The sequence below is a fragment of the Balearica regulorum genome, chromosome 3 (assembly GCF_011004875.1).
Source record: "Balearica regulorum gibbericeps isolate bBalReg1 chromosome 3, bBalReg1.pri, whole genome shotgun sequence".
NCBI lineage: Eukaryota > Metazoa > Chordata > Aves > Gruiformes > Gruidae > Balearica > Balearica regulorum.
In genome coordinates, this window is record NC_046186.1 from 86,002,012 (window position 1) to 86,524,194 (window position 522,183).

General features: G+C 38.8%; 4 protein-coding genes and 3 long non-coding RNA genes across 15 annotated transcripts; 3 read left to right on the forward strand and 4 right to left on the reverse strand.

Moving 5' to 3' along the window:
* The first annotated feature begins 7,812 nt into the window (after nucleotides 1-7,812).
* On the forward strand, nucleotides 7,813-87,775 carry WDR64 (WD repeat domain 64). The gene is made up of 29 exons (XM_075748796.1): nucleotides 7,813-7,923; nucleotides 10,113-10,264; nucleotides 10,979-11,112; nucleotides 20,075-20,177; nucleotides 20,674-20,777; nucleotides 23,935-23,964; nucleotides 30,142-30,249; nucleotides 31,884-32,098; nucleotides 33,575-33,709; nucleotides 36,435-36,514; nucleotides 42,844-42,983; nucleotides 58,293-58,419; nucleotides 60,624-60,772; nucleotides 62,684-62,807; nucleotides 64,114-64,283; nucleotides 66,578-66,754; nucleotides 67,669-67,799; nucleotides 69,090-69,182; nucleotides 70,888-70,981; nucleotides 72,370-72,412; nucleotides 73,709-73,839; nucleotides 75,205-75,310; nucleotides 77,004-77,065; nucleotides 77,481-77,590; nucleotides 78,393-78,578; nucleotides 80,837-80,936; nucleotides 82,838-82,918; nucleotides 83,103-83,136; nucleotides 83,867-87,775. The coding sequence occupies exons 1-29, from the start codon at nucleotides 7,844-7,846 to the stop codon at nucleotides 83,938-83,940; spliced, it is 3,273 nt and encodes a 1,090-aa protein (XP_075604911.1). The 5' UTR covers nucleotides 7,813-7,843; the 3' UTR covers nucleotides 83,941-87,775.
* On the reverse strand, nucleotides 66,467-76,693 carry LOC142601051 (uncharacterized). The gene is made up of 3 exons (XR_012834615.1): nucleotides 75,851-76,693; nucleotides 72,121-72,259; nucleotides 66,467-66,736 (listed from the first exon to the last, which is right to left on the reverse strand). It is a non-coding gene; the product is annotated as an uncharacterized LOC142601051 (long non-coding RNA).
* A 1,249-nt stretch (nucleotides 87,776-89,024) lies between the features above and the next one.
* On the reverse strand, nucleotides 89,025-139,914 carry LOC142601050 (uncharacterized). 4 transcript variants are annotated; one of them, XR_012834614.1, is made up of 4 exons: nucleotides 138,386-139,914; nucleotides 108,234-108,295; nucleotides 92,686-92,859; nucleotides 89,025-90,368 (listed from the first exon to the last, which is right to left on the reverse strand). It is a non-coding gene; the product is annotated as an uncharacterized LOC142601050 (long non-coding RNA). The 4 variants fall into 4 exon arrangements; XR_012834613.1 differs by lacking the exon at nucleotides 108,234-108,295 and having other exon boundaries at nucleotides 138,400-139,914; XR_012834612.1 differs by lacking the exon at nucleotides 108,234-108,295 and having other exon boundaries at nucleotides 92,686-93,032; nucleotides 138,400-139,914.
* EXO1 (exonuclease 1) lies at nucleotides 103,222-123,544 on the forward strand. The gene is made up of 14 exons (XM_075748783.1): nucleotides 103,222-103,345; nucleotides 103,927-104,100; nucleotides 106,183-106,302; nucleotides 107,229-107,352; nucleotides 108,067-108,204; nucleotides 108,423-108,635; nucleotides 110,418-110,605; nucleotides 111,448-111,544; nucleotides 112,058-112,274; nucleotides 113,314-113,569; nucleotides 116,052-116,535; nucleotides 117,008-117,109; nucleotides 121,176-121,369; nucleotides 123,206-123,544. Exons 2-14 carry the CDS (start codon nucleotides 103,940-103,942, stop codon nucleotides 123,345-123,347), a joined length of 2,436 nt encoding a protein of 811 aa, XP_075604898.1. The 5' UTR covers nucleotides 103,222-103,345; nucleotides 103,927-103,939; the 3' UTR covers nucleotides 123,348-123,544.
* Nucleotides 137,727-271,458, forward strand: LOC142601049 (uncharacterized). 5 transcript variants are annotated; one of them, XR_012834610.1, is made up of 9 exons: nucleotides 208,070-209,159; nucleotides 209,247-209,332; nucleotides 218,848-219,020; nucleotides 219,612-219,773; nucleotides 221,250-221,343; nucleotides 235,203-235,498; nucleotides 258,997-259,080; nucleotides 264,106-264,432; nucleotides 265,984-271,458. It is a non-coding gene; the product is annotated as an uncharacterized LOC142601049 (long non-coding RNA). The 5 variants fall into 5 exon arrangements; XR_012834608.1 differs by lacking the exon at nucleotides 264,106-264,432 and having other exon boundaries at nucleotides 208,077-209,159; XR_012834606.1 differs by lacking the exons at nucleotides 258,997-259,080; nucleotides 264,106-264,432; nucleotides 265,984-271,458 and having other exon boundaries at nucleotides 208,083-209,159; nucleotides 235,203-235,973.
* Nucleotides 154,133-156,202, reverse strand: MAP1LC3C (microtubule associated protein 1 light chain 3 gamma). The gene is made up of 4 exons (XM_075748795.1): nucleotides 156,056-156,202; nucleotides 155,904-155,959; nucleotides 155,658-155,764; nucleotides 154,133-154,655 (listed from the first exon to the last, which is right to left on the reverse strand). Exons 1-4 carry the CDS (start codon nucleotides 156,111-156,113, stop codon nucleotides 154,445-154,447), a joined length of 432 nt encoding a protein of 143 aa, XP_075604910.1. The 5' UTR covers nucleotides 156,114-156,202; the 3' UTR covers nucleotides 154,133-154,444.
* Nucleotides 221,969-377,518, reverse strand: PLD5 (phospholipase D family member 5). Of its 2 annotated transcripts, none has more exons than XM_075748792.1 (10): nucleotides 371,369-371,453; nucleotides 335,218-335,354; nucleotides 296,932-297,100; nucleotides 288,984-289,098; nucleotides 263,091-263,218; nucleotides 240,460-240,657; nucleotides 236,422-236,561; nucleotides 234,232-234,397; nucleotides 228,456-228,570; nucleotides 221,969-226,559 (listed from the first exon to the last, which is right to left on the reverse strand). In XM_075748792.1, the coding sequence occupies exons 1-10, from the start codon at nucleotides 371,369-371,371 to the stop codon at nucleotides 226,324-226,326; spliced, it is 1,407 nt and encodes a 468-aa protein (XP_075604907.1). In that variant the 5' UTR covers nucleotides 371,372-371,453; the 3' UTR covers nucleotides 221,969-226,323. The 2 variants fall into 2 exon arrangements, with proteins under 2 accessions (XP_075604907.1, XP_075604908.1); XM_075748793.1 differs by lacking the exon at nucleotides 371,369-371,453 and adding an exon at nucleotides 377,101-377,518 and having other exon boundaries at nucleotides 225,661-226,559.
* Between the last annotated feature and the right edge of the window lie 144,665 nt (nucleotides 377,519-522,183).

The window sequence follows — 522,183 nt, forward strand, 5'->3', positions numbered from 1 at the left end:
GAAGGCGCTGAACCGATATTTAGACTTCTCCAGATATCCTGCCAATGCAAACTCCTATTATGGCAATAGTTTCTTCTAAGGCGCTTCCCCACGGTGCTCAGAGGTGCCTCTAATAGTTCCATCCTCACAAAGTGACCGGCAGCATCATGGGCCAGGCAAACTTGTGGTGCAAGTGAACACCTTTTTGTCAGCCGCAAGTATGATACTTGTCAGGAGCAAGTATGATACCAAACTTCACACCTGTTTTTATACCTTTGTCTCCAGTGTATGTTGTGTGAAAACGGTACAGGAATGCCCAAGCTGCTTGTCTATAGCCCTAGCTGCTTTCAGTCAGGGTGTTGTACTGATCCCCAGCTGTGTTAGGGTCTGTCTCCAAACCCAACCTGTCCCGGAATGTATCATGGTGATTTTGTTCTCAGCATGGCTTTGGGCCTAGAACACCTTGCCAGACCAAACATCAGTCTTCCTCACAGGAAGACCTCTGGTTTGTTTGCTTTACTAGCTGACCTACATATGTGCTGATGTGTGACAGCCTTCACAAGGGCCCAGTTAAAACATTCCATTTAGATCTATTCTTAGTTTAGATGAAAAAAAATAAAAATGTCAGCTGTGGAAGCAATAGAATTTTCACGGAAATGTGTCTTGGCAAACAATACCTGAGGATTTTTCCCTCTCTTATACATATAGTGCTATTAAAAGGGCTAGGCTGACGGTGTGATTCCTTGCAGACTGAGACTGAAAACATGGGTAGTGGAGGTAGGTTTGATGTCTTTCAAAGTGCATATCTATGTACAAATTATGGGCTTGTCACAGCAATTTTATTTGATTAACTACTGCTGTAACACAAGGGTTAGGAATAGAGAAAGTCATGGGTGAGAAAAATAAAACACTGATTAAAGTAACTATTCTTATCGATGTTAACTTTATTTACAATCTATGTTTTCTAATCCATCAAATTCCATGATTTAATAGATAATTGAAACCTACTTCAAAAAGCTAGCTCAGTCTGTTTCTTCATCATTGGTATTCTGGGGTTTTTTCTCATTGCAAAAAAACAGCAGGGGCAGACACCTTTCTCAAATCAATTATGTTTTTTCCCCTAAAAGTTGGATTAATAGAGCACGACCTTCCAAAATTTCCAGTAACAGACCACTAGTACTTTAGCATGGGCTTTAGGGAAGGCATAATTTTTTAGCTTTCCTTGTCCATAAAAGAGATTAACCTGTGTATGACAGACTGTCTGTAAAAATATTATGTCAATACACAGTCATGGGTTGGTTTAGGACCAGTTGCTGCATGGTGAAAGTCTAACAATAAGACATGGCTGGGCCAAATTTATGGTACACCTCACTGAGAAGAAGACATCTCTATCTGCTGCCTTTAAAGGAAAATCTTAAATTGCGTACCTTTTTTATCCCTGCGAAATGAAAGGAGAGAAAAGCTAGTAAGAAGGAACAGGGGAGAAATATAATTCAGTGAGTAGTACATACTGTCCATTGGCAGATTCCATATGCTCAGAGTTTCTAAGTAGTTTTTCACTATAGCACCTGTCAAAAATAGTCCCTCTAGATGTCTTTTGGATTTCTAGAAAATAAGAGAAAGAGAACCCATAAATTACATTTTACAAAGATCATATCTCAGAGTTCCTCATTTGGGATTTTTCATAGCAAAATTAAATAGATACATAAATATGCAGTCTCTTCAATGCTTTATTTGATAGTGGTCACACTATTAATATTGTCAAATTGCTAACATTATTCAAGTGATCTTGAATACTTCATGAGCAGAGTTCCATTTGTCTTCCATGCAGTGTCACTATTCATATAAGGCACAACAAAAAGAAATGCTGTGTTATTGTATCATCAGGTCAAAAGCAAAGCTGGAAACAGAACCCTGACTTCTAATTCTAGTCCAGCACCTGTTTTACCTAACACAGTCTAGAACTAATGCATCTATGGTTTTGATAATCTAATTAATTCATTAGCCAATCCTTTTCTAACATTTCATGCACTTCAAAAGCTGAAACATTTAAGAAACCCAGACATCTGCTTTGCAACGCTTCATGTTTGCACTATTTTATATTTGGACTAGACCCTGCTCATCAAACATGCATGCATATTAATGGAATGCTGCAAAAAGCATTTTGCCTTTACTTTTACAGTTGCATGAAAGGAGAAACCACAACCCAGTATTTGCATTTTTGTATGTGTATGTGTGTGGCTTACTGGAAGTGTATCATCTCAACTAAAAGTACTAAATATATATATAGCTGAGCTCATGGGACTGAAACAGTAGAACAAGTATCTGGAATACAAGGTCCCCTGTCCTGTACGATAAAAACAGTCCTTGAAACTCCCTAGGACTTCCTAGATCACTTCTTCAACAGTCCTTTTAATGTATTGTCTGTTATGCACAGTTTACAGAGGATGGAAGAATGCAGTGGCTGTAAATTTTCAGGTGGCCGACATGTATATGTCTGTAGATATATGCTTACATACGTACAAGAAAAACCTTAAAAGCCAGCTATGGAAATAATAATTCACAACTGGAAAGTCTGCAGATGTCTGGGACTGCCTTCAAAGGTTCCTTTGCTGCATTTAGGAATTTGAAATGTTTCAGGACATCAGAGCATCAAGTGTCACTCATGGTAGAGCTGAGGAGTCAGTCTCTGCTACTCTCTAACATTGTGTAGAAATATAAACCACAAACCATGACTCCCAGTTCTAACGATACCATCACAAATGTTAGGGCTTTTGCAATGAGAACATTGTGGGGTGGTAAAAGAGTGTTTTAAGGCATTTAAGAGACCTATTTCATTTCCCATTTTTTCATTCATTTGTATGTTGCTTTCACTCATTTTCTCTCTTCTTCCTTTATCTTCTGCTAGCTTGCCTTTCAACTCACAGGCTCCTTCCCATCTTTCCTGACAAGCAGAGAGTGAGCAGAAAAAAAAAAAGAGAAGCTTTTGTCTGTACTCAATACATTTGTTTCAGAAATCAGATGCTGCCTGTTTTGAACTTTGTAAAACTTATTATTTCAAAGGGCATGGTAGACAGCCAGATTGCAGTCCTCTGAAAGAAAAAAAAAAAAAAAAAACCCAACACAGAACAGAACCCAAAAAACCCTCTGGCTACCTGGCTTCAGCTTTTTTATTTGGATTTTTACAGCCCTCTCCTGGCATTTGTTTTCTTGCATGTTCTCTTTGCTGTTCTTTAGCCTTAAAGGCAGATGAAAGCCAAGTGATTATTCACTGTATCTATATATAGCTGCAGTGTATATCTGTAGGCCAAGGGAGAATTTACAGACAGAAGAAACCTTTCATCTTTTCCCAACCACTTGGCATTAAAACAAGGCTTTTAATATAGATCTATATCTGTTGATAATGCAATATGTAAGAAAAAAGATACACAACTCTAATGGCAAGAGTTCAATATTAGGGCTTAATCTTGCAGAATTTGTAATCTTAGCTATATAATCTAGTCCATATTGGGATGTCAACTTTAAATCATAAAGTAGGCTAAATGGAAAAGTTGCAAGAATCTGAGAATATTCTGGACTGAGAAAAGTGTTTGGCTCAACCATGGTTCACTGAAGCAAGCACAAGCGTTTGCAACAGGGAGGGGACCCAAATGGACAATCCTGGGAGGTGACGAGATGCTGTGAAAACATCTGTGCTACATTTGGAAGTTGGCTGCAGCATGTACCACGACATCTGAGCTCTCACATACCTGGCACGTGTACAAATAGCTGTACTAGCTGCAGGTGTGATTCATCTCACCGAAATAACATATTTTAAAGTTAAGCATCTAAGACCAGTAAGATGAATCACTCTCTGAAAGTTTATTATTATTGACTGGCATATAAGGTTACTTGAATGATTAACTTTTAGATGCCTAATTTAGGTGAGATGAAGTTCATCTTGGCTGTACAAACCTGTGTGGGACTGTGGTACATGCTCAGGTGGCAGATGCATATTGATGCCTCTGTGGCACCTGTTTCATGCTAAGTAAAATACGTGGTGATATATACTTGTACCTCCTGACATCATACCTCCGTTGGATGTATAAACACAGCTCTTAGGACAGCTTGAATCCTAAACACCAACATTGTAAACCCAATGTAAGATCAGTAAAACCAGGTTTTGCAACATAACCCTGTGAAATTCAGTTGTAATATAAACTGCTTATTTTAAAGAAATAACCTTCCATAGGAGTTCATCCCTATGCTGCAGCATCTTGTTAGTGTTACAAACATGAAGTGACAGTGATTACAAACCCACTGCCCTGTTGTCATTTTCCAGAGTCTAACATACAAATCAATAAATAGCGCATAGGAAATATCATATCAAAAATTATCACTTGGTCATTTCAGTTATTGTTAGTGACATAGAAGAGCAAATGCAATTTATAGCAAGGAGTGTGATACTGCTTCTGGGGCAATAATATGTCAAAAGCAAAGTGAAGAGTGAAGTCAGTAGAAAAGAGAGTGAGCTCATGTAAATGTAAACTTGATATCATCCCTTCAACACCATTTTCATGGGAGAAATTTTCACATTGCTAAAATTAATGAAGGGTTGACTTGCCCAACCCCATACCAGTCAGAGAGGAGTTCAGCCGCTCTGAACTCAAGCAGCTCTATCCTCATTCACCCGCAAACACAGCCAGGCTTAAGGGAATTTTTAAAACAATGAAATAGCAAAGGATAGGTAGCTTAGTTCATGAAAAGAAGGCAGCTTCAGACACTGATTTTTTTTTTTTTTTTTTTTTTTTTTTTAATATGGCTGGGATTGATCTGGACCAAAATTAGAGTCAAAACCAAAGTCTCTTATGTGCCAGAGCCTCTTTAAGGACAACTAAGGCCATTTTAGATCTACAGTGTTTTCTTTGGGCTATTCTGAATCATCATTTTACTTGGGGACAATTGTTCTTTGAATGAGACTACCAAAAAGAGTGACTGGCAACCCGGCAGAGGAAGGAAAGAAGATCTATCGCCTTTTGCTGTTTGTCTTCTGCTGTAGCTTTGGCGTATTTGTTATGACCTGTCAAACAGCATGGTCAGAATTTTAAAACTAGCATAGAATTTCATAGACTTCTGATGGTTTTTGAGATTAAGATTGAAAATGATTGGTTTTTTAAAATGAGCTGCCAATCCTGCAATGAGCTTGCTGTAGCTGTTATTTGCACTTGTACAGAGTATCATTAACTTTGTACTGGTCTGAGAATTTCCAATACTTGAGACTAATATGATTATGTAATAAGAAGAGGAGAGTTGGGAGGTTTGACTTCTGAATAAACATTAACTCTGCCATATTCTATATCCAATACTTTCCACAATATCAGTGAGGGAGACAGAAAAGAAAATGCTTTTCATGCAGTTAATGCTACTGTAGACTTACTAATGCAAGGACTTCCTGTTATTCATCAATTTAATATTAAATTTCCCTTTTAGACTTTGCTTATCTTCTAATGCAGTTCCTATCTTCTCCACTTTTGTTTGTCAGTCCACTCAGTCATCACATTGTTTCTGAAAATTGTACTGTACATTTTTTTTCAGTTTAAACATTGAAGACAACAGAATCAGCCAGTACTGAAAGCAACGGTTCCTTATTTGGAACCGTTATTCGTATTTTCATTATAACATGAGTTTCTTCATGGGTGATTGCAAGAGAACAAAACACAGCTTTCTGTTCTTACCTTTTCAATTCCAAGGATGGATGTTAGTATCTTTTATAAACCTTAAACCACTGTTATTAATTGGGAAATGAGAATATAGCCTCATGTCATACCAGCTTAGATGACACAGACTGGAAAAATTAATCAACAGGAAACACTGCCATTCAGCTGGAAGCAATATATCAAATACACCGTAACTCTGACCAAGATACAGTATCTGATCAACCACTGAGTACCTTCACACACAAGGAAAATATTTTCCTGGAGAATTACTGTTGGAACTAGCAAAAATGCACTCACAAGCTATCCCTCCCCTTTTCAGGAATCCCTGCTGCTTTTCTCTGCCAAACTCTCTTCCTTATTCTAATGGAAAGAAATATTCATTGCTGTTGAGCAGGAGTACCCAGAAACTTTTATGCTCCTCACAGCAGAAATGGTAGAACTTTGAGCACTTGCATTGCTTATGTTAGAAAGTTAGGTAGCATATCTTGAAACACCACTTTCCCTGAAAAACTAGCTATTTCATGCAGAGACACTTGTATGCATTATTTTTAGTAAATTAATTTAATACTAAATCGTTGTCTTCCCTATGCATTTCAAAACTGCTGTTCAGCTGATTTTCCCAAGTGTGGGTGAAGACTATGGTCTTTATCTTCTTTTTCAAATTGATTTTGATATTCTTGAAACAGGCCTGATTGGTGTCAATCCTTTAGATAACCGCAAAAAATATAAAATATAATTTCTCCTTTCCTTTCAACTATATAATCTCCATGGAGCAGAGATTCCATGCACAGCAATTCGAGAAAGCTTTGACCAATGAGCCTGTCATTAGCCTTGGGTCAAGTAATAGAAAAGCTGATCTGCAGATCGACAGCTAAAGAACAATACAAAGAGATTGATCATATGGTCTAGTGAAAAGTGAGTTTAACAAATAGACTGAAATTCATTATTTGAGCAGAGTACCAATTTACTTATTATGGTATAGCACAGAAACATGGCATCAGGATTCTTTAAAGATACTGAAAAGCTGAAAAATGTGAAAAAGAATCACAAACATTATTTTTGAGGCCTGAAGTGTTGCAGTAGGAGGCAGAGAGTTCAATTTGCTTTAATTAACAAGAGAAAAAAATGGAGAGGTAACTCAGGTACAGTAGGAGAACATGCCAACTATTACTCTAAATCAGTGAAGACATTCCAACAACAGCTGAATGGAAACTGAGCCACACAAATTCAAATAGGAGGCTTAAATTTTAACAATGTGAGCAATTAACCTTTGGAACAGACATGATGGATTCTCCATCTCTTGGTGTCTGCAGATTAAAACTTGATACCTTTCCACAAGTTATGCTTTAGAACAAAGTTGTTGGGCTCATTATAGTGATAAATGGCTGATATTTAACGATCTGTAGCATAGAGGAGGTGAAAGTAGAAGATCTCAAGGTCTCTTCTGGATTTAAACTTTATGAATTCATGATGCCTCTGTTAAATTTGGGAGCAAGGACACTAGTTAGGGTTAAAGGGGATATTTTGGCCTGTTCTAGTTGAATTTTCTCATCCAAAACTTAATCATCTGCTCAATAAAGCAGTAACATCTGCTAAAATAATGTAGGATTAAGTAAGTTACCTTGGTGAAGGGAATAAAAAGAGGGACAACAACTTTTCTTGTGATTTCTTCATGAGCTCCATTTTTATTTTTTTTTGAATGGCAGAAGATATCAGCCTCTAGTGATTATCACTGATGTGCTTCTCTGAAGTACTTTAGAATTTTGTTGATCACAGAAATATGTAATTGTGTTGATGAATGTGAATTAATGACTTCACCAACTGGAAGATCATAGAACAAATGTAAATACATGTTTGCTTAATCATAGCTAATGCCATGAACAGTTTTATTCACCTTCAATTACAGTTCAGTTATATTTATTATGCTAATAATATTCATGTAAATGTGCAGCAGACATGGGAGTAGTGTGATAAATGGAAAGGTGCCAGAATTTAATGTCAGCATAGTGTAGTCATACAAAAGGAACCACAGATATTGCGCACGTAAAATGTGGCCATTAACTTATAAGGATTTGTAATGCTTTAAAGGAACTAATTCAGGGTTGGGATGTTGTTGCTGTTTTACAGGTAACTTTTAGCAACCTGGTAAGGCTACCAAGAAAGAAGAAATGGCAGACCCAGAAGAAAAACACAGGTCTTCTGACTCTGCAGTAGAACATACTGCCTCACATGGCAGTGTCAAAAAATGGTAAGCCTTTACAATTTGCGAAATGTTATCAAACATAAGGTGTCAGATTCAGTACAGGGTTGTAGTTGATCAGCTGAGATGTAGCATAGAATTTAGAACCCTGAGCAAGATAACTAGCTTCCATATGCAGAGAATCTGTGATCATAACATGATCCAAAGTAATTAAAATATTAATTACCAATACCTATAGCCTTTTTTTCTAAAATGTGACTGTTTAGTCAATAGAAGACTACTAATGATCACAGGTGCAAATCATAAAACTCCTTTTGCAAGCACCTTGTTTTTCAGGAAAATGCTTCCTTCTTCTTAAAATTCCCTGCAATGAACCATTCTTTGAAGACAGCTTTTTACATCATTCCTTTCCAAAGAATGAATGAAGCTTGATTCTTTAGAATATTCCCACAAGAACTGGTACTTGCTCTTTCTTCAGTAGTCACTGTGTTACTCATTCAGGAGATAGTTTTGGATTTAATTCTCTTTCAGCTAGAGGAAAAACAAATTCACTTTTCTACCATGCTAGTAGGATACCCTAGGGTTCCACTATTCAGTAAAGAATTTAAGATGTAGTGGGATAGAAAGACAACACAGATATAACACAAGGACTAGTGCTTTTGCAGGGCAAAAATTCTGTCTGATCTCAAGATATTGGGTACCATATCATACAATTTTGATTAGTCAGTGAGTGCTTTGGGCTGCCACTTTCAAAAGAAAGTAGTAGCTGCAATTTTGCCTCCTGAATAGCCCCATCCTACTTGTGTTTAAGTGTGCCCTGAGAACAAAAACCAGAAGGGTCCTTGGGGTACCTTGGTATAGGAGTACTCTGACTTTAAGATCCTGACTGAACTTAGGTGCAAGTTAAATGCTGACCCTTTTCAAAACAGTAACGATTTAAGACATATAGCTGAGCTTTGGCCAGACACATGTTAAGAGCCAACAATCTCTGGGCTCATTAGTTGTATGTTAGGAGAAAGAAAGAAACAGTAGCTTGACTGGAAGTTAAGCAGGAATTTAAGTAAGACAAGTAAAGGGAGTTTAAGTGGCTGTAAGAGCTTAAAGGAGAGGCAATTGGACAAGTGAAAATAACTAAAACTTTACCACTCCATCATTAGATTTCTTGCAATCTCAATCGTAATGATTTATGCAATTAAAAAAATGTTTCTGCAGGGTAATTGGATTTCTAGGTTGGAGGTTCTAGCTCACTGAGTAGGGATTTTGAATACAATAAAGAGGACAACAAGGCATATATTCAAGAAATGGAGAGAGATTTACTGAGGAAGCCAATATTCAATGTTACTCCCAAGAACTGTCAAAAAGTGCTTTTCTAGTTCTTTTTGGATTGAATTGCATCTCTTTGGCCTCTTTGTTCTATGTGAATAATGATTCATAACTTAAGATCCCTGTTAAAATGCTCCTATTGCTAAGGTAAAACTAGGCATCCCCACCTAGATTGAGATCCCTGGCCAAGCCTTGCAGCAGCAGTACATGCTAGAATACTATCAGGCTGGTTTCAGTTCTGTCACAGGGCAAATATAAACGAAGAACTGGCTCTGTCATTCTTCACCAAATGATGTGTGGATCCAAGGGAATCCACAATTGCAGCTCTTGCTAAGTGTGTTAGTGTCAAGCCTTTGGCAGAAAACTTGAAAAAAATGCAAAGGATAAGAAGACAATATGAAACTTAGAGATAACTGGTACAATCTTTCTTCCTTCTCTCTAAGTACTAAAGTCTGAAAGACATGATCAACTGGCAACAGCTAATCTCAAAGGTGTATTCTTACTGGGGAATGTGATCTTATATTGCTAAAGCAGTGCCAGCTGCAGCAGAATTGAACCCTGATTAAATCCTTGTCTGGCTCTGGAAGTGAGAAAGTTCATGGCTGTTCAACAACCAATTGCATGAAAGACCATGAAATAATCTCACATGCCAGGTTATTAGTGATCCTGTTTCATGACCTAGGGCTGCTCAGCGTATAGGATTCTGTGATGTAATGAGAGGTTGTGACATCAACAGTTCACTAGTATTTTTGCCAGCTTGAGATGCTAAGCCAGAGTCACCTCCCTTTTATTATGTAGTGCCTGGTGCATTTCATATGAACTCATGTGGGAGTTTAAAATTTAAGGGGCAAATCAAGGTTTGGAACAGGCTGTAAGAAGAGCTCTCCCTCTTACCTTGTTCTCTGTTAATAAAGGATGTCTGAAAAGAAGGATTGTGAGCAGAGCAACTCTCCTTATCTTGAAGTGCCAGATTTCAAGAATGCTTTGAAGCAGTTCCAGAAACTAGTTGAAAAAACAGTAACCCAGAAGGCAAAGGAGAGATTAGACTTGTGTATTGAAGATGATGGTAAGAGATAATCTTTCTGATGGAAAAGTGTAACTTTTATATTGAGAGATGTCATAGAGACAAGACTGTAAGAAGGACTCCAAATTAATGTTCAAACTGTGACTTCTTGACTTTTACAGGAAACAGGCAGATTGTGCTGTGAGAGTGCTTTTCTCCTCTTGTTAAGACTTCTGGTCAAATTATAATGCTATGGTGACTACTCACAAAATATAATTGTCGGCATTGCCACATATACTAGGTAGCACGATACAATGTTTCTAGTGATCTGTAAAAGCATAAACCAAATGAATAATGTAAATCCAGTTGCTTAATTGTAAATAATCAGGGCAAAGTTTTACTTTTCTCAATGCAAGTGGCTATTGTTGCATGAAAGGATAAACTTTATCCTAGGACACCATTCAGGTTCAGATCAACAAACTAGAACTGTGGTATGAAAGTAAGAGAAGAATGAAGAGGTGAGAATTTTTGGCCTATTCTTTTATCTATCTGTTTCCTGTAAGGTATTGTAAATCAAAAAAGAAATTTGAAAAGACTGAACATTAAGACTGAACTCTTTTTATTTTTTACAAAATGCTTTAGTGAATACAGTGTGACGAGTGGAACTTGCATGCTATTGATATTGAAGGAGAAATAAAACAGGAGGTAGGGGAGATGAGGAAGGAAGCTATACATTTGCCAGTTTTTAATTACGTGGATATTGTTCCTCTCATACAGATGAGAAGATAGACTATGATAAGTTCTATAAAACCACACGGGCACTTTTTGGTCCAGAAGTCAAGGATCATAATGTTAAGGCCTTTTTCAGGAAGATTAGCAACAACCTTGATGCAAGGACAGAATGGTGTGAGGTAAGGATTTCTAAAACTTTATTAAATATAAACAACTAATTGGAATCTTAAAAGGTAACAGTATTAAGCAGTTGATTATGTGTTTTCATGAGCTCCATGGCATAATGGGCCACTTTCATGTTGTTATTTATCCTGGCCTCCATTAATTTCCTAAAAAAAAGTTTATTTGGAAATCAGATATGCCTTTTAAGCTAGAAAATTAGATTATATGTATTGTTTTGGTTCATCTAGACAAAGGCTAAATTGAAGAGCTGGCTTAGAGTACCTTACTTGTTGCTATGTTATCCTATTCAACAAGTGATGTTTAAATTTAACAAGTTGAGAAAGAAAGAGGGTCCATGTTTAGTTTGATAGTAAACAATTTAGAAACTTGCATGTGTCCATTCGGTGATTAAATGCAAGTTTCCAGGGAAGACATTTGAAAATAGGAGGGTAAAACCTGTCTTTGGAATTTCTCTTGTGAAATTTGAGCAGTGATATCCATTCTGGTGTGTGCCTTTTGAAAGCTGAAGGAGTTTGTAGTATTGTAAAATTCAGCTTTTCTAGCTTGTGTTATTCTGTACCCTATGCTATTATAATTTGGTTTAAGTAAGAACAAAACCAATGTCCTAGTGACAAAACTTGGAATGTGAAGCTTGAGCATCAAGTGTTTAGTGTAAGTGGAAGTTGTAAATATGAAAATAATCCCTAGAGGCATACCTAACCTATTTCACTAGAGTGAGGACTAGTTCTTTCAGGCCATCATGTCAGTGAAAGATTAAGTATGGAAGACCTTTGCTGAGCCCTGCCTTTCCCCCGCCTTTTTCATGTGGGTAAGCAGGTGGGTATTTTGGAAATGACAGCATTGTCTCTACAAGCTTTTTCCTAAGACATTCCCTGTACTGGATTTTCTGCTGACTATCTCTGTCTAATTTCAGACTTCTAAATATATCATACAAAACAGCTTAACACATGGGACAGTCCATGCTGCTAATTCTAGCAGATTCTTAAGAGCAAGATTTGCTCATACTGTGCTGGTTACAAAATCAGTCCAGTAATTTCAGCAAGCAAGACTATTTTTTATTCCAAATATGTATGATTTTTCTTATTCCGCGCATTCCAACTCTGAGAGATATCTGTCCTTATAAAAGCATGCCATTGGAGGTCTGATAAGAAAGATTAATTAGAATTAATTCAATAAAGCCTGGGTAGATTACATTTTATTTGTAGGTGAACTACTTTTCTTTCCTACCCCTATCTGTTTGGTACATCAGCTGAACTTGTAAATCAAAATTCTTATTAAGCATTAATTATGCTACACTGGTTTACATGAGTTGAGGAAGTTGGCCCCTGCTCTCTCTGAACCAAGATCCTTGAGCCTATTATGTAGATGCACATGAATACATGTTAAAGCATGACCTAACTATGTAAAAATATTTTTCCTTCTTGTTTCATGCAAGAGCACGGAATTGTCTACCAGAACTGCTTATCTTCAAGCAAAGTTTGGTATACTAGCAGGATCTGGAGCATGGAGCCTGAGTATGTCTAGGTCTTCTCCTGAACTACTTCACTGATATGCATTGGTCTCGGGCTTCTTGACAAAATGTGAAATCTCTTATGATTACAGTATGCAATTTGTGCTCTGAGGATAACTCTGTCTTTAGCTAAACCATCAGAAATACTTCTCTTCCTCTCCTCTCCTCTCCTCTTCCCATTTTTGCAGGGATAAATCTGCCCTTTACTTTAAATATGAAGCATTAGAGGTATGGCAGCATTTTAGCAGAGAGTTTTTTAACCAGAGAATTCTGTATGTATTATTTGAGTCAATACATGGGTGAGATGTAATCCATTTATCTGTCTCTAATGGCAGTAAATAAAAAATCTTCATGTAAGAATGAGGTAACTATGAAATACTAGATCTGATTTACCCTCCTAGGTTCTGGCTGCATATAGCTTAAGGATTTTCTGTGCGGAGTTGCAACTGCACATGGTGTTTAGTATCCCTTGATGGACTTCTAATCTATCCACTTGTAAATTACTTCTGAACCCACCTAAAAAGGATACTTCCATAGCATCCACAGTTTTACACATTTTGTGAAAAAGTACTTTGTCTTGTTTATTTTAAATATGGTGCCCTTTTTTTTTCATGTGTTACGAGAAATTATGAACACTTGTTCTAGAAAAGTATCTTTTATTCAGGTATTTCCCATGGATAATGTTTCAAGCAAATGTTCTATAAAAATGACTGATTTTTACATTGTTGGAGCCAATCTGTATCAAAAGCATCCATGATCATATGTTACTACAAGATTTTTTTTGTTTGTTTTCTACCTGAAGACAGAATTGTGCAGATGGGACATAACTTCCAGCACACAGTAACTTTCCTGTGATAGCATAGTTGGCATTGCATATATGGCAAGTCCTTGCTAGACTTAAAAACATAAGGCAAGGTATTAACAAATGGCATGAACTTTAAATTCATTAGCACATTTCCATTTTATGTTACACTGGAACATCACGTTATTATTTGAACCCTGAAGATACCCAACACTTGCTCTTTACATGTTACCGATGATTCGTATCAAGTAATTTCCTAATATCATCCTAAAACCAGTGTATTTGGTCCTTTCAATTGAATAAATATGGGAAAATTTCTGGTTCATACCTCTCTTAACATTGTTTTTACTCACAATGTCACATTATTCACAAACTTATGTCAGTCATTAAAGATTTTCTTCAAGGAGACCATGGGGGAAATATGTGCAATAGTCATCTGTAGAGGACATCAAACATCATGTAACTGCCTTCTAGTGAATTTGCCTATAAGACCTCTTTATCAGATAGAACTTTAGGCCACATGCAATTCCTCTATTATTAAATTCAACTTGTGAGAGGTAAATTTGAAATCTTTTATCTTTGCATGTCTCCTACTTGCATGTCAACCTTCTTCCTTACTTCCTCTTTCAACATGAGAGGGGTATTGTGAGGCTCTGATAACAAGTGAATGTCGCAAACACCCATCTTGACATGGACAGGGATGGGCTGATGATGACCAGGGAGTGTTGAACAAGGACGGAGCCTGCGGAGGCAGGATAACGTCTTGTGAGACCACTCCTCTATTCCTGAAACACGTAAACAATGACCATCTGTGCTCTGTGCACCATGTGCCTGTGACAGATCACCACTCGTTTCGTCAGCCCTGAAGTGGGGGGGGACAGTGAGTCCCCTGGACCCCCACAACCCACCGACTCATTTCTAGAACATTTCTGAACATTCCTGAGCACATACTGCGCCTGCTCAGTGATGACAGACCCCCGCCTATGGGGCGGGCACATCGGGTTATAAAAAGTGGAAACATAAGTTTTCGGTGCGCGCCCACCACCTGAAGACTACAACTATGAGCAGAGAACATCGCTGGATCCAAGGGTGGTGATATCTTTCTCTATCTTTCTCTCTCTCTCTCTTTTCTTTCTCTCTTTCTTTTCCTCTCTATCACTCTCTTTGTAACCTAATTTTTGGCACATTAGGATAATATTGTCTCACGTTTTGCTAAACGCTTACCTTTCATAGTTCTGCTAAATTTTGAGCATTGTTATGACCTTTGCCAAGCCTCTATCTTTTATAGTTCCACTGAATTTTAAGTAAATTTATAGTTGGTTTGAACATCTGAAGTAATTGTCATTACTTCTCATTACCGCACAGAGAATTAAAAAGTTAACCTCACCCTCACCCCCTGAGTGGGACGGGACAGGTACTTAAAGGTGAAATCCTGGCTTTGCTCAGCATTTCTCTGAAACTCTCTAGAAGGCCGGGGGGGGGGGGGGGGGGGGGGGGGGCCGTGAGAGAGAGACATTTCTGGATTTGCTGATACATGATATACAAGCGAAGTTTTTGAAATGTCCAGCTGCCATCAAATATGCTGAAATACTGCATCATTACAGCCCAAGTCAAATTCTTGCACTATTCAAAATTCTCTACCTCATTTCAAACCTCTTACAGCTCTTCGTATGGGATTGGAGAGAGGTGACGTAATCTCTTGTGTAGATGTGGCAAGCTAGGCACATATCCTATATAGACTAAGATACACTCTGTGGGGATGAAGCAGGGACCAGTTGAGAAAAGTACTTCTGAATTCATGGTGACTGTCAGACTGACAGTCCTTTGTTTAGGGAAGCAGAACTGTAGCAAATTATATTCAGGCTAATGAGTTAAAGACAGCTGAATGATTCTCTGTTTACTGGAGTATCTTTTACTCCAAAACCTTACTTGAGTTTCCAATGCAATCAGATTAATTACCTGGGTTACATAATTACACAGTCAAGCACAGTATGAGGTCTAATAAAGGAGATGAAGCCCCTTTAATTTCCTTATGAAATCTGTGTGGGATTTGCCTGGGATTAAATTCCCCAGAACTTTTTCAATACCATTCCTCAAATTTTACCAAGTGTGAGCTGACTAATGGCAGCCTTTTAAAATGCCCTGTGTATAAACTTTTGTGAAAAAAGCATGCATTTCATGTAGAAGATGGTTACCAGTGAGACTATATTGACTGCCATAGGAAGTGAAATAGAAATATTTGTTATTTCTCTGTTCAAAAGAATCCTGATTAAAGTGTTAATGTGGTTTTTTATTTATTTTCTCTTGTACGGAGAAATATTTAACATAGAGTAACCGGAAATTCATCTGTGATGGAAGTGGTAATTCAGCTATGAAATAGACAAAGATCAGACTGATATGAATCAGCTTCAGTCTGATGTTGATTTCTTTACCTTAACACAGCCTTATGCTGCACAGTTTGAAATACAATACTGCATTGAAAAGCTGCAGTGATTTTTTCACTTTTGGAGTTTTTTTTCATGTTTAGCGGGAAATCTGACGGTGATATGTATTACAAGTTACCTATACACTATGGAACATAAATCTAAGCTTCTTTCAGGACAAAAAGATAAAATTTGTTTTACAGGTAGGCTGGGTATAGAGAAAGAGGTGAAAACAGAATTAAGAAAACTGCTCACCCCTGGAATTCTGCAGATTTAGTTCACACTGAAACAGAGTAATTGTTGCATTGATCATCTGATTGTTGTCTAAGCCAAATTTACATAAACCATAACTGCAGCATCAGCTTTTGAGCTGCTGTAATTGTGGTAGCTTCCTGTCTGTAATGATTGGATCAAAACAGGTATTTCCAGGCTTATTTGAATGGGTTTTAATAAAATAAAATGTGGTTGGTTTGTATCCTACATATTACATGGTGCTGGTCTGTTTAAAATTTTTTTCTCTGACAAACTCTACAGTTTCAGAATGACCCAGGTAATCCTGGAGAGCTACTAATGTCAGGAAAGAAGCCAGGGTTCTTTGTTCTTCTGACTGTGCCACAGGCTTGTAAGTGTAGCTACACTACAGCTCTAAACCCTCCTCATGTCTTTCACGTCTTGACGTTCAAAGATGTACACATTAACTTACTGGTGAGGATCATAGACCTTTTTTTTTCCTTCCACCCATATCTGTAGCTCTTCCTCTGTTAAAATTTATTTTTATTGTTAAGTTGGCTGTATTTAAGACTTGATGAGCCTATGTCCCACTTGCTTTTCTCATACTCCTTAACCTTTTCATTCCTTTTAAGTGAGACTGTACTTTTTCTGAAAAGAAAAAAAAAAAAACCACACCACAACAACAACAAAAAAAAACCACAAAAAACACCCCAACAAATTTACTTCTTTACATGCTTGAAAACTCTATTGAAATGGTAATTGTGCTTTCAAGATTGGAAAGTGTTCTGGGTCTTCTAGTTGAGACCAGCTGTTGTTTGAAAGAGATGGTGAAAGAGACAGATGTGCCTCTCCTACCTGATGCATTCATTCTTATTATGTTCATTAACCTATTAGTTATATTAGACAAAGCATATTTATAAACTGCAAATTGGACATATCATTACCCCCTGTGAACAACTTAAGTACACTTGATCTTGCTTCAGCTTCCTTTTTATCACTTACTTTTTCAAATGTATCATTGATAATTTGTTACTTTCTGTAACATCCTAAATAACCATCATGGTTTCTGCTTTCTGTGCTCCAATTTTCTTATCTTTTTTCTAAAAGGACTGTATTTCATCCCTGTTCTTCTGAGTTCCCCTGCTGCTTTTAGCACTGCTGAGCATGCCCTCAGTCATGAAAGTCAAAGAAGAGGGATTCACGTCACTTTGTTCCTTTGATATTTCTGTTTTACTGTCTTTGTCTCTGCCCCAGCTCACTTTCCCAGAATCCTATCCCTGACCCCTTGTTCCTTTCTTCCTACTCTTACAGATCTATTTTTTTTCAAATTTACCTCTCCATATTTGACATCTCTTTAGCTTGACAAAAATCTTCCAAATATATTTCCATGACCTAAAACATCGTGGTCTTGTGTGAGTGTTCCAATTTCTTTGTCTTCCTGATGTTTCTCTTTTTGAAGTACCTCCATGTTCAAGGGTTTCCTAAGCTTCCAGCAGTCTCCACAACAATATATCCATACTCAAAGGACACTTTTTTATTAAAAAAACATTAAAGTAATTTTAAATCTCTTTAGTTAAATTAGGATCTACCCTCAGTCATTTACTGGCTTCAAAATTTAAAAAACCTATCCTGGGCAGTTTAACAGCTGTCATTTATCAGTGACTTGGGAAACTGACCTCTGCGTCTCTTTCCCAAATGTACTTTGCCCTTTGAAAGCTGTGTAAATTGCATTTTGCTTCATCTTTTATGCTCTTTGTCAACCTCTGGTAGACATTATGAGCTGGGGCTTATTGGGATCCCCTGTCTCCATGTTGGAGTCAGCAGAAGCCATTTACGCAGCTCAAGGGGATTTCTAAGATGCTCCTTCTTTGGGCAGTGTTCTGCCCACTGGGCAGAAGCAAAAGATCAGATATGGCACTGCCTCTTGTCTACAGGAAGCATGACAGGACACACCTGGGTGTCTCACTGAGAACTTCGACCTCTATTGGCTTTAGGGTAGCTACTGGCCTAGTCAAAGCCCTGCATACAGCATCCTGTCAGGACTCAGGAGCAACCTGGTACCAGGTCAGTCTATCATTTAAGAAAAAGTCCTCCTACCAAAATCTTAGTTCCCAGAAGGGTGAAGGGCCTGTTCTTTGCTGCCTGGAAAATGGGAGCATATACTTAAGAGACTAAAATGCCACTTCTGTCCTATTTCCAAATACCTAATGGGGAGTGAATGGAGAAGAGAGACAGATTCTTCTCCATAGTGAAGAAGAATCTCTTTTGCCTCCACAAAAGAGGCAAAGGGCACAAATTGAAACACATGAAATTCTGTTTGAACACACAAAACCACTTTTTTACCATGAGGGTGATCAAACACTGGAACGGGGTGCCCAAAGAGTTTGTGGAGTCTCCATCCTTAGAGATACTCAAAACCCAACCAGATGCAGTCCTAGGAAACTTTGTGTAGCTGATCCCCTTGGAAAGAGGGGCTGGGCTAAATGATTCCAAGACGTCCTTTTCAACCTCACGACTGTGATTCTGTGATTCTCTAACACTGTCTTTATACGGATTATAGGTGGAAACCTGATACAGGAATATTAATTGATGATAGTGAAAAGGGTACATCCTCAATTTTGGGGGGAAATGCTCCATTATAATGTTCTAGCCACACCAATTCTTTCAGAACCCTTCTATTTAATACTAAACAATTGGGGGATTCAGATGGAACTTAAACCGTGAGAATCAACTGTGAAAGTAACATAAAAAACAGTCCATATATATGAATTACTAGTATTACCACTTTTTGATTCATGCTGGATATTGTGAAGATTATGTTATCATGAATTTGCAGAAGGAGCATACACCTGGAATTTAGGATACTGAATCCTGTATTCTGTTTGGATACAGAATGGAAAGACAAGGTGATATTACAAGAAACTAGAAAGAGGAATGTAAGGAGCTATAATAGACAGGCAATGTATTGACTGATGGTGTATGATAGGTAATAATTGCATGCATGGTAAGGAGGGAGCTGTGAAGAGAAAGATGAAGAGTGATGTCGTGTAAGACTATTTAAAAAAAAAATACATCAGAATCTCTCAAAGAAGACAAATGAGAGTTCTGCTGTATACGTTTAAAAATATTGAACTAGAAAAGAGTGCAAAGTTTTGTCTTGCATCCAAAGGGGCATTGCTTTTAGAACTCATGAAAGAGAGTGAGTATATATAATTTTCATAATATGAAAAAGGAGATTTAAAAATATCTGTACAGCTAAGTGGGGCTGAACTTACTTCCTGAGGAAAACCTGCTCTTAGGTACAGAGCTTGATGTTGGAGAGCATTTCAGCCGAAGTATTGGCAGAACCTGGAACAGAAATGAGCTACTTACCTGAATATCCTGTCTGGGCATCTCCATCATGATTACTACAAATGGAACATTGGCAGGCTTAGGAAGATGGCTGAAAAAGAATTTAATAATGGACTTTATATTCAATTTTTTTCCAGGCAAATGGGAATCTATAAATCTTTATTGGAAAGCTCTTCTTCTCTGTAGGCTAGACACTAAGCTACTTTGAATCTCTCATTTTATAAATATAGAGAAATGTTTTGTCTGCCTTTTACTGTTTTTTCTTCTAGCTGAGGTCTAGTTGGGGAAGCACAAGTAGGTAAAACTGGAAAAAGCAAATTAAAGATGAGTATTTACAAACAATCATTACAAGGCAAAGCTGTACAAAGCTTTATCAAATAGGTGGGTTTTGTTCCTAGAAGCCCTATGTATGCTGGTTTCTTTCCAAACACTGAAGAAAGATTTTGCCTGAGTAGCAGATCTCTGGAATCTAAAATCATATTAGCAGCTAATGGTTAAGGCAAATAACACTAGGAAACTTATTCAAAGAATATTAAATTATAAAAATGTTAGATAAATATTTGACTTTATACATATAAACATATACTCCAGAAGTAGATTTTTTATAAAATGCTTGGTTTGTTCTATTTTGTTTCGTTTAGATTTTTGGCTATTTCACAGGAGAAAGCGATACCATGTCTTCCCAGATGAAAGAAGAAAACATGGTTTTCCTTGTATGTGAAAAACAGCAGATTACTCATACAGGTGACAGACTTCATCTTGTATCCAAAACTTCTTTTTTTTTTTTTTTTAATAGCATGTATTGCACACTTTATTGAAAGTACAGTAGAAGATCTCATGCCTGTCTTTGCTTATTATTCAGGCTTCTTATATGTCCGGAATTACTAAACTCACTGCATCTAAACACTCCATGCTGCCTTGCCCAGTTCTTTATTTTCCTAAATTATTTTGCAATTATGATTTTGTCTGACTCAGACTATTTATTTATGCAGTTATTCTTTGCCTTTCTGTAGTTTTTGAATAATGTAGAAAGAACTAGCACATCCATAATGCATTAATGATATTTAAAAATGCAACATAATTATTTAAATCAAGTATAGGATAATCTATGATATAATGCATAACTGCCTTGGGGTTGGTACAAATATGCATTTCAGGAAGAGAAAATGTTCTTGATATTATGGTTCTATTTGTTTAGATTTTCTGTGTAAGATAAAGAGTAATATTTTGTCATTGACAGTTGTCAAGAGACAAGATGTGATTAAGGGTATAGTGAAGGTGCCCCATCTGGATTTCACAGTAACATCCTCTCAGAAAGGAGTGCTAACTATTTTTAACAACCAGGTAATTCTCACTCAGACAAAGCTTTTTTTATTATTCCATTAGGCACTATATATGGGAACCAAGTGAACTGTCATCTAGCATTCAAACTTACCCATAAAAATAGCTAGATATCTTTTTTTTAGAAAAGTTAACTTTTTCTATATTTTTCAGTACAGTAGGAAAATACACATTGTTATTTTCAATTATAAACCTACTGAACAGTCCACAAAAGTTGATAGAAAGTAGAGATGGCTAACAAAATGCATTCGTAACAGAAGTTAGTTTAATAGAAAATGATCTGCATTTCTTTTTTAGAAAAAGCTTCCCTTAATAGAAAATATGCTATTGAAATTGACTTTTGCATATACAGTAGAAACCAGAGAATGAACTATTTTCTACAGCTACTGAGAGTAACTGGAATGGACAGAAACATGTATCAGTTGTGTGCAAAGAAGAGTTATCCAATGCAGCAACATCTAGAAGCTTGAAAGTCTTGTATTTTTCTGACAGTCTGCATGACACTGCTTCACAGATACTCCCTTCATCAGCAAAGTGTAAGGAGATCTGTACCATTTTAAGAAGAACTTCAGGCTCAAGATGCTGCTAAAGTCGAATTTGTAAATGAGTATCTCAGGTGATTATATCACTATTTAGAGGCATGCACTTCTACATGCTATGAGGTGCATCACACATCTATGCTCATTGGCACTTTACCTTTGTACAATTTTAATACAACCAGTTTACTAAAAATTGTTTCAGACAATGCAGTAAAGCTTTAAAGCAGCACAAATGCTTTCTAGGGGTTTTAGCTAGTTAGTGCATAATGCTTATGACAGGAACATGTAAAGCAAGAAAGCACTCATGTGGATGATTAAACAAGTCAATACTGCAGTTTTGGCAAATATTGAAATAATTTATTTGAAAGCCTAGTTCTCTGTCCAGAGCATTATCCCTCTTATGTACCTACAAAAAATAATTTCACAAAGTATAACATTAAAAATAGCTCTCTTCCCCACCCTCCACCTCCCCATACTGTTTTCAGGTTGAATTGCTGCCTTCTCATAGTCTGGACTGATGTCACTCTGACATCAGTGACTGCAGCATAAATGATTTTACACCCAGCTGCTTAATGCAGTGAAATAGAGACCTCAAATCTCATGTATAAAATCGTATCTTCTGAAAAAGACTAAGGCATTACGACAGCAGTTGTTTACTCATGATATGATCTCTGATCTCAGCTGATCTGAGCAAATGAATTTTGACTTCATTGAATTGCTGTGATACATCTTGATGCAAGGAAGAGAAAACTCTAATTCTTTACCATTGCCATCATTTGAGTCCAGTTGCTAGAATATCACTTCACATCACAAATGCAAATATAGAGTTGGCACCTTTTGCATCATTCTTCTCTCAGAGACCAAGGATTTAAAGAGACCTGGCCTTAAAATCTCAGCTAGTGAGTTGTTTTGTCTAGTTTGGCTTTGCAGCATATTGGTAAGGGAATATGAAGATGCTTGTTATTGAAACTTCAGTTCAATAAGAATTAATCAGATTTTTTATCAGGAAATAATTAGTGTCGGTCATGTTAGATGGCATGAAGAATGCTTAATTTAGTCTGTATACATCAGGATAGCTTTCAAAATCATCTCCTATTTCACCAGTGACAGGCTTCCATCATCTTCTACGTAAATTGTTAGTGAATCTAATCATTGTCTAAAAGAGGGCTTGGAGACTTTTATTAACCCTGGTTGCTGTGATAAAAAATCCCATGTTCTCTTATATATCTGCAGCTATCGGAAATCGAAGTGAAGGCAAAGAAATATTCATTTGTAGACCAGCAGGTTCTCTATTTGAAGGCTAAGCATTGCTTTCTGCAGCAAATGTGGACCTAATATGCTTCAACATCTTTATGGAGCTCTGCGTTATTAGCCATTTCCTGCTTACTCTAGAAAATGAGACAGATAGTTACCCTTCTCAGGATCTCAGATATGGATGCTGCCTTGATCAGTAAAGAAGACCTGTAGGAGAAGGCAGCCTTGAGGAAAATTCTCTGTGCATGCTTTAGTTAATGTCACTGTAGATAAAGCCAAATCTGATAACAGTGTGTGGGTATTAAACTCTTGATTAACAATAGTTTTAAACTCTGATCAAAGACTGTCCGTGATGACACTGGGCATCGTACTTCTATGGTAAGAAAGGCTTTGATCCTAGCTTCTTAGTTTATGAAATGCGGAATTGCTCCGATGAGAATGAGGTACCACTGATTTTTTACTGAAGATGAGCAGTGGCAAGAGGATTTGAAAAACAGCTGTGGGTGTTTCAGAGGGAGAAGATTGAAGCTGCTGTTGAAAACTGAATAGTAGTTTTGTTAAAGGACAAAGAAGGTGACCCTGTCTCTACTGGATGATGGTGACAGGTACGCCTACTACTCTGTGACTTTAAACACTAGGTTTTGAGTTACATGCTATGCTGTCCACCAATAGTTAACTTTGCTGAAAGATGCTGTACTGATATGGGTGTTCCTCTTTGCTGTCTAACATGCTAACTCTACCTGGTATTTTATCACAGAATCATAGAATGGTTTGGGCTGGAAGGGACCTCAAAGATCATCTAGTTCCAACCCCCCTGCCATGGACAGGGACACCCTCCACTAGACCAGGTTGCCCAGCTGGCAGTTGTTTTGCTGGCACGAGTTGACAGGTCATCTGGGCCAGCATAAGCCTGGGTTTCTGTATGCCACATCCTACCTCTTACAGAAATTGGAGATGTTCTAGCTGTGCAGGACCATTAGAAGCACAATTCCATGAGAAGAACAGCTGATCTGTACTCCACTGTAAAAAATGGGTATTTTTTTTACTTATTTGCTCACTCCAACATCTCAATTTTTAAAAAACAAAACCAAAAACAAAAACAAACAAACAAACAAACAAACAAAAAAAGCAAATCAACAAACAAACCATGAAACAACTGTGAGTGAAAGAGGAGGTTTAAGTTCCTCACTATATATATAGGGGAACAAACAGTAGGTAGGTTAAAGATCTTTCTCGGAAGATCTTAACCACGAACTCTTTCTGTTGGCTATTATTGTTCTGCCTGTGATAGAAGAGAGCTGACTGTGTTCAGACTTTTAATTTAATTTCTAACTTGTTATTGTGACAATATATTTTTGTTTTTCCAGATGAGGATTCTGGCAACTACCAGTGTTGAAGTAAGTTAATTTTCCTCCTTCTGTTAAATCATTTGAATTAAAAATCAGCAGGTACTAAAGTGACATAATTAGAAACTGATAGAAAGTAGCAATGGCTAGCAAAATACCTTCTTAACAGAAGTTAGTTTAATAGAAAATATTCTGCGTTATTCTATTGCTATTTCCAACCTTGAGACTTCTGGATAATTTAGTATAGGTTGCCATAGGTCAAATAGATTCAATTTATTCCTTTCAGTTATAGAAACAATTGGGTAACTTGATTTCTCTCCTCTGATAAAAAGAAGCCTCAGATAAATTCTGTTTTTTCTACCAAATCGTCCTTTACCCATTACCTTTGCAGATTTTTTTCTTCTAAGTTCCAACACTTCAATTGTCACTGTAAAATTTAAATAAGGAAAATTATAAGTTCGTTAGGGAAAAACAGTTCTACATATTGTTAGGTAGTTAGGTGTACTGTTGGCTACACAGTATATACTTTAAGAGCTCATTTTTACTCTGGGAGTATCACTGCAGATTTTAGGTAATGAGCTTCCTTCTGTGACCTGCAGGCACGAGAACTGTCATCAGGCTGAACAAAGTGACACGATCCCTTGCTCTAAAAGTCCGTGTAGGTATCTTATGCCAGGGAACAGTGAATTTTGTTGATTATCTCTCACATATTGTGAATTTTCTGAAATGCAGTAGAAATACTCCAGGCCACAGGCCCTACTTCTCCAACTCAGAAAACAGCTCTGGGCCTGGGTTGCATTTCATTTGTTGCAAGGACTAATCCAACCTGTGGAATCAATGCAGGGAGGTAAACTATGAGAAGCGTTCTTGGTACCTATTGACTTTTGGAAACTTTGACTAGAATCAGCTCAGACCTTCTCCTACAGCTGTGTTACATGAGTGAATTTTAGTAGTTTGTTCCTGCTTTGATTGTAGAAATAACTTCCCCAGTCAAAATATGCCACGGTAGGAGGAAGAAAACGTTTGGTGCCCTTTCCCAGAGATGCCAAGAGGAAGAAGCTGGAGCACAAGCCTGATGCAGCAGTGGGCAGTAGGCGGCTGCAGGGTCTTCCTCTCTGAGCACTAAGCACTAATCTTAGAATGATTACTCAGTGGATGTGGAGGTCTTTTTGCTGTGGCATTTACTTTCTTTTCATCCTTTCTTTAACTACCACACTGAAAATAGAATTAAAATGGCTATTACTGGGCTTGAGGTTGAAGTTTTTGATGGTTGTTAAAAGATTTCCATATTTACAGAACATAATATTTTAAGCTATTTTGTCTTAAAATCTCAAATCACAATGAAATAAAATTCTGGATTGTTTTGAAAGAATAAATACCACTTTCCGGGCAGTTGAAATGTATGACGCTCTTAAATTTATTAACTTGGGAATTCTTTGAAACATATATTTCCAGAATTGGGTTGGGTTTTTTTATTTTAAAGTATGCTTCTTAAAACTGAAGCTTTGCATTTTAATAGTTTTTATCTAAATACTCATTAAAAATCAAAGGCAAATATCTTACGTGACTGTAAATCATCATCCATTTACTTATCAAAGATATGGTGAACTACACTAGTTGAAGACCTCAGCACCAAATGGTTATAATGTACAACTATGAATAATGCCTCATGATTAATTTCTGAATAGCTAAAGAGAGAAAGCTGCCTTTGTATCGCAGGGCATACATTTCTTTTTTTCAGGTCTGCAGAAATAATACTCCATTCTTTTCTCACTGCAATTATTATGCCATTTTCATCTGGTTTAATACCATGATCAGTACTGACACTAGCTAATCGATCAAGCTATACATTTTTAGGCATCTTTGTGCAAATGAAGTAAGGTACTGAATTCAGAGTTAAGTTATCAGACTCCAAACCTACCATCCATTGATGAACAATGATGCATGTAGAGAGTGGCTAACAAACTGCAGAATAATCCTTAGGTTCCTCTACCCTCTACCATTCAGTGTTCTCATTCTTAAGATGTTTCAGAACAGAGACTTACTGAACCAGAGCAATAGAGGTCTTGGCCCTGAGGATAAGGCTGTGAAACACAGTAGTTCTAGGAATAAAATCCAGTGGATTGCAGCCATCAGAACTTCCCCAGCATCATGATGGTGTAAATGGAGCATGAACTATGAGTACAGATCATTTACTATTTTGTTCCAGGGATGTTACGGAAAACAGGTCACTTCAAGAAAACCTGACTTCATTTCTTAATGAGATTATGTGACTGAGTGAAAATAATAGAGACATAAACATAATACACTTAAAAATCTGTATAGTATTCCATTTAGTACCATACGACTTTCTGTTCTAAAATATGACCACTGAAAAAAACACTGGAGTGCTTGTTAAGTGGATTAAGAATTGTCCAGCTGACAAGTCCCAAAAATAGTAGTCAGCATAGAATCATCATTGAATGATGATGGGAATACTAGTAGTCAACAAGTCACTTCTCTTGAAGAATGGAAATTAAATTACTTTTAAATATAGCATAGAAAAGCATAAACAGACCCAGTGGATGAGCCAGACAAGCTGAAACAGAAACTGTATTGGAAATGAGGGAGTGAAGATAGAGCCCTTGAGTGACAGGGTGGAACAAGGAAATAATGAAAGAGTTGATCTGATGCAGTTGCCTGGTTTGTCTGTCAAGTACTGCAGTGCTAAGAAGAGAGATTCTTATAGCCTTTGCTCTAAAGCTGGCACTTTTTGCTTATAGTCCCTGGCAGACTCTTATCTTCTATCAGCCGCTTCTCAGCGTATCAAATTAATCTATTAATTTGTGCATTGCTTTCTTCAGGACTTTCATACTATTAGTTTCTGAGTAGTCTCAAACCACGCTAGGAGCTAGTTTTGGTCAAGAACTTCCATTTTGGATCTTAACAATAGAGCACCATGCTGTTTGAGCAGCCTGTTTGTTCCACAGGCTGAGGTCCTTGAACAAGAACTGGCCTGGAAGGCAGTGCTAGCTCACTTGAACAATCTCTCTGTCTCTGTTACGCACTAAACTTCTCGGTGGACATTTTCTGGATCATGCTATGCAGGAAGCCAAATATGGTTATTATATTGGTCTCCCCAGGCCTTTATATCCACTGATCTTTGGTGTAATTTAAGTAATTTCACTTGAAATTATTAAAGACAAATTTAGTGCAATTTGTCTCAAGGTGAGAATCTTTCAGTTATATACATGAAAACACTTCTATTGCTGCCTGTTCAAGGAAAGCACTTCTATTGCTTCCTGTTCAAGGAAACTTCAATTTCTCTATGCTGGATCTTTCCCTGACTGGCAACTTCTAATAAACTGGTGCAGTAAACACATTTTTTGTCTACTTTTGCTGTTATTTTATCAAATATGACTGTGCCTATAAATAATGCAAAAGGAAAGAAGAGGATAAATCTGGAGTACGTTTTACTAATTCTTGCTTTCTGCTGGTGTATACAAATTGCACATCATGTGTTGAAACCTGAGTTGTTCATCTATTTTTTTTAGATTGCCAGTCAGTAATTAGAAATACTTATCTTCTGTTGAGAGGAGAATCTTATAAGAGAAATTCTGTCTTGGTTGAAGTCTTTGGCCAACATTTTCCTCTTGTTGGAGTGTTCATTGCTTCTCTGTGTCTTTCTCCTTTCACTCAAAGTTCATTGCAGTTCAGATGCCGTGAGGAAAATTTGAATGTGTATGCCATATAGTCTTATTTGTATGTGTAGTGGGTCGACCCTGGCTGGGGGCCAGGTGCCCACCAGAGCCGTTCTATCACTCCCTTCCTTCTCTAGACAGGGGAGAAAAGGTATAACTGAAAAAAACTTATGGGTCGAGATAAGGACAGGGAGAGGTCATTCTCTAATTATCATCACGAGCAAAACAGACCGAACTTAGAGAGGGAATTCATCTAATTTATTACTAAGCGAAACAGAGTAGAGCAATGAGAAATAAAACCAAATCTTAAAACACCTCCCCCCACCCCTCCCATCTTCCCAGGCTCACCTTCACTCCAGGCTTCAACCTCCGCCCCCCCTCAGCAGCACAGGGGGACGGGGAGTGGGGGTTATCGTCAGTTCATCACGCGGTGTTTCTGCCGCTTCTTCATCCTCAGGGGGAGGACTCCTCTCATCGTTCCCCTGCTCCAGCATGGGGTCCCTCTCACAGGAGACAGTCCTTCACGACCTTCTCCAACGTGAGTCTCCTCCATGGGGTGCAGACCTTCAGGAGCAAACTGCTCCCGCGTGGGGTCCCCCACGGGGTCACAAGTCCTGCCAGCAAACCTGCTCTGGCCTGGGCTCCTCTCTCCACGGGTCCACAGGTCCTGCCAGGAGCTTGCTCCAGCGCGGGCTTCCCATGGGGTCACAGCCTCCTTCAGGTGCCTCCACCTACTCTGGTGTGGGGTCCTCCACAGGCTGCAGGTGGAATCTCTACACCCCCTCATCCTTCCTCCATGGGCTGCAGGGGGACAGCCTGCTTCACCATGGTCTTCACCACGGGCTGCAGGGGGATCTCTGCTCCGGCGCCTGGAGCACCTCCTCCCCCTCCTTCTGCACTGACCTTGGTGTCTGCAGAGTTTCTTACATCTTCTCACTCCTCTCTCTGGCTGCAAAAGCTCTCCCTAAGTTGTTTTTTCTCTTTCTTAAATATGTTATCACAGAGGTGCTGATTGGCTTGGCCTTGGCCAGTGGCGGGTCCGTCTTGGAGCCGGCTGGCATTGGCTCTATCAGACACAGGGGAAGCTTCTAGCAGCTTCTCACAGAAGCCACCCCTGTAGCCCCCCCCTGCTACCAAAACCTTGCCACGCAAAACCAACACAGTATGTGTATTAGACATAAATTGATATATGTATCCTTTGTGTAGATCTTGTTAAAAAACTTCATACAAACATGTGTTCTTATTTACTCTTCAAACCAGAAATGGTTTTAATGCTTCCTATGTTGTTTCTGACAGTTTTTCTGTCCTTTTTAGTAAAATAGTATCTTAATGATAATCATGTCTCTAAGCCAGTGGGTGCTACAATACAATGGCTAGGATGCTTCACTGTAAAAGAAAGATCAAGCTCAATTTTACTTAACTGTTTTTTAAATGTTTACTGCAAGCAGACCTTTCCTTTGATGAATTAGAGCATAGAGCTGTTTAAAGATCCTCCTTACTGCTTGCTTTTGATCTTCCTTTTGCCTCTATACCATCTCACTACCTGTGATACCCTGCAAAACCTTTGCAAGATGCAACGTTTACTTTGCGTCAGCACAAACCAGCACTACAAAATAGTAGCTTAATTACAAATGTAAAACCAACTTTTTCATACCAGTTAGTCATTATTATCTGACACTGTTGTAAGGACTCCAAAAAGCCACAGGTAATAAGGTCTTCAGAATTACCAAGCAATCCATGAGGCCCTTGCAGTACTGACATTTTCCATGTGTTTATCGTAGAAAGCAGCACAAGAAATCCTTGTAAACGTATTACCGCTTGCCCACAGGCCATTAGGAAGGAGAGAAGCTTTCTCCTGCAATAGAGTGTTGACATCATTCTGTCAGGATTTTGGACCTTATAGTAGTGAATTGGAGTTCCCAATCTTACACTTTGGAAGAGAAACTATTTTACATTGAGACCTGTATAATTGCAGCTATACTTTAAAGATGGCTTAATATGGGCAGATGTACTGTAAATCTTTGTAAGTATTTGATCTACCTATTGGGAGAAATAAAATTATTTAATACAAGTTACTTATTTTCATAAACATTAATTTCAGTAGGGTTTGTACTATTACAACTGAAATTTTTACTGCCTTTTAACTTTCTTTTGTTTTGAACTAAACTGTATTCAAGAAAAAATTTTATATCTGCTTTACCATGGATGTTGTAGCTTAAATTTCCTCTGCTCAGAATGCTTTTTTTCAGTTGTGTCACAGTTCAGCTAACAGTATAGATGTATTGTGTCCTGTCATGTGCAACATCTGTGCACCTGAGGTGAGTCACTGATAACAGAGGTTGAGCCTGGCACCTCTGTAACTTCATGTATGAGCTATTCCTGGCGTTAGAACTCTCAGTTCTGTTATCTGAGGATGGATCTGGCAGCCGCTAGTGCAGAGTATATGGAATTTATGTGGAGATGACTTAAAATATGTACTTAAATAACAAAGAAGGTTATAAATTTACAGAGAAAATCCTGCTTTAGCTACCCTTTTTATTTTCATCAGGATACTGCTTGGATCACTGGGTGTGATTTCCTACCTCAGCTGAAATGTGTCGTGGCTGTAACTGAAAGGACAGTCATCGTTTGGGACTACAAATCAAAAGGGAGTCAGGTAGTACATTGGATCAGGCAAAAGTTAAAGAGGAAGCCTGAAAAAGATTATTCTTTGTTTTCAATGTAGATTCACATTCCTTTTGTCTAACAGCATGGAGGCATTAACTTTTGTCTTTGTAGGAACTCAGTGAAACAGTGGAGTTTATACTAAAGAAGGAATACCTTTTCCACACCAAATGAGATTATTAGACCCTCTTAAAAACAGAAGAGGAAAATTTTGTACTATGTTGCAAACAAAGCCTCTCAAAAATGTATTTATCTATACATCTAATGCATGTGTGTATGTGTATAGCTAATGTGTGTGCATGTGCATATGTATGTCTCAGAATCTCTTCTTAAGAATCAAGGGACAGGTTTCCCAAGGAATTTAACATATGGTCCTTTGAGGTAACTTCCTGGTTTAAAGAAAATATTTCTTCATATCCTGCATTTTGTTCAGTACTTTTCAACGGCAAAACATCTTGATGTTGACAGTGTATGTCCAAACAGATAGCTTTCTTGAATGCCTTATTACAAAATATGATTTTTGCAAGGATTTCTGACCCATACCTTAGATTTTCCCTCCTGTTTCTGAGGCTTTTCTCAGCAATTCTGAGTTGGCTGAGAAGATTAGAGGAAGCAAATTAAATATTTTAGGATAAGATCAAGCCTTAGGATTTTTTTTATTGTTCTCAATATTAAAAGGTCTCTCCCCAAGCTCAGACAGGTCAATGGAAGTCTTTCTGTCAATCCAATTGGATTCCTGGGAAGGAAGGCTCAAAAATGTATTCTCCAGTCATTGTTTTCCAGGCTTCCTCCAGACATTACATCAGTGAGAGTTGAAACTGTCCTATGGCTGAATAGGAGTAGTTTTCTTTCAAGACCAATGGAATAATATATAGACAGTTCTATATCTGGGTTATGTCTCTTTAATGTTTCTGCGTTACACAGACAACACTGAAGCAGTTAATGCCTATGACATGTGAACAGTTGCCAGTTTAGGTTGGCAAGGATACTTTAATCAAATGACAGATGGAGTCAGGCAGTAGAACCAATAAACTGTGTAATGCAGATGACCCAAAATCCCATTCCCAGGACTTCTCAGTCTAGCAAAATACCACAATGGCTTGCAGCTGTATCATTCCCACTATCTCAACTCCTGAAAATTCAAAGACCTGCCCATAAAAGTACACTTGGTACTTCCAGGCTGTATTCATAATTAGGACTCTGATATAATTTTTCTCTGTGTATTATTGCAGCATTTTGTGGTTTGAATAATTCTTTAATTTGGCTATTTCCCATTTTCTTATAGACAGCATCTTATTTTTTAACAGGAAACCATATACAGTCTTAGAAAATATACCATCTCATTTAGCATGGTGAGATCCTCCCTAAAATTTGTAATTGATAATTCCTCACTCAAATGGAAATGGCTACCTATGAAATAAAGCCTCACTGAAACCCTTAAAGTTTTCATTTAATTTCACTTGGTGATGATCTTCCATGAGTTTCTAATACCAGGAAACACCTATCGCAGGGGGAGCTTGAAAAAACAAAATCAAGAATTGAATGCTGATGTAAATAGATAAGCATGATATGTTCAGTCAATTTATCATGTGGAATATCTAATAAACCATCTACCATATTTCACAGAATAATTGCTTTATCATCAAACCAATGGAAAATGCTCTATGCTGTGTTTGCACAGTGGCTATGTCAGAATACCTGGCTAAGGATAACATCCTAATGGGAGATTATAAGGGTTATGTTCACCTGCTTACTGTAACCAGTGATGACTTCAGATTGAAACAATGTAAAGGCAAAAAAGAATCACAACTTCAAGTCTTGGACTCCAAAACTTTTAACATGTAAGTTGCTTATTATCAGTATGGCTTTTTTTTTTTTTTAATTTGTCTTTTCTCTGACCTAAATGGAGGATTAGCTTTTGTGTGTACATTAACCACACCTAACAAAGAAAATTTTTCAAACTGCAGTAAGTATGGTTTGCTTGTTGTCGTGTGAAGGAAATGCCATCATTTTCAGTAGGAGACCTTACAAGAGATCTTAAAACAGAGAGGCTGCAGAGTAAAATTCCAGGGAAGAAGTCACAATTGCTGTTATCCAGTTTGACATAGGCACAGCTTTTTTGTGCCCGATTAGATGGAAGCATAATTGCTACTAGAGATGTGCATGATTCACCCCTAACTTTAGCTCTGCTTGCTTTTGAGCTGGAAGAGTGGTTCTGTATCTGCTTTGGATATTAAATGCTAGCATTGCTTATGTATAATCTTACTGACAAAATCCCTATCCACCTATGGGCATGTTACAGTAGATGCTAGTACATCCTAGCATCTACTGTAATAATCTACTGTAACATCTTTGTCAGCAACATGGACAGTGGGATTGAGCGCACCCTCAGCAAGTTTGCAAACAACACCAGGCTGTGTGGTGCAGTCGACTTGCTGGAGGGAAGGGATGCCATCCAGAGGGACCTTGACAGGCTCGAGAGGTGGGCCCGTGTGAATCTCATGAAGTTCAGCAAGGCCAGGTGCAAGGTCCTGCACGTGGGTCGGCGCAATCCCAAGCACAACTACAGGCTGGGTGGGGAATGGATTGAAGCAGCCCTGAGAAGAAGGACTTGGGGGTATTGATTGATGAGAAACTCAACATGAGCCAGCAATGTGCATTTGCAGCCCAGAAAGCCAACCATATCCTGGGCTGCATCAAAAGAAGAGTGACCAGCAGGTCGAGGGAAGTGATTCTGCCCCTCTACTCCACTCTTGTGAGACCCCACCTGGAGTACTGCATCCAGCTCTGGGGGCCCCAACATAAGAAGGACGTGGACCCGTTGGAGCGAGTCCAGAGGAGGGCCATGAAGATGATCCGAGGGCTGGAGCACCTCTGTTATGGAGACAGGCTGAGAGAGTTGGGGTTGTTCAGCCTGGAGAAGAGAAGGCTCTGGGGAGATCATACTGTGGCCTTTCAGTATTTAAAGGGAGCTTATAAGAAAGATGGGGACAGACTGTTTACAAGGGCATGTAGTGATAGGACAAGAGGTAATGGCTTTAAACTGAAGGAGGATAGATTTAGATTAGATACAAGGAAGAAATTCTTCACTGTGAGGGTAGTGAGACACTGGAACAAGTTGCCCAGAGAAGCTGTAGCTGCCCCGTCCCTGGCAGTGTTCAAGGCCAGGTTGGATGGGGCTTTGGGCAACCTGGTCTAGTGGAGGGTGTCCCTGCCCATGGCAGGGGGGTTGGAACTAGATGATCTTTAAGGTCCCTTCCAACCCAAACCATTCTGTGATTCTATGATTCTAACGACATCTCAATTTATATTCCTAGTGTTAAGCGCAAGCTACATGATGACTGGGTTGTGAAAGTTAAGTATATTTCTGACCTAAATTGTTTTGGATCCTGCTCCTCAGACAGCATTCATTCATTTGTTTTGGATAACATAAAACGACTAGAGGACAATTTGTAAGTATATGACATCTTCTGAAAAAATAGACATTTTGCTGTATAACTCTGCATGAGATCAGTGCCTTGCAAGATGCCCTTCTGTCATATTGAAGGAGTCTTTTCTATAAGTATTGTTAATACAAACAAAAATACAACTACTTAAATACTTGAATATTTTTGTTTGTTAGCTTTTGATGTAGGAGAGGACTGTCCATATATGTTTATTCCTCACAGCCCTTAAAAATAAATTACGTTGGCAGTGTTGTCTGCTCCAACTTCTCCTCAGCAGGCAAATTTTAGTTAGAAAATTGATTGCTTTGTTATACGTATAGGATGTATCCATTCATTTAAAATCTATATCTACACAAATATATATTCAGCTAAGTTTCATTTACAGTTTCAGTGTCACAAGTGTCAGCTACATAAGCTTAAACCAAGAAAGCAATTTATTCTGAGGGCTGTGAAATGGATTTACCATGCAGCAGGAAAGGGGTTGTGGCCTCCTTATTTGTTCCATATCATTTGTATGGCCCATCAGTGCTATAGCTGATTCCAAGCCTTACCAGTCTGCAATTTTAGAACAGTTTATAGCACAATTAAAAAATAAATAATACAAACACAATCTGATGTAAAAAGGAACTATAAATACCATATAGATAGAAATTTTAATTCAAATATCTCAAAGCATTGTGAATGTTAGATCAGCTTCACAATTCCTCTGTGAGGTACATCAAGAGATTAGTAGATTTTTAAGGCTAGTAGCAGCAATTATGATAATCTGTTTTATCTCTTGTATAACAGAAGCCATAAATATTCACATAGAAATTCTTGCATCAATCCAATAACTTTAGGTTTTATGAGTATTACATGTCTGTTATGGATGGGAAAAGTGAAGTATGAAATACTTACAGCTTGTCCAAGGTTACATACTGTGTCAGGAGAAAAGCTGATAAATCCAGCTATTTGCTGGGAGTTTTGGAAAAATATAATTAATTTGAGGACAAAGAAAAAAAAGACTGCAGAGGCAAAAGTATAGTCAAAAGAGTATGTGCTACCACCATACACTGTTTGTTATACAGAATATTAACTGCAAATATCTTGGTAGGTCTTTTTCATTTCAAACTGATTGTAATTGTTTCTTCAGTTCCAATAAATACATTTGTCTAAGCAGATTCATGCAGCAGCTAAATGAAATTATATTTAGACAACTGAAAAATTACACAGCTGTTAAAATGAAATTAATAGCCCTAAAAATAACTATGGATCAAATCACTTTGAAATGTCTATTCCATAAGTAATTATGCTTGAAATATATGATTTACTGGTTCTAGCAAAATAAATTTCCCCAATTAACTTTGCAGCAAGCAATTGTTACTGTGCTTGAAAAGAGATGCAATGTATCTTGTCTCCTATCTGACTGTTAAGTTTCTTTGTGGATAATGGCCGATGTGCAGTTATAATCTTTTCTTGTAAAGTATCTAAAAAAAAGGGAGGTGTGCATGGGATCACTGGGTACTTCCTTTGCAAGGCCATGACTTGGGAAGGGCTTCACACTGCTGAAACCTTGTATTCACACTGATATTAGAAGAGTATCAAGACCATTCATTAAAGAGCCAATGGACAGTAATATAAAAGTATCAGATTTAAGAAATAAAGGCAAAAGATGAGAAATCCTGAGGAGATCTGCCAATCACACATTTAAATCAATTACTTGCTATTTTATACCATCAAGAGAATTAAGACGCCTCTGTTAGAGCTCTGGAAAGAAAGCTTTGCTCTTCTCTAAATAATAGGGAGTGAACAGCCTTTTATTTACAGCTGCCTAGAAAGAACAAGCCCTTTCATTAATCCTCAAAGTTTCCAGAGTCTTTTGCCAAATTTACTGTCATCTCCAGTTATGGTTTTCAAAATCCATGGTTAGTCTCTAGCCGAGAATAAATGAACTACCTACTTGTCTGGATTTCAAAGAAAAAAATTAAATGCGTGCTCATTTAATTCTGTATAGCTTAATTACACTGACAGTTACTGTTTCCTGGGAGAGATGGGTGTTAGCCATGCTATTGCTGACTCCAAAAATCAAGAAAATATTTACGTATTAGTAGCAATATATGAAACATGGAGAGACAAGCAGAAGTTGCTCAAAGGATGGGTTTAGAAGGGACACTGAGTCAGTCTCAGTCTGTGTTGGTTTTTTTGGATTCCAGTGGTTTTGCAGTGAATGCAACAGAATAATTCAGTTGAGTTTCAGAAACTTGCAGTCTCTTCATGTTATTACACAACACAAAATAGATAAAATAGAGACTATGCATTATACAATACATTATATGTAAGCAGCAGAAAAGCAACTGCACTTCCTTTATGCGGAGGCCACAATAGACCTCCATGTCTGAAACAGGCAAAGGCAGTTGGTTTGATACTTTTCCTCAGTGGTGAACTGCTTTAAGCATGCACACATGTGTGAAGGCTTACTTTGGCAACAGCTACCATTTTGGGATTCTGTTTGGAGCACGAGTGATAAAAGATTCAGGTGTTCAGAGATTTATTACTTTAGTGGAAAGTGTCCCCTGTTCCCATTTCATTGGTGCTAGTACTTAACTCAGTGTTATAAATCAATTGGCTTTTAACAAGAGATTGTATAAATTATGCAAACAGCCATTCTATATACTACAGAAAATCAGAATGACTGTAGACTGTATTTTCCTAATATTTCTTACCTGATTAACTGTTTTATTAATGATTTCAGACCTGTAAAGGAATTTTCTGTCCCTAGAGGGGTCAATGCCTTCACATACTGTGGAAAAGCAAAAGTCATTGTCACTGGGGGTAAGTATTGGGGTTTTTTCCAAGAGATTGCTCTGTTGTGAATTTTTCCCAGTTAAATAACAGCAAATAAAGCTGATTTAGTATCTTCAGAATTTAAATAATGGCTTCTGTCTTAAATGATAGTAAACACAGGTCTTACTTTTAATTGTTGGGAGTCTGAAAAAATACAGTTCCTGACAGGAATCTATCAAGGGCTCAGTCTGGATTTGATTTAAGTATGATGTTATTTATATAATAAAGCAGGAGAAACAGTATGTTGAACTACTCTAAAGGCACCTCTCCAAGTCACAGTGGCGACTGTCCTAGCCAGGTTATACACATTACTCCTTGCAGTATCAGCAGGGCTCCCATCCCTTCCTAGTACTCTTTGGCCTTCCTTTCCTGTCTTAAGCAATCACATTGTCCCAACTTAATACTTTCCGTTGCTCTTCTTTCTGATCACATTTCCCCAAAACTTTACTGTTTGTTCTTTCTCCCAAAGCAGACTGCAGAAATAGCACACTTACATCCATTTCTTCCCTGTTATCCAATAATTTTGTGTGCCTTTCTATTGCAGTGAGCATATTTTGTGCTGCAGAAATGTGGCTGGAGTATGGCAGCAGTCTTGTTTGTACATTGTGTCTGACAGGGTGGTGCCGTGCAGTGACATCAATGGCATCAATGCTGCCTATCTCCAAGTCTTCAGCATGAGAGTCTTGCTTAAAACTCTGTTAAAAATTGTTTTGAACAATGTATCACATATAGCAATTCTTATGTCTATATTTAATAAGGAAAAAATGGCCAAGGCTCTGCTGTCCAGCCTTGATTATATGCAATACTGTACAATAAATTGGGGGAAAAAAAAAAAGACCTAGACATGGGAAATAATGCAATTCAAGTTGCATTGTGGCAGTTTACCAAAGGGAAATCTGCAACAGATATCAAAATAAGTATCAGACAGTTCTATTGATTTTGTAGACACAAGATTTAAAGGGAAAGCAATAGGGCTATAGGAAAGTTATTAGTGATAATTCTGAAGTTCAGCCTTGGGGGAGATCTTATTTACATTGACTACCTTGTCATAAGAAGTAGTCTGGAGAAATTTACTGATGACATAAAGTAGAGAGGCCCTATAAAACAGAATATGGTTACTATTTCCTACAGGTAGAACTGGAGGATTTTAGTATAAAAACAGGGTGAAGTGTCTGAATAGGACAGGTCAATTGCACAGGAACTAAATAAAATTGCTATTAAACACTGAAGATTCTTCTTATAGAAATAGCAGAAGAGGAGAAAAATCTGTGTCAACTTCCTAAGAAAATAAGAATAGCTATGCTAGGCCAAAGGTCTGCCCACTATCTCTTTACCAACAGTGGCCAGCAATAAACACCTATGGCAGAGTAGAGGAATAGGGCAATCATGCAGCAATACTTGCCCTAGGTACCTGTGTTAGTTGAAATATCTGTTTTACAGGTAACAAAGCATTAACTTCTCTGAATTTGACACAAGCAAAACCTCATGTTGTAGTGGAATCCACATATGGTTGATATGAGCCATGTTTAAGAAAGATTTGTTGAATATGGAAAAAGAGTAGGGGAAACCTATCACATAGAGACTAAATCTATCACGCACAAGACTAAAAAGTGTATTTTTTATATCCTAGCAAAATGACAATTAACAAGTAATACCAATGCTATCTATAAAAATACCAGGAGAACAAATATTAGAGAAAAATTAGAGCAGTGATGTTTGGAGGAGTCTTCTGAATAGTGGCAGTTGCAGAAAGAAATATCCTCCCTAGTTTAAAATGGAGCTTTTTGAAATTTTTGAAAAGGATAGATTACATATTTGTCTGTGATGGCTGGGGGCTACACTTGGAATGCAGGCCTTCCTATTCCATCTAAACAGCCAGATAATCAGAATATTTTAGAAGGTCATGAGCTTTCTCAACACTGCTTTTTAATTTGTCTTTACTTTCACTGCACAGAAGTACAGAAAGCAAGGGCAACATGACAAAAAGTTGATAATATTGTGTTCAAGCACTCTGTAATGAAGATTTTGAAAAAGCATAGGAATTATACTTACTTCTAACAATCTTCCAATGTATTCCTGGATCATAACATTTACATACCCTTGATTTGGAATCCTGTCTTGCTTATTCACCCACTGGCCTTCATCATGATATTAAAAGTCATCCTCCTGCCTCTCATCCTCATTCCCAATGCTTAGCCCTGATGCTTCCTTTGAACAGAAAAGGAAATTTTTCCTGAGATGGATTACTAAGAGTCACAGAAGAGAGTGGGAATGCATGGCCAAAGACAATGACAGGGTGGTATCATGTCTCTCAATTTCACTGTGAAGTTTAGATCAGCCAGGGACTACTATGAAGCTGCACCCAGAATTAAGAATAATCCTTCAGCGCTTGAGATATCCATCTACTAAAGTATTCAGAAGTTGAGCTTTAGAGTTCAGTTCTGTATTAATAAAATGTACTGCTCACAGTGGCACAGCAGTCAGTCAGACTAGAGCACACTATGTTTGCCTCTGTATCTTAAAAGCCATCCCTCTCTCTTTGTCTGGCTGAGAAATGCATGTTGATGATCAGGTTAATGACAGAACTAAACTGTTTCAAGTGAACATAAGCTAGTCTTGTTGATTAGCAAGCCTGCAATTTTACCTGTAACATGCCCTAAAAATCAAAGACCAGAGCAGTTAAATAATTCAGGAATCATAATATATAGATTTCTTGGTGATGTGCAAACATTTGTAAAACATTATATTTACGTGTCACATTCAGCAATTAAAAGGAAAAAAAAATGCAACCTTTGATTGCAGGCTAGCTTCTGAAGTATTCAGTGGGGATAAATCTGCTAACCACTTTACTAAGCCCCAATGTATTGTTATTTAGCCAGGTTCATAGCACAAATGGTATGCAAAATACCACAATGTATTATTGCACTAGCAAGTGACTATTAAAAAACTCATGTTTAACATCCATACTCTTCCATAATTTATTTGTTGTATTTGAATATGCTCACAAGTTTGCCAGTACTGTGACACAACCAAATTTTGTCTTCCAGATATTTGACATTTATAATAATCAGTAAGAAAGATACAAGCAAACCTGGTACAGAGTTCACTTTTCATGCTAAAAGCTAGACTTCTTCAACCAATAAAGTGATAAAAGCCTGACAGTGGCCTAAAATATGGACCCCATAGTAATTTAAAATAACTTTTCTGTGTAGCATTTTGCATTAATATTATATTGAATGCTGAAGTGATATGATTTTCCTCTTATTCTGTATCCATTTCGATTCCAACTATGTCTTAATCATCACCTCAGGGAATAGCTACAGTTAAAATCAAATTATGTATGCATATAAAAGCTGGAGATGATCAGTTTTAAATTATATGATACATCAACTTCTAACCCTATTATTTCTTCAAATCCAGCTATTGTTCTCCTGTGAGCACTAAAGTAGAAGAAAAACTATTATTAATTTCTAAATCTAGCAGTAGTAGCTTAAGACTGATAAAAGGAAGTCCTCTGTGCTTGCTCAGTATCCTTTGTGTATTCCTGGCACAAGTGAAGTAACTGGTAACTTTTTTTTTTTTCTTTCCGCCCCCTCTCCCCCCTCCACGCCCCAGGCACTATACATTGGTATTGATATTTTCAGGAATTTCCAGGAATCCTAGTTATAGAAATTATATCCCAGGGCTCCACTAATACTAGCTCTCACAAGCATAAGCAGACTCTTTTCTATGATGCAGTCTAAATTTAAGAAGAACATATGAAGACAGACAAAGCAGCACAAAACAAAGAGAGATTGCTCAATATGAAAAACATATGAACTTCTGTTAGTTTACCAGATGTCTAACTGTTCTAAAGAGTTTTTGCAGACATTATAACCCAAGATTATTTAAAAGGCAGGCTTGAAGGAATGACAAGTTTTAAAGAGTAGGAGGTCCTTCTGTGTGCGAGGAACAGCATAGAAAGAAAACAGGAGTTATATTTTTCTTTTCTAGTTTATCAGAGGATGCCAAGCTAAGCCTAGCATTTTATCCATTCAAAAATGCAATTGTTCTCAAGGGGGTTTCAACACCACTGAAATACAGACATCTCAGCAGACTTGTAACACCACACAAATTGCAAAGCCATGTGAGCAAGGGAGACAGTCTGACAAAGGATCAGATGTTCAAAGAATGCATTGGAATCAATAACATCTAGCTAGAATAGAGCTGTTGTCATAGAATCTGACTTTTTAAAAAAAAAAAACAAAAAAAACCAAAAAACCAAAAAACCCTAAACACATGCTTTCATAATTATTTATCTTGGAATGGAGAACACCGAACTGAGCTCATTATGATCCAAATCACTGATTTCATAGAAGCTTAAAAAATTGTTTTCTGATATGTAGACAGATAATTCGTCTTCTTCAAGCTTTTCTTGAATTTGCTTTGTACCAATGCCTTCTGTGTCATGGTTCTGAATCCTGGAGGCATATTTGGAGCACAGAGAAAATAAATGTTCCAGCAAATGTTCCAGTGAAGCAGTGAACCGGCAAATGTTAGGGCCAATCTGACATTAGTCCAGAAAGAGGGGAGAGAACATGTCTACTGTAACCAAATCCACCATTATCCCAACATCAGTAAAAGGAACAAAAACTAATCCACTATTTCACATGAGAAGCAAACAGCATTTTTAATGTAGGCCAAGGTTTTCTTTACTCATGACATTTGTTCTTCCTGCTAATATCTTAAGTAAAGAACATGTATAGCCTACTTCCTGCCATGCTTGCAGCATAGACACCTAATCTAGAATAGTTTCGCCTGAAAGTGTTGCTGAAAAGAAACCGGTTCCCATTGAAGTTACTGCTGGTCAGCTAGTTATCAATGGCTCCTGTTTCCCATGCCAAAGTTATTCCTCCACCGTGCCAGTACAGCTCTTTGTATGGTTGCATTCTCAGTTACACTTGTGAAATGATCTGGCATAAACCAAAATGACTTTCTATTGTAGCTATTTTAAGAGTAGATCATTTTTCTCCAACGAGCCTCTCTCATTTAGAGAGAGGCGACGTAAACAGTGCAATCAATTTGAGAGGACAATAATGTTTAATGGAGAAAAAGGGAGATGGGGTTCTCCTAGATGAATCACATATTGCTGTATTAAGAAGCAAAGGAATAGATCTCTGTTAAGAAGGAAAGGAATGGATCTCTGTAGAGAGAGAGGGAGGGACTAACTAGTGACGGTAGGTTGAAAAAGCTTAAGGAAGATCCCTGGAGAGCAGACTGCAAGAGCTGACCTTTAACTCTTCTCTTTGTTAACAAAACTGAGCTGAGCTTCACAATCTTGAGGTTTTGTAAATATTCTTTTGGGGAACGTACTTCCTAGTCTATGATTTTTTGGCTTTTTGCACTTCACTTTAAGCTGAGAGAAAACTAAAAGTCAAAGTGAAGTCTAGATAAAATGTGGCTGTTTCATTTATTATGTGTCAAAATAGAGTGTTCAGCTAATTGCATACAATTCATACAATTGCAATATTTGCCAGGAATTGAAAGTTAAAATATAAATTAATTAATGTCAAATTTAAACTGGGCTCATGTTCTCTTGAAACTCATGTGAAAAATATGAATTATTGCAGAGCACTAGGTACAGTTGTGTTTACATCAGTATGTAAACCCAGGATGTGTTTACTAACACATTTTTAATATCTTTGTGTTTTGATATATTTATGAAAACTATTATGAAAATAGTACCAAAAGATTCATCTATAATGTAATCAAGGATTATTCCCTAAATTATAGGTAAATTTAATGTTTGAACATACAAATAAATATGAAGCACCTAATTCCCATTTAATTCAAGACACAAAATCACTCATCAGCAGTTTGTCTCCTATCTGCCTTCAACTTCCACATCTGTTCCCCTTCCTGTTCTTCATGTCCACCCTCTTCCATAGAGGTGGTCATCCCTTCATTTCCTGGCTAAATAGAGACGAGTATTGTTCTGACATTTTTGTAAATTAGATCTTTGAAGGGAAAAAAAATCTGAGCCCCAGTTCTATTTCTGCTCCTATGGGACTAGCACATGTAGTCACATCCAGTGTCCCTGACATTCCTCTAGCAGAATAAAAAGGCTTTGAAAGGCAAATCAGTTATGTGGGTTTAATACAAGTTTGGGCATAAGCTGGAATCCAGCCCTTGGAATGAAAAATTCACATTCTTAAGTGGGAGTTGCCTACGTGGTGAAAGACACTTATCAACACTAAGCTCTCCATTATGAAGCTTATTTGTAATACCAGTGACTATTCAGTCTTTCTGACTATATATATTATTTTTTTTCCTTTCAGGCCATGACAAACTGCTTCGTCTGTGGCATCCTGCTATTAATAGCAGGCCCACAGGGAAGCTATCAGGACATCGACATAGTGTTGTGGAAATTGTGACAAATGAAAAAGATCAACATGTCATTAGCCTTTCCTCTGCAAAGGTAAAACACTTGTCTTAACTTCATGGAAATCAATGCTATAAATGCAATTAGGAATCTGGTTTTGAGTAAGTACTTCTGATAGTGTCTAGTCCTAATCTCGTTGCTTATGAGTTCATTTATTTTAATAAAAAGGTGGAGTTTTAGCTTAGAATTTCCAAATTATTTTATATTGAGAAGAAAGACTAGAATCGATCGCTTTGGCATATTTTCTTTCTGAATGTGACAAAAGAATAGTTACAATAGTAGATATTACCATTACTTTGTGAACTGCCAGAATTATAACATAACCTGTACCTGAATGCTTCATTCAGTAGTAATCACCTGCAAAAACTTCCTACAGCTTCATTTACCCTTCTCTCTGCCTGTCAGCCTACTAAATCTGTAGTTGGAGTTTTTTTTACACTGGTGACTCTCTACATCATGTTCAACTATTGACCTCTTTCTGAAGAGTGTCTTTTACAAGGCTTACTGATCCAAAACATTGTCCATGAACAGGAATACTAATAAAATCAATAATAAAACTTCTTCAACCAAATACTGCAAGATTCTGCTGGAAGTGGATGGGTTTCCTTTAAGTTATTGGTAGAATCATGGCATTGGTGGTTTATCTCATTTGTCAAAATGAGACTGTTCAGGAGAGAATAAGAAGTTCTAAAAATATGTGCAAAAATAAATGAGAATCCCTCGAAGGAGTAGTTATGAATGGCTATGGAGCTCTTTCAAGAGTTGTCCTATGCAGTATTTTCAATATTCAGCAGTATTCAATATTTTCATTAACATCTGCAATGATGGAATAGAGAGCATATAGACTAAATTAACCGTTGCCCCAAACTGGTTAAGGCTGCAGGCCCTAGGCAGAAGTATTAGAATTCAGAATGGTCATTAAAATTGAAGGCACGGTCTGTGGAAAACATCTCCTACAAAGCAGTAAGGACGTCATATAGTTAGTCTACTGAGATATCCATGTATCTCAAAGGTTTCCAGCTTTTTGTTGGGTTATGTAGGAAATATTACTGAGATATTTATTCTATCCATGCCACTCCTCTGCCATAACTGCTTATCACTGTTCATTGAGGTGCCAGTAAATACCATGGTTTTATGTCTTTCATCCTAGTCTTAAAATAATTCACACCCTTCTAAAAGTACTACAAGCTGAAAATAAATCAGAAATTTCCCATCTTCACATAATCCTGAAGCTGTAACCATTCCTCCTTCCTCACTCCTATAAATCTATACCTATCTCTTCTATAGGTAACTGTACATTTACCTTAAGGAGGGTTTTGACATATACATGTAGGAAAGATTGAATAAGACATAAGACACAACTTAAGGGGAATGAATGTACATGAAGATACTTATAGAAAAGCAACCAAGAATGAAGCCCCTGGGGCAGGAAATGACTAGAAGATCTCTTGAGGTCCCTTCTGGGACTTTCTGTGATTCAATACGATGACTTGGAGGGAAGCAAAATCTATTTTATAAGTCTCCAAATATGTGGACATATGATCTTAACTAAGTGTAGCTGAGTTGTGCCAATAACATCAGTAAGATCACTTGTACATGAAAATTAATATGTGAAAGTATGTTTTAATTAAAAGCTATGTGTCTTTAAAAAGTGCTGTGAGTTGCAAGGCAGAAATTATACTTCTCAAAAATAAAAAGAGAGAAATTCCTGGATTTTCAAAAGTCAGGTAAATCTTGTGGTCATAGGTGAAAACTGTATAAAAAAAGAAGGGATCCTTCACAGAGAAATCTAAAGGACTTTACAAATAAAGTGATGATAACTCTGTGCCTCAAAGAATTTAAAATCTGTAGATGATACATGGTATACACAATACTGGAGGAAGGTCAGCTGTAACAGGATTGTTTCCAACCCAGTTAAAGCACATTTGTGTTTGCATAGACAAGAACCAGATGTTATAAAAAAGTGTGCGACTTCCCAGGGAACCTTTAATGTTACGTTAAATACATAATTTGTTTCCACCTAAAAATCAAAGATCAATTTGCTTTCCAATCTGCCTAGCATAAGAAAAATCAAATAGTTTTCTCTATTTTGTTTTCATCTTTCAGTGACTGATATAGGAGTCTGCTGAAGCAAAACAAGGAGAACCTATATATCTTCACCGAAAATAAGTTAGAGAGATATCAGTGATCTCATGGAAGTGTTGTAACCAAGGGAAACAAAATCTCTTTATATTCAACAGATTTTGCATTAGCTGTTTGATAGGCTATCAGAACTAGGGAAAAGCTTAGGAAAATTAAATTAATACTTTTTCTGGACATTTCCAAAATTAAATATTACCTAAAACATGTCAGATATTTATTTGAAAATAAAAGCTTTGTTATTGTGCCATTTTGCAGCTAAAAATACAGAACAAGGTAAAAAGTAGGGAATTCTTTTTTTTAATTAAGATTTATAATTGTTATATTACCGCATTTGAAGGTTCAGACTGATTTTATACTTTATGCCTATTTTTCTTGAACTATATTGAAAATTTTCTTGACTTACTGCAAAGATATTTTTATGCTGTATAAATTAAAAAGCTTCCAAACAGCATCCTAAAGGTAAACCTAAGTCTAATACACTAGGGAAATATTTTCCTCTGAAGACAGAACCTGAAAAAAGATTGTAGTATTTCCCCTGTCACTGCTGGGTTAAACACTGCGTTCTTTAGGTAGATGTGTATTGACAGACTGGGGTATTCTTTACACTGGCAAGGCCTCTATCAGAAATGCAGTGAACTTCTGTATATTCTGTGTATTGTTTGTTTTCATTTCCTCCAGGAAGTGAGATGTGAATGACAACAGCATCATCTTCCCAGTCAAGTTCAGTTTCTTAATCTTGACTAGGCATAGATAGTCCTTATTTTCTGACACAAATGACTGTAGTGAGAAAGTTATAATTTCACAGGTGGACAATCATGGCTTCTATCAGAGAACCAGGGGAAGCTAAACAAAGACAGGAATTTTTTATACATCATACAAGAAGAATACAAAAATCCTTACATGTTACAGTAGATAAACTTCTCACTATTTTTCACTGTTCTTTAAAGAACTTGAGAAATAGATGATACACAAATGATTTATTAATCTTTCAGTGCATTTGTACTTTGTACTCATGAGACCTGGCCTTGGCATGAGCCATTACTGTATTTTGTGGAATAATATGCAGGTCAGAATTAAGAAACTGTTTTGTTCTGTCCTTCTCTATCATCTCCATCGCTTCTCTTGTAAGCAGACACATGCTGATGGTGTTTGGTACTGTGGACTCAGTGGATCCTGTAGGCATCCAACATCTTTTCTGCTCCAAGCAGAGACCTTAATTGCTAAAGAGACAGATTACATCTGTTAAAATAAATTCTTAAAATGTTTTGAGATTAGGGCAATATGTTAAATGTCTTTGCCTTTGTTACTACCCCATGGGTCAGACAATGGGAAGGGCTGAACAGTGGGACTAGGGGATATTCCTGTGAAATATATTTAGGAACCTTTTAGAGAAAAAAATTCCCAAACCATTGTCTTGTTTAAGTTAGATTGCATATATTGCACTTAACTTCTGGCTTTCACTCCCTAGAATTGTAACACATAATTTCCTATGAGATCTGTTACATATAATTTTATAAAGAACAACAAAAGTTAATGATGTTGGATAGATCACTTTTAAGATATTATGTGAGCTACATTCCCCGGGACTAATATCCATGGGGGCAGAAAGCTAGAAGGCATATTCTTCCTGATTGTTTTTAAGGAAATCAAATAAATAGTCAATCTTTTGGTAGTCAGCTTTCTTTGGTATGTTTTGTACATCATAGTAATAAATTTCTATATTAATAAAGGTTAAAATGTTCTAAAACAAGGATTCAAACAAATAATTTTACTACTTTGCTTGCCCTCATTTGACCTCAAAGAGGTCTGAACATTTCAGTCAAAGACTGGAAAAACATACATAAATGTACTCACAAGAATATCTTAGCCCAGGTGTAATTGATTTATACTACAGAGTTTAAGGGATCACATTGGCTTTTGGTTTCAGACTTGCGCTGCAGCAAAGGTTTGCAGTCTGAAGAAGTAATGGCTGAGTTAGGGGGTTCAAAAACTCGAGTGAATGGTTTTAAAGATACCGCAAATGTTACATATCTTTTATAAGAGTACTAGGGGATTCAGGTGATGGTATTAGCCTTAGTTCCATAGTATAGAACATTAATGTATGCTGTAATTTATACAGAAATGTAAAAATGAACCAATCCTACACCACGGTTTCACAGCATTAGTGGAAAAAAAAACAAACCACCAAAAAGCCCAAAAAACCCAAACATGGGGGATTAGTATTACAGTGGTGGAAGTAGTTTACAAGATTATTAGCTCTAACAGTCTTAACATCTCAGAGCATGAAAAACAAAGAGTGGAGCCCAGGAGATGAGGAGGGAGGCATCAGTGTGTTAAGGGAGTATCAAAAGAAGTACCTCATGCAACACAATGGCCACAATAAAAAAAAAAAGTCTCTGAGGAGAACGGTATGATCATGCAGACCCAAAATCAGAAACTCAAACTCCATAAAGAAAAAAGGTTGTCTTTCTTTCTGAAGTGCAAGTGTTCTTCAGAACCAGTAAGTTCCTTTTAACTGCATGCTATATTAAAGGCAATATTGAAGTTATCCAAGAAGTTTAGGAAAGCAGATATAAATAAACTATTTTGTATTATGCTAATTTTTAAGACCTTCTCTTTAACTGTATGTGAAAAATTGTAAATAGAAATAAGCAAAAGAATTTTAACACAAGGATTAGCATTATGCACTGAGGGAGATTGCCCAAGTGACATAAATGCAGAAGTACATTGTTGCCTTTTTGTTGTAAGGCCTCTTGGCATATGTTTTATTTGCACTGCCTGCAAGCAATTGGCTTGATCACTGCAAGTATTTCAGGTCATTTCTGTGGCTCCAGTTTTTGCTTCTGAAGTCTGCTTTTAGTTTCTGTTACATCAGATAGTCCTTTTATTATGAAATATGGCTACACAACAGTTTAACCTTTTTGATCTGTGATGACTTGCAATATTTAAAACAACAACAACAAAACCCCCAAACAAACAAACAAACAAAAACCCCAACAAAACAAAACAAAAAAATCCCAGTCTGATTATCTGGAAGTCAAATTGTCAAATATGCCAAGAACCAATTAAAGCTACACAATGCTTGGTTTATTCAAGTTATTTTTAAGATGCGTGTGCTTTATTTTATAGGACTGTTCTGCTTGCTTTTCATCTGTTGCTGCATGGTCTGACTGGATTTCAGTCAACCTCTTCTGACACTGGCAAGTCTGTTCACATGACTTAACTTTATGGGTTAGACAGATGATTCCCAAAGTACGGATTACTCAGCAGGTCACTTGTGTCTACACAGAAGTCCCATGTGTATGTGGCGGGGGAAGGAGAGAGAAAAAGGATAGAGCAGAGCTCTGAAAGGGTTGGCTGTTATAACATAGGTTTAGGCATCTTTCTATAACCTCTTCCAAAAGGAGAGGTGGTGCCAAAATCTGAACTGTATATGTATGGCTTCTTGGTTTGCAAGGAGAAAATTAATCACTGCCAGTGCTGAATTAGTCACTAGTTCTCACATCTTTCTAGAATCATGATATGATGTAAACCAAGCATCACTCAAATACATCCGGTGCAAGAAAAACATCAAAGGTTTTCCTTATTCTTCCCTAGATCAGTTCTGCTGGTCAGCATGTGAGACATCCGCTGTCTGAGCAGTGCTGTCTTCTTGCAGCACTTTGGGGTTTTTTGTGGTAGACCTCAGTACATCTGCAGACAGATCCCACTCACTTGGGTGTCAAAAATCAGTATTATATTTGGTGACAGACAAGCCAGAGACACATTGCACTGAAACCTGGAATGCATGTGAATTGTTTTGAGCAGTCTTCTTTATTTACACTGGAGCATTTTGGCCAGTGGCCAATACAGCTTTCTGGAAAGCATTGAAGAAACCTTCTGTGATATTTAATTAATTTAACTGAAAACAGATTGCCCTGAGCCAGTAATAACAAAACAAACTTATTATGACAACAATTAAGAAAGTATTTTGTAATTTGAACTCAAATGATGGTTCCATTTAAGAAAATAAAGATTGCTTAAACTAGTCCAGCACATAAGCACTTTGTTTGCTCCAGTATTATAAGGATTTCTTGATGGAACAAATTATTAGTAAACTGCTGTCAGGCAGGTATTAAAAATTATATATACATCAAATTCTCTTATCACAGAAGTTAAACTTTCTTTCTTGGTTTTACAACATAAGAATATCTACAAATTAGGCAGAGCCATAGATTTGTAAATAATTTCTGTATGTCCTTTAGTCATATGAATTAGTATTTCCATAGTAGTGACACTGAGGAAGAGGGGAGGGCACAGGCAGGGATTGTCATAATTCTGTGCTGCTGGACTTGCTTCAGAATATAATATTCCTGGAAATAAATTTGTTCCTGATCTTCTAGGTTGTGAAAACCTTAAAGGTAACAGTGTGCATCATAGGTGCAATTACAGTTGTAGTCCACAGCCATGTCTTTTTCTTCAGCTGTTCAGTTAAGTGAGTTTACTAGGAGGTCTGAAATATGGATGTGATCTATTTGTTCCTAATCATAGGAACATGTTCCAAATCTTGTGTTGAGATGTCCCACAAACACAAACTATTCTCTGTGTTAAATTACATACCACAGACCAACAGGAACCACATTCATCACAACTACACTTACAGTGTGCCTACCTTGACTTATGTTTTGGTTGAAAATATTTCCAAAAAGGAAATACTGTTAAGTTTGTCTGAAGGTATTAACTTGTCCTTCGTGTCATTGCAGCAAAATACAGACTCAGGTTTTTCATATAATGCATGGACTCTTTGCTAAAGGGTCAGCATGTTGCAGTCATAGATTAGGTTATTGACATGAAAGTGAAAGTGTATGTATTTAACTGTAAAAACAGCTGTATATAATTCTGTGGAATTATTCTGCAGAAGTCACTAACCCAGTTTTCAGGAAACATTTTTCCCAAAATGGCTATTGTCTTGATTTATGACTGTAATTTCATTGAGATGTATCATTTGGGAGTTATAAAAACAGGAATGAGTGATGTATTTCCCACTGTTACAATTATTTTACACCTTTTGTCTTAGGTCTGAGGGAGTACAAAGTAAAATAATATGGCTTATTCAAGCACTGAAGCAGTATCTTTTGTATTGAAGAGAAATGCTGGTAGAATATGTAAGTAAGTCCTTTAAAAAAATGCTGTCTTTGGACTTGGAATTACAGCTAAGCAGCATCCTTGGATGCTTTAGGATACACTACATAGACAATGAACCATGACATGAGTTGGATGTTTCAAGCCAGGCTACATTCTAGGGTATGGCAGAGTTTCATTCCATTCATAATTTCTTCAAAATCTGATGCAGCCCACTTGATTCAAGCACATAAACACTTCCTTTCTAAAATTTGCCCATACTAAATTAACTCTGTTATGTATATGTATGTTAGTTTCATTCTTACAGGACTCAAAGGCAGATTTTTAGTGTTTCAGGGAGGATAAAGGGAGCTAAAATATGTTATTAGTTTTGTATTTTTTGACTTTTGCAAATTTACTCAAACCTTAATGTTATCAGTCTCCAGTCCTCTCTCTCCAGATCTGCTTAATGGCAAACTGGCTGTGTGATATCCCAGTGGGGAGTCATAAATGTCTTTTGCCTGTCTGGAACTGAGCAGGTGATTGTATCAATGCCTGTGTAGGTTAGTGTGGATGTTTATCTTCTAACCTATTTTGAAAGCACACGACATTGCTTTAAGGATATATTTATAATACAGTCATTTGTCTTCCCGAAAAATGAGAGCAGCTGAGCTGGAAGCTCAATGTTTTATTTATGTCAAACCATTGCTAATCATGGCTGTTACTGAAATGTACTGCATACCAACAATATTAAATTTAATCGAGATAATTTGAAAAAGAGGCATTTGGGAAATCTGCTCCAGTCATCCTTCACAGAAATTATGTGGCCACATCTATATCAGATACATTTTTTGTATACTGCTTTGAAATTCAAAGTTAATCCTTCCCTTGCTACTATGCTTTTATTCTCTTTGGTTTATTCGCTCCTCCCAGATACTAAAAATTCTATTCTCCTCTTATATTGCATAGTCCTTCGAGAACATTGAATATTCTTCTTTGGACTTCCCATGTAACTTACTCAATTTTCTGTTATTTTCTGTCCCGTTTTCCATTATTCAGATTACTTTGTCTCTTAGGTAGTCTGCAAAAAAGCCCTACAAAATTAGCCTACAGAAGACAACACTCAAGGGAGAGCTCAACAATGTATATAAATATCAGAAGGGAGCATGTAAAGAAGATGGAGCCAGGCTCTTCTCAGTGTTTGCCCAGTGACAGGACAAGAGCCGATAAAAGCCGAAACACAGGAGGTTCTGTCTGAACATCAGGAAACACTTTTTTATTGTGAGGGTGACCAAACACTGGCACAGGGTGCCCAGAGAGGTGGTGGAGTCTTGATCCTTGGAGGTATTCAAAAGCCATCTGGACATGGTCCTGGGCAACTGGCTATAGGTGGCCCCACTTGAACAGTGGGGTTAGACAAGATGATCTCCAGAGGTCCCTTCCAACCTCAACCGTTCTGTGATTCTGTGAAAAAGTAAAAGGGATTAGAACTAATTTTAAATGTACTTTTTGGACTCATACTTACATTTTCCTTCTCTAGTTCTTAGACTTACATGGTGTATAACATACATGCATGCTTACAACCAGCATGCAGCTGGACTGTTTGAGGAAAATATCTATCCTAGCTATGGTTGTATCTTTGCAAAATGATGTTTTGTTTCTCAGTATACCTGAGAATGCACGAATTTCCTTCATGACTGGATTGTCCTCATGTATTGTCAGGATACATGAAGCAAATGATCCATTAGATATTCTGTTTCTGGGCAAGTATTTGATGGTTAAAGTATGAAACAATCTGTATTTGCTGCACATGAAAACAAAGCAAGATCTATATTCAGCCTGTGCTGATTTCTATGGTTCTTCTACTAGAAAACTGAGATCTAGGGTTTAAGCTATATTAAAAATAAATTTTCAGACCTGTAGTTTTCAGGTTGCTTATGTTTCTGTGGGGGGAACGAAGAAAAAGGAGATCTTCAAAATGTAAATTAATTGCTGTATACCTGAAAATTACTTGAAACACTATGTCTGAGGTGAGAGCATCATTCTAAGACTGGCTGGTTTTTGAGCTCTTTGATCTAGATGTTCATGGACAGTCACCTCTGTCCTACACCTCTAGCTTCCTGTTTCTGACCCACACACCATCTAAATGTCCACAGAAGCTGTTCTCCAGAAGTCTTGAGGGTTATTTCATCTTCGCATTAGGGGTCAGGTAGATCTACTGTCAGCACACTGAGCACACAGTACAGAGACAGACATACAGAGACTTTACACACTCTCAATCATTGCATAGCACCCCGTAAATATCCTGCAGGTGCATTTCTATACGATTAGATTCAGTATTGCATATGAACCAGTTTGATTTCTTTCCAGCATTCCTCCATGTTTGGGAAAAAGAAAGTAACCTTATGTATTACCAGGTTAATGATACTATTTGAGGAAGTGATTTGAAATATTCATAATTTTGAACTTCACCAAATTACTGCCCCAATAAGGCACCAGTTATAGTACCATCTGCTGCACCAAATTGCATTAATGTGCTTAGAGCTAAATCCTCCTTGCCTTAGCCTCACAAGTAATCCCATTGACATCAATTTGTTCCTAAGTCTTCTAATAACTACAGGGCATTGGAGTACTTTGCAGGATCACCTTCAGGGATCACAAGACACACAACGGTACTCTCTGCAGATAGCTTACTCTATTAAATAACACGGCAAGCAGAACTGCAGTTTGATCTCTGCTTCGTGCCTGGTGATTTTTCTCTTTGAAGGCTCAGATGTTCTGTATGAATTTGTAAATTTTTTCACTCAGTCCGTGGAGCCTTCAATGACCCCCTGAAACAGTCGAATAGTGTAGCAAATAGGGGTAGGTAAACTAAACACTTCAACAGAAAATCAGCTTTAATTGTTGCTTACTCTTCCTGTCTATGCCTGCAGCGAATGGTGTGGCTAGTGCAACTTCTTTCTGCCCCAAAAGTGGTTGGATTTTGGATTTTCCTGCACAAGTGTTTTTTCATAAGTTGTTTTAAAGACTTGCAGCATCACCATTCTGTAAAACTGAGGAAAGTTGTCTTTTTCAAAAAACCAAATTTTCCTTAACTTACAAAAATTATCAGTAGGATATGGGAGTTTGGAAGCACTAAAAAGAAATTACTGTTTTCTCTTGAGAGTTGTTGAGATATTTTCTTTAGAGCAGTATTTTAAGGTCATCTGCTTGTTCTTAACCAGCAGGAATTTGAAGGGATGATCTTCTGGAGGGAGGAGGGGGGTGAGGGGATGTCAGCAAATCCTGGACTTTAGTCCTTTTCTTGTTTAGTCCTTGTCAGTTAATTACAGACAGAAAGGGGCAGAAGAGAATTCACTTCTTCCACAGTTAAAGCATGTTTCCACAGTGGCCTCCTCATAACAACCCAGCAGGCGATAAGTGTTCCTGAGCCTAAAATTTGTTGTATTGAGAGCATGTGAAATATTTATTTACCATTTTTGTCTTGCCCTATTTCCCATCTTTGTTCTATCTCCCTCTGCTGTTCCCATTTTAGGTGATAAGATGAATCTTTCAGAAGAGAGGGGGGTTGCTGGTTTTATATCCTCATAAAACATAGGTTTTAGACCAGATGGAAAAGACAGTTTAGGCTTTTTCATGTTCTGAGTTTTAGGGCTTTAAGGAAGGTGGTGCTTGAGAGAAAAATGTTTATTTATGCAAATATACACATTTAATGTGAGCCAGTGTTGTAGATATAATGTTGCTGTAAGTATAGCTCAGCTTTCCCTGTAAGGTGGAAACAGCAGGAGGAAGGAAATAAGTTGTTTCCAAAAAGAGTTGAAGCTCCTTCTCTCCACACTCCTCCTCCTCCCTGATATGTTTTGTTTGCTTAAATATAGTCTGTATTCTGTGATTTCAGAAGACACAGTCTAGAAGCATTTTACCATAAAGAATATGTTTCCAGAGGTCTTCAGGGGTTTTCCTGGCATTTGTCAGGCTGCTGTGGGAAGTTCTTCAGTAAATAAGCAGAACAGTATAGTTACTATTAACAAAATGTTCCTAAGGCAACTGCCCCAGTCACCTCCTAATTTCCAAATAAGCATGCCTTTCATTGCCCCTCTTTGTGCATGAATTCATGCACAATCGTGTGTGCTGATGCAGATGAACAGCAGTGACACTATGTCTGGCGGCCATGCTGGTGATGCCTTGTGTAGGAGTTACTCATGTGGAAGAGTGGTTTTTGTAATCTCCCTGCCCATGGGCTGGGAAAGGAAGAAGCCCTAAAGGATGGGATTTATGAATGCCATGATGTGTCCACATTTTTGCTGTCACTTTAAGTGACTGCATTTTCTTAATGTGGTATTGGCATTAATAACTGTACAAGCAGCAAGAAATAGTGCCAAAGGCTCTTACTCATATTCACTTGTCCTGTAAAATCTTCTTCTCTTCTTATTGCTTCGATAAAATAAGCTGTCAAATTTATGATTCAATTGTCGACCAATTTAACTTGAAATAGTCCATGAGATTATTGGAATTGTCTGTCTTTGGTTTTGTTTTGTATAATTTTACTACTTTGTAGCAGATCTGGATGATGTTTATGGAAAGGTCATTACATCTCGATTCAATGACTTATTCACCTGACTAGAGTAGCTCCATAGGTACCTACTTCTGATTAATCTTCAGTTCTTACAGCTGTTTTTACATGCTCTAATTGTGATTGTGCCAGAATTGAGCTTGGAGATCTACCTGCATCATTGCCCTAACTTTCTTGACTTTCATCACCAATTCTTCTATTTTTGCTGGTCTGCTGTCAGCTGGATGAACACTTTCATCATTTTCTACTCAACTGGATTTCCTTTTTCAAGCCTTCTCACTGCCTATCTCTCCCTGAAGTTCTTTTTGTATGCTTTAGAAATCGCATGTCTGAGTAAACTCCTGAAATGTAATCAGAAGTCTATCAGAGGAATATGATGGACATGGTTCTTCTGACTCAGTGCTGTCTCAGAGAAAATTTAATCTCAGTAAGAAGTTCTTTTGAGCCTTTTCCTTTTGAGTTTTCCTGAAAACAAAGAAAATATCAGGAGAAATTTTCTTTCTACTTAAAATTCTGAAACACTCATATATGAACTTCTCTCTGGTGCCAAAGGTGATCTGTTTAAACACTGATTGATGTATTGGTTTCTTTTCTTCCCTTCTTTTTCAGAATTTTGCTGGATCCTCTGTAACTTCCTTTAAAATCACATTACTGATGGGAATTCCAATAATCTCAAAATCTGTGTATCTGCCTGAATGACTTCCTTCCATTAGTCTCTATTTTTATTTTGCAGACAGTGAACAGTCTTCTACTTCTTGGGGGTTTTTTAGCAATGGTCTTTTTTCTATGCTGAGATACTTCAACATTTTATAACATCCACAGTAACAAATGCTCATTTTTAATTGTATAGTGTGTGTCTTAGGAAGAAATCATTCCTGGCAATTGCAATGAACTTTTCATAACATGAACATATGCAGAAGAAGTCTTCCTCATTATCAGAAGCATTTTTAAGGACACAACATACTGCCTATGAATTATAATGGACACATGCTCTGTTCAACAGAAAAATAAATAGATTTCAAAATGAAAAACAGAATAGGCTATGGTGAGGAAAGCTGAAATAGTAAAAACTTGTGGGTTATGTTTCAGACTATGATTTGCTGTGTATCTTTTGGGAAATCACTTACTTTCTCTGTTTATGGGTTTAAAACAAAAATTTTTCCTGAAGTAGTTATATATATATATATATAAATGTTTAAGTATTTATGTGATCAAAAGGACAGATACAAGTGGTACTCTGAGGAAGTAAAATTGTCTAATCCCAAATTTGCAGGAAAAGTATTTCTCAGGTCTGTTTCAGGTTTTCAAAGATCATTGTATTAAAATATGAGTAATATTATGCAACTGAATTTTCTGAGTTTTCAGCAAACAATTTGATTGTAGCTGATTTTTTTATGAGGTTGACAGATGTCATGTTCTTGTTTTTTCCTCAGAGTTCTTCCTGTCAGATTTCTAGCTTGGTGTTAGGCAAGATGAGCTAAAAGCAATTACTTTGCAAATCAAATGTCTTTAATGATAATTTAATCTGTCTTTCTTCTACCAGTCACCAGCATTTGTAGGTTAGGAGCACTCTGACTGCTGAATTTGAGTTACACATCAGATAGTAGTTTCTAGCATTTCTGATACAAGATGGATTGTAAGTCATTTCCTGTGGCATAACTTGTTAATGGCCTTAGTAAGTAGCTTATGTCATTAAAACTTTTATGAAATTATATGAAATTGTCAAACAGAGCTCTAAGTTCTTTGTTCTGTCTAATCTCTTTTAAGTATTTCTAAGGTGCCAGTCATTGGTGCTATCTAATAGAGCAGTCAGAAAGAAAACCAAGTAATTTCAAAATGAACTTTCAGTCTTGCTGTCCCAATTCTACTTGCTTCTTTTTCTGTTACAATGCCCATCTGTTATGGACAGATGCTCAGGTGGGTTTCAAGAGGCTTACTGGACTGTCTTTCCACAACAGGCAAGCTAATGTACCAACACAGCTGCTTTTACCTGTGGGTGAACTAAGTAGGTTTTCAGGAATATAATGCAAGAATCTGCACCCAAGCTGTCCGCTACAGACATCTTTGGACTTGGGCCTACCTTTACCATAATGTTTTTCACCATACAGGAGATCCTGGGATGAATCAAAGAAATGGCAGTGGATTTCCCTAGGATTTTTCCTAGGATTTTTTTTTTTTTTTTTAACTCATCAGATCTCCCAAAATTATTGCTCTTTTTGAGAAACAGCAGCCCAGGCCCAGTCAGGGCAGGCTGCCTGCTTCAAGCTTCCTGAACAAGACCATGAAGTTAGAATTCAACCGACTGCATCAAGATCACCTAAGAAAAGCCACTGAGATCTCAATTAGGTGACAAAGTTATGAAAAAGGAACAGCTGAGAGAGGAAGACCTTGAGGGAGTGTACCACAGGAAGGAGAATTATTCATCTGATAGTTCTGTCTGAGATGCAGTTCAGTTATCAAATTTAGTTGAATATTTCATGGTTTTGTGCTGATGTGTTTTGTGGACTTACGCATTTTATGAAGCATTTCATCCAAAGATTAATGACCTTTGGCAATGCCCACAACACTCTCAGTATTGATAGGACCATTGTACCAACCTATGTCTTTGTATTAAAATCCCAATTAAAAATGCAGCCCCACCTTTTAATAACACAATTGAATGAATACAATAACTTCCACAAGTGCCTATATAAAACTCACCACATTTTTGGCAGCTGAATAAGAATTGAAGGCAGATGTGATGACAGAATAACTTTTGAGAGCATAGTAAGATTATCTTGCAGGGAAATACACCACACTAAAATCCATGGGAACTGAGAAATTAAATCATGATTTCTTGCAGGATTAAGAGTAGTTTTCATGAGATAGCAGTAAGTTCAACACAGCTTTTGATCAGGTAGGATGAATAAGTGCTGCTAACATGTAATTATTAATGAGTACTTCTAGAGCTTAAAGGAAGTGCTGTGTTTTCCATTGAAACTGAAAGTGAGAACAAATATATCTAATATATCTAGTGTTCCTTACAGGATAGTACCCTGACTGTGATCCGTAGCATTTGGTTACGGAGAGCACAAGAACTATATATGCATAAAAATCCATCTGCTGTTAGTCAAAGATTTCCGGAACTCCTTTATCCGGAACACTCTGAAATTTATCTTTGTACTGTTGCACACCATTTGATTTTCCAGTTCAAATGCAAGCTTTAAAACTATTGGCATTTATCTGTACGTGACTGAAAAGTATGACACATTGGAGTCATCTTGTCGTAAAGGAGTAGAACCAATTCTCAGGAGACCTGGTTTCACTGTGGACTTGTCAGGTCAAGATTACAAAACTCAGCCTTTCTATGTCTTGTATCCTTAGTAAAATGGGTATAAAGATACCTTTGGTATTTGTCTTGCTTATTTTTGAGATGAACCACACTTAACAATGTGATTTTCATTGGAGGCTATAATATCATGGAAACGAAAAGTAGTTGAAAATCCAGTCATGATACAGTACTATATTTTCTCCCCTCTCTTTTCATCTAGATTTTTAGAGTGTGGGATATACAGACCCTTTCACTGCTGCAGGTCTTCCACGATAATCAAGGGAGTCCTGGAGAGATGGAGACCTTCACCATGGTATTTGACAATGATCATGGCACGCTTATCACCGGTATGTTACTGCAGTTGATGTGTGAGACCATCCCCCTTCTCCTAGAATGCGATTTCCTTTATGATTACATACAACTGAAGTTGAGTAAAGGAATAAAGTATGAGAGATGTACAGAATACTGGGCGGTAAGAGTATTTGCTCATTAAGATCATTTTAAAGTGGGTCTTGTTATATATGGTGCTAATTTCAATATAGAAATATGCATGAAAATATGCAGCATGGGAGTTAACAGCAGGAACCACATGAAATGAGAAAGGCTTCTCTGAAGGGAAGGTGAGCCTTCCTTAGAAAAATTAAACTACAGACATTGTTGTGTGGCCTTGCCATTTCTTGAAAACTAGTAAGCTGCTGATTTTTCCCTAACTATTCCTCTAGCACCCTCCTCCCGTTTGGTGATCGAAGCAGCAAAGTCTAGTCTCTGTGGAACCCTCACAACTGTATTCAAACTCCTTATTTAACTTAGTAGCTACAGAGACCCCCACAATATGTAGTGTCAACAGACGCACTGTCCAATTGATCAGTAATGAAATATTGTGGGAACTCATCTCAAGGTTTCTGGCCTCTGTTCCCTGACTCTGTAGAAGGAAGCCTGGAACCTCCGAGGGACCAGAGCTTTGCAGGTGTAACTAGGGATGTTAGTCTTCTGTATCTAAGGCAGAGACTCTGCAAGCCGGTAGAGTTTGCCTGCCCCAGAGACATAGTCACTGAAAACACCCAGCTTTGAACCTGTTCTGGGACTATAGAGGCCTGAGACATACCAGGCAAATAAGGTCGTTGTCCTTGGAGACAGCTCTTTCTGTCCTTGGATTAGGAACAAGTCACAAAGCTTGCAAAGCTTGTCAAATCTGAGAAGATGAATGTGAAACATTTTGTTTTCAGTGACCTGGTGGTTTCTGTTGAATCTTTGTGCCAATAAATCTGGTTTAGAAGCCTAAATACACGCATTTGACTTGAGTCCACAAATTGTTATATGAATTTAGGCATTTGGTAAGCACCGCAAAGCTTAAGAAACTTCAGCTTCTAGGTCTTATTTAAATGCCCAGAATATTAATCATTCTAGTTTTTAAAGATTTTTGATCACTAAAAGATGCAGATATAATCTTTAGTTCAAATTTAAGTTAGTGAGATTTTCAAGACTTAGTAATGTAGGGATTTTACATGGATAAATCCTCGACAAAATGAGGTAACTTCGCCCTTAGAAACAATGATTGGAGCAGTGCCTAAATACCTATAAAAATCTGGTCCTGGACTCTCTTAATGATTCCATTAAAAGACTAAGTTAATGTCTGCTTGCCTCTGAAGAGGGCAAGAGACTGAGGCTGTATGTGGACAAATTAATTCTCATTGCTATGTACCTGACTTTACAGAAGAGATTTTCAGTTATTAGTTTACTAACATCCATAAATCATGGCTCACCTTCATGCTTCATTTGAATATTGCCACAGCTTTCCTTCTGTGCCTTTTTCCAAGCTGCTGGCCTCTATGCCTGGACTTTTGCCAGGTATTAGGCAATTTTGTCCTTTGCTGCATGCTCGCTGCTGACTGCTGGTCCTCTGCTGGTAGAACCGTAGTAATACTGGAACCGAAATAGGAGGCTGCATCTGTAGTCTGGCTTATGACCCTGCGATGTAAAAACCTTGCTTTTGTCTTGTCTTGCCCATCTGCTTCTCTGTCTTTACAACCCTTCTGATCTGAGAGCACTGAAAGGTGTCTGGAAAACACCATTCAGACCTGCAGTGCTGTATAAAGGTAGGTACTGGAAAGACCTTATCATTGCCTGCAGATAGAATTGCTTTTCTCTAAGAAAGTGGATATCAGAGTTTATTTTAGTGATATATCTGCCAATTAGATTTTTATTTATTTGGGTTTGCTCCCTTCCATGCCAACCCACTCTGGAACTGGAGGATTTATGGCTTCTAATGATTTGGAGTCAGGGTATCAATCCCATCAAAGGTAGGTAGGCAAGTGGTTCTTTAAGTCAGGGAAATAATTAGCCATTGTTTAACTCGTGCTTTGTGGGGAGCATGTGTGAATGCTTTCTGGTTTAGAGAACAGATATTCTCAAGAAACAGACAACATTCCTTATCCACTTCAGAAAAACTCCAATGAACCTTATGTTTTACATAAAATCTTTTTTTATCCAGGTAAAGTAACTGGTACTATACACAAAATGTATATATTCTCACTCCTCTAACCCTGTGCAGGTTCAGCTGTTATTGACATTTATCCCCTAACTCATATGATACAAGATGCGAGACAGGTGCCACAGACACATGAGAAAAGCATCAATGTTCTGGTTTACAACAGGGCTTTTCACCAAATTCTCACTATCTGCTCTGCGTCAATAGTGAAGGTGAGTGTAAGCTGTCACCATTTAAACTGAAAAAGTCTCAGCTTTTTTTATTACAAATAAATTACTGGGCAATTACATAAGTAATTAGTGTTTATTATTCAAAGTGTTCATTTTGAGACTATTTTTGTGCTCAAATTCTCCAGAGAGGTGGTAGCCCTGATGAATTAACTACCTGGGTTCAGCAGCCTTAATTTTGCCAGAAAACTACTTCCCTGACCTGCACTAACATAATTGCACTGCAAGCACCAGGCAGACTGAGCAAGGCTTCGGAGGTACTGGATTTAGTTGTAATTCCTTCACCTCTTCCTGCAATGGATTCTTGCAAGTATAGCAACAGTTGTGAAAGTCCATTGGCTATTTAGTAGCTACAAAGGAAAATTTTAACTGCCATGATGTCAAACTGTGCATCTGATCAATAATTTATGCAAGCACAAATACACATTATTCTTCAATTCAGAAGGCATATCTGATAAGCACATCTTTAAAGTTTAGGAAGTATTTGAGTCCCAGTCAGCTTAGTAGAATGTAAACTTGTACTTTACACATTCTATAGATTGCTATAAAACATGAAAAAAAGTCACTTTGTAAAAACAGGAGTGTGTAAAAGATGCTGCTCTCAGATAAAAAGATTCCTTGAAGTTTCATTGGCACATACAGTATGCCTAAACTGTAAAACCTGACTTTTTATCCTCCTGTATCGCTGCTTATTCTTTTGGCTGATGTGCTTCTGTTTGGCTAGTGGTTCTAGAGCCAATTTACTGACCTGCTGTAGATCCTTTTCTCATTCAAATAATTTCCTAGAATATGTTGATTGAGCCTTAAGGATTTCAAGTCACACAGCAAGGGAGAAGTCTTGAATATAATAGACAGTGACCAAGAAAAATAAAGTCATGGAGATCACTTTGATCACTTTTAATCACAGCTCTTTTTGAGTTGAAGCATTAATGAAAAGATTAAACTTGCCTATTAACTTTACCACTTGCATTCAAACCATTAGAAATAGTTGCCATGCAAGTGTCAGAAAACCCACATATGAATAAAACAAATCATTACTGGTGTAATTTAACAGTATGACAATGATCATCAGAGGTACCGAGGACCTGCAGTTTTCATTAACTGTTGATGGGGTTAGATGGCTAGATGGGTAGGGATAGGCAGCCTCTCTTATTGGGCCAGCTGGTGATGCATGCCATTCCTGTGGAGAAAGGCTTGTTTGTGTAAAGGTTTGCTCTTTTTATACACTCAGTAAAGATGTTATTTCTCACTGTAAACCCTGCCTTCCTTAGACCACGATGGCTACAACACCATTAGAATTACAAGATAGTTCGGGGCACTAGTTGCTGCAGAAAATCAGTTCCAGGTAGTGCATATGACATGAGTGGCTACTTCATAAATCCAGTTGAATCTGAGCTATTCCACTACAATGACCAAACATTGTTCTGGTACTTCATCATAAGGCATTGCTTAAATTCCCAAAAGAACGAGATAATGATCAAATATAGTTGTTCCTACATTTTTGAATCAAATGTTTATGAAAAGCCTCATTTTGATATTCAGCATAGAAATTATAGCTCTAACCATTCTTTCTAGCTAGACTGCTTTGCTTTTGCACTGTAAACACTCATACTTAACAACAGTCTCTCTGACTTGACAATGGTCTTTCTCACAGCATACTAAAGAGAGCCTCCTCTTGCCAGAATGGCTTCTCTGGGGAGAGGAACATTTTCATGGAAACTACACTAGTATTTCAGTAAAAGAACATGGTAGTGTGCTATTGTAACAGAGAATCTATTTCATGGGATGTGAAAATTTGCTCTTGGAAGTATTCATCTTTCTCCAATTACACTAGAACACATTGTGTGATGAGTTTTAGAGGATGTAATACAAATAATTACCATCTTATTTTTTCAGGTCTGGGACCTAGAAACAGGATATCAAATATATCAGATTGAAGATGCACATGGACTGAATACTGAAGTGGTCTGTGCAGCCATTGAAATAAATGGTTTTTATCTTGCTACTGGGGGATGTGATGGTAAAGCAATTAAATAATTACCACATTATATTTATTTAAAATGGCAAATGACATGAGGAGACAGAACTCTTTGTCTTGACTGTCTCAGTGACAGAAGAATGAATTTTGGTTTTCTTCCAAGATGGGAGGAAGTATGCACAGAAAGGCATGCACAGCTGTCGGTCTGGGGAAAAAGGCAGTGGGGGAAGGGTTGTCTTGGTTGGGTTTTATTTGATAGGTGATTCATAGAAAGGTTATTTTTGGCTGCTTGGGCTCTTGTACTTTGCTAGCCTACTGCTCTCTGGACGACTGTCTTCAAAGCTCTTGGTCTGAAAAGATGTTTCCTCATAGGACTTAGGACCTGGATCTGTATGCCACACTGTAACTAAATGGCTACAGATGGAGAATGGCTGGTTTTCAATTTTATAGTATCTAAGCTCAATTTTATAGTGTTTGCAGGCACTGAACACTAGAATATGTATATATACATGTTTCCTGAATTTTTTGTGTGTGTTATTTAGGTTGCATCAGTTTTAGGTAGTGTGTCAAGACCTCTCCAATACACAAGTGTTACACTGAATTCTGTAGCAAACTTTAGTAATTTTTAATCTGTTAACATGGCTGAATAATTCTTCTCATATTCCGATGTTCAAGAGTACACACCTGAAGTATTAAAATATATGAAATATATGAAAGCTGCCTCACATAAAGAGGAGATGGCCTTTTCCACACAGCATACTGGCTAATGTTTCTTGTTTATACTTGGGAGCAGAGACTGCACCCTTTATGGATCTTAAGAGCATGACAGAAGGTGAATGCTATCAAGTCTTACAAAAGTGAAGTCATATGTAATAACTGCTTCACTTAAGATAATGCTCTAGCTCCTTCTCCCCACTAGCTCTGTGGGACAAGTCCAGCAACGAGATGCCTCTGCTCCTTGCTGTAGCTCAGAACCTGAAGTCTTCTGCCTGATGGCCCGCCACTCTGCTTGCTCTCTGATGGCGTTAGTCTGGAAACAGAAGTAACGTAGGCAGTGGTCTTTTATCCTGGGCTGCAGCATAAGACAGACATGGAAAAAAAATGGAAAAATGGTGGGGGTAGTGGTGAAGATGTTTTCTGGTAAGTTCTGTGTCCCTAAGGGTGCTTTCCAAAGAAACACTCACACTGTTACAGCCTTTGAAAGACCACTGACCTAGGTCTGAAACTTCAATTTGATTTTCTTTTTTCTTCTCCTTTCCCCGTTTGATGCAGTTCGTTTCTGACTTTGAAGCACAGGTTACTGCTGAAAGTTCATTCCCTTTTGTATATCTTTCTCATCTGTGTGTAGGAACAGTGAAAATTTGGGAGTTTGAAAGTGCACAGGAAGTTAAAGCCTTGCCTTTGGCCCAGCACAGCAAAGATGAGTGTCGTCTGCTGAAGATGGTTTATCTGAAGGCTAATGAAAGTCAACATGCACTTCTTGTTTTGGAGCAGAGTGGGAAGATGAAAATCATTCAGGTTTTTCAAATATACTTTTTTTTTCCCTAATTTCATTTGGTAGCTCCTAATTTTCAAGGTAAAATAGGACTTTTTCTTTAATTAGTAGATAAACTTTTAGAAACTGTCAAGGAACAATCCACTTCCTGCATGTCATCAAACTGGCTTTCTGCCTTTCTGTCTAAGAGTTAATACGTTCATTAGTCCATTGCTGGTTTTCAGCATTCTGATCTTTGCATTCCTTGCATTTGCTTTTCTCTTTGTGATCGAGGTATCAGTAGTTACAGATCCTTTAAGGTAAAAGCTTTAAAATATTACTGTTGTGATTATAGATAGTGTTTACCCCATTTAAAGGGTTTCTAGTTCACCAGCAGCTGAGACTGGTTAGAACTGTTCCTGCAAATCCTGTTTCTGTATTTAGGTGCACTGCAGTGGCCAGAGCCCTGTTTTTTGACAGCACCTCAGGCCTAGGGCCATGTTCTCATGAGCCAGCCATACCTTTTACTCCTTCACTGCCGCCTTTCACCCTGACTGTGCTCCTCAGTCAGTGGAAGCCACAGCATCACCTTCTTGGGTTCTGGATACCCATCCTTTGCAGAAACCACTGTCCCATTTCCGCAGCTGAGCCCTCAAATTCAGATACTGCTGACCCATTGCAGTCATTCGCATGCCGTAGAGGCTCTGTTTAATATTTACTAAGAGGAAGCTTCCATGACTCAGGGATTCAGTTTCACAAACATCAAAGGCCTCAGGCCCATACACTTACGTCATTTTGAAGTTCTTCAACTGTAGCCTCATACCCCTCTTGGTATATTTTCCCTCTATGGAGAGTAGGTGACCACGGTATGATCCTGCAAAAAAACCCTCAATATCGGAGAACATTTTGGTTAAAGGATTTTTTTGTCTAAAATTACTAGATTAAGACAGTGTCTGCTTAAGAACTGATACAAAGAAACAAGACAGGAATAAATCGGATTGACTTGCTAGGCTTGATTTTGAGAGTCTACTCTGTGTTCCCTTCAGGTAAAATTAACAGGATGCATTTGGAGCTCACAATAATTGGGGTTTCATTCTCAGACAGACCATGTTTCTGTACAATTTTTTTCATCAAACTGGAAAGTTTTACTTGGGACAAAATTCTCCTCCCGAAACTTTAAATCCACTATGTGCAAGGGAACAAAGGCTGTGGGGAGAAGTAGTAGGTTTTACTAGACAGATTATACATTTAGGGGAAAAAACATGCAAGCTCTCATCTTGGTAAATAATTTATTACTTTTGAGCCTCCTGCTAATGAAAAGCTGTTTTATACAGGGTTTGCTTTTTATATTCAGATTTTTCCTGAAATACTACATCACACCAATTGCACCCCAGTGTTATCACTGAAATTGTTAAATGATTCCTGTAATGTAAATGTATCCCTTGACAAACAGGTTGGTGAGGAGTTGATTCTTTTCCAAGTCCTTATGTATCTAAGTACATTAATTTTTTTTCACATAATTGCAGAACTACTTTTTTATACAAATGTTTAACTGATAATAAGCAATACAGGTTGTTATTATTACTAGCTTTTAAAGAGGCTCTGAATATAGTAGTTAGCAAGGTAAACTTAAGTAGCACCCCAAAACGAGTTCATCCTTTGCATAAATCTACTACAGATTGCTCAATTTTTAGTCCTTCCCACAAGGTATCTCTTGTTTGATACACTTAATATCATAAGATTTACTAAAATCTTAATCATTGCTTCATTCTGGAGTTCAAGGCATCTATGAAAACCTAAGGAGCTGATTTCAGTAGTACTTCTCAAAATAGACAGAAATATCAAAGTTAAAGCAGAAACTAGATACTGAAGTGAATATGTTATAGTTGGAAAAACTATCAAGGTAACTCCTGGTAGCCTCTGGGCACAGTGAGGACGAATTAATGACTCGAGGCCATGGCTGAACCGTGGCTGCTTCTTCTCACACAATTGGAACAACCACTGGTTTTGCTGGTATGTTAGATATCAACTGGAGACTAGCAATGTTAATAAAATAAGCAGCTATAACTGAAGAGACAAAGGGGGTAGTTAAACAGAATGAAATCAAAAGCTCTGAACTCCACAGCTGCACAGCTTCTAATATTATAGCAGGTAATTTAAAGTGGAATATCTCTGGCTGGCACTTCAGTTTGCAGTGTAGGCATATGCTAGGTGATACCTGTAATAGTTTTTGTAGTTTGGAACAGAAAACAAGCTTTTTACACATGCTTGCTGATAATTTTCTTACAGATAGAGAAGTCCTTTCCTTCCTCTTTCATTAAGTCAGTTATTTTAATAGGGTAACTCAGTACAAACCTATCTATATGTCACATGGGTGCTTCCTGAAGCAGTGTCATTTCCACGAAGGAATCCAGTTGTGTCTCTGTCACTGAAGCCTGACACCTTGCAAACAAGTAATTTTTTTCCGGATATTCAGCTGCCGTCTGACACCAGTTCTCTAAGGAATGAAACAGAGGTGAGAAACACTTCAAAGTTCCACATCATTTACAGAAGATTAGAAAGTAAAATGTTTACTGTGCCCTCAAGGATTTCATGTTTTAGCAACAGGATAAGAACCAAATAAGGATTCCAAACTTTTCAGTACACTGAAGGTCTAAAATAAATCATGTAAGAAAGTGTTTCTAAGGGCTGTATCTGCCTAATAATCCGTTGCATGGTTGTCACCATGATTAAGCAGCTGCTCTGAACATACACTTCAAATTCCTGTACAAAATACTAAGTTGAGGTTCTTGTATAAAGTCTTCTAGAAATGAAATGCCATTCATTACTATAGCTAGACTGACCTTCAGTAATAGTGGCAATAAAAATCAAGCTGGGTGTTAAAGTGGTTCCATTTTCTCTTCTCATTGCTTTGGTAAAATGTCATATTTGTTTCAATTGTTGACCAATTTAACTTGAATAGCCCACGAGGTTTAAGTTTTGTTTTGTATAATTCCACTAACTCTGTAACAGATCTGGATGATGCTGATGGAAAGCATCATATAGTCATTATATCAAGCGCCATTATATCTCTGTTCAGTGACTTATTCCTTTAACTTGATTAGAGTATCTCCATAGATACCTTCTTCTGATTGACCTTTAGTTGTTACAGCTGTTTTTGCATGCTCTAATTGCAATTGTGCCACAGATAGCAGGTCAGGTTGGCAAATGGAAGCCGCTGTCTTCTGCAGCAGGGTTTCTCCCAGTACTATCACTCCCTGCTTCCTTCTGGTGCTTCTGTGTAGCTCAAATACAACAGTATTAGAATAGCATTGAACATGCAGTTGTAGACACTGTCAGTTTAGGCATCTTGTTAAATTAATCGTTAAAACGTTTCACTCTCTAGTGTCCACATTGCTCCTAATCATTTTTTTTAAATATTCTTTGTAGAATTTTGTACCTTCTGTGGAAATGAAGTGTTTTGATGTTTTAAAAGTAGAAGGATGCAGTTTGATAGCTACAGGAAGTGCAAATGGTGCAATAATTCTGTGGGATTTTGAATCTGCCTCCGTGAGATGCCTGTAAGTATTGCTTTCATGGAGACATTTTGATCTCTGGTATTTCATACAAACTTTTCAAATGGGATACTGGAAATTCTAAGATACTCAACTGTCAAGGGTGATAGACAAGCAGGAGTTAAAGTAGCAATTTATGTGGGCCCTCTCCCTCCCACTTCAAATGACTTTGCTAGCTAGTACTGACACTGCAGGTAGGAGAAGTGATCAAGAGAGCAAGTAATTTGGGGAAGGGATGATGTAATTAAGAGTAGTGTTTTAACATAATTCAGCCCTGCCACTGAAGGAAACTCTTACTATACAAGTCACTCTGTCATTGACTAGAGGCTGCTACTGAGCTGTAGTAACATTATTTTGCAAGTTTTGTTCTTGGGAGGACATCTGAAATAATGCTACTTCAGGTGATAGTGGCAGATATTGTACATTATCAGTACCATTGTCTATACCTAGAAGACTACAAGTTGCATTCAGTAAGGAGAAATCTGAAGTGATTTTTGATGTTTGGGAGTAAAAATCTTTCACAGAATTTGACAAAAAGTGAGTATAGGATGGTTCCAGATATTCTCGTGAGGATTAAGCTGCTACATCAGGAAAGTGAACAATGACAACATGTCTGGTTAGATTGAGTGCAGCAGCACGGCAGTATTTCTGTGTTGGTGATGGAATACATGTTTTTTTAAGACCATAGATAACTATCCTACCCAACAGATTCACAACATCCTTCATGTGTAAAATTGGCATGTTTGTAAGAAAGTGAGCTGAGCTTTTCTGTACCACAGGAAATAATCAAAACTTAACTGCAGCTCTGTCTCTGTCTCTTCCTTTGCTTTTGCCTCCCCATATATGGGGGAGCCAATTCATGTGGATGCATAGAACACAGGAAAGTCAATGCTTTGTAAGTAGAGTATCTTACCCAGGGTTCACATGACTAGTTTGAATGCCAAGATCAATGTACTTTTCAAACATTAACTTAGCTAGTTAACTTCAGCATAAGTTACTTTACTTTTCTCTTAAATACTAATTCTCAAGAAAATACTTGGCTGAATTAAATGTTCATCATTCCATCAGGTTCCTGTGTTTCCTGGCACAGGCACATTCTGTATCTACTCTTCGCTGACATTAATCCATCATAACTGATTAACTGATTCTGAAAAATTGTGTCTAAAACTTTTAGGTGACATGCATTCTGGGAAATGAAATATTAAAATTTTTAGATTATAAATAAAGTCTGCAACTTTTTCTGGGAACAATACACAACCTATCTGACACATCTTGTACAAACATTTTTATTTTCAGCTGTAAACTTAATGAAGACAGCCAGGCTTCAGTTCTTCAAGCATCTGGGGTCAATGCCATGTTATTCCTTGTACATAGCGCTTTCTTTTCCAGGTAATTGTGTGCATTTTATCTTCCCTCAGGACAGATGCAGTCATTTGGAATTTTGTTGTAGTAAACTGATGTAATGTTTGTCCAAGATAGCTGATTTAAATTGAGATTTTCTTTGCATTTAATCAATTCAAGTTCAAACAGTTAATTAGCTTTCCCATCCTTAAACTTGTGTAATGCTTATCAATCCATAATATATGTTCTTTTTTTTACCACTCCACTAAGTTATCTTTTTGTCCTCTAAATGACCTCATAAGTCTCAATTCTGTTAAAGAATTCAACAGAAGTCAGCTTTTGTCAGATATTAGTTTTCCTGTGTACTGCACCTTCTTTGTTTCTTATCTCTGTGAGATAACTCTGTGTGGTAGCAGGCTTTTTCTTTATTTTAAACCTGATATAATCTTCATGGTATTAGATACTCTCAGCAAACAAAGATGGAGGCAATCTCATTGAAGTGTGCAGCCTCAAGATTCATTGTAAAACAAACTAGAAGCTGGCATAGGTTGGTAATGTTAGATGGAGAACAAAATTTTAGCCAAATATGCTCATTTTGAGAGAAAGGCATTGCACGTCTACATAACCAGAAGTGCTTCTTTTCCAGTGGATGTGCAAAGGCAATGGTAGCCAAAAGGACTCTATATGGTTTAAATACTTATGCAGCTTTAAGGTCTTAAGCAATTAGGCAGCTTTTTTGCTCTCCTGAATCATGGGAATGGTTTATGGTCTTATGTTGCTTTAAAACCTTCAAGTAGCTTATGTATTTACTACACCCCTAAATGTACCAGTGCCACTTAATTCAACATAAATTTCCTTTTTGACATTATAGCTTAATTATTAATTTAATAAATCCTAGCTAAATTAAAATGTGGTGATTACAATTCACAAATGAAATATTTTATAAATCAAGAAAAGATCTGATTACGGTTCAACAGGAGGATCTTACAGTGTCTTTGAATCATATAGGCTTAGGATGTTTTGTATGTACTGGGAAGGTACCTGGATTAATTTGACTGTGATCATATATACACACACACACAATGTTCAATAATGGTAGCAAGTCTGTAAGATAAAACACTGAAAAATTACAGTGTCATGGCCACCTGTCCAAATGTAAGTGGGCTACCCCAGATGAATACTTTCTATATGTGTTTTACGTTATCCCAGTTATTCAGATACTCTTGTCAAAAATAGAGCAGCTGTGACATTGGTGTAAATTATTTGGCCAGAACATCTCATCAGCAGTCAGAACTTTTCTTGACTCAGAAACACAAACATTGAAGAAGACCTCCAAATTTTTTTCCTGAGTTTCTTCCACAGAATCCCATTTCTGATCATTATCTCAACAGATTGAAAATAAGTTTCTATAATTAATTGAAAACTATTTGCAGAGCAAAGCGCTGTGTAAATGTCATTGGCATACACTAATTTTTTCCCTTTCACTTATTGAGGATGAACACCAGTGTTAATTTTGATATACTATGGATTTAATTTGCTCAAAACTCCTGACAGGACAGATGGCTGTGTAATATGCAAATATTGCCTACCAACTTGGATAAATTTCTAAAACACCAACAACTCTTAGTCTAATCAGTATAATCAGTTCAGTCACTATTCTATTATGCTTTATTACACTGGACGATGTTGATTTCCAGATAGCAAACAATATCCTCAACAGTGTCAGTGATCTCCAATAATTTCTTTCACACAGGCAAATTAGTTCCCTGCCCTCTACTACTGCTACTGTGAGAAGTGATATCAGTGCCCTTCCAGAGCACAAGAGCAGTTCTTTGAACCTGCATAAGGTAGGTATAGTGGCTTCATGGATTCAGTAGCATTCAAAGCAAATTTCTGTTTTCATTTTGGGTCTGGTTTTAAAATCCTGTAGCTTACTAAAATCCCTCCATAAAGCCATGCACAAAACTAAATATCAAGAATTACAGAGAAATGAACTTTGTTCACCTAAGATGAATGAGGTAGGGAATTAAGAATACATTGTCAGGCAACCAGCTCTGTTGATACTTGGAATAGCTGACTACCAAAGTGTTTGTCAGATGCTTATCACTAGCAATTCTGACTTGCAAACAGGGGTATAGAAGAACTCAAAGGGGAAGGTAAAATAGACAAATCATGACGTACGTGAATAAAAGTGGAAGCACATCTACTATGCAGCCACACTTGCTTGGACACATTGCTTTCTAATGACAGTACAAGAACTTTTTTAATTTACCATCAAGATGCCAGTGTCTCAATCTGTGTATTTTTGCTAAAGATAGCATTATGATTTTTATGACACTTTTTGTCCTTTTATGCCAGAAGAGCACGCCATATCTGCAAAGCAACAAATAGCAAGTAGGCAAAAAGAGGAAAATCCTGCTACCTCTCAGAGTCTTTCAAACATGTTGTTTCAGCAGAGCGTGGCACTTTCATAGATTCCCAAGTAGACACAGGTCTAACTGTCATCTGCAAACTAAAGTATACAATATCTTGTGCTATGTAGTCATTAGAATAACAAAATGGACAGTCATTTGCAGCTCTTAAAAAGATGCCCAAAAACCCAACACATCAAGCCTTACAGATCAATAGGTAGGATGAGATTGATGTGGCTTTTCTTCTTCTAAGATACTTCAAATACTCATGGATGCATAGTTTTTCCTGTCTTATTTGACAGCAATTTTTGAGGCCAGTATACTGATTTCTGTCAGCCTTGGGGATTGTCAGAAGTAAGGCACAAATGAAGGACTGTGATAATTCTCATACTGAAGATGCAGATGAGCAAATGTTACTGCTATTTATGCATGTTGTTCATCTTTGCTCAAGGAAGTAACAAGACTATATACGTGTTCTGAATTAAACTAAGAAAGAGGTCTAGGTTACATTCACATGACTGTAAGGGATTGACTTTGCTTGTCCTAAGAAATTAATGCCATTCAGCCAAATTTACCTTTAGCATGTTCCTAAATTCCCATTGATTTCAGTTGTGATTTGTTCATCTGTGATTTTGATTCTCTTCAGATGAAATGTTTCCTGGTTTCACTCAGTGCTGTCCCAGATTGAATGGAAATCGGGGGAATATTTGAATCCTTCAATTAAAAAAAAATAAGTTCTTAAAAGAATTTAAACTAGAGAAATGTTCTGTAGTTACACCCAAATTCCATTTTATAACTGTTACATTTTTATTCCTTGCTTTTAGGAAAATGTAAGAAGTGATGAAATTATTACTGAAATAACAACAGGTATGGAAAGATGTTTTTCATTCTCTTTGTTGTTGATCCACAAGTTCTGCCCAGATTACCATAGAAACTGAGTTTGTCAGTTTGTCTGGCAAACTGTGTTTAGAATACTCGAGATACCATTGGTATGTGGATGACACACCTCAACATCTTTTGTTCACCCCTGATTCACAGTTATTTCCCAACAGCCAGGCCAGGATGCAGGGTATGCAAGAGTCTAATGGCTGATTTTTCTAAATAGACATGATGCCGAAAACCTTGCAGAATTTAGGAATGTCAACTATACACACTTCTCTTCCACATAAACATTCGAGCAATGAATTATTGAAATGGTATAGCAAGAACCAACTTCAGTCAAATATGAGTGAATGGCCTCACAGAGAAAATCTTCAAAAGCAGATAAAATTTTAGAAGGAAAAATCTTCCCTATCTTATATATCCTTAAAATAATATAAACAAGAAAGAGCCAAGTGCTTAAGAGTTAAAACTGTGCAAATGGATTCAGTGAATTTGCAAGAATCAAATCCTCCAGATTCTTCTGAATGCTTTAGACATTCTCTGCTGGAAAGCAGACTTTCCCAATAACAAGAACTTTGATCATCTGAAATGTGGATTTAAGCTGAATTTATTTTTCAAAGAATACATGCCCTGAAACTATAATATCCCTAAGCCTTGTAGCTGCTCAATGAAATAGACACTCACATTAGGTCCTGTATCCACTGAATGTCAATTTCACTGAGGACCCTCATGGGACCCCCCCAGCATCTCCAGCTCTGAGGATGTCACAGCAGGAACTCAGAAAAGGTTCTCTGTGACCACCACCTTACATTTAGCAAAAGTTTTGAACATAAGAATTATAGAAATCTATGATTCCAGAATTGTTAAGTGTCATTTAGTTATTAAACTTCATTTCATTGCTGAATTGGCAGTAATCTCTAGAAGGTTCATGCAGAGGCTGCAGAACTGCCTCTCAGCTGTCCTGATGACCACTGTCGTGCAGTCCTCCTCCACTCTCACTGGTGCTTGCAGTTTCTGTGAAATCTGTTGCTGTGCTCTAAATAAGGTTCACCCACATTATGGACCAATAGTTCTGGCTCATTTAGATAAGATCATGAAGATCATTCTAATTTCTTTTCAGTTGTCTTTTAACCATATCTGTAACATTTTCAGAGTAATGCCATCTTGATGATGGAGTTTATTTTCAAATTTACTTTTTTCCTAGTGTTATGTAATTTCTGTACATTCAAAAGTGGTACTAAAAATTGTTGATATTGTATGATCATTTGTGTTCCGAAGCAGAAGACACAACTAGGTATAAGAATATCCAGTGCTTGAAGATGAACGTACAGTTATCCAAAGCTGTAGCAGGACACTCACCAATACTGGCTTCTGCTCATGAAAATGGCTGTATCTGCCTATGGAGTATTCAGGTAGCTATCTGAATTTCTTTGGGATGGGACTGGACCATGAAGAAGGTAACTACTAATATTTGGAAACATGCTTTTTAACTAGCAATTGCAGCAGCAGATGTTTTATCGCATTTTTTGGTTAATAGTTTCTTCCACAGACACAAATTATTTCTGCTTTAATAATGGTAACACACAGTAATGGCAAGTGGAAAATGAAGAAACATGATTTGTAATAATTATAACAAAAACTGACTGTAAAGTTATGTGAAAGTCTAGAAGTTGATTTTTCACCCACATCATTTACCTTCTAAGAAAGGATGATAGGCAAGGCAGAGTGTCCTACTCTCAGAAGAGGAGAAATGTGTCTAGAACATTGCACAAGCCAGCTAGCGCTAGTAGGGTTACAAATCAGGAGAGAATAGCATCCTAATACATAGTGTCCTAATACATAGTGTCTACTGCTATAATCAGTTTGTAAAGCCAGTCATGTAACAGAATGCCAATGGCTTAGCTGTCATATCACCTCAGACCTACGAGACTCTATTCCAGAAAACATGTTGCTCTAAACAAGAGACAGTACATGCAGAAAGATGGGAGAGTACCATGATATGACTGGGTACTATTGGTCATTGTGGCAGACAGTGACCACAATATGTCAGCCATGTAAGGCTGCAGGAATCCCAGCAACGCAAGTCATAGCGAGAAGTTTTCAGAAAGATGGTGACATATCTTTGCAGATGTTTTATGCAAAAATAGAATACGATTGTAAATGTCCCCAAGTACAGTAAGTGTGGACTTTGTTGGGTTTGTTCACAGTTGATATATTAGTGTGCTTAGATTCCTGTAGGAATCTCCAAGTTCAGATGATGATATCATCACTGACATGATTGTCATCATCATTACATGGATGACACAGTCAAGATTCTCCTTAGCAAGACTTTCTCCCTCACCTCCTCTCCAACCTGAAGAGATAATAAGGCATGAAGTCTACTAATGCTTGCTTGAAAAATATAAAAAGTTGTTGAAGGAGACATCATGGGTCCATTTGCAGCAAGAAATGATATTTCAGTAGCAAGTGAGATCATACTGATGATATTCCACAGCAAATGAGAGATAAGAGGTAAAGTAGGAGTGGGTACAGATAGACTGTGAATTGCCTGAAAAGTGAAATAGCTTGTTCTTTTGATGTAGAAGAGATAGTAATCAGAAGAACAATACATCCCAGCAGATTAGGAAACTACCTTTTTAGCTGCTTTCTGAATAGACAGGAGCTGAGTAACACTGAATAGATCAAACCAATGGCACTTAACTTGTGATGCATTGATAAGTATTTTTTAAATGTAGAAATTATAAAGAGAAACGTGTTTGTTTATTCATTTATTTTAGGGAAACTTAGTGAAAGAACTTATGCCATTTTCAAAATATGCTTCAGTTCCTCTGACAGCACTATGTACAGACATCTCCACTAAAATGCTTTTGGCAGGCAGTAAGGGTGAGTAAATTTGTTAGTCATTCTATTCAGGACAGTTCGTAGGACCACAAAATATCATGCTGTAAATGTGCCAGAAATGTGGAAATGAAGGTCCAAATGCTGCTAGACTTTCTCCATCAAAGCTATAATTAAATAATTGAAAAAGGTATTTTCTAGTATGAAAGGATGGTAGATTAAAGCTTAGCATTACATAGCATTATCAGTAGAATTGTTTTCATAAAAGATATTACAATTTTCTTTATTCACAAGTCCTGCATATACTTTTCATCTGAATTACTGTATTAATACCAAGGGCAAAGATTTCTACTAAAACCAAGCAAAAATTTCATGTCCATGGTAATAAAACTAAATAAAAAACTGCAGCTGTGGCTCTACCAAGAGCCATGATTCAGACACTGATATGGAGTGCAGTCATGGCTTCAGCAGTATGCTGCTATATAAGGAAAGAAAGCACTTGCGGTTTGTGCTAGCAGCGCATTGATAGACTTTTAATTTCACACCAAATCTGGCTTTCATTTGGCAGAAAGTTCAAGAGTTTACCTGCTGTCTGATTCTCCTCCAAACCTTTAGAATCACCCTGGCAATTTTCCTCTTCTGCATCTGTCATATGAGGTTTTTGTCCTTTAATGTGTCACTTTTCTTCTAAAATACCTATTAGAACTGTTCCTGCCAGCTTCCTGCTCTTACGCTGTCAGAAGCTGGATGAAGCAAGGGGCTTTTCCCCATTTGTTTCAAAACTGAGCAGTAGCTTGATGCTAATGCTGAAAATGAAGAAGAGTTTCCATTCCTCATTGATTCAAATCAGTAAATGAGTTCAGGAAGGCAGCATACACTGAACAGGATTTTAATTAGTGTGGAAATGTATCCACCCTATTACCTATTTATCTGATACTCTCCCTTTGTCCTTTTGTGTTTGTGCCACTGTGTATTTGCTTTTCATGCTTTCCTCACCCTTCTTTTTTATCTGCAGTGCTACTACCAATTTCTTGCTCCCATTACAAATTTCTCCTTGTTAGGAAAAGGTCAGCTTCTCTGTCAGCCTCCTTGCTTGCTTGCAAATGTACAGTCCTAGAAACCAGATATGACCAGTCTGAAGGTTGGAATTACGCAAAAGATTCCTCTGTCTCGTAGTAGAAACAAGAGATAAGAGGCAAGTTCATCAGGAAAGAAGGAGCCTAGGCAGGAAACGGGGCAGTTGTGGGTCATAAGGAAAATGATTCTTTGATTCTAGCTTCACATGAGTGCACTAAAAGGTTGTAAAACATTAAGCTTTCATTACGTATGCAATTAATCAAACTTTGTCCATTTTAGCAGGTTTGGAAAACAGCTTAATGCCTAGGAAGCTCTCATAGCTAGTTTGTGCGATAGATAACTGTCTTGACAAGACGACTCTTATTTTTTACTCATGTCATTTAAAGAAAAAACTTTACGTTCTTTCCATTTCAAACCTATCCAGTTAATGACACATTGCTCACGAAGAGTATGTGTATTCTTTGCATATTAATGAATGGTCCATTATTTTCAACTCTGTGCTTGACAATAAGATAGCGACATTCACCTTAAAATAACTTTCACTGACCTGTAATCCCTGCTTCATTCTGCCCAGTGTTTACCAAGAGCAGATCGTAGCAACTAGTGAATGGATAGCACTAATAAAATTTATTGATGTTTTGCTTTTTCCTTTCTTAAACAGAGGGACATATTATGCGCTGGAGCATTGCCTCATTCTTAGAAGACCCACAAAATAATAAAAATGTAAGGAAAAATATGACAGATTTTCTTAACTTGAACAGTATACCAAGATAAGACAAACAGAGAAAAATGGATTCAGAGCTCTACAGGGATTAAAAATGTTTCCTGCACATAAAGGTCATGTCTTTTGCTTGAAATAATAACTTGATTCTGTGGCAGGAAAAAAAAAAAGAAAAACATAAGTAAACTGCTGTTAGCATTATTCCATTGTGTTCAAAGAGGCTACGTTAAGAACGAATTTATCCATGACCCCTGAGTGATGTTTCTACCATATGCCATTTGCAGGCTGTTTCATGGAGGGATTACTTTTTCACCTGTTTTAATTTTCAGAAAGCCATGCTGATAAATCCACTAAGCTAGCAATCATGGTGGCATACATAACTGCCTGAAATGTGGTTATGTTGCTTTTTTCTCTCAGCTAATAAAGGAGGAGCTCTGCTGGAGGGCACACTCTAAGGAAGTGGTTGACTTATTTCATGAAGAGGAGAAAAATGTGGTAGTGACAGCATCCATTGATGGTTCAGTCAGGTATAAAAATGACTAATACTTACTGCTATGGCCAGTCAATTGAACTGTCTCCAAAGTTCCTCTTCTTGCTGGACTTGTATATAGGCTAGAACTTAAATAAAATACAACACTGGGTGCATTTTCTGCTCTGCACCTGAAAGAACTAATTTTTTTAATGTAACATTTCCAATTTTCTCAGGAGGTCAGACCTTTTGCAGACTGTCATTTTCTTTCAGCAAGGTGACCTTGAATGCATAGGCAATGGCACCATCATTTTAGAAATTACCTCCTGTTCTAATTCTATTTTAGCTTTCAATACTTGTTAAATTGACATGGGTCCTAAGCATTGTGTCTAACCAATGCTTATGCAATCAAACCATTGCAGTCTGAAGATGCTTTATAGAAAACTGTAATTCCTTCTTGGCTAACACATACATTTGAAGGGGTTTCTTTTGGGGTTTTGGGGGGAATCAATGAGGAAATTTTGTGTAGATCCTGCTCTGGTGGCAGCACCTTACTGTAGGAGCAATTCAGGATATTGGTGCCTTTATTCCTCAGTTTCGTAGTTATAAAGATGAACTGTTTGGTTGTTTTCTGATTTTCACAACATTCTTCTGAGAATTTTTTACTCTCAAGTTACTTACATTATAAACAGTGAACTTCAATCTCATTGATTTTTTTTTTTTATGAATAGCATACTGAACTCTAGCACAGTGCTGAAGAACTTGATAATGTAGACAGATGTTTTGTCACTTTTGTTCTACTTCTGCAAGTATTCATTTTTCCATTCTGTCCTTTGGCACCACTTCTACTATGTCTGCAGGCTCTGGCATGCCACAAACGGATACTATCTTGGTTACTTTGGACAACGTAGGAAGTTTGAATTATCAGATATCAGTTGGTTAATTTTGCCTTGTGATGTTAATAACTTTCCTACTATAATTAAAGAGGAAAGCAAGCATATGGAAAAGAAGAACTTTGAATATCCTCTAATGCTGGACAGGGACAAGTAAGATCTCGTACATTTACATATATGTATGACTGGGGGAACAGTTCTGAAAACATACTTAAAAAGCAACTTTCACCTGAAGGTCAGAAAAAATATTAGTATTTCCTATGTGCTATTTAGAAAAGTCCTTTTAAAAAATGTTTTTACACATTTCAGATTTACACATAAATCTCTTAATTGTTATGACTAGGTGTTAAACCACAACACTAGGTGACAGTCAGGATTAGGTGATGTTCAGGATTTGAATTCAGTAACAGTGATGACTAGATAATTATCTCCGATTTTAGCCTAATTAGGGTCTGCATGTTATGTACACTGTTCAGGTTAGCAGCCTGTTTCCTTTCCAGTTTCACAAGTTGATATACTTCTGAGTTCCCAAAAATTCTATCAAAAAAGCTTAATGATGTGAATGGTTTCAACCCAAATCCAAATATTTCTGTAAGAATAAATTAAATTCAATCTTTCATTTTAAAAAATGGTCTTCTTAAATTTGCTGGGATGTTATGGATATATTCATACACCTCTGATCATGATGCTCTGACAATGGCATAAATGTTGTGTGTTCAATAGCAGTGTTGGACCTCTCTCCTTCTAGGTAGAGTTCTCAAGGGATGTGGGTTAGTTACAAGTCAAGCCAGAGAGCCTTGGCCCTCTAGCTTAAGTCATATTTCTAGTCCTGGAGCTCCCTGGTTCATTAATTAGTGGGTTGACCAAATGAACGTAAATACTCAAGCAGGAATCCTCATGGGAAACATGCACATTGCTTTTAGTCACAAAGCAGTCCAAATGTGGGAAAAATTACTTCAGGGCTTAAAAAGTCATGCATGCTTTAGTGGTAAGGTTTCACATACCATGTGCATTTTTAGGCTGCCTTTTAACCAAAGCACTTTGGGACAACGGGAGATCTCTAAGGTGCCTTACTGTTACCCCATTTAGGTCTGTATCCTGCTAATAATTATTATTCCATAAAGTTCTTTTACTAATGTGAGTGGTCCCAGTGAAGTCAGAACAGTAACTCATCAACACAGAGAAGTGCTTGGCTGTGTTTGAAGGACTAACCCCTGAAGTCCCTTTGAATAGTCAGCAGCTAATTTGAAACCTCTGGAATCAAAGATAAAAAATTCAGCCAGCTAAGTTTAAACAAAATTTCCATAAATGACATGCCTGTGTCAAACTGTGACTACTTTTTGAGGACCTTTCAAATATTTCAGTAAAGGAAAATGGCTATCTTAAATTTAAAAGACATTAATTAAACAGCCTCGAAGCAAATGAGAAGCCTGCTTAACTGTGCAGAGAACTGGGGGAAGAAAAAAAAAAAAGGCGGCCACATGCTGTGCAATAGAAAGTTTCAGTCTTATAATTTCTATATGCTCTGTGTGCTCTCATCTCAAGAGCAACTTGATTCCTCTTGATTAACTGTACCAAATAGTGTAATGGATAGCTAGCCAACTGTCAGCAAAAAGGCTGTGTTACCTATGGATGCTACGTTTTGATCTCTACAGGATACAGGAGCTTCTCTTGGGTCAAGTTAGTTATCTTCATGATGCTACTACAATTTGCTAATTGGATAACTGTCATATAAGTCACTAAGATAATATTTCAGAATCTCAATTAACAAACCAAGTTATAAATGCTATTAACAGATATTCTCCACATGTGGACATACCTGAAAAGGTACAAACCCAGCTGAATAGCATAGATGCTTAATCAGGTCATCTGTTGAAAAATGTCAGCAGGTAGATAGACCCATATACAAGAATAGTCTCAGTTTCTCTCTGTAGTTTATAATTCCTTAGCTTGTGTGATCTGACTTGATTTTTCTGATTATAAATGAAACTGTGTTAATCTACACTAACAGACACTCTAGATCATTTCTTCTTGTGATTAAATTTGGAAACAAGGTATATGAGCAGAAGAAACCTTCATTGTTATGAAAGTGGCATACAGGAATTGTAGTGAGAACTGACAGAAATGCTGAAAAGCCATTACCAGACAGCAAGTTAGCACCCAGTTGTGGTAACCAGTGCTTTTTATATTAACATTCCCAGCCTCCTAAAGATGATAAGCCAGTGTCTGGATTGACAGTGTCAGTGAAGTACTTCATGACACCTATGAATATCATAATATAAATTATATTTTGAAGATATATAGAATAATTTATACTTAAAAATAATATTATTTTGGAGCCAGCTAAGAATGTTGCATTCAGATTGGCATTTTGATAGAAGCATCAGATTTTTTCTCTCTTGTGTGTACAGGTGGAAGTCACTGACCAGATCACCTTCAGTTTTAAAAAAGCCTAAACATGTGGACATAATTCAGGACTTGAAGTTTTTCAAAGCTCTCACTTCTCCAAAGGTAGCTAATGTGTATGACAAATTTGTTTCTGTTCTGTGCAACATATAGAAAATACAACTGTATTTCTCATTTAGAAATTAGCCATAAATAACACTACATAACCTTCTCATTCAATGGACAAGCTAGAACAAAAATGCATAAACAGAGGGATCAAAGAAACTTCTCTAGTTTTCATTCTCATTGTTTCACACTTCCAAACTCCAATTTAGAAAGTAGCACACGCGGATTCACTTGTTTGGTTTAACAGCATTAAAAAAACCCTAGAATTTTCCCATGCTCCAATGGAAATCCTAAATATTTTAAGTGTACTTGAAGGAAGTGTGAAAATATGAGAACAACAATGAATCCATGGTTATACACAACAGTTCTTTCATGGCTCCCATGAAATCAGAAACCAGGAGAGTTCTGAGTTAGTTTAGCTATTGTTATAAATACTTTCTAGAATTCTAATTGAATAATGGTGGAGCTGCTCCATCTTTACCTGGCTTAGCCCTTTAAAATCATGGGAACAGGTAGAACTTCTCTTGCATTTGTAGTACAAAAGGAAAAAGATACAAATCCTAGGGCCACTTGCCAAAAAAGCTTCCATTAACACCCTTCTGACTGCTCCTCCCCAAAGGGAACAGCTAGCGAGGGGTCTGAATTCTTGACATCCTCTCCTAAAATTTGTGGTACTCTGAGTCTCCTATGTACCAAAATCTGTTATCCTAATGCGGCCAGCTAAAGTCCAAACAGTAGTCAGTAAAAGACAACACTACTCCCTGTGACCCGCTACTTTTCTCTGTGTACCTCAGGTGAAAGGATGACAAGGTGAATGCTATTTGGTGGCTGTGCAAACACCTCAAGTATATGATTAGCTCACCATAATTCAGTTGTCTTGTCTTTCTGACATGGGTAATGCCTAGTAGTTAATGCACATGAGTAATGTTTAGAATTAACAAGCAGACCTTGGAACAGATTCCCTAAGGAATGTTTTACATTGTTGAAGATGTGGTATTTCTTAAACTGTTACTACTGCAGCACACTCAGTAGTGTATTAGTAAGACCATGGAAAAATGTAAGTAGAAAATCTCTGTATAATGTATCATTTCAAATTAAACTCATGTTTTCAAATTTGATGGAAACAAGGGTTCTTTGCAATATTTCAAGCTGTAGGTGCATTTTTTTCCTTTCTGGAGGACCATAAATTGGCCTCCTAGGGTGAAATCACAGCTATATCAAATGTCAGGATTCATGTGAGTGTGGATGAACTGCCAAAGCACCTGACTGTCAAAGCACCTGAGGTATTTTTGCAAATTCAAAGCTTTCAACAGTTGACAGCAAAAATGTCTTGTTCATCTGCATCTTTCCAACTGGCTGCTGAAGTGTTTGTGATTTGCAAAGCCCAACAGAGGGATAGCCAGACTGACAGCCCTGTGATGGAGCTATCATCTGGGAGGGAGGTCTTACTCCATGACCCCTTGGCTAGACTTCCACTCTCCTCTGACAGCATGCATCTACCAAACCTGACAAGTACCCAGAAAATGATTCCTTTTTTGAGCTTATCCAAGGTATTAATAGGCGAGAGAACTAAGTGTTTAAAAGTAGCTTTAACTTAGGCAATAAAAAGCATTTTGCTGTTAACTGTCTTGATTTTGTGTCCCTTCGGAAGCTGGAATTTTGCTGGGTTTGTATTTTCTATAGCAGAAGAATGATCCCCTCCTAATTTTAAAAAAAGTTCAAGGCAGCCTTTACATGGTACAAAGAAAACCTGTGCATAAACCATAATCTCTCTACATAGTAATGATATACATTTCTTCAGATAACATGAATGTTACCATGCAATTCAGTAACAGAAGTAATGTTTTCATTACCTTTTGTCTTCAGCTAGTAATGTACTGACTTTGACTTCCCTTGGTCAGATCCATAGACAACCTGTGGAAAATTTTGAGTCTGGAAACAGAGAGGCTGGTGCAGTATTTGGGTTTCTTCCTATATATGAGGTAAGCACAAATGTTTTCTTTTCTACCTTTTGCAGTTGCATTCATACAGCAGAAGCCATTAGCACTAGTAAATTACTACAATCACGTACTCTGAATTCTATTGTTAACTGTCTGCTTCTCAATTTAATTTTCTAACATGGTACACATTACTACCTGTCCAACTCCATTCTCCAATTGGCGGAAGCTTGGGGAGCCAGATGAAGACAGTGTGCCACAAAGTGAGTATTTCAGCCATTTATGTCTCCTATTCAACCTCACATCATTAACTTTTTGCTCAGACTCACCTCTTTTAACCAGCCCAAAAACTATTGATTCTTATCTGCACAAAGCTTCAGCTATTGTAAGTTAATACTGTTTTATGGGTACTATTGATTTGATTTATTGCAAGCTGTCTAGCAAGGCTTCCTAGGTTGTTCCTCCTATGGAGAAAGACCAGAATGTCCACAGCCTTGTCTATCCCACCTATCACAGGATGGAAGGAATCAACTCTAGCAGAGGTGCTGATCTCTCTCTATAGAGGGTACCTAGAGAAATAGCTTGGATGAGACTCCTAACATCTAGATGGCTAGCTAGGTGGGATGAATAGGGTACTCTGCATTTAAACATGACTTAATGTTTGTGCATGCAGCATTACAGAGCGTATCAGAAAACTCAGGAGCACGCTGTTCAAATAGTTGGCACATATGCTATTCTTCTGACCATTAATGTGCCTTGGAAGTCAATGTTTTGTTTTCTTCCAGAAGAAAACACAATATAATGTGCCTTGGCAAGTTAGAGGCAACTAAACTGAAGCCAATGGCACTGAAATGGATTTATAATAAAACAAGAACAGACTTTTTCTATGACATACATAAGCAACAAATAATTTTTTGTCTGTGCTGTCAAAAAATGCTGCCAAAGTGGTCTGTTCACCTAAGTTCTTTAAATTTTCCAATTTATTTTTTAAAGGTCTTCAGTGGAACAAAGCTGAGATGTCCAGTCCCACTGGATGGACAATGGAGACAGGTTTCAGTGGAGAGTAGGGTCAAGACAAATAAACATAGCGTCCATCTTCAGGGAAGTGGATTAGCAGGTTCCTTATTTCAATTTTTTCTCTGTTTTTTTTTCTATTATATTTAAACCCATTTCATTAGGAAGTAGAGCATACAGAAATCAAATCTTTACTTCTATTCCAGTCCTTCATGCAAAAGATAAATTCTAATAAAGCCAGTATATGATTATAACAAGATACTCACAGAAAAGCCCATCTCACTCCACTTTTTGATAGTTAAGAAGGAAAAGCACCTTACTATGATTAACTGCGTAAAGATTGAGAGCCACAAATCTGCAAAAATTCTTCTTTTGCTAGCCACACAGACTTCTCTGAAGAACAAGAAATGTAACTCCAGAGGTACCGCTCTAACCTTTCTCTCATGTTTCATGAGCTTTGGTGTCCTTGGATAGGCAAAGAGTTGATGGGATGTTCCACAGGTAGCACACATATGCCACAGTGTCCTAGTCAAATGTCTACTACCAAAAACATTTAGATTTCCTTGTTAGTCATGTGGAGATAAGACAGAAGAAAGATTGAGAATTACATTCAAATAATGAGAAAGAGCCAAATTTAAAGATACCTGGATTTAGGTCACAGCATCATAGAACATGCCATCTTTAACTCTGCGCTATTTTCAGCTGAGCTAACTTTATATTAATTAAACGTAATTACAGAAACAGAAAAAGCAAAAACCGAGCAAAGCTCCCTGCAATTGTTTTGTTGATGCTATATGGACAAGTCTTCAGAATTATCATTCTAATACCTTTTAGTGCCAATATTTTTGTTTGTTGAGAAGGTGCCTTGACCAGAACTATTAACAGAATGAAATGGTCATATTACCCAAAAAATTAATTTTCAGCAGATCAGATTCCTTCTGATTTATGCTATTTTGTTTTAGAAATGCACTAACATGTCATGGTATGGAAAATCTATTTTGATAAGATTTTTTTAAATTAGTTTTTCTGATCAATTTACTTCCTGCCAGGTTTATGGGCAAAATCCTGATCCCTTGTTGCACCAATTTAAATCTTACTATGCAGATTTCAAACAGGAGAAAACACTATAGGTCAACTCAATTGACCTCAATTATTTTAATCATTTTTATTATATAGTACAAACCAAGCCTAGGGCACAGTAGATGTGTTTAAAGGAAGGTCAATGTATGATTCAGGGGGTATTGAAGGTGAAAGTATAACAGCATTATTTTATCATTATTGTGATTCAATATGAACTCCTTACACTGAACTGTTGTAAACAAGACCAAAATTTGTAAAATTCATATTTTAGGGTGATCAGACATCATACTCCTTTTCAGCAGTTGCCAGCGGCTGTTTATTTAATGAGAGGCTAGTAACAATGTTGTTCTGGTGGATTTTCTGTTAATTGAAAGTCTTCAGCTATTCCCCTCTGGGATGTGCTAAAACCTACTTAACACCTTCCCTATTTTTATGATTGGACTTTGAACCCTTAATCTAAAACTAAACCTTTGGATAGCACTGGAAGAGAATTGGCAGATGTTGGAAACTGATCTCCTCACCAACCTTTAAGAAACCAAAGCGTAGGTTTGTCTCTTTTCTTCCATGGCACAGTAATGTCAGAAAGCTTTGGTCTTCTCATGCTTTATTCTCTATTTTCATCTGCATAGGAAATCCAAATATTTAACTAGCACAAGTAATAATAGAATCGTATTGAATAGCATCTTTCACCCTTTGCTGCATAATGAGCTGCCCTTCTGCTTGGGAAAGCATATGGCAAAAAGGGAAGGGATCTTGGGTTTATGTAAAAATCATTCCTGTTGAAATCAGTGGATAGCCCACTCAACATTTAAAAATTCATTATGGCCCAGAGACAAAGATCTTAACCAGGCCCACTGTAGTAAATATTATGTAAAAGAAAACTCACTTGCCTGAGATCTCAGATTAGGCATCTGCTTCCTTAGGGAAGATGCTACTTCAATAATCAGAAATGGGTAGAATTGATTTTACACTCTGACAGAAAAATGTATGAATTTTAGTGCCAAAGGAGATTGGCTGTATCATCTAGTCTAACCATCTGGGTGGCACAAGCCAGAGAACCCATCATGAATATCTTCTGCGGCCAAATGCCTGTTTGTGTTTCTATTTTGGTTTCCAGTTGAAGGGAGCATCCTAAGGTTCTTAATGTACATTTGCTGCCAGTTATTCTCCATGTCAAAACCACAGGTTTCCTCTCCGCTCCAAATCTGCCCAGTCTGGACTTTCATATATTGGATATTACGCTGCCTTTTTTCTGCAGGATTAAGCTTCTTAAACCATCAAAAATCCTTTCCAGAGATTATTCTTCTTAATGAAAGAAGTCAAAGTCTGTTCTCCATGATGTAGTCAACTTGTCTGAGCTGAGAGTAAGGAGCAGGTTGGGCATTTCAGCTGAGAGGCAGCACACAGCAGCTTCAGGAGCCAGCTCAGGCCTGGCGGCAGCATGTTACACTAACATGGCACTCGGTCTGAACTAACACACCCTGTCAGCTCCAATAGGTCCTGCACAGGTCTGGCTCCAGCATCCCTGCAGATGCTCCCCGGGGCCTCTGGTTCTGTGCTCAAAAAAAAAACCCCTATGAAACAGAAACTCAGGGGAGTGTGATACAGAGAAATTACACCTCGCACTCTGTGAGCTGTTCTGAAGGCAGAAGCAAAGCACGAATTATGTTCTCCTTTACCCAGGTTCTATCAGCCTCCCAGTTACTCTTGATAGCAAAGTTAACTGTAATTTGAGCTTTGTGAGTCTCTCACTACAAGGCAGATTTCCATAGCCTTTTTATCTCTTTCCATCACAGTGGTTATCTTTTTTTAAGTGTCTGCCTCAGAACTCCATTTTACACTCAGAATCTTAAAAGCATCAGATAAGCAACAAGGAGTTAATATGCCCTGCTGTTTCTGCCTGTTAGTTCCTTGCTTGTGCTTTCAAAGAACACGATCATCCTCTAAGCCAGAAGAGTGCATGCTGAGCTCATATTCAATTAACTATCTGTCATGATTTCCTGAATCCTTCCTGGCATTTCAGCATTCCGGGACAGCGGCATAACATGACACAGGTCACAGAATACATATTCTATCATCCTTTGTCTGGCTAAAGGTACAGATCCTTGCCAAGTGTGTCACCTTAGTGAGAATTTAGGATAATCCATGTAACTAGTGCCATTATTACCCACTATTTGGGGGAAAATAGTGGGTTTTCTATATTACTGGTAATGAACAGTGTTTGATCTGCTGGCCTTCTTGGAAAGGCTGTCTTCTGATGAGCTGAATATGCAATGACTTGCAATGACTTACCTGTCTTCAACTTGTTACAGGACTATGATGGATTTTGGGGTAATACTGCTCTTTTTCAGCAAAATATCTTGTGGGAGTATATTTAAAAATATTATGATCAACTGTACTGGGATCTAGCTGGGATGAACCTAATTTTCTTCATAGCAGCCTGTATGGTGCTGTGTTCTAGATTTGTGATTAAAACAGTGTTGATACACCAGTGTTTTGGCTATTGCTGAGCAACACCAGCACAACATCAAGGTGGTTTTTTCCCACCCTCAGTGAGCAGCCCAGGGGTGCACCAGAAACTGGAAGGGGATGCAGCCAGGACAGCTGACCTACACTGACCAGAGATATTCCATACCATATAATGTCCTGCTCAACAATAAGAGCTCATGGAATGGAGGAGGAAAGCAAGATGTTCATGGTGATGGTGTTTGTCTTCCCGAGTAACCATTATGCGTGCTGAGGCCCTGCTTCCCAGGAAGTGGCTAAACATCTGCCTGTTGATAGGAAGCAGTGGATGAATTCCTTACTTTGCTTGCACATGTGCAAACTGTCTTTATCTCAACCCATGAGTTTTCTCGCTTTCGCTCTTCCAAATCTCTCCCCCATCCCAGTGGGAGAAGTAAACAAGCAACTGGGTGGGTGCTTAGTGTCTGCCAGGGTCAACTCACCACATTAACCAGCCTTGTGATTAAAACTAAAATCAAGCTTGTCTGACAAACCAAGTGGCATTAGATAAAGTGTAATCTGCCATTTACCGTTTGTGTTCCCTTCGCATGCCCCATGATTTAGCAGTTAGCGTATGAAAGGTAACACCCCTGCAGTTCCCTGAGTCCTATTTGCCTTTGAAAGACAGCTACATCAGCTGTCTTCCAGTTACCTGAAAATTGCCTAGTCTTCAAAGATTATTAAAAATGAACAGTGCAAATTCAGAGAGCTCCTTACCCATTTCTTTTGATACCCTTATGTGTCATGTTTTATCATTGTGTAAGATTTTCTTTTTGGTATTGTCCCTATTTATAGTTCAAATGAAAGTATTTTACTGTGCTTGCAAGATGCAGATATCCCATTTCTCTTCAGTTTATTAACTGACTGTTTACTTCCTCAGAACTGACTATTTACTCATTCTTTTCTTTTTACCAAAACTTTAGCACTGCTAGGATTTCATAGGTTCTTAATTTTTAAGTTTTAGTCTTTTCAGTCTTGCTGCCTGCTCCCTTTGTTTTTCCTTATTAATTGCCCATGTTTTGCAAGAGCTGATTTGTACTCATGTCTATTCATGCCACTATATTCTGCACTGTGCAGAAGAGCTCATCCATAATGTAATACTATTCCCAGTAACAATCAAGCATTTAATCCTATGCTGAATGAAATCAATGGAGCAGCTCTCAGGAGGGAACCATGCTGTAAGGAAAACTGTCAAAAATGTATGATATGCATGTGTTATCTTTAGCAGCCTTCCATCCAGTTATTACCTTATTGCTGTGCTATTTAAACTGTGACAAAATTACAGTGCTATAATGCTCTCAGACTTTTTTTTCCACAATTCATTAAATTAACAAAACTTGAAGTAGCTTAGAGTATGCGTCATTGCTCAGCATTACTGTTTACTTGAAGAGTTTCAACTCCTAGGGCTTTATAAACACCAAATGGAAACTGGTCCCGGCCCCAAACATTTTACACAATGATATTACCCAATTATCTTAAGTGTCACAAGAAAAGCAGAGACACTTCATTTCTTTGAACAGATAATCTATTAAGGCACTGCACAGAATTCATTAGAAGAATAGTTGTTTATTGTGTGCTAGAGAAGAGAGGATGCTACTGGAAAGAAATTAAGCACAGGAAAGCATACCAGGCAAGTGATACTTCCAAATACACCCACTCATCTTCAAGCAGTCTTTTCAATGATGGATCTAGTACAAAGCTGTGTGTTAACAGACCTGTTTGTATTAGCTGTGGACTTTCTGTGTGTCGATGTCTCTGTATTCCTTTGCAGGTTAGTTTCTTTCCACCAGCATCCACAATTATATTGCAGGTTTAAATGTTCCAGCTGTATCAGTTGTTCTGTTGTTCCAAATCACTGCTGTATCATGGAAAGGCATCTTAACAAGACAGCCTTTTTCAGCATGGCAGAAATTCGTGGTTGTACTGGCTGCAGTAGTTAGTTTGCCAGAATCTCATTACAGCCCTTGCCAGTGCTCTACAAAATCTGGGACGTTCTTCAGCTGCCCTCACCCACTGGGGTAGCTCAAGCTGAATGGCATCAACAGTGCCGGAATTACGGGAACCATAAGTCTTTGTTATGTATCCACCACTATAATAGCTCCCATTATTTGGGCTAGGATTGGATGGAGAAGGCACACAAACATAACTGTTATTTTGTTCTTCGATATATTTACCCAAACTCCTGTTCCCTGCAACTAAAGTCTCAGAAGACACATTGACTAGCTGACTGGCCAGGTGGCTAATTGAGGAACATGATGCAGAAAAGATGCCCGAGTTAAGGGAAGTTTTTGAAAGCGCGTAACCTAGTTCTATCCACCGTTCAGGATGTGCTTGTCCATGGATATCCAGAATCAGGCCCCCCGTCATCTGCGATTTTGCAGTGGTCAAAAATCCCATGTACTCCTCCCAGGCCTGTTCTGCTTGGGGAATTCCAAAGGTGGCTTCTTCCTTTCCCCTGTTAGCATCCATCTTGAACCTCTGTAGGTGGTTTATAATGATATGGGGGAAGAAGCCATTAGTAATTTTGTTGATTTCTTCAGCAAGAGCCTCAGCAACCTCAATAGTATACCTGTCTTGGTTGGTAGACACTTTGCATTTCTCATGATTTTGAATACCTCCAAGAGGACACTCATGAGAAAAAATACAAGAGGATGTCTTTGCATCCCAACAGCCAGCCTCTCGATCAGGGATGTCTTGGGGTTCCATTGACCCACCATGTGGGACAGAGAGAATCAGGTTCATGTTGCCCACTTGATACTCTGTGAAATTATTATGACCAGATATAACATCTTTGGTGCCAGTGGCTTTCAAAAGCAAATATAAAATGGAAAAGAGGAACAGATACATATTCTTCATTTGCTGCTGGAAGACTCAGCAATATGGTGTATATCAATACCTACATAAAAGCAAAAGACAGATTTTAGATTACTTATTGCTGGGAACACATGAGACACTGTTCAGCTGCTGCTGGAATAATTAGTTACTGATTAACCTATTTTAATTTTTATTCCACATAGCACAAAGAAGAAGAGCACTTATATGAGAAACAAAAATGAACAGGGCACTTAGGGTAGCTAGATGTAACTGATGCAGTGTTTCCCAAAAAGAGGATTCTCCCACAATAACAGGGCAAGGAAAACAGTAGGTTTCTGGGCCTCCTTCATTTCCCCAGAAAGCACAAATGCTATTTGATCATCCTATCTGATCCCAGAGAATCACTAGATCCCAGCAAAATATTTGAAATAATTTTTTTCCACCAAAGCCTCCCTTTTTTTCACCTCTGAAATGTAAGAAAATTCTAACAAAATTTGATAGAACACCTGTATCTCATTGACCTGTGTGAAATATCTTTCCATTATCCACATAGTTAGAGAAATAGAGGCTACATCAGCTCAGATCAGCACTGGGCTTGCCACTGAAAAAAATTGAGTGCTACCAAGCTCTGTCTCTGGCTGTGCTTGCTCCAGGCTAAGTTAATTTGATAGCATTAGAGATAGGTACAAGTGAGTGCATTAAGGAGTGACTCTATTCTCTTTAGTTTTCAAGTCTCCATTCTCTTCAAGAGAGCTAAAGATATTTTCAAGTTCTCACTAACTCTGCCATTTTTTGGAAAGCTGGAATTCAGCAAGATGCTGACAGTGCATTCTGGTTTGAAGGCATTACATCTCTAGAAAGATCAGAGATTTGAGTGTAACTGTGTTGTATGTAAATGGATCCATTTGCAGATAAGGCAGTGTGGTGGGTTGACCCTGGCTGGGGGCCAGGTGCCCACCAGAGCCACTCTATCACTCCCCTCCTTCACTAGACAGGGGAGAAAAGGTGCAATGAAAAGCTTGTGAGTCAAGATAAGGACAGGGAGAGATCACTCACTAATTATCGTCATAAGCAAAATAGACTGAACTTAGAGAGGGAATTCATCTAATTTATTACTAAGCGAAACAGAGTAGAGCAATGAGAAATAAAACCAAATCTTAAAACACCTCCCCCCCACCCCTCCCATCTTCCCAGGCTCAACTTCACTCCCAGCTTCAACCTCCTCCCCCCTTCAGCAGCACAGGGGGACGGGGAGTGGGGGTTACGGTCAGTTCATCACACGGTGTTTCTGCCGCTTCTTCATCCTCAGGGGGAGGACTACTCTCATCGTTCCCCTGCTCCAGCATTGGGTCCCTCTCATAGGAGATAGTCCTTCATGAACTTCTCCAACATGAGTCTCTCCCACAGGCTACAGTCCTTCATGAACTGCTCCAGCGTGGGTCTCTCCCACGGGGTGCAGACCTTCAGGAGCAAACTGCTCCAGCGTGGGGTCCCCCACGGGGTCACAAGTCCTGCCAGCAAACCTGCTCTGGCCCATAAAACTCTGAGTTAGAATCACATCGCTGAGAATCTAATCTGCAGTTATCCCGCAGAGCATGATTGATAGCTTTTTTAGTTGCTTTTTAACCTTTCAGTTAAAATGTCCTTTAACTTGAGCTACTGGCTTAAAATAAGCTTTTATCCAAGTCCTTGTACAGTTCACGTTTCCCTAGATTTCCCTGAGACACAGACCTTTACCTGCTAGTTCACTCTTTGCATTACCAGAAATGTTGAGGAAAGGAATGTTTTCAACCATCACTGAAAATCCCTTTTCTCGGAAAAACAGACTGCACATGTGGAGTGAGTAAATCTAGGACTAGCTTACCTGAGGTGCAGTGGGGTCCAGCACCAAGTGAAATAAATCAACAGCAACAGCTCCTAGGTGCTGCTCACCTGCCTCTGAAGGACTCGATTTCCTTTGCCTCAGGCTCTCACCTTAAATACCATGACACAGCTGTTCCTTTCCCACCACATGCCAAACTGTTTGCTGTCATCTGTGGTAGTTTGTCTTTCTTGCAATTTCTTGTTAATGATTGAATCAAGCTGTTAACAATAGAACGTGCCTTAAAGGCATATGGAGAGAGAGCTCAGTAAAATTCCCAAACTGGAAGAAAGTTGTCTGGGCACAGCTCAGGCTCTGGACAGACTTAGAGAGTGCAGATTAACTCAATGACCCCAGACCGGTTTAAAGAGTTTTCTGGACAACATACAGGGGATGCAGAAAAAAAATGTTAAGTCACAGTAATGCAGGCTAGAGCTGCTCTTCTGAACTTCATCATAGCAAAGCGAGCACCTTTCCAAAGGTATTCAGAGAAGCACAGAAGCACCTGCAGCTAAGAGGAATATACTAGAAAATTTACCTGTTTTCTTCAGCACAAGAGTGAGGTCCACATGCATAAGGAACAAAATAACTGTAACAGGCTGCAAGTTTTCTGTTGATCATAGGTAAACTTGCATTATTGGGAAGTTCAAAAACAAAATCCACGATATTTTAAACTGGTAGTAATCACTGCAGGACTAGTTTGAAGATTTACCTATAAAAAAAGGGTGAGAGAGTTGTTCCTGCCTCCGCACCTTCAAAAGTGAAACTGAACCAACCACAGCACTTGGCTTCAGCTGGGACTTCCTCTGTCCCAGAGGTCTCTAGTGGCCAGGCTGAGCTGTGCAGCTACGTGGCACAGCGGCTTCCTCTGCACCAGGATGTATCCTTTCACAACGAAGAATCACAAAAAGGGAAAAAAATACACACTGGCAGTCTAGAAGCTTAGCATGCTTTTGTTCTATATACTGACATATATTTCTAGAGGTAAAAAAAAAAACCTTGCCACAAGCAGCACAGCCACACCAAAGGTACGCTCAGAATAGTTAATATAATCAGTAAAGGCGGCAAAACTGGTAATGCAGAAGGTTTTGAGGTTTAATGCCAAAAATAGGTGCCCTAATTCTGGTTTTGATTTTTGGGGCCTTCTGGGGGAAGTCTAGGAATTTTTCTAAGACTTCAGTGTAGGAAAGGTGGTAAGATACATCTGTTTGTGTGCACACTCATCTATGCATTTGAAGCCATCTATTATCTCTTCCTGGCTGAGAAAATCCATTCTCTCCACTCAGAATCATTCCAAGGTATGCTTGGCAGAGAAAAGGACAGAAACAACTGTAGATGGTGGACTAAAAAGACCTCTTGAGTTGAAAAATAAAGACAAAAGGACAGATTGGCATGGTGGGGATAGAGGTGTCCTTTGGAATACAGGAAGGAGGTGAAGGATCTCAATACAAAGAATGGAGGAAATATGGTGATTTCTAATACGAAGGCATACAGGCATGAAAGAAAGGTAGAGAAAGATGGGGCAGACTACTGGGGTGGGTTTTTTTCCACAGTGAATCAACCAAGTAGAATTCAATGGAAGTGTCAAACGCAATCCACGGTCTTCCATGATGCTTATTCAGTTTTGCATCCATGACCCAGCATGATACAATCTCTTTTCCCGGTGTTATCTCTTACTTTGGTATTGATGTGCAGCAGCTCACACCTACATGTTGCTGACTGACAGGATCCCTTTCTGCTTCTGATTATTATGTACCACTCCACACTATTGTTAGTAAGGAGTGAAGAGCAACAGGTACCTGACTCATCGTCTATTGGCTGTGATAATTGGATGTACTGTCCTTTTCAACATTTCTTAAAGATCAAATAGGCAATGCATGGGTATATTAATCACTGTAAACTGATTCAACTGATTTCAAAAATGCACCTTTTTTCCATGTTTTCTTTCAGGTTTCTCATTGTAGAATAAATCACGGACCAGGTTCCTACTAAGCTTCTACACATAGTTGTGCAAAATATTAAAAATAATTCTATATGATTTTGTAAATGGAAATTCCTTCTAAAAATCATTAAATCATTTAAACGCACCCCCAACAAAAAAATTGTTGGGACCTTACATGCAGACACAGGGGTTAGCATTCTAGTACCTCTAGAAACACACTGAACCTGCAGGATTTTATGAGTGTTACAGGTAATAGTCCCGCATACATCTACCCACTTGTCAACATGCAGTTGCTGTAGCTGCAAACTGTTGCTGCAAATACATATAACTGGATCTTTGCATATGATCTGAGGAAAATGCTTTTTGATGATACATATGTGGTAAATTTTGAAAAAAGAAGAAACAATTGCCACTAGGCCCTGAGCTTCTTGGTCTTGCTATTACAAAAGTTTTACAAACTTCAGTGGGACTTTGCTTGAATTTGGGATTGTACTACAAATAACACTCCTCCTTGGCTTAATTCTCCCATACATCCCTACCTTAGCACTGTCAAGGGAGATTTCACAGCATTTGGGCATTATACTAACATTGTGTCCATACACTCTTAACCACAGAAAGACATTGTTTCTTATGGGTACTCAAAATGGATGCAATCAGTGCTAGCTGATTAGAGAAACATTTAAAGTTTCCGAGAGACAGCCAGTGACTGGGCGTTACGTCTGTAGGTCATACATCCTCCTACTGGCAATGTGCACAAGAAAAGTTTTCTATGAAGGTAAATAGCAATTTTAAATATAACTCTTTTATGCCTCTTCTGTATTGCAAAGACCAAGGAAGACTGCATTTTTCCCTGTTTTCAGTGTATCCATTATAGAGTACAAGCTATCAAGACAAGGCACAGTAGTGGGCCTGTGTGAGGATCTGAGGCTGCTGACAAACGCAGGAGCAGATTAGACTGAGATGGTTGAAGCAGTGACTGCCTCAGGCATTTGCCTTTCTGCCTTCCTACAAATTGTTGATCTCTGCAGGAGAACAAGGTGGCTGGTGAATTAGCTGCTAGTTAACAAGAACTAAAGTAGGTGTGTTACACACCCCTTAGGACTCTGGAAGGCAGACTGGTTACTGAACAATTCTGGTGATCCGTACTATTGATTTGGAGCTTCCATGGCTTGTTTCATTCTGTTACGGTTGGTCATCTGCTTTATCTTCTTTGACATAACTTATGATCCCTGTTTAGACTACTTGAGTTTTGGTAAGCTACAAATTAGTAAGAAAGAAGGAACACACTCAATAAACGCTGTCAGATAAACATAGCTAATAAAGCTGAGCTTCACAATGACTTTCAATAACAGACACCGATTAACTCTGTTAGCTAGTATCATTCTTATGCATCAGAGTGAATGTTGCTCAGCATATTTCTCGTGGAACCACTTATGAATCCAGGTAATGCAAATCTTTTACCAAGCCTACATCCTGTCACTAGTATCCCTGTTTATAAATGGGTAAGGCTAGTCCCTAAGTGGAAAATTTGTGGATTTTGTGGAGCCTGGACAAAAGCAGCACACCGCTAAACATGGCAAGTTAAATGGTAACTGCAGGAGCAGACTCCCAGGTCTGTAGCTCAAAGGCTTCTTTGTAGCCCTAGAGGGAGAGATGAAATGTATTACCAGAAACATCTGAAATTAGTCTTTATGATTACTGAAAATAAACTCATTAGGTGCAATATAAAAGTATGTGATTATTCCACAACCTCTTTTCTTGCCACCATTTATATCTTTTTTCCTCTGAAGAGAAAGCCATTAGGCACAGTGTAACTAGTCACAGTGCCAGCATTCCACTTGGAATCTGTTCAGGCTAATGCTTCCACCTTAAAAAAATTTGTTACCTGGGCATGAGAACAACCTTCTCTTAATTCAGGCTATGTATGGGTTGATTAATAAGCAGGTGGAAAGACTGCCACTTATTAGACCACCCGTGCTGCATCCAAGCACACCTGGGTTTCCATTAGAGGTCTACAAGGCTGTTCTTTACTGGGCACGGTTTGATTTAATCACAGGTTGCAGCTGTAAACAGAAAGTACCACCAGAGGGAAAAATGCACTTATGCAACAGGCAAGTAGGGGCAGGAGAAAAGTAGTTCTGTTAGCAACAGAGTTAATGAAGCCTCATTTAGAATCAGAGAATTTCCTGCCTCCCTCCCCTGATCTTCCTGATTTCCAAATGAGGGAAACCATTTCCTTTAGCAGGGGAAAGACAGACAACAATCTACTTCCAAAATGCAGGTTTTCCAGGTCTAGCTATATTCCCTGCCCACGTGTCAACTTCACATCTAGAGGAGACCAAGAGAGTGCCCCAGGCTCACCCCTTTCTGTACCTTTCATGCAAAGGAAAGCCAGCACTGATCGTGGTTCTATAGGTCTGCGTGCTGAGGGCAGCAAGACCCTAGGGCACTCCATGGCATGGACCAAAGGTTAAGCTCTATACGCTATCACAAAGCAACACTGGGCACAAGCATAAATTGGGAGAGGAGTGGCTGGAGAGCAACCCTGGAGAAAGGGATCTGCGGGTGCCAGCTGGCAACAGGCTCAATGGTGATCGGCAGTATGACCTGGCAGCCAAGAGGCCAAACCCCATCTTGGGGTGCATCAAACACAGTTAACCAGCCTGTCAAAAGAGATGATTATCCCACTGTATTCAGTGCTGGTGTGGCCTCATCTTGAGTACTGTGCGCAGTGCTGGGCCCCACAATTTAAGAGGGATGTGAAGGTCCTTGAATGCATCCAGAGGAGGGCAACAAAGCTGGTGAAAGGGCTGGAAGGAATGTCCTGTGAGGAGTGGTTAAGGACCTCGGGCTTGTCTAGTTTGGAGAAAAGGAGGCTGAGGGGTGACCTCATTGCTCTCTACAGCTTCCTGAGGAGGGGATGTGGAGACGGAGGTGCTGAGCTCTTCTCTCTGGTATCCAGTGATAGGATGCATGGGAACTGCTCAAAGTTGTGCCAGGGGAGGTTTAGACTGGATATTAGGAAGCATTTATTTACCAAGAGAGTGGTCAAACAACGGAACAGGCTTTCTAGAGAGGTGGTCCATGCCGCAAGCCTGTCAGTGCTTAAGAGGCATTTGGACAATGCCCTTAATAACACACTTTAATTTGGTCAGGCAGTTGGACTAGATGGTTGTTATAGGTCCCCTCCCCTTCCCTTCCCTTCCTCTCCACATTTTCATGAATTGGACGGAGTATCTTTGAGACTTCTAGCTCGTTGTCAAATTACATGGAAATAACTATGGCTTCAACATTTATTGCAGGTACACATTCAGGCAAGATGTATGAGCATGTAAGTCTCCTTTCCTTAGAAGAACATGCTGAAAAAAGGCAAGACCCAAACACATTATCTGTTAAGAAACAAGTGGAGACTGAAGTAGGAAATAGTGTGCCCCCAGCCAGGAGAGCCAGCCATGACACCCCCCTCCTCAATGTCCCTGCCCCCTCGGGTGCAGTGCCTCTGTTCTTTCCCACTGTGTTGGAGGCCCCTGTAGACTCAGTGGGATGGGAGGAGACCCTGCATTTTTGGGTAGGAGTTGGAGTAGTCAAGAGAGGAGCCTCCTACCTGCTCCCTCCCTTCAGCCATTACTAATTTGAAGCAGGGGCTGTAAGGAAATTCCAGAAAAAGACTGATTAGTGCTGGGGAAAAAAATCTGAAGACACCATCCTCCCACAAAATGGGTTGGAGAGCACTTTGTTTATTTTCAGAATCTTTCAAATGTCCTTGTTCTGCATTCTGTTTTCAATCTCACCTGATGTCCTGTAGTGAAAACTAATTGAAGCAAGCAGAAGGGATGGAGACCCAAGCAGGACATGAGCTTTCTTCTCCTTTTCTGGCAAAATGGCCAAAAGCAGAGGAGCATTAGAGACACAGATGAGAGCGCGCTTTCTGGGACCACATTACTGCGATGCTATTTCTCAGTAACTAGCAACTAAAGAAGGTTGTCACTTGTCACTAAGGAGATCTCTCCAGTTTGCCTGGCAATACAGCAATTTAAACATTTTTGTTTAAATTATCCACTTTTTCAGAATTTTTTGAATATGAACAAGTGGACAGCCTTCCTCCTAGACATTGATACATACCTTTGTTTTCATGATGAACATCAGTATGAGACTGCCCATAAGTGCTCCTTATCACTGAGAACTACTGCTTGGGCACTCAAAGCAAACTCGGAGAACTCATAGCAAAGGAGCAGATGACCAAATCAAAATGTTGGCAACACATCGTGATGGCAGAGAGCAGGTTTCCACTGGTAGTAGGATGGGAGGGGATCACACAAATTATGCCTCCACCCATTTCCACGGGATTACTTGTAAGCAGCTTGTGTTTGTTAGTCACTGGCAACACGTGGATTAGTGGTCCTTTCCCTTCACTGGAAAAACCCAGGACACAAAGAGAAGGTCAGCTGATCTTGGCACCTCCAGCCAAGCATGCTATTGACAGACATCCATTTCAAATATTACTGAGCTGGGGTTGAGCTCACTGAGCTTCACAAGGTCTTCTTGGGCAGAGCTGTGTTTCCTTCACTACTACATTCTCATGAAGAAGCTGATGGGCACAGACCTTGCCGAAGCAGTAAGGTTTGCACCAGAAGGGAACGCCGAATCGCCCTCGCAGATCTCTTCCCTGGAAAATTAATTCAAGAGCTGTGTTCACCCAGCAGTGAGCAGGTAGGATCTGTGACCAGCCTAATGAGGTTACCTGGGATTCTGATACAGGAAATTAATATGGCTTCTCTTCTCTTCTCTTCTGTACCTGTCAGGGGCTGAAGTCTGTGAATGGCATTAGCAGTTTAACAGAATTATTTGACAAGTGAGATACTGGTCACATAAATCGTGCTCTTGGCCTGGCCTAACTGAAGCAGATGGCAGTTGTAATATTAACTAGATAATCTAGGTTTTTAATGACTTTACGAACATTATTGATACAATATTTTCCTGATAAATGAGGAGCTTTTAAACACATTTCCTCTGCTACTAAATACAGTTTCAAGGATATCTTCCTCTAGGATTTTTTCAAGTATGTAAGAGTGCGTACATGAGTTTGCTCATGCTATTAAGGTCTGGCTTCTCAGCTAAGCTAAAAAATAGTGAAACTATGCTGTCCATAAATGGAAATTTCAATAAAAGGCAGATAAAGGGTGCAGTAAATGTAATACTGCTACCTATCAGAGAGAAATCAAATTTCTTTTCTAAAAAATTGATTAAATGGTCCAACTAACTACCAGCCAGACTTTCTGAAATAAAAGTGATCAAATTCTTAAAAGTGAAGACAATATAGTAGCAATAATAAGGAATTCACTGGAATTTTGGAAAAACTAGTATAAACCAGACGCCTGATCTACTAATGTCAACATAGGTGATACTCTGTAAGCTTCAGGAAAGTATCAGTTTTCTTTCTGAGTATTTTAACCTACCCTGTGAAGACAATTCCAGCAGTGCCAGACAATGCAGGGAAAGAAGTTTACTAAAAATCGGTAAGATGTCCTTGTCCATTGTAGTGCATAGTAAGGACAAAATTAATTTTGCTTTACCTTAGCTGTGTAAATGTTAGTTGTCTACATCAGAGCTAGTGATCCCATTTTCTCTCTGTAGTAAGTGTTGAGAAAGCAGCAGTTCTCGAGGTACTTCAGCGCACTTATCTTGGGCACCTATTTTAAATTTCCCTTAGGCATCAATAGGGCTATACTCTGTATAGCTCTTCTTTTTTATTACATGATACAAAACAATTGTAAAAGGGAACAAAGTGTTTCTGCTACACTTTCTATTTTCAGGTTTGTTTGTAATGTGTTCTGCAAATCAGTTATAAAACTGCCCAAGGAAATTAAAAACATACAACAGGGATTTGGCATAGTAATTTCTGGTTTTAGCAAATCCTCCAGATACAGGAGCTACTTGTGAAAGGAAAGGATTGTATATATTGTATATTGTACATATTATTATAAGTCTTGTACCTAACCACAATGCGGTGCTACTTCCCAGTTTCACCTGGTATCTAAGGGAAACAAAACTGCATATTACAGTATTCTTTAAAGGAATAATTCACCAAAAGTATTATCATCTGAATACTTCCTTCCAAGAGACAATGTTGAGCTTAAGTATCTTCAGCCAGTTTAGTCAAGATAGCTCTACTGAAACCAACAAATCCTTGGACTCATTGTGTACAACTTCTATTATTTTATAGAAGTTATGAGATGTAATGAAGGTGAGTCATAGATAATCAGGCTGAAGACATTTGTAACAAACTGAATGTTAATGCATATGATGCTAACTCTTCAGCTCCAAGGCATCCACCCTTTCAGAGTAAGGAATCAAAGGAAAACCTGAGCTGGGCAAGAATTCTGTAGCTCTGGCTTCCTTCAATACATGTTCCTTGGTTCCAGTGATTCTGACTCAGAGGTTCGCCTTACGACTATTTTTAATGTAATCTACAGAAAATAGTTAAAAGTAGATTTAATTAAATGGCACATGATATTTTTGAATGGATATATGATCTTGTCTACCCCAATTATTATTCTTCCCATGTACACAGCAGTTTGAGGGAAAAAGAAATGTCAGAACTGATATAAGAACATATTCTTAAGAGAAGCGATTATAATCCAAACGGAATTGTAATTGCAATTGAATTTACAACTTCTGGAGCATGTCAAATATAGACAGAATCACGGAGTGAAAAAAGCATCAGTAAAGAGGAATTTTATCAGTATTTTCAGCTTTAAAACAACTTATGCTGTCACCATGGCCAAATTATTTCTATGTACTTCTCATTGCACACACGATATTCTTTAGAAGTTACAATTCAGATGTGCTTTTTCCAAATGCATTGAATTTAAGCCTCGATGTCCACTGTCTGGAAACATTGCTTTTCCACCCTGCTGACTGAGCCATCCGTGTAATGGAGTCACAATATCAAAAGAACTATACAGACTTCAAAATGGCAAGCAGAAAAATAAACTGTTACCTGGTAGGTAGATAGATACATCTAGACCTGTAGCCTAGATACATTTCTCTGCAAATTTTGCATATCTTTATGTTAACTAACAAGAAAAAGAAGTTCTTCAAGGTACTCTAAAGTGAATTTATGCTAGTTATTGCATTTATGCAATATTTATTTATTTATGCTATTTATGGCATTTATGCTATTCCGTGAGGCCCAGATGGACGTGTACAATCATGTTGCTCAGGAACGGAAAATTTTATAAATAGAAATAAGTCATTTCCTGATTGTAATTACAGATATACCAGATATTCAAAGTCTGTGAAATTTCAAAGTGCTACATTTTATTCCTCTTCATCTCTATCACTTTTCCTCCATTCCAAGACAGTATCATGATTTCTCAAATTCTCTTCAGAGACACAGGCATGTTCCCTAATCATAGAATCACAGAATTGGTTAAGGTGGAAAAGACATTTAAGATCGTCGAGTCCAACCATTAACCTAGCACTGCCAAGTCCAACCACTAAACCATGTCCCTAAGCACCACATCTACACGTCTTTCAAATACCTCCAGGGATGGTTGACTCCACCACTTCCCTGGGCAGCCTTTTCCAGTGGTTGACATCCCTTTCAGTGAAGAAATCTTTCCTAATAACCAATCTAATCCAATCAGGATTCAATCATTTGTTTCTCCATTAAGAGCAGCTTAATAAAGCAGTTAAGCATCATGCTTTTTTAATTTCAGAAAATCAGTAAATAAAAATGTCTACCCCAGTGCAGTGGTTATTTTTATTTTAGAGCATTGGCAAGATTTGTGGTCCAGCAATCTCATTACTTGCAGCTGGAAACATGCACACACTTTTGTATTTGTTCCAGTCTTATCTGAGTACTAGCTGAACAAATGAAGCAGGCAGGCAGATTTTTATAAGTGCAGAGAAAATTTGCACAATACAGTATTGCATGCATAGTATTTCTTTTAATTCTCTCCTCATTCTTTACTGAGTTTCTAGGCTGCACTTTTTCTCTTTAGCAAGACACAAAGACATATTTCCTGAGGACAAGAAACATCAGGAGTAAGATCAATGTGAGACTGTTCTACGTTCCAGCATGTGTGTTTAAACATACTTAATGTTTATAATTCTTATGTACGTTGTTGTTACACATGTGCTGTCCTCAACTGCATGTCATGGATCCTTGGCTGTAATTGAACCGATCTGGAGCAATCGCTGTGAAGAATATTGTCAGAAAGGGATCATTCAGTATCACTGTCATCTCAGAATGACTCATTCAGAATACAGGTTACAGCAATAGTACAAAACTGATGGTTACTGTATTTAAGTTCCTTATTCATATCTTTACTTAGACCAGCAACTTTTACTTACTGGTGTTTAGCTTCTTTATTTATAAATATTGTAAGAAAGCAACAGACACAAACACGTTCTCAGGCCTATGGTGGTTTCTCTGCTGGTTTTATTGGGTTTTTTTTTTTAGTCGATAACTACCTGAAAAACTTTTCTATATGCCAGGGTACCAGACAGCAAGGATAAGCAGAAAGAACTGAAAATAAACGCTAAATACTATGACAACACAATCTTTCCTGGATGTTGATGATAATTTTCTCCACTGGCAACTTAGCAGTGATAGGAAATTGCATTAGGAAGTATTGCCAACACTAAGCTTTCACACACACACCAGTCCCAACGTAAGGAAGCAATTTTTTCCCAATTTTTCGACACTTTACTGAGAGACAGCAGAACTGAATTTGGCACAGGATGTGCTGACTTAACGCTGCAGCACTGAACCTATGGCAGAGGTTTAGTATTTTAGCATTTTTGCATTTTAGTATTTTTGCAGATGCTTGAATTTGCGGCGCTTCCTCAGCTAGCAGCAAGTTTCACGGTTTACCCTTTAATGCCATGTTCCCCTCAAAACCCCTCTCCCCAGCATTTGCGGCTGCCCTACAACCACTCTGCCCTTAAACCCTGAGCTTTCAAGCTCGCTTTCACATGGAAAAGGTTCCGAACGCCCCGGGTACCCGACAGCACAGCCGCCACCAGAGGCCCAGCAGACAGTCCGGACGGGCCGCGTCCCGCGCCCTAACGGCCTGCTCGCTCGCGCGGAGCATGCTGGGACTTGTAGTCCTCGGCTGGGGCGGGGCCAGTTCCCTGAGCGCGCGCTGCTTGAAAGCCCTGAGCGGCCGCCGCGCGCCACGGTCGAGCTGAGCGGAGCAAAGCGGAGCGGGGGCTGGCGCGCGGGCCTCCCTTCCCTTCCCCCCACAAGGTACTGGCGCGCGGCGCTCTGCGGCGGTTGGTGATCGTGTTCCCGCAGCCCCTCGGTCACCCTTCTCCCCGGGCAGCGGCGGTCCGGGCCGAGGTAGAGGCGGTGGCGGCGCCGCCATGGAGGAGGCGGCCCTGGGCTGGGAGAGCTGCCTTAGAGCCTCTCGGCTCCGGACAGGTACACCTCCCGGCGTCGGTACGTGCACGCCACTCCGGGGGAGGCTGTGAGGGACGCGGCGGGGGGCGTCGCTGAGGCCCCGCCGGCCCCTGACCGAAGCCCTGTGCCCCTTCCCGACCCCGCCGTCTGTTGGGGACCGTGCGCGGGGCCTGGTGCCCCCCCCATGCGCCGGCGGCGGGGAGCCCCGTCCCCGCGTGCCGCACGCACCGCGGGCTTAAATGATTTGCATCTCTTCGGGCCGCGGAAAGGAGCTCGGGCTGCCCGGGGTGCGCGCCGGCACTCGTAGGCGCTTCTCGTGCCTCTGTTCCAGCGCAGCACCCTGCCTGCTGCCTGCTGCCTGACCTGGCTCCGTGGGCCAAGATCGAGACTCAGCCCTGCGCTCGCCCTTTTCCTTTTCCCGACTGCAGTTTGAGTTACACCATGGGGATTCACGGCCTGCTCCAGTTTATCAAGGAGGCTGCTGAACCTACCCACGTGAAGAAATACAAAGGGCAGGCGGTAGCTGTGGACACTTACTGTTGGCTGCACAAAGGCGCTTACGCTTGTGCTGAAAAGCTGGCCCGAGGAGAGCCGACAGATCTGTAAGTCTTTGTTACGTTTTGGTCTCGACCCTCTTACGAATTAAATGTTTGTTAACTTGACGTTTCTTGAGCTAAAAATGAAGTTAAAACAGTTTCACTTCTTACTGTTGCTTCTGAATTCTTCCAGTTGTACTTTTCGGAAATTGAAATGTTGGCTATAAGTAAATCGCTTTTCAACTGTGCAAAATAAATATTGAAGTATATATTGGGGGGAAAAACTCTAAAATATTTTCTATTAAAACATCATGAGTTTTTTCCCAGCATGTCTCGCTTTCAATTACAAATTGATGAGATTCTGTAGATGCGATTCATATGTGTATGAAGTGACAGTTTGTAAAATCTGCTGTGACACAAGTTGTAATGACACTGAGGATTTCTGATAGACATTTTGTGCTCTGAATAATGTGTAAGTTTTTTTTGCTTCATGTATGTCTAGTAAGAGTAGCTCTTCTAATTTAACATGGATTTTCACTTATACAGTTACATTTCTAAGGAAGGAAACAAAGAGAAACTGTGATCGTATTTCAAGTTCAGCTTTGGATCTTGGGTGAAATTTGCATGAGCTCTTGCCTGTCTCTGGAAAACTGGGTTGAACTCTTGTTTTATATTACAAATAGTTTTAACTGAAGATGAATATTTATCTCTTCAGAAATAAAAATACAATGATTAGTCTGGATCAAGCTTCACTTATGGAATTTTGATCAAATATATGATTGGAGGCAAGAAAGAGTTGGTGGTTGGCAAATGAGTTCAAATCTTTAACTCTTGCTTCTGTTGATATGAAGAACTGTAGAGTTTCATCCAGCTCTGCTACCTGCCTTTGAAGGTAGCTGACATCCCTCAGAGTCCTGAGAATAGGATACGTTTCGTTTGAGAAATTAATGTTTCTCCTGTGAGTCGATTCCTAGTCATAGGAAACTGTGGAATGGTTCAGTTTAACTACAGGAATATTTTATGACCAAATCTTGTTTCTATGCACTTATGATCACTGATCTTAGACTGGCACTTTAATTGTGGAGAGCCCTTTCACACTTTAAAATTCATCTGAATTGAGGCATTATATAGCTATACTCCTATTCACCCTTTCAAAAATCTTTTTCTTTTTTTTTTTTTTTGGTTTATGTTTTGTAGCTCTAAATCCAGTTTCTTCTTATCCTTAGATGCTAAGTGCTCCTGTGTCCCAGTCTCCCTCCCCTCCCTGCTGCAAAGTGTTTGTTGTTTGGGTTTTTTTCGTTGAGTGTCATAGTTTGTAATGAACTTAGGGTTTACAGCAGCCCTTATATTTTAGTTGTGTGCTGCTGAGGAAAGGATCTCATACAGATCTGTAGAAAGAAGGTAAGGAGATCAGAGGTCTGAGGAAATATATGAAGTCTGGAATCCCCTACAAATATTTTTACTAAGGACTGGGCTTGGAAGGCAGTGGAGGATTGCCCCTGGTCCATACATGATCCTCACTGTTGGTACAGTTTGCAGAACTCTCCTGTCTTTGGAATATTTTCAGCACTGTGCCTGTACTTTTAGTGTGGGAAGATACATTTGCATGTCTGTCCATAGCGTGTACCTACCGTCTGTAGAGAGGAATGGATAGCTCCACAAAGAGAGGTTTAATATCTCATCACTCCTCCAGTTCTACAAAAGCACATGTAGTCTCACAAGGCTTCAGGGAAAGGTAATGTACTGTGCTCCTCTGCCTCCTGTTTCCCTGGCCATTATGTATTGAGCTGCTGAAACTAAAAAGGTGATCCATGTTTTAAACTGTAAAGTTTTTGGCAGTGTTGAATCCTAATGTAGCAAAATCAAACTGAATTGCACTCAAGTTTTTCTTTTGTTTTGCGTAGAAGTAGGGAGCAGTCGGTCCAAGTCTGAGTTGGGAGGTGGAGGATTTCTCTTGTAACAAAGAGCGTTCAAGTGTTCTTACTCTTTTTGTGGTGCTGGGGAAATACATAGCTCATTAAGGTCTTTGAATAGTAGTTAGTCCTAAACTTACGGTTTTTCTTTCCTGCAAAGAGAAAATATGCAATAGACTTGTGCTTAACAATAAAGTTTATCTTTCTTTTCTTACTTTTCTTGTTGTTGATACAGTTATGTAGCTTTCTGTATGAAACTTGTTGATATGCTCCTCTCATTTGGAATTAAACCAATTTTGGTATTTGATGGATGCACCCTACCTTCTAAGAAGGAAGTGGAAAAGGCCCGACGAGAGTAAGTACTGAACTGTATTGATTTGCAAGCAGAGCAGTGTGTTTAACACTGCAATTCATTTTCAAAGTTGAAAATTCTCAACTTCAGCTAGGTAGTAATCTCTGGTAAACTTTCTTGCGATGTGGTGTTATTTCATTTAATTTACATTTAAAAGTTATACAAACCTCTTCTTAGAGGTTTTATTCCAAAAATAGAAATGCACTTCATAAATGAAAGCACTTTTATAGAGGAAGGAAGTAAACCTCTGAGCATTAGTTCCTGTAATGTATTGAAGGCTTTCAGTTTGCCCATCCTCCTGATCTCTGGACAAAAACATTTCTTCACAGTATAATTGTATTTAAAATTAGCACCACCTTCCTCGTCTTTCTCTACCAATAATCAGATAAACTTGTTTCAGATTTGGATTCAGGTCCCTATATAAGGGAACTTCTCACTGAAGCGGTGAGAATTTTTCACTAGTGGTTTTTATTTATATATTCTCATGGGACATATGCTTCCTTCAGCGTGGAGTGAACAATTTCCGATATATGAAGTAAATTATGCCTTCTGTCCTCTAAACCAATAAGTATCTGATGTCCGATACTTCCAAATTCCATTAAGTCTATTTTACTGCAACCTGAGAGTGGGTGCATCTCTTCTTTTACACTGCTGATTTCAGTTCCTGAGTTGTCACTGTTCCCTGAGAAAACATTACAAATTTCAACATGCCAATCTAAGCATCCTTGTTAATACAGTGACTTGCAGTTATTCTTATGTTTTAAAAAATTACATGGTAGAACAGATATGGGAAGTGTTCATCTGCAAAACAATTCGCGCCCTCCCCCCGCCCCGCCCCATCCTATCCGTCTCTCTTACTCCTTTCTGCTACCTGTTCTCTTAAGTGAAAAATAATCTGAGATTAGTGGATATTTTTGTTTATCTTTCAGGAAGCGTCAAGCCAGTCTTCTGAAGGGGAAACAATTGTTGCAGGAAGGGAAACTGTCAGAAGCTAGGGAATGTTTTGGGCGCAGTGTAAATGTTACCCATGTTATGGCTCATGAAGTTATTAAAGTAAGTTGTCAGTGCTTGTTGTTGATACTGGCAGTTTAAAAAAACAAACACCTATGTAGTAGGTAGCAGGTCTTATTCTGATTTTGTATGGCTCCATCACTACCTCATCTATGTTGACAAGACAAATATTCCCTCTTGCTTAGTCTCTAATTGTCCTGCTAACATTGGGTTATGTTAGGTATAGTTAACAAAATTTAACTTCTCTTCAGATTTATTATGCCTGGTGGTATAAATAATGACGTGGTGTCAATTGAAATACATCTCTAGTAAATGCTATAACTGCCTTTGATAGCACCTACAGTTTTACTTCTGCCGCACAAAAAAATGAACACAATTTTTATTTAATTTTTTCCCCTTGGGTAGTTCCTTAGAATAGACTAACAGAAAACAAAACCTTTCTAGTAGCTTTTTGCCATCCTTCCACTGCAATCCTAGGATCTTTATCAAAATAGTATTACATTTGTTCTGGTGCTCTTTTCCATTGTCCTGAATGTGATTTGCATGAGTTTGAAGCTGGCACCTTTGGTTGGATGCAGTGAGCAGGACACATTATTTTTGTAAACTGAATATGAAGGAAGTATCAGGCTCTAATGGGGTGTGTGTGATAAAGATCATTCTGTTTTTTTGAGGTAGGGGTTCTTATGCTTTCAGATGTCTTAAGATAATTACTGAGAATTGATGCAAAGTACTTGTATACTGCTGCTTTATCTACAGGCTGCACGAGCCCGGGGAGTTGATTGTATTGTTGCTCCTTATGAAGCTGATGCTCAGTTGGCTTATCTTAATAAGACTGGCATGGTTCAAGCTATAATTACAGAAGACTCCGATCTTTTAGCCTTTGGATGTAAAAAGGTACGGAAGAAAATATTAATAGCCTTTACCTCTCACTGGTATCTTAAAAGCAGAGTTCGAAGTTTCCAGATGTGTTTGATGTATTGATTTACTCTTCATCAATAACAGGGGGAACAGAAGAGATGAGAATAGCACTCAGCTTGTATTGTTTCCACCAAGTGTGACAAACTAGCTTATATGGGTGAAAATTATTATTTTCACTTTCTCTTAATTTCCAGGTGTTTCTGAAAATTGACAAGTTTGGAAATGGACTAGAGATAGATCAAGCTCAACTAGGAAACTGCAAGCAGCTTGGAAATGTATTTACAGAAGACAAATTCCGCTACATGTGTATTCTTTCTGGTTGTGACTACCTCTCGTCAATTCATGGAATTGGGTTAGCTAAAGCATGCAAGTTACTAAAATTAGCCAACAATCCAGATATTATAAAGGTAAACTTGGTTTTGCTTTGTGTGTTGGATTTTTGGGAATCTATATCTGTATATATGAAACTAACAGTCAATTGAAAATATATGAGGGGTTCTTGACTTCCTCCATTTTTAGAAGAATGCTAAAACAAGTATTTTAACCTGTGCTTTAAAAAGATGCTGAGTTAAACTTACTCAGGTGTTGAAGTTGTTATATATTTAATGAAATACACCAACGTGAACTTAAATATTGTTCTAATCTTTCAAGGGCATATTCTGTTTGAGGAGAGACTTAATTTTTTGTAAGACACTGGAATTTCCCCCCCCCCTCCATTCCCTGTTTGTTCTGTTTTTGCAGATTAGTTATTAGAACTGCTAACTGAACTCTTACTTTTGCATAAGTACACTTTTGTCTATGTGGAGGAGGGGCAGGGATTGGGAATTGTATTTGGTTCTTGTTTTGTATTTAATTACATACATGTGGATACAGACATTTACATATTAAAATATTATTGAAAAAAAATCTGGTATAGTGCAGTGCAAACCAAAAAATAAGGTAGGGTTTTTTCTTATCCAATATATGAAATGAAAACAAATTGAATAGGAAATATGGAGTGGGAATAATTTCTGTGTAGATAGTAAGGGAGAAGAGAGTTTTTAAGAGCTGATAAGAAAAATACATTACATGGCTGTCCTGAAGGCTGGTAAAACTGATGCAGAAAAGTATTTAAATATGCAGTCTAATTAACTTACTGTATTATCTTCTTTAAGTTACTTGTATGCTTTAGTGGTTGGTTTTTTGTTTGTTTGGGGTTTTTTCCTCACAGGCTGTACAAAAAGAAATATGAATTTTAGTTTTAAAATGTTCTGTATTATGCAAAGCAGGCATCAAAGCAACTGATTTTGCTAGCTTTTGTGGAAGTAAAAAGGTATCTTTGAACTTTTCCTGTACGAATCATGATTATATTGAAGTTAATGTATCTTTTTTGAGCAACATGTCAGGATTTAATCACCTGAAAAACTTTTCACTTAGTAATTTGTCATGTGATTCATTACTGCTGTCTTCCAACAGTGATGGAAAGTCATGAGTGAGTCAAAAGATATCAAGTAATACAACAGTGCCCATCTGAACTCTTATTTCTCTAATGAGATAAGTAAATTGGCCTGTACTTAGGATGCGTGGCCAAACTACAGCTGATGTTTTATTTAGGGAGGAAGAGAGATTCTTGCTTCTGTCAGTATGACGAACATGATCTTCAAAAGAACATAGTCTGCCTTCTGTGAAATTCAAGAACAGAGATCAGTGAATTAATAGAACTTCTTTTAAAGTGATGTAGTAACAATATATAGGAGGAGCTACCAGATAAATCTGTAGTCTTTTTATGATCAGTAATGGGGAAAGATGGGGAAGAAATCTGATTAGTTTTGCTTTTTCATACCCTAAAACCATCCATATATTGCTTATGTGTTTTGGTAATATGGATGATAAAATTTGATATGCATTAGTTTTAATAAATATAGCTTAAGGAGATGCTCTATGTTTATATTCAGATTTTGTATTTACTTATTAGCCAAGAAGTCTTCATAAAGAGTTGAAATGTGTTGTTTATGTGACTGTAAACAGCTTGAGAGTAGGAAAATAACATACGAAACTTCTTTTTTTTCCCTCCTCTATTTGCATTGAATCTGCTTGCTGTTACGCATTCTACATTTAATGAAAAGCAATGATACTTAATAATTGACATGTATTTAACCTTTTGTGTAACCTATTTAAGTGAAACAGTTAAGCAATTTTATTTTTGACAGGTTATTAAGAAAATGGGGCAGTACCTGAAGATGAATATAACAGTATCAGAAGAATACATCCAGGGTTTCACACGAGCCAATAATACATTCCTTTATCAGTTAGTTTTTGATCCTGTCAACAGAAAATTAGTTCCTCTGAATGCGTATGGTGATGATATTGATCCAGAAACGCTCATTTATGCAGGACGGTATCCTTTATATGTTGAAACAGCAGGGTTGGGAAATAAGGGTGAGCAGGTGTGGTGCCTTATACTTTTTTTCATTGCATCTCTGACTAAATCCTGTCTTTCCTGCAGTCTTAGAAAGTTGGGGGTTTTCCTTCTTTGTTCTCTTTTTTGCTCTGATTTTAATTACTGATTAAAAAATCCCTGGGGATAACTAGATGACCTATCATTGACATGATGTTTTAGGCAGAAGTTACTGATTTTTTTTTAAATTTTTTTTTTTAGAAAACAGCTCATTAAATACAGTACACTTAAACTGTTTGAGTTGCTTTACAACTGTCTTTAATTTGTGTATGTGTTAAGCGTGCTATAATCTCTGCCAGTTTAATTCTTGCAATCCGTGTTCAACACATTCCCTAATCTAAGCATTCCCTGTTTTACCAGATATCTCTTCCTGTACAACAAGTAGCATTTTGCTACATTTGTGTATCATGAAATTTCAGCATGGGAGATTAGGAAAATGAAGAAATACAGCAGACTGTTGAAGTAGTTACTAGCTTTGTATGTTCTTCAAGACAGCTAATCTCTGGTGTTTCCAGAAATTAGGAAGGAGAAAGACGGTAACTTTTTCCTCCTGATCATTGAAGGTTTTCCTTTCAACTTTCATGGTTTGCCAAGCCCTGCAGATCTATTACAATTGCTGTTGCATCAGATTGAACCATGAGTAGTAGTATTAATACTTTTAGTTAATATTCTAGCAGTGGTTTTTGGCATAGAAATGGGAAACAGCTAGTCTAATGTTCATGCTACGATTCTTGAAATTTAATGTAATATGCAGGTATTTTCCTTTAATATGATGGGGACAGACATTTTGGTGATGGTACAGCTTTTCAAATTGCCATTGGCAACATTGATATCGATACAATGGAACAAATTGATAACTATAACCCTGACACTGCACAGGTAACATTTTTGTTCTAAAGTTATATACTAAGATTTTGATGTGGGTCTGAACATTCATGGAAAAATATGATTGAATGCTATCCACAACTAACTTGGAAGTGAAAGCTATTCTACTATTACAGAAACTGTATGCTCCCACAAACACATACTTCTCATTCTCTGTACAGGCAAAAATCTTACTTTTCAAGCCATTTGACTTTAACATTTGTTTTACTTTCAAACTCTTCTGATAACTCTTTAACACTGTGGAGAAAATTTACATTTTTAATTTTATTTGAGATGAATAGTTGGTCACTTGTGCCATATTGGAATGAAGAAGTCTGGCAGAACAAAAGAAAAATAATTTTTATCGAATGCATGAGAAATGTGGGAACTGAAAGAAAATGTTTGTGTAGAGTATGTCAGCAGCTGGTGTGCAAATGTCAAAATGTCCTTATATGCTAAATCAGGAAATTGTAAGTAGAAGGCAAAATTATAAACCTGTGTCTTGTTTTTAATATTTTTTTTTTTTAGCCTGTGCAGCAGAGAAGTTGTAGCTGGAATGACAGACATGCTAATCATGTAAATAGCATTTGGAGCAGAGACTACAAGCTTGACCCTAAGGCAGATACTGTTCCTCATAAAATGCATTTACCAGAGAAACCAACCACCAGAGGCATGGAGAAGATAATTAGTGTTAAAGGGCTAAAACTTCCAGGCAAAGAGCTCTTGGCAAAAAGGCCAAGGAGTGGTATGTTTTTATTAAAATAAGTATATAAATAGCAGTATAAGGTTGTGGGGAAAGGGAGGATTTTATCTTTGACTTGATGGCATGAGATTTTTAGAGGCCTAACTCTAACTTTTATTGTCTATATTCTCTTTTCAACAAGCTGCAAGACTAATGATCCATGACACTGAAGCCTATGTAATGAGTAAGGGTAGCAGCAAATGTTCAGTAGCACTTGATTTTAACTTTTTCTTTAATTTTTTTCAATTTTAAGTTGTCATTTTTAATACCCACTGTTCTATTTTTAGATATTTTGGTGTTTCATTTCCATCTTATAATGGCTTGTGAAGACATGAAAATAGCCAATTTTTCTTAAAGTTGATATTTGACCAGACAGAAAATTTAAGGAATGTTTTCTGTACTCTTCTAACACAGTGCTGTGTATCCCCTGTATCCCCTGTATGGGTATTCTTTTACTCCAACTTACTCTAGTAAATCTGTGCTATCTTGTCTTCTATACCACGTAAGTTATAAGTGCTAAAATAAAATGTGGGCTTGTAATAGAAGGGCGGTTCTCTGTTCCCGTTGTGCTTTATCTGATATGTTAAGTGTTTTTTCTCTTCCTCTGATTCCTTTGCTTTCTGATTATGTTACTAAAGCTCCTCTTCTGCCTTTGTTACTCCTAATATCTTCCTACTCCCTGGTTTATCAAAATTTGTACTTGGTTTTAGCAACCTGCCTTTAAGTCCAATTTAGTTTTGCTTTCAGTGTTTAAAGAAAAAAAAAAAAAACACCACCCAAAACCCAAAAAAACACCCCAACAACATCATGTTTGATTTCAGCTGTTCTGCCTTCACTCCATCTACCTTTCCATAGAAAGTTACTTTTAAGGCTATGTACTAGAAAACTGTGTTAAAGACCTCTGAACTGTAATGTCAAGAATGTTCCTACCAAACCATACTAATATTTTTAAGCCTGTGAGAATAAATATGTAATGCTTAGTTCTCTCATAACTGGTTAATTCTAGAACATGCATCTATAATGATGTTTAAATTCTCTTCAGATTCAGAAGAAATCTCAGATGGAGATCTGTTGAACCAATATTCATTTTCAAAATCAAAAAAACTCAAGAAGGAGAGTGATGATGATGGTCAAGCACCAAGGAGTGTCTCAGCAATACAAAGCCTTGATTCTTCAGGGAATTCTGTCACTCAAGAAAGCTCTAACTCTCTGCCTAGAGTTAGAAATAAATTTGCTTCCTTTCTACAAAGGAAAAACAAAGAGAAGGATGCTGTAATTGTTCCAGGAACAAGAAGCAGGTATGCTTGCATCACATGTTTTAATAAGTAGCAAAATACTATTTGCTGTCCTGGTTGCTGAAATAACCTGAATACTGAAACTAAGAAAAATACTACCTTGGACTCTTTTATGCAACAGTATTAATGCACCTGTAGTCCCAAGCTGAGATGGAGAACCCTCTGTGTTAGGCATGCTGTCTATGTGTGAGATAATGTCAATTTTTTACTGCAGAAATTAAGACTGTGGGACTATTCAATACAGTCTAGCCTGTGGGCACCAAAATTATTAGGAATTGGCCATATTTCTTTTTTAGGTAGAGGTCATATGTCATATCCCTTTAAAAAAAAAAAAAAAGAGGTAGCTGCTTTGTGCCAAGTATGTAAGCAGTTGCTCATAATATTGACTTATCATAGAATCATATCATGGTTTGGGTTGGAAGGGACCTTAAAGATCATCTAGTTCCAACCCCCCTGCCATGAGCAGGGACACCCTCCACTAGACCATGTTGCCCAAAGCCCCATCCAACCTGGCCTTGAACACTGCCAGGGAGGGGGCAGCCACAGCTTCTCTGGGCAACCTGTTCCAGTGCCTCACCACCCTCACAGTAAAGAATTTCTCCTTTATATCTAATCTAAATATGCCCTCCTTCAGTTTAAAGCCATTACCCCTTGTCCTATGACTACAGGCCCTTGTAAACAGTCCCTCTCCAGCTTTCCTGTAGGCCCCCTTCAGGTACTAGAAGGCTGCTAGGAGGTCTCCTTGCAGCCTTCTCTTGTCCAGAGCTGAACAACCCAAATTCTCTCAGCCTGTCTTCATTGCAGAGGTGCTCCAGCCCTCTGATCATCTTTGTGGCCCTCCTCTGGACTCACTCCAACAGGTCCATGTCCTTCTTATGTAGGAAGCCCCAGAGCTGGATGCAGTACTCCAGGCAGGGTCTCACGAGAGCAGAGTAGAAGGGCAGAATCACTTCCCTTGACCTGCTAGTCACTCTTCTGATGCAGCCCAGGATATGGTTGGCTTTCTGGGCTGCAAGCACACACTGCCGGCTCATGTTGAGCTTCTCATCAATCAATACCCCCAAGTCCTTCTTCTCAGGGCTGCTTCAATCCATTCCCCACCCAGCCTGTAGTTGTGCTTGGGATTGCGCCGACCCACGTGCAGGACCTTGCATTTGGCCTTGTTGAATTTCATGGCCCACCTCTCCAGCCTATCAAGGTCCCTCTGGATGGCATCCCTTCCCTCCAGCACGTCGATTGCATCACATAGCTTTGTGTTGTCAGCAAACTTGCTGAGGGTGCACTCGATGCCACTGTCCGTGTTGCTGACAAAGATGTTAAACAGTGCCAGTCCCAGTACTGACCCCTGAGGAACGCCACTCGTCACTGTTCTCCACTTGGACATTGAGCTGTTGACCACAACTCTTTGAGTGCGACCATCCAGCCAATTCCTTATCCACCAAGTGGTCCATTTGTCAAATCCGTGTCTCTCCAATTTAGAGGCAAGGATGTCATGTGGGACAGTGTCAAATGCTTTGCACAGGTCCAGGGAGATGATGTCAGTTGCTCTTCCCTTATCCATCAATGCTGTAACCCCATCATAGAAGACCACCAAACTTGGCACAATTTGTCCTTAGTGAAGCAATGTTGGCTGTCACCAATCACCTCCTTATTTTTCCATGTGCTTTCCAAGTGACTTATGTTGATGGGGGTGTTTTTGTTTGTTTCAGTAAAGCCAAATGTGGCCATGCTGTATGACAAATACCTGTTCTTATCCCATCTCATTCTGTTGATGCTTCTGATCTCTGCACCAGTGCTTTGAGAAGAGGGTCTTTGGGTTTGTTAGGTTTTTTAATTGGCTGGGGTTTTTGATCATATTTGGCCACACTTTCTTGAATTGGTTTTGCAAAACATTATCACTATTATGTCTCTTATTGTGTAATTTTTATGTTAAAAAATTTGAATATTTTTGAGCAATGTAACTTTGTAGAACAATCTTAATACTCATGTGTTTTAGCTTTAATGCACACCTTCCTGAGCTGAGAGTTTTATTATGTGAATCAAAAATTAAGAGTTGTTAGTGATGGTAGGTTCTTTAAAGCAATGCTCAGTTTCTTAAAAATCACTGATTTGTACTTACTCTTAGGAGCTGCTGCTATAGCATGGAAAAGAACCAGATAGGTTCTAGCTTCCTTGATAAGATGTGCTGCAGTGTTTCACTACCATTTAGCTTTATGGTAATTAATGAATATATTCTTAAATTTTGTAGTATTCTTAGATGTTTCTCATTTTCAGATGAAGAAACTATTAGTTTTTCAGTCAATGAATGACATGTTTACAGATGCTTTTTTTCCCCCACTTTTTTTACTGTTCAATGCCTCCCTGAGGGACTTTGCCCATTGTCAAAATAATTTGTGTCTGCAAGTGCACTAAAATAATCAAATTAATGGATAGAGACAACTATTGGATTTTGGATATTAAATACTCTTCTTTTTTACTTTTTTAGGTTTTTTTGCAATGATGCAATTATGTTTGATGGTAGAGGAAAGAAGGATGACAGAGATCTAATTCAAGATGCTGAGCAGGATTGTCAGAAACAGGAAGTAAAAAATGTAGCAGAAGATGTTTCTCAGTTTTCAGAAAGTGAAAAATCAACAAGGACTATCTTTACACCTCCTGGAGAAACACAGAAAAGTTGCTTCCGGTGGTTTAGCAGCCTCATAAATAATTCAGGAAATTCTGGTTCATCTCATACTGTATTTTCAGAGCAATTTCACCCACAGAGAAGCAACTGTGTGGTATCCCAAGAAGATCAGATTAATGGGGTACAAACAGAGAGTGGGGCAGTCTGTGGCGAATCAGAGGAGGAATCCTCCCCCTTAACAGAACTGGAACAGTCATTGCCGTCTCAAAGGTCTTGTGAGCCATCAGAATGCAGTTTGGAGTCTTCAGAAATACCGCAAGTGTGCAACAACAGTTCAGATGCAGAAGTAAGACATTGTTTCAGCATTTGCTGTCACTTTAAATTATAGAACAAATTAGGCAGCAAAGTCCTCTTTAAAATAATACCCTGCACATTACATAGCTTGTACTAACAAAACTTGTCAATGCTTAACATAGTTGTCTAGAATGGATAGATTTACTAGCTTAAATCAAGCCTGTTCTCTGGTTTTCATTTGTTTTCAGTCTTTCTACTGTTATAACTACAGTGGGTCATAAAGAAACCTGGTGGGCTAGCTTTGTTCTCTGCTTTTGTTAGTCCCTAAAGAAGTCCTTTCAGACCATAGTGTTGCTTGCTGAAAATAAGCCCAGGGTTTTGTATAAGTTCTTAGAATTACTGAAAACATTATACCTTATAAAGTATATGTGTAGATATAAAAATATACATTGTGTTTAAAGAAAAAAAAAAAAACACACAAAACTCCGAACTCTTAAAACCAAATTCATTTTCTTTTGATGAAGGAATATGACTCCAATTCAAAACTGGCTGATGATCAATGTTATCGGTTTCCAGTGTTTTCTGCTGTTCAAACTGACAGAAAAAATACAAACATAAAGACCAAGGTAAGAATTCTTTTAACTTTATGAGCCCTACTAAAATGGGAAAATCAGTTTTAGCTGTCTCCTTGTTCATTCTAGAACTCTTAATGAAAGAATCTTAAGCAATGCACGGCAAGAGAAAACTACTCTTGTTCATCTTTTTCAGAGCTGAGATGAGCTATAACTAGGCCACCTACAATTGATATCACAGTTGCAACTTGCTTATCGATTTAAACGCTTTTTTATAAAGCCAAGCTAAGTCAAAAAAGCACTTCCTAATTTTACTGAGGCATGCTAAAATACACAGATTTTGTGATACAAATTGCAGTTGCATTCATAATCCAGATACAGTCAAAGGTACAACCTCATTTCATTGTTTGTCTTGATAAATCTGCTAGTTTAGCAGTCTCCTTCCTCTTTGACTAGAAAAAGTGTGTTTAAATTTCAAAATCTGAAGAGGTTTTAGTTGACCTTTCTTGTTTAAGTGCTTTAGTTAAAAGCCTTGTTAGACACTAACAAATCAATATAGAAAGGATAGTCAATTTTCCTTCAGAACCTGCATTTCAGTTATTTTTTCTGTTGGTTGGGCACCCATAATTTGACTTCTATGTGGTTTCTTAGATCTAAGAATGAACTTACGTGCCTTGTCTTTGTGACGTTTCTGGGAGCTTTACCCATTTCTGTAGTTTACAAAACTTCTAAGGCCTTAACAGCTAAAAGTGCTCAAACTCCTTAAGGCTTTATCATTAGAATTTGCCAGCAGATTCATAAGTCAAAGGAAGACACTTTCATCCTTCATGTATGCCCCTACTAACTTCTTTCTTGTACACAGACTGAAAATCACCATCTCTCTGCCAAAGAATAGTGTGTGTATTTTGTATAATAGTGACATCTTGTGGTTATTGTTAGTAACTTCTGTGTTGAGATGGCATTCACATCAACACCTGATGACAAAAATTGATGCTTTTTCATTAGATTAACATTTTGCCTGTTTCTCCTCAACAAGACAATGAAATGAAATCATGCTGGGATTCAAAATTTTATTACTTTGTTTTTAAGAATGTATTTAATATGTTTTGTTTAATGTTTCGCTCACCTTAAAGGTATATTGGGAGAATGAATATACTAAATATTGGGGAATGCACAGTACGGAAGTACTGAGGTAATATAAGCATCATATAAAACAAATTTTCAGGATGCTTGACAACAGGAATCTGCTGAAAATCCGTGAGAAAGGTAGGGTTAGTTTAAAGCAAGCTGCCAGTAGGAGGATTTCACCACTTACTTCCTTGGCCAGGTATTCTCTCCACTTCCTTTCTGTGCTAGTAGTAATACTTATAATGAGTTGGACCTGAAAACTAACTTGAGAACAACAACCAAAAGGCCAATCATATTGGAACTCTGGCCCAGCCAGACTCTCAGCCTGAGCACCAGACTGTCTCAGTGAGTTGTGGCACTGGTGAGACCACTGGAACAATAGTCAGAATTGAAGCAGGGAAGGTAGAGATAAAGGAGCACTACTTTTGGCTCAGTTTTCTTTTAGGATTGCTTACTGCAAGTGTGAAACAAGGGAAATCTTTGCTGGTGTTAAGTACAGTAAAAAAATACCAAAGGGAATAATGAGTTCCAGATTTAGGGAAGAAGCAGTCAATCACTTAAATTATTCTCATTTTGGTAAGCTGAATAATATAGCTGATCTGTAGAGAAATTTAATAATTGGGGGAGGCAGTCTAGGGAAGCTGTCAACTCTTATCATGCTTCCAATCCAAAATGTAAAGTGCTGAGCTAGTCAATTCTAATATCAAAACTAACAGAAGTTTTTTTCCTCTAATAAATGCCTATAAGATAGTGAGCTCTCTAGGACCTTGCAGTTTTTTCTGTGATAGTATTCTAGCTGTGAGTTTTACTGCTAATTATTTTTCACAATTGCTATGAGCTCAGCAAAGAGGCTAATATTGACAAAAGAAAAGAGCAATGTACCCTGGTTTGAAGTTTCTTAGTGGGTGTTCAACATGCAGTTTTGCCTACTTCTGGGTTAGTTAAGTCCTAACTCTGTAATTCAGTGCCACAAAGAAATGTAGAATTAAGAGTGACTTCACATGTGTTGCAAAATGGCTGAGGTGATGCATAAACAGCAAAACACCATAAAGAAGGGAGTTCTAGGATTTTATTTTTATTCTTAGTATTCTTGCTTCAATTTTTTGCCTACATTCTAAACTTTTCCTTTCCCCCAAAATTTTACTTAGGATTCCAAGATATGCTTAGTCAATTCAGGTAGAAACAATGTAATTTCAATAAATGAATAAATATATAATGGGGAGGATGACAAAATGCAATGTCATTTTGGAAAGAACTGAGGTATGAGTTCTCTTTGAAGCAAAGGCTGTCAACATCTTTTATTTTAAGAAAATAAAGTGTTAGGTGATCAGTGACAAATACTTGGATGAGGTAGAGCGTTTTGCATTAGATATTTAAAGATGATCCAGCAAAACAGAAAAGATGATTCATTTAGAGCAAAATGTGTTACTCTTGACATTATCCAAATGGGAAATATTAGCATTATTTACAACCTAGGTGTCCTAAACTAATCTTATGTAGCCAACTGTAAAATAAGAACTTAATACTACCGTAGACAGTCATAATCTCTTCTGCAGGTATTGTATTTTAATAATTATGGTTTAGCCCTCATAATGACAGACAAAAGCTAAAATAGCAGGTTAGAAGTGAGTGATCACTTGGAAGCTGGTAATTGAGTAGTTCGTGTTCCACAGTGAAGTGGCAGAATGGCTGAAACAGTAAAATGTTCTTCTAGTGCTTCCAAATGACTACTTCCCAAAAAATTGGGGAAAATGATAAGCATATGTAAGATGGAAGAAAATGATGGAAAATATGAGTAAGCCATTTGTGGTCTTTTGCCACTTGTGAACTTATTTGGCAAAGAAAGTTTTAACTTTTAGACAAAGTATATTATATGTATTTAATTATTGTGCTAGGATTATGCACATATAATACAAATTGGAAAAGAGTATTAAATAGGTGGCAATAGGTCTAACTGTTAATTTATGAAACTACCCACAGGAAAAAAACATCCAGTGTATCACGCTTTAGTGTGTTTTTTCTTCTGTTGTTAAAAGAAACTCATTACTTTTTTGTGCATGAAGTTCGAGAAGGCAAAACCAATGACCAATGTTATGTCAGTATTAGAAAGCGTGATAGCAGCAGTCTGAGTAACTATTGGCCAATTAGCCTGATATTGACCCTAGAAAAAAAGACAGGAATATCGGAGCTTGTGGTTAGGGATGAGAATGTGAAACATAAAAGTCACACTGACTGACATAATTATAGTAATTAGGTCATGTCAAAATAGGTTTCATGTACTTGTAAATATGAAAAAACAGATTTAGTGTTTGGAAACGAAGTGAATTGAAAAGGAGGCACACGGGGTTTTTTTAATAATGGGGTGGTAAATAGCTATAATAAATTATATAATGAAGCCATATATTTTTCTTTTAATTGGTGTGTTCAAACTTAAGACTGGTTGCATTGGAGAGAGATATTCTGGCCAAGCACAGCTGTTTTGACCTCTTATCCAGTTTCTGTGCCTGGAAGTTCCAAGTAGAGGTCTAGTGATCCTTGGGGTAATGGTACTGATATCTGTGTTTAGCTTAGATTTCATGAAAAATGGAGTCATAGGTATCAGAGAGTGATACTTGAGGGTAGCTTCTCTTAAAATTCTGCAAGTTTACATTGAAGGGGTTTTGTTGCACTCTCATGTAAACAGATGAGAAAAATATTTAATAAACTTTAAAAACTGCATTCAAAAGAAATGTGTATTTGCAGCTTCTTAGAATGCAAAGACTTATGGAAACTGGTTTGCCAGTTCTTACAGCTGCATTGTGTCTTATGTGTTTGAAATGCCGCTTTTTAGATTATAGAAGCTACCTAAATATACTTTGTTGTAAAATTCAAATTGCATTATCTCAGCACAATGTAAAACAGTTTATTTTTTGTTGTAAGCTTTGCAGCATAATATCTGTTGCTTACTGGTTGTCATTTTAACCATTTGTGCTTTAATATTAAAATCTCACAGGTTCCTGGTTTACATAAATCCAGTTGTGTAGGGTCGCGTATTGTAACAAAGCTTAAGCCATTGATACCAGCTAAAGTAAGTGGATTAAGCAGGAAACTGTCACCTGTGCTGAAGAGAAATCACTGTGATGCTGAAAATAAGCTGGGACTGCAAGCCACCATTAGTGAACTCCGGAAAAACTTCCAGTTTAAAAGGTGAGTTGCTTTAACCCTTTACTTAGCACCCTGTATACTTTTTTTTTTCCAAAGAAACAATTTTGAAAGCAGACACTACACGTCTCCTCCACACAATTCAATAAAGATAATAGTTAAAGATAAATATTTTCTACGTACAATTTTTAATTTCCTAAGCTTGATATAGCCATGAAGTGTGATTTGTGGTAACTATGATCTTCTGATTACTTTTTTCTTTCTAACCAGGAAACACTCTCAGCTAAAATTCATTTATTGAAGTAGTGCGTTTAGTTTAACATAATTTATGTGAAAATTACCATTGTTTGACATCAAATACCAAAAGGCATTTCTTAGTCTAAATGCAAAAGCTGTGTAAAAAGTTGCTAAACTTAATTGAATAAAAGGTTGTTCCTATTTAACTTTATGTGCCTCTCACATTTTGAGATGGCTGATTGTCAGAACCGTTCTGCATTCAAGATGATGGTGAATTGATGGAATATTTCTGTTAGCTGAAGTCTCTGGTAAAGATACACCTTTTTGCACATTATAAAATGCTATTGTTTCCCCTTGTGCAGATGACTTGGCTAACTTGAAGTTTCTGCAAATATCTTCAAGGTTTGAACTTGAAGGACAATGATTTTTTTTTTTTTTTTTTTTAAAAAAGTGTAGGTATTTTAACTTACACTATTTTCATGGGCCCAGGTAAAAACTCCTGGTGGCAAAGCTTTCCCAGCTCCAAGTAGCAATTTCAACTTTGCATAAATAAATCTTATTTAAATAAAATTATTCTCATTAACCTGAAACCAAATGTGAGTAGGACAAAAGTGTTCTCTTTTCATGGAGTAGTAAATGTGAGACTGGTGAGCATGTGTTAAGTCAGATTAATTTATTTTAGTAAGTTTGGGCCTTGTGGTAGGCTATTATACAACTGATTGCTGTTTAAAAAATATTGCTTGTGGTATTAACATTTTTAGAAATCTTTTTATTATCCTCTTGATGCGGGTTAAGATTGACAGTTTCAAAGAGGAAGTGAAAGTGTTTGTGTGCTTGACCTCAGATTGGGAATGTCTAACCAGGGTTGTTCACAGGGAGAAAATTCATGTGTTTTGATTTATCAGAATACAGGCAGATAGAACAGAGTGAGCCTAGATGGCACTCCATTCCTTTTCTTTGCTGTTGATTGCAAGACTTAGCTACCAATATCCACTTTTTATCCATCCAGTTTTGGTTGGTCTATACCTTCTGGGTATATATTTGGGATATATATTTTTGTATATATTACTTCTATGTAAATGAAGTACTTGTTTATTAGCTTTTAAGGATTCTTTTCTTAATTTATTTCACAAAAAGGTTTTTCTCACTGCCAGGACTTACTTAGCTCTGAGGATTCTGTTTATTGTTTTCTCAGATTTTAAAATAATTCTAAATTAGTCCTGTATCTTAAGAGTTATATTGTCTGATGGCAAATAAATCATGTGGGACAGTAATCTGTTCTGTCCTGGTGTCACAGGATTTATATGAAACTACAGTTATTCCAAAGACTTAAATGTTAAGGAAGCATGTACAACCCAGAGGAAGATGGGGGACCATACAGTCTTTCAGATATACAGCTGTCATTCTCACAGGATAACTGGAACAGTTGAAATCACCTTCAGTGAAGTTGTTCAGCTGTAGTGAAATTGAAATTAAAACTTTCCATCACAGATATTTATTTTGGGCTTATTCATAGATGAGAAGGTAGTTAGGTGAGGGGTCTTGCTTTGTTTTAACCCATATGTTCTTACAGGCCTGTGGTTAGAAACATAAAACACCATAACATTCCTGGGTTTTGTTTTGTCTTTGGTTTTTCTTGTGCAGGGAGTATGAAAAACTTCCTTCTTGTAAAAAGTCAGATCCGTTGTCTCCAATCAAAGATAATATACAGCTCACTCCAGAAACAGAAGAAGAAATCTTCAATCATCTGGAACGTAGTCATGTTCAGAGAGCTATATTCCAATGAACTGTATGCCGTGCACAATAAGATGCATTTTTAATCATTGTCAAAATTTGCCTTCTGGATATTTCATCAATATAGAAAAGATGCTTTGAAAACCAACTATATATTTTAGTCTGACTAATGATTTGTCATCTTTTTTATAAAAGCATGATTTGAAAGATACAGTTCTATACTGACTGGAATAAAATCCTTTAGATGCCTGTGTTCTCTTATTCAAAGTCCCATGCTTAATGTTTTAGTCCATACCTTTTCCAGCTGCCCCTGGGTATTTTATGTAGGTCACATACGCAATCCAAGTTTCTACAATAGCTACAGCTTTGCCTTTGCACAACAGCAGCAGAACAAGTTTGTTTCTTAATTTTTAATAGTTGATCCTTTTTTGTCTCTTTCTTCTTTGCTCTTGAACCTAATCTGGCTCCAAGACAGGAGTAAAACTGCTGTTCAGTGTTCATAACAGCCTTCGTTATACTTCTAGCACTCTGATAGATCTTACCTTATAGGGAAAAGAAATGTTCTCTCAACAGTTAGATTTCTGTTTGATAAATTCATCTAATTGCTGGGAATAACTTGGGGACTGCAGAAAAGAATATCATAAATATTTGGTCCCAAATCCTCACATTAATACAATGTGTTCCTCTGTTTTGCTACCTCTTTCCAAGTTTGTGGAACACAGACATGCAAAATATCAGTCCTCAGAGCTAAGGATTACAAAAGAGCATTGTCTTCACAACAAACCAAGCTTCAGTCTTCAACGTCTGATCAACTAAAGGGAAAGAATCCAGGAGGTTAGGGTCTTGCTTTGGATGACTTAATTATCATAAAATAATGTGATGAGATTTCAGATTTCTACCTTTAAAATCAGGATTTGAGTCAATGTAAAGATACGTCTAAATTTTTTCCCCCCTTTTTTTTTTTTTTTAGGAAAGGATAGTCTCTCTCTCTGCAGCAGATGAAGGTACAAAAGGATATCTTAACCTGTGAAAGGTATCCTTTCCATTCCTGAGATGAATACTTTCTCCTCTATCTTTGAGCTTTTTGCAAAAATTTAAAGTTTGGAAATGACCTATGAGAGGCAGGTTTTGGTGTTTGGTTTTTTTTTTTATTGCAGTGTACTTTTTTCTCTTTAAGAGAATTTGCATCTATGAAACTAAGGTGACTGGCTGCATTAAATTACAAAGAAGCTGCGTACAAGAGTAGATTGTACACAAATTGGGAGCAGTTCTCTTATTTCTACATTTGTGTTGAAGGTATGGACTAGAAGGAATTGAAGCAATGATGCTCTAGGACAGGCTTCCTCTCATATATATGCCACTAAAAAAATCCCCACTCCAGAAGAGCAGGGTTTTTAACATTGATCTTCAGTGAGTTTTTTTTGTCTCAGGTATGATGTGACAAATAAAGGCTAGGGATAAATGTTCCTGTGTTTCTAGTCATAGAACTATTGCCTAGAATGAATTTTTATCTGTTGCTACAAATATGTTCATAATGACAGAATCAGTTTTTGAAGGGAAAACATAAAAATAGTTAGGTTTCCTCCATTGCTTATTTATCAGTGTGGGAGTTGCAAGGTTACTTTGTACAGTCCATCCTTGCCGGTTGCCTGCCTCTTCAGTCAGAGCCACTTGTTCCTTCTCTAGTGGATCATCAGAAGACACAAACTACTTGTGTTTGTATTTTCAAGGACAGGTAGTTTTAAGGGAGTATGCGAAGGACATCTTACGTGCAAGCTACACGTATGAAAGCTGTACTGCCTCTTCTAATTCTGTTGCCTCCAAATACTGCCTTAACTGTTCTTGTAGTTCATTTATTGAAGGTACTATCACTTGTTTTACTCTAGCTTCTTCAAAGAGAGAATCAGAGGAAATAAAGCGAATTTTATACATACATCCATATTGACACTATTTTGTCACACATGGGTGGTGCCCTGTTGCTTTTTTCTGTATACTCCTGTGTGGACAGAGAGTAAAATTGTAATTGGTGATGCCTTAAAAGGCATAGGGCATGTAATAACATGCTGGAGTGCTATTTCAATGGTCAGTATTAGGGGAATTAGTCATGCAAAAGTGCTTCTTGATTGTATGGCATTCTATGGCCTTAAAGTAGATTTCTTAAAACCACTTCTGTATAATTTCTGGATTGTGCTTTGGAGGTCTTGGGTTCTGACTTCACATTATAGGGAATTCTTTTCAGAAAGCAGCTATTAGAATAGAGGCCTTCAGTACAATACGTGTAAGTATACAATGCATTAAGTATACAATAGCATCTAAGTTTTATAGTTGAATGTGGAGTTCTTGGTATTTGTTTTATGAAAGATACATGATAACATATATGCAAATGAATTTGTGCAAGACTTTATTCCTGAGTTAAAATTGACTCAGGGTAGGGTCATATTCCATAGTACAAATTATTCAGTATCAAAATAAGAGAAATTTTTACAGGTTATGATGGGTGGTAGAGATAAAATAAAACATGCCCCAGTGAAATGAAAAAATAAGGGAAAAAAAATGGAGAGAAGGAAGAAGAGATTGGTTGGTTTAAAAAGCAGGCATTTGGAGGATATGAGGGTGGTTGGAAAACAAGAAATGAGTAGGAGGAAATGAAAGCAGATGGCAACTTGGAGGCATATGTCTTTGTGTGTTGTTTTCTTTTTAATCTAATATTCTTTTTACTTTTTTAGTTCTTTATAATTAACATTCTCTAATTTTATCAGCAGGACTTTAAAGTATTCTTACATAGTGGATGACATTATTATATCCTATTAAAAGAGGGAATCTGTCCTGGAAAAACTAAATTTACTAATGGTGGTCTAATCAAGCTTCACTTTAGGAAGTGCTGACTAGCCGTGCCTTCAGCAGAATGGTCATATGAACTGCAAATATTCAGTATCACAGAGAATTCATATGAGAGTCTGTGATCATCCAAATCAAGTAACGGTTTTGAAACTGTAGGTTAGTGACTTGTCCAAATTCAACTGAGTCTTTCTCATGAATCAGTACAGTAGTTAGTAATTTTTACAGGACTGAAGAATATTGAAAGAGCATCAGACTTTGCAAACATTGTAAAAATAGTCATTACATTTAAATAATAGCATTTGAATAGAATTTGCAATAGTGTGGCACTTTTTGTATATTATTGACATGCTGTTACTTTATGAAGTACTAGAAGCTCATGGTATTGAGATTTTATGTATCAATTAGTGTTTGTTAACTTTGATAACAAAAAAGGTTACAATTCTGAGATGGTGAAGCTAGGAGACAATTCTTTGCTTTTACTAATTGCATCAAAGAATAACTATCAGCTGACTGTGTGAACAATGTCTTGGTGTAGGAGGGGTATGGTATCAAAATTATCAGCATAGGAGGGAAGAAAAAGGAGGGAAAAGCTTTCTGAACAGTAGAGGTCATTTTGGATTTGGCTGCAGCAACCCAGGATTTGGTTGTAGCAGTCCAGAAATTAATATATTCTTGTTGCTTTTATGGCTTTCTCATGTGGTTACGCACCTTTGGGCTTGGCAGTGAAAGGGCTGCCTCTCCTGATGTGTTTGCACAGCGAGGTATTAAGTATAGGGGTGATTCCTATGGAAATACTGTATGAGAGGTATTAAGTAGGAATTTTTCTTAATATTACAAATCCTATATAACAGTCTTCTCAATTCAAGAATATTCTAGTAAAGACTGAGGAGTTCCATGCTTAAGGCACGTATTTAAAACTGTTTACATACTCTTTGTGTCAGCAGAATACCTATTCTAGGCATAGAGTGAATTTTCAGATTTTACAAGAACATAAATCAATTTGACATAAATTTAATGACTTCTGTAAGAAACAGATTGGGCACCTCTACTGTGCCCTGTATAGCTTATGTAATACCATAAAATATGCCATTACATCTGTTTAAAATCTGATACTTTATGTATATGCTGCATCTAAATTACTTCTATTATGATTTTTTGATCATCTGTGATCACTTCTTAAAACTAAATATTTGCCTTCACTTTAGACTGAAGAATAATGTTCTGTGGTGAATGACATGAGTTCCTGCCCCATTTGGAGTAGGACCTTCTTCCTCGTTCTCATTCCTGAGTTCAGCTTATGCATCCCAAAGTGCACCGTATGAGAGTACTGTTGATCTCCAGTTCTCTGGAAAGTGGGACTACACGTTTTCTTCCTTCAAATAGGAGACTAGGAAACATTAGGTCAGTAGGACAAAAATGCTTGTCAGGGAGACTTGCCTTGTGTGAAGGATTAGTTTCTGTTCCAATAGCTCTCATTCTCCCCAGACTCCTGTGCTCCAGGCAAAATCTTACTTTTAACAGATGTAAAATTCTGGATTTGGAACATGGCGTATACCTGTGTGAGGTCCTGGTTTAGGGAAGGATTCTTTAATGGCTTCGAAGTAACTGTGTTTAGTGTTACAAATGTACATATGACCTGGAGCAAGGCATTCTAAATGTTTGAGGTACATAGTGTGCCAATAACATGGACAAGACTGAGTTTGGGAAGATTAGAAGGTTTATTCTTTGCATTACTTTAAAAACACTAGGGGTTAATGTGAACTGCCTTACAGCCTGTGTAAAACAGGAATTTAGGATTTTGTTTAGCTTGTTTCAAGTCTAGTATTTCAGGGAGCACCAGGGTTTGTTTTTTAAGAGAACATCCAGTTAAAGTACTTGAAGTGAAGGAGCAATCATTGCAACACTTGTAATAGCACAAGCACTCCAATGATGGATTTGCTTTTTAGTTTAAGTGTAGCTTGTCTTTTATCCATGGGCTTGTCTTATTTTTGTCTGCTGTATTAAAGGAGGTCAGTTCAACAATATTTATCTGTTAGTTACCTCATTTGAGAAAAAACAAAAATTAAAGGAGTGACTAAATGTATTTCTCTTAAGCTCATACTAATTGGATTTAATTATAATATTGGTTTCTCCAAAATGATTATTATCTTTTCTCATTAACAATTTCTGTTAGTACTCAGCAGAACTCACTATTAAACTCTGAGTGAGAGAGCTTCCAGAAATATAGTGGAATTTACCACTTTGAAGCCAAATGAATTTTAATTCTGGCAGTTCTTTACAGCTGGAAGTGGATCAGAAGCTCTTGTCTGGCCACCTCACTCACTGCCAGAAGGTGTCAGTACCACCATAGTAGCAAGAGAAAGAGACATGGCTTAGATCTTACCATATTTTGTAGGCTTTTTTGTTTGTTTTAGTTGGTTGGTATTTGTTTATTTAAAATAAACTACTTATCTTGGTAGTAACAAAAAAAAAAAACTGTGCAGCTTGCCCCTTGCTCCCAAAGTAAACTTCTATGCCAATTCAGAGCTGGTCACAAATGAGATTAATTAAATAAATAATTTTACACAGACCTCTAAACTCCTTGGCTGTCTACAGCAGAGAAGTTTCCTACTGTCTCATTTTTAAGCTAAACTTTTGAAAAATGGAAAAAAAAATATTACCACATTCTTACCAATTAGCACTCTCCAAACAATAATTTTAAAATGCTGTCAAGTGAGAGGAAAACAGAGTTGTATTGCATTGAAAATGCATGTGATGTGTTATTCTGTTTAACAGAGCTTTTAAACTTAAGGCCAATAAGACTGCTTCCTAGAAACTTAAAAATCCTGATGATATATTTTTAATTTCTGCACTGCTTGCAGTTAACTGTTACAGCACTATGGTAGTTTTTTAAAAAAAAAAAAAAAACAATTACCCTTCCTGTTCCCTGTATTTGAAAAGCCTTCTTGTTTAATCTTGTTTTTAGAGAAGGAGGTACGTAAAAGCTTTTTTTTTTTTCTGATACTCTAAAGTAAAAGAACTGCAAGTAGTAAATAGAAAATAAATTACATATTAACAATGTTTCATAGTTACTTAACCAAGTTATCAAGAATTGCATTGGCTAGGGCATTTTTCACATGTTTACTCCAGATGTTTACTGCTTCTCTTCAAGCTGGATAAATTGGAATCGTTTTGTGTACCAAAATATTTACATCACTGCTATGTCTGTAGAAGTCCATTGGAATTCCTCCTTTCTGCAGTCACCTAAGCTACCTCGGGCAAACTTCTTAATTTCCCCACTCTTTGCTTTGCAGTTTGTGTAACGAGAATGAGAAATGGTCCAGTCCTACTCTCTAAGGATAAGTCTGCAGAGATTTGAAGAATGCTTGTGTCTAGAAACACACAAAGGATTTGAGGCATATTCCAAATCCTAGCCTAATTAGTTACTTGTTTGTAACTCTCTATTATATGGAGCCTAAATTTGTTATCCAAAAGTGACCCAGTTTTGAATTGCAATGAAGTGTTATTCTGGTAGATGAGTTGAAGGCATGCAAAAACCAGAATTTAAACTGTCCTTGTCCACGCGTTTTTTCTGATGTATCTAGTTCAAAGAGAAGCTTCAATAATCAGGATGGATACATATGAAATTTACTAAAATACAATCATGCAGCTGGGAGAGTACCAGTTCAAGACTAATGCAAAGAAAAAAATAAAAATTACATTAAGGTTAAGGACTTGCTTAAAGGCTTCTTTAGACTAATGGCAGTATTTCCTACTTAACCAGTACTATGTTGCCGTAAAGTCAAGTGGTAGACAGGGGAGATTCTGCTCTATTGTACTTGGACTGACACTTAATTCTCCTGTTTACTTCTGCATGCAAGTGCTCAAACAGAATGCATTTGGAATACTGCTACTCAGCCAAGAACCAGCATGTCAGGGAGGTTCAGCATCTTCTAGATTTGATTCCCTACAATTCGTTCAGTCGGAGATTGTACATACATTTATTGTGTAATGATCATTTAGTTAGTGATTGTGATTCTTTATAGCCGGGGGGGAGGGGGAGATGTTTATCTCGTATTTATACCCATCAGACAAAGAGGGAACTATTCTCAACCTAAATAAATACACTTCCAGTGTGTAGAGTTGTTAGTGCCTTGATTCTGGGTATCAAGAATGCAGTACCAACTTCGTAACTTGGTTAATTGGCATTGTTGTCAAACCTGGAACTGCTGAAACAGTTCTTGCTATATAGGGGCTGTTAATAGCAGCTACAAATACTAAAATTTAGTACAGAAAGTAATGTTACTGAAAATCCAGACCATAGCTGTCTTGTTCATTATTCTCTTGTTCAGAATTTATGACCTAACTGGGAAAAATGCCTGTCACAGAAACCATTCATGTGACACAAATAGAAATAGCTTTAAGTAGAATAGTTGGCAAATGTGCATTCAGCAAGTAATTGTTTCTCCAAGGCATTCTGTGAATGCATGTGAAGGTGGATGTTTTGAGGTCAATTAGCAGCCATGTTTATATCATTAGCATTTTTTCAACAATTAGCTGGTTTGGCTAAACTAAATACAATTTTAATTAGTTCACCTCTTAGCTTTTTTCTCTGTTCAAGACCATTTAAAATTAGTTAATGCTAACTTGAGTATATTAAAACCATTTTTTATTAGCAAACACAAGACCCTCAATGTTCACCTGAATTACAATGGACACTTTTAAAAAAACTTTTTAACTAGAACTAAATAAGTATTGATTTAGAAGCTGTTTCTAGAGTAAATATAGAGAACACTGATTTCTGACATTATGATTACTAAGTATAAGAAACCATTGAACATTTTTTGTTTGGTTGGGTTTTTTACAAGGTAATCAGTATAAAACATAATTTAAACCCCCTGTTCTCCTGATGTGGAGTTGCTAAGCAAAGTAGAGATTGGTTAATGGTCTAAAACGTTGATCAAAACTAAGCTGGATAATCCTGTGTCTAATATTATATGAATGTTCAGAGACTTAAAATAAGCTAATATTTGTATTGGCTTAAAAATCTAGTTCTTGGAGGTCAGTCACAGTGAGAACATCCATCTTCTTACTAAACTATAAAAAATGATACAATTTTGGAGGCTTCTGTGGTTTGTCTTATTTTTCTTGGTTTCCTGTGTCTGGCATGCATTTTGCCAGTGCCAGAGTCCTGAAATTATATCACCCATAACTTACCACTGGAAGATGTGTGCTCACGGGAAGCTGAACTCTGTTGTCTTCTGGTTTTACCACTTTCTGACAGACTTCTTGCAGATCTGAGACCAGAACTTGGTCTTGGTGGGACGATTACAACTTCCGTTTTTAAAATACAGAGAGGCTTATATATGTAAAGAGCAGAGGACATTTTCAGTCTTTCAGAAATATGCCACCAAGGGAATGTTCTGGGTTCTTGGACTGCAGTGAAGTACATGTACTTAGTTGCAATGTACACTACTGGATGTAACACATTAATTTCAATATAATACAGATAAAACAAGGGCATGGTTAAAAATATTTAGAATTGTATCTTCTACCCTTCAGGGCCTATCATCAGAGCTGCCTGCTATCAGGGAGTGTTGAGAGGGGAAGTACAATTTGATTCTGTTACCATCCCACCCACCCCAAATCCACTGCACAATGACCACATTAAAAAAAAGCTTTTTTAAAAAAATGTTTTTTATTCTCAAGCCATAAGATGGCAGATGGTGATATGGGTCTGTCTCCTCTGTTAAGACTGACTGTCATATTCAGTCTTTCTGATCAGGCCACCTTATCACCAGCACCTCAAGAGGTTTTCCTCTGATGTTTTAAGCACTGTCAAGATGCAGGAAGGAAGAGGAGGCCAGGGCTAACTTCAGTGGATCAAACCATGCAATCCCTGCAATGGTATCATGACTTTTCTGGGCTACTCCTCTTATGTAGTCAAGGATGAGAAATAAGTGAAAGAAAGCAATGAACAGCACCATTGTGAATAAACTCTTTTGTGGTAGACAATGGAAAGGTTCTACCTACAATTTTAGAAAACCAGATGTCTGTGGATCTGAAGCTAATTTTTTCCCCTGTGAATGAATAGGGTTCTTCACAAAGCTTGTGTCAAACCTTTACTGCACTCCAACCTCCTCACATTATCTAATGTTTATTATGTTGTTGAGTTTCTTGCCGTTTAGTCCCATTTTTGTGTACTTCAATGACAGATGGTCTTAATTTGCCTAAAACTACATTATTTTTCACAGCAGCCCAATATTACCTTGTGGCTTGATGCCTCATGCTCACACCCTGCCCCAACCCCTCATCTTCTTTCTTTTGGAAATCTGCTGAGCATCTCTTGTCCAAGGTAGCAGGGTTAAATGATATAAAAAGCTATAAATGGAACAACCCGAGTTTCTAGTTCTGTGAGAGATGGTACTTTTCGGGACTAGGTCTAAGCAGTTTCAGGTTCAAAATACAATTAATTGTATTTTGAGCAAATTAATTGTTTCAGAATGTATTATGTTGCATGTTGTTTGCTAATTCAACTTACCCATTCTAATGATCAAGTAGTCTCTTTGTTTTCTGTGTTCCAGGATAAATGAGCTACACTCTCTGCCTTTTCCATCCCTTTAAATTTAGTGTAGAGCAGTATCAAGATGAGACAATATCATGGTTTAACCTGCCAGGCAGCTGAAAAAAACCACACAGCTGTTTGCTCACTCCACCCCCTCCCCCATAATGGCATGGAGGAAAGAATCAAAAATGGGGGTGCAGGGGGGAAGGTAAAACTCGTGGGATGAGATAAAGACAGTTTACTAGGACAAAAAAGGAAGATAATGATAAAAGAATATACAAAACAAGTGATGCACAGCACCATTGCTCACCACCCAGAGCCAATGCTCACCTAGTTCCTGAGCCACCCTACCTCCTGGCCAACCTCCCAGTTATATACTGAGCATGATGTCATATGGTATGGAATATCCCTGTGGCCAATTTGGGTCAACTGTCCTGGCTGTGTCCCCTCTCAGCTTATTGTGTGCCCCCTGCCCTCTCATTGGCAAGGCAGTGCGAGAAGTTGAAAAGTCCTTGACTGCTTGGCAACAGCTAAAAACATCAGTGTGTTATCAACATTATTCTCATCCTAAATCAAAATCACAGCACTATACCAGCTGCTAGGAAGAAAATTAATAACTCTATCATCTCAGCCAAAACCAGGACAGAAAAGAATTTGAATGGAACAGAGTATATGTGACCTTTCTTCCACAGGGAAGGTGGGTGTCCAGGATCCTGAATAAGTTTGCAGGCTCGTGCTGCTGCTAGAATTGCAGGGGAAATGAATGTGACTCCAAATTAACTAACTCTAAGTTAGGGATCATTGTAGTTGTCCCGGTCAGTGCTGCATGAGTAGCCTTCTACTGTGTAACTCTTACTAAAATGTGCTCTTCCACAGCCAGCTGTCTTCTAGGAAGAGATTTAAACCATATGGAATTTTAATTACACAAATCTGTAATTTCTAGAGAAAATTAATTCCTGACACAAGCTAGTGATTAAAAACTTGTGCTCAGGTTTGGGGAGATGGTACAATCACGTTTGGCTGAGAGGTACAGAATACAAATCAAGGCGTGACTGGAGCTAAGCTGTGGTGTGCTCTGTCTGGTTCATTCACAACTTTGGTCTGAATTTGCTGATGCTGCATTACTGAATGCAGACTGTCTCACACACATACAATTTCAAGTGTGTTATATAACTGAAAATAGTTGGAGTTAACTGAGGAAAAAAAAAACCCCAAACCCAAAAAACTATTAACTTAAGTCCACATTAAAACTCCATACCTACAAATGGATTTGTGGGAACAGATGAGGCCGGCTTAACGGCAGCCCTGTATGGCCAGCCTTGTCTCTGTTGAGGATTAAGACCCTTTATCCCTCATCGTATTCAGATGCATAAAGGATAGCAACAAAGTAGGGAACAAACTATTACTTATGTTGATGGGCATAAAATAAAAAGCAGTGGTTTTAAGCTGCAACAAGAAAAATTTGCATTAGGCAATAGAAAAAGTTGTTTGAGAATGCACAAGCTTTCTCAGTGAGCATCCTCCAGCAATTGTTAGCAGATAGAGTCCCATATCTGCGACATTTTCTGCGTGACTTCCAGTGATTGCCTCTAGCTCTATGGTATTCAACTGTGAAAGTCTGAAGTATTTCAAATACAAATAAGGAAATAGATGTGAATAAAAACTTGTATTATTAACTCCTCCATTCTTGAAATGTTGCATGTCACACTGCTCAAATATTTTCCAGAGGTCAAACATCTATTACAGTTGGTACTGGTCAAACAAGAAACAAATTCAGCATGTTGGGCTAGTGTTGTTAACCACCTATGTCGATTCACAGAAGCCAGTGAGTCTCAAGCGAAATAGAACTTTCTCAGCCATCTAGTCTCACAGTCTCATAGTGCTTATTACAGCTGTATGACTTTACATGGGAAAATAAAAGTGGGACTGCAGGTCAAATCTTGTTCTTCTCTGAATAAGCTAGAATAAGTATATTTGAAATTATTATTCCACTTTTATATCAGCACTAGTAAGCAAGTCTACTACTTGAAAGAAAAGAATGAATGAAATAGCTGTGGAGTTCAATAGGCAGTGGTTTATGCCTTGAAGACAATGACATCAGTGAGCTAACTTCAAGGTTGGGTAAATAAGATTAGAATAATAATCTATACCCTTGGAAATTACAGAAATCTTCAGTGGACTGTACTGAAGACATACCAAACAATCATTCATTTTGGGGAAATTGCTGCTGCAGACTTTTGTAACTTTTTCCAGAACATTCACAAAATTCCTTTTCTCCACTTGTCAATGCTGGCTTAAAAAGCAGATTAGAAGCAAAAGAAATTGTAATTTATTTATATATTAAAACATCAAAATGGGGCTAGGGCAAAGAAGGGAATCCGTCCATGTTATTTTTGCTGAGGAAATACCAGAATGGCAGCCAAATCAAAAAAGTTTATCTATACTTGTCTTAAAACTTTGACCACCATAACTTATCTGTTACCCAAAGCTTTTATGTATTTTAAACCATTGTTTAACAAAATAAACTGAGAGTATGTAAAAGTTGCACTGGTACAAATATGGTGGTATTTATCTGGTTGTTATTGATTCAGCTAAGCACTACCAGTGGATGTGCTTTTATTATTTTTTTCTTCTTCTTTAAAGCCAATTGAAATTTGGCTTAAAAGTACTGACCAGAACATAGGAGCGTAAATTTTTTGCACCTCTGAAGCTAATAATGTCTCAAAATTAAAGTGGGTATAATCCACTTTAACATGACGATAACTGACAAAGTCTCTTGGTCTTTCTCTATTGTCAGACAGACAGAAAATTCTCCAACAATAAACAGGAAAAAAAAAAGTTTGCTTTGGAATGAAAGTAAGAATGTTTTTTCTGAAATAGCTCATGAAAGACAAGGTGACACGTGAGAGTTAAGTCACTTGCTCATGCCATGCAAGAAATCTGTGGAAGAATAAGGAGTAAGTTATCTATGATTAGGACATTTTTATTGCTGTTCTACATCCTTCCCACCTTCTCTCACATCAGGAAATAATCCTCAAGTTTTGGTAGCAAAACCCATTAAGATCTGTCCCAAATCCTCTTTGTAAAATATTATGCAATTTAAGGCAACACAATAAAGCAATAGTAGGGTTGGGGTTTTTTTAATCAATTATTAGAATAAATATTTACATTATCCTCTATAGACCATTAACTATTTTTGGTAAACCAAATATAAACAGTAAACAACAAATTGCTACCTATAAGGTCTTAGAGCTAATGGTGAAATCCAGGTTAACAATAATGCAATTTACTTTAATGAAACTGTTTCAGCTTAAAGCTACATAATGGTAACAAGGCTTTATACTTTGTAACAGTGTGCATCTCTAGAAGGTATGGATGCTCTGGTGTTCCTTGGAGGCAAAGCTCTTCTCAAGTTCAACTCACTACCTGTATGTAGAAAGCTAGGTAACATTTGTTGCTATTTTAATAAAACACAAAATAGGACAGTTGCCATCTGTCTCTGAAAACAGTGTGTGCCTGCTACAGGATCTGTAAGTAAGGGACCATTTCGTACAGTAAATCAGAGGTAACTTCTGCTTTACTAGCATGCTCTGTAATAAAGTAAAACAAATGTTTACAACTTTCTGGCCTTAAGACCCTGATCACAAAACTATACCTGAGCCCAGCTTTCACAAGGAAAGATTCGCTCCAAATAATATACATTTTTCAGTTTAATAAATAAAGAAGCTCCCTGTACTTACCAAGTATTACCAAATTTAAGCAAAATACAGTGATCCTGGAGTACAAATGTTCTACACAAGGTGTGTAAAGTAAGTAATTCTCTCCTTGACACTGGAGAGTGTCAAGGAGTACTGTTTTGGGCACCATACTTCAAAAAAAATGTAGACACACTGGAGACAATCCAGAAGGGAGTAGAAAGAATGAGCAACAGTCTAAAGGGAGCATGAGGGAGGATGGAAGGGATTGGCATTGTTTAGTCTAGGGAAGAGAAGACAAGGAAAGATGGGATGGCAGCCCATAACCATGAACAATGTTTCTGCAAAGCAGAAAATACAAACTATAGATGGGAAAAGAAGTAATAAAAAAACCCCTACAGTGCTGCTAAAAGTAACTTTCCTCGAATAGATTGGTTAAGGGTTTAGTAAAGTTTTCTGGCTACATTCGTTTTCAGTTTAAAAATTAAATGCCAATATCTGGCAAAGATGTGACATGCAAGGAACTCTATATGAAATGTAACTTCTAGGCCCATTCTGAAAACTTAACAGTAAACTCTCGGATCTCTTGAAGATTTTATATTAAACAAATGTCTGCAGTAGGTCATGCGCCCTTGGGGTGATAGGATGGTAGCTGCTGAATGCAACTGAGATGAAGTTGAACATCTTCAGCGTCAACATTATAAATAGCAGCACCCTATTTTCGTTTAGGTTTTCATTTCATTATTCAAACTGGCAAGAAAATATCATAGGTTGTAATGGTTCAATCCCAACTTTTCATTGAATTTTGTCTTTATATGGGCCACTGAAGAGAAGCATGAGTTTTGATCACAGTCATGGTTGCTAATTCTGTATAAGATCTGGGCGTCTTTCTATTCCTAGTCTATTAATATTTCCAGAATTGAAATGTGCCTTTCAAACCTGTGGTTCTAAATATTGCTGTGCTTAATGAGGAAACTGATTTTTCCTCTTTATATCAATCTTCTTTAAGTAATTTTGACTGTTTTGAAGCTGAGTTTTCAGCCCTATCTTCCTGCTCCATTCCTACTCCTTTCTAGAGATCTAAGGAATAAATTCACTGAAGAGTACCCACTGTAGCTATAAACAAGCTATAAGCAATCCAGGAGTTTACATGCAAATATGCACCTTAAAAATACATAAAGATTAAAGGACATTTTAGACTTAGATCATCCTGAACTGAAACTTGGAACTTTACACTGCCCATGTGGGGAGGAGTTCATGGTATTTGTATTACTCACATTTTCTTCGTGCTTCTAGAGACCTGATATCTAGGAAGAGACCATATACCAGTGATTCACAAATACACTTAGTAAGAAAAGATGAACACAAGCTGGGCTTCCCTATTCAGAGTACTACTAGAAATCATCAGACATAGCAGGTACAATCATACTTTACCTAATGTTTTATATTATGCCATACCTTCTTATTTTCTTAAGGATGCAAGTTTTCTGGAGTATTTACCTGCTTGACAGAATACAGTAACTGTGGCATGTACAATTGTAGTGAGAGTAACTTCTGAGTTCAAATCAGCTCTAGCTTTTACAGCTTTCAGTAGCAGATCTCAAAGCAACAGAGGTCAGCAGTGCTGTCCTCATTTAAAAAACAAACAAATAAATAAACAAACAAACAAAAAAACCCCCAAAACCAACAACAACAAACAAACAAACCAAAAAACCAAACCAAACAAACCAGAAACTGTAAGATTGGGGCTGGCAGGATTAGCCACTGTTCTCCTGTTAACCAGTGACAGAGTCAAAAATAGCACTTAGGTACCTTGACTCCCAATCCTGCACTGTAACAAAGAGACAGCGTTCCTGAAATCACCTGAAAGTACCTTGAAAATTATATCAGCAATGAAACCTGGCTATAAGACTGTTAATGGGACCCTCTGCAACGGATCACAGATGATCAGAAAGGAATGGTATAAACTTATAAGCCCCCGAACTTCAATTCATGAGGATGACTATGAACCTACCATTACTCACCTTTTAGGAGGTCTAGGAACACCATTGCCTCTCTTGGTGTATTTTAGGTTCTGCACCAGGAAAGGTAAAAAGAGGGGGATCAAATAATAGAGACGTGTGAAAGGAAGCAGGAGGGATGTCCAAACAATTGAAACTCACCTCAGCCCTAATTCCGGGAACAAACATTCATCTCTTTCATTACCCCTCTCTCCTGGCCCTGAAAGTTCTGCTTGCATATAGCTTTGAGTGATAAAAAAATATTCTTGGAAAACAGTTGCATTTCAGCAGGAGACCAAAGATGCATGTTTATTCTGTACAATACTAAATGAATGGATGACACACAAGAATGCATCAGTCCAGTGAGTTATATGTCTAAGCCTCCATTGTCTGGAGTATAACTTAAAAAACTGCCTCTGCACTGGAGTTTGTACCTGATGCTATCCTAATACGGCTGTGGTTGAGATTGTCTGAACATTCCTCAGCTGCGCCTGCAGGAGAAGGAATGCAAAAATGCTAAACCTCCCACATTTATATCTGTTGTGAAATACTAGCACATTCTGGCAATCAGCATTAATACTTGATTTGGTTTTGTGGGATTCTTATTTAAATGCCACTAATTTAAGTTTGGAAAAATTCAGTCTCCCACACGTGATACAGATTTCACATGTGAATGTATATGTGTCTGTATGTGTGTTGGAGATGAAGAGGTTGAAATAGCCTTAGGATTCTTCTATAATTCTTAAATACCTGTGGGTCAACCTCTAAATACTGCATACTAATAATTAACTTCAGTGCTGCATTCCTCGACAACTACATGGGTATGTAGATACAAAAAGAGTTGATTTCCAATGGTTTCTGTAATGCCGCTGAAGTCACTCATTCTGAAGTTTAAACATCAAGAAAAATACTATAACTTAATTAAAAAGAAAACAAAGATGACTTCTGAAGTGATGTAATGCAGTGTATATTCATGTATGTGATAAACTATTTCAAAGAATTACTAGCCAGTGAGATCACTCAATTGGCTCCTTTTGTGCTTTTCCAAAAATAGATCTGGAAATAGATGTGCATTGAGAAGTCTATTCCAGTTGTGCTGCAGGAGAATCCATTACTTATCATAGATCTCTTCTGAAAAAACTAACTTCCCCCCCGCCCCGGACAGATTAAATATTTGGAGTTCAGAACTGTGGGAAAACAGGCATCAGAGCACCAGCTGTTCTTTAATCCAGGGACTGGCCTGTATCCTGAGCAGTTGCAGCACCTGCGAACTTCAAATGTCGTTCAAACCTACCTTAGCTCTTCCCATCAGGCTTGCCTAGAACCTGACTTGACTGGACCAGAGATTCAGGTTCACAAAGTGTCTGTTGCAGCTAGTGTGAGGCAAAATAATCCCTGAAAAGCATGGTAAGAATGACAGATTATTGGGGGGGTCTTTTTTGTTTGCATGTGGCCCACTGAAAGTGGACCCATTTTGCTGGAAAATTGTTAAATCTGGCAGATTTGTTTTCAGTCAGAAACATTTCTTTTTTTTTTTTCTTTTTTTTCTTTTCCTTAGTGACTACATTTTTTTCAACATAGGATTTTATTTATGCTGTGTAACCAAGTTAATGTTCTTATTACCCTGCTGCATATCCCACAACACCTTTGCAGGAGGGATGATTCATCGTAACAGGCTTAGCTAGTGAAACTCTTTAAATAACTATATGTGAAACATACGGTTCAAGACAGAAAACATTTTGAGAGTGGAGTAAGGCCAGGAATAGCAGCTGTCACTAATACAGTATAGTGAGATTTGACGTCTCATAGAGGGCAAACTAAAGTAAACTTTAATCTTCAAGAATCTTTGAGTTTACAGACCAGTTGAGAAATACAGGGCTACAAAGCATATACTACTTTTAGGTTAAAACTCACTTATCTTTTCTACCATGGCTCCATTAAAACATTTTGCTTTGTAAGTAGGGCAAAGTTTCCATGTGTAGGCAGACAGAGACAGTTGGGAGTTATCAGAAGATTAAGAAAAGAGGAAAGCTGAGGTGTGTGACAGCAGATCAGCTTCAGGACTCAGAGGGGCAGGGAGGGTGTTCCGCTGATACATTGCGGGGGCTTAGGTTGAAAGTCAGAGCAGGTGAGACTGGTGTTTGTTCTAGTCTAACTAGTTCAAGATTCTGTGCCCCTCGCTCCCCTTTGAGGAATCCAGTGCCATCAGGGAGGGTTATGTGTTTGAAAGAAGCAAGAATATTATGAAAACTGTAGGTAGGAACAAAACAGATGTTAAGGTGAACATGTGAGGAATTACAGTTGTAGTTGAAGAGAGTTTGTATCTATCAGAGTGATAGATCAGAACTTCAGAGGAGAAGCTATATTTCAGAGGCTTTTTTCTTCTGGTTCCACTTGTTCAACATGATAATTCTCCCTACAGTATTCCATTTTGTGTATCTTCTAAATGACAGTATCTGTAAGATAACCAGACTAGCTGAGTGGTCTTTTCTAGGGATGCAAGAGACACTCTTGCATCATGGGCATCAAAGCATAGTATCTGTCTTTTAATCCCTTAGTCTTCCTTCTGTGAAAGGATGAGGTTAATGCTTCTCTATTTCAGCTGATGGTGCTGTGGCTTGTGAGGAGTTCATGCAATGCAACATTGCCACACTGAAACTGTCAGAGAAAAAGGAACAGAGCATATGATTGCGGCTATGTGTGGACTTAAGTTTAAAAGGTGATAAGGAGCATGGCAGTAATAAGACCATGGAGACAGTATTGTCATGAATGGAAAAAGACTATATTCTCCCTTGGACAGTTTATATTTGCTAGTTTTGTCTGAAAGAGAAATCATCTTACACAAAAGTAACATGTTTTGGTTTTTTGTATGAAATCAACACTTGGACCATCTTTCACATTTAGGAGAAATTTCTTCACTGAAAGGGTGGTCAGACAGTGGAACAGGCTCCCCAGACAGGTGGTAGAGTCACTATCCCTGGAGGTGTTCAAAAAGCGTATAGACATGGCACTTCAGGACATGGTCTAGTAGACATGGTAGTGTTGGCTTGACGGTTGGACTTCATGATTCTAGATGTTTTTTCCAACCTTAAAGATTCTATGATTCGAGCAGCCACAGGCTGTTAAGTAGGAAAAACATAGAATATCTCCCTTCAATTTGTCTGTCCAACCCATGTATTTTTCCATGCCATGTCAGTCCTGGTCTCTGGAGCTGGCACGGGAAAACAGAAATGTTAAATGACATATGTTCAGTTCTGGATGACCCCAAGGCCATCCTAAAACTTGAGGACAAACCATTCTTTGATTTCCCTCTTAGCTTTCAGATGTGGGTGTGTCTGGGCTGTAGGAGAGTGATAGTCTCTCCTGGGGCCATGACTGGAGAGAATACCAGATCACATCTCAGATTATACCAACAGGATGCAAATGGTGGACCTGTCTGATGCAGCTAGCTGTGTACTTGAACCCTTTCTGCTCTTTGACATTATATTTTAATGTTGCGTGTTGGCTCAAGAAAGGTAATGAAAGATACCATTAAAACTACAGTGGATAGAGAGACCTTTATCAAAACAAGCAATTCAAGAATCTAAATAAATACAATAAAGCTCTGTATTTATTTTAATTTTCCTTTTTTTTCCTCCCTTCTTCCATTTCCTACTTCCCTATTCTTCTTGCTAGTTTTCACATGGATGTAAACATAATACAAGGTCTTCAACAGTTATCTTCATGTTATCTTACCGTAGAACAGCTGTAAGACTTTATTAACACTGAGGGTTTGAACTAAAGATCACTTTTCAAAAAACATCAGATCCTGATTTAAAAATTCCTAGAGAGAGAAAATTCAGTGTTACTTTGAATAGATTGTTCCTGTGTTCATGACCTTCACCAAACAAAAAAAAAAAATCTCTATGTATAGTCTTGCTTCATTTAGTTCTAATACCTACTTACTGGACTCTGCCATATGTCTATCTGCTGGACTGAAGAACCAGTTATCAATGCTTCCTGCCTAAATTATTAAGGATTTAAAAAGAGTGGTTTAGCCATCTATTATCCATGTCCTAAGTAAGGGAAATAATTAGAGTTCCTTGAATATCTCTCTCTATGGTTTTTTGGGTTTTCTTTCCCACCACTTGAATCATTCTCTAGGCAATTCTCTGAAGTTCCTCCAAGCTGCAACATCAGTCCTGAATTGTATTCATTAGACTGGACACAGCAGCAGTCATTCCAGTGCCAGGTGCAGAAGTAAGATTAAAATTATTTTGCTGGTACACATGTCCAAAGATTATATTAGCCTTTTTTGATGATTGGTGCCACATGATGACTACCATAATGTGATTATTCTCATGTTCTTCTACAAGACAAGGCCCAGTATCATGTCCTGTAATTATAGCTCTAGTCAGACTTTATATGTTGCTGTTCTGTTACCACTGTATGTGCTCACCTTCACATCACCCAGTAGCAGTGACCTGCCCTTCACTTTTTATCACTGTTCTTTGAGACATCTGCAGGCATTATCAGGGATAAATTTATGGTGGGGAAGATTGATTTGTTTTTCTTCTAGATCATTGGTTAAAATGCTGTGCTAAAAATCACATAGGGCTAGAAACATGGCTATACAGAACTGAATTGGAAGTACAACTACTTGGTGATGATTTCCCAATTTTCAAGAGTTTTTTGAGATCTGCTTATAAGCTAGTACATTTCTCTACTTTCTTTAGTCAAAATGCTGTGTAATACCAAGACAGACATCTGATAGATTAAGTGGAAGTCTTAATATGTTAATACCAATACCCATTTAATCCTAAATTGTTATCTTATTGACTATTCTGATAGACAAGATATATTTTCAGTAAGCATGTGTTAGCATCAATATTGATCTCCTTTGACACTCGGTTAATCAAGTCCTCGATATGCCCTACCATTACTAATGTCAGGCTGGAAGGTATGTGTTTACCTTTGCTAATTCATTTACTCTTTCAAAATTCTGTCACAATATTAGCTTTAAGTTAGTCCTTTCTGAGTTTTCAAGTGTCTTAAGTGATATCAACAATGCTTCTTCTATTGTCCAGCAATGGCAATTGCCATTTGACTGTTGGAAAGTCAGAGCAAACTTAATTCTTCAACTTTACTTCTTTAATAGGAATATAATACTTGCCTTAATTGTAGGATTCACTTGCATGAATATCCAAGTGATCGAAGATATTTCCCCAGTTGTAGGGGCTCTGCTGACCTCGTGGGGACAGCTGTATCATGGACCTGGAGTTTGTCAGGTTAGTTTCAAGTATTAACCCTTTCAGCAGCAGCACAGACTTAAACCACCTCATGCTATTTTGAAACCACACCCATACACTTGCACCACCTCAATTCTTGCACCTTTTGTCATAGGACACAGTCTAAATCTCCGCTCATTGTCACTACTCTCTGAATTCATATACTTCTTGGAGTGTAATGTCTAAACCACACAATATTTCAGCTAAAGCCCCACCATTGTTGAGTACCACAGAAAGATTATTTCACACATCTTGCAGGCTCTACTCCTGTTTAGAAATCCCAGTGTGGTGTTTGCTTTTTTCACAACAGCGTTATAGTGTTGACTCATGCTTAGCTTGTGATTCAGTATATCCCATGGACTCTTTTAAGAAGAAATGCCACCAGCCAGTTGTTTTCCATCCTGTATTTGTGCAGCTGATTATTCCCGTCCAAATGATGTATTCTGCGCTTATCCCTCTTGAATAGTGCCCTGGCAGTGATGAAAGCCCTCTTCACCCTTCCTGTAAAATCTTTGCCAACACTTTTTGTTTCTTATTGCAAAACCCACAAGGTACACAGGACTAACTATTACATGGAATTTTTTTGCCTTTCAATTTATGTCTTTATTTATTTAGAAGGCATTAGGAATAGGGGTGTTAGATGAGCACCAATTCTATGAGCAAATACTTCATATGCAGACAAGGAGATAAGAGAAGAAGCTTCTCAATTTATGTGGTAAACTCCATAAATTCTGATTTGTTTAACCGGAGATTAAACCCAGATGTGAAGCAAACAGTGTTAAGAAGAAAAAGGCAGGAGCTAACATTGATTAAACCTTTGTAAAGTTCCATGACGTCAAGCAGATGATTGAAATTTTAGTCAGGCGAAAGATCTCCAGCACGTATAGATTTCCTTTGTGTTCGTTTGCAATGCAATCATGACTTCTGGTGCAGAGTAATCAAGGAGTTAGTTACAAAGAAAACATCTCTTTCCAATATTTTGTAAAAAATAGCTCTTTTATAAAGTGCTTAGCTCACACTTAATAACCAAAATTAAATAAACAGATTTCAGCAATTTATTCTGGAGCAAAAACTGGTGCTGAACACTCCTGAGAATATGACAGAAATAAGAAAATGTATATAAAGAAAAGTATCATTAAGTGTGATTCTGAGCACATTTTTTATATCACTAATTATTTCACTGGTAAGCATAAGCATTCAGGTGTAGTAGCAACTATGATATAAGATGCTAGGCTGATTAGATTTAGCATGTTCACTGCAAACCCCACAAAGCACTAGTATTTGTTCTGACCTCACTTCTCCACTTTTGGAATCACTATTCAACTATTCTCTGTTTAAAATTAGTAAAACAGAAACTGGGCCAGATTCATTAATTGGAAAGACTTTTATATTTTGAGCACTGAGATCTGTTTGAGCCTTGAATTCTGGCCTGCTGTAGATGTTTTTTTGTTAATAATCTGATTTGTTTCCTCTAGTGTCCCAGAATTAGACCAAGAATAACCTTGAAGCAAGTATTTTTCTTGTTTGCATAATCTAGCATTGCTCAAAAAAATCTCAAATGGTTATTGATTAAGATTGTGTTGCAGACTTAGTGTGGTATTAACTTTGATAACTACATAAATACAACAAACAGTACTCATGGGCCTAGTCGAAGGGTCAGAAAATGCAAGTGTAGAGAAAAATCCTTGCCTGTCCAAAGGATTTTATTGTCAAATGTCCTGAACATAGGTGCTGTCCCTTCTATCTCTATGTCTACCTACTGAGCTTCACAGTCCATGCATAGACAAGTTATGTTGTACTCATGCTCCTCTGTTTACATACTGAAGACAACCTTGATTTAGTCTTTTCTTACTTCAGTAAAATTCTGCTGAGTTTCATAGATAAATCCGCCAATGGGCAAAGTAATTCTAAAAACTGTTTTCTATGAATCTACAAAATTGAATAATTGTTTGGTGCTGTGGCTTTTCCTAGTTTGCATTTGCCAAAGTGCTTCCAAAGAAACTGTTCAAACCTTCCCTAATATTGCAATTTAAGCTTTGGCTCTAGTTACATAGCAAAACTGGAGCAGGACACAGTTTCTGTATCTCTGCAGAAGTGCAGGGAGAACTAAGAGTTAATTACTTATTAAAGAAGTATTTGATTTAGCTACCAAGCAGTGCACTGCTGCATCAAGAAAATAATTATCAGCAAGTTGTCAGGATTTGTGGTTTCTGCTGCACACACATGTTGGGATGGATTTTTCCTGTAACTGTGTTTCAGCCATTCATCCTCATCCTTCTCTGTCCCACCTCGTGATAAGTGTTGAAGGGTACCTTGAAGCACAGTCTCATGGCACTTTCCATAACAAGAGCCTCACTCCATTGCCATGTATAACTTTCTTCCCTCTTTCTCCTTTTGTTTTAGGAACTGTGTACTTTTGGCTATTCCCCTTCCTCTCCTTATACAAGGCTGTGTTTCGGCAGTATAAGTGTCTCTCTGTGTGTGTAGGTTTTTTCATAAATGAAGTGCTTTGGAAACAGTTGTTCCCCTGGCATGGGAGCAGGGGAACTTACAACTACAATTTCCTTTCAGAGTTTTTCCTGAATCACCAAATGAGGTAGTCATCTAATCACTCAATAGACAAGAAATGCGGAAAGTCAAGATCAACTTTAAGACGGGCTTATTCCTCCAAATGAGAACATATTTCTTCAGTTCTGTGTTGAGTACTAAGCCACAATCCTAAAGCCACTATTGTTTCAAGAGATGCTTTATGAGTAGAGAAAGTTCTGAAAAAGGCATCACAGCCTCATCCTGCATGAATTCTGCTGATTGTTTACAGCACTTTTGGAGAGACATTTTGATAAACTACCTCTTTTGTAACAGCTCAACTCCTTCAGTTTCTCATTTCTCGTTCTCTTTGATGAAAATACATGGAGGGTGTCCACTCTGCAAATTACTGTTGGCCAGCTCTGGATCTTACGTATGCAAAATATTATGAACAACTATAGATTTATTTCCTCCATGTGCTGGCAAACTGCTCCCTGTTGCACCTATGCTCTGCTTTTTGTAATGTGGCATATAGGTACTCCACTATAGCTTGCTATGGAGTACTGCAGTTAACAAATCATTCACTAGTAAAAGATCATAAAACATAGCCTGACCAAAAGTGTGTGGATCTCATTTATATGTAACCAAAACACATCCAAAAAACCCCACAAAACTTCCTACGCTGAGAATTAGCAGAAAGCTCCACCTCATTTTAAAATGAGGAGACATGTCCAGAAAAGAATAACCCCTGTTTTGGCTTTTCAGTGTTACCCAAGTGTCTGTTCCCATACACATTGCAAACTTTTGTGGCAGTCACACAGGTGTAACTGTATAGTCAACAAGCATTTTCTTTAATTCATCTTTCCCCTCATATAAAAATAAGTTGAGGTTTGGATTTTCCTTCCTGACAAACCAGCATAAGTAAAAGTAATCTGATGGGGAAAATACATAGCAGTTTGAGTCAGGAAACAAGATACTTGGCAAAACCGTATTTTGAAGAAAAACTTTCCAGAAAATTAAACATAAAACCTTTTATGTCTGCTACAGTGCTTGACCTTCCCTTCTTCTCTCCACCTCCTGTGGATAAGTGCTTCCTCTCACGAACTGTAACATGGTAGCTTTAGCTCTGCAGCCTTTATGGCTCCAGGCAGTAATTTCAGTGCATGCTCCAGCTTCTGCTGGAATTGCTTCATTTACTTTATCGGGTTTTACCTAAATTTTCCACTAGTAAAACTGAAGCCTCTCACAGATCTTGCAGTTGGACAGTTATTTTCAGAAAGGAAAGGTAAGCTGGGGGTCTAGTTTGGGACCTGGGTTCAAGTCCCTTAGCCACACACCTCCACTGTCACTCTGGGCTTTACCTTCAAAGGCCCTAGTTTCTAGCTGCAGAAAGTTAATTTGCTGTGCTGGGTCCAGAGAGACAGGAGCTATGGCGGGTGCACAGTGTGGAAGTGTGGGTCAGCCTCTTCAGGGAGAAAAGGGAATCATAGCAGGGTCTGCCCCACTCTTTATCCATTGAGTTACAAAGGATGCTCCTCTGTGAAGCACATGACAGTAATCTTGCTCAACACTTGCCTAATGGGTCAACTGCCTTGGATGTCAGAGCCAAAGAAAACCTTCCTTTAAGGTCCTGACACGGCCTAGCCTGCAGACCCGCATATCTTCGAGATCTACCTATATCAGTAGCAGTTCCCCCTCAGTTTCTTGTAACATCCCACCTCTGCACGAACCCCTTCCTGGAGATTGTCACGTCTCACCAGCCTGCCCCTGGATGAACTCACACGAGGCATCCTCCTCCTGTGGCAAAATCAGCCAGATGATCTGGGGCATGAGATTAAGCTGCTGCATGAACCTACCTTGTTGTGCCCGCAGCAAAAATAGTTCACACTGATTAGCAAGGCTAAACCACGCAGCTGTTCTTCAGCTGATTCAAGAAAGGATGTGACACCTTTTCTGTCTCAACCAAACTCACCAGAAGGGGGGAGCTACCTAAATAGTAGTAACAGCCTCAGCCATCCCATTTAAACTGCTGCTCCAGACCTGACAGAGGCTTAGAAGCCTGAGAGAGACCGAGGCATAGCCAAATTTTGTGGCTCCAACATAGGCTGGATTACAATAACAGAACAGCTGTGAATTCTCATACAAGTTTGTTACATGGCAACTAAGGGCATATTATTTATAGTTTTCAGCAATCTTGGAATCTGTACCCAGGTTCTGCAAACACAGAAGGCCTGGTCTCTTTCCAGAAAAAGAATGGGAACAAAAGTCAATGAGCATGAGGATGGCTGGGAAGAGCTCAGGATTAAACCAAATCCAGCTGCCTCTGAGGGAAATACAGTATTTCTCCTGCAGCCTCTCTTGACAGTTTTGACAGGTTTATAACTGAACCAATATAGTTTTGAATAGCAAAATTATCTTCATAACCCCTGAAATGCTTGGGTTACCCTGACAGTCTAGACAGCACAGATGCGTCTGCACTAAGCTAGTGATCCTGCCCTCACCTGTAGCACAGCAGCTGTTTTTCCTCTTGATGGCTCTTTTATTTTGTTGATGACTAATGCATAGAGCTGCTGGAAAATGAGTTACTCTTCCTCAGCCAGTCAGCATTTAAATATGCAGCTCATATCACGATGTAATTTTTAATTTTTGACCACAGATGCAGCATTTTAGGGGAGGAGGGTCAGACAAAGACCATACTCATATCTATCACTTGACATTAAGGTTTTAAGTTCTCAGAGTAAGGGCCAACTCGTCTTGTGAAGTAGCGCCAGCACCAAGAATAGAATTTCTTTACATGCTATGTCTTCCTTTCAGCACCCTCCTGTGTGTTTTTTTCCGTTGACAGAGTTCGCTTTTTATTCAGGAAATGGATATATCCACCCTCCATCTGTGAGCATGTGTGTGCGTGTTTTCTTTCTCACAACTTCTCTTTGTGAGCTAATGGGTGTAATAGTTGCCTTAGTGAGGTCATACGGAGGCTCAGGCTTTCCAGTCAGTCACAGGCAGGCTTGTGAAGAATATGTGGCTGCAGCTGTTTTGGGTGGAAGCACTGATGCGCATGCTTAACCCTCTGCCCCACTCCATCCCCTCTCCTCACCCACTGGTTGGCTGACCTAAAGATTTCCCTGCAAATACATCTGGCAATCCATAAAGTCTTGGCTCTATTCTTGAGACCGGGAAATAAGTTTTGGGTCTATCAAGGATCTACTGATCAATGGCAGATGAACCTGGTTCTTTTGGCATCATCTCAAGGACCGTGCAATCGACTGCTTTCTCACCTGACATATAACAGGCTTGGACTGATGGTCTGATTGGGATCCAGACCATGCCATTACAGACAGACAGAAAATGAAGCCAGAATCTTCACGTATTTGCAATAATAAACACCACCGGCCAAGCCCACCCTGCAACAAATCATAAGCAACCTCATAAAGGCCCTTTACAGTCCCTGCTGGACATGATGTAAGTGTTGAGTAGCCCGAGCAGCCCCTCCTCAGTCTCTGCCTGCTCTGGAAACTCCATGTGCACCCGCTCAGGCACACTCCCTCCCTCCCGAGGGTCTGTTGTTGGGGGGGGGCGGAGGGACAGTGCTGCTTTTCAAGCTCTGGCATCAATACTTACTGTATGCTCTTCAAAACCCACCTGGACTACACTGCTACGGTTGTGTGCTGTAGGAACATTACGGACACAAGAGAGGCATCAGGTGGAAAACAAAGAGGCAAGGACTGATATGATTAGGACTTTGTGGAGGGGAGCCTTAAGGGCATCAGCCACAATCATTAAATTTATATTCATGTTCCTCTGAACTAGGGTCAGACTGTTATTACAGGACCTACCTGCCTCTGCATGTTGTGGACTGTATAGGAACAAGTAGCAGATGCCTAAGAAACTTGTGTTCTTAATAAGTAACCTAAAAACATTGGGGAAAAAAGTGGGTACAGCTATCATCACAAAGCATCTTAGGAAAGTGAAAGAAACTAAGCACAAATCTATATATAGACTATTTATTTTTTCTGGCTAAATTTTGACAGAGTGATTTAAAACTGTATAAAAAGAATGGGATATTTTAAAATCCAGGAGAGTTGTCTAGAAACCTTTCTGGAACATTGATCCTTAAGGGAAGTGTGTGTGCCATTAGTAGTTTTGTACATAGGTTGTATTGTAACATATACGAAACTGCATTTTCTCAATCACCTTTCAGGTATCTCTTGGAAGTTTTCCACAGAAACCCTCCCTCCCCACTCCCTTCACTCCATAGTCCATACATAGTCCGTAAGTTAAAATCCAAAATTCTGAAAATAATTTCTCTCCTGGTTAGGTCATCTAGTTTTCTCCCCATAGTTTCTATAGGGGCTTTCTTGAAAGAGGAATAGAGCAGTGCTATTTGATGCTAAAGGTTATATTCTGTCCTATTAATTCATCTGACCTTCTTAATTTACTGTACCTTACATAAATAAAACCCCTAATTTGAAGAGGAGGATACAGTCTGTCACATAGTGCGTTTAACAGTGTATCTTTAATATTTTTGCCCTGAAGCTGCTACCATCTGGAAGTAGTTAGCACGGGAAAACACTAAAAAGCCCATCTAAGTTCACAAGACTTGTTGCCTGCAGTACTTGAGTGAGAAGATTAGTATCCCCATTCATTCATTTATTCTACCCACACATAACGTTAAGTAATTTTCAAATCCAAACATTTGCAAAACTCCTGCTGTTGCTTATGTGCTAAAGCTCAAGCTGAGGCTATCATGTTTGCCTTGCAGCAACAAATGACAATTTACACACCATAAAGTGCTGTACTCCATTTGTAGCTGTTTGTAGATGGCCATAGGACATCAGATGTGGTGAGGAAAGTTCAGACAGCTGAATCTCTAGTCTTAGCAGACACAGAAGAAAACTGATTTCTACCCACTTGAAATTCAAATGCATTAGTAAGACTTTTTTTGACCAAACCCAAGAGTTTATGAGGAGTTGGTTTTGGTTGGGTTTTTTTTTTTTTCCTAATTGCTACTGTGTTCTTCTCCAGTTGCCCTTATGAGCATTCGGAGTGCATACAGCCCCACAGTATGCGCCTCAGGAGTGAGGTTTGCTCAGCTCTTTCAAAAACAAGAAAACTATCCTGTTCCCAGAGCAGTCACTATGCAAGCATACTTTATAGACATAAATGGCATGCTTCATTAAAGTATCATTTTTGTGCAGCGAAGTTGCTGCCTCAGATTTTAGCTGCTTTTGTATTTCTCTTAATAGCTCCTGTAGTATCTGTGGTTATTAATATTAGAGCTTTTTTAGTACCTTGGTGAAGTTATAACACAGACCTCAGTGTTGTTTCTTTTCCTGTATGATTCCACTTGGCTATGTTAAAGTCACAACTCCCAAAGTACTCTATTTTACATAAGACCAAGAAAAGGATGAACAGCAATGGCAATTTCAGCCTTCATCCCACACTTACATTCAGTGTCCTTTCAGTTCGATTGGTTTTATATTCAAAGATGGGACACAGTGCTTGATCTTACAAGGGGCTGAGTGCTGTGGCCCCAGCTAACAAGTTACTTCAGTTGAGCATGTATATACATACGTAAGTGCTTCAAAGCCAGAGCACTTTCCAGGATTTAGTTGGTGGTCTATTGCAGAAACATAAGTATCATCAGAATGTTTTCTTTTCTCTGGTATATATTTTGGCTATTAAAATACACAAAGCCATATCATAATTCAGAACTGAAGATACTTTTGTAAAAAGTGGCATTTCTGCCTTCCCTTTGTACTTTGGGGGTACATTGGAAAGAACTGTAAAATTTATTTACCACAGCATGATGTCCTTCATGACAAAAAAAAAAGAAAAATATGTACTTGTCTGATCAATAGGTATTTACTCAAGCAAATATTAGCTCTTCAAACAGCAGCTACATTGGAAACAGCTGCAGTTATCTCAGTTGCTTATGTCAGAACAAAGTTTTTTGTTTGCTTCTTTTCTAATCCTTGTTCCTGGCACTTCAAGAGACAATAGGTTGAATCAAAAGCTTCTAGTCACACCAAAGCAACTCCACTAGCAGGATAACTGATTTTTTTGGGCATCTAACTCCTATTTTATTATTATTTATATATTCATTCAGATTTTCTGAAAACTGTCTTTGATGGTTAATTCTATCTGTTTTAACACCTGGTAGAAGGGCAAGTCTATTACTATTACCCAATGATGAAGCTTTCCTCAGCTCACAGGACCTCCCTCTAGGTTCATCAGGCCAGTTTAAACAGGTTTATAATGATGCTCTTTACCTGCAACTGACCTTCTCCTTGTGTAAGGTTTTTGGCTGGATCTGTGACTCAGCCTGTTAGACCCCATAGCCTAATGTCAGTAAGTGCTGGAGGGATCAACACTTACAGGTCAGCCACTACATTACAAACCAAAAAGTTGGCTGTCAGACATAGAATTGCTCCAGCCAAGAATCTGTAGCACTTTTCATGCACCAAGTATCACAAAAGACAGGAAGACAAACAGAGGAGCCAATGAAGCGAAATATTAGCCCAGCCCTTAGACTGGCAAGAGAGCTTGAACCTAGCAAGACTTCCTCTTGCTCCCCCCACCCCAAGGTTCCCACAGCTGTTCAACATTGCTGTGTGGTGCTCCTGCCAAACAGGTGTCTCTGCCTCCCTCAGGGCTGGTAACAAATGACTATTTGAGTTCAATTTGTGCAATGGAAACTGTTTCCATTACAAGCATAAGTGAAATCTATCCAAGCAACAGATTCTGGGATCCCAAAGCCCATGTGTTTTCATAACCTATACTGACACAGCCTTAGCCTTTCCACCGAGTCTGTCAGGTCAATGATTTCTTTGTTCTTCAGCTCATGAAACATGATTTGGCAAACACCACCTTCAATAAAGCAGGTACCCCTCTAAACCCCCTGGTTTAGAGGCTTGAACTCAGGTCTGCTGAGTTCAAGAGATTATTAGTGCAAGAGAACCACTGCAAAAAGCTTACATATGCATTCCTTCCTTATGCATAATTTAAATACTGTCAACACCTCTTTCTTTGCAGCCTGGTAATTCCTAAATTAATCACTCTGCAAATCAGTTTTGTATTGAACAGAAGAATTGCATCATATTGTAACAATTTGACCATCCTAAGCTGCAGCTGCCAGAGGTTGATTAATTAACTGCACACTGTGACAGATTTTTAAATGACCTGATGTTTTAAGGTAATTATGCACAATCAGAACATTTACAGCTTTCCAATACATTCCTCACATATGAGGAGAGAAGAAATCTAGCTTGGGCTATACTTCAGACTAAACCTCATGTCAAGTCTTCTTTTAATACATGTTTAAGAACCAAGTCTGTGTCAGGTGAATCAGCATCTCACCACATGACAGTTTTGACATTTCCTGAAGACATTGGTATTCCTCCTAATCACAAGGTACATCACATAGCTCTACCCATCCTTGAAAGAAGGCTCACTGAAGTCCTTCAGGGGAACTGACAAGCAGGTGCCTGGAGGGGATGGATATGACTAGCTACAGAGATCAGACTAGCAGAATTCAGTAGTAAGAGCAGACACTTGATTAAACTACAGTTCAAGACACACTATCTGCATTTAGGTTATGCTGACTAACAATCATTTGTTTAAACAATTGTCTATGTCAGATACTCAGTGTTTTCTGTAACAACTGAGAGTAGTTTATCCAGGTGTTAAACTGAACACTGCATTTGACCCCTGCTCTAGCACTAGTACAATCTACTTCATCTTACAGCTCAGATATCTAGCTTAATGAACCATTTATACTATGTGTTTGCTCCTATGTGTCCTGACTTAAGTTTTGTTATTGCATTCAAAAAATTCAGAGTGGCTGTGCAAGCAATGCTTCATTTAAGAGGCATTGAGCTCAAATTCCCAGAGTTGTTCTAGGACCTTCTCCTAGACAGACCTTTACAGTCTTTCCCCCAGATTAAAACTAATATCCAACTCAATACTTAAAAGCTCCTTTATTTTAGACTTAGGCTTTAAGGACACCTTAAAAATAGTTACAAAACAAAGACTGGTATTGCAAAAAAAGTGGAGGTGCAGTTCCAAAAAACCCCATAGTGTCTTCAAATATAAAAATATATATCCAAATTATTATCTAGGAAAAGTGTACCACCATTTCTGCCTCAAGCTGGTCCTGCCAGCTTCTGGGTCATAACTCCCCACTACAGAGCTCTAGTTGGAAGGAGCATCTCCAAGGTTCATGTCACAGGCATGATTCATAGCCAACTGCTTCACTGCAGCACATGGACCCACCCTTAAGTTTTTTGAAGGTATTCCATAGTTTTCCCTTGAGCAGCGGGTAAAAAGCATCCAAACATCTCCTGGGAAGCATATGTCATATATACAAAGCCATCTTCATCTTTGTAGTCCCTGTACACTTCTGCCATTGTCAAGGACATACTGGCTAGGCTTTTGTTGTTCACCAGCAGGTAGAAAGCTTGTGTAGCAGTTAGAGCCATCCTGCTTCTAATTGAAGAAGGAAGGAGAAAGAGAATTAAGCATTAGCAAGTTTAAGAAGGTTTCAACTTTAGTCTATGAAATACATTAAGCAGAGCGGTTGCATGAACTATGTACAAGAAATGCTGTGTAAAGTCATTATGTGGTTTAACGTCTTCATCAGCAGGAAGTTAACTGTATGCTTGGAAGCTGGAAGGCTTGTGCTGAGGAAAGGCTTGCATTGTTAGACCATGAGTGCTACTGAGCCTGGGCTTTGAGTTCCCAATTACCAGAGAATTGCCGAGTAGAAACCAAAAGCTTCTGCAGTACAGCTGCAGTAAAGGATTCCAGCATGGCCTTTTACACTTACTTTAATGTCCGCCTTCAAAAGAAGAGTCCTTCTCAGAGACATTACATATGAGTATCAGGACATGAGTTGTCCAAGAGCCAAAACATCTTTTGCAGAAGTTAACATCTAGAAAGATCTTTTCCATACTTTAAGTAGTATGCTGGAAAGCACATAGCTTTCATACTTTGTCTGAAAACATCACTAAATACTCTGGGAGACTTCTTCCCTGTAGTGTTGTCTAAAGGATAAGTTTAAAAGCACATTTCATGCCACTCCCATCTAAGAGTTACTTTGAACTTGAGCAAATTCAGCAAGGTACAGTAAGAAAGCAAGGTAGTAACAGCTATAAGCAAAACAGAACCACAGAGTCCCAGTACCAAGTCCATCAAGCAAGAAGAAAGCAGGACAGGAATCTGATATAACATTTAGTCACAACAGTTAGGATAAAAAAGAAGACTTTATAAATCCAAGTATAAAGCACATTTTTCCCCCCTAATGCACCTGAGAAAGCATTAGTTGACTTTCTTTAAAGCCTTGCAAGAGAGGGAAGCTATTCCTAGTACCGTCACCCTCCTCCCCACCAAAGCAAGCAAGATGTTCCAGCACAGCACCAGAAAATACCTGCTCAGAGAACAGCAGCAAGCCCCAGGTACAGCACAGACCCACAGGCACTTGTTACCTACCTGATAATGGTTATGAACTGTGTCATGGTCAGCTCCTCAGGAACAAGAAACTTGGTTTTGTCCAAGAGAGGAAGATATTTCTCTTTATGGTATCTCTCAACAATTACCTGTTTTTAATTAGAGTCACACTTAACAAAACCTAAGCCACTCAGCCCCTTCTCCCTCCATCCCACACTTTAGAGAGAGATTCCCAGCACTTCTTGTTAAATAGCTGCAAAAACCTCCAATAACAAAACTGAGACTTACCGGGATTTTTGTTGGGAACTTCGCCCGGATTCCTGCTACTTCTTCCAGCCGGGTGGCTGCGCGGGAAAGAGGAGAAGCGTTACGCGTGCGCGCAGCCCACCGCCGCCGCGCAGCCCCTCCGCCGGGCCGCGCAGCCCCTCCGCCGTCCCTACCGAAACTCTTCCTCAGCTTGAACGGCCTGGCCGCCTGCGCCCCGGACACGGTCTGCATCCTCCCACCGCGATGCTCACGCCACCGCCCCAGCCGCCGTTACTGCCGCCGCCGCCCGGCGCCCCTTATGTGGGGCCGGTGCAGGCCCCGCCCCGCCCCGCCCCGCCCCGCCGTGCCCGGTGCCGTGCCGTGCCGTGCCCGGTGCCGTGCCGTGCCCGGTGCTGCGGGCAGAGCCCGCCCCGCTCGGCGGCTGGCGGCGAAGGGCAGCCCCCGCGGCCGTCCCCGGTGGTCTTGTCTTCCCTCGCACGTTTTCCTCTGCCCGCCACGCCGCCAGCGGGGCGCAAAGGGAACGTGCAATGTGCTGCTGGTGAGCCTGCCTCACTAAGCTGGGCTTAGCAGCATCCCCTCTAGTCTTTGCTTTCTCTGATGTGTATTACCCAAACTGCAAGGTACTTGGCAAACAAGACAACAGAATATTTTGTGAGGGGATCTCGGACCACCCTACAGGGTTGTGAAAGGATGCAGCTCAAGGCTTGACTGTCTCCATCTGCCTTCCAGATGGCCAGTCCAGAAGGTCAGTCACCTTCTTCATACTTGTAAGCTGCTTCCAAACTATTTCTTTGGGGGGGGGGGGGGGGGGGGAAGAAACACCCACACCCAAACACCTGATATCTTTCATATCCTTGGGCTTATTTTCTGAATGACTTGGGAGATAATTTTTAGCCCTGGTTTTATCTCTAAGGCATGGTCATGATTTTAAGGGTTTCCAAGAAGACTTCAGGTCCATCTATTTGCCAAATATGATGCAACAGATTCCCTGCCTTTTGGATTGCTTGTTCACCTGATTTTACTTCAGCTGTCAAGATGGCTTTGGAGCCAGACATGGCTCATCAAGGAGTAAAGTTAACTTAAGGCTGGTTGTTGTATATATGTCATATTAGTGTGTGGCTAGAATTGATCTCCATTATTCATTTGCTTTGCTTGTGCCTTTAAAATACAGTCATTTTCATTTTATTTGATCTACCAGGCTAAGGGCAACTGGAAGGTTCTAAGGTTTATGAGTTATGGTTTAAGAGTTATGGCTGCTTTTTCAAGGCAAAATCAATGACTGTCACCTAAGATCATTTTGAGAAGGAACATCTTTCTTATTAGTGTGTGTGCACTACATACGCATATGTCACGATTTTCAACCACCCTTTCCTGGACAGTTTCCAGTGGCTGAAGTCCTTAGTGCTGCTGGGCAGTGCTTTTCTCTTGATCTGGAAGCGATGAGCTGTAGTCACAGCATAAGCTCCCCCATGTGGCACTACAAATTTAATTGCACAGAGAAGACAAGATCTTTGCTTTGAGGAGTTCATGAGCAAGAGCTCTGAACTTGGAGAGACGACTTGAGCCTACACTGGAATGCTTTGGATACATCTCCTCACGAGCAGACCTCTGCATCAGGACAGCTAAGCTCAGGGGTTTGCTTACAGACCTGGGTCTAACTTCAATTCTTTTGAGTAAAGGTGTGGTGACAGACGGAGGAAGCATCAGTGGAGGAGGAGGGGTGCCACCGAAGTGGCATGATGCCATAACTCAGTCTAGTGATACATGTATTTAACAAGATGAAGGAACAGAAGAATAACTAGAAGGGTAAAGAAACAGCATAGACCTTCTTACAGCACAGGAACAAAGCCTGTGGGAGGTAGAAGGATGTGTGGAGATCATAGAGTATGTCTTTGGAGTTGTGGTCACTGTGGGGCTTCCCAAAGCTGTTCAGGAAGTGGACAGGTTCTTCCACACACCCCTGCTGGTTTCTGCCCAGTAGATTCAGTAGAAACATCCGTGATCCGCTGTGTGGAGACAAGGGGGAACCTGCCACACCAGGGCTCTGCTTTCTGTGTCACCTCTCATTGCATACAAAGTACAAAAGTGTGGCTCTGTACAGACATCAGTGGCCCAGCTTCCAGAGAGAGGTGATTCCTTTTCATAACTGTAAGCTCCTACAGCAACTGCTAGTAAGAAAAATGAATACCTGATAAGAAGGGGAGCCAAAGAAGAAGAATTCCCTGGTGATCAGTAAACCTGCTGATCAGTTACAGCTCTAACTTCTGTGAGAGCAAAGAGTGAGCACAGACGCAGATATTACTACATGTGCTAACTAAAAATATAACGTGTTTCACTATCTGCAGGCATGCAATCCACTCTTGCATTGAAATACCCAATTTCAGATCCAAATGTGGAATTTATTCCTTCTCCTCTCCTTTCCCTTGTTTTTCTTGCATGCACGTAATTCATTGTTAGAGCAATTTCGTGTAGAGAATGGAGTACTCGGAGGACCCTACTGAAACAGGACCAAAGGCAATCGTTACTCTATTTTTACCCATTCGAATGTCCAAAGACTAGACTCATAGGAGTCCTGTAAGTCCCTGAACATTAATGGAGAAGCTTGGAGTTGCATATTTTATCTAGTCCAGCTTCATTGCCATGCTCATAGCCTCTCCCAAAGTCCCAGGTTTGCAGCTGAATTCTGATATATCTGTTGTCTCTATATTGCAGTGATCCTGGCTCCAGGGACCTAATCATATACAGTCTGGCTCAAAAGAAGTTAGCGTAAAAGCAGCAAAGAAACAGCATGTCCTTCACATTGGCCCATTCCACCTGAAGACATTAAAAAACTTGTCTCATAGCCTTGTGTTGGGTTTGCGTGGCAAGGTTTTGGTAGCGGGGGGGCTACAGGGGTGGCTTCTGTGAGAAGCTGCTAGAAGCTTCCTGTGTCTGACAGAGCCAATGCCAGCCGGCTCCAAGATGGACCCGCTGCTGGCCAAGGCCAAGCCAATCAGCGCCTCTGTGATAACATATTTAAGAAAAAGAAAAACAGTTAGAGAGAGCTTTTGCAGCCAGAGAGAGGAGTGAGAAGATGTAAGAACATCTGCAGACACCAAGGTCAGTGCAGAAGGAGGGGGACGAGGTGCTCCAGGTGCCGGAGCAGAGATCCCCCTGCAGCCCGTGGTGAAGACCATGATGAAGCAGGCTGTCCCCCTGCAGCCCATGGAGGGAGGATGAGGGGGTGTAGAGATTCCACCTGCAGCCCGTGGAGGACCCCACGCCGGAGCAGGTGGAGGCACCTGAAGGAGGCTGTGGCCCCGTGGGAAGCCCGCGCTGGAGCAAGCTCCTGGCAGGACCTGTGGACCCATGGAGAGAGGAGCCCAGGCCAGAGCAGGTTTGCTGGCAGGACTTGTGACCCCGTGGGGGACCCACGCTGGAGCAGTCTGTTCCTGAAGGTCTGCACCCCGTGGGAGAGACCCACGCTGGAGCAGTTCGTGAAGGACTGTAGCCTGTGGGAGAGACTCACGCTGGAGAAGGCCGTGAAGGACTGTCTCCTGTGAGAGGGACTCCATGCTGGAGCAGGGGAACGATGAGAGGAGTCCTCCCCCTGAGGAGGAAGAAGCGGCAGAAACACCGTGTGATGAACTGACCGTAACCCCCACTCCCCGTCCCCCTGTGCTGCTGAGGGGGGGTGGAGGTTGAAGCCGGGAGTGAAGTTGAGCCCGGGAAGATGGGAAGGGTGGGGGGAGGTGTTTTAAGATTTGGTTTTATTTCTCATTGCTCTACTCTGTTTTGCTTAGTAATAAATTAGATGAATTTGCTCTTTAAGTTCGGTCTGTTTTGCTCGTGACGATAATTAGTGAGTGATCTCTCCCTGTCCTTATCTCGACCCACAAGCTTTTCGTTATACTTTTTCTCCCCTGTCTGGTGAACGAGGGGAGTGATAGAGCGGCTCTGGTGGGCACCTGGCCCCCAGCCAGGGTAAACCCACCACAAGCCTCAAGGTGTTTTAATCAGGTAATTATTTTCACTGGACAGGAGGGTGCAGGTTGTCTGAAGTTTGAGGGTACTGCAGAGTTTCAGTTTCAGTAGAAATGCGGGAGCTCCTGTGAAAGACAGAATTACAGTATATGAAGAGAGTCTGAAATAAGCTGGTAGGAGCTTTTTGGGAAAGGACAAGCTGGTTTGTCCCAGAAGTACAGCTGGAATCTGAATACATGATACTGCTGCAGGGGAGAAGTGAGTCAGCTAATGACTGAGCAAATGGCTGAGGGCTTTGCTTCCTGACCAAGCAGGGGGGTGCTTCTTTCATAGACTTTCTAGCATATGTGAGTTGGCCATCCTAAAATTTGACTGCTTTGCCTCCCAGTTCGTTTTAGACTTTCAGAAGTTTTCACAGTTTACCTTGTTTCTTGCATTTTTTCATCCCAATTTCCTGCATTTTTTGGAAGTTGGGTAGGGAAGCAGGGGGAGAGTGATGAATGGGCTCTAATGTGAGGGCTTTTTCTTAGGCTGTTCTGTTCCATTCATGCTCATGTTGCTTAGAAAAAGGTGTTAGAGAAAAGGCCTGAAGAGTTAGAAAAAGCACATTTCCTCAAATTGTTCTTGTTTGGTAGTTATTTGTCATTCAAATCATATAGGTCTGTATTGGTATGCAAGTCTCTCTGTGCTAAGCAAAATATAAGCAGCTCAGAAAAAAACAAGCCTGAAGAACTTGAAATCTGAATTTCCCAGACAAGATAAAATGAGGTAGAAATAATTACAGCAGCTGCAAAAACCCAAGATGCAAAGAATGTGTGCAACATTTTGAACACAATTTCCTGAGGAAGGCTACAGTACAAATGATACATGGTTCCACCTATTTGGAGCACAATGCATTGAGTTGATCATAGGACCACCCTGCCTCTTACAGAATAAAAAAAAAAAAAACAAAACAAAAAAACCCCCCAAAACCCCAGACAAATAAACATCAATATTTTATATGTGATTATATTTAAAAACTATAGAATCTCTGACCAGCTGCCTTTACACAGCTGAATGCTGCATGCTAAAATCACACTTCCAAAGCTTTCCAGTAACTGCTGCAAGAAGAAAAATGAGATATAAAGTACAGAGTGCTTGAGCAGAGAGTGGGCTCATCCATGGCCACACTTTTTGAGGTGCTCCAGCATGACCTCATGCACAGCCACTGATGCTTCAAGGTGCACCTGCTGCAGCATAGTCTTATCCACAGCCACAATCGCTTTGAGCTGCACCTGTTCCAGCGTGGATTCACCCTTGGGCTACAATCCCTTCAGAGGTATACCTGCCGCATGTGGCACAAACATAACCACGGCCACAGAGATGTGCCAGCTCAGGTGTGGACTTATTCACGGCCACAGATGCTTCAGGGTGTCCCACGTGGACTCATCCACAGGCCACAGTCCCTTCAACTTGAGTTCACGCAGGAATTCCAGCCTGTCCAGTCCAGCAGCACAGAAACAGCAGCGATGCCCTGGCCTTTGGCCAGCCCAGGTGCATCACCATCGCTGTTATCAGAATGTTCCCAGGCACAGCACAGTAAGATGATAAGCAGCACAGCACTACAGCAGCAAAAGCAAAAAGCAGCCACTAAAGAGCTGCTATGAGACTCTATGATACAGTCAGACAAGCAAGCCCCATGGCAAGCACAGGAGCATGTGAATTAACAGCAAAACAGCCATAACAGCTATAAATTCAATCTAGCACATTCCCATCAAATCTGTCATTGCCTTGAACCCTTCAAGCCCTACGTTGGGCACCAAAAAGGGACTGTCATGATTTAACCCCAGCCAGCAACTAAGCACCATGCAGCCGCTCGCTCAATCCCCCCAAGTGGGGGGAGAGACAAATCAGAAGAGTAAAAGTGAGAAAACTCATGCACACAAGCAAAGCAAGACAAGGAATTCATTCCCCACTTCCCAGGGGCAGGCAGGGGTTCAGCCATCTCCAGGAAAGCAGGGCTCCATCATGTGCAATGGTTACCTGGGAAGACAAACGCCATCACTCTGAATGTCCCTCCCTTCCTCCTTCTTCCCCCAGCTTTACATGCTGAGCATGACCTCATCTGGCATGGAATATCCCTTTGGCCAGTGAGGGTCAGCTGTCCCGGCTGTGTCCCCTCCCAACTCCTTGTGCACCCCCAGCCTGCTCACTGGTGGGGTGGGGTGAGAAGCAGCAAAGGCCTTGGCTCTGTGTAAGCACCCCTCAGCAGTAACGAAAACATCCCTGTGTTATCAGCACTGTTTTCAGCACAAATCCACAACATAGCCTCATGCTAGCTACTATGAAGAAAATTAACTCTACCCCTGTGCAAACCAGCACATTTTCTTTATAAGTCAGTATGCAGGTGCTACTGAGTTAATTCTAGCATAGCAAAACTTGGATGACAAACAGGGCTTCGCTTTGCCTATAAATTCCATCCAGCACTTAATCATCCTGAACACAAGCGGATATATAAGCAAGAGAGCCTGAGAGATTAAGTGCAGAAGGCACAGAATAGTTATGTGTAGACTAACAGTTTAAATATGAAGGATACAGCACTAGAGGGTCCGAGATTTATTTGTTTAAGCAGCCTAACTGAATAGGAAGAGTAACTGTGGCAAGATGTTCTAGAGAAAAAATCTGACTTGGCAAAATGAAGGCTTATTTGTTACACTGAGAAAACCTATGAAGTTCTACAATATTATGCATAGCTATAGCTATCTTAAATACATGCTTTCATGAGGGTTGTCTATAAGTGAAAATAAAATAGTCGAGTCAAGAGGGGCTGGAAAAGCCTTCAAGCAGTCAGACTCAGCCAGCCAATTTAATGGGTTTTGAAAGAGCCATCCTGAAGATTTGCATGCTCCTTGAACTTCCCTAGAGATAGGGAATCCTTTGCCTCCTTCTTCCCTTTTGCAAACCTGCCTATTTCTCCTCCTGTGACACAGAAGCAAACCCACACTCGTGGGTAAGCCTGAAGTAATTGTGTGCCAGTAACTAACTTTCTGAATTCATAAGTCTTTATACCAAAAACCTAGCTGGAATATTCTCATGTTTTAGCGGATACTTAGTCCTGTATCTCAGATTTACGGTCCAAACGCATCTGCAAATAATACTGAGATCACAAACTGAGCTCCTCAAAATGCTGAGATAAGTTTAAGAGTCACCAGTGGTATTTCTGGGTTGATTGGCTAGTGTTTATATGTACTTTTGGTTCTTTTTTTTTGTCTCCTGATTTTTTTAACACTTATATTGAACCTCCGTTGTAATTCTGATGGCTTGTTGGTGTAGCCACAAGGAATATAAATGAGTTCTGTTACTTTTAAATGAGAGACTATGCAACTCACCAGTTTTTGCACCAGAGCTTGGGATTCTCAGCTTAAAATGTCTCTTCTGCAAAAGAAACTTCAGTTAGACTCATTTCATCTCTCTTTCTTATCTTTAACTGTCTTGCTGATGTTCAGCTCGTTGTGATGGAGTAGTTCCTTTATGCTAGTTTTTGGGTTCAGGTGCACTAATCATGCTTTTCTTGAGTACTCTGTCTTCCATTTAAAGATTTTAAGACCTCTCTCAACATTAATTTGTTAATTTTTCAACCATATTGAGATCGCTGAGTAGGCTGAGGTATAGTTAGGTATCCTCAGTAGGCTGTAAGTTGTTCTACATAGTAAGTGCTTCTGTTTTAGCATTTTAAATTTGAGAAGAATTGGAGAGCTAGATACTCAGTAATTTTCTGCAAGTGTTGCTCAAATTGGAGATTCTAACTAGAGATGTAAAAACAAATCAGTGAGTCTTTTTGAGGAAAGCTGGCATAAGCTGGCAAAATGTTGGTCAAGGTTCCGGCAAGTACATCTTTGATTTTCACCAGTGGTTCACCAGCTTTCTATCTCACAGGGGCTGAGCTCAAAGCCTAGAAAGATGCTACAAAGTGAAAAACATCATTGGATCCTCCTTTCCCATCATCTGCTCTTGTTATCATTCCTAAGATGCAATGTATTGTGTTTTCTATCTACAGAAGAAACAGAATTGATGTTGTTCTTGCTAGCCAATTTCCTTGGTCATCTTTCTGAGAAACTAAAGAAATGTTCCTCTGCGTGGACAAGACATTTACTTTTTCCTTGAAGTAATGGATTTTCCTTTGTAAAATATTACAACCTTCTGTAGTAATGGCTGCTTTACAGCTAGCAATAATTAAATAATGCTGTTCAGAGTTCCTTGATAACAAGACCCTTCTGTGGGATTGGGCCTGGTTAATGAGTGCTGTTGCTGAATCATTGGCGTTTTTAGGAGAGTGTGCATATTTGCTTGTTATAAGGGACTGCTGGTACTTCACATGCATACCAGTAACAGTTAATGCAAAAACATGAAAAAAAAAAGGGAAAAGCTCCAGATTTAACTCTGATTAGAATTTACTGAGCATCTGTTTGAATAAATCTGATTTTTTTTTTTTACGTCTGTTATGGGCTGAAATTCTGGGAACACAATTTCCCTCTTCTCTTAATGTGTCTGCTGTTCGACTTGGTAGCACATTTGCATTCTGTCTTGCTGGTTTTAGTAGTGCTCCTACTACAAGTACAGATCTCAGCGCCTGTGCCTTGGTGAGAGGGACTGCACTCCCGTGCTCTGCAAAAATGGATTTAAAAGTTACACTTTGTCCATATATGATGATAATCTTGTTTGAAGAGATTTTTATTTCAATATAGGGTTTTAAACAATTTTCTCCAGTATGGCTGGGTTGTTTTCAGATAGGATGTCAGTGGCTTTATGTCCAGCCTGTTCCTGGCCTCCCTGTTGAGACTGCCAAGAATGTGTCAGACTGTGCCAAAAGTAACTATTGGGGTTTAGTTTGTAGATGCTGGCAACTAGTTTCTATTTTAACCTTCAGAAAGGGTGTTATAACTGACAGAGAGCAGAAGATTTTAAAAATAGCTTTAACATGTCCCTATGAAGCTGGCAGCTTTGTTGTCATCCCGCTGGAATGCCTGACGAGAAGGGTCAAGAGAGTCGAGCTCTCTTTCAGGGTCAGAAGAATGCCTCACCAGGAGAGCAAAGCACAGTTTCCAGTGGTGGCTGGGACCCTTGGACACCCCCCTTTTCAGGTGCATGTTAAAGAAAGAGGCCTGATCCCTACTGGGAAATTGCTCTGCACTTAATGAAAATCTGGACTCTTAAGGTTCCCACGTTACATACTCAGAAAGTGTGGCTCTTGGGACTTGAAGTCCTTTTTAAATGCTTTCAGCAGAGACGTCTTAGGCTTAGACAGGTCCAAACCCCAAAACTAAAAACAAAAAAAGTCTATATATAAAGGACAGATTGAGCTCTACAAATTCAAGACTGTTGCTTTGTCTTAGAAAGCCTTTTTAGGGAATTTTGTAAGATGTTAGGAAAAATGCCAAAGTTAACGGATGTAAGAGAGAGGGATGTTGCTTAGCTATTTTAGAAGGGGGACCCCTAGATAATTATTCCCAGTGTCTCTACTGAATTGTGTGATCTTAAATAAGACCTGGAACCATGGCCAAGCCCCTGAGCCATATCATATACTTAGCTGCATAACAAATGTGTTGCGGAGCTCAGCTAATACTCGCGTGCCACGAACAAAGTTCTGTAAAAATTCCAACTATTTATTGAATATGAAAATGCTGACAAATGCTTTGGAGTGATATGGGATTACTGCAAATCATAGCCCAAATCTGTACATTAGCAGATACTCAAAATCGTCTACTTCAGGAATCTTAACTGGAGATGACTAAGTCCAATATCCAGTCTTCTCAGGTTCAGTACCTGGTCAATGGAGACAGAGAGAGATAAATTCTGGCAGAGGTTACATTCAGCATCAGTGCTCTGAACTGTCTTCTGCATGAGTCCTTCCCTTTACGTGGGCCACACCGAGTGCTTGATTTGAGTACCTGAAGTAGGTACTGCAAATACTCTCCGAAGAGTTCAGCCTTACAGGAGTGGGCTTGAGTTCTGCTCTAGTTCTCCTTCAGCTGAATCTCCTTTGCCCAATAACACATAGATTTGCTCAGTTCCTTGGTGCTATCAAGTGAAATTGGCACAATAGGTTATACCGATGTAATCCAGCCTATCTATTTTGCATCTTTAACCTGAGTTTTGGTTAAAACTGTTATACAGAGTATGCCTGTATAGCTTAAGGAAAAAAAATACAGCCTTGTACTACTATCTATGGGAAATTGATTTATAATGAAGCACTGAGGAATATGGTATGCTTAAGTTATAGATGGGATGGGAGACACTTAACAAAGGTCAGACTGCTGAACCCGAAAGTGCAAAACACTGGGTTGTTGCACAATTCATAGGCTTTAGTTTGTGTGACTAACATGTGTGCAGTAGATAAGCCAATTCTTCCCGACCTTTGCAGTACTGTGGTTGCAGTGGGCAATCTTTACAAAGGGATGAATTGTTCTTAAACCATAAATGGAATATATTGCACATGAGGGGGCTATTGACTATGCAAAACATGTGCCACTGTCTTGCCTTTTGTCTTCTTGAGCAGACCTAGCTGCTTTGGAAAGCAGGCGGCTTTCATCACTCATTTGCTTTCAGGTTCTCTATCCTCTTTCAAACAGTGTCTTGAAAAGCAAAGCAATGCTAGTTTCACAGTGTAGTGGACAAGAGCAGAAGACAGGAACAGATCTACAATTGCTGCTCTCGGAGACTGTGGCCATGCAGCAGCTGCCAGGAACAGAGAATGGCCTTTGCCCAGACACCCCTGTGATTGTAAGGGGAGACTCCCAGAAGAATAAGAACCTTGCATAGGAAATACTAATCAGGAGATATTTTTTTTCCATGTTTTAAATAAAAGATGAAGTAAAGCAGATCTGAGACCTGGTGGAAGTCCCACCCTCTATAAACGCATAGATAAATGGGATAGATGTGACAGATGGCAATTGTGGAATATTGAATGGCTCCTGTTGGTAACCTCAGGGAGCCCATACTTACGGATCAAATGACTCACAGAATTGGTATCTGGGCTGTTCAGTACTAGGTTGCTGATATCAATCTTGCTTATTGTCAATATCTCATGTCAATTTGTCTGTGATGAAGACTATTGGAACAAATGCATGGAATAGTTCCACTTCAGTTTCTACTATGCAGTTTCCCCTGAGCAGCATAATTTTTGACAGAGAGGGCAAGCACCAAGTGTAAATTTTCCTCTAGTTTTAAAGAGGATGTCTCAAACAGAAGGTTGAACCACACTTAGAAAATAGTGGTCCTTCACAGGAAACAACCTTACCCTAAACTTCAAGAGGGCAATGCTGGATATGCGAGCTAGCGGTTGTGGACAAGCATTAGACCCGCGGAGCCTTCTGGCAAATGCAAATCCTCTCCCTTCACATGCACACCTGGATGTCTGCACCAGCATGATGGATGTTTTATGCTGCTACCTAAAATACTCATTGTCTTTTGGGCTCACTAGCCAGAGGTGTTCATCTTTAAAACTGGTTCTGCTTGCAGGCTCTGATTTTTCCTTCAAACCAAACAGCTCCAAGAAGGCTGTGATCAGACTCTAGAAGGACACATCAGAAAGGAAAAGCAAGAGTTGTCCTCCTTATTCTGTTTCAATATATCCTTAATAATTTCATCACGTGCTTTTCAACATTATAGTATTCTCTCCTGCAAATAGCTTTACCTTTTCCTTTAGTTCTTCATATACTGGCTTACTTACATTTATTTATGTGAGCAGTATCATGCTGTGCTGAATTAGGTTGAATATTATATTCCCAAAATACAAATACTGAAGTGTATTTACATATATCACTAAGAGCTTATTGGGAAACCAAATTAACTTTGTAAGAGCTGAGGCATTCATTTGCATCACCTTTTTACTGTGGACAATCAAAACAAATTAGACTCATTCTTGCTAATTGTCCCTGTCCTTTATGTAGCATTAGCTCCATGCAACTGTTAAATGCAAAAGCTGAAAAGAAATGTTTTATTAAAATAAGAACTCTTCTTGCCTTTGAAATTTCAGTGTCCTCAGTGAACTGAGTTAAAAAAAAAATCTGTTCTTCTATTTTCTTTATTGTAAGATGAGATGCTGTAATCACATCAGACACTGCAGTTTTTTGTGTGTATACTAGTATATATAAATATATATTAGTATATATAATTCTAAGTCTATACTTAAACACACAGAGACATACATCTATGTATGTTATTTTTTTTCACTGAAGTTTTGTAGTCAGATATACACAGTGGATTCAATAAGTTGCTATGGATGTAAATGATACTAAATGATTAAACAGCCCAGCTGTCTGTGGTCAAATGCAGCATCTCACCAAACGCTTCTCCAAAATAAAAATTCTTCCAAGGAATGATTTATAATTTAGACCTGTAAAAAGGTTTCCTGGATAACATTTGTTTCCCATGTGTAATGTGGTTTGAAATCTACTTTCTGATCCAACTTTCTGCAGTTGTCTCTGAAATGGGCTTGGTGATGGATGGTGGCAAACTGCCTAAAGATGACTAGATATTTTGCCTCTCTAACATATGTCTCCAGAGTGGTGAGTTAGTGTCTAGCATCATGTTAATATCACAAAGTAAAGGATGGGGTGAGAGAGTCACTACTCAAAAATTACTTGAGTTGGGCTCACAGAAGAGCTAGGGAGCCAACTGCCCAGCCTGGATCCTCTTCTTCCATGAATTCTTAAATCTCTCCTCAGAAGAGATCTTGGTCAAGCAGAACAACCTCTGAGATTGGTTTTTTTTTTTTTTTCCTGAACAGGAGCAGAATCAAAATGTGTTGAAAGCTTTGATGAAAACAGACGTGTATTGAGAAAATTGAAATGTCAGTGTGGATCAGAGTAAGGTAGGTCATCAGTGTGGTGGTAGGCTACTTGGTCTAGGATGTAGAAGGTGCTGGAGCAAGCCTCGGCTCAGAGGAACAAAACCAGAAGGTTTTCATCCTTTATTATTTTCAGTGTTGCTTTTTCAGAGCCTCAGTGTTGTATGCATAGTTAAGTCCCACGCATCAGGATACAGACAGGTGAAACCTCCTCTCCTCTCTCATGCCAACACAGCCTCCAATGCAGTGCAGTCTGCTGACTCCTGGTGAAAATATTCTTACCGTTAAACCCTGTGGAGCTCAGCATCTCGCCACTTTTGTGTGGCTCTTTTTTTTTTTTTTCTTTCAGTTTCCCATAACTGAAAGTACAGGTAACTAACCTGGGCCAGTCCCTGCCTGCTGTCTGTGAGCTGGCTATAGCGTTCTGGCACTATGCAGTCATCATTATAAAATCATACTTCTTCTACCAATGGAGACTTAATCCAAGAAAGGTTTGCCTTGTGTGAAGGCTCAACTCTGAGACTCCGGATTAATTTCCTCACTGTGCTGCAGTCTTCCTGGGTGCCTTTGGAGCCTCTTTCTCTTCTGGTGGAATTTTCATCCTATCTACAGGAGAGAGGTGCCAAATTCCTCATTTGTACTTTGTGCAGTGATTAGCACAGTACTACTTTGTCCTCATTTGGATATGCTTGATATTTTGAAATGCAGAGAGAAAGAAGTAGATACTATTTCTTACTTTCCTGAAAATTCGAGATATCCTATGAATATTCTCTATAGAGAACTGATTTTGAGAAGGCTATTTCTCCATTAAAAACCAGAATTGCACACTGTGACTTGTGCATGTACTTGTACATTCTGGACTAGGTAATTTTTGTCAGATTGCTTTGAATAATGAATAAATTCAAGGAGACTGAAATCTGTTCAGACACCTAGTAAAGATGCGAGGGCCAAACTCATGAAGTTAAAGGTTTACAATGCATTGCTTTTTGTGTTTCAACCCAACGTTTCATTTACATCCTTGGTGGGCAAAGGGTCTTCTACCCTGATATGAGGACTGTGTGAATCGCACACGTCAGTGATGCTCCTGACTGACCTACAGTCAGTTCAGTGCAGATGGCAGGCTCATGCCTCTCTCATTCCTCTCCCTCAAGTGTGTTGCCAGTGGCAGCAGTAGCCTTCATGCAGCAAAGCCTGAGTCTCAGGCCAGCCCCCCTGTGCTGTTTCTAGCTGTGGCCAGTATAAATGGCCATATGTAGCGAGTATAAATGCACTGTATTTAAACTATGCATCCACTACCAACCAAAGCTGAGAACAGACTATGGGGCTACATGGACCTTCGGTCCGACCCAACCTTCTTTCCCCTAAAATTACTAAAATGTCTAAAGAAGAATATGAGAACATGAAATGATACTTGTCCATCCTCTGCCATTTGAAGTACAATAATTTCCTGAGCTGGGGATAGTACTTAATACCCTCAGATGTACTTTCTTCCATCAATCCATCCAGTAGCCTTTTGAATTCATGCTGGTATAAACTTAAGTATCTGCAATAACACGCTAGCAATGATTCCTACAACTTAGCTACACATGGTGTGAGGAACCACCTCCATTTGTTTATTCTGAACCTTCGGGTTGTTAGTAGTTTCATCTAATGATCCTCCATTCTGGTACTGAAGGAAAGGACAATCATCCCCTGTTCACCCAGTGTGACATACCATTCATCTTTATAAATGCTCCTGCAGTGTGAAAACAAAACACTGATTGTATTTTTAGGTATAACAGATTTAAACCAATATTTTCTACCTTGGATGATCAAATTAAGACACAAGAAGCAGGCTGTCCTACTTTTCTGTAGCTTCCAGATAAGACTGTTGATTTAGTTACAAGGTATTGTCTCTATTTGAGTGCCCAAGTTAAAAGATTTTTGTGCACTCTTTGATTGGCCTTTCAGAGTTTGTTTTTTGTTGGGGTTTTTTTTTTTGTTGTTTTTAGAAAAGGGGGGTGGAGTTTTCATAGCATTAGCAGTGCTGACTCAGATACACAAGGAGCACATCTGCAGAGGGAGAAGGTGTAGTTTTCATATAATCCCTTTTCTCTTTATAACCACACTGTGACAGGCTGCAATGAAAACTCCAAAACCTTCAGTCAGTTTCTGGCTCTGTGCAGAAAGTCTTGCCCTGTCAAACCTACAGGGGACATGTGTTTGTTTGCCTGAAGACCATTTAGAAACTGGAAGTTTATTCACTGTGGTCATTGCACCTCCAGAAAGATATGAACAAAATGTGACTGTGGTCCAGACTGATTTAGGCTCCAAACATGCAATGAGTAATATTTTTTTCTCTCAGCTGACATGAGAAAGTAGGGCTGTAAAAGGTCTGCCTAGCAGAGGATTATATGAAGGACTTTAAGAGACTTAGGACAAAATAATTTTTGCACAGTACAGCATGTCAGATGCAAGATGAAACAATACAGGATGAATGTGCTACAGCCTAAGGTTCAGGTATGGTTTATTTAGGATAATTGCCTAGCAGGGTAGTTGTCTCTCTCCGGAGCACACTGGAAAGTCCAAAAACGCTAGAGGTATCATCTTGCAATATTTCTGAGAACCTCTATCAAGATAATGAATACCTTCAATTTCCCCTGGCTTCATTTCTGTGTTAGGAGAAGTCAGCAATCTGCAGGACCTCATTCTCATACTAAAGGGTAATATTCTTACCAGAGAGCAGCTGGACTGCTAATTAAACAAAAAGTCCTTTACATCTCCAAAAATAAGATAGCTGAATAACCACCTGTCAGAGAACTGTATATTTTGATAACAGTTTTAATGGGGGAGGTATTATTTGTATTTTCTTCTTTGTTGCGTCAGGCGAGTGCTAGAGAGCCCTCCTGTGCTGGGTGCCACACACGCACTGTACAAAAGGAGCATCTTGCCATAAGTTAGTTTCCAGCCTGAGCAGGGGAGAAGTCACTTGTGTTTGTAAGGGGGCAAAAGAAACAGTAAGACGTCTGTGGGCAGTAGGAGGGTGGTGGGGGGGGGGGGGTTGGAGTGCAGCCGGCTGAAGCTCAGCTGCTCTCTCTAGGGATCACACCTGAAGGGAGAGCAGGAAAAGGTTCCTGATACTCAGGTATGTTATGGGAGTTTCCGTAACTTGAAACTTCAGTTCCCATTGTTGTTAGTGCTATTGTGACTGTGTGACATGTGGTACTGTGTCCACTGTCTTTCTCCTTTGTGTTGTGAAAACCGGTGCCTTAGAGCTTCCAGATTAAGAGGTTAGGTTTAAAGTTTTCTGATGGAACAAATTGTATTTAATAGATTTTTTTTTAAGAGACTAAAATTTATTGCACTCAGTGAACTTTAGCTGAATGTCCAGAGTCCTGAGGCAACCCCGTCTCCCCCTCCCCAGATGTCTGCCCACAGCTGTCCCCTGGCAGACTGGCCATGGAGCCTGGGAGTCTGGGAAGCCCCAGCTTTCAGTGACACTGATACCTGGCTTTGCTGTTGGTCTTAGGAGGGAGGCAGCTTAGCTGAGCTGTTCCAGTGTCTGAGCAGCTTCCTGCTGACTGGAGGACTGGGAAGAAAAAAAGATTTCATCCGATTCAAACTGAAACTCAATTCTGAAAAAGATGAAGTTTCCAGTTAGCAGGAAACCCCCTTTCCTGGCTGACCTCAGGTCTAACTTGGATCCTCTCATCTGAACTCGGGATGCCTGTGCTTCTTGTCTTCTGTACTTTCAGTATGCAAAGGAGATGTATAAAGACAGTTGATTATAATGATTGATGTTAATGGCAGTACAGAAGAGAATTATCTGTATTTAAATTACTAATGTGTCTCCTAACACTGTCTCTCTCTAAATCACTGGGAAAGTCAGACTAGATTTTAACAGATGGTGTTATATAGTTCCAGAAACAAATAATCCAACTACTGCGGTTGGAAGGGAATTTGCTCTGTCAAAGCCTAGATAGGTTTTTAAGTCAACAAAATATATGTGGCAATTTTATAGATTTATACAATGTGTAGGCCAGAAGCAAAGGTTGGGTCTTTCACTCTGACATCACATGTGACACAGGCAACAGATTTTCACCTGGTTTCTCCTGTCTTAAGCATCTTCTGACATGACAGCAGATTCCACCACATTATCAAGTAGCTCTTCAAGTCTGTCTTCTCCCTTGCCAAACTTGCAGGTCTTCTTGTTTATTATAGACTGTGCATGTTTCAAATGTCATCACCATAGAGAATGCGGTATAATATTAGATAGTGCAAGTTTTAAGAAATAACTCGCTCATTCTTTCCAGCACTGCTAATGAGGGTATTAAAGGAGTTTCTCTTCCACCTCTGAACTTCAGACTGTCAGCTGTTGTACCATGCTTAGTTTGGTTTGAAAAAGTAATTGAGTTAAATTTTTATAACTGTAGCTTACAACTCTGTTCTGTTGGGCCTATTAAATGAATGATGAAGTGGTGTCTTTAGTATACTTTCCCATTAACATTTAGTACATGTAAATTTGAGAACAAAATTGATAAATTGGTATCAATAATAATTGTTATGTAGCTTTTAACTGCCTGGATGCTGCTAATTTTCACTCACTTGGACTTCTGTGCCCTAAGTCCCAGGAACATCACATAGGAAAATCCAGATGAGAGTTGTCCCCCCAGTACCCTCCCCGCACCATGCAGAAGATACCAGGCAGGGTTTTATTCAGGGACACTACTTAAGACCACTGTCTACCGTGGCCAGTGTCAATGGCTCCCTGTGCCAGCACTCCTGATCCCCAGCTCAGGTAAGCATGCTGTGTTTTCATACATGTCTTTGGGGTGGGATCTGGGAGGCATGGGTGAGCCTTCTGGTGGAATTACTGTTCTTTATACTACCAGTCTGACTGCAAGGTATGACAAGGCTTTAAACAGAACTGCCTTTGGGCTATGAGTTGCAGAAGAAATCTGCTTCAGAATATCTAGTTGCATCAGAAACTGTCATCCTTCGATGCACACAAACCCATGACCGAAGCTGTGGTCCAAAGATGCTCCTTGGCTCCTTCAAGATGCTCAGTGGGTCAGACAGCAGATCTCAGCTCTCCTTGATGCCACATCAGCAATTCTTAGAGCAGGAGGCTCCTGGAAAATGGTGAGGGTGGTAGCTCCTGTGGGAGAGGACAGAGGGCTTCACACAGCAGGTCAGGAGGAACTGGAGGAGGGGGAAGCAGCTTGGCCCCAAGCCTAAAGGGGAGCTCAGAACCTGCAGTGACTGCTATGCCCAGGTCAGGCTGGGAGGAAAAGGTGTCCACGCTGGCAGACATTGTGCTTGCCAGGCACGTTGACCAGATTTTCTGCATTTTTGTCCCATAGGACAAAGTTCAGCTTGCTGGTTATACTGAATCCTCCCCATTCCTAACATATTTCTATTTCACTGTTCCTGGTTTGGAAAGTTTTTGATCAGCCCCCTCAGATCCTATCCCTGTTTATGTTCTTACAAATTATCAGCCACCTTGTCCTCACCAAGTAATAAAATTGGGTTGTCTCAACACTTCTGCTGATCCATGCTGTGGTGTTCAGCAGAAAGCATTCCTGCCCTTCAAACTCAAAGCCTTTACTAAAAGTTATACACCCTCTGGTGTGTCTTTTTTCTGGGGGAGAAAAGCATTGGTGTGTTGGGGGATTGATGGCCCATGAAGAAAGTGGAAAGGGCACCAGTCACTCTGAATTGGTTTTAGACTTCCCATGGGTAATAGCCACATAGAGAACTTGGCTTTTAAGTGCTTTGGGCATGGAGAGCAAAGATATTTTCTTTGGGACAGAAAAGGTCTGGCTGCAATGACTATCTGGTGAAGGGGGTATGGGCTATTGGGTGCTGGTGGCCCATCATGAGGCAGGAATTTGGCAGACCACACCAAATAGTTTCAGCCAGAGCTGAAAAGAGGTGTGAGGGGGATGGTACAAAAGATCTCATCTCATTTAAAGAGAGAGGAAGGCACCTTTCAATCTTCCATGGCCAAATCAGCCTTTTCCTAGCCCTTGTCAAACTTCCCACCCCCAATGTGCATGTTGTTGGCTTCCAAGGCAAGGAGTCTTCCCTCATCCTTCCCCTTCTGAGCTGCACTCCTCACCTTTGGCATCCTCACAAGCACAGTCAAGATTCCTCGGTTTTCCTGAAGGAGGTCATCATCATGGGCACACAGCAGTACACATGAAGGCCAAAAGGGGCACAGAGGGCCAGAGAAGAGGTTCAGAATAACCATGCTTGTTTAAAGATTGATTGGCTGAATGACACAAATGGGGAGTCAGTGAAGCAGGCAAGCACTAAGGGTGCAGGATGGCATCCCTCAACCCATCTTCTCAAGTAAAGGAAAGATGACATAGAGAAATTTTGGAAATCTGGTCCCCTTTAGTGAAGCCCTCACATTCACCCAATGTAACAGGCATTGCTTTTTAAGCACATTCTTCTTCAGCTCACTTCTGGATCTGAATGCACAGCATGTTTGAACCTCCATTTGCGAGGAGACATAGCATCTCAGACACAGGTACCATCTCAGACACTTGTATGGGGGGGTAAATGGCCGTTTTCACCGTGCAAACAGACATGAAAACCCCAAGAACAGTTGTGTTTCTGTTTTGAAAGAAGATATTAGCATCCTTGTTAAGTGTGAGGCTACAGCTGCAGGAGCCGTGGGCATCAAGTATGCTTCTGGTGAAGCTTGCTAAGATCAATAATGATAATAAAATCAATAATGATAAATCAACCATGTGATAAAACAAGTATGACAGTGGAAAAGTAGCCCGTGTTGTCATAGCTGCCCAGAGACGGGCACTGGGCACATGGATACCAACCATCACTGACTCCATTGCAGTTTGGGTATCCATAGAGCTCAAAGGCCTGGATGACTTTGAGAATGACTCCCACATGCTCTTTGAATGAAAGCAGTTTGGAGAATGGCCATGGACATCTGAAATACTACTCTGTTTTGACCATCCCAAACTGGTTATTCACCAGTTAGGCTTCACACGGCACCTCAGGGTGAGAGCTACTGTCTCTTTCACTGTAAGAATGGCAAAATCCTGACAACAGCTCATGGCAGAAGGCAGTAATGGTCTCCCTTCACATCTGAAAAATTTGCATCCAATGCTGTTCATGACAGATCCTGATGGCAATGTGGTCCTTCAAATCCAAACTCATCTCCTGCAGCAAAGGTGACCCATTGCCCTTGGGAAGAGTAGTCGTGGTGGGAAGGACACCCAGGCACATGCAGATCCAGAGTTCCTGCACTGTGCTGGAGGAGAGGCAGGCTGCAGAGCACTGAGCTGTTGCGGTATAGAACAACAAAATGTAAGCAAGTTAGCACCGAGAGGTGGTAATCATCAGCTCTAGTAGCTGGCTGGCTAATCAGAGGTAGCTGTTTACATGGAAGAACTTACTTTGTGTCTCATTTTGAACCGTTCGTAACTCCCAGAATGTGAAGGTCTTGAGAGTGATTCACGTGCTTTTTGCCTTGGGGATATTTGTGACTGGATTCACAAACACAGGTGAATAAATGAGAGCAGATACATGAGACATTACTGTGGCACATTACAACTTTTTGATTTAATGACATTTTGATTTAAGAAATCCACAGAGTTAATCTTGATTTTATGCAGCGAAAATGCTTCATTTATTATGTACTTTCCTGGAAATCTAAGTTGTCAACATAAAAATTCTAGAAAGCTTCCTTTCACTTTTGTTCCTCCTACTCTTGTAATTCTGCCTTTTATTTATAAAGCTTTTCACTGATGTATACGCCACCTTATTTGGAAGCAAGAGAATAACAGAAGGATGAGTGTTGGTCTTTGTCTACTGGAAGCAAATAAAACCCTGGTGGCTGTTCCTCTGCCACTGCTCTGCCACTCCTGGAAGCAAGGACAATAGTTCAGAGTACGCATTTCCTTTGAAAATTTAAAAGACCAAATATTGAACATCGTACATAAGATGTTAATGATTCACCTTCCTCTGTCATATATGTGATTTTTTTTCCATATTACTTCCCCTCTACCCCCTCCCCCCCTCCAGCCCCATATTACTCATTAGGCTTTGAACTCTCTTGTTTTTCCAAGCTGGCAAGCTCCTAGCATTTCTCTGACTACAAATTATCTCAGAATTGTGGTGTCAGGATAATCAGCACAATATTTCAAACCTCTCTAGCAGAAAAAAATACTTCACAGTCTTAAAACACTTCTTTTTTCCAATTATTTTTTCTGTCAGTATTTTCAGCTTTATCATCATGTGAATGAAAATGAAGGACTCTTGCCCCCAGGATACTTGTTAGAGCTTCCAACAAAGGTACATGACTACATTTGCCATCAGCTCTCACGGATTTTGAAAATGGGACTGAGCCTAAGGATTTTGATGAAACACACTACCACCCACTAAAATTAATAATTGTACTGGATACCAACATCAGGTAAACAGTTTAGGTATTGGTTTTGCATTACATTATTATTTCTGGATAATCATTTGTATGTGCCATTCATGATACATAATTTTCACTTCTCTGTCTCCACCTTCTACAGTCTTCCAATATCTGTCATTCATTTCCCTCTGGAAATAACCTACTTACCATGTTTCTCTTGCACCAGCAACCCTTTTGCTCTTTGAAAACTATTTTTTATATATTGAATTGTCTAGGTAATATGCATTTAGTGATATCCTTACCAATTGTTCTTACTTCGCATTCAACTTTGGAATATGATGCTTGTCTATTTTTCTAGATATTCTATTACCCTTCTTGTAAACCTTGTCTTGCATATAAAGCAAAACACAAGTTCCCTTTAGCAAAGGGCTCTTGCATTTGCAGAGCCCTTCAGCAAGACTTAACAGTTGTAGGTTAATCCCACTGTCATAACCTCTCCATAAACTTAATTTTCATGAGAGGAACACAAACCAGAGAAAGACAGAAATAAGGAGCAACAATTTAAAGAAGATATAGCATCTTTTTATTACTTGAATAATTCTAACTGCAAAGAACACAGTCTGCATAAATGACAGAATGTAACAAAGTGAACATAATCTGTGAAGAAAAAGACATGGCAGCTGAAAATATTGAAAAAGCAGTCACAATAACATTTAAGGTTAATGAGCACTACTAATGACATTGTTGGTAACTGAAAGTTCTCAGTAGCAGTCTTGCAATTGGAAGCATTGCTGTAAAACAGCTGTAGAATAAATCCAAACATTTAATGTTTCATTAGGTATTTGATCCTATTTCATTTTTGGGACACATGTTGAGAAATGATAATGTGGACAGATGGAGAAGCTCCATCAAAATTTCACTATCCTGAGAATCTGCCTTGGCATATTTACTGCGAAAGAAATTTTAGGAAAAAAGACAGCTAACACTAATTTTCTTACAATGGATGTTTCATTCGGGTTCTGGCAGAAAGAAAAAAAAAAAAAAGTAGTTCATACCTGTGCTTTCAACATATTCTTTGGAAAGTTTTGCTTTACTTGGCCTTGAAATATTTCACAAAAAGATAGAGTATATTTTCATGAATGCTGAGGGTACACCAATGATTTTCCCATACAGGGACAACAAAAGCAGACCGTTCTCAGAGATCTTGGAAAGGTTGGGAGATGCTGGTTTAAAATTCAGTTGACAGAAATGGAAGTTTAATGCTACAGGTGGAATAAGAGATAATAGACAGATCTAGGAGGAATACTAATTTATTATTGATTATTAATTTATCTGCAGAATAAGAACTTGAACAAAGGTATATGGAAATGATATAGGTTGCTGGAAACCCTATGGCCAGTCTGGCTGCTGAAACAATCTTAAGAGCTTTATTGTAGAAAAATACAAAATGGACACAAGAGGCCAATCACAACCAAGAGTTTGAATATCTCAGAGATCAGAGAAAGCAAACACCTGTTCTGAGAGCCTCTGATAACACCAGGCAAAACTGCCAAATGATACTTCTAAGATAGGCCACAAGGCACAACTTTTGAAAAAGTAGGGCAATGGCTAAAAATATGTAGCTTGTGCTCCTAGCACCTTAACTAAAAGTGCATGGCCCAAACCAAAAAAAAAAAAAAGCCTAGCACAGGTATGAAAAGCATCTTGTTTCTGCCTATGGGACACACATCGGCACAGACTGTAAACCATTACTAGCAGTAAGAAGTCAGCAGGCAATTTTTCTGCTCTCAGTTGCAGTTATATGAGTGGCAACCAGAATACAGATCTGGAAGAGACTTCAGCCGTAGCTGACATTCTGTCTGCACTTTTTGCCAGAACTGAAAGAAAAGACAGATCCTGGCATTTTAGAAGTAATTGTGGCGAGGAAATCTTTCATAGAATCACAGAACGGTTTGGGTTGGAAGGGACCTCAAAGATCCTCTAGTTCCAACCCCCCTGCCATGGGCAGGGACACCCTCCACTAGACCAGGTTGCCCAAAGCCCCATCCAACCTGGCCTTGAACACTGCCAGGGAGGGGGCATCCACAGCTTCTCTGGGCAACCTGTTCCAGTGCCTCCTTTACTTCATATCCTGTGTCTAGCAGTTTTGTAGGAAATAAAATTCGAGTTGTGAAAAGAATGCTTTAAAAGCTGAAAAATTAAAGTCATGTCCTTATTTGGTTGTAGTGATTTATGTGACCACACTCTTCAGCTTTTAGCTGTCATGTGCAGGAATATCATTGATAACAGAGGACTATCAACAGAGTCAGAGTTTCCTGACTCTATCAATAGCCCTGATATAAAAAATATCAGCACTATAAATCCTTATAAACATTGCAATGTTCTCAAATAATAGAAAATGTTTTATGACAGGGGGTCAAACACTTAAAACATTTTGAAAAGTGTACTAATGATGTGTAATGAACACTTCAGGATAAGGCATGCTTTGTATTTCTATACGGACAGTTAAGTACCTTTGGCACTTTTCGCCATTTCTTTGTCCTGGTGGTTACCTTCCATTTCAGCGCAGCAGCTTTGCTAGAATCCTCTATAAGCTCAAGGAGTCTTAGCCTGTTGAGATGGACTCTTACATCCTGAACAATACCAAATTTCTTTCTTAGTTGATCGTCGTCTTCCCAACGGGCTTCTTTCTCATTTTGGTTTTGCCAGCCTTCTTTGGGTGGGAATGCAGTCTTGTTGAGGAACTGAAACAAGAAAGAGTAGAACATGACTATCTGAAAGTGAGTGTTGGGTAGCCATTTTCCTCCCACCCCAGGTTATCTTCACAGCTTCTTTCTACAGTCTCCCCTACCTCAGGGATGTGGCTTTGCATGAAGGAATTTTCTAAATATTCTTGTAACTGTGGGGACAGCTATTATGCCTGCTTATAAATCTTGTCTTGCATATGAAAATATTTTGCAAGGTGTTCTCTTAAGTAAGGGATAGGTGCATGTGAAGGGTGCTTCGAAAGATTGTGGCCTCCACATAAAATTTATTTTCAATGAAAGGAACTTGAACTGGGGAAAGACAGAAATAAGGAAAATGAATGTAAAGAAGTTATAAAATCTTTTTATTTCTTGAATAACTCTAACTGCAAAGAATACAATTTAGAGATCCATCTGAAATATGAACATTAAAGCATAATTCAGAGTTGTTCTTCTCTCTTCAAGGGCTTAAAAATGAAGATTAGGATTTCTACCTCAAAAACAGATTGGGGAAAGTGTTTGTATCACAGATTATTACAATAAAATGGCAAGAAATTATGGAAATAATCAAGCAAAGCAGGACTATTTAACTGAAACTTGTCGAATATTAAAACCTTGCCATTCTTTCCAGAAAGGATTGTTATTCGTGGCTATTTTGGCAATTTCAGATGGATTTGAACTAGACTTGAAACAAATTTATAAAAATGTTGCTAACTAGAAGGAAGAATGAAAACAGGGTTAGGCCTAACTTTTTAAAAGATGTGATTATTTATGTTGTGTTGGTTTTGGCACAGTGCTGGAAACCTTATGTTTGAGGGATGTTTCTAGAAATGAATAATGGGAGAGAAAAGGCTGTTTTGTTTGTACTACGTAGCTTGTATGATATTTGCCAGAACTAAAACAGTGGAGCATTTGTGGGGAAAATTACAGATGGCAACTCAGCTTTCCAAAGATAAATTGGGGCTGTGAGGCCCATTTGTGCAGACTCTTGCCTGGAGCAAGGTCACAATGAGGGCTACCCCGGGGTAGAGAGTGATACACGCTGTTGGAAGGGCAGTGGGATATGGCTCATATTTTACATGTTACTTTAGTTCGCACTGTACATTAACAATGTGATGGGTTTGTTTTATGTATGAGCAGGAGGCCACACTTTCACTACAGGGGATTTGCTGTCAGGAAAGATAAAAATGGGCAGAAGAAGCTGTGAGGTGGTAAATGGTATCTGGATTTCTGTTGTTTGATTAAAATATTCTCTTTTTGCCTTTGAATAAAGAACAGCAACCCAAAACCTTCAAGACATTTTCCAAAAAATGCTGGTAAATTAGCTAATAAAAACAGGACAGCTTGTCAACCTTATTATACTATGCAAAAGAGATAACGAACAGAATAAGATAACAAACATCAAGCAATGGAACAACTTATACTCACTGGATGGAATACCCTAGTACTGTACTCAGTTAAGTTCATGTCACATCCAGTCCTCCCATTTATTTTGCTTGTAGGAAATGAGAACATACCGATGGGATGTATCCGCATCTGTGCACAGCTAGCAGCTGTGTAGGTCTTGGCTTTTAGTAGACACATACAGAATGTAGAGTGTGTCCTATTCTTGTACTGTAGTTCCATAAGGCAACCAAAAAACATTACGAACAACATTCCAGGTTAAGCGAAAAAGGTATAAATCCTAAGATTTTTATTTTATGCTTGGGCTATAGGTCAACAAGCTTCTACTGACTTTTACAGTACTAGGCTATTTGAAGAAAAATTAAGGCCAGAACTATTTTGGGTTGTGTTGTTGGATTACTGAGTAAAAGGATCCATACAGCTCTTATGAATACCATATCCTGCCTTGATGCATTCTGTCAGGTGGTGTCAAGAGGAAATAACCTCCTTTTCTGGCTCCTCTGAAGGCTGTTCACCCACCTGTGGGCCTGTCTGCCTGCAGGCTACTTGTCCAGGAATCACTCTCAAACCAGAGAATGTATTGAAGTTCAGTATCTTACTAAGGAATTCAGGTAGAAAAGGTGAAGCATATTTCAAAAGAGAACAGACATCTCCTTTATCAAAGAGGGAGTGTGAAATAACCTTGAACTGGCAGGGTTCAATGTACCAAGAACATCAGCTTCAAGAAACTAGCACAGTATGGGGCAGACTGACAGGCCAGGTGGACGCTATAAAACTAGTGTCAGTGGTATGATCTGAAACTGTGAAATGGTCTGTCTGGATTTATGCATTGTATGCTTCCATGTGATATTGTTCTTACAGGATTTCTGTTGGCTTAAATTGATGCTGGATGCAGGTAAGGTCCCCTCACTCTTTAAAGGGACACAAGATTGGGACTCTTCCATATTATGTTATATAGCAATACTTACCGAACCCTTAAAGCAAATGTTAGGACATCTCTGTCTCTAAGGACATGTAACATATTACTAGCAGCAAACAATCTGGGGCAGTAGATAAGTAGGAAAGAAACTCAGAATAATGCATTAGCAACCGCCTATTTTGCAACCCAGGCATTCAAGCAAAATAATTCATTTGTAGTGAGCACCACTGGCTCAGTGCTCTGGGCAGTCTTTTGTAGGTAGGTGGTAGCTAGTTGAAATGTCTTTCAATTCCAGATTGAGACTGTCCAGTCAGATAGCAAGCTGTACACAAGAGTGAGAAGAGCTCTGTCTTCAGTCTCTGCTGTCATCTTCCTATTGAGGTGGTCTTCACAGCCTCCATACAGGCAGACTCCCACTGAAGGAGGGCTGTCCCTTTGTCTGTTGACGGTACAGCCTCTTAGGCAACTGTCTGTATGTCAGATTTTAATGATATAACATTTAAAGATTTATTTTAGAAAGATTGTTGCCAATTTGTTCATTGTGTCACAAGATTTGAACATTGGAGCCAAATCCCTTGGTGAAGAATAAACTAGTATGCTTAGGTTTTTATTATATTGGGATTTTATTAGCTACAGTAAAAATAAAAAGGAAAGTTTAGCATTGTAAAATGACTGCCATCTAAACATCAACTTTCTGAAACTACAGTATCGCACATAACAAGCTATAGTGTCACTTAACTCAATAACTAATCCAGAGGCACCTACATAAAGACTTCTGGTTACTGGTCTTCTTTAAACACTAAACAGCTGTGAGTACTGGGGTCCTGTTTCTCTGTATGTACCATGTGATGTTCCTCCCACAGCTGTGGAGGCCTGTTAACTCCATCACTTTTCCACTAGTGGAGGACAGAACACATTCAGGCTGTAATAATGAACCCACTCAACAGAAGAGATTCTGAGAGAAGAAATGATCAGTGTTTTCAAGATATTAGATGCAAAACTAAAGACTGAGGCAATTTTTTAATTAAATGAACAGAAGCACAATAGAAAGCACAGTAACAACCCACCCCCAAATACTGATTTGAAGTTTTGTAAGCAGTGAGAACCAACTTTCGCTTCTGCTGCTTGTTTTTATAGATTGCTTCTACTCCTGTTTCTCATCCTTTAAGGATTTTAAAAGCTTGTTTACATTTCTTTTTTTCTCTTGATGTTTCATTTACAACTGGTGTATTTGAAGAGAAAGTACTCTTTCACTAACCAGAAAGTGAAGTTTTACTCTGGGAAAATTCATCTCGGTCATCTTGAATGCACAGGGTTTGTTTAGTACTCTTCCCAAGAGAAGGTCTGGCAGCATGTGTGGCGTTCACACTGAATGCATAGAATATATTTCCCCCCTTTTCCATGGTCTGTGCAGTGCTGCATCTCTGATGTGAATGCACTTCCTTCTTCCTCTCCTTTGAGATTACTCCCATTCCTCTAGTTACTTTTCTTCTCTTTGGTAAAACTTGTCCAAGTGGCAGAGTTTGCTGTTAAACAAAAAGGATTCAATGTGTGATGATTAATGCCTACACTCTCAGCCAACTATCACTTAATCCATAATTTATTTGCTTTCCAAAGAGAATGATCTAGGTTGGACAATGTAGGAGGAAAAAAAACCAACAACAACCTGCTTTAGATCAAGATTCTGTTGTTCCTGTCCACAGGGAGATTCTGGTGCTCTTCAGGCAATGGACTCACATCTACCAATCTGTAGGCAAATACATTGCAGCAAATAGTACTAAGATCTTAAAAGGACCCATCATGCTTGATATCAATACAAACACGGGTTCATTACATTACTGAATTGGAGTTTTCAAAATGAACTCCAAAATTAGAGTCTTTGCCAAACCAATAAGTTTGTATTGGGTTTGAGTGGCAAGGTTTTGGTAGCAGGGGAGATACAGGGGTGGCTTCTGCGAGAAACTGCTAGAAGCTTCTCCTGTGTCCAACAGTCAATGCCAGCCGGCTCCAAGATGAACCTACCGCTGGCCAAGGCTGAGCCCATCAGTGACAGTGGTAGCACCTCTGTGATAACATAGTTAAGGGGAAAAAAAAACCACTGGGAGCAATTGTAGCCAGAGAGAGGAGACGTGAGCAGAACAGCTCTGCAGACACCCAGGTCAGTGCAGAAGGAGGGGGAGGAGGTGCTCCAGGCGCCGGAACAGAGATTCCCCTGCAGCCCCTGGAGAAGACCATGGTGAGGCAGGCTGTCCCCCTGCAGCCCATGGAAGTTGATGATGGAGCAGATATCCACCTGCAGCCTGTGGAATACCCCACGCTGGAGCAGGTGGATGCCCAAAGGAAGCTGTGACCCTGTGGGAAGCCCACACTGGAGCAAGCTCCTGGCAGGACCTGTGGCCCCGTGGAGAGAGGAGCCCAGGCTGGAGCAGGTTTGCTGGTAGGATTTGTGACCCTGTGGGGGACCCACGCTGGAGCAGTCTGTTCCTGAAGGACTGCACCCCGTGGAAGGGACCCATGCTGGGGCAGTTCGTGAAGAACTGCAGCATGTGGGAAGGACTCATGTGGGAGAAGTCTGTGGAGGACCCCACAACAAAGCAGAGGAAGAGTGTGAGGAGTCCTCCCCCTGAGGAGGAAGGAGCGGCAGAGACAACATGTGATGAACTGACCGTAACCCCCGTTCCCCGTCCCCCTGTGCCGCTCAAGGGGAAGAGGGAGAGAAATCGGGAGAAAAGTTAAGCCTGGGAGGAAGGGAGGGGTGGGGGGAAGATGGTTTTAAGATTTGATTTTGTTTCTCATCACTCAACTCAGATTTGATTGGTAATAAATTAAATTAATTTTCCTGAATTGAGTCTGTTTTGCCTGTGATGGCAATTGGTGAATGATCTCTCTCTGCCCCTATCTCGACCCATGAGCCTTTTGTTGTATTTTCTCTCCCCTGTCCAGCTGAGGAAGGGAGTGATAGAGTGGCTTTGGTGGTCACTTGGCCTCCAGCCAGGGTCAACCCACCACAAGATTAAATAATTTATAACATTATTTAAAACAGGTCTGGGCTGGGATCCTGTGGTTTGACTACTTGCACATCTGGGGAAAATCTGAATGTACATATTAGTGTTATTTCTTACCCCCACTTCAATTGTGATGAGTCTGTGTACTGTTGAAAGGGATACAACTGTAGTTAAGAGATACATAGAGATTCTGATGTGCCATTATATTTATTTAGGATGCCATGAATTAAATGTCTGTTATTTCAGAGTATTTAGGCATAAATTAATACAATTTTATAAAACAGTTATCTGAAGTAATTTTAAACATACATATTAAAAAGACGCACTTCGTTAGGGCATGCTGCAACTAGAGAGATCTGATTTATAGATGAAGACAGCAGAGATCTCCCTCTCTCTGTATGAAGAAGTGCTTTCCCATTTGAATTCTTACTTATTATGGTAAAAACTACCTTTAGTGAGATCTGCTATTCTTGTCACAGAGTTTAGTTAAAGCCTGCAGAAAATAACAGAATGTAACAGAACAAATGTAGACTGAAAAGACAGAGTCAGTTTCCTGACTCTATCAATAGCCCTGATATAAAAAATACCAGCACTATAAATCCTTATAAACATTGCAATGTTCTCAAATAGAAAATGTTTTATGACAGGGGGTCAAACACTTAAAACATTTTGAAAAGTGTACTAATGATGTGTAATGAACGCTTCAGGATAAGGCATGCTTTGTATTTCTATACGGACAGTTAAGTACCTTTGGCACTTTTCGCCATTTCTTTGTCCTGGTGGTTACCTTCCATTTCAGCGCAGCAGCTTTGCTAGAATCCTCTATAAGCTCAAGGAGTCTTAGCCTGTTGAGATGGACTCTTACATCCTGAACAATACCAAATTTCTTTCTTAGTTGATCGTCATCTTCCCAACGGGCTTCTTTCTCATTTTGGTTTTGCCAGCCTTCTTTGGGTGGGAATGCAGTCTTGTTGAGGAACTGAAACAAGAAAGAGTAGAACATGACTATCTGAAAGTGAGTGTTGGGTAGCCATTTTCCTCCCACCCCAGGTTATCTTCACAGCTTCTTTCTACAGTCTCCCCTACCACAGGGACGTGGCTTTGCAAGAAGAATTTAATTCAGGAGGGACCTTCGAAGCCAGCCCTTCTATCTTCTTTCACTGTTACTTTAAAATGTGATTGTGATGGCATTCATCACCTGCTTTCAGAAACCCCACCTTCTCCCTTGGGAAATATCTTGCCATTATACTAAATTCAGCCCTACTATTCTCTAAATAGCAACAGGCTGCTCCCATTAAATGCAGTGCTTTTGTCCTGTTCAAATACTAAAAAAATCTTGGTATATCTCAAGATGGACTTTTTCTCTGCATTATCTAATTATACTTTCTTTTTAAATGGTAACGTCTTAAAGACCTGCAAGCTTTACTTTGATTTACAATACAGTGATTGTGTCTACTGGAGTTGTTTGGCTTCTCCACAAAAGTGAAATCAAAACCAGGTCACCCATCTTTCATAGCACTTGTCCTGTCATAAATCTGCTGAATAATGCCCTTTGAATTTGGCTATATCTAAAAGAAAAGTACTTTACTGTCCATACATAGACATTCAGCTGATTATCATAGGTCAGGTTACTACCTGTTGTCTTTTCCCAGTAGAAGGGGAGCACTGCTCGGTCTGAGAGATGGTAGTCATCTTGTGTGAAGAGAAATGTGTTGCATTTGAAGTTTTATCTTGGTGGGGGGCGTTAGCAAGGGTTGTAAGACAATTTATATTCTGTTTTACAACATCCTGTCTTGACAGCAGTGGATGTGGAACTTTGATTGTTACATCATGGATAGCACTACATGTAATGAGCCAAACGGTGGTCTTCCTAAGCAACGTATCACAGCCATGTATTTCCATTTCTGGTAACAGAGCTTCAGGCCTCATTACACACAGAAAATAGATTTGCCCATTATATATCACTATAGCATTTTCCTTAAAGAGAGGAATTTCCATTTGCTCTCCAATAGGACTGATAGATGAAAGTGGTAACATATTCTTATAAACCTTATTCTTGATATTGGTCAGTGATTTTAAAATTCCTGAAACAACACTGTTAGATGACTTTACAATAAGAGGATATGATCTTGTCATCTCTCTGTCTAGCTCTTCTTGTGCAAGCTGTTTCACTGGGGTTATTTGGGAACATTTCACATCTTCAATTACTACATCAGGACTAGAACAGTGTCTTGTTAAGTTTGGGCTGGTTGGTATTAAAGACTTTGGAAAAATGTCCCAAAGGGGGCTGAAAGCGTCTTCCATCTTTATTACTGGCCATACATAAGTTACAGTTGGTATTTCTGTAGCCTGCCTTACTTCAGAGACATTTTTAGCTCTAGCTGACATTAGTTGCTGCATTTTAGGTGGGAAGGAAGAAAGTGGTATTGATGTGATTTTGGCTTGAGGTGGTATCTCTAGATCATGTTTTAAAATCTGTGCTTGAGGTTCTTCAGTAACCTTAAGAAGTTCAGAGATTCCTGAAACTGATGCTGTGTCTTCTCGGTCAGCATGAACTTGTGAGAGGCATCTTAGCAGAGAGTGCTTTTCAACTGAGGTTTCATTACTATGAGCATTAAAAACTGTTGAGAAGTTTCCTCTCTGAGCAGAGGTCATGCCAACATTTTCTAGCATGTCAAAACTTCCAGTTGAAAAATCCTCTTCACTGTTCAGCTGCTGATATTCTAGCATCAGAGCAGATGTAGTACCAGCTTCTGTTTTCAAAAAAGCATTATGGTTTCACTTAATGTATCCTGTTTAGGCAGATGAGCTCCCACTACTTTGATCAGGCAGTTGTATACATTGGGAAGGCTTCCAGAGGAAAGAGAATGCAGAAGGAGCTTCAGTAGGTCTCATCTATCTTTATCTTTCCCAAAAGGCTTCATTTATGCAGGCTGACATGCTTAAAATAAAAGTTGATATAAATTAAAATATGACTATATATTTGTAAAGGCACAGAGTGATTTTTTTTTTCCTAGATGGTTGTGATATGAAAAGTTAATGCAAAATAAATAAATTAAAAATGAGAAATATATTTGTGATTTAAGTATTAATGAAAGCTCATCTAGGCAGTAGGATTTTTCTGCAATAATCATTTGTTGTGAGATACTTCCAATCTTGAATTAAATCACCACTGACTTTCTGCTCGCTTCAGTAGGAATTTGCCCAATAGTACAAACTGCTGGTGGACAGGATCTATTTTGTTTAGATGTACCATTCCCTCATGTAAGAAGATGCAATCGTAGATACGATGCCATTAAAATCAATGCACATTTATGATAAAAATGGGCTTGATCAAAGACCTTTAGAATCAATTTTGTACTTTGCTTGCAGAATTATTTGACTTGAGCAATCACTCTGAGCTTACACTACTCTCAGCTGTAGCAGAAGCAGACCCAGTAGCTTTGTCATGACTTTTAATAAAGACATACAAAAATCAAGCTCAGATGCTTATCCAATACATATCAAGACGTAAGCACAAGTGGAACTGTAAAATGCTAAACAACTATAAGTACATAGTTGAGGCTACAGTGGAAGGAAACAAGAAATTAAATTTGTATCATGAGAAAGGCAAAGACTCTGAGATAGATTAAAAACAAATTAATTTTGAATTAGCTGAACCTATTCCAATGGTTATGTTCTCCTAGGAATAACCTACTTATCTTAGCACTACAGACTTGATTTTGTAGAAAGTAAACATAAACACTCACTTTATTTGCATGTCAATCACACAACTCTGAGGTGTTTCTTAGCCTTCCTGAATATCAAAAACCACAGTGAATTCTTGCCTCCATAATTGAAGAGGTTCTACTACTTACAAAAAGAAATGTAGTAAAGACAAGTTCAGTGAGCCTCTGTTTAGGATCATGTAAATTAACCTTCCTGAGTCCTTTTAACTAGTAAAAATGAATAAATTTTAAAATAAAATTACATTTCTTCCTCATCTAAGCTTTACCTCCTGCATTTATGATGCATACATCTAGATGTAATCACTTAATTCCAGGAGTCTAATCAAGAATAATTAGAAATAATTATATCAATTGTCAACAAATTATTTGAATAATTGATTGCACATATAGGATGAGTGAGACCTTCTGTAAAAGCAGAATGTAAATCCCATTTTTTCCTTTGCTTTTACTCACAAGTATTTTTGTTGTTGTTGTTTTTCACTTCTGGTTTTAGGGTGTCTATCTACATCCAGCATTGTGATGTAAGTAATAAGGAATTTACTATTATATTTCCCACAGTGGGAAAGTTTCCACAATATCCCTAAACAAAAACAAAAAAAGAATCCCATGGACATGAACTGTTGACACATACCTTAAAAACCAGAAAGCCTCAGAAATCCAGAGACACAGCAATTAAACTGAAATAAAAAAAGAGAAGAAAAAAGGTTTGCGGTTTTGAGGCAGAGAAATCCTGGTTAACTGTGAAACTAGCCAAAAAAGAGACAAATATGGCTGCAGAAAAGAAAGACTCCTTGATTATCAGAAGCCATAACTCTCTACTGTGAAGGCTCTGAATTGATTGATGTAGTGATAGGGTTCATTGCCATAGTCTCAAATTTTGCTCTCTCGAGTCCTATGCACCATTTAAAGACTTTTTAGCTAGCTGTCATTGCCAAACAAATCCCACTGAACACACAAAAAACCAAACAAATTTTGCTTTACAAATCTGAACTATTGTGTCTTTGATGTAGACAAGTGTCCTGAGTTCACAGACTGTTGAGGTTGCTCAGAGAGGTGTGATCTCATCCTTCTTGTAGGTGCCCAAACGCTTTATATCAGCACTGTTAAAGCAGTTTAGTTTCTCTTGCCAGCAGACACAGATGCGCACACTTTGTGCCCCTACCACTGAACAGTGCAGAGGATGTATTTTTTGCTATGTTCATCATAGAGGTGCCAAGACCCCTTTACAGATTGCAACTGGGAGAGCAGGGAATGTAACCTAGATTTCTGAAAAATTTTCACTGTACTGATGGTGCTAAACTCGAGGCCTGTGAGCTTGGTATGACTCACTGGAACAATTATTTTGGCCTATAACCTGCACCTGCAACCTTCATTCCTGGGAACCATGAAGGAGACAGTGGCAGATCTGGTAAAAATGTTTGTTAGTGGCAGAACATTTCCAGCCACCATCTTCCTAAGGCAATTCAGGAGAACTCCAGGGCATGCGTGTACACAATATGCAACATACACTGCTCGTGAATTAAGCCTGCTAGTCCCAGGGCTCTGATCTAGGCATGTCTGCATGCACCGATTTTTCAGTCATCTTGGGCACATTCATCTCCTCCTTTGCCTTTGGAAGACATTCTGTTTCTTGTTTGGACAGAAAATTTGGGCTTCAGTTCTCTGTGCTGTCCCTTAGAATTAAATGAGCAAAAGCTTAGGTGCTTGACTGTGGTGGTTCTAAAATAAAATCACTCTAACAATCCCACGCACAACTGAGGACAGTGTTAAGGCAAATATTACATACATTAATAGTCTTCAGTCCTAACTCTTTGCCATGCACAGCAACCAGTAGACTGACCTTATCTATCAGCACCGGAAGAACCAAGGAGTCTCAATTCCAGCATTTTATTGACTGTAAACAGCAGCAAATCGCACTGATGAAAAATGTATTGTGCCTTACAGTTCTGGCGGTGCACATCTTATTGTACAGCAGTGACTGCAGTTGTGTAATTTTGTTAGGCCTTGAGTTTAAGAGATAACCACTTGTGTCATGGATATCAAAGTCCTCCATTCAATTTAAAAAAAGAATGACTATAATCACATACCTTAAAATGTCCTTGTTTACACAGAAAAAAACCTATATAAAATCCTCCTTTCTTCCTCCACCTTAAAACTAACTGACTGCAAAGCTGAGCCTCAGGCTTAGGAAATAAGCAGCACAGATTTCCTTATTACTTCTAGCTTATGTGTACAAATCTTATCCATCTGAAGTGATTTTACAATCTAAATTTTAAGATTGTGACTCACCATTGCCCTGGCTTAATCAGAGATGAAGAGAGCAAAGAGACTTAAGAGAACTTACAAAAATACTAAATCTCAAATATTTTGCCTTATCTTGGATAAAAATGTGCATATGAATACTGCAACCGTGAATTTATAGGAACATTTATGTTCTAATTAGTTTTTCACTTGTAAAACTTTGGCTTAGCATCTTAGTTTGGTTATAACATTTCTTAATATACAGCAACAGTTCCGGGGGGGATATATAGCAAGGCTATGCCTGATAAAACTTGGATTTCCTGAAATACAGGCATGACTGCTGCTGGCGTGGCATAGACTATCTTTGCTTGGACTTGATCTTTGTATAGCCAAAGTGCCTTTCAGTCGTTACATCAGAAGTCTCTTAAGACACAGCATCTGCTTGGTTAAGTACCCTTATTTCAACACTAGTTCTACATGGAAGGGTCACACAGGTCTATAAAGCCTCTGGGACTTCGTGGTGTATGTTACAAAATACAGGTATGACACAGGTCACTATATCTGCTGTACGGTTTAACATACATAGTTCCTTTCCTTCTGCAACAGGTGGCCTGCACATAGGCTATCAGAAATGCTGTAATGTTCTGGGAGAGAGCAGTTTGGAGAGCGACTAAAATGGAAAAATATTTTGGTGTTAGTGCACTGTCATAACAATTCTATGACTTGGTGTCTCAAATTGTGGTCAAACTTTTTTGGTGAAGTGCTGTTTTCTGAGAAGCAAGTGTTAGTATTCAGGTTAGCAGCCCCTAAAGGAACCATGTTTTGCTGACAGCAATCCCTTCTCCAGGAACTGAACACAAACGGTGTATGTAAATCATAATGGAAAACACCCTGTGAGTCAAAGCCTGAATTGGCCTACTGCCCTCCCTCCAAAGGCTGTGAGAACTCTCTTTCATAGTTTTTATATCTCCCACAACCCTACTGCCCTCTTGTAGCTGAGGTTCCCCCCGCTGGCTCTTTAAGCAAGGCTACAACCCCGACACAGAAACTTGTATTAATCTTCATGGCAGAAGTGCATGTGGTAGTGGAGGGAAGGCATCGAAGATGATTTAATTACAGCTCAGTGGTGCTTGTGAATGTTTACAAGAGCTGAATAATCATCCCATTAAATGTACCATTCTACTGCATGCAGTTCACTGCCTTGCACCAGTCATGCTGTAGAGGACTAATTACGTACAACGCGTGCTAAGGATCCTTCTAGACCAGTCCCTGTCTCTGATGGTGGTCAAAAGTGGAGGCCCAGCCACAATTCAAGAAGAGCGCATGCACATGGTGATACTTTCTTGAACACCCCCCAGCCTCCAACAGTCAGAGGTGCAGAGCCTTCCTGAGCCAGCAACAATTGCTCAGTGGATTTCCTGCTAGCACCATGCCCTGCTGTGCAACACCACCCACGTCCACGGCAGCTTCCACCCCAACAGCAGTGCCCGGCTGGGTCGCATATAGCCGCAAAACTTCCTCAAGCCCACAGTTTTGCCGACAAACTCTGGCCTTCCCAGTAAGGCTGGCATGGGCCGGGCTGGGCTGGGAATGGTAGGAGGGTGTGCGGTTTAGTTACCGTTACAGTCGGAGCGCAGGTGCTGTGCTAGAGGAGTGACCATCAACTGCTGCGACAACTGCCAACTGTGAAGAACCTTCCAGACCCAGGGGGCCACAAGTGCCGGACACTAACCGCTGCTGGGCACCATGCAGTTCCAACAGCCACTCCCTCACCGGGTTCTCTTGGCCCCAACCACCACTGCTGCTGCCCACAGGTACTCAGGCTGTGCCCTGCATGGCTGTAGCTGGCCCCGCCAACCCACCCTGCTTTCCTTCTGTGCCCAATATCTCTCCCTGCCATGGGGCAGGGCCTTTCATGTGATTTGTACTGTGGCACAAACACTTGTGTCTTGGTACCCAGATCCATTTGGGCTCCACAGGGCCACAGCACAGGGGTCCCCACTGCCTGGGGCTGGCTCACCGGACCCGCACACCAGTCCCTACCCTGCCTGCGGGAGGAGAGCTCCCCCGGGGCCCCAGGCACCCTCCTCCACCAGCCCTGCTGCACAGCCAGGCTGTGTTTGCCCTCAGGCCCGGGGCACCTCACTGCCCCCTCTAGGGCCCAGGCCCTCACCAGGTGTGGAGGGCAGACATTAGCTGGCCCACGCCTCCTTCCTGACCTTCCCTGAGTACTGTTTTCCCCCCACTGCTAGGCCGTGTTTGGGACACAGAGCAAAAGCAAACCTACCCTGCTGCGGCAGAGGCAAGCACTGAGGCCTGTAGCTGGCCCTCCCTCCATCCGGAGGGCGCCTGGGCTACAGAGGGGCAACCGGCAGCCCACCGCCACCCCAGCCTGTGCCAGCCCTCCCTGCCTTGAGGAAGTGCTCAAGGCTCAAGGCTACGGACACCACTCGCCTCAGCCCAAGCCATTTCTCCTCAGCTGCCAGGCTCTGGGCGAGAAGCTACTCCCATGGAGGGGCTGTGACATATGACAGCTGTGTACCAGGGCCTCCCCCGAGGGCCGGCCAGGCATCACCAGGGGGCTGTGCTCTCTGCTGCTCCGCCACACTAGGAACTGCGCCAGAAAGCATTTGAGTAAGCTGCCAATTTAATCTGAAATGCTTTAATCACGTGTTCACAGACTCAAAGACTCATTTGGGTTAATAGGGGCCTCTTGCCATCACCTTGGCCCACCCTGCTACAGCACAAGAGTTTATGCAATGAGCTGTGGCCTAGTTCACTCCCAGCACGATGGGCTTTGAAATGGCCTACAGTTTCAGAAAGTGCTGGAAATAAGCAAGCCGCTTTATTGTTCCCATCCAGTTAGCAGCTCCTCTTGGGAAACTGCTCAGAGCATCGCTGGACATTTTATTTTGCTCTAATGAGTGAAATAAAGGTAGAGAGATATAAAATAGATATAAAGTGGCCTGTGAGATGCATTATGAAGATAACCACCTGGTGCTCCAAGTTTGAAAGTCTTACCACCTTCACTGAATTTCTCCAGCAGTCATTAGGTTAAATTGAAGCTGAAACATGAATTTCCTGGGATTGTTCCCTGTCAGCCACCTCCTGCCAAGGATTTTTACATTTAGTCAGAGGACATGTTTCATACCTGTCATGTGAGGTGAACACCTGCTGCCTCTGGCTGCTCATAGCTGTGAGGTTGCCAACATTCAGTATTTGTTCTTTCTTACTGTCTAAGGATGCCTGAGAAATCAAGGCCATTTCCTTCCAGTCAGGTAATAAAGAAGATAGTCCTTGCCCCAGAGAACTGATGAAGCAGAAACTTCAGAGAGAGAGTAAAGACTTTTTTTCCCTGTTCCTGCTGACCTACAGAGTTTTGCTGAAATGATATCCTGCTGTGATACAGGCAGGAGCAAGGAGGATAAAGCAACGTATGTGGCTCTAGTACAGATAACTGCTTTATTGTGGGCAACCCCAGGAATGACCGTGACCTTCAGCACTGTCTCTGAGTGTAACAGGACATTCAACATGAGCCACTTATGTGCCTATCAGCAGACAGAGGTGAGAAACAGAAGATGGAAGGTATGGGCTGAAAGGCAAGGTAAAGAACAAAGTGAATTGCTGACAATTTTGCTCTTCCCTCTCATCTCCTCTTTGCCACCAGCTTTTTTGTGTGAGCTGAGCGATAGTGAAAGTAAAGGAGGAGAAACACTCTGGCTGACTGTGATCTGCCCACCTACAGCTTTCAAAGGCTAGGAAGTATTTTAGGGAATATGGGAGCTGTGATGGAGCCTAACAGGAGAAAGGATGCCCAAATGTTAACCCTAGCTGGCGACATCTAACTGGAGACCAAAAGGGCAGTGGGTGTTCACATTACATATGTGTGTATGTGTGTGTGGGAGGGAGGAATTTAATGTAAAGCAAAATTATCTGTACTTATTTCCTTCTTAAAAGAAAGAATAGCTGGCCCTTCACTGTATCAGAACTTCTGCCACCTCTCAGCTGGTGCATATCCCTTCAGTTTAAGTAGAAACCCAGTACCCCTCCTCTGGCTTTGCCTTTTCTTACATGCCACAAAGCTGAACTTTGTCTTTTGGTGCTACTCAAAGCTCAGTCCAGTCAGTCACAAATCAGAAAGGGAGACGTGGCAGGAGGTTGTCTGAGGATTTTTGAAAAAAACATTTTGCTATAGCCCTTGGAAATTGCTGTTTGGTGCAATCCTGGCTCATTGTCATGGTTTAACCCCAGCCAAAGACTAAGCCCCGCATGGCCACTCGCTCACTCCCTTCCCAGTGGGATGGGGGAGAGTATCGAAAGAGTAAAAGTGAGAAAACTTGTGGGTTCAGGTAAAGACAGTTTAATAGGCAAAGCAAAAGCCACGCGCACAAGCAAAGCAAGACAAGGAATTCATTCCCCACTTCCCAGGGGCAGGCAGGGGTTCAGCCATCTCCAGGAAAGCAGGGCTCCATCACGTGTAGTGGTTACTTGGGAAGACAAATGCCATCGCTACAAACGTGTGTGTGTCCCCCGCCTTCCTCCTTCTTCCCCCAGCTTTACATGCTGAGCATGACCTCATCTGGCATGGAATATCCCTTTGGCCAGTGAGGGTCAGCTGTCCCGGCTGTGTCCCCTCCCAACTCCTTGTGCACCCCCAGCCTGCTCACTGGTGGGGTGGGGTGAGAAGCAGCAAAGGCCTTGGCTCTGTGTAAGCACCCCTCAGCAGTAACGAAAACATCCCTGTGTTATCAGCACTGTTTTCAGCACAAATCCACAACATAGCCTCATGCTAGCTACTATGAAGAAAATTAATTCTATCCCAGCCAAAACCAGCACCCTCATGGCCTTATGTCTTTGCCAAAAAATTACTTTAAGAAGACAGACGAGGCAAAAAAATGTCAGAGTTTTCTCCAATGAGTTCCTATGACTCTGTCTTTCTGGTAAGAGGGTTGCAAACCAGAAGGCTGTGTTCCTTACTTGCTCACAGCTTGGAAAGAGGGGAGAAGGATTTAATAGAAACCCTCTATTTGCCTTTTTCACATGGAGTGGAGAACTTGCTAATCAGTTAGGAAATAGTTCAGTGATAGAGCATGTCACAGACACTGAGTAGATATTTGACTTAATCTTGATGATTTTTTTTTTTCTGCACAACTGTTTTCTTTAAATGCTTAGGGAAAAATTCCAATTTCAGTGGGTTCTGGACCAAGTCCTAGCATATCAAGCATTTGCTAATAATACACTCGTGTTTATTTATCTGTTTCGGATGCTGATCTGTGACATATAAATATTATATACTGCACAGATTTTGAAAAGAGGTGGCCTCCTTCAGCTTGTGATAAATCCTGGCTGGGAGCAATGCGTAACGTCAAAGGGGAAACTTGAAAGATGGGAAAGGGCAAGCAGCCCTCCACAGCCTGTACCGCCCAAGAGAGTGAGCCCTGGCCCCTTGCAGTGCCAGAACAAAGAACACCACTCGCACATGATCGTGGGCCTGCAAGGAATCAGCCAGTCTGCACAGGCCCCAGAAAAATAGCAACCAAGTCCTGCCAGCGCGCTGCAGAGCAGAGTGCAGGCACTGGCGTGCCCAAGCTGTGTGGGATGTGGGCTCTGCGCAGCTCGGTGTGTCAGCACGGCCTTCCCTACCTCCGCTGTCGGGATTTTTCCATCACCCTGACCACCTGAGCTCCGCATTCCAGCCAAGAGCTGACACTGCCCCTGTTCATGGGAAGCTGCAATTTGCGGTGCTTGCCAGAAGGTGGCACAAGATACTTAACGGTCTGCCCGTACCGCCTAGCATAAAATGGACTGACTTCTTAAAATGTCTGGCCAGCTTCTGCTTAGTCCATGCTCCTAATATCACCGTCAAGTGTATATACTCCATAATGAACGACGGTTCTCCAGATTTCTTATGGCACTGTAGTAATGCTCCTTTGCATACACACAAAAGAGATTAAATATGGATCAGATTGTGTCTGGGTAATAAATGGTGCAAAGAAAAAGGTATTGAAATGCCAGCTCTTTTGAGAGCAGCAGAGTGACAGAGGAACTCCTGCTTGTGTCAGTAAGAGTAATTATCAAAAGCCAGGATCTCATGCACAGAAAAGGCACCCTTCCAGCTACTAAACAGGGAATAGTTAGTGACATATGAAATAAGGGCTCTTAAACATATAAATGCATTAATACAGCTGCGCATACAACCTAGCAGGGTATCAAGCAAAGCAGAGGCTGAAGAAGCTCTATCTAGTGAACCAGAATTAACTTGATCTCATTGCTTCTATACATCTTCCACAGTTGAATGGATTGATTACACTCAAGTATCTTCCTTTTTAAGTGGTTCTGCTTCTTCCAGTTCTTTGCTGATGCCTGCTCCTCATTGATTATACCTGGCTACAGTCACTAGGGAGCTAGAAGCTTCATGGTCAGCAGCTCTGTAATAAAGATGAGGGAATTACACCTCACACTGGCAGACCCTTAGGTCTGTGTATGGCCCTGGACTACTGGGTCACAGGAGTTACCACCAGCTTTTCATCACCAGCTTCTTGTGCTTGGGCACAACAGTACAGCATGACTCAGTGGCATACAAGAGCCTGGACCGAGCTAAGGACTGCTGTTGTAACCTCCTCTGTAGCCTAGGACACAACAGGGCTTTGCTCCATCTGCATGATATGATTCCTCATCTCAGGAACAAAGCCAGCCATGCAGAAGTCCTGAAGACAGAGAAGAGCTGGAACAACAGGAAATTGGGAAAAGGGAGGGAAGGGCAGCTGAGAATGGACTGTGTACTAGTGCTAGCAGTTGCAACAGTTCTGTGGTGCTGCTGTACCTGCACCTCTAGCTCTCATAATTTAACTGGTCTGGAAAACCCCAGGGTCTGGGTCTGCCATTCTGGATTATTTCTCACTGAGCTACAGACAACTACATTCACATACCTGTGCTTAAACCTTTTATGTCTCACTGGCATCTGAATTCAAAGATATTTCAGCACTGAATTTACTCTTGCCTTTATGTCTGGCTCCTAGAAAAGAGACTATAGCATACCAGGAGAGACACCAGTTATTAGCAGCCTGTTGTATACAGTGCCAGTCCTGACATCAAGATTATTCTGGCCTCAGGGAGCACAGGGAGGTAAGGGATTTTGAAACAGAGCTACAAGAAAGAAGACAAAAGTCACATAAAGCTTTGCTATCTCCTTCTGGCTTTGTTCCTCCATGCTTCCGGCTGAAATGCAACGACTGTACACTAAGCTTGGAAAAACCACAGGAGCAAGAAGAAGGTAAGGTTATGCCCAAGCATAGAGAAGTTTGAGACTCCCCTCTGAGGAGCTGAGGGGAAGGCAACTGGCACCAGGGTAATGTTTCCTTGTAACATAATGCCATCTGCTGGGACTTGCTATTAGCAGATGAGGTAGTTAAAATGCGCTTGGGATATATGAGTCCAGCAGGCCTAGAAAACACACACTGCCTGACAGCCACCTTAGCACAGATTGAAAGCAATCACATTTTCAGTTAGTAACAATGTTTGTGTGGTTTAATAGAAGCAGGTTTTAGAGATTTTTTTTATTCCTTACTGCCTAATACATTGCCACAGAGTATGACAGCGTATATATACCCTATGCTGTGTTCAGACTGGCTATTACTACTGTCAGCTTTTCCCTCTGGAGTGAAAAACCAAAGTTGTTGTGTCATGACAGGGCAAATGAAACTTGCATAGTGATGCTGCGTGAAGCACTACAGGTTGCCTAACAACATGCTTCCCCAAGGAAGCAAAAATAGAGACCACAGCACCTGCATTCGAGATCGTCTCTTGAATGCAAAGGCTGCCTGCCATACAGGGACATGAACGGCACATGGCTTTGTTGTTCCTGGTGCCATCCCAGAATGGGGACACTGACACATTGATTGGGTTCCTCCACACTCCTCCTGATGTGGGGAGAGCAGTGCAGGCTCTTCAGAGCTGGCTGTCTACCTTGTCAGAGAACCGGAGATGCTCAAAAGAAAGTAGGCAGTATGAGAGAGAGCACCCACAACACTGGAGCTAGCTCAAGCCATCTTCAGGTTAGCTTGCATGTTGCAACAGTAGGGACTAGTGTAAGATTTTGACTCAATTAGGGAATCCCTCCACTGTTTCATACAAATTAGCATACCTGGGAGAAAAGTGTAGCTCCACTCTTGTCTCACGGGTTGGAAGTGGCATTTGCCTAGTAATTTATTGTGCTATCACTTCTCCTTGTATTTGGCGCCTGACCAAATATAGCCAAAGTATTAAAGAAAAGCAATACAATGTATACTGTGAGCGTGGCTGCATTAGGGAACTTAAGTTGAGTCAGATGCTGGATTTAATGCTGCATCACTGGTAAGTCAAGGACATGTTGAACAGTGTATTGGTCATTCCTGTGTCATCCCTGCAGTGGATAGAGAGTGGTGAGGATAGACTTGCCCATGAACTTGATGTTCTGACTAGCAAGTAGGATTTCCTACTCACCGTGATTCCCAAAGGTATGATCCTGGAGGCATGTTTGTTTGTGATCTGGGTTTGCTGGTTGAGTTGAGATTGCTTTTATGATTGAGAATGTAAGATGCTGGTGCCAGTCTTGTCTGGGATCAAATCCTATCCTAACATGTGATTCCCATATAGAATGAGGTCAGATGTGGAGCTGGAAATTTCCCTGTGCTGTTCCAGTGAGATATTTGTACATATAGATTGTGTTTGATGACAACAAGGCCACCTGAATGTGGGTGTTCTGGTCTTTATTTTTATTCTTTTGGTCCCTGAGGCATGGTTTTAGGCAACCTGGATGTTTGAGGTATTGGGGTTTTTTTGAGTGTCTTAACTGTTTCAGGTTGGGTGACTGATTTATACCACTGTGTAGGTTGCTGCTGAGGCTTGGTTTGTGACCCGTTCCTCGTGTGTGGGACTTACACAGTGACGTATGGGCTGGAAATCTCTCTGCAATAGGCTGCATCTTGTTTGATAACAGCCCTTTGGGAAGATGAGCCTTAACTGTCTCGCCAGCCTCTTTCCTGCTTTTTCAATGCATGTGTGTTGGCTGGAGACTGAAGTTCTGTTTCATGTGATGAGGTAGCAGGCACCTTTGCAAATATACATTTGAGTCCTACTTCTCTTTTTTCAGTACCTGCGGTAGTGAGGTATACAAATCTGGCTTGAAACTGTAATGGACGTGCTGAGATAAATGTTTTTTGACAATGGTCCTTGGGGAAGGAATTGTCTTGCCCTGAATACCTATGCGGTATGTTCTTTTTCCTGTTTTGGAATATCCTTTCACATTGCTGTGCCCCACGAAAATCATGTCAGTGGTGACCTGAGTGATACTGAGTGCCTCAGAGGCATTAACTTGATTGTGAGAGGGTGACTGAATAGTCTCATATGCTCTGTAGAGGTTTCAGACTCTTTCAAAAATAAGGCTTTCAATCCTATTCCTGCCATGTGATGCCTACCATATTGAGATACATATGACATTTACATATAGCATGTTTCAGTCCTGTAATGGATGTGTTAATATTAACTGTGAAGATGACAATGCTTTAAAAAGAAACTCAAGGTGACTGTGCATCTAGTTTTGAAATATCTTTGTACCCTGCAAATCCCATGGGAAGCATACACTTTAGTGACTTGTCATGCTGAATGCTTCAAGTTGATTAGATTTGTTGTTTCAGGATGGCTAATAGGTTGCTTGATGACAGCCTCATCGAGGTTGAAATCATCAAGAAAGAAAATACTCCTACAGCATCGTGTCTGGACCATCTACATTTCTGTGTCATGGTTACAGTGTACTTACAGCGGTGCATTTGAATTCCTCCATCCTCACAAATGCTAAAATTAAGAGACTTGCTGAATTTATTTATTGAGATCTGATGTTGAACTGATCCAAAATACTGTTTAGCCCATAACAGCATTCAGTGTAAGAATATTATTGGAGGTGTGACTACATCAGGTTCGTGAGTGAAGACAATGTACTTTAGTGAATTAAACTAGGATTTTTGCTCTGGAGCATTTATTCCCCAAGAATGCTGATATCTACCATACACCTTGCTCCTGCCTAGAAAAAGATGTTTTGCATGTGCTAAGACACAGACAGAGCAGTTTATTTGTTTGGAATACTCCTCATTTTTTGGTCAAGGTGCATGTGAACGTATACCTTGCTTACTTCTGTTTTGTGGCCATGCAGGGACAAAGTGATTAATAAATAACATTTACTTGGCCTAACAGCTAACAGTCAATGTTAACATATGACAGTGTGTGAGACTGCATTCATTACAGTGCCAATTTGTTTAAGATTTCCAAGCTCTGGGTAAGGTTTCTGAGACATAGCAAAGAATTTCAAACATTTTTCTTTAAATAATGCTGTTTTAATCCTACTGTCAAGTATGGCGGGTAGCAGCAAAGAGCAGCGCCTAATATATGGGTGTTCCCCTCCAGACAAGCACATTTCTCCAGTATTTGGGATCATTATTATTTTCCTTAGGTCCTTATGAAAGGCACCTCTTCCCCACTTCATTTAGGCAGAACTAGCAAGCAGTGGGGTAATATCTATCAAAAGACATAGGTGGCAAAGAGTTAGCTTCTTGTACAAATTGTACGCAGTCAGAAGTAATTGTAGAAACTTAGGAGTAAGTCATTAGGAGTAAGTCATACCCCTGAGCTATTTCTTACCATCCCTTAACTATTAAATCAGCAGGGATTAAGCTGAGCTGTTTTACATGCCCTGAAACAGTTGGCAATAGCCAGCAGGGCACTGCTGAGGGCTGAAGGCGCAGCAGTTTTATAAACTGTTTAATTTTTTAGTTGTAGGAACAGTTTGCTCCAAGAATATGATCCTCAGAATGTCCAGCATGCCCACTCTGAAAACACCTATGAAGTTTTCTTGGATTATTATTTCATGTTTTTTATTGCTTCAAGCTGCCTGAGTGTTGTTAGAGAGGAATAGTTTAGTCATTACTGCACACCTGCAAACATCTCAAACTAGGTACTCTTCCTTCTCAGAGGTCTGACCTAGAAAGGATGCTCAGATCACACCAAGCACACATGGCTTCATGCAGAATACAGCTCCTGCTGCTTCTGTTAACAACTGCTGGAAGGGTTATGCTGCCTTCCTCCTCACACTGTAATTCAATAGCCTGTTGTCCAGAGCACTAGCAGCAGAGAAGATCTGGCTGCAGTTCTTGCCCTTACTTGTGAGGATTCAAATCACAGCTCCTGCCTCCCAGCTATAGCTGGACTTCCAAGCTGAATTATTCTGAAGATGAATCAGCATGGTGTTCATTTCTCACCAAGAAAGGAAGGGAGGCAACCCCCAACAGCCCACAGACTTGACTTGCAACAAAAGCATGAAGGCGCAATGTTTGTCCACCTGCAGCAGAAGCTTCCTGTGGCCATAGGAAATGTGGGAAGGGATTATAGGCAGCATGTGGCATGTGGTTTAGGGACTGGTGCTCCAGAGGTTCCAGCCATGGTGATTGTATTGGGTCTGAAACAGCACATGGCATGCTAGGTCAGTTGTACTGGGCCTGCCAGTGCTGGAAATTCTCCATGAGATCTTGTAGGGTCCTTGCTGTGATGCATTTGCTACCTGCTTCTTTGGACTTGGCAGCGCTAGGTTAACGGTTGGACTTCATGATGTTGAAGGTCTTTTCCAAACCAAAATGATTCTATGATTCTTATTTACAGCCATACCTGTCATTGGGAGACAGTTTCCAAAAAATAACAACCTTCGATTGTGTGATACTTTAGGTATGATATGCAAATTGCTCAGATAAAGGGCAGGTAGTCAGCCTTACTTAACTGCCATATCTGTTACTCTTGGCATTTATTTCCTGCAGTTAACTGTTAAACAACAGCTGTCCCACTTTAATGAGCTTTAAAAAAAAGTACAACAGCTCATTATTTCTGTCTTTCCTAACAGGCCCATTTTAGAGGCCCTCACTTAGCAGCTCTTGTGATTCATGCCAAATGGCACTCATTTCCATGACTATTAGGATCATTTGCAGAGTGTTACACATAACACAGCGCAGGTTTGCAGTGAAACCTCTCTGAAAGCTTGTTTTTCTGCTGGCGATGGTCTGTATCACAGCAGCACCATGACCATCTGTGGATCTCCCTGCATCTGTGTGAACAGAAGCACTGTATAAAATCCAAAAGGTTAAATGAAAAGATCTACTGCCAAGTGAAATATCCTATTTCTTGTGAGCAGCTTTCTTCTTTTTAATGTGTTAACTCCACCTCAAAACTTCATAATGGTAGGAGCCTTTGGTTTGCCCATTATGTGACATGCATATACATCCCAAATAGAAAGGCCATTTCAGTTGCCTAAGGAGAATGAGTCTGCTGGGACAATTTCAAGTTTAATTCTCCAAATACCCTAAGACGTAGCTATTTTGAAGGCAGGGCAAGGCATATACGCAGAAAGAAAAGCATTCAGGACTTCTGGGCTTCCCTCTTAGGACAGCAAAGAAGGCATTCAGCTCAGCGTGGATTCTTGCACCGGGCAGAGCTGCCATCCAGACTCTTATCCTGTACCTGTCCCTACACAGCTGGGGTGAATGTGACAGAAAGCTTGTACCTAGTCAGCAGTGATGTGTGAGGATTCATCATTTTTGCAGTCCTCACTGTTTGGTTTGAGGCATGCACTGTGCAGACTTTAACTTCACCTAGAGCTAAGGCACTCCACGCATTCAAATAGTAAGCAAAGCCAGGATTGCAAGTCAAGACAGAAAGCAATGAGGAGGTGATCAGCATCCTTAAAGGGGTTTACAAACTCAGGCTGAACTTTCTGCAATGACTTAAGGAAAGGAATTCACTCCGGTTTCTATTAAATCTTTCAGATTGCCTCAATCAAGGCTCTGAGGGCTGTGAATAAGCAGGGATTAGCTTTGTCACTGTTGTGGCAAAAGAAGGGGCAGTGAGCTCTGACCATGCACGTGCGAATTACAGGGACTGACTTTTAATTTTGCAAAGAAGAAGGATGCCCTAGATAACCTGCTGAGTTCCCTTCCAGACTGACTATGATTATTATCTCCTGTGGCATCAGGACTGAATACAGACCACAGATTTATAGGTGCAAATGACATATGGTCTTACCTTGGCGAACAAAGGATTTTTCCCTTCGGTATTCCCTGTGCTTTGTTTGCCTTTTGCCTCCTGAACCTCCTGCTTGTTGTAACAAACAGCCTCACCAATACCAGCTTCTCATTACACGCTTTCCCATAGACTAATCTGTTGCCCAGAGCAATAGCCTGAGCAAGTCTGGGGACTGAAAAGATATATAAAATTAAATACCAGCAGAGAAACTGCCTTTGTTCTTTCCCAGAGAAATGAAATACCAGTATATCCTTGTCAGAAACAAAGGGACCTGTCCCTCGCCAAGGACACGAGAGGACTGAATGCTGCTCCAGGCTGCAGGACACCCCAGTAGGAACAGCAAAGCAACCGTGCCTTGCTAGGCAGCCATCACCCTTGTCCTCAGGACATCAAGCAGAAAGCACTGCTGCCGTTTTGAAGCTCAGGTTTATTTAGGTTTCTCCTTTCTTTACATTTCTAATTGAGATCCCAAGCTTTTCCCAGGACTTATTACAGCAATGTGCATACCCAGGCTGGTGAACTGCACAGGCCACTCTTTTGCATGGCAAGTAACCACGCTGTGAGAAGGACTGTTCATTTTCTGCTAGAAAAGCCATTTTTCAGAGGCTTGGCAGGGGAAGGAAAGGGCGAGCAGAAGGGCAAGACCAGCCTCTGTCCCAGAGCTCTGTAACCACGACTGAAAAGCACAAGCATACGATAACCCCAGACCACTACACCCACTCGCCGCCACCTGGCCGCCAGGCCGCGGCTGCTGGCCGTATGGGGAGGGGGAGGGGGAGCCTGCGCCTGCCCCTGCCCCTGCCCCTGCCCCTGCCCCTGCCCCTGCCCCTGCCCCTGCCTCTGCCTCTGCCCCAGCCCCAGCCCCGCCCCAACCCAGCGCGGCCGCAGAATCTTCCAGAGCCCGGCGTGGGGCGGTGTGGTGAGGGTGGTTTGTGCTGGTTTGGTTCCTCCGTGCGCCGGGAACGGGGAGTGGAGCCGGATGGGGCTCGGCTTCTGTGGCGGTTTTTGTCCGGGCCGCTTGGTAGGGGGGGCTGGCAGGAGCAGACACCCCGGGAGGGCTCCTGGCTCTTCTCGGCGGCGCTGCGTGCGGGTGAGGGGCGCTGGCGGGACCGGGGCTGCTCTCTGCTTGCCCAGGGCGTTGGCGGTTTGTGCTCATTTTGTGTAGCTGTGGTAATCGGGCAAAGCCCTAGGAGAGAGGTGCTTGCCTTCTGAATCCGCGGATTTAATAGTCTGAGTGTGTGTGTTGTAATAGAGCTGATGCACTGGAGGGTCTTTCAGGGTGTTGCAGGCTTTTATGAGGCTTAACTTGCACCGATCTGTGCAACAAATGAGGGTTGTTTTAAAAATATTGAACCCCTTGAATTGGATTGTGCAGGCTGCTAGTATTAAGATCCTGTAGCTAAGTTGACTTCCGATGTTGCTGACTTTGGTTCCTTTGTTCTGCCAGCACAGTGGCTTATAGCAGGATAGAACCAACTTGGCACTTAAATTTTAGAGGCAAGAAACTGGATTGTGCTTTATATTTGAACCAGTAACTGACCTCTGCACAAGGACAAATCTAGGCCTCTTTTGCCAAACTTCAGCTTGGTGCGTTTACTTCCTCTGTTCACAGTGGTTATGGGCTGAGTGGAGCAGCAGCAGCTGAAAAATGCGTGATTCTGGGAGGTGTCTCCAGGTAAGAATTTGTGTGGCTCTCGACAGAGGCATACTGGGATCCAGTGGCACTGATCTGGTCAGTGCCTAAACTGTAGGCTTTGGTCTTAGCCTGGTAAGAGTGCAGGTGTTTTGATGTTCTTTTGTCACTGTCTAGAAGCAACATCACCTCGCCTCTTCCCCTTTTGTTTGTTTCAGAAGAATTGGGAATGTATTGATGTGCAGGAAGCAGTGCATTTGTGTTACAAATGGTTGTGTGTCCTGTCCAGTGTCCTCCTCTGCCCCAAGATACCAGTGTGGTTGCTTTCTTAATAGCACAACTTGCCTTCCTGGAAGCTCACTTTGTGATAGGAATGTGCCTACCATGCAGTAGAGGTTCTGTCAGGTGGTGCGAAATGAAAAAAAAATCCCATTTTTTTTCCTTATTTGGCTTTATTGCTTTGCTTCTGAAGTCTTGTGCTACCTCTGATTCCAAGTTTAGTTCTTTGCTGCCCTTATTGATTGTTATACATTAGAAAATAAGAACCTTAATTAATCTGTACAAGGACAGGCTGTAGTCTAAATTAAAAGCTGCCATGTTTTGCACAATGTTTAGAGAACTTGTTAAGGATGCGAGAGACCTGGATATTAGCTTTTGTTTAGAACAGGGTCATAATTCCGTTATTTCAGGCTATTACTTTGTGAGAGTGGTTTCTCTTCTAGAGATTTTTTTTTAAATGGAATTGAAATAAAATTAAATGATAAAGCCCTTTCATGGAGACAGGCAAAAGAAAGATGATGACTGATGCCACACAGACTGCCGTCTAGCCTTTTTTTCTTTTGTAGGCACATTCAGCCTGATAGTGTTCCATAACACAATAAATCTGATCAGAAAACATCCTGAGTCAGAGCAAGTCTTTGTTGCCTTACTGCTACCTCCCCTTGTTTTGGGAGCTAGCAGATGTCAAACTTTGAGGGCAAGCACATATGAAGACTGTTTCATTTTGATATTGGTCCTAGTCCTTATGACAGGCCTGTGGAGGAGTGCTGTCAAGTGAGCTGCTCAGTATAGCAGCTGAAAAGTACTGTACAATGATGACGAGTAGATTTTTTTTTTTCTTTGCTTAAGCTTGGGCGTCACATAAGATGAAGCAATATGAAAATATATGGTGCCAGATTTAGTTGTAATGTCATCCTTTTCAAATTGGCGGGTTTCATTACGTCAAATTACCTGTAATTTCCCACTGTTATTCCAGGGAAGGGGAGGCATGTTGGAGCAGGACAATGAAAAAAACGTGTTTGGGAGCTAAAAGCATCGTAGCGGATCTTGTGGGATGTGAATTGGAGCTCTCATGAGGAAGGAGGTAGTAATTCTCTCCCGTGGAGCAAAGCAAAAGACCTCTTAAATCCATGAAGTATAAATCACCTAATGTGTCATGTAGCTTTTATCAGCTTTGTATCTTTTTTGCTCATCACCCACGATGCTGCTTGTACAGTAATTCTGGTTAGCTGTACATTTGCTCCTGCTGGGAACACCAGCAAATTTGAGGAAAAGAGCTTTAGTAGCTGCACAGAATTGGTACCTCTTGCTATGGGAAGATCAGGAGAAATTGAAATGAGATGAAGGGCTTCATCTCATTTCAGGGTAAAGCAAAGTATGTAAGAATATCTTTGTGCCACCTGGGAGTACCCGAATATTGTAGCATGCTAGCCTACTCCGTTTGCACTGAACAAGACATCTTGGTAATTCTTATATACACTACTGCTACAACAAAAGTTGTTTCTTTCTCTGATGTACCATTTTATAATTCCTTTTTCAGTTAGTGTAAGCATTTCTTTTTTATTGTTTGAAAGAAGAGACGACTTCTTGAAGTATTCTTGAGAGCTGAAACGAACAGTAAAAGCTTGCTCTCTGCTTCCATCTGTCTAATTACAGTCAGATCTGTAATGACTGGTACCATGAAATTTAATAATTTTTGTTTGGGTTCTGATATGCTTTTTATGACCTACTGTAGCCCAGAACTGGCACAGATATATAAATTAAAGGATGTGCTGTGAGTTTACTCAGACTTTTGTCACTGAGTACTCTTGTCATAGCAAAGCAATCTACAAATTCCTGTGAGCTGTTGCTCCTTTGAGTTATGACATTACTGATCTTTGGCAATCAATAACGCTCTGTCAAGTGTTATTCTTCAGAGCAAACAATTCCTAATCTAGCAGGATGGTATATAGTCTCACTAGGGCTTGAGTTACTGTGCATGTTGTCTAGGTCATTTGGGCAACTGGGACTTGTTTTTGATGGACTGATGCTCCAAAGATCTTTAGCTTGACCTCAGAGCTGAGCTAAAATGGTTATTTTTGGTCATAAATTACTAGCCATGAGATCAGACTGGCCTACTTACAGGCACGATACCTGTGAGGTCAGGAAGCTGCATGCAGTTCTGAGGAAAAATGTCACTAATTGAGACAAATAGAGGGACATTAAGTTTATGTGGAGTGTACCACTTGTTTCAGACTATGTTACCAGGTGCCTTTGCTGCAGGAGTATAGGGTTCTGCCTCTGGAGGAGGCCACTGCTGACTTGTACTTGCCTTCTGGCCACTGCCTCTGTGGAAATGTGCCTGATGGGGCTCTGACCACTCAACACTACAAACTAATCTTTTGGCTGTTGTTCATACCCGTATCTCATGGGGCCCTTTGCCACAGCATGTGGTTACTCTTAAGCACCCATCTAGAACTGCACTGTAATATCGGACTCTGGCAAGTGAAACCTTTCTAGTCCTTGTAGAGAATTTCCTTTGTTGCTTGTAAACATTTATGGGTACTATGGAAATTCTAATTAGTGTCAGCCCTAATCTGAGCACTTCCTTCCTCAGATCTTGGCTTTTTAAGAGAATCTGCTTTATTCTGAAGGAGACTTTTGTGTACAACAGGTGCACAGTATCAGGTGGGAAGAAGACCAAGAGGGATCACTTGAGCAATATCTTTATATTAATGCTTCTCACTTCCAGATGGGAGCTCCTGATTATCTCATTAATTTCTTGGCTATTAATATCATTCCTGTACACATTTCAGAAGCCGTAATGGTAGTAAACCCTTCTTCCACATTATTCATCTACCAAAATGCAAAACATGCTAACAAAACTTGGTGGAATTGCAAATAAGCAGTATTATAGGGTATATAAATAAAACTTGTGAGAACTGACTTTTCTGTTTCTTCCTTACAAAAATTGCAATGGAGCAAGTTCCATCTTTCAACTTCTAGGCCTGGTGGTTTTTATTAATGTGATGTGTCTGGCCACAGTGTGCCAACGGCAGCAACATGCATTCCTGACAATATGAACTGTAAGTACTGAACATCATAATTTTACCATTTTGTTCCATGTTATGCTTTATTTTTACATTATTCTAATAATATATTTTTTACCTTAGGTTCACAGGAAAATCAGGCTATTTAGAAATGCTTTCCTGTAAAGCGTACTCTTTAGTGGCTGTTCTGATCCTTTGACTATTTAAAGGTAATATTGTTCAGAGTGTTTCATCCTTATTAAAATTTTAAGTCTCTACTTCATCTTTTGTTGTATTGCAGATATGGTTGCAGTCAAAATAGAAAAGTAATTGCCTTTTGCAGCCTTTTTCTTACTTGGCTTACTGCATCAAATGTTTTAGTTAGAGCTTTCAGGAAAGGCTTGGAACTCCAAACATGTTGGTACTTAGATGTAATGGCAGAACGAATACCTAGAAGTGTTTGCTGAAGTTTGCTAAAGCAGCATTACCAGGGTTGGAGTTCCTGCTGTCAGTTCACTTGGCAAAATGTTACTGCTTCTGTTCTGTGGTTACAGGGCCTCATCTTGCAGTGTTTAGTCCCATGCTGCTGTTTCTGCTATCAGACTCCCAGTATGGGAATTCACCAAGAAGAGGGTTTGAAGAAACCTCTGTCCTTCTAAAACTTAACAGGAGATCAGACAGACTGGGGCTAGGTATTTTAAGGATTCAACTTTTTCCTCCGAGTTGATTATTTTTTCTACTTTCCTGTTTACGCTAGCCTGCCATACCCCTTGCACTTATGGTGCAGCTTAGTAGTCAGCTTATTTTCTTGGATTGCTCTCTCACTAAAGTGTAATGTATTTCTTGCCCTATAACATTTCATTTTTTCACTTGTCCCGCATGAGTGACTTTCATCAAGTCACCATGAGGAAGGATGCATGTCAAACCGCTCCCTCTATAATGCATGTAGAAAACATTGTGGAGGCATTAATTCTGACAAGGCATTGTAATAGCAAAAAATGTGAGATGCGGAGATAAATTTCACCCTTCAATGTGAAAACTGACTTCCGCTGTCAGACTTAAGTCAGAGTATAGATCAGTAATGGAGTACAGGCTTTTACTCTTTTACACCATTTCTTTGCAAGCACTGAAATACAGATCTAAAGAGGTCAGATTGCAGTATTGGCTGTTTTGGGATCCCATGACATGGCTGAATAAATTGGAGAAAAAATTTGTTCTACATAAATACAAGTAAGGTGATCTAGAAAATGATATTTTTAAAAGATGATTCTGCTGTCAGTTTGATACTTAAAATTGGGGACCAGATTTTACAGGGTGTTAAGTAGCCACAGCTTGAAATGTTGTCTTGATTACCCGTATAATTTTTTTTTTTTAAGGCTGGTGCCAGAGTTTTCTGTGCTTGTAGATCAAAAGACATTTTTGTAAAACTGAAAGGGTTCATGAGTGTATTCTTGGACTGAAAAATCACTGGATGTAGACTTTGCTGCTTTACTTGTCTGTAAAGTACTTGCTGTGCTGCTAATATAACCACTGTCCATTTTGAAAGAATTATCCCTAAAAATTTTGAGTATTTGCAACTCTGAACACTGTATCAATATGAACAGAAAAGTATGTGCTGATCCGTTGGTGATCCCTGGAATTATCCCACTGATTTAAATGGCACTTACGGTTAGAAGTGAGTTTGTACAACCAGGTCTGTAACTTCTAAGTATGGCCCTGTGAATGTTCTTGGACTGTACCGTTATGACAGTTCTACGTGAGCTGAGATGCTTTAGGCATTTATAAGCACTTGAAATCAGCTCGTTAAACTGGTTCTGCTACAGAAGACATGACTTTTCTGGTAACTCATAAACCGCTTGGAGACGTTGTGTTAGCATTTTGTTGGCAGGCTGAACATAGTCTTTGGAAGTATTATTTTACACCAGCAGTAAAATCCATCTAAGGACTTACTGCCATGCTGGTGTGATACTGGCTATAGCCATAAAAAGGATACAGGGTAGTGACTGGACCATGACTCTTTGGTACTGAACCACGATTTGTGGTTTCGTCTTAGCCTTGTTCAGCCTGCAGTTTAAAAAGCAGTGCAAGGGCTGAAGACGACTATCCTTCCTCTGTCTCTAAATAGTACTTCCTTCAGAGGAAAAAGTTGCGACATGGGAGCACGGCAAAGTGGCTTATTGTTGTTCAATTATTTCTTTGCCTTCTTTCGGACTTCTATGCATCTTATTGGGGGCAGTGTTTCACCATTGCTTGTGAGACTGTAGGAATGAAGTGACTTGTAAGATTTATTGTAATGAGCCAAACACCTGTTCTGAGTATTTTTCTGGTTGTCCTGTTGAAGTCTGTAATACAGTTCCTGGATTATTGTAGCCTGAAGAAGCAGCTTAAAACCTGGGCTACATTTAGCAGAGTTGTTTAAGTAAGTGGACCAGAGTTTTGTATTGGGGCAACAGGTATATGCAGTTCAGGAGTCATTTAACCAGGGACAGAATGTCTCAGCATGTTAGTAGCATATGCCCTTCAGCTCCTTTAAAGAGTATACTGTTAAGAAACCGGTATGTGAAAGAAAATGGCTTTGTTTTCTTTTGTTAAGTTACTTAATGCCAAAGGTGTTAGCAAAGTCCAAGAGCATAACAGCTGACTTGCAGTTGCTCTTCTTCAGTTACATGTACCGTCACTTGTTGGATTCTTTCAGTGCAGCGTATTGCCTGAATATGTGTGGCACTCAGTAAGAAATATATTTTGGTACTCAAAAATTAATCAGAGGTCAGCAAAGGGCTCTTTTTCTGGAGGGAACTGCAAAATTCTGGGTTGGACATGTCCACACCTTTGGGGATCAGTGCCCTACATTGTTAAAAGGTATGCACTGCTTTGGCGACAGAGGTCATGTCTGAACAGGATGTATCCTTTTAAAATCATTATAATATTGTAAGTAAGCATCATCTGTTATATTTGAAATGTGGCCTGTTTAGGACTGAGCAGTCTCGTAAAAAGCAGTTGTTCATTGTATCCTATTGCATGTGATTCTGAGTGGAGGAGGGACCCATCCATGTCACCAGCATCGTGTTGTTCCACTGGAGCACAAACCCTGTTGGATAATACCAAAGGCAGGGAAGGGGGTAAAATCTGTTCCTGCTCAGTAAATGAGTCCAGTGGCAGTGGTCTGTGCTGTAGCTGGGACACTGCAGCTGGTTTCTTTTCAGCTACTGGGACTGAATTTTTTTGAGGTCTTCTCATGGAATGCATCTGAACATTTCCATGCATATCTCTGTAGAGAGAATGCGTATTTGGAAAGGAAACTTAAGATGAAAATAGATGTCATCAGTTGAATTTAAATTTTGTATATTTTGCAAACTGTCGTCTTTGTGATACAGTGCATGGTGAGCAATTAACATTGCTCATTGTCTGTAAACAGGACTAAGATTTTGTTTCCTACTTCATATGATTGTTACGAAGCCACGCATGTGAAAAGAGTATTGAGTTCCTAGGTGCAGAATTTTGGTATTAAGTGTATACTTCATTTTCTGTGAAAATAGGCACTAAAATAATAAGTAGAATAATTGTCTTGCAAAAAGCATGAGAAGTGTGAAAGTGAGGTGCTCTGATTCTGTTAGAATATAATGGAGGCATAAGTAGCTTTGGAATTAAGGTAATGCTTCTCTGCACAGGAATTGGTTCTTTCACCTTGTTCTGAACTTGTCATTCCTGTTGCGTTTAGTGAAGAAATCTGTTCAAGTGTTGTATGCGAAACTGTGGGTCAGAGTCTGTCCAGCTGTAGCTTACGTCATTGTGACCTGTGCAGTCAAAAGCTGCCTTTCTGGTAAAACATAAACCAGCTCTTACAAAAAAGTGCTATTGAGACCTGTGGCTATCGACAGGGTTTCTGCTTTCTCTCATCTCCTGTCAGTCTTTACCTTTTCTGTTTAAATGTTATCTGCTGCTTAGTCTTCTCATTTTCAAACTACAGGGAGTGTGAGTCTTTCTCCATACAGCAAATTACTTAGCACTAGACCTGGTTAGAAGTTTTTTAGATGGAAATCAGAGGGGAATTTGTGTCCTTTTGTATAGGCCTCCTGTAGTCTTAAAGAGAATGTGAGAGTAGTCCCGGCAACAGAAAATCCCAGTGGCTGTGACAGTTCCCTGGGAAATGAGGAAATTCAGGGTAGTGCCTGTTTTCCCAGATTCAAATTAGGGTCTTAATCTGAATCTACTAGTAAAGAAAATCGTGTTGCACAAGTCCCAGTGATCTGGGTAAGTATCATTTGTTGGTCATTCTTCTTGTTGTGAGAATTGGGAATTGCAGCCTTCTGCTAGTGAAAAGGGTGCCTACTGGAAATAGACATTACTGTAGTAAGCTATGGACATCTTGGATCCTCTCAATAACGTAATGCTTATCTGGAGTACTGAATTGTTTGGAGTCAGCTTCCTTGCAGTTTTTTCAGTACCCGTTTTGTTTTTTCAATAGTCTGTGTAGCCCACACTTTGGTGGAAAGCAGACTAAGTTGTTTCCATAGCCAACGTTTTTCTCCGTCTATGCGTGTATCCCTTCTGTCCTTCATGGTAGGCTGCTTTGTCCACAGTAGCACCTCTTTGTGGGAAAGGCTTTCTCCTTCTAAGCACCGGGGTCTTCAGGCAAAGATTTGTTAGTATCGTTGTTATTTCTGTAACTCAGTTCTTGGGATATGTGAGGAGACCTGGGCTATCATGTTACAGATCTTTCTCCTTTTGTACATTAAGTTTTCAAAGCCTGTACTGTGATTCAGATCTGGTGGGAGGTTGGAAACCTTATGTTATATTGAATTAGAACAGCAAAAAAAATTCTAGGCTATATAGCGTACTACTGCATACATTAATTCAGGCTGTGCTAGGAGTCAGTACTGGGACTGGTGCTGTTTAACATCTTTGTTGGAGACACAGAGGGATTCAGCAAGTTTGCCAACAATACCACGCTGTGTTGCGTGATTGACACACCAGAGGGAAGGGAGGCCATCCAGAGAGGCCTTGATAGGCTGGAGAGGTGGTCCCATGCGAACCACTTGAAGTTAACGAGGCCAAGTTCCAGGTCCTGCACCTAGGTCGGGGCAATCCCAAGCGCACCTGCAGGCTGGGCGAGGAATGGATTGAAAGCAGCCCTGAGGAGGAGGACTGGGGGGTGTTGTTTGAGAAGCTCAACATGAGCCAGCAGTGTGTGCTTGCAGCCCAGAAAGCCATCAATATCCTGGGCTGCATGGAAAGAAGAGTGACCAGCAGGTCGAGGGAGGTGCTTCTGCCCTTCTACTCTGTTCTTCTGAGACCCCGTGTGGAGTACTGCATCCAGCTCTGGGGGCCCCCAACATAAGAAAGACATCAAGCTGTTGGAGAGAGTGCAGAGGAGGGCCCCAAAGATGATCAGAGGGCTGGAGCACCTCTCCTGTGAAGACAGGCTGAGAGAGTTGGGATTGTTCAGCCTGGACAAGAGAAGGCTCTGGGGAGATGTAATAGCAGCATTCCAGTACCTCAAGGGGGCCTACAGGAAAGCTGGAGAGGGACTGTTTGCAAGGGCATGGAGTGACAGGACAAGGGGTAATGGGTTTACACTGAAATATGGTAGATTAGATAGATAAAAGGAAGAAATTCTTCACTGAGAGGGTGGTGAGGCACTGGACCAGGTTGCTGTGGCTGCCCCATCCTTGGAAGTGTTCAAGGCCAGGCTGGATGGGGCTTTGGGCAACCTGGTCTAGTGGAGGGTGTCCCTGCCCGCAGCAGGGGGGTTGGAACTAGATGATCTTTAAGGTCCCTTCCAACCCAAACTATTCATGAATTGTGTAACGTACAAGACATAAATCAGAAAACTCAAAGCCTTTACTGATACTAGTTACCAATACATCTTGCGCCATAATGCTGCGCCTGGGTACTGTCTGTACCATGCCCCTGTTTTATTTACTGATACAGACAGAAAGACTGCTTTATAGCCTGAGTGTCTCTTTTAATGTGAACACGCAGGATGGATACAGCCTGAGGGATGTAGAGACTGATGTGCCTAAAAATGGGATTTAAGTGTAATGTGTCTGAATACAAAAACAGAGGTACAGAACACCTGTGTTCGGGTAGCCGTGAATTCGGCACTGAGTGACTGTGAGCATCTAGCAGTGCTGCTCAGACTTTGCAGAGCCTTAGTTGGAGGCACCAGGTAGTCTGTCTGTGTTGCCGGGTATGCCTTCAGTATGTGGACGTGCAGAAGGCTGGGAGCTAAGGGCTAGTGTCTGTGATTCAGTGCTCAGAGGAAAAAACACTGATGGAAACAGATCAGAAAGAACAAGAAAAAGATTATGTACTGAAACAAGATTCTTTTATTTCAGTGCAGTACTAAGAAATAGGAATGAATGGAAGTACTGAAACTAAAAAATTAAGCAGATGACATACATTCGTGTAGTACTAGGAATCCTTGGATATCAAAGCAGTGAAAAATAATAGCTACAATGTTGCAGCATTAAATAAATATTTACACATCTTTAAATGAATGCATTACTTCCTTGATTTAGTGTAATATCATTGGTAACTTAGTTTCCAGCAGTATAATAGATTACCAGTGACAGTGCTGTCTTAACTGTCAGTCTTGTAGCCCATGATTTCCTTACATTTAAAATGCGCTGGTACAGCAGCAACACTCTGTACTAAGCTACCTCTCCAAAACCTCAGCAAAACCAAAGTGAGCCGCCTCTTCTCCCCCCCTTTTTTTTTTCTTCCAAAAGAATAAATTGGCTCAATTCTGTGAATTATATTAAACTTTGGTTACGTATAGTAACACTGTAAACAGTGGGCCCAGTTCACAATCAAATAACATGAACTCATTGTATTAAACTAATGAGAAAGTATTGTTTAAAAAAAGAAAAAGATTGCTACATTGTCATCCTGCAGCACCAAATACAATAGCTGCTCAGTTTTGGACTCTTTCAATTAGAGCACTATTTTTTTTCTACTCAAATCAGGACATGTCATCTGCTTTCTGAATTAATGTAAATGAGTTACCTTTTCAAAGGTATCAAAACACACTGACATAGTGGTTTTCAGCAGAGTCAATAGCCCCATTTATAGACTCAGTGATTTATTTTTTTTTAAATAAGCAAACATTAATTATATAGGTATTGCTGTGAACCAAGCCCATTGTCTAAAGGAAGCACATTTCTTGCCAAATTAAGTCTTTACATAAGAACATGTTTTTATAATGGATTTGAACAGCTGCTGTATAAGTTATTAAAAATCATGTGTCTTCCTGCTTGCACTTTGTACCAACACAAAATATGGATAAACATGCAGTAAAATGTAGTATCATTTAGAAAATAATGTGTAAAAAAATCCAACATTCAGTATCTTATACTAAAGCATTTACACTGCATAGGCATTCATGTAAGGATATAGTATAATAAAACTTATCAAATATACAAGCATGCAGCAGTTGCCTTATATTCATAGTTCTAGAAATGACCACACATTGATTTCCTCAAATACAAACTGGATTATCCAAAATAGATTTTGCCGCCACTCTCCCTTGCAGTGGCAAACTATGTTCTCGTGTGCATTGCAGATACTGACCTATATAACAGGCCTAAGCTATGCCACTGTATTGTACACATCTGTGATAAATACTGTGTTTTGAAACAGGAAAGATAATGAGAAGTTATCCATACTTCTCATAGTAGAACTAGGAGACTACGCAATGCTTGAACAAAATATATAAGCATATTTATTGTATTCTCCTTAGAGAGTAACACTGCAGCCTTGCCACATATATAGCTACTGCATAAGCTGGCCATGCAGTTTTCAAAATAAGTTTAGACAGATTTTTTTTTTCTATTTGATACTTTGTTTCATCAGAAGAGGTATAATAGTAAACATATAGTATATCGCTTGCTACTTTTAGATTGTGTAGGGAAATACAATGCAGTGCCAAAGTCACACTCAGAGATTTAAAATAGTTTGCAGAGAGGTCTTCTTTCTTCATTTACTCTTTTGAAGGTGGTGGTGTTATATATGGTGGTGAGCTTGGACCATCCTGACCGTCGCAAGATGACAGTACCCAGATGACACCCTCCTCTGTGGCCGACTGCCACCTGGAGGGTAAAGTTGAGGTCGTGTGGCTTGAAGCTGGCTGTGGTTTTTGACTTGTTATTGCCTAGCTTGGCAGGTTAACCTGGTGTGTGACTCCAGGATGACAGTGAACAAAATACCTAGAGGCAGGGCTTGTGTTAGATGAGGTTTGCAAAGTTGGGCTCTAGATCCTAATACAGGTTTCGGATGTGCCGAGGCGAAATTAGATTATGACTTAAAACCCTTTCTCCATCCAGATGTTTTTCCAGTAGTGCCTACATTCTGCTTTTGCCCTGACTCCCCTTGTCTTCATATATAGTAATTTGTATGTCTTTAAACACTATGTGCATGTTCTTTCTTTTTCTGAGCACTTCAGGTAAAGCTAGTGGAAGTAACCTTGTAGGATGTTACAGCACCAGTGATGCCAGTTGCAGGGATTCATCCCTGTGTACAAAGCAGCAAGGGGTTCAGAAACAGCACGTAGGGAATAGCTTGAAAAGGAAAAAAAACAGACAAGAGGCAGAGCGGGGAGGTAACAGAAAGATTTGCCAGTGAAAAAAGGGGAGTGAGGAAAGGGAAGAAACAGAATTGGGGCAGTGGTTGCTGTTCTCTTTTTTTTAAGAAAAAATAAAGTATAATTCTCTCTGGAACATTTAGTTCAGAGAGAAACACTGCCTTTTTTTTTTTTTTTTTTAAAAAGTGAGCTTTGGCACATGTAATGCAGGAATGAAAAGGCGAGTAGATGGCTATGGTATGTGCTAACAGAAACCGTTACATTAATGTACTTCTGTGCTGTGGCCAGGAGTTTACTTTTGTAGTTCATTATTCTGAGTCTCTATGTGTTCACGTTTTTATTTTCTAGTAAAGGATATGTGGCCCTTTCCAGAAAGAGCTGTACTATTTCGTGTTAGTCTTATTTAAGGATGGGACAGCAGTGGAACAAGTCATTGTACTAGAGATGTTCCAAGCTCTTCTGGTGCACATACTCATTTTTCTTCTGAGGATGTATCTCTGTGCATATGTGTGTGTGGGGGGAGCCTCAGCTCTGTATTTGGTATCCGATATAAGGACATTTGGAATCTGATACGGGGGCATATGAGTGCTTTTATTGTATCAGCTGGCACTTGGAAAATGGGCTTACAGTTTCTTTTAGTTGGCTTGCTGCCGCAGATGTTGCTTTTCTGCTTTTCTCCAGATTTGTTTGCTAAGAGCTCTGTGTTGACATCTGAAGACACAAAGGCTGTGAGAAGTGACTATTTTTTAATGATTATTTGGCAGTAGGGTCTGTATAAATATACACAGAACCCCATATTTTTGCCTACCTTTTAAGCTGTATACGTCCATAGATGCACATAAGATTTTGAATGCTGAAACCTTTGTACAACATACCAAAGCTAGTGGTTCACAGACTTTTTGCTGCATGTCTGTCATATTAAGAGCAGCAGTTTAGATGTGGGGACTGTCCACAAATGTAACAGTGTTTTGGTTTATAAATTTCAGTTTCATTAATCTGAGGTATTGCACTAGCCTCTCATTCTTTTTTCAATTCTCTTTCTTTAAATGTTGGCAAAAATGAGAATGCATTCTGGTTTTAATCCTAATTTCTTATGCATTTTAATATTTGTACTAGATTTTTGGGGTTCCTCACTGAATCTGCCATTCATTTTTCTTTCCACAGGGAAAATACTTGTAATCTAGTTTGTAAATTTCTTTGAAGAATCTGGAGATTGTTAAAAGCAGATGTCACAGCTGTCTTGAGTATAGTGCGAAGGAGGAAAAGGAGCTCTCCTGAGAAGCCTGACAGTTTGCCACAAAGTTTGTCACTAAGCTGAGAGCCCCAAGTTCCCACAGGTATGCACCACCTTTTGAGAATTAATAGAAGTTGGATGCATAAGATCTTTGTTTTCTTTAAGTAACCTTATCAGCTCTATTTCTAGTAGCAACCTGGGCTATTCCTTGAAAAGAGGAGACAGTGCATTTTCCATTTTTACTTGTCTCTTCCACCCTTCTTACAAAGTGAACAAATTAATTCAGTTTCTAAAGACAAAGGGTGTTTGGCCTCTCACCTTTCCACGCTAAAGTTAGCCGCACATTTCAGTCACTACGAATCTGGTTGTATGTTTTACACTAGAATAAAATGAGGCCAGTAGAAGAGGTATTTATATCACCAGAAGAACCTCTACCTCATTTAAAATTTGCCAAACATCTATACCCTCCTGGCCCCCCCCGCAATCTCTTCTTCTTCCAGATTTTGCATATGTGTCTCTCCAGGTGAAGAATTGTGTGAGGCACCTGGAATTACCTGTTTGAGCTTCTTTATTATGCTTTCCCTAGTATCACAGTAGGTGAGGGATCTCTCAAAGGGCAAAAGCATGTTGAGCAACCAGCAGTGTTCATCAGAAGCAGGTAACTGAAAATATTTTGTTTTCTTTGCTCCTTAAGCAATGACACGTGAAAACCTGGACTGGGTTACTGAAGAAGCAGGAGACAGTGAGAGGACAAGTGAGATTAGGAGAACGGCCCTCCCACCTTTAGAAAGAAAGAGCTGTCACTTCCAGAAGCATCCTGCTTTTCTGTCAAGTTTCAAGAAAAACATGAATACAGGTACAGTGTCACTTGAAGAAATACAAATAAGGAATAATATTGAGTAATTGAGCAAATCCACTTGAAAACATTTGTTAGCAAGTCAATAAAATGTTCCACACACTTCCATTTGAAGAGCTTCTAATTTCATGTGTTATATGCTGTCTTGCTTAGACAGTGCTACATATAATGATGCATTCCTTTAACATAAAGATTCCTTCGCCATTAAGTCTCTCAAAGTTATACTTGAAAATAATTCTAGCTTCTAAGTCATTTATGAACTTTATATAGTTTTAGAGAATTTTTTTTTTTTATTTGAGTGTGATTAATTTGTCAAATTTGATGGCCTGATACTTGTGCTTAGTTTTCACCAGTTTATTAGGAGTTCCGAATGGTATCTGACTTGACTATATTTGTATATTGAGAGAACATATGCAAATGCTGCATATGATGTGAAATTTGAGCCATGTGCTGTGTTGTAAATCCTTGCTTAAATAGCACTAGGAACTTCTAATGTACAAGAGCGAGCCCTATTTCAAATATATTTTTACTTCTCAGTACCTGCTATATAGAAATTGATGGGATTTTATTTATGCTGATTTCTTTCTGTTACGCATAAGTTTGTAATTGTTAAAGGTTCCCTCCTGATTCTGAAAACAATCATGGAAGTTGGAGTTCACTTATATAAAGAGCAGCAAGGTGGGTGCATAAGAAATACAGGATTTTTCGGGGAAAGGAACAAAATAAGAACATAGCCTAGAGCTTTTAGGCCAGCACCCAGTCCATTTACTCAGTCTGATTCAAGTCGGTTTGCGTCTGTAGGTATTTCCCTCCCTTCCTCTCTACCCTTACTATATTTTATGCTGTTGCAGAAGGGACAGATGTGACATGCAATGCCCAGCATGTGTTCATGCAACGCTATTGCGATACATATAATTTGTATTATTCACATTTGTGGCCACGCAGTATAAAGGAGCACAAAATAATCCTCCAGAATGCCACAGGTGTCAGCCATTTTATTATATTTTGTTCTATTCTGTAGCCTGAATCAGCCATCAGCCTGTTCTTAAAGGGAAAATTACCATGTTAGTTTAACAGGATTAAAAAGATTTATTGAGTCTTCCTGTAAAATTGCAGTGTATAACATGGTGTGAACAAAACAGAGCTGACTGACTAGAGCAGAATAATTTGCAGCCAGAATTGAATTGCACTCTTAAAATCTAATTTTAGCAAGGTTTTCTGCAATGGGCTGCAGTAGCTTGATTTCTGTCCTACACGTATTTTGAATTTTAGGGAAAAACCTAACCTTAGTGTGTTAATGCCGTTGTAGCATATGGAGATGGAATAGAAATGTGTTTTCATGAAAATCCCATTTAAATTACTGGGTTGAACCACTCAGTACAGCTGAAGTCTTCGTTCAGATTCTGTGTAAATTCCTGATCTCGAGATAATTCAAACACGCAATTATCACAGACTTTTTCTTTGAAACTCATGCAGAGCTAATCTAAAAAGGAGGCGTGATATAAAGCTCCACTGTGTTATAAGACTGGAGTTTATCTACTGACTTCAGCATCCGCAGAGCGTAAAGCATGTGAGTTCTTTTCTTGTCTAAACTATTTTGAACGAGGTCTCTTTAACATGCTAGTTTGGCAAGCTTCTAAGGCATTTGTGCAAAGTGATGATGCAAGAGCAACCTGATTCAACACTGAGAAATTCATAAATAACATCCAGCAGTAATTAAAGTGAGAAACTACTAAGAAAAGCAATCACTCTACAGTATCGGTTGAGCTACTATACTCTGCAGTGTTAAAAGTGGAATATGTTTACTGGTGCATTTAACTCAGGAGGTATCGTTGTGAATTTTAAATATACCAAGGATTCGTTCTGTTTTTTACATAGATTGAATTGGATTAACAGTGATTAAAAAAACCATGAATATAGAAACATATAGAAAGGATAGGAGTGGAAGAAAAACACAATGCCAGCAATTACCATCTCAAAACATACTATACATCTAGTCAGTATTTTTGTATTAAAATGAAGGGTTACTTTTGAAGTCCAAAATGGTTTTAAGGTAACTTAGCACTCTATAAGGCCATTCTCAGGAGTCAAGTTCATGATATTCAAGATGGGGATATTTATAAAGGACTTAAGTTTGAAAAACTGGAATAGCTAGCTGATGTCTTTACTACCTTAATGAGAAAAGCTGCGCTGTTTTCAGTAAGTACACACTAAAGTCACAAAAAAAAAATCTCCTTAGATTAGGGTTAAATGGCAGTTAACATTCACACAGTTCAGTTTTTATGTATGCAAAACTCAACAAAGAATTTAGGTAGCTAGTGGTATAGCAAATAATGGGCAGGTCTTAAAAGTAGCATTCTGAAACGTTTTGTACTTGTTTCTCAATCTCTTCTCTGAACTACCTGCAGAGCCTGGGTTTACTGGAAAGAACACTGGGCCCTGTATTCTGTAAAGCTTTGTATAGCATAGCCCCAAATTCAGTTTAAAGATGTGCTTTTTTTTTTTTTTTTTTTTTTTTAGAAAAAGATGAGGAGAAAAAAAATCGGACAAACAACAAACAATTGAATCTGTTCCTGTCAGGGTACATCTATGGCCATCGTGCTGTGACACGTAATGTAGCTTTTCTGGTCGTCAAAGAGAAGGTGAGAGTAGTTGTGGATACTAGTTCATACTTCAGGCAGAAAAACATGGTAGCTGCCCCAAAGCAACTTGAGACTAAACATGCGAGATTTGTGAAGTAGCCACTGCATGATTTTTGGACTTTACCCTGTGCTTAAAGGAATTTCTGTGGTTTTGCTCTTGATAGCAGCCAGGTGTTGGGGGAATTCAGATTTTTATTTATTTTTACACCTTGGCAGGACAGAATAATTCACTAGTGTTGTGGATTAGTTGATAATGAAGACAGGAATAATTTGTGAAATTTAATTTTAGAACTGGGCTTGGATAAAAATGCTTAAGTTTAGATGTGCTTGTGGTTTGGACCAACATCTCACACTCAGTTTTTGTCTTTTTGTGACTCTAGTTTTAGGTACTAACCTGTAAACATCACAATATGTAGTCTTTTTACTTAGAAAGTTCGCTATATGCCTCAGTACCAGATACCAGATCTTTAGCAGGACTTATGTGAAGAACAGTTAAACAAAAACTTGTATGAATAAGGCACTAGTAAATGTTTGCAGCAAACAACAATTACAGTCTATATTCTTTAAGAATAAAACCGTTCTGTTTAGGAAATTGCCTTTAATATGACAGAGTTACCAATGCCAGTTAGAAGGGGGTTAGAGAAAGTGCATCTTTTGGATTATGCCTCTGAGGTCTGTGAGAACCCACTGAATGCAAATCCCTGTGTAATGGTGATATTTGAGACAGCTAAAGCAAGAGGAAACTGGTCTAGATTCTGATCCCTGCTTAAAACAATGTGAAATCACTGTAACGGATTTACTCCAGATTTATTTACGTTGGTAGAAGGATCTGAAGCCAGAATCAAGACTGCTGTGGCAAATCTAGTTAAACAGTAACAGTGCTAACCCAAAACAATTAATTGGTTAAAATCCCCTTAGCTTCAGAAAAGAATCTGATAGTTTTAATTTCCTACTTGCTGAAGTCCAAGGATGCACTTTGTCTTTTGGCTAATGTAACAGACCAAAGCCTTCTGTACTACTTTGGAGCTGCTGCCATTCTAAACAGTTATTAAAATATTAATGCATACTTTATACCAAATGAAACTTGAGTCTGCCAGTCCATTTGTAAGATGGCTGACTGCTTATTTCACATTAAAAGTTGTTCGAAAAAACCCCAAACTCTTCCATTCATAAAACCAGAACATACTGCCATTTTTAAAATGTACTTTTACATATCAGTTTTTTTGGGGTTCATTGAAGCACCAGAATTTGTTCATCAAGCCAAAAAGAATGTACTTGTAAACTAACTGATCTGGTTAATATTCGTGATTGTATTTCCCTAAGATCTGTTCAGTAAAACTACTACATCTGAATCATTCATTTGGTATACTAAATAGAAGGTCAGTGGTAACTCCAGAGTCTGATTTCATCACTAAATCCTGCTTTGTAAACAGACAGCTTCGCTTTATCAGCTGACAAATTTCTGTTGCACTCAGATCTTCCATTGCTTGTACAAGATATCATGTAAAAAAACATAACACATTTCTAGTATCCATAATGCAAGAGGGGAAAAAAATTACATTGATTCATTCCTGTATATTATTGCCACCAGGTGCTACAATTAACAACTCTGGACAGTGGGGATTTTTTGTTTGGTTAGGTTTTTTGTATCTTTTGTAAGGACTTGGTATTAAGTTTATCTCAAGCTTTAAGATTGCCCATCCATGGGGACCTCAGAAGCTTTACAAATTTCTCAACCACCTTTTAAAAATGTGGTGGGTTTTTTCTTTGTTTCTTTGGGGTTTTTTTTTAGCTTTAACTGCTAAGACTAAATTCATTGGTGGTATAAGTTGACTAAAATTTTCACCAGAAATCAATCTGGACTAATACTTATTTCTTAAACAAAACAAAAAAACCCCAACAAGTAAACTAAGTGCTGTGGATCTTTCTCCCACACTTGCTATACATATTCTAAAGTTATATACAGAAGGAAGAAAATACAGAAATTTCTCTTCACAAAGATCTTTCCTGCATAGCAACTCAGGAAACTTTTTTTCTTTTTAGGTATTTGTTTCTTACATGAATGTCAGAATATATGCTTTTCTATGTGTGTGGGAGGAGGCTAATAAATGGCATGTGTTTATCTGAATATTAGAAAATGTTAGTGAGCATTAGAGCTGTACAGAATCTTTTCTCTAAAAGTTGACAACTTTCAGGGAGATGATGTAAATCTTGGCAATTGCAAAAGAAACAAATATTCTTTCTCAAAAGTGTGCCTTTTGCAGTCATAACTAGTTTTGTGGTGTGTCTCTGTCTGTAGCTGGCAATTTGAAGTTGTGCATATTTTACCTTATGAGAATTTCCTAAGCTGTGCTTCCTTTAAAATAAATTTGAACTTTTTTTTAACCTTGTAAATGGAACCTGTGTTTTGAAAGTCAAGGTGGGATTTTAACTTGTTCTTAAGATTCACATAGCACATTGGGACATGGTTTATTTTCCTTCTTTTTTTGCCCACTGCTTTTGAAGTGTGCCTTCAGTAACGTACAGCCAGGTGAGAAAAGTCTGCATTTTGGAAAAAGTTCTGTATATTTGTCATATTTAACAAAATACAGAATGCAGTTTTGCTTTCATGGCCGCATTTCTTCCAACAGAAGCAGAGGGATAGTAATGAAACATTTTTGTTAGAAAACTAAGCTATTACAGCTCTGACTGGAGAAAAATCTGTTGTCACACATTTATACATATTTTTTTTTTTTTTAACAGTTGCTTCTTGGTGCAACTGAGTTGTGTTTGTAGAGGCACACTATTAACACCAACTGAAACTGTGGCCTAAATGAAGGCATCGCATTTCTGTTTGTGCTGATGTATTCACCTATATGGATGACATTTTAACAAAACCCGCCATTTCACAATTACTATTTTTTTAAGTAAAAGGAAAAAACCTTCCAGGTGTAAAATCAAACATCATGACTATATGATCATTTAACAACAATTACTGCATGATTTGCATAACCCTTGACCTTCCTAAAAATCAATATTTGATCTTTCTATATGCATTGGTTTGAAAATGAGTCATCACGCAATTGCTGACTCACACTTGATAAATACTTAACTTGGGGAAGAAATTTTTTTGAGATTAAAAAAAAAAAAGTCCTGGGTCTTTGCTGTTAATACAGAGATTTTCATTGTTAGATGAAACATAATATAATTGGAAATAACTATTACGGTGAAAGGAATCCACATTACTTGGATTAAAAATCCATTTATCTGAGAGGCTTTAGGGATTATGATGAGTTTGATGAGGCCAACCTCAATCCCTCAAAACCTTCTCATACTTTTAGGAGATGGATGAATTACCAGTCATGTAACTCTAATGTATTTTAAGGCTAGTTAGAAGACATGGAAGTGTGATAAACTAAATGCTCAAAACTAAAATTTGCATGACTGGGTATTTATTTAAAGGGAATGATTGTATGGGTGAAATTTTGCTTACTCCTTTATGTTTTCTAATACAGTAAATCTATCATCTACTTGTATGTCAATAATAACTGATCTTAGAATGCCATTTCATAGCTTGAATCTTGGTTTTGCCTCAAAGTTCATTCTAACCAGGATGGCAATTAGGGAAAGTTCTAAAAGTGAAACAGAAGAACTGACACATGCTGTTAAATTCAAACGTGGAACATTAAAATTAACATGGAAGCAGAAATGACATTCAGTGTCAGAAGTAACAAATTTGAAAGTCTTAAATAGATCAATATAGAGAATATAGTTTAGACAGTTTTTTTATATAAGTGTGCTTTTTCCTAAAAACACCCCCCCAACCAAACTTCTTTTTTTGCTTTTTAAGTCTTTTGTCTGTAAATATGAAAGAGGGTTACACCCCATTGTAATTCTTCATTGCCATATTAAACAGTAAAATAGTCTTTCTAATTCACATTGCTCATGGCAGTCTTATTTGATGTTGCTTTATTAAGTTTGTGATTAAAGCAGTTTGGGATTTTTGTTGGTTGTAAACTTTTGGCATAATGTGAATACCAGTCCCTTTCAAAAACAGCCTTGAGTTGCTTAATGATGCTTGTGCTGTTCCCCGCGTCTGCTTGGTTGATAACAAGGCCAGCTCCAGCATTCTGCGTAAATGCATTTCCTACCCAATCAAAATTACCTACAAGTAAAGGCAGGAATATACAATGAGTTTCTAACATTAAAAAAAACAAACAACAAAACAAGCGATCTCCCTAAAGGCAATCCAGCATGATACAGTGTCATTTCCCCTTACCTGGGCAGAGACAGAAATAAGTCTTCTATACTAGTGGGAAAGAAAAAACTCCATTATGTACCAGTGTGTGGTGCAGATCGGTTCTGGAAGTTCAACAGCTCTAATCCTTCTTAACTGAAAACAGGTTCTTTTATTTATTCAAAACTAACTCACTCTTCCTTTTGCATATATTGTATTATTACTCCATTTACTTTCCTCATTGGCCTTTTCAGTGCTAAAAATGAAAATATTTTTTTGCCATATGAACAGTTTAAAGTAGATGGAATGGATAGTGGTTGCTCCATAATACTGAGCCAAACCAATAGATCTTTTACAGGTTATCCACTGATAGATACTATTTCAGGAAAGAAAAACAGGTTTTACTGTTTTATGACAGTTACTACCACCTTTGTTGAAGTCTAAGGTAATGAACAAGCATTTCAGATCCTGGTGTTAACAAGGCAAAGAGCGTAATTGGATTAATGCAAAACAGGTAAACCAAGTTATTTCTTTTTATTTCACTAAAACTATAACTATTTAAGTTCTACATTTATAACACATGCAGTATTTTGGAGAAAAAAATGCTGTCGTTAGAGGTCATCTTTTAAAACAATATCTGAACATACATAAAACATGAAGGTATCTGAGAAATTTATACCCATTCTTTCAGCATCATTTCAGCTATTTCATCAGGAGATGTTAAGAATTCTAAAGTTCTCAAGGATGGTGAATTGAAGCCTCCTCATGTCTTCCTATGCTTAAAAGTAAAAGACATAGCGGGTCCTTAATATGCATTTGTATTACTTTCACACAGCTTTGATTCTTTCTTTCTTTAACTTATATAAATCTAAGGATCTGAGGACTATGGGAAAGAAAAAAACCCAAACAACTCAGCTAAGAAACTTGTAGACAAGTTATAAAGTACTGAAATTTGATCTGGCTATTGGAAGGAATTTAAACTGGAGTAAAAAAATTATTTGGGGAGCTCATAAAACATTTGAGAGATGAGAGAAGAATAGGCTGCACTATTTGAAGTGAAAAATAAGATTTGGATAGGTGAAGAGAGGTGTGTATGTTTAGAGCCCATCAAGGTGAGCTTTTCAGAGAAGCTCTTGGTTGTCTCTGTGCTGCTTGGGATTCTCCATTCTCCCTGTGTGCATGGGCATGCTTCTGGGCAGCAGCGTCTGCCCTCCCTCGCTGCCTCTGCCATCGCTGGCTTTGGAGTAAGTCAGGGTGAGGAAGAAAGAATCTAAAGCATCAAGCTGCAGCATATTAGAATGCATATTTTCTCTCTTGACTTTATAAAATCTCATGAGTTACTTTTTAATTCAGTAGCAGTTTTCTGATCCTGCAGCTTATGCACACCTCAAGCAGTCAGATTTTTTTTTTTAAAGGTAGTTTTTAGCTTGTATTTAAGGACCATTGACTGATAATGGACTTTTGCTAGGTGCCATATAGCGACTTAAATACATCTTTGACCTAAATTATCAATTAGATATGTACCTAATGTTAATAAAAGGAGGGTATCTGAAATGTCATGTTCATAAAGTGTTTTGTATTTGTTTTCAGTCTGTTCTTAAATATTGAAAGCAGAATGTTGCTTTTGAGAAACTGATTCACAGAGGGGAAAAAAGAGGTTTTAAATGAGAAGAGCCTCAAAGCTCATCTTCATCCAGGTTCCCGAAGAAATGAGATATTACTTTAATGTTACAAGCATATTGGCTGCAGATTCCTTAGGTACGAATGGGTGTTATTTCAGGCTTTTGCCTACAAACTAGAATTTCTTGAGATGTGGTTACTTACCAATGTATGCAGCTCCATCAGTCACCATATACTTGTTACGATTTAATTTGGGAAGGGAAGCGTTCTTCTGTTCTTTAAGAAAGCATGCACTTTCTTCCTCAAGGTCGAAGAATTTCTGCCATAAAATAAAAGAGTGGAAGTTAATGAGAATCGTTCTATAATGGACAGGAAAAATATGGTCTGTTCTCTACTCTTTATTGAAAATGAGTTAGTGCTACAGAACAGCTTGAGTTTTTATAGCAAAGCATTAATTTTAATAAAACACCACACATTGTATTTCTTTCTAAATTATCATAGTTTCTGATACTTGGCATTCTGAACCACACGAATTATGTGGCTACCACACGCTAAAAGCAATACAGTGCCAGGTAATAAAGGCTAGGAAAGGAACAAAAACCCCATCTTTGTGTTCTTCATGGTAAGAGCCAGGAGCTTGTCTTTTCCTCATTCATCAAGGGACATTGGGGTTTGAAGTCTGCTTCAGGATTCCCATTGGCAGGCACACCAAGCAAGCTGAATTAATACCTTTATATTACATATTGCATAGTTTCCAACAGGAAACTTGCTGATTTCAGAAACTTCTCGGGATTAAATCTGATATGGAGAGATCAAAGTTACCAGACAAGAGAAAAATGCATCTGTTTAACCCTTAAGGGTGAAGTCTGAGTTAGATTTTTTTATTTTTTTTTTTAGCTATATGCACTCCTTGTCTGCATCAGTGCAGACAAAAATGAGAGTTCCAGTACAAATCTAAGTATTGTTTGTTTCATCAAGGAAACTAATAGCTAGAAACAGGTTAAAAAATGAGAAGTAGAGAATAACACGATGAAGGAAAAATTAAATATTTACTGCATGACTGGGAAACATTGATTGAGGTGGTGGTGTAGCTCCTCAGAACAAAGCTAATTCACAATATAGTCCTGATGTAAGTAACTGGCTATACATTGCATCCACTTAAGACATTGAAAAATAGTATTAAAAAAAAAAAACCACCCCAAAACTCCTTAATCATTCTTTGTCTCTTTTCCATGATATAAAATTAATCTCTTGAACCAGTGCTTTTTTTCATACAAACCTTGAACGAATCATTTTAGGTTATGGAGATGTCGTTTAGAATAATCTTACTACTTTGAAAACCCAACTGTAAAATACTAAATTCATTAGTGAAATATTGTGATCTCTGTGGTAGACTACATCATTAGTTTGATTAAATCAAATAAGGGTGTGTGCATAATGCACAGGCAGGCAGTTTTATAAAGCATTCTTTACCCAGGGGATGATGTAGGTAGGTTTTAAGCTGGTTTGCAGTGAACTGCTTGACTATTGCAAAATGTGTTGTTACTCATTACAAGAAACAACAGCTTCAGGTTTTATACCACTGGTTGCTTCAGAACTGCATATAAATACTCATTAAAAAAATCTGTTTTCATAATCATCAGTCTTGATCATTACAATTGTTTTCCTTGGAGAACTCTCCTCTTAAGTTCTGAACAGGCTTCTCTGCAATTAGTATTTCCAAACCTAATTAAAATGGATTAGTTGCAGACAAAAGGTAGAGTAGCCCAGAGGCTGTGGTTTATCTAACATTTTATGCCCTGGACTCTGTCAGAATCTCTCTCTTCCTCATTGGAAGATATATTGGGGTAAATTTTATGTTGTCAGAGGTTCTACCAAAATTGCTTGGAAGAGCTCTGTGTTAACTACCAAGGCTAGTTCAGGCTCCTGCTGATTCTAGCAGTGAGGAGGAGTCTCTGGTCTTGGACTGATCCCACTCCTCCTCAATGATGAAAGTTTTTTAGGGCTGAAGCAAGTTCTTAGTGCATTAGAAATAAAATTCAAAGCATGTGTGTTTTTTCAGTGCCCAAATACTGAATGGTACTGTGGTACAGTTTTATGATTGGTAACTATCACAAAGGTGTTTCCTTAAACAGTCTCTGGATTTCATATGTCATCGCATGCTTACTTACCTCTGCATGGCATTATCTTCCACAGCTTAAATTTTGTGATGAGTTCAAATACCAGCAAAATTCCAAAGATAGTTTTTTGAATTTAGAAACAAGCACTACCCCCCCCAACTGTTTGAGTGATTGCTTTATAAAGGGCATTAAAAAGATGATTCTATGTAAAAAGATTATTCTTTAGTAGTAGATACTACTAAAACTGTAGTATCTGTCCTTTAAATGAGATTTCTATTGTATATTCACATCTAAGCTGCATGGAGAAATCATACCTTTAATTACAGATTTTTAACATCACCAACAATTACAGCATTACGCTTTTAAAACAATTAGAACAAACCATCTTAACAGCTTTAAGGGAAAGTTTAGTAGATAGTAGGGCTTAGTTCTTAGACAACATCATGCCTGAGGAAGTGCTCTACAAGCACGCACCCACCACGGAAAGTAAGTACTTAGCAAGCCCTCACAAACAGAATACACAAAGGTAGCTCAGGTCAGCCAGTGAACCCACACTGACACTAAGTAGCCCAGCCCAACATTCTTCAACATGTGCCTTCAGCAGAAGCACTGTTTTAATAATACACCCCTACCTGCTGACATTTCACTGATCTTTTCCATCCTTATTTTAGGAGTTGAGAGCTTTGAAATTAAAGTAATGCTTACAGGCAAAGGTTTCATAGTTAATTCATAACACTTTATTTATTCCTAGGGCATTTCTGGCTTTTTGAGAATTGGTGAAAGGTCAGTTTTCCCCTTCCTTTTACCTTAGCGGGAATGCACCTGCACAACTCAGAAATAGATTCATGTGGAGGCTCAAGAACAACTTGTGCAGTAGATGCATATGTCTGTCTGTTCCATGCCACACCTTCCTGGTCTCCAGTTGTCTAAAGACACTTTGTTCTAGTTCATACTTCTGGTGGGCCCTTCAAAAATGTGCACCTTTTGCTGTTCAGCGCTGCACCAATAGAGTTGGCCCCTTTATACTGCTCCTTCACGAGTTAGTTAGACTGAGCATTCTTGCACATAAGACGTATTTATAGGGTCAAGCACATAGACTTAAGGAGTACTCAAGGCCCCAAGAGGCACAACGGTGAGCTCTTCACCTTGAGGTTACCTTTTAAGATTCAAGCTTTAATTTATTGACCACATGTGGTTGGAGTAATAGGACAGAGCTCCCTGAATGAGCAGCAGTTTGGTACGTAGTTTGCTGCTTGACATTTGGCTGTGTGCTTATAGCATTTAGTCCTCAAAGATTTTTCCTCATGAGGTGTTCCCAGTGATCATTTTTTCAGAATACTTCTATTAAGTGAGCATTCTCAAAGCAGTTTCAGTTGAATCTAATAGTTATTAGTGCTTATGTGAACTGGACTCCCAGTGAGATGCTGAGGAATGCATAATTAGGCACTACTCATTTTCTGACTGCATTGATAATGTTAATTGCCTGGTATTGTCAAAGTTTTGTGGCAAAAGAGAAGAAGAAAGCCTGCTGCGAGATAGAACATACTGTTACAATTCAGCGTTTGCAACCAGGAACCCATGTCTTGCAGTCCCTGCCTTCCTGACCTCAACAGCAGACTGAAAAATGACATGCACAGAAGTTGGCAGCTGTTTTTAGTCAGGACACTGCTAGGCATAACAAGTTTGCAGTGCCCTGTTTCTAACTATATGCTTGCAGTTAGGCAATACCAAAACTTCCATTAGCCTGGTCAAAGAACAGAGGAAGTCAGGGGGAGATTCCCATCTAGCAGAGGCGTTACATCTGCACAGCCTTCTCCAAGAGGACCGTGTACCTCAGGCTGCTGCCACTGGGAAAACAGTGTATGTATCCTGCAGCTGCGGCACTCCCTGGGAACTTCCTAGCCAAACTGGTCTTTCCTTGGGCATAACAGAAAAGAAACCAGTCATGACAAGGCACATCACAGGGATCAAAAGCTAAATGAAAGGAAAAAGTTACTGAATACACTGTGTACGACTCAGATATATTATCTTCGAGAACAGAAGTTGGAGAGGGTGCCATTTCTGTCAGAACAATACTGAGATATTGCAACAGCTTAGCAGTTACAATTTCAATCAGAATTTGTAACTTAAAGTTCTCTTAAAATGTCAGTGTTCCTGTGTATAAACACATACATTACTCATCTGCATGACAGTATTTTCTGTACAGTTTAGTTTGACTTCACGTTTTCTTATACCCAAAGCAGAACCAAAAGGGAAAAGCAGATTTTTCCAATCATTTAAAAGGTTTAAGTTTAGTTTTTACCTTGTTAGCTATTCCTTCTCCCCTATACACACACATAGTTTTGTTTCAGTTTGATCTTGGCTAGAACAGATGAATGCAAAGGAAATGCAATTTAAAAAAAATCCAGTGCTCATCTCACATGTTTCGTGAAGTAAACGAGTGCTTCGTGGTGGAGCTTGTGGCATAGTTTCAGCCAAAATCAAATAGATTCCAGTAAACTCTGAGCCTTGGGCTGCTACTCCTACCAAGGCTTCTTTAAGGCAATGACTTACCCAGCGTGTGGAATGTGTGCTGTGCAGCACAGAGGTAACTGAGGTATGTTGTACCTTTACAACTATCTAAATCTGGGACAGTCTGATGTTTTTACTGGAAGTTGTATTTGTATTTTTTAACTGTAGATATTCTAACTAGACTAGCTACCTAGAATAGATGGCTAGAAATGTGGTTTGTTTTTTTTTCTTTCAGCATTTAGTTCTTGCCAAGACAAATTCTGTACTAAAGATTTTACCTGCTGTAAATAGGTGGAAAGGGATATAAGTATGTAAAGCATGAGGTGCCACTTAAATAAAAAACAATTTTGTATACATAAATAGAATTTTGATGATAAATATGGAACAAGCTAGAGGTTACTTGAAGTGGCTTAAGCAGTGTCAGCCATGGATGGGCTTTTTGACTTAAAAACACACTTTATGCTGCTTCTTACCTAGGAAACTTCTAGTAACAACGTACGTTATAACAAAAATCCCTCCCTATTTCTAGATATGCATAAATACCACTTAGTGTGTATAACACAAATAGTACTTGTTTTTTTACACTTCTTGTTGATTTTAAAAAGCCAGAATGATTTAGTGGCTTATCAATTTAAGAAGTCAAAATAATTCAGCAGATTATTTAAGACAGTAAACTGAAAAAAAAAAAAAAAAAATCCAAGATGGCTCATTTCCAGTGAGCCTCAATTTCATAAAAATGAGTGGTACCAAACTGAAAGCAGTACTTACCATACGCTCTGTTCTCTAATACAAATGTAACGTACATGGTATTCCTCACTTTCCTGTACTGCTTGTCTAATGTGGTCACATAATGGTTGTTCTAGTCTTCACAATTCTGAATTTATAGCTTGAACTGAATGTAAAATCTTCACTATTTTTTCTTGTACTTTGTACTTGACTAAAGGAAAAGGAGATGCTAACGCACCTGAACAGTGACGTTAGACGAATCCAGACTAAACCACATTTTTGTACTGTCACATTTACTCTTATCAGCCAGTATTAAAACAAGATATACGACTAGGGTTCACTCCGTTAGCTTTGCTGTGAAAGACCAGATGTAGTGTTTTACATGGGCTGTCCACCACACAGACTGCCTTTTGTTATCATGCTATTTTTCTGTCTTAATTTCTATGCCTGTTACTACTAGGAATAAATTCCGTTCGTTATATTACATTCCTATGTGATTTAATGGAGTTTAAAGTCTTTGATACTAACTGAAAACACTTCTCAGTTGTGAAGTTGTCTTGATTTTTTTTTTTTGAGGGGGTGGGAAATACCTTAGATTTCAAAGCAACATGGATTATACTTACAACTTTCAAACTACAGCTTGGAACTTCAGTGCAAATAGCTTTCAGAGATGAAACAAAGTTAAAAGTAAGGGGATCTGTGTCTCTTGAGAAACTTATGAGAAGTCGTACTTTAATACTTCGCAAAACTAACGCTTCTCGTATCTTCCCATCTAAATATGGCCAGTACCTGTGGAGAAAGAATACACTATATTCAGAGAACTTAAAAAAAATCTGGATTTTTATGCAGCCAAGTCTGGACATCATAGAGAAAACTAAACACATGTGAACATCATTTTCTATCCATCGAAGGAATGCCATTCTCATTTAAAGGGGTTTTCACTAAACAGATCTGCCAGCCTCCTTTTTTGTGTCATTCAGCCCTGCACCAAAACTGTCACTGTGGGGACAGTGAGGTTGTGGATGGTTGAGCACACCTTCCACCTGTGTAGGTGCAGAGAGCTGCCAAAACACTTGCACAAAATACGGTACCTTGTCTGCCCATAGCTGGGAGAGTTTTGTGTCACTGCCTGTGGTGACAGCAGTGGAGCTCTTGTAGTGCCAGAGAACCAGCAGAAGGAGCTACAGCTAGAGGGTGCTGCTTACCCAGCCCAGACTGAGGGACAAAGAGGGTTTTCTGTTGGTTACACAAGTAAGGGAACATGAACACTGGATCCCTCCCTTTTTAAACTCTGAACTGGGTGGGACCATGCAGTCAAGGGACTAGAGTGCCTTTTCTAATTTCTTGTTTGGGAGAAGGAGAGCTGCTGCCATGCAGGGCTTCTGCATCCTTCAGTAGCAGAAGATGATGGGTTGTTTAAGGAGGATGCTACCTCTTTTCCTGATGAGGATTGAAGAAATTCTGCCGTGAATGGGATGGTGGCTTCTGTGGTGCTATTCTCACAATTGCGAGTTAGCTTTGTGTTCCTGACTTTTGGTGGGAGCAGGCCAGGACAGGGAGAATGTGACAAAAATGTATGGTTTTTTTATTCCAGCAGCGTGAAGGTATTTGGCCTAACGAAGTCTGAGCTCTACAATGCCAGAAAATAACTTACAAGCAAGAACTGGGAGCTGACAAGGTGGGGAAGCTGTGGCAATGCCTCAAACACAAAGCCATGCTGTAGGAAAAATGTTGAATTCACACAGATGGCTTCCTGGATCTCCCTAATCCAATAGATTTCTGAATTCTTCAGGCATGAGAACAAAGTGAGGCAGAGTATGGGATATAACATCAGCTGCAACACTGTAACAGTGCTACATACTAAGTTCCTTTCCAACATAAAGGAGAAAGGTGAGGAATGTATGTTGTGAAACTGAGGTTCTTAAAGCACTACCCATGATTCTTTCACTGCAACAGTGGCTAGACATAATGAGTTTATTGGAACAACCTTCTTGTAGATATGAAACAGCTTATGCTTGATATATGTCAAATGATAGTTATTTTTTTAAAAAATTTAAACAAAATATGTTTAATTATGGAAAACTGGCCACACGTTTAGTTTGGCTTAACTGTGTTCAGATAAAGTGCATGGATGGAATGGCGAGCCTTCTGAATTGGATGGTTTTATTACACTGTGGCTCCAGTTTGGGGTCATGAGTACTTTTTAATAGTCCATACAAACAGTGTGTTTAAAAATTGCTTGGTTTTGTTTGTTTTTAGCAACTCTCAGTTAACCGAAAAGTGATTTAATTCAAATGTAATCTGTGCTGAATTTGGAATTTTCATGTATATTTCAATAAAAATAACATCTTCCATGTTGTATACAGGAACTCACACCATGTTATTTTTCTCTAACACACACACACACACACACACTCTCTCTCTCTCATGTTAAATATCTCTATAATACTCATAAAATGCCAGTAGCTGTGGTATCAAGATAGGGAGTATGATAGTGTAAGAAATAGGATTTGTGCATAAGCAGGTTCTTGTATTCCTGGGTCCCAGTCACTCGCAGATGGTCAGAATAGACAATTTCTGATCTCCTTCCATAGGCAGATCCAAAGCTTAGGACCCAGAACTGGAAATGTCTTCTTAGGTCCCAATTCTGCTCCCATTTAAGTCAATGGCAGAATCTCACTGATTTCAATAAGAGCAGAATTGGGCCCCAAGAAATTGGTCCACAGTAGTAACTACTTTCCTGTGGGTTCATTTTCTCCAGCAGACCTTATTGACATTATAATAATGTGCTAGTCCTGGACATGGACACTCACCGTTTAGCATTGGTGTCGATGACGATCGGCAAGTAGTCCATGACAGCTATGTATACAAATTGTTTTGCATCATCGATAACACTGTATATAGCTTCAATATCCAGGACTCTGTCCTTTGGGCAGAAGAGTTTAGGTGAATTCTGTGAAGAGAAAAGTTCAAATATGTCATTTAAAATACGTGATTTATTTTCTCTTCCCCTCATTCTTCTTGAGATGGCAAGTAGTACCCTTTATTTTAGTACAGAATATTAACTGATACCTTCAGCTGTCCTGCTAGAATATTCAGAGATGCCAAGGGGAGTTACTTGCTTAATTTCCCCTTGAAAGCCTCACCATTTAGAAGTAACTGTGGGCAAAATGCAGAAGACACAAATTTCAAAATATTCACTGTCATCAAAGAAGCTCTAGTTGAAGTTAAATTTCAGAGAATTTTATGCCAAGGAGTCCCAGGACTGGTTACTATTGCATGGAGTAATGTCTGTGTTCTTGCCATCTGAGCCTGATTCATCACTCACAACCAGGCATTAAGTCTATTACGTCAGTTCTGTTGAAAGTTCCACACAAAGTCACCATTTGCTCTGTCACTGTTGCAGGGAGATGCTGCAGGTTTGCAAGAAACTTCTCTTTAAAACCTAGCTTCAGGTATAACTGAGTTCTTTACCTGCTACTGAGCCAGTAAGTGGCAAGCCCAGATTTCAGTTGTTCTGCCTTGTATCTGGGGTTGTCCAATGTGCCAGCAAGGCAGAGCCAGCAGGAATCACCTGTCCGTGGCAGAGAGGCCCAGGACTTTGCTCCTCTGCCTGAGCAGGGACCTGCCAAGTTGCTTACAGGCGACGCCACAGTTCCTGGGAGCTGAGGTTGGTAAAGGCCCTTCACAGAGCCAGAGCGGGGCCCTGCCAGACCCCTCTGCCTTCCTGCTGCTCTGTCACCTGCTCACCTTTGTTGTCTGCTTGGGTTGCAGCTGACATCTGGATTAGTATGCTTGCTTTAGGGACAGATCCTGGGGTTTAGATTAGTCTTTTTTTCTTTCAATACCATGCCTGTCACAGTGGTTTCTTAATCATTGGCTGGTGTTCTTAAGGATTTACTAAAACTAAGTTCAGAAAATATTAGAAAGATAACTGTAGCAAGATTTCAAGACCAATATTCCAGATCCATTTCTGAACACTAAGGAAAACAACCAAACCTCTTAGGTTTTATCATCCAGTCTGGAAGATGATTTTGTTGCTAAGCAATATTACAGCCATGATTCCTGAGTATAACTAAAAAATTCAATGACTGGTGTTATGCTTGTTGTTTTATACAGCACAAACATTGAAAAAGAAATACATTCTCAAAAAATAAGTTTCAACTCAAGAAAAAGTGTAAAGTGATTTTGTTAAATATAATTCATGTCTATTACCTGAAACTTTTAGAAGGCTGTTGCACTGAGATTTTATTCTTGACTATTTTCTTGAATAGAAGTTTTAAGTTATAGAACAGCTAAAGAATGGAATTCTTATGTATTTTCTTTTTCTGATGCGTTTGATATAAAGACCAGAAAGTGAAAGACATTTAGAAGATAATTAGAAGAAAAACTTCTGTTACAGCTCTCACTCAACACTTGTGTTTGGACATTCCACTTGTAACCCTGTGGCATGCCTGACCCCCCCCCATGGTCACAGAATATTTGAGTACTTTTCTCAGCTTTAGTTGCGTAGTACCTGCTGTTCTGATCGAATATCCATTTGACGCTTCTCTTCACCTAGCAGAAACAGGCCTCTGTTCTCCCTGGGCCACAGCCTCGGCTCAGGAAAGGGAGGCAGCGCAGGGCTGGGTGAGGGCAGCATGACCACCCAGGTGCAGCGCCCACAGAACAGGCTGCGACAGCAGTAAGTGAACTGCCTGGCCCCTGGAGCCTGCCTTCTTTACTTCTCACTAGTTCAGGAACAGACAGCAATATTGGTATTTGGTTGCACCAAACCAGTCCAGTGCAAGTCGAGGACTGCCTTCCAGAGGGCATGCTGGCAAACATTGAGAATTTGCTAGTAGGTGAGAAATTTATGGAAGAGCCTGTTTTCAGGAAGGAAGAACCAGCCAAAGCATCTGTGGCTACAAATTCAGGTAGCTCTTGGAGTTGAGTTTGCTGATCTCAGCTTCTGGAGTACCAGTGACTCCTTCCTTTTGTTTTCTGAAGTGCAGTTTCAAGAGAAGAGGCCTCTGCTGCCCGCACAAAAGGAAAATACAAATCACAGGGAGGAAGTGAGCATGCTGCAAACTGCAGAAGAGCAGGTTTTGTAGCGCCTCTCTCCACCTGTCTTTGTCTAGGACCCCGCTATCCCTAAAGTTGGCCTTGCCCAGCTTTCGTCACTGTGTGCGTTCTCCAGGGCTGGCTTTCAGGAGGATTTCTCCATTTCTTACAGATTGCTTAGAAGGGAGTAGGGATTCATTTCGCAGCTCCTTAGCTAACTGCCCAAAAGTTAGTCTCTAATTTAAGCTAGTTCTTAAGACTCTCCAGAATCAATGGAAGCATATGTTTCTTCAGTTGCTTATTAATTCTGGCTGCCGTAGGCACTTCCAGATTTTCACTCCAAAATAGCTCTTTGTCTGTCCACTGATTGTAGGAGCGTGAAAAATCCTGGACACCCGAACGTTGCATGCATGGCTCCCAGTAGGTGAATGTAAACCCTGCCCTGTATAACCACTCATCTGCACCAACATCCTCTGTTGTGTACAACTGAATAGTGTGCTACATGCCTTGTGTTGTTTTAGACATCACTGGCTATAAAGCAGTGGGGTTTTGCCCCTTGTTCTGTACAGAATGGTAAATAACTGTTAGCGACTTCATTATTTTCCTGACTTTGAAGAAGTTGTTTTTCTCATGTAATTACCTCCAAAATGAAAGCCACTCTGCATCTTTCACCATCTCTGTTGCTCTGTGTACTTCTTTCCAGTTTTGCTATATCACTGCTGACATGGAGGACTACTCCATTTTTTCCCAGTAAAAATACACAGACAGACAGTGCTTCTATGGGGATTGCTGCTTGAATTTTAGAAGTTTAAAAATGTCATTTAAAAATAAAACTGAAGTAGATAATGTTCTACAGAAGTATGAATGCTTTCAATGGAACAGGGTGGAGAGGATTAATCCTTATAAATTACACTGATAAAAATGCAAGCTCTGATATCAAGCTTATTCTGTATCGTTTTAGATGTCTGATTAACAGTTCATTTACTCTCAAGTCATTCACCTTCTATCTACTAGTGTAAATAAATAACCTAATTTGCAGAGCCTACCCATCATTTATTGAACACAAGAGGAAAAGCGGTAACATTACAGAGAAAGAGAAAAAGAATAATGCTCAGATGAAATTCTGCAGCACCTTCAGTCCTGGTAAATTGCGTGTAAGAACAATGTCACAGAAAATGGAATGAAAAAAATATTGTGATTTGTCTCTTCTGCACCATAGGAAAAAGGCAAATAACTTTAAAAAACCCTTTCAATTACAGACTTCCCCACAAAAGCATACCTATTGGAATAACCATTTTCCCAGAGAACAGAATGATTTAGTTTTCCAGTATTATGAGACTTATCAATCAAGTTCTGTCTTGTGTAAGCGACAGCTGTAGTGGTCTTATCTCTGTAGTTGAGTTTCCAGTCACTCACATGAGTCTCAATTTTAGTAGCTGCTTTTGGTTAAGGACATAGCAGTCATGGGCATCTTTCTTCAGTTAGGGCCAATTTAGAGAAATACTTAAGGCTTAATTTATACCATGTATGTTACTATTCCTGGAAATTACCTCTCAGGGAGAGCACAGCGTTGTGATGGACTTATTTGCAGGGAACTGCGAACATCTCTGTATCAGTGAAAAGACACTAAAGATTCTTTTCCCAGTTGCTCCTAGCACCTACCTAACCTGGTCTCACTGCTCTGTAGTTCATAAAGGACAATATTAGGAAAGTAAGCAGATGTTACATTTCCAGATCTTCCAAAAATGTGGTGAGTTAAATAAGTTTCTTCCCTTCCCTCCCTCTCCACAACCCATCTCAGAACTTACCGACACAAAAGCTTCTGATTTTGTCTCGTTCAGCTGCAGCGTCAGTTTATTTTGAGTATCGTACACTCCATACAGTCTCTTAGACCAACTTGGAGGTATTTTATTCTTGTATCTTAATGAGCTATACAGGGCAAATATCCTTTGTAAATCCAAGACCAGGCAGCTACAGTTGTATACGATGACGCCAAGTTCCTTCATCTGTGAAATTGAAAGTTCATATCATGAGTGATACTTTGGCTGATGGATCTGTGGAAGTATGCAGCAAGAACGTAAGAGTGTCTGAGGGGTGTCTTCCAGAAGCGTGCCTTGGGCTCAGTGGTAGTACTGTCAACTACAAGAACATGCCTAACCATATTCTTTTAAGGGCAAAATATAAGCTAAATCTTCAAAGTCCAGAGCGGCCGAAAGCTGTAACAGGGTTTGTATGTTCAATGTATGTCAGAGTCGCATGTCCTGATAGAGTACAGCACACCTTATGGACGGACACAACTCAGGAGCGATACCCAGTTGTCATAGGCACCATTTTTGTTGTAGGTGTTGCCCAAGGTTTATTACTACTGGCTAGAGTGGTTTATTATTTATTTAGTATTTTTATATTCTTTTGTTTACAGGAAAAGCATCCTTTTTGCTGGGTGATGTAGAAGTACACACTGCTACCAGTGACAGTTTCTTACTTGAGAAACAATTTGTTTTCTGAGAGTTCTGGAAAAGATGAAAGAAATGGACTTAAATTATTTTTCTGCTGGAGAAGGAATATGATGCTCCAGCATCAAATAAAAGGATGAAAAAACAGGAGTTTAGTAATATCAGTAGCTAAATTTACTGCACTATTAATTCCAGCATGATCCAGTATACCCAATTAGGACATGAAAAGGCTGGGTTCTTAATTCCCCCATCGCTGTGGTATGGTACCTCACCTAGAGTATTCCAAATTTCTGGATGTCAGTTTCTTCACACGTACCAATGGAGATAACAGTACTCTTCTCTCAGGAAAAGGATTCTGTAAGCATCAACATTCTCACATATAAAGTATGAGGAAAAATAGCCCAAGTAAATATAGACATCGTAGTACAATTAGATGCTTTGACCTTCTACGGACACAGTCTCACTTGTCCGTTTAAGTAAAGGCACGTCTCCTAGTCATCATAAATCTTGGTTTGGCAGGGATTTCATTAATTGCACATCCCTGGTACTTAAGTTGTTGACAGAATTTCATTTATAAACATATTGCCTGGCTTCTGTAATCAAAGCGTAACCGCACGCACACTCTCTCCCTTCCTTTGCTTTATAATAGCTCAGGAAAGCACTGCTGTGGGCACAGATGCTATTGACCTCTCATTATCTGCGTTTCACACTAGTTCAGCCATCTCCAAAAACAGAGCGAGAAGAAAACCTGCATGTATATGTTGCAAACCAATATGTAGGGTAAATATGTAAAGGATCCATGCTGGTTTTGTGCAAACAAATTCTCTTGGTAGCATGACTCAGAAGTCTGTCTGGCATGATGAGGAAAATAAGGGGAGTACGAACTCTCCAGCACGCTCATCCTTTAACACCAGAAAATCCGGACTGGTTTTATTCCCTTCGATGAACTCTACACAGTCACATAGAGTAGTTTCTGGTAGGAGCGTATCTTTTTGCAAAGCCTGTGGAAACTCTGAACCCCACACTAACATTATCTCATTATCTTGTTCCTGCGCAATTCTCCCTGACTGCAGATGAGAACCGCTCTGCAAGAGTGGGCAGTGGAAGGGAAGAGAAGGATAGAATTGAACCTTCAGCTCTCTGTCTGTGTTGGGTGAGAGGAAACAACAAATCCCAATACTCCAAAGAGAAAGTAACTCAATGGGTGACACCTTCTTCAGATCCCCGACCTGGAAATACCACATACATAAGAATATACACCACGGAGTAATCTCATTCCCAAATATTTACTGAATAGTTGCAACCACAAGAACATTAACTAATATTCTTACTGCCTCAATCAGATTATTTCTGCAGGCTTCTTTAATTCTGAAAAAATAAGGAATTCCTCCATTAGCCTGCACAACCTAAAATTTGTGGAGAGTTGGAAAATACAGACTACTTGCTGGACTGCAGCTTTTCATTTATGGATAAGCCAATAAATTTATTTTGGTGATAAATATAAATTATTCCAAGCTACGCCCAACATCCTAATCAAACGGTCTACGTGGAATAACATCTTTGGTTTTTCCCCTGCGTACTGGTATCTTTGAGGACGCTCCTGTATTCAGTTCTAGGCTGTCCCTGTCCTCTCTGCACTGTTTGTCTCCAAATATTTTTAACTATACATTATCACTGTTTTCACTGTGTGCTGCCAATACTGTTCTCTTAATTGCCAGGCATGCCATTGCAAAGGACTTACTAATAGTATTCTGTTACATGTATCTGCATAATGTGGTTTAATCGGCTTTTCATGGCTGTTAGTTGATTCTGACATAATTACGTGGTTACAGTTTTCCTTTCATTTATCAGTCCCATTATTACTATTCCACTTTATCCCTTCCATTAAAAGTAAAGATAAAACAGTGTCCTCACAGCACACCAGAAACTGCCAGGACGGCATCTGCGTGAGCAGCTCTCCTCGGAGCAGGAGTGCTTGCAGCATCTCCTCTCCCTGCCTGAGAATTAAAGTAGTGCCCTTCTGCCTAAGTGCTTTCTCACGTGCAGAGATAGGGAGGGAGCCTGGGGCACTAATGGGTTTTTTTAAACGCAATTTTTACAGATCGCCACCCAGCCTGACTGTAAGACACAGCATTATCCACACCGTAGCGCCAGCCTCTCCCCACGACCAGCCCGTTTTGCACAGGCACTTGACCCCGTGGTGGGAGCGGGCGTCTGCGGGGCTGTGCCCTGGCAGGGGCCCTGCCACTCGCCCACTCGGGGCGGTTACACTCCTGTCGTTCACAGGCAGGAACGAAGCCATTTCGGGAGGTATGTTTACAGCTCAGTAATGAACCCTGCTTTCCCATGGCGTTGCGTCTTGCAGCTGGCTTCTCTGGAGGCAAGCACTGATCAAAGCTTTTCCTGCTTCTGAAGCCGTGATAAGAGCTCTCCCCCACACGGATTCCCTGGTACACGACACAGACCGGGCTTCTCCTTTCCCTATCTGGGAAAACGCAGTTATCCTCTTTACCCAGCTGCCTCTTTTCATTAAGCTTTTATGAACTTAACGTTCAAATTTGCCTGAACCTGGAAAGTAGATTCAACGTTAGTGGAAGAGGGCAGACAGCAACTCCGATGCTTATTGTGCAGACCTCATTTCCTTAGGAAACCAGGTTAGATGTCAGCCTGTCGCTTCCTGACCATCTTGGTTTACATATGACACATCACCTTGATACGAAAACAATACAAACAGTGCACACGTGTATGCAATAAAACCCCAGCTGTCTCCTTTCTTGTAGAAAAAATACTGTTTCAGAAGCGTCTTTCACACTGAGCCTATTTTTACTCCCATACGCTGAGGTGAGGAGAGACTGGTTTTTTTCCAATTAATCACAAAACCTATCATCCTGGAGGCATCACAGAGAGTGGGCAGCAAGGATGTGCTAGTGACAGATTTAGTATGAAGTTGTATGTCATCTAGATAAGGGAAGAAGATTTTCTCTTCAGTCTGAAAGCTACTGTTATTACAGACTTTTTTTTTTAATAGTCTCAGAGGAGAAGCAGGAAAAAAACATTTATAGTGAAAGAATCAAAATGTGAGTGTTGCTCCCTGATTTGCAGTGACTGAAATCTGCAGCTAAGCATCATCTGAGGTGTCTGTTAAGGTAAAACCCTTCAGGGCAAGAGCTCTTAAGGCAAAGGAAGGATTTCTTCATCCTGAATTTTAAAAGCAACTCACACAGTAATGAAAACATCACTGAAAAATTAAAACTAAGAGGACCTCAAGAAATCAAGACCTTAATAAAATTAAGGGAGATAAATCTGAAGTGAAAATAGGGAGTCACAAATTTGATTGCCTTAAAATGGAACTGAAATATTTGGATGTTAAAGTCACGCATTTGCTTGTGAGTGACATTTTCAGAGCACGCAGTGGGGGCTGGGGACAGGAATGGTTTTCTGGATAGGGAATTTTTTTTCCCTCTCACGAGCGCGTTTCTTTCCCCTCTTTGTTAAGAACCACCATGAGTGCTCTTCTCAAAGAATGAAAACCGTAGGAGCTGGTTTTCCTTGTTCCCCATGCCATTTTCTTTTGTGCAGAGCAGCTATTAAAGGATACCAAATCACTGGTCTTTCTTACCAGTAAATGCTTTCTTAGAATCATAGAATAGTTTTGGTTGGAAAAAACCTTTAAGATCATCAAGTCCAGCCATTAACCTAGCACTGCCGAGTCCAACCACTAAACCATGTCCCTAAGCACCACACCTACACGTCTTTAAATACCTCCAGGGATGGCGACACTCCACCAGTTCCCAGGGCAGCCTGTTCCACTGATGGATGACTCTTCTGGTAAAGAATTTTTTCCTAATATCCAATGTAAATCTCCCCTGGCACAACTTGAGGCCATTTCCTGTCATCCCACCGCATGTTACTTGGGAGAAGAGACCAACATCCACCTGGCTACAACCTCCTTTCAGGTAGTTGTAGAGAGCAGTAAGGTCTCTCAGGCTCCTGTTTTCCAGGCTAAACAACCCCAGTTCCCTCAGCTGCTCCTCTTAAGACTTGTGGTCTGACCCTTCACCAGCTTTGTTGCTTCTTAAAGCACCAGAGAAGTGAATGGCTAAACAAGACTCAAGAAATGGGGCTTACACCCAATGTACAATGATGCTTCAACTACAGAAATCAGCTGAGCTGCAAAAAGTAACAAATTCAGCCTGGTTCAAAAAATACTGTTTTTTTTAATGACGAGAGGAGGAATTCCTTACTAGACTGAACAAAGAGCAGGATGTCACAAACAGGAATTTCTGCTTATTCTTTTCCCTTGTATATTTGTAGGCATCATATACGAAATTAAAAAAAAAAGAAAAAAGAAAAGAACCTAAACAATACAGGTGCACCCATAACACTGTAAGCTTCGTAAACTGAGAAACAGTGTTAGCAAGACTTTTCAAATCCATTTGGATCAAGGGTTAGACAGGGTGTATGATGTGTCCTTATCCTGCACTGTGCAGACTAGACAGTGCTTTTTATATTTACCTTGAGCTGCACTGTAAGAGACAACCCCACTGTGTAGGCAAGGTACTATTTGACCTACATAAGAGTGGCACAATCTGGTTCACAGCTTGCAATATCGGAATTGTGGCAAACGTAGCAGGAGGCTTTAGAAAACTCCTTGCTAATTTCTCTTAAAGAAAAAGTTTTTAGTAATTGCTCACACTCGAGCCTGATCCTGAAAACAACAGGCAGATCTCCTCAGGCACGAACTGCCATTTGCCCAAAAGCTCTGGCCACCGGCAGGCGCTGGGCATCCATTGCCTGGGCTAGAGAAACTCCGAATTAACTACAGGTAGCCTATTGCACACTAAATTTACTAAGTAACCTTTTTATATAAAGGACTATTTGTGCATCTGCCATTTGCCTGTGTTTGAAAATGTATTTAATTATCATTTCAAGCCTGTGCTTTTTTTAATGACCAATTTCCAAATGAATAGCTATGCAAAACCAGAATCACAACAGGGTAGAGTAATGGAGTAACAAAAAGCACGCTATACTGATGAATCAATTACCACGGCCTAAAAGGACCTAAGATTTTCAATAGCTTCTAAAGAAAAACAATATACCATGTATTCATTACCACCTTAGAGCTGACCACAGATATTTACATTGGTAAACTCATTATGTTTTAATAACATGGGCTCTAATTATTTGGTTAGCCCACACTCCAAACATACGGTTCCTTTTCACTTGGTTATCAGTCTTACCTGACCCGCTACTGCAAACCTCCCTTATGCTTTCATCTGGTATCATTTAATGCTCGGTGAATCTTTTCCAGTCATACACAGCATCATCTTAAGGCTGCCTTCTGTGCGGCTGTTGTTCACCTCTCAGCAAAACCTGCCGAGCAGAGTGTGCCAGTCCCCTGCCAGGCACAGGTAACAGCTGAGCGGTGGCCTGTGCTGGTGGTGCAGGAGGGGAAGGGTACTCTGATGGGAGAGACCATCAGCAATGGAGAGAGAGAGACACACACACAAAAAGATTTGAGAAAGGTAAAAGCGTTTCTTTGTGCACTATTGATGATATGACTGTTGTAGCAGACTTTGCTGTACCAGGATTACAGGAGTAGCGCTCATCACAAATTCATTAAGTGTTACAGACCCCATTCAGACAGGCGGCATTTCGATGCAAACCAAAAATGCAACCTGATGCTGAAGAGGCTGAGAAGGCTGCAACGCTGCCTGGCTCTTCTCTCACAAAACCTATGCAGGTGTGAGAGTCCACCAAAACAGCAAAAGCACATACCTCAGCTGACACTTCACTAGAAATTGCAACCTACCCTTGTGCATCCTGAGCCAAAATCTTCCCTCAGTGCTTGGCTAGTAATACAGTGCAGAGGCTTCACAGCTTTGTTATGTTAAAAGTAATTCAGTGAAAACCAAATCCAGCACAGTCCTGCTTCTGCTCTGAGTTCCACTTTTTCCTTCCATGTTGGCAAGAACATGGGAGCTACACTACTGATGGGAAATACTAAATAGAAAGATTAATACAAATGGTAAAAGCACTGTATTCTTAGAAAGTTAATAAAACGCTGTCTAGCTTAAACTATCTGACAGAGAATAAATGCAAAATTTATCAGTCGGAAATCATCTAGGGCACAATAAATGTTCTTACCTGAATTCCTCGTTATTTTGAAAACCACAAACTGCTTTTGAAGATCACTTAAAGAATTCAAACAGATTACATTTTGAGATTAACCATTTCATTGTAACTATTGTCCCTATTTTCTAGAGACACTTTTATTAAATAAATGTTATTTTGAAATTCCTAGATTCAACTCTTAACCATTCTCCAGTGAATCGCTTTGTGAGTCTCGCACATGGATATCTCTTGTGCCTGGCCCACAGTTGTGTGGGTTTTATGTTGCTATCATCTAAGGCCAAAGGTTAATTTTCTATCATCTTGGTTTTAAGTGATTTGAAAATAATGGGTGGGCGGAATTTCTCCTGAACCAGGGAAAAAGTCCCTTCCACATCAGAATGCAGTCCTAACCTGAGCTGGGAACTCAATCCCATCACTGAAAATGGAAAACTGTCATTCAAGCCGGTGTGCTGGAAATAAATCTGAGCCTGTGACCAAGAAGAGGTGATGCATTCAATAGAGTGCACCCAGGATTGGCACCGAATGTCAGTATAAAGCCGTGACACGCTCTCAGTAAAAGAAAGGAAGGGACATCACGGGACTGACTGTACCCCGTTGGAACTGATAAAGTACATTTGAATTGGCAGCCACTAGCAGTCCACTGGTCTTTAATTCTCACCTTTAGCAAGTACATTTGATAGCTTTGGGTCTGTGGTTCTTGCAGAATAAGAGTCCCAGGGAAGTTACAACTTCATACATTGTTTTTACTTTTATTACCTAATGGCAAAAAGCTGCCACGATAAGGCGGAGGAGATATTTTAGGAGCTGATAATTTTTGTGTCCCATTCCTTTTTGTGCTGGGCCACAGGTCAAGAACACAGAACTGCAGTGATGCTCTACTAATTTCCACTTCACCTTACATTCAGTTGATAGTCCCACCATTATTTTGCATAGCACCCTGATCTTAAGAAAACCATGCTGAAAAAAACCCCTAGGTTCAGCATTTCATTTCTGCTGAAAGGTACTGCCACCAAGATGCAAAGCAAGCTAGAAACCCAGGCAGAAGGGGGAGCTTGTTTTAAAATGGTGTGGTTTAAAAAGAACTTTGTCAGGAAGAGGTAGCAATGATCTTCAAAGCAGAAAAACAGAAATCCCCCGTGTCCTTGTCACATTAGGAAAAAAAAAAAAAAATCACGGTTTTTCTTTTTCAGCCATCTCCTCTATTGATACGGAATACTCAGCAAAACCAAGTCTGTTTGTACAAACAATACAAATAGAATTTGTTTAAACCACAGACCACTCTGTGATGATGTTCATGTAGAACCTACCACAGAACTGACAGCGCAAGTTTGGGCTTTCTTACTGCTGTTGATGAAGCTCACTAACAAACCAAGCCTGACACATTGCTACTTGTCAGAGCAAGCCAAAGGCAGAACTGAACCAGTTAAAAATTCCTTGCTATGTAGTCTATCAGCATAATTAATATCACTTGGCATAATCACAGCCTAATTTATCATTTTCAAATGACTTTTCAGTTTACAGTTTCATTCCCCCCTCAAAGCAAGCACTAGTGTCTCTTTGGGGGAAAAGCAAGCTTGCAACTGCAAGAAACCATTTCTCCAGGATCATGTTTGATTTATTTCTTGTTTTACTGCAGAAAACGTAATTAATATGAATTCTAATTTGATACCGTTTCTCTTTTGAAACACAGTTTTTGTTCCTTATATCAAAGAAAAGCGCAGGCTGGGAAGAAAAGGACCACGTTGTGCTGGCCGCCATCTCACTGCTGGCAAGCTGCATCACATTTCAGTACTGGTGTCGTTCATATCATATGAAACAATTCACTACCTCAGCGGAACCATAAAAAATTAAAAGGTGAAGTGAAAGTTCTTGCTAGCTTCTGGAAAGACCTGGACTCTCGTTTACCCCCCCCACACACATACCTCCCGCTGCCTCTTTCCATCTTTCCTGCATCGGAGCCTGGCCTGTCAGCCCTTATCTTGCATCCTCCTCACGCAGCTGGGAATCACAGCATGAGCTCTTAGTACTTGTTCTCGTCCTACGTAATGCTGCAAGGGGCAGCCTCCGTACGTCTTCTGCTGTACATCACAGAGAGGAGAGTGCAAAGGACTGACCTGAGAATAAGGGCACTATTTATGTCCAAACATTTCTCTCAAAGTGCAGTTTCTTTGGGGCTTTCAGATTCGTGGGCTTCAGGGAAATGCAACAGCACGTAGTTGATTAATTGGATGCATTATTTATAACATTACTGACACACACTGTGGGTTTTCCTTTTGCAAACCAAATAGACTGGTGGCAGGCGTGCTGCGGACACAAACTGGGACAATGACATTGCATATGAATTATTGCTGTAACTGTTGAGCCTCGCCAGACTACCTGATCAGAATTAGAAATCTCTTCTGTTGATGTAAGCAGGAGGGCCAAAGGCTCTAAGCAATTTTTGACTGAGCCTTGATTAAAGTCAGCGTACAGGACCTTGAGGTAAGCTAGAAATCCAAGCAGTTTAGATAAGTAAGGTAATTTAGCGAAACACTACACAGGCAGCCCCAGGGCAACGGCGAGCCTATATAGAAATCTGTTTCAGAAATCCATATGTGCTCTTTGTCCTATTCTTCTAAGTAGCCACCTTAGATATTTGTGGGGCTTTCTGCCTGCTTCAACATGGAAGCAACGTCTCCTGTAAAGGTGTGGTCCTGGTATATGCTCCTAGGAAGCAAACTCGGCATTAATCCATCATATTCATGCCACTGGACCCTAACAGTAAAATTTGTAACACATTGATTCATGCTTCCTTAAATCCCTCTTTCTGCTAAAGTACTATGTTGCACGTACAGGTAAAGGTCATTTGGGTCATCTGAAAAGCCTCTTGGTACTTGGTGAAGTAGTGGATTCAGCCGAGGTGTCAGCTGGCTGCTACTACATGATCAAATAGTAATAATGCATGCTATGGCTATATCATCATGAGAAAGAGGAATATTAATCTGTTTACTGCATAAGGTCATGACTGGGTACTTTCTCCTATCTCAAATCACGGCAGATGCTGCCCCTATGGATGTAAAAAATTGTTTATTTCTAAATAATGTGTTAACAACCCTTGTGCAAGAAACAGAAGTATTGTGTGCCACAGATGTCAGAGATTTAATACCCTAATAAAAGTCAGCATAGCTCTTACGTAAGTTAACACTGAACAGAACAAAGAGGAAAAAAAACACATTAAAAAAGTGTGAGACAACTTTAAGGCTTGATGCCATTTCCATCTGCAATATTAGGTAATAAACACTTCATAGCGAAAGGAAAGAAACATCTGAAAACATACCCGAAAACATATTATTTCAATTCAGCATTAACACTAACTTCCAGTCTTAAAACTTATTTGTCACAATTTCTAAACTGAGTTCTTTTTTACAGCACATACAGAGTTGAAGGTAATAAAATGTAAGTCATAAAGATGATAAAAGATGTTTTCAATACAATTAAGCAGCATATACGTCATGAAACTGTAGAACATGTTCATGGTGTATATATATGACATACGTAAGTTCTGTACCTATGCCGCAGAGCTCCTTAGAAAATGATTTGCTACCCAATCATAGAAATCTACAGTACCATTAAATTTGAAAGAAATGCCTAAGAAGTCATTATATTGATTAGAAAAACTTGACTGTCCAATACAGGGATTCTCATGATTTCTGCAGTTTTCTGAAGGTACACCTCACATTTCTGTCCACGTGCGCTGCCTGCACAATACACCTCCCTCAAGCAAGGATTAACAGTTCGCTACTAGAGCGGTTCCACGCAAACACCAATGGTTTCACTGTTTTGGTGACTGCCGTTTACTTAGTAAAGTTAAGAAAGGTGACTGCATGATGACTTCCAAACTAGGCTTGATGCTTATGACGACGATATCAAAATCCGGAAAGGTTCAGCAATGTCATTAATTCTGCACATTCATATGGAAGGAATGCTTTGTCAGGATCTGTTTTGTTCTGCTTGATGACTTGTGGATATAGGAAGATGAGATTTTATACTGAACTGCAGAGCCATTACTCTTTTTTCGTAGAATGACTGAGATGATTGTCCTTCCTTGCCCTGACGCATGGAGATTTATGGCACGGTATTTCAGCCTGATTCACTGTGTGTCTTTTTCGCAGGGCAATACTAAATCCAGTTTTCCATGAAAGGATTCAACTGTTAAAGTGGGAGGTGACTGGGCTGCTGAACTTGGGAACCCTTTGGAGTTGAAGCAGCTCTGAATGAAGATATTTATCTAGAAAGGAATGATCGTCTGTGCAATATCAAAGTGTGTGCATGTGGGTGGAACCACATATTGGGAATAACAACATTAAAATAATCATGAAAGTGTATTTTAATTGTTTAGTTGAACAAGACTGATCTGATGGGGTATGCTAATAACTCAATCCCTCTGAGAGGAATCTGCCTCCCTTCATTAACATCACTGACCAAGATTAGTTGCCAGCAAGTTCTTGTGGGAGAAGACAGAATAGACTGTGGTGCGTTAGCTCTCCCTCAGAGATTCAGCTGGGTTTTAATGAACAAGTTCTCTTTCAGCACAACATAAATCACATTTTTGGGAAAGTGGTGGATTTCCTGCCTTTCTAACATCCTTGTCAGTTTACTGATTATTTAAGACTCTACCACCAGCTGTTGAGCCAGATGCTGGAATGCCTGGATCAGACTGTATGGCCTGTATTCTTATCTAGGACAAACAAAATGATTAATGGTTGGACTCAATGGTCTTAAGGGTGTTTTGCCAACCTAAGTGATTCTATGATTGTAAAAGGCCACATTGGTCTTAAGAGCTATGACTCTGCAGGCATGTCTACCCCTTAGCTGCTGAACTCCAGCAGTAGCTTTCCATAAGCCAGCTCTGGCACAGAAGTGCAGCAATACCACTTTTGACCCATCCGTGCAGTCTGGCTTAGACTTGAGAGCAGCAGTGGGCAGGACAGATAGGTGCAAACAGGTTCTCTGCAAGTGAGCTCTGGTGAAGAAACCATAAAACCATTCTAGTGCAGCACCTGCATTAATACACACTGCTGTCTCAGCCCATCTTACTATTTCAGGGTTTCTTAATGAACACAACACAAATGAAACTACAGGACTTGTAAGTGCAATTGGTTGGAGGATCTATAAATCCAAATCGAACTCTACTGATCACTGCAGACAGGCCTTATAGTGGTGTGCCTGGAAACCATTCTCATCACTGTGACCAATGCTTTTTGTTTTTTTTTTTTTTTAAATTTGGGGGTTTTTAGAGGCAAGACAACTGCCTGGTACACTATTTGTCCTGCAGTTTCTGGGAGATCCTCCCAAACACAATTTTTGCAAATTTCAATGGCTTAACACTTAGGCTCCTGAGTCTTATCTCTAGAGCGTGGACTCATGCAAGCACATCTCACCAGTGCTGTCCACCACACTGCCTGCCTGTTTGCTTCACGATAGCAGCAGAGGTCTTCAAAGCTAGTTTTGCACACACTTGTATAGATTATTTTCTACCCTCTGTGCGGTGGTGTACAGCGTGTGTTCTGCCACCAAACTCCCGCATGCCTCCAGTTCCCTAAACACATCTAGAACCCATCCAAAGCTCTCGAGTCTGATAATGCACTGATATGATTTGTCAAGTATCTGAGGGACCACTCATAAACCAGAACCACACACACTCTCTTTGCAACATCTTCTATGAGTCTTCATTATTTTAAGATGTAGTGATGGCATGACAAGCATTAAAAAGCAAGCAAACAGTTATAAGGTTAGTTTTACTGGAGAAAGAACTTTCTCTTTTCCTTTGGATTGTGGAGATCCAACTACCTGAACATCCCATGCTGCTTTGGAAAGAAGTGAGTTTTTCTGTTCAAACTGGATATTCCATCATTTTGCTCTGCAGATTTGTTATTTATTGATTTACAATTTATTATTGATTACTCCAATGGTAGGTAAACCTGTTCTACAGAACTTTCACAGCAACTGAAAAAAAAACAACAAACCAATGAGAAGAAAATAGATCTGTAATTTCACAGGTCAGAGACAGAGTAATGAGCATACTCCTACAGCCAACAGAAATCAAATAAAAATACGCCGCAAGCTGTATTTTGCCCTTTCTTACGCTAAATACAAATACATAATGCGGATGATGCACACGAGAACGGAGCACAGCAGTGGGAAAAGTATGACGCAGAGGAATAGCTTCCTAGCACCTCGCAGCTGGGAATCAGCTCCGCATCAAGAGAAACCAGCCAAGCTGGGGAGGCGTAAAGAAGTCTTTTTGGCTCCAAGGGCAAGGTGAATATACAGCCCCCTGCTGTTCCCAGTCACTAGATCACAGAAACAGAAGCCTGCAGGAGTAAGGAGGAACCAAGGGCACTACCAGGCGGTGAGAGGAGCACATGCAGAACACAAGCGGAGCAGCCACACTACCCGTGTTCCTGTCCGGCTTTACCCAGCCCTCGGTGAGCAGTGCACAGCAATGCTAGCGAGAGACAAACAGCCCTTTTGCTTCACTGAGATTCATTTGCAAATACTGGATGGTGAGATAAATTTCAAGCAGAGTAGGCTTAATGGGCAATGCTGACTATCCTGATTTACTGGATGTAACAGAGAAAAAGTGGCCTGTCTCATCAGTTAAAGACTAAAACCAAACATCAGACTTCCAAAAATACAAACTTTACACCATGATGAATGCATACTGTGAGTTCTGTACATTTCCAAGAGCAACATATCTCCCCTCCCTCTCCTCTTCCGCCAGAAAAAAAAGAGGAAAGGAAAAAGAAAAGCTGCTATTTTGGAGAAAGGTAACAGTGATCAAACTGCTCCAGATTTTGTCAAAGATGGAGACCCTAGCTAGCAGCTCTTAGTGAAAATGAGAAATATATTTTCAGCCTGTCTTTTGAAGGGCAAGTTGTAATAGCGTAATCCACCTAGCTTTCTACACTACAAGAAGTAAAGACAGAAAAGTATTTAAGCTGTCAATACAGCTCTGTAATATCTACTTAGACCTGTTTTCTTTGCATCTTGACTCATTCACTATGCTTGAAGATCTGGGTTGCACTCATATGTTATCTTTATACCATTAGCTAGTTTTGGAAATAATCCCATTGAAATAAATCAGATTAGCAGCATGAGTATTTTTAAGGATTGGATCACAAGGCTAGCAATGTATCACAACTTTTTAGAAGCAGATATTCTCTGTCATATGTAAGATTATTTAACACAGAAATATGAATTTAGACAGAATACACTGGTATTATGTTGCGTGTACTTTCAGTCTAACATTTACCCATCTGATCCTGGTTGAACCTCAGTGATGACGAAGTTGAAAGAGCCTTGTTTCATGTTATAGGACACTTGAGACTGTGCTCAATTTACTAATAGCGATATGATACTGAGCACCACTGGGGCAGTAAGAAAATTAAGCAAATTATTAGAAGATGGCAAGGACTGGCAATAGTCTAAAGTGCACATTAGGGAAGTAACTGTAGTTCATACTAGTAGAACATTATATCAAATGGAGACTCTCAATATAACTTTTGCTTGAATGAAAAGATGTAATTCCATTAACTGGAAGACAAAGTATCTTATCTCAAAAGGACCAGATGCACCATTACATAACTTCAAGACACTCATTTAGATAAAAGTTAAAAAAAATTACTGACTGATTATAGCATGCTTTTTGCTCTATGCGCTTCTGTAAAGATAGGATGCAACTGTCGTAAACAGAAATTGCAAATGTGCAGCTCCTGTCTCAGTCATCAGTTTGGAGAGTTGGCTCCGCTACAGCAAGATTTTAGGGAAACTGGAAACAAATGAGATCATCATAATGTCGTTTGAGGTATATAGAAGTCCAGTATTTATTATGTATTGGTTTTATGGGAGGACAATTTTGATCACACACAAATAAATAGCAACTACTGTTTTTAAGTATATACTTGGAAGAAATGATCATTCCCCTTTCCCTGAGAGAGATACATAAAAAGCAGCAGGGGTTGCATTACTCCTGGCAGCATTCCAGAGCTTCCTGAGTTTTGGGAAAGTGTTGACTTGGATCTATAGGCCCAGAAATGGAGACTCAGAGAAGAAGGAATAATCCCAGGATGAGTTTTGTCACTCTAAGTCCTGCCTTTGAGCTGTGACTCCTCCATGAGTCTCCTCAATATAATTGGGATGAGACTTTTGAGTAAAGAACCACATGGATTGCTTCCAATTGCTTTTACCCACCCCCAAGCAATCAAAGGCTTGCTCCTCCAATATTCTCACAGTCCCAAATTGCCCCAAAACTGCTCTTTTAGATGCATCTCTCAATAGCTGAGATTCCATTCATCTCCCAACTTTTGCCATCTCAGAGTAGGAAGAAAAAGAGGTTAGGTTTTATCAGTCTTTTTGTCACAGAAGACAAGAGGAGGAGAAGGTGGTAGAGAAGAATTCCAACTACTGCTTTTGTCTCCTTTTTTCTATGTCATAAGAAGGAGAGCCTAAACAACTAAATTGAAACCCGCACTATCTCCCAATCCAGTTCTGTTCTTGTCTGGTAATAACAGGCAAGACATGCAGCAACATTCCAAGCGCTCCCGGACCCATACTGCTGCAAGCCTTCCTATAGCTATGTCCAAGTAACTGATTCATGCTAAAACAAATAAAATATCGGTTCATCAGTTTTTACTTGAAATTGACACACACAAAAAGTGTATCTTTTGATCAACTGGGTTTATGTTTTCTTCTGGTTGTTTGGTTTTTTGTTGGGTTTTTTTTTCCTTTTCCTTTCCCTAGTAACTGTAGGGTTCTTAATTTCAGAAAATTCAGAATGCAATATACTTTGACTGTAAGTATGCACTAGATTATTCACATGTGTCCTAAAAAGCATAAATTCGCTTATCTACTGTATCTACAGATGCTTAATAAACCTTTTTTTAATAATTAATACTCATAGCTCAACATCTCACATAGCTAATTTGACTGTTGATTCAACTGAATTATTAACAGAATAAATGAATTGGGCAACTTATTTCTTATTCTTCAAATGTAATTGACAATTCATAATTGCTACAACTTACTTTCACATACTGTAGGAGTCAATCCTAAAGAAACAAGTACATTTTACATACTAATAATAATCATAATGAAAAAGTAGTCCATAGCGAGTTTCTCATTCGTGCACTGTCACACATCTTACCTTCTACAGTACTTTGGCCCTCTTGTGTATTTATTTAACATGTTAGGTATATCAAGTAAAAACCTAACTCCTCAGATAAAACAGGTCACTCTTTCCAACCCAATAAAGAGTGTGGGGACAGTTTATCTAATTTTCTAATTACCTTAAACTATGTAGATACTATCAGCAGTTTCTAACTTATAACAAGAGAGTAAGAGGAGGATGGAGAGGAAACTGCGTGTAAAGGAAATACTATTGTTTAGTAGTCCCATCAGATACCCAGCTGTCACATGGGACGCTTTACAAAGTGCTCCAAGGCACTGCCGAGAGTCAGCAAGAACAAATCATTGATCCTTTGCAGCAGAGATGATGAGAGAAACTTCTGCTAGTCAAAACACTGCCCGAACTCATTTCATGACAGAAGCAAGGTCAAAAAATTCTACTCATAAGACCAAGCCTAATTTACCAAGAATTAATTTGTCTTCATACATAAATACATAGGTGAAGACTTCAGGTATTATTTTTCCAATCCTCCTCCTGATGGATTTTTAAGAGGAAGAGAAATTGAATGCCTTTCTGAAGGCTTACTTTGTATTGGTGAGACAAATCACACAAGGAAACCAACAGAGACATAAAATGAGTGGGAAAATGAGAGCAAGTTCACATCATTGGGTTTTTGTCCTTAAAAAACCCCTATGTTTTACAGCCTAGTTGGGTTTTTTTGTCCATAAAAAATTATTTTTTTCAGCCATTCATAATAAACTGGTCTGAATTTAAAACAACCAGAAGAATGAACAATCCAGAAAATACATGGACTTAAGAGGCATCTTAAAAAGAAAAATCCTCTGCTAGCATTTTTTTACACAGCTAACTAAGAGAGATCATGGCTCTGCTTAGAAACTTTTCCTCAACATCAGCTGAGCCAAAATTTAAGTAGGACTTTTTGAGATAATGCTTTTAAGATGTCACAGGCAAGATAGAGTAAATGACTGCCCACGTGGGATCTGGATATTGGGGTTTGTTTAAGAAATTAAATTAATTAATTGTTCTCATTTAAGATGAGAATTTTTTAATCTTTCACACCTTCCATCCATACATTCCATCCCTGCAGGAAGGTGGCTGCTGGCCCAGGATGCTCAGGCAGAAAGTTGAGTCTGTCATTGCTGCGTGGCTGCTCACCGTTACCTGTCTCAGGCATGACCAGCCAGTGTCCTGGTGCTTCCCCTGGCTTCCGTCTCCTCACAGCTCCCTGATCTCCAGGATCTCCTCCACTTTCAAGATCTTTCTTACAGCTAGAAACTTTACCTGTTTCTTTTTGGTCCTTCTTCTTTTTTCCAAGAGCACTTCTTTCTGGCACCCCTTATTTTGTGGCACACCAAGTCTCACTGTTCTCCCCGGCTAAACAGTTTACGTGCCTGAGCACAAGGTGTGAGCAGTTGCCCAACTGGTGGTTCTGTCCCAGGTCTCTGCAGTAACTGGAGGACTCTAGATGAGCCACTTTCATTTAGTCGAGCTGTTTGCAATCAGAACCTCCCAATTACAGAGAGCACACAGTACGCTGCTTCTTGAGAGCTCAAACATTCCAATTTGGACATTAACCCCCACACATACACCCAACTACCTGCTACCTCTTACTATTCATGATTTAAGCTTTTTTTTTTTTTTTTTTTTTGCCTACAAGAGTATTTAATATTAACCTGATACCACTTCCAGTGAAGACAATTGGATTAATTTTACTTGTTTCAATAATTTTCAGTAATAGAATTTTCCAAGGGCTGATTATTTGTTGCACATAAATGTATTTTTCTGAAGTGGTTCAACTAATCCAGTACAGGAGTTTGCCCACTGGATTCAATTACTCATGTGTGAATAAAACTTTTCCAAAAATGTTGTTAGCTTGAAGAGCTCCAGAAGTGTTTCTTGAGCTGATTAAAGGTTTTGTCTGTACTACAAACCTCACGCTCCTTAAAAGAATTAAGGAGCTAAATGCATTTTCAAGCTTTGCTGGAACTATTGGAAGGAGTCATGGAACAAAAGAAATATGTGACACTTTTTGTTAGTTCTTACTCTGCATTAATATTATGGATTATAACAATTTTTATATAACAAATTTCTTTTATTTAAATACATGAATAAGCTACCTGGTCAAGGAACCAGAAACCAGACTACAGCACCACAGCCACCTCGACTGTTATTAGTTCAAATCACAGGCAAAAATTAATCAGCATAAGTACCTAATTTTAGGCACGTTTGAGTGAATCCTTTTCCAGCTAAACATTTTAACATAGATATACATATTTTGCTGAATAAAAATAGACTTCAACATTTCATTATCTTAAAAATATACTTAAGTAGATTGCACAGCTATGGCCCAAATTGGTTGCTTGGCTTGTTTGATGGTTACGAGACTAAATTCTTAGTAGGTGACAGCCTGGGAAGTCTGGGAAAATACTTTATCAATTGCATCCATTTCTGAATGCATGACAGTGAAGTGGAAGATCGAAGTTGTACAGCTGATCACATAGTTCTCCTATATGAAATAAAAAGTTCAAAATGTGATTTAAAATTTTCTCTTAATAATTTTTCTCTTCTAGTACCCTCCCCTAAATCACATTTTGAAGGCAGAATGAACCACAAAGAACAAGAGACCATCTCTCCAGAAGTCTTCCATCAAGTTGGTAAACCTGAAAGACTTGTTTATACACTTTTTGCACCATTTGATCAGTTTAGAAAAGTTTACCAGAAAGAAACTAGATCAGTAGAAAGATTATTTCACTGATAAATTCTTACACAGCTTACCGTAGCTAAGAAAGTGGTAAAAAATCTGGCTGCTGATAACCCAGAATTTTCAATGGGTTATGCTATTAGACAACGTGTGCCGTACATTGATAACAATACAGAAAATGCATCCCTGATGCAAAATCTAGACATGTTCAAAGAAAAGATCAAAATACTTCATTATGAATGAAAAAACATTTAATATTCATAAAATCCTGTTTTCAGGGAGTCTGAACAGTATTTTTCATTTGCCTGTGGGGTTTAAATTCAGACTGTAGTAGATAGCTGGCATAGATTATTTCAGCCAAAATTATTAGAGTTTTGGAAAACTAGCAAACTAACTGAAACATAGGTTTTTTTGAAAAGTAATGATGTGGTGTCAGCCTTGCCCATAATTTCAAAGCTGAGAGTCTGGCAAGTATTACAACTTTGACAGCGAAAGCACAAGGATATATGCAAATTTAAAGGTTATTCCCCAAGTAATATATGCAGCATATGAAAATCTCTCCCTGATACAGAAAATTGACTTTTAAAGGAAATACTAGTATCGCTTCTGGTCAGTGCTGGCAAATCAAGAAAATGGCAACTAAACTTGGTAAGCCTCATATGAGATTGATTTCTAGTGTCTAGCTTATAAATGTTGAGAAGAATTCTCCACAAAGATTGTAAAACCAAAAGCTGACACCTTTGGACATGTAAGTTCTGATGGTGTTTTCTAAGGAGCTGTTAAAAATTAAATTACTATTTCAGCTTTAGACTCAGGCTCCCAAGGGAAGAATGATGCTAACAGACTTTTTTCTTTAATCCCCCCACAAAGGGACAGAACAGCAATAAAATCCATTTATATCTACCACAGTAACCTTCCATAAATATTCTCTAGTATGCTGAGCTGCTATAGGTGAAATGCTCTGTACTGCTATGTCACAGAAGCATTTCTACATCTTTGGGCCCCTAGCAAGCAAGAGGTAGGAAGGCTCTGGGACTACAGCTCAGGGTGAGATACTGTAGAGACCTGCTGCATCTCCAGTGCAACTGCCGCACCAGCGAAGGGGGTGCTCCTACATGAATCATGCAGTGTACTGGCCTGAATGTAGGCAAAGGTTCAGCGCAGAGGAAGCAATAAACACGCATGTAGAAAATACAGGGGAAGGCATGTGAAAACATACAACCATGCACAATTACAATCTTAAGCTTTGCATTGCATTTTAGATATTATTAGATGCGAAACTGGATGCACTCATAATTTACACGGGAACTGTGCTGCTGAATAACAAGACATTGTTAGCTACAAGGTGACTTAGTCATACTGGATATTTTGTTTGAGTGAGAAGACAACTGCTGTGCTTGATAGGCCAAAGTACCATATGTTTCCAGAATAGCAGAAACCTACTTCATTCTGGGATTTGCTGTTAAGGTCTAGTAATACTGGCCAAAATGGTTTGCTGATTCAATAACCACAGTTCTGTTACTCTAAAGTCAGATGAGCTTTTAAACGCACCATATGTGACTAATCAACAGCCCGGTCTGCCTTTTCACAGTCCTTTCCCCTCAGGTAAACCAGGGTGTAACGGGAAATGCAGTGGCATCTGCAGGGAGTTCCCTGCCTCCCGCTGCAAAACTGCAGATGCCCTACGCAGCTACTGCAGACAGCGCGAGTACAAGGGCATGAGTCTGGACCAGCCTGGCACTATCTGCTCCGCTATTGCCCCTTACTCATTTAGGCGGCTTCGAGGGAAGAGAAGAGGGACCTAATCCCTCATTTGCAGCTATACTGGGACTCTGACAATGAGAACCTGTGGGAGATGTTTTTCCCCTCGTGAGGGCTCAGCTCACTGTGGGTTTTAAGATAAGGTCCCACGTGCGTGCATTTTCCTTGAGAAAAGCACTCAGAATAAAATGAGAGAGTTCTGTGCTTATTTTGCTTCTTATGTGAAAAGTTCAAGACAGTTTATTATTTTAGGACAGCATATCAGATCTCTTTGGCAGTTGCCCCGATTTATTAACCTGTAACTCTGGGGTAAGGGAATTGGATACTCCTATCTGATGCCAACAGGAACCAAGCATCTCATTTCCTTAGGCTCTTCTGGAACCCCAGCTTACATTTCTCAACTAATTGAAAGCAGATTCTCTAACTGCAATCCAGAGAAATTTCTTTTTGCTCTGTACGAAAATTCTTCTGAGCTTCATCTTATCACTACATGTAAAAATATAGTGTTATATGACAATAAGATGAAAAAAATGTCCAAATGCATGCAGAAAAGAGGGTGATAAAATTAACAGCGAGGAATCGCATTTGAAACACTGGCCCACAAGGAAGTGGCATCACAGTTTAACCTAGGTTTGTTACAAGAGTTAAGATTTACTTCAGTATGAGAAGGCCAATCCTGTAACGAACTGTAGCATCTGTGATGAAGATCATAAACATAACCATTACATACAATAATATAGTAGTCTATGTGGTAGATATGCTTCTTTCCTCCACATTTATTATTTTCACTGGTAGTCAAAACCCCAATTAGAAGAGGCTTCAAAGCTAAACTATTTATATGCTAAGTAATTCTGTGAAGAGCTATTTGTTATGACATACAAACAGTTTAGCACAATGTATAAACATTTAATTTCTAAACTGTCCAAAAGCCCAAACTATTTTTCTTACATTGACTAAAAATACAACATTTTCTTGGCCAAGACTTTCTCTGGTTTGCTGACAACATCCTCTTTTCTACCAGTTTTCCAGATTCCTTTGTAAACATTCAAAAAGTTACCTTTTAAATAAAGTAATACACATAGGAACAGCAAAAGTGTATTTGTTCCTTTGATCTTTACTAAAATAGTTGATTTGGTTTTATTCAGACTGTCAGTCTTTTAGCTCAAAACAAACCTTAAAAACTTCAACACAACCAACACATACCTTCTTATTTACAAAATCATTACAACTTCTGTTCAAAATTAGTCATGTTTCTGAGAATCTGCTCATATTTAGAAAGTAAGGATTTTACTGCAACTACTAACTACCTAGGACTGCTTCCTTTTCCCCTCTGCTGTGCATTACAGTTCCTGAGCTCTAAAATCACAGGTTCTACTCCCTAAATGTGACCAACAGCAGCCTCACAAGAGTGAGTGGTATGTAGCAAAAATGAACATTACAGCCTTTAATAATCCTGAGACTGTTGGGGAAAAAAACCGAAAACAACTACAGATACCTACAAGAAGGTAAATAAGCTGCATTACTGATGAATCACTTTTTCATAATGGTCACAGACCATAGAAAATCGTCAGCACTGGTTGAGGACTCAGTGTACATCCATCAATTGACTTCTTTATGAGGAATCAAAATACGTAATTCTCTCCAATCTGCAATAACCTTGTACTATTTGACTTTCTGTACTCATAAATCTCTCCCTCCCCAGAGGTGGTAGGTATTTCAGGATAACACCCACTATCAATTTGGAAGTCTTTCCAAAGTTTGCTTTTCCTCATTTAAATGGCAGATGAGAGGGACTAGGTCATGCTCCCAACCTTACCAGGGAGTTTCCATAGCGGTTTGTTTTCCAACAAGTTTTCACTTTTTTTTTTTTTTTTTTTTTTTAAGTACACTAGAACTTACAATCTTCAATCAACAAAATCATCACAGAAATCAATAAAGGCATTCAGATTTTTAATTATGCTTAACCCAAAGCATAACTGTCGAGGATAGCTATTCTAATGAAAAGAAGTAAAATTTATAGTGATATACTTTTGCCAACACAGAAGAGTCATCAAAACTATGGCAGAACAGTTTTTGATGCTGGCATTTCTGCCAGCAAACTATCAGAAAAAAAATGCTATCCATCTCCACTTGCTGGCCTCAAAACATTATTTTTTCTCCTCATTACACCTCAGTATAGGATCGCTTTTTCAATTAAATTACCTGTCCCAGTGATCTCCAGTCTAGGCTGGCACTTCCAATGTACACGTGCTGCTTATCAACAATCCAGAAAGATGACTGAAGCCGCCCTTCATTATATGCTGACATGTTCATATACAACACTTCGGCACCTAGAGATTTAAGGATAAAATAATAAATAGCATTGTTTAAAATAATGTAATTTACATTATTAAAAAAAAAAAAAACAACCAAAAAAACACAACTTCACATTTCAGGGCCTCGGCTTCCAAAACTAGTGAGGAATGTAATTAAACATACCATTGACGTTTAAAATCAATAATAGTGTTAATGTCCCACTATTTAAGACCTTAATTAACATATATTCCCCAAAAGCAGGTTTAGGGAACTTTCCCATGCATTATACTGTTTACTTAATTTTCTTTCATTTTAGAATGAAATAATTGCTATTGTTTTCAGCAACGTATGTTCCCCAAAGCAGTTTATTTTTCAAGGTCTATTCTGTAACTCAAAGCTGCTACATATAGTGACGACCTTTAAAATACGAACCCAATTACAACCCTTTCCTGAAAAGCAGACTCTGCTCCTTTGCCCTGTGCAATGGCTCGAGCAGGTAGCCTCGGGCGGGCTGTCGCATGGAACAGACCCCAACAAGAGGAACGTGGAGGGAGAATTAAGGAGTGAGGAAGTAAGCAAAGGGCAAACGTATGCTGAAACTGCTCTTAATCCTGCTAATGTGTGACATTCAACCTACCACTTTGAATTGCACAGTTTTAATAAGGATTACAGGGCACTGAAATCAAAGGAATTACTTGTCGGGGAAAAGCACATCATCACATCAGAAGGAATGTCTGAACTGGCCCCATCAGTATGTTTGCAGGACTAAATCCAGAATATCCGTAATATTCGGTGAGTTTAGGAGATGTCTCACATCATTATTGTTCTTTCAGTGCTCTAGTGTTTGCAAGATTAGGTGATTAATCTGAATTAATCACTGTTGAAGGTAATTTAAAATAACACACTCATCTTCACATTTTAGTCATGACAGAAACTGGGGAAGAGAAGTGACAGTAAACAGCAGCCTGAAGGGCAGTAACGGCACCAGCCATCTCCCATTAAACATTCATGGGATCTTCAGTACCGTGAATTCCAGCAATGGTTGGATGAAAGGCACAACTTCAAAAGAATTCCAGGATGCCTACAGAACTGAAATATCAATTCTGTTAATTTAACTTCCTGTTTCTGACCTTCTAAAAAACATTTGACTTGCAGTTTTAAGTAACAGTTACCAGTGCTAAGTATTTCTTTTTTATTATGAAAACTGTAATTCTCACTTGAACAAATTCAAGAAAAGAATTAAAATCAGGTAAGGTGCCACTTTTCATGAGGCACCAAACATGCAACATAGGATTTTGTGCAAGTTACAGAATTTTGTTCATTGTACAATTACATTTGCTGCAACGCAGTTACCTTTTCAATTTTTTCTAGCTATCACTCATCCACATTCATCTACACTTAGAAACAAAGGTGTTTTCCTGTTTTCCTTGGAACATGTTGCTGCTGACTTTCAATCCATGCATTAATGAGCAGAACTGTTTTAATTAATGAGATAATGTGTGTGAAATGGAAAAGAAATAAGAAAACACTGTAGCAGGTGTTAAAAGGTTTAAATTGTTTTCTGATGAATAAACAAAAAAAGCAACTTCTACTAGCTAAGGAAAACAATTCTGTAAGGCACTAAACTTCTAGCTGCTTATCTGAAAACTGTGTTTAAAATCAAGTTTAACATAGCAGTTTGCCTTGATCACATTTTCTTTTCATACTTCTAATTTGCAACATTAAACAGCAGTATGAATTTAACACCCACAACACACCTACATCAAACAGGTTATAAATGAAATTTTAGGATTTTTTGTATGGGAAAGGTAAAACAGTTGGAAGCAAAGAGGTGCCTTCTCATAACTGAGAGCCTAAAATAAACACAGTTTAAAAACATTTTTGAAATATCCAACACGGAACAAAAATGCTGATTGCTAAAGTTACAACTGGAAACTAACTAGTAATACTAATGTTAAAAATAGCAGACATCATCAGTAACCGGACACAAAATTCAAAGGTTGTAACAACACACCAGGATTTGTGGGTGTGGGCAGTTTAGACATGGGTGCAAGCAGTGGTCTGGGACTATCACGCTAAAATATAATCTGGGCTTCAATTACCAAAATAGTGAATATAGCAGTGCAGGAGATACTGCTATCACACATATCATTAAAATAAAAACCTGGAACCCAATTTCTTTTACTTCTGGAAATAGCCAACTCATAAGGCTGAGGGAATAGTATCTCAAAGTTAATTAAAAAAAAAGTCATGTGTTGCAAGCAGCAGCTGCCGTGCAGGCTCTTAATGAGCCCTTAACTTTTGATGAAAGGAAACATGCATCAGTATTGATAATTGCCTCTGTTCTAGAAGCCCTTGAGATATTTTGTTAAAATAGGCTTATCGGGCCTTCAACACAATCCATCATCTCTAGCGTGGACCAGGTCCCATGAGGAAATTAAATTGGACTGATCAATATGTGAAGCCCTAACAGAACTCTTTATCATGCTACAGTCTCAATTACACAAAGCTGTGGGTTTGCTGAGTTCAACCAGAAGGCACAATTTGTAGGCTTGATTGCTAATATAGATGCCAGACTCTTAAAAAATAAATCTAACAATTTTGTTTCACTGAAGATTAAACTGCTAGTTTCTTAGAGAAAACTAGCACTGCCACCTAAAACTCAAGTGGATTTGCCTGTTCCATAAAATTGTGCATTCCAAAGGTTGGGCCAGATTGCCCTCTTTCTGCAGAAAAAAAAGAGACCGCTCTAGGGATCAAAGCATGCTTTAAGTAACAGACATTTCTCTTTTTCTTCTAGGTGGGGAGGTTTTACACTCCTTGTAAGGGACATGACTGATGCAGTCTAGGATGCACAGAGGGGACCCTGCCCTTGAGAGCATGGACCTTCTCCATGTGATGGGAACACAGCCCCTGGGAGGTGCCAGGCTGCCACTCAGCTTCTTGGTCTGCCTCATAATGGAGGAAGAATACAGAAGACAATAGTAGCATTGCAAAAAGACTGACTTTTCATCCATTTCCAAAAGAAATCCAATTCCCAAAGTAATCCCAAAGAAGTAGGATGGCACAAGCAAGTGCCATTTACCATTTTTAGCCTTGCAACATCCAGTTCAGTCTAGCTGCCTGCTCTCAGGTACTCCGCTAACAATGTGATGAGGGCCACAGGGCAAGCTTGACTTCAGGAACTGGAGCTTAAGGCTTAGGACCTTTTCTACATATTTCAGTCAAACCACTCTAAGCAGTCAGCACAAGACTTCAGTCAAGAGCTCATCACATATATGGTCTATCATGAAAAACTGTATGTCATAGAGATGCGCATCTTGGCACACTTGTGTTGTAGCATATGATAGCTTTAGATTTTACTGCTGCTCAAGCAAGGTCACCAGCCAGCTACACAAACTGAGAGACTCTTCTTCATGGGAGATTGAAGGAGGCCAGGCCTCACAGGGCTCCTGCTTGGCCTCCAGATCCAGATTTATGGATCAATCTGGAGAAGGTGCACCAGGAGGCTTTGGATCCAATGCCTGAGAGCAGTCAAGGATATTACCAGGTTGTCCTGGTACAGAAGCAACATCACTGAGCCAGATCACCTCCCTGGGGGATATAATAAATAATTTTTGTAAAGAAGACCCAGAAAGAGCAACTGTTTAGGCTGCTATTATCACAGCTGCCTTGAAAGCAAACATGCGCATTCTGCCTGCAACAGTTTTCAACAGCGCCAGTTACAGGCTAAACTCACTCTGGAGTTAGCAAACATAACGCCCAAGAAACAGAAGCTGCATTTGCTTGTACTACGGCTAAAATTGGCCTTCTGTCTTCATAACTTTCTTACTTTCACTATAGTGTTTTTAAAACCAGAGAGAAAGACAAATAGGAAAGGGGAAGGATTTAAGGATTGAGAGCAGAGCCAGACAGAGGTATCTGGAAAGTTGCAGCAACAGCGATGGGTGATTCACAACAGGCAGAGCAAGGATGAGAAAAGCACCAAGAGCCCTGACCCCATTAGCCCTGACAGCAGGAAACAGTGCTGCAGCAGGGAAGAGGATGGAGAGAAATGGAGATACATGATCTGATGGCACGTGCTGGGACTGTGCATCGCGCAGAGCTCTGGGAGAAAGGGTTGTGGGGTCAGGCTGAGCTCTGCTACCCCCTGCTAGGAATGGGAGAGTTGTAAAGGTGGAGAAGATGCACAGGGGCTTTTGAATGCCTCTCCTTCCCTATTTTGGGAAAACAGAGGTTGTCACATGCAGGCTGCAGAGGCACAGCAGCCGATGGCAGGTGGAGCACACTGAGGCAGGGGGAGCAACGCAGAGCTGTGGGTAGGCAGGGGGAGTGGGGAGGTTGTAGAGGGATCTCAAAGTAGAAGGGACAGCGGGATATAAAGAAGTGCTAGTATATGAAATGAGTTTGGCCAGTGAAAGCAACACTGCTTACAGCTCTCTCGTAGGTTTGCACTTTGAGCCTGACAAATGCTCCTGCACCACATCCAATCCAAGCTGGCTGCAGTAGGAACAGCGGCCCTCCTCTGCGTACCTCATTCTTGCCATCCCTTCACTCTCCTCAGTACCACATGCCTTTGCTCCCAGCACTGGTTTTTTCCCCTCACCTAATTCTGTGTATTCCCAAGCAAATACTCCAAGTAATGAGAGCTTTAAAAAGGAGTCTGAGAATGTGAGCTGTGGCCTCTCTGTTTCACCCCACTGCTGACAGTCACTTGGCATACAATGATACATGTTGTGATCTATACCTTTTGGAGGGTAGCCTCAAGCCAGAGTCCAGACCAGACTTAACTAGTCCATCCCATGAACAGCCCACACGACACCTTGCACGGCCTCTCTGGGAGGCTACCATATATGTGGGAGGCAGCACACGTGGCACATGCCATCGTGCCATGGACCTGCTGCATTACTTCAGCTAAACTGAGTTTTCAGATCAGTATAGATGCAGTTAATCATCATGTGCTAGCTCAGAAAGATCAACAAAAGAGCCTTTATTGCCTCCTAGCTCCCAAACTTATTTTTTAAAATACAATTTGCTCACTAGGATATGGATGTGTTCATATACAGATATATAAAATCCAGATATATAAAAGTTTCCTTCCCTACATTTTGCAATACACACTTTCATTTTATTTGCTTTCTATTACAAGCCTTAGCACAAAGTACACCCATGAATAAAAATAATTTTTATTCCACTGAGACAAAAATCTAGAGTTTTCCATACCCTGTTCACAAGTGGTAAAGTAGCTATCTCATATTGGGCAGACACAAGTGACCGAGGCAGAGGATCATCTCCCCAGGAATTTTTATGCTATTTTCTCAACTGATTGCAGAAAGTCTGGAGTTGCTCCAGAAGCCCCATTAGCGTGACCTGCCAGCACTCAGAGGAGGACAAGTACAAAAGCAGAGGAATGCACAACTTGACAAGAAAGTTATTTTTGCTATGTCTCTGAATGATTAAAAGACAAGCTAGACTATTTACTATTTCTGTGCTCTTTATGGAATATTGGATCCGAAATGCAATTTAAAAGTCTGCCTGGCCCCAGAAGGATTAATGATTCAGACTTATTTTAAAGAGAGAACACTCAAGGACTTTTAGGGAAATCTCTGATGGTCATAACTTAACTTTGAATCAGCTGTTTTGTTTACATTGCCCTCTGCTCCTCACACATACAACACCTCTCCTTTTTAAAAACTAGCAGGACTGAATCCTGCCACTCTGGGATTATGTGCTATTCATCAGTTCAAGTCCATAGTAATTTAAAAAAAAAAAGTACACTAAAAACCTTGCTGCCTCTTCTTTAGCAGCTCCTTATATAGCTGCCACACATACAAAAAATGAATCATAGAAAGAAATTATGTTCTAGATTGCACAAGCAATCCCCAGAAAGCCTTCTCAATACAACTTCTGCTCTCACCACCTTGGCCTGCTTTAAACGGTAACACTCAAGCTACCTGCATGACAAACATATCTTCTTTCTGAATGAAATACTCACTCCCAATCAGCCATAAACTCTGCACACACAGCTTCTCAAAACAACACTGGCCCCCCAAAGTTAATGTTGCCTGTAGCAAAAGGAAGCTGTTTCTGATATAGATATTTTTAATGAAAAATTATGGTAATGCTTACTGCCTTATTTTACAGCATCTGAGGTCCCTGACACAAAGATAATTTTGAGGAAATCAGTGCGCAGGAGAAAAATCTGTGAGTGCAGCTCCATGGGCCCCTCTGGTCTGTCTCTGGAGAGAGAGGGTGCCTGCAGCACCCACTGGCGTTGCAATGGCCAGGCTCACGCGCTTGGGGCTGCGGCGTGGGTGGTTGAGGGAAAACAAGCCGAAAGCACTCTCTGCCCCCTGCGTGCTGCCACCGCTCATCTCCACTGGCACGTTCCCCAGCCAGCTCACGTGTCCATGCCTGGCTGGAGCTTGGAGGAGAGGCTGCTACGAGAGAGCTTTCCCGAGCAGACGGGCTGCAGTCAAGGATCTCCCTGTGGAGTCACGGGTGTGATAAGAGAGAGGTCTCCATCACTGCCGGGTGACTTCCCAGCCCCCTCTCCAGGCACTGAGCCAGCTTCTCGCCTGGTTCCCTTCCCTTCCCAGCAGACTGTAACAGCTGTCGGGCTCTGTCCTGCACAACCAGGGAGAACAAATATCCTCTATGTTCACCAGTGCTTTTTTTTGCTTTGTTTTTCACTCATTCAGTGGATTAAAATAATTTCTGTGAGCCAGCACAGCCCCAGAACCTGCTGAGGAAGCCAAGAGCTGAATGTGAGAAATAAGCATTACAAAACCCAGCTCTCTGTCTGAAAACAAAACATTACAGAATTACAACGGGCACATTTAAAAAGAAACCCAAAATCTCCCAGTAATAGTGGCATGACCAGATCTCATTTTCAGCAGTCCTTCTCCTTCCCTCCACCACCTCCCCAGCTGTGCCCAAGTAGTTTTTTCAGTGTCTAAGGAACGAGCTGGATCAGAAAATGGATCCAGGTTAAAAATAAATAAAAATTAAAAGGTTGTTTCAAATGTAGAACAATTCACTAGTCCAGCTCACCACGTGGCGGTAAACAATTTTTCCAACACAGCTGAAGGCATGGCGCAGGTGTGGGGACGAGTGGCTTGTGGCTGGGTGAAACTGCTTATGCCAGTGCTGCCATTTAAAGGTAGGGCAACGTAACGGCAGCCTCCGTTCCTCCCCAAATCAGGCCTCTCAGAAATTCCAGGTGGCAAGCCCCAGTATTTGTTTGCCTTTTATCTTGCATAACCGTTTGCCTTGTGCAAACAAAGCAGTAGGAGGGCAATGCTGGCATTTGCTTGGGATGACATTTCCCACACGCTTACTCAGGGGGCCACAGTGATACAGAAGATCCAGAAAAGACCCGTCTCGTGTGTGCAGAGTTTGCTGACTGGATGCAGGATGGCAGATTCTTGAGAACAAAGAAAAGGTCAGAATTAGTTTCTTTCAATTGCTTGTTTAATTTCAATGACATCTTGGGAGCTAGTTAGTTCCCAAGGTAACATTTGTCTACATACATCCTTACAGCGGCTTCAAAGATGTCAAACGTTGGCCTTTGTTGCTAGTCCAAGCAATCAAAACACCGATTTCTCAGCTAAGTACCCTGCTGTAGACAGAGTTCAGCATAAGAGTGTTAGGGCTCTCACCCATGTGAATGCATTTTGTCCTGCCTGCTGAGGTCTTTTGATCTACTCAGCAGAAAACCCAAACATATAACCAAAACGCTTCTCACCCCATGTCACAGGAGAGACAAAAGAGAGGCCTGACAGTATTTCTTTGTAATACCCAGCTAAACACAATTTCTGATTCACTAACAAAAAGCCAAAGGTGCATGTTAACACAGGGTGGAAAAACCATGACAAATATGACATCACAGAGATAAAAGATCTCCTCTTTACCCACAGAATAGATATAGCACAGGCACACTCTACTTGAGCTTTCCTACAAATAGCAGGTAACTCAGTTGGTTAATCACATGTGTGCATGTTTAATTAACCTATACACAGAATTTGGACTGCAAACAAGGAAAAAACTCATGACTACATATCTCTAGTCCTTCCAAAGATGGAAATCCAGTTTCCAGAGCAAACTCGTGGCTTTCTCATTTTCACCCACAAGACAGAGTGCTTCCGTAAATCCATAAAGCACTGGGATTCCATAACGAAAAACCACGAAATGCAGTGCAGCCCATGTTAAAAACCCTTGATATTTAGAAACAGGATTTGAAGCCTGATACTTCTTTCTCTAATGCAGAATATACAACAACATGAATTTTAAAAGTAAGTTAACCTTGTGAACCCCAGGGGATTTTATTATTTGCACTGTAATAGTTCTTTCCTTTCTTCCCACTTCTTTTTCTTAAAACCTGTGCTGTTTACCAGACTTTTTATTTAAGATTTTTAATTGTAAATTTAGAATTTTACATTCTACAATTTCCACTGGAAAACATCTATTCTGTTCTTAACAAAGACACATCCATGCCACTATGTCCTGGGAAGGCACGTGAAGCCACTCAGTAGATAGTTGATAAGCAAGTACCCCACAAAGGCAAGCAGCCAACACTGCAGTTCATTATATGGAACAAGTCAGGAAGCAGACATACTTCAGCTCTACACATTCCCACCTGGATTTGGCCTCTGAAGCCAGTGATTTCTGTACTATATCTGCTATAGAAACCCTTACTGTTTGGGACAAAGTTTAGGACTCCCATTTTAGACTATCTTTAAAAAAAAAATATTATTAAATTGAGTCTGTGCACAAGAATCTATTGTAACTTAAAAAGATCCAAACAGCTTTTCTTTACCCTCTAATAATTTTATTGAAAGTAGCAAACATTTCATGCCTCTCTTAACAAGTTTTGCTGCCTGATGATGGAATCATAGAATGGTTGGGGTTGGAAGGGACCTTAAAGATCATCTAGTTCCACCCTCCCTGCCACAGGCAGGGACACCCTCCACTAGACCAGGTTGCCCAAAGCCCCATCCAGCCTGGCCTTGAACACTGCCAGGGATGGGGCAGCCACAGCTTCTCTGGGCAACCTGTTCCAGTGCCTCACCACCCTCACAGGGAAGAATTTCTTCCTACTATCTAATCTAAATCTACCCTCTTGCAGTTTAAAGCCATTACCCCTTGTCCTATCTCAACATGCCCTTGCAAACAGTCCCTCTCTTCAGCTTTCCTGTAGGCCCCCTTGAGGTACTGGAAGGCTGCTAGAAGGTCTCCTCCGAGCCTTCTCTTCTCCAGGCTGAACCACCCCAACTCTCTCAGCCTGTCTCCATAGGAGAGGTGCTCCAACCCTCCGTTCATGTTCATGGCCCTCCTCTGGACGCACTCCAACATCTCCATGTCTTTCCTGTACTGAGAACACCAGAGCTGGATGCAGTACTCCAGGTGGGGTCTCACAAGAGTGGGGTAGAGGGGCAGAATCACCTCCCTCGACCTGCTGGTCACTCTTCTTTTGATGCAGCCCAAGATATGGCTGGCTTTCTGGGCTCCAGGCTTACATTGCCGGGTCATGAGCTTACAGCGTGATGTAGCAAACACGAGAAAAATCCTCACATTTTGCACTGACTTGACTCTGACATCAGTATTTTTCATCAAATTTTTACTTCTTGTTGAGCTATTTAAGGTATTTCATATCAATAGTCATAGATTATTTTGAATAAAACTTTGAATAATGAGAGCACTGATGATCAGTTCAATTCTTTCCCCTTAGCAGAACTCAGCATTCCTCTAAATAGCATTTTCTGAGTATAAATCTGTTTTGTGAGTCTGATGATTCAGTAAAGCTGCAAGACAGTGTACAATAAAGTTTGATAGAATATTTTTTAAAAAATTCCACATCTTTTTTGTCCTTCATTATTGGAGAGTAGGATGCTCATTTACTAGATGAAGCTATAAAAGTGATTGCTTTAGAGATTGGGAAAACTAATTTTCTTTCTTAGTTGATTCAGGCGACAAAGCATATTACCACTAAAGAGAGACTATAATGCTATCAGGAAAAGCATTACTAAAGTTGGATTGTGGCTTTCTTTGCCTAATTATAATTGCATATGTTTTTACTGTAAAAAAAAAAAAAAAAGCTATTTTAAATATAACAGAGAGATTAGTGAACTCACACACTGCTTACCCCCCCCCCCCCCCTTTCAAAGACTCTTTTCTTTACTTGGATTAGCATTATGAAGCCCTAGATTTGTTTATACACTTCCTAGATGAAAAATCCAAGGATTCAGGGACATTTTTTCATCTTAACACACAAGGAATTAGAATCACAACCTTCTATGAATGAACAAGGCTAAATCCCTACCAACAAATGCAGCAACTATTTATCCCCATCTTTCTTCTTAACAACATGATTTCATTCTGATATTTATTTCTGATTCTAAAACCATCAGTATTAGCAACAGTCACTTCTAAACATGCTGACTAGCAATAACACTGCTTGTGCAATCATTCCCAAAACGTAGTCCTCAGATATCTGTAGCTCTGCTTTGGGTTCTGTCGTTTTCCTTCCCATGAAGGAGAAATCCCAGTTCTAGAAGGTGAGAAGACGTATTGCAGGGCAGGCAAAGAGGTGAGGACAGAATATGCCTCCTCAGAGGGCAGTATTATTTGGTCCTAAGCTACTGCTTTTTATTCTTGCAATACCTTCAGAATAGAATCAATTTTTTTCTTGCACTTTCATCAGCTGATTCTCTGAGTATGACCTCCAGGCTACCAAAAGCCAGGAGCAGTAGCTGACCTGGCCATGGCCACACAAGGGAAGCAGAGGCACAGCCAGAACCAGCCTGGGTCTGCCAGTGGCTCAGCCATTTCCTTTTACTACTACTTCTCACTTGTCCCTCAGCATCTTTCCCTACTTCTTTCCTTTGATCCTGTCCTATTATGCCTACCAAATCAGCCTCTAACTTTTCTACTTTTTTCAGATCATTCCTATCTCAGCTCCAATTATTTTTCTCTCCTTTCATCTATGTTGTCACAAGCCCACCAAGAACATGCTTGGCCTTTTGCCGGCATTGTTTTCTGATCTTTTCCTAAATGAATTAGTCAGTTTTCTGTTTCTGCCCTTCTCTTTCATCTGATTCATTCCTCCCTTTTATTTCATTTTCCCCACTACTCTCCCCCATCATTCTTCCTCCCTCTCCTTCACTCTCTCCCACTTCGTTGCCAGTTCATCATTTAACTCTTGCCCTTTCCCACTCATTCATTGTTTCATTTAGCGCATGTATTCATTCGGTTATTCATTCACTCCCCCACTCTCCAGTTACTTGAGGGATATATTTTATTCTCTGACTACATAAGCAGCATGATATATTCTCCAAGCCTTTACAAATAAATGTGTGGAAAGGAAAAATATTTTTTCTTAAGAGTTTTAAGGCTAACCACAGTTTTGGGGTGCCCAGTTTGGTCCTAATTTTATTTTATTTAGCATGTGCTAGAACTTCTGCAGATATTAAGTCATGATATACAACACAAAGGTAGACAAAGATTGCCGATGGTTGTTGCAGATTGGGAATCTGGGAATTTCTTTCTTTCTTTCTTAGTCCAAACAACTGAAGCTGAGCTTTTGTTTCTTGCCATAGGTCTAAGGTTCTTAAAAGAACAAGACACTTTTACAGTCTCTTCTTTTATAAAAGTAAGCATGTAGACTAGACACTGCAGCTCTGCTGTAGCAGACTGAAGTCTCTCACATTTGATTTACTGTTGTCCTGACCAGCCTGTTGGATGCATTTTTGAGGGCTTCAGCATTCTAGTTTGGTCACCAGGATATTTCATATGTTAAAATGGAGATATTTTAAAGAGGCAAATGGACATGCCCCAATGTCAAAAAATCCACACAGTGCACTGAGGAAAAATAAAAAGCACGTGAGAAAAAAATGCTTTGTGTTTGCGGAAATACATAGGGGATGCAAATCAATAGCTTGTCAGTTAGCAGCTTTTAAACACAGATTGACTTTCATCCAAACAGCCTATTTAAAATGTAGAAAGCGAAATAAAAGGAAGCCACAACTCCACAGATTCTGTGTTATTAGCTGGGTGAAGGACATACACAATATACAGTCAATAAAAGTGACAGCACACTGAAATCACAGAGGATTTTAGTGTCCCAGAGGGACTAGACCACAAGTATCATCTCATTTCTCCAGTGTAAATATCAGCAACTGTCTGTGAAGGACAGGAATATAGCTGTATTATTCCCCCATGACATCTTGAATGAGTAGAGAACCAGGTGTAGGACTTCTCTTTCTTCTCCAAACCACACAGGACAGACAGAGAGAATCAGCTTGAGGACACTAAGAGACAGACACTGCCCAGTTCAGAGCCATCTGGGATGGCAGCAGGGTACAGGACAGGGGCTGCGTAACTGGCCTGCTCACAGCTGCACACTGGGATCCCTACGAAAGCCAGGCCAGAAGGCAGCATGCGCATTTCTAGTACCAAGGATCACATCATGGACTTTAAGCGGCAGGAGAAAGTGCTGCCATTACGTCAGAAGCCAATTTGAGGCAGCTAGCCGGACGCACACCCAGGAAAGCCTGAAGGATGAGAGCGTGGGGCAGTAAGGCACGAGACAGACAGGGATATCAATTAGATTTGCATTATAAAATGCATGTAAAATGGAAATGATAATGTCTTGGATGGTGAACATAGTGGAATACTGACGTGAAGTATGGTGAACAGACAGGCAAGCAGGCAACTGCTGTATGAAAACAATGAAAGATCAAACTGAAAGCAGTACTAGACATTAACAGGGTCAGATGAAGCACAGGAGACAGTTCTGTCTGGGGGAGGATGAGGTCCTTGGAACAAAGACTGCTGCTGTGGGACCTCTCTCATGTGTTACAAAAGACAAAATGAATGGAGCGAATAAGGCTAAGATTGAAGAGAAACAGGATGGTCTCACATTTTAAGCTGCTTGAAACTACCCCAGAATATTTGGATGCCACAACTGATGTTCCACAAAGCTGCTCTGCATGAGACAGGGCAGGGCTGGCATGCATCTCATTTTCTGAGGACTTCGTTTGAGCCCTTGGGGTCTAATCTTGTTCACAATGATACTGATATACATTAAGTGCTACACAGTGATAAATATTCTTTAAAGAAACAATCAAAACAACCAACAGATTGTGTGCGCTGCAAACTGACATAAAAATAAGTGGATGTTTTGGGTCTTACATGTGTCATCTTCATCTGTAAAATCGGAACTAAGCAATTCCTCCATTTTTTTGTGAGCATCATGAACATTTATTCTTGAGTATTCATGAAGCACTCTTATTTCAGTGTTAATACCATAGGAGAGAAAAAGGAAATTAGTTTGTCCCCAGATGAAATCTCGATCAGCGTTCAGTAAGCGGAAGAAGAAACAGAACAATGAAAATGATAGTGAAATAACATATTCTGCACATGCTTACATGAGCATAAGTGTCCCTGTGCATTGAATTTGATAGGGTCCATCAGGAAGAAGATGATGTCATATTTAACTAAAGTCTGTGTCATATCTGCAAAGAGCTTGATGGTACAAACTGACATGATACAGAGAATGTATTTCTACATACCATAAATGATAGCTTCATGGACCAATTAGAGAATCACAAGCTGAGAAGCTACTCTTGATTTATTTTGAGCAATGCATAGCCCCGACTCAAGCTGCAACTATCAAAAAGCCCCTGTAAGGATGACCACACTGTACTCCAGCTCACTATCTTTGTAACACCACCACCTGCCTCCCACAAGCCCATTCTGGCAATGTTTAATTTCAGAAAGAAGACCTTCATAACATAAGGATGTATGCTAAGAGAAAATCAAAGGCCAACGAGAAAAATCTTTATTGGTTGCCTGGCAATACTTGAAAACATTTTAATAGATGCTCAGCTTAAATGTATGTGATTAGCAAAACCAAATGCCCCTCTCCCAAGAGATGACGCAAGGACAGTTAAAAGAGAAGCTAAAGAAGAACGTTAGAGATAAAATGGTATCCTTCAATAAGTAGATTTGAGTCCAAGTGGGAAAAGGAAAGAAAGGGAAGGAAAGAGAGAGAAGTAACGTTAAACTCAGGCAACCTAAATGTAAATCTATAGAAAGTAAATCAAAAAGATTTTGAGGAAATATGGATATGAGGTTGCAGAACACATTGCTACTGTGCATAGTTTTTTTGCAGATGACAAAAATACAAATAGATTCAAAAATGATTGCACAAATTGAAGGAGAAAATCATCCAAACACCACAACAGATTGCTGAAGTCCATGACTAGGCAGTTCCTAACCTATAAGATGCTAAATGAATATACAGAATAAGGGGAATATCATCCTCCACTTGTTTCAGTTGTTTTACTCCTTCCCTAAGTGTGTGGTTCTGCTTACCCCAGCAGTGCAGAAGACCAACCTTCAGTCTGTTTCCATTGTCTTATGACTGAGAACAGTTGCTCTGTGACCCGTTGCTGAGGAACTGTTATTTCTGAAAGCTTGACATTGCAACCATCATAATGTTCTTTTGACATGATTTTGAAGCTTAGTAGAGACATCATGTAGTCCTATAACTCTGCTGGTATTTTTCCCATCGCTTTATGCAAACATGACTACTGAGATTAAAAGCATCAAGAGCAGGGATCTGTTTTCAGTCACTGAAGTGACTGTCAATTTCTACACTACATAATTACTAATATTTGCACACTAAACATAGTTAATGTTCTGTCCAAAGGAAGGAAAAGATGCTGAATGCACTCTGTTCTCAAGCGTAAACATTAGAGACAATCACTCTATAAGAGTGTGCAATAAGAGATGGAAATGACGGAGAGTAACACAGAGATATAATTCTGAGGACTTTTCTTCCAGTTGAGTTACCTTAGAACAAGCTTAATGTAATTTACTTTCCAATCATTAGTCTGTGTAAAAATTCATGACACACCAAAGTGCCGTAGAAGCCATTTGAAAATTGATATAGGAGATTACCAGAAAGATCAGTATTAGCATGATAGTGGCAACTCCTCGTTACAAAGATAAAGCTTGGTAACTAATGCTGTAGAAACCAGCAAGATTTGGTCACATGGGTTTACTTTATGGTACAACCACACTGTATGCAGCCACCCAAGGGGAAGCACAGTTGAGTAGCCTTTCCAAAGCGTTCAACACATGAAAACTCAATAGTGTCAGTCAAACAGCGTCAGCTTGGCGTGGACATCTATTAATGCTCTTAGATGCCTTTGACAACTTCTTGTATAACTTTGAGCACACAATACTTTAATTGCAGGTTTGAAGCAGAAGCGTTATATTGATTGAGCAAAGCAGTGAAGAAGCTAGAAGAATGTAAAAACATGTACACAACTTCAGAGATCCAAGTGTCCATGTGATGTCACTTTAGATGATGGTCTTTTCAGGGCTGCCCAAGTTTGTAGTTGCATTTCAGTCTAGATGACATAAAAAATGAGAGAGGTGAGAGACCAAAGACTCACCATAACTGGGAAGGCTGAAGCCTGCTTGCAAACGGTAGCAATGACAAATACCAGTCATACCAGCCACGCTGCTGTGACTGACCAGGGCACAGTTCTAGGAAGACAGTCAGGCTTCAAGTGGATATGAAACATGTGGGAATTACACGAATGGACAAGACAAAATTTACTGACAATAAATTAACCTGCTTTCTTTGGACCTGTATGTAGGACCATTAGCTTTCATCTCTTTTCAGCATGAGATAGTGTTAGTGCTTTTGCGTACAAGAGAAAGCATGGGGCGCCAAAATTTCTGTGAAGGGAGCACAGCTACCTAACAAATGTTTTCTGAGCTCAGATGGCCCTGGCAGCTCTTGCCAGCTCTTCCAGTAACTGTAGGTAGGAAGTTGCATGCTATCCATATGTTTTAAAAATGTCACAACTAATTTCTGCTAATGCCATCCGTTATTGGTTCCTCTGTACTAAAAAGTGTCAGTGACTCAAACCAACTACTGCCATACAGGCAGAATTCATTCCAGCATGTAAACTATCAAGCAAGATTTGGAGATAATTGCTGCGGTACAAACCTGCTATGTTGAACCTGACCGGTTACTGCGAGACATAAGCAATTTGGCCATTCACAACATGGCTGGATGACCAACACTCATAGTTGTGCTGGAGCTTATGAAATACAGAAGTGACCATTCTTGCCAAATCCATGAATACACATGCATTAGTACCAGACTCAAGTGCAAAGACATTTGCAAACTGAAATTATTTACTAAAATACTGACCAATCTACCGTGAAAGACTTTTACGATTACAAATTTAAAAGCAAAAGAATTGTGATATTGTTTCTACTAAACATCTAAGATCTTAAAAGTGCTTTACAGTACATCTAGCCCTAATTCATCAAGAAAAATGTAATATTATTTACCTATGGGTCTTTGAAACAATGGCTACAGATATTGGAAATCATGTGACTGATATCTTATAATGCAAAAGTACACTTTACCAATGGGAGGGTACTGTCCCTGCGAACATAGCCATTCCTCTCAGCAAAGGTATTAATTTCTAAGTAAAGTCTACAGACACAGACACTGTAGAGCTTATAATTAGAATTTATTGCTTGCATATCTGGCTCTCATAGGCATGGAGTTTTGGGCTTAAGTGAACCTTTTTCGCCCTCTCCCTCTTTGCAAAACAAGCCAGTACAACCCAAGGCCCTGGTTGCCTTCAGAATTTAAATTATAGTGAGGTTTGTTTTGTGTGGAGTTTTGTTTGTTTGTTTGTTTGCTTGTTTTTCTCTATTGGCTGTGGACGTGACAACGTCATACTGCTAATTCTCTCATGCTGGAGAACTCTCTAAAGCAGGCTATGCCTAAATCATCTTAAAGTTGGTGGGCTTCAGACTCATAAGAGAAAATAAGCTGTTTCACATTGTGATCTATTATGTTGCCTAATTTGGGGATATTTGTGTCTCCAGTGGAAGTTTTATTCCCAGGTTAGGCATCTAGTTTCCTACAGAACCTATAAGAAAAACTGGGCTATTAGGCAGGTGTGGGGGGTTTTTTTGTTTGTTTGTTGTTTTTTTTTTTTAAGCTAAAAGACATCTAAACTAGGTATCGGAAAATGCCAATGAAAGGTATGTTGTTTACCTCCAGACCCTCATTCAGAATTGTGCAGCAGGATCAATTCTCCAATGAAGTTTCAAAATCCTGTCCTACAATCAGAAGCTTAAAATAATTCTTTCACAAATAAGGGCAAGGCATTTCTTTCAAAATATATCTGGTGGCAGTAGAAGGAGCAGAAGCAGAGCAGGGACTGGAAGCCAGGTTTTTTCCATCCCAAATGGAGTGACTACTACAGAGTCATCTTTAAATGCAGACAAAGACTAGAAGATTTTCTGCAACTATTAGAGCTCGAATAGAAGGAAGTGAGGGAGTGCCACTACAAAATACCCTCTGCACTTCCCAATCCTTTGTGATTGCAAACTCTCTTTTACTAAATTTAAGATTTTCAATACTAGCTTAAACAATTTTCTTTGTCAGGTGCCTGGTAAGGTAGACAGCTCTTCTTCAAGTTGACGATTTAGAAACCTTCAGACAGAGCGGGATCTTTAACCTAATCTTCTGCAACCCAGGCAGATGTTCTGTGTCAAAGACATTCTGTGTATGCCTAAAACATAACAAAAGTGCTACCCACCTGCTCTTTTCAGCCATGTTTCATAAGGTTGGACATGGCTTACCTTACATTGCAGGATCTAGCTCCCCAACTGAAAGTAGCGAGAAGCATTGCATATGAATTCTCATGGGATTTAGGCATAGAAACAATGCTGAGCATTTCCTTGCTATCAAGATGTTAGCAGATGCACGCACACTTAGCAACATAAACTGAGGTACGAGAGTTTAGGTGCGTAAACAGAAAGATATCTACCCCAGAAACAACTAAGCAGGAGTTTCTGCATGTTAGTGTGGCCTAGATGTTAGGTAGATACTTGAACGCTTCAATCTCTGATGCAAAATTTGTACTTGCTTCTTTCTTTGAAGATAGCATACAACTAGTTTTGGAAATTCTGCTCGGTATTTCTCATTATGCAGAACTCTGTCAAAGTTATTATGCAGGTTCTAAGAAGTAAAGAACATAATGAGATCTTTCAGCTTGGAATTGGCTTTAAGATTACTTGTCACAGGCTGAAAGTTGCTGAGAAAATATCAGGAAACACTCTCCAGCAGCAACTAATAAAATCTAAATCAAAGCATGCATCTACTCTGTTGTGGGTACCCAAGGCATATAAAATAATAATAAAAAAGGAACAAGGTCTGATTCATAATAAATCAAAATATAGAAATGAATTTAAAATCAGATGTCAAAGGCCTTGCCAGCACAATTTTCATTAGCTGCCTTTTGAACACTGTCATATTTTAAGGTATGGCTTAGGCAGAATTTTAAAAAAAAGTCAACATTTAAAATCTGAAAGGAATGGAAGAAGGGATTTATCCTCTTCTGTTCTCCTCCACATTTGTTTAACCCTATGAAACTCAGATCCAAATTACTTGCTTCCTTCAGGAGGATTCACCCCTAATTTACTGGTCCTCTCAAAGGATCCTGGTTACTTGTTCCTGAAAAATCATGGGGAAAAATTAGTCTATTTTTGGTACAGCTGAATTTTAAAAGAGTAGGAGCTTATTCCATCTTCAGCACCCTTCCTCCTCACACAGTCTTGGAGAATACAGCCTAGGAAAGACTGATCAAGCAAGCAACGGAGCTACAACTCCCTTCAATGCCTTACATAAAATCATCTACTGAGCTTCAACCCTAAAGAGCACTCTTTACATTCCTATGGAGCATGCATCATATAATATGAATTTTATGGTATATTGCACAAAAACTGGCCATCTGGACAGGCAGAAATCACTTCAAGACCCAGCTTCAGGATTCCAGCTTCTCACTGTATGAATGGAGTGTATTTTCTTTTCAGTTTTTGCAGTGTTTTTATGTTGATTCTCAACATTACCTTCACATGAAGGGGAATTAAAAGCTTACTCAGAATCATAGAAAAGCCCAGGTTAGAATGGTCCTCAGAAGGTCATCTGGCCCAGTCTTTCATGGGAATTGCAGCCTGTATGAGATTATCTAGCACCCTGTCCAGTCACATCTTGAAAACCTCCAGTGACGGGAACTCTAACCTGTCCCTGGGGAGGTTGTTCTGGTGAATGATTGTTCTTACTGTAAAAAAAATTCTTTCTTTCTTATGTTGAGATGAATATACTTTAACACATAAGTTTTTGTTCTCCTTCCAAATCATTATTCCAAAACCAACTTTGAAACCCACCTAGACCTTTCCCATGCACCAGAGCCAAATACTCATGAGGCCACTCCTCACAGGGGCTTGTCTGTCTTAAAATTGCCATAACCTCCTAACAGTCCACCGTCCCCATATTTGGAACATTTTCTCTAATACCGAAACCAAATATTCTGAGCTGAATGTTAATCCATGTCACCATGGTTTATCCTCCCAACAGTTTTCACAAAAACCCAAGTCCCTCACAACTAAAACATCTTTTAGGCCCACAGAAACTTGTCAGGAAATGCCTCCTCTTACTCCTGTAGCTTTATCTTTTCCAGAAAAATGTTTTACTTTCTCCCAAATGGTGAACTCCACATTCCTAGAGTTTGCAGTAAACAAAGGCTCTAGGTTAAAAAAAGTGCTTAATTCACAGCTTGTTTCATAAACGAGGAACTGGACTAATGTTCCCAAGTGATCTCCATCTTTTCTATGACATAACAGAAGTTTTTCAGTCCTTCTATAATATGTTAAAAATGTGACATCATCTTCCCATTCCCCCACAACTAGACAAGGGAAAGGGACCATGATTGTGGCCAAAGGTAAGAACTGAGGTGCCACAAGCATGGCAGTTCTAAAACTATGCAGCACCTTAAGTGTGCCAACAGAAATAGACAGAATATGGGACTAAACACATTTCATCTGATATATAAATCATATTCAGTATTGCTGTCCATCGTGCAACAATTTCATTAAAACAAAAGTACAGGAAAAAACAAAACCAGCAAAAGTCCCTAGGCATTACATGAACTCCGAGCTTTCTGGTGCCATGACAGATTAAGCCTATCTAAACCAGGTTCCAGTGGTTCTACCCTCCCTCGCCAACTCCAGCTATGCGTTTCCTATCTCTGCGTTATACCCAGCATTTATGCCTGTGAGATCATACACTGAGTAATGCAGAAACCTAACGCAAATTACAATTAAACCAGCCAAAAAACCCCAGTTTGTAGCCAAATCAGCCCCCTGAACTGTCTTACCACGTGATCACTGATGCAAGGAAGAAGGCAGGGACAACATATGGTGGGGAGGGCAAAGAGGAGGCTGGGCTCATGCAGCTGCCCAGATAGAAACTGATTTAATTTGTCATGGAACGGTATCTGTTAGGGCTTGCAAGCTAAAGCACACAAATGAAGCACAAAAAGCTTCTGGAGCTCCACTTCCTACTCATTTCTTTGTCTCCCTGCAATAATATAACTTTTTAGTTTCTCTGTTTTGGTTGTATCAGGTTGAGAGAGAGAGTAATCTTGGGCAAATGTGCACGATCTGTTCCGTGAGTAACAGCCTCACATGCGATCCCGCCCTAGCGCAATGACTTTCTATTATTCTCCACTTTCACTACTGACACTTAAATAGCTGCTAGTTGAGTTAGCTGATTTTTTTTTTTTGTAAATCACATTGTGACATGGACGGACTCCTCTCTTCATATCCGCCTCAGCCAGCACTGACAAAACAAAAAACATTCCTTGCAAATATATGAAAAAGGGAGGATTCACAAAAAGGCAGTATTGGGGAAAAAAGGAAATAGAAAAGGAATGAAGCAATGCAAATTGAAGAAAGGAAATCCATTGGCATGTCTTAAAAAGCATTAACACTGTCAGCTAAAATAAGGTTGTAATTAGTATGGGATTTAGATTCCATACACGTAAGAAACGATACAACAACCTGCTAATTGGAGACAATACTATTCAAATGTTACTGAGGAACAAAGACTGGTACATAATTATGTGCAAGGAACGGGAGGGTTACAAGAGATGTTTCAATCTAGTAGACAGAACCGCAGCTGAGAAAAAGCTAAAACAATAACCTTGAAAACAAGCATTAATAAGCTACTGTCACAGCAGAAGGAGAATAAAGAAGAACATGTTTGTTTACAGTGAGCCAAATTTTGCCTACAAGCAGACCTACCTTTTACCAGAGAGTCATATACATATATGCATAGTATTTGTGTGTGTGTGTATATATATATGTGAAAGTGAAATATAGCTTCAACAATAACTATAGAGAAGCAAGACTTTACACCCTAGGACTGCATATTACAAAAGGTCCTATAAAAAGAACATCATAGTTTATAGCCTGTTTAGTAGTAATTTTGACAACAGGAGCTGGGAGAACGTACATGCGGTTGATTTTTTTTAAATTACAAATATACATTTTTTAAATTATGACTATAGAAAAAATGCTCAGATGGGGCTTCTGGTGCCTGTGCTGCCATTAATAATTGCTAGTTGTCCCTGAGAGACAGAAACAGCAAGTGCCCTCACCTAACAGTGATGTTGTAAAAAGAAATTCATTAATACTGTATTTGCGGAGCACTCTGATACCACAGTGAGAAGCAGCATGGAAAAGCCTATGAGGAAATTAATCATTCTGCATTCAGTGCAGGATCTGGCAGATGTGCAATAAAGAAAGCCTGGAGACATACATTAAATATGAAGATAAAAAAAAGATTCTAGCCATTACCAGCAGAAATAATATCCCCTGAATGAGCATCATCTGCCTTAGGCGTTAAATGTTTGATGCATTCTCATTCAATACAAGGGAAAAACTTCTGATTAATGTGGTAAGATTAGAGCAAGTACCAGCCAGGAATTCTATGCAAAATACAGAATCTGATAATGTAATTAAAGTCTATCATAAATATATGTTCTGGAGCTAGTATTTCCTCATTTCCGCATGCTTAATTTTGTAACTAAATAACACTCCCACAGTGCAGCAATTATTAGCAAATATACATTATCTCAGCACTTGGAGGCTCCTGTCACTGCAGCTCTAGGTGCGTTATGTGTTAGCACAGTAAATCAATCTATGTTTCACACTGCAGCTGCTAGACTGCTTCTGTAATCAACCTACTCTACTATGGCTAGCTCAAGTGAGTCAGAATAGCAAAAACATGGCAAAAAGAGGCCTAACAACGGCGACAGATCTGCAGGTTCACAGCTAGCTCAGATGTCTGTACTAACATTGCAACTGTAAATTACTAATTTTACTCTACATCGGTTCAGTTCTGCTCTCCCGTCCATAGAAGTTATGCTTTATCTTACCCCATCAGCTCAAATCTGAAGTCAGATTTCAACTTTCTCCTCTGTTAATCACTAGGGATGGCTACTGGAGAAGAAGAATGTGTAAGGAGGACTCTAGGATGCACCCCTGGGTTGGTAAAGTTCTATCAAAGCTGCTTTCTACAGTACTTCAGAAATATGGGGAAGAGGCAAGGGAACTCCATGCACACCTGTCTAGAAAAATGAAAGATGGGCTAAATAATCTGGCTGGCAGAAGTAGTCTCAACATCTGTGCTGAGATACAGCAGTGCTGTAACATATCATGGGTCCTAGTACGAAATAAAACCACTGCATGAGACAAGCTAGATGACCAAGTATAGTTCTTCAAGTCGCCACATATAAACCCAGGCCACTGTGTTGAGACGAAGACTTTTACCTGGGCTACTTACGTCAGAAAAGGTACACTACCTGAAGATGTGAGGTAGATAACCATGGGCTGAGGAACTGCAGTATCCTTAAACGTTGCTGGGCAGTATATCAACAGGTACGTCCTGGGGCTGACACCCAAATTATCCCTTATCGTGACCCCAGGAACCAGCCCACACAGCATGGGGATGCAGCTCAGGGGTTCTGATCACCCAGTCTGCTGAAAAGAAAGACAAGGCTCTTCCACCTTCTCTGTGTGATAGCAACTGTCTCTCACATTTGGTAGCGCAGCCCATTACCTGGAGACAGTCTGACTTGCGTACAGTCTGCCTTGGAAAGAAGAGGCTGGCCTAGGCTTACCTAGCAAGGTGAAGGCAGGCTCAGGAACACATGCCCGCACAGAGCCCCACAGGCTATGCACGAGCTTTCTCTCCATGCTCCTGCCCATGGCTCGGGCTCCGAGCATACTTGCTGCTTAGGAACAATCAGCTCAGTTTATTAGCTGGTGAACCACAGAGTAGTGCTTGGACCCTCCTCTGCCTCATTGAGACACACACCGCAAGTGGGAGTTTGGGTCTGTTCAACCAAATGTATACGGGTTCTCCATCTTGAGAAACTTCAAAACTTGGCTGAGCTATTGACGTATTTACTGCTTGCTTTCCCACAAGAGGAACATTTCTATTAAAAAAGGTGCATGGCATACTTTCTAAGACAAATCTGACCAGTTGCAGGCAAAAAAATTAGTTATCTTCATGAATATATGTGTCCAAATGATGATGCACAGTTCCCTTTCAAGGATCAGTTCTGACTGATTTTTGAAGATGCAGGTGACCAGTGCCTTACGAGCAGTAGTAGCAATGGTAGTAGGTAACAGTAATTATTTTCTCCAGCCGACATGGAAAAAGCTAATGTAGATACATTTCTCATTTACTGTGTTATTAATATTATTGAACTAATGGAAATTGGGGGAGTCTTTTTCTTTTTTTTTTTTTAAGCTAGCCTACCACTTAGCTTCTATTTGACACAAGCAAGACATTCCATGAATCTGCTGTTCATACAAGATCTGCTCATTTCAACATAAAATTAAGACAAGTAAATCTGATTGAATATTAAAACTAACATCTCTTTTCAGGAATGCAGAACCAAATGAAGATTTACCTAGCTTTCGTGGAGATAAAAACCAAACAACAAACCTAAATGCAGGTGAAAGACTTGCAACAGAGCTGGCAATCACCACGTCATAATCAAGATATTCTAACAAAAATGTCAGAATTTGTAGAAATAAGCAAATCAAAACAAGGAATTAGGGGGGGGGGAAAAAAACCAAACACCACCACTCATACTGAGAAAATCAAGAAATTATAATATTGTCTTTGAAACAGGCCAACATTACACATTGATATCTACAATTACAGGGTTCAAAGACAATGACAGCAAAACTCACAAGAATTACTATATAAAAGTGACTTTCTCCAATTCTTGGTAGCTCAGAGCACTCAAATATATCAATCATTTCATCTGAATACTCTAAAATTTCCTGTTTTGGAAATCTGAACAAGGCATAAGGGAAACTGAAGCTAGTAAAATTGTAAAAGTCTATGTTCTGTTTGTTCAAAAAGCTCACAGGTCTGATTAATTCTCACATAAAATCAAGGAAGTGTTAATGACAAACATCACTGCCTTTTCTAGCTAAAAATTTTTCTCATCTTTTTTTGAAAGAGGATAGTTTTTGATATTGGGTATTCTCAGTAAACAATAGCTAAAATATCTATTTGCCAGGTACATCAATAGAAATGTACAGGCCCTTCCTCTCATGTCCTCTGACTGGTGGGAACTTGAGACACTAGAATCACAGGGGAAAGAAACCATTTTTTCAGAGACGGTTCTACTGACATTGATATTAAAATACCTATTTCTTTTCAACACATCAGAAAAAGATAATTCCTTACTTCACAGCTGTCTGACAAAGCTGAGGTAATTCTTACTGGCTGTCAAAGGATCGCTATCACTTTTGGTTACGTAACGGAAATAATCAAAGCCCTGCAACAGGCAGTGTAGTGAAATGACAAGTCTCTGTAGTTATTACATTTAAATAACATGTCATTCCTGATCTAAAGATGATCTCTTTAAGGGACCAGGACTTCCATTAGTAATTTTCTTTTACTTTTCCAGTCAGGAGATTGCAAGGAATGTAAACAAATAAAGATTGATTTTTGATGGGAGAGGGTATCCTTTATTCTTTACCATAAACAGACATGTTAGGGTGCTGCTACACATGGCAACTGCTTTGCTTAATTAACTTTTTAGAATTCCCTTTGTGATCCATATAGTAATCTGTGTCAAAAATTATCACCATCAAAATATATAGGTTCTTTTTGCCCTTTGAAAAATTACCTTACCTTTAAAATCATACTTTTATCAGTTTATAGTTAGTGTATTACCACACACAGGAGAAGTGTGTGAGAGATTGTTGGAGCTCCTAAGAGATTCTACTTTCAGCATTTCTTTTAAACTCTCTTTGCTATTTTTCCACACGTTTTACATAAAGCAAATTTAGTCATGTAGTGCCAGTGTGTAATCCCTTGTTGGACAGGGATTTTAAGCCTCAAAACAACAATTAGGAAAGCAGGCACCTAAGAAATTCATGTAGCACAGAAAACCTTGTCAGTTGACTAAATCTGACTGATGGTCTATTTTCCAGTGCTTCAGAATCATCAGTACCATAAACATGCTTTTTAAATTAATTTATTGTTCCACTCCTGAAAAGAGGAAACTACCTTGTCCCACGAGGTATGACAGCAGTCTCTCAGGTTACGTTGCCTACCATTAGCATGGCTATAATGAGTTTAAATAGCTATCTCATCACTGCATCACCTTTCTGACCACTTGCAAACTGCAAACATCTACTCCAACTACAGTAACAGATTTTTAGATTTTTGATAACTGAACCACAGAAAGCTGAAGGATTATAGGGTAACAGTACTAAATCAATAGAGTGCATTTTATACATCATCTGAGTCTGCATGTTAAGTAAAAGGAACATTACGTAGCAGTCAATGGCATAACAGCATAAAGAACTTGGTCTTACCCTTTGTTTTCAAGTCGTTTAATACCTTTGATTCCACGGGCAGTATATCACTCACTAGTTTTATCTCAATATTTCGGGATGCCAGTTCAAGCAATTTTTCAAAAAGACGCTGACCCTGAGAAGAACATTAAAGGAAAGCAGAAGATGTAAGACACAGAATTGTTCAAACAGCACATCAACAAATTAAAGACGCACATTAAAACAAAAAACATGTTGCACAACTGCTGGGTAAATCCGTTCCTAGATATGGTTAAATCTATGCTAATGGTGTAGCAAGTCAGTTTTTTCTTGGAGAAATACTGTTTTGAAGGCCAAACCTGCTTCTTCCCTTTCCCAGACTGTGCAATGCTGTTGATGACAGGTGACACGCAGAGCATGAACTGTCCAGGTTTTTTATGCTGCACAAGCATATTTTTACATTAACTTTCTTCTAAAGAATTAGTCTGTTAAATCAGGATAAAAAGTGCAAGGAAAAATGTTAATTACACTTATTCTGTATTGAATAATTTTTTTGTAACTGATTCTAACCATAGTACAATACATTTTTCAAGTGGTCACATGTTCGTCTTTAGATGAGCTATACCAGGAAGGAAAACAATAATGCTATTCCTTTTTACACTGCTGTAACTTTACTATTTAAGCCCTATTTCTAACACAGAACAACAGCAAAAAAGAAATCTCATACAGAACTAGATATTTGTTAAAACATTTCTGTTTTATTTATTTATAAAGATATTTATTTCACACGAAGAATAAAATTTTAAAATCAAGGCATTTTTCCACATCCAAGAAACAAAGAAAAAGTAGATCTTCTGATTGTATAGTAAATGTTTAATTTTTAGATTCAATATTTTAACTTAAAGAAAAATGCTTAGTTAGAAGCATCTAAGTTCACGATGTCACGAATAAAATATCCAATGTGCCACTACTGTGCTGTGTTACTACAACTGCAGTTAGAGGTCGTTTCCTTACTGCCATTCCTGCTTACTACAGCAGACATCAGTTACAATTACTAGTCAAATACACAAAAACTTAGGGTATAATCAGCTAACAAAGTGCCTGCCCAACCTACACAGCTCACTTTAGATTCAATATAATGCTGGCCCTAAGGTAAAGCTAAAAGAAAAAAGCAAGTCGTATCAACTTTCAGACAAACAGGTAGAATATAAAGCGTTCCGCAGAACCACGTTAGACAGTTCTTTGTACGAACGGTTACTCTAAAAATTTTTAAAGGATCTTTCTATTCTACAAAAACAGCCAATAAAAAAGCAGTTTGGGATGATGCAATCTGACATAGCATGGACTATCAAAACACAGACAGAAGCCATCTTCCCACATCACACCCAGAAGCGGCTGACAGTGGAGAGCCAGCCTTTGCCCTGTAATTGCCTGCACAGATTGACGCTTTGAGCCTTGCTGGAACTCAAGCATTAAGCAGTCACAGAAAGTAGCTCTTCACCCTGGTTACAGTACAGACCTATTTCTTAATATTCACTTATTTTGAACACATGTGGCAAAATAAGAATACCCACCCTCCTCAAAAAATAGCTTTCTCAAAATTACAGAGCAGCCAGAGGCTGCTCTGGAAACGCAGAACTGCTGTTTATGTTTTACTTGTGTAATATATGCCTGCTTGCTCGCTCAGATCCATAGCATAGCTCACTGCTTGTCCTAGGGCTCACAGGGACTTAGTAGTCAACAAGATACTGCCATAACAAAAGCACGAGACAATGCTACCAGAACAGAGAATGAAAAACATGCTGTGCGTGAAGCCTCAAAGGCTTCTTTATACTCAGATTCAGCATTTCTTGAGGTGTGCCTGTGTGGTTCCGTATGTAAGAAATAACACCCATGATTTAACTCACACACATTAGAAGCTCTCACTGAGTTGCTGTGCAAGTCAAGGATTGCCTGTCCCTCACATTCTCATGAAGCTAAAAGGATCTTTAATTCTCACATCAGTGGTTGTGTTGCGTTTTTTTAAGGAGAAGGGGGCAGATGTTACCAGAGGTAAGAATTAATGAGGTAATAGTATGAGGGGATGGATGCAGCAGTTCTATCGTGATCCTGGGGGCGCAGAGGGGCACTGACCAGTATTCCTGGGTGCCCTGGTCCCTCAAGAGGGTCTCTCCCACAATTGCTGCAGATTGGCACTGCTAGTCTCCAGCCAAATCCAGGACCTGCAATCACTGCGCCGTTGCCTGCCGAGTGCCCAGCCCACACCTTGCCCCATCCCCCAGCTCCCCTGGGGTGATGGGCTCCTGACCTGCCAGAGCTCAGGCAGCTATTGACCCCACTTCTTCTGGGTTCACCAACTGGAGACCCCCCTAGTTTTGAATTTCATTACTTTTATCTCTGCAAAAAGTGAACGGGGAAAATTGAGGACTAAAAGGCTTGCATGACAAATTCATTAAATGTATATATTATATATATACACACACGTAGCAACTGCTATTCAGAAAGGTTTTATGTGTTGATTTAATTCACTAGGTAGAAAGACAGAGGCATATGGTTTTTGTTTGGGTTATCTGTAGAAACTGATTTTGACTAGAAGCATAATAGAAAGCTGTAGCATATAAAAATAAACATGGAAAAAGCATTCATAAATTTGATGGAAATTGATTCCCATTATCCACATGAATTAATGCATTAACTGTTCTACTAAAGAAACACTTAGAAAGCTAACATCTAAAGCTGATAAAATAATTTGTTTCAGGGGATGGTTCTTTACATTTTTTTCTCCAAGGTAATTATTTTTGGACACCATTGCCATTTCACTTCTACCTGCACAAGATTTTATTTACATATGATTTACAAAAGCTTTGATACATAAGCCTGGACTTTCTGTATTAATTTTAGTTTGGACAAAAAAACCCAAGGCAGTGTTTCCTGAGCTTTACCTGATCTTAGTATGCCCTGATGTGACCAAGACAGCATCCTTGATGTCTCTTACAGGCCAGGCAGCCAGCTGAACGGCCCATCCTATGGGTGAATAGATCTCTTAGAGTGCAGCCCTACATTTCAATCAAGACATCTTCTCTGAAAATGCATCTCTTTTCCCATCAGAGACACCACAAGATGTGCATTTATAATATCCTTTTCTGACCAATTATGGTGAAACCTCAAATTGATAAAACATTTAAAGCATCTTTAAGTAGTGATGGTTAAGACTAGGAGCACCCTCACCACAAATATGCGTGTTTACACAGGTATACAAAACCCACCACCCGGTGCCAGAACTGGAAGGAATTCCCTCTGTCTCATCTCTCATTGCATCATCCCTCAGCAGGCATTCATACACTCACCACGGCTTAGTCTAGACACTTTAAAATACTATGAAAAATTCACAACTTGTTTTTAAAAATATGTACGTACTGTAGTAAGTAACGTACTAGAAATTCTTCCTTCATTGTTAAAGAACCTGGCCGTTTCCCCCATTAATATTAATCTGAAACGCAGTTTCTATACTTTTGGACATGTTTACTTGCAATTTTAGTGTTTTGTTCTAAGAAAAGGAAAAAGATAGGACAGAAGGTCTGAAGAGTTTTGTCACTGCTGTCAGCACATTTGAAATGCTTCTGTTGAATACAAACCCTCATGCCATCATTCAGACCACATTCCCTTTGCGAGACAATACCAGGCTGCTGCGTGACTATGTGACAGCGATCACCATCATTTCTATATTCTCAGCTTGTGAGGACTGAGTAGTAGCAGCCAAGTGCTACCTTATACCCTATCAGCATTTTAACAAACAATACCACTAGAAACCAGCATAAAACATTCTCTTACACTTTTCACTGGGCTGTTTTAAAAAAAAACTGGTGAAAGTAACAAAATAGGATGTAAAAAGTAGATATCACATGAACAAACTGACATTCTGGTGGCAGCTTTAAACTACCATACATCTGAAACATCAATCCCAACTGTACCTGCCACAGCCACCCAGTCAATTTAAAAAAAAAAAAAAAAAAGTTATCATTACCAAAAGGCCCTGAAATTGCCCCCAAAGCAATTTCTTAGGAGTCACTAGGCAGACTGATTCTAGCCTGGCTGATTTCCCTTGACCGCTGGTGTCTTTATCAGCATGTGTTCCTCATTAAAAATAAAATAGGGGAGATATGAACACAAAAATCCTGTATTTGTTGAAGTACTCTAAAACTGAATTATTGTGCTCTTTGGTGGCTTAGATTCCTACTGTTTAGACAATGCTTAGCTTTTTCTTTCCACAGAAATAAAACTGGTTACTTCCAGAATTTTCTTCTGGACTTATTCTATATAATTCTACTAATATTTTTAAAAGTTGTCCTATGATCAAGCCTTTGGGTATATCTATAAAACATCACTAAAAATCATAGCATGCTGGCAGAAACCAATAGAGCAAATAAATCAAGAAACCCTAAATTTAACTTCTGCCATTTAATATAGAACAGAGAAACTCAAATGCACTACTCAAACTCATCTAACAAAATAACTAATGAAAAGGGAGGGAATGTCAATTTTTGGAATTTCAGTCAGAGTTTAAAAAAATGCTTTAATTGTAAAAATTCTCTTTTTAAATTTCTTTTCTATGCCTCAGTCCGTACTAGGCATAGTGCAGACTGCATTGGGGAAATGCCACCACCTGAAGAGATATTTGTGTCCAGATGTGCCGACAGAAAACACACTGCAGTCTCTACAGCTGATTGTAGCCGATTTCTGTGCCGTAACTGTGGCAATACCAATAAACCATGATGGCATTAATTCTTATTTGTTAAACTTAAAATGAAATTTGTGAGGAAGCACTTGCTGGAACTATAAAAGGTCACTCTAAATTAAAAAGTTTTGAAATATGAGATGAACCAAACGAAATGAATTGGGAAAATCATGAAATTGGCATAATCTTACGTTCACCTCTCCTTTTACTGCAAATGAATTTGAATCCTCAAAAATGCCGTTTCCATTGTCCTCTGATATCTCTAAACATCACATTGCCACAGGGGAAGTCAGAGATTCACATTCCGCAAAAAGCTCAAATCCTCTTTATGACAATTACTGTGCAACCTTGCAAATCCACACAGGTGACATCACTAAGTCACCAAAGCACATGGTTTTCTTTTGAGGGAGAAAAGCAAGTGTAGAAAGCCTAATCAGCATTTTGCCAAACAAATACTTGTTTATTTGACTGCTGTGGAAGCACGCACAACATTGTAGCATCATGTGTTTCCATTTGAAGACTCCAGTTTCAGAAGACTCATGAACTCAGACGGCTGAGCACAGCACTTGTGACCTGGACAGCTACGTCAGCAATGACTGTTTATTTAGATTTATAACAACAAAACATGGACAGGCAACTATCAAGGACACTCGGTAACATACCCACAAACAAAAATGATGAAAAATGCAGCAGGAAATTCTGCACAATTGTATATGCACATGCATATCTATATACATTTGGACAAAATGGACATATAGATGATATGTATATTGGGCGCATATATATATGTATGTGTGTCTATAAAATTGCAGAATTCCCTGCTGTATTTTTCTTCAATATGTATATTGGACATATGTGTGCATATATATGTATACAGGTGTGTATGCAACTCTGCAAATGCATATACAGGGAACATAACTAAACCTTGTAACTAATTAAGAAAAAGCAATCTAGCCAACTCAGCTTTTCTCCTTCAAAAATACACCTCTGTTGAAGTGCTCTTGTAGAGAACCTTGCTTTGCAATATGCCTTGGATATTCATACAATGGAAATTGCTAGTTATAGGGCAGGACGTGGGTCTGTATGGAAAACGGTTATGTCCTTCGTTTCCGATAAAACAAGGATCGTTCAAGGAACAACTAGAACTTACTCACTAAGCACCATAGTACCTGGAAGTTTTGCATCTCAACCCCTTACCTTTCCTAATGCTTCTGCTATTTTGGGGCAGATATCCCTCAATTCAAATTGTAAAGACTTGAGGACATTTGACTTATACTTCAGAAAATTACTAGATTACAATTATTGAAGCTCCTCTGCAACTTCACTTTCATTTTATAAGTGGAGAAAGCAGATATAATGATACAAGTTTTCTCCCTTCCCTTTCGCACACTAAGCTTTGTGTACGTTCTCTGGGGCAGCGATTTGCTAAGATTTGCTAATTTGCTCTGAGGCAGCGATTTGCTAATTTGCCTCTTGGCAAATTCTTTAGGAATTAGACTAGCCAGTAAGAGTATAGTGTTTTAGCACAAAAAGACAAGCTTGACAGAAAGATCTATCAGCTGTTCAGCCCATACTGCTGTACAAATGAGGAAATGACTGGAATATTAATTGCCTTTAAACAGAAGCAATTACTCACTTTTGTAAGACTACTAGCAGGCAGAAATAGATAACTAGAATAGAATATTACGAAAAATGTTTCATTTTTCTGGCTTGAACAGTGCACTTGAGGATGAAAGAGCAAATCCAGCTCTTACATGTATCTTCTTCCTTTCCCTGCTCTGACATTCGGCAATATCTTACAGTTTTTACTTTGCATGAGAATGTGGAATGGTGAATGGATTTGATGCTTAACTACTGAAATCCCAATTTCCAGTTTGCTATTTTTGTCCTCTGTTTGGGATTTGTTAGGCTCTGCTGGTTTTGAAGCAAATGACATGTTGAATTTTTTTCAGACAAAACATTTTTAAAAGATTCATGCACATACCAATTCATGCACATCCAAAACACATCTAAGGCGCTCTTTGAATTCATCTGCTTGAATGACAGTACATGGGTTTGAAGTTTCTTAGGCAATAAATTTAAATAAAGCTTAGCTGCAGAATTACATTGTGAAAAATCTCAATATTTTGATACTCAATAAACTTATTCACAAACTATATTCCACTATTTATAAGCATTCTAAAAGGAAGGGTTTGCACTACGTTTTTCATTTGGCTGCTCACCTCTGATTTTCACCCTTTTAAACGGTCAGGCAGCAGATTTATTCTGAAGTTAATGTATGCCATTCAACTAGGCTACAGCCTCTTTCCAAAGAAGTGGACTTCAGTTAATGACTTGAAACCACAGGCTATTTGCAGTACTATCTTTAGTTGCTCAGAATATCAGTCTTTGTCTATTCTCTACCAAAAGGCACTTTTTTACTGCACAGCATTAACAGAACTAGAGAGGAAAGTGAAGAGTTTATGACACAGTATAAATTGAGTTGATTCCTTACAGTTACCCAGCTGTCATTTTAACCCCATTTCATGTCAGCTGAGTGGCTTCTTTCAGCAAAGAATCGATTTGGTGGAAAAGAGGAGATACTCTCAGCCTATCAAATCTTTGATGCCTTAGTTTCACAAGTGATACTAAGTGGAAACCTGCCCGTACCATATTTCTAAGAGGATTGCTCTCAAGAATAAAGTGTTTGTTGGCACAGCATCATTGTAATGCATGTCAGTCTCATTCACTATGATTTATGATTTTTCCTGTTGCTCTTAATTGCAGAAGTCTTGAACACTGCTCCCTCCCAAGATTCATTTTGAAAAGGTATGAGAAATCACCTGATACTACATTGTTCTCTATAAGCGTAAAGTTCTATCCATCTATTTGGCTGCCAAATTAATCCACAGGCTTGCTCTTTTACTTCATCAGTTGCACCAAACAGAAAGTAAGCGTATAGATTTATGGATATTCCCAAATTATGGATGCGTTAACATAGGTACAATTTTGCAGGTTTCTTAAGATTACACAATGACATCCTTTCCTAAGATGGAAGTGATATGAACATGTGTCGGATGTGTTATCTAGTCCAAGCGTGCCATCACTCTCAGAAAACTATTGTATTGGCAGGAAAATCCCCATAAGAAAATGTTTCTTTAGACTACCCAAACAAATAGGTCTGCTACAGGGAAGGGCTGTAGTTCTAAAAAATTAATAGCGAAACAACAAGAACAGATTGTTAAAGTCCCACTCTTTTGTTAGGCTAGAACATACCTGGCATGCTGATGGATGACTGTGATTGAGGTCCCACTGGGAAGATACTATGTCAACAGACTTTTCAGCCATATTAAGCAAATTCATCCAGCCTTGGAAAAGAGACAAATGGGATGGTGCACTGTCTGAATAGTTGATCCCTTCAGGAATATTTTCCACAAGAGCAACCCTGAGAATAGATAAGGAAAAAATAACCGCTTAACAAAAGCACTTTTCTTTATGAAAAAGTTCCAAATTGTAAATGTCAGGTTTTGGGCCTGTGGTTCAACATCTGCTCCCAGAGGCTCTCAGCAGTGTGCCACCCCACAACTCACTCTGCAGTTCTGTCATACTCCGCACTTCCCAAAACAATACAATGCGGAAATGACCTTCTGTTAATGCAGCAAAGCCAATTAAGCTTTTGAAGCTCTGCAAAATTAGCTTAACTGTGGAAAAGCTTACTACTTATAACACAGTAAGAGGGAAGCAGTCCTTAAGGTGAGGATGGGAAGAATGAAACAATCTCTTCTTGCTTTGCCACTCTCATCTTTGCATTTCATTACTTCTCTCTAAGCAACGTAGCAAGAGGTATACTCCTTGGCATTCTCTTAAGCTTGCTTTTACAGCTGACATTTTCTTACACTGCAGTTTCTATATATGAAATCTCCCCTTCCAACTGCTCTAAGCTAACTAGCATTTCTGCTTTTGTTTACCTGTGTAAGGCTCTACCTGGGATCCAGTGGTTAAGAACAGAAGAATTATGCCCTTTTAATTTCCTATTCTTTTTGGAAGGCTCCTTCATCTTATTCTCTATATTATCCAAAATGCATGCAAATTACATTACATACATTCACACAGATCCAGGAAGCTAAACAAACATTGTAGTAAACTGACAGTTTATGTTCCACTGTTTCAGGGAAACAACGTGTTTCATTCAGCATACTGCCTCACTGCTAGATTTCCTTAAATTGCAGCAGTAAATCTACACTCAATAGAGGGATCTAAAAAATTAACACAAATCAAACAAGTTTCCTAATTCTGTGTTTAGGTAAACAGATGAAATTTTAAACTTATCCAAGTGGCACTTTCATAAGTTCCCCCAACATCTGCCACTTTTACTGTGAATCTTACAAACCAGATTCAGGAAAGCTGTAGTAGGGACTTGGAGAATACTGCTTTTCATTGTATCCAAGTACAGTAAGTTTTTCTAGACTGTTTCTGTACTTATTAATAGTATTAATTATCAACTCCAGCAACATGAATATAATTTGTAAACTTTTTAAAAAGTAAATCATTAATACAAACCTCCAGTGTAAATGACAATTGTCCACTTTTTGACTGTTAGAGTAGTACAGTATCTTCTATTAATTCAGTTCATCCTACAGGGTCACATGGACACTTTTACAGCTATTTCAGAATATCAAGCATGTTTGTGAAGTTAACCCTTTAAAAGACTGACAATTAGTACTCTAACAGTATAAAGAAAACCCAGCAAGAATTGTGATAAAGTAAACCTGTGGTAAATATCACATTCTTACTCTCCTGGCCTGGCAAAAAATCCTCCCCAAAACCAGAACAGGCACAGCTCCTCCTTTCATTAAACATTCAAGTATATTCTCTTACTCCCTAAAATCTGTCAAACAACATAGATATCACTAAGCTACAATTACTGATGATGTTCTCCACAACATACTTTGAACACACTATTCTACTGATTAACATAAAACTGCATTACAGTAACAGAGCTGTAACACCAGTAAATTAGCTGTAAAGTGTTAAAAACACAACTTGGTTTTTTTAATGTCTTTCAATGTCTTTATTCTAAAACATTCTACCTATCTTGTTTACAAACTTTTCAAAATAATTAGTGCCCTCATTAGTCTGTAGTAATGTCATACTTTTAAAAATAAACTATTTTACTCTAACACTCAAAGTTTTAGACTTATTTCTGCTTCATCTAATCCTGTTACAGAACTTAATAAAACTTTTTTGTTAGATCCTTTGAAAGCCTGGCGAGCTCTTTTTCAATACTTAACATTACTATTCATATTGGGGCTCTTAGCAATGTCCATGTTCCCCGAGCTGTTTTATGGAGACCTGTAGGCTGGCCACCTTCAAAGAGCAAGAAATCGAAACACAGAAGATAAAGTGATCTCTACAAGGACATAAAAAACCTCACAACAATCCAGTGGCAAAGATGAGAAATGAATCCATGTCTTTCTGGTCTCTTCCATCCCCTACCCAATCACACGTATATACAGAGGAGAGTTATTTTGAATATTGTCCAAAGACATTCTTCATATCAAACGGTTATTCAAAAAATAATCTATCAAATGTGGTTCTGATTTAGCTAGAATTTGAAAGTGTACATCACTCCCTTAACACAAGATGTGACCAAAATTTCTCATCATTAGAATACTGCCTGACATACACAGTGTTTTCTGGTTGTAAATGAATATACAGAAGCCCACAAAATAACTGAAAGGATTGAATCTGTCACGGTCAATTCCAGTGGCTTGTAGTGGTGTTTCCTGTGGGCTGTACTGAACTGCTCACTGGAAAGCATTAGCTTAGCTTCAATTCTTCCCATCTCTGTCTTTGGCAAGTTGAAAGCTGCCAAAAAGGTGAAGCTGTCACAGAGTCACAGAAGGGCTGAGATGATTTGGAGATCATGTAGCTCAATCCCCTTGTCAAAGCAGAGTCAATGACAGCAGGTTGCTCAGGACATCATCCAGTCAGGTTTTGAATATCTCCAAGTCCAAAAAGCTTAACATACTATAGCTGAGATTAGGGCCCTGATCCAGGCAAACACATACATGCTTGTTTCTGATGCACTGACTTCACGTTTTTTAGGTTCGTAGTAAGGCAAAATGCTATATCTATATATTATAAACCTAGATTCCAGAAGTTGGTGGAAGCTATACCTTAAAGTGTAATGTAGGAAGAGCTGTGGATGTGGGCCACAGCTGTATAGATAACATTTGGATACAGGTAACATCAAGATATGCAATAAAGTCGGGCTCTTCCTCCCTTTCCACAAGTTAAAACCAGTTACTTATTCAAAGAAAGTAGCAAGGAAATTTGCTGGGCAAAAGGAAGTTAATCTCTCTCTTAAAAGGGCCCTTGCCAGGGACAAGGTGCCTCTTGGCAAGGAAGTTTATCCTGACTGTTGGGATGAACTTGCTCTTCACTAGGGGATCAGCTCCCAACTTTTCAATTTGCATACCACTCAGCAGGCTACAGCACTAGCACTAAATAAGAAATGAGACTACGCAGCTCTTGCCATTCTGTAATTTGGGTTTGATTATGTAATAGAAGCCAAATGCATTCCAGTTAGTGAAACTATTATTCAGAACAGATATTATCTGTTAATATATTTCCTAGTCTTTTGTTTAACCAAATAGTAAGTACTTTGTGTTCTTTAGCAGACAAAGACATTTCATCTAGCAAGGGCGCTAATTAAAATGTTGTTCTAAACAAAGTTTATACTTCCCTTTAATAATAAACTCATTCCGCCAAAACCCTCCAATATATTCCCCTACCCACTCAAAAACTCAACATCAAGCTCAGAAGTTAAAAAAAAGTCAATCACCAAGTTTCTAAACTAAGTGATTTTGCTTTCATAATCTTCCTTTTTTCTTCACGCAATAGTGAAGTTCCAGTGCTTCATCAAGAAGAGTTTTGTTAAACCTTCTGTGCAAAAGTTCGAGTTTGCAAGCCCCAATTCCATCAATAAAAGCTAAATTTATCTCTCTTTTTTGTTCCAATATGACCCACAAAGAGGTTTTTAAAATATGGTATGACGAAAACTTCCAGGAGAGGTCATTCACAGACCTTGAGGAAGATCAGACACGGTGACATAATTTATTTTGCAAAAATGGCATATTAACAAAGCAAACCAGAACAAATGTAGCATGGTGATTAAAACAGACTTTTCCTATGCTCAAAATCATTAGCAGATAACCTTACACCTGTTGGATGAGATGTCCTTCCCTTCCCTGATTTCCTGGTGCTCTAAATTTCTATCTGATTAATGCCAACATAGGCTAGCCTCTTCAGTTATATAGCTGAATATTCTCAAACCTACCTTACGCAGACTGAGAAACCTGAAAGTAGTGTTATATGATTTCTCTGAAGTAGTAGAGAGAGACAAGGGTCAGAGCTGAGATTCAAGCTCCTCTAAGCTAACAGAAATGTGGTAGGCAGTGTAATGGTATTTAATGCCTAGCAAAGAGTAGACCTTGACCTCAATAATAAGACTCTTCAGAGCTCAGCTACATGACTTGCATTTAGCAATTCCAAGTGAATTCTGTCCCAGGCTAACAATTCTTCTTCATCTTTGACAGTTCTTTGGTCAGAAAGTGAGAAAGTTTGTTTCTGATCTCACACCAATTTTTTCCTCTGAAGGAAACAGAGATAGTCTTAATTTAGCATCTGGGTAAGAGGGCTAGGGTGGTGAAAATAGGCAGAGGCTATATATTCGTCTGTCTCTTAAAGAAACTTGAGGTTATTGGCAAAAATATATAGCTCTGTCTGTTGAAAGGTTTAGCTGTAATGATTACACAAGTATAGAAGTTCTTTTGATAGTTCAAACTTAACACCATATTAAAATGATAAGCTGTAGAACATTCTTTACTCCACTCTGTCTCAATCCAGAGTCATACACTAAAGAAAATCCAGGTCATATGCACTTCAGTGTATCTACAACATCTGAATTTATTCAGCATTAAAGGGAAGAAACGTGATAAGAAAACACTTTATATGAGACAATAAAGAAATGACAGATGAGCAAAGGCTATCTTTGTCATATGGCTGCTATATTTCAGATGAGAGAGAGGGGAAAAAAAAGAAAAAAAAAAAGAAAAATAAAGAGGATTGGGAAAGGTGCATGAGTCCTGCCCCTAACACCGGAGTCCTAGTTAAAGATACCCTCTTGTGACGCCTCTCTCTTTCTTAATCCAGAAGCCCTGGAACCACCAACCCTGCTCTGAAGGGGCACAGCTTAGCACAGAGTTCCAGCTCCTCTTTTGTTATAACCCAGAGTCTTACTATCCATTCAAAACCTACCACCTTTCTCAGAGCAGAGCTTTCAATTGAGGCTTTCACCACATCACCTTCAAGCCCTCCACTTCCTTCTACATCACATCACTGCTACCACTCTTCTCCCTCAGATCTACTCATTAGCTGGCATGCTGGCTAAGACCATCTTCACTTTAGCTCGTCAACAGAACTGCAGCTCCAGCTCTTGTTTCTGAAAGGGATTAAGTAATATCTTCCTAGACAAAGTATAATTACTATTTCAAAAACATGTAGAACAAACTCTCTTTTCTCGGTTCAGAGAAGTGTCCTAAAAAAAGAGAAAGTATGGCTAAACTTATTGATATATTTGGATATTTCCCTTACAGTCAGTGGTAAAGATTTGGAAGATCAAGCCCTACTATTCTACTTGAGATCAGACTCTAGAGCATAAAGGTATGCAGTGTATTTGGATATTTACATGGTATATCCAGTAAAGAAAAATTAAACTGTGCATTATATGTAATATTTACTCTGTAATTAATTACACCTAATTCTTCCAGTACAATAAGTTACAAAATCTGCTAGCTATCACATACTTATGCTGTTGATTTCAATTTTAAATAAAATATGTTTGATCCATTAAAGTAAACTCATGACAGAAGACAATGGTTAAAAGTGAAACAGAGAGCAGATAAGATTGAATTTAAAATGGACTGTGAACTCAAAATAAGTACTCAAAAGCACCTAGATCATTAACATCTAACTTAGAATATCACAAGCTCTGTAACAGAGCTGTAACTGACAATCTCAACTGGTGAGGCACGTGTGCGTGCATTTGTATATGTGCATGCGCCTGAGTATATGGACACTACAAAGGCTCTTTCCTGACATTTGTTTGTCTGCTTTTTGAATTTCATTCATGACGACTTTGATCTCCAGAGACAAAATTTTGGGATGCTGAATGCTTGGTTTAAGACTATGCTTTGAATTAGATCTGCAGTGAATGTAAATAAGTTCATATTTATGGTATTAAACATATTTCTCTGCAGTCATGCAGCATTTGGCTCCCGGCACAGAGCTTTATCTGAACATTTCGGAATATTTGATAGAGTAGACTAGTGTGATGTTTAAACTGACAACCTGCTCTCAGTGAGTCCCTGATGAATAGGTATATTCAACAGACTCCATGCACTCAATGATAAAACACTGTAATGAGCATATTAACACTTATTATTTTAAGAAATTAAATTGTGCAGGAATTTTTAGAGACACGTAGCACCAGTCTCTGTTTTGAAGGAAGATTCTTCATCTCTTGTGTTTCTTTTCAGAATCTGGCTGCATATAATTCTGGAGCATAATGGTAACCAGTCACAAGATATGAGGGTAAAAAGGTAAAAACCTGTTGTCCAACTAGATGGTCCTAAAGCAGATTTCTTAAGTTCCCTGTCCCTGGACATACAAATTACAACCTAGTGGGACAGAAGGGGAGTGGTTTACTAGGATCGCAGTGTGCATGTAAATGAGACTACTAGACTGTTGTGTTGAAGCATATAATGAAGTAGAGCCATGGCTACAGGCTGCAGCAAAGCAGCGTTCCCCCGAGCTATGCTGCCTCAAGCCAAGGAGGCACATACTGGTCCTGGGCTTCTGCTCTTCAGCACAGCAGTTAGTGAGTGACTCCTCAGTCTCACTGAGCACCTGGGACAACGTGGATGCCACCAGTGCACCCTGATAACAAGAAAGGGCCACAGCATTTTGCATTACAAATGCAAGACATGCAGATAATTTCCCAAGTAACGTGTAGCTAGAGCCAGTTAAAGCTGTCCTGCACCTACTGCGGTTTGACAGATTTCCTAACCAGTGGCCTAAATTCTGTAATACCATCTGTGACCAGACTTAGAAGACACAGGCCCCTTCAGCCAAGCGAGTAGCCTGAACCTATTTAACATGCAGCTGCAGGAGGTGGCTGTGGCACAAGAGTGACAATAACCAGCCCTGCCAACTTCAAGTGTTCACTGACCTCCAGCCTTACGCACTTCGGCGAATGCCTAAAATTAGAAGTTGCCTTTCAGTCTTCCCCTTCTATGGCTGCTCCTTTGCACTTAAATCTCCTTCCAATTTTTCTTATGGGTCCACAGAAGCAATTGCAGTATGCTAACTATATACCAACACATATTTTAACTCCTCATCACTTAGACCTTTTCATGTTTTCCATAATCAACTTGAAGATCACTTTATTATTGCTGTTCCCACATAATTTTTTTTGTGCCCACTCATCATGATGTCTACAAGCCAAATATAATGCGCAGACATGCACAATGCATCCATCAAGCTTGGCAGTTTTTACATGCCGGATTCTTGGTTGGTACGTTATAAAAAATACGAATTTCAGTCAGCAGTTATGCCAGTGGAACAATATTGGTTTTTACCAGTTGACAATTAAACTCATTTCTCTGGGTCTATACAATAAATAACTGGAAGCGCTCCAGGAATACCTCTTCTCTTTGGACTGCCCCATGGATTGTTATGTAGGAAAAAGATCATCATCTTCAGAAAGAACCTACCAACAATAAAATCCTACTGTTTCAACTTCCCTCAAGTGATGAGCAACACAGTATTTCTGTTGTAACATACCATAGACACAAGTTTCAATAGAAGGACCTGCTATACAAAACCAGAAGTCATCCAAGGCTTAAACCGGTGACTGATTTCTAATTAAATGTATTTTAGGTGATAAAGTGAAAATTACAGTTATATTTCAGATGTAACTTTCAATTCTCAAAGGCAAAACTGCATCCAAAAGAGAGAAAGAATTGACCAGATGTTTTACAATGTCACTTCAGCCTACTGGGGAGAGTATTTGTTCGGTGCCAAAGCAAGTCTGCACCTTAGTCAGAAATTCAATCTAGCCTGCCATGATGATTTTAATACTGGAACTACGATAGCAGCCATATATAACTATCCAATGAAAAAGGAGCACAGACATGGGGAGGAAAGAAAAACACAAGAAAGAATAAATACCAAACATTAAAGATCTTCATTTGTTTGTACTAACATGACTGATACTTGCCTCAGTTAAAAAAAAATCCAAACCCAAGTATATAAATAAAGTGTAACTTTGCATTGAGCCTTTAAGTAGCCTTATTGATTTTCTTAGGACTTCTCATATGCTTAATGCAGACTTAGGCATTTTCTTGAATTATGCAGGCCAGTCCAGCTCAATACTGATCTTTTCCCTCCACTATTACATATCCAGGCTCATACCAAAATAATCCTTATCAACTGCCCCTTGCTCCATAACTTGGATGCTGAAATGAAAGTTGTCGATGCCATTTTATAAAACTATTTAGCACCATTAAGACTCAATAACAAATCACCCATAAAAGAAGAAGAAAAAAGAAAAATTAAAATGTAATCAAAGGGGACAGACAAAACATGTGTAAAGATCCTTCTGGAATAAAAACATTATGTGATTTTGCTTCAGGTGCTTTGCTTTAGGTTTCTAGCTCTGTTATGTTACGCCTGAACCACAACATTAGCACACTTGTTGAAAAATACCTACATAACTTAGATATTTTTAAATTACTTCAAAAGCGAATGAATACAACTTATTATTAAAGTCCAGTCATAAGTAAGCAAATATAAAGCTGCGAACTAACAGGTATCATCAGCTGAGACCCTGAAATCTCTCTCTACCAGGTAGAATCAACACCATAAGAATGCAGTGGACCAGAGAAATCTTTAATTTACTGAATTGATTTTAATTGACTGTTAAATTACTGAACAGACAGGATGTGGAGTTTGGTCCTCTAGACTTCAATCTGGCATTTCTCAGCAACTCAGCAAAGACGACAGGTCCTCAACATGCAAACCTAATTCTTCCAGATTTAAATGTAAACATTAAGTGTAAACAAAATGAAAACATTTTACTGTAACTTTCTGCTTCACAATCCTGCAATAAAGCCCAGTATAGTCACAATTTCTAATTTCTCAGAATAATTTCTCCTCTTTTTTTATATCTTCTGCAACCATTTATATACATACAGACCAAACAGATAAAAACCTAGAATCTGTCAGAACAGATATATGTTTTATGGAATAATTACAGGAATAATCATAAATATCTCCTGGTTTCTGATTCAGACAAGAAGTGTATCAACACCAGCTAAGACAAAATACAATATCAAACTGAGGAGCCAAGCCATCAAACCAGAAATGAGCATACCTACGTTTAATAAAGACAAGGGTAAAAACATAATAAAATTAAAATCTATATGCAGAGGTCTTGTGCTGCTCCTAATTTCAATTTTGTATATGAATTTGGCCCATGAAGAGAAAAGAACCCAACTTAATACCAGAAGTTAACAGTAGATTAACCACAGATTTAATTAAGGCTGATTTGACCAGAAAAATCAATATACAATCCCAATGAAAATCCTATGCTTTATGGTCCCAGCTTTCCCATCTTCATCTACAACAATTAGTGCCTTATTCTACAAGGAAAGAGTTATTTGCTAGAGGGAGGGGCTGCAATGGTGACACCTACATCGGAGTTTCCAAGAGACAGAACAAAGTTTCATTTTAGGAAACATTCATGTGTCCTATTTAATCATTTCACTTCAGGTGAAATCTTGCAAGAACTGATGAGCACCGGATCATCAATATCTAAATCCAATCTGTTTCAGCAGCTCTTGAAGTCCCCCTATGTAGTCTAAATAGTAATCAGAACTGAAACGTACCACAATTTTCATACTAAGCTAAAAGTTCAGCACTCAGATAAATACATTTACTATTCAACATAATGCAAAAAGTTGCCTGGATTGTTTGATAAGGCCACTAGAGATGTCAAAAAGACATTATTTGAACCAAATCGGCACAGCAGTCATCTAACTCTCCCCACGTTCTAATGGGAGCTGACATTTCAGAATTCATAATCAATAGAAAAGGCATCATACTGCACATTTCTAGATTCTTGAAATTCTTTGCTTGCTCTTGGAACTTTGACTTAGACCCTTTTTAAATGGGATAATGCCTGTATTTTGATCAGAAACAAATTTCTTAAGGTTCAAGTAAATCTTATTTTCCTGAACAATCACTTGTTTGAAATACTAAAAAATTGCTCTCAAATGGAATAGAGGCACTTTTACATCAAAGAAAGCAACAATATATCTAGACATTAATCATCATTCATTTCAGAGTACAGTGTAGCTGAGTTTCACATACAAGAAGGCACAAGAATACAGGGGTCAAACATTGCAATGTTCTGCTCATGGCTCTCTCTATGCACAACAGATATAAGCCTTGGGGATGTGCGTGAAATCTATTTAACGAACACAGACTAAGAATGGGAATTGCCCTCTGTTTCTCCTATATATTCAGGCTTTCTTTAAGACACTTCCATTAAGCTATTGTTAGCGTATGATCAGCCATGACAGCAGCTCTAAAATTTGGCTGTGACACACCTCTGTCCTCATCATGTTTAAAACATGCTACAAAACTTTTCTGCATCCTACCATGTGCCAAAATAACTTCCTTTTAGACTGTGATTTCACAATAGTGTTTTAAGACAAAGGAGGGAAATCAGCTTGCATTGTGATCTTATTAAAACAAAACACCAATGAAGAAGGATGCCATATCGACATGTGCATACAGCTGAAATTTATTTGGGGTCACAATACCAAGAGCTCACATCTGCTCTGCCAAACTTCAGGTAGCATAACAAGTTTCCTTCATCAAAGATTCTCTATGACTACCACAACGTCATTCTTTATTTCCCTTATTTATCATCATTTCCCTCCCTCATTTTTTCCCCAGATGCTCAGACATTCATTCCAGCTTGTTGTGGAGCACTTTGTGACAGGGAACAAAGAGAATTTCTCTCACAGTTATCCTTCGTTTTAATGATGTTTCATACAATGAAATTTAAATTTTGCTGCAAGTGCTCAAAATTCATCATTTTGAATGAACTGAAATTATCCAGATGAGGAAAAGCTATTAGAACAAGGAAGGGGTTTTACCACCGCTTGTCATACTGGAATATTTTTTATCTTGCTGCTTTTGTAGGCAGAAACTTGCTTCACTTGGATATCCTTTTACCTCCTCTATCCTTTATCTTCAGTAACCCAGATCCCACCTGGGATTTTCTCTCTCCTGTGATATTTTTTATGGATGACAATCATTTGCCTTCTTAACTTTCACCCTGCACAGCCAAGTGCCTTCAGTGTCTTTTTATTAAATAGACTCCTCATTCCTAAAATCTCCTCCTACTCAGCATGAGTTCAACCTTTTTGATTATTGATGGTCAGTTACACATATTATTCCAGATTAAAATTTACCCATGCATTTCAAAATGGCATTAATACTTCCTTTGCATTTCTGGTTACATCTTGCCTGATGTAAATAGTATTGCATCTATCTCTAAGCAAGTCTGTCTTTTATTAGAGTTTTCCTAAGGAATTGCTTCCCTTAAACAGTATACAGACAGAAAATCTAGTTAAATTACAGTTGGACCACTGCCTAGAAGTGACTAAAATCAAACTGTTAACCAAAATGGTATGTAAATCCCCATAGGAAACCAAAAGTTGTATTTAAGATCCATTATAACCTCACAAATTTGAAAAAGGGTTTTCCCATTCTTAGTCTGAAGAAAGGGCATTTTTGAATCACTTATATTTATTTTCTGCCTTCAGATGATGTACTTTCTCATTCAGATTTAATTCTAATGATGTCTACGGGGAAATGTATCTTTAGGAGGCTCTACAGTCAGCTGCTACTTTATTGACATATTTAAGTCAGAAAACTGACTAAACCAGACCTCTGTCATTCCCTGCTTCTGCATGACTGCTGTAATTTGTAAAGTTCAAAGAATAAAACAAAGTAAAAAGATACCAAGACTAAAGAAACAGACCAATTAAAAGCCAGATGACTGCTGAAATACATAACAGACATAGAAAAAAAAAAAAAAAATCTTTTTGCAACCCTTTTCTGAAACTGTAAGCAACACATTTCAACAAAACAGCCAATGGTTGAGGTAGCATTATTTCACTTAAAGCTGCTCCTGAGGACATTTTATTATTATTTTCAACTAATCTGAGAACAGACTAACCACAGAATCTGAAGTGTGATAAACTCCATGAAATATGAAGCATGAGAAATGTTGTGAAGCAGAGAGGACAAAAAGAAGGTGAAAATACAGAAAGTCTGCAAAGACCAAATTTGAGGCATTAACCCAGTCCCTGATAAGCGATTGTATCATGATTGGGATCTGCAGCAAAAAAACTTGAAGAAATTCTACTGAAAGACCCAGGATTAATCTTTATTAAAGATTCTAGAGATTGCCAGAATCACCTATGTCATACTGAACCATAGGGAAGGCAGACACCCCTCTGAGAAGTGGACATAAAAATCTCACAGAACTGTAAGGAAGAACACCACTGCACAGGGAATAAGGCACTCCAGCTGGCATTCCAGCAAACAACACAACAGATAGCGCCGTCAAATAATTCAGGTTAGAAGATACCCCTGGAGGTCATCCAATCCAAACTCCTGCTCAAAACAGGTCCACTTAGACCAAGTTGCTCAGCACTTTACCAAAGTGTTGAATATCTCCAAGGATGGAGATTATACAATTCTCTCCAGGTACCTGTTTTGATATTTGATCACTCTCACAATGGAGAAAAAAAACAAACCAAAAAAACAACCCAAACTATGCACTTTATTGGAACTTCCTGTGCCACAGTTTGTATCTGTTGCCTCTTGTCCTATCACTGTGCACCCTTAAGAGGACTCTGGTTCTGTTGTCTCTATAACCACCCATAAGGTAGTTGTAGACAGCACTAAGATCTCTCCTTCTCTTCTCCAGGCTAAACAGTTCTCTCAGCCTCTGCTTGTACTTTGTGCACTCGAGTCCCCTAATCATTCTAGTGACGGTTCACTAGATCTGCTCTAGTGTGTCAGTGTCTTTCTGGTACTGGAGGACTCAAAACTGGACACAGAACTCCAAATGTAGGTGCTTAAAAGAAGGGAAGCATAATTTCTCTTGCCCTGCTGGCTACACTCTGGATGATAAAGCCCAGCATGCAGTTGCCCTCCTCTGGTTTATATTCAAGCTTGTTGTCTACCAAGACCCCCAGATTCTTTTCTGCAAAGCTGCCTTCTAATCACTTGCAGAGGGTTATTCCAACCCTTCACATTTGCCCACATTGAATTGGTACCAGTGATCACAACTCTCTGAGCCCAACAGAATACCTGGTATTCCACCCAATTCATGCTCTTCCCTGTAAAATAACAATGGCACTAAAAAAAAAAAAAAAAAAAACAAACCACCAAACCCAACCAAAAACAAAAACCAGCTGAAGCAAACAGAAGAAACAGCTTCTCAATAAGTTACGAATGCAAAAGTTTTTGTGTCTTTATATAAGGGACATCAGTGTTGTCTGATTACTTGTTGCTACCTAACATCAAACATGGTCCATCCCAACAACTTTTCAATATTATTTTGCCATTTGCAACTGTAGAATTTGCAACTACAATTCTTGAAGAAATTTGTTGGTTGCACACACTATCTCTGAATAGGTGACAAAAGCAAAGTGCCATTTCCTTAAATTACTACTACAAAATATGAAAGTTCTTTAAAGGCAACAAGAAAACTGTCATGAAGGAAAAAATTAACTTTAGGAATAAAGATTCTATGATAAAGGCTAGTGATATTTTACACCGATTTCAAATGAACAGCAACCTGAGAAATCTGATAAAGTTTTTCATCTAATCCTAGTCTGTTAAAAGTCAAATAGCCAATGTTAATAATCAAATAAAATGCCCTGCCCTAGTACCCAGCTCCTCCAGTTCTTCATTTGTAGCACTCATTCTTGCTTTTCATCTGTAAATGAATGATTCTTGCACTTTGCAGTATTAAGCAACTTTTCTGTAACTCCAGACCATAAGATCACCTCTTGCCTTCTATGATATCATTCAATTCCTTTGCAGAATTACCAAGTTCTTCCTAACATTGACAATATTTCTCAAACTAGTTTTTAAGCACAAAGTACACTAGTTAAAATATTAAACGGTATTGATCTTGAGGATCACTAATTCTAAAAAACACTGCTGCACCCTCCCTGTTCATGATTTTACATTACCCATTGTTGCCTTCCCTTGCGGCAATTTCTCATCCACCAAATGGTTTGCTCACATGGATACAGAGCAGATCCACTGCCTTACCTTGTTGGTCAGTTACCTCATCATTGGAAATACATTGGGCTGATACAATCTATTCTTTACAAAATCAAGGGAAATTTTAATCCCTCTTTCCACCATCTCTGTGCTAAAACATTCTATAACACTGAAGTCAAATTTTACAGGCTGGAATTTTTTTTTTTTTTTTTTTTTTTTTTAAGTAGAGGATCTGTTAACTTACAAACACTATCTGAGAAAGGATAAAGCTTTGAGTAACCAATCCCAGAGAGACCAGGCTTTCACCACAACAGATGAAAAGAATTTTACTTGACTTAATCATAAATTATAATGAGTAAATTAAAAAAAAAAAAGCAATGGAGATGGGATGTGGAAAACTCACTTGTAACAGTGAATGAGATATATGGAAATGATTAATTAAATTATTATAGAACAAAACCAACTGCAAGACAAGAAAGGTTGATACATAAAGCCGAAAGTAAAGCTTATATCAAAGAAACTTCAATAGGAACACTAACTAGTAAAGCAAAAATATTCCCTGATGTACTCCAGTTCAGCAGCTGTGCTTATAAAAGGGTTTAGACATTTACAGCTGGAAATCTCTACATAAAAATAGTTTCAAGGACAGAGAAACACAAAATATTCTGTTATCGGATATGAAGCCACATTATCTTGATCCAAAAAAGAAAAAAAAAAGTTTATTTGTTACTCATTAGTCAGGCTATTCCTTTTCCCTATGGAAAAAATCAAAATAATTTCATTTTCCCGTCTCCAGTATTTTCTAGATCTGTACTTTCTCAGTTAACATAACTAAAGTTAAAATGTTAAAATAGCCTCCGGTGGCTATTTTAGAGATATAATAAAAGCTTATTACATTTAATTTCCTTACAAGATCGAGACTAAAGTTCTTTAGAGTACAGATTGTGATTTCACATCTCCTCTGTTCCCAACACCAGAGAAACCTCAGGGATGGAGGAATTTGTTTCTGTGAACTGGTACTTCAGTTAATACTGATTATAAATATTTAGTTAATACTGATAATAAATGTTTTAAAAAAAACCTTTCCTGAAATAATTCCTATGGCCTATTTCTCTTTAACCAAAGTATGCCTATCAATGGAAATGCTATGACAGGACATAAGTATTCAAGTATGTCTCTGTCCCTTGGCTCCAGTGATTCCCAATAAATAACACAAGTAATTGTGGAGCTGCACTGCGTCTTTAAAACAAAGCCCCCATTACTGATGCTCCAAAGACAGAAATGGGGACAAATCTACAGAGAACAAAAGACTCTAAAAGGCTTATATTAATAGTGATGGGAGAGGGAAAGGCAGTAAGAAAATATCAGCTCTTTGACTCTCCTGTTTGTCCACTGACAAGCAAAGGCTTCCCACCAAATTGATGGGTTTCCTCTTGTCCTCGCAGGTGCAGACCGATTGTTTACGGCAACCATACACTTCCATGGATCCCCACGTGTCCCTCACCTGAGGAGGCAGATGGTGCATTGTGGTGAAGCAAAATAAATTAAACACTGGCCTCCCTAAAGTGAATAACGAAACTCCTAACAGTTCAGTTGGCTCTGATTTAATCATTTTAAATAACCTCCAAAAAAGCCTATACATAAGGGATTCTACAGTAGTTCACTTCTCAAATCCATTAACTCTCTGTTTGATCTCATTAATACTCAACTTTAGTTAATTCTGGCCCAGCAATTTTTTTTATGTCTCATGAGTTTATGCATATTAAAAAAAAGCATAATTAGTAAGTAGATGAATCACAAACGTTTTAATTTGCAAGGAATTAAAATTGCAAGTGAACATTTTTAACAGTCAGGTTTAAATGGTTATTGATGATCAAAAGTACTGTAGAAAAAAGCCATTCAAGGCTGTTTAATATCTGCTGTAAGGGCCGTGTTCCACTGGGACTATCCTCATCTGTGGGCACACACACAACAAAACCTCACGTGCTTTCTCTTTACACGGTTGCTCATTCTACAAACTTTGCATTGTTTCCTATTCACAGTTTTCACAGACAGCACAAAACACACCACGAAACATATACCTGGCCTTGTCCCTCATATGGTGGTTAAGATACTCTTCTGAAAGGGAAGACACAAAGAAAAGCTTATAGCTCAGCTCTTGTGCTTTCCATCTACTGCTCACTCTATAGAGGCAGGCACCAACCTCCTTGCCTGGCATGGTTGTGAGCTCAGTGGTGTGAGCTCTACTTGGTTCTGTCTGAGCATATCTCCCAGATCTGTAACTACCCAGAGAAATATTTTAATTGGGAATCCCAAATTTGCTGCTGAAGGACGAGATGGGGAGCTCTGCTAAAAAGGTAGCAGTGTTAGAAATGCAGAGTAGGAAAAACCTTACCTGGTTGGTGGATTTTTTTTTTTTATTGGGGTGATTTTTTTATTTTCAATAGATTTAAAAAAAACCTCCAAATATTTTATGGATTATTTTCCGGACTTCAGTTCCCCAAATCTGCCTAATTTGTATTTCAGTACACAAGGTGCAATTTGGGATCTCTAGCCATGATTTTTCAAAGGAGGCCATTGCCGATAAAAGTTACAATAAGACAAAGTAAGAGGACAGAATTATCACAAGCAATTTAGAGTTCTCAAAATAGTTTTAAAATCAGCATGATGCTGATATGACATTATAAGCATATTGTCTGGTCTGTTCTAATTGTAGCATAATTACATGATGAAGAACAACTTGGCCACAGAGTAACCAAGTGCAAAACCAAGACTGAAAGCATTTCTTTTAATTTAACTAAAATAGTTGTTTATGACAGGACTTACTCCTGTGCCTGGGGAAGTTTTAACAAAATTCCACTAACTTCTTTTAAAGGATCAAGATAAAGCCTTTAGTAAATAATATTTTCCCTGTTCTTCTGAATACTGAACAGATGAGAAATAAATCCTGTACATATTCTTTTGACTGGACAGTTTCCATTCTATTAGCCCTCTCTTCATTAAGCTGTTTTCTGACTCAATTCATCACAATTTTTGAAATGAATACTTGTCAATACTTATTCACCTTACAATGCATTTCTAAAAAGTCTTCCAAGTATGAAGTTAGCATCTCTTCGCCAAATTGCCTTTCCTCTCAAAATACGTTGCATTTGCCTTTCCTCTCAAAATATGTTGCAATGTAACTTCTTTCCTGGTTTTCCTTAATCCTTCAGGTCTCTGCTGACAGTCCTCCAAATATACATTAAGTCACTGATCCAACTTCAGCAGTTTATGCTAAAATATCCTCACTGCTGTATTATCTAGGTAGGTTTTGGGAAGTTCACTCTGGAAATCTATCCTGGACAAAAAAATGCACTTTACTTGGATAACACCACAGCCATTACTATGATTTAGTGCACACAGAGGTAAACATTTTCAATCATTCTTATTTTATACTCTCTATATTCTTTTCCTATTGTCCAGCTTCAAATACTAACTGGATGAATAAAATCACTGTTTTATTTGCCACTAGCTCAAATACAATCAGAAAAATATAATTTTTAAAACAAGCCTGTTTATAACAGCAATGTTTTTTATATACCCTACAAATGTAAACAATAAAATAAATAACAATCTAAAAATTGCATGTCTGGAAAAATAACTCTTTGGTAAACTAGTTTGATCCCTGGAAGAACAAACTGAAAGTAAATATGAAATTCAAAAGGGTTCACCAAGTAGTATGTCTATTCAAGAGCATAAATGAAAACAAAACTACAGAATGATAAATTCTGACAGAGGTTACCAAAAGAAAAAGCAGGGAAAGCAGGACAGACCTAAGACAAACACCACCACCACACTTCCACTCCCCTCAAAATCCCCACGACCCAAACAGGCAGAAGGTATGCAAGCAATGCGTAAGAGGCCAGAGGTGCATTCCCGACTGCCATGGTACTTTCAAGCTTGCAAGTTTGGGACAGACTTTTTAGGTACTGATACTTGGAAATCGATTTGGCTTATTCCTGTTATTAACTCTATCCCTGCCAAAACCAAGATACCTTCTCTGCAGCGTCAGTGTAAACAAGCTGAAAGCAGACTCAAGATAACAGTACAGTGAGCAGATTAATACAGTGGGGCATATTTTGTCTGCTTTAAAAAATAAATAGCATTCTTTCAATAGCAAATAGACTCCAGGGGGGAAATAAAAAATAAAAAATGGTCTTAAGTGACATAACGCTCATCTACTTCTAGACATAACTGCCTGGCAATCACAGGACAGGACCATAACAGCCTGGCACAGACACTGAACATCCCTAAACTTGCTCGAATTCTCAGTAAGTAAACGCAGAGCAGTACCGCAAAACGGAACAGCACATCTGTGTTGCAGCAAACATAAGAGTATAACATAATACTACACAGAGCATAACAGTTTAGAGACAAATTAAAATTAATTTTGCTATGCAAATAATTCATTACTAGTTTGCCAATATTAAAAGAAATCCCAATAATTTTACCCTTTTACACAAAGAAAATATAGTGTGCTTAGCAAGATTTTCTATAGGCTTCATGCATGAAGCTAAAGCAGGATTTTATATCATTTAACGAAATAGATTCCAAATATTGTTTAGTATGTTTGATTTTAAAATTTTTTAAAAATATATGACACTGAGCCAAGAAGAAATTAAATAACAGAAATGAGGTGCAGTGTTGGTAACAAATTAAAATGGAAAAAATTAAAAAGTGTTTTGATGTGCTTTTTTTTCCATTTATTCTGTTTTTACATTTTAATGAATTCTTCCCCTGCTACCAATATAAAATAGTAGTTTTCAGTATCAACTGCAAGTTCATAATACTGTTTTACATTTATGCACTCTATGTATTCTTCTAGGCAGTCCTTTTTCCTCACCTCATTCATTATTGCTGAATTTTAATTCACTATTTAATAATTGCATTGCAATTACAATTTTGAGAGCTTTGAAGAAGTTATAAATTTATTATTTAAATTAACAATGTATCTTTCACGTCTTATAATTTAGAGGTAAGTTCAAGTCGTTTCCAGTCCTAGTGTCTTTGAGCTGGAATACTGGAATACATGAGAATCACATCTCTAGTGTAAATCCATGGGATAAAAAGTTTACCCATTATTATATTCTTTCATTCCAGTTTCTGAAAACAAGAAGCAGTAGCCACATAACTTATAATTATAGTGTAGTTATAAAATACATCCGTGAGCCATAACAATATGATCTCATGAAAAAGAAATTACTTCTGCTTTAAAGCATACAATAGCCAAAAAAAATGCTGTCTTCTCAGCACATGAACAGACTTCCTGATGAGGGTGGGACCATTTATGAAAATCAAACATCTTCTATGATTGCAAGCTTTCTGTTCTAAGTCAAATTATTAAAAGACAACAAATAGCTAAAATGAAGATCAGAACAATAAAGTCACTTGGTGTAAAAAAAATAAAAATCATAACATATTCATTTTTAAAATAATTAAAAAACAACCCCACTAAGAAGCTTTGTTGACATAATAATATATACTGAACACTCCCTGACCTGCCCACCCCCTGAAACAAGCAGCTCTGTACAGGTTAAGGAATGGGGATTTTTTTTCAGTTTTCACATAGTTTAGTTCTGTAGTTGGTGAAATGTCGAGACTGTATGGGGCTGTGCTTAGTTGACTGACTGACCTAGGTTTTTTCAGTGCCTTCCCTTCCAAACATTCCAGAGGGGAAAAAAAAAAAAAAAAAAAATATATATATATAAAAAATAAACAAATTATTATAGGTAGAAGACATCAACTATTCTATCAAAACCCATCAAAGCTCCAAACCCAGAAACCACACATGCAAAGCACTTTCTTGTACAAACCCCAAGAATTGACTAGTTGGATTATTGACTACTTGAAATTTGGGCTTTCTATTGTGCTACAAGGAACAACTAGAAAATGAATGAACCCACCTCACTAAAGATAAGAAAATTACTGTAAGTTTTCAGCAAAGTATTGCTAAGCATTAGCATAAATGTTTTGCTTCTAGATAGTAGCCATACACAAAATAATGGCCTTTGTCATGAAAATCACTTTTCCAATGTTGTCTTCAAATTCATAGTAAGATTTTACCAGCTGAAAATGCTTTGGATTGCTTCAAATTGGTTCTTTTTCACTGGAAATGGGACATGTTTTTTTAAAAACACAGTGAACAGTTACTGAAATGGGATCATTTGTGTTACTGTCACGCTCCTTTAGAGCCGTGGTAAAATACAGACTTCCAAGTAGACTATAGTTTATTACAAATGCTTTGCATACCAAATACATTTTAGATTAAACTGAACTTTCTTCTTAATGAGATAAATGTTGTTACTAAAATTTTATTTAAAATGACGTAAATTTAAAAAAAAAAAAAAAAACAAAAAACCCGACAAGTAAATTTAACATGTTAACTCTTCAAACAATCAAAACACTTGGTATGTAGGGGTCTTACACTTATTTGGAAGTAATTTGTGAGGTAAACATCTCTCTCCAAATGTGAGACCTCAAGCAGTCACGAGGTGACCAAGTGGGAACTCTGTGTTCAGGTATAGTCTTGTAGCAGTATTTTCACCTTTCAACTCAGTAGTTACTGCACTAAATGTCATTCAAACATGGTAATTCCTACTTCAGAGAGGTAGCAATATTCCAACAGAGACACTTAGAGACAAGAAATAAGCACCCAGAGGGTGCAGATGGAGACAGGGGCCCCAACTCTTTGCTGGTCTGAACAGCAATCACAGCTCGTTTGCCTGCCTACAGCTGCACTCCCCTCCGGCATACGGCACACTACAGAGGGGACTTTTGAGAAGCACGTTAAGAAAGAGATGGCAATAGTTTTACAAATGAGTAAAATGCCTGACAGTAAAATTAAAAGGTCCAAGATGGACAAAACCAATGATGATTGTTTCACTTAATAATAATAAATAAAATTCAGCTACTCCACGCTTTACTCTTGTTAATTACTATCCTTTCCTTTTACATCCAATACCAATACGGGGCCAACATCACACAAAGCCAGAGTGGGGTGGACAGTGCTTTGCCTTTAAAACTATCAACTTGCAGCTGCTTAAGCAACAGAAAAGAGTCTTAATGGATTTTTAAAAAAACCTGCTGGAAATATGCTCGTCAGAAAATAAGCAAAGATCCTTTCTTTAACTTTTTCTCTTTCTGATGTAGAGATGGGAAATTTTCATCTCATGCGATCAGGTATTCTGCACAAACAATTTCAAGGCTGGCCACTGTGCATGCAATGAGGTAAACTTCTAGCATGCATTAGCTTTCTAAAACATTGGCACTGAACAGTGGGACAATATTTACAACATGAACTCATAAGAAAGAAATAGTCATGGATGGGAAACTCAAAGTTTTGCTGCTACTTTTGACCTTGAACAGAGACAAACATAGAACATTTCCTAGGGATTGAGGACCAATAGCCAAAGGTTAGTTGTTTTTCACTATAACTCCAGCTATCTTCTACTCCTAACCTGTCATTAATGTCTAGGAAGACTGTCCTACACTACAGTCATTATTAATAAAAGGCCAATCAGCATTCTTGCCTTGCTAGATGGTGAGAGGCATAGGGAGTCCATTAAGCTTGAATTAATATGTCAAACAAATATCCCTCTTCATTGCCACGTTATTAGTAACAGCATGAGTTCAATGAATTCTTATTAGCTGAAAAATGGAAGAGGGGAAAAAGAATAACATATCATCATCATGATAGATTGCCAGAACTGGAGAGCAAACATGCAACAAAGAACTGATTGTTATAAAGGCCACCTACTTCCAATATTAAATAAGCCAGTTTTAAATAAAAGGTAGCATTTAGAAAATGGGTGTTTGGTCTTTGATCTGATTAAACACCGCACCTATGCACCTCCCAAAGAAATTAAACGCTAACTTTTTATTGTTTGTGGATAAATTTAGGAACTTGATTCAAAGCTTTTATTATCTTTAGTGGATTTTTCAAATAAACTCATCTTAGTTATAACTAGGAACAACAAAGTCAGAATTTGCAAGTTAAGACTCTGGACATGACAGTTCCAGCTTATTTCCAGATGAAAGATATAATAGAAACAATTAAAATCTAAGTTTTCAATAAAGAATCTATAACTAATTCTTTCTTAGAATTGCTACACATGGAATAGTTATCTAATAGCATACTAGGTTAATATAATTAGGGCAAGTGGAAAACTTAGAGAAATGTATTTTTGATTATAGCATACATATTCCACAAATATATCAGGGCAATAATTAAGATAATAAATACAACTTTAATACCATAACATACCTAACAAATCTTCAGTCAGCTCCACTTTACCTTGCAGTATGTTTTCTCAGAAATAGCTTGAGGATTAACAAGTTTAGTACAGAGACAGATTAACCAGCTGACAGGCCTTTGATTACCACAGGATTACAAAAAAAGCAAAGTCCATGGTTGCTGAGGTCTCAAAATGCAAACCTGCCCTTTTGTAACTTGTGCACACCTTCAAACTACTTTTGCACCAAAACCACAGAGCCTCTCAAACAGCATTAAATGTCCCACTGAAATTTTTAGGCTTCATTCCCCTGTGGGAGGGTATGATTTCTGCTGCTTTCTTTACATTTTGCTCTTACTAATGGGGCTTTCACACATTGCATTGAACACAGCAGACAGCTCTGCGCGACCCAGATTTTTCTCAGAATAAGTTGTGAGAATCTTTAAATACATTTGTATGCCCCGTTCCTGGCTGCTCAGACTATAATTAGACAATATTGTAGTATACGTACTGATTACACATTTGTATACTGTTGACATCACTACGGAAACTTTACTACAAAGAGCTACCGTTTCTTGGTACTGCTGAATCAAGCAATGCTCATGAAACGCTCGGTATGCGCTTCAGTCATGTTATAAGAAACTAACTGGAAAAGACACGTACTTTTGGCTTATTATTTATACTTCTGTAAAACATTCTGAAGACGGTAGTGAAAATCCTCAGACAAAGTAACTTGCTGGACTGCAAAGGGTTAATCCTTCCTGTCCTCGTTATGTTTCATCTGATGTAAAACTAAAAGCTAAGATGAAATACAGTAACACAAATACAGCAGTTCAATACAGGTGACCACACTTCAAAGAATGTATCATGCACATTATGCCTGAGCAGCCCATATAGGGTGAAGGAGGACTAACACAGGATGAAATTAGTGCATTATTGATAAAGGAAGTACATTATTATGGTAGGAAAAAGTAGAAATATAATCAATCCCTCGGGTTTTTTCAGCCTCTGGTTAAGGGAAGAAAGTTACATCCTTCGAAACAGTCTTGAATATCAACTGTTATGCGGCCATTCTATTATTGCAGCTGAGAGATGAAAGAAAAGTAATTTTTAAATTTTCTGATCAAAGGTCACAGCCTGTTCCAAAATCCGGCCACAGCACTCACCATCTATTTCTTTTGTAACAGAAAACACCGTTATTTTCACTAAATCTTCTTGCTTTTTAAGAAAAAACAAAACCATCTCTCCAGCTCAGTACTCCACTGACAGTCAAGGGCGTAACCCTGTGCATTTCAGTTGGCCACAGCTCTTCAGAGCATCAATGTGCACGAGAAGTTAAAATATCTGCTGAATGAAAGCTGACCCTTCTATCCCGTGCTTTTGTACAGAGCTTCTCAGTATTTAGGCAGGTGAAGACAGACAGTGCCATTTTGGGGCCTACAAAGCAGTCCTTCCTTTGTGCACCAACAGAGCAGAACACCACCTCTTAGCCCATTATTTTCTGTTAAAAAAAACAACAAACAAACCAAAAAAAAGAAAGTAAAGAAAGGAAACACTCTGTGTGAAAGTCCTGAAGTGACTAAAGAATCAAAATACTAGTGATCTCACTGACGGTATAAGCTTCTCTCCCATTGCTTAAAAATCTGCATTCCAGCTGTATCAACTCCCCTAAACCCTTATTCAGCAGCAAAATGTTTTAAAAAGCATTTCTTGTCATCTTGCCATTCAGCAGAAGAAAATTTGCATTTTTACAACACTTCTGCCTGTCAGCACTAAAACATTCTAATGGGTTTTGCAGCTGTGCGGGGAGAATTGAGAGACGGTCAGCGGATTCTTATGGCAGACTGCTGGGAGACAAGTGCCTGAGGGTGTTGAGGCAGGAGAAACCAGCTGACCCAACCAGTCTTTACACTCCACAGCAAATTCAAACAGCAGCTTTCACCTCCAATGAGTACGCCAGAACAAAGGCCCTTCGTGGTCCATGAACTCTGTGTAGCAAGGAACATTAACATCCTTATTTGTTTGCTTGATCTTAACAAAAGAAGCAGCTTTGTGTAAGAACTCACGAAAGAGTAAAACTACAGCTAGTTGCAACCTCAACTCCTGTAAGCTGTACCTAGAATACAGGGTTTAAGTCACAGATCTTTATGCTGTAACTACTGCATGCACTTTGAGAAAGCAAGCGAGAGCACAATCAGAGGACCACACACAGTGTCCTTGGTGTCCACTTGGAGGTGAGGACAGCAGTGTGTCTGACTTCAAGGGGCCTCTTCAAAGGATATTACCTAATGTACAAGTACAGGGGGGTGAGAGGTAGCAGTAATGCCAGGAGCTAGTCAGCGTATGCAATCTCTATAAGCGCTTCAGGCTGGAGCTGTCTGGCATAAGAGGATTGCAATATTGTGACCTGCTGTTCCTGAGAGGAGTCATCCAGCACTTGGACATCCAGTTTCAAAGGGTGAATTAAGTCCAGGAATCCAAGTACAAGTAAGGGGTTAAATGCACTTTCTCCTCTGCTAAAAGGAGAAGAGCACTCCTTCTCCATAGTGTCTCTTGGCTAAACACTAACCCTACGTATTTTCCCCCAAAAGACAGAAAAAGACATCCCTTGGCCAACCCAAAAAGAGCCTGCCTCGCTGTTCCAGTACACCTTATTAAACTCTACTGATTGCAGTCAGAAAAAAAATAATCCTTCACAGGAGTAGAATAGTTTAAGTATTTTGATTTCAAGTCTAATAAAACTGAGATCACACCAGCATATTCACTGGATTAACTATCTTATGACACAGTCTTCTAATAATGACACCAAAACGTTTCTGAACTAATTAGCCAAATTCTTCTCTTAGTTATACTAATACATAAAACTGTGGATTTCTTTGATATTTGCAGCACTGTGGCTAACACAGATGTATCTGAGACACTCTCTGTCTCTGAATATAGACTCAAGATAGTTCATCTAGGCAGGGAACATGCATATGTGTAGGAGGGAGTCAGAAAATGCTCCAAAGAATGGGGTTTATGCCACTTCCTCAACCACTGGGGGTTAGGGGAAGACCACAAAAACATCTCTAAGGAAAAGCCCAAGGGAAGTGCAAGCACACCGTCAGAACCTCACAAAGCCAGACCTAAATGACAAGTAAGGAAAGAGAGAAGGAAAACAAAGTTACAGATGTCTGTCAAGGGGAAAGAAAGGAAATAAAAATACACCAACGACTTCCTGTCAGACTTTGTAGATAAAGTATTAGCAATTTAACACACCACCATTCATTATTCAAAGCATTCACGCTCACACTGAAACTTCTTGAAATATGTCTTGCTTTCCAGATTTGGAGTTAATGAGAAGAATGATAGTCCGTCCATTAGTGCCTGCTTGTGTCCTGCCTGTGCTACACAGCCACAGTGCCTCTGTCCTTTTCCTACCATCTAGGCGTTACATCGCTCAGTGCCTTAAAAAATTAAAACCTCACCCTTGTGAAGAGCAGATCTGTAGCTCACATTATCACATTGTGGACAGCTCGATGCTACAGTGAAGGGTAAAGTATGAAACATGAGGATCGTGAGGATAAGAGGTGAATTGAAATGAAGAACGATGAGGTACATATTACAAAGCTCCTACAGAAAAAAGAAACAGTGACCCAATTCTGTTGAATTTAGAATACGAAATTTATCTGGCATTGCTGTTTATTATCTCGAATGCCATATATACCATTAACCGAGAGACACTATGTCATTTAGTTTTCTCTGTTCACTACCATACTGTAATTGAAGATCTACAGGATACGCTTATCGAAAAACCCACACAATTGCCTTGTTATGTATTTCAAAAGCTCCAGCTTAATCTCTAGACATGAAAGGACAAGGGCACCATCAGAAGAGAAACTTTTTTAAAACCTCAATTTTAGTTACCGAAAGTGCTATTTTTCTCCTCTAGCCTTCTTCCTAGTTTTGAGAAAGGATCAGCCAATTTTGCTTTTATTTAATCACTTTTTGCCCATTAGATTTCTGCCCCCACACCAAGAAGACGGAAAGGTTGGGCTTGTTTTTATTTCTATTCTTCTAAATATCTCCATTGCAATTTGATGTCACAGTACTACTATACTCACAATTTATACACAAAAAAACTCCTACTGAGTTTGTTAACAGTTTATTTGTTATACGTTCTTCATTCTGAGCTAGTCTTTTCAAGATTCACTATCCATAAATGTTATTAGAAAAAAGTCTTCCAAATATAGTAACACACACCAGTTTCCCCCACATCAAGTGCCTGTTTCCTGGGAGTGACTCCAGGCAATATACCTAAGCAGCAGCTGGAGAAGCTCTGCACTCTGGTCTGCGGCAGGCAGTTGTTTCCTTTCTAGCAGAGATGAGGACCATAAGGTGCGCACTACTCGGACAATGCTTGCCCTTCTTAGGTGAAGCCATTCTTGCCCCTGTCATGCATAAAGCAATCCAGCTGCTGTTGTTGGTGTTGACGTTGTATTTTTAAATTTAAATCTGCAATTTTTCCTCTTATATGTTACGGTAGGCATACTGCAGGGAACATGCTCAATATCCATCAGCCAGGAATCAGGAGCTCAGACTTCCTAACTTAACATATTAAGCACTGACTCAGTACCTGTTTAGCCACTGGAAAGAATCTCAGCCACTTGGGTAAATACCAGTACCTTGCTTTTCTAATTGTCTAAAATTTAACAGCTGAGGTACTTAGTCAGAGTCCTGTACAAAGCTGCGTAGCAGCTACACAGGCCCCTCATCAGCTGGGTTGTGGCTATTCAGCTCTTTTGAGCAGTAACCCATTGACTGTTCACTCATCTGTAAAATGCAGCAAAATATCCTATTGTATCAACTTTATTAAGCCTCTCAAAAGATCAACAAATATTATAGAGACAGACACGGGCATATATATGAATTACCAGGTGAGATGTTTTCATTTTATTTCTACATTCAGCTTGTGAACATGTAAGTTCATAAAAAAACCTTTTTCCAAGGCCTAAATATTGCAAGTAAATATTACAGGGACACGTAGATTTATTTTTTTTGTTAATGACAAAATATACATTCTGTTTTTATTTTTTTCCACACAACCCCGACCTTCTTATATGAACATTTTGTAACTGTAAATAGCAACATTAATTTGGACAGAATAAGCCTATATCAATACACAATAAGTGGGAATATGATTGCTACCTTCTTTTCTCTTGGCCTGTGCATCTTTCTAAAAGGCCCTGATGACCTTGGTATGACTTGTGATGGATAAATGTGTTAGCTCGCAGTTGTAGAAACGAGTCAAGAATCAAAATACTATTTTTCCTCCTAAATAAATATGATTTTATGGTGTTAACAATAGTTTAATGAGAATTTTCTAAGAGGTCTCTTCCCCAGAATAAGAACAAAATGTTATTCTGTGATGCTGACATTTACACAATCCAACAATCCCTTAAGCTTAATTAATGCCCTTCCTCCCCAACAAGAGCAAACAAAACTACTTTGCAAAACAACGAAGGAAAATTCAAGGTAAAACCTTTAGTCAGCAACTATTTGAAATCAGCACTGCAAATTCAGCAGATATAGTCAAGGTAGGAATGGTAATAAAAATCCACAGATGAAAAGAATAAAGTACTCTAAGTATCCATTCCCAAAGGACATTGCCAGCACTCTAATTAGAGAGGCAAGATTCTATGGAAATGTTCCAGGACACCTTAGAAGCACTGAGATAGGTTTGACTATTGTCTATTTTTTTTTTTTTTTTTGAAGGAGTGTATGTATGTGTTTATTTGAAAGAAAAGGTTATTAAGTTTAGTCCACTTAGAATTGCATCTGGTTAAACTTGCATCAGTTAAAACTTGTTGCATCCAGGTTGAAACTGGGGGTGGGCGGGTAGGAGAGATAATAAAAAAAAAAAAAGGAAAACTGATGAGTACGTTGTTTCTGGCCAAGATGAAGAGATCATCTTTCCAAAACAGACACAAGCTACGTAGCTTGATAAAGTAGTGTTTATATTGCTACTAAAAGAATGTTTTAGTCTGATGCACTTAGAGTAAAAACAAAACAAAACCTCAACAAACAAAAAAAACCCAAAATAAAACAAAAAAGCCCTCACTCTTTCAGATTTTAGTAGAAAGCATTAACTGAGTTATTGATAATTACTCTATACAGAGAACTCTACATTTTAACAGCAATATCCTGACTCTCAAAAAAGCCTTGAAAACATCAAAATATCCCAAGTGTTAGAAGTCCACTTCAAGCTGGAGCACTACCATGTGTACATGGCCAGTGCAGTGTCTCTGACACAGAGTCACTTGGTTGCTCATCCCAGATATTTGTATGACTCTTTTCAAGAGTAACTTTGAGCACCTCACTGTTTTCACAGCGTTCTCCTTTCCAGTCCATCCTGAACAACTCTCTTCAGGCACAGATGAGTCACTGGGAAAAGTAATAGTTTGTCTGATGTCATACAGAGGTTACATCTCTACTGCTTTCCCACACCATTCCCAAAAGTTGCTAGAGTGATAGACTGGCTCCAGGCTGTGGCAGCCTGTCTTTGCCCAAAACTGGAAGGTGTTTAGAATATCTTTAAGGTGGCTCACAGACATCTATAAAACATACTAGATGGGGCACCTCCTGGAGACTGTTGCCATCCCAGTAGTGCTGGCTTCATGCTTGAGAAGACACTTCTATTAGTCCAGCACTTCAGCCTCCATTGCCCAAAATAAGTCATCTCAAGCATCCTCTAGTACCTTCACGAAACTATTTGTCTACTCTCCACCAGGATCTGTAATGAACTGCAAAACACACACTGCTAAGCTGATACAAGTGACTGAAAAATGGGGAGAAAAGGGACTCGTAGTTTCAAAAGTGAAAAAAACCAAACGGTAGCTACGCTCCTCATGCTGGTGGCACATTCATTCTTTCTTTAAAGTTTTGTGATTAGTTATGAAGCTTGTACATATTCATATTTTGCTAAGCTATTGGTAAAACTGCATTTTTCTCCAATACTCAGCCAGTAGAAGCTGAGCTCTAAAATTTATTATTTTAGAGACTGACTCAAATCCAGCTGACTTGAGGAGGTACTTCAAAAATTACAACAAAGGAAACTAGAAACTCTATTTTCTCAACAGGTTTTTTTTAAAGGAATATTTTGAGAGATCAGTGAAGATCAATTAGCTATATGCCTGCCAAATTGACAAAAAAACTCAGATTATCATCTATGCTCATACATATAAGTACAACATATTTATTCCAAGAGATCCAAGCAGATCTAGAAAAAACAGTAGAAAGTCAAAGCGAACACTTTGAATGTGCCAATAAATATCCATCAGAAGCTTGTCTGAGGCAAAAAGAATCCTCCCCCTCACATCAGAAGGCATGTAAATCACTGATGGCTCTTAGAAGAGCCATTTCAGCACTTAGTATGTGAAGAAACCAGATTTAAATGTACCAAATTATGATGTCAGTCATGAAAACTCCCTTTGAGCTGTATAATTTTGCAATAGTCTTATTTGGAAAGACTGGTCATTAAATAGATAATAAATGATATATAAGGAATTGCATGTGGCAGATGCCAAGGCTGGTATTTGTGCATTATTTTTCTGTTTTCCCGTCAGGTTGACAGGAAGCAAATTCATTATGGACATAATCCAGAACGTAACATAAAAGCATAGTAATGGTAATGAAATGGACCAAGGCCTCCAATGTATTTTTTTCTCTTAGTCAAGACAATTGGATGTGGGTAAGTTACATAAAGGAAGTCAACTCACTTTCCTCATTAGCAAAGGTCATAGGCTGAGATGTTCGGCTGCCCAACATACAAGAGTACTTGATCAAAGCATTACTCTCACACAATGATACTCTGACTAGCTAGAGAGACGTGGACGTAGAGAGACCGTATGAGGGACCAGAGATGTGCCTCTGGCTCCACCAATATCAGAACCCATATGTTAATATGAGGGAAACAAATCAGGCAGAAAATCTTCAGATTTACAAAGAAAATCTTGAATGTTTCACACAAGTATATCATAGAATCATAGAATGGTTTAGGTTGGAAGGGACCATCTCAAAGACCATCTAGTTCCAACCCCCTTGCCATGGGCAGGGACACCCTCCACTAGACCAGGTTGCTCAAAGCCCCATCCAACCTGGCCTTGAACACTGCCAGGGAGGGGGTATCCACAACTTCTTCCTGAAACACGTACAGAGCATCTGAAAAAACCCCAACCCAGTCCTAACAAACCTCAGCCATTAATTCTCCTCCAAGCCTCCCAGCGGGGCACTGACACCAAGAACTGCTGCTGTCTGACTAGAGCCTCAGTGGCAAAGTATGCTGCGTGTGGCTGAAAACGATAGTCAGTTCCAGTTCACCCAGCCAAAAAGTACCAACAGCTCTGGCATAACGGTTAAGCTTCACTGGGTACCGTAACTGCTTTTCCATAACTGGGCAGTGCCCTGGTGCTCTGGGAGACAGACCCAGCCAGGTACTCAGCAGGTCACCAAAGGCAGCTTCTAGCATGTTGCACTTACACTCAGGAGTACCACCAAACCAGGCTAGCTGAGAGGATACTCACAGTACCATCGTAGGATTAGACACAGAACTCAACACATCTACTGTAAGCTGACAAGATAATAAGTACCTTTTTTATATGCTGCTCTGAGGGTGGAGAAGCAATTAAAAATAAATGGTGTCACTGGAACAGGTGCTTGCTAGGATCTGATGCAAAGTCAGCCCTGGCTGAATGAACCCTGAAATGGAGCACGAATTCAGACAGATTCTACTAGAAATTTTAGTCACTTTTAATGCCTTTCTCACAGAAGAATGATTTATCAGGGAGCTTTATTAAGTTATATCATTATTCTCACCAGGCAGAATAAAAACCTCTCTGAAATGTTGCAAATCAGTCTTCAAGATCAGGAGAATGACCAGTAATTTTAGATTTAATAACTCTGTTTAGAGCAGGCTTACAATTTTGTATAGAAAATGACCTTGGGAATTTTATGAGTCCTGCTGGGATGAAGACATTTGAATTTTCTGAACACATTAGGTTAAAAAAAAAATAAATAAAGATTTGATCATAGAGATCAAATAGAGACCCAGCAGACTACACAGGAGAAAGGCTACTCTAGTGCATGATTTTTATCTTTATCCCACCTACATTACTCAGAAACCTTAAAGTAATTGGAATTTTATTTCTATTAAGGTTGTGAATTCACATCAGAGATAATGTTCCAAATTCTAAATCATGAAAGGAGAAATGAACACATACTTAAATATATAAATTCCAAGAATACAAAATATGTCAATGTCTGTATTATATCCTAAACAATGCTTAACATGACAGGAAAAGCTGCCTTAAGGAGACTCCTAAAGCACTCTGTCCTAAACTCCAGAGGAAACCATTAGATTTAACTCAACAAAGGAGTAGGAGGAAAAGAATGGTTTGTGCATTTGGACAAAACGAGTTGAAGCCCAGATCTATCCATACGATGCAATTAATGATGAACTATCTACTGGCAGTAATGCAAACAGAATAAGATCTAAACAGATCATGAGTTTTGGCATTCCTTTTTTAATTTGTCAAGACATTCTTTATAGCTGATAGTACATGAAAACAAACAAATTGACCGTCTTTTTGTATCAGTGCAGGAACAGAGGAAAAAAATATCTCACTCTGTACAGATACTGAGGAACTGTTAATATAGTATCTTTTCCATTGTAATATATTTTTTAAAGTGAAAAATAAAAGGTAGGAAAGGTAGAGCTTCCCACTGTGCAAGTTTGTCAAATAACCGATTTCCCTCCCTGACTCAGGATATTGAATGCCTTTGCAGCAGGTCCACCAGCTTTTTGCAGTGTCCAGCCATAGAAACTTCAATAGTAAGGGTATTCCTTCTTTTGATGCAAAAATAAAAATGACTGCAAATATGGATCATAAAAATTTAGTGGTTTTATAGCTCAGGATCATCTTAAAAATTAAGTGGTTTTATAGCTCACTTGCTCCATCACCCCAAAACAAGAGGTCAACAGTCATCCTGTTGACAGAAGGCATTTTTATGCAAAGTGGCATAAGTGTTTTGTAAATAGAAATCTTCAGTTGCTCTTTAACAGGCTTGCTTTCAAAATCTGAGCATCTTGTTCCGTTTAGACATGTAATTATTATGCCTGTCATAGTTTGTTTATTAAATAGAAATCAGTCAATATAAACCTTGCTACGTTCAGAACCCACGCAGCGCAAAGAAGAATCTCCCCCACAATCAGCCAGGGGCAAAGCACTTCCAAGGTAAACCAACGTAAGCATGTGCTGCAGTATGCTTAGCTAATAGTGCTGCAAAACCCTAGGTGGTGAAATAGCAGAGACGAGTTGAAGGAAAGATTTATAGAGCTATAGAAAAATATCAGTTGTGGGCTCCAGTGTTGGGCCCTCTCTCACAACCCAAGAATGCAGCAACATCTAATGAAATTGAAAACAATGCACACAATACATAATAACTCATCAATATAAATAATTACTATATACAACTAGTTTTAATCTCTGGAACTCGGTGCTGCAGGGTGCTGTCGAGATCTAAAGCTTAGCATTTCAACATGAAGATTCAGCTCCTCTGCAGGATACCGAAATTAAGGAGGATACAACCCCTTATCCAGAACAACTCAAACAATTTCCAAAGCAAATACAAACACTGCCTAAGTATCACCACCTACTTGTTATAGGACAGAATTGGTCAAAGCCTCCCTACAGTAACCAAGTGAACTAAATAGCTTTACCACTCATGTCATACAGAAAAGCAAATTCCTCCAACACAAATCCAAAACACAAAAGAACAAGTGTCTTCATTATATATTATTCTGAAGACAAGAGAAATTATCAAAATAGCAAAAGTGTGTAACTGGAACAGAATGCAAGACAGAATCCACCTTGAACGCACACGTAAAACAAGAAAATCCTCCAATTATCACCAGAGAAAGGCAAAAACTGAAAAAAAAAAATCATTATGACAACAGTTTTACTACAATCTAAACTTGGGAACCATGGAAAGTAGCTCCCATTGCTTCCTTTTCTACCTTGCTGTTCCTTCGCCCCTCTCAAGGGACAGGGCCAAACCCACAGCCAGAGGCAGGAGCTGTGCCAGCTGCTACTACTGCTTCAATGGATATTGGAAAAGATCGTGCGACAAGGGTAACTAAGGGCATACGCCATCTCTGTTGGAACCCTAGAATGATTATCAGCAGCAACAAGGAGGAGAAGAGGCATGCTGAACAGCTGAAGTTACTGGTAATAAATCAAAATTATCTTAGTTCAAACTCTTTGGATAACAGAGACCATCTCTTAATAGTAATTTCTTCTGTTTCCCAGATTGCCATTTTCAGAGTTTACCAGCCAGTTTCAACAAAGCCAAGTAAGTCTTGACTAACGTTACATCAGAGGCTAGCCAAGATTTATTCACAATAGATCAGCCATTAAAAAGTACTATTTTCAAATTACAATAATCTAATTTTATAGATGCAGTGTCTAATGGACCCAGAGTAAGGCAGGCAAAGTTCCCAGACTGCTAAGCATATCCTCTTAACCAGCCTCATCCATCAGAGCTGCCTAACGACACGTGGTTGTCTCAAGAGAATTATTCGTATCCCATACAAAGCACAAAATGCAAAATCTCAATTTTTCAGAGTCATTACTACTTTTTTTATTCCTTAAATGTCAATCAGTTGATATTCCTTTTAATAAGGCAGGGTCAAAAGCCATTTGTATTTTTTAAGTCCAGCATTCTGAAATCAAATTTTGTGGAACAAAGCCAAGAGTGTACAGAACCCTCTGAAGTAAAAAAGGTGCCTCTTAACAGACCTGGTCCAGTTATAAATAAATAAAATAAAAAAATCTATTTTCAGACAGCCAGTATATCCACATATAATTCATAGTACGAAGATTATATGGGACATCGTAAATAAGTACAAAAAAGCATTATTTCATCTAAACCAATATAGTTTTCCAGTCAGTAGAGTTCAGATTCTAATTTCAATTCTGAAGCTGGAATTTGTCTGCCTGATAAATTTTACAGACCTTCCCCCATCTCCCCCACCCAGCTCTTTATTTGAATTGCAATGTATGTATCGGTAGAAGACACAGTAATTTTTACAGTGGTGGCTGGTAATTAATCTGATAAGTACATTTATTTGCCCTAATATTTGTCCTCAAATATTAGGACAAGGTTGTAATTTCTTTTAAATTATTTATTTGTATTTTTGGATTACAACATGCAAAGCAGGCTAAAAGAAATTAAGTTTTTGTATCTTCATGTAAAAAAAATAAATTAACTTCAGTAATTTTTTAGTTAAATCTCAAATATTCAAGTTCCTCTTGAATATTCAACCCAATATTATTGAATATCAAGTCTCTCTATCTGTGTTACAAACAAAATGGGAAATGGCTTGCCTCCTGCAGCAATCTGACTTCACATTGTGGCAGTCACAAATGACCTGTAAGGCAAGAGGCACTTCAATTCTCAACCATAGGCAGAGTTTTTCAGCAAGAAGCTCAAAGATTGCAAATCATAATTCATAATTTTAGTTTCAAATATATTTTAATTTCTTCAAAAAGTGCCATTTCCTATGCACCCTTTCAGATGGGTGGCAACAATCCCTTCAGCGATCAGTAAAGACATGCAAAAAAGCCTGCTGTTCCACTTACCTGACTTGGTTTTGTTACAAAACCCCCAAAAGAAATACATACATCAGTAAAGAAGTTGTTCTTTTTGGCAACATATGCAGTAAGCATTCCTTACGTAATAAGAGTTTAAGGAATGATTAACAGAAGAGGAACCTCGTGTTGAATTACAGGCAGCAGATCAGAAAGGCTGCATTTGTATTCATGGACAACAATACAATCACAACAACAAAAATAGATGTAGGCTTTACTGGAAAATACTGCTTACAACATACCTCAATGATTCCTCTCTCAGGCTACAAAAAACTCTAGACTTCCAAAAATGTCTTCCTTTTACTTTCCTTTTCCCTCTTTTTTAAAAATTCTCACTTGTTATTTTTTGGCACAAGCACCAAAAATTTCAAGCCAAAGAACTATTCTAGACCGCAGCTCTATTTCAGACATATTTTCCTTTAAAATACAGACAGAAATGAAATTGATTTTCGGAACATGAAAGCCTTTAACAAACCATCAGTGAAGTTCCTCTCAAGCCAATAGCATCCTTTCCCATCAAGCCTCTTCAAAATTCAATCAATTAAAAACAAAATTCTAGGATTGTATATGTAAACTTGCATTTAACAATTATTTCATCTAAAAAAAAGGACCATCTATTACCATTCTGTCTCAGCACATCCTGCAAACAGAAGCACCTGTTCCTGAATTTCAGTGAAAGTACTCACACAGCAGAAATATAAGAATTCAATAATTCTTGTCTTATTAAAAGTGCTTACCCCAAGTACTAAATATATGCCACAGGCAGTAATTGATCTTACAGCACTTCAGTTAACTCTGCAATATATTTAACACATAAAGGAGCCCAATTTCATCATGTAGAGAAGGATTTGATGTTAGCAGGTAGCAGCTGCCAGCACTTGGATACTGTTGTTAGAAATGGTTTAGGCAGTTTATACACACAACATTGATGTGCCTTCTGGTTCAGGCATTAGTAGCTAGATCACGCACTTGAATCACTCTGTGAAAGGCACCTTAAAATAGAGCTGGGGTCTGAGATCATTATTGTCACTGTAAAAGCAGAGCAGTTTCATTGACTCTTATGTTTAAAGTTAAATGTGCTGGATTTACTCCCAGGCTCCTCTAACAGAGCCCAGGAGAGAGAAGGGTGACGCACGCTGACCAACAAAAAGCTGAGCAAACGTGAGTGTCCTTTGGAAAGGCAGATTGATGTAACACATACAAAGAGACAAAAGCAATTAATCTCTTACACATGGAAAAAATAATATCACATTTTTCCATAGAATTGTACGTTGCTCCCACTCTGAATTTTTTTCCATTTGAAGAATACAAAGTGATGAACATTAAGTTCTTCCTTAGCTAGGCCTGTGCAGCTACCCGGAACAAAATGGGAGCCATTAGTTGATACAACTAAGAGGAAAACGTGGTGCAGTAGTTGTTGCATGTGCTGAAGTTGTGTGCAGCACATTGAAGCCAACGAGCAGAAAGACTTTCCCCTCACCTGACCTAGTTCTGTCAAAGATTCACACATGAAGATAGTGGGTGTAGAGGTGACACATGCAGTATCTTTAAAAATTTTAGAAGGCAACAACTCACAGTGAAGAACACCTAAGACCCCGATGGGGAAAGAAAAGCTAGCTGAACTCTAGAAAATTCAAGACAAGATATTAGAAGGCTGCCCAGAACCGTAGGCATACAAGACAGCAAACAGATTAGGGTCAAGCCATTTCACAAAAACAAAACAATGCTGGGAAAAAAGTGCCAGAAGGGTGGTGGGTTTCAGAACAAAGCTACCTGGTGCTACAGGTACATCCTATTTGAAAGGAGCTGCAAATTTAAAGAATCTCCTCTCCCCTTCCCCCCTTTTTAGACAGAATGTAAAAAATATTGTAAAAAAAAAAAGACAGTATAATTGCAAAAATATAATCCCATTTGTTGTATTGTGAATTGCTTCTGACCGCACTGTGACAGGTGCAGCATAGAAAGGCATTGTCCCCAAAGAGTTTTCACACAACATCAACAAAGAATAGCAGAAATAAGAAGAAAAGGCTCAAACAAACATTAATTTTTAATTAGATTATTCTGAAAAATAAATATCAATTATCTCCAATTCACTGTACACCTAGCCATTGGCCGCTGGGTAGATTCTGTACAAACAGTGGAACGAGTTGCCCAGGAAGGCTGTGGAGTCCACCCTCAGAGCTGTGCAACGCCCCTGAGCAGCCTGCTGTAGCTGCCCCTGCTCTGAGCAGGGGAACGGACTGAAGGATGCCCAGGGGCCACTTCCTACTCCAGCAGTTCCCCGATCAGAATAGAATGGATTTCCAAGAAGTTATTTAAGGATGACTGGGTTTGTCACAAAATGAATCAGAGAGGGTGCTCTATATACATGTTAAAACCTTGAAAAAAAGCAGAATACAATTGTGAATGAAGTCTACGAATGTTTGCTAAATCAGCTTTACTGGTGGACAGAGGACCTTGGACAACACCATGCAGAAAAAGCATTGGTCATCACTGATGAACAGATTCATGGAAGAACCTGACAGTGAAGAGCAGCAGAATGTTATTCACAGTCTGGAAATCAAAGGCCCCTAAAATCTAATTGCCTACTTAAATCTAAAGTATATACAACCATGTCAGGTGTCTGAGGCAAATCTTAATGCAACAGAGTCAACACTCTAGCCTTGCTGACCATATCATTAATTTTCTTTACAGTTCCTAGGCAAGCTGCTGAGTCTATTAGGGGAGTGGAATAAACGGGAATATATAAAAGGTCTCCCTATATAAAAGGGACAAGCAGCCTTAGGTCAAAAGTGATCAGTGACCCTCCTGAAGAAAGAAAAAAAGCTCTTGAAAGAAAGACATGACAGAATTAGGAACTACGCGAGCCACCTTAGTACTCATTTACTGAAATTTAATGGGCTTTGACTCAGGCTTTCAAAATAATTTAACGAACACAGGGGTCTTGCTCAAAACATACCACCAAAAATAACTTCAAAAAGCATGCTTTATTTTGTCAAACCAACCTCCAAACCCAGAAATTCAAAAGAAGAAACCATTTCTTCCTGTTACCTACTTTTCCCAATTATACCACAGGACTATGGGAACTACTACATGCCATTATATAACACATATACATTCTTGTCCACCCCAAAAGAGAAGTTTTGTTTGTTACCTCTTACCGACAGTTATTTTGACAGTTCTTTTCTGAGAGTCCATCCTCATCTTCTCCCATAATATCCACTGCCGAAAATATCAGTGCAACCAGAATTGCAAAGCAGCATACCAGTGCAAAGATCACAATGCATCTTTGCTGGGACTGAAAGAGATTAAGATTAAAAAAGTTTTAATGGTGTAAGCACATTCCAGTCAATGTCCTGAGACTCTACAACTTTTACATAAGATCTAAAATTCTTTGAAGATCTTACTGCCATAGCTGTCAACATGAAACACATCTCAGGATGAAAAAAAACCACAAAACTGTCCTTCAGGTATCACCTTGAGATATATTTTAAATCTCTCAGACATTGTTAAATAATTCAAGTCACAAATAATATTCATAATTTAAACTGTTTTCTGTTTGTACCACAAGGAAACCATTATGCATTAAAATAATTACTCTTACATTAACTCCGTATTTTCTGATTGTGCCTCACAGATAGAGGACACACTTAGGATAGCACTCAAAAGTCTTGAGAGTTTTGTTGTGTTTGGCTGAAATAAAACGTCATTGCAAGAACACTGAAGAGCAAAGTAATTTTTTTTTATTGCTACACAAAGTAACTGACATTGTTACTATGACTGTCACAGCAACCGAGACACTGGTAAGTCCTTGCCCCACAGTACTCATAACGTAAGGAAAAGAAATTTACAGATGATAGATGGGATTCAAGAAACAATGGGAGACTGTTGCTCCATATGATAGGCTCCGCATCTCAGATTAAATATTAAAACATGGCAGAGCATTAACTTATTCTATAATATGAAATCCTGCAGCGCTAAACCAGATACAACTGTGTAAACCTCCTAAAGACAATCTCCTCACATGTAATTTACATAGCTGCATGAATGTAAAATATATTTTATTCTGAAACCAAATGTTCAAACAAGTATAATGTGTATTTTTCTACTGAAGAAAATTTGCACAAAAAAAAAGAAAAAAAACTTTATAAAGGAATGGGAAAGTATATGGTAAAGTGGGAAAAGTGTCTGGGAAAGGAGGAAACATAATGCTTGCAGCTGAAAGTCAACTTCATAGTATTTCCATTTTTTATGACATTTCATTTAAGACGTAATAAGTTTCAGAGTAATACGAATGTTTTCCTGTATGCATAAAGAAAAGGCCTGGCTTTTTTTTTTTTTTTAAATAAGCTTCCAAAAGTTCTAAACTAGTGCACATCCCAGAAGAAACAAGCTCATGCATTTCAGAACAAATCAGATATAAGCATTTTATGTTAGTATATAAAAAATCTAAACGGCAGCAAACAACTTCTTCACACAAACAGGAACAACTTTTCTGGAATTTAGTGAGAAACATATCCTTTTACCTAACAGTAACACTGAATATCCCATTTAGGTTATATGCATATATTTTAAATATAATGCATATTAGACATTTTTATACATTTCAAATATACGTTTAAATCTGTGCTTTCTAATACCTTACCTAAAATTTTACAAGAATGCAGCATAACAAAATCTTCTCCAATTATTAAAAAAGCCTACTTCTGAAACAAATAACATTTGGACTTTTTTTTTCTGCTGTTAGGTATAATCATGGCAAAGTATGAAAAGAATTAGAAATGACTGCATTTGGGTGTCCAGAACTAAAGCTGCAGTCAGCCTCGCAGTAGGACTTTAGAGAAAAATGTTAAAACATTGTCTCATACTACTGGCAAGAAGAACTAAGAAGTGCGAAAGATAAAGAGGAATTCAGATCTGGGACATTGATTTATGCCATTTCTTCATCAGGGTGGCTCACACTCTCGCCAAGATGACCACAGTCTCATGCAGTTTTTTTACAGTTCTGTAAGTAGATTTGCTGAAGCTGTTTGATGCAGCTTCTTCCAAGGGGTGAGTGTATCACCATGGCAGCAAGATAGCAAAACTACTCCCATATCAGCGAGCCAGAGCCAGGGCTTGCTCTCTAGCTCCTAAGAGCAGGGGATGTGACCCAGCACGGCTGCAACACCGGCATTCTTTTTCCTCCCAAACCAGGATAACTGCAGCCATTCTAATCACTGGGAACAGTCCTGAATCCATATTTTGGGCAAATTTGTAGCAACAAGCACCCTAACTACCATACAGCATAAATGACTTCATGCCTTTGTTCCAGGGAATAACTCCAATCATCTTGCTATGTCGTCATGCAAGCAGCAAAACAGCTATAGAGAGCTGCAGGGTCACTGGACCAGCAGGAACCACGACAGCCTTCAAGGCTGGGCCAGCTCACATGGAGGCGGCAAGAGAGGTTTCATTTAAAAGCGTCCACAGTACCTCTCTCTCACACATGTCATAAATCATAAAAGAGCACTAAAAAGCTTTTAACCAGCTTAAAATTTAAAGGCCAAAAGCTATATAAAACCTACAATGTATCAAAACTGATATGGTATCTCAAGGAGGGAAAACAAACAAAAAACCCGAAAAAACAGAACAACAACAACAACAACAACAAAACGCCCCACAAAAACAGGTGCCACAGATGCCTTATGTTCCTTCAGTACCAGGAAATTTTATGGAAACAATTTCTAGGCAGTTACGTTCAAGGAATATGGAACGGGGAGGCCAAAATAATCCTGACTGGATCCTCCTAATCTAGCTTTAATTCCCAGTCCACATAAATTTGGGGAACATATATAAAGTTTAAATCCCTGTTCTTTCAGTTCTGCATGCGTACAGCTTGTCAAGCTCCACAGTTTGACTGACTGCTGCTCACGATGAGCAGCACAGTTAGCACCGCTAGTAAGACCACTGCTATTCTACCAGCACTAAAATAAAGACAGAACTGCACAGATCTAATTTACTGCTGTTATGTAGACAGATCCTTTGTATTATGCGTTTGTCTGACAATTATAATGGATTAGTTATTTCACTTTTTCTTAAGTACCAGCTTAACAGTATGGTTACAAATAGTGTAGGGGACCTTGTAAATCCACATACAAAAAAAGAAAAACCTTATCAAACTGTGACAATAGCATTTTTTCTTTGAACTAAAGACAGCACAAAATATTAAATTAAAAAAGCAAAAATTCCAAGTCTGCAATTCTCCTAAATCTACATTTTTAATCACAGATCTGAAGGGTCAGGTAAAGACCATTTAAAAAAATTTATACAGCTAGTAAGGAGGATTTTCAATGGTTTTACAGCTCATCTTGAAATTACTCCTGCTGAGCAGTGATTTTTTTGATTGCTTTTAAATCTGTATATTACATTAGAAATGAATATTTGAATATTGCTTAGATACAAACTGATGTTTATATTAGAAAACAAAGAATAAAAAATAGCTACTGGCACCAAACAAGGCTTCAAAGACTTTCTTTTGACAACGGTATAAATACTAATTTTCACACACTAACACCATACCGTGGGCAATTTTCTAATAGACTTTTTCTAATTAAAATAGATTAGAACAGACTGTGTCAATGTTCTGCGATCGCATCCATGTGTGCCTATGTGTATGTGTGTACACGTGTGATTAATAGCAGGCTGCTTAAAAGAATTCACAATAGAAGAGCTCACGCCATAGACAGACTAGAAGGAATCGGTTAAATTTGCTCTTGAAGCTCTTGCGTTGGTGGACTTGGGCAGACTCTTGATGCTCTGCCATTTGTATCCCCTTGGCAACGGGGATCCCTCAGAGGTTGTCAGACCTATCCTCCTTCTCCCTTCAGTAAATGCCTAAAACTCCTCTGTGTTTAAACTTTCAGTCTTTAAAACTTAATTATGGACTACAGGGTAGGGAGGGACCTCTAAAGTTTTTGTAGTCCATCTGTCCATATACATGGTTAATTTATAGAAATCTTACGTCTAACAGGTATTTGTCTAACCTGTACCTAAAAATCTGCAGTTGAAAGAGATTTTACAGTCTCTTTGGGCAACCCAACCCACATATTATTACCTTATTGATGCCTTACTTAAGTCTCTTATATTGCAATATTTTTTTTTCCTTCTCATATCTGTTGAAAACAGAGAACAGAGTATTTCATTCTTTCCAGCTCCAGTCTCTTACATATTTGAAGACTACTAGAGATGCTAAGAGGCCTGGGTCCAGAGCATCTACTAGCTTGACTGGACCTGTCAGAGGATAATCGTGGCTGAGAGATTCACTCTTAACAGTGTGGAGATCTCCCTATTGTAATATCAGAAATTCTGTTGCATACAGAAAGATTTCTTCAGAGCTTATGGAAGACTGGGTATGAAACTCCTGCAGGAATAAGGACTATCAAAAATGCTGCTATTTTCCACTTCATGAGTAAAATGCGTTTCTTTCACCTGCCTCAGCTAGCTTAAACGCTACCTACGTTAAAACAAATCTATCAAAACACTACATTTACTAAAACAAATCATGGTATTTTTCATGCTGTTATACCCCTAGGTGGAGAAAAAGAGCAAAAGCTGCGTAATGGGTATGCAGCGCAGTACTAGTCAAACTAGAATTTAATCTGAGAAGGACCCTATCTGTTTTTTTATTATTAAGAAGAAGGATAGTCTGTGTCAGTTAAGGTTGCATCAAAGCCTCTGCTACCCAGGCAGGATTTAAAATGAGAGCAAGGAAGAAAAAGGCCTCCATCTTTACTGCACTCCCGTTGCTCAAAAGCTGTTAAGAACACTTCGATGGCCCATAAAGCTTTCAGTTTCTTCACAAACAATAGGTATATCTCTGTAACACACTAAATTTAATCAGGAATTTACTTTTCCCTCAATACAGTACAAAAAAGGTCTCTCTCCCCCCAAACAGGAGCCATGAAATTGCAATGCTGCATCTACTGAGACAACTGAGCACATAACAACAAAACATGTCACGGCTTTGAACTAGTGTTTTATTTTAATATCTATTTAAAAAATAAAGGAGGTAATATTTATACAGCATACTAATACAGAGTTCATATCTCCTTGTCAGAACCACTGGCTGTAAGAGGTCGGTTTTTACATCTTCCATCATATCGGTAGTCTGCTCTTTCATGCAACATGTCTGAACACCAGTGAGAGAACAAAAGCACTCATCTTTAACACTAGTAACCTGTTCAACAGCTCTTAAAACTCTGCTTACGAGTAGGGTTTTATGGTGTGCTACAGTACATTTACCAAAGATGGCAAGGAACTGGACTTCAAGAATTAGCAATCATTCTTGGATTAACCTTGTTTCTTAGAATCATTATGTGTGTTTACTAGAGAAAAACATTACTAGAAAAACTGTTTTCCATTAATCTGGAATCCATATACAGTAATAATCTTCATTGCAGCCTTAAATCTCCCAGCTAGTATGATTAATACCAATCAACACTTAAGTTCCTATTTAACAAAAATAGGAAGGAACTAATCCAAGAGTGCTAAGATAAATATTTTCAAATTGGCTGGACCTAGTGAGCTTCATCCTTGGATATATAAGGTACTGGCTGAGGCTAACAGAGAACTTTCAGCACTTACCTCTGAAAACTCACAAGTGTGAGTGAAGTATCAAAAGACTGGAAAAAGCAAAAATGTTACCCATATTTAAGAAAAAAAGGTGGGCAGGCAACAGAAGTTGGGAAATAACAAACTAGTTATTTTAACTTCAATCTCTAGAAAATACATGAACAAGTAATGAAGCTATTATACCTAAACACCTAGAAGATAAGACATTTTGTGAAGAAAAATTCACATCAATCAATTCTGATTTCCATCTTTCTTAGTCATGAGCCCTGTTATCCTGCTGGAGAAGCCAAAAATAACATATACTTCAATCTTTAATAAAAACTTTCTTATAAAACACAGAAACTACGTCCAGATTATTATAGGAGAGGTGTAAAGCTGGTTAGAATATCATGCTCATTGAAAAAAATGGGAGGACGTTCTAGAAGGGATTCAGAGGATTCTGCTGCGTATCTGTTTTTGTTCATGTCTTCGTTAACAATCTAAATTATGGACTAAAAATGAAATGTGCTTATTAAGTTTTCAATCAAAACAAAAGCAGTGCAAATTAAAGGCATGCTGGAAGACTAGATTAAAATTTCAAAATGTTCTTGACAATTTAGGAGGTATGTTGAAAAAAACAGGTTAAAATTCAATTAAGGAAGAGAGAAGAGCTACCAGCAGGTAGGAGCAATCAGTTGCACAGATACAGGAACTGAGAAACCATTAGGAAAAAGCATAATCAGAATGATTAAGAGGCTGGAGCAGATGCTTTAGGAAGACAGACCAAAAAAGGGTAGGAGACTGTAGTTTGGAGAGAAGAAGAAATATGACCAAGGTATACAAAATCATCACAAGAGCATCAGGTATAGTGAAGGCAAAATTATTATTCACCAAGTATCACAATACCAGAAATAGGGGATGTTTATTGGAACTTGTAGGAGTTAAGTTTCAAAAAGATAAAGTACTTTTTTATGAAGTGGATATTGAGCATCTGGAATTTGTTGCCACGGGAGGCTGTGAAAGCAAACAGCAGCAGCAGCAGGTTTAAAAAGAGATTAGACAAAGCCTTTGAAAACATGTCCAGAGCAGATGCTGGAGAAAACAGGCAGGGATGTGCCCTGTAACGGAGATGATGGGGGATGTGCTGTTGCCACTGTTAGACACACAGTACAGGACTGGATATGCCACAGTTCTGAGCAGTAGAATATATTTTCTACACTTGTAAATAGTCTCCTTTTGCCACAACAGGACCTGCGAGTTATAGCAGAGTACAACCTGAACATGAATCAATCCTGTCACATTGTTGTGTTGACTTACATCTCTACATCCTGGGTATAATGTTTGTACTGCACACAAGGCAAAAATAAACCTTACCCTCTGCTTCAAGTTGGCACATTTTGTTCACCTTTCAAGACTGTATGGAGACAGTTTAGAAAAAAATCAACAATAAATAATTAGTTCGATAGTTACCACAGAAAGAATAGAATCAATAGTTAATTCTCCAAACAACATTCTTTAACGTCAGTGTTTTCCAAGCAAACAAGGCACATGAAGTCCCACTGTCTGCCCAGCAGTTTCTTTTGAATCTGTATTTGAAAGATTTATAAAAATGGAATTATCTCAGACCTTTCACAAAATCCAGTACATAGGTAGACTTGGCTGAGAAAGACCCAAATGAGTGCCTTTACACAGGGAAAGGCGGTCCAAAGTTTTGCCTTCCAGCACAGAGAGAGTTCAGCACCACGCAGCCTCATGGAGACAAGGATGGGAGGAATCACTGCCGCCGTGGTATACAGAGGGGTTGCGGGCCCTGAGCACACACCCGCAGCAAAGCAGCTGCGTTGGTTTTACTGCTCACAGAACAAATGTTTGACCCAACAGGTCAGGCGTGTAACACGTGGACAGGCACGTTGCTATAAATAGAAAACCAATCAACTACTTTGGAAGAAATCCAAGGCTCTAGGGGTTACTTATCTGAACCTCCTCCACACAAAGTGCTATATTACCGAAAGCTATTAACATTCAGAATATGAGCGCTGTAAGAAAAAAGGGTTTCCAGCACATGACCAACTAACCTCTAATGCATTTCATTGACCAGAATCGGCATAAGAGAAGGAGCGAAAAGCCTGAATACATTTAAGTGTTCATGTGCCGTTTTCCCGAAATTGGGCCCTGACTTCTCAACAAGATATACTGACTTAGTCTTCAGCATAATGTAAGAGAGTATTACAGTTTGACGATGCCAAAAAAGGCCACTGTCTACACTAAAAATAAGTCTACTCAAATCCAGTGTCTCCTTTGAAAAAATACACCCAAACAAAATCAACAAAAACCTCCCAACCAACCAACCAAAGGATTGAACAATCTGAACCTGCCCTGAACAACCAATTCAGAAATTACATCACTAGTAAAAACCACTGTAAATAGGATTTCCATATCCTGATATTTCTTTACACATCTTTAAACCTGGAGCCTCTAAGTAAGGACTCTTACCAGTGCCAGCATCAGACTCATTACTCCACCAGGAATTTTGCAAGTGCTAGAGAAAGCTAGAATCGATTTCTTTTTGCATCAGCATTCCACCATATCATAAAAGACAAAACACCTTTAGAAAAAACAAACCAAACAAAAAAACAAACCCAAATACCAGAAATGATAGCAACAGTATTGGATTAACATTTTGGGGTAACCAAAGAAAGGTCATTAAATACACTGAAAGAAGAGTGAAGAGAAGAAAATAAGTAAGGGGGGGTGAGGGTAGAATATGTCCAACATGGGAAAAAAACCCCAACAACAGAAGTCCATGGTTCACAAAAAAAGAGTTGGGGGAAAAAAAAGGAAAGAAGCAGAAAGTTAAGAAAGAATGAAGAAGATAGAAGCAAGAAGTAGAAAGAAAAACTGAGAGAAATGGAAATGAATAAAAAATTGAAAAGGTACAAAAAGATACAAGAAAAAAGGTTAAAAAAAATCAGATTAGCACTTGGGGGGATCTAGCAGATGATACAAAGACTGGCCTGCAGTCTACAACTCCAGGTATCAGCAGGTGCTGTGGTTGTCTGATTGCTAGCAGAAAATGCTCTTTGCGATTTTACACCCTTTATGTATCACTCTGGAGCCTACAGCAGAGCAGGTCAAGCAGTTAGAAAGCTCCAAGTAGTAGCCCTACTTTTCTCCACACCTAGTTTAAATTTGATGAAGATACTCTTAACTCCTAATGAAAAACTAGTCTGAAATACCAGAATCTCAACAAATCAGAATTTTCTGTGGACACTGAACAAGAAACTGCAGTAACTTACCATATTTCATCTGGCTCCTGCCAGTAATTTTTCATAATCAGTAGAAAAAAAATAATAAGTCTACATTACTACTATCTTCTCCACACTTTGTTTGCATTCATCATAATAACACTTTTCTACTAGCCCTGACCCATTAATTTCTTAAATGTCTTCTAGAATGAACTGTTCATTGTACACTTTCAACTTTTAATCTAAAGATGAATCATGTTTATACCGAAGTTAAATGGAGCATTTTACATCTTAAAGAAGGGGAAAAATTACACTTTTCTTCTTAGTTGTTGGTGAAACATGCTCAAAACTTTTCCTCTTAGACATTTCAGACTCATTTTAAACATCTCACCACAAAAGGAAGGACATCCCACATTTGAAATACTTAAAGTCATGCGTTTAACAGGCCTAACGCATATTTCAGGTTTTATTTCCATTTGGTCACCTTTGAACACCAAAAGGCGCATCAGTTTGGCTAGAATGACTCCAAAGTGATTCCATCCCACTCCACTGGATCAGTCTTGATTGCTCTGGCAGCACAACTCTGCCCCAAACTAGGCAGAACTGCAGTTAACTATAGGACAGCTTTAGCTCTTCAGGTAAGGCTCCTAGAGGAGCAAAATATAACAGCTATAAAACTTCTAAATTTTAACATCAATCCTGTAATGCTATTAAGGCATGTTCCAGCCTATGGACAACCTGCTGACATGGTACCATCCAGCAAGTCAGAACACTTTAATAATCTGAATCCAGGGCACAGAGGACAGGACGGGGTTTGCTCTGACCAACTATGGTATTTAGCACTGCAACATCACAGAATTTGAGGTTGCCTGACAGAAGGGAATCAGAAAAATGTTGTGCAGCTATTTTGTGTGCACACAATAAACAAACTTTTACGTGAAAAGGACCTTTTAAGAGAAAATACAGTAAGCCTAATGATGTCAGTGCAAGTATGTTGGTGACAGACCATTCCATATCACTTTGGCACCCAAAAAGCACCTAAACGCCTTTGTGTGTCTTACTCATATCTGTGCCATGTTCCCCGAAATCAGTGAGCATTTGGAATGAAGGACAGTTATTAAAGGTATTTTTGTGTGTGTGTGTGTATATATTCTTAAATATGTATATTTATACACACAAACAGACACCCTATATATATAATAATGACTGTTAACAGCCAACACAAATCTGTTTCTAAATGACAAGGAAAAATTACTAGTATGTTAGATTCAGTTATATATGTTTATTTGTGAAGGCAGACCAGACTATATTCAGATGAACACACTGATTTCATACTTGTGATCTCTAATTTATAAATAGTAATGCCTCTGTTATGTTTAAAAGTAACTATAATTTATTTTAGTACTTTAGTAACTGTGGGGAAAAAATACTAGTGACATAGTCAAGTAACCTAAAACTTGCTGACAGCACAGCATCAATTACAAAATAATCACATTTCTATCAGGAAGGTCTTTTATCTAATAATGCTGCTAATAAGGCTTTAAGATAAACTAATTGAAATTTAAGTCATGAAGAAATTTTTTTTCCCCAGTATGCATATGTTATTTTTGGCACATTAAGTGATCACATGTACAGTCAGCTCAAGCTTCTCGCATGTAGCCTTTCACTGTTTTTCTAAGATTCTTTCAAAAAGAGACAAGAAAAGATGTAAAAAAAAAAAAAGCTTAAAACTAAGAAATTGTGGCTACTGGCACATATACACCATCAGGGACACAAATTTGAGCTCAAGTGCAGTTCTGCAGCGTAACACATTCACCACTCTAACTGGAACATATTTTTTTTTCTTAGTCAAATTAACAAGGGAAAATAAATTACCTTAAACTTTTCCCACTGAGGTTTAAGTATTTGCTCCTGTGATTAGGACAGGCTAAGAGTGCATGTGCCACCAATTACAGCAACATCACTCTAAGTCCCAATAAAGCAGTCATTCTACAATTAAAGGGAGGTGGTGCAACTCAACTTAGAGGTACTAACTAGTTTCTTAAATGAATCATAAATTGCCAGTTTCCCTTTCATAAAGTGTAAAAAGCATATTAAGAAGATTTCAAATGAAATGTGTTGGTTGGTTTGGGTTTGGATTTTTTTTTTTTTTTAAAAAAAAAGTTTGCTTTTACTCATTCTGATGGACACACGTAAGGAAAAAGTTTTATTATATATTGACACAAGTTCATAAAATGAAATTATCTCATAGGGGAAGCATTTATTTTTAGCTCATTCTGAATTTCTAACTACACTGTGAGTACATGTTGAAATAATAGATTTGCCATTCGGCCAAGCAAGTTAATTCCATTGTCACAGAGAACACAACCAATGTGACATTCACAATAGGAATTATATTCTACTTTAACAAGAGATAAAGGAAAATAGAGAGAGGCTTATGATCCATAGCTAATCAGAGATATAAAGGTAAACTAGTTAATTATAGTGATTAAGTGTATCTGATCTGTGCTTTCTTTCTTATGACAGACTTGAGAGATAATTTAGTTACCATGGTTTTTTTATCCTATAAAATTCTTATGCTGGTTTTGGCTGGGACAGAGTTAATTTTCTTCACAGTAGCAAGTACAGGGCTATGTTGTGGATTTGTACTGAAAACAGTGCTGATATCACAGGGATGTTTTCGTTACTGCTGAGGGGTGCTTACACAGAGCCAAGGCCTTTGCTGCTTCTCACCCCACCCCACCAGTGAGCAGGCTGGGGGTGCACAAGGAGTTGGGAGGGGACACAGCCGGGACAGCTGACCCTCACTGGCCAAAGGGATATTCCATGCCAGATGAGGTCATGCTCAGCATGTAAAGCTGGGGGAAGAAGGAGGAAGGCGGGGGACACACACACGTTTGTAGCGATGGCATTTGTCTTCCCAAGTAACCGCTACACGTGATGGAGCCCTGCTTTCCTGGAGATGGCTGAACCCCTGCCTGCCCCTGGGAAGTGGGGAATGAATTCCTTGTTTTGCTTTACTTGTGTGCATGGCTTTTGTTTTGCCTATTAAACTGCCTTTATCTTAACCCACGAGTTTTACTTTTTTTTTCTGATTCTTCCCCATCCCACTGGGGCAGGAGTGAGCGAGCAGCTGTGTTGTTGTTTTATCTGCCTGCCAGGTTAAACAACAATTCTGTAACTGAATTAAATGACTGTATTTGTAACTTTCATATCTTAAGTAATTCTACTTGATGGATAATTCCTTTACTGGTGGGAAAATATGTCATATTATGAGTAAAGATGAGATTGCTGTATTGACTTTGGCTTCTGGGAACTCAAAATTATATACACAAAACTGATCCCTACTATCATTTTTGGAAATAGGAAACAAAGATATTTGGCCCAGATAATTCCTTGCCTGCCCGATGTTTTGAAGAAATTCACTATGTCAAGATCCCTGAATTCCCAGAAAAGCAATAAGAGACAAAAATCTCCCTCCCTAGCTTCTAGCACTTGTATGATTTCAAATGACACTTTTTTTACAGTGAACAAAGGACTGAAGAGTGGTATATCACCAAGAGCATCACCATCCCCTACTCTGCACACAAAGATCCAACATGAAGAAAGCCAGGCTGGAAGTATCCACTTTCACATGCATCTCATAAAGGCAGCTGACTCTTCTTGGAGGGAGCCCTGGAGACTTTGTTTTGCTCACTTGTCTCTGACAAAAAGGGACACTCCAGTTCTTCTGTTTTTTGTTTTGTAAGTGGGTTTGGTTTGTGGAGTATTTTGTGGGGTGTTTTTTTGTTTGCTTGTTGTTTGTTTGGGTTTTTTGTTTGTTTTTGTTTGTTTTTGTTTTTGTTTTGTTTTTTAAGTGAAAGTACTTTCTAGCAAAGCAGAAATTATTTAGGGTAAGGAAAAATTCAGTTTTCAATGACTGGAATGCCTGGTGTTAGCTATTTATAAGAGTGGTTGATAATAAGTCTTATTGATTCAAAAATATTTGGTCAGAAAAGCTTTCCCTGAATCACAGCAGAACAACAAAGATTTGAATATTTACAATAAGAAAAAAATTTATAAGCACACATGAATATTTAACAAACAAACAAAGAGCACCAAGAGAAAAAAAGTAAAGAAAAACAGCAACAGGCCTTTAAAGTCTTCTACTTCCCTCTACCATAATCTCTTTCTGTATGAGATCTGTTACAGAGTTCCCAGTGTACGTCATTGTTGTAGGCGTATTTTTCCTACCCTTAGTGGAGTTGACACTAGTGGAGTTTGGCTGTGGCCAAAGATAATTGTTCCTGGATGTCCTGTTCTTTCACTGTTCCAACTATATTCACCCTTTCCTCCTTCCCTGCTCCACCAAACAGCAAAAATAATTCGTCATTATCACAGTCTCACTCCCACTAACAAGCCCCCACTCTATTCTGCCATCTTATATGTTTCTTCTCTTCATACCGTGCAAAGAAAAGTCCACAAAACAGACATCAGGTTTCAAAACCAGTAGAAGATAATCGATATCTTGAGGGGTGGACAAAAAAAATCACCACGAGCGGGATCCAGTTTTAGGTAGGGTCAAAAAGATTAGTTTTCTAGAGAGTGCTGCACCTATGTTCCTACTCCAGCAGAGTACAGAACTACTCTACTCTGATTAACTTTTCACCTCTCACTGGAATTACTGGATACCTCTTCCACCCCCACTCTGTCCCTGTTAGCCCTTCCTGTGCTGACTTATCTCCATGTTAAAAAGGTCAGAGTCCTTCTGATACATCGGGATATTAAGTTGTCCTGATTTACAGACTTTTGTCAGGTTTTGTTTCTCTGCCTTGTTTTTCTCATTTATTACTTTTGTGGAAAAGGCTTTGTCCTACTCTTAATAATAATAATAATATATTATAGTATTATGCTACTGAATTGGGCTCATTGCCTATTGGTCTATTATGTAGTCAAAATATTTATTTTGGTTTTTTTACTCTGTTTATGTAAGAAATAAAATAGTTTTTTAAAATAATAATTTCCACAATATTATACATAAGGATAATCTATCAACATCATAACTGACTGAACATACATAAAAAAATGTTACCTTGGCTTCCTGTATTTTCTATTTTGTCTTTGATTGTTTTTTGCATCTAAGGCATTGAAAATCCAGATAAAACAGAGCCCAGTTATGTAGAATATTTCACTTTAGTAGGTGTCAGAGAATCTGCTCTTTCCGTCAACCCATCATCAATTTTCATGACACCTGACTTGAAAATCTCTTGAAGACCTCCACCTTTCTATTACATATCTGTTAAGTCAACCAATGGATTTAGAAGTTATTGAGAAGGAAAGAGATTCATGCACATGAACATACATATTTACACTCACAGCCTTGACCACAGAAGTCTCAGTTTAATAGGAAAACAGTCCTAAAGATCAAATATGATATCCAATATATATGACTGCTATGGTTAAAAAAAATTAAAAATATCCATACAAGTACATGTCAAGTGTTCTGGCCTACTTGGGTTTGTGTCTAGTTTTATAATTGTTTTAAATTAGGCAATCACTACAGATTTTTTTAATCATTGCCAATTTGGAATTTTAATCATTGTGTAAAATAAAATATGGAACGAAGCTACTGTGAAATTCTGGCTTCTTATTCTCAGTTCTGTAGCAGAGACTCCCGATAAAGTAAAAAAACAAAACTTAGAGAGATGAAGACAAACCCTGAATACAAAATAGCCAGACAGCACTTTGACATGGTGGAGGCACACATCCCTCAGTGATTTTTCAATGTTCCTGAAAGGAGAGTAGGTGTATTGCACCTCACCAATAGAAGTGATGATGTATCAGAGAAAGTTCCAGGAACGAGTAACTGCATGCCAAAGAGGGTCACTAAACATATCACCTTTCATCCTACTGTGAAGTCCAATACTTTTCTGGGGCCTTTTTTTTTTTTTTCCTTTTCTGACAACAAACTTAATTGGGAATACTCTCTTCGAAGGAAAAGAAACTGAATTCTTTGGAATAAAAGCCTCTTATGGCAGACTATTGACTGAGGAAAATTGTTTTGGGCACAAGGTTTGTGCTCACAATACCTTACAAGTCCTTTTTAAATTGCAAAATAAAGTGCAGATTAAGTTTTCAGTTAAACATCAAGGCCCTAACACAGCAAAAGCATCTAGAAAGGCAGAGAGGTTTCTCTGGGAAATCTCAGTCTCAGGATGAGTCTTATGCCCAAACTAAAAATAACAATAATTTATTAGAAGCTCTCTCTCAAAAAAGTGGCCATTTTGTAAAGTTCTATAAAATTCCCCACAGACATCCAATTTCATCTGCCACACTGTCAGAAATTTTCATTTAATAAGGTTCCAGGGGTTTCAAAATACCTAAGCTTGCCCATTTCTCAGAAGGTAGTAAAATGCTTAATAATTGCAAGCATTTTGGAAGTAATTTGAGATATGTAGATCTTACACTGTCGTATTATATTAATTTGCATTTTAAGTTTTCTCCTGAAAGCAATAGCTGTAAAACACATGCACACTGCACTTATGAAAACAAGAGTCTAAATAATTTTTGTATGCAGTGCTTAAGGCTGAAATGTATTTCACATGAATAAAAAACAATAATGTGTTTATTGTGTATTCTAGCAAAAAAATAAATTCAAGTAAAATTTGGTATACATTTGCTTTCTGAATGTATAATATTTTAACAAGTATAATTTTAAGCAATGCTCATAGATATTCTACTACTCACATATAACAAACCCTCTGTATAGCCAACGTAAGCCTAATGGCAACAGGCTTGCTTTTCTGTTTCCTAGCCATTTGTAAAGAAAATTAACAAAACGTCCAGCAGTATAGATACACTATGCCTGTGCTTCTTTCAGAGCACATTCAAAACAAACTATTTTGATTCTTTCTGAGATAATATACAATATCAGAACAAGACTCCAGAAGCTATATGAAATGCTGTGTACATGTTCATACTATCAGCTGATTGATACTCCATGTCTATGTAGATTTTATTTTTAAATTGCAAGTATTTATTTCCATATTAATCTATTAAGAGATTTCCACAAAAGTAGTTACAGAAAGCATTGCTCCACAAACTAAAAAAAAGTTTAAATTTGTTGATTGACATGCACTGAATGAATTAATGGTAGACAAGCAAATTAATTGATATCTTTGCTGACATTTGTAAGAAATATGCACGTATACACTTATATGACTTACAAAGATTATTTCTGGGCAAATGCCATTGTATATCAAAAGCATCGAATAGTAGTTCCCAAACTTTCTGGGTCACTGAAATGCTGCCAGACCTTAAGAGCTGTAATAGAAGCCCACACCTATTTATCAACAAATTAAATTGCAATAAAAGTGAAGTAAACTGTCATATATAATACAGTTCAGTGGGTCAGCTACAGATCATCTACCATAATTTTTGTAGATCATCAGTGCTGTCCAGTCTACACCCTACAGAATTTCAGAGACACAGAAAGTTTAATGATCCAGGGTCAAAGTTACTTTTTCCTAAGACAGAGAGATATGGGCAAGATGCACAGACCCCACCCAAACCTACCTCTCCAAATGTACAGCAGAGATGTTTGGAATATGTGTCTCAACATATAGCAAAGGGCAACATTTCATTGCAGCTTTGAGCTAAAGACATGTGTATACACGCATTATAGACATAAATGTCCATGAACACACCAAGATGTTCTATCACTCAAAATGACAAATGCTTTGCAGTAAGCCTACCAAATGAACCACACTTGTTACTGTTTAGTAAGGAGTTGCTGGGGAGAGGGTTGCTCTAAAATGCTATCCCTATCCACTAAAGGGCCGTCAAGCTTGCTAGCACACTCCCAATGCAGATTTAAGTCACGGTATGAGCCATGATCTTCTATGCCATTTCTCATGTTCCTTATTTTCATACTGATGGCAAACTTCCCATCTGCTCCTGCCTTTCTCTACTCCCTACCTTTCTTTTGTATTGAATTTCCTATTGACTTGGAATAAGCCACTGTGTGTAATAGCATTTTGCCAACGTCTTTAAAAGGAACAAGGCTTAACTCAATCTTCAGAAAGCATGTATAATTGTTTTTGTAAAAGCCAAAAATCCATTTTGAATATAAATGTGATAAATTTCTTTCAAATCATAAAACTGTATCCTTTTTCTTTCAAGGGGCATTAAAATGCAGACTATAATCTCATAAAAGTCACTCGTTCAAAACAACCTTTTTCAGGGACAATATGCACTTTTTTAGTAGGTGTCAGAGAATCTGCTCTTTCCGTCAACCCATCATCAATTTTCATGACACCTGACTTGAAAATCTCTTTAAGACCTCCACCTTTCTATTACATAAAATAAAACCTTTGCCTTTTCTTCAGTTCATTCTGTCTGGCTATGAAAACTCCAGTTCCCTATGGAACTAAAGGCATAATTAGATTAGCACCTAAGCCAAAACTCATTCACTTCACTGAGCTCAAATTCAGATTTTGCCAAGGACATAAAAATGTGGCTATAATCTACCACACTCGTTTTGCCATGTTCAGAATGTACAGCCAGGTGGCAACCTCATAGCTCAAGCAGTTCTCCTGTTTTGCATGGTTCTCTGCTAGACAAACCTCTTGATCTCATTTTGAGATTATGCTAAATATATAAAGAAATACTATCCATACATCAGATATGGTGTAAAGTCATCAGCTTGATATATACTTTGAATACAAAAGTCTTGATGAAAATTTAATAGAGGATTCAAAGCACCTGGCACCTTATTAAATATTCATATATTACCTTATAACATATTACCAAGAAGAGATTGCAGTTTGATTATCCTTTGTTGCTAAGACTTTTTGACAGATTTATAATTTTCTTTGTCCCTTTCTTCTGTGCCATTCTTTAGAGGCCTTGAACGACATGCAACAGTTCTAGATTTTGTCCCTGTTATGACAATTACACTCCCCTAGGGGACACACCAAATGGCAAGGCATCTCACTTTGGCTGCTAGGACTGCAAGGCTGGCTTTGTTTCTCAAAATTAGCTTTGTGCTCAGCTGCTGGGCTACTTACTGAGAAAGTCAACAACCTGATCAATACAGCATGACAGTAACTTCCTTTTCTGCTTGCAACTGTGTTCTATTACCATGTACATACTGCTAAAATAACCTTACTAAGTTCATTGACTTTCTTCAAAATTTGCATTAATATAAACATGAACAGAATTTGGCCTTTGTTCTTAGCTCCCCCAAGGCTGAACAACTTCTACAAAGTTATTTAGTAAAGATGAAAATGTTTAAATAAACATCATTCTGATATATCTGTTTCTTGCATGGCTTTCAACTTCGTTCTTACATTAAAAAAAAAAAACCAACAGGCATACTGGAAACAAACTGAACTTACTATCTCAACTATATACTAATAATTTTGTAATAAACGGAGGTACTTCACAAAATTATAAAGCTCAACAGTTTTGCCTGAGAAGCATAGAAATTTTGTTTTTAAACATGAGGGGAAAAAATTATGAGTTTCCATCTAAGCCACAATAGTTCAAACTGAAGGAAATTACCTAGCAATTTATAGATTCAATAAATATGCTTACACTTATCCAGACATCCCTCCAAGGACATTCAATCTATTTGCTATATCTGCAGAAATTAATATATTCCCTTTCTGATATTTTGTAGCTGTGCAAATTACTTTGTTGATGACAACTTTGGCAATTTATCTCTTTACTATGTAAGAATGGGCTCAGAGACTGTAAATGATTATTTGATAAAAAGCATCTCTGAAGTTTTTTGGCTCAATGCAAGAATTTTCCAACGCTGTTCTCTGCCAGACAATCACAACCCTTCCCGTAGAAAGCTGAAAGAAAGTACCCAGGCAAACTTCATGACTGAAATGAAGATCTACAAGAAGTTTGAGAGAAAGAAAAAATTATCTGAAGGTTAAAAAAAAAAAAAAAAGCAAAAAGCAAAACCAAAAAGCAGTTCAAAAAATTTTGCTGTCATCTTCTACTTATTTTACTTAGATAAGCACAGGGCAGAACACAGCATGTGATCTAACAGTTGTTTAAAATGTTGTAACTAATGGTTTGGATAGTATCCTTTTTGAAAAGCAAGCCCTATCTCCTTTTGTCTCCAGCCTCTATGTGGTCATCCCTCAGTTGGGCTGCCATAAAGCTAACAGACCTACTTCAAGGAGCATACCTAAAGCATAGGCAAACTAGGCCACTCTGCCGTGGCAAGACAGGGGAAGGGAATAGCCCTGCCCCATCGTTATTCTAAGAGTTGGCATGGCTACAGGGCAACAACAATGCCATCAAAATGAATTAATGCTCACTAGATGACGGCATTGAAAAGGCAGGAGGATAATAAGGTTGCTGAAGTTGTTTAAGGCCACTTTTCTCAACAATAATCTTGGCATGTTGCACAAGGTGATTAAAACAGAGTTGGCAGATAGTGGGCTGTCTGTAACAGCCAGTGCTGCTAAGAATTTTTTTTTTTTTTTTTAATCTTTATTATTTTTCTCCAAGGTACATGCACAGCCAGAAAAATCAGGAATGTGGTTCTGTTAATATAATATTACAGGATCTAAACTGCCTTTTTCAGCCTCTCTGACAGAAGAAAGCTCTATGGACTAGAATGAGGCAGATCTATGGGATGAAGAAGGACAGAAAAGGAAGCTCACGAAGTAGAGTGATAAGACAGAGGAATTTAAAGAACTACTTTTAGAAATACAAAAACACAAATATCACAGAAATATTACTGGTATTTGATGCTGAATTGCCCTGAAAATGATACAGGGACTCAAAGGCAAATCTAGCAAAAGACCTAGAGATTCATGTTTGCATCCATAACACCACCCAGGGTGAGTGCTCCAGCGCTGTCATAGTAACTACAGTACTTGTGCTCATCCTCCGTGGCCTTGATGTTGGAACAGAGAGCATAATGAAGAAAAAATTCCTGTCATGGTGCATGTGATATTCAGAAACCCCTTCCATAACAAAGCTATGCTCAAATTCCTTTTATCTCCCCCCCCCCCCCCCCCCCCCCCCCCCCCCCCCCCCCACCCCCCCCCCCCCCTTTTCATCTAAGTTCCTGGTTTACCCAAGGAATAAAACCCAATCTTTTCATATAACAGTGACAGTATATTTTGCTTTTTCTTCTGGGATAATATTATCTTTTTGCTACCACTCTCTGATTCTCCCTCAATTTCAGCAAGTTCCCTGTCTCATCTGTGAAAAAGATGTCTTTGCCCTAGAGAACAAAGACACGTTTAGACTTTGTAGCACATCCCAACACCTTCACTAAAAAAGCCAGGGAGGCTTCAGTACATTCTACAAAAATCTTTTGACTGCTGTCAGAAGTGTCAGAAAACAACATTGAAGTCCACTGAGAATATGGGAGGGTGCCAAAAACAGAAGAAGCAGCAGAAGCAGTTTCCATCTACCATTTTAGATTGTCTTCATTTTCAATACACACTCAGAAACTTTCAATAGTTTCAGCTTGTCCCAGCCCATGACCATAGCAAACAGCTTATTATGGCTCTTATTATGGCTTATTCCACCTATAATACCATATAAAAATCTATGTAACTGTGACACCTCATTCCAAAGTACCAGTCCAATAGTAAAACACTACATGCTGACTGCCAGGAAGATCTGCCTCCCTTCTTCTACCTGAAGTATTCTTCCCTGACTTTGTTTACGAAGGTACAGAGAGTTTTATCTCCTCTTTGAATGTTACACCAAGTCCTCCCTCTAATGAAAAAGTCTTCTTAAACCACCAGTCACATTTGAATTTTATTAATATTTCAGATAGACTTAGTTAATAAATACATTGCAGATACACAAAGACAGCATAGAGACTTAGCATACCACAACCGCAGAGGAATTCCTTCTTTCATTATAGCCTCCTGGCCCCAGCCCCTACAAATGTTGTCATTTCTATTCTTAATCTCAGTCCAAACAATGCATGGAGATTTAGGGAGTTTGTTAAGTGAAGAAGAAAGTTTTTTTAAATCAGGGAGTTGTGAAGATTGTAAGACAACTGTTAAGCTAAACATTAAAGAAGTTGTACTCGGTTAAATCCCTTGTATCTTTTTTAAACTAAGTATTACCATCTCTGAGCAAGATAATGGCTATTGTACATAAGCTTATGGAAACACCAACTTAGTGTTTGGAGGTCAAACTGAATTACTAGAAAGGGAACAGAACACCAAAGAAAATTTCTTTACATTGTGAATTTTTATACATTTGTGTACCCACAACCTGAAAGCCACATGCAGTTCTGGTCCACTTATTTCAAAAACCATAGAACAACTGGAAGAGGTATGGAAAAGGTAAAAAGGACAATCAAAGTCTGCAGTGTTTCTGTATAAAGAAAGATTAAATAAACTGGTAGTCTTCATCTTGGAAAAAGATATGACTAAGGAAGGAATGTGACAGAACTATAAATTCATAAGCGGCATGGAAAATATGACTAAGAAACAGTTATTCACTGTCTCTTCCAATAAAAACATTAGAGGGCATTAAATTAGTTATGTTGGCAAGTTCAAAATGAACAGAAAAATGTACTCTTCCACACAAGGCATTGTTAAGGTGTAGAACCCTTTGCCATGGGACACCATAGATGCTAGAAGCTTACATAGATTTGAAAATTATTTGGATTTTTGTCATGAATGCAGAAAAGCCCTGGAAGCTAGTAAAGACAAAGATATCAACTCCAGTAACTGGAGATTACAATGATTAGGTCTATTTTCTTCCCTCTTTGCCAGGCTCCTGTCAGAGATGGGACACCAGGCTGGCTGGGTGTTCAGTCTGAGCAGTACAGCTGCTCTCGTGTTTTTGGTGCACCTTTCCTTGAGAACAGTGCTGGCTAAACGCTCCAGGACTGCATTTCAGGGCTTTACTGTTGTAAGACACATTGCCTGCTTGAATTAATAACGTATTCACTTATAAGACAAAACATCAATACTGAATGTCCACCACTTGTATTTTCTTTCAAGTTCAACAGCTTCAAGGGATGTAACAGATGACCGTACACACAGCACTAAGGAAATACCCCTATAGCACGGGTGGTAGCAGGGCTCTGACAACATTCGCTGGCCTTGCAAGACCTGACCAGCCTCCTCAGGGGCTCCCCCCACCTGCTCACTGCTCAAGACACCATATCAGCTCCCAGGGCCATCAGTCCCTGCCCCAGCAATGCCACAGCAGGGACGGTCTCCAGCTCCCCACAGCCCTGCCCTGCCATGGGCCCCACTGAGCCAGTGCCACCGGTGGCCCAACATCTGGCACCAAGGCTGCCCCTCAGCTGCCCTCCTCCCTGGCTGGGGTGGCGGGATGGGCCCTGGCAGCCCGCATGGGGAGCCCCCACTGAGCCCTGTTACCCCATGGAGCCCCAAGGTCCACATGGCACCCTGGCCAACAGTGCCCACTGTACAGAGCAGCCTACACCTCCCATAGCAAGGCAAATGCATTCCTGGAGAAGGAGGGGGATAGGAATTTTACAGCAGCTGATCCCTCAAAATGTGCACCAAAGGAGACCTCACTGATGACGATTCGTAGAGGCACGCCCTGCAGACACAAGGAGGTTACTGCATTGCATACAGGCTCTCACAGGTGACAGAGGGCTCTCAACTGCTCCTGCTTAGGGACCCAGAGCTGTTACTTCTGAGTATGTAAGCTGGCCTAATGTTTTAAGCGAAGAGCAGCCATAAGATCTGATTCTGTAGCTATTTAATTTAAAACACATCAATGAAATCATGCTATTTGTATGCCCTCGGATTGCAATTAATTCCATGTTTAGTTGAACTACCTTGCATTTACCATAATTTCAATGCATGTATGTGTAGTAACCTGTTAGGCTTTTAATGAGCCTGAACTCTCATCATTGGATATCTATTCTGAAGAACTTTTTCAAGGTTTCTTCTTGCACATGACTGTAGAGTGAACATTAACATTCATCTGTCAGATTCATCTAGTCACCATTACAAAGGAGATTTATTACTTGAAAAAAAAATTAAACTTTTGGGCTGTTCAGTAAATTTTATTCATGGCATAGGAAGAGTACGGAGACCGAGACACTTCTTTACATAAATCTTTAAAAATTTAAGGTCATTTGTACTTGAATTTATGACAGCAATAACCTACTTGTGGTGTTTGGGTTTATCAAAATTAATGATATCAATAAAAACAACAGCAATAGCTACATATAAACAGCACCAACATGAATTCGGAAAACTAGCTCCAATGGTAGAAAAATAAAGCTAGTACTAACACTGTCTGACATGATGCAAACAACATCCAATTCTATCTCTTCAAAGAAGTAATGCTATAAATCTAAGCCCAGCTAGTTATGTATTAGTCCTAGCCTTCAGAGGCATACACCTTTTCTTTATTATCCTATGAGACCTTGGAGCTCCCCAGTCCCACACACTGCCACGTGTTCTGTGTCAAAGCACAGCTTCCAGATAGCAACTACACTAGATACAAAGACAGTAGTTAGATCTTCTACTTGCTTTTTATCTTAAGCATCATATATCGAGAAAAAGCAGTGCTTGTCTAGCATAAGAACAGTTCCTGTATCTATGGATTTATGTGATTTCATATGTATATCTTTCATATGAACACAAGCAGCAATGCAAATGAGTCTTCGTAACTACATAGACAAAAGTACTGTGTACTTTTCCTATATAGCCTACTCCCAAATAGTAATGGAAGATAAAGTAATTCTGGCAGTACCTCTCAGCCACCTAAGAAGTCTCATCCTCAGAATTATTTCTATTTTACCTTTAACACACATTTTACCAAGTTGGTTTTTGCTTGTTTTGAATAGACTCTGATTATAACAAGAAGTACGAGATACTCATCATCAGTGGAAAAAAAGTAAAAAGGATAGGTTTCAAGCTCCCTGAGTTGGTATAATTATGAGCGCACTGTATGATTCTCAGTAAATAGGACAAATCATACAGTCAATATCAGTGAGTGAAGCAGGATCCACCGAATTTAATGGAACTGGCACAAAATTCGCCATGTTGATATTCTTAAGGTGAATGAAAAAGTTCTGCTAGTCCCACTGGAAACTTGACAAGGCTGTAACTGGCAAAGGTTTCTACTAAAGAGAATTAGCAACTAATAAACCACATAGGGAAGATAACAGTCATCACCATCTTAACAGCTAGGTAAAATGCATCTGTCTCTGGTTGGCCAACACAGAGGAGAAACAATCCATTGCAGCTAGGCAATTCCTGGCTATTTCTTTGGCCAATCTCAACAGAGTACACAAGAATCTAGTCTCTTTGCAATTTGACAGCACTCTCATGCACTAAATCTAGACTATTTCGTCCCTGTTCAGGTTTGAGGGGTATTTGCAGTGGGCAAACCACCCAGCGGTGGTACATCAACTCTGTGAATAATTCAGAGTTTATCAGGTCATGACTCCAGGACCAGCCACATAAGAAATGAAGATAATCAAACAGGAAAAAAAAACTAAAATTAAAAAAATTAAAAATCAGTTGACACCAGTAAAATAAGGTTCACTAGGTTTCAAAATGAAAATTTTTACAGTGATATGAAGCAGGATCTCACTCCTAATTTATAAATATATTCTAACATCTCCATAACAGACCCACGTTCCTTACACCTACAAATGCAAATCCACTACGGAATTCTTTTCGGGAGTACTGGTTTCTAAAACTTAAGAACCCCTAATAGACAGCATAACATAGTGCTCCTTGCATTCTAAAATATTGATTCTTTGGGTAGGAAGAACATATTCAGATGACAAATGAAATGTTTTCCATTTTCTCCTATGCATTCTCACTGCTTCTCTTTTAAAGAAGATGCAACGTGTACGAGACCAATCCTGATAGCACAATTAGAGTTACATTAATGCACCATGAATTTGTTAGAGTAACATTAAAAGCGGCAATGAATCTTGAATTTAGATGCCAAAAAGATTCATAGATGTAGAGCACCAATAACGTTAGAATCTTTGTATTATACAATCTGCAGGAGGAAAACCAGTAGAATTTACAGCTCTTTCTCAGAACTTAAGTGATGAACTTGAAAGTATAACATGATAGAGAAAGCTATGAAAAATGATTTCGTAATTCAAAACAGCATTCAAAGAACAAGAGTCCCCTGAGCAACTTTCGTGACCAGAGTAAATTCCAGTGTTTTCTTTTGTGCTCTCACTCTTAACATACTGTCATTTTCATTTATGCTTAGCAATACTTTTCCTTTTATGAGCCAAAGCACAGTTTCCTTGCCAAATTGAAGTCTGCAAAACTCTCCCCTGCAGTAGACAATGCCTTCTACGCCAAACGTCCAAAATTCTTGGTTAGTTTTCAAGCAAGCAAATCCCAGAACTGATTCATTACAAGTGATATCACTAGCTGGAGGAAAAAGAAGGGGCAGCAATATGCAGCCTGAGCAGGATTATTTAAGCTGCTTTAGAAGAACAGCTTGAATAGAGATGGGAGATGGGTTTGACAACTTCCTGGATAACCTCTCTCATAACTACTGAAGCTACACAGAATAACAGATTATGAAGCATTGTAGCTATTTAAGTCATATGCTTGCAGTTGGATGACTTGACCATTCCTTCTATATTTCATTTTTCAGCCATAATAGAGCAAAGATTTGTGAAATTAAAAGATGTCATAGATATGCTCCATTCTTCTTGACTTGTTATGTTTGTTGAAACATTTATTAATTCACAGCGATCATTAAAGAACAGCAGTATGATTCTGTCAGTGATTTTCCATGATTTTTAGGCTACTAACTGAACCAGAAGGCCTGTAAACCACTTGGAAAGCAAATACACAATTCTTTACTGAAAAGACTGACTGCTTCCTGGATGATTTTTCTAGGAGTGCTAGGTGATTTGTGGCTATCAGGATTCGTATTATACATCTATCTCAACAAAAATCATTACCAAGACAAACTGAAATAATAAACTGTGCATACTCTGATCAGCATTTGGAAACTGAAGCACAACAGGCTGCAATTTTAACATTTTAAAGTAAATTCCCAGATTTCCCACTTCCACCTCTAATTTGCAAATATCATCAGAGGACTTTTTGCTGATGGCTTCAGCACTAGAACTCCAAAAATCCTTATGCCTTAGGACTAAGCAAAGAAAACTGTGCTTAGTTCATGACATCGTCTGTCACCAATGCCAACTGCAACACAGCAGCAAGACCAAAGTTGTGATCTTGATGATGGTGTGCAGACTGGATCTAGGTTTCCAGGGCTTGAGTTCATCCAATTTTTAGCTGCACTGTTTTCTATGCTAGAAAGAAAATATAGGTCATTTTTCCTGACAACGCTTACACGTTTTGGTGGCAAAGACTTGATGGTACAAGGACCCTACCTCCTCCTCCAACTCTTCCCCTCTCCGCTCCCCCCCAAGAAAAGTTGTAGCACACTGACAAAGCAGCATGAGGAAGTTTGGACTGCCACTGTCTAGGGAGCACATATTCCGTGGGCAGGCAGACTATTTCATTTGCCAGAGCTGTCAAGCCAGCCCTTTCTACAAACACTAGCTTAAGACAAAATAAAAGAAAAATTATAATAAAATGTTTTAAAAGCTGCATGCAGAGTGCTGAAGCAAATGCATAGTAATTAACTGGTTTCCTGGGTAACCAAAGGCAAAATGATCAAATCTGCCTGCTTAAAATTAGATTCTTAAATTTACATTTAGCCATTTAAGAGTTGCACATCTTCCAGGTGTTCTGAGCTGCAGCTGCTTTGATTAACTGCACCTCTAGTAAAGGATACAAGAGTCAGCCCAATTTTGGGAGCATAGGTGGGTATGATTTCTCTTTTCCAGTTGCGACTTCAGTATGAAGTATAGAGAGGGCTTGATTTGCCAATGTGTCAGCACCCACAACCTGTCAGACTCAAGCAGAAGTGACCTTTCAAAAATCTGAATCTAAATTTAAGCATTAAGACTAGAGAAGTCTGCCTACCTAAACACAGGTATGAATCGAGTGCACTGTACTAGAGTACATAACATGAAAGGACAGCTTAAAATCCAAGTGCCTGATTTAGAGGGGAAATTAATGGCACAAATCTAACAAGAAAGCTTGGAAAATTGCCTTTCCCATCCCTCTCAGTATGTATCTGCATTTCATGAAAGGGGAAACAGGGAAATAACACAGGTGAAGTGGTTAACAGCCTGCATAAATCCACTGAACTATTCTGCTCTCCCTGATGGACTTTCTGCCTTGCAAGCCTCGTATGGGTGCTCCGCATGCTTTGTCAGTCCTTTTGCCTTCTGTTTGTCAGTATTAGCAAGCATGAGATCTATGTAATGAGCTATGCAGCGACAATTTAAAGAATTACTTGGAAATCTTATTTACCACGTGAAAAATGAAATGCACACCCTGGCAGATGGGCAATCATGAAAGAAGTTTTGGACTGCCTAAATTTTTGTTTCAGGAATAGATAAGCTCTTGTGCAATTTTCTAAACCAAGGAATCAGACATCTGGAGACCTAACTGTCGTAGGTTAAAACTTATTTTAATACTATTTTTTTTGCATCTTTCCGTGTGTGGGAGGCTGTGTGCATGGGAAAGCAAATGGTATTCACTGGCTAATCAGTGATTTCATATTACAAACAAAACCAATTACACAATTACACATGCTTTTCTCCGGTTTGTACAACAATACCAGCCAGTTCCTGGTGTAACTTAAGGAAACAATTGGACTCCCACTAGGTATGCATTTGTCCAGGTGGGTTACAACGCTGTAACAGAAGTAGCATGTGCATGTAGTTCACTAACTAGGATTCAGAGAACAACCTGCTGGGTAAAAAAGGAAATAAGAGGTTCTCTCTGCAGTTCACTCCTTTTATTTATTTATGAGAGAAAATACTCGCTCTAAAAATGCAGAAGAACGTGACAGGTGGTAAAGAAGCATCTGAATTATGTTTCAACTCTTTAAGGAATTGAGTCATGGGAATTCTCATCTTTCAAAATAATTTGAAATCTTCAGAATGTTATTCTCTATGGTGTTTCCTAGAAGCTTTTCTTCACTAATTTAAGCAAGAACAAACAACACTGAATCTTAATTAACTGTCAGGTACATCAGTTTATATTCCAAGCCTCCTCCAGGAAACAACTATTTTAGAATTTAAGATAGAAGAGTGTTTATAACACAATAAACGATATGCTTCTCACTGCAGCTTAGTGAGTATCAGGCCCTAAAAGTAGTAAAAATTTTAAACTAAGCACAGTCTTCTATGTTCTGTACCCATTTCCCTAGAACACACTGTCCACTCAGAAATTCTGCTTTTGATTTAAAAAAATACATACACATTTACACAGCATAGTCTGAGACCAGAGATTCAGCAGAAAATATACATGCCACTACTGAAAATGAGAGACCTATGTAAGCTCAGATTAGGATCTCCATATCTAGACACTGCAAGTTTGCCATATTCAGCTGTGGGTCTCACTTTGACCATTAAAACCAACAGCACCGACTTTTAAAAAAGTCAGACAGTTCTATAGATTTAGGTTATGAAACCTCCTATACCTGAAAGAAATTCAGATTCATAGTTTTAGTCAGGATTTCTCTTTGAAATTTAACGCTAACTGAAGGTACCACCCTTCCCACAATTGCTAAGATGCGGTCTAGGTCAAAATCTCTGCTCTGTTTTTTTGTGCAACACTTAATACCAAATCATAAAGCAGAACTGGCAAGATCACTCAACTCCAGTTACTATGTCGCCTCAGTATAGTGCAGACAGTTGCAATATCCTAACATAATTCTTACTCAATAGAAAATTTTACAGTAAAGCAAACTGGAAAGAGCCTGTCTTTAAAACAGACAACAATGGGTTAACTCCCATTTTTCAGTTACAATGACACGGGTTGCACTGGGTTTTGTTTTTTAAATAATAGTTGAGGAAAGTTGATAACTTCAAAAAACCCTCCCCAAAGTAAACTGTTGTGCCAATTTATTTTCACTGTACACTTTCCACTGCACTCCTTCAATCAGGCGTGGACACAAAACGTTACACAGGAACCTCTTGGCAAAGCAAAATATTTACCAGTGGTGGGCACAGGCAGGGGGTGAGCACCACCCTTGGCCCTGGCCCTCCCCGCACTGCTCCTAGCTGAGGGCCAATGCATAGAGCATCCTTGGGAGACTCGAGCTCCTCCTTCTGAAGGTTTCTTTGGGCAACTGTAAGACCATAGCCCACAACAGGTATTTTTGACCAAGAGCTTCCAGGTGCATCTAAACTGTCCATTCTTGCAAACAAATGTCATCACACACACCACCTACAGCTTTGTTTGGAGACAGTTAAAACAAAATCCACTGAAGCCTTTTTCTTTCCACAGAAAATGGAGGAGTAGTAGGGAGGAAGAGGGAGAACTGGAATATTTTTTGACTGTTTAGGATGTGATTAATCCTAGGAACATCACAACACACCATAGCCAGTGGTAAGCACTTGCAAGATTTAGACCTAAGCAACTGACTCCGTTTTCATTTCTGATGTCTGAGTCACTTCTGAATTACTTTCTAATTGGATAGTATTCAGCAGCAGGTGAATTAATACCATCACCTCTTATGGACACCTTAAAAGGAATATGGGTATGATCCACAACAGTGGCAATCGTACACAATTTAAATTGTAGTAAATAGACAAGAAAACCTATGCCTTTGGCCCATAATTCTGCAAAAGCAAATAGGTTTTAAGCTGTGAAACAAACCTTTACAGCAGTGGCCTGTATTAGTTCTGTATTAAAATTCCAGGGTAATATGCCCAATAAAACACCTTGATGTAAAATTCCTTTCTGAAGACAAAAGGTTATTAGAAAGAATACTGTGTTACAAATAGAAAACAAACTGGTCAAAAAACCTTTACATCACTGGTAAATTAATAACTCGTACTATCATTCCAGAGAAGTATTTTTTTCCCTATAATTATCTATTTCTACAAAGTACTTTCTCAAGCAGTATCTCGCAGGTATCTTTTACATACATGCATTTAATTATATTATTCATGAAAAATCCTCCTACTCTCTCTCCATCACTGACTGGAAGCATATAATATATGTGCTTCCCCACCCTACTGAGACAGATCAGAGTGAATATTTCACTGGGTTTGGACCAGTAAAATGATCCACAGCAAAACACGCTACTTCCATAAGCTTACACTACAGAATCCATAAGGCTGTAATGACTTGTAAGGCTATTAATGTCATTCTACATCAACATAAATTAGAGGTCTTTGAGCCTTTGTTCACACTTCAGATTCTTTTACAAATATTTTTACATTTCTTTTACTAAAAAGGGACTCTAATCAACAGCAAAGCCAATTTCATTAGTAAATTTATGAAAGAGGTATAGCATTTTGAAGACTTGTGATATGCTAAAAAACTAAAAATATCTACAGACATCAATGTAACACAAAGTCATATAAACTCAAAAGTATTGTATAATAAACTTCCTTCTGTAACACTTAAACTGCATGTTCTCTCTTATGATGCACAGCACCAATACTAGTTTCTTCAGATAGACTGTCTGCATTTGCCATGACTTCAAGGAGTTCTGAAATTGATACAGTAGAAAGATTCATGTTTATCCTGGTACACTCAAATTTGTCTATTTTTTTGAAACACTTAACTATACATGCATGTGTCCTATTAGATTGCAGTACTGCTCCCTATATGAAATACAATACCTAAACACACATTTGGTAAAAGTTATAAATATTAACCCTTCCATACTTCTTCAAAGTATAGAACAAACCATGGGTTTGTGCAATGGCACACACTACAAATGCTGTTATTGCCAGTATCAGAGGAATGAACTGCTGTCACCTTAGAGTACGTGTTCTCAATCCATCCAAAACTACAACCATAATAAGTTTCCTAGGGGTTTTTTTTCCTCCTTCCAATAAACTTTTAAGCCCAAATTATGACTGCCTTCTTTCTTGGAACCTAGCAATACAGCAATTACCTGTCAACTCCAAAACTACCAAATCTACCAGGATCATTAAGACAAAAGATTTTTTCAAGACTCAACCTTTCAAGCTCTTCTGCAACTTCCTAGGAGCCTAAACTCAGCAATTAGCTTTGGATGTAGAATACATGAATGACCTCAAAACAGAAGGTATGTGAGGTGCTCCTGGAGATAAGGGAACTCACCATCACTTGCTGGGTACAGGACCACACCAACACCGAGGGACAGAGGAATCATAATCCACGACCAGCACAAGCGCACAGAGAGGAAGCAGCAAAACTACAAGTGTCATTTCATGGCAACTTCTACAGCAGATGCTAGCAGATACATTATTATACAATGGTTTGGGTTGGAAGGGACCTTAAAGATCATCTAGTTCCAACCCCCGTGTCACAGGCAGGGACACCCTCCACTAGACCAGGTTGCCCAAAGCCCCATCCAACCTGGCCTTGAACACTTCCAGGGACGGGGCATCCACAACTTCTCTGGGCAACCTGTTCCAGTGCCTCACAGTAAAAAAATGTCTTTCAAATATCTAATCTAAATCTACCCTCTTTCAGTCTAAAGCCATTATCCCCCATCTATCACTACCTGCCCTTGTAAACAGTCCCTCTTCAGCTTTCCTATAGGCCCCCTTTCAGATACTGGAAGGCTGCTATAAAGGTCTCCTCAGAGCCTTCTTTTCTCCAGGCTGAACAACCCCAACTCTCTCAGCTTGTCCTCATAGGAGAGGTGCTCCAGCCCTTGGATCAACTTGGCAGCCCTCCTCTGGACTCGCTCTAACAGCTCCACATCCTTCTTGCACTGGGGACCCCAGAGCTGGATGCAGTACTCCAGGTGGGGTCTCACGACAGTGGAGTAGAGAGGCAGAATCACCTCCCTCACCCTGCTGGTCACTCTTCTTTTGATGCAGCCCAGGATACAGTTGGCTTTTTGGGCTGCAAGCACACGCTGCTGGGTCATGTTGAGCTTTTCATCAATCAACACCCCCAAGTCCTTCTCCTCAGGGCTGCTGTATAGGCATAGATTCTGCTATATAGGCATATATTCTGCCTATAGCATTCCTAGTGTGTTGTATTCACCCCTCAGATAGAACTCATTTTCTCGTGCTTTGCACGTGCAAGGAAATCTGTTTTCTCTCTACCTGTGCTGTAGTGGAAGAATTATTACTCTTTGCAAGTGCTGCTTTTGTGACCCAAAAGGTTAGCACTATTGAGTTAAAGCCATGACTACTAAGAAAGCCATCCTACTATGGCAACAGAGGCAGAAGGGCTGTTGGTTTCAACACAGGATTTATCTACTCTCTTCAACAGACTAAGGATCTACCCCAGAGGCTGCCAAGCTTCTGCTGTGAGTCTCATTCCAAAATCTTCATGAATCCAAAAGCTTTACTCGTATACCTGAAGCATATCTTGGTGAGCATAGGGGAAATGGAGGCTTTGGCACAGTTCCAGGGGAGTAGGAAGCACTCACCTCTGAGTTGTCCACTTCAATATTAGATGATAAAATAGGGCTGACTGTGCAGCTGTATCCCCAGGTGACACAGCAACATTGGAAAACATATTTAAATAAAATGTTTTTAACAGCAGATTTACAGTAGATTGAAAATTCAAATGCAAGACCTAGAGAATCCCTTTAGGTATGGTAGCTTCCCATCACCACCATCCAGCGGAGCAAGCCTGGAAATCCAGCCAAACTGTGCATCATGTCTCCCACCACTGCATATTATGCATCCTCAGTTCTGACTAGAGCACAGCCCTTATACAAGCACTGGAAACACATCTTTCAGGGCACAAATCCATAACTGGCTCTTCTTACATCTGCACACTGTCAAGTGGGTATAAAGTTGTCAGTACCCTTCTGTCCTCTCCAAACTTTATGTAAAAGGTCCACAGTAGAGTCTCAACCTTAATTGTTTTCAGTATTCTCAATATGGTCATGACGTAGAAGAACAATAATGTGCAGCAAAACATCGCATTGCTGTCAGAGTCATAAGATATATGGGCAGGAGAATTTTGTCCTGATATTTCAAAACACTGCAAATGCTGCAATACGAACATTAACCAGATGCAGAAATATATATATTACGCAGCCACCTTCTCACTTTTGCACTATTTCTCAGGAAGCTGCCCCCCATCGATTATTTCACCTAGAGAGCAGACTGACCTTTTCTCCCCTGCCTTCATTTTCCCCAACCTTCATTTTTGATGGCATGACAGGATAAAAGCCAGAAGGACAGAATAATGCTAAAAGCATCCATTTCTCATAGTTTCTTTGTATATCACATGGATGAAGAAAGAAAACCCGCTCTTGAACGCAGATGCGGCAGACATGCTAATACATTATGTAAACCACAGCAAATAATTTATAACTTCCTGAAAGCAACTCATTTGAAGTTGTACTGTCAGTGTAATGGCACAGTTTAAAAGATGCATTTCAGTGAGCAAAACCTGATCTACATAGTATACTGATAATGAATCCAAAGGAAAATAACTTAAAAAAATAATCCACCACCACAGAAAATATTCCAGTTTAGGAATCCTTGCATAAACCTTGCTTGCTGTCATATTTTGTTCACTGAATGTATTCAGGCTCCATAAACATGGATGCTGAGACTTCAAAACTCAAGCTTATTTCATTATGAATAAATTCTAATGTATATCTGGAGATACCCTAGCATTACATTTCAATTAAAGGTCAAAGTGGTTATCTTTGTCCTTCACAACCAATATCGAAGGAGCACACAAGAGTGTATTTCACTCTAGAATGGTGCACAGACTCGCTGGTGTCGTAAACAGCCAGTCACACATCTATGACACATCACCCAAACCAAACTACGCCAAAAGTTAGTTGAGGCATGTAAGTTAGTACTAACACACACAGACAAACCCTGTGATTTCACCAAAGCTGTACTGCATGAGATATCTTCGGACAAAATCCTTCGATACTTTTTCAGCAGTAGTATTATGAGAGCCAGCATGACTACTTCTCAATGAACAAACTATTTTTTGTCAAAAAATTGGCAGGAGAACAAAGCAGAAAACTAAAACAGTAAAACCTGAGAATATTATTAAGTCTCAAATCAACTTCATAGCACATACAAAGGTATTTTTCCTTTCCCTAAACATACTTTACATTACATATAAACTACACAGCATACGTATATATATAGTATACCTCTTTAAATACAGGATTACATTTTCAGGCAGATTATCAGACTCTATTTACTCACTGGGATTAGTATTTAATCTAAATTCATTTGGATGAATCATGCATCCAATTGTTGAGTAGGCTTTTTTAAAATTTTGTACCAGAAAGACAATTAAAACAAACTTTGCTGTACCCAGCATCTCTTGCACTAAACCTAGATCATACTTTATTAGAACTTAGCACTGCAATAGTCATGTTTACAACTTGTCAAATTTTCAGGTAAGGCTGGTGCATTGCTTGTAATTTTACTTTTGTTCTTAAGACATATTAGAAAAAAATACTTTGAATAATTAAAGACTCTTGCCCAGGCAATCCAAATGGAAAGAAATATATCCCTTCTGAACTGCCTGTGCTACTTACCTAACTAATCCATGTCAAGCAGGACACTATGCCGGTTTACTTTGGCTTAAACTTTATCAAGAGCAAGTATGTGGCATTACATGAACATTATGTTTCTCAAAGGAAAGGCATTCCTTAATTTACTGGTACTGAAGCATATCTGTATTTGACTTATATAGGAACTAAGGAATCACACACCTGGAAGAATATATATATAATTTGTTATTAGTCAAGTTATGTGTTTAAAATAGGGAAAAGAATCCAGATCTCCTATCTCCAATGTTTTCCTGTACCAAAATTTAGATACTGGATAATACCATGAGCACATTGTTTTCTGACAAGAAACAATATATTGAAGTCTCTTCAGCACCAGACTAGTGTTTAATGGATACTGAACATTGGACTTTTTTTTTTTTCCCAAGAAAATAGTAGTAATAACAACAACAAAACCCATCAAATAGCAACAACAAAACCATGCTTAGATTCATACTGAACATCTTTCTAAGAACCTTACAGCCTGGTTGCCATTCAATTATTGATTTTGTAATTTATGCTGTATGTTGAGAAGGAAACATAGGTCTTTAACACATCAAAGTGTGTTTACAGTCATAACCATGAATATATAGGCCAAGATAACATGATTTACTATCTACTGTACTTCAGTGTTTTATTTTTTGCCACTCGGTGGCAAGTGAAACCACTTAGAAAAGGAAAAGATCAGAAAGCATTCAATGATAGTTTCAGTTCTTGCATTCTAATTTTCATACTGCTGAGCAACAGCAAATACACAAGAAAAAATAAAAAATATCAAATCATAGTTGCACATCTGCTGTACACTTTTCAAACTCTCATAGCTGCTCTTTTAAAATCTCCTCTTCCATTTGAATCACAAAGAGAATAATTTCCCACACATCAGCTGGGCTGTCAAGTAAGCATATTTTAGTACTCTTCAGACTTATTTAGTAATTTGTTTCCCTTTCACCCTGATGTACTGTAATTTCATAATCAATGTATTCTTGGACTTAGTATGCACTTAAAATGAATGGCTGAGTTCTCATACAGGAGATTGGGCTTGATGTATATTTCAATTAAAAAAAAAAAACCAGTCTTGACAATGAGTCTTGGGAGCAAACGCTCCCAAGATTTACATCCCCCCTGCAATTCTTAAATACACAGAAAACGGCTAATAAGAATATTTTTATTGTATCTTCAGGCATAGTTTATACTACTAATAGCATTGGTATCAATTTACAATAATTTCAGATTTTATATTTTTGTGTTTTGTATTTTACTTCTATTGTTTTAATATTTAGATCAGAATATTTAAATTGTTATGAAGAATAAAATCACTATCCTAAAAAGTTTTTCTTGGTTATTTTTCCCACCAAACAATTACACTAGAGAAACACAATGTGACTAACAGGTCTTCACGGACTGAAAACCCAGAAAAATAAAAACTTCATAGCTTCCTAAAAGTCTAAGGTATGTACTGAGCATCTCTGCTTCTTCCTAAAAAAACAAAATGCCAAAACCCCAACAAAAACCCAATAAAAGAAAACATATAAACATACAACCTGCATAAGAAATCAGCTTTGGTTTATTTATATTTGTATGTATAAAGTCTGTGTCCGTGGTTATTAATGCAAAATTATTTTAAAAGCTCATGCAGCTGTCCTTCTGCAATAAAACAAGTAGACAGGCTTACATTTTTTATCAAATTCTAGTCAGCAGTGTTTCCCAATTTTAAAAGATTTTATATAAGCTGCACAAGATGTTCAGTGCCAAAGATATTTGTCACCAACTTGCTTTGCTGATCTCTTCTAGCAAAACACTGATAATGCCACCATATATCATACACACTGTTTTCTTGGTTTAAATACTAATCCCTACTAATTTCATCATCATCTTTGAAACATTCTTTTCAAAGTAATAATCTAGGTCTGGTGAAAAGTAAAGAGCTTCTTACCATTCTGATCCAATATTTTTCCTGTGTCTGGAGTCCAGCAGCAAGGAGCTGTTGCTGTTGCACTGCTTACTAGAGACACCGGAGGCTTTGGAAGCAGAGAATGTTTTATGTGGTTAAAATGTATCACCACTGATTATATTTCAGTCCCTCAATTCCTAGCCTTGATGCTCTGGAAATCAGCCAATCCAAGCGATAAAGAGATTTGCAACAAGAAGTTGCAGAATTTTCACAGCGAATGCTTCTCGAAATGTTTTGCTTCTTGATACTTGTTTTTTTTATATCCACTAAATGTTAAAATAAATCCTGGCTCCCTCTTCCCTCCTCCTCCTTTTTTTTTTTTTTTTCCCCCTTCCAAAATGAGATTCATATATTGTTCACAAGGGACTTTAGCACTTGCTACAGCTAGGCACAGTGCAGAAAGGCATCATGCCAGATTACGCATACATCTCTGCCAAGATACCTGAATTTTGACTTGCAACACACCCTGTTATTCCAAACATGGATCTTCATGAGCCAAAGCTCCTAACTTTGCCAAAACACACAGTGCTTTTGTGAGACAGCCAAATGCCCCTTCAGATTAGCAAAGAGCATCTTTTATTTGCAATGTGGTTGCTCTTTGTTGGCTTTTTTTTTTTAAACACACTTTTTTCCTAGTGAAGACAAGGTGGTAAGTTCCAAAGGGATGAAATGATCAACTGGTACCACTACTACACGCTTCTACCCCTACTCCTCTTAGGAATTTACACCACAGAAAATCTCTCTGCAATGCTGTAACTTGTAACTATGATTAATTACTTAGGTAATATTATAACTGTTTTAATTTCTCAAGTCACAATCCGGGATGCTGCTGTGCTGGGGGTGATACAAAGAAAGACAGAAACCAAACAAACAAAACAAAAAAACCCAAACCCACAAAGACAGTCCTGACTCCACGGACCTTTCCATCGAAGAACACAGTGAGAGGCGATAAAGAAGGAGGCAGAAGGAACCAAATCAGACAATACTGGTTAGTTTGATAGGTACTTAGAGTAATATCCCAGCAACCTGACCATTTCCAAGCTTTTTGGGCATGGCAATAAAGGAATTTTAAAGAAAGGGTCATCAAGAGACTATGGAGACTACCTTAGAGATGCTCTCAAGGAGAAAGTGTATTATTTTACTGAGAGCACAAGACTGAGCCTGAAATTTTAATGAATGGATGAAAGAGGATGGAGTGATGCTTCTGCAATGACTGGGAGTTTATAAACATCTAGAAAAGTTAAGACCATACTCTGTGCAAGGAAAGAAAAAAAAATTCAGAAGATATGCTTATTGCCGCCTTCTCTTCACAACAGGATACAATAACGATTGTCACCGAATCTGTCTGAATGGGTATGAGAGTGCAGGACTGACCTGAAGAAAGCAAGTGAAAGGATGCTGGACTAATTGGCAAGCTTGTTTCAAAGGTGAAGAAGAGCTGGATGGAAGTTTTGATTGTTGAAACAGCAATGACCTTATTTTAAGAAATTACATATAGAAATAAGATTTAGTTATCAATAACACTGTGTTGGTTTTGGACTTAGAGAAAGAACGAAGTAATAAAGACACGTTATGGACATCATGGCAAGATTAGGTTGTTTTCCAGAATGACGAGAAAGCAGCAGTAGGAGACTCTACAGGAGTCATGTTTAGCCATGTTGAGCTGTTGATATCTAGCTGAATAGCCACAAGAAGCTCTCTTCAGTATTGTCTGAAGAAGAAAGGTCTGGAATAACAAAATTCACTTGCAAGCCATTGTGACAAAGACAAATTTGATTTCTATTTACAGATGATATTATCTGATGTAAATAAAAGAAAGGGACTTTGATCAACCCCTAAGAAACAAAGCAAGATGGAGTGGAAAGAGGTATTGAAAGAGTGATTAAGAAGGTAGGAGGAAAAAATTAAACAAAACAGATTGTACAAAACCAAGAGACAAAATTTCAGGAAGAAAATGGACAACAAGATACAAGGTAGCTTACAAGATAAAGAAAATCATTATAGAGCACTGGTTTCACTGTTTGACCAGAAAGCCGTCTACAGAGACTTTGCCTTTTCAGCAGTTTCAACAGCATGGAGGGAGCAGGAGGTGCACTGGGAAGTGGCCACACCAGAACTTCGGCAGTGGCAGTAAACAACTCATTCAGTCATGTTAGTCAGACTGCTAATGGGATTCCCATCAGAGAGGCTTCACTTGTAATATCGCTGAGACCCAACAGACAATCCTGTTCCCAACAACTCAATTGCAATGAATCAGGCTACAGAGGGCTTGCTCTTTTTCTAAATAAAAACATTTCCATCAGACTGTTTTCAGCCATCTTGCTAGTCTGTGCAAACCTTTCCTGCAATCCTTGAAATTTCTGAAACCCTTATATTCAGAAAAAGACACCTGTTGGGGTAGCGATCAGATGCTAAGACAACGTGCAGCCAGGTGTTGACCCTGTGCATTTCTACACAAAGTGTGGTATGGAACAGGGTGATATGGCCCTATGCATACATGCAAACAATTTTCAACTCTGCCTTTCAGCCAAGGAAACCAGAATGCTTCCATGTTTTACTGAACAGTTAAGAATTAATTGAATGCATATAAATTTCAGAGTCTTCTCATATTTAAGACACAGACCTCCCAAATTCAAGTGCAAATATCATCTCCTAAATTCAACTAAAGGACGTTTCTACACGGAACAAGCGCTATTAATACAGAAATAGAGCAGAAAAAATAATCAATCATTCAAGTTAACTGACTGATTGTAGCATTAACATTCTTGCTTCAAAAGAAGGCCACCTTTTTCATTTACTTTAAACTCCTTCCAACACACACACACACAGAGACAAAGGAGTGTCCACCAAGGGAAAAAGTTGTGTGCTGCTATAACTGCAATAGTTTAAATGTGAATTTCAACTTTTACATCTACATAAGCCTTGAAGATGAAATCCTGGGGTTTTTTTGCCCCCCCACCCCCCCTCCAATTCTTAAAGGATCCACAAGCAAAAGTAGCTTGAATTTTCTGGATGGGTCTAGAATTTCTCCTCTTTATAAGAAGAAACCATCTACTCTATTTCACACATGCATGTTCTTTGCAGCACATAAACCTTCACATTAGACCCCTCAATTTGCAACAATGAAACAGTTGTATTAAGAGGTACCAAACATAAAGCAACTGATCAAAGAACTGAACTTTTGTCCTGGTAGAATTTCTTTTATTTTAGCATTTGATTGCTGTCTGAAGACAGGATGGAAAACCAAAGTATTTCAATTTTTCATTTAATGAAAAGTCCTAATAAATTCAAATGCAGAATTTTTGAGTAATTTTGGATTTGCTCGAGGTGTCACAAAGCCTAAAGAACATGCAGTTATGGCTTTCTTGGGGCACTCTATACGTCTGTCTAAATTGTCCCTAGCATTATTATGCACCATCTCTCCCCATAGGTTGTGATAAATATTGAAAATATCTATGAACAGCTTGCTATAAATAGTTAAAAATAAATCACAGTTCCAATAAGACAAAAGCATACAATATTATTGGATTTTGCAGAATGAAGATAAACTAGGTTACATACATCTGCAGGAATTCTAAAAGTCAGTAAACCAAAAGAGATACAAAACCTCAGACACCTACACAAAATAGGCAGTTTATCAAGATAAGACTGAATTTTTAAATAATTTGATATTTCACAACAAACATACTTTTCCCCATTCCTTCTCCAAAATATCTGCTCTCAGAAAAGGTCTAAGTTCATCATGATAGTCAGGACCTATACAGAATATTAACATGCACTTTCTTATTTTAAGGATATTCCATTTCATAGAATCATAGAATGGTTTTGGTTGGAATGGACCTTAAACATCGTCTAGTTCCAACCCCCCTGCCGCGGGCAGGGACACCCTCCACTAGACCACGTTGCCCAAAGCCCCATCCAACCTGGCCTTGAACACTGCCAGGGATGGGGCATCCACAGCCTCTCTGGGCAACCTGTTCCAGTGCCTCACCACTCTCACAGTAAAGAATTTCTTTCTAATATCTAATTTAAATCGACCCTCCTTCAGCTTAAACCCATTACCCCTTGTCCTCTCACTACACTCCCACATAAACAGTCCCTCACCATCTTTACTGTAGGCCCCCTTCAGGTACTGGTAAGCCGCAATTAGATCTCCCCAGAGCCTTCTCTTCTCCAGGCTGAACGACCCCAACTCTGTCAGCCTGTCCTCACAGGAGAGGTGCTCCAGCCCTCCGATCAGTTTCGTGGCCCTCCTCTGGACTTGCTCCAACAGCTCAATGTCTCTCCTGTACTGGGGCCCCCAGAGCTGGATGCAGTACTCCAGGTGGAATTTCATCAGGAATGGGAAAGCAGTAAACCAGAGCAGACCACAGTAAGATTTTTCAAGATCTTAAGGCACCCATGTAGCTTAAAATCCAAGCCCAAATACTTCCAGTACGGAGTTTATCCTGTCCTGGTGAAATGAACTTGAACAAAAGAATTCTGAATTTTATTGCTCTGATCAAACAGAAATGCTCCTAAAAAGTGCAGTGATAGTAGGGAGATGGCTATGCAAGACAGAGAATGGACATGGCAGCAAATATGTCTGTGTTTTCTACCTTTCTGTATGGAAGCCTGGCAGATGACCAGTGCCACAAGACCTGCTACTCTGTGGGAGCAAGAACTGTATTCCTATTTTATTTTACTGTGGCATTATTTTCATACAACAAATGTCAAGACTGCACCTCAGATAGCACCTCCTCCATTTGCTTGGGTCTTTTCAACAGGCCCATTATTTCAAGATAAGCTCTCTAGCATCTTGTTAGCTTGCTGTATATTTTGGCTATCATGGTTCCAACTGTTTTTTCAGAATCAAGCTGGTTTTTCCCAAAAATGTCAGTCCCTATCCAGCATGGCTATGAAGAAATATGTCCAAAGTGCACTCTGAGTGTCAATGGGTAAAGTGTCATACTTGTACATGATAAAAAAAGTCAAATGAACACATGCAAAGAAACACAAAAATTCTCCGTTCTTTCAAAAATCTAACTACCACAGGAACTCCAAAGTGAAATGACACTATAAATGTCAGTATTAGGTTTTCACTGCTCATCAGTTTCATCGATGACATGGGAAAGCAACAGAATTTGCAGGAAAAAAGTTGTTGGAAAGAGAAAGAAAGAAGAAAGAGGGGAAGAATGAGAAGAGATGGGGATGAGGGGAAGGAAAACAAAACAAAAAAAAAAAAAAAAGAGAGAGGTTCAGAACAGCAAAGTATCTTGGTATCTATCCGGTCCCTCTTCAAGGCTCGCTGGATCTACGAATCAATAGCTAGCACAAACAACAACAACCAACAGCAGCAAAATGAAAGACATCACCACTTAGTCTGTTACTCTTCCACACAGACAGCGGTATTTCACTTTCCAAGAAGCTGTACCAAAATCTCACATATAAACTACATCCTGAAACCCCATCACTTACACAATTCATACGTTAGTGCCAATGAGACTTTCCAGTGCTAAAATCCTGTTCTCTGAGAGGACTAATATAAAAGCACAGCCTCAAATACTTCAAATGATGTTCTGAAGCAAAAATAGAGGATTAAGAAGTTCTACTGGCCTTGCAGGAAAGAAAACTTTTATGGAAAATTCTCCTTGTAGAGACCTCAGACCAGAAGGAGTGTAATTTCAAATCAGTGGAAACACATTCAGATGTTGTGAATAGAAGAGGCTACTTACCAATTAAGACTCTACTCAGCTGTAACCAAAGGTTAAAACACAGTCCTGAATGTTTAGCGCCCTTGTAAAGACTGCATGCATTACCCAGCCCTAAACTGATGTGCCAGCTCATAGATCATAACTGGAGCGTGACCCTGTCTACAGCAGGTGCCTGCTATTTAAATGGGCAGTATCAATATAGAGGATGATGGGTTTTCACTGCCATTCAAGACCAAACATTGATTACAAGTTTCAAAGAAATTTTTTTTCCATTATTTTGTGAAGAGCTGAAAGCATGAGTTAAAGGTAAGAACAGATGCAAAAGAAATGCCATCACATTAAAAAAAAAAATTAAAAAAAATAATAAAGCCTTCTTATCTATCAGATACAGCTGAAAAAACATATGAGTGCTGCCTCCCAGAGTCCAGCTGCCTGGAAACAATTCTTTTTGTTTTGCTGTGGTACACTGATTCAGTGTCCAAGGAAACAATCTCCAAGGGCTGTGAAACAATAACTAGATTCTCTGTTTCTGCCAACCACTGTACCGAGGGGGTCACACTGGATCACCCCAGCTCTAGCTATACACAGTCCTAGGTCTCTGTGTTGCCCAAACAGCACAGCCAGGTAACAGCTTGAAACTGGAGCTGAACCCGCCTCTCTCTTGCTATACACCCAGTATGCCTGCCTGCACGACCTCATGAAGGAAAACACAGTTACTAGGCCATCTCTCTCCACAGGGTCCTAGATTGCCACAGAGAGTCTATGCCTCCCACTGCTCCTTCTCCACCTGTAGCAGCCAGGTGGGCTATAAGAGCCTCTTCAGCACCCTGGGGAGATGCAAGGGAGAGAGGCAAAACAGGAGCACAGTGCAGAGCTGCACTGAGAGGGTGGGCAACTTCTACTTCCTGTCATCAATAACAGAGACAATGACACTGTTTCTACACATCCCACAGTCAAACAACTTAAAGCAGCACAAAATTTCTTGACTTGACCACTGAAATTAGCACACAACTGTAATATTGTTCTAAAGCAAGAAGCGGATGTTTATGGAGACCCATTTAAAGAAGTTTAGTGTTTAGTCCACTGTGTTTTGAGCACTTATCGCAGATCGCCATTTTCAACATTTACAGGATACCCATGGCAAGCATCCTTCTATTACAAAGTAACTCAAAAGATGTTTCTAAAAAAGCCAGATATTAAGAATATGATCCTAATTTTTTAACCAAAAGAAAAAAGATTGCCTCTTTTCATATATGCTAGTGACGATGGGACACAGCCTTTAAATACTGAAATTGCTATCAGTATAATACCTCATCAGCAAACTGCTTCTGTCACTGAGAAATATGGTTAACAGAACAGTATTTCCCCCAGTAACTTCCATTCCTAGAGAAATACTTGCCCCTATTCAAAATGGGAAGAAAACACGAGTTAACGTAAATCAGCGCATCTCATTTTCGTGTTGCTTTCAAGGCGACGCCTGCCAGGCGCTTGCTCTTCCTCTCCCTTTCGCCACGAGGGGGAAGTACAGCATTGCTCGGGCCCCATTCTCCAGGAACGAATAAATATAAACCGTAGAAGTGTATCATTATCTTATAACAACCACTTGAATTAACTTAATTAAGCTAAGCAAGAATGATCACAGTATATGCTATTGAGTACTTAATAAAAAAAGGTTTTTATACAAAAAACCTACATAATGTATATACTGAAAAATAGCTGATTTTAAAAACAGCTAATCATTATACATACATTAGTATTTGGCCTCCTACATAACAACATTAGCTGTGTTAATGTGATTCAGTTTTGTTTCCATGTGAAATTACACTTAATATAATTTTCCTAGATTATAAAAGACATTTAATTCTGCTGCAGTACTCTGCCTAACACCAGTCTCAAACTCGGGTAGAAGAGGAAAGAAATGGCAGAAAGATCAAAGCTGCTACCATTAAGTTGAGAACAGGTCGAGACAGAAGCAGGGAAATGGAGCAGCACCCAAGGAGATCTTGGTGTGACCTCAGGGCTACAATAGATAAGGGTAAGCTACATCTTTTGGACTTCCTTGATCATGATGCCCCTTCAAAGCTGTCCTTGGAAAGCTGGTGCCTGATACAGAGATACATGCTGTAGAGCGGTGGCTCTGGAAAACTCCTGATGAAATACTGAGGCACAGCAGAGTACTATTGCAAAGTCACATGGACAAGAAAATGCTCAGAACAGCATTGGATGGCCCAGGCTCATATTCCTGGGTGATCCAGTACCTAACAGACATGGTGGCACAATCCCAAGCAACAGGGCCAGGAGAGTGCCAAACTATTCCAGTGTAACTAGCTCAACGACAGATACAACCTACTTTAAAAATCAACACAAGCCTCACCAACTGGTTCTCAGGGAAAGGACTGATCCCAAGGAAGAGCTGAAAAGTAGCTGAACATCACCAGCATTTGTTCAGGTACACACTGTGAAACAGGCAGCACTGAATAAACCCACCTCCAAATGAAAAGAGCCACGAGCAAGAAATGAAGCAGGCAAATGACTGCCACAAATTCGTGAAAACTTGAGAAGTGTAGGTGTATACAATATGCATCTCCAGCACAGCCTGAGCAAGAAATGGACCTGCACAGTGCTGAAAGACATATGTGAGATCAGGATTTCCTTTACCATGAAAAGGGAACAGCAGCAGCAAGGAATACCTTAACGTCAATACGTACCTGGACTCGCAAGCCATGAGCTACCCATGCTCCCCACTATAAGCTCTGTGAGAAAGATGAACTATGTAGATACAACGCGGAGACAGCAATAGACTTAGAAGAATACGGAAATAAAGTGCTGTGGGATTTGGCTCAGGAATGAATCCAAAAGAGCAGTCATCTGAGGTGCACTAAGGAGTGTGACAGTGTGCTCCCTCCCTGCGCTGCCAACCTGACCTTTATTTCCCATAACCCTGCTCAAGCAATAATCACCAGTGGCAATGGTAATGGATGCGCTTGGTCATGATGGGTGCCTATGGCTCAAAGTGGATTTGGAGACAGATAACGACACAATAGCCAAAGGCTAATTTGAGCAATGTGCCCACCTAACCACAGTGCTGGTCAATGTCCCATTTGGAGGAAACTAGTATGCAGTCAGTATGCAAACATGACTATGAGTCAATCATCTTACCCCCAACAAATACTGAGCAGCCCAAGAGCCCTTTGAGTTCTCCTGCACAGCAGTGGGCTGCACACCAGGATCTCTCCTTGAGTAGGGACACCTCTCAGGGTTATTCCTTGAGATTGAGAGAGTCCTTGCTGCAAGAGATACTCAGTAAGTGACTAATAGCATGCTAAACTTTGAAGCCTTAACTAAGAGATATAAAGGATTGATTGTGCATATATAATCTTTTAGACATAAACTGTTGATCAAGTCTGGGATTAGTATTGGATCCAGCTGCACCTAGACTCCTCTCTGAGCAGGAGTTTAGAAAGCAAGGGTTCTTTCTGAACCTCATGACTCAATGGGAGGGTGTCCCTGACAGTTTGGTCTGATCCTGTTCTCTATACAGTAAATAATGAAATGTACCTTGCCATCAAATCTTGTTAAACCACTGTCACATTTACCATTGAACTTCTTTAATTCACTGTTTTATATGAATAAAGTATATTGTTGCTTCTCTCACAAGTGAAGTGCGTGACTCCATTTGTGACAGGGAGTTATCAAATAAGCCCTACATATCACATCCAGTCTCCATCCCTTCAAAGTGAAAACAAAAGAGCAACGGTAAACACATGTTATCAAGTAGCCATATATTATCATGCAGGTATTCTATAAACACTGTAAAAAGTCAGGAAAGTGGGAATGACACAAAAAGAACTGCCCCAAAAATCCAACAAAACCCCTAAGGAAACACTCAAATTCTACCAGTAATAGAATAGAGATTAACAAGAACACTCAAAAAAGTAAAGATAGCAGGGACAAACACTCCTATACTCCAAAGGCTTTCTTGATGCTCCTAGAAAATTACTTTCTGAAAAAGTGGTTGGAGGATTACCAGAACATTTATCAAAACAATGGACTGCAAGACCTGATAGCATATTGTGAAAAGACGCAGCAAGTGGTCAGATGGCTGAACAGAAACCATCTCTGGAAATGACAGAACATTTAAAAAAACTGATGATACCAGCAGATGATCATCTGGCCCACTTGGAGTTAAGCATACAAGAAATAAGAATATGCAAGAGTTTACTTTAGTGACAAGGCCTTTGAAAGGCTTCTCAAAAAACTGCGCAAGCTTCTGAACTAAATTCTTTAACCGAAATCCTATTCATGTTGGGAAAAGGAGAAAACTCATTTAAAGGATGGGTTGTTTCCTTAAAAGACAGAGGGACAGTGCAGTTGAGGGTTTACCCTAAACTAATTGTGGGCAAATACAGTGAAATCAACAGAAAAAGTGTTTCGCTTATTTTACCAAACTTAAAAAAAGTCCATTTAACAAAGGATCGCAAGTTAGACTATTTCTTGTCCTGAGTGGTATGAGGCTCCTACCTATGAAAAAGTGAAGTCAAGAGTCTCACAATAAACTCTACAAATCGATGGTTTTAGAATAAAATAACACAAAAAAAAAAAGTTGCTGAGAAAAAAAAAATAGATTATCTCAGTCTGGAGACTGATGGACAGAACTGCCAGTCCAATGGCCAAAAGCTTCAAAGCAAATATACATACAAATCAGATTGACAATCTGCTGTTACACAGCTAATTTTGACCTAGCAGGCACACAAAACACGTGCCTGGAGAGCAATGCTGCTTCTCACCACAGGTCTGAAAATGATTTATACTTACATAAACTACTGTGGTAGGATGACCCTGGTCAGAAAACAAATATTCATACAGCTGCTCACTCACCCCCCTCAGTAGCACATGGGAGAGAATAGGAAGAACGAAGCAAGGAAACTTGTTGATCAAAAGTCAAGTGAGAAACAAAGGAGGCCTTTGTGCTGTGCAAGCACTGTTCAGCAATACCCAGAACACTAGTGCATTATCAACACTGTTTTAGCCCTGCACCCAAAGCATAGTTCTGTACAGTACTATGAAGAAAATGAACTACATCCCAGTTGGATATAGTACAACTATTTTGCTACAAAGTTGACTGTCATGCCAGGAGACAGGAAAAAGGGAGCAACCTGGGTAATACGGACAGCCTCGTGTACTTGCAAGGTCTTAACATGAGAGAGTGATGGCCTGAAGCCATCACAGAGTTGATGTTAATTCAAAAGACACTATGGAGAAGTAAATGATTAACAACAGATAAAACTTAATACATGAATATTCTCAGCTTTGCTCTTTGTAGCCAACACATTGCTTGCTTTTTAAATGAAATGTTTCTTAATTGTTGCCTGACATCAATAGCTATAATTAGGAAACGAGAGTGAGAAAGAGCTGATCAACAAGGTAGCAAAAAACCCAAAACCAAAAGCAAAGCAGCTTGACTTCTCTGAACACATCTTCCAGATGAAAGATGATCATCTGCTTGTAAAGTTGTGTTTTTCAGGCCAGCAGGAAGCGACAGGACTTTGAAATGGTGATTGAGTCGTAAATTTAAAAACACTGTATGCTGAAGCATGAGACAGAACAAGAATATACTGTGTGCCTGATGTGTACAGTCATTATACTACACTGGCAGAGGAAGAAAGGAATAATATGCATTTAGAGTAATTTAGATTAATACCCACATTTTTGTAGTGTAGCTGAAAGCTACTGTTCAGAAATTTAATGTTGGGTAATGAATAACTTAATGAACATATTACTGGTCAAGCTGAACTGAAGGCACAGTTCATTAAGTTCATTAATGGTTTAATCACCTAGTGATTTTAAGGCATCGAGTTAGTTCCAAGAGGTAATTAAGGTCTGGGTATCCTTCCTGGCCAAATTCTTTCCTGCTGCAGGATACATACGGCCTACATATGGCCTCAGTAGTTTCAGCTGTGTTTCACTTGTCACTGTGTTCCACTTGTTTACACAACTGAAAAATATGACCTCAAGGAGATTGAAGAGGGACCTCAGCTTGACCTGTCATAAAAAAAAAAAAAAAAAATCACTTTTGAAAAATTAAGGGCTGAGGAATATATATAATCCCACACTTTGCAAAAATTATGACTACTAAACATAAGAGCGTACTAAACAGCAAGAGTAGTAACCAGCAGTGCTCTCCATGTTATATTTGCTGAGTACCGTAATCTTCTTTCCAGCCTCATCTGGATAAGCTTCAGTAGGAACACACCCCAACAACTCACACAAGGAGTTCCAAGAATCTAACAAGTCAGACATCTGACTCGTGAGAACATGGTTGGAGCCACCTCCCTGCTGCAGCTGGTTGCTTTACAGCACAGAGAAGCTTGTCCCAAATTGCATCACTGTCCTCAGGCACACATCTATCTCTTCTTGAAAGAACAATCTGAAAGATCCAATACTCAGATTTAATTGTTAAATCAATTAAAATCCTTCGTACATTATGCAAAACACTTTATACTTTGAGAATTCTTTTTTATGGGGGAGAGGGAAATTTAAATATTTCCATTATTTACAAGGATTACACATAACATTTCTGTAGTCAACATAATAAAGCATCCTGAATATATAAACTTCCTTAAGACAATAGCAGTCTTTTAAACTGCTATAAATAAAATGACTACTAACTGGAGACAAAGCCACAGCACATCCACATAGTTGGCATAGTTTACAAGAACTATTAAAAAACATTTAACAGCCTAGACTGAGTTGCAAATTTCTTTCCACAGATCTAAATCTTTGATTTAGTTTGCTTTATTTAGTATTTACAACTAAATAAATTACATTCTGATTGTATTCTGATGTCTTAATATTTGGAGGTAGCTGTTGACACCTTTTATATTCCGTCTCTATCTTTATTTAGGGCTGCATTATCCTGGCTCTCAGAAACCTAACGCTTTTCCAAATAACAGATTGCAACTATGAGAAGCACATCTTCTCATCTCTCTTCCCAGGGCCACACTCCACAGTATCTGCAATATTGTCTAAAATGACCTCTAATTTTCCCTTCTCTGTAGTTAAAAAAAACCACCAACCTACAGGTTGGGTTTGCTTTTAGTCTCAAACCGAAGTTCATTCCTTCATGAAAAACAGTCTCTCAGAAAAGGAAGTTATACTTGGATATACTCCCCTTGGAAATCTCTTCTGATCACTTTTCAGTAGGCAATTTTCAAAGCTTTATTGAGCCCTCTGAACACTGGAGAACCTCCAGCTAATTCAGTCCCGATTTGAGAAGAAAATCATAGAATCATAGAATGGTTTAGGTTGGAAGGGACCTCAAAGATCATCTAGTTCCAACCCCCCTGCCGTGGGCAGGGACACCCTCCACTAGACCACGTTGCCCAAAGCCCCATCCAACCTGGCCTTGAACACTGCCAGGGATGGGGCATCCACAACTTCTCCGTGCAACCTGTTCCAGTGCCTCACCACTCTCACAGTAAAGAATTTCTTTCTAACATCTAATCTAAATCGACCCTCCTTCAGCTTAAACCCATTATCCCTTGTCCTGTCACTACACTCCCTGATAAACAGTCCCGTCCCTCACCATCTTTCCTGCGGAGCCCCTTCAGGTACTGGTGAGCTGCAATTAGATCTCCCCAGAGCCACCTTTTCTCCAGGCTGAACAATCCCAACTCTCTCAGCCTGTCCTCATAGGAGAGGTGCTCCAGCCCTCCGATCAGCTTCGTGGCCCTCCTCTGGACTCACTCCAACAGCTCAATGTCTCTCCTGTACTGGGGCCCCCAGAGCTGGATGCAGTACTCCAGGTGGGGTCTCACCAGAGCGGAGTAGAGGGGCAGGATCACCTCCCTCAACCTGCTGGTCAGGCCTCTTTTGATGCAGCCCAGGACACGGTTGGCTTTCTGGGCTGCAAGTGCACACTGCCAGCTCATGTTGAGCTTCTCATCAATCAATACCCCCAAGTCCTTCTCCTCGGGGCTGCTTTCAATCCATTCCTCACCCAGCCTATAGTCATGCTTGGGATTGTGCCGACCCACGTGCAGGACCTTGCACTTGCTTTGTTGAACTTCATGCGGTTCACACGGGCCCACGTCTCCAGTCTGTCAAGGTCCCTCTGGATGGCATTCCTTCCCTCCAGCATGTCAACCCCACCACACAGCTTGGTGTCATCGGCAAACTTGCTGAGGGTGCACTCGATCCCACTGTCCATGTCGCCGACAAAGATGTTGAACAGTGCCGGTCCCAGTACCGACCCCTGAGGAATGCCACTCATCACCGTTCTCCACTTGGACATTGAGCTGTTGACCACAACTCTTTGAGTGCGGCCATCCAGCCAATTCCTTATCTACCGAGTGGTCCATCCATTGAACCCATGTGTGTCTAATTTAGAGACAAGGATGTCGTGTGGGACAGTGTCAAATGCTTTGCACAAGTCCAGGTAGATGATGTCAGCTGCCCTTCCCTTATCCACCAACGCTGTAACTCCATCATAAAAGGGCACCAAGTTTGTCAGGCACTATTTGCCCTTAGTGAAGCCGTGATGGTAAATATATTTGTGTAGAAAAAAAAAACCAACAGACCCTCCCAAACCCAAAGGCCAAAGCTTCAACCCCATGAAGTGAAATTGTAAGATCTATTATGCAAACACAAGCCCTACTTTGTTTTCACAAAGAGCTTTTTTTTCCCCCTCTATATGTATATATCTATATAAATTAGTATTTTAGCTTGCTTTAGAGTGTACTTTTGTAAATGTACAAGTCTCCTGACTATCCCTGTCTTGTACTGGATCCCAACAAGCAGGGGACAAACCCTTTCAAGACAGGTAACTATTTATTAATATTCCAGAAAAAAGTGACAGCAAGTTAAAAAAAAAAAAAATCTCATGTCTCTTGTGATGCTAGGAACTCTGAGAAGATACAGCATTGGATAGACCTCTGGTCAGGGCATAGCACAATGCAGTGATCTCCATGGTGAGACTGACCAATTCTATGTTCACTTGCATTCTTATAGGGTCTTGCTTACAATAGAGATTCATCTATCACTGATAACACTTAAGTCTGGAATATGGACTTAGCTTTGAAGAACACCTTGGTGGTAGACTCTAGTATTGTTATTTCATTAATAAACCAAAGTTTCCTAGGAATAGGTACATATATATTTGCACATTGATTAAAAGCACATCTCTTAAGTAGTTAGCAGTCACACTGTATTCATGATAGGGAGTCATACACCTAAATTTGCTATCATTATAGATTACTAACTCCTTCTACAATAGTCTTCTGGGCCAGCTACCACAATCCCTACTACTTAAGGTTGTTTCACAGAGTGATCTAGGAATATGCAGCTGGCTTTACTTGGATTAAACCCACACGTACATTTCAGGAGTGCAACTAATACTCAAAAAAATGCTAATAGGTGTTCAGTCAATGGAGCCAGACTAGAGTTAGTCCTATTTAAACCTCACAAATGTGTACAGCACAAACACTCAGCCTTAGCACCAAATATTTTGCTGTAAAGATCTGCTTATACTGCTCTGTACTCTTTTCTATTGCAGACATAGTCTGTGCAAGTGCCAGGGACAAATGAGAATTGAAGCCAGGGTATCTCATCTTACAGACACTTACAAAAAAACAGAACAAAAACAAAAAACCAATCACCAAACAAACAAAAAAAAACCCCAAAAAAGAGACAAGCCAAAAAATGAACTATAGTAGCTAAGGCACCAATCTAGGAGTCAGAGAACTAATTTAAATCCAAACCAACCAAACAGAGAAAGACAAATTGCTATTCTGTGCCTTTATTTCATCTCATTAGCCTATATGACAAGATTTGTCTGTCACTGCATTTGCACACTGCACAAAAGGCCCTAATCTGGGTAGAAAACACTAATTCCCACTATACAGTATGCTGTTAAAAATATAAAGGTGACCTCCAACTTTGTCTATATGCTTTCAGACAAATAATTTAATTTCTGTGGGATTAAGATCCATTCATATTGCATTCATAAAGTATGACTGTGTCACAGAGCGAGTCTGGAACCTGACCAGCTTTATCCCTATAATCTGTGAAGCCAGTCCAAGTCTCTGAATACTCATTCACGAGGTAACCTCATAGCCAGGTCTCTGCATCTTCACTGCTACAAGAACTGAAAAATTAATGATAGATACCTACATGTCTTCAAAGGTGGAGTTCACCATGTGTTGACTGTTCAGTTTGAACTAAACCAGCTTTTTTCAGTCGGATAAAAAACAAAAAAAATCCCAACAAACAAACAAACAAAACCCCCAACTTCACCAGAATAAGTAGATGCTCTAATGTTATACTTCATGTTTTCCAACCACTGAATACATATTTAATATTATATAAAGTGGCTAATAGAGTTTCCTGAGCTAAGGGGATCTTCTTAGTGTGGAGATAAAGTGAATCAGTGGTAACTGTTTATTTGGATTCTCCTTCTATCCAAAGACAAGACATATAGTTTTCATTCTTTTCTATATATACTTGTGTAGAAATTATCCTTTAGATGTCTGTCATAGCATAGCCAAATCTGTAACTATGTAAAAGACTTAAACTCTATAATATACACATATATATTTTACATGCATTAAAAAAAAGGTGTAATTGCATCCTTAAAATAAGGAAACGAAAGAAGACTGTAAGCTTAAGTAGTCTGAAGGTATTACTAAATGAGAAAAGAATGATTGTTTTTGTTTTAACTTGTATATGTGCCTGCACACAGGTGGAAATCAAATAGCTATTCTTCAAGGGGAAAAAAAAAATCAAACCAAAAACAGTACAGCAAGAAAAGTTAAGAACAAACCTTTCTGTAATAGAAGTTTGATGAGCAGGAACATAAACTTTGTAAGCAAAGCATACTTGTTGCAATCTATCACCCAAGACAGTCAATCAGTCTACGAATTACTGTATTCATATATTTTTACCTAGTCTCCATCTTAGACTACAAAAAACTACAATTGTTGATGGCAACAATAAATCTTTACTGACAAAGTTGCTTTTTCAACCTCTATCTTACTGAAGAATGTTTATCCAATGACTACGATTTTCTGAAAAACAGAAACAATAGAATTATCTGGCTGAAGAATATGAGCGCAGCCATCATAACAGTTCTTTGAATATAGTCTGATTTATAGTGTCCTTCCCCTACTGCACAATGACTGCCTATTCTGCGGCACTCCAAGTCTACAGGCACCGAAAACATCCAGGACCCCAGATGACAAGCAGTGCAGAACCTAAACAGGTTCTAAATCACCCAAGTAGCTTAAGGCAGGTGGTAGGAAGAGGTGGTAGGAAGGCAGGACAGTTAATCTTTGTGACTTTCTAAATTTTATTTTTAAAATCATGAGCTAATGCTTGCTTCAGCATGCAGACTCACAGAAGTGTAAAGTACTTAGAACTATATGCCCTACTTGCATCAAAATTTATTTTTGATGGAAAAAAGATAACTTTTCTTTTCTGAAAGAAAAAATAATTACATAATTATGCGAGGTTTCTGGTTTACAGCCCTATGTAAAACACGGTTTTCTGTTATTATAGATTTTTGCCTTTTACTAGAAGGGAAAAAAAGGTATACTGTAAGTATATGGTGACCCATTCATGTTTAAATAGAAAGGGGAAAAAAACCAAAACCCACAACAAAAGAATCACCCCCCACACCCAAACCCCCAGCCCCTAGAGTAGTTGTAATACAATACGCTTATAAAGAAAAGGTCTCTATTTAAAACTACATCAGATTAAAGGACTTTAAAACAAGTCTGTATCTGTGCTGAATATACTCTTAAAAATGAAGCACAGTCTATATAGCCCTCAAAACAAGGGCCTCAGGCCCTACATAAACCATCAACATCTCTTCCTGCAGAGCTTAAAACTGAGAATTTTAAGGCTTGATCACAAGTTTATTAAAATCAACAGTGAGTTTTCAATGGCTTTGGATTATGTCCCAGAGAAATAAACAGGCACAAGCAGACAGGAAGAAAAGACAAGTTAGCATAAAAACACATTAACAGTAAGGGTGAGCTTACTTTATGTTCTGAGAAACAACTTGCACACCTGCTTTATTTCAAAATCCTAATACAATTATACTGCAGGCTACATTTGTATACAAGAGGCAGTATTTTCTTTGAACTGAACTTCTTTAGCTTATTTCAAGGTAAAACAGTAAAACTGAGCATAAGAAATAATAATAAATGTGTTAATAACCCACAGGGAGTTGGTAAATTTGTAAGCAAAGAACATTATTGTATCATTTTTATATGAACTGTAATGAAAAAGACTAGATATATCAGTCTTAATTCTGGACAGCAAAAATGCAAGAACAGTAAGTTCTAAAGATTTTCTTAACAGAAACCACTATTTTCATTCTTTATCCTGATGCTTAAAATATAACTTCATTCACAATTATTACACTTAGTTATAGTTAATGCAGTTCAGAGGCATAAACCTGGACTATGTGACTCAATCTTCCTTTCAGTCTTTATCTGTGATTTACTTGAGAGGGACATATTTCATGGGTATGCTTCCAGTGATCCAAGTATGAAACATACACTGTTGTAAGAGTTGGTAGCAAGTCTATATATTATCTTATCACACTATTTTTCTTTTTCACATTTCCCAGCAAAGCAACCTTTACATTCTGAGAAAAAGTTGTATAAAATACCCTTATTACAAGTATTTTTTGTTAAGCAATCTTTCACCAGTGCAATAGCTACTAGTTAATAGGTTTCCATGCCACATTTTTTGCATAGGTAGGCTACAATTTAATGAAAAAAATGTATTTTATAAAGTTACATAGAAATGTAACCAAACATGTTAATAACTATCTGTCAAATACTGCCTGTTGGTTTAATTAATTACTGCAGTCATTTCAGAAAAATGAAATGAGGTGATAATTTCTTTTGGTTTTATAGATTTGTTCAAGCATAAATATGGTTTTGTACTTGATCTTTCACAGTCTCCCATAAGATCCTCATAAGGAAGCTGAAGTATGGGCTAGATGAGCAGACAGTGAGGTGGACTGAAGGGCCAGGCCCAGAGGGTGGTGATCAGCAACACAGAGTCTAGTTGGACACCAGTAATTAGTGATGTGCCCCAGGGACAGAGACTGGGTCCAGTCCTATTCAACAGCTTCATTAATTATCTCTATGATGAGGCAGAGTATACCTTCAGAAAGACTGCAGATTATACAAAACTGGTAGGAGTGACTGATAGGCCTGAGGGTTGTGCTGCCGTCCAAAGGGACCTCAGTAGGCAGAGAAACAGGCTGACAAGAACCTCATGAAGTTTAGCAAAGGAAAGTGCACAGACCTACACCTGGGGAGGAACAACCCCATGTACCAGTATGTGCTAGGGGCACCCAGCTGGAAAGCAGCTATGCAGAAGAGGCCCTGGGGGTCCTGGTGAACACCAAGTTGAACATGAGCCAGCAACATGCCCTTGTGGTAAAGAAGACCAGCAGTATCCCAGGCTACATTAGAAGGAGCATCGCCAGCAGGACAAGGGAGGTGATCTTTCCCCTCTACTCTACACTGGTGAGGCCACACCTGCAGTACTGCATCCACTTCTGGGCTCCCCACTACAGGACAGATGTGGAGCTACGGCAGAGAGTCAAACAAAGGGCCATGAAGATGGTTAAGGGGCTGGAGCACCTCTCCTATGAGGAAAGGCTGAGAGAGCTGGGACTGTTCAGCCTGGAGAAGAGAAGGTTAGGCAGAGGGGGGAGCTCATCAATGCGTACAAACATCCGAAGGGAGGGTGTAAAGAAGATGGAGCCAGACTCTTCTCAGTGGTGTCCAGTGACAGGCCAAGAGTCAATGGGCTCTGAAAACAGAGGAAGTTCTGTTTGAACATCAGGAAACCCTTTTTTACTGTGAGGGAGACTGAGCACTGGCACAGGTTGCCCAGAGAGGTTGTGGAGTCTCCCTCCTTGGAGATATTCAAAAGCCATCTGGACATGGTCCTGGGCAGCCTCCTCTAGGTGACTCTGCTTGAGCAAGGGGGTTGGACGAGATGACCTCCAGAGGTCCCTTCCAACCTCAACTGTTCTGTCATTCTGTGAAGGTACAGCAGTGAGTTTACCTGCAGAAGATTTCTTCCCAAGCCTGAATTGAGCTGCTTTCCTCCCTGATCCGAGTTTTCTAAGTTTCCTTTATGCTTTCGTTCTTGAAGAAGTATTTCTGTGAAGGATACCTAGCAAAACCTAATGTATTTTACACTGTATATTCTGAAGGCGGAACCCATGTATAAAACGACTATATTCAGTATTTTCCTAATCTGGTATTAAAATGTAGAACAGCTCAGAGGTTAGTTGTTTGTGGGTTGTTTTTTTTTTTCTTTTTTTCCCCCTCAAGCATAAAAAAGGAACAAGAATTACAATGCTGCTGGATTTTTCAGTTTGTGGAGAATTCTACTTCCTTTAAAAGCAGGAGCTGCATGAAGTCATTCTTAATAGAGCAAGCAGATCAGGCTGGCTCAATTTACAGGTTTTCGTTTTTACATCACCTTTTCCATCGAATATCATGAAGGCCATACACCATGGAAGCAATTTTTAGAACATCCACTGTGTCTGCAGATCCACATTTCTTGACATAATTCTTTTTTTCCAGTGTCTCCAATAACATCTTGCACTGTTTATCCAAATATTTGAGGATAAGCTTCCTAACTTGCTGTCAGAAGCTATGGTCACACAGAGTAAGTAAATAGTAGTAAATGCTATAAAAGAGTTATTGCAATGTGTGTTTCATGTGTGCCTATGTTTTAATAAGTGCACACCTTAAAGGAGTCAGATAAGAAGCATTTTAGGTGGAAAATGAAGTGACCGGTAAGTAACATAAGGAATTTGTTCTAGCAATACAAGTTTAATCAAAAAAAAGTGCAATAACACATGCTTCAAAGTTTCACCCTTCCTGAGAGAAAACAATAGTCAAATCAGTATGCTACAAGACTGAAGACAAAAAAAAAAATAAATCTGAAGTTGCATAAAGTCACATTAAGGTTCTCTGAAGCAATTTTATTATTAATTGTTCATATTAATATTGCCTTTCAAAACCAAGACCCAGACTGCCCTTGAGCTCAAATTCACCTTGCAGCTAAACAGAAGCCCTTGTTCAGACAAATATGTCTAAGAAGGAGCCCTAGCAAAATGCTAACATGTAATACGGTAGCACTTAAGCTTTGACCTGTCAAAAATGTGATGATATGCTTCAGTTTGCTCTTGGCCCCATGTTCTGCAAGGCAGTGAGGACACATCTTCAAAATCCACGTTGGAGCCCTAGCTTGGAAGCAAGAAGGCAGGTCTACAGAAATAACCTAGTCTTGCCATTTTGGGAAGTATTTTCTCTGAAATGCTTTGGATTCATGTAAGTAAAATTTTACTTTCTGAAAGCTACCTGATTAATGGTTAACATTGATATTGACATGGTACAAACAGGTAATTGAAGTAATCTGTCCTAATTATCATTGTATACTGCAATAGCCTGCAACCTTGAGCCATGGCCATCTAGGTTCCTACTCTGAAAGAGACAGAGACCTACAAAGAATACTCTGTAAGAAGCCATGAAAAAGTTAAACACATCCCTAAAGATGCTATTTTGCTTTGCATTTCAACCAACCCGAGTATATCAACCATCAAATGGGAGGTTTCTGATCAACTCCCCTCCTCTTCACACATCCCTGTTCCTTCCTCTACACCAAATTTAGCTCACTCTCAAGCAACATGATTGCTAGATCAGCTCACCCAAGTGAAAGAAAGTCAGCAATTTCATTTGGGAAGACAGATAAATAAATTTTCTGTAAAAAACAGCAAGTTGATCAGCTCAGCCTCTGGCCACACGATCACTAGCAGCAACACAAGGAAGATGGTAGACCCTGCAACTCAGGATGAAAAGTGAAAAATTGAACAACATTTCCACTGCTCAGCTCAGCTCCACCACTCTTTCAAATAATAGCCATTTTCCTGGACCCGGGCAAACTTCACAGAAGTTAAACTAAGCTAACTTTGCAATAGGAGCAGCTTCTGGCAGATGAGGAAACTTAGTCAACATCTCAAATCTCTAAGTAGTAGCACTGCTACTATTAGATACTCCTTTCTTTAATTAAAAAAAAAAAAAAGTCACAAATATGGTCTTGAATCTCTTAGAGTAACAGTCAGTCTAACTGCAGACAGCTTATCTTGTGAGTGACCCTGTGAAGTGACTTTAGTCAGGTGCGCTAAAAAACAGGTACAGGAGAGGAATTTACATCCACTTCTTTCTTAGAGTTGGAAACAGCAAACATTTCCCGTATTCAAGACCAAGCTCAGGAACCACTCACTGAGAGGACAAATGGTCAAATTTTTTATACTTACAGAGGGAAGGCAGCAAGTAAGCAACCTGATCTAGTTGAAGATGTCTCTGCTTATTGCAGGAGGGTTGGTTTAGATGACCTCTAAAGGTCTCTTCCAACCCAAACTATTCTATGATTCTAAGATGATGTGGACATAACTTGGATTCATCAAGAGCAAATTGTACTCAACTAACCTGAATGCCTTCTGTGTGAGATGACTGTGGACTCTGTGGACTAGAGGAAAGCAAAACATATTGCATATCTTGATATTAGCAAGACTTCTGACAGTCTCCAATATAACCCTTACAGAGAAATTGGCAAGACGTGCACTGGATAACCATATAAAATGGGTTGGAAACTGTATGATCCATTGGGCTGAAAGGGTTGCGGTCAGCCTATAGAGTCCAGCTGGTGGCCAGATACTACATGAGTATCTCGGGGATCGCTAGCAAGGTCAGTACTGTTTAATGTCTCATTAATGACCTGGACAATTGGACAGAGTGACTTGCAGGAAATTCATGGGCAACCCAAGGCTACTGTTCAGACTGTTGAAATCTAGCTCAAGAAATGGGTTGACAGGAGCCCTATGAAAGTCAAAGGTAAATGTAAAGTCCCATACAGGGGAGGGTACTGAAGAATTCACTTCCTTTTGAATAAGTAATCAAAATTAATCCACAACAAAAGCAAATAGATTCGTTAGCTGGCATTGATGAAGTTACACAGACAGTCGTGCAAAAGATGATGTCATTTTTGTCTAGAAATCCAGAGAAATGAAAATCTCACAAGTTCTCAGCTAAATCCTTACTAAAGAATATAGGGATTTTATTTTTCCTCTAAGAGTAAAAAAAGGGTGGTGTGGTGAAAAAAGTTAAACTCAAAGATCCTTAAAACCACATCAAATCAACTAACAACAACAAAAAAAGGCAGCTCAGAAACAAGTTTTCTGAGTGGTATATAACTTCTCTCTATGAGAACAAGGTATCTGTCATTGCCTCTAGAAAAAGAAAAAAACCAAATCATTCCTGTGTTTGAGGTCCCAAAAGATAAGACAAAATGAAAAGGTAAGTGTAAAATCAACATCTCCATGCCCTCAGAACTGAATGCACAGGGAAAAAGCAACTTAAGAGTGTAAGAGAACTTTCTGCACACAGTTTGAGCTTTAAGTAACGTCATCTCCTCCCCTTGAAGTTAGTCCATATTGGGTTTTCTATTAGGATATATACCTTGTCATGAATTTAGGATTAAGAAATTGAAAGAACCAGTATTATTTCAAGTGCCCACCAATCCAATGCTTTTTACCTGCAACTGGAAATTAGATTTATCAACAAGGAAAAAATAGTGAAAGTCATTTAAGAATTGAAACTGTTGCTATTGTTATATCTAGTATTAATACTCTTCTTGGAGGCAACTCCAGGTCATAAAACACTTGTCCGCATTGGACTTGATGATCTTGGCCATATTCCTTATGTCTTCCTGTCCCACAACATAAAGGTGAGGAAAGAAGAAAAAAACAAACCAACCAACCAACCTTCCTGATTATCTGAAATATCCACATCAACTCATGTTTTCCATATTGAGTGAAACTGTTAATGAAACACCATGGAAAGGAAAGAATTTCAACTCTCTGGAAGACAATGCTGTCACTCAAATGACAAATAGAGACTAGTCATAGCATGCAATAGGTTATTCACATGGAAGAATTTATGACTGAAGTGACTGTGTTGTTCTCCATACATGCTTCAAGTAGTATAACAACCTTACAGATTCTATGGTAGCCAGTAACTAAGAAAAAACCCCATTATTTCATCTCTGTAGCCGTGGTTCAGAACCCTCAGAAAGGTATTCCACTTTTAATGCAGTTTTTCTTTGCAAAGTGGGATTAAAACTGCTTGAATCTTTACATGAATCAATGACAATTTACCTGACAAAGTCTGCAGAAAGAAACTAAACCCCTTGAATCTCAGAATAAGTACATTTAAATCAATCAGGTGTGACCATTACATATTAAAATTAACATTTGGAAAAAACCTAACGAACGAACCAAACCATTTGTATTTTACCTCTGTTTTCAGGTGACATCCAGACATATAGACATCTAGAATGGCCTTTTTTAGGTTGAAAAAACCTCACCTCAGAAATATTTGTGCAAGTGTATATTTGCAAAGGCTTATGTCAAATGTGTTAGCATAGCCATCCAGAAATTACTTATGTGCCTTCTCTGCAGATAGCAAACACTAAAAAAAAAAAGCAGGCTGAACACAGCATTATTTGTGTCCAGTCACACACAGTGAAGTGCAAATAAATATAATAAATATAAAGTAATATAATTAATATAATAATAAAATTATCTCACAATTAGAATGCTTCCAGCTTTTGGAAAGCAAGAGATTCTATTCAGTGTACATACTTCATATTCCCCTTTTTAAGTGAGAAACGTGGAAGTTAGAGATCACCAAAGCTATGTAACAGAAGCTAGTTAAATAAGCCAATGACTCCACGGGTCCCAGGCAGACATTGGAGTCCGTGGTTCAAATATACATTCATTTATTACACTACCAAAAAGCAAAAAAAACCCCCACCCAAACCAAATCTCTGCATCAATATTAATGTATGTTTTCAGAGCCCACTATTCCAAGGAGTCAACCACAGAAGTTGTTTTTTCTATTCTCGTCTTACTACAATATCTAGCCAGTTTGTATGCAGATATTCACGATAGAGCTTCATTTCAGGCAGAGGTTTCAGGTGAAATCATTGAGTATACTAAAGTGAGTATACCAAAACAGACAAAACCAAATAGCAACAAACAAGCAAACAACCCCCATCTCTCTATTTCTAATTACTAGCACAAAAATACTAAGCTAATACAGAACCCAGTGCTCAAACCTGCTGCATGGAAAAAAAAAAAAGTCTGAAAAATAAATTTTGGCCCTATCACCTTGCAGGGCAGGTCTTTTCCTCTTATTTGGCTATCTGATCCAAAAGCTTTCAAAGGCTGAGTTGAACAATCCTCATGTTTTCACCTCCAGAGCCCTAAAAGAGCTTCTATCTTTCTATCATTATCCTACTATAATCAAGTTCTCTGCTCCTTTCAGTAATCTTCCAGCCTACAGTTTCCTTCAAGCTTCATTGTTTCTCTCTTTCTCTGCTTGTCCCACCTCCACCCTAAAAGCTTCTCTATGCCTTATGGCTCAGTTGTTCTCAAAAATCACTCATCTGCCCCTTCCTGCAAAGCGCAGCAGCCAGGGCAATATAAGACTTTTTTTTTTTTTTTTTTTTTTTTAAACAAAAAGGGAAAAAACCAACACAATGCATTGTAAACATGAAATAAATACAACTAAACAAACCTATCAGTCACTGTATCAATCTCAACAGTTAAAAGCATACACATAGACAGACATGTAATTAAAGTTAATTAAGTAGAGCTAAAACTCTAAAACAAGCTACTATAAATCAAATATAACTCACAGAAGAGAGGCCATTACCAGCAGTTATGTTGTTTTCAGATTACATCATCATGATGTCTCTAATTAGACATGCAATTACTATCTAGAATAGTATTTTGAGAAGGTGTTTCTGTCATGGTGGCAATAATCAAAAGCCCATCAGTAGCTGGTTCCTCATCAAGCTATTCTGCTTGAGTCAGAACTTCCATGCTCAGAGATTGAAGAAATTAGCCAAATACGCTATCAAAAATTAATGATGGCCAGAAATAAACTGAGAACATCTGATGCCAAACAGAATCATAAAGTGAATAAACACAGCAACAAGTATTTTCAAAGGTTCACAGAAACAAAAGTTATTCTTTTAAATACTGGAGAAACAAACATTTTTTTGTTTTTAAATCCCTAATAGCTGTTGGGAGGAGACTTATCAAAAAAGAAATCATAGAAAGCAACAGCTCAAATACAGTCACCAGATTAGTGACGGGATCTTACAGTCTTTCAAAAATACCACCCCACCTTATTTAAGTAATGTATTACAAAAACAAAACTACACAAACACAACATACAGTGATAACATGAGAGCTTAAGCATACACAAATTTCAAATAATCCATGTGTCTTCTATATACTGTGGCCAGTAAATCAGAAAGTATTAGAGTGGTGCTCCTATAATAAGCAAGCATTTCTACATCTGCTGCAAATTTCTCCCTAGATCAGAGAAAATCCTATTTACTACCTGCACAAACTGACTTCAAAGGATGCACTCAGTTGTCTATTTCTGAAAAATAAAAATAAATGTGCAATCTCTTGGAAAATAGACTCCATACTACTGAGAAACAGTTTTTACGTCTCTTTCAAGGTACAATAGTACAATTGCTTGTATTTCTCTGCACTGAAAAATCCAAGCTCTCATTTAATTACAAGGAGAGAAGACTCTGAAAGAACATGCTGTTGGCTGACACAGTCACACTGATGGCAAAACCTTTCATTGTTCTTTGTGTAATTATTGCCTTTCATGTTACTAGATCTATAGACCACACTTGCAAGGCTGGTGTCCAACTCAAACTGTCACACAACTCAGAAACCTTCCATTTTCATCATAACTTCAGGATTTTCAAAAGTGCATACTCAGGACTTATGAATTTAAATCACTTAACAACTTCAGAAAGTGTTATGCTGCCATTACAAAAGTTAGGTATAATCCTTGGAAGAGAGCTATATTTTTTGCAAATCCTACATATATTTCATACACCATATTTTCCCTAGGAGTTCCACACAAGGAACATCGCAAAAGGTGACACGCAGTACCAAAACAGGGCTGTGGATCTGTCAGAGAAGTTCAAGGGGACAGGGCAGCAGAGTGGAGACAGGGGAATAAAGAAAAATAATGTAAAAAATCAAGCATCATGAAAGAAGTGATGAGATGAAATTATAGGAAAAAAGAAAAAACAAAAAACAAAGGCCTTGGTTTGGGTAGGTGTCATGGTTTAACCTGGCAGGCAGCTAAACGCATATAGCCGTTCAGTCACTCTCCCTGCCCCAGTGAGATGAGGGAGACAATCAAGGGGGGGGGGGGGGGGGGGAAGTAGTAAAGCTCATGGGTGGAGATAAAGACAGTTTAATAGGACAGAAAAGGAAGAGAGAATACTACTACTACTACCAGAATGTACAAAACAGGTGATGCACAGTACAATTGCTCACCACCTGCTGACTGATGCCCAGCCTGTTTCCAAGCAGCAATCCCCTGCCAGGCCAACTCCCCTCCAAGTTATATAAAGAGCATGAGTTCATATGGCATGGAACATCCCTTTGGCCATTTTAGATCAGCTGTCCTGACTGTGCCCCTCCCAGCTTCTGCATCTCCAGCCTTCTCGTTGGCAGGGCATGAGAAGCTGAAAAGTCCTTGACTTAGTGTAAGCACTACTTCGCAACAAACAAAACATCAGTGTGTTATCATAGAATCACAGAATGGTTTGGGTTGGAAGGGACCTTAAAGATCATCTAGTTCCAACCCCCCTGCCACAGGCAGGGACACCCTCCACTAGACCACGTTGCCCAAAGCCCCATCCAACCTGGCCTTGAACACTGCCAGGGAGGGGACATTCACAACTTCTCTGGGCAACCTGTTCCAGTGCCTCACCACCCTCACAGTAAAAAATTTCTTCCTACTGTCTAATCTAAATCTACCCTCTTTCAGTCTAAAGCCGTTATCCCTCATCTATCACTACCTGCCTTTGAAAACAGTCCCTCTCCAGCTTTCTTGTAGGCCCCCTTTAGGTACTGGAAGTCTGCTTATCAACATTATTCTCATCCTAAATCCAACACACAGCACTATACCAGCTACTAGGAAGAAAATTAACTCTATCCCAGCCAAAACCAGGACAGTAGGTAAATTCAAACATGGAGAAATAAAAAGGAAAACAGTTGTGCAATATAATACCTTTTAAAAATTGGATATGAAGCAAGTTATTTAAAGCCAAACACAATGCTTGGAACAGCTCCAGCACAGACTAGGGGAACGAAGTGCACAAACTGAAGAAAAAATATTTTTAAAAAATTGAAATTTCTAGAAGTCAAAGTTTCAGCTGTCATATGGTTGTAGAAACAAATTGATTTAGATGGATGTGCATTAAGACCATATATCACACAGCCAGAGAATATTGGCTGGCACATTCCAGCTTTCCATGGCTGGAGTTTGATGCAACTAAGCCATGACAACAAAGCTCAGAGAGAACAATACTGCATAAAATGTGATAAAATAACACCGAAAGGGTGAGGTGCTATCTGCCTGCCACATGCTCAATAGGGAATTGAAAGAAAAGTCTGCAAGGACAGTAGCTCACATCAACATAAGAAATTGCTTTGTTCAAAAGGGTAACATTTTCCAAAACACTTCAGTAACTTTGTTTTGTGTTAGACCCAAAGGAATTGTTGTTGTTATTCAAACAATAAATCATGGTCACTGTAAGGGCCTGAAACAGCATTTGGTGTATTGATGATCTTTTTACACTCCCAAATAAGCACCAGTCCTCAGCACCACAGATTTTGTGTAAGTCATTCTAGAAAATAAATCACTCCAAAAATATTTTCAAATTGCACAGAATTTAAAAATTGTTGGGCTTTCATTCATCAATGTTCTTTTCGTTTGCCTGTTTTAAGCCATTCATTTTCAAGCTGCATTTCCTTAGAACGGGACTTACTCAAAAGATGCACCTTCTCAGGGATCTAAAAATCACACGCAACAGAGGCGGCACTGAATATAATTCATCCTATATTGTTTTAAGCAGCACTTATACACAGGACTGTGTGCATGACTCCAGATGACTTTTCATCTGGCAACAGCAGAAGTTGACTCTTCATGAAACATACAGGTTTTCTGCAAAAAGATACACAGAGAAATAGCATGGTTTAACAAACACTTCAAACTGTGTCTGAAGCCATGTCTAAATGATGTGAAGGGGAGGCTCACTATCCTACCAGAACTTAACATTATGAATCCTATTGAAAACTTAGGGAAAATACTTTTCCATAAGGCAAGACCACAAAGGTCAGTAGATAGCATACCTTCAATATTAGACTTTACTGGACTAAACACAGTGCTGCAGGCCATAAGACAGTTCTTTAACAAGTGGGAAGAAGTTATTGGATGGACTGATTTAGGGCAAGAAAGAAAAAAGTGTGATCGCTACCTCAGCTAACCCATTGGCTTGAACTACTTTATTCCAGAAGGTAACAATGAATGGGCAGCACAGGGTAACAAATGCACATCAATTTCTGTTTATGAAGACTGAAAATCTCCATTCATCCTACTGCGTAGGCACTTAGAGCCATTCAGGTCCCAAGCACACCAACAGAGCTTTAGTCCTAACTTACTACATTCCACTCATCTTCCCAACCTCATTCATGCTGGCTATTTTAACACTACCCATGAAAAGGCTAAACAGGCCAGCTCCTGTCAGCAGGCACCATAAAGACACAAGACAGATGCTGTTTCAGAATTTCTATACGTTCTCTTATCACTTGGGTTTTTTCTTAGAGTTCCAGGAACACAAGACTTTCTAGATGCTCATGAGTCATCCCCAATATACAACTATGGGGAAATAGCAGAACTCGAGCCTCTATCTTTACTGTAGCCACCAGTCACATCCATGCACATTCTTCTATCTGCTCGCCTAATTCATTTTCTGAAAGAGGTTTGGGGGGTTTTTTGTTGGGGTTTTTTTTTCCCTTCTTTTTTCTTTTCCCTCTTTTTTTCAATTGTTATTAAAGCAGGTGCAAATTTCCACTTAAACGAACACAAAACATGAAAACAGATGATGCTTGCTATCATTAAACTGAGATCATATTCCAGTTTAGGTTTGATTTGGTTTTTAGCATGATGGGCATTTTTTTCACCCACACTTTCTAATGAGGAACAGAGGTACTCTAATTGGTAGCAAAGAAATAATTTCACAGGTAGCTTTGTTTTTCTGAGTTTTCTTTAGGTATTCATTCATTAGTCTTGGCAGATAATTGAAGTTTCAAATGCACCTAACTTCCTTCTGTATTCTCCATCCTGAAACACCTTAAGGTGGACTTAAATGGTAGGCAACTGGATCTATATTATTTTTTGCCTGCTCACATAGACCTTACAGTTTCTTCCATCCCATCTATTATATTAGGATGCCTTCTGTCCTTTTCATAGCCTGTCAAGGATTTTCCCCTGTGCAAACTGCAAAGTGTTCTCAAATAGTGTACCCAGCAACTAGACTGATGGTCCAGAGACTTTAAGCTCAAGAAAAGGTGGGGACTCTGAGACAGATTTTTCCTTCAACTCCTTAGCATGAACTTGCTTTTTTTCTCCAAAGCCATAACAGCTGAGCTGATCCACAGTCTATTCTCAAACAGGTCATATACAACTTAAATCCATAGTAGTGAAGTCAATGGAGACTTTACCTAGGCTTTGCAACAAGATCAAACCAAAGTGCACAAACTGCATTGAGGAAGTAGGGTTCAAATCACTCTCACCTTTAACACCATTCCTACAAGTAAGTAGGTAGCCTCAGTTGAGGTAATGCCTGAAGTCTGTTCAGCACACGTAATGCATATTCCTTATCAAAAAAACTCCTGCCTAGAAGGCATCAGTCACGGGCAGCACAATTTCTGTAACATGAAAAGCACTGCTGAGACACATCATATTTACTGTGGCTGGAAGTGCTGAAGACGTTACTAACTTTTAATCATTCACGTGTTTCAAAGCAAATACACATCTGCTCATTATGATAGGCTTTTTTCAGCATATACAAACTTTTAGAGAATCAATTTAAAGTATAAACCCAGTAAATATGCCTTTATTGCAGTAACAATAAGATCATTAAAGTTAAACTGGTCACAATCCCCTTCTCAGCACTGCTCCACATTTGGTTCTGTTCCAAAAAGTTTAAAATGCCTTGGGGAAATCCAGCTTATTTAATGTATCAGAATTGCAGGAATTATCTGAATCACTATTTGTTTTATTAGTAGCAATTCTCAAATACGTTAGCTTTTTTATTCCATTAAACATTTCATTACAAGTGTAAATAGTGAAATACAAATAGCAACAAAATTAGAATAGAATGACTAGTATTTATGAGCTGCAACAACCGCATAAATTATAAAACAAGCTGCTGATTATGTTGACATCTTGCAATCAGAAATGAAACTAAGGGTTTTTTTAATTCTTGATTTTAATAAGAAAAATTAATAAAACACACAAGTGTATTCACCTGCAAATACTGCACATAGAGAAGAGGGTTTACAGGTTGTACACAAGTGGAAAAAAAAGGTAGATTTGTGTCTGTCTTCAGAGGGCAAGCCAATGAAGTATTGCTAAAAATACCACTCTGATATTTCTCTGTTCAGGGCTAGATATTATCCGCACAGTCAAATTACACAATGCATTGATCAAACAAAAGAAGCCAAATCCCTATAAAAATACTCATATCCTATGTTATATTTGGAAAGCCCTTATAGAAATCAAAGAATTTTGAGGAGCAAACCTTAAAAAAAGAAAATAAAAAAAAAATCAGACTAACTTTTGATAGATAAGCATCATTTTAAGAAAATTAGGAATAAGTTTATGGTTTAATAAAATTAATTTCTGATTAAATTAATCCACTGGCACCTATGTGTCATTCATTCCCTCTCTTCCTCCTCCTGAACTTCTGAGGTTCTCCTAACTCCTCACACGTACTTCTTCACTTTTACCTGAGTGGCCCTTCTGCCCACTAAGGCACAATAGACAGACAATTACAAGCCCAGTATTTAAGTCACTTTGAGGGACCAGTAGGCTAACTGGTTTCCTTTATAACACTAAAGACTGGTGAATCTGGGAGTGCCTCAACTCTCAATAAATGGCTCAACTGCATCCCCATCAGATCAGACAACCCCTAGGTAGACATTCACTTCATTGTTGCCCCTTCCGGAAACCTGGTCATACGGGCCATGAGCAAGCAGCAGCACATGCCCCCAGTTTAGCCGATTAGGGGATATGGATCCCAGCATGTACCTATTGCCTAATCTAGATATATCATCAGATGATCTACTTTAGTTCCCAAGAACAGCCAAGGACAGATTGCAAGGAACTTGATTGTCCACTCAGACTACACAACGTTACAGACACTAGAGGACCATCACTGCACTGGAAAATTAATGTTACACTTTTTCACTCTAACAGCTGTCAACTAGTAATGCAAAATCTAGTAATACAAAAATTTAAAAAAAAAGAATCCAAATCTTATTTTAAGAAACTTCCTTTCAGATTCTGAAATATGACAGAGAGAATATTCAGTTTAAGAGGACATACGGACCTTCCAAGACATTAGCAAGGCACCTGGTTTTTTTAGTTTCAGTAATGAAACTACATAAAAGACCTGAGAATCTGACCTTAAATAATGTTACAGAAAGAACAAGGCAAGATGGGGGCAGGCATAAGCATGTCCCTCAGGAAACGACTCCATCAGGGGAGACAGATCTGAGAAGTCTATTGCCAGCACAGAACTTTCTTTTTTAGGAATGATTAAGAATATATGGCTTCCCATCTTTAATAAACCTCACTTCACTGTCATCCATCATTGGCATGAGTTGGTCTGTTGTTTCCATCTTTGGATAGTTTAGTAAAGAGATTTTCACTGCAGTATTTTATCATTCCTTATTCTGGAAAGGAAGAAGGCCTAAGGTAGACATACATTCAGCCACAGAAACTAGCTTCTTTGGGCATCCTTTACAGACAGCAAAGTTATTGCATTTGTGAGGAGATATTCAATAAGGATAATTTTCCTAGAGCCTTAACTACTCCTGCTATCTTTACAAGTGTTACTGTCAATGGCCTGCTACAAGACCAAACCACTGAAGACTGCAGAGTATTCATTTGCGTAAGAGACAAAGAGATTAAGTTGCAAGTTTCTGAAGCTGCTGTTTCAAAATCCTTAAACAAGGATGGTCAACACTGATAAAAAGAAGGGATGACAGTAGCAAAACACTAATTTGGATTTTCCTTAATGTTGGTATCATTAGGAAAGGCATAGCAGTGAAAACCACTTCTCCCCTATCTTCACTGGAGTTAGCATCTGGAACAAACATAGCCTAAGATTTAGGTCTTTTGTTCAGAAACTAGAAAACTTCACTGCTTAAAAGTCTTGGATAGGTTGAATTAAATTTATACATGTATATATAACTCAATTTTAAGTGCAAATCTGAAACTTTTAAGTTGTTTTGTTTTCTTGTGCAACAACATGAAGCCAGACACTATTAAGTCTCTTACAGTGACTATGCCTCTCAAGTGTTTAAATTTTAGCTTTGCAGATTTGGACTTTCAAAGTGACTGATACTGAAATCATCAGAACTGATGCATTAGATGAATGCAATGTTTAAGTTTTTCCTCATATGTCAGAGAAAGAAGAGTAGCTTCTAAGACTAGTATTTTGGGTTTACACGGCTAGGTTTGAGGGGAGGCACTGCAGAGGTGGCCTCTGTGAGAACAGGGACTGCCCTCATGTTATGCACAGCCAGTTACAGCTGGCTCCATGACAGACCCACCACTTGCCAAAGCTGGGCCTATCAACAATGCAGGTGGTGCCTCTGTAAGAAAGGATAAAAAATGCTGTACAGCAGCTATGTGAAAGGAGCAAGAAAAATGAGAGATAAGCAGCCCTGCAGATACCAAGGTCAGTGAAGGAGAAGGTGTTCCAGGTGCTGGAGCAGAGATTCCCCTGCTGGCCACAAAGACCATGATGAAGTAGGTTGTCCCTCTCAGCCCATGGAGGACCATGCTAGAGCAGATATCCACACTGCAGCTCATGGAGGACCCCGTGCTGCATGTGGATATGCCCTGAAGGAAGCTGCAGCCCATGGAAAGCCCATGCAGGAACAGGCTCTGGTGGGAGCTGTGGCCTGTGGAAAGGAATCCACGCAGGAACATGTTTTCTGGCAGGAATTACAGCCCATGGGGGACCTGTGCTGGAGTAATCCATTCCTGAAGGACTGTACCCCACGGAAAGGGCCCATGCTGGAACAGTTTTTGAACAGCTGCACCCTGTAGGTAGAACCCACATTGGAACAGTTTGACAAATACTTTATCCCATGGGAGGCACCCCACACGACAGCAGGGAAACAGCGTAAGTAGCAGCAGAGAGAGTGCAATGAACAACTGCAAACCCCATTCCCCAATACCCTGTGCCACTCAGGAGATGGAGGGGAAGGAGGTAGAAGAGTCAGGAACAAAGGACTGAAGTTGAGCTGAGTTAAAAGAAGGAGGGAGGAGGGAAGGTGTTTTTAAGTCTTATCCTTGTTTCTCACTATCCTACCCTATTTTTAATTGGCAATAGATGAAATTAATTTTCCCCAAGTTGAGCCTGTTTTGTCTGTGACAGTAATTGGTGAGTGATCTCCCTGTCTTTATCTCAAGCTACAAGGTGTTTTATCTCATTTTCTCCCTCTGTCCTGTTGAGGAGGCAGAGTGAGAGAGTGCCTTGGTGGGCAGCTGGCAGAACCACTACTAGAAAGAAAAAAATTAAATATTAAGTATCATACTTTCACTACTTTGCAATAGAAAATTAATTTTATGCATGGTAACTATTGAAATAAGTTATTACTCCCCTCCAAGTGTCGAGATTTCAAATTCTCCATGCTATTTTTTATAAGAAACTGGTTTACATTTTCTGCCCTAAAATGCTGTGCAGTATTTTCCCAATGCTGTTCAATAATTTTGGTCCCCTTTTTCCACTTCCCTGAACATTTATTTTCTCTAATTATGTTTGTCTACAAAACTTTACTAGAGAAAGACACCTTCAAGGAAAGCAGCATTTCAACTGAAGAATCCCTCCACACACAGTCTGTCAGCAGTGAACTGCATGCTACTACTTCAGCAAGGACCTCAACACATGCTAGTACCACTGTTGCGGGCAGGCAATCTCAAATGTCAGTCTTCTGTTGTGAAAAAGCCAAAGTCTACTTAATGGAGTTTGTTCTCTTGATTTTAGTGATGAAATCTAAATATAGGTATTTATCTCCAGGATCAGACAGACATTTGGAATTATAATCTGCAACCATGCCATCAAAAAGCTCCAAATGCTGGAAACCGTCTCTTTAGAACCCTTTGAATTGTCCCCACTTATGTACCTTCGTACATAGCACACTCCACTCTCCTTGGTATCTGACATTATGCCAGATGACAAATTATTTATACCTGCTTAATGTAAAAGACACTGTCAATTCATTTAACTCAAAAAAGCCATGTGTTTGCATTTACTGCAAGACGGGCTGCTTTGGGAATGCATGTAATGATTTTTTGAATTCTGATTTAGATCCTTTTATTATTCTCCGGTAAGTTAAAGCTGTTGGCTCTGTCCAGCAACTGATTTGGCTTGACTGACTTCTATTCCTGTTACTTGCTTTAAATCAAGCTATGCCCACCTTCTTTCTTTACATGTTACAGGTTATAGGTATGCACATGGTGTCTTCCACCGTCCTTAGGATGTCAAATTCCAAAGCCTGTAAATCTGTCTTCTGACTTTTAACACTTGTATTAATTTACATGCAAGAGCACAAATGCAATTTTAAACAGTCCAACAACACTTTGTTAAGAATTTCCTGTATTGTAAGAAAAGAAAAAAAAAAAAAAAGCTGCCAAAGAGAACTGCTAGTTTTTGAACAATAAAGATTAACTGGCAGAATTGGATTTGGGATTTCAACTTTTTTAAAGATGTTATGACAGGTGAATTAAAGTTATATTTTATTTCTGATTTGGTCATGAGGCTATGAGAAGTACCACAGCCATGCTTGTCGGGCAGCGATGTAAACTGTCTTAAGCCTAACATTTGCATGTTAGACATCTGCCTCTGTTGCCACACGCCACTGCTCTCCCTCACAGCCTCTTTTCTCTCTGGGTAGCAACACTGCCAAGGGATACTGGTATTCTGATCAACTACGCAACATCAACCAGTCAACTCTCATAACAGCAAGAGTACTTAGAATCTGAAAATCCCAATGTTGCCTTTGCTACTGATCAGAACTTAAGTAAAAACAAGAGATGATGCAAGAATTATTAATAACTTCTCCTAATTGTGGTAATATTAAAGGTAACAGACTGAGGATCTGCAGGAAATAAAACTGTTCTGATACCAGATCTCCCAAAAAGTTACAGTCTGAAAGCAGTTTCTTAAAAGACAATTTTTAAAATGTTTAAACATAATTAAGTAAATAATTAAATTTAAAAGTTATTAGAGAAAGACTACCACTACATCTTTGAGAATGAATACCTGTACTTGTCATAAAATATATGCTTGAAGCATATTTGTTGTAGCTTAAGAAAAAAAATCTGTTCTGCTTTTGTTTTAAGTTTTGATTATTCAAAAGCAAGTTCTTTGGAGTTCTTTGTTGAGGTACTAGGAAAGCAGCTATACAGTACTTGTCATTACTGAAGGATACACAGACATGATTGAGAATTGCTGTAAATTAAACTAGACACAGGTAACTCCCGCCAGCTAAAGGCTATCAGGTTAGCTGCTCTTTCTCCCCATCCCTACCTCCTCCTTTTTCTCTTAACCAATTCACATGTCAGTAAAAAAGCCAACACCAGACAAAGACAAACAAATAAAAAAACCACTATACAAAAGACTTTAAGAATATTTCACACAGTAGTTTTCACTCAAACACTTCCAGTACCAGGCAAACAACTTCGCAAGAAGGCACGAAGAACCAACTGTTCAGATTCTATGCATCTGCTTCAATCTCAACTCTGCAGGAATTTCAGCCAAAGATTTGCAACATCACTGTTGTCACAGCAGCAATGTCAGAGTTCCTCACACCTCTAGTAATTTCTTCCATTGAAAGTATGGCTCTTTGACCCATTAGCTACCGCACATATGTACGCTGAGGCCTCACTTCAGCAAAAACTCCTCATTGGCCTATCTTTAAACATGTTACAGCAGATCCATCTACTCTTAAATACAGTGTCCAAGCTCACAAAAGAAAACAAGGGCAAGTTGTGTTCAGATCTTGTATGTTACAAACTGTGTTACTGCCACTTGGAAAAAGATAACCCACATACACAATTAGCCAATGAGGAGACATACTATATTAAGATCCATTTGGAGAACAATCAATTAGCAAGATGCCAGCAATACATTCCAGATTGACTTCCTCTACGGTCAGTCAATAATTAAATATTGAACAATTTTAAGGAAACTGTACCATATTTGTGCCTCTGAACTTGTTCTGTGCTTTTAGAAGAGATATGGCAACAAGTGGATTTTGAATCCTTTTACTACACTCTTCAAATTGAGATCTGTTTTTAAAAAATCCCCACAAACCAAAAAACACAGCACCAAATCCCACAACTTAGTTACAGTTTTGAAATCTAGAAACAAACTGTTTGTGTATTTGAGATTTTTTTTTATATAAACAATTTGATAAAAATTGGCTTCAGAAGATGTATTTTAGTCCCTCAAAATATATGTGGATTAACAAGAAGTGTTGCGTATAAATAAGTCATTCTACTCACTTTAAAAGAAGTCTGCAAGGATTTACTGGAATTGGTGTATAAAACATACTGACCCAATTTCATCCCTATTACAACCACACGGAAATCAATTTGAGAAATAATTTCAATGAAGCAAAAACCAACCCCCTCCGCAAGGCTTAAAGAGTACATATAAAACTTCAAAATCTGTTCACGCATGTCTTGACTTACACTCACTATATACCCTTCTTCTGCCTGTATCTGTCATTACGTAGCATCAGATTTATGACGACATACTTTCAAAATCAGTGCCTCCATGAAGTCTCACCCCCTGTATTTTGATTTTCTTCGTAGGTATCAAGTAACATGATTATCTCAGAGGGAGCTGCAATGAAGTGTTATTCATGTCTTCCATCCACCTTATGAAGTTTGAGTATCTTTGTTTTCCAATACTGGCCATAAGCTATCATATGTCAATGACTATACCATTCAAAATGATGCATCTCCAATTAACTGGTTTGTCTTTTGGGATGGAGAGCGGAGTGCAGGAAATAACTTCTTTGGCAAGAAAACACTCAAAACCCTCAAAGATTTATCTGAAAATAGAAAATAACAACCTTGATCCAAAATGGTATAAGCAAACTACAATCCAGAAATTAATATATATTTTATTGAGATTCATTAAGGGGAGCTACCCAATAATCTGTCTGTTACAAAACTCATGAGTAATGCAGTTACCTGAAATCATAAGACCAAAGTATTTTCACATATATACTGTTGACATATTTAATATACTGCAGGGTATTCACAATAAATGTCAATGAAATAAATACTTCATGGCAAACAAGAAATATCAATGTTCCAATTTTTTTCTTTACATTGTTCAAATAGGCTCTGGGAAAAAAATAACTGGATCAAATGAGAGGGAAGCCCCCAGAAGAACATGCATTCATACCAAACTGATTACAGAAAAAGCTTTTCACATCAATGCTGCAGGGTTATTGAAGATTACTATTGTGACAAAATACTGACTTCATCCAAAAAACCCCACAAAACCAACCAAACCACACACAAAATAAAGGTTTTACACTTGTAACCTTCAAACAAGTTAATGCCTATTTTCTGTGTCCATGCTAATATTGTGGTATGATTTAAAATACAGGTATCTGAACATGCTAATATTGAGCTACCAGAACAGTAGTTAGCTATCAAACTGTTGACAAATTATTCTCGCCTTCAATTAATAATCATTCATTTGATGACACATATCAACATGTAGGCACAGGTAGCAAAAACCCGTTACAAAAGCCAGAGCTCAGATTTCTGTGCTTTCTATGTTTTAGCCATCAGCTGTACTGAGATAAGGCATTGACCTTTCTTCTTGATTCACAACTGGAGGATACTCTGCTTACAAGCTTACTACTCTGAAGCCTTGTTGTTAGTGTGAAGAATCACAAAAACATGTGTAAGAAGGCAGATAGGATTCAATATCTTTCTCAACATTTGAAATGTGGTATTTCCAACAGTTCAGGAGCTCTTGTCTTTTCCCCAGAAGTGTAAATAACTCAAGTTTAAAATTTCACTAACAGGGATAAAATACTCTGCAGGTTAGTGGGAAGGGAACTAGTTGATAGAGGAGCTTTTTTCAGGTTTCATCTTTAAAGGACTCTACTATGCCATCTAGGATTTTCACGTAATAAAGGCAATTTATCCTTGTAATGAGACCATTTCTATCCAAAGAGACTTTAGGTGACTGAACCTCAAGAAATATTTTTCTGTACATCTTGAAGTCAATGTGACTGTGATTGCATATTACTCACTAATGTAAAGAATGGCAGGCTGTTGCATTATGCAAACACATCCATATTCCTTTGTATCCCTCTAAATGCAGCTACTTCCCTGTTTTGATTGTACAGTACACTGTAACAATGGGTTTCATCTAATAAGCTATTCAGAAAACTCTTACACAGTATGCAGGTCATCTCAACCCATTTCCTTGCTGTTAGAAGTAACATGAAAAATGCTTTCAAACATCATCTGAGACAGGAATACTTAGAAGCACCTTAAATTCTCATAAAATATTCACTAGAGGCTATCCACAGTATTCGTTCTATTGTGGTCCCAAACACACTTAGTTAAGTCATGTACTACTGCTGCAGGAATAGATGTCTTGAAGGAAATCTCCTCTACCCCACACAGATTGAATATTTTCAAAGTCCCATGCATGAAGAAGAGGGGGAAAAAAAGGGGGGGGGGGGGGGGGGGGGGAGAAATCACAGCTAGAATTAAAAAAAGCTATTTTCCTCTAGCAATTCTAGAACTACATTATAATCAGCATGAGATAAATGCTCTAACCTCCATCTGCACCATCCCAATCTTTCTCCTCCCACATCAGTGCTGAATTTGCGGGAATAGAAGAATGAATAAGCCAAGAACATTAAAAAATATTTCGAGTTAAGAAGAGACTTGCATGTGGTTTAGGAACAGTACTGACATCCTATTTACCTCAGATTTGGGCAGTGTGGGACCTCTGAGTAGCTCCTTTCTCTACCATTTGGGAAATGCCATGCCCAATTACTGGAGCAACACTTTTCTTCTGGAGTCCAAGCTGGTAGAGAGATAGCCTAACAGAGTACCTATATAGAGGTCTAGAAAGACAAAAAAAAAAAAAAAAAAAAAAAAAGAAGGGAAATAGAAACTAGCTTACGTGCTCCAGTTTGTCTTTCCTCCTCAGCCAGACACTGGCACTGTAGTCCTGCTGTTTGACAGTGCTGTAGAAGTTCGCACCTACTCTGGTGAGGCTTGGGGAAGGCTCCCTGGGTCTGCTCTTCAGTCTCATCTGCTCAAATCCCTCATGGGGGGATGAGGACAGCCAGTCATGCCTGACTTCCATCTTGACATGACAAGGCAAAGTCCAAGGAAAAAAAAATCAGAAGAAATCAAGAAATTAAGAGGCACTGGACGAAGAGGGTCCAAAAAAGATCAGGGTGGGGGAAGAAGAAGAAGAAAAAGGAGAGCAAAAACACCCCCAAAAAACCGAAAATGGGAAGAGAAGGGAAAGAAAAGGAAAAATAACAAGGTAGGAGCAGTGGAAGGAGAAGGAAAGGCTGCAGGTACGAGAGAGGAGCGGACTCGAGAGATGAAAGGGCGCTCAGGAAAGAAGACGCTCCAAGATGCCGCTGCTTGTTGCCCTCACCGCCAGCAAGCTGCAGTCCAGGACCGGCGCAGCGGGAAGCGGCTGCTGGCGGCTCTGCCCGGGACGGAGGCGAGGGGAGGCTCAGCCCCACACAGACGGAGGCCGGGCGGGGCTGCTGCCTCCAGCCCGCCTGCAGGTTGGCGCAGTGGAGGGGCCACCGCCCGCCCGGGGATGAGGCCGGCTCCTCCCCCGCCTCCCCCTCCCCGGCAGCCACCTTAGGAGAAGCAGAAAGCAGCACAGAAGAACCCTGCTTTCGCCTCTAGGAGAGCTGCTGCCGCCTCCTCCTCCCTCCCCGCCTCTTGGGGGGGCAGGGGGCTCCCCGCGCCCGTGGGGAACTTCATTCGTCCCCTCTGCCTCCGTCCCGGCGGACGCCGACCCGCTCCTAGAACCCGCAGGGTTCAGCGACCGGCTGCCACTCCCTCTCCTGGAAGCCTTTGTCCGACCTCCCCACCCAGGGGCTCCTGCGGCGCCGCCCCCCTGCCCTGCCCAGGGCGGGATGCTCCCCTCGCCGCCGCCCGGGCACGGCCGCGGTGAGCGGGAGGTGTGGGGCTGCGGGCATTGGGGCCACCGCGCCGGCCTCTCTCCGCAGCATCTCTCCATCCCCTTGTCGCCTCCCTCCCTGGGTAGGGGCTCTCGGCGCTCTAAAGCGTAACCTGACGAGCTACCGGTCCTTTCTCCGGGGCAGGCAGGAGCGCACCTCGCCTGGCCGGGAGGCGAGAGCCTCGGCCCGGCGCGCCGGAGCCGGGCGCGGGGAGGACAGGAACCCCGGGCCCGGCTCCGGGTCCCGATCTTGCCTGGAAGCCCTCAACCCTCGCAGCGGCTCAGCCAGCGCCAGATCTCAGAAATCAAATCGCTTCTATGGTCCCAGCTGGACAATAGCACTGGCGTACCCACACCCGTAGATACCTGCTACCCAAGTATTTGTCTCATAAAAGACGTTCTAGGGTGCTTTCTATAGTCCACTGCGATCTCCTTTAGTAGAAGTTGGTACGTGTCGCTATTTAGCTCAAACTTGTTTCAGTGGAAAAAAGGACTTTCCTTTTTCACACTATGAAAAGCCACCTCGCTAATTGCCCACACACTCTGCAAAGCTATATTAGGCACAGACAAGAAAACTTTCTCACATAGCACCAAGAAATAATTATTGAGGCTCAGAACAGCATTTCAATTTCTGGTGAATATTTGCTGGCAGGCAATTTCTAGTTTGTCAGAGAACTAAACTGATGTATTTACTCAGATAAAGTGATACTGAATTAAAAGTCTACACTTGAATCCAGTTAATTAGAAATAGCCTTTGAATGGTAAAATAGTTCATTCAGACTAGTTGGTGACATTGTAGAAAAGCCCCCTGCTAACCACTTGATCTGAAGTGAACTTTACTTCTGTCTGATCAAAAGGTAGATTTAAAATATCCTTACACTTGAGCTCAAGGTGTGTTGCTGCAAAATATCATTCAGAAACCAGACAGATAATGATGTTTTTCCTTTCAAAGCTCTAAGGATAAAGGCAAAACTCACATCACACCTCATAATTGAGGATTATTATTAATAGGTAGTACTAATATCTTAATGAAATGCTGGAAAAATAAACTGAACAGTAGCAGTGGTTTGGTAGGAACATAAAGTATAGCATTTTCCTCTAAAACTAAAAAGACAATACCATAATACTTACCTAAATACTACCAAAAAAAAAAAAAAAAAAGTAACAAAATAGCAACAACCAGAGCCATCAATGTTATATGAAAATAATTTTTACTCACCAGCATAAAGAACTTGTAGCTTTCTTTCTAATAACTTTCTAATTTCTTCAGTTAGTAGAGTAAATCTAGGCATTTCCAAGATGGTCAATACACTCCCATAACCCCTGGAACAAAAATCAGGCCCATGTGACTCTACTGCATGCAGGACACACCTGAAGGCACTGAGATTTAATGTATGGCATATCACAGCTGCAGTAGTTTTAAGGTTACACAGAATAACTTGATTAAAAGCTTGCTAAACCAAACTTTATCTGTGGATGACCATTTATGAATTCTATATGCTCATAGATGCACCTACTACCAAAGAACTAGAATACATGCAAACACTCCATCAAAAAAAAAAATAAAAATAGAAAAAGCCTCTGAGTTTCTTCAAATATACCCTTAGGCTGATGTTCTTAGAAAAAGTTTGCATGTGCTATAACTAAGGACAGCCTGTTTTATGCTGGTTTTGTATGAGAAGTTTCACATTGTTTCTTTAGCAGTATATAAAGCACTTCAATCTTTTCCTTATTCCTCTGGCTTTCTTGTTTATACTGCTTGCAAATATTTAAAAAAAAAAAAAAGGGGGCGTTAGTAGCACTCCAAAGTTGCCACCTGCTTTCCTCCCCATCCCTTAATACTATGACAGACCAGAGTCAATATGCCACACTACTTCAGTATAATATGTTGCCCTGTTCCTCCATATATGTTGTGTTTGGATTTTTTTGAAACACAGGCTTAGGTTTTTTTGTAGGGTCAGTTTATTTTACCTTCCCTAGCTACACTAACAGGAGCCTTCTCAACTGCCAGATGAACTTTTCTGCCTATCCAGAAGAGTCACAAAATGGAGTGCTGAAGTTGCTTTCAACCCCTAGGCTATAAAGTGGGCTTGTTCATTTTTCCAAACACCTTCTTGCTTGGTACCTAGGTGTGCTGCAGATGCCTTTCTACTACTACTACTGCTGCTGACATTGATATTATATCAGTCCTATTCTCATTAGGAATGAGAGAGAAAAGGAAAACAAGAAGCCTGGAACAAATCTCTGAAAGTCTGAGCGAGCTATGGTTACAAAGCCTTTGTTGCTTCTAAACCCCAAGCAGGAAAGAAGATTTTGAGTGGAAAAACTAGTCTAATGACTATAAATCTTTGTGTTTTCATAAAAATTTTGCTCAAAGTAACAATGTACTACTACAATATCAATCACTAATGAATACATGGCCATTAATCTAACTTGAAAAGAGTTAAAGTCCTGTTTCCCAGATTTTCTCTTCCAGTTTATTTCCAGTTTGGACCTATGCAAGAAAAAAACTTTGTTCAAACCACAAGCATATCAAGCAGCTTAATTCAGAGATAATTCAACTCATTAAAATTCAATCAGTTCTGTAGTAGGTCAGCAATTCCAATTGGCTGTATAAACTGGATTAAAATGCTGTCTTTCTCTTTCATGCAATTTTAAGAATTACCCAAACACCTGTTCCTGTCAAGGCCCTCTGCTTCCATAGGCAGATGACTACAGCAGCAAGGATCACTGAAACTACAAACATCATACTTACATCATTAGCAATAGATGCAAGTCATGCGTATCATAACATGTTTTTACTTTATCGTGGTTCATGCTACAATTTTCTCTAATTCACTGGCCATCTTAACACCAAGACTCAGAGAAACACCTTTTAGGCAGTCTACAGAACTTTCCATTTTCTATGCCAACAGGATGAATGCTGTAGGGGGCAGAGTTAACTCAGGCCAATGCAAAGAAAATAATCAGGATATAAGGGAAAACATGTAGGTAGGACTACAATATATTTATTTTTTAAAAAGACAGCTTCTTTTTCCTCCAAAACTCTTGTCCAGACAAGTTTTAAAGGAGCTGCTTCCTGTGCTCCAGCTTTCTAACCACATCTTTTTTTTTTATTAAGGGGTTCAAGCAATACAGCACACATACAAGAGTGTTAGACCTTCTATAAATAAATGTCATATACCTAGAAATATAAAAACTCCTATAGCAAAACTTTATTGTGGCTGGATAGCTAAAATATATGCACGCACCTGCAACAGATTCAAGGCCTCCTTACAAAGTAGTAATTTATGCTGCAGAGCTAGACTGTGCACAAGCCCTGGCCCACTTTTTAGAATTTACTACACCAGATCAAAGCAGCAGGCAGCAATTGCCTACAGGCTTCAGCTGGTGTCCAGTCAGAAGGCTGTGACTGGCACCAGCTTCAGTAGCTGCACTGCTCCTGGCAGCGAGGCAGGAAGGTAACTGCCGCCTTCTTACCCAGCTCACCTGAACTTGCTTTCTTATCTAGGAATTGCCAACACCACTTAGCTAGGGACAACTTTGTAACCTCCCAGTAACACTGGCACTTCCCAGATTAAATCATTAGTCTTTCAAAAACTTTTAAAATTACCAAAGCACCAGCTCCTGCCTGGCCACCCAAATTCTAGCAACCTACAAAGAAAAAAACCTATTGCAGTGATGTGTTTCCTTTATGCTGACAGGTTTGCCATGCATATCTCTCAGCCTATCTGCTCCTGCCTCCTGCAAGCAGCTGCCAATCACTGAAACATGGGTTTGCCCACAGGAAGGGAAGGACCAGAGAGGGGGGGGGGGGAAAAACAAAAAAAAGCTTTTTTTCCTATAGTGTGATTTCCTACAGTGCTGTGCACAAGATCAGAAGAGTAAAACTCACTAGATCAGAAGTAAGAAAACAGTAAGAAGAAAGCTAGAGTGTTACATGGAGAGTTGTCAATAAATGTCTGCATTGTTGTTTTCCCAAATTCTATGCAGCACAGCTTGCAACCTCTGTACAGAATATCTGTATCTTCAGTTTATGGACAGGACTTGAAGCCACATGTATGTAATGGTAGGGTTGAAGCTAAGGTTATTGTGAAAGTTTGGAGTTGGAGGTGCTTAAGATTTCAGGTTATGAACATGTCAGACACCTACCTCAGGAATGACATGGAAATATTTTCCAATGCAGATAATGTTCCCTGCTTTAGCATCCCCATATCTTTCTGGGTTCAGTTATTAACCAAACTTTTCTGTGTCTCCTGCCTCAAATTTCAACCCCAAACTCTTTCTTATTTGCATAATTACTGACTTTTAAATGAAAACACACACAAAACAACCACCTGTTAGGAACATCATTACTCTTGAGACATCTCCTCTCTGTCAGATTTGGTTGTAATCAGCTGTATGTTTCAGAACATATCAGTCTGGGACTAACAGACAAATAGTATTATTATATAAGCTTTGTTTCCTTTAGAAACCAAATAAAAATATCTGAGAGATCAACGAGATCTCCTATTTGAAATAAAAATTATCCTGCAAATATCATAAAAAAATTTGAATTAACCTATCACTCCAGGGCTAGAATTTTTCTCCTGTGGCATCCTTTCCACCTCCACACAATGTAAGAGGGTGCTAAATTGGCTCCTTGAGTCCATCATGTGCTGAATGTCTACCAGTGTGGACTGGGATGCTCTTACTTTCACCAGGGGTTGTGACAGAGTATGTGATATCTTTCATCTCAAAGCTAACTCCGCCTTCTCTCTTTCTCCTCTCTTTCATCCCTCCCTCCACACAGATCCACACATTACCAAAGAACATTTTCAGTTCTGGGCCTCAACAATCTTGTCCAGACAAGTTTTCATCCTGCATCTTAAAATAACATTCATTAGTGGCACATACTAATGGGGCCAAATTCTGCCCTCCATTACACCTTTGCGTCCCCACTGGAGTCACAAGACAAAAATAATTGTATAATGAAGGTGTAACCAGGGGGCGAAATTTGACCTACATTTCTTTAAAATAAATCTGCAGCAAGTAATGCCTGCCCACCTCCCCTGAGATTGAGACCCTTTACATTTGTGTGAAGGCTACTCGCTTTTTTTGTTTGTTTACTAGGTAGGTTCACATCTATCTCACTTGGGTTTTTCATGCTGAGTTTATCTGGTTGGTGCAGCTAAGTGCAATAGGCAGACTGCTGACAAGATCTAAGCTCTCGAGTGATCTTGCTCTGAAGTGAGTAGTTAAAGTTGTTCCAGAGGACTGGTACTCAGCAGAGGAAAAATACTGTAAGGGACAATGGTTTTTCCAATGAACTGGAACTGAAAGCACAGCAGGTGAGGGATCTGTACCAGCAGAAGGAGGGATCTCGTGGGACAGAGGAATGCTTTTTCACTTTTACTTTCAACACATACATAAATTATAATTGATAACAAGGGATATATTCTCTACATCTGCACAATATGAAGTGTAGGGAGGGAGGAGAGAGAAAAATTGAACAATCTTTCATGAATGTTACTACATAAACAACAAAGAACATAAAGAAAAGTAAATCCAATTAGAGGGTGGGGGAAGAAAAAGCAAAGAGAAGAAAATGTTTGAGAATGATTTTTTGTGGCTAGGTTGGTAGTGCCATATAGGGAAAGAACAGGCTTTAAGATTAGCACTCTGAAACTTCCCCCCAGGTATATTCTCTCAATGCATTAATATAGGACAAAGGAAAAAATATATTCCAAAAAAGGATAAAACAGCACAGAGACTTTTTTTTTTCTTTTTAAAATAACGAGGTACCTCCATAGTGTACATTTGTACTTACTCAGAAAATTTTTCAGTCAAAAAAGTATTAGATCAGGAAGTGTCTAAAGAATTCTTTTAAGTGTAAGACTTTTTTTTTCCCCCGTATAAAATCTTGTTTCTACAATAAAAAAGAGTGTACTTTAAAATCATCCAAAATATTTTAAAGCAGAAATTTGTGTGCCTCCAAATTATTCTTCAATATATTCTACCGAATTTCATAGCACAGAAATTTTTTGAGGTTATTTCTCTGAACCAAAGAAAAATGCCCTAAATTATAACTGCCCTTTGGAAATAAGTTCAAAACTTCCTGCTCAATAATGCCAAGCTGCAAGCTACAGTATCAGAAGCTTTAGCAGAAGCTGTTTTGTAATTGCAATAAAACTTAGAAGTAAAAGTGATTAATCTTTATTTCTGCCATCCTGTGTACTATAGATACAGTTGATTTAAAACATTTTTCACTAAAGTGTTTATAAGGATTTGGATGCTGGCTTCCAGTGAAATACAGGTGAAAGGGGCATTGTTTACTGAAATATTTCCCACTGAGAGCAAGCAGAAAGTTATGTTGCAAAAGTCATATTTTTTTCCCCAAAAAGATATATGTTATATTACACCAGACATTAGACTTCTTTGTGTGACCAGAAAGATGTTTATTGATGTGACAGCACCTAAAAGAAGATTAAATAAGACCCATGAAACAATATGACACAAGTTCTTTAACTTTGTGCTTATCTTAGTACACTGATCCAACTGATCTAACAGCATTTATGGTGATTGTCTTTCAATCAGATTAGCTATGCATAGAAGAGCAGAACGGGAGGACAATGTTCACACGTGGTGCAGGAGAGAAGGTCAGGCTGCAGCAGCCTGGATTTAGAGTGGATTGACTAATGGGGAACCATGTTCTTACAAATATGTGTACCTTATGTAAAGCTTGGCTGACCTATAAGGATTACGTACATGATTAACATTTCAGGACAAGCTTTCTGAAGGTTGGTATTCATCAGTGACTAGCATACATTAATGCACAGGTAAAATATAAATAAATTACAGGCACTGTCACATTTAGTTTTGCTGTGACAGAGATCTTGGGACTCCGTGCAAAGTTTTGCACAGGTATATTCTAAATGATACTCTCTGCCTCTCAAGTTGTCTACCTATCTAAACAAACAAGACAGAGATCGGAAAAAGAAAAGAAGCAATGCTATTCCAATTTAGCAGATATAATTTGAGATACAAAGAATGTGACATTCCAAAAGTTATTAAGTAGCCTATAATAGACCTAAAGACTGAGATAAGATTTTCATTGCACTATTTAGCCAGAATAGCTTTTGTGTTAATCATTAAATACTACAGGTGAAATTTCAACCTGCTGGTTGTGTGGTAAAGGATTTCACTATGTTTCTCTACTAGGGCTTTACTACGATACCAGTGAGGGTGCTGAAAATACTATAGACATGGTGTCAAACAAGTATGTCCTCAACTGGACTTGATGATGTTCGTTACACCATTTTGACAGTTGCATTACAGACTTCCTCAGACTCTTGATTACTTTACAGCCCTGATGCTATTTCTCAAAGAAGTCTGAAAACAAAGTAACACAGGGTGAAGAAGCAGTAAGGTACAGAAAAACTAGAGTCCGGAATGTGTCAAGTGTTATTTGTAAGGAAGAGAAGAGGTGGGAAGGAATAACTATTGGTGCCAAAGGCTAATGGGACAAAACACCTTATTGTAAGATGGTGATAAAAAGCAGGCAATATGGACCAGTTTGTGAGCTGTAACAATGTAAGACAAAAATAAAAATGGTGTTCAGATATGAGGAAGGTGCATCTACTGTGACAACAATCTAAAACCACCAAAACTGAAGCACATTCCAAGCGCAAAAGATTTACTGTTAGAGGACGAGGGTAGTTTTCTACCAAGATAAGCTAGTTCAAGGAAGGGGAAAAAATGCAAATATCAAAACTGTTACCTTTTTCATTAGTGTGGATCAACTCAGCTGGCTCAACTGTGTTGCTTGCTATATTAGGGGCCAAGAGTCAAAGCTGCTGACATTCCATCTCTGACAGACTGTTTTCCACTCAGAGCAGCAGTTGCTTTGAAGATTAAAACATATATGTATATAGTATCTCACATTTCAGAAAAATGGGGAAGAATGAATGATGTACTCTTTTTCCCTGGCCTAAAAGTAATTTTTGTTTGTTTTTTTTTTTTCAATACATATATTCCTGTTGCATTTAACATATTCAAAAGGAAACATGCTGGAGCTGGCCAGAAAAGTATTGGCTCATACTTAATTTTATGCATTTGCATATGCATACCGATGTGCAGTTGTGTTAAAGTTATGATGTGACCCATACTTTGCTGAATCATTAATGGCTATCATTCGGAAGGATTGAACCTCTGTGTGAGCTCCCCAGGGCATAGGATGGTCTTACTTTTTATGAACTTCTGGGATGAAATGAACATAATTAAACACAATACATTTTGCCTTAGAGCCAGAGTTTTAAATAAACAGTCTTAGCTCATCCTTACTTAGCTGTATGCTCACTTGGGGAATAGAGTGGTAGGCAAAGGCTAAATGAGGCAGGATGGAGTTATATCCCTGCAAGCTGTGCTTCTTCCACTGTATCATCTGGTTAGGCCCTTGCATGCAGCATCAGGCAGGTTTGCCATAGCTCCACCCTGTCACAGCCACATCTGAGACATACTAACTTCTTGTACAAAATGTGTTTCATTCTAACAAAATCCACAGGAAATGTATTCTAAGGGAAGAGTTATTTTTCCGTATGAATGCTCTCAATGGCTTAAACAAAGTCGTCTTGAAATGAAAAATTAAAACTCCTGTGAAACTGGAAAACTTCATTTCTTAAAATAAATCATCAGAACTGCTGTAAACAGGCAAGGGAGGAACTGCAGTCATCGCACACTTTGCATACTCTTTCGTTGGGGGACTGAAAAACTTTTTCGAAGTAGAATACTGATCATCTGCACAGCCTAGAAATTACTATGAATGTTCAAGATATACTGCATTACCTTTTCCTGAAAATTGGTTGTGGTGTGTATGATCCCTTTTTATACTACACAAGAAGGATTAGATTAATCTCTGAGATGTGCAGCAAGTAGTTCGCCAATGCATTGCCTCATTTTAAAGATGAGCATATATGAGATAGACATCTTATCTACATATTTTGCTTTCTTCTGTCAGTAAGACTTTTTCATACAGAAAATATTTGCAATGGTGATAGTCCTGAGGAAAAGGTAGGCAAGATTGATGCAGTAAAAGGTATCTTAGCACTTAGTAGGTATACTGGGTTATTTTTATTTGTTTGTTTTCCAATGAATTTGCAGCATTCTACTTCCTTTCTATAAAATATTCAATTATCCTCATGTAATGAAAATGTGCTACTAGAACTATGTTCAGCATATATAAAATTAGAAGCTTAAAAACCTGAAGTAGTTATATAAATGCCCAAACCCTTCAACCAAGTTTATAAGGAGTTGTGGTGGGTTGACCCTGGCTGAGGGCCAGGTGCCCACCAGAGCCACCCTATCACTCCCCTCCTTCTCTAGACAGGGGAGAAAAGGTGCAATGAAAAGCTTGTGGGTCGAGATAAAGACAGGGAGAGATCACTCACTAATTATCGTCACGAGCAAAACAGACTGAACTTAGAGAGGGAATTCATCTAATTTATTACTAAGCAAAACAGAGTAGAGGAATGAGAAAGAAAACCAAATCTTAAAACACCTCCCCCCACCCCTCCCATCTTCCCAGGCTCAACTTCACTCCCGGCTTCAAACCTCCACCCCCCTCAGTGGCACAGGGGGATGGGGAATGGGGGTTACGGTCAGTTCATCATGCAGTGTTTCTGCCGCTTCTTCATCCTCAGGGATGAAGGGATGAACTCCTCTCATCGTTCCCCTGCTCCAGCGTGGGGTCCCTCTCACGGGAGACAGTCCTTCACGAACTTCTCCAACGTGAGTCCTTCCCACGGGCTACAGTCCTTCACGAACTGCTCCAACGTGGGTCTCTCCCATGGGGTGCAGACCTTCAGGAGCAAACTGCTCCTGCGTGGGGTCCCCCACGGGGTCACAAGTCCTGCCAGCAAACCTGCTCCAGCCTGGGCTTCTCTCTCCACGGGTCCACAGGTCCTGCCAGGAGCTTGCTCCAGTGTCGGCTTCCCATGGGGTCACAGCCTCCTTCAGGTGCCTCCACCTGCTCTGGTGTGGGGTCCTCCATGGGCTGCAGGTGGAATCTCTACACCCCCTCATCCTTCCTCCATGGGCTGCAGGGGGACAGCCTGCTTCACCATGGTCTTCACCACGGGCTGCAGGGGGATCTCTGCTCCGGCACCTGGAGCACCTCCTCCCCCTCCTTCTGCACTGACCTTGGTGTCTGCAGATGTTCTTACATCTTTTCACTCCTCTCTCTGGCTGCAAAAGTGCTCTCTAACTGTTTTTTCTCTTTCTTAAATATGTTATCACAGAGGCGCTGATTGGCTTGGCCTTGGCCAGCGGCGGGTCCGTCTTGGAGCCGGCTGGCATTGGCTCTGTCAGACACAGGGGAAGCTTCTAGCAGCTTCTCACAGAAGCCACCCCTGTAGCCCCCCCGTTACCAAAACCTTGCCACGCAAAACCAACACAGGAGTTCTAGAATTTTCACATTCAGATACAAATTCTTGAAACATTAAAAAAACCCCAACTACATAAGGCCAAATTATGTACTGACAAAACTGCACAATGGCAATTAAATTAGACTAGTTTTACAGTTGGGCCACAAAAGTCTCATTTCCTTTAGAGACATAGTGAAAAGAGTAAACAAGCAATGCCAATGCTGCGACCAGTCATTAGGGACTCCAGTGAAACTGCCACAGAATCATTAAAGAGTGGGGCAGGGAAGACCTTAAGTGATAATCTGATCTTCCCCCATAATGACACCAGGCAATTGCCTTAGATTCTCTTTAATGTAGAGTTTTCTGGCCTTACCTTAGTGGAAGGAGATTCCATAGCCTCTCTCTGTTGCCTCTGCCAGTGCTTATACTTTGAAAGAGTGTATTAGCACCTGTCCTCAATCTGCTTTGCTATGAATTCTCTCTTTTTTTTTCCAGCAAGGGCATAACAGTGGCACTGAATAACTGATCATTGTATTTTTTCTAATACTCTTTCCATGTTGGAAGAATGGCTGCATGTCTCCTTACCACTGCTCTCAGTTCTCTCTTTTAAACAAAACTGATTTTAGTTGTTTTTTTTTTTTTTCTCAGTGTCTTCTAAACCTTAAATTCTTATTGCTTTCTTTTTTAGTTACTTCAGTTGGTCTATTTCTTCCCTAATACAAGGTGCCAAAGACCTGATGTGAGGCTCCAGCTGAGACCTTGCAGAGGCCAATTGCAACAGAATTTTTTTCTCTTATTACTTGTATACAGTACTTCTTTTTCTATAACCAGCTCTGAGGTTCATCTTGCTTGCACCAGAATCACTCTGTTGGGTTATATTTCAGTTGTGGTTTCTTATAATCCACCTGTCATTCTCTGCAGGACTATAGCATAACCAATTATCACTTATGTTTTCTATGTGGAATTTTGATTTTTTTTTTTCAATACAAAGCCTTATTAATTTCAATTCATTCACTTCAGAATACTTCTCCAATTTATCAAGACTGTTTTGAATGCTTATCCTGTCTTCCACATCAAATACAAGTCGTGTATGTTCCACAAGCATGGTGGTGGTAATCTACACACCATTATTCCCGACATTAAAGGAAATAATGAATAGGACTGAACATAAGGCAGACTGTTATCTCCACTCAATCTGACATCAAAACATTGGTATATGCTTTTCCAATATATTTTTTCAATCAGCTGGGCCCCTATCATATTTCATAGAATCATAGAAAGGTTTGGGTTGGAAGGGACCTTAAAGATCATCTAGTTCCAACCCCCCTGCCATGGGCAGGGACACACTCCACTAGACCACATTGCCCAAAGCCTCATCCAACCTGGCCTTGAACACTGCCAGGGATGGGGCAGCCACAACTTCTCTGGGCAACCTGTTCCAGTGCCTCACCACTCTCACAGTAAAGAATTTCTTTCTAACATCTAATCTAAATCGACCCTCCTTCAGCTTAAACCCATTACCCCTTGTCCTGTCACTACACTCCCTGATAAACAGTCCCTCACCATCTTTCCTGTAGGGCCCCTTCAGGTACTGGTAAGCCGCAATTAGATCTCCCCGGAGCCTCTTTTCTCCAGGCTGAACAATCCCAACTCTCTCAGCCTGTCCTCAAAGGAGAGGTGCTCCATCCCTCCGATCAGCTTCATGGCCCTTCTCTGGACTCACTCCAACAGCTCCATGTCTCTCCTGTACTGGGGCCCCCAGAGCTGGACGCAGTACTCCAGGTGGGGTCTCACCAGAGTGGAGTAGAGGGGCAGGATCACCTCCCTCAACCTGCTGGTCAGGCCTCTTTTGATGCAGCCCAGGACACGGTTGGCTTTCTGGGCTGCAAGTGCACACTGCCAGCTCATGCTGAGCTTCTCATCAATCAATACCCCAAGTCCTTCTCCTCAGGGCTGCTTTCAATCCATTCCTCACCCAGCCTGTAGTTGTGCTTGGGATTGCGCTGACCCACATGCAGGACCTTGCACTTGGTTTTGTTGAACTTCATGGCGTTCGCATGGGCCCACCTCTCCAGCCTGTCAAGGTCCCTCTGGATGGCATCCCTTCCCTCCAGCGTGTCGACCCCACAACACAGCTTGGTGTCGTCCACAAACTATCTATCCCTCATGTTTTCCAGAAGATGGTTGCATGTTCTGTGAGAACCTAAGACAAGCAAGCATTCTGTCATCAGGTGTGCATTTGCCATGCAAGGAATCTGCTCCTTCCTTGGAAAAAAATAGGGAACCAAAAAGGAAAGAGATTGAAAACACTAACACAGTTCATTCCTTCCCTAGTCCAGTTACAGGCACATCGCGTGGGGTGGAATCAAAAGATCACTAAAGTCCTGATATAGCACGTCAATTGCTTTTTCCTTATCCCTTCAGTGAATTACCAAATGAGGCAAAAGTACATCTATTTACTGAGGTTGCCAGACACAATTATCCTTATTAGAAAATGTTCTCGTGTTCTCAGGTTAGTAATTTGGGCTAAAGTTTTCCATTCTGATACCTTTATGCTCCTTTTTTCTTATGTATTGAAAACCTCTGCAACTCATCTAAAACATTTCTTAGAGCAAGATTAGGAAAATAGATTGTACGATGTGCATTAACAATATTTTTTTAAAGGCTTTAGTATACTCCATGCTTTGGAAGAGAAGTAGAATTTACAAGGGGCTGATTTTGTACCAGGAATGTGCTTCCTCATTTCCTGTAAAAATCCATCCACAATTGACCATATTGTACTTTTAATTCATACAGTTTGCTCATTACATACTTCTTAGAGCTCACATGAAATTCCAAGAAACTCTATAGCTAAAGAATATCCCAATGTCACATACTAAGCAGAGTTTACCCATGTTTCTTTTGTCTATATTTCTTATGTGAGGTTGGGAACCAGAACTAGAAAAGACTCTCCTGTGAACCTCTGTCTTATGGCTAGCCATAACAGAGAAAAGATACAAGAGTCCATTCCAAAAAGGAAAGGAAGGTTAGAAATGGGATATTGTCTCTGACAATGGGAAGTGTCAAGTGGGAGTTAATTAGAACTGGCTTTCTAGGAATCAAAGCAGTCGTATGCTTTTCACCAGAAGAGCCAAGAGTTTGCTTTTAGAGAAGACTCAGGCTTGTCTTTCTGCAATTGAGCACATCCTGCTTTGGGGCTCCTGAGGCTATCCCAGAAATTATACACCCCTACAATCAAAGTGTTGATCAAACATAAATTCCTTCTGTTAGTTCAATGGATACTTCTTCAAGAGCTTTCCCCGTAACTCTAACTTTAGGCAAATGTGGTACTGCCTGCCTAGCACCATCATAAAAACCAAATAAAGTAATCTCAATATTATACAGAACCACAGAATATCTTGAGTTGGAAGAGACCAGTAAGGATCACTGAGTCCAACTCCCTGCTCCTGACAGAACTACCTAAAACTAAACCGTATGACTAAGAGCATCGTCCAGATCCTCCTTGAACTCTGACAGGCTTTGTGCCATGACCACTTCACTGGGGAGCCTATTCCAGACCGATCACCTTCTCAGTGAACAACTTTTTCCTAATGTCCAATCTGAACTTCCTCAGAAGCAGCTTCATTCCATTTCCTTGTGTCCTATCACTGGTCATCAGAGGAGAGCAGCACCTCCCCCCTCTGTTGTCCCCCTTGATGTCTTATCTAAGGTGAGCATGGCGTCTTTACCAAGTCATACCCTATTAATGACTGTGGGACCACAGTCTGAGAATGACAAAGAAGATGGATTCGTGATGAGGATTGAGCAACATTATGGAACCTGGTAATTGAACTCAGGGCAAAAGGGACTTAGAGTGAACAGAGAGGCTGGGGACAATAAAATAACGTTTAGCTGTGTGCCTGCTGGTTAAAGATCTTCCTAAGTGGAGTTTTTCTATTCAAACTATAAATAATCTTTTTCAGTCTGCTGTGAGGGATCCACAATTCAAGATGAGAATGTCATTACTTACATTTGATTTTAGAGTAGAGATGGATCCTTCAACACTGTTTAATATATTTTATTTTTATTATCTAAAAAGAAAGGAGAAAAAATTCTGTAAGAATTTATATTTAGTTTTCTGTACCAGTAAAGTAGTGAGGCCAACTTTAATATTTATGAATATGTTAAGGGAATCCATTTTGAACAATTCTTCATGGAATAATTTCTTCAAAGACTAGGTTATTAATAATGAATGTCTTGCAAATCTAGTAAAGGAATCAACCTATATAATTTCTTCTTCTAACACAAGCTGTAAAGCAGTTCAAAATGGATATGAGAAAAGCATGCTAAACAGTAAAAAAATATTGCAATATTACAGTTACCTTAATTCTAACATTTAATCATATTATTTTTATATTAATCCATTCTTACATTTTGGGTAGGCAACTCAGCACATTTTCCAAGTTTTACACAATTGTTTAAAATTTTTCTCCTGGTTATTCTGTTATTTTATTTTTTTACTTGGACATTTCCTGATGTTCTCTGTGTCTTCTCCCTCACTCATAGGTATGCACAAGACCATTCTAGCAGGGTGAACTGACCTTGCAGTTTACTATCTCTTTCTAGCATGGTTTGTATTAGCCTAATTTTAGATGTAATGAGACACTTCACCTTTTGTGTGGAGTCACTTCTCCACACAGAGGAACCTATGACCTAGGTAGATATAGGAGTACTTTTTTTAGCCAAGACTGGCTTGTTTACTTAACTGTTAGGATGGGTGGACCCTAAGGTCTAACAACCTAACATGCTGCCCCTAAGCAAAGCGGCAGAGTCACTGAGAGCTGATATTGCTCCAGTGTTCTTCCCAAACTTCCTTAGAACTGAAATAACTGGCTTGGAAGGACAGCTGATGCACCTTATCTGAAAGAATAGTGGGATGTGCCTCCATATATTTTCACAAGCAAGAGGAGAAACACTGATATGGGTAGGGCTTTGCAGAGAGGAAGCTCATACTCAGGATAAACTAATCCAGGTACCAGTTGCCTGAACATATTGTGATATAGAGATTAGCCTTCTAATATAGAACAAGTTTTTATCATTCTCTTTTGCTTAAGTACAGCTTGCATTTTCTCTTGTTCTGGACAATATAATTTAAAATATCATCATGATAAAATGAATAGCACAGTAAGAAAGAGTTAGCCACAAACAATAAAAAAAGGAATGCAAGGAAAGAATAGGTTGGGTATTTTTTCTAAATTTTAGTTGTAAAAGATGCATGGGGAGTACACCCATTAAAATGATTTGGAGACAGAATACTAGATTAATAGACTTGTAATACAAGCACACACAAAAATAATGAAGTTTTTGATATTGTCTCAGATTCTCATTCCTTATCAGTTTCATTCCTTGAAGGAAAGGGTTGTAAACAGCAATCTCCAGACTCTTGAAGGCTCAGAACCTGAGATATTATGACAGTAATTCTTATGATATGAACTTTTCAGAGGAGCTGACTGTTAAAGGGAGAGTATTCACAACAGCTCAAATAACAGCTGACACATGGGTATAGTAGAGTACTATCTCTCTTCTAATATGACTTTCCTATCCCAAGAAGAAGCTGGGTGAGAAAGAGAATGTTGTAAGGAGGGCTGGAACTCTGGTAGAGCATGAATTCTCCATGTTATCTTTCTTAGCTACTCCCTGAAGAAAAAGTTGAGATGTTTGCAGGGGAGAGGAAATAGAATTGAATAGAGAGAAGTAGCTAGCTCAGGCAATGTACAAAAACAGGTGGGAGAAACGGTATCCTGAGGAAGGTGAATGAAGGAAGATGTCCAGAGTTGAGGGTGGAGGTTTCTAAAACCATATGGAAAATACAATGAAAGCAGAAGATTTCCTTATATGTCAAAGGGATCCTTGGATGAAGTACATTTTGGAATCATTACTACGCAAGACTGGTCACTACATCCAAACAAATTTCCAGGCAGGCTTTATCAGAAAAATAAAATTTGCTAAGATAGTAATTAATAATTAAGTTGAAGTCCTTTATCTCACTACCCCAGAAATCAAACTCTGGTATTCTGCCACAGGCTTCTGGAAAAATGTCTGCACATTAAAATGTCTAAAGTGCCCTTGAGTGACAGGTCCTAACAACAAGTTTTGTAGATTGTGAACAGAGAAAACCCTGAAGAAATAAAGACGCGTTTATTTGTCTTTCTGAAAGAGGAGAATTGAGAAAATGGATCCTAAGGGACTTGCTATGCTGCATACAAGCACATCCATTTCTAATCTATTAATACCTGTTGCTGACCAAGATGTTGCTTGTTTTACTCATTCACAGAGTCCAACTAACTTCTTATATGAGAAAACTGAGTAAGAAGTGGAGCATTTGCCATTATCCTTGGGCCAAATTATACAGAAATGTCAAGACCTAATGCATAACTACTGGATCTGAACAGTAGGACAGATTGTCTCCTTACCTTGTGAGGAAAGCTACTCTAACCATCTCTCTTGTTTAGAACCATCCTTCCCTATGTAGTTTGGAAAATCAAACATAAAAACTGCAAAATTAATTAAAAAAAAAAAAAGGAATGGTTTGTTCTTAATCTTTAGAGCATATTACAGGGAACATTATATCTCATACAAGCATATCCCATAACCATGTTCTGTTATGTCTTTATTACCAACCTAGGGAGGTTGATCATTGAATAGCTGGTTGTGGGGTGCCAGACTTATCCAGGCTTGGTGCTGAATACAGGGCCGTTATGACCCAGCAGAAGGGGCCCTGGGGGAGTCCAGCTTGGGCGAGAGCAGGGATTGAGCAACTTGCTTATCTTGCGCTGATAAGCACTGGACCTGAACAGGGGCAGGAGATGAGCAATTTGTTCATCTTAACAAGATGCAGCGCCTGACGGGTCTGCTCCTTAATCAACTAAGTGACGCCTGGGGTGAGGGGGAGCCTTCACAGCTTGACGTTACTTTGGTAAAACTAAACAGACCACCGCTCCTCTGTACTGAACGCCTTTGTTCTCTGCCACTTCCCCCCCCCAGCCCCAATCAACTGCACAACAAGCCTTGTTAAGGGCCAATCGACACACAATACCTGACTTAGTCCCACCTCGCCAAAAGTATAAATCTGGCATTTAGAATCCTCTTTTCTGAGGACGAGAACTCCAACTATCCGGACGGGTCGACGGGCCTGGACCTCTCTCCTCCCCAAGCAGGGACGCCTCTTTGGTAAGACTTGCGCCTCCGATTATGTCGGATGTTACCCCGGGAAAACTATCATTAACAAAAGCGCTGAACTATTAACTTGAGCTCAAAATCGTTGCAGTTAGTGCATTTATCAACAGCAATTCCGAACTTTTATATCTGTCGCTTCAATAAATTACCTATTTTTCTTTTCAACTTTGCGAAACTGTTTCAGTGAAAGTCCTTAGTGGGGCTCTGACAGGCAAACGTTGACTCTGATAAGTGGCTACACACATAACCCTTTAGACATAAACCGTTGACCAAGTCTGGGACTAAGACTGGACCTAGCCGCACCTAGGCTCCTCTCTGAGAAGGAGTTTAGAAAGCAAGGGGGTCCTTTCTGAACCTCGTGACTCAACGGGAGGGCCTCCCTCAGCCACATATCAGACTTGTACCTTTTCACGCGACACTGGTTTACCCCATGACAGTTTGGAAGACCATCTAATGGCATTCAAAATATTCACTAAAAAAAGAACAACCAAGCAAAGAATACAATCCAAAATAGTTTCTGCGAACAAATGAGAATGTTCTATGTTGCATATTTGGGGGAGGGAGGTGAGTAATCTAGGTTTCTCGAAGAAACTCTGAAAATATGACCCAGTTGTACCTCATGGTTTTAGAAAAACAAAAAGCAGATACAAAAGGTCAATCTTACTGAGAATTTTGCCATTTTGGGCTATATTATGATTCATCCTCTTTAAATTATTTGATTTGTTAATAATATTACACGAGATTTTTTTTCTGGATAAGATACAGACTTCTTAAGGCACTTGCTTTTTTATTACTAATTATGCTATTGACAGCAGTTCTATGAGTGATTTGTGGTTTCCCAGAGAGTCTGTTTTAGGAGTGAGAAACAATACCGTTACTTTTGTGGTTCATGGAATGGCTTGTCAATAGGGCTTGGAAATCAGCTGCAATATTGGTGGTTGCAGTACATAACTATAGTTTCTGTAGTTTTGTACAGTGGGATAAAAACATATAGTAGCTTCTTACAGAACCAGACAAAAGCTCAAACATTTGCCAGTCTTCTGTTTGGCATTATTTGGATGTTTGGTATCAGAGAGGAAAAACAGCACACTGAAAAACAAACAGAAAGAGCCTGAAAATAGAGAAGAACCTAGGCAGGAAAGCTTGGAAATAAAGATATTGATAGCAAACTGCTGTCTGGGACAGCAGTAACTTTAATAAGTATATCTCACATGCTTCTACATTGTACAATTTGTTCTGCACAATATGGAAGGGAAGGGGAACAGGAACAGGAAGGGGAAGGGGAAAGGGAAGGGAAAGGGATTTTCAGTCAGTACTATGATAGAAATTTCCCCAAATAACTACAGCTGTGTGGCGCTCAGCAATTCTGAGGCAGTTTCCCCTGAGTTTTAGCTTCTTTGTTTTCAGAGGGTGAAAATTATATACCATCATAATGTCTGCTGCTTACTAAGAGTCAAATTATGTTTGGACGTTGTTGATTTTTTTTTCTTTTTACCTGACCAAAGTAAACAGATGTGGCATAGTTAAAGACATTTTTGCAGGTGTCAATGGAGAGACAGACTACTCTGCAGCAGTGAAAAAACCCCACCAAACTATCTGCAACAATTCCTTATAGTAATATAGACAGGCTCACAACTAAGCATGGACTAGGCATTCTCCTTGAACTCCTGGTGTGTCTCCTGTACTTTGGAATAACATTCTGCTGGTTTGTCCATTGGGCCTCCCACAGAGGAGACAGAACAAGAAAGAAAAAAGAAAGGAGGATATAAAGAAAAGCAGCAGCAGCACATTTTTTTTTTATGTTGCTGAGCTTTTCTTCCTGCAAAAGGAAAACAAATGGACTTTTATTCCCATTGCTGCAAATGGCACTTTCCTCTCTGCGGATCTCATTAATTTTAGCACACTGGTCTTACCATGTACATCCAAGCTCCTGTCTCATTTTTGGTGCCTTTCAGCGCCCTGAAGACTCATAAGAGGAAGCAGGGCATAGCTTCACAGGGCAAAAGAGGGCAAAAGCTCAAAGTAAGTGAGAATTTTCTGCAGAAATGATAGATTACTGACAACCCTGCAAAGCAAGGCAATACTTTCCCCTTCCTTTCTTCATTCAGCTTCACTCAATTTACAGTCAGAAAGGGGAAAGGTTTTTCTGCAGAAGTTGAGCTTCTGTCCACTTCCTAGATAGTCAGAACTTGTAATGATGTGAGTGATCATTTCTGGACTAAAGTAAATGAAATTTCTATTCAAACAATTAAAATGTAATTCACAATCATAATGAAATAAAAATGGTGCAGATGTTTCTTTGCAGTTTTCTTCAGTGACTTTCTGTGAGTTATAAATGTTATTCTTTTCATGCTTAATAAATTCCACAAAAATGACATTTAAATAGGTGATCTATTAGCTAGTATTGGTGATCAATGACTAAAAATCACACTACATTGTAGTTCAAGAAATGCCTAGATAGTTTTATAATACAAACACACAATTACATGTTAGTTGGAATGACCAAGTTCTAAGTAATCTCTTTTTTCTGGGTGAAAAGTCTCTTGTCTACTCCTGGTTCCTGATATATAAATTAAAACTACATTTTCAATAACAGCAACTCAGAGTAGTTGAGATTTTAACCCCAAATTTTCTTAAATGTCTTTTCGTCAGAAGCCACAGGACTATAAATTATCCTGGGGGGGAAAAATGGGAGAAAATTATGCCATCTTATTCTGCATCAAGGTCCAAATTTTTTTTTTTTTTTTCATATTTGATTGACAGTATTCTTTCCCAGTTCACAAGGGGAAGACCTCCCGTACAGAATGGAGGACAATTCTATTTTCATGGAGATCAATACAAACAGGTACTTAATGCCTTTCTCTATTGTCCTCAAAGTCTTTGAAGATGTGATTTTTGAAAGTTAAATACTTTTCATATTGTCAGAAATTAACATATGCAATAAAAACTTGACAGAAATATTCATTATTTAAACTGAAGGTAGTTTAACATCAACATTTTACAAACTATTTTGCATTCTGCTAGCCGCATCTCTTAATTTTCTGAAAGAATATGCTTATATTTTCTTTGAACTTCTGGGCAGCATCATGATTTAATCTATACAATTCCAAAGATAGATTTAAAAAAAAAAATCTGCCTTCCCCAAGACGAATCAACAAGGAATATACAAAGTTAACCCTGCCTTCTCTTTTCTTCCTGCCATTTTCCATCCAGCATAGTTGATTTATCACTTGAGGAAGTGAGGACATCTCTAGCTACAGGGAAAGAGTAGTGTTTTTGAGTGAACCATGAAAACTGCAATTGCTCCATCACTGCTTGTAATGGACAAATTATAACTCTAACTCACAGTGATATTTTTAAATCCATAAAAAATAAAACATTTCTCAAACTTACAGAAGATGTCCTGAAGAAGTGATGAAAGCAAGGATTGCTGACATGTTCATAGCCTCCACATTATCATTGTCCCATATAATACATATGTTTCTGGTCACATGGCACTGAAAGGTTTATGCAGTCCCTTATGTTCCCCTCCATCACCATCACAGTATGCATATTGTATCTGTACCTACTATTGCATAGGCAACAGTTTTAGTTCCTCAGTCATAAAAAAACCAAAACCCATAACTGAAGTGATTATGGAAAAGTAATTTGCAAAGGTAGGGATTTTTTTTTTCTATTCTATATGGGACTGGGTAAAGCTCAATATCCACTCCAGTTAGCTAAACCAATATTACTAAGCTATATTCAAGTTAATCATTCAGTAATACTAGCCTCATAAACATGATTGAATTAAAATGTCAATGAATGTATAATTGCTATTTCTTTCATGCATAGTATACTACATCTCAATAGGTTTTTATGCATTTCTCCTGCCAGATGAAAAAAGATGGTAGGAAATTATTCACTAAAGTGGTATATTAGTTAATATAGAATGCTGACAGTATTGAGGTTCTTCAACAATTTCTTTAGTGGCTTGCACTTTTGTAATAAATCTGATTTCATTGCTGACTTGTGAGGCTTATGAGGAATTAACAACAGAAAATAAGAAGCTGGAATTCTTATGATGTGATATAATTGCCTGTACATGTAATTAAAGCTAGGCCCAGTTTAGTCAACTGTTACTTTATAAATTCTTGCATATTAGAACAGTTGCAGAGCATTTTCGATGTACCTCAGGAGCTAAATGCTAAATGATTTCTCCTTTCTCATTAATGATTATTATGCAACTTTTATAAAACACACTCAAAAAGCAGGTTGGTTTCTCCTAGTCAGTAGAAATGCTGAGGATTTTTCCATATCAGGTGATTCAAGCACAGCAAATATCTGCATTAAAAAGGTCATGGATAATTCTTATTTCCCCCAACTTCTCCCTGGCTGGTGGTGATTATCCTGCTTTATCACAGACTGTTGCATGCCTGACAACATAGCAGCTATGTAGCAAGCTCAAAACCAACCAACATAGATGCTTCAAAGAGCAGATCCTCAGTCTTACTGTCTGGGGGTTTCCATGGCACTCAGAAATGCCACTAGCACTGAAGTTTGTTCTTGGATTCACAGAAAAAAAAGGAACTCTAAAGTTGTTATACTTTTTTTTTTTTTTTATGGACTTTATTCAGAGCACTGAACTGAGCTATTTAAATATGCATTTAGTAATAGCCTTGTTTCTGAAAGTCCTTTACCTGATATCCAAACAGATCTAGACATAATCAGCACATAAACCCATCTTTCACAGTAAAAATAATCCCTTGTTTCTCTTGACCAAGAGAAAAGAGCATGTTTCAAATGAGGCTGGAACAGGTTTTCTGAAAATGACACCAACAACAATGAGATAAAGAGAGTTTCTGTCACTAAGAAACATTTTTTCTTTCTTATATTTTGGTGATCATGTATGCAGATGCTTATATATTTTTGTTAAAGGAAAGCAAATTTGTTTACAACTGAATAAAAATTGCAGGGCTTTGATTTTTTTCTGATATTACTGTTTTTTTTCTGGAGCAATAAAACTGCATGCAAAACAAATAAACAAACAAAACCATAGAACATCAAGGCAACATGCCAGTTTCCTCACTGCTTCTGTCCTCTATGGTCAGCTACAACAGTGCTCTTGTTCTGAGACTCATCCTTGTTTATAAAACATCTCAGTATATATTGCAATGTTGCTTTCATTTTTCCAAAGCCTCATGGTATCATCACAAGTCAAGCCTTGGGGCATTATCACAAGCTAGAAATGAGGCAGTAAGAAATGTAGTTGTGCAAGACGGTACTTCAGGAATACCCTAAAAGACACTTTTAGTTAAGTGCAGTTCTAGTGTCCAACTTTTTGCGCTGCTGGATGCAAAAGAGACAACACGATGGAAGGCATAGGCCACTTCAAACAGAAAAATTGTGCCTTTTGGCAGGAAAAGCATGCAAGCTGTAGAATGAAAAAGCATTAGGAGGAGTCTGACACCTATGTTTGAGCGGTAGTGTGAAATGCATTTTTAAAAGTGCTTTATCCAGAGAAGCTACAGCTTATAATTATTATCTGATACTGCCGAGTTTTCTCTAGTGACAAGTAGTGGCTACAGCATTGGAAGTCTTATACATCACTTTGGCTAGGAGGGAAGGCTCTCTTTCAGCACCTTAAACAAGAAAACTTAATGAACACCAACATTCTGGTCCTTGAATTTATTCCACCACAAATTTTAGGAATCACGACCAAAGGAACAGATGCGATTATAACAATCAGTCAAAAATAATCACTTCCATGACCCAGAGGCATTGTATGTGCATTTTCATATTAAATAGACAAATATTAGTAATATCTGGAGTAAAAACCCATGCATATCTTTATTTTCATCTTGTGTAAATCCAGAAGAGTTGCAGACACATAGCAAAAAAAGAAAAAATATGCTACTGCTGACAATACGTTAACAAAAGTGAGTTGTTCCTGTCTTCTTGATACAGGTTTGACTGCTACTTCACCTCTGTTTAGTAACCCAGTAATCTTTCCAAACTCCACAGGGGATATGAATTCTTTATCAGGCTTAAGTCATACTGGAGTAAACTCAGAAAAAAACCCAAGGTGCTGTTTGTACTAGTACCAGCAGCCCCATTGATCTAGTAATGCTATACAGAGAAAAAGATACTTAAGGGAATCAGTTTGGGGAGTAAGTGGAAAGTTTCTTGCTGTTTCTGTGGACATTGCTAGTTTGTAAGATTCTGTAATGGGCTAGATTTTGCATTCATGCAAGACTATTTCTACGTCTTCTCTCTACACATGGGAAATAAGCAGCTAGGTCTACTAATTGCTTAGTCTGGACTCCAAGTACCCTCAGTGTACAGGTGCAGAAAGAGTTCATGATTATGCTTTGTCCATCTGCAATCTATTACATCAAAAAAAGTCAGGAAAACCAACAGGCTTCATAGCTGAGAGAGGCATTTGGGAACTTGGGAAAAGCTGTGCAAGCTTCCTGGATAGTTCTTTTGATGATACTTAATACTAACACTACTCTCAGAAACAAAGGCCAAAACATATTACATCATTTTTTATCCATAGTATAATGCCATTTACTTTGATGTGGTTGCAACAAAGATATGCACCATTTTTTAAGCTGCAAGTACTAATCTGCCATCATAAATAAATCTCTTGCAGAGTATTCTTAATATATTTTTCCTTGCCTAGAACTGATTAATATAGAAATGTTCTCTACCATGATTAACAATGTTCCATAGGTTTTGGATTTTGATTGTTTGCCCAATATCTTCTAAGCACACATAAGAATTAATATAAGTGTCTAAGTCAAAATAATCTGACAGAGGAAAGATTTTATCAATTTTACTTTCCATTATGTGGACAACAACCTGAATTTGCTTTGTATACCCATCTGAGATGGCCACCAGCAGTTCTGTACAGAAGAAATGAGACTTACAGAAATTTATACTCCATAATCTTCTATTGGCACTCATTGCATTTAAAATCAGTGTATTTCATTTCTTATCAGTAGCAAGTCCCTTCATAGCAATAACTTCAGAATATGCTAATCTGGGATATAATACCACACATGGAGTTTCAATGGTTACAGTTGAATTCAAAGACCAAAGTTGTCAGAGAAATAAGAAGCATTTTAATCTGAGGAGTCACCTCAACTGTAGTATTTGATCCTCAAAAGAGATCTATTCAATATTGCAGTTGTAAATTCAAGCATGGCCAGAAGGCCAGAAAGAAGAAAAGAAGTATATTTCTGCAGCTGTTTCCAAAACAAGTAATGAAAAGTGTGTCTTCATTCTCTTCCTCTCATTGCTTTTAGAGCAGACAAGGAAAATTCAAGTGTAAAAAAAAGAGTGCTGCAGAGTGTGCAGGAGCAAAGGTAAATTTGAGGGCAGTTTTCAAAAACAGAGGTTCAGCAATGATAAAGCATAGAATTAAGGTTCTCTTATTACTACATCAGGACATGCTCAAAAACCATTATGCCTATCACCTTGGTCTTTTCGCTATGCTAAGGTACAGCATCAGAATAATAGCTGATATGCTGTCTCCTGAGACCTTTTCCTCACTGGTCTTGAGGCTGTTTCTTAGGTTGCTGTCTACAATATTTTTTCTTTCTCTATTTTCTTCCTGTGGCATCACTGTTGCATTTAACTATTACCAAAGTTATGGAGAGAAAACCAGAAGGAAGTTATCAAAAGATACTGTGTATGAAATTGTTATATACTGGAAGGGAGTTCTGAAAATCACATTTTGGTATACTATTTTAATTGATAATTATTTCTTTGAATTTATCTTTCAGTTAAATAAAATAAGACTATGAGGAGTCCATGTATGTATGTGAGGCTTTCTAAATGAGAAAGAAAAAAAAAAAGCTATAGTCATACAGCAGTAGTCAAATTTATTTGAGACAGCATGTTTCCTTACCTTGCAACTCTAAAATTACTTTGTCTTTCATGGACTCTTTGTTCCTGAGGTGTCTTTCAGTGAGTTCTGACTTCTTCTGTAAGACACTTCCTTCCTCTACGCCTCAGCTTGCCTTGTCTGTCTTGCCTTGATTATCTAATTCATGATCACATGAGATGCAATGGTTTACAAATGTGCATTTGTATAGAAAGGTGGTGTTTGAGAAGTGACATCCAAACCAATGTGCAGTAGATATGGGTAACATAAAGTCAAATGACTCTGCTTTTGTTTCTTCCTTCATCCTGAAGTGGCTTAACAAGTACAACTGAATTCATCAAGGCTGGATCATCAGTTAAAGGACAAGCATAAAAATAAGAGAACTAAGCTAAGACGCTGACAGTAAGTGGTGCTCAGCTGCGTAAAGACATTCATTACTGCACAGTAGCTTATATTTTGACATGCCTGTTGGAAATGAAAAATAGGAGCTGTTCCCCACCCCCAGGAATGGCTTTACTGCAGTTTTACTAAAGGAGCTAATACACAAAAAACCCCAGAAATTCTCCAAATTCTTCTGAAAGCAGATAGTTTTCTAATATATCAACTAGTAACTACCTAAAGAAGTTAGTTTTAAAGGCAAAACTAGTGTAAAACAAATAATGACCTGAAGCATGCTCCAAAGCAAGGAGTCAGAGCCACACAGATTTTGGCCTTCCAGGATACTTAAGAGACTGGAGAAGACACACTCCATTCAAGTCAGCTAGTTTAAAAGGATCTGTCTTGACTCTCTGAAAATCCCAGAATCTATATGAATGCTGACATACAAACATCTCATTTCCCATCATGCTATTCTTTAATCACTCTTGCTGAAGATCGAACATCTTTCTGTACTTAGTTTCCTCTTGAAGTAAACCCCTTTCAGACCCATTCAGTTTTCCCTTGGAAGAGTTATACCTTAATAGTTATACTATTGAGGGTAGGTAAGTTTCCCACCTTTGGCTTCTCTCTAAGCACCACAGAGCTCAGTATGTTATGACAAGACACTCTTTCTATAGAGATTCGTCTTTATTCCAAAAGAATTTAGGAGTTAGATAAATGCTCAACAAACTATCAGCACTTTCTCCATGTTAGTACAGTAACAGAAAGTTGTTACTATCATATGGCCTTTATCAAATGAGAAAATGTTTATGTGGCGTAACTGACACCTTTTTGAATAGCAGAACATATTTACTATCTTTCTGCTTTTTGTTTTTTAAGCAGAACTAATGGGCTTCCAATACTTTAAAATGCTGAAATAAAATTTCATGTCCCACACACTGGGTATGTGAGGATAAATGGTCAATCATCTGAGACTGATATAGATTTATAAAAATAATAGCAGTTTGGATTTTGTATTTTAGGATTTGATTTTGAACAGTTGTACATCCATGTGAGAAGTCACTTATCTTGTTCATCTCATTCAGTTAAATAATGCTTTTGTGGCAGGGAATAAATTTCATTCTATATTGTATCTATCCCCATGAGAACAAGAATTAAATGGCAATGGGATAAATCATTTTCCATGGCCTCAAAACTGCACAAATACCTGGGGAAAAAAAGGTTAAGTTTGCCAAGACAGTGAGATATAAACACCTTTGTTGCTGTTTTGGGGGGGGGGGGGGGGGGGGGGGGGGGAAAGGTTTCATTTTGGACTGAGACCAACTGTCAAAAGGGGGCTGTTTAGGAAGATTTTTCATCAAATCACCTTTTAAGTGATTTGATGTTATTTGAATTCAATGACCTTTTCTTTCCTTCAACTGCTCTCTCACCTAAAAAAGTGTCAAGCTCATGAGGTCAAGAAGAGGATTAAGGGATTTTACAGATAACCAGAAATTGAATCAACAATGAAATCCGAAGTTAGCAGAGTTCAGACTGGAAAAATGACACCATATTCAATAGTGAGACTGTGAGGATGAGCATCATGGAACATGACAAATTCTTCATCATCTGCAGTTAGGATTGATGTCCTTCCAAAAGATGGACTCAAATGGAGCTTATAAAGTCAGATGTAGCAATCACATTCAGGAATTCTACATGAATATTATCTAAGAGGTCAAACAGACATTTAAAATATTTCTCTGACTTTAAATTCTATGAAATTTTTAATATATATATGTCAGAAAAATCTGATATATAGGATAATTATGAAATCAACTTTTACTCTAAAGAAACTGATTTTCTTTTTTTATATGTGTCCTTAAAAATAAAATAAATTGGATAATTATATTGGATAATTTTAATTAATATTGTAAAATAGTTATATGTTAAAAATCTCTATACAAATCATAAATGCAATTAACATACTTTAGAGGGTAAAAGGGAAAGTGTCAAGCTTGTTTAATCACCTATTTTAGAAAATATGTAGAGAACTGCAGAGATAATTTGAAACAGATTTATCAAATTATATCAGTTCAAGCTATCTTCTCACTGGAAAATGCTGAGGGACAGGTGAACTATTCAGATGACACAGGTCACAGAAGCCACCCACTCTGAGCTGGAAGGCTCCTTAAAAAACCATTTGGATCAAGCTTCGGGAAAAGACAGGACCTATGTGACATTCTCCATCTGGAGGATGTGATCAAAATGGGTCCATCAAAAAGTAGCTGCAGCCTATAAGCGCTTCCACTGTGGTCACAGCTGGAAGCTGAGCTGTGGATTTGTAGGTCAAGCTTTTACACTTATTGCTGATAACTATTAGAAGCTATGTGGAGTGCTGACAGATTCTTTTCAGGTCCTGACCTAGATTTAGCCTGATTCAGTTCAAAGGCCTTTTTGCAGGGAGAAAAACCTGTCCTTCCTTATATTCTGTCTAATTTATGCAACTCATTTAGCCTAGAAGACTCTACAGCCAGTAGAATAAGAAAACAATTCAAAGCATCAAGGGAATACAGTAAATAAGAGCATACCCTAGTTTCATCACCTGTGTATAACTGACTGCAACAAAGATTATTCTATAGCATTATAAAATCATGATTCCTGCGAGCTATTCCCAAAGAACATCAATCAAAGTTTCAATCTCATTATAGACTTGAGAGCTTTTATCTTCTTTGACAAGCTGAAGTTCAGGATGATGATTTTGACCTTCTCAGAGCACCTCTAAATCCAGAGAAATGGGGGTCTTTATCATGGGCACTTGCTTCTGTATATCCAGCAGAGCAGCTTACAGAAATTTTCTACTGTATTCACCATAAGCTTAGATTTCACTTTTCCATGATACTCCTTATAAAATATCTCTTCACACCTAGAATCTCAGAGAGAGGTAGAGCATTTACCACTTCTCTCATCTTAATAATTCTCTCCTAAAAATCTATCAATCCTTAATATCAATATCACATTCTAATGAGTACCTTTCTACTTAAATCCTTACATCTAAACAACCCTCCTCTGTGATTTTCTTACTAAACAGGCTGTGCACAACCTTGGCTGACCACAAAGATAAGATGTTCCCAGCTACACAGGGAGTTTGTGACATTCTGTACATTGATACAACTTCAACGTTAACTCTTCCCAAAATATTAGAATTTTCTGAACCTCTTGAGATTGCTGATATCACATAGAGTTCTTACCTTTAAAATATCTTAGTAGCTATCTAGCAGAATATGCCACCAGAAGCAAACACATATATTAATTTTCAAGACTGACAATGACTGAATCCATGCATTATATTTTTAAAAATCAGAATACTTTTACATCTTCCTAAACTATCATAGTGCAGTGGGACATCTTCCCAGAATAACAGCTGACCCCAAAATTTTTTTAAATTCCAGTTCTTTCTGTAGTAACATTTCCTTTACAGAATGAAGCATTAATTTAGGTTGACTATCAATCACCAGATAAGGGCTTTTGTGGAAACTCTGTTGTGTATCAATATACTAGGACTCAATTTTATAAAGATAGCACTAAAAATTCCTTTTTTGCACACTGAGGATATACTATAGTACAACTTAGCAGTGAGAAAACTAGAATCAGTCCAAATTTCTATGCCAAGATGCATCCTATTTTTCAACATGTTACACTGGACAACTCATTGCACACTTGTTGACTCATCTTTGCAGTGAAGATAGTGCACTCACTGCTGATCTACGCAGGATATTGTATCTGTCCTGGGTTTTGGCTGGCATAGAGTTAATTTTCACAAGAAGCTGGGAGCGGACACATCCAGGACAGGTGACCCAAACTAGCCAAAGGGATATTCAATACCATATGACATCATGCTCAGTATATAAGGGAGAGATCTGGCCAGGAAGGTGGGATCACTGCTTGGGGATGGGCTGGGCATTGGATTCCAGGTGGTGTGCAAAGTTCATTGTGTATCACCTGCTTTATATATTCTTTTATTAGTACTGTTGTTGTTACTTTTCCTCTCCCTTTGCTGTCCTAGTAAACTGTCCTTATCCCAACCCACAAGTTTTACTTTTTTCTTCTAATTCTCCTCCCCATCCCACCACGCAGGCAGGGAGGAGTGAGCAAGAAGCCGTGCGGTACTAGTTGCTGAGTGGGGCTAAACGATGACAGCATCTTACACTAATTCATCTAGAATGTTCAATAGCTCTGGAAGCCATCAAAATGGCTTTCAAGTACCATTTCCATAATCTTTTCAGGCATTTTTATGCTTGCTTTGTATTACGTCCAGGAATTAACATCTGAAATAGCAATCAGTTGATCTCTGGTTTTGGCTTTTTTGGAAAACACTTGTATTAGAACTAGAAGATAGCTGAAACTATTGGAGTGGAGAAATCCTTAGATTTGGAAAGTCTGAGTTTTAAATATGCATTTCAGCCCCATTGCTACTTTTCATGCTTAAATCGTGTTCTTGTTCTTTCTTATTTTTGGCCGTTGTCTTCCTAGGCATCTTGTATTCCATAAGTGCTTATTAATCAGCAGTGTATATCACCTAAATACCATTACTGAAATTAAGTTCAGTCTTATAGCACACATGAACCATATCAAATGAAGCACCATTTTACCATTTTTTTACTATTCTACTCTATTTTTTTTGACAATTCTAAATCTATACATGGTCATATAATCTGTTTATTTTTTCTCTTTAACTGAATTCTCATTTACTACTTCTACACACTGGGAGGGAGGGAGAATATCTTTTTTATACATCCTAAAAGTTTGCATTTATTTTCTTATTGGTAACATCACTGATTTTTTTTCTCCCCTTTTAAGAAAAATATGATGAAAAAGACATGAAATACGTTGCAGTTCCTTTCCTCTGGAACTGGAATTAATTTTACCTATTTAAAGAGAAAACAGAATATGTAAAAAATTATCTAAGCCATTGCTCTGCTTTTTTAAAAGTTATTAACACCTCTAATACAATCTATACTTTGGTATGTTAATCTTTAAGTTATCACGAGTTACTGTTCCTTGAATTTTGTTTGTGACACTGCTGATTTATATAGTTCCTTCAGGTTTTTTTTAATTCAGCCCTTTCTAGTTATAAGTGATGCAAATGGCATCTACATGTTCAACCATCTTAATTAGTATGCAATACATTCCTGCCATCTTAATCTCACAACACCATCCAGAAACATTTTAATTCTATCAAGCCTGGAGTTCGAAAGGCTCAACTAGGTGGTTTGGAAGTGAGGGTCTCAAGCCAACAGCATATCCTTCTGTTACAAGAGCCATCTGGGTTGTGTTAGGAGTCATTAGACTGGGACCAACAGGGAGATAATGAGCAGGGCTCACTGGTGAAATTAACAGGAAGATGCAAATAAAACTAAGGATGAACCAGGTAGGAAAATGAAGACCAAGCAAAGATTAGTTAGGCCAGGCCTAAGGAACAAGAAAGAACAGTGGTGTAGCCAGGCCGGAAGCCTGAAAGGCCAGTGATCTAGCAGCTTTTGACATATACTCCAGACTCCTGAGATGCACCAAGGCCTGATGGCTGCGTAGTTCACTTGCAATGTCATGTGGGCAGAACCACCACCTCTCGTGAGGTGCCTGTGATCATAGCCCTCAGCAAGACCATTAGCTCCTTCTGAACAGTTGACTCTAGGGTACTGGACAAATTTTTGGATGCATCAGGAAAATGCTAGTACATAAAAGGAGCATAAGTACTACGACCATACGTTACTTTGCCTGGAAACAAGGAAGATCCATGGAGACACTCAGCTGAGATGGCTGCCAGAGACAGTTGTTCACAATAGTTTATGAAATTGGACAATCACCTGGACACTAGTGGTGGCAAACAAAATAGGAGTAAAAGCAGAGAGGAGTCTGATCTGGACATTAGGAGAGAATGTGTCATCCTTTTCTGGTAGAGTTCTGTCTCAGCTCGGAATCTGTAAATTCTGGCTTGAATCTCCTTCCAGTGTACAGCTGGAATAGCAGTATACTGAACAAAATGAAATCAAAGTTTGAACAAATGCAAATGATGTATTTTTGTTATACTCTTATATTAACATACATCTAACATTATCAAAGAATTTTGACAAATAAGATCACTATTTATCAATACAACTTACAGTAGCTTCTGCTTGGCAATAAATATCACAATCTCTTCATTGATTTTTAATTTTTTTTGTTTTTTCAATTATTCATAATGCTCTAAAAATTATGAGAATATATTTTTGTTTATAGAACTACCTTACAAAAAACAAGACAGAACTCAAAATAAATACATATGGCTCTTAAACAGTTAAGGCTTCTAGTAATAATGCAAACTTTTTGCCTGGTTAGAATTTTACATAAGAAAATGACACTCAATTAAAATAATGCCAATTCCAAAGTTTTCATCTGTCTGAAGGAAACATGTTTCCCTTAGCAGCTGGCAGCATACTTGGAAGCAAGACACACTTGCCTTGTGTGTCTGCAAAAGGGGAAAATGAAAATATGAATTCTACTACTGCCACTTAATTGCCATCATACCAGAGCTGTCCAAGAAGGGGGAGCACAATATACCTGTGTGTATCACAGTACCTTTTGGTGATGTAACCTCTAATGGCATTGGCAATGAAACCCCCATGGAGTAGTGACTGGAACTCCACCTCTTTCCACAAGAAACAGCAGAAAACCACATCCACAGAGAAACAGGAAACTGCAGCTGCTCCATATACAAAGCTCCCACCTAGTAATAACCCATATCTTACTGATGTGGGTAAGTCAAACTGTTTGCTTCTTTCACTGCATAAGAAATATTCTGCCAGGATGATGTGTGAATCAGAGTCATTGCAAGGACCAAAAGTTTTAACTGTTTATGACTGCAGTGACAACTGCAGCTGTTGCTCTGGATCACCTCCTGTAAGGAGCTATAAGTGTTGCTTCTCCAATAATACAAACAGGTCAGAAACTGCCTTGCTAGTTCAAGATGTAGGAAGAGGGTAAGGGCTGTTGAGCTGTGATGTGTCTTAGGTAGCTGAAGGACGTGAAGAACAGGTCTCAGTTTGGGAAAGAAGAGCAGAGATGTACAGTAGGAGTAAAGGGAAATATCAGTGGGCTATAGACTGGAAACACTGACCTTGAAGGAAAACATTAAGGAGATAGAAGATAGTATGTGGGATGGTGGATTAATAGCCAGAGTCTGCACTGGGGCTAGAGGATATGTATATACATACACACACATACACATGTATGTATAATTTTTTTTCTTCGTTTTTGCTATAGAATATTATTTTCTTTGACTAGAGTTGTCAATAGTTGTTAGAACCATTCAGCCACAGGAATATACCCCTACTTACATTCAAGTTTATTCATAACACAAATTAAACATTTTATTAAACTCTCCTTTTAATTACTATTCCTATTGAAAGCTGCTGGCCTGATTTACACAACAGTATAGCAAATGCAAGATTACAGAGACTTCATTATGAGCTGTAAGCACCTATGGAAATGAGGCCAACTTTGTACTTGGGTATAGCACAACCCAAAGCTAATGAACCAGCCACACTGCTGAACATCTCCTGTATAAAACATTCATGAAGAAAAGTACACATTGCAGTAGCTGATATTTTGAGAGGTTTCTTTTTTTAATCACCTACTTTTCCCTGAGCTTTGCAATATCAATGAGCATAGAAAGACAGCAAAAGACAATGACTTTGATTTTTGGTGGCTGTAAGCATGAGACTGTTTTATTTTAAATGGTCTTTAATGTATCTGTTTATTTTAATACCCAAATAATGGCACAATTTGCCAAAACACAATTAATGAAGATGGAAAAATTTCTAAATACAGACGCATTAAACCAAAATATAAAACAAAATGTGTTTGACAAGAAAGTAGGGTTCTGATTTAAGGTTTTTACTTTGATTTTTGATGGTGAATAAATGTTCACATATATTTTCAAAATTTCATAACTTCAGATGTCATAATGAAGTCAGCTCTGCTTACTTCTGAAGTCAGGATGTGGCTTATATTGTGAACCTTGCCAACCTGCCATTTCATCCTGCTTAAAGTCCTGTAGGGCTTGCATAGCTTCAGTATAACTTTCTCAAACTCAAGCCATACATGCATTTTTAAAACTAACATCTTAGTAGGGGTAGGGAAAATATCTCTTTGCACAACATTCAACCCTAGCCTAAAATGTCTGAATTCTTCTGCAATTGGTGAAGTTTAGACTATACTCTGGCTCAATTTGGCCCATTGTTTTTGTACAAACAAAGGTGATTTGGGTAGCAAAGGTGTTAGAAATTATTCAAAGCTTATAGTTCTGCTTTAGTGTTTGGAAATCTTATTGTTAATGTCATGTTTGTTGTTCGACATTGAGGAAGTACAAAATATAGAGTCAGAAATGCCAAATATTCTGTATTATAATATTTGTAGAAGAATAATATTTTTTCCAAAATCTAATCCAATGCTGCATGCAGGATCCTTGAGAAGTGCAATAAGGGATTTATGAAAGCTGTTGCAGTTCATATATGCCCAGGAAAACTTAGTGCCAAGCAATGATTAGAAACTATTTCTATAATCTAATGACCTCCCTGACACTGGCCGTGAATGTATTAATAGCGGCAATATTAATTATGTGTAATGGACTGTACCTCCTCTTTGCTAAATTAAAACCGCTACAAAGCACTGATATATTAAAAAGTGTTAGCAAGTAATTAATCCATAATTGCATGATGGAAAATAGCTAATAGAAATTGTGAAGGAAAGGATAACCTTACCAGAATATTAATGCTCTCTTTTTAAATACAATACAGCAATTTAATCCACTGGACTACAGTATCTTTGCTGCCATCAATGGGAATTTACAGTAGATTTCAATTAACGAGAGACCTTTTTTCTTGTTCAACACTGTCAATTAAAACATGAGAAGTACATTGTAAAAAATCCAAAAACCACAGACCTTCAGAGTTTAAGTAAACTCCATCTCCCTAATTCATATCTATCTTCACATGCTGCAGTATTTTGTGTAAATCAGGCTGTATTTGCATCCTCAAAAAAGCCAAAAATTAGACCAGGCTTTGAGCCTAATTGATTGCAATAAAAGATCTGATTATGTAAAGAGCATATTTCACAGAAGCCTGAGAAGGCGCACTCTATCTGCACCCAACTGCCAAAGCATAGAAATGTGGTATAATCTAAATTGTAATTCCTTTGTGGCATCTGTAGAAAAATATGCCTAGAAACATTCTGGTTTAAAAAATGATTGAGACTTGTGTTTCTCTTTTGAGGAAACCTCAGTTTCTGCTTAACCTCAGAGTACTGGCATAATCCAACACTTGTCCTTCATCAAAAATGACCCAGTTACATTAGGTATTTTTAAACTGAAGATTACCCTTACAGAAAAGATCAGGCTGAAACATTTTAATTGCATCAATTATCTTAAGTAATTCATTAAAATGTCACAACACTGACAGATGATGCTCTCCAGAGTTCATGTATATGTGATCTTGGTTACTTTAATGTTTATTTTGTATCATCCATAATCATTTTATTCAGCGAAGATACTTCTGTATGTAAGTAAGGAGAACAATGAAAAATTCATTGTTTCAGGGCATGTAATATCTGAAGAACTTGTGTGCAGACCTGAAAACACATTTTTTTCTTTTTTATTTTCATTTTTAATGAAAATAACAATGTTCCAAACAAATCACTGAGAAGCCGTGAGCTATGTAATAGTGCAATCTCTTACTCTGCTACATATTTACCAAGCTTCATAGAGAATGTGTTTTAACTGGTTATTTAGTGATCCATTAATTTTTTCAGTTTACAACTAAAGCTTGTGTGAACTTTAGTTTGAGCTTTAGATGACACAAGGAAAAAAAGTGGCAGTTTGATTTCCTGATCTCTTCAAAATTGTAAGAAAGATATTAATTTAAATTTCCCATTGCCTACAAACAGTGTAAAGAATAAAAACCTTTTGCAGTGTTTACTACATCAAAGCCATTCTTATTATGCAGGTTAGAAGAAATAACTTCAGTTAAACTAAATAGACATCTTGTTTATTGATAAGGTCATCAAGTTGCAGATAGAGGTATAGGCAAGACTTGCTGAAGACTTGCACTTTGACTAAAAGCAAAGTTAATAAACTAAATCAATACAACATTAACACTATATATGTTAAGTAGATTAAACCCTAGTGATAGGTTTTGAAATGTAGCGCTAACTTAGATACAAAGCTCATCAGGCACAATTCCTGTAGGCCCTATGAGAATCAAATCAATTGGTTTGATTTCAAGCCAGGGATGGGACATGAAGAGAAACGAAGGGATTGTGAGGATTTGATCTTTTCAACTTAATCAAAAGATGAAATGATTACACAGCACATAAGAATTTTTCTGAGAAATATTTTTGAAAACAACATCATTAGCTTAGTAGATGAAAGCATAAGAATATTGAAAGGCTGAAAGATAAAGTTGGTCAATATCAAGCACAAAATGACTTATTTTCAACAGTCAAAATAAGTAATGCTTGGAGCACTTTAGCAAATATTTACTTTTTCCCTCAGAAATGATGCTTCAGTGTTCATATTCAAGATATATTATATAGAAATTAATTTGTAGAATGAGGGGCCGTTGAAACCCAGAAGAGAGAAGAGAAGCAAATGCCAAGGCATTAAAAGGCTCTTGAGACTGATTCAGAAGGCTGAGAGATATTTCAGAACAATCTTTACCCAGAGAGTTTTCCGTTGAACTTAGAAGATATGGGGAAGAAAAAACTCACTTAAGGAAATTCTTCACTCTCTTCAGAGCAGAATGTAATTCTGTGTATGGGAGATAAAAGGAAGGACCAAGAAAAAGCTAAGGAAGAAAGTGGAAAAAAGCTAAGCTCACAGCTTAGCACTGGTATTTCAGTGCAAACCAATGATTCATTCCTAATAATAAATGCAACTTGAAGAGACAGAAATGCTACTTTCTAGATTTGCACTCCTACCACTTAGAAAAGTAAAGGATAATTATTTAATAGGCATACTTTCAGAAGAACCAACATCAGGTTTTTGCACCAGGGATGTAACTTGTGCTGTCCAGTCCTTAAAGTTGTCTGTCGAAATATAATATCATTGTCCAGAAACAAGCACACAGCTAACCAAGAACATTTCTGTGTGATTCAAACTCTACCAGGCAGCAAAATTAACCTGAGCAAGTAGTCTTTGATTTTCTCTGCTTTCACAACCCTTAGTAGAACAATTTTGCTGCTCGGATTTTATTATATCCTATCTATAATTACTAAGCTGTATTTCCAGTTATGTATATAAATATATAAATACTGAATTGTGAGCATATATAAAACAATCTTACACTTATTGAATGATTAATAAGATTGAATACATTATTTGTTTTGAGGCTTTTGATTTTATTGTTACTATAAATGTATATCCCGAAATTATTTTAATTTGAAAATTCTTGGCATAACTTGATACTGTGATAGTCTATTTATTTCACATCAACATTTCTCAGTTTTTAAAATGCAGGAGTCTCTGTAAATTAAAGTAACAGTATTTCCCACTTCTTTCACTTCTCTAATTGTCCTTCACATGTTGCCAAAGACAGATCCATCTTAAGGTGTAAGTCATATTTTAGCCAGTTCTCAGGCTCCCCAGTGGGTCTTCCCATACTTCTGGAGAAGATGGGCAACACAAGAAAGGGATTTATTTCACTACAGAATGATGAGGAACACAATGAATTTACAAATTTATGATATATCTTCTGGGATGAGAGATAACATTGTTGGAATCAGTGTCATTAGATATAAGCTAAAATGAGCAGTATGTATAGTTTTGGGGTGTTTTTGTAATTAAACTCTGCAAAGACATGGACATACATAACATAGATCACTGTATTTGCAATATCTGCTTATAAATACATGTAAAATAGGTAGCAAGCTCAGAGGTCTTAAATTTGCTTTAATAATTCATCCACATTAATGAAATCCTAGAAATTTTACATCATCTGTGAACTACAAGGAGAGCTGAATTTTTATGCCATTTCAGAAAATACTGTATCAAAGCATCTGTGCTGCAGAAAATATAGCTGATGAAAAAAATTTCTAGTAGAACTAAAGAGAGTGTCAGATGAGACTATGCATGCAACTTTTATCTCCAAAACCAGAAGAGACTCTTGCTTAACAATAACAGAAGGATGGAACTAGAAGAAACCACAGCACCTAATCAGAAATAGGGGCATTTTTTGCTATGCACAATCTTTAATTAACTCAGATGGTACATATATCAATATCAGAAGTATTATGAACTAAATTTTTCATTCTAGGCAGCTGTAAGCAAGTCTATGCCTCTCAGAAAACCTGGGTATATGTTATCTGTTGAAAGTGATATTTTGATTATACTGGCCAAGATTTGGAAAGTTGTTTTATAAGAATTCAAGAAGATCCCAAGTTTCAGAAAGCAATAAACATTGGTTTATAGGCATCTTAAGTCATCTTAACCTGTCCAAATGGTTGGACATAAAGAGCAAAACAAATCAGTGACCATTTGAGTTTGTTACCATTCAACTGTGCACTTCTTATAATCAGGCGTAAACTATTTTTGGTTTTATTACATTTCTGCTACTACAGTTAATGAATACAAGCAGCTATTAGTCTAATCATGATCCAATTGTACATACTATACATGCAGTCATTCACAGAGTACCATATGGCAACTCCACATCTTACCAAGTTTTGGACTCAAAGTGTACTAATTATACTTTGCTTTGTAAAGCAAAATGGTGATGTGGTTGAATTCAAAACTGCCTGCTGGAAAACTGAGAAAGCTACAGCCAGTGGATCTAGAGTATTTAGTTACATATGTGTAAAAAAAGCAAAGAAGAATTTTGACCTTACTAGGAGGAACTTCTTATCACCTAAGAATAGTGAATGCCTAATCTATATTTAATTCTCAGTGCCAAGTACTAAGGGAGATAAAGGGGGGGAAATGAACAAATAGCTTGAGAGCCAATGCCAACAAACTGCTAAGTTTTAACTGGGAAATAACCAGGTTTCCATAAACATGTAAAAGATTCAGTGATCATATCAGCTGATTTTACTGCTCTCTCTAAAACTTAGGAAACTTACTTTGATTAACCTGATTTTGGTCTGTTTGTGAGAAATGTCTTGAGTATTAAATATCAGTTCAGTAGTAGTATAACTGGCATCCCGAATGTATTACTGATAACCATTAGCAGCTCAGGGATTAGAAAAGGCAACCTGAGCCTTGCATAAGACAAACATTGCACTTTTCCTCAGACAGAAAGGCTAGATAGTGTTTGGAAAAGGACTGCTTTGCCTTAGCAAACTGTTTATGTCATTCATCGTGAATGGGCCTTTTCATATTAGAAAACTCTTACAAGACAATGAAGATTAAACAAAGTTATGTCAAACTATTATGGTTCTGTGCCAATTTAATGCAGGCCTGGCAAAAGTCTTGTAACATAATATGAATCTCATATAAAAGACTATCATATTTCATAGACTGACAACAAGAGCTTTTTGGTTCACCAAAGCAAGCTGAACAGTTCAGGAAAAAATCTGAAAATCACTGATAATATTTAAATGACAGGTGTTAAAAAATAATATTATAACTGACATAGCTATAAAATTAAATTCAATTTTATTTTAACATTATTTACATCAGTTACTATGGTTTTTCATGATCAAAAAGCAATAAACATATTTGGCCAGTAAGAACTCTGACCTTAGATTAATGGAGACAAGAAATAGGAATGGAGAAATAAAATACGTACTCAGAAAGAATGAGTTTTCCTCTCTTACGTGCTGCTTCACATAAAAGCAGGCTTTGAAGTTTCCAGGAGGAGCACAGCCACAGTTACTTATTCCTCACAGCAAAAATAAATTAAAATTACAAAATTATATTACGGTTTCATAAAAGAGGCTCCACAACAGCTCTGGAAAGTTGTCTCCTAATGTTCTCACTAGATATTGCTCAGCAGTACACTAAATTTTGCTTTGGTATTTGAAGAAGCAATGATTAAGTTGTGTTCTTTCTATTAAAAAGCTTACTAAAATGTAGTGACATAACTGGTTTTTCTGGTCATAAAATTCATATAGAAGTCCATATATTTTCATGATTGATTGGTGTATCCTGTGTAAGTATAAAAGAAACATCATGATCTCAGAAAGAGAATACACCAAAAAGAGATTTTAAATTTAGCTGGTATACTCAGCTATATGCAGAATTCTAAGTATTCAGGATTTTGGCACATGCAAAATGAAATGGCAAAGGGAATTAAATAAATTCTTAAAGAATAGAAAGGTTAAACAAAACAGTGAATAGTTCTAATTTCAGTCATAGAATTGTGACAAATATTTTATCTAATTTCCAATAATTACTTCTGGTCTATATAGCAGCTTCTTTCATGAGTTCTATCCTGATATTGTAAATTCGATCCCTGGAAGGATTTATTTGTGCATGCAATCTGTGGATTATGAAATCTGGAATGCTGATTTGAAGAGTCAGAAACACATTGAAATTATGTTAAAAATTAAAGTTTAATTCCATGTGGTATTTGTTTATACTGTAAACAGATTAAGATGTCCCTTCAGAATAACTCCTAACTAAAAAACCACAGGTGGAAGGTAGAGATGTTGATATTAACATGAAAACATTTTTGGACTGGCCCTGCTGTCTCATATAACAATGAAAGCCAGGAGAAACTCCACCAGAGCCAAGGGATACACAGTCCTACAAAAGTGATTTGAAAAGAGCATATATACCATTAACTTTGGCATCTTTCCATCTGAAATTTTTATCCTAGCACTGCATGAATTATTTTATTCTAGGCTGTGGCTCTATGTATGTTATAGGTTGAGAGATCCTCCTTCATGCTTGAAATATATATTCACAAGATGCACAATAATAACAGCAGGATTTGCACAAGAATATCTGTTACCACTGGCAAAGTTTTCTATCATGTGTCAGACAGCTGCTTTGTCAGAGGTTTTGTGCCTCCTTGTCTCAATCACAAATGCTTGCTCTTGTCTCTCTGTCTTCAATTATCTGTATCCCATTTTCACATTTGTTCTTGCTCTGTGTAAATTCATTGGCATTTGTGAAGTCACTCAGCTTACACTGGGAGTGTTTACATTAGAATTTTAGTTAGTTTGAAGTAAGTGTCCTGTTCATGGTCTATGTATCACGCTTTGGCTCACATCACAGAGCAGCTGTGTTATATACGAGAGACTTCTTGTATGAAACTGAACTGAGAGATGCCCTACAGGAATGCACCTCCAGCACACTAGGCACTGGGTCCTCAGCACCAACTGCTTCTCCCTCCACACCCACTCCTATTGCATTGCACGACTTGCTAATACCCACAGCTGTATGCAAGCAGCAATAGGGCAAAAGCATCTCTTGCTTACCAAAATAATCTATTCCTCTCAGTTTTAAATTCTTTGGACACATATCTGAATCCTCTTGTAATAAAAGGATGTGATAAAGGGTTCATCCTCTTGACACAGGAGTCAGAGAGGAGGCAGTTTGGGAGCATGGTGCGAGATAGCAACAGATCTTTCATCCAAGTCAGGGTGACAAACGCACACGGGAAGAAAAATATGCAAGATGTGCATTGTATCAGTGGTGGGGAGGGGAGGGTGAATCCTACCAATACTTGGAAATACTTCCTCATGTGTCTCCTCTCCCTACACCACTCTTCAAAATGAGCTAGTAGTACTAAAACTGGGGTAGAGATCTCCTATATTACCTGCCAAAGCACAATGTCTATGTTTGTTCCAAATACTGATTTGGAAGGGGGGTGGAGGATGGGGATTATTCCCAGCTGTGATTGACATGTTGAAATAAAGAGAATGAAGTGACCATAGGATTGCTAATTCTGACTGAACAGATTGTTGCCAAGTCATATATCTGGCTAAAAGTAATCTAAGCCACTTCTTTTATGCTGCTAATTTCCTGTGCTGAATAGTGTTTACCTAAGACTACATCAAGGTAGGGACTTCAGAATTATTTCTGAAGGCAGTGTGTTTGCACTGAGTCATCCATCCATTCTGATGCCCTCGCCTTTCTTGGAGATTCTTTTTAGTAGAATCTTTGTTTTCTTTTTGTTTGCTTGAAGAGTCAGATGTAGTTTTGAACTAACTTCAAGGATGTTAGCAAATGCTGCGGGGTCAAATAGAGTGATTAGAAATTGATTCTGAGGAGCAGCAGAGCTATCCAAGAGATGGTGATCTCCAGGCTGAACTAGAGAACTCCAACTTGAGCTCATCTACACCCTGAATGTTTGATGCTTATGACTGAAGATGTGTCTGCCCTTGGTCTTTCAGTGGCCTCAACTCAGGTTTCAGGCACTTCCTATCATACTGAGAGTAGACGCTTGTATTGGTCTACTGTCAGCATCAACATAAAGCTGTGCCAAAGCTTATACATCATGTATAGCTTGAATTCAATTGACAAAGTAAGAGGAAGAAAGCCATCAGAGTATATCGGATGCATCAGATGTCTGGTTAGTACTGAGACCAAATAAGGCCAGCTAACTAGCAACACTTTCACTTAGTCCACTTCAATGCCAAGATACCTTTTTTATTATTATTAAAAAATAACATAAGAGCTCCTCCTATCTTATTGCTCCTAAACACACCACTCTGGCACTTTTTCTCTATCCCCATGCTCCTGTCGACTGAATTCTCACCTTCCTCTAGCTGTCTACAACTCTCTTTTGCAGAGAGGCTCACCTGCCTCCTTCAAAACCTCATTCAATCCCATGAGAATGCCTTACTGTGACCTTTTATAGCTAGCTTCCACTTTTCTCCCAGCTTGATTAATTTTGTCTGGTTTTCCTCCTCCTGTGCTCTTATTAGCACATACTTCTCTCTTATACAATCTATTTGGCCTTGTCCTCTATTTACCTTCGTCTCTCTCTGACTCTCTGCATCCTGCCTTCTTTTTACACTCTTTCAAAAGGAGTAAGGCTTTCCTTCCTGTGCTCCAAACATTCTTCTTTCTTCCTTCTAATATAGCCCTTTCACTGTCCTCTTTTGCAAAGCCTTACTATAATAGATTTCTCCAACAGTGTTCCTGACCTTTTGTTTTCCAAAGAGTTAGTCTGTAAAATTGCTTAGCAGAGAAACCTCAAGGATGTCTGCAATGGTAAAATGAAAAGGATCAAACCTGAGTGCTTGACCCCTGACTGTGAATAATACTTAGTTGTTCTTTCTCTCACAGGCTTTGTGTAGACAGTTCAGAGCAGTTTATCCAAAGCATCCCCACTTGATTTGGGGATAATTCATATCAGAGATCACATTGAAAAAGAATGAACATAAGACTGCATCAGTTTTGGCTCTCTCTGCCCTACACAATTCTCCACCACCACAACCTCAGCAACCAGAGCACCTCAGGGCGTGTCATAAAGAACATCTGTACCAAGTGATAAAAACAACATTTTGGTGGAACATAGAACATCCCTCACATTATTTCAAACACTTTGAATGTAACGGTAATTGCGGTTTAGGGCTACAGGAATACTACATAGGCCAAATGCTAAATACTTGCTCTGCTCTAGAAGGAACCAGCCTGAAGCAATGTAGACACAGGTCCATCCACACAATTTGGCTTTAAAGGACAGGGATCTTTTCCTTTTTATTTCACTGTATAGATCTATTTTTTTAATTCTTTTTCCCCCCATATGGTATGAACTAGGCACATATCACTCACAGTGCTTTATAGACATACTGTAATCCATCATGACTGTATCTTCTCCATCATCACAGTTGTGGCACCTCAGAGCTACAACTAATAATCAAGACAGACACTTCCTTCTTTTATTCAACACTTTTGCTATTAAGGTAGGCTGTACTATACTTATACTCAAACATACATGCATAGCATGTGGGTGAAAGAAGGAGGGTGTTGATTTTTCCAGCTGCCCCATTTCCCATTAAGCTTCCTTCTGCAGCTAAAGTATGTAATGGCTGGATACTGCTGTTTCATCCCAGTGCCTACAAGATTCCTCTCTCCTGTTGTTAGGTCATGGTTTTACTCTAAGCTCCACAGAATATTGCAGCACTGCCCAATTTATTACAAACTGGATGCCAGATTTTATTGTAATACTTTACTCATGGGCCAGATGGAAAATAAATCTTTAGAGGTTATATAGAAGTACTACTGGAAGAAGAGAGGCCAGATGGAATTGTCTTGCTAGCCTCCAACTGAATAGTCCTGGTTTATATGATCATAACTAGATTAAGACAAAATAAGTTATCTCATTTTTACCAAAATCAATGAAGGTCTCTCTGTTAGGAGAGAACATATGGTGGTCATAGTTTGAATGGAGAAGAACTGTATTTTTTTAGAGCAGCTGATACAGATGGAAAAAACACACAAGCATTTTTGCACAGGTTTGGGTTTTGGGTTTTTTTCAGGTCAGAAAACAGAAAGAGCAAACTTCAAATAGCTTCTGAAAAATTGCCCTGAGTTTAATTTAATTATGTTCATCAGTCTGAAAAAAAAAAGCAGGTAGGAGTTAGTATTTGTAAGATAGGGTGATACGTTAGCAAAGGGAGGAGGAGAGAAGTTCAACAGCTCCTGCGAGAATACAGAAAAAGAAGTAATTATCACCTATGGAGCAATGAGGTATGAGCCATGTTTGGCACAAGGGAAATTCTAAAACCTTGATCTAAGTATATTATTTTTTGTGTCTAAAAATTATGAACTTTAATTCTTAGGCTTGCCTTTTAATGATATTTTGAAAGTCTTTCTTGAGGTCAAAGACATAACAGTTGTTTTGTGAACACTGACACTGCTAACATTGCTTCTCTAACAGCTGTATTAATATGCCTTGCATGGAATCTATTTGAAACTCCCAGTTAGGTGGAAGTTATGAATCTAAGAAGCTGTACATATGTTGAATATTGTGCTGGATATGTGGTAGATAAAGTTTATTGCACATTCAAAGGGTGATAAACAACAGAAAATGTAAAGAAATAAAGAGGTATTAAGAAAGACGAAGAAGGGGAACAGCCTGTTCCTAAAGAATGGCAGTGGGGGCAAGAGAACCCTACCACCTGCTCTCTCCCATCAGAGAAGTAAAAAACAGAAAAAGAAAGTTACACCAAGGGAAAAGATGAGACAGCCAAACTATAAATGATCCTTGACTAATGTTCAAGATACTGTAATGGTAAGTCTGGGACTTTGCAAAGTAAAGAGCTACACTTAAGGAAAGAAATTTTCACAGGCTAATTAATTACTACCTTCCAACAAGCAGCACAGGAGTGTGAAGCAGCATATGACTTGGAAAATGCACCCCACTGTCACGAGACTAACGGAAAAAAAAGAGCAACTTCATTATTTGACTGGACAGTTTGTCAAAGTTTACTGAAAAGTTGCTTAGTTGAAAGTGTAGCTATGCAGCCCATGCAGACTAGTGGAAATGTACTGCAAAAAAGAATTTTTCCTTTCTTAGTAGTCTATAAGAGTACGTTGAATGTCTGCATTAAGCACTCTATATTGCTCACTCATGTTTTTGTAGATCATTACTTGTTTACTTGCTCTTTCATTCTAAGGCAGGTCACAGAGTGAGTACGTTAGCATGTCAGTAGTCCAGGAATGTAATAACCTGGTGGGGAGTGAATTTAAGGGGGCAACAAAAAAGACAAGCATTTAGTGGGCTTAGCTTGCAGCAGCAGCTAGGGTTTAAGCTTCTTCCTCTCTGTTTTCTCCTCTCATCAGAACTGAGGACTGATATAGCTTCTGCAAGTTTCCCTTCAAATATTGTTTCTGAGGGAATGTTGTGCTTTTGAGGCTAGAAATAATCAGAAACATTGGCTACTTAAAGAGAATGTTCCAGGAGATTATGAAAGTCCACCTGAACTGGAGGCAATGTTGGATGTAAAGAGGGGAGAAGTGGGCCTTTGTCAATACTCCCAAGCAAAAGTACCCTGGATATCATAGAGTATGGGGAAACCCAATCGTCATACTGGTTTGATGAGTGCAAACTTCATCCTTGCTGTTCTTATTCCCTGTGAAATTGTGAAACAAGCAATTTTTAATCTTTCATCGAGTATGATACTGAATTCAGAGTAAAAAAATGAGAGCAAGAGAGAGAGAGAGAGAGAGAGCGAGCAGCGTTAGACTAATCAAAATAACGTCCTTATTATGATGAGCTTAATAAGCCAGAAACTCATCTTAATTAATTAGCTTTAAATCAGATTCTAAAAAAAGGATCTTGGTTTTAAGTGGGACCTCAGATTAACTAATTAGTTAATGTTTGCAAAGTGTGGTGAATATGTGGAAAGAGGGGGAGTTTGTTCTGTAGTACAGCATCTGTACTTAGTCTGGGGGAGTGTGGTCTTAGCTGAGGCCCTGTTTGGAGTCTAAGTTTGCATATAGGAGAGAATACAATCTGATGGTTATAGTCAGCTATTGCCAAAACATCTTGGTTCTGAGCTGATCTATGCTATTGACGTTCTGTGAATGGGAGCAAGTCCATTTTTCTCCTCTAAAAACGAGGGAGAGTTAAAACAGACTACTTTGGCAATGCAGTAAGGTTCAGTTAGTTGTTATGTTCGATGCTCTTGAAAGGCATACGTGTGATATAGTGAACTGAATTTCTTTATATTAATTGCAATCAAATGCAATCCTAAGGACTGTGCTGGTAGGGGGAGAGAGAGTAACAAGAGTTTTCTGTGGCTTTCACGATGCCATGTGCATGAACGAATACAGTTATATTATATTTTTGGTTTTTTGGCATGCCAAACTGTTTTGATTTGTAGATGTACTGCTGAGGTGAAGTAGCCACAGTACATAAGGAAGGATAGAAAAGATTAAAAGCAGAAGCGATCAAGGGGGCAGCTCTCAGTGAGAGCAGAGAAGCACAACAGATTGAAAAATGAATGAAGGCATAAGGTAGGCTGTGACATGGGAAAGGGCAAAGTGAGGAACAGGTACTTAATATTAGTATAATAATATAGTATAATAATTTCTTCCTTGGCAAATGGCAACACATTCAAAGAAATTGTATTCTCTCTGAGAACTTCAGAAATAGACAAGGAGGGGAAAATTCATGGATATTTTACTGTTACAGAGTAATCTTTGAGCACTCATGAAGGATGGCATAAAGAAAGAATTCTCTTCTTGATGCTGCTGTATAGATCAAAGGCATTATGAAAAAGTAGGCATGTACATGTGCCTTTAAATTGGCTCTTTGGCACACACAGATGAAAAAATGACACTCACTGTATTTTGTAGAAAAAAATGTGGCTGTTTGTTCTAGTTGCTTTCTCCTTTGACAATTTGCCTCTCTTTCTATCCAATCCTAGACAACCAGCAAACCTGACTCACCATTGACTGTTCCAGGACTGACCATCCCTGTGTCAGGATTCACAGTGGGTGCCTCAGAGTTTGCGTCCCTGCCCAGATAGGGACATCCGTTCCTCGTTAGCTTTATCTATGAAGTTGGAAACTAGCTAGGTCTCAGGCTCCTTCATGAAATTACCAAGCATAACATGAAACACTAGTGCCAAAAGAACATTATGTGATGTCCAACTGACAGTAGCTTGAATTCAAAGAATCCAAGCCATATAGCCTTCCATATCCATTTACTCACTTCCTCGTACGCAGTGTCAGGCATTTCTCATGAGTCTTATTTTCTGCTATAAGTTTAATTTTCATTATTGCTCAGTTTTATTAAAATGAAGAAAAATCTCATTTCTCCCCTACAAAATACTGTTCTATAATGTCATTATTTTAAATTCTTACAATGTATTTCTTTCATTAATCATATCTCCAGACTAAACAACTCCATTTTTTCACATGTCCCAGTACAAAAATTAAACTTCTATTACGTTACTCATTTATGAAAACTTCACACAATATTCCAGCACACACGATTTATTAATCACAATTACTAATTCATTAATTTCAGGATTATTTCTGTTTCATTCTTAATATTTATTCTTGCCTCAGTAAGTGCTGCTGCATACCACTAGAAGCTTTCCTTCATTTGGAAACAATCATTCCTGTATCTATACTTCAGTGTATCATCATTTAGAACTCAACATTGCCACAAATAGCATCTAATGTGCATTACTATGGATTTGTCAGCAATTAATTTCATCTTTTATCATACTGAAAATTTATCTACCTTTCCTTCTCAACTGATTTTTAGACCTGACTAATCTAATTACTCTTTTGTCCTTCAAAGCCAAGAACAACTTGACTCATCTGAGAAAACCAGGAAAGAAATGGTAATGTACAATGAAGCTGGGTACCAGGGAAAACAAATTAAAATTACTCCAGTATCTTTTCCTTGAAATTCTGCCTTCTTATATTTTTTTGTTTTTTATTTTAGCTATGTTCTGGCATGTACTCAAAAGAGAGATTTTGCCATATTCAGAGAAAGTAGTAATTTAGAATTCATAATCATGATGATTCACACTAGAAACATCAGCCAACTAGAGTTACAAGAAAGTACAGCTACATCAGGGATCCTTACTCCTCCATGACCTAAAAGCAAAACACATGAAAATTGTAGTGGTTTGATGTGAATGACGTTAGAGTTTGACTGTCTCCTTGTGTGGATAGAGCTGAGGCTGGGTACTTCTTTTGCCTGCCTAGTTTCCTAATTATGGTGAAGGTAAATCTGCAGTGGGTACCCTGCAGTGCTCAGACTATCCTAAAGGCCACACATCCCCAGATCCCAAGTTCTACATGGCCATCAGAGAGATTCAAATACTCATATAAGGACAACACTCCATCCTCAAAGTTCCCATCAGAGATGCAGGAGAGGGACCAACTTTATGGCCTCACCCTTATTACTCTTTTTCTCTTCTAATCTTCACCCTTTCCTCCTAGAATAAGGTTCTCAATCCGTACCCATTTACTGCCAGTATCTCCATTTATTTCTTTGCCTCAGCATTTGTACCTCTGCCTATACTCTCTTTTTTCTCAGTTCACCATGAAAATATTTGCATGCATCCTTTACTTACTTTTCTAAAAGTACACTTTAAAGAGTGTATCTCTCCTTTGTTGCTGTGTGGCCCCCAGCAATACCTGGAAGATGCAAAGAATCTGGCAAACACAAAGTCAAATGTACTGTATATGAATGTCAGCTTCTTTCTTTTGGTTATCTCCTTTTTCAACAATATTAGGCATTGTTTGGAATTAAAAGTAATTTTACAAATTAAGAAAATACATTTATTTTTAAATTGGCATTGCCCCTTTAAGTGATTCCAACTTTCCTTGAAAAGATAGGAAAAAATCAGATAAAATGCTGCTAGTGTGGGGTATGCTGTCCGGGGACATGACAGTGATAAGTTTTGAAGAGAAAGCTCAGATAAAGAGTTTTGATGAAGTAGAGCACATTTTCTTTGTTTCTGCTTAATTTGATTCAGCAGGGGATATAAACATGACTCTTGGTATCTGCCTTCAAAGAAAAAGAGCATAGCAATCTTTTCTCCCACAAAGCAAAACTGAGCTGAGCCAGTACTTCCTAACAGATCTGGAAGTTTTGGTTGCCTACTTTTTATCTGAGGTATGCTTGTCAACCCCACATTTAGATCAATTTCATCCCATTTTAGTTTAATGTGATAAGCAAGTAATGTTTTTTAGGAGAAATAGAAGTCAGGTTTGAGGCAGTTTCTGCTTTTATCACAACTGGGCAGTTGGTAGCTAGTCTCCTGGACATTTTGTCCACAATTCAACCACACGTAATTTTTTAAGTGCCTTGTCATGACAGACCCAAGGATACAACAAGAGAATAGTAAGTCAATACATATGTTCAATGCTGTCAGATGCATTGTAAAGAAGACTTGTACAGGCTGGAGGTTGAAGAATTGTGTTTTTGACTCTGACACAGGAATGTGATGTTATCTCCTGTCTCCCATCATAGAAGTTTGGTTTAGCAAGTGAAGAATTCATTCTCACTAGCTATTGTATTGAGGGGAAGTTTCTCAACAATTCTCAAGATGATATGTGGGCAAGAGTAATAACGATGTGTGTTTCACTCCAGCTGATGTAATTTAAAGCACAGACTATAAGAGTTTTAGAGGAGAAAAATAAAGAAGTAGCAATCAATGAAATCTTAAAAATCTACTGAAAATATCCATTGCAGCCTGAGGAGTTTACCAAAATTAGCTATCATTGTTTATTACTGACATTACTAATTAACTATTGATTAAAAAAATCTATGTAGCTAGTAAAAACAATACACTTAGTAGATCTGTCTGTTACTGCAAACAAGAAAAAGAGAGTAGTGACTATGTAAACCACATAGTTCACAGATCAGCCATAATCCGAAAATTATTCACATATGCTATTTGTTTGTGGAAACATGAATGAGCAGCAAAATGAAAAATACAAAAAAGGCTAAAATTATCTTTAATTACACATGGTCTGCAGGCTGGGGACTATCTTTATGTTTTTCAGTGTTTGTTTCCTTTTGTTCTCTTTCTTCATTGTAAAGATTTTAGAGACTTCTTGAGTTAATAACATGCCTGATTTTTCCAAAAGTCCCTTTTCACTTCTTGGCAGGAAGCTAACAGCTGACTATCGATATCCTGCTCCTTTAATCATTTTATTTTCAGGGAATTACTGCTTTCAAAAACTACCAGGGTTGAACTGAAGCTGTGTTTGCCCATGGAAGAGGGAAAACACAGCAGCCACATAAATTTCCCCTGTAAGTCCCATGCTTGAGAGCTCAGCACAGGAATGAGATGGCATTTTAATCCATACCTAAGCACTGTTTGGTCCTTTGCTGAGGTGGCCAACAAGCTTGTCAACTGATGCTAGACGTGAGAGGATAACCTGTCCTCTAGAAACTAGAAACAGACAGGCAAACATCATTTCATGCAGTCCAATATTGACCTAGCAAAGTATGAAGCTATGCTGATTGAATACTCCCATATCAATCCCACCTCCAAGGAAAGAAATTCTCTTCTCCTAGAAGAATGTCCTTGCAATGGCATGAAGCAAGTGCAAAAAATCCCCTGTACCACTTCTTTCATGTACAGAAACAATTTACGGATTAAATAGAAATTGAGATGAACTTGAAACTCTTCAAATTCTCTCAGCCTGTTACTTAATCCCAGCTGAAGAGCCCTGGGTTCACCTTTACCTGCTGGGATCCATCCTACTGGGAATCCATCTTCTGGTGTTGGCTGCATGCTTCCAGAGGAACAGCCACTATAACAACTAAGCTTGTGAAGCATCTTTGAGAAATCTCTTCAGATATGTGGACTGTGGGAATTCAAATGGGCCAGGTCAATGCTAGACAATACCACAGAGGGTCTCTGCAATAACGCACACTGCCTTCACCCACAGGTTTGGAGAGAGAAACTGTCAAAGACCAGCCTGTCACTTTTTCTTGCTCCCTCTAGATCCTCAGAACCCCTGGGAAAAAACAAAACAAAACAAAACAAAACAAACCCAAAAAACAAACACCAAACCAAAACCAAACAAAAAACCCCAAAACAAATCAAAAACCCAAATAAACAAACCCCCCAAAAAACATAAAACAAAACAAAACAAAAAAAACCAAAGATCATAAAATCATAGCATCATTTTGATTGGAAAAGACCTTTAAGGTCATCAAGTCCAGCTTTTAACTTAGCACTGCCAAATCCAACCACTAAACTATGATGTCCCTAAGCACAACATCTACACATCTTTTAAATACCTGTGAGGATGGTGAATCCAATACTTCCCTGGACAGCCTGTTCCAATGACTGACAACCCTTTTGGTGAAGAAAATTTTCCTAATATTCAACCAAAACCTCCCTTGACACAACTTGAGACCATTTCCTCTTGTTCTGTCGCTTGTTACTTGGGAGAAGAGACCAGCACCCACCTGGCTACAACCTCCTTTCAGGTAGTTGTAGAGATCAATAAGGTCTCCTCTCAGCCTCCTTTTCTCCAGTTTAATGTGTGAAAGCAGTGATCTTTTTCTACCCACAAAATAGAGAATTCTCCCAAGTGTTCTCTGGCTATACAGAAGCATCCATAGCAGATAAGCAAAATAGTAGAAGGAGTTTAAAAGCAAATACACACAAGAAGGATTATGGCCTTCTTGATATTAATTGTCTCATGCTTAGAAGGTGGATCCTGAAGAAGGAAGGCCTCTGACTACATCTGCTGAGGAATACAAACTTTTTTATTTCATTGCCTATGTCTTATACACCCATTTCTCTATTGTTAATTGCAGCACTGGGCTTTGAGGCAACGTGAAATGAGGACTCTTTACTAGGCTAAGTTTTGCTATCGCAGCTTCTAGCAGGAAAAAATAAGAGCCATAAAAATTTGTTTCAGTGTTAGATAAAAATAGAATTTAAAGTGAAATCAGTATAGCAATAACACACATTGTGCCAGCTACAGAGCTTCATTTGCCAAGAGGCCTGATTCAGCCAGGTACAAATTCAGAGGCTTATCAGCAAGTCAATGTTTGAAATACTAACCATTGCCACAGTACAGTTTGACATCATTGTTTTAGCTCATAAACCTCAGTTCCAATGGATCTTTCAGTATTGCTAATGAACTAAAATAAGGAAAGACACCATGTCTTTATGTCACAAAGGGAATCCAAATGCAAAAGTAATGACAAATTATGCTATTTTTTGAGAATTTTGTGTATTTCTCTGTCTAGCACAAGCATATGCAGAATCATGGATTCCTAGACACCTCTGCCAAAAGGGATAATGAAACTCAGTAATTCCAAATAGAAGGAAAAAAATTCCCCAAAAGGAGTATGCTTAAACACTGGACCTGGCTGCCCAGAGAGGCTGTGGAATCTCGGTCAATGGACTCAAAACTCCTGTGCACAAGGCCCAGAGCTGCTCTGACTGAGCAGTTAGCCATGCTCAAGGTTTATCATGCCCTTCAAAAGTCCCTTCCAAGAAAGTCTCTAAATAGTATTTAGAATAACTTCATAGTAGCTGAATGTAATACAAAGTATAAGTGAAATGGCTGCATTATAGAAAAACAAGGTCAAAAGGTACTACAAATGCATAGAGCTATGTAATCACAAACTCTCTGTCATTTCAGCATGAAAAATTAATTGAATTTACTTTCAAAACTGGGTCACAGACAAATTGCTTCATGAATGAGGCCAAATTTATTCTTTACCACATCAAAATCAGAAGCTCAGTTTATCTAAAAATAGTTCAGCAAAAAAATATTTTTGTGCAAACATGACAATGAATAAAGCTTGATGTTCTAGAAAACAAAGACATTCTCTGACATGTACTTATACATAAGAACATTTACTGAACTGATAAAATATTGATTCAGCCTATGATTTTGACAGTGCTCAGCTTCAAATGCTCTGCTTCAAAGATGTGAAGGCTATTGAGCAAGTCTAAAAAACCTGAAGGATGAAGACTTATTCAGCCAGTAAGAAGAGATAGCAAATAGGCAAACAACTTGAAACTCAAAATTTTGTATTTGCTGTAATGCAATCACTGTTTACTAGAACCATGCAAAACATTTCCAATAGTACTGTTCATTTGCATTATACTTAGATATAATTACGTTCACCATATATTTAAAAATAAAACAAACATAACCTGTGTAATATTCAATAACACGTGCACCAATGCCACCCTACTGAGGAAATCAGAAATGTAGTTTTACTCTGAAAATAAATACCATTCAAAACACTCCTTTTCACAGATATACTCCCATTTAAAGGGTATTTAAAACAGATTGTACTAATATAAGAATGTTTTAGCACTGTTTACACTGAGGAGCTGCAATTAAAATAACAATAATGAAAAATTAATTATCACTTAATGAACGTACGTAATTTGTCCAACCAAGATTTTAGTAAAAATTAACATGCATGAGCAATAATAATAATTCAATTTTTGCCTGTTAAACTATAGTATTTACTACAGAACTAGCTCACTGAAGAAACACTATAGACAATCATGATATATATATATTTAGACAGATGTATACAGGTATATATACATAGTGTATATACATATCGTCTCATTATATTTATATATATATAAGTGGCCTAAAGATGTTTAAGGTATTTATCTTCTACAGTTGCTGTAATGCAGTAACATTTAAATTAACATGAGCATAATCATTTGTCACGCAGAAACTTTTTTAATCCTATTTTGTGACTATGCAAAATTCTGTGTTAGTCTGTTACGCTATGGTTTCTACTAACTATTGTGACAACAGAATCTGATCCTTTTAGTATCTGAAATAAAAACCAGGTGAGTTGTGTAGTCCCTTTTCTCTGGATCATCTGTGCCCTTCCCTCTAGCACTCTAGAAAAAGAAACACAGCATTGTACAGTGTTACTTTGCCACTTTTGCCTATGTCTTTTTTAGGATCATTTCATGGAGAACCTTACATTTTTCTACCAAGCTATTTGTATCTACTGTGCCACAGCACCTATTCCTGACAAATCTTTTCTGCAACATTCACTACCATTCAAAATCATCTCTGTAAATCTTAGCGATCCTTTTGCTTTTGTAATCACCATGTTTCATGCTAAAGACAAAACCACATTAATTATTTATTCCTTGATTTAATGCAATGCTGAATAAAGAATAGCCAAATGGCTTCAGCTTATACTTTGCACTACAGAAAACACTGAAAGAGGATTAATTTCAGCCACTATGATTCTCCAATGTGAATTCTCCATAGCAGCTGCATTAAACATTTTATCTAACCTTTCTTTTGTATCTAATTTTTCTACATATTACTTTTTTTAAGATCAAGAAGAAGAGCCATAGTTTGAGCAGGATGAACAATGGGTTACTCTTACACAAGATTTATAATTTCTGAAGATTAAGGTCCTCTCTTACTAACCCAACAACACATTACAACAGCAAAAAACAACTCCTCAAAGATAGTCACAGAAATACTCAGAGTTTTCATTGTTTGTATTGTTGATCAATGACTTTCAAAAACACTACATCAACCTCACAAAGAAGGAGAAAGATTTAAGGAAACTTTAAGGAGAAAGATTAACATTAATTAAGACATTAACAGCAGTTAGGTAGGAACTTCTTGGTAAGTATATTTTATTTCGTATTACAAGAGCATGGCACACTTGCAACAGTGTAAGACTAGAAGTAAATCATAGATCATCATCTTCTAAATAGTTCAATGACATATAGTTAGCTTTCAATCTTAAAATATTTCAGAGTTTTAATATTCAAAACATGTTTTAAACTTAAAAAGAATAACGTTTTTGTACAAGAGGAATAAGAGAGTCCTCCCTAGACAACACAAAAGCACTCAAACAAAACCTATAGTCCACCTAGAGATGGAAGCTGGGAAAAGAAGAAAAAAGTGCACCATCCAAAAAGATTCCTGAAAAGTAGAAACAACAACAACAAAAAATTTCTTTTTCATTCTATGCAATGAACACACTTTTCACTGAAATAAATTAAGTGGTATAAATGCCTTATGTCATAAGTCCCAGGAACAGTTTTGGTCTTAGGAGAAACACATTACATTATTTGGCCTTCCTGTTCTCAGCAGCAATTAATTCTGTACCTCCTAAATTTGTATTGCCCCATCTAGCTTAATCAGCTGTAAGGACCAAGATTGCCAGCCTTAATCTATATAGCCTGGAAATTTTAAATGCCACACATTAGAATTTGTAAACTATCTCTTTGGCAAGTAAAAGCTTACACACCTAAATATTAATGAGATTGTCACTAATCCACTTAATTCAAAAACTAAACAGCCTTCCAATGACTTTTATCTTTCTGAGGATAAGAAATTGAACCAGAGTCAACATGATAATGTAAAACTTAACACTTGTTTCAAGCAGCTCATTTATTATAGTAAACATATCAGTCAGAATTTGAGTGATTGTTATTCCCACTCTTGTGTGTTTTCCAAATGGCAGGATATATTTCACTCAAGTTGATATTTACAGAAGAAATACCACATACTGTAGAGAAAAGGTTGGGGAAGGAGTAAGCATTTCAGGCAGTTGTTTTCCTATGAGAAGCTTACTACTCTTGCCCCACTGTAAAAACTGTCAAAACTCACAATAGACTCCTCACACTTGCAGCCATTTGTAAAGTGAAAAAGGTAACATAACAAGTATTTGTAATCATGTTTCTGAAAATATGTAGACAGATGGTATGGTGACAAGATGTTGGTAACTGCAGGTTTGAAAGAAAGCACACTTTCAAAATCACCTTAGTCCACCCATCTACAACAGCAGCTTAGCGCAAACAATGTTGCACATATATATGAAAATTGCAGAAAAAAATTCACTTAAAATCTTTAGAAATTTCCCTGGCATAATTGAGAGCAGATATTGTTAGGGAGTTAAATTAGCCAATACAAGAATTAATGGATAGTTAAACTAGTCAATATTCATTAGATAGATACCCATATTCTTATAAAAATAGATTAATATTGCAACTGTGTATAATACTTACATTCCAAAATTTAATATTTATGTAGTATTTAGTAATATTGAATTTCATGTAATTTTTATCCATTTCATAGATATTAAGAGATAACAGTCTATCCCAATCAAAATCTATGCTAAATTTCCCAAGGTCTTCAGAGAAGACAGGATTTCAGTATTGTGTGTTTGGAGAGGGTCACTGCTGAAAGTGTTGGCCATGGAGCCAAAAACACTAACAAAATATGAGAGACTTTAAAAAGGTAGATTCTGTGGCAACAGAAAAGATGACTTGTAGAAAGCAAAGAGAACGGAGCTCAATCAAAATTTCACTTCAAAGAATTTGCAATACCCTGTGATTGGAATAAAATATCTGTAGTATAAATGGAAAATTTTCACTGATGTACTAACATAATTCTATATATATATTTCTTATTAAAATTGTCTTATATTTTATTTATTTTTCACTTGAAGTTTTTTATAATATCAACATACTTATGCCGTTATACCAGTAGTTCCATAATGAAAATATTTGAACTTAGTAACTCAAAAGCGATATATTTTTCATACATCTGAGTTCCACCACAGATGCTCACTAATTTGAACTGAAGTTTTGTGAATTGGAGGTATGTGGAAAATCAGTCATCCTATGTTTGTTCAGTCATATGGTTCAAAGGCTGTCTTCGTCCTACTGAAAGATGTGTGGAATCTTATGAAATAACTGTGCAATAACTACATCACTCAGTGTAGCTCTGAGTTCATTGCAAAGACTGTAACTGAAGTTGGGTCCATAATCATTGTAAAAAACATGAAACTGACAGTAAATAATAGTTAATAAAGTAAACATGGATATACAGAATTTCTATTCAGTGTATCACCTCATGTTTCATAACGCTATAGAACTTTATATTTGACATTTATTTCATTCGTGGTACTATTCAAATTATGAAACTACATTTCTGACACACTAATTCCACAGGATAATGTTTCTAGGATGGATGCCAGGAGCATGATTTTGCCTGTGCAGTTTCAAGCAGAAACTGTATCAAACAGATAGAATAATATCAAATAAATCTGCAGGTCGATGAGTAAAAATGAAACAGATACTCTTGGAGACAAAAGTTCTGTCCAGAGTAGCATGATTCAATTTGAAAGTGACAACTCCTTGCTCCTTATCATGGATGTACCTTTGTCTTCGTCAGTTTCAATTATAAGAAAATGACATTTCTATATCTATTAATTCCTCCACTTCCTGTCAATGCTGCCAGAAAGTGTTTTATAGCTGCAGTGCTTGTGACAGTGCTTTGGTGACAGCATCAGTATGGAGGTTAATGTTGTAGATTCTGGTACAATAGGAATTTCAACACTGTTTTTCTTTAGACATCCAAGCAAAACAAAAAGGATCTTCTAGACTGTGCATGTACATTTGCAAGCATAGTGGCTCATCCACACAAAGTAGACACTACTATGAACAATTTCATGGAGGGCTTAAGAGCACAGATAAACATGTCCTCAAAGAGACAATCAAGGAAAAAGATTAATTGAAAACATATTTTATACTATTTGCAAATATACTTTGACTTTAGAAGAGCATAAGTTAATAAAGAAATCATTAACCATCTTCATTATGAATCTTAAAAGACCTACTTTTGCTTTTTGAAGCTCTGACAATTCTTTTTCCTTCTGCACTTATTTATCCATTCCCAGTGAATTTATTTCAGTTCTGAGCTCCCTAAAATCTTCTCAGCAGGCCTACAACATCATCTTCACCTAGCACACTTCAATTACATAGAGCTCATCATTTTTTTGTGAATAGATATGCAGCATACTAAGTAGGGGAAGAAAAAGACTTCCCAGCTCGTTGTCTGCTGGGTTGGAAGACACTCTATTGTTCTAAACTTTACACCAGGGAAGATCTGCCACATATAGCAGAGGAGCCAGTTCAGTCTCACAAAATGGTTTGGTACAGAGTGCGGACTTAATAGCATCTCAAAGTGGAAAGTACAGTGCCAGCAGGGATGGAAAAGTAAGCAGGTTTTGTCACTGCAGGAGAGAGTGATATGCAATGTTATCAGTATTCTTACTGCTTCCATTTCAGATGGTATAAGCTGACTTATGAAATCCCATGGTAAGGAAGAAAATCAGCAAGTCAGGAAGTAGCAAGACCTGCTATTCCCTGTTAAGTCTGAATATTAAAATATATCCACTGTCTCACTACTAGCAAAGTCAGACAAGTTGCAAGGTCAGACAGGTGGAAGTGCCATGATGTTAACTGCTGGAATGGAGCTTGGAAATTGAAGTCTCTGTACACAGGACTGGGCAATCTGTATTCTAACATTCCTGACTCGTGAAAGCTTGATTTTGCATCTATTTTTGGATAGTTTGTGTTTATAATATTATCCATGTTATTTTGCCAAATAGAAAGTGATTCATTTTCCATCTTAAATTCTAAATGAAACTTTTAACCAAGATGGGAACACCAAGTTGTACAACAACAAAAGATAAAATAATTGCCTCAGCTGACTACATTCTAGCATGATGTAACTGAGTTTATTTCAATGATGTACCTATTTTCTTCAGTTGTTTAGACCAATAGATTGCCTATGATATTTTCCAGCTAAATTACTGCTTCCCAACAAACATCATGAATGCAATTAAGAACTGCCTATTGTTCCAAAACTGTTGTAAATTAGGGACTATCAGCACTTGCAGTTGTAGAAAATGCAATGCTGCTTTAAACCTGTGCACAGTTTCACATTCATCTATACACGGAGTAATTGAGTATTATTTTCAGTTTGCATGAGTTTGTATCATCAGGTACATCAGCATAGATTATTCTGATCCAAACACTTTCCTGAGACAGACAGTGCTTTGCTTTCTTTTAAGGAGACCTTATTTTCTACATCAGCCAGTAGCTTATCTATCCATTTAGAAACTTTGCCTAGGGAAGACAATTAAAACAAACTTAATAACTTTTCTATCAGTTTAAAGGCTTCTTTATTAAAGTTCTGACTGAGGCCTCAAGGTAAAATTCCAACAATAAAAAGTTGTATTAAGGTCAAAACTACACTGCTAGAAAGTTCTTTAAAGTAAATACCCAGCATCAAGAAGAGAGGAGAAAGAAGGACAGGAAGAAAAAGTGAGAAGCTAATATTCAGAAGACATCCAAAGACACAGACACCGTAACATTGGACAAAGTAGTTCTGCAACGCATTATCAATGCAGAAATGAAAATACATAGTGCAACTGACGTAACACAGTCCACTAATTTCCTCCCTCACTGTTTAGTTGAATGTTATTCCACAAATTCTGAAGAAGGAAAACCATGTAATAGGCATTCCTTGAAAAAGGACCTGGGACATAGTGTAGTTTATTCAGAAACTGAACAAATGTCAACAGCAATGTGATGCCAAGAAAAAATAAACAAATTATTGTGTATGTTTATTACCAGTTATTGTCTATAGCACTCATAAATCACTTATTTCACTCCACTCAACGTTGGTGAAGCCCCACCTAGATTATGAGGCTGACTGTTGAGCATTGCAATGCACACAAGATGCAGCACAACTGAAAAGACTGCAGAGAATAAAACATTATCTGGGGTCCCGAAATGATCTAGAAGCTATAGTGGAAAGAAATTAGTCTGGTCTACAGAGAGAAAAAAGAGCAAATAGAAATATATTTATCAAATACCTAGTATTGTAGAAAGGAAGGGAACAACCATTTCACAAGTTTACTCTGAGTATGACTTACAGAAATAATGTTTAAATTACAGCAAGAAATATTCAGAATAGGTGTTAAAAACATCTTCTAATAGTTAGGAGATCCTGGGTCTAAACAATTGCTGGGTTGAGGAAACTCTAACATTTTGAAAATGGTTGTATAATCATTCAGGAATTATATCAGGCTAGGGAGGATCAATGAGATAATATCTTGATACTCTTCCACCTTTATTTATATCATCCAGTGAATATACATGTGCACATATGTACAACAACATATCGCTTATTCACATTTTCATCAGAGGCCTTACTTATTCGAAGAACAAACCAATAAAAGAATGAATACAGTGATAACTGTGCAAAACCCTATAGTCTCAATTGCTGACTTCATCTGGTAAGTGCACTTTATAAGTTTTACAATCATGACATGAAATAGTCATTTCATAATTGCTTTTCAAAATATAGGTATAAAATTCCAATTATCTGTTTCACTGTTAAAATTCATGCCACACTACATTTAACAACTGCAATACTAATGTAAAACTAATCATGCTCACATATGATGTGCTAGTCTAACTTTTTGCTAGTTTCATCAAGTGATATTATGTCATCAGCATTTAAATATGCTCCCCATTGATTTCAGTCAGAAGTTCTGCTTAAAGTCTGATGACACAATATGGTCTACTGATATTAAAAGAGATGTACGTACATTTTAAAAAGGAAGATAAGGACAGAAAATGATCAAAATCATGAGTTTTGCCGTGCTGCTTTATTTCAAAGTGGCTAAACCAGGAGAATCATATAAATGTTTTAACTGGTGATAAAACAGATTGTAGAGCCATGTAAAAAGGTATAGAATATAAATGGACCACTTCAGTCAAATATTCATTTTAAAAGAGATACTAGGTGCTTTCCACCCTCTAATATCCCTGGAAGACACAAATTATCACATTGATAGCACAACTTAAATGCACAAAAACTTGCTTGTTTCGGGTCATTCATTTTTATGTAAACACACTATGCTGTCCACAATATATGATCATCATGGGTTTGTACTTTAATTTTGCAAATCTTGCAAAACTCATTACTTCAATCTATCTAGTCATAAGAGAGTGTATGACTGTTTAGGTTTTGACCTAAGATTGCCCATAATTGGCTTCAGTTCATCTCAATATCTTCTAAATTTTCTGAGTTCTATTAAGTTCAGATTAGTAGTTGAATTCTGCTTGAATGAAAAGTCAAGCCACGGCTGTGTGGTAAAATAAAAGGTCAACTCCAATTTCAAAATACAACACTGGCCAACAGTTGTCAGTTAATGGTATTTGTACCATCTGTCAAGAAAACAATAAAACAAGCTGGATTTGCTATTTGCCCTTGGGAAGCAAACATGGTGTGCACTGTGATCATCCATATCTGTCACTGGTTTGGAGTATGCTGTGTGCCCATGTGGCCTGTGTGCCTGCCTTTCCTTTCTGTGGATATCAGGAGCAGGGAAGCATCTTGTGGGTACTGGGACTGTACCCTGCTTTGTACTTAGATGTGGGTGATCAAAAGCACACTTGGGTACAGTAATATCTAAGACATAGGTGGAGCTACCAACTTGTGGATAAAATTTCAAAGGAAGTTAACAGTGAAAAGTGTTGAAAGGTCAGTCTCTCACTATACCCAGACATTTTTACACTTCACAGGGCTTGAATTCTGTTGGTTTGTACCTTACATTTTTCATTTGCACCAGTGAAAAACTGAATGGAAATCTGCTTCAGACCTATAGCTGTAAAGAAGTCCATTCAACTTGCATCAAATTATTTGTAAGAGGTGATATAACCAGAGTCTATAAGAATCCACACAGGGAATAAAACTCTAAAAACTAGAATACCCTAAAAGAGGGACAAAGACAAAACAACAGCCAGAATCCACAAGTAAATAATTGAGAGATACAGACTACATTTAAGATGCAAGTTTTTAACAATGAGGGACTACTAAGCCATTGCCTCTGAAATCTTGGAAAATCTAAAAGCTTAAGTGAGTATAAAACCCAACCATTCTGTTTCAATAGTATTCAGCATTCAATTTGTCTTTATGTAGATGATAACTTATCCCGCACGACTGCTCACATACTTTATGGAACAGGGTCCACACCCTCCTAAACTACTTTTAAAGAAATCTTTTTCAAGGCAAAATATACAAAAAGAATAAGAAAATTGTATGTACCTTTGGACATGGAAATCCCACTGACTGGGAAATTCCACCTGGAAGCACATCTGCTTAAAATGCTTCTAACAACAAATTACCAACTTTGATCAATTATTGTTTTGAAGAATAGAAGGTAGACATTACTTTAAACTTGAGTTGCAATGCTTATATTTATTGGCAAACACTGCCTTTCTGACAGGCATTGGTGTGATTCTTCAGTTCTCTGGCCGCTTTGTTCCTATTAACCAAGCATTACTCAGCACAGACAAGCAATGTTTTTGAGAGCTGATTTATCCCTGCAAGTCTAGAGGCTTTGGTATTTGGAATGTTCAAGGACAGCCAGGCCTAATTGAGCACAGGTGGAGCTACAAAATGAGTAATGTACCAACAGAGATGGTAGTCCTGAAAAGTGCAACCTGACTGATAATTAAATACAAGTGCATATCAGCTTTTTGCTGAGGGTTGTGAGGTAATAGTCACAGCTCTTGTTTTATCTAACTTGTTCCTGATATCCCTCTGCTTTGCAGTACTGAAAGAGCAAGCACCCTGAAGTTATCTAGTTGAGAAACTGGGTATCTTATATTGCTAACATGCATTTTCAGAAGCATGCAAACACCTTGTCTTTTAGAGGATTAAGTACATCTATACAGAATTGTCTCTGACATGACCACATATGAGTATGTACTAAAAGAAATATATTTCCCTAATATGATTACATGGTCTGATAGAAATCCACCCTACTTCCACAATTTATTCTCAATAAACCTTTGCAGACAGCATAAGCTCAACAGTGTGCATGTGAGAAAAGACTATTTATTGATGTATTTAAATATCTATAGGCATTAAACAATATAATGTGTTAGCAGTGACATATCAAAGACAAAATAGACACCTATTTTTCGAGTTTCTATTACACTAATCAGCAAACCTATTAATGTCCCAAAGTGCCTAAATGGGTAAGGCAGAACTGAATTAAGTAAATCTCCATGATAAATTGTGAGGATACTTCTCAAGCTGTATTTTGGCTGACCTTCATGATTTAATTGGGAGTGCTGTAGAATATCCAGTGTCAGATATAGAACTGGTTGAATAGTTGACTGCAAGTGTTGGACAAAATTTTAAAATGTATGTAATTAAGATGGGACTATAACACTTGCATTCATATTTACTCATATATAGAACCACACCTCTGACATTTGGATATTTCAGCTCCCAAACATGGATTTTGGTACCTTCAGTTAGGCATCAAGATACAAAAAGTAGCGATAATATTTGCTTTCTGGATGTCTTATATTTTTCTTCTACAATGTATTTTCTTTCATGTAATCGGATCCCTAGCTAACAAAGAATTTGCAACAATTTGACTTACTGATTTGCTATCAAGGATGTGGGTATTAATGCGCTCTCTGTCAAATGCTGTTACTTCTCATTATAGTGCCATTGTCATCTTAGAAAAGCTCATCTGGCTTTTCAGAGAAAAGATGACCATTGTAATTGAATTTAATCTAAAGTTGTGTATCTGTTTCAAGACTTGAGATGAGAAGAGAGTGTAAATGTACCAAACCCCTCCAGATATAAAACAATCTAAATAAAGAGGTCAGTGAGAATTATGCATATCTACAATTTTATTTTACCCTTTGTGCCTTTCATTTTTAGTAATAGCCATCCCAAACGCCATAGAAAAATGTCAAGTAAAAAGTGCCATATTATGTATCTATAGCTTTTACAATGACAAAAAAATAATCAACATTTATGTAGTGAATTAGACACATTAAAACACTAACTGATTCTAAGAAAAATCTCTTTGCTCTTATTTGTGTCTAAGTCAAAAAAAATAGAAAGTCTGTTAAAGTTTCTGAATCACCCTGAGGTTATTGTGAGGTCACAAATCTCTGAAGAGAAAATTTCTTCATCCCTGGAAGAACAGCTACCTGAAAAAAACCCTGTTCTGAAAATGGCCTTCTGTCAAGGACATATTCAGAAAAATTTCTATACCTGCCTGTAAGGTAATGGGCAGGAAGAATTAAAGTCTTTTACTTTTCAGAAGCCATTATATATGGAGAGCTTCAGATGATATATCACTTTAGAGAGTGAGACACAATTCCAAATTAAAATTTCCCTTACACAGCTTGAAAGAGATGGATTCTAAGACCATCTTCCTGCTCTATTCCCACCCCTCCACCCCAATGCTTTCTTTGCCTCAGCAAACTTTGGCTGATACTTTTATTTTCTTGCTTCCTTGAATTCCTAGCCAAAACAGAGAGGGGGAAAAAAGAAACAAAAAAACAAAACAAAAAACCCCCCAACAAACCAAACCAGAAGGCTAAGCCCAGGAAAAAGAGATCTCATACTCCTGTTTAAACTGAATAGTCTTCTCTGGTTACTGATGAGAGGAAGGGAGACTGGTAATGTCAAAGAAGGTCTTACTGTCATTCACTAGACTGACAATTGAAGATGGACACTTCATCACTACATATCTGATTGGTATGGTAGTGTATCTGTCCTTTGCTTACTCCTGAAATCACAGGGTAAGACATTCTATCACAAATTCAGTCCTGCGTATATTGTAATTAGGCAATGGTGACACATCTTTACACAAATAAGACTTCCAAGGCAACTTCCTACCTGTGAAGAAGGAGCAGCTTATAATATTACATTTCGTGGATTCTCAAGGGTTCAGATATGATGCTGGTATTTTTCCTAGTGAAAATGGTAAGGGCAGAGACTAATGATTGTCATAGGTTACTACTGTATATGCTGATATATATATCTCTGGGGAAACCTTATTGTGGCCTTTCTGTACTTAAAGGGGGCTTATAAGAAAAATGGGGACAGATGTTTTAGCAGGGCCTGTTGCAATAGGACAAGGGGCAATGATTTTAATCTAAAAGAGGGTAGATTCAGCCTAGATATAACAAAGACTTTTTTTACAATGAGAGTGGTGAAAAACTGGAGCAGATTGCCCAGGGAGGTGGTAGATGCACCATCCCTGGAAACATTCAAGGTCAGGTTGGATGGGGCTCTGAGCAACCTGGTCTAGTTGAAGATGTCCCTGCTCATTTGTATTGAGTCTGGCTGAGATGGAGTTAATTTTCCACATAGCAGCCCTCATAGCGCTGTGCTTTGTATTGTTGATAACACACCAGTGTTTTGGCTACTGCTGAGCAGTGCTTGCACAGCATCAAGGCTTTCTCTCCAACATTTACCCCCCTCATGAGTAGGCTGGGCGTGGGCAAGATTTTAGAAGAGGGGACAGCCAGGACAGCTGACACAAACTGACCAAAGGGATATTCCATATCACATGACATCTGCTCAGCAATAAAAGCTAAGAGAAAGGAGGAGGAATGGGGGGTGGGGAGGTGGAGGAGGCGGGTATTTGTTACTTACGACATTTGTCTTCCAGAGCAACCGGTATGCATACTGAAGCCCTGCTTCCTGGGAAGTGGCTGGATATCTCCTACTGATGGGAAATAGAAAATAAATCTTTTGTTTTCTTTTGCTTCCACATGTGACCTTTGTTTTTGCTTTATTAAACTCCCTTTATCTTGAACCACGATTTTTTTTCCATCTTATTTTCTCCACCTTCATCCTGCTGAGGAGGTGAGTGACAGAGAGGCTTGGCAGGCACCTGGGGTGCAGCCAAGGTCAACCCACCACATCATTACAGATGGGTTGGACTAGACGACCTTTAAAATTCCCTTCCAACCTAAACCATTCTATGATTCTATGATTTATTTTACATTTACAATACAGATATTTTAACATCCAAAAATATACATTTCAATTCTTTCTCTATGCTTGTGAGATAGCAAGAAACCTATAGATCTTTATAGTAATGATAAGTCACTGCCAAATTATAGGTTCTTCTAGCCTCAATTCCACTTGAAATCCAACACTGGCAAAGAAAAACACAGCCACTATTCAATTTTTTGTTTAAACTATGAGGAAGAGAGGTTCTGCATCATGACATACATAGTTTGAACTCTCTTTTTGGTAGTGATGAGTACAGTGAGTAAATATGGCAAAAAGAAATCCTCAATTCAAGATTTTTTCTATTAGCTGGCTCTAAAAGTGGCTTGGTTCAGAATGAGTTCCAGTTTGGATGTAGATGAAATATGTCATAGTGGATTTTATGAAGATAACTAGACAAGATACCAAGAACTGAATTTCTTTTCTCCTACCGAAATCAGAAGTATGCTTATGCATAAGGTCGATATGCATGAGCCTATGATCATGAAACCTTGCTCTCTTGTTTGATTTTCAATGCATCTAGTTTACTTAAGATCTTCTGAAAAAGGCAAAAAACTCTTGCCAGTGTGTTTTGATAATGTAAAAAAAAATTTTCCCAATTCTCTCACAAAAAGTAGCATTCAATATAACGGTCCTTTAAGGTGATTAGGCAGTTGGACCATGGCTTGTGCAAGGACGCTGAGAAAACTGGATTTGTTGAGTCCAGAAAAGATGAAGGGGAGGCTTTAATTGCTGTCTTCATCTGCTTAAAGGCGTGTTGCAGAGAAGACAAAGTAAGTCTCTTCTCACTGGTACACTAAAATATATATCTTTCCCTTTCTTGGCATTTACAGGATACTGCAAGAAGACCTGGTTTGATTTTATCTCTGATCTTTTAGTAGGTTGCGGTCAGAAGGTCCAGGCAAAAATTTTCTCATAAAGAACATGTTTAGAAGAAAAGAATATGTTTGTAAGGACTAATTAATAGCTGTCCCTTTTACTAGATTTCTAGAACATGGGGAGGTATTTTGTTAAGAAATATCACACAGAGCAAAGCACACTGAGTTATGGCTTTTATGTTTTATTTGTTCTACACTGCATACAGATTGTAAGCAGTTCTGAACTGTATATACTAATGCACTAAAATGGATTTGCAAATCATTTTCAACAAACTCACAACAGACTTATTACCATTTTACTTATTATTACAATTTAACTTCTTCATCAGTATCTATACACAGTTTTCACAACCAAAAATGCTCTAAATTAACAGGCCTTTACCTTTACTAACCAACAAATAAGGTCACAAAAAGTTTTCTGAATACTAAGAAAATTTCTATATAAGAATATAAAAGGAAATTAACTTACATCAAAGTTTCAGGTTTAGTATTTCACCCATAAATGTCTGCAAAGCTTTTCAACAGGGTAATTGTTAGATAATATGAGGGAGTACCTGCTACCATAAACTGGTACTACAAAGATATGAAAAATAGATGGGACACCTAAAGAGTGATGTTAATAATCCTCACTATGCTAAGAAAGAGCTAGCTAGGTGTTCCCCTACTGTACCTAATTCCCACCAGTAGGCAGCAGCTGTTCAGGACTGCATCTTTGTGATGAGATTGGACTCTCTCATGCCATTTTCCCCTTAGGCTTCTACATCAGCACTTCATGCCTATACTCTGCATGGTCAAGACCAGGGTGACCTGAGATGATCTCACATTTCCAGTACAATCTCTGTCGTGACTCTATAACTATATACCCTATGCCCTGTCAGTCTAGTTAAGCTCCTATCACATGTGGCCCTTTTTTTGCAAAAACTTAAAACTTGTCTTGACTGGATCATTTACCGTCTGCCTGCTTAAATCTACCTTGCATTCATTTCTGTTGCAGTAGCTACTCCTTTGCTTTCTTGCAAAATATTTAATGGCTCTCCAAAATAGCTTTCACCTAGCTCTATTGCCTTTAGTATTGGTAATGCCAGTCTCTGTTCATTTCCACTGTGTAAATACCTAGACTACAGTAAATGTCATTTCAATATAAGCACTTCCAGATCTTTCTGCATGAACTGCTACTACAAATAAATATAGATTTTACCAAGTAGATAAAATTTAAAATACATGGTAATTGGGCCACTCTACCAGTGCACACTGCAAACATAATTTCTTGCATCATATCTCATAATGACCTCACAGCTCAAAGAGTGACTCACAGGTTGTGAAGTTTTTGTACTTCTCAGCACTTTAGTCGAATTGATACACATGTAATATATTTTAAGCAGTTCCTCAACTGAGGGGAAAAATACTGCAATGGCTAAAGAATTAAACAGAAAAGTAGATGTTGAAAGAAAAATGAAATGTGAAAAAGATTTTTATCTGTTTTATTGGAAAACATATTTTCAGTTATGAATAATAGCAAAAAAAAAAGACCAGAAATTAGGAAAAAACCAAACAGGCTTTATCAACACAGCCAGAGACTCTGCACTGAGTTTAAATTACTTAGAAAATTCAAGATGCCTGAATGTTTCTAATGAAATCAATTGAAATTATAAAAATCCTGGTAAAATATGTTTTTTTCAAGAATCTGCTATAAAAAGAAATGTAAACCTAATGAACAGTCTTCCTTGTAAAATCATCACTTATTCAAAGAGGAGGTGAAGTCTGCAGCAGTTTTATGCAGTAATACATAATTTTCTTCACGTATAACCAAGAGATGGAAACCTTGATCTCCAAATAGAGCAGTGTTCACGCTTAACTTCAGAGCTAAAACTGTTGCTCCATGGCATACATACACACACATTCATCCAAAGGGAAGATTTTGGTCTCCTTGAAAATCTTAACCCTGAGGTTGCATATGCCTAGACGTGATTTTTTGTTGTTTTTTCTTTTCATATACTCCTTGTTTCTCATTTCCAAAATCTCTTGCTGTTTGGCTAAGCAATGAAAAGGAGGACAGCTAGTAGCTGCACAGTTCATTGCAAATGAAGCAGCACCAGAAGGAACTGACAAGAGGCACTAAGCTCAGATCAACCACTTTGGAAGGGCTCAGTAGAATATCTCTAAGTTAGACCTGAAAGGAACAGGAGAACACCACTGAGGAAGTCAAATGAAACACTGTTCCCAACAAATCTGATTTAGAAATCTTTAGGAATATTTGTATTGCACTTGCACAGCAAGGTTTTGGTAGCAGGGAGGGCTTCAGGGGTGGCTTCTAAATTGGTCTGTAAATTGGAGAGACATGGATTCGATGGATGGACCACTCAGTGGATAAGGAATTGGCTGGATGGTCGCACTCAAAGAGTTGTGGTCAACAGCTCAATGTCCAAGTGGAGAACGGTGATGAGTGGCGTTCCTCAGGGGTCGGTACTGGGACCAGCACTGTTCAACATCTTTGTCAGCAACATGGACAGTGGGATCGAGTGCACCCTCAGCAAGTTTGTGGACGACACCAAGCTGTGTTGTGGGGTTGACACGCTGGAGGGAAGGGATGCCATCCAGAGGGACCTTGACAGACTGGAGAGGTGGGCCCGTGTGAACCACATGAAATTCAACAAAGCCAAGTGCAAGGTCCTGCACGTGGGTCGGCGCAATCCCAAGCATGACTGTAGGCTGGGTGAGGAATGGATTGAAAGCAGCCCTGAGGAGAAGGACTTGGGGGTATTGATTGATGAGAAGCTCAACATGAGCCGGCAGTGCGCACTTGCAGCCCAGAAAGCCAACCGTGTCCTGGGCTGCATCAAAAGAGGCCTGACCAGCAGGTCGAGGGAGGTGATCCTGCCCCTCTACTCCACTCTGGTGAGACCCCACCTGGAGTACTGCATCCAGCTCTGGGGGCCCCAGTACAGGAGAGACATGGAGCTGTTGGAGTGAGTCCAGAGGAGGGCCATGAAGCTGATCGGAGGGATGGAGCACCTCTCCTATGAGGACAGGCTGAGAGAGTTGGGATTGTTCAGCCTGGAGAAAAGGCGGCTCCGGGGAGATCTAATTGCGACTTACCAGTACCTGAAGGGGCCCTACAGGAAAGATGGTGAGGGACTGTTTATCAGGGAGTGTAGTGACAGGACAAGGGGTAATGGGTTTAAGCTGAAGGAAGGTCGATTTAGATTAGATGTTAGAAAGAAATTCTTTACTGTGAGAGTGGTGAGGCACTGGAACAGGTTGCCCAGAGAGGTTGTGGCTGCCCCATCCCTGGCAGTGTTCAAGGCCAGGTTGGATGGGGCTTTGGGCAACGTGGTCTAGTGGAGGGTGTCCCTGCCCATGGCAGGGGGGTTGGAACTAGATGATCTTTAAGGTTCCTTCCAACCCAAACCATTCTATGATTCTATGATTATGTAAGAAGGTGCTAGAAGCTTCCCCTATATCCAACATAGCCAATGCCAGCTGGCTCCAAGACAAACCCGCTGCAGGCCAAGGCCGAGCCCATCAGTGATGGTGGTAGCGCCTGTGTGGTAACATAGTTAAGAAGGGGAAAAAAACCTGCTGTGCCAAAAAGCAGCAGAGAGAGGAGTGAGATGTGAGTGGAACAGCTCTGCAGACACCAAGGTCGGTGAAGAAGGAGGGGGAGGAGGTGCTCCAGGCGCCAGAGCAGAGATCCCCCTGCAGCCCGTGGTGAAGACCATGGTGAAGCAGGCTGTCCCCCTGCAGCCCATGGAGGGAGGATGAGGGGGTGTAGAGATTCCACCTGCAGCCCGTGGAGGACCCCACACCAGAGCAGGCAGATGCACCCAAAGGAGGCTGTGACCCCATGGGAAGCCGACGCTGGAGCAAGCTCCTGGCAGGACCTGTGGACCCGTGGAGAGAGGAGCCCACGCCACAGCAGGTTTGCTGGCAGGACTTGTGACACCATGGGGGACCCACGCTGGAGCAGTCTGTTCCTGAAGGACTGCATGCCATGGAAGGGACCCACGCTGGAGCAGTTGGTGAAGAACTGCAGCTCGTAGGAAGGACTCACTTTGGAGAAGTTCATGCAGAACTGTCTCCCATGGGAGGGACCCCCAGGCTGGAGCAGGGGAAGAGTGTGAGGAGTCCTCCCCCTGAAGAGGAAGGAGTGGCAGAGACAACGTGTGATGAACTGACCACAACCCCCATTCCCCATACCCTTGTGCCGCTCAGGAGGAGGAGGCAGTGAAATAAGGAGAAAAGTTAAGCCTGGGAAGAAGGAAGTTGGGGGGGAAGGTGTTTTAAGATTTGGTTTTATTTCTCATTAGCCTACTCTGATTTGATTGGTAATAAATTAAACTAATTTCCCCAAGTGGAGTCTGTTTTGCCTGTGACAGTAACTGGTGAGTGATCTCTCCCTGTCTTTATGTCGACCCACGAGCCTCTCGTTATGTTTTCTCTCCCCTGTCCAACTAAGGAGGGGAGTGATAGAGCAGCTTTGGTGGGCACCAGGCCTCCAGCCAGGGTCAACCCACCACAGTGTTAAAGCCATACAGACTGACAACACTTTGTTGAATAACACTCCTTATTGCCAAGTTTGTTGATATGCTCTGCTCTGCCTTTATTTTTTTAAAATTGTTATTATGTTATATTAGCTAGTTATCAAGTATATACAAAGAAAAAAAAGACTAATGAAATTCACACTACTACTTAGATTCTGCTTAAAGCATTTCCATATTCATTCTGTGGGGTGATTAGCTTTATCTCCTTGGTTAAGAGCTTTGCTAAAAATAGGAGTGGGAAGTGGCAGAAAAGTGATTCAGGAAAAAAACTAACCAACCCCCCCCAAGCTTTACAATATCTGTTTCAGCCCAGATAAAAGGCTGGGAAAAAAACAGTGTTGCATGATTCAGTGAATCCAGGTCTGCCTAGTCCTGGTCCCCTCTTCTGTCATCTACCAATCCTTTCTGAGTCTCTCCAAGCCTCAGGGTTTCTGTTAAAATTTCCTTGATTATGCTTCAGCCCTCCCCTTACCTCTGCACTGATGCTCTCTTCCTTCATGCTTCCTGGAGCATTAAGCTTCACTATGTAACACTGTTATTAAAATTAGAATTAGAAAAAACTCTATGGGCTATCTTGAACTGCTACAATAATATCCATTTACCAGAAAAACCGTTAAACTTTGAATATTGCATTATTTGTGTTTTCTCCCAGTCTGCTGTATGTTAGTTTGCATTAAAATGTGTGTTTGAACATTGCAGGTTACCTAAAGAAGTTTTAAGAAATGCAGGTCACCCATGTGACCTTTAAGCTGAAGGAGGGTCGATTTAGATTAGATGTTAGAAAGAAATTCTTTACTGTGAGAGCGGTGAGGCACTGGAACAGGTTGCCCAGAGAAGTTGTGGATGCCCCCTCCTTGGAAGTGTTCAAGACGAGATTGGGCGGGGCTTTGGGCAATGTGGTCTAGTGGAGGGTGTCCCTGCCCATGGCAGGGGGGTTGGAACTAGATGATCTTTAAGGTCCCTTCCAACCCAAACCATTCTGTGACTCTGTGATTCTATGATTCTGTGTGCTAGGCTTTGAGAAATACTACCTGGAGGACTGGACTCTGAATGTGACCTCCTCACTGGAAGCACTCTTTAGAAGCTCTGATGGCAGCTGCTTCTCACAGCTCTCCTCATGCACTGTTTTTGCAGTTTCTGTGGTTATCCATTCCCCAGGCTTTCTCCTCTTAAAAACCATGCAAGAATAGGGTAGTGGCTCTTGTGGAGCCCTCTGAATTTGACTGAGGTGACCATGGTGAGTCCTGATAAATCCCAAACTAATTTGGTCTGAAAGCAATATCTTCAGTTTCCAGTGCAAATATGGATTAATTTTGGTTTTCTCAGGTGAAGGTTCTGGCACACGCAGATTCACAGAGATTCTGTAATATGCATTTTAGAGCAATTCTTTTAGGCTGATTCTCCTCATAATTATCAATGCTCCACAAGTCTCATGCCACTGCATAATTTAAAGGAAATCTCAATGAATACTTTAAGCAATGCAGGAGGGAAAAGACCTCCAATAGCTGAAGTGTGGCATATCCAGTTATATATTAGCATCTTTATTAGGCAACTGAGATGTCCACATTCTGAACTAGCTGTAAATATTTCAATGTTCAGCTCTGTTTCCACGTAAGTGAGGAAAGATACTGAGCAAATTAGGCAAAGAACTCCATTTGGGAAGTATAATCTAAGGAAAAATGTGACATGCAAACATTTGATGTACACGTTTCAGTGTGCTTATAAAGTCAGTAAAAATTACTGTCATCATTTTATATCTGGAAAAATTGAAAGGAGCAAGATAGCCTGTACATAATCTATCTTTTCACACTTCTAGATCTGCTCATTCAGGAGTTCTCATCCTTTTGGTAGCCAAGTCTCAGCTAAAAAAACTGCCAGCTGAATCCGTTTGCCTAATCCCCGAGCCCTCTTCTGCATCTACCAATCCTCCCTGCATCTACCGAAGCCTCAGGATTTCTGTTATAATTTCCTTAATTATGCTTCTGCCCTCCTCTTGCCACTACATGAATGCTGCCTCTTCCTTCTCCTCCTCTTTACTCTCAGTTATGACCACATGGATGCTAAAACCAGAATAGTGAGCTTATTGAGATGCATCTGATTGTGTCCAGGGTGATTTTAATACCTCTGTACTGGGACACGGGAACAGTGCAGAGGCCCTGACACCAGCCCTGCACAGAGCCAGCACCAATCCATGCAGCCCATTGCTTGGGGAAGGGTCTACTCAGCAGAAAACACTTTCCTAGATCACATCGACTCTTTTTGTGGGCTTTCATGTTTATGCAGACACAGTAACTGTGCAAGAAGCTGTGCAAAGTAAGTAGTAGGTCTTCCAGTAAACTATCTGCTACATATGAAGACAATGATGTCTCTCCAGTTGGTTCACTGGGGAAACAAAATTCTTTAGTGATATCTGAAGACATTAGAATTTGACGAAAGTGTGCCACCTCAAAATAGCATTGTGAGAGTATGAGCTTTTTAGTGGACTTCTAGTACAGTTAATCTTACAATATAATTACTTGCCTCTGAGAAGGATGTAGCTTTCCATACAAAGACTTTAAGAATCTAAAACTTACAGAGAAAAAGATGTTTCCTCTTGCTGCTTCCATAATATAAAATGTTGTTTTACAAAGAAGTACCTGACCTTGTCATACAAACGAAAAACGTAATCCGTGCAGCTGTGGAAATCTATGTAACTTTTAAAAACTAAATTGTGTAATTCAGACAAAATCAATAGCTTCCAGAATAGATGTTTTCAACCTATTAAGCTGTAAGTAATTAAAACTCCAAAACCGCTAACAGCTACTCCCACAAGGTATTGCATATAAGAATATACACTGAGTTTAGACAACAAACCTTCTGTTTTATCTACTTGCAATCATAAAATAGAAAATGCCATATTTTGTCCATAACTCTGTGTGACTGATATCAACTAATCCACTACTATAATACTCCAAAAGATAAAAAGGCAGTAACAAGTATGTCACCCTTTCCACCCACCAGCCTATTTCAGATGAGTGTTATTTATCTTTACAAGGTATCTGGAAACCAAATGAAAGAGAGCATGGAATAGATGTCTGATGGGTAACTTATCTGGCATTAATGCTTTTTACTTGGTGGGGAAAAACAAGCTGGTTTATGCTTAGCTCCAGGGCTCAACAGGAAACATGAAGATTAAATGGGACCGTGAGTGCTACCTGTAGGAGAGGATGGGGCTGCTGTTAAGAGTTTGTGGACTCAATCAGCAAAGAAAGGTGGAACAGTAAAATGGATGATTTTTGTGGCAACAGTGGGAGATCAGTTTGTTTTATTCAGAAGGCAAAATTGGGCTCACTGAGCCATTCACACTGAGAAGGAGCACAGATGGCTTATTGACACATTTGTCAGGCACTCCAGTGACAGGGTAGCAACTTTTATGCAACAATGAGATTTCCGTTTCTGAAAAGGATTTCAGTAAGGATCTATTTAATTTTTACCAAATTCACCCACAAATGTGCGATACAAGTCTCACTTCCTTCAGTTAGCATGGCTGAAGGCAGATGAGGACCTCTAAGCCATACTCTGCTAAATACTGAAATATTAATTAAATTGCTTCCCACCATCACTGTAAATATCACTGGCATTACTGGGAGTTTTGTGACTAAAGAATAGAAGAAGAGTATTTGACAGGCAGAAATTCTTTCATTATTCCAGCTCTTTGCAATACACAAAGAAGAACAGAATGAAGTGATAAATGTCATCCTAATTTGGATGAACTAGTAAAGAAATACTATTTTTGTCACTAAAGCAGGTAATACGGTGCTGGATAAACTGATCGAAAGACTTGCTAGAGCTTTGTATGATATAACAGAAAGCACATTCTTTTTAAATAGTCATCATCATTGTACTTACACAGCACCTTCTCATCATCAATGCTGCAGATTCTTTAATATGAAGCTTGAGTATACATTGAGAAAATGAAGAAAAATCAGCTTTCTAGAAGACATCACCTCTTGGCTAAGTTGTAGTTCAAGTGAAACTAATAATTATGCAAAAAGTGGTTTATTTCTCATTCTTAGTCAAACTGCCAAACAATTGTGCACTGCAATGTTGAAGAGAGTAGCACAACAGAAGAGTGAAACAAGAGGAGAATAGCAAGGAGCTCTGCTGTACTGCAGCACTTGGCTGATCAGTTCATACTCAGTCTTTGTTCTGACAGAAAAATCCAATCCATCCTTTTGTTAATACTGGTGATTCACAGAGGTTTACAAAACAAAATGGCCTTTGGAGAAGAGATCCACTTCTTTTACTTTGTGAGCTGAAAGACTAATTTGCAAGATACTTATTTATTCTTATTTTCAGATTCTTCAAACTGATCACATTTTTTTTCATGTTTACTCTGTATTTGAATACTCTTTCCATAGGAAATGGTCACAAATATTCAAAACTTGTAATATACTGCATAAATATTATGTGTCAGGAGTTCTCTGTTTTCTCAACTGAATGAACATTTGAAGCAGCTGAAACATTCCCTTTTACAAATTGAAACATTCTGCAAATATTCTTCCATGTAGCGTTAACATTCACTTTCTGTGAAAGTTTCTGCCAGCAAAACCCTATTCTTCAAATGCCAGTATAACCCAAATGCAAATAGAGTGCAAGCTCAGTTTAAACTAGCTTGCCATAAATGCTCTAATGAAATCTACAGAGTATGTAATTTTAAAAAATTTCAAGTTTCTCTATTTGATATAGCTTCTGATACCAGCAGTGAGATGTAAACATATATGCCAATAGAAGAATGTACTTCAGGGTATGTAATACCATGGAAACAATCGTTTTTCAGTAAAAATAAGGAAGGAGATGTCAAATAGAAATAATGTATTTGCCACTGCTGATCAAAGCAAGAGAATATGTATGATAAAATTGACTGTATGTTAGAACAGCAAATACATGATGGAATGAAAGTAGATTTCTCAATTTTAGTTTTACTTCCATCTAAAATACCAAAAGTATTTTGATAAGTTCAAACAAAAGACCTACATCCTTCTCAGGTAAAGTACTAGTCCTCTTCTACAGATGGAATCCACAGCACTGACTGTTTAAACGCTGCTCCCTAGATCAGATGGAACAACTAAGATCAGGAGCAGAAATCTCTTCCTTACACTCAGTCCTGTATTTTGACTGTCTTAATTTGATTCACTGAAAATGTCTTCTTCTTTCTTACACAAAAAAATCTTTTCTTGTTTGATTGTTAATCTGAATCCTACACAGGTAATTGCCCGATTTTTGAAAGAAAAAAATACTGCAGCTTTCATTGAGCATCTTTCATTGAGCATTGCAATATAGAAAAATTATACTGTCTATGTACTGCTCAGTTATAAATAGAGTTTATAATTCTCTATTAAATAATATCCAAGAAGCAATGAAACATTCCTGAAACACTTCTCGTATTAAAGGTCTATAGCTGTAGGGTTTATTATTTTTATTAATACTGCTCAAGCAAATTCTGCTGTATTCTATAATAATGCCTGGGAAAATCTCATGTAAAAATCAATTTTATACAAACTAGCAGTTTATTATATCACTGAAGTTGCAATATAGAAAAATATGTTTCCTTACACCTAATACTCTGTGAAAGTTCAGCTCAAATTAAGGGCAGCTATCTTTAAGAGAAAAAGAGATTATTAATCCAAAAGCGCAGTTGTATAAAGGACTTAGGAACAAGAGAAAAATGAGGGAAGGCAGACATAAATGACATATAAATGAGCCCCAAATGTTCTTGACCTGACATTTAACCTGATACTTTTCAGACCCTAGTAAATATTTATTGGAAGATTTATGAACATAGGTAAAACATTTTGAAAAGAAGCTTTACAACCTACAACCTTCTGAACTCCTGTATTCCACTAATAAGTCACTCTGAGCCCTTTACTGTATCTGGTACAGAGTTTCCAGTCCAGCCAGTGTGGAATGGATGTGACTGAAACAGTACCAGTTGGGCCGTAGAGGAACTCCCACGTACTCCCTGTCGCTTCGACCCACAGTCTTTGCAGCATCAATCCTCTGTGTTTAAGAACAGAAGAAATGCTTTTGGCAGCACTTTTCATGCATAACAGATACCCTGTCATTAGGTCAACAGAATGTCCACATTGCTGGTATTCATATCAGAAAGAACTCAGAACATCCAGAGATTCTGACCTCCCAGACTTCATCATAACATTGATGAACATGTGTAGGAGAAAACACTACTGATGCTGTCATTAGCAGTGGCAAGTTTAAGGCATTTTTTAATCTCTATAATTTATTTGTGTACATGCTAATAAAGAGATGATTGGGCAATTTCTATGTTCATTGCACACAGTAGCAGAGGTTGTTTGTTTCCATAAAACCTTAAGATTAGCTAAGGAACAAGCCTGACTGCAGGTAAAGTATTGGGCCTGAGCTATAGAATCAGAGAATGAAGCTGCTCTTTCAGTTATACAGTTATACAGTTGTTAGTCAGAGGTAGCCCTAATAAAAACATTAGTTTCATTATTTAGGAATTTCTGTGGTAACAGAATGTGTTACATTCAGATATTCATTGAAACTTCTTGTGCTTTGTAGGTATGGTTACAGAGTTATTTCTAAGCTGGCATGGCAGGTGGCAGGAGCAAAGATGATATTCACCCTTGCTGCAGCTGCTTGCTCATCCATCTGCACTCTCAGCTCTTATACAGTGCCCTTGCAGAGACTCACAGTCTTTGATCATGAGGAGATGGTTTTGTCTTTGAGGATGCCCATCTCCCCAGAACACCCAGTTTGAGATGTATAAAACCAGATGATGTGCTGCTCCCCAGCAAGTTACATAAAACAATATGGATCAGAGGGAAAAACAGACTCTGATACCTTGTCAAATATGAAGAATCACACTGCACCAAGGATAGAAAGACCTGCCTCTGTCCATACTTTCAAAGTGAGAGGTATTCCTGCCATTTACCCAAGACATTTCATTGCAATGAAAAGATTTTCCTATCTGAACACAGATTCTTTGTATCCTGAACTAAAAATTCTTACCTTTGGTATAAATACCTTTCCTGTTAGTGTTTTGTTCAGACACTGTAAGAAACAAGCAATCAGGAGAAATTCCTGGTCAATCCTGTTGACCACTGTAGTGAAAATAATGTGCCCTTTCATATTCAAATTGACTAAATCTTTCATGGTAACAGCTACTTAGACATCTAGGGATTTATTAATGATTTACTCTTTGAAGGTGCCTGCACTACATTGTTTTTTACAATATTTGTAAAAAGCTTCAAAGACAGCTTGAAAGTTTCTTTCTAAGTTCACAAGTGCCATAATGTGTGTACAAATCCTTCTCTCTAAGACTGTTATGCAGATCAGACACCTGTCAACAAAAGATGGAGAAAAGCTTTCAAAGCTCAGGTACAGTTCTAGGTATTGGAAAGAGAAGAAAATACAGATAAGACGTTTGATTGTTTGCTTCAGTGATATCAGGAGGCTGAGGAGCTACGGTCACCTAATAATGGCTCTAGAATAATGGATCCTGCACTTCATATAGCTACAAAGGAACCATTGGTTGCTTTTTTCTGTTGTTTCAATCATGTAACATCATTTTCATTCTCTTGTTGGTTTTAACTAAATGGCTAAAACGAAGGCTTTCTCAAGAGGTGTAACAGGGCAATCGGCTAAGTAAGCGTAAACTATTACTTTTATGGTCTTTTTCTATCTTCAGAACAAATTGCCATAATAGATTAACTTTATAACCTTCAATCTGACCTTTTACTATTCTAATGGAATTACAGCTGTAGGCAAATAAATATCTCGTAAGTGGCCTAAATAGCTTTTTCCCTTGTGTATGCTGTGTCAGTTTAGTCTGTGACACAGAGCAAGAGCACATTGAATATGAAAGCAGCTATTTCTTCCCCTAAGCAGAACGTCTATTATTTTATAGGTTGCTTGTTCCAAGTTGCCTTCCTTGTTTCTTATATTGCTTATACTATGTGTCTATCGCCCTTGCAACAATCTTGCAACACAAGCAAAACCTGAAAGTTAGGGTCCAAATTTTCAATAAATAGTAGTTAGATGTTCAGCTATGGAATATCCAGCTTAAGACACTTATGGATTGAAAGCCCATGGATTTTGATTGGAGTTACAGATTTCAATGTCTGGAGAGAGTTAGGGTGAAGGTATCTTGAGCCAAGTATACAAAAATTTAGACACCTCAGATCTGTGACCCAAAATAAAGTGATAAGGTACAATAAGATTTTTAGAGGGCATCTATATTATCATTGAATGAGGAAACAAATAATCCATATTTATACTAGATGCAATTCAGCCCTGAATTTGACAAGTAACCTCACACGCCACTTAGAAAATGAAAATTTAAGTATTGGAGCCTTTGCAACATGTGATGACTCCAAACTGTTCACTGAAGACATGAGCTATGTGTAATGAGACTTCTCTCTAAACCAAGCAAATGTTTTAAAATGTAACATACCAAACCCAGGGTCTTTGTAACGGAAATATTGACAAAATATCATAACAAATAGGATATTACCACAGAGAAAAGGAAAAGAAATGCTAAAGAAAAGACATAATAATCAAAAGAATGGCTGAATTATTTGCTCTACTTGTCTAGGAAGAAAGTGGAACACCTATACAGACATAAGTACTTTGCAGGCAGAACTATTTCAGGGAGGAATTTCCCAGAGGAAGCAGTGTGATCATGAATAAACAGTTTCCGAACTTTTTCTCATTTTACCTCATTTTACCTCATTTCTTCCTTACTTAATGAACATTATCAATAAGGTGTACTTGGGATCTTAAGGCCAAGTATTCTTACTGATACTGATTTTAATGCAGGTATTCAGATTCAAAGTGACACAGTGAAAGAATCAGCTTTGTTGTGTGTGTATTTTTCCCATCATGTAAGCTTCATTATAATTAGAGGGGTGCAGTAGCAATCCCTCTATTAAAATGGATTTAATTTTTTACTTAAAAGAAGAATATATCATCCTTTTGGTGTGAAGAACTTATTGTATCCTTTTCCAACTGACGCCACAAATCTGTGAATAGAAATGTAATTTCTCAGAGATCTTCAAGTACATCTACAGTGTCTAAGGCAGAATTATTATAACAACTACATTCTTGAAGCACACTCTCAGCACAAATCTGTAAAGATGTTAACAATTTTTTAATGATTTTTCATATTGTATTAAGTTTCTGATTGCTTAAAATCAATGCTATTTTCCACTACATAGATTAAGGTAGCATTGCCCAGCGGGACTTAGCTCCTTTTGTCCTTTATAAACACAATGGTAAAATCCCAGTCTTGAAGTTAATGGAATTTTTGCTTATTTAAGGAAAGAAGAGGCTGACTGATAATTTCCCATTTCTGGTGATACAGAAGACATAGCTTGCTCTGTTGTCAACAAAAGTTTGTCAACACTTAAAACAAATTTTTCACTGTCATACATACCTCTCTGCCTCTGCTAAAATATGAAATGCACATCCTTTGCTTGGTTTATCATGACAGATTACACTGATTGATTGCTCATATATAGAAGGATAGCTCTCAATGTTATTGTTTCTTTCTCCTCATAATTAAAATTATAGAAATGTCCAAGAACTAAAATCAGATAAATGTGACATTTTGTCCAACTTCCAAATTTCTGTCCTGTGCTGCTATGAAGTCATTCCCTGTGAGGCAGTAGCCATGGCTTAGACACTCGAGCGGAAAGAGTTCCTCAGTCATTTTATTGACCAACATCTACAGGCACACACTGCACATTTATTTATGTAAGTACAAGCCTGTTGGGTTTTATTCAACTGTAGAACAGAACACAGGGAAACAAAAATCCTGATTTCAAATTCTTGTTCCTGGAGAAACGTTGCATAGGAACTACAGATGATTTGATTAAGCACATGGGTTTGGCAGATTTTCCTTTGGAGATAAGTGGGATGAGTTAATTATGCAGAATGTACCACTGCTGCAGACTAAAAAATAACAGGTGGAACATCTTTATCTCCTGGTTCCTGGTTTGATGCATCCTCCTATAAGTTAAAGAGTATTTCTTTTCCACACAAACCAGTAGTCAATTTTACCTAAATGTGTTTTTTCTATGTGGTGTTAGAAAGTATTGCCTGTCTCAATGCACTGGCTGCCGTCAGGTAAGAGAGTCCTTCTAATATTGTTTGTGTGGAGGTTCTGTGACTGGAAGCTAGATGATTTCAGTGTGCAATCTTCATTTTTGGAATTTGTCACCTTGGGAGTTCGATCTATGAAACTAATGCAAGGTTCATATTTTCAGCCAAACCTTTGTCTCAAATATGCCATGCCAGCATTCCTCTCATAGATTTATAGAAGCTATTTCCTTTTAATTTGTGTAGTAGTAGAAGTCATAAATCCCAGTCATGTCCTTAGGATAGGTACTTTAGACAGTAACTGCCCAAGGAGCTCAGACTTTTAGGATTTGATTCCACCATTTCCTGTTTAAAAAGACACAGTATTTTGCAAGAAGATTCCTCCTTACAAAGCACTGACTGAGAAGCCAAATAATTTTCCTCCCTGATTTGAACAATAATAGAGCATTATTTGTTGTCCCGTGAAGTCTTGGACCTACAGACCAATAGAAACCTTCAGAAAGCAGTCGCAACATTTTACTATGCCTCAAAATACTATTGCACATTTGGAGCCTGCAGACAACAGGCTTCACTGCTGACAGTACACAGCTGGTATTCAGAGCTGTGCTGAGATTACAGTATCTGCAGTAAATACATCAGAGATTTTAAGATACTAATTTGATCTGCTGCAATTTGGAAATTCCTATATGACTGTGAAGATGCAATGAATCGTGCTCAGCCATCTCTGCTGTTAGCACTCAGCAGGAATATTTATGACAGCAGCTAAAAGTAAAATCATGAAGGACATGCCATGGTCCTATCCCTGGGTGATATATGTGTATACATACTGGGAAATGTAATACAGTAGTGTATTTATCACCTCCTATGGCTTTGCATAGGCCCTTGTCACTTATAAAGGTAATAAAAATTGATGTGCGTGTTTAAATAAGGCCTCCTGCAAGTTTTCAGTCACATAAAAAATGGTGCAATTAGGCAACTAGATTTACATAATGCTCAGTATATATGCTGAGGTGATTTTAGCACAGAATTTTCAATGAATTTTTAAGAGTTCGTTTTCCTTTTGTTGTTGTTTTAGTCAGCTTAAGATTCAGTATATTTTTATTTGTGTTTTAATGGAAACCTTACCTACCAAACTGTGGGTGCTGTCTTGATCATAGTTTTTAATCTAAAGGTTAAAAGCCTGGTGCCATTAGTTCTAGCTTGCATTAATTAGGTTTACGGTCTTCCACTGATCCCAGAGAAGTGAAGATCATTATTCCACTTACAGACAAGCCTAATGTTTTCCACAGGCTTTGTTTCTTCCTATACTTGGAAACTTTGTTCTTATAACACAACTGGTTTTGGAATCAAGCCTGTAAGAATACAAGATTTTTCTTGTGATGACTGTTCACTCCAGGCCAGGTTCTTGAACAGGCAGAAAAAAGGATGCTTATCCTGTATTTTTTTTCAATGAATTCTCTTCAGAACTTCAGGCAGCATAAAGAAGGGGGAGTGAGAGAACAATGAGAGCAGCGTACTGGGAAAGCAAAAGAGTCAATAGGGCCTGTAGCCAGAATTTGAGCCTCCTAATCGAAGATACTTGTCCATTTAGGAGTACAGTTGCTGCAGGCTCCTTATACAATCAAAGATCTGCAAGTATTCTTAGATTATCTTAATTATCCTCTGGAGATGTCTCTCTCTTTCTGTAGTGACTAGGCAGAGGAGAGCTTATGCTGATTACACTCCTAAGTCTGGTGCCTGTATTACACACCTAATGATGGGACTGGATGTATTCCATCTAAGAAATATTTGCTATGCTGGGAGGATGAGTACTGGACAGAAAGACTGGGACTGGCATGACATGCCTGAGAAGTGAAAATTGTATTCTCCAAGCAGGTGGAATATTGGGATTGGAATAGCAAATTTGGGCTCAAAAATTACAAAAGAAACAAGCTAAAAGATATCAGATCTGAACAACAAGCTGAAAGATATCAAATCTGAACAAATTATGGGAAGTGCAACTGCAGTATATTAATTACATGAAACCAAGATTTCTAATTCTGACCTGCAAAGATCTTTTAAATACTATGCCAAAGCACATGTCCTATACCACTTTCTGGTCTACCTGAAAGATGACATCCAGCTGCTGCTCTTAATACTTCATTAGCTAAAGTAGCAGCTGTCAGCCTGAAAAGTTTTCAGCCCTGCTGAAGGTAGGTCTTAAAATGACACTGTGTCAAACAACTCGGTTCAGTTTTGCTTGTTTTTTTGTTTAGCCTGGAAATTACATGCTTGAAAGCTGACATTAAAACAACAAGATTAAGATTGAAAAGTGCAGTGCCCTGGGAGACTAATGCCAGAATTACACAGACGTTTCCTGCTGAGCAGTTCAGCCAGGATGGTAGTCCAACTGGGCACATGCAAGAACAAAACTACAAGTTCCTGGTGAAGATTCAGGACCCTGTTGCCTAAACACTAGGAGGTTCCCTGAACATTACACAGGGTTTTTGTGAAGCACCTTGCTAGAGTCAGAAGTCTAGTTTAGGTGCTCGTGTCCATCTGTGTAGCTGGGTCTCTGATTCTTCAAACAGGTGGCGTTAAAGGGTGATGAAATGGACAGAAGCAATTTCTATACTGTCTTTTCTGGAAGTGCAGTATACACTCTCTTCCAGAGCAGGGTCATACTCACACTCCCTAAGCAGATTATCAGTTGCTTAGAGAAAGGATAAGGATGAGGACATTTGCTTTTTCAGGTTATCTACCAAGGGCAGATGTGCTAATAAGCAACCTTCTATGTCCATGCTAGAATTGTTTCTGTGTTTTCCCTCCCGGTGGGGCACACATGAAAGCACAAATAAAATTAGGAGTTAGAGATCTACCCTCTAACGTGCAAACAAAAGATGCATACATATACAAACTGATGAGGATAATGACAAGAACCTTGTACATATGGGATATTCCCTTTCATCTTTAAGTGCCATTGTGTAACAGTAGCATCAACAGGCCCAGATTATATTAGGTTCCATGCCACAGACTGTACAACCTTCCAATTGCTCCAGCAGAACTGTGGAAAAACGTTTTGAGAAAATGGGATCTTGACAGTAAATCTCAAGTAACCTTTTCTTTTTCCCCTACAGTATCTCATACATAAATACCAGATACTGCAGTCTCTCCTAGGTACAAATTCAGGAATATCACACCAGCTAGTGCTGTCAGTTCAGTACCTTTAGATTCCATATCTTGCTGCTTGTTAGTTTTTGTGAGTGATTAACCTATAAATTGTAATGAGCTGTAGTTCATTTTCTACCAAAGTAAAATGGAAAAATCACATTCATTTTCAACAAGAGATACATGCTGCAAGTTCTGTTGGAGAATAATTTCATTGAATTAGATTATTTCTGCAGTTGCTAACTTAAATAAGATCTATAAATGTAGATGACCTTTTTACATTACATTGTGAAGAAATGTGTAAAAGTCAGATTAGAAATGGTTCAACTTTTATAAAAATTCAAAATCCTTAGCATAAATGATTTAACAAACATTTAATACTATTCCTCAAATTTCAACTATAGATGAATGTATCATTTATATGTGAGGAAGAGAGAGAGAAACTAGCAGTTAAACTTTTCAAGTAAAATTTAGAGCATTTATTTTACATTATTTGTCCAGGTTTCTTTATTAAAGTTAAGCCACTGTTCAAAAACAATGGCTATAGACAAGAAGGTTGGCAAGTCCTAGACTGAGTTAACCAATATTTTTCATGCGGATAGATGAGGAGCAAGAGACTCTTAAAATTGCTATTCAAATTCAATTCATTAAGCTTAATGGAAGAAACTCAAGCTAAGGTATGAACTTCCAGTCATTATGCATACAAAACTCCAATTATATTCTCATCCCATACATCCCATATCATGCATACAAAACTCCAATTACATTCCCACTTGCCCTTATGCTAGGAGCTTTGTTTAGAAATGAGCAAGCAGAAGACATAGCTGAAATCATAGGCTTGATTTGATTATTTTTATGTAACAACAAATTTAATATGATGTATATTTTCTGTTAAAATGAAAAGAAGAAGAAATTGCCAGGTGCAGAAAGGGTGAGAAAATAGGGACAAGCCAAAGGACTGCCATGTCAAACTTCTGAATTTGGGGAGCTAAGGCTATTTTCTTTTTTCTCTCCTCCATCTTAAAATTGCTAATAATTTTTCTAAGCTCACAATGAATGAAACACACATATTCTTAGCACCATAAGCTACAGTTGTAGGTGCTGAAGCCACACATGCCAGCTGAGCCCATACAGTCTAAATTATGCTTTGTTTGCCACCCCATTGTCTCCATGAGATGTTCCCACAAACATCTTTGCATATTAGTGATTGGAAAGTATAAAACTGAGGGATACAGAGCTGTTGCTGAAGACATAGCTTTAAAGAAGTGCCTTTCTCTATAGGTGGCAGCATTTGAAATAAAAAATCATCTGCAAAAATAGTTTATACAGTAAACAAAATATTTAAGTAAAAAAGATAAAAGTGGGAATTTCATCCCCTAACATGTTTTGATATGGAATCAATGAGAAATTCCATCATTATCCACTGTATCAGTAATCAATATGTGAATTTTTAATATCAGATATAAATAAAGTGAAAAATGTGGATAATTTTTTATCAAAAAGTAATTCTCTGATAACCTTATTTTTGAAATTACAGTGGTTTATTAGTAGCTACTTCTAGTTAGTCTCCAACAATAGTACAACAAAAGCACAATACTTCTAGTTAGAGTGCAGTAATAGCACAAGAAGTGCTGCAACAATTATCCATTATATTTAATAAGGCCATGATTCTGCCAACCTCACACATGTTGAGAGATACCTTGCCCTGTACACTGTCCCAGTAATGAGAACAGGTCATCTTACAGATTAAGGTACTATTCAAAGTGAGTGAGATTTTTGAATCATTTCCTAAATAAACAGAACAAATAGTAGAAGCCATGACAGACTTTTCATGGTACTAATAAAGAGTTTGGCTGTTCAGACCAAAAAGTTTATTATTCATACCAGAATTCACTTACTGATAGGAACTCAGAAATTCTTGCAGGTACAAACAACAGAGCATTTTCACCCACTTAAAGTGACATGTGTCATTACTCCAGGAAAACTTTAGAAGTTCTCAGTCTTTTAGTTTTTCTTAGAAATTTTTTTTTCCTTTATGACAATCTCCCTCAAGCACATATTAATTAGTAATTTTTCATCTTGACTACTCCCCTTTGAAAGTAGGGCAAATGCTGGTTTTCTTCTCTGCCTTGCTATGTCTACAGTTTGAGGCAGAGAAGGAGACATCTTTCCGAAGGATAGATGAGTACCTATTCTCATATTCAAAAACCCTTTTTGTTTACTATTATCGTTCTGTTGATGACTGTGGAGAGAGACTTTTCAGATATTGTGAAGACTGACATCCATCCTCCTTAAAACATCAGTGTAAATCTATCTTGTTCTAACAGGAGTTGCATGAACATTTTAATTTTGCCTACTGCAGAGGAGGCATTCAAAGAAAATTTAACAAAAGCATACAATTACCATGCACTAAATACTGGTTGCATCCTGAACTAAAACCATAGCTTAACACTGTTTACAGTCTTCATTGTTGAGAATAAACTTTTTTAGTGAGGGAAAGCAGAAAGATTTTGGTTCAAACCTTACAGAAAAATTGATGCTTATCTGCTCCAATCTTTTCCCACAAAATCAAATTCTAGATGATGGATTTATCAATTTTTCTCCAGTTTGTTGGCATTTAAATGTGAAATTGAATTGTATATTTTGACATGATACAAAAATTAAGGTAAATTCAGCATTATGTAACAATTTTGGGGTTTATATATGCATAATTCTATTGGTCAATACAGTGCATCAACTTGTGAAAAAGTTGCATGCTTTGGGACAATGAATTAAGAATGCACATTTGCTTTTCTGGAGTCATAGCACCCTTGCCATGATTATATATCTAGCTGTCATCAATTTGCACTTGCAGAGATGTTCTTTTCTTTGTGGAGAGATAGAATGGATGATCTAATAGGTCATTTTCTATTCCTAACTTCTATGGCTCAATGCACAATAAATAATATTACTGTGTATATGTAATGTCTTGTTCCAGCAATAAAATATTGCCCACAGGACACAAACATTACTGAGATTGTGATTTAAAGCCTCAAACGTCCAGCCATAGTATCGATATATCAAACACAGTATAATTTTTCTATACTGTGGGCCATATTTAACACTGCTGCTGCTCAACAAATCAATTGGCTTTTCCCCACAAATTAACAAAAAAGGAAACACAAGAGTTATAAATCCTACAATGAGAATCCTATGAACTAAGACTCTTTGTTTTCTGTTTTGCTTTAGAAAGCATGTTACAGATAAGCATCTGCAACAATCTCTATTCTATAGCAAAGAAAATATAATTTGATCCTAGCATGTATACAGTGTTGAGGACAAAATATATATTCACAGCTGCCCAGAATGCAACTGAAATTTTATCTCTTATGTTCCACAGTTGCAGTCTGAGTTTGGATAAGTGCCTAGAGAAACTAAATCTTTTTCCTAGTGCTGATAAGCTGGAGCAGAAGCAAAGAATAAAAATTACATATTTGAGAACAGCAGAGAGTCCAATTAGATGGCTACATTGGTCAGATATGTCTTTATGAGGATGCTGGGGTTTTGTTTTCACATGCCTTATTTAAACAGCCCCTCAGATAAATCAGAAATGTAATATGTGGAGTGCTTTTCTATAATAGAGAACAAAAAGAACAATAATCTCTGCAGTTCATACTGTTTAACAGTTAAATCAAGACTCTGAATTCTGCAAAGAAAATAAAACATTATCTCTATTTTGAAAGCTGTAGCAGACATAAGAGCTTATATGGTTTCCACTATTATCATAGTCACCAAAGCCTTTGTAATAACTCCTGGATGAAGTCCAAGGAAAATCTATACTATGTCTTCCACATCACTGTACTAGAATAAAATGTATAGCTAGCATCCTATCAGCCATGTAATCAAAAGGAAGTATTGTACCAGAAGTTCTTTATAGCTTCAGGTGCCAGAAAAAAGTGAATTAGGTTCCAGCTCTCCAAAAGGTCAAGATTCCCAGAAAAAAAGCTTCTTCGTTTTTGATGAAATATACAATAGCAAAACCTTCAAGCCATAGAAAGTGATGTACTAGTATTTCCAGGAACATGTCAAGATTCCTTCATGCCACAGCTGAGAGAAAATAACTACTTCCAGAGCTAGACAAGTAATTTTCAAACAATGTAATTAGAAAATATTACTTTTTCTGACTTAAGATCTCCTGTAATGAAGCAATTTCAGCCAAGTGATTTATTTGGTTTTGCAAATGAATGTCACCCTATGGGTTGTAATACACAAGGTGTTCTACATATTCCCATAAATGTGTGATTTTTGAAAATCAAGCTTTATAATTATCTGTCTAAATTACATGATGTTTCCATATTTTGAATAGAAAATTGCTTCATCATCCTTCCCCAAGCAAAATCTAAATCAAAGAAATTTCATTTAATAATTAACCAAATATTAGACAATGATCTAGAACTGAAATAGGAAAAAACAACAAAAAAAATCTTATTAATTTGCATTTAAAATAATGAAAAAGAAACAAAAATTTAAAGTAGATTTTTTTAACAAGTTACCCAATTATTAACTCACCTCTAATAATTTCCCAGTTCAAATAGAATAAGATACTGTTTCAAATGCCATATCTGTTGAAGAATGCTACCTTTTTTTCATGTGCTGAACATTGCAATTTAATCTTCTCCCTGTTATCTCTATGACCCACAACATTTGATACACACTATAAGTTTCTAAAATAATGAGATGAAGGTTTCTCCGCCCCATATCCTCCAGATGAAGTCTTTCAGAATGCTAAAAATATTCTGTCCCTTCAAATAATGACATGGCCATGGCCATGTAGAGTAACTGCACCAAACCAGAGCTCAAAACCTCATTCTCAGCTCTGCTATGGACTTCAACTTGAGAGCAGATCAGTTTAGATCCACACACTAGGGTTTCCCTGCCTCTAGAATGGAGTAGCAGCATGGCCTCACTTTTAGTTTGCATGATTTATTTAGACTCTAAGCTCTTCTGTGCAGGGAATTTTTTTTAATATACATGTCCCATGTTAGTTTAATGGAGACTCAAATCCATTTGTAGCTTCTGAGTACTATTGTAATTAAAAACTGATTGGATTCAGCCTACCTTAAGGCTCACCTAGGCTTGGACTTTGTCAGCCATAAACCATGGAAATCTAGCACAATCCTGCTTTCTAAGCTGTGTAGCCTACCTATGCCAAAATTCAATATACTCCCTACATAGCCTAAAAGTTCCATCAATAAATTAGTTGATCAAAAGTTCTTTTGCTCTGTAGATATAACTGCTTATCTCCCATTTGAAACTCCATCATAATCCTAATATAACTGCTACTAAAATGGAAAAGGCTAAAAAAGTCTATATGAATAGAAATACTGAATTATCCTTATATAAGCAGGATACATTTGTCAGTTGAGGATGGCAAAAATGTACAGTTATATCTTCTACTTTTACTTAAATGGATTTTAAATTTCATTGAATGGTTATTTCAAATTGAATAACAATCCTATTGAGAAAATGAATAAAGCTTATGCCAGTTTTCAAAATGAATACACCACTAATAACTTACACTGATGGTTTTGGTGAATCAAGCCAGACAGCTCCATTCTTAAGCACGTCCTTGTCTTCAAGCCAAGGGATTTTCCCTCAAATTTTTGTAGGAGTCCATGAACTGAAGTTAATCTTATCGCATCTGTTCCAGTATTTTATTCTGAACTGTAAAGATGCCAATATTCTTCAGTGACAGTATACTGACAGTCAATATTATATAAATATATTTTATAGTAGTTCCAGTCTTCATGAGCCAAACACATCAGGCTGAACGAGGTTTGACAAAAAATCAAGGGACATGCATGGAAATATAAACCTCACGTGGAAAGAATTATGGTGGGAATGTAGAGGAAAGGACAGTTTTCACAACAAAGACAACTTAAGGAAGCTTGTAAAAAACATCTGCAAACAGCAGAACAGCGGAGCGATAACCTTAATCCAACACCCAGAGGTGGCAAACCACACATAAACACTGACAACCAGTATATACGGCAAGTAAGGTGTTAGTGACTGTGGCATACTGTCCTGGCTTCAGCTGAGATAGGGTTAATTTTTCTTTCTAGTAGCCGTTATAGTGCTGTGTTTTGGATTTAGTATGAGAATAATGTTGATAACACACTGATGGTTTTAGTTATTGCTGGGTAGTTGTTTTACCTACACTAAGTCAAGGACTTTTCAGCTTGCCACACCCTGCCAGGTGCACAAGAAGCTGGGAGAGCACAGCCAAGACAGCTGGCCCAAACTGCTCAAAGGGATATAACCAGGGAAGCTAGCCGGAAGGTGGGATCACCGTTCAGAATCAGACTGGGCATGAGATTTATTTTCCTTTTGCATGTGGTGAGCAATTGCATTTGTGCACCACTTTTATAATTGTTTGTTATTGTGGTGGTTGTGTTGTTACTATTATTATTATTATTATTCTCTTCCTTTGTTATCCTATTAAGCGGTCTTTACCTCAACCCATAAGTTTTTTTCCATTCCCCTCCCCATCCCCTTGTGGGGAGGAGTAAGCAAGCCGCTGTGTTGTGCTCAGTTACCAGCTGGGGTTAAATCATGACAGTCCCTTTTTGGCACCCAACATGGGGCTTGAAGGGTTCAAGGCAATGACAGATTTGATGGGAATGTGCTAGATTGAATTTATAGCTGTTATGGCTGTTTTGCTGTTAATTCACACGCTCCTGTGCTTGCCATGGGGCTTGCTTGTCTGACTGTATCGTAGAGTCTAGTGCTCTTTAGTGGCTGCTTTTTGCTTTTGCTGCTGTAGTGCTGTGCTGCTTATCATCTTACTGTGCTGTGCCTGGGCACATTCTGATAACAGCGATGGTGATGCGCCTGGGCTGGCCAAAGGCCAGGGCATCGCTGCTGTTTCTGTGCTGCTGGACTGGACAGGCTGGAATTCCTGCGTGAACTCAAGTTGAAGGGACTGTGGCCTGTGGATGAGTCCACGTGGGACACCCTGAAGCATCTGTGGCCGTGAATAAGTCCACACCTGAGCTGGCACATATCAAAGCATCTGTGGCCATGGTTATGTTTGTGCCACATGCGGCAGGTATACCTCTGAAGGGATTGTGGCCCGAGGATGAGTCCATGCTGGAACAGGTGCAGCTCAAAGCGATTCTGGCTGTGGATAAGACTATGCTGCAGCAGGTGTACCCCTGGAGAGACTATGGCTCATAGATAAGGCTTCACTTGGAGCAGGTATGCCCCTAAGGGACTGCAGTCTGTGGATAAGTCCGAGCTGGAGCAGGGGCAAAAGGAGGAGTTCAGTGCAATGTTAAACCCTATAACAGAGACTGTAATGGAAATATCTTTAAATTGTTGTAACCCAGGATTTGAGTTGCATGTTATAGGTATTACTATAGCAGGATCCCTTGAACCAATGGAGGACAAGCCTTACAAGAAGCAGTGCGAGTGCAGCAGTGATCTGACCTGAGCTGGCTTTGGTGCCCAGTAACTCCATGCACCACACCACCTCTCCTGTCCTGAGTGACCACCATAATGGATGGACCCCAAAGTCATGGGCTAAATTAACTCAGTGGACATTTTGTGAGCATTTAAGGACATGTTACAGACATTTCACAGGGGTGGTCCACAGACTAAGGGAATAGTATCTGTGTATTATATCAAAGCATGGGAAGAAGGGTGGTAGTTAATGAGGTTGTATTGGCTAGTGTGGGACCTGGGCATGATGTAAATGGTATGGAATAAGGGGTGGAGAATGTGCTGGTTTGGGCTGGGATAGAGTTAATTTTCTCCAGAGTAGCTAGTATGAAGCTATGTTGTGGACTTGTGCTGGAAACCGTGTTGATAATACAGGGATGTTTTCGTTATTTCTGAGCGATGCTTTACCAGAGTCAAGGCCTTTTCTGCTTCTCACATCACCCCACCAGTGAGCAGGCTGGTGGTGCACAAGGAGTTGGGAGGGGACACAGCTGGGACAGCTGACCCCCACTGACCAAAGGGATATTCCATACCATATTACATCATGCTCAGCGTATAAAGCTGGGGGAAGAAGGAGGAAGTGGAGGATGTTCAGAGTGATGGTGTTTGTCTTCCCATGTAACCACTACATGTGATAGATTCCTGCTTTTCTGGAGATGGCTGAACATCCGCCTGCCAGTGGGAAGTGGGGAATGAATTCCTTGTCTTGCTTTGTTTGCGCGCAGCTTTTGCTTTACCTATTAAACTGTCTTTATCTAAACCCACGAGTTTTCTCACTTTTACCCTTCTGATTCTCTCTCCCATCCCACTGTGGGGAGTGAGCGAGTGGCTGCGTGAGGCCATTGACTGACCACAACGGGTCAGTCAAACATAAAAAATGGAAGTCATTCTTGGACTTGACATTCAAACATAACAACTGAAATGCTCTTATTTTCTCTTTAAATTTTATCTGGACATTTATTTGACCAAATGAACAGTAATGCATGAGATAACTGGCAATGTAACTGTGTGAAAATATTAACAGCAAACAGGAATATTGCAAATGAGTTCATAAACCACTGCATTGTACAGCTAGATGTATAACTGGCACCGCACTTTTGACCAAAAAAAACCTGCAAAAAACCAAAACAAAAATAGAAACAACCTGACTCTTTCTAGAGGGACTCCTTGACAAAGATGCTGACAAATCCTAAGCACCATTCATAGTATTTGTACCACCTACCCCTTGCAGGCAAACATACTAAGCTAACACGGTAACTTTGCAAAAATAAGTATATGCTCCTACAGATGACCAAAAGGTTCACATCCAAATTCAGAACACTATTACAAGCAAAATAACTTATATTATGCTCCCTTCAAAGGCAAGACATTTCCATTTCAGTCTTGTCTTAGCCTATAGTATTGATTTCTTTACTTCCTTTCCAAAACTTCTGTGGAGGCTGTGGTAAGAAAAACAAAAAATGAAGAAGGGTGATTAAATTCTTGGAAACAGTAAGTCCAGAAGAAAAGCAGAATAAGGAACATCATGTCTGGTCTGGTTTCATGGCAGATTCATCTGTTGACAGGAAGAGAATTTCAGAAGAAAGGAGGGAGGGGGAAAGAAGGATACTACTCCATACAACTTCTGTTAATGTACATATTTAGTGCGCATTCCAATTTTGTGTGCCAGGCAAAATGACTAGTAGCTTTTTTTCTAAGGAAAACTTATACACTGCAGTGTTGTGGTAGGATTTTGCTCTGTTTTGTGAGGGAATTCTTTGGTGGGGGTGTTAATTTTTCCCCCAAAGAGACCATTTGCTGTTTCTTTGCTTTGGAGAATACAATATCAAAGTAATATCTTTACACCTGAAGCAGAAGTTCATGAGATTATTTTTTATAATCTCTGTTCCCAGGAGGGATTGCATTCAACAGTCACAGGCCAGCTCCTGCTTGAATTCTGTCTCTCACAAAGGTATTTTTTTACACTTGCAGCTCTACTTTTGCTGCAAAGATAGTCAAGGATACATAGACAGAAAGAAATTATCACTGGCAGTCACCATCCCAAAGTCAGGTACTAATTTGAAGATAAGGAGTGAGAGAGTTTAATTTGAAATTCCATGGGAAGCCAGAGATGAAAAAAATTACTACTGTTGTAATGTGCTTTCAGAAATGAGCAGAGCTCACTCACTGTTAGGGGCCTGGCTTCAGAACCAGAATACAAGTCAGTGGTCAGAACCACTGGAAAGCAGCAAAGCACAAGGAGCCAAAGGTTCACGCCACAAGCCTTAGCCAACAGGTAGGAGAGAACTGTTCAAAGGCTGCATGTATCAGTTGTTGATCAACAGCAACCTGCAAAGGAGCATGCCCACTCCAAATGGCCCCACAGGCAATTGTGCCTCTGTAAAAATTCCTATCAATCAGGAAGGCACCCATAAGTCCTCTTTAATTATGGCCTGATTTGTAGATATGTGCCTTCAAATGAAGACTACGCTGTGGCTTCAGATTTTTCAGTACTTCATCCTGTTATTCTTCACCAAGAAACAGATCATTTTGACTACATGCTCCAAGCACTGAACCATTCACAAAGTGAAGGTAGTAGAAATGAGCATCATCTGTGCATTTCCAGCACCTGAGCCTTGACCATCTGCACAGTTTACCTAAAAAATACAAGTGCTTATTGAAGAGATTAGAGCAACCAGGATTCTGCTACACGTTAGGGGTCTTTGTTTCCCATCGCTGCTGCCTGGCTACCCCTCTTTGCAGGAGTCAGAGGACTTTACTACACACCCCTAGACTCACTCCATTTCTCTCAAATGTAAGAACGGTATTTCATGGTCAATGCTGAACATGCAGTGGTCCTTGGGATTGATGAGTGCCAATATCTGCCTACAGAGTACTGAAAGGAAGAAATAATTCATCAGTGCCACAAACCTCCACATCCTAGATTTTAACCAAATTCCTCACCCAGGTTTATCAGAGTTCAGCCAAGGACTTGAGCAGAAACACAATCAATATATTAAAATAGAAAAATAAATAGCCACTACTATAATTCTGTATGTGAAAAATCTATACTGATTAAAGATAAGTATTTGGCAATATAGTATCCACAGTACATCTCTGGTAAAAGAAAAAAAAAGAAAAGAAAAAAAAGGAAAAAAGAAAACAGAAAAAAAAAGAAAAATAAAAAGGCTCAAAAGTATCACAGAGCCCTTTGCCAGGATAATGCTTGACTTCAGGCTGGGGAAAACCTCCTGCTAAAAGTCTCCACAGGCTTAAAAGTTTTATTGTTAATATCCTCTATATCTCATGGAATAAGTGCTTTTCCCAGTATCCCAGAAATATTAGTGTTATATGCAATCACAGGTTCCTACTTTTTTCTGTTTATTGTCAACATTTCCCTGCCCACGATGATGTTAAGAGAGCAGAATACGTTGCATACTTGTTATTTCAAATTCTGAATTAGAACAGAAACACATTACAGCAAAGCAAGAGTTACTTGTTTTTCTATTTCTGTAAACCTCTTCCTGTCTGGGATTTATGCTAACTTCTGTTTCTTACATTTTCCTGAAACAGACAAAACATCAGTTATGAAAAATGTGCACCTGTCATGAAAGGAGGTTAAGACAAGCCATACTTTAGAGGACTAGCGGATAACAGCCATCATAAATTAAACTAGGTAAGGAAAACTCTGTTTCATTTGCTTATACTCTACAGAGACATACAACTAGATGATCTGTGCTGAAAAGTATTTTTTAAAAAATAGATTGCCTCCCCTTTTTAAAAGGTCATCTATGGGAATTAATGTCCAGCAGGGCAAAGAACTCAAACAAAGAGACGTTCTAAGGAGCTGCTTTGCAGATTATTTTTTTACTTACTGGAATTAGCATAACACTTTGATAGAAAACTGAATCCTGCTGCTGAGATAAAATGGTCTAGCTGTCTCAAGAGAGGAGATTTGTTCTTTGAAATCAAACTAACAATGGTAGTAGCTACCCATTATTCCAAACATAATAAAATGATTATGCAATTACTTTACTGAGGATTTCAGTCAGCCACTCGTGGTCCTTGAATATCCCACAAACATTGTTAGCAGATGCAGGGCTGCTAACTCTGGGAATGTGTACCACATTAACTAGTCCATATTAAGTTCTGTGGAGAACATGAATAGAATCTGTATATAAAGAAGACAGAATTTCTAACTCTGTAGGTAAAGCTGTCAATTATCTTTAACTGATTTAGAAAATCATGAAACAGTGGAATGGCAGGTAGGTGACTTGAGCTGCAGATGTCCTATTAGATATGAATTCTGTGAGGTGTCTGTTGGTACCTCCAAGTTCCAGAACTTCTTTAACAAGCTGGCTCTCAGTCCCTTTGAAAACAGAGTTGAAATATTACCAAAAAATTAAGCTATTAAATTCAAACTTCTATTTAAATAAACTGGCCTGGTTTTCACAAGCTCAAATAGAAAAACAATGAAAAATTCCTGGCAAAACCAAAAAGCCAGAAAAAAAAGAAAATATTTTATTACAATTCACCATTTATCTTCATAGCCTGATGTAGACAGGTCTGTAATATTTTTCTGATTGCTCTTTTTCAGGCATTGAAGCCTCGTGTGAATAATTGTGTAACTTCATAACTATAATAAGATCTTTCCTAAGAGAAACAAACACACAAGAAACTATCTCACAGACAGAAAACTGATCTCTCTAATCCAGCGACCATGAAGATGCTCAATGCATATAGTATGGTTAAAGTTACAACTCTCCAGTGTAAAAGTAACCAAAGATTAATTCCAAAAGCTAATGCATTCTTATTTGCCAACAGCTAGGTGGGTATTTAATTCTGGAACAGTTACTAGTGAATAAGGAATTAAGGCTGTTGTAAAACTAGTACGGATATATGAGAAGACTGTTTCATTTTCAACATTTTTCAGATGAATTCACTTTGAGAACTGACTCCTAATACTAAATTCCCTTATTAATCATAGAGGGGTTTTTTATCGCTTATCAGACATCTCTCAAATTTTCTGTATTTGAAAGCATCACTCAGGCTCCACTCACTTTAGCTTTCTCAGAAATTTTAGATCTTATCAGAAATAGGATGACTGCCCTACCATGAGAGCAAACCAGCATATATTAAAAGAAAACTGCTAGTTCAAAGAAACTTTTCTTTTTCTGTTTTATTTTGTCCATATATAACACATATATATAAAAAATTAAAACTCTGGCAAAATATTGAGAAACCTTAAAATTGATATCAGTATTTCTGAGTTTATTATCTCACTCAAATGTCTTTATAGCAACTGTCGATGATGGAAATAATGGAGGTTAAAATGTCACATTTTTCCACTCTAGGTAGGTTCTCTGGAGTTCAGGGTGAAAATGAAGTTACTTTGCACGCAGAAATGCTCATATGCATTATTTTGTTCTATTTAACAACCTGTGAATAATTAAAAATGGCAGGACTTCAATCAGAGCTCCACCCAGTCTTACCAGTCTGGTATCTACCTCCACAATGCTGGAAGCATGCATAAGACCAGTGCAATAAAACTAGACTTCATATGTAGCTATTTCACAGAACTCTTAAGACAGTCTTAGCAAACCTAGATGGTAAAGGTGCTATTTCTGGAGCAAAATCCTGACTATCTTACGCGTGTCTTCAGTGGCCTATTCAGTGCAGAGATCTTCATAAAAAATGCAATGAAATACAATTACAGATTGTCATCACTGGCTTTTGACATTTTTTAATATATCATCCATAGTCTTCCCATTTGCTATACAAATAAAAAAAACCTGATACTGTCTTTTCACTCACATTAGTAATATTAAATATCACGAAAGCTAAGAATTGGATCATTTGTCCCAAAGGTTATTTGTTGTTTTTAACTATATGAGTTGGTCTAATGAAAGATATTATTTCAATTAATATATACATCTAATCCTTTCCTACTTATATTCCAAATAAACAGTTATAACAATATTACTAAAATAAATATTTATAGAACTACTACAAATATTTGCTGCTAAATTTTGTAGCTACTGTACTGATAGGATGTATTTACCCCTCAGGCCAGAGGACTTCATGAAAATAAAGTTTGGGTATCTATCTCTTTTACAAACTTGCAAAATTCAGAGCTGTTCTGCAATGGCCAGTGGAAATACATTTTGCAACTGAGCTGAGATATAACCTGCCCTTATCAATAAAGACAAGACGTAATTTCACTGACTGCAATTATCTGCAAGACACTGGATTACTTACTTACTTTTTATTCAGTGCACAAAGAATCATGTGGTCATGGGTAGAGAAGAAAGAAGGCAGAGAAAAAGAGTTTATTTCTGATCAGGGATTAGGGCCTTTCTGGGGACCAGACCAAGTAGTGTGATAGGGCCACGGCTTGAAGATGAAATGGGACGAGTTTAACATCACTTCTTTGAATATGCAGTCCTCCTAAAGAAACACACGCTTCAACCTGAGTGAGACCTAAGTGAGCCACTAAGCTGCATCAAGCAGCTGGGTTCCCATTGAACAGATGCAGAGGCTTGCTTTGTCAAGGAGAGCAGTTGCGGATACCACACCAGGAACGCACGACAAGTGTCAAAGAGTGAATTTCATGCAAAATCTAACAGATGGGCATTTTCACATGAGTCAATGCTGACACATCTATTCTTTACCAGACAAATTACAACATAACTTGTTATAATTTGTAAGTAATGATGTAAATGAGTAAATGTAATGAGTAAATTACAAGCGTTTTGAAAACAGGGACTAATGATAGAACAGGATAATATTTGCAATTAAAGAACCCATTCTCCATTTGCACATAGACTTTAAAAATCATATTTCCACAGCGTAAAAACATTACTCTTCCTGAAGAAGTGAAATTTCATTTTATATCCAAGAGATCTTAAAGAATAATTACACAAAGAACCAAATGAAAGTCCAGACGTGTGCATGGTGTCACTCTTCTGGAGTTGGTAAAACTACTTTGACCTGAAATGCTTCTTAACATATGCAAGATTCTGCCACACAGGTTTTTCAATACAAGAGGTATTTTGCATATATCCGCAGTCAGTGGACAACAAGTGTGTTAACCGGTCTATAAGTCTTTCAGATTGTAATTGAACTGTCTAGTGTAATGAATGAAGCATAGAATAATGTGCATTCAGTTTGCGTTTGTTTATTCAGCCTGTCAGCCTGGTTTTAGTTCACTTAATGTTAAAGAATTGTTTACAGGCAGATTTCTCTATTAAAGTCCATATAGTTTCTTTCAAGTTTAACTTTCCAATGCTTAGCATTCCTTCAGGTACAAGACTCATTACAGTGCTAGACTAATAATTGAAGTGTTTTTCTTTCTGTCATTGTTCTATCTAAATAAATAACTGGAATAATTTTAGAATGCTGTGCATTAGATTAATCATAGTCTTATATGCATGACTGTTTTCTCCTTGAAGTAGCTTAGTGTCTTCACTAAGTTTAAGCATGAAACATCAATCAACTGTTACTAAAATTTGCTTTGAACAACAATATTACCAAGTTCTTTAATATCTGAGAAAAAGAGGGAGAACTGTTTTTTTTTCACTCCAAAGCATTCACTCGAAATGCTTTTCCATGCAATGAATGTTACTCTACTATGTCACTTATTCCACATAAATACATAGCAAATTCAATCATAAGTATATATTTGTAAACAAATATTTTGCAAGTAAAAATATGCAGACACGTGTATGTTTACTAAAGATATTTCTGGAGTCTCAATTTTCTCTATGTAAATAGAAATTCCACTAAAACTGAGATATATGGCCATTATATCCTTTAAACATGAACCAAATCTCACCAAAGTCAAGAGGAAGGTTGTGCGGGCTTTCAATCATTCTCCTGAACTTTAATTGAGTTTGTAGAGATTCATTTGGGGCTTACAGGGATAGAAATCTGTCACTCCTGGTCTAAAATGCATATGTCCCTAGAGCAATACAATTTTTCTCCACATTCACAGTTCTGGTCTTTGAGACAAATATTATATTGTCTGGCAGGTTTTATGTACAGAAATAAAAAAGTGGAGACAGTTTTATAGCATGAACAACCTTATTGAGAAGCCTAAGAATGGACTGGGATTGTTCCCCTCTCAGTAAATACTGCCCTAACTGAACATCCAGCAGCTCCATACTTGCAAGCATTCAATTAAGAATTCTGCTTTGTACTAATTTAAAAACCACATACCTAAGGAAAAAAACCAAACCAACCAACCAACCAAACAAAACCCCCACAGTGTATCCTTTGCTTAAAAAACTTAGGTTATTGCTTAATTACTGGTTTTGACAAGCTTTAGTTGATAAAAATGAATGAAAAAAGACATTTGTATACATCTACTTGTTTATGTATCTATCTGTATTCATATCTATAAATTTGTTCTAGCTTACAATTCAAATCAATGACTGAGATTTCTAAACAGGAGGTCTAGATTCCCAGTCTCCATTATTTCTAATGAAATAAGGCATCTGGGTGATTAGGTCATACTCTCATCTCTACAGAAACAATTACATGCTTCTTCCTAACAGCATGGATTATAAAGTCAATGAATGAAGTGTTTCCTTGGAATTTCCATAGAAATTTGCCCTCTATGGACTCCCATATCACAAGTCCTATCAATTAGAACAGTATCCAGGAATGCTTGGAATTTATCAAATTGTATGTGAGATTCAGGTTATTCACAATCTTCTGCAGATATATGATGAAGGGAGGGCAGTTTCTAGCAATGTTTTATCTCTCACCCTCCCTAAGCAGAGCTGCAGAATTTCAGATTTCTCTCCCCATTCATGGACAAGTATAAAAGAAGGAAGTTCTGCCCTGACACACATGTGTCATTAGATCAAAATTGCACAAGAAAGATCTTCCAGAGTGAATGAGCTCATTCCTAGGTGGTCAAGTAAATCCATAGTTCACATGATTGCCTCAGGTGAAGCAGTCAGTTTAAAATGGAGGAGGTTGGGTGCCAACTTCACAGACAATTGCAACGTACTTATCTCCCAGGAAAGGTCAGGGTGCACTCTAAAATCCAACAAAGACGTATGAGACAACACCCCCTTTATCCTGGGACAGAAAAGATCTTATATTTGGTAAGTCCCTTTGGTCAGAAGAAGCTGGTAGAATACATGGCTACCTTAGACCACCCATTGAGTTTCATCCTTTATAGGAAGAGTGCCTGTGGCTCAGGATGATTGAGAAGCATAACTTGGAACTTCAGGGAAAATACAGAAGGAAAATAAGAAGAAAAAAAAAAAACATAAAAGAAAAGAAAGGAAAAACAAGAACAACTGCCCCCTAAAAGAAACATAAGTAAGTGCAAAACTTCCTTAAATAAGGAAGAAGAGGACAAAAGCTGTGGAAGAGCAGACCATTGTCTGTGTAAACCACAGAGGAAATATTCAAAATTATCCAGAAGACTGAAAAGAGCTGGAGGCTTTGGAGCTGCACCCTGACATTTTATACCATGCATACTTCACAGGAAGGAAGTAAAATACAAATATGTGCCCATAGGCACTATGAAGGCTAGAAATTGATATGAGTGTTTGCATACGTATGCTACTAACAAGATAAATGCAAACATGGAGTATCACTTGAAGAAAAAAAATGTTCCTACATGATAAGAAAGTTGAGAAAACAACTTGACTGGAAAATGTGCATCTACTTTTAAAACACCTGCAATTGACAGATCATGCTGAAACCTGGATGAAAAAATCCAAGAATGTTTCATGTTAATGATTTGTTATGTGACACTGTTACCACAGACTACATGGAAGCAGCAGGATTAGCAACTCAGCATGGTGCTAAGTATGTTATACTGCTAGAGATGACACCTCTGTGTAGCACAATGACCCGATTCCTGGTTTTGCAAGAACAGAAATACTGCTTAATACAATTAGCAAAAGGAAGTGTAAAATGAAGAAGGGCAATTAGCCCAGAAGGGAACCTGAATGTGCCGATGGGAATAGGCTCAAGATTCTGCAACTGGAGCTGTTAAAAAGTTAGGGACCAACAGGTATATTGCCTTATTCTTAACTAAATACATAGCATCCTTGGTCCTACAATTGGACTCTGATAAAAATAATTAAGCAATGACTTCTTCTATAACTATAGCTGCCAACACATTTAGTCCCTGCATATATTCCAAAGCAAGCTGTGGGTGAATCTGCACAGCCTCCTCTTAGTATTGTGAGTAACATGGCCTAGATAACAACGGCTGGCAAGGAAAGATTGTGATTGTAAACAGCATGTGTGACTATAATACCCAAATGTTTCTGTTCTCAGATGAGACTTGCCCCAAAACTCATATTACTAATGAGGAAATTCACAATCACAGTTCGCTTGAAACAACTATCAGACAGATTAAACAGAAAATGCAGGATTACCAGGATACTTTTAAGAAAAGTAGGAGTCAGACTGAAAAGAATGACAAAAGAAACATGAATATTTGTAACAGTGGGGAGAGACACATGTGAACAAAGCAGATGACTTTGTGTCAGAAGTCATCAGACCTGCATTTCATTCTCCATGTAGGCCTGTCAGAATATAATCATGCCCATTAGATTCTGTGGGCAGCCTGTACTCAGATAATGGACAGACAATACAGGGTGCACCCAGCAGAGACCCACACCTCAGGTTGTGCATATGTGCATCTGTGGTGTGTCCTTTCACCAGTGTGTATGTTAGGGGATTGTAGGAAGTGGCACAGGTTCACACTGGAGTACCCACATCTCCAGCTGGAGGCGTGTGTAAATAGGGGAACCTGCACTCCAGTGGGGTTGAGTTCACATCACAGTGAACTGTGGCAAGGATTAGAAGAGTGTTTAGAAAATTGTACCTGTTTTTTAATAGTTTGTCAGTATTTAGTATTGTGGTTTATCTGTTGTATTACTGATACTGATCCTGAAGATATTATTCACAGATTGTTTGTTAATTATGTGTTGCTAATAAATCAATAAACTGCTACAGTCCTTATTTAAAACATGTGAGTCGAGCAGTTTTTCACTGCAACAAAATTTAGGTGCTATTGCTATCATTCTGACTTCATAGCATTTCTGACATAAATGATTGCAAAGTGCAGAACAGAGACCCAGGCCAAATGTTTTGGAGCACCAGCAGAATCTTGTTCCAGACTTGCTGGTGTCTTATTATGAGTTCTGAATGGCAGAGAACTTTTTAAAGAACTGTTTTCATTCCAGAGAATTGTGGAAAGCAACTAAATCTTTACAAGTTGGCATGTTTGGTAGAAGTAAAAAGCTGGAAAAAAACACTACTGTGAACATGCGATGATACCTGAACCTGATATACTATCTTTAGTTTTAAGTGGCAAAGTACTTCACAGAACCAGTTATGTCACAATCTCTTTGAAGCATGGAACACAACATAAATTCAGGATTGTTTCAGTCTGCCATAAATAATACTAATGCAATGTCTAGCAGAAAAATTGTCATTATTTCTTGTTCTTTGTTCCAAAACAAGACCTGAAGACACATGCATTCAGGAAATCAACTGAACTGATTAATCAAGTCAGTCATTCTGCTCATTGTTACAGAAGTGGAATAAATATGTTGCACTAGTACTTCCCTTGAGCTGCATCAGCACACAATTGCTATTTTTATGATCAGATAAGTACATTTTCTAAGAGCCAGTGAAAGTGTCAGAATGCAAGAAGTGTGCTGGCTAGCTGTTGTCAGTTCCGAGGTTTAATCATAGAATATCAGGTTGGAAGAGACTTCAAGGATCATCTGATCCAACCTTTCTTAGCAAAACCTCCATCTAGATAAAAGCACCATCTAGACAAGATGACCCAGAACGCCGTCCAGCTAAATTTTAAAAGTGTCCAATGTTGGGGAATCCATCGCTTCCCTGGGGAAATTATTCCAACGGTTGATTGTTTTCATTGTGAAAAATTTTTCTCTAGAATCCAATCAGAATCTCCCCATGAGTAACTTGCAACCATTAGCCCTCGTCTTTTCCATGTGACTCCTTGTAAAAAGGGAATCTCTATCTTCTTTGTAGCCACTCTTTAAGTACTGGAATATGGTGATGAGGTCACACCCAAACCTTCATTTCTCAAGGCTGAACAAATTCGATTCTCTCAGCCTTTCCTCACCTGGCAGGCTTTCCGGTCCTTTGATCATCCTGGTGGCCCTCCTCTGGGCCTCTCCAGCCTGTCCACTTTTTGTTTGCATAGCGGGGACAAAAACTGAACACAGTATTCCAGGTGCGGCCTGACAAGCGCTGAGTAGAATGGGATAATGACTTCTTTATCTCTGCTGGTGAAGTTCTTGTTGATGCAACCCAGCATCGTGCTGGGGTTTTTTTGCTGCTGCAGCACACTCTTTACTCATACGTATCTTGCTGTCCACCATGTCCCTTTCCTGTCTCTGGTCCCTTTCTACAGAGCTGCTCTCCAGTTAGGTGGATCCCAGCCTGTGCTGCACTCCTGGATTATGTTTTTCCAGGTGCAGGACCTTAGACTTGTCCTGTTGAACTTCACAAGGTTCTTCACTCTTCCCGCCTATCCAGGTCTTCCTGCAGGGTGCCTCTCCTTTGCAAAGTGTCTACTTCCCCACTCAGTTTGGTATCGTCAGCAAACTTCATGAGGGAAATCTGCTTAGATTCTGCTAGATTGTTTACTAACATTAATGTTCCATCATGCTCTACTTTTACACAACTACGTTCAAAAATAAGCATGATGTCATTTTGTTGTTTCGTGTATTTGTTGTATTTTGAGGGTTAAATAACAAAATATCACTTCAGAGTAGTAAAGTCAAACATACTATTTTCTAACCAAAGTGATACTGGAAGTGTCATAGTGGAAAAAAAAATCATCTTATGATCACATTATATTATGTACAATGCAAAAAAAATCCCCATGTTTTAAACAGGATTTGGAGATGACCAATTCTAAAAGGCAGAATTGGAGCTTAAACAGAACAAGTACATGCTATCAGTTTACATGCCACATTGGTAAGAAACATCTCTGCTTGTTTATATTCTTCCCTTATAACTCTTACATTGACTTCTAGTGATGCATCTAGAGCTATTTGCCTCAGAGATGCTGTGGGAACATTAGGACAGAACAATATAATCAGATGAACAGTAGTGATGAATTGTTGGCATTGTTGTGAAAATCATTGTTAAAATGTGTTTCCTCACACCTGTCATTGCAGGAGTCCACAGGAATCAATAGGAGTAGACTTTTTCTGAAAATTTTTAGTGTGGAGTGTCAAACAGAAGGAGAAAGGCATGTACTATGTATCCTTGTATAATTGAGCAAAAGACTATTTGTTATAAAGAGTAAGATGAAAAGAGAATGAGGGAGAATAACTGTGAATCCCATTCCAACTTTGAGTATAGGCATGAGCAGGCTGGAGTTCATATGACAAAACTGAATAGAAAAAAGGACTAGTTTTGTACATCACGTCATCCACTTTTTATTTGTCTGAGTGACATTTGTTCTGTCAAAGATAGCAAGATATTATCTAGAATTGGAAACAGAAACTGAAATAATGCACAACTTGGGAGAAGAAATACTGTTCCATTATCATGACACTTCTTACTCTGACATTGCCACAGAAGGAAGCTCATAGAGTAGTTTAATAAGATGCTTTCAGAGCAGCAGGTATGTTCTCTGTCAAATAAATATAGAAGTTGTATATTTTGAACACACTTTCCCCCGTTTCTCTTTTCTTTTGAGAGAGTACTGCTTCTTTTGACTCCATTCTTAGAATATTCACATCAGAGGCACCTGACCTTTTCTCAAGGTGAAGCAACCCAGTTCTCCCTCTTGTTCCTGTCCCAGGGGAATAAATGAGGCCAGCATCTCACTGGAAATGGTATTCAGAGTGTGCAGAATATTTCCTCTGTTTAACAGACATTACAGAATATTATTAAACAAAAAGGGTAGATGAGACATGACTCCTTTTGCTGTCATTTTTTCTTGCTCTCTCACGGCAAACAAACAGTTATTTTTTACCAATAAATTCCTGAGTTGCAATTTGTTGTCCTGATTCTACAGACATTTCAGATTTCTGCAATGAATTTTCACCTGATGTCATCTGACAAGGTTAGTGAGTCTATCCACGGGGACTGAAGCTGCCCTTAAAAATTCATCTGCAAGTCTTGAATTCGTATTTGGAAACAGCAGAAACCAAACAGAAAAAAAAAAAAAAAAATAGTACTAGAGATTTGCTCCATTTGCTGCCTGTCTCTTGACAGCATGGTAAATCATGCTAAGCACCTTCAAATTCTATAGATACAGAAGGGAACTCCAAATGAAAATCTCTGAATGTTTGGTTAAAAGTTAGTGAGGGTGTTGGAAGAGGATAATCCATAAGTAAGAACCTGTAAAATCTAGTTTAAAAAAACCCAAACAAGACAACCTAAAATTACTGAAAACCACAACAAGCTGACCATCCAAAGGTTTATGATTAAACTTGCAAAATAGGCATCTGCAAATCAATTTTTTGTCTCATTCACACTGCAGGCTGACTAGCTGAGTAGCAGAGATGGACACTTACTGCTTGTATGCCTGCCTTACTGTTGTGGTTTAAACTTGCAGGCAGCTGAAACAACCTCACAGCCGTTTGCTCACTCCTCCCTCCCAGTGGGATGGGGGAGAGAACTGAAAATGGAAAAGCAAAAAAAAAAGAACTCATGGGTTGAAATAAAGACAATTTACTAGGACAAAAAAAAAAAAGGAAGATAATAGTAGTAGTAGTAGTAGCAGCAGCAGCAGCAGCAGCAGCAGTAGTAGTAGTAGTAATAATAATAATAATAATAATAATAATAATAAAAAACAAATTATGAACAGCACAATTTCTCAGCACTCGAAGTCGATGCTCCGCAAGACCTCAGGCTGTCCCGCCTCCTGGCCCACTTCCCTCTTATATATAAAAGATGATGTTGTATGGTATGGAATATCCCTTTGGTCAGTTTGGGTCAGCGGCCCTGGCTGTGTCCCCTCCCAGCTTCTTGGGCGCCCTCTGCCTTCTCATTGGCAGGGCAGTATGAGAAGCCGAAAAGTGCTTGACTGCTTGGCAACAACTAAAAACATCAGTGTGTTATCAAGATTACTCCCATTCTAAATTCAAAACACAGCACTATACCAGCTGCTAGAAAGAAAACCAACTCTATCCCTGTTGAAACCAGGACACTTACCACTCGATTCTCCTCTATTCCTTGATGAGAAAAAAATAATCATACTGAAGTATTCAGACATTTTCATTTTTCTTCTTGATTGCAAGATATGTTGCTGAAGAAAAATTCTGAGCATCCATGTCAAGGTCACCCAAACAATCAGGTTAAGAAATGCATAAGTAGGGCTTGGGTTGCTGTAAATTTTCACAAGAAAAATGCACCTTCAACTATGTCTTGTTTAATGTTATGGTTTGTAATAGAATGTATCATTGAGCATTATTGCTTCAAAGCACAGTGCTTTTAATGAACCTTTTTATTCTTTCAGAGGATGAGGTGTTTTCTCAATAATATATTAAATGTTCTTGGCAGATGTGTGTGCTAATCGTAAAAGATTTCTTTAAACCAGACAACCACCATCAACAACAGAGTCTTCACCTGACTGAGCAAGCAATCTGCAAGTGTGCAGAATGAATTACAACAAACAGAAAAGAAATATTGGTGCACGGTAGATGCTGGAATATTGGTCCCACAAGCATGGCTACTTAGATGACATTAATGCTTTTAGCAAAACAACAAAGTTTATTAGAGGTATCTGTTTATGACACCTGGAACAGATCCATCCTTCAGATCCTACAACAAATTTAGGATCTACTCACCTCAGAATATAAAAGAAGAGATAAAGTACAGGTATACAAAAACTATAGTACACAAAGAGGTCAGTCTTGGAGAAGGAAGTTTGCTGTTTAGATAGCAATGTTAAAGGGACAATAAAATACAACTTCATAATGTATCACCTGGCAAAATGAGGTGACAGCAACATATATATTCAAAAGACAGCAAGATTAACTGATACAGTCAGCAAAGAATAAAGGGAAAGGTCAGAACAAAATAAAATTTTAAGTCAGGCTATCTATGAGAGTGACTCATTGCAGATTCTACTGTTTTTAAAATTAGGATTGAAGCATCTAGTACCCAGCTGCCAGCATCACATTGCCCTCTGCTGCAGGGGGCCACAGGGCAGGGCCGTGATTCACAACAGCCTCTGTGCAGCCAGCTAGAACTTTGGTAGTGGGAGTGCAAAGCAAGAGGATAGTCTGAGATCTACAAAATCATCAGGCTCACAGATTGCATGCTATGAGCCACAAATATGAAATCTAGCATTTGTGTCATTATCATTGGGCCTTGCTGATGTCCCTAGAAAAGAATTCCAGGAACAGCCTCAGTTTTTCCTGGGAGAGCAGGGCACCATTGTCTTCAATCTTCCCCCTATCAAATTAGTAGATTCAAACTGACCAGAGTAAAAAAATGTCAACTTCATCTCATTACACAGAAACACTCACATGCCTTTCCACACAGTTGTCTTTACAGCTCTTTCACCTGGAAAAGCTACGCTCGGTGAAACTCACTCTCAGGTTCCACATCACAACCAAGACAGGTTCTCTTACAGGTAATAAAAGACATCATTGCATGATGCTACAAAGATATTTCTTTGTCCAACAGGTCACTATCTGTACTATCAATTGCATTTGTTAGATTTGTTAGTACCATCATATTAACAGCTGGCATTCAGAGAGTGTGTTGAAACAACACACTCTCCGTCAGCTACTGAGAAGGGTTGTAAGCTATTACACAGCACAGGGAATCTCTGTTTGCCACAGACAAACATATTGTCTAGGAAGAAAACTTGAAAAAAGAAATCTAAAAGTAGCACAGGAAAAGCCAATTAAAAGATGGCAAAGAACAAATTTGTTAGGAACCAAAAGCAGGGAAGAGATGAAAGAACAGTTAGTGTACCAAATTCTAAAAGGAAGTAAGTTTGGAAAACAGAAATTACTGTGGCGAAGTACATCCATAATCCACAGTGTTCACCAGTTATCCCTGCCCTTGCTTCATACCCTCCCAGGCCTAGTTTCCAGTATTTACAGCTGGAAATGCTAAATAACAAATACAAATGCTGTTCATGTACTTGTAGTGAGAAATGACTCTACTAATGTCCAGGTCATGATAAAAGAAGGGACCAGCATGCCTATGAATACAATTCTGAGGAAGTAAGGTTTCAGTGTGCCACATGCTTTAAACTCTGGGCTATACTTCTGTGCATTAGTGAGCAAAAAATATGTATTTTTTAGATTCTGTACAAGATGCATTTTTCTGGAATTGCTCAGATAACAGCAGAAAAAGCCTGCTGTTCTCAGCACTGGGCTAGTTTTGCAAAAAGTGCCCCTACAGGGCTTGAATAGCAAATTCATTGAAGCTGAACACAGTTCCACAGCTGGAAGAAGAACGGCCTATCTTTCTTCTTGCTGTCCTCTGGGTACACAGTTATTTGTAGGCATATTCATTTAATGAATAAACAAAATATTGCTGAAGGAAACCT

Excerpts from the sequence above, each read along its gene's own strand:
- EXO1 (XM_075748783.1), top strand. The coding sequence starts at position 103,940 with ATGGGGATTCACGGCCTGCTCCAGTTTATCAAGGAGGCTGCTGAACCT. Across the intron at positions 112,275-113,313 it reads GGCAAAAAGGCCAAGGAGTG|ATTCAGAAGAAATCTCAGAT; the intron begins GTATGTTTTTAT and ends AATTCTCTTCAG. Across the intron at positions 116,536-117,007 it reads ACAACAGTTCAGATGCAGAA|GAATATGACTCCAATTCAAA; the intron begins GTAAGACATTGT and ends CTTTTGATGAAG.
- MAP1LC3C (XM_075748795.1), bottom strand. The coding sequence starts at position 156,113 with ATGCAGACCGTGTCCGGGGCGCAGGCGGCCAGGCCGTTCAAGCTGAGG. Across the intron at positions 155,765-155,903 it reads AGTTCCCAACAAAAATCCCG|GTAATTGTTGAGAGATACCA; the intron begins GTAAGTCTCAGT and ends AATTAAAAACAG. Across the intron at positions 154,656-155,657 it reads CAGTTCATAACCATTATCAG|AAGCAGGATGGCTCTAACTG; the intron begins GTAGGTAACAAG and ends TTCTTCAATTAG.
- PLD5 (XM_075748792.1), bottom strand. Across the intron at positions 297,101-335,217 it reads AACTGTCAAAATAACTGTCG|GGTTGCTCTTGTGGAAAATA; the intron begins GTAAGAGGTAAC and ends ATCTATTCTCAG. Across the intron at positions 226,560-228,455 it reads TGATGGAGCTGCATACATTG|GTAATTTTGATTGGGTAGGA; the intron begins GTAAGTAACCAC and ends CTTTACTTGTAG.
- WDR64 (XM_075748796.1), top strand. The coding sequence starts at position 7,844 with ATGGCAGACCCAGAAGAAAAACACAGGTCTTCTGACTCTGCAGTAGAA. Across the intron at positions 62,808-64,113 it reads TGCTACTGGGGGATGTGATG|GAACAGTGAAAATTTGGGAG; the intron begins GTAAAGCAATTA and ends ATCTGTGTGTAG. Across the intron at positions 64,284-66,577 it reads GGAAGATGAAAATCATTCAG|GGTAACTCAGTACAAACCTA; the intron begins GTTTTTCAAATA and ends TTATTTTAATAG.